Source organism: Rhyacophila brunnea, unplaced genomic scaffold (assembly GCF_057557595.1).
Source record: "Rhyacophila brunnea isolate RB1 unplaced genomic scaffold, BYU_Rbru_1.0 scaffold_14, whole genome shotgun sequence".
NCBI classification, from domain to species: domain Eukaryota; kingdom Metazoa; phylum Arthropoda; class Insecta; order Trichoptera; family Rhyacophilidae; genus Rhyacophila; species Rhyacophila brunnea.
Window position 1 is genome coordinate 1003616 of NW_028232796.1, and position 576716 is coordinate 1580331.

The 576716-nt window shown below is 32.5% G+C and overlaps 1 pseudogene across 1 annotated transcript; it reads right to left on the reverse strand.

Moving 5' to 3' along the window:
* Positions 1-293172: 293172 nt before the first annotated feature.
* On the reverse strand, positions 293173-299748 carry LOC147075536 (toll-like receptor Tollo pseudogene; annotated as a pseudogene). Its single transcript, XR_015069933.1, has one exon. The product of XR_015069933.1 is annotated as a toll-like receptor Tollo pseudogene (transcript).
* Positions 299749-576716: the final 276968 nt, after the last annotated feature.

The window sequence follows — 576716 nt, forward strand, 5'->3', positions numbered from 1 at the left end:
AGAGGCGACGTTGGACCTGGCTCGGCCACGTGCTGTGGATGCCAGAAGAGAACTTCAACCTGGCTTGCCTGTTTTTCAAGCCAACCGGATTCCGGCGTCCTGAAAGGCCGCTAAATACAATCTACAGAGTGTATACGGCTGAGTTACGGGATGCTGGTTTGACCTGGAACGAAGCAAGAAGACTGGCGAGCGACAGGGATTCTTGGAGGCGCCGCGTGGTGTCCATATGCTCCAGTTAAGGGGCGGATATGGCAAAAGAAGAAATAAGTTGTAGATGTACCTTTAGTTGAAGTTCTCCTCACTATTGTGTATGATTTCTTTTAGTAGCATTTATTTCCACCGAACTAATATATTTGTTAATCCAGCGACTTACATCGGTTAATGAGACTCTGTAACTGTTGGATAACTGAATTTGTCCATCAATAATTATCCACTTCCACATTGATATTATGTCCAGTACATTAAAATTTCAGCAGTTGGGCGAAATGATTCAGTTACTTAACAATCATTTTTGAATCTTGGTCGCTTTATGTGGGAGGCATCCATTGAATACAAAACTGATGTCATAACATAGTTTTTTTTATTGAGATAATATTAAAAAGTCAATCGCGCAGCCTACTTTCATGCTGTGGATTCAAATCTAGAGTGATTTCTTGCCCCACGGACAGGGGCGGATCAAGTCAAGTGGAGTCCCTGAGCGGTAAAATTTCGGGGCCCCCAAATTCAAGTTAGAAAAAAAAAGTTTTATACATAGAAACTCTCATTAATTTATTAACATGAAATATAACAAAGGTAATAGAAATAAAATAAAAAAACATATTTTTTAAATAAATTTTCGCCTTGCTTTATTTCTTGCAAATTCATCAATTATATTGGCAGTGTCAATTCGGTTTAAAATTTCTTGCTCTATATATACAAAATGGCCATACTATTTAATCTTTCTTATTTTCCCATAGTACTTCTCAAATATTTTTTACACGCTTTTAAACAGAAAACGATCTTTCATCTGATGCATTAGATAAGGGGATTGTTAAAAAAAAATCAATAATATTTCTTGGGAATGTGCAAGACATTTCTTTGGCGGCTCGATAGATGTGTGGTGTGGTTTTAATAGTGTCCTTGTTTTCTTTAAGAAATATTAAAAAATGGTCAAATTCTTCTTCAAAAGTACAAACATTAATGTCCTCTTTAATCGACAAGTCAAGTCAATCAAGTCTCCATCAACTTTTTTATCGCGTTCTTTTTTTCTTCCATTAATAGATTCCAATCAAAAAATATTCTAAAAGGCTCGATAACTATTTCATATTATGTTTGTGTTATTTGCGATAGTTCTGCCTCGCAGTCTTATCACATGTGACATAAAATGAATTTACTTTGTTTTTCTACTTTCTTTGTACTTCTTTGTTTTCATCAAAAACTATTTTTCTTTTTTGTTGTCGGCTAGTTTGTCCATATTCATCATTAAATGATAATCCTAGTAAATCAGTTGCCTCTTTTTCAACTTTTTCATATTAAATTCGATTAAATTCGGTGCATTTTTTATTGTTCGGAAACTAAGACTTAAGTAGCGAGACCATAGTAAAGTAAACGATGAACTGCACCCAATCACAGAAATTATCAAAAAAATATCAGAAATTTTCAAAATCCGTCTGTAAGACAATTCTTTAAAGACATTGCCGCTTAGTCCGCTTACCGCTAGACCCGCCCCTGCCCACGGATAAACATTAAATTAATGGTCTTCGTGGCCCAGTGCGTAATTTCACCTGGAGCTCCGGGTTCGACCCTGTATATTTATATAGTTTTATGATCGTTTTATTTGTACTATTACACAACTGTCATTGGGCCTCATCACCTGTTGTAGTGTTAAAAATAATATGTATATATATATTATAATTTTTTTTTTCAAATTATAACCATTTATTTTAAAGATAAATTAACAGACTTCGAGATTACTAAGCCAAAATACTATTTATAACAATTGCAAAATATACCTACTGGAGAGTAATTTAAAAAAAAAAAATTGTTTCGTCATACCTACTTATGTAAATTTTTCACTATATACCCAATAATAAAAAATTGGAACTTTGGCACTGAATAACTGCTGACGTACTTTTGGATAATTAATAATGATCTTTTTAACTTCATTAATATACTATTTTTGGCAAATTTCTTGGCTTACGCTATATAATATGGGTACATAATATTATTATCATTTAAAAACTGTACTTAATATTATAAACACAGTTTTAAAAAAAAAATAAGTAAATTATTTTTAAAATTAAATGTCTCAATGCAATATTTATAATATTAAAGGATTTATTTAAGCATGATCGTCTTTGATTTCAATCCTGAACTGATCAATCTAACTACTCCAGGTCCGACGGTATTTTGCTGAAGTACCGATCCCGGACTCCTATACTCCACCATTCCGCCTCTCGAGTCTCGACATAGTTAGTTTGTCAAAGCCTCGGATATTCAACTATTCCTCGCCCTTGGGAATTCAATCATAGTACATAATATGGACGGTATTCATATATACTCGTATTTTGATAGTTTTGGTACAACGTATAAATATTAAATGTATTCTTATTGCATAAACAACAAACTAGCCTAGAATTTGAATAATATTCAAATTCAGTATGCAAGAAAAAATATTGCAGACGCACTTTTTTACAATAAGCTCGGGTTAAATTTTCCCTAGAGAAGTTTTTCTTTGAAGGGAATTTTTTCTCAGAATAAATTATGTTTCTAGAAAATGCAAAAATTCCAAGCGAGTTGACCGGCCGATGCTAAGCAATGTTAGCATCCCTCGAAAAAAAGCTCGACGTTTAGTATTTTGGCCATACGAAACTGCCTTGATGTACGATTATCACTAGAATTTACTGGGCGTGTATTTCATATATTTTATGATAATATTTTTTGCGAAACTCAGTGGTAGGTTGGTAGGAGTGGTAGGTATATAAGTATGTATGATTTCTCAGTAAAATTTACTTATTTATTGAGCCCTTATCATTTTATTCTTAGAAATTAAATTATATTTTCGTTAAGCATTTTTGTGATTCTGGTATAAATGATTATATTGATCAAATGCATTGACCTTCTAGTTTTATTTGTGTACAAACTGCTAATTCGTCGCTGAAACTATAAAATTGTGTAACTCCAAAAACACTACTTTTCAGGAGAGACAAAAACATTATCGTTTCGTTTATTAATTATTAAGTCTATTGCTACGGAGTTAAATAATACATGATTTAACAATGTTACATTTTTTTTGAATTACACCATTTGCACGATGGGTAGATAAACATCGGCCACAAGATAGCATTCAAAGTAAATTTTAGATTAAAACGGAGTTACATATTTATCTAGTTTTAAACAACGATATGCACTTCACCTGATACCTTAGCTTTAATTTAATTTTAATACTCGTATTTATAAAAGAATTTGAAGAATAGCACCTATGTACCAACCTTCTCAGAATGTGTGGAATTGAAATAGTGGTCTACGCAATGCAGCATTATTTTGGAAAGTAGCACAGGGCGTTCTATTAGCCTTTAGTTAAGATTATCAAACATGTTGACACCTCGTGCTTGCCCAAAATTGATGTAAATAGGTACCTAAATTAAATAGATTTTCTACACACGTAAAAGACTTTGCTTTAATAATCATTACTTAAGAAATAATAGATACACATTACAGAAATCTAGTGACGGAATTATAAGACTTGAATGAAAATATAATGTAATATATTATATTATATTATATTATATTATATTATATTATATTATATTATATTATATTATATTATATTATATTATATTATATTATATTATATTATATTATATTATATTATATTATATTATATTATATTATATTATATTATATTATATTATATTATATTATATTATATTATATTATATTATATTATATTATATTATATTATATTATATTATATTATATTATATTATATTATATTATATTATATTATATTATATTATATTATATTATATTATATTATATTATATTATATTATATTATATTATATTATATTATATTATATTATATTATATTATATTATATTATATTATATTATATTATATTATATTATATTATATTATATTATATTATATTATATTATATTATATTATATTATATTATATTATATTATATTATATTATATTATATTATATTATATTATATTATATTATATTATATTATATTATATTATATTATATTATATTATATTATATTATATTATATTATATTATATTATATTATATTATATTATATTATATTATGTTATGTTATGTTATGTTATGTTATGTTATGTTATGTTATGTTATGTTATGTTATGTTATGTTATGTTATGTTATGTTATGTTATATTATGTTATATTATATTATATTATATTATATTATATTATATTATATTATATTATATTATATTATATTATATTATATTATATTATATTATATTATATTATATTATATTATATTATATTATATTATATTATATTATATTATATTATATTATATTATATTATATTATATTATATTATATTATATTATATTATATTATATTATATTATATTATATTATATTATATTATATTATATTATATTATATTATATTATATTATATTATATTATATTATATTATATTATATTATATTATATTATATTATATTATATTATATTATATTATATTATATTATATTATATTATATTATATTATATTATATTATATTATATTATATTATATTATATTATATTATATTATATTATATTATATTATATTATATTATATTATATTATATTATATTATATTATATTATATTATATTATATTATATTATATTATATTATATTATATTATATTATATTATATTATATTATATTATATTATATTATATTATATTATATTATATTATATTATATTATATTATATTATATTATATTATATTATATTATATTATATTATATTATATTATATTATATTATATTATATTATATTATATTATATTATATTATATTATATTATATTATATTATATTATATTATATTATATTATATTATATTATATTATATTATATTATATTATATTATATTATATTATATTATATTATATTATATTATATTATATTATATTATATTATATTATATTATATTATATTATATTATATTATATTATATTATATTATGTTATATTATGTTATATTATATTATATTATATTATATTATATTATATTATATTATATTATATTATATTATATTATATTATATTATAAGTATACCTTTCAGAAAATAAAGATTGAATGCTAGTTTATACAGTCAAGGCATAGTAATCCAATTACTGAAGTGGTGTTATTAATTAGTATGTCTTTATATTATCAAAGTGGATATACCTACTTATAACTTAGAAACTCTATTAAGGTTGTTTGTAATTCTATCCGAAAAAAATACAACATTTCGCCGTCGACATAATAAAGCAACTTTCTTAGATATAAATATAAACTATTTTGAATTAAAATAATCTATTTCCTAGAAAAAACAAAATACACTAATAATAATATACTTAAGAGCATACATCAGTGAAACGGCACATAATTTTCAACAATAGGTGGGGCGAAATTTCGCACTCGTTACCAATCGGAAAGAGGTAGCGAGATGTGAGCACGTCAATTTGTTTTGTGATGGCGTCGGAGGAATATATTCTTAAATCGAGTAAAGATGACTAAAAAACGAAAAAGAAAACATGTCAATGAATATATTATTACCAATATAACAATAAACATAACATTAAATGGACGCATGTTGAATTTTTATGACAAATTACCTATGTTTTGTTCCGCACGCGTCGTTTGCACAATCTGCGCGTCGCTTAGTCACGATCTTTTTAGACTATCCCAGTTGAAGTATTAATTAATTAAGTATTAAGCCTTAATTAAATATTTAAAAATGGTGAAATAAACTACATTTCGACATCTAGAAATTAGTTATACGAGGGTGGGTCAATAATTCCTTAGAAAAAAGCATTAAAACAGGTTTTATTTTTGTATTTTTTTTTATTTCTCAACATAATTTCCTTGGAGCTCAATACACTTGGTTAGACGTTTCTCAATTTTTTTTAAACCGTCAGAAAAATAAGTTTTCAGAAGGTCCTCAAAATAAGCATTTGTCCGATCGATGACTTCTTCATTTGAAAAAAAAACGTTGTCCACTTAGCCATTTTTTTAAGTTTGGGAAAAGGAAAAAGTCACTGGGGGGGCTAAATCTGGCGAATACGGTGGGTGGTCGACCAATTCGAACTTCAATTCTTCAATTTTAGCCATTGATCGTAAACATGTGTGAACACGGGCATTGTCCTGATGAAAGAGGATTTTTTTCCTGTTTAAATGAGGCCGTTTTTCTTCAATTTTGTTTTTTAGCTAATCCAATAAAGATGCATAATAATCCCCTGTTATTGTTTTTCCTTTTTCCAAATAGTCAACGAAAATAATTTCACGTGCATCCCAAAATACAGTAGCCATAACCTTACCAGCTGATTTTACGGTTTTCGCCTTCTTTGGACATGGTTTGCCTTCGCAATCCACTGCTTTGACTGTTCTTTCGTCTCGGGAGTATAGTGGTGTATCCATGTTTCATCTACAGTCACAAAGCGACGAAAAAATTCATCCGGATTGCGTTGCATGAGCGACAACAGGGCTTTAGAGGCCACCACCCTACTGCGTTTATTGTCGACTGTGAGCAAACGCGGCACCCATCTTGCAGAAATATTTTTCATGCCCAATTTGTCATGTAAAATAGAAATGACGCTACCTTTTGAGATCCCTGTAACCTCAATTATCTCACTCAACTTTAATCTTCGGTCACTTAACACCATATCGTGGATTTTATTGATCATTTCTGGTGTAGTCACCTCTACAGGACGTCCTGAGCGTGGTTCATTCTTTGTTGATGTACGACCACGTTTAAATTCATTTAACCAGTTATAAATAGTTGCAAGTGAAGGAGCAGATATGCCGTGAACTAAATCCAACTCATTTTTTATTTCCTTTGCTGTTAACCCTTTTATATTAAAATGTTTAATAACAACTCTAAACTCAATTTTCTCCATTTTTCCATTTTCCACAAGCAAATTTTTTTTTTAAATGTACGAGAAACACACAACAACCCGACCAATCTGATTGAAACTTCGCAGCATACTGAATCGGTAGTGCCGCTGCATGAAAACAAACCGCTTGCAGTACTAGTCGCGCCACCTGTCGGCTTTTCTAAGGACTTATTGACCCACCCTCGTACCTACAACTTAAATAATAACAACTAAAGGGTGTTTCAACAAACGCTCAATTCAATGTTTTTAGTTAATAAACATATTTTTTGTACTTATACTTTATCGTTGAATAATTATTAACACACTTCCAATATATATATTTTTGGTAAATTGTATTTAATTACATGTATCGTATATCTTTCAATATATTTATTAATTTATACATATTTTACTTCCCCTTAATCCCTTTCCACTACTGTAAAGAAATCGTCTTTCAAAAGACGTAGCAATATTCAAAATATTTATAAACTACGAGTATTCTCAGTACTTAAGTATTAAGCAAATATAATAATAATTTAAAAATCATGATTGCAATCTCGATGCTTTAAATGTCTCGCATAGTATGGCACGACTCCGTGGGATGGATTTGCTATCTTTCTACCACCGTACACTCGTCGTCAAGTGAAATGAGCGAATTATTCCTTTGAATATTTATTTTTATTCCAATAATAATTGATTCACAAACAATAAAAACTAATGTTTTACGTTATACCTACCAACACCTCAAAATCGAATTAGCGAGAAAATGAAAGTTTTCCAGCAATATGAAAATGAATTAATTGACTGACGATCGAATGATAAAAAAATGATTTATGAATGTCGTTTGCTAATATTTATATGTATCAGCAAACAATGATAAATTTAATTTTGAATTTTAAATTTCAATTAAATGCTGTATTGATTATTTACGCGTACATATTTATCAAAATCATAAAGAAAAAGGCTAATTCATTTAAATTTAAAATAAAAAACTTGACCCAGCGTCAAAATTATAACCTGTTCTAGCCTCCGATCAATGACCGATATTGTTTCCATTTAATATGACGTGTATCTACTAGATAAAAAATGGTTGACAAGTAATTTTCGAAAAAAATACGTTGCTAGACCCGTGGGGATTCATACAATATTTTAGTTTCATTTGACAATTTAAATTCAGTTATTACCTACCTACTTCCTGTTGCATCCGTCTGATCTGCACAGTTACCTGTCACCATAAGGAAGAGAGCAACAATTATTGGCGGTTTCAAGTAGAAGTTGAATTCGTTCAATTACAGCAAAAATGTTGACGTGGTCAGGTGACCTGACAAAATATTAATTATTTGTACATTCATTTTACTAGTAAAAACTCAAAATACAATTTTACACAGCAGTTAATACATTTTATTTTAAGTGGATTCGACAACATATTAAATTAAACGATAAGTTATTTTTTAGCGTCACATAGCCGTATAAAATGTGTCTACCTAGTACCTATAGGTACAATATAGATATAACCGTATAGCTTACTGTCAGATAATTTTATAATATTCAATCGATTTTAACAATACCTATACATTTTTTTTTAAATTTATCACGAAGAGTAAAATACAAGTTCATAGATGTTTTAAAAAAGTAGAATTACGTCACATCTCTAAAACAAAGAATAACCGCATTTTCTAAATCACGATGTTACAGACTATAGGTACCATTTCGATACATTGTTTTATATAAAGGAGCAATAAAGCGATGGTACGCCACTGTCCTTCAGCGAGAGGTTATTAATTGCGTCACGAGCAACTCTGATGAAGCGAAGAAATTAAATCTTAGTAGGTACCTACGAACTTATATATTGTAGTATTTTTTATTTATTTGTTTCAATGATCTCTGTACAGTACGGATAATGTCGATAGCTTCTAAAACAAAAGACTTCGCAAAGTCTTATAATTACAAATTGATAATGTTCGTGATGATCTGAATGGTTGGTTCTTTGTAGCCATATCCTATACCTACTATTATATACCTTATAGGTATTGTATTTTGTGAGACTCAATTATTACTGTATGGATGAAAAGCATTTTGACTAGTAGGTACACACTTCAATTTATAAGCGCTCACTGAATCATATTATGTATTAGTGTTTTGTAAATGTATAAAATACATATTATTAAAGTACCTACCTAATATTTGATTTATTTAAACAGAACCTCATGGCGAACTACAGTGCCACTGTAGATTTACGGGAAGTACATATTTTGCGATAGAAAACAAAAAATGTTATGAAATAAATTTAGCTAAAGAATTACATTTTTAACCGTTTTAAATAATCGATAGGAATCTACATATTATTGTTTCTTATCCAAAACATCAAAAATAAAAATAAAACTTGAAAATATAAATGTGATGGGAGTTTGTTGAATATTCACATTGTTGTTTTTATTTAATAAAACGCAAATTTTTTTATAGTACTTATTCCACTTTAATTAATATATTAGGACCGGTTTCGTCCTAATATATTAATTAAAGTGGAATAAGTACTATAAACAAATTGCGTTTTATTAAATAAAAATAACAATACAATGCAGTTCCACCGTGAATTGACAGATAACAAAATAAAAGAATATTCACATCTTATTAATATTACATACTTAATTATTTTTTATCATTCCTATGTCAATAAGTTGTCTCGGATATGTCAGTAAGATTTTATAATAATAAGTGCATTATGGTATATTTTTTATTTTAAAAACATAAATTGATATAAATAATAATGTGTGCAATTTGAAATTCTTTTATATTTCAAGCGTTGGTAGGATCACAATACCGAAGCTGGGTTCAATAAAAATAAAAATTAAAGTACATAAAGCTACATAAAGAGATGTGACGGTTATTCTTATTCTCCACCGTATTTATTCAAACAATTATTACATAAAATGGTATACTACTTACGAGTCTTATGCCGGGTCCACACCGAAAACAAGTCGCGCGACAACTCGTTAAATTTTACGATAAGCATGATAATTATCGTAAAATTTCTTAAGCAATTATGATAATTATCGTAAAATTTAACGAGTTGTCGCGCGACTTGTTGCCGGTGTGGCCGCACTTTTACGACTGAAGCATATTATGGTCTGTAAGAAAAATACAGTGCTGCCTAATCTAGTAAGACTGTGACAGGTATTATGTCGACCGTATAAATGATAACGAACCACCAAAGAAACTAACGTCGAGCAATCTAGTTGAATGCAGAAGAGGCAGACCAAAAATGTCTATAGGTAGATGGAGCTACCAATGACTGCCGTATACTCACGGTACCTACCTCCAATACATGAAGAGAGTTATTGAAGGAAGGTAGGACCCATATCGTGTTGTCGCGCATCTGATAATAATGTGATATTGTGTAAATAAGTATGCCAAATCGTAAGTGGATAAAACCACATAGATGCAAGATTATATTATATTTCACTCACGAATTAAATATTCATTCACAAGTTTAGTTGAATCATTCATGCAGACATATTTGCTGCTACGACTCAGCCGATATATCGATGATTCATAAAACATTTTCAGAATCATATGAGGATAATACTATTTAACCTTTTATACCTTTCGGCGTCTCTTTGTTTTAAAGTCAACATGTTCTCTTATTTGTGATAGGTACACGAAGATGACGAGAACGATAATGATGAATTTTACTTTGTGAAGAATTTTTGCTGTGTCAACACTAAGGTTACCTACATATTATTAGGTATTATGAAAGGATGTTCCCACAAGTATTTTGATTCACTAAGCAAACGTAGAGTCATCCTTTTTCGTCATGTCATTTCAGAACATAAATTTTCCCGGTTTATTCAATTTTCGCACTTTGAGGATTTTTTTTGAAAAAAATATTTTATTATTACAAAAAACATAATCTCTTCGTGTACATTAAAAATTCTTTACGACAAGTCTTTCGCTAATATTGTGAGTTTTATCAAGTATGTTTTAGTTTATGTACCTAATTATATAATGTTATAATAATTATGGGCGATTATGTATGGTGGGCGTAAAGAGCTACCTATTTAATGTGAGCAAAAGATAGTTGTTAAACATCACACTTACAAGAAAAATGATTTTTTGAATGGGAAAATCATGAGTAGTGGGGATATTATTTATTTATTTAGGTCAACCAATAGGATTAATCAAAGAAGAATACAATATAAGATTAACAATAAAAGAATAAGTGATGGTCCCAATATAGGATAACAGGCGAATACAAAAAGCATTAAATAAAATAAAATTAGACAATTTTAGATGAAACAATTAAAGATAGATTTCGACTTTGATTTTTAATGATTTTTTTATATGAAAACTGAGAAAGGCCATGTATAATTTTTGCATAGGGGCCCAATACGTATAGCCACGCCAATGGAATGCATAGTGGTCGTTTATGCGGAGTCAACCCGCTCAAACTATGTAGTCAAAATATTGAGCAGGCAGATTATGTTGAGAGTCAAATGAAGATAACCCCCGGGATAAAATAATATAAGACTAACTAAGCATGAGAGGGTACCAGCCAGACATCATATCACATTAAATATGCCTACAATGTTGTAGTGGATAAACATTTTATATATCTTGGATCCAGTATCACCAAAAACAATGATGCTTCTACCGTCAGTAAGTCAGAAAGTACATCGCCCCAGGAAATAGCAAATACTACTCCCTTATTATCGTAAGGTCCAGGAATGTATACATAAAAACACAGTAACTAAGTAAACTTATAACAAAATAAATATTATATACAATAATAATATAAACCAATAACGGAAGAAACTACTATACTTAGGTACTTCAACGCAATGTCAGTGGCGAAGACTCCATACTAGGCGATTACTTAAAGCCTACCTTCGTAAGAAAAATATTTTTTAATTGCATATGAACATTTATGTATATACCTACTTAAATATTCTATAAAATTAATTTAATTTGCAAAATACAGATTTCACATATTATGTAGGAATGTATTATACAGATTACAAAAGAATCTGCAAAGATTTAAAAAAATATATATATACCACAGCGCGCCATATGTCTTGACGTAAATAAAGGTCGGATGATGTGTGAAGGAATTGTGATTTTTTTTCGTATGGACTTTACGTCACGTAACCTCAGCCAGTCTATCGAATTGTATAAAATATGGTAGACTCCTATCGCAGAGCCTAAAACCTTCGCGCAGAATATTGTTGTCATGGCTGCACTTTGTCAAAAATAATTAATAATTAGATAATTTAAAAAATATATTTATATGGAGTAGTTTTTTAAAAATAAAAAATAATTTTATCTAATAATTTTTGATGTGTAGGTATAAATGTTTTGAAAAATACGTAGGTACCTAAGTAATTTAAACTCTTCGGCCAATTTTATGTCGTTAGTGAGTTTTTGAAGTTTCATTGAATTAAATGATGGTAATATCGTAGTATATTATATTTCTCGTAAGTATACCTGTCAAGTGTGCTCTTTTTCTTAGATCTCCACAGCCTGACTCTTTCCAAAAGTCAGCCTTCGCCACTGCCATATAGTAAGTATCGTATAGAGGTAAATCCTAGACCATATTGATGGCAAATATATTATGGTCCTGTAAATGGTGGAGTGGTGTGAAAAATTCAGCACAATAACGAAACGTAACATTTAGGTACATATTCGAGGAGCCGCGACTCTCCATAGATACATTTTAAAATCATATAACTTAAATGTGTTGCAATGAATTAGCGACGTATGCCGAAAAAAACTCGATGGATTCCTAGTGCAGGAAAGAAAAGCTCGAGACTTCACTGGAGAGACAATTTTAGAGAAGGACGTCTGAAAGAGAGCAGGGAGAACCGAATGACGTGGAGGAAGAGTGGTGAGTCCCGATTTAGACTATAGTGCTATAAAATAAGAAGTAAATACAGTTTCATAAATAAAACCAATTCTAATTTTATATTTGTATATCATTGAACTATTCAACAAGTCGATATAGTAAAAATTGCTGTTGGAACCTTTCCCGGTTGAGAGTATTTACTACCGCGCAGGCCTTTTCTTTAACTATCCACTATAAAAACGCATCTAATGGCCTTCTAGAGATGCCGTAATAATTCTAAAAAGAAACGCATCGATATTCTTTAATCTTGTTGAAGAAATGGGGAGGAAAACGAGCCCAGAATCGGAATGTCCGATGCCTGATCGCATTTTTGTATGGGGCGCTTTGGAAAAACATAGAGCTTTGCACGCGCTGGGAATATCTGATCGCTCTTTCGGGGTTTTCTTGCAAATCGTATTAGTTTTTGAACTACATTTGCAATTGCTTGGCAGTGTTCAAAATCTTTTACAAAAACATATTGTTAAAATACGTACAGACGTAAATATGCATGTATATATTGATTATCTGTGATATACTTTATCATAAAGCTTCTTAGTAATTTTGCAACGAGACTCACTTCTAAACTATTTGGCCAATGCACGTGAGTCCATCTTATTAATAATTAATAAAATGTATACCACATGCAGCTATTTTCGAATACCAAGTCATATATTAATTCTAAGCAACCGGCAAATGATGCCCATTGTATAAACTTATTTGAATGCCTTATAGTAATAATGGCGAACGATGAAATACTTACCTTACTTAGCTGACGCTACAGACTATTCAGTTATAATATGGCCGGCTGCACAACCATCGAACATATATCTATATTCTAAGCATTCTCTCTGTAGTCGGTCACACTCAGCCTCTTTTTACCCCTTATAATGCTTTTCACCCCTCTCCGGGTTCCGGCAACGGCCCAAGGAGTCACTGTCAGACGACTATATTGGACTATCAAGATTATTTTCCGATGTTTTAGAACTTGTGTGAAATATTTTCAGGGAGTCTTGAAACCTTGCTGTATAAAATGGTCGTAATAAGCCGACACCATTATATGGGCCTCCACAGATTCTAATGTTTAACCAATAACAATGTACGAGTGTAATAATGATATATATTATGACATACACGACAATTGTGTTTTAAAATTATATTAAGTATTAAAAACAAAAATATTAGAAGGAAAAGCTCTAAACTGCCATAAGATAGTGAGCAGTTTGTTATGGCGATTTAAATTCAGAAATAAAGTAAACGCTTTAATAAAACAACACTTCCACTGGTATTGCCTTTTTATGGTGGTATATAACACTCATAATACAACTAACTTAGCAGTATTACTATAAATAATAAAGCTACTCGTAACACTTGAGGGTGGTTATAATGCTATATGCTGTCAAGTTAAGTTACATTGAAGACTAGGGTTAAATAATCATTTAGGGATAAGAAGATTTCCAAAATACTAAATAATATTATATACCTACGTAAAGTCTAAAAAAGGAGAAGACTGAAATAATAACGACTGTTATAAGTCACATGATACGCATTAGTATGTAGCATTATCTATTAAACCATTTTATTTGTTACCCCTAATCATAAAAGCCCTAAGTAGAAACAGTTCCTCTTCTAATGATAGCCACTATTTATAGGGAACGGGATTTTTATATACCTACTTACGTGGGAGCTCAGTAAAATGTAAAATGTAATTGTTACAATATGTGTTAATAATTCGATACTTTACTACCCTATTTAGCTGCCGTAGCGGACCGAAAGCAGCCTTGTGTATAGAATAGACCCGCTGGAGGGCTATTCTACTACTATCACTTAACTCCAAAATCAATAAAAAAAAGTGATAAATATTCTGTATCGTATTCAGACAGTTAATAATTATCCCGGGATGTGAACATTCGGGCGTGATGTTTTTTAACACGGCCGCTCATGAGGTGTTAACTGCTTTAAAGCAAGATAGAATGCGACAACACTAACAAAGACGCCTCCAAACAAACCGCCCTGCACCACACTAGAGTATATCACGAGGCCCTACGTTTGGCTGTGAAACATCAGCAGTTTTTAACACCTGGTAATTTTTCAGTTGAAAATACACAACTTAAAATACATGCTCTCAAGTGAGATTTGACTGAGTTGATTTTATTTAATAAAAAGTGCCATGGTAGAGAAAAGCATGGAGAACTAACATAAAAATAAATAAATTTAATGATATCTATATAATATAATACAAAAATAAAGCTAAAACAATACTGACATACAAACGTATGTGAAGAGATCTACAAGTCCGCAATAAGACACCACACAACAAATTTCTTAAAAGCATTATAATTAGCCTTTGTGGCAATCATGTTGGACGGACAATGGAGCCAACAGGTGGTTGGACAGATTTGAGCATCTATTCCCAATCGGAGCAGATTCTCGGCCATTTTCATAGGATGTGGCTTGCATCCTATATACTTATAGTTCTCTGAAAGTTGACGCGTTGGTCGGATGACATGTCCAAGCTCGAAGATTTTGGTAGCGAATCCACCGTGGCCAGTCAAAAACTGGCTTGTGTGGTAGTCAGGAGTTAATACGACAATTAAATATTGGGAATTGAGATGCAGCGATCTTGATAATGAATAGGTACAAATATAAGACACCAGCTCCGCTTCAACTTATAGTCACCGCGAGATGTCGTTGAGTAGTACCACAACACATTTTTTAAACACGTCATATTTGATTCCAAATGCATCATATTAGATTTTTTTAAATCAATTGGAAATTCTAATCGGATGCCTTTGGAATCAAGTAATGCCGGTCCGTGTCTTAGCCCGCTTATCACTCACTGTGTTAGCAATTCGTGGGTCGGGATGTGAAGTCAGATAAGTCACAAATTGTCATTTTGAGATATAGCAAAAACAAAGTTCAAAAAATTCCCCACATTCCCCTAATTATAGTTATGTTTTTTTATGGATAACAAATCAAAGTACATGTAATTGGCTTTCAATTATATGTCCTAGAAGTACTCTAACTATTTTGTTTCATTAAAACTTAATTGGTTTTAAAAAAAGGGAATTGACTTAACTGGATTTGCACAAAAAATGATTGACTTACCTTACTACGCACAAAGTAATATTGTTATGTTTTCATGTTAATCCGACTAATATTAGCAATAAAACACACATTTTATACATTATTATTATTGATTTATTTAACAAAATATTATATAAATTTAAAAGTAGCATTTTTATAACTTTTTTTTACTTTAATGTCATTTAAGTAGTGAAAAGGCACACAAACCTGAATATTATAAAGGTTCATCGTTATCATTAAACTTCAGTATGGATTTCTTCAATGGTATCAGGTTAAATATCACTGACTATCTCAGATGTCTCAAGTGACTCATAAAATTCTCTATAATACGGTGAAATGTATGGAAGTAAGTCTATCAAATCTTTCGTCTTGTCTCGTCTTATATATGAAATTTGTTAAAATGCAGTCGTCTCGTCGAGAGTTCTTTTAAATTTCACTATTCCCGGTTCGTTTTTGTTGAATTGAAGCCACTTAACATCTCTCCAAACAAACTTATTCCCATCTGTGTCTATTTTTCTGAGTGGCAATGGTCCTTTTAATCGATCCGAGTAGTTAAAAAATCTGCACGAGTCATTTCAGTGACTTTAAAAGGATTTTTCTTTGCAGCCTCACACATTGATTTGGCCCAATCATGAGGATGTTCGATCGTTCCACCAAATGTCTTTTTTTTCTTCTCAATTATGCGATGATCACTATCGCACTCCATATGTGTGTGGCCAGGGACTAAAAAGTGTGATCAATTTTGTTTAAAGTCTCAGAATGTTTTACTGCTATCATGCACATTACAGCTACGTGGCTATTTTTGTTTTGACCCGCACATCTATCAGAATACATGATCACATGCTTAATATTATCATGTATCCCCTTGGTTAAGTATTTTAACAGACATGAAGCGATATCGTTAGCTTCTCTATTAGCAAGAGTCTCATGGCATACATAGCAATATCCCTAGTTATTATCACAATCATGCACTGTCAAATGTCGTTTGTAAAAGGCATGGGAACTTTGCTGCATGTCAAATGTTACAATTTGGCAAGAGGAATCTTGCAAGTACTCTTTATCACAACTTTTAGCTGAACATGCAAAGTCAGCTTCGTCATGATGCTCTTTCAAATCCTCACGATTTTTATTTATTTCTTCATCGTTGGTGGAATTCTTAATTAAGTTAAGTTTATCGTATTTTTGGCAAGTATCCTTATTTGGCCGTTTGAATGTTAAGTTCATGCCATGGAATATTTCTGCGTATAAACGAATATTGATGGGATTAGAGCTAATAACTCTTCAAATATTGAGAATACATCACAATTATTGTCAAATGTGGCGGTAAGTATTTTCTGACAGTCCTTTCTCGAGCTATGAATCTTATACTGATGGAGTTGAGAGTATATGTGTCTTTGCTATTTGCATATCTTCTTCGCTATCTTTGTTTTTAGAGATATTTTTCCTCTTGCATCTTCTTGAATAAGTACCTATACCGGAAGTAGTCGCACTTTTTTTTCAAAACATATTAAAAAAAATGTGACTTTCACTTAATGTTTTTAGTGTACAACCTTTACAAATTGGTTTCCGTAACAGTTCAACAGTCAAGTAACATTGAACTGTTACTTGGCGAAAATGTTGTTTTCCTGGTTCGCTTTGTCAGATACGACTTTTTTCATAACTCTTCATTTTAAAATTCATAACTTCCATTATAGGTAGTTGTTGTGTAACTTTAGCCAGTTTCGTGCAACTTTTTTATCATTTCTGAAGGCTTTGTATCGTCCCTTAAGTTACATTTTTGGTGATTTTTACTTCTCAATCGAGAACGAGGGTAACAGGTTAAAACATCGTTGTGATGTGTAATCGTGGAAGCACTATTTGAGCATGAAGGGCGTGGTTCTTCAATGTTGGTAAATTAGACTATTAATTCTTGAATATTAAAATCAGGATCTTTTATGCTATCAATGAATCGCGAACATACAAGTTATTGGAGTATGTGGTTGAACCTAGAAGCAAGATTATTTGTTTGGATATTGTGTACGTGTTTTTAGATTTAAATAAATCAAATTCGATAAATTTGGTATATTTTTATTATTTACAAATAATACACATACCTACTTATTTATATAAGTCATAATTTATTATAATATGATTCAAAATTTCTCAAAATATCTTAAAAAATACATTAGATTCACAAAAATCAACACTGATAAAAAATATGTTTTGACTGAAACTGCATCTCGCCAATGGTGAGACGTACGGCTTACCTGACTACACACAATGAAAGATAATTTTTTTTTTAGTATAGTGGCATTCATATCTCATTTTTGCTATTTTGTGACTTACCTGACTACACATCCCGACCCACGAATTATTGTAGATAACCGCCTTGTCCGTTTTGGATCAAGTAAAATAACTCGAAACGTGTTGTCATGTTACCTAGTTAGAATAACACTGCTGACGTTGTTACGCTATAAGATATTCCATAAATCAGTGGTTTCCAAACTTTTTGTTACTAGCCCCCCCTTTAAAAAAATCTAATCTTGGCGCCTCCCCCCCTCCCTTAATTTCATAAAATAATACAGAAAAATGGGAAACAAACGTAATTTACAGAAAATAAAAAGGGTTTACTGTGTATTATATAATATGTTGATTTTTAAATTAATTTATTTTTAATGCGATGGTTGTGCTTTATTCATTATTTGTTATTGAGGAGAGTGCTACCTTCGACATGTCCGATACTAATAAGATCATATGGGCCTCCACAGACTGGAGATTTGTATTAACAGATTTTTTTGTTTTTTACGAGAAATGGATGTTAACCACTTGGTTAACTCAACCTATTAGGTCCATTCTCTGATTTATACACAAATTGAAAAACTCGTAGCTCTTTTTTTACTACTAAACGGGCTCGATATTTGAATTTCATTGCCGCTAATGCAGAAAATCCCGTTTCTCATAAATATGATGTTACGAATAATAGTAACTTGACAAAGTATTATATTCCACACTTTGATTCAACCAAAATTTTACGTGAGTTTCAGTCTGAAATGTTTGTTTCAATGAAGTTTCACATGATAATTCTATCAATTTTTCCCTTTTAATAGTAATTAGTCAATCCAAATTCATCATTTTGTTCATCAACAAATCAATCAATTTTAATCAACAGTAGTATGGCGTTTTATGAACTTATGCACTTGCAAAACTGAAAACCATTTCTGTTCAACTTTTCACGCCTCCCTTTGCACTGGTCCGCGCCTCCCAGTTTGGAAATCGCTGCCATAAATAAAGGTTGTTGTCGGATGATGTTGGTATATCGACCAATGAAAAAACCTTTATCCAATAACATTAAGACTGGCTTGATAATGAACGATCCAAAATAATATATATATAAAGAAAATATGGGTCAATAGAATAATATTTTTTTTTCCGACCATGTCCGATCCTGATAGGATCATATGGACCTCCACAGAGTGGAGGTTTGTATTGACAGATTTTGTTTTTTACGAGAAATGGATGTCAGCCACTTGCTCAACCTATTAGGTCCTTACCCTGACACACACAAATTGAAAAACAATATGTGTACTTGCCAGACCCAGGATTCCAACCTGGGACCCACGGCTTTATAGTCCAACGCTTATGCCGCGCGGCCACCGTGGGCGTTAGAATAATATATAGTCATTTATATCTAAATTAAAAATTAGAGAAACCTATTTTTTTAAATAATCTTTCATGAAAGTGAACTTAGGTACATAGTCATTATAATTTTTCGATTCCGGAATTAATCCGCAGTGGCATTTATAGGGTTTCCGGTTAGAAATAAAATGAAGTCACCATTGATAATATATTTCCTAAAAATAATCCGCTGTCTAAATTCCAAAATGTACATTATTTCATATACATTATCTATTTCATGAATCTACGAACGACAAGTTGAAAAATGTAATAAAGATTAAAGCAAAAGAAAACATATATCCGATTTCAATGGAATATTTAGAATATACCTTTGCAAGTTTGGATCTTCGAAGAATTTGAAGAAATGAATATAATTTTTTCTTCATCAGCGTCATGACATGGCTGTATTATTAGCATCCTTAAAAGCATTATTGATTTGAAGTCATTTGCAAATCATTATTTGTGTAGAGTTAAGAATTTTTGCGGTTTCCGGCGGACAAAGATGTTGAATTATATCACATCAATCCGAGAAGACTCAAGGAAAAAACCAACTAAGATAGATACATTCATTAAACAATTTTTTTTTTAAGATATGAAGTAAGAATACCTATTTTGCTTATGAGCATAATATATTTTATTAGAAATATTTCTTCGCGTCAAGCTTAATTATGACTTTATGAGATAGGTACCAATTGCAAGCACTATTCGACTCACTTACCGCCCGAAGACATATACATATTCAGTGATGTGATGTGTTTATTATTTTTTAAATTTATTTTTGTTGCCTAAATGGATTTTTTCTAATATATTACCTGTATTTTATGCAGGTATGTAAAAAGAAATAATGTACGCTGTCTTGGCGTAATCTTTAATGACGTCACGTGTATATTTTTTCGTTTTTAAATTATGAAAATCGATAAATAAATATATTATAAACTAGTAATTAATAGTATAATTAACAGTCTAAGCCAAAGCCACATTGCTTTCTAAAGTACGAGTATCAAGAAAAATCTATCGAAGGTTGTTATTGTCGTAAATATCCTTATTTTGACCATCAATGCCTCGGATATTGAGTTACTTATGGAGGTTGTGTACCAAAAAATAATCTCATTATATCTGCGCCTCTGTTTCTTACCACCTTTCCCAGCATTATTATCTAGAATAGATTATACTGCGGGAAATATGCTCGAAGTAAAAGCATGCTATACACTATTCAGCCTTCTTGCGCGTTGTAGTAGCTATAAGATAATTTGCGTTATACATACATGTATTTAGATTCAAGAGCTGTGCTTCTTTTGTATTTGTGATAGTACGAGTATTTAATTATGTTTAAACAAAAAAACCGCTTACGACTTGATTTTTTAGATCACTACCAGGAGCTTGTCACATTTTAACACTTCTAAAAACTATTGGTGGCGCTTTTAGCAGTGTATAATTTTGAAGGTAATGGTGGATCTAGATAGGGGGGGGGGGTTATTTAACAGGATGCTAGACACTGACCTTTTATGATGTTGATGATGGCTTCGTGGTCTGGTTGCACTCGCGCGGTATTGTTTGTTTGGGTTACCCAGTGCGCGGCACTTGACGGTACACTGTTTATGGATAATATATTTATATGAGGTTGACGAATGATGAGAGCCGGTATCACGGCTTGTCAGGTGTTCAGAAGTATCGCTAGGATGACGATCACGATATATCAAGCTGGCTCGGCCGTGGCCCACGAACAACTTCTGAATCAGTCTGTATTATAATTGAATTAATCAATAAACTGTGGTTTAGCGGTAACCGGCTAACACGCACACCAGTTGTCTTGAGCTGACTCACGCACGACGGCTGTCTTGAAGTCGGTGGATGTCCTTCGGAATTACGGTCGATTCCTGACCCGTAACTGTCGGTCACTTGGTATTGTGACAATAATAAATAAGAGGATTTGAGTAGGTAGGGAATAAGGACGACAGCCCCACAATCGGCCCAACCAACTATCTAATATTATATACAAATTTATAAAGTTGTATATTTTAATACTTGGTTAATTTTTAGTACTATTGTTTTTACTTGCCTTTTCCATGTGTGTCTAATTTGATAAAAAGCTTTTAATCGGAGTACAATCTTAACAGCAAACATTTGTCATAGAACAAAATACAACCACGTCCCGCCCAAGTCGTTATAAATACATACATCATATCACTTTATTGTATGAAATTGATTCGTGGAATTGCTCTTTGATGGTCAAAAACCACTGCAGCTTTTCGGTAAGCTATTTTCTTGCTACTCACGATATAAAAAAATCTGCTTTGCTTGATATAGTTTTAGTCAAACAATTATGACAACAATTCGTAGAAGAATAATTAAAATAATGATTTTAACTTGGCCATTAAAAACAAAGATGAATAATATGACTAAACTGACCTTGTGAATAGTTTAATTACTATCAGAACATAATTTTCTACTTTAAAAGGTTTTGCATATTTTTTTTAATTCCATTTAAATCCATCATTGTCAGTCACGATATGTTATATCTCTATATATTATATTAAATTCAAACATTGTGTTTTAGGAATGAGTAGTTTCCGATATGTAGGTACTTACTAACAATCCGCCCTCTGGCTCTCCAGACGAATACGGGAGCTGGGAATCGCGGGAGAAAAGGGGTGGATTTTTTTTATAGAATGTCAGAATGAATACTAGTTTTCTAATTTTTTTTGTGACAGATAGTAGAATTTGCAAAGTTGACAGTTTTGCACATCACATGTGCGCGTAAAAGTATCGAGTAAGAGTAAACGAACGCGTCTTATTACTTTGACAGGAAAATCGAACTGGATCAAACTTTTTTTATTTGGAAGAAATGAACTACCTACACCAAGTTTTATAACCGACATCAGGGGACATTTTTCCAAATTCATCTGTGAAACTTCACAATTATTTAAGGGCCCACATGCGCAGCGTAGGTCAAAATGGAGCTTTGATGGTATTTTCAGAGCATAACCCTGGACATTCCTTAAACGTTGTAGATAATCTATTTATATAATTTTTATGTCTTATTATCCTTTATATTTAATTTAAACATTCGATGACTGCGTAAAGTATTTTTATTACATAAAATAGTATTTTTTTAAACCTCTCGCTCTAATGTTTTAGAATATCGTCATATTTCAGTACATCCATGTGCAGTGGTGTTAAGATTTTTTAGATGTATTAATTTTTACACGTATTTACAAAACCATTAGTAAAAATAACGTTAACATTATATAGTGACATATTTGCGATATAAAATTATATTTTATAATCTTTGTGAGCCCAAATTTGACAAGCATTGGGCATTTTATTATTCAAAAAATGGGCACGATTAACACATTTGAAGATAATTCTAAAGATACTGATTATAAGCTATGTCTCTGATCATTTAAATGTGATAAAAACCCTACGAATAATGATTGCTTTATAATAATTATTGACCTAAGAATAAGGTACTCGTAGTATTTTTTTGAAATACGCCGTTTCTATTGGCATTTCCCAGTGGTTAAGCTACAACATACGACCGTAGCCATACATTGACAAATGATATATATTATGAAGTAAGGAGTAAGATCATGTTAACGCGCGTGTTTGAACATGTACCGTTTTTAAAAAAATATTTTTTTTACGGTTAGGTTAGGCACTTCGCATTACAGAATCAAACATCTCACTAATATTAACACAATGCTTACGGGCCCTTTTAATTAATTTTGTAATTAACGTGTTAATTTTCATTTGAAAAGTAATTAGCAAAAACACAATTTTGTGCGGCCCGTAAGCTATGGGTTAAATGATATTTATTTTCCAGGTCTGCACTCTGATGAAAAAAAACTGCTTTTCATGACTGTTACGAGCGTAAAAGAAGTTCAAATATCTACTAATAAAAATATTATTAACATTTATATGAATAATCACAGAAAATCTAAATCAACTTATTACGTAATTGCACCGTATGTCATACATACAAAGTTAATGACATAAAGTAAACAATCATAACCGGGAGATATTAAAAAATGATTAACTAATTAAAATTATTAATTACTAGGTACATGTAGAAAAGGCCGCCATTTTTCAACCTGCCGACTGACAGAATCGCCTTTAAGTATTGTAATTCAAAAGTTCAATTGAATCCAAAACTCTGCCCTCTACCAAGTCCGAAAAGATACTATAAATGAAGCGATAAGAACTAATCTTCCTAATTCGTTAAAACTGTACCTACCTCTACATTTTGAGGTTAATTTAATTTAAAGAAAAATACTCTCCATCTACGAGAATATATTATTATATAACAATATATTGTAATAAACAGTTTTTTTAATAGCAACCGACTCCGGCTCTAGGATGAAAATGATTTAATATATTCTAAAAATATTTGTTTTACATAATTATCATCTATTTATTTATTTATTACTTACTACATAATATATTAATACAAGTGAATATAATTTGATCTAATTTTATGCGAGGTAATCAGGCAAAGAGGCGTTTCAGTATAGCAAAGAGTGCAAAAAACGTATACTCTAGTATGCGATGTAATAGACCTCAAATGCGAATAGACAGGGCATGTAGGTGAAAGGAAGGACAGTCGATAGACACATTTAGTCATACGATGGTAGGTACACAAGATTTCTTATAGGTACAACATATGGAAGTTAAAAGTGGAGACCAACGAAATAGTTCAGTTCCGTCCAATTGATTGATGCATGCTGATGATGATGATGATAATAATGATATTAGAAAATAAAAATAAATAAGTATATTCAATTTCAATAAATAAATATTTCGACGTCTGCTAGGCTATAGGCACTTTCACTTGGTACTGAAAGTCTCATGAAACAAATTCCAAAATGAAAATCGTTTAAAACGCTGTCAAGACAATTAGCAGTTGGGGAGTTTTGAGGCACACGTTATTGCGGCTCTCTCGCATTTGTCTTTGACTTGTGGTTTCCAAAACACGCAAATTAAATTGGGAAAGTGTCAAAGCGATCAGAGGTGCGGTCCATACGTTGACACCACCTACCTACCCACCATGGGCGCCCGTACTTTGAATCATAGACCAGTGATTACTAACTTAAAAAAATATATTATTATGCACACTGGGTACTTTTTTAAAAATAGGTAGTATTTTTGCATGAATGAATGCATTACTATAGTAACTAAACAAAGAATACACATAAATAACTTATGTTGATGAAAATATAACTGATATAATAACGTCACATTAAACGTCACTAACTACTTACTCACGAATGGTTACTTTAGGACGATTCAGTGGACACCTGGGCAACGGGCGTGGCGAATGAATAAATGTGCAAAGTAATACAGGTATATTATGATTTGAATCAGTGGTTAATTACACTATGTATCTACCTATAATAATCAAAGGCTAATGGTTGTTACGAAGACTAATGTTAATCAAATGTTTCCTTTCATCTTGTAATATAGAACTTGCTGTGACATTACGCAATAATCGTTAAAAATAAATTAATATTCCGCGAATTGTATAATTCAAATGTAAACAAGCTTTGATTGGTAATTATATTATAAAAATCTTAATATAGAGATCTATTGTGCAGTTTTGAAGATCACGCAACATTGCTAGTAAACATAATATATGTATTATTACTGTATTGATGACAGTATTATAAAAATGTACGCCATTAATGCAAACGGCTCACTGGATAACTAATATTTCTAGTTTTTATGACAAACCTACCCCAAGGCGGTAAAAATATACATAGTGATACCAAATAACGCAATAAATGCCTAAATCCCACATCAATAATTCTGTAATCAACAGAATTAGGAAAAAAAATATTATATCGAGTGTATGTGCCCGTGAAATATTGATAAAAATAATTACTTTAATCAATATCTATGTCTGGTACGAGTATATCGTGTGAAAAGCAAAAAATACATAATATTTTATTTAATTTCCCTGAATCCGCAGTTTTAATTAAAGTGAAACCAAACTCTCTGATATAAACCCTTCTATATCAATAGGTACCATATAAAACTACAAGTGACAAATGATATGTTAGAGTTAGGCTATGAATGTCTATGTCCTCTAGAGATATGGATACAGGTAAATAGATCATTTTCTGGAATACTGAATGGGTGTAAGCGACGCAAAACTGTGAGGACTAGAATATACAAAGGGAGGACCCTGTCCTTCAGTGGAAACTGAAGACAGATTTAATGAATACTACAGATAAACTACCTAAATATCTAATCATTTACATTGTTCAAAAAATTGCACAGGTTTTCTAATTTTTATTTAACAATATATTCTTTTACTGCTATTCATTTAATCTTGTCCCATTGGTTGAATCCTACCTACCAACTTCCCACGTGAATGCGGTTAAAAGTTCTATCGCAATAATAATTTTAAAATTAAGAGCCTGTGTCAAAAAGTCTGCCAATGCGGCATTTTTGTCGACTTTAATAAATTGAATGTTTAATTTTAACAGTGTCACCATTCGGATACCTACTTTACCTAATTGAAAAGATAATAAGCCCACGCATAACTATTTTTTTTTATCAGCATATGAGTTTTTAATTCACTACCTACTACAAAAAATAACATCTCATATAAATACCATTCGTACTATATTAGTTGTTGCTACTTCTATCACTGCTACTCTAGCACAATACATTATGATAATCTTATTTCTCACAATATTACAGAATCATATCTCATAAATAACATAAAAATTAATTTAATTGTCACACTTCATACTAGTCAGCTGTTCTAAAACATTAATTTATTTTTTGTTGCAAAAAATATTTTAGTATTATGACAGTTTTATGAATTTAAAAAAATAATGAGGCATCACAGGCAATTAATGATGCTAATATGCTACAAAGTATTTCTTAGTTTCGTGGAAATCTTTCATGTTATTGAAAAACAAATAAATCTTTTTCTATTATTTTTGCACTGATTTTATTCCTTTTAATATGATTTTTTCTTTCAATTTATTCCCTACCATTATATTGTATTTCAATTCTATTTTAATTATAATCAATTCTAACAGTATTATCTTTTAATATTAATAGATACCATCGACCGAAGGTACTTGATGGAATTTGAATTTAAATCCGTTGGAATTTATTATCTTTTAGTATAATTGGTAAATAATATATGTGTGGTAATAAAAATAGTATGTGATTTGGGTTTACTGATTTTTTTAAATAGCATATACACTTTTCTTAGATATATGTACCTACCTATATGTTGTATTTGACGCACAAGACACATACCTTGTTACATAGCACCTTGATGACAAATAATTGTCAATAATTAAAATAAATTTATCCTTATCTAAGTACGTAAATATTCCATTATTAACATTCAGGTTTCGTTTGGCTAAATAAATACCTAATTTAAAACGAAAAACTATAAAGTTGACATACTTCGGCCACTCTGTGTGGCATCCCAAAAGTTACGTAACAAATTCTGCGTGTTATCAGCAGGGGAAGATTTCCCGTAAGCAAGACCTATGTAGAAGAGGAATGTCCTGGTTCAAGAACTTTACAGACTGGTTTGAGCACCCATCCACCCGTGTAAAGATCAACAGAAACATAGACCCTCCAAACCAACCCTCCCCTTACTACACTCGATCTTAATCGAGCGTATCATGAGACCGTACCCTTGGATGTGAAGCATCCGTAGTTTTTTTACGCCTGGGATTCTCTCAGGAGCAGATACCCAAGACTGAGGTCACCACGCTCTTAAGAGTGGTCTGACCCACAACAGCTGCTGTAAAGAGCAGCAACAAACAAAGAAAATATGCTCAAAATTACCGCCGACGTCTGACAGCGCATATGGCAAAGAACGAAGATGAATATCTTTTTCGCGAAAAAGTAAAAAATATAAGATTATTTTACGCCTGGGAATGTCTCAGGAACGGATACTTAAGACTGAGGTCACCACGCAAACAAATGTGCTCTGACCCACAATAGCTGCTATAAAAGCAGCAAGAAAACCGTCGCCGACGTCTGATAGCGCATATGGCAAATATTTTCTTAGCGGAAAAGTAAAATGATTATAAGATATGCCTAGTTCAAAGTTTAAAATGTCTGCTTTTTAAGTATTGCAGTTAAATCAGTATGTGTAGAGGCCTTTACCAAGCAGTGGATTGCTTCAGACTGATTATGGTGATGATATAAAATATATATCATAATATGTAGGTGTGTATATTATGTCGGTATATTGAGTGCGTACTTGCCCACATTTTTGCGATTTCCTGTGGCAATTAATCTCCCAAAAATGTTGCCGCCACACATTCACACTCATTTGTTCGGCGACATCTCGTTTCTTGTCTGGCAAGCGCTGAATAATTAATGCCGTAAATCGTCCAAACAGACATGACATATTGGTTGCAGACGCCAATCTCTGGCTGAAAAAAAAGTAAAGTCGGTTCAACTTTTTAACGAAAGAAAACTTATTTCAGTAAAGTTTTTACTAACATGACTCGAGTGCTGTGATTAAATGAAACTTCTTTGGTCCCGTTTCCTTTAATCAATTACTTGTCAGACATTCTCCGAATTTCCTGAAACTTTTTCAATGGTGAGATTTTTCACTTTTTTGATTCTACGCGGAAAAAAAATGTTTGTAATTAGGTGCCTAAATTTAACAGCGATGGACGTCACATTTTTTTAACATTTAATATACTTATCATTTTATTCGAATACTTTTGTAAAATTAGGTCCAACTTCTTAGTTATGTTATAAGTATCTACGTAAGTGACTTCAATTTCTATTAACCGCAGGTGGCTGAAAGTGTCCGTTTAGTGAACATCGCTACCGCGATTAATGTAAGAATAATTAAGAAACGCATGTCGCGACTCGCGACTATCAAAATAATCGAGCAAATTTTACCAGAGCGTTGGAGCGGAGCTCGGAGCAGGAGCACGGAGTACTGCAGCAATCGGATTTTACCCTGAGCGGGAGCGGAACGGAGCACAGAAAATTTGTAGTGCTCCACAGCTCCGGATGTTTCTTTTTATTATTAAATTTTCGTCCTAAAATCCAATAAAAATTGTATATTTTGACAATTTGCAACACTGTAATTATTTGAAATATGGCAACACTGCCAAGTGTTAAACAATCTCACTTTTTTGACAGAAGACGCAAATAATGAGAGACGATTTGCTGTCGAAAATTTTATTTAATAGAATTAATAATGAAAATGACGATTATTTTAAAACTACTTATTTTTTTTAACATTTGTATACATATTAAAACTTTTTACCCGGAGCGGAGCAGACCCTGGAGCGGAGCCGGAGCAAGTATTAACTCCCGGAGCGGAGCTGGAGCGGAGCAACTCAAAAAAGGGTCCGCTCCAACGCTCTGCATTTTATATATAATTCAAGAAAATATAGTACCAATTTATTACGCATATATTTCAATCAAAATTTTATTCAGAATCATTGTAAGTCATAGTAAAAATACCTAATCACCAATATTGAGCGATGGTACCTATTTAGTTTTTGCTTTATCAACGTTGGTACTTTTATTATAGGTACTATTAGTGAAAACTGTATTTTAAGTATTTTAACCCATTGGAGATAATCAGCGCCAATTTGACGCCGCTGTTGACGAAGTAATTCTAGGCAATCGGCGTCAATTTAGAGCCATATTAGGTTTTTTTTTTTTGAGATAATTCTTAAATCGCTATAAAATTATCTACATAATATCTATTATAAAATTCAATTATGAATTAAATTATTTCAATAACTACACATATTTTTATAAATATTGAAATTTAACATAACAGGTAGGTATATGTACTAAGGAAGTTGTAGTAGCTATTATAGTAAACCCTTGTCAAATTGACGACAGAATTAAATCATGGTGTTTAATTCATCATTAGTAAAGACTATAGATATTCAACATTTTCCTGATACCTACTGGACACTTATTAATTCCACTTGTGAGAGTGCTTAAATTGACTCGTCTATAAATCAATCGACTAGCCTTAGTTTACGTATTACGAAGATGTAATAATAAGTATAGATATATTATATAAATATCCAATCATTTATTTACTTTTTTTAAATGTGTTATATTATTAATTTGTTATGCCATGTTTTAAATTCCTTATATTATAATGTTATGTTACTGTTACCTACTATTTTACGGTAAAATAAAATAAATACAATAATTAAAAAATAACATAAAATTGAAATCTAAATAAGTAAACGAATAACTGTTTATACATTCGTGTTTCATTATGAAATCAGAGGAATGAAAATGATTTCTTTTAAAGATTTTATGACAAAAAATTAGACTGTATTTAAAACAGAATTTAGAACTGTATGGATTCAGAGTTGGGCCATTGATAATAGATTAAATATATGTCCAGCAGTCCAGCGCATCCTCATCAACAAGCACTAAAGTAGCATCATCAAAGCTAGGCGAGAGAGGAATTCCGTGTTTTGTAGGAAAAACACATGAAAAATGAATAAAAAGAATCGTTAACATGAAAGAAATGTAAAAAGCGGTGTCAGCCTAGTTCGCGCAGCTTGTAGTTCGTATTTTATGAGCCATTCGTATTAATTATTTTATATTCGAGGCATATTTCAGTGGGCTGAGAAAACTAAAATTTCCCAACGTTTCAATGTGTTTAGTAATCGGAAACGTCGTTTGAACCTCCAGAAAAGTGCATCATCGTCGAAGTATTAGTAGCCAATCGTGATATTATTGGTATTTTATATTATGTATCATTATTCATTAAAATAAAATTAGTAGGTGTATATGATTTTCGTACACACAAACATAATAATATATAGTACAATAATACGTAGTGGACATAAGTCGAAAAAATACGTAGCTAAATAAAGATCTCATCTAAATTGCAGACTGCAGTATGTAAGTATACCTAAGAGAAAGTCAGTTGGATAAAGCCACGGATAGTATCCATACAACCACAAGTAAAGGAGTCTAAAGAATTTCTTCTGAACTCTCTCCACCATAAGGCCATACTTCAACTGATGCGGTGCCCAAACAATATACCCACTCTCAAGCCTGTTTCAAACTAAAGAATTAAACAAAAGTTTTAATACCGTAACATCCGAATAGACCCGGGAAGTAGGTACACATGACGAAGCCCATTGTTACAAATGGTAACTATATGGCTAGCAAATGTCAGTTTACTCTCAAACGTAATGCCAAGGTCCCTTGCAGATGATATTCGTGACAGAACTCTGCCATGCATCGAGTATTGAAAAAACAACACTTTTGAGGCCCTGGTAAACGACAAAAGATTGCATTTATCAATATTTAATTCTAGTTTGTTACGCCTGCCCCAATATAATATAACATTATCTATATCAAGTTGGAGCTGACGACAATCGTCCAAGGTTGTGACAACTCATTTCATCAACCGGAACTGTGGTGGGCTCTGGTCCATTTCGAGTCCATTTTTCCTCAGTCATGTAAAACCACCCCTGTGGGTCTATTCTATACACATCGTCGCTATAGGATTTGTTTCCCGAATATCCATTTTTGTCGAAATCGACATTTTAATGCAGTTCAATTTCTTTTATCGAACTCTACCGAAATCATTTATAAAAACAATATATTTTTATCTAGGAACAGAGATATTTTTTAAAAAAACCCGAATACGCCATGTTAAGTTACAATTACTCCGTAATTTTCTCCCGAATGTCCAACTATTCGTACCTGAATATCCAAGTTAATTTCGGTCGAAATATATCTCTGACTGAGTGTTTATTTCCCGAATATGACTTTATCCAATCAAACCGCGCTCACGCCGTGCATCTCGCTCCCACATTCACGCTGTCTAGCTCTAAAACAATCACGCCCACTTTCATATTTTTCCGCCGTCTGGAGACTTCTTTCAAATTTCGTCTTATTGATATTGTTTTTAACATTACTATTGTTTTAATAGTGAATTCATCAAATTTGAAGAGATTATTCATAGCTGATACACCACCAGTTCGCCCTGAACTTACAATAGAGTTGTGGAAGTGAGTATTTCAACCTAAATAACTGCATTTTGTTTTGATAAATGACACAAAATCCCAACGGTTATATGAATTCTACAGTATGACCCGGCAACTACTACGACGTAAAAAATAATTATTATTTCAAATTATTATTAATCAAACATTGTTTGTCTTTATTTTACTTTTAATCTAGGTATTTCCATGAAAATAAAGGCGATGCTATTATTTATTTTTGAATGCGCTGATAATTAATATTTTAATTTAATATGTATGTTAGTAACTATTTATTTGGTGGATATTATATACTTAGGATATTGGTACTTACCTAATATTAGCAGCCAATGGTAATTAATTTATACATGCTATTATTTTGTGTTGTTGTTCCTTACAATAGTAAATATATAATATTTATTTGGTGGTTTGTAATAAGTTTAATTGTCAATTATAGAAATATATATATATAATAATATACAGATATATATAAATAGATTTTTTTTTTTTTGGAAAAAGTATTAATATAAAATTGTTAGCAAGTACGAGTAAGTACCATCATAAAATATTGGAGAAATGACCGTGACGTCGGATAGTAATTGAAGTAGTAGATACCTTATAATATATTTTCTCAGAAGTGATTTAAAAAAATATGTTAGTATGTTCAATTATTAGAATGGTACATTCTTAAATCTTGTGAAATATTCGTTCAATAAAAAAATAGTTAATTACTTAAAAACTATTTTATTACTTAATCCAAAAAAAAAAACCGAAAAAAGCGATTGCCGCGTGTTATTATTACATACGAACTTGGATAATTACGATCATTAAGTATTTAAATAGTAGAGGTAATTATTAACAATTATCGTGTAAATAAATATAACATTTGAGGCGCGTACTTTTTGACCACTCAGTAATCTGTGGGCCGTGCAGCAATACGCTACGGTCTTAAATCCCGAACGTCCATGTTTTGTCCCGAATATCCATTATTCTAAGAGAGCGCTAAAAAATTCCCGAATATCCACAGTGAGTACTTGTAAATAAAACGCATTTTCTGTGCATTTAATGATTTATACCAGTATATTATTCTTGGAATCTATTCTTAGATAATGTTGCAATCATACAGTATAGAAAGAATGATTGTTACATCTACTGATATTAAAATATACGACAGTGAAATTTGTTTTTCGTCTCCTGTAAAATTGACATTTGGTCTATTCGGGAAACAAATCCTATAGCGACGACATGGTGGCTATCGATGGCTAAAGTGATAAATATTATCATATTAATTATGTATTGAGGTACTATAATTGTTACAATAAGTTAGCTGTCAAAACTGCCTAGTTCGCTTTAAAATTTGAGATATCAAAGATACGAGTACAAATTTACACAGGGCGCGCATTTTTTGTTTTGTTTGCTGTTCGTAGCTATATACCCCTACTTAATTAAAATATTTTTACTTCTAATGAGGAGGTATTAGAATCCCTACTTTTATCGAGGGATGTTGTTATGCTTTGGGCAATACCTATTTTCTACTCAGACTGTGAGAAATGTGAATATTTTTTTTCAAATTGCAATATACATAATTTAATAACTGAGTGGCAGGTTTTAACTCTTCGGAGGCACCCTTTTAATTTTTCTCACGAATCGGCTGCATCATGTTACGTTTGGGAAAAGCGCCTCTGGGTATATGTATAAAATATCTGCCATGTATGCCTAGCCAATTAACAGTATTGAAATAAACTCAATTCAATCCTCAGATATCAATTTAATTTCAAGAATACAAAAAGCTCTAGTTAAAACTTTCAGCAATATACCTACTTATATAATATATTATGTCTTTAAGTGGTATTTTGTTTGATATTTATATAGCTAGGTACCATTAACATCGCAGAATTATTTTTATCGTAGAAAACAAGAAAAATCATTCCCCAGTGCTAACCCGACCATTTCCTGGAAGGAATTCGGCATCACGTCTATTTCGTGTGTGTTTAGACAACTGGTGTTACATTTAACTTGGCATTTTAAATTAATTGCCTCAAGACCACAAAACAAATATCAATTTGTATAAAGTTATGGTTGACTGCACACTTCTCGGTATAATATTTCATTCAGCACAATTTATTAAATTAATTTGAGCTCGGATTATTTATTGGACGGAATAAAATAAGTTTAATATCAAGTAAACACATTATTTTGCAATGGAGTGGCTAAACATTGCTTGAATCTTCTTCTTGACGTGCCATCGCCTAACGGAAGTCGGGAAATCGGGTCACAATAAGGGTAATCTTTGCTTTATCATCTGATACCCGGAACAGTTTGGTGGAGCTGCATTCGTACTAATCACGGAGATTCTTAGGCCTTGTCCAGATGGCACGTGTCTCACAGCGCTTTACGCTCGAGTACCAAATGTGTGCTGCGTCCATATATCGCGTTTCATTTGGCAGTGTGTGACGTAATACATTTTTAATGGGCTTAAAAAACAATCACAACTCAGTTGTGACACATGGCTCCTGAGATTTGATATGTGACGAAATACTAGCAAGATATGTTCTTGGCATCGTCCAACCTAGCAGACGTAATTTATTTTGAAATGGCAAAAAAACTGTCATTTCGAGCTCGAAGCGCCCGTAGTTCATTTTGGAATGGCTACAAAAATGTCGCGTTGTCGAGAGTTTGGCGAATGCTTGCGCTTGTCGCGCGTTAACTGTCACGTTGCGAGTGCACAGCTCAATGAGGTCACATGTACCTGGAATGCGCGCGAGTTTTTACGCGCGAGTCAAATCTCGCCATCTTAAGCCACGGGCCTTAAGCCACGAAATGCGGCGTGGTCCTCTGATACGCTTACCGTTGATCTTTCCTTGGATGACAAGTTGGGGAATGCTGTACTTTTGTCCTCTCATAATGTGGCTAAGGTAATGTCATAGATGTATTAAAAGTAGAGATAGGCAACGATTTGGCTTCCTCATAGAACCGAATGAAGCATGCCGACAACAGCCGATAACTCACGAGAAATGGCGATGCGATAAAAAAAAATGCAGGGCATCACGGAGGATTTACTTTGGTTATTATAACGTACCCATATAAAATAATGTTAACGTGGAGATTTTGCCACAAATTGATTACCAACTTGTTTCACCATACTTTTTCGCCATACTTGCCGGCTTCACCATACTTTCATATTCCATGCCGCCCCTAGGATACTGTGGTTTTCTGGTTTTGATACTACGCAGAACATTTTTTTCTCCATCCTTTCTGATTCGAATGAAGATGTCATAACTTGTCACTCGGTCGGTCATCTCGAAAGCCTCAATTCTCCGTGACATCTTCCGGTTTAGCGTCCATACCTACATAATATAGAAAATCAATGAGAGAACATAACAACTCAGACCCAGGTTAATGTATCGATAGAGGCATCTCATTTTGAGAAAAGCACTCCTTGCAATCTCAATTTAAGTTCTAATTTCTTGAGACTGGTCCCATTTCTCATTGTCCCATGTAAATATTTATAGTGGGTTACACTTTCAATCATGTCGCTGTTAATAACAAAACTGGTGTTGGTGTTTAGTGCCCCTATTTTTGATACCGTTAATAATTTTGTTTTTTTTTAGTTACATTTTTGAACCATTAGCGATGGTGCCCACAGAACGCGTCGAGCGGGCGAAGTCGGCGTATTCATAACCATAATCACACGTCTCTCGCCGCGCATTACCCTTCACCTATGTAATAAGCGGCCCAAGCAGCACAAAACAATTATTTTTACAGCGTCTCTCATAACAAAGCAATAAAAATATTATATTATTTCGGGGCTTGTAATAAATATTTACGACGACATTATTCAACCAGCGAAATATAATGACACGGAATAAAATAAAACAATGGGTTCTCTGTTATTAAATAATTGCTTTTGGCCCGTCGATCGACGACGCCTCAAGCAGCGTAATTTTGGTAGCCGTGTTCAATGAATGGACTTCTTTGTATTTTCATTAAATCGTATCGCCGAGAAGCGAAAAACGGTGACCCATGCGGCAGGTGGCGCGCAAGGCATCGTTAAGTCCAGTGGGCGCTGGCGTATTTGATTACGTTGTATTTTTGATGATTTACGCACCACTTGTACAAATTTTGCGCGAGCGCCGCACTCGCTGCGTCAATGGGCTTTATGCCTAAGGATTGCTGACCTCTACGATTTGATATAAATCTTTCAACCTATCAGCAATCAATAGTGTTTCATCGGCTTACCATACATTGTGAATAGGTTTCCCATTAACAACAATATCTGCCAAATCACTTTGTTAGGCTTCTTTGATAATTACTTGAGGCGAATACTCTGCCTACCATAGGCATCTAGCGGGAAAATACGAAGCTTGCAATTTGAGATTTTTTTTTGATAATTTACAATTTAAAGTGTATTAATAATAAATAACTAACTAATAACATTAATAAAAATGTATTTAATTACAATTAACAAAATATATACCTACCGACAAAGTGAATTCGTTAAAGCATCCCACAGTTACGCAATGCGTTTGACTGAATTTTTGATTGGGATAATATACCTTTTAGTTACGCAAACCTTCAATACTTTTTTTTTGATCATTCCGATCCTAATAGGATCATATTATGTTTGTATTAACGGCCCACATGCTCAGCGTACGTCAAAATGGAGTTTTTATGCAATTTTCAAAGCATGATCCTGGGACATTCCTTAAACGTTGTAGATAATCTGGTTACATAATTTTGAAGCCTTATTTTCCTTTATATTTATTTTAAACATTTGATGACTGCATAAGTATTTTTATTACATTAAATAGTATTCTTTTAGACCTCTCGCTCTAATGTTTTAGAATATAGTCATATTTCAGTACGTCCATGTGAAGCGGTGTTAAGATTTTTTATATCTATTAATTTTTAAAAGCATTTATAAAACCATGAGTAAAATGTATGTCGACATTATTATAGTGAAATATTTACAATAAAAATTATATTGATAATCTCTGTGATTCCAAATTTGACAAGAATTAGGCATTTTATTATTCAAAAAATGGGCAAGATTTACACATTAAAAGATGACTGCATAAGTATTTTTATTACATAAAATAGTATTCTTTTAGACCTCTCGCTCTAATGTTTTAGAATATAATCATATTTTAGTACGTCCATGTGAAGTGGTGTTAAGATTTTTTATATCTATTAATTTTTAAAAGCATTTGTAAAACTATTAGTAAAATTTATGTCGACATTATTATAGTTAAATATTTACAATAAAAAATTATATTGATAATCTCTGTGATCCCAAATTTGACAAGAATTAGGCGTTTTATTATTCAAAAAATGGGCAAGATTTACACATTTAAAGATAATCATGTTAACATGTGTTATGAAAAACAATAATATGTGTACTTGCCAGACCCAGGATTCGAACCTGGGAGCCTCGATACTATAGACCGGCGCTCAAGTCACGCGGCCATCGTGGGTGTATGTTCTTACGTACGTTCTTATAAATTTTCCACAATATTACACAATCACAAAATAGTGAAATTCCTATTAATTATTGCACAATATGATTTGACTATACCTACAGGCAGTGGTGTGTCATAAAAATATTATTAAAATCGCATAATATTTAGGGAGTCACTTGTATTTCATCATGAGGTGGAAAATTCATAACATAACAGTCGTTAATTTAACTGAAGTTCAAATTATTCTGATTACTTAGTTGATTTTTTTGTGTATCGGGCCACATTAGCTGACAGATTCTGAATGTTTAGATAATGAATATATTCGCATCTATGTTTGATTTCGGCTTATTTATTGCCGTGACAAACCTATATCGAAGACCGTTTAGTTGGAAGCGATCGGAATTTTAATTGCATAAAAAGAAAACGAATTATGTTGAGCAATTTAGTTCGTCTCGCAGCAATCAAATTAGCGCTCCGTAAATATTTGAATCGGTGCCCGCACCAAAATAAACCATCATCGTATTGAATTTGGTTGCTATAAATAAACTTAAATGTCTAATGTCCAGTTAATATTGAAAAGTTAACACGTTTATAAACTGTTCCAGTTACTTGATCCAGTCAATTCGATGATGATTGTTTCAAATAAGTTTTTCTCACCTCAATACGTGTATGTATTCTATCATACTTATACAAATAACATTTAAATTACAATATAATAATAATATTATGTCATACTTTTTCAAATAAATGTGAAAATAATAATATATTGAATAAATAATGATATTGACAACATAACAAGTAGGTATTGTTGGTAAATTAAGGGAATTAGGATTATACCTATATCTAAGTCGGAGTATATGGGCCTTCATAGAGTGGCGATTGTAAAAACATTTTTTTTTCTAATAACCTTGAACTGAATCAAATACACATTGAGATAGTGGCTAACATCCATTCTCATTCTCAAAAATCTGTTAATACAGCCTCCACTCTGATGCCCATATGATCTTCTTTGGATCTAACATATTATTATAATAATCGATAGGCACAATACATGAATCCGAACCAATTCGATAAAAGAATAAAAGTAAGTATAGGGTTGTTTTTACCAAAAATAAGGAGAAGATGAATGCATCTTTCTTATGATAGAAATATTATGAAAATTTGCACTTATTCCTATTTCAAATCTTATGTTTTTAACTATTTAATTATACATAATAGTATAATAATTTCTATATTCCCTAACAAAAAAATAAATTAAAGATTAAAGTGTGTTTTGCTTTTTTTGTAGCTAATAATAATATCTGGGACCTATTACCATTATTTTGTTACCTATCCTTTTTGAAGTCATTGTCCAATCGATGTTATTACTTGTTTTATGATATTATAATTAAAAAGTTACAAATTTAATAACAATAATAGTTTATTTACACATTTATTGACATGTTGAGACACCTGATTAAAATAGGTACATATTATATAATAATTATTACAGACATTAACACTTCGAATTACATTGATGTAGTGTGAGGTTACTGGGAATCGAATCCCAATTGAGAAGCTGTGCCTCATTGTATTGAAATACGAGGGCACGTCATGACGTAAGCTCTTTAACTTGTGGTCAGTAACATTCCCAGTGTAGATGCGTTAAAATCGTAGACATTAATCTTCCCAAAACCGTTTGGTGGAGTATCAGACAGGTGACGACTATTCGTTTCTTCCTTACAACAAAACATTTCTTCTTCAAACAAAGTGGTCACGTTTCGCCATTACGTGGGCAAAATTAAACTCGCCATGTAAAAAACACAGCCAGAGAATTAATAATAGTACTTAGTGTCTTATGGCCCGGCTGAGCAATCTAACGGAGATAGCCGAATTCGGAAAACATAACTAAGAGTTTTTAATTTTTATTAAATGCTTGATTTGATAATCTTTTTGGTCGGTTGAATAAAATATATTGTTTTTTTTTAGGTTTTGACTGTTTTATTTCATAGAAACGTGCTTGGATTAAAATGGTCACAATATAAAATCCAACAAAAAACATTTTAACTGTGATAATAGTAAGTAATTACGGTACTTTAATTTCTTTTTCCTTAAATTAAGTAAAAATAAATATAGCGTTATCAAGGGAAAATACTAAAAGTAGACAACATTGACTACCTTCGTAAATTGAATTTAACTACTTCATTGAATTAAAATCACATTTTCTTAGAACAATTTCATTTTACAACTATGCTATAGTACAGCTCACATAAACGGAAATAAATCAAAATCTATATAATATACAATCGTGATATTTCATGAGGATATAGAATTATTATTATTGTGGGACCTATGTCGTCTGGTAAATAATTTATTTAATGAATCATTGGTGTTCTCGTTATTGAAATCCAGTCATCAACTCATTATCAAGCCAATTACTGTCAAAGTATTATTATCATGCACCTTTAATTTCTTATTTTTGTATGCTAAGCCTACTCTCTTCAAAAAGTATATTTATTCAAAAAATTAACTCCTATGTACTATTTCCGTCACCTTTTTGAAAATCGTTCAACTGGACGTAAATTTTCTGATATGACTACCATCGCAAATGTTGAACAGACTGGAAGTTATAACATTTGACCGATATGGTACATGGCGTGGGGGATGGAGAGTCTTGGCCGCACAAAATATGACTGCGTTTTAGAGTGATCATGATATTCAGACATCCGGGAATGATCGAGAATAGAGTTATGATACTAATGAAATCTAGAGACAAAATTTAAAAAACGTGTGATTAAATACAATTCATACGAATATAAAGCAGATTTCATTGATAAATAATTTTATATATTTAAAACAGTTAGATATTACAGTTATTGCCTAACGATAAAGATACAATTTATTAAGGACACAAATACCTAGCTTATGAATAAAATACACCTGCCTGCAAGATGAGTATGTGTACAATTATATTGTTCGTAAACTTCTGCCGCTTCAAATAAATGTGCACAAGCATTTTTGTTGATCTAGAAATTGATGCGCTTTAGTCAAAACAACATTACATGTGACTACGCGTCATTACATAAATATTAAACATAGCCACACTTACATATTATCTTATGGTTAGTCTTTCTGCCGCGGAATACCAATAAACATGAACAAATGTTTACAAACAGTTTTATATAGCTTTTATACAGTTTTCACAGCGTTTATTTGATTTTATACTTACGTAAAAATAATATTTAGTTGTTCAACGGATGCACAAGTTTCAAGATGCAAGTTTATCTTTGAATTTTAAAAATACATAGGTATTTTCCATCGTATTTAATGACTAAATGTCTCCAATAATTGCATAATTCGTCTTCACATTGTTTATACTGCCGGTATTTTTTTTTACCGCTGTACACTTTGAGAACATCTGTGTAGATACAATACTGAGGAAAATCAAACGCTCTGACCGCAAGTGAGTCTATATAATTATTACTATATTGTAACGACCACCCGCGAATATTAGACAATATTTTTCTAACTATTATTGACATAGCAATGATAATATTATATTCTATGTTTTAGGTTATTAGTTATTACTAATATATTGAAAAATTAATGTCTGTCAATGCCAGTGATTCTCGAGACGAGTTCCGCGGAACTATGGAATACAAAGAAAAGGAATTATGTATGTTGATGTAACTAAACATCGCCACATATTATGCAATTATTCTTTTGGTTATGTCAAAAAAATTGCATGCTTATAGTACAACAAAATATTGGTTTTTAGCTGTTTTATTATTTAATTTGAAAGTGTTTTACATTTTGTAGCCAACCCACTAATTTTTGACAATGTGTTTAAGTGTGGGAATATAATATTTAGATGCTTCATGTGACCGAATTTATATTATTATTCCAATATTTCTTCCCCAAGTATTCGCGAATTGTTATTTATTAAACCTACTGTCAGTAACGTCCCATAGACCTAGTAGTGCGTTCCTTGGAGATGGAAGTAGCATATTTTAAGGAGTAGAAAATTAAGATAGGCGAACGATACAACTATTCAGTGGATAATCGTCTTTGTGGGCGTGTCTCTGAATTTTAAATATTTCTTTACATAAATTCGTTTTTTAAGTGTCAATGAGGTTCATCGTTCATTATATTATTTCAACTAGAATAAAGTTCACCACTTGGGTTACATGGTATTCTTAATCTCATATAAATAAAAATATTAAAATCAAAGTCATTAATGTTTTAAAGAGATAATTATAAAATTGCAAGTTTTGTTAGTGATTCTGTCAATATGCAAATGGCATTAAGTCATTTTTATGAGTGAGTCAGTCATTTGTGTAGGCACTGAAGTGCCGGATATGGAAAACGGTCAGTTGACTGACGTCCGGTTGTTTCAAATGTCCGAGAATTGTTTGCACTAATGGAAGAGTTGAGTAATCTGAAATGTTACTTTGTGTTGTGTTACTCACTTTAACTTTGATATTAATTGTGTGGAAAAACACATAAGTACTAGAGTGCGTGATCGATTATTTTAGCCTGAGTAGGTCAGTAACATTCGATAAACGGGTGATAAGAACGCAATAAGTACCTATATATAGATCCACTAGTCTCAATTGTCGGCTGAGTGATGGCGCCACATGCTAACATTTGACATATCATTCAAGACTTTTTATTTTACAATTAGTATATCAATAAGTACATAAAATATTATTCTATCTTTATTTACCCCTGGGTTACCCCCAGATGGACGGATAACGCCAAGAGGTACGCAGAGAGGCTCAGTATGACTCATTCGGAGACCAGGGAGAGAGCTCGGGATAGAGAAATCTGAATTAAATTAAACCCCTAAAACTAGACCTATATTTGTAAGAGCAGGATACAGGTTATTCAATACTGTTGTTGTACCATTTTATTATTATAATAATGAGGTATTTATAGAGATCACTTACGTAGATCTTTTTCCGATGAATTACAGTTATTTGAGCGTAAAATCCTGCAAAAGATTTTTGGCTCCATCTGCATCTGCAACAATCATGAGCTGTATTTGTTGATCATCGTCAGATTTCACCCATAGCTTACGGGCCGCACAAAATTGCGTTTTTGCTAATTACTTTTCAAATGCAAATTAACACGTTAATTACAAAATTAATTAAAAGGGCCTTTAATTTAATTTAATAATTAAATTTTTAATTTAATAATTAAATTTAATAGGGGAGATTACACTTGTTGATCAAACACTAACACATCATCAGCTCATCTTTGGTGGACCAGAAACAAAGCGCGGAGAGACCAGAACTATGGTGGGTTGGTGACCCATATGAAGATTTGTAAGTACCGTAATTAACTGCATAATGAAAGCGGATGACCACTCATAATAGATGAATCTGTTTGAGGTGCCCAATGGCCACTCCGGGCTGCAGCGCCAGAAAATAAGAAGTATTTAGTTATTCCTCAGTGTCATAAAGAAAAATATGTTCTCTTAACCTAAAACAGATTGAAAATAATAATAATTATTAGATTATAACATAAACTCAAACGTCAAATTTGCTACTTTAGTAAGTATTCTTGACAAAGTTTACTATCCGAACAAAACACATGTCATATTAATAGTATTAGTAGTAGCTCTCGATGGCTGAGTGGGTTACTAGTCGGCTTATAATGTTGTGGGTCCCAGATTCGAATCCTGAGTCTGGCAAATATGCATATTGTTTTTTTAGTTTGAGCCAGAGTGTGGACCTTAAAGGTAGAGCAAGTGGCTAACACCCATTTCTCGTAAAAACAAAAATCTGTTGATAAAAACCTCCACTCCGTGGATGCCCGTAGGATCTAATAAGGCCTTATATATAATGATTCAATTATTATAGTTGTTATATGCGATGAACACCTTCTGATATGTAATAATTGTTATAGAATTCTGATAACACAATATTGTTATTACGTAATTATTATACTAACTAACAAGTTATATTTATTTGATAAAAGTCACAACTTAATAGCTTTCTTAGTTTCACAATACCAAAATAAACCAATAGATGCAATCAAAATAAAAGCGTCGATATAAATAAAATTCGTCATTAATTTCATTAAACGTTTACATTTTTTTGAATGAAACACCAAATATATAGTTACCTTCAAGCTAACGTAGTTGTAGGGCCAGGGTTTCGAACCAGAACTGAACCGAAAACCAGAAAAAACATTATTTTTGTCGGAACGAAAACCGGAACCGAACTGAAAAAACATACATGTTCAGTACATAACACGCGCCTTAACATGATCTTACTACCTCAGTTTTCGTTCAGTTATCGTGATGCATCTCGACATAATTACTACTTGATATATATTAAATAATTATGTATATGACCGTGCAGTGCAGCGTAACTATTGCTTTCGGAGCGTGGCGCCGGGCTATAACACAAGTACCTACCATAAAATGTTCTAAATTATGGTAGAAAATATTTTATTAATACATATAAAAATATTTAAAAATTAAACACTCGGAACTGAACCGAAAACCCGAAACAAATAACGGTTTTTCGGTATATATCGTCGGTGTTTTGTAAAAAGGGCTAATTAACCAAAATGCTACTTTACAGGAGGAGGATTTTTAACTTTTGATTTATTTGTTTTTTACCTGTAGATGATTATAAATATCTAACAAGCTTATAATAAAGCTTAGAAAGAATACTGTCATTCATTATAATAGTTATTAATATATAATATTTTGAAAGGCCTAATATGTCACATTTGCTTTTTATTTCGTAATTTTAATTAATTTAATTTTAGTCGATTATCGTTTTAAGTACTTTCCTGTGGAGATAAAAAATCGCCGTTTTTACACAACAAAGCTAGTGGGGTACATATTGTATTTTCATTAAAATCTCGATTTCGCCAAAATGGTTGATTCGCCCTTTTTACAAAACACCGACGATATATACCTACTTAAACCGGAATGGAAACCGAAACGGAAAAAAAACGGTTCGACGTCCTGGTTGTAGCTGAGAAGTCTATATATGAAATACATACACACATAGAACATAAAATAAGCACAGGTAATATCAACTGAAATAATTTGAATTTATTAGTGCCTGACCAAACAATGTTTAACAAGATTCTTATCAAAAATATAATTGCTCGGTTCTTAGATATAATAATAATTTTTGTTTATTGATTTCTTCTCGATGTCCTTCAGTAGTGAATGGCTAAATGTATTTAAACATATAAAAAACATCTTTACAACAATCTTTGTTATTTCGATAGTACCTAAGTATATGTTTCTGAGAAATGAGGCGACAGACTTTTGAATTGAATTTTGATTGTTCATGATACGATGTAATTTTGCAATATCATTTTTCGGGAAAATCTGTCAATATTTTCCATTTATATTAAATTTACTTCAAACTATCTTGAGAACATTATTAATGAGACTTAGAATATAAGGAACAAATAAATGACTTCGTGCATTAATTATAGGTACATCAGTCACTTTAACTCTATTTTTTCAATTTATTGGTGACAAGATTTTATATTAATTAATATAAATAAACATCATCATAAAATAGTATATTATCCATATTATATTTAAATCAACAGACCAGTTTGATCCACTCAAATGAAAAATTTATATTCATAATATTGTTATGGTATTTAAATTAAAGTTCTCTCAAAGTAGCATGAATCAATATTGTATGATTCATTTTATACTTTTTATTGATTTAATTATCAAAGATATGGGTACCCACTTTAAATTTTATGTCGCTTAATTTGGTAATACAAAACGCAGTCAGACTAATTAGTAAATACTAATCACTTCTTTAATACGTATCTCTTAATAATATTTTTATACTTTCAAGCAGATATTAATCTATGGAATTTATCTGACTTATTAAATTTTGTCACACAACATAATAATCATAAACCAACTTATATATCAAGTCTTAACGTCACAGCGCTGCTTGCTCTGACACTGTTACGTGACGTGTTTTTGCGCGCTGATACAATTACGCCACGTGCTCTTTGGTGTTGACTTGTCATATCAGATATCTCTGGCACTATTGAGAGGAATTAAAAGCTTCCTTTTCTGTTTCTTTTCCTCACAATATTTCTACATTCGAAATAATGCTCCTCGTTTGCTACCGCTAAGGTTTTGGTAGGTATTTGTTAATAACACTCTACGCGAAATCGAGCACACACTGATTTATGGGTATGTACTGGGAATGTATGTAGTAGCGGGGAAAGTAAATGTGTTGGGGTTAGTTCCAGAAACGACCGCGGTGACGCAAAAGAGTTGATATAGTAGTCGCACTGTACAGGAAGGTCGTTTAAACATCACATGATAAAAAGTGATGCTTTCCCATGGAAATAATTACGATTATGTATCTACTACCATTGCTTAGATCAGGGTTTCCCAAACTTTTTCTGCAATGGAGCACTTCGCAAACCCGAAAATTTTAACGGAACATTGATTTCTGCTAGTTAAAATTTAAAAAAATATATTATTAAAACACATTATTTATTTAGTAATTACATATTTTTAAAATATACAACTATAATATAATATAAACATAAAAATATGAATAAATAAAGCACTTAGGTAATGACTTTGATAATTTTGAGTCCTTTAATTGCATATTTTCTTGATATCAGGCACAATATTGGTAAGTTGCATTCCAATATCTGGCGTCGAGCCTATTCCTGCACGTTGACTTCGTTGCAGCATACATAGAAAATCCTGCTTCGGATAAATAGGTAGTAGAAAATGGAATTAAAATAATCATGGGCCCCACATCCTGAAGCGGGACCTCAGGCTAGGATCTTTGGCGGGCCCCCTACCTATCTCTAATGTTAAAGGCAGTGTGACACATCACATTAACATTTTTCAAATTTGGTACAGCTCAAATTAAGGGCCCTTATTCAGTGTATTATTAACTTTCTATTTTTAATACACCTACTTTCATCATGGAGTTGTCGAGTATCAATACGCAATAATCAAAAATTACATCGTTGAATTATATAATTTATAAATAGCGCCTTTTTTAACTATTAAAGCAAATTTGTGATGTGTGTTTATCTTACTTATCTGATCAACCCGCCTCGCCGGGCCCACCCAGAGCCCGTGGCCCCAGGCTAAATCCCTGTCAACCCCCTCTTGTAGGGGCCATGAAAACAGTAATAGCTTGTTTTGAAAAAGTGGGGTACTCTTCTGACAAACTCGCCCAGAAATCATTTAAAGCTGATCTTCAAATCAGAATCACTAATTAAATCAATAAGAATTTCATAGTCGCTTGCGCTTAAGCCTACTGGTTTAGCTGTCACGAAAAATGGATTCCGAACCCAGGAATCGTCCTTACTAGTTTTCAGAAAATATTGCAAAAGTGTATAAAACCTTTCCAAATTGTCGCAGAACACCTATTCAGGTTCGGCGGAACATAGTTTGGGAAACCCTGGCTTAGATTATACTATTTCCCGATGAACGCCCGTCGAAGCTTACCATGTTCCCTACTATTGCAATTACAATACCAGCTGTAAATTCTTATCTAACTACTGTATAATGATATTGTATTAGGAATTTAAATCTTTAAATGTATTACTTATAGGTATTCTTGTGTTTTAATATGTATCTACCTATTTAATAATGAGAGTTATTTCCAATTCTACCAGTTGTGAATGTCTTATAGTTATTATTTGTATTATAATATTATACTAATATAAATAATTTATTTTTGATAACGAAAATGAGATTATTAACCCATTATATAAAATATATATATATAAAATAAAATTACGCCTATAAAAATATATTGAGATAGCATAGCATCGAAATGGACAGCACGCGCTGCAACTGCTGGTACTGAAAATAACCTCTTCTGTCATAAATACTAACAGGTATAATTAAAATTAACAGAGCATTAAAAAAACTTGAAAATCTCTAAATCCACTTTGCATATTCACTATAAGCTGACATCACACTTTAATACGCAGGCACTATTCATAGCCGATTCAAGTATGACACAACGACATCCTTTGTACGCTTTTTGTATTATTTTATGCAGTGGAGTGTTTATTTTTAATCGTAAAGAGGGGAAATCAACATTCATATTTTAAATAGAAATATGATTGTCAATATTTTCATGTTGGGATATTATTTTGATAAAAATGCAGCCAAATTTAGTTGTCTCTCAAATTTTTTTACCGTATCGGATACTAAGAAGATCATAATATGGGGCTTCATAGAGTAGATATTGTATTAAAAGATTTTTGTTTAAGAAATCACATATCCATTAGATATTAATTAATATTAAAAAAAAACAATTAAGCTAAGTAATATGTACTTATCACAGGACATCTTTCAAATTTAATGAGCAATTGAATTATAATACTTACTTAATTATTATATTTTGAATGATTTATGAATTTTTGAATTAATGAATTATGTAGATATTTTTGCGATTCCACGTTATAATATTTTAAAGAGTATCCCACTAGTCGAATGACGCAAAATATTTCACTCCCTAAGTACTCTTGTCTTCTTTTTCCTGTATGGAGTGGTTTTTGTGGTCCATTTGCGCTATGCCCAATGCGCACCTTTCCATGCCATATTGTGCTTTTTTTGATACTATTTTATCTCATTTACATTGAGGGTTCGTTGATCTTAGAATATCTAGAATAAAATACTTATTATATTGAATAAATTGGTCAATAAATTGATAAGGCTGATTTTTTGAAAAAACATAATATTATAGAGACATAGAATTACAAATTAAATACCTATTTTCCGTAATGTCAAATTATAGCAAACTCGGTAAGGAGCTGACCGCAATAATAAATTCCGCATATCCGTTTTTCACTTAGTCAGTCATCCATTGACGCAAACGCCTTTATTATTTTATTTCAATACAAAGATTATTATTTTGATTGTATAAATATCGAATAATAATTCATCGGAAATGTTACTCGAATATACGTTTCCGGTCTGTTACTATCTCAAGTCCGTATCGTCCCGCACAACATCTCATTGTACCGAGATGCGGACCTCGGATCCGTATCATAAGTTTAGTATTGTAACATAACTACCGTAACATACTATTGTACCGACCGTTATGCCTCAAATAAAACTCGCTCCTGCATCCATCGACTTTTTCATCATCATCCTCAACACCATGACCTACGACACATCGACGATTCCCACAGTGGTAACTCACATCGCACCCCACAAACATATTTCTCAGAACGCCATTGTGTGACCGGGAGAAAATATTGAGGCAGCTATCACAAAAAAAGCCAATCGGTTGTGGTGAGGAGTGGATACCGCAGAGCGTCCGCCCTGGAGCACGCACCTTAACCACCAGCCCGGCAATGCGCCCAATCAGTCTCATTTCAATGTTAAAGACACCGGTTTTCCGTGGCGCATAAAACCATAAAATTACCATAAAACCGATGCGATATTGCCGAGTGGTGTTGGTATAAGTCGTCTTAACGATTGCCGGATAGATAAAAAATACAATGCGCATTGGAATCTTTGTAATAAATAATGATACAGAGTGGTCGAAAATGACAATGGCAAAAAGGCAATTTTCTGATCTCGGAATCGCATCATTGGCGAGCTCATTATTTTAAATATATAAAAACTGGTACCTACCTATCTGCAAAGTTTTAAAGTAAGTACTTACTACAAAATAATATAAGTCACATAATATTATGTAGGAAATACCAGTGGCGAAGGGTGGAGGTAGGCTTTTAAGATCCGACATAAATAGTGCATACTAAACTTTGTCAGTTAGACGTATTTGTTTTCATTGAACTAATGCTAAAATCTACAGATGGTGATGGTTAGTTTTTAAAATACAATTAAACTCTGCGAAAACCAAGCCATAATAGCTAATAATCGTCTACCTATAAAATATATAAATTTATGCCAATAAATCATAAATCATACATAATTTCGAATGTTTTATAGATTGAATATGTAATATTTTTTATCTATTATGATTTGGTTAAGCAGGGCTTTATGAATTTAAAAAACTAACTAACAACTTGTATATTCAGTATTCTTAATTCAACGAAAACAAATAAGTATGAATGAAAAAGCGTCCACAATTTTGTCGGATCGCCCAAAACATACCAAGACTATTGTGGTTTGGTATAAGTAGGGTTTAATTGATTTTTTTTAAATTCCATCTATAAATAATTGTAGTCTTATTTCAATAAAATCAAATACGTATGACTGACAATGTTTAATGTCCACTATTTATGTCGGATCTTAACAGCCTACCTTCACCCTTCGTCACTGGGAGATACCAGATAATATCATGAAATATAATATTTACTTTAATCTATTATCCAGACGGAGTATATGGACACCGTTTAATTTAATCTTTAACTAAATTTTAGATTTATTTAAATTCATGGGTGAGTCGAATTATGTATGTTCGATAGTGAATATTTAGTTGGGTAAAAATGGTAAATTAAAAAATTAATAAGCTGCATTTGACACACATTTTTTAAATATGTGCCAATAACTAACAATTTGGCTATTTTCTGAATGTAAGTGTAATTTTAATTTCGTAAATTGTGTCATAAAATGTTTGTGCTAATTTCATCAAAAGCTAATTAATTTAGATTACAAATTTAAATGTGTATATTCGTCCGATATTATTAACCAATCTCAATATATTATTAATTAAGCTTACTCATAAATATTGTAGAGTTTCTTTGTTGTGACAGTTATAGTCGAATAAAATTTACTTAGTTAATTAAAGTCAATGTCGGTCGTTCAAAAATCGCCTTAAAATGATAACATAATCAGCTTATGACTTTTTGGAATACAGATTTTCTATTTAAATTTTAATCTGGAGTTAGAATCTTGTTTTATTTATCATTTCAATGTACGATTTATTATATTACTTAGTTACAAAATACTTCCATTATTTTAAATTAATACATACCTAATGAGAAATGAATACCGAAACGTCTTCACTACAAAAATACACAAAATATAAATACTTAATAGTATAATATAAATAAATACTTAATAGTAGTAAATACTGCGAGTATCGCTACTTATTTTTTTATATTAAATTATAATTTCTTTTATTTTGTTAACTGTCAATTCATGGTGGAACTGCATTGTATTGTTGTTTTTATTTAATAAAACGCAATTTTTTTTTGTAGTACTTTTTCCACTTTTAATCAATACATTAGGACCGGTTTCGTCCGCCTCAGTGGGACATTTTCAACTGAATACATTTTTTTAAAACAATATTTATCAAACAAAATCCAAAGCGAAAGAAATAATATAATAGGTACATAAATAATTATCCGTCCAATAATAGCTTCCCAATAACAGATTAATTAAAAACTAATGAGGTTGGACATTAATATTTCATACTACGTCAGGGGCATTAAACAAATTATTTTAAATATTAACAAACCACAAAATATGAAACAATCTACACTAACAATAACATTAATATCAACAAATAATTATGATTAGTCAAAATTTACAATAAAAATAAAAAAATGTATTCAGTTGAAAATGTCCCACTGAGGCGGACGAAACCGGTCCTAATCTATTGATTAAAAGTGGAATAAGTACTACAAAAAAATTGCGTTTTATTAAATAAAACCAACAATTAAATTATAAATTTTTATATTAATAAAATATATGATATTTATTTTCTCTTCTCCTGGTTACTCACATTTGATCGGGAGTTGATCCTCGGCTCCCCAATTAATTTATCTGTGTTGATGCAGCTATTCAATATGTACAATTACAATAGGTACCATTATGATGAAGTTCAGAAGTAGGTAAATACCATATTGTTCTCCCAAACTTAATAGTCTAGTGAGAGGAAATAATGTACCTATGCAATAAAGCCAAAAAAAATGATTTAACAAAACTCTGAACTATGTATTTAATGAAATTAAACAGTAGGTAATTAAAATGAATATTAAATTGGAATTATTTATGGAGCTCTGAGGCTGCATAAACAAATCACATTTATCAGTACCTACTGTGAATTAAACTTAAAACATAGAAGGAGAGATAATTTGACGAATAATTAATAAGTGTATGTACATAGACAAGAAGAAGAGAGCGTGTAAAAGGCATATGAAATAGTTCTGCGGAAGTACGTGGCAAGTGCTAACATGTAAAATGTACGTAAAACATTTCACCGTGGCACAGTTCGTCGTGAGCTTTCTATCGGAAAGAGATGACCGTATAATATACGGTCTCCAATTGTATTAGATTCAATATGAACATTAATTTTATTGGCAGATATTGGCAAAATTCATGAATTTAAGAATGAAAACCTAACCTAACCTAACAAATAATCCAGTAAATCGGCTATTTTCAAAAATTGTTTGCTGCTGGCTTCCTGTAAACTAACAAGAACCGTGTTTTATTTAGACGTGAATTTTATGTCAGTCTTACGACCCAAAGAGGTTGGACGGTCTTTAATATACGGCCATATATTTCCGATACAATGTTTCACGGTGATGTGCGATACGGCGAACTGCATACGTAATACTTTCAAGTTTTCAACTTTCGTGGCAAGTTGGCAACGTAACGCACCGGACCAACAATCAAATTGCATAGGCCTTCCTTCATCTAACAGTGAATAGAATAGGATAGGATAAGATACCAGAAAACCTGGACTGGAATGAGACTATAAAGAAAATGTGCCAAAGTATGTGGATAGATTTTCACCACAGGGCATCATTAGAAAAGGGGAAATGGAGTAAGTCTATTCTACCATCACCACGAGAGGTGCCCTGGTTTGTAGAGTCTCCTTTGACGAGGAATGAGCTTAAGTTAATACTGAGGCTAAGAACAGGGCACACAATGGGCAAAAGATTTGATGTCCTCATGGGAAGAAGCGAATCGCAACTCTGCGATGAATGTCATGTTTTAGAGTACATTGTACATATAGCACTACAATGCCCTAAATATGAACTTCACAGAGTACAGCTGCGAATTGCGGATATCTATGAGAATGTCGACGAATTGAAGGGTGTCCTGGCAGTGGTAAGACGGAAGAGCTAGTCAAAATTGTAAAGTTATTTAACAGAATAGGAGTGAGGACCTGATCGACGGGTCCCCTTCTAGAAGAGATGAGGCGATATGACAGCGAGTCGCAGCCAAAACCTCGGTAAAATCACAAAAAAAAAAAAAAAATAGGATGCCAATGAAAGTTATGAATTAAAAATACTTATATACTTAAATATTTATGTATAGGTACTATTGCGTGTGTTATTAGTATGTTATGTAGCATTATTTTCGCTCGACATCTCCTCTCACCAATCACAATTCACAATGATAGAGAAGTTGAAACAGGTTTTCTATAGTAAATTGCGAGTGTCTTCATATTGTAGTTGTAGATACCTACTTGCGTTACTTCTTACCGGTGGATCGGTCATTTGGATGTTTCCAGATCACTTGCGCTGTTATTACGCTTTCTTCATTATAAACGTACAATGGCTCGTTCACAATAATATAATTTTGATTGTGCTATGTGGAGTCGCACAAACTTTAACAAACGAACGAATAGCCACAGCATTCATCTAAGATCTAAGATAATTGCCATTTGACACTTTCACGGTTGTTTGTTATCGTAATAAAATTTCAGGTTGTCACCCCGTATTTTCCTCATTCATACCTCGATGTTAACTGACGTTATCTGACTTTGAAACTATGATATTGGGCCGGAAAATGGATATTTTTTGCCCTTAGTAAAGTATGCTATCAAAATTCACTATATCCTTGAAAATATTAATAGAGACAATGGACTACGTTTAAAATGTCATAGCTTCCAGTGCTCTCGACAGAATCCAATATCCAATCAATAATATCTGGTCCTTTTTACTCTGAGCAACGTTTCTTCTCAACTAAACAGATTTCGATACAAAGCGGCGTTCGCATTTATACACCAGGTAAAAGTTCAATTAAATATTTAATTTCTCTTAAGAATGGTCTCCGAAACGCTCCCAAAAATTTCAAAGAAGGTAGAGAACGAGATGACAACCCAATAATTTACCCAACCGAATTATTAGGTACAATATGAAGATATGTCATCATTATAATTATTATTAATTAAGGCAGAACATGATTTGAATTAAAACACACGTGTTAAAAATAAATAACAGTCTTCGTTTAGTATACCTACGTAATGTAATATGGACAGCATTAATTTGCATTAGCTGCTACATTCGTTCAGTAACGAGTCGACGTCGATGGTATTAATTAAGAAAATAAGTAGATACGTATCAAGAAATCACATTAGTGAGTTCTTAAAATAAAACAACGAAATATTAAGCATACAAAAATAAAGATACATACCCATTAACAGGTAGATATCTAGACTGAGAGAAATTATGCCAATTATGTACAAATTCAAGAAAAAACATAGCGATAATTATATTACTTTCTCAATCGTTTCACCTATAAATAAATACAAAACAGTTAGATATTCAAAATATTCGCTGTTATATTATTGTTACTTCTTTCTGTGCTATGAATGTTCCTAGATAGCTTATTTTTATTGTATCACCGTATGTTAGGTAAAATATTACTATGTTTACCTCGGTTTAACGCCACGCCTCTAATCATTCATAATATTTCAATGCTACTGCTTGATGCAAGTTTGACAATGGCACGGTATTCCATCACGCTTAATTGGCATCTAGTCCCAGCCACGTGAAGCACCTTTTCGCGATCACATTCGTCTCTGAGGAAATATGTGTATTTGCGTAGCATTCGTACCAGTATACCACCAAGTTTCAGAGAAGACATCGATTCTCTAAACTTACTGAAAACATAGACGCCTGAGCCGTGGTCTCACAGTCATACAGGTATCACGAACTTGTTGATCAACATATTTTACCAAATAGTTAACAGTTAATCATCGGAGAGACCTAAAGTAGATCTGGTAATTATTAATGTGAATATGTAAATAAATCTGTATTATATATCGGATTGGACGGACCTTTATTTAACAGTCGCATGGCGGCCACGTTTTCCATTACCGCAACAGAATGTGATCAAATGCATCTTGATGCGCGCGCACGCATCTCGTTCCCCATCACACCACCATCGTCATTGTTCCATGTTAGCGCTCGTCTCCAGCCAGCTGCGACGATCTCCGCGACCGCACGTAATTTGACCAGTAACCGATGTCGAAGCGCCCACCGAAAAGTGAAAACTTCACGCAAGAAACTGCAATCGTATGTATGCGCGGACACGGAAATATTCTGGCTTATTCAATATTTTTATCCTATCGTTATTTCCTGTAAAATGTACTTATTTTGATTTACATTTTATTCAGACAAAGGATTTATATACCTACCTGTTATATTTGGTTTCAATACATTTCCTTAAAACAGAGCATAATATCATATTATAATATAGACTCAGAGCTTTGATTCTTGCCAAAATATGTTGTTACAAAGTAATAAAAGAATTATGTCAAGTAATATTACATAATATAATTATTTATTGCTACCGTAATCATCTTTTTTTTAATAGTACCTGGCCACAAAATTGATCGTAGTAATAATTTAATAATAAATTGTTTCTATTTATTCTGAGCAGCCAATTGAAAAAAATACGTTAGAAACAGTTTGGTCAGATTTTCTAGCATAACCAAAAATCGATTTTAATCGCGTATCTTGACTTCGATGTCTTAAAATTTGAATTTTTGATATTGCGAAGTAACATTAGGTACCTTTATTGGAATGATTGTAACCCATTTTTCCAACGAATCGGGTTTTTGTTGTAAGTACATGAAACATGCATTGGAAAACGTGTAAATTTTACCACACCAGAAATTCGAAGTCACCAAAAACAGGACTAACTAAGAATTTTATTCTATTACCTATTCAAAATAGGGTTAGAAATATCTGTTTTCGTAGCAATAAAATTACTTGTCGTTGTAAAGATTTTTCAAAATTTGGGTTTCAATTTCCTTGATGTTTGGACATAGGTACCAATAAAGTACAAATGGGAAACAAATGGCTTCTCAAATATTGAACGACAACAAGTTACGGACTAGTCGTGAGATATGACTCGATGATGCTTCGTCACAGTGCTTCTCAAATACTTAAAACAGAAGATGTTTGAAATCTCGGTGATGGTATCAGTGAGTGGTGTCAAACGTATTGTGTTATGGAATTATCACAAATCGATAATTTTGTGTTCTTCTTAACGTAATCTGTAAGTTCTGTTGTTAATATTGAGGTAATAAAATTTCAAGATTTAATCCAGATATAATAATTATATAGGTACTATCTAATGTTTATAAGTATATCTTTATATTAATTACATTAGGTATATTTATAAAAAATAATGTCTATATGTAGGGCTGAGTAGAATTGCCGGCAGTTATGATTTTTACAGATATGTCAATGTTATAGCAATGCCAACGAACCAAAATACACTCGTGATGACTGATGGCGACTCAAAAAACTCACTTTTCTATCAAGAGAAGTTAAAAAAAGGTTGAAGAATTTATAGTAATTATTTCATTATTTTTGATTCAATACTAAATAAATCAGGGCTTTGACCATGAACTGAACCGAAAGCCGGAAAAACCGTTATTTATGTCGGAAAAAAATATCGGTTTTTTTGGTTCGGTATGCCTACTTATATTCAAACACGCACGTTAATATGACCTTACTCCCTACTTCAGGTGTCGTAGGCGCATTGCGTCTTCCTTACCAGCCTATCATACAAGTACCATACATATTCTAAATTATGGTAGTAAATATTTTTTTAATACAAATAAAAACATTTAAAAATAATCACTACCAGCTAAACCAAAAACCAACAATCGGAAACCGGAAAAACCGTTATTTTTTCGGAACAAAAACCGGAACCGAACCGATATGTTTTTACTTACAAAATTTACAGTACCTTACAGTACTTTTTACCTCGAACGTTATGGAATTTGGAAAACGCTATTTGTATAGAGAGCCTCACATTGCTTTTAATTTTAGCTATAGGTAGGGGGCCTGCTAAAGATCCTGGCCTAGGGACACGTTACAATATGTGGGGGCCATGATGTAATCTGTCGCTGTTTGGTTTTATCTGGAGTTCCGTCAAGGCGGAAGCCTATTGTAGTCAGCTGTCTACGTCTACAAAATGGTGAATTGGGAAAGAAATGTATGATTTATGGTGCTAATGCGGTGGATGCATTCGTGGCGTCTCACCTGGATAAATCAGTTGAATCGTCAGATACCTATAGCAGCTTTTTAGCTGAGTTTAACAAAACCAAAAAATACGACATTCTGTCACCAAATTAAATCGGTTGTCCCTTGGATTTTGAGATTTTGAGATTTTTGGACCCTGGATTTTGCAGGCGTTGGATGAGATCGGTTGTCGCTTGACTGATAAAACAGGTGAATGCCGTTCAACTGAGTACCTGAGATAGCTAATACCTTAGCATATTATATATATCCAAAAATATAAAGCAGTCGCTCTTTTGGGTACTCTGGAGGTGTCTAGTGGACTAAAGGAGATATCTTATATACTAGCTAGGAGAAACCTAGGATATTGAAAGTACCTATGTACTAATATAATTTTATTTATACCTTTACTCGCTATTTTTTTTTATTCACTCTCGTTATTGATAGTATTATATTGTGTAGGTATATATACTATACGTAGGTACTATGAAGTTATGATAACGATAACTTAATAAATGTCGTTTCAGTTGAATAGAGATAGCTACAACACTGGTATTGCTTTAAAGACTGTTTAAAAAGTAGGTGGGTACGAAAAATTATGTTATGTTTTGTGATGACCTTCTCACGGACGAATAAAAAAATTAAAATATATATTCTGAGTATATATAATGAGTACGATATATATTTTAACAATTTCTCTTGTTTAAATTAGTACCTACACTAATTTTAAATAACCTTCTGTATAATATAAAATTTATGTGTAGGCACTATCACAATATTAATTTAAGAGAATTTTTAAATTATATACTTACTTCCAATTTGTACAAACGCTTTATTTATTTTCAACTGCGAGGAAAATAATAAATTTAATCAAAGTTTTTTAACAATATGAAAAAGTCGCGTCCTCACCTCTTATGTTCGATATCCCTTTTCAACAGTTTTTTTTATATCCACTGTTTCTCAAGTATATTGGTGCCTCTTGTATTAAAATCAATTTATTTTAATATTTTAAATCTTAAAATGTAACTAACTCTCTAATCTGAATAAAGGATGTTTTATTTGTTTTAAATCTGGTTGCAAATTGACCATAAATAAGTTTCTATATAATATATGAATCCTTATCTGTCATTAATTAATTAGTGTTACGCATAATACGATAATTTACAAGACTGAACACTGAACGAAACCGTATTTTTTGTGAAAATGAGATGCCAGTATTAAAATATACAGATTCTATGAAGTAAATATATATTTAACAAAAGCTGAAAACAATCTTTTTTTTACTATAAAATCAACAGTAAAAAATAAAACAATTTATAATCATAGAAGAATACAAAAGAATTTTCCGATAAAGCACATAACACGCCGATACACTAGTAAAAGGTAATGAATAGTGTTAACTTTTGAGTTTCGTTGAATCAATTAAGGCGAATTCAACCGTACAACGATCGAGCGAGTATCGCGAAAGTATACGCGTGAATGCACCTCGTAGGAATAAAAAAAAATTAAAGAATTGAACGACTATAATATTACAAATTAAAAAATAAAATATTTCACTTCAGTTGCATGTGTTCGCCGCACATACACTCATTGTTTACGTTAATTACAAATTCAAATTTTAATGTAAAGTATATCGTAATATAATTATTGAGTAGGTAGTAAAAGTATAGAAATGTATTGGTATGGTTTGCTGGTAAATGAGAGGATTTAAAGATTAAAATAATGTTTATATTTTCTAGCACCACCTTTTCTTCTAACTTTAAGTTTCTAATAATGATTTGAGAAGCATAGACGTATAGCAACGTAACCATTTCGATCTGATGGTTATCTGCTCCGAGGTGTGCCTGTACTTTTGGAATCATTGACATGTCCTCATTTTTCATTGGCTTTTTTTCTGTTATTCCGCTGCTTTAATTGACAGTGAGAAATACCGAAAGACCAAATAAAGGCTTTTCAAACAAATTATTTACAAGTGATTACTGCAGCGGTCAGTGGAGGCTTTTTTTACTTCTGATTAACGAGTTAGTTTCGTTGTAAACTTTGTGGAGGGAAGAGTGGTCTATACAAAAACTTTCCTAGTTATTTTCAATAGGTAGTGGGTACATAATATTATTATACGCTGTGAAGCTAATCCAATAATTTCTTGAAGCATTTTTGACCTACCTGTTTCATAAACAATTATTAATTATATTTGTTTTAGAATACCTACTAATATTTAGTTGTTTCTTACATTTATTTTTATTTATAATTTTTTCATATTAGTAGCAAACTATTTTATAAAATGTCTTCTATCTTTTTGTAATTACATTGTGCCTAATTGCTAAAGCTTGTGAATAATTTTATTTGTGTAATATTAATAATAATTAATTCAATTATTTGATTTGATCTGATCTGATTATAAATCAAATGTACCTAATATTAAATTTTTCATCATACCTAATAAATATATCTGTTGGCTTATTAGGTACCCACTTCGCTGATCCAATGTCTCAAAAAAATTGTTTACATTAGGAAATTCAGATTTTAGTTAACTGGATATTCTTTCATTTTTATTTTATTACAATAATATTATTTTTTTTATTAAAATGACGAATAAAAATGTCATTCAGTTCCATAATAAATAATAATATATACCCAATGTCTCTCATTGGATAATCGTTATTATCACGCTGGATATTTTCCAATTTTGAAATACGTTATTTCTAATTACTAGTCGATTATAGATATTCAAAACAAATGAATGTAGCATTCGGTTCACATTCGTATTACGTACCTACTGTGTGGAGTGGAAGATCTAAATTATTGTCATCGTATTTACATTGTAGATAATAAACATAATAATATAAACTTTCATTTAATGTAACCAATAAAAGGGACTTAAAAATCTTCACGAGAGAATATTTTTTGGCACACCCATCAACTTCTGGCAGCACAATAGTGTGTCATACGTGGCACAGCGGCTGTAGTATAAATATTGTGTCTGGTTATCCGTACCTGGATAATTAAAAGGGAGTACATATTCACAATCTTATCTATAGGACTATTACCTACTCACTTTTATAATTAAAAAAAAATTACCGTGACAGAACAAGACAATAATAATAATTGTGTATTCCGTATTGACAACTTTGTTTAACCAAAAATATGGTTAATACAATACGGATTGGAGTATTTCCTATATTTTTTGGAATAGCTAATTAAGTTACTTCGCTGAATTTTCATTTTTATCCATTCCTAAAATTTAGTGAAGCCTTCGTCATGTAAACTTTTATGTAATATTTTTATCTGATTTTCAATTCGGTGTTCCAATATACAAAATAGATTACTTCCATATCTGCATTTTTTACAATGAGATATTCAGTGTTTCAACCAAAACTCACAGTACCTACATATTTGTTTTAATGTCAAGATCAGGTTATGACCTTTCTGGCCCACATGCAACTGAATGTATTTACCTAGTTATATCCCGCCTACATTTTGTATACAATGAAGTAGTCTTAATTTATGAACTTCATGTAAGAACTTATTTTTTTTTAAATGTATTTGTTATGTTACTCGTACATCATATCGACTGTTACGAGTTCATATACGAGTATATAGGATATAGAAATATACTATGTAGTAGCTAGGAAAAAACATTATAATCCTTTACAGTTCCTCCTGATACCATCAACGAATCTTATAAATAAAATTGAATTACCTATATTAATATCTAATGGTACCCACATTGCCTAGAAACGTATCTACGATCGATTGTTAATACATATTCTGTAGCTTATATTAGATTAGTGTTAAATCACTATTTCCACTCCAAGACAGAGTATAATAATATTGTTGACATTATTATGACTGTACCGTACATTGGTCAGATATTAATTAAAAAATATATATTATTTAAAATATTCGTAATATCTCATTATTTTACTGATGTGCAGAAGATGCCAGCGATAATAGTCTTTCAACTAAAATTGGGATTCGCATGCTGTAGTCTGCGTTTAGATAACTCAAAGTCATATATAGGTCTGAGACGTGATATCTTACCAGACCAAAAGATCTTTGAGCTTTTGAGCTTTGTAAAGCTATGACCACGCTTATTCTCAGGTGTACACTGGTCCGACCACGTTACAGATTAGTTCGTGAAGTAATTTTATGCCGCTTCAGAATGGCCGATCATCCATTACCATACTGCACCTTTGTTTATTAATATGTTGTATGTGCTGCATGTTTCACAAGATAGGAAGTATGAGACGTGGCGGTAGACCAAGGGAAGTGGAGTGACCTTTTGATTGCCCTATGATTTGATGCTGGACCGCTACAGTTTTTATGTAGGTGTAGTTACAAATATAGGTATGAAAACTCGTGTCCGGAAACTTGTACGTATGCAGTTCGCCGTATAACACTTCACCGTGAAATGTAGTATCGGAAATATATGGCCGTACATTAAAGACCGTCCAACCTCTTTGGGTCGTATAGTACCGACATAAAATTCATGTTTAAATAAAACACGGTTCTTGTCGGTTTACAGGAAGTCAGTAGCAAATTTTGAAAACAGCCGATATACTGGATTATTTGTAAGGTTAGGTTATGTAAGGTTTTCATTCTTGAATTCATGAATTTGCCAAAATCAGATATCAATATTGAATTAATGTTCATATTGAATCTAATAAAATGAAGGCCGTATAGTATACGGTCATCTCTTTCCGATAAGAAAGCTCACGGCAAACTGTGCCACGGTGAAATGTTTTACGTACAATTTACATATTATGACCATGAAAACTATCATTATTCGAAACATTTTATGTGCTATACTACTTGTATTAGCTACTATTGCAAGGTTCATTTTAGCAAATAATAAAATTAACTATCGGCATCTATATCATATGATAGAATCCTAATAAGATCATAATATGGGCTCCACAGAGTGGAGGTTTGTATTAACAGATTTTGTTTTTACGAAAAATTGATGTCAGCCACTTGCTCAACCTATTAGGTCCATACTCTGACTCATACACAAATTGAAAAACAATATATTATGTACTTGCCATACCCAAGATTCGAACTTGGGACCCACGACACTATAGCCCGATGCTTAAGCCGCGCAGCCATCGTGGGTGTAGATGCACACATAAAGAACAAAATACCTAAATATTCATTTCATTATACATTATAATTATTAACACCATGGCAGCGCTCACCTCTCTTATAATTTGTCATAAAAGATCTGTGAAATGAATCCAGCTGTCAGTGCACGTCAATCACATTCGCCTATCTTGCGGGGAAAATGCCGTCAGTCCGGTCGAGAAATTTCGAAAAAGTATTTCATACAAAGTAATATGACTGGTAACGGCGAAACTTTGATGACAGACCAACACGTCATCAATTTGTAACGCCTCTATTCCCCCAAAACCAACTGGTTTGACGTATCTTCTAATGCCAAGTCAGAAGTATGAGCGGGGTGCAAAGCAGGGGAGGTAAAATAAAAGTTAGGCAGTTACATTAACCTTGACGAATTTAATTAGGTAGGTAATTAAAATTCATTCACACTTTAAAAAAATACACGCATACCTCGACCATTTTATCACATAAGTCACCAAATCCGATATTATTGTCAATTTTTTTAGTAACCTCTTCTATACGAATTAGAGTTTTTTGATAAATAACCAAAACACGGCGTAAGCGACAGGCAGCTATTTTCTATCAGTAGGTAGTATTGCTCTCTCTATCATTAGGTATATAATTATCCAAAGTAGCCTCTTCTTATAATACATACACAAAGAAGGCAATATTCATTCGATTAAACATAATTAGTCAATTATTTAGAACTCAAACAAATGAAACGTAATTAAAAGCATTAAAGATACATAACTTGAAAACACCTCAGATAATATAATAAACCCACTAGAAAAAAAAATATAAATTTGATAAGTATTTCATGTATGACCTACTAGTTTAAATTGCCGTCATTAGATAGGAGACTCGTAGCATAATTGGTAAATGCACAAAATGTGCGCGACACCAATGGTTATACGGGTTATACGGGTTAATCAAATCATTAAATTTAAAAATTAGACAGAATTTACACCCGAACCAAATCTTAAATCGTTCAGAGAACTACAAATAAATAAAAGATAAAACTTGAAAAAGATAGGAAATATACTTGAAAAAAGATAGAAAAAGATAGGTAGATATACTTGAAGATTAATCATTATTTACTCACGGGGCGGCCTCCACTATACACTGAGAGAAGCAAAGGACCGATAGGGGTGGAGAGTCATGGTAGCTCAGAAGATTCTGGGTGGTCACAGTGTACTCAGCCATGAGGGAACGGCCAAGATGAAGATTTGTGTACAACAGTGACGTCCCTAGATAGAATGCCGCCCCTAGGCAGTGCCAAAATGCCACTCCATTTTATATACAATATTTTTTATTATCCTTTAACGACTCCATTATATAAGAAATGTGTTGTATGGATACACTATTAACAAAATATATACCACTAAACATACCAAATTAAATTTATAAATAATTTAAATCAATAAGTTAATAAGTCCGATTTTAATTATTCACAAAACTGCACATGTCGTTTATTGTCACCAAGGACGTCAAAGGGTAACGGAAGTAAACTAGACATCGCGAACACGACAAAAAATTACAGTCCTGTTAAACCTGTTATGTTTTTTTTTTTTTTTTTTGTGATTTTACCGAGGCTTTGACTGCGACTCGCTGTCATATCGCCTCTTCTCTTCTAGAAGGGGATCCTTCGATCAGGTCCTCACTCCTATTCTGTTAAATGGCTTTATAATTATTTTGTCTAGCTCTTCCGTCTTTCTTTCTTTCTTCTTTAGACGCCAGTGTTTTATGCACCAGAATTGCTCTTCTCCGTATCCATCCCTTCTGTATTTTCGATACATCGTGTAATCATTGAATTTCAGATAGTCTAATTCAGACCTCAGCCAAGTCTCTGAGATTAATGCTATTGAAATTTTTTGTCTTATTAAGTAGAGTTCTATATCATCCTTTTTTGCTTCATACTTCTGGCATTCCATTGTAAAATCCTAATTTGTTTTTTATTATCCATTTTGCTCCAGAACCTCCCCTAGAATTTCCTTTAAGTGTCCTTCTTTGAATTGTTTGCATACCCAGTCCACTGCTTTAATTATTAGTTGTTTAATGATCTGCTGCCAGTCTCCCCCTTTCAGCAAGACTTTCATAATTTCTCCCATCGCGTTAACCTCTGTCTTCCCCTTTGAATTTTTCTTATTTTTTGTAGGCTTTACGCTACTACCTGTAGATATTATTGTTGAGCCTGAAGCTTCTACCACCGCTTCTTCTTTCTTTTTGTTTTCCTTAGTTTTTTGAATTGTTTCGCTTTCATCTCTTCCTACGATTTTTTTTTGTTTTAATATGTCAGCATAGCTATTATTTAACATATTTTTTTTTGCTTCCTTGAAAGGTATGTTCATTTTTTTCATTGCTTCTTTGCAATTCTTTTCCTCTTGCCACTTTGGGCATTTTTGGCTGTTTGCCGCGTGGTTACCTTTGCAATTGATGCACGTAATTTCCTCATTTTTTTCGCAGGTTTTGTGGTTTTCACCACACTTAGGGCACGTTTCTACTGTACGTCCGCAATTGTTCGCGATATGCCCATATCGCCAGCATTTGTAGCATTGCATAACCCTGAATACATACGGTTCTACAGCAAAAGAGACTCCATATATGTAAATTGTTCTCGGCAATATTTTCTCCCCAAATTTAATACTGACTGACGAGGTCTTTGTCAGCTCTCCTGTATCACCTTTTCTTGTCAACCTCTTAAGGTTGATTACTTTTGCATCACTTTTGATTTCCATTTGCAGTTCTTGGAGGTCCATATCAATATCGACTTTTCTTATTACTCCATAAGAGCAGGAGTCATTCTCTTTGGTCACAAAACCGAGATCTTTGAGTTCTCCAGCTTGTTTCACTTTATCTGCTTCTTTTTCGTCTTCTACTTGGATGTACGTCTTTAAATTTTTATTGTAAATTTTCTGTACTTTTACTCCTGCCTTATGCAGCATCTGCGCTATTTTCAATTTTAATGGAATTTTACTTCCCGTCGCTATCATGACGATGTTTTGGTTTCCCTTTGGAGTGACCCCAGAGTCTCTTCTGGGTTTTTTTCCAGAGGTCACCGTCTGCCATTCTTCTTCTTTTTCTCCAACCACTTCCTCTTCATCATCGTTTCTTTTCTTCTTCGTTTTTTTGGTTTCATTCACTTCCATCGTGGTGTTTTCCATTTTATTGCTTTTGCCGTTCACGCGGTCTTGGAATTCGCGCAACAGTGTGAACAAAAAACAGTGTGGACAACCCCTCGCTTCACAGCGTTTGACGCACTCCCCGCACAAAGTGCACTATCCGTGCAACAATAAATATTTTTCACTTTTTCTCAAGCACTGGCACTGATTGTCAAAATCACATGGGACCACACATGTTGAGTTTATTGTCAAATTCATTTACAAACAATATTATTTTTGTTGTATCCCGTATTTATAACCGTTCGCGAGTTACCAGGCGAATAGCGTCCCGAATACGCAAGCGAAGTTGTACAACCTCACTCCACCGCTGTTGGCTTCCGACTGAAACCTGTTATGTTAATTAATACATTTTGTTTCCAACCAGTGAGCTGTTTTTTTAATGGAAGGATATTTTCGTTATTATTAAATTTAGTTACCTAGCTATTTCTAAATATACTAAATGATTCTCCTCTATTTGCCGCCCTTCGAGTAACTGCCGCCCCCAAGCTACACTCAATCTGCCTACCCCTACGGGACGTCACTGGTGTACGATACGATAATAATGATACGAAGATATCTTCTTGTAATAAAATAATACTCTTTCACTCTAATATTTAATATTCTAACAGATTGTACTTAAGCCATTTACTATCAATAATGCGTGGGCTAATTTTCCACGTTGTTTTTTTTCTTTTTAATTTATTTGATATCTTTATAATCATGAGAAAATGGTTAAAAAGAAAAGAACAACCTAAATTCTACTATATCTGCCATATTGTAAAGGCATATACCTATAAGTACACCGTTTTTCCGTTTCACTTTTACCCTAATATTTTACATAATTATATTTTTTACAGGGTCGCCCTAAAAGCCGCTGGATTGACGAACTGGTAAAGTTCGGCGGAAATACGTGGCAGCGAATGACATAGGACCGAGAGAGTTGGAAGAAGCTTGGGGAGGCCTTCATCCAGCAGTGGATTGACCCCGGCTGATGATGATATTTTATAAACAAATTTACGACAGGAACTTAGACAAGTGGCGGTAAAATGAATACGGGGTGCTTTGATACCCCTGAATTCATGAATATGACCGGTACCCGTCCAGCCGTTTCATGCGTAACAGTGCGCATTACGCTAGACTTGTGACCAATGACAGCATGTGACGGGCTGACGATCCAACGTCGTGATGCCGTCGAAGAGAACGGAAGGGTTTATAGTTTATGTTTCGTGTCAGGGTACTCCCGATCCTACTAAACTTAGTCTTAATATTTTACACCAGCGTTTCCCAAAATAAACATGCCCACGGCCCAGTAACTTTCAGTTATATTTTGGCAGACCGGTATTCAGTGACGTCCTTATTCAAAGTGCTACCATTCAGCATGAAAAACCGACCCTTTCATGACGTGTTGCCCAAAATATATATACTTATACTTAATACAATGCCTAAGTACTATTTCCTATAATTTCGTCTCGGCTATCTATATCTCGGCTATATATAACACCTACAGATTGGCGAAATAAAATCTTTTTTCTACAAAACTGACTCTTAAAGGTAGTATTAATTAGCCTCTGCATTTTTGTTATTGGTCACCCCTAAACAGTGCACAACTCACCTACCACCACAGGACACCGCCGCCGATATGTAGGTATTAAAAAAATATTTGTACAGGTGCCTACACAAATTTATTAATCTGTCTTTACACATAATATAATATTATATTATATAAATAAATTGAGTAGATCAAAAAAGCAAACAGGCTTCTCATCAACACACAATGAGATATGCGCATAAAAATAATGACACAGTTTTGAGAAGTTTTTAAGTGCAATACATAGAGGGGTTGAGGGAATTTCAGCTACATTATATTATAATAGTACAGTGCACCGAGTTACTTTGACCATTTTTTAAATTTTAATTTATGTAAATAGTTATTTGGTCTTATTTGACCATTTTAAATAGTATTGTAAAATTCAAAAAAGAAGAGAAACACTTTTATTTCTTACCTACTCAATTCAGAGTTTACTAGGGAAGATAAAAAATATAGTAACATCAATCGACAAGAAAATAAAACCAACTGTCAAGGTCATTAGTGAAGTCACTCATCATCGAACATTTGATATTAACTGACTTGTCCATCCGAAAGTGATGTAAAACTAAGTAACTTTAAAGCGATTTAATTTCTACCATATTTCAAACATTGTTTTTTCAACCTTGTCCTGAAATTTTAATCGTGGTAAGTAACTCATTTTATTATCAAAGAAGTGTTTAAAGTAAATATAGAAATAAACAGAAAAAAATACCGTCTCCCTAAAGTTAATTCCATTCCTCTCGGTTTTATTTATACATTGCGTTGCCATGCTTTACTACAGGATTTTCGTTTATTCAGCTGTGTGTAATTTTATTCGATCTATGCGTAGTGCCCATTTCCTCGAAGGGTTATGATACTTATGATATTAGTAATACAAGTATCTCCAATAAACATTAACGATTTATTGATAACATAAAGTAACTATTACTATAATAGTTTTTTTATTCAATCTTGGGGAGGAACCATGTGTAAATTTATTGAAAAGGACCTTGAGGCACTTGGCATGGTGAGTTCAGATAATAAAATAATCGGATAAGACAGGGCGTGCGATGTAGGGAAAACGGAATTCCGAGAATGCGTGGAGAATGTGATCCAATTGAAATTATTCTATCGTGTTTTTGTTGGAATTGCGTCAAAATCACTGAAAGTATCGCGACGCACGTGATGCCTCTTATTTCCCATACGAACACACTGTGTTACAAGTACATATGCGATAGGAAAACTATCACAGAATTCTCAGGATAATTTAGGCACACTTTAAAATTTAATCTAATTCTTTAAAAAATATATTGAAAACTTGTGATGATCTTTTAGTAGATTTCTTTATCCATGCGTATCTATCACTAGACAATATCAAAAGAGGCTTTATAAAATTTAGAAATTTTTGGATTGTTTAAAGATTTATTTATAAATGTTTCATAGTATGTTATAGGTATTACGTTAGTAATGTTTATACCTATTATTCTCCTCCATTGATGCATTTGATTTTGGTGATTATTTTTGTTGTCCAAGTGTTTCCTCAAAATGAATTTGGGTAGAATGCAAAATTTCATCATTAGGAAAATATTGTATTTATTTGTCTGTCTACACTCTATAAGATATTGTAGTGATGTTGAAATGACTAATAAACAAACTTATATGTCCTCTAAACTGACAGAATTTACTTGTCACAAACCGTCGTATTACTGCCATCTTCGATAATACCTATTTATTTTTAATTACAAAATGTGATTCTAGGAAAGAGATACAATGATATTTTACTGGATGCGATGGAATTTGAATTTATCGTAATTTATTTTTTCATCGTGGGGGAGGGTCAAAATCAGTCAGTTCCTCAGGTACCTATCCACGTCCTCAAACTCGCCTGTAACAATACACTTTAATATTATGTAACCTATTACTATATTGTAGAAACGCCGTCTGAGAAGAGTGAGAGAGAGCGCCAAGGAAGAAAATAGTTTTGAATTAATTTTAGCTTTGTTGTGAACTTGTTTGATAATACTTGAACGCAATTTATATTTCATCATTCACTTGTTTACAGCCATCAAAAGATATACTTACGTTATTCGTTGCGAGAAACTTGATTAATACTAAGTCATTTTGGACCACAAATAATACAATAGTCAGATTACGCTGGAACAGTTTAGTGAACCGTTAGAGTGCCTACATTTCTTGTAAGCATTTTATTATTATTTATGTCGCACAATAGAGTCGCGCTTCTATGGACGGATATTATTCAAAAAACTAATCTAACATTTTTGTACAAGGCCTATTTTTACTAATTTTAATTCTGACTGTAATAACTGTAAATCCAACCTCGTAACTGGTTGTATTATAAGCACATTGTTTGCAAGTAGGTACATAAAGTTTGTTAAAAAATAATTTTTATTTCATTCTAATCTTCCTTAACTTGAGATGTCATATTATATTTTCCTGATATTTGTTGACGTTAGCGATATTTTGTTCTACCAAATATCGTTTTTATATTATTTTTGGTCTAGTTACCATAATTATGACTATGAAATGTTTACATTTATTATGAGTCTAACCGCATGGTGCTTGATAGCTTATATAGTTCAATTTTGAATTTATTACTCCTTAGGTACAAATTATAAATTCAAGATTTTTTTTGACACTTTTTTTTCACACCGATGCAGACCGTTTTCATCTCAATGGTCAATAAAACTCGAGCCCAACAGTGTGATGTTTCAAATGACTTTAATCATTAAACTTATTAACCTTTATTTTAGAACACTTCATAATATTATTTAGGCTTCGTTTACATAAAAGAAGGATTGATTTGCGACTCACATCTTAATTAGTGAAATAATGATGTCGAAAAGTTACAATATTAATGTTACAATGGGACTTTTTTTAAAGTTATTTGTACACAATTATTATTAGCATAATTGTATATAATTATAATATAATATATACCTACATATATTATATATGATTGGTCTTTCTAAAACAACTAATTTGAATATACCTTGATGGTACACTACATAGCTACTTGAGGTGATACTATTTAATCCGTTTAAATCACAATAATTATAGTGTCAAGTGCTATTTTCACAATAATGTTAATTTTCTTGATTGTAAAAGTCTTAAATAATATTATAGGAATATCAAAATACCTAAGTAGGTACTTACTAATAAATACCAAAAAAGGTAGATTTGTAAAACAAACAGTATGTTTCAAAAAACCAGTAGCGTAACATGAGAACATCAGATGCAAGAATGCTTTTGTGTCAAGCTGTCAAGCATTTTTAAGAGTTCGTAAAAAAATCATCAAAATCAAGTGGCTCGCATTGATCGCGTGTGCCTTACCAATCCGCAGGGTGCATTGTAAGTTTTACAATATTCAGTTTTTTTTTAATTACATCAAACATGTTTTCAGCAATATGAAAAATCTTCAAACTGATCTCGACGATGCTGTGTCTTTCTACAATATCCAACCAGGGCAAGGGCTATCGCACACTGGCGGGCGAACCAGAGAGCCGACAAAGGCTCAATAATTTTGGGTAAGTAAGTTCTTATCTACAAATGTATAAGCTCAACAAAAGCATAGTATGATTTGATTGATAGGCCATCGGCCTCAGCTCAACTATAAGAGCCGACACCCGGATGGAAAAAAGTTATGAGGGTCGAGTCGGCCTTCTAGCATGGATACATGCTTTTGTCTTGACCTCCTGGGCGGATTCGTTACGAAAAATCGTACAAGCGTAACGAAAAATAAAGTCACAAAAGTAGCGCGGCCACGAGAGACTCCATTCGGCCGCGAACGGCGCTTCGGGAATGACGTGTAAACCCGGAATTTAAATATTTTATTTCGAATTTGGACAACCAGCATTCAGAAAATCAGTAGGTAAACCATGTTCCATGTTTAATAATTTTAGCCGCCAGTGTTTAATTTTCATATATGTATATATTGTTAATTTACTTTTTTGCTAGTACTTATGCGTGTTTTCCACAGAACAGAATTATTTCAGAGTTCCCTACTGTTTTATAAGGTCTTTCAAAAATTATGTACCTATCTTAAATAAAAATAATCTTACATTCTTAAATCGTATAAGCATAATAATATTAATAATAAATAAAAATAATTCTTCTACTAAATTGGCAAATCTGTAGCCATTGATAGTGAGTGTTAAGAAATATCAAGTACAAATTACTTTTGTAAGAGAATTTATTTTCATGTAATTAAGTTAGGTAGGTACCTACGTTTCAGGAGTTGAACTGCACCCATGGCATTGCCAGTGCAACCCTTAGCGGGGGCATTATGCTAGACGGAGGGTCTCGGCGGGGCGCGGTTTTGGATTACACATTACGACATGACGACACCCCATGCGGGGAATAACCCCTTAAGACAAAGGGTGCAGTCCAACGGCGTCAAATTATTACGCCTTTCAGTAGCATGCGCAGAAAAAAATCAAACGCAATCTATTACAGAGAATGCCATTGTCATACCATCGCCCTTTGATAAAACGTAGTTATGATATTGGAAGTGTGGGGATGAGATTTCTGTTTTAATAATGTATTCGAGGCTATGAAATAAATACATCTAGGTACCTATTATGTATTTAACAGTGGCGAAGGCTCCATACTAAGCGATTATTTAAAGCTTACCTTCTATTTTCAAGTATTTAATTTATATAAATAAATATCTATATTGTAGGACATTGTAGGTTATAATAAAAATATTGATTGCCATCTATCGTCGTTATTTATAAGTAGAGCTTTTAATTTAGTCATGTTTCGAATCAAAAATAAATGACGGAACGTCCAACGTGAGTGCTATTTTTAGAATTATTTCAACGATAATCCAAGCCGAATTTTCTACCGAAACTCAGTTGCTAACTTCATGCATGTCTGGGTTTTTGTTCGAGACTCAGAAGCGTTAACAGACAAGCTTATTCGAAATGTTGAATTGTTTATTGTCTTTGCTTATCTTTAAAAGCAAATAATAAATAATAAGGATGATTAAAAAAAATAATAACTATTGTGTTCGATCACATATAATTTATAAATTGTTATTAAAAATAAATATTGTATTAATTCGCGATTATTATTTAGGTTACTTCAGTCATAGACAAACATAACATGCTATTCACAGTTTATGTCATTTTGACATGTCAAAGCGGTGGTAAAGGTTTATTTTATAATACAAAATTCATTGTGTTACTGTGAATGTGGATAAATTATCTCATATTGTACCGAAATCATTCGCCAGTGCTTTAAATATATAAGTATTTATTAAATTGTGTAGTGTCCCGGTAGAAAATGTGCGAACGATTGCATTTAAAAATTATCAAAGCTTGACCTTCCAAGGGTTCATTTAGATTTGAATACAGCAAAAAAACTTATATTAGACATTTTCACAACAATTTATAAATGATAAATATTTGTTTTTAACTGGCAGTTATACATTAAACAAACTTTTTTGTTGGCGATGCGTATTGTTTGGTAAAGAAAGTATGCGTGGAATTCTACTGCCATAAGTGATTTAAATAATTTGACAAATTCAGCGGTGGAACCTATGACCAGTGTGTCGTTGTCATTAGTGTGCACCTATTCATCAGTAGTAATATCGTAAGTATTATCTTCTTATTTTCCGTAATTTACCTGACAAGTGTGCTCTTTTTCTCTGATCTCCACAGCTTACCTCTTTCCAAAAGTCACCCTTCGCCACTGGTATTTAATAACTAACTATGATAAGAACAAATGTACCTACATAATATTAAAAACACTCATGAGAAAATATAGCCAATAGAAGAAATCTTTTTTGAAAAAAGTAAGACACTCGGCAGGATCGAATCTGCGTCTCTTGGGTATCGCGCCCTCTGCATTGTTTGCATTGTTGCTGTGTTTTCAGAATTATGTATGTTCAATAATTAGAACGATACATTCTTAAAATCTCGTGAATTATTCGTTGAATAAAAGAAATAGTTAATTAAAAACTATAAGGACAAAAAAACAACGGCACCTCCATTATTGGTAAACGGTCTAAGTAGGGTAGGTAGGGTCGTCAAATCGAAAGAAAAAGTATCGATGCTTCAAAGTATCGCTACTTTTTTGATGAACATAAACCTACACTATAGGTTACTTACCAGGGGAATAACGCGAAGAACAAAAAATCTAACAATTCGGTAAGGAAAAAATAAGGGAATGTGTTAGATACATAACTCAAAAATTGAATAATCGCTCGACATATAATAAATATGATTATATTATAATGATCCACACCCATGATGTAAAAACTGTTTGAAAGCTAAGCTTGCAGGTCACTGGATCAATGAGATGTTTAAGCCCTGCAAAATCACTTTGCTATGCCCTGTTTGCTACTACACAATACCTACGAGATAGTACACAGTCCTACACGATGAATATGAGACCTCCATAAAGGTGTGAACTCAGAATGATCAATAAAATAATTGTGTCAATAATATTATCATAGTAATAATTTAATAACTAAATCTATATATATCTATATAATCTATATCTATATGGGTCAACAAGACGTGTCTATAGATGGATGTATATTTGATGAAATTGTTCGCAGAGTAAAGCTAGGCTGGAGTGCTTTTGGCCGCCTGAATAATGTCTTCAAAAGTGACCTCCCACTGTGCCTAAAGCGCAAAGTGTTCAACCAGTGTGTGCTTCCCGTAATCACAAATGCGTGTGAAACATGAACCATAGGTAAAAGATAGATCTAGAAACTTGAGTAGCACAATGCGGTATCGAGAGGTGCATGCAAAGAGAAATGGGTGGATAAGGGAACAGACAAGGGTTTGCGATGTAGTAGAGTTTGCTCAAAACCTCAAATGGAAATGAGCTGGACACATAGCTCGAAGAAAGGACAATCGTTGGACAAAATGTAGTCATATAGTGGTATCGAAGAGGTACAAAAAGTCCGCAAGGTAGACCTAGAGGCCGCTGAATCGATGAAATGATAAAGTTATGCGGAAGTAGGTACGAGGCAACGCAACGCACATGACCGAGAGAAGTGGAATCAGTTTGGAGAGGCCTTCATCCAACAGTGGATAGGTTCAGGCTGATAATGATGATGATGAATAATTTTAAGTTAAGTACCTATATCAAGATTTTTCGGAAATATGTAGCTACCCGGAGTTATCTTTTATAAATTAGATAAATTCTTATTTTGGTAAAAACTTTCATATTCATAGTAAAAAGGTATTCACATACTTACACACATTTAATATGGCACAACTACCTATAAATATGTATGCATTTTATGTGCATTATGTCGATACCCTCCGGCGTGAAGTAACTACGTCATATGGGCTCCTGGAATTCACACCTGATGTCTTTGTGATTCACTTCGACCTTATTGTTTGATGTTTCATATTTCAAGGAAATGGCGTACACACAATGCATGCTTTCTCGCATATCAATGATATTGTGTGCGCAATTTATATTAGGTACCTACATACCCATAAGTTTTGTCATTCAATTGAATTTCACCCAAAAGTATAGTGTTAACGATAATTATCGCCTTTCATTTAAATTTATATGCACAATAATATTTCATAGTTTAATGGGAAAATGTATGTTATTATCATCATAATCAACACCCGAGAGTGATCCCTGCCTCCTCAAGTCGTTTTCCCCAGTCCTGTCGGTTCTCCGAAATCAAAGGATTTTAAATTACATTACAACAATTTTCTCATTTTAAATAATATTATTTTAGGATATTGTAGTAATGAGAGTATAGAAGAAACCCTATGAATTTTGTTTAAGGAAAATTCATATGTACGTTTTTACAAATATGGAAGAAATTTATTAGCACAGGACATGCTTCTGACATCAAAGTTTACGATGTAGGTACTTACACTCCTACTATGTAGGGCAATTATCTACAAATAGGCTTCAGTAGAAAAAAATACACAAATTATTTTTATAACGTATAGTAGAATATTATCACTTAAAGTAGGTACCAGTTCGATTCATAAACTTTGGTCATTCAAGACATGAAAGAAAATGAACATAAAATTGTTATTTTTACATTGTAGATATTGTGGACATTGTTTTAATAATAGCTCAGATCAGATGCGTGACAAAATTGTATAATTTCATTAGCATATATAATAGAATTCGTTTTAACAATACCTAGTATAGGTATTTACTTAAATTAAAAGCCACCTAGAAGGTAGGGGTTTGGGGAGGGGGTATAACATAGTTTCTGTTCTAACTGAGATATAATATTTATACTCCATTTAAAACGCAGAAGAGAAAATTTGAATTGCATTGCCATTGCATAAATCACGTGAAATTGTAACTATAAAAATTCTTCAAATAACCATAAATAGTATGAATGAGTATTGAAATCATCGATACATCCTACGTCAGTAATGTTAAACCATATATAGGATACACCATAACTATGCCAAGCCTTTACATACTAGGCTCTTTATTAGGCCATGTTCGCTCCTTAGTTAGGGCATATTATTATCGTCATCACTATTAATAATTTATGTCACTCACCATCGCCAGTATTCTTGCATCTTCTCAGATCATGTCAGCATCTCGTAACTCTTGGGGAATCTGTAGCTAGGTCCAACGTCGCTTGTTCATAATATTGCGACAAGAGGTTGTATGTAACCTACGGTCTCTTCAATAGTATTAAAGTTAAATTCGTACCTACTACCATCCTTACACTTGGCATCATATATCTACAATATCAAAATACGATTTCTCTGAGCCTTCAAAAGTGCCATAACACGATACTGTAAAACAGCACCGTCAGAATGCAAGTATTATAGAGGCATTGTTACTTACCAATATTAAAAAAACCTTGATTATAAACTTGAAATATATACTTAATATATTTTTATATTAAATTTATGTCTGTATGTTGGCCTATGTACATTTAATTCCTTAATATGGTTTTTTTAATTCAAATACCCATCACTGTTATATTAGTAATGAATACATAATTCCGCTATAAAAGATGAAAGCGTGAGATTGATTGAACGATAATATGATTTCGCTTTTTTCCAAAAGAAAAAAGTTATTTGACAAACGTCATCTTAATTCTCGGGACTATACATATTCTTGTGGAATACTGGGAGCCCGTGGGCTACTGTTTGGATATCACTGTCCGACCTAATGGTAAATTTACATGTTGCCTCAAATAACTTACTCGAATCCAATATTCAAATTATGTATAGCGTGCATGCAGATCATTCAAGGTTCTTATAAAACAGTGTTCTATGAAATATAAATCTGTCGTTTATTGAACTACCGATACATAATTATAGTTGTGACAGCAAAAAGAGAGGGAGAACTTATTTTAAAAATAATAGTATCGTACATAAAATCGGTTTTGTGGATAACAAAGCAAAATATATTCGACGCCTTTCTATTATGTAGAATTAGAATTAGAGGCGTATGGTGAGTATCCTCTGGATAAACAAGCCTAGGTGGCAGCAGATCCATCAAGAGCTGAGGATAAAAGATAGACTGTCAACCTCGGTCTGACACGAACTCACCAATTATTTCGCTATGTGAGTTAAAGGGAGTTGATAACTTGGAGAAACTGGCCATGATCAACAACAAAAGGTTATTAAGAATTCCCAGACGCTAAGCCAATTAACTGTAAATTCGGTAGGATAATTTTATGGTATCTAGTGTTACGTCTGAGGGGTGGTGAATACAATAATCAAGAAGAAGGTATTTATGTTAACAAAATTAACAATAATCTAATTATGCATGCCCGAGATCCCGAGTAGGTACTGTGACACCCCCGTATGGTCCCCATTTGGGGATGTCTTTGTGTATCTGGAGACGCCCGAATCGGTATCAAAGCCAACAAATAATAAAGCGCTGATTACGAAAATTAAATAATAATAACAGAGCCGAGCCGGCAATGCCTTAGAGTAGATTATAATATGTTGAATGGCAACAATGCCATAATATAACCGTTGACGATTTGCAACGTCGCCTTCTTTCGCCAACGGCTTTCGTTAAAAAAAATCACAAGATGGCGCGCAGATCGCGACAAGCAGCAAAACCGCGAGCACGCCGATTTCGTACAGATAAAATAAAATATTCAAAATGTAACCATATAGTATAATATTAACGTAAATAAACTCGTCGTCTTCCATCATAATTCCGGTGTGTCAATTATCCACCTTCATCCCGAACCCAGACGATAAAAAAGAAAACAAAACACAAAGTGACAGTTGAGAAATTTCTCTTACCAAAATGGAGGGAAGTGATAAGTGGCCCCAATCAACGTGGGACTACGCTTCTTGATTTTGATCGTCTGGAATCAAGAAGCAGGTGAAATTTCTTTCACCCGGACACACACCCTGAGATCCAAACACCGGAATAGGAAACGGCGAGGAAGAAACATCCAGAGGCTTGCCTCTGGTGGCGCTCAACAAACTATAATAAAAAAGCAGTAGAAAGAGGATGCTGCCAAAGCCAAGCCAGTGAAGAAAAGAGCAGAAACACCCGGATTGCGAAGTCATGGCTCCCGATGTACTCCCGACCAACTGCATCCGCCAGCGAACTTGGCCCACGGACGAGTGTATCGGGCAAGACCCTGGCTCCAACGAGGGAAAACGGCGTCAAATGCCCTGCATCATCAGCCGCTTGAGCCCTCTTCGTCAACAGCAGCGTGTCTGTGAGCCTTGCAAGCAGCCCTGGCCCAGATGCACCATGATGAAAAGAGCTACAAAGCGGCCTTCTTCAGCTGAGCAAAGCAGCCTCCATCAGCGGATAGCAGCCAAGCAGCATCCTCAGCCATTAGCATCATAGATTAGTTAGTTTTAAGTGTTTTGTGTTTGGAAGCGATGTATAATAAGTTATTTCAGTGCTCGAAGTGAAAAATTTTACAACCCGGAGCGGTTGTATGAGGCAGAATGGCGTTCCGGTCCATTTCGGGCCCTGATATATTTTTAAAATTATTTTTATAAACTTTAAAGCCATTTAAGTATTAAATTAAGTTTTCTGCATATTATATTAGTATAATATCAGTGTAGTGCGTGTAATTCGATAGCCGCGGCAGGGCAAGCGAGCAAAAAAGGGGGTCGAGTAATGCGCCGGTATGCATTTTCGTGAGGGATCGACTGATTTTCGGACGGTCGCTGTTGGGAAGGCTGGGTGCGACGTCCTCTCTCAGCATCCGCCCGTACGGTAGACATGGGGAGCCGCGAACCACTACGCCCACAAAGCGGCGTAGTGCTGCATCCGAAACTCTCCGGTTGCCGACGGTCCGAGGGTGTTGAGAGGGCTGGGCGCGACGCCCTCCTCTCTCAGCAGCTTTACGGTAGGCCCGGGAACCGCGAACCACTATGCTACAGTGCTGCATCCGAGTCTCTCCGGCCGCCGACGTACCGGGAGGGCTTCGATCCTTCAACGTCTAGAGACGCAACCACCCCTTACCAAGCCGCCGCACTGTCCAGTTACACGCGCTATCGTAATCAGCCTTTAGTTGGCCTGGCCCCCATTCGGGCCTTTCCGGAGAGGTGCGCTTGTGACACCCCCGTATGGTCCCCATTTGGGGATGTCTTTGTGTATCTGGAGACGCCCGAATCGGTATCAAAGCCAACAAATAATAAAGCGCTGATTACGAAAATTAAATAATAATAACAGAGCCGAGCTGGCAATGCCTTAGAGTAGATTATAATATGTTGAATGGCAACAATGCCATAATATAACCGTTGACGATTTGCAACGTCGCCTTCTTTCACCAACGGCTTTCGTTAAAAAAAATCACAAGATGGCGCGCAGATCGCGACAAGCAGCAAAACCGCGAGCACGCCGATTTCGTACAGATAAAATAAAATATTCAAAATGTAACCATATAGTATAATATTAACGTAAATAAACTCGTCGTCTTCCATCATAATTCCGGTGTGTCAATTATCCACCTTCATCCCGAACCCAGACGATAAAAAAGAAAACAAAACACAAAGTGACAGTTGAGAAATTTCTCTTACCAAAATGGAGGGAAGTGATAGTACCTTCCTTACCTGCGTTCTCAGGTGTGCAGTAAATGACGACAATGGAATCATCACCTCCTCTCGTCATGTTTTACATTAAAATATCACATCACTAAGTTATCAAGTTGTCGTGTGCCATTCTTAGAATACTGGGTACGCTAACATTCGATTGAGTAGGCATTTAATTATAATTTACGATTATTAAAGCTAATCTAATATGGACAGAAACATAAAATACCTACTTACAACTAAATCTTCCTTATCAAATGTAAGTTCCCAGTTATAACATCACTCGAAGTCGGTTTCGACCCAGTTTCCGGAACGAAATCAGTATAGTGGATGTTACCCAATGACATTAATATGGACGAATCATCTGGAAAAGAAAATGACACTCACTTTATTGTCGGGTCTGCCGAATGGCATAATCTATTCTAATGCCATTACAATAAAGGTGATATTGCTATAAATTCCTGATGCTTTTTGTTGGGTCTGCCGAACGGTTCGGTTCGAACGGGTTCGCTCAAATGAATATTGACATTAGAAACACTGGTCTAACGCCATTACAATAAAGGTCATATTGCTATAAATTCCCGATGCGTGATATCGCATAATGGAAATTGCGTGACGTCTACCTATACATGCGAATTTACTTGCTAGCTACTGTATTGAGTGCGTCGTCCATTAATAATGTCATTAATGTTACCAGATATATTATTGGAGGATTATCTTGTGTAGAATTTGAAATTCTTATGAAAACTACATTCCTCACCAGTATAATAATAACATAATAATTTAGTTGTGTTGGGTACAGATCAATGACTGTAACTATACCTACCTAAATACACGTTTAAATTATCGCTCATGTTTATTAAATAGAAGAAGAATGCCTACCTAATCGGAGGCATAAAAAGGTAAAATGAGCCATGTCACGGAATAAATCGATGGAGCAACTAACTTGAACTATTATTACTCGCTCTTATCACGTTAACTAATAAAACCCTTTTCTGTTTATTAAAACAGAAGTCTTATGATAAATTGAACACAAATATGGTTAGCACGATTCCTCAGGTTAGAAGTCAAACCAATCATGATTTCTAATTCAAAAGTTACAGCTCTTCTGGCGCATATTATGAATGATGCTTTCGATTGATCGAAACGTGTTTGATTTGAATATTGTTTGATGAAGATCTTATATTTTGTTATAAAATATGTTTTAAATTATTTTAATCAATTAGTTTCCCACAATCTTTCTAAGTAGGTTCTAAAACAACTATATTGGTCTCATATATTATAACAGTAGCGAAGGGTGGGGGTAGGCTGTTAAGATCCTCCATAAATAGTGCACATTAAACTTTGTTAGTCATACGTATTTGTTTTTATTGAACTAAGACTACAATTTACATGTTGGTTAGTTTTTAAAAATCAATGAAACCCTGCCTAAGCCAAATCATAACAGTTTTGGTATAATATTGGACGATCCGACAAAATTGTTCACACTTTTTGATTGTTAATTATTTGTTTTCATTGGATTAAGAATACATATTACACAATATACTGTTGGTTCTTTTTTTAAATTCATTAAACCCTGCTTAAATCAAACTATAATAGATAAAGAATATTATATTATTAGTATTTTTAGATAGACAAGTATTTTTTGACTATTATCCATTATGGCTTGGTTTCGCAGGTTCAAATGAATTTTAAAAACTAATCAACACCATCTGTAAACTGTAGTCGTATTTCAATGAACATAAATACGTATGGCTGACAAAGTTTGATGTGCATTATAAATGGTGGATCTTAACAGCCTACCTCCACCATTCGCCACTGTATTATAAGTATAGTATAATATTGGTAGAGTATAATAAATTATTAAAATATAATTGAATGAAATTCCACCGAGTAAGAAACTTTTTTCTTAATATCATAAGGTAAGTAAAATAGAAAAACATAAAATTCGTGTAATTTAAAATTATCTATGAATGGTAAGATGGGGTAAAATGTTAGCCTATGGTAAAAATATCAATATATTATAATATATTGTAGGTGTATCTACTGCTTGATGAAGGCTTCCACTAGTTTTTATATTAGTTTTTCATTTTGTATCCCTCCCAGTCTAATGTTTAGCTGTTTCGTATTTTTCGTGAACATAATCAGTTTTATAATCCACTCGGTTTTAGTGGGAAATATGTAAAGATTGCAAAAGAAACCAACAACAAGAAAGATTTCGCGATAATAAATGTCGTCAAAACAAGTTTTATCAGACAAGATTTATGGAAGACACAGACCTAAATTTATTTTTCTTTAAGAAATATGGTGGTAGGTGGTAGGTACTGAATTACCGTATTTTTCAGCCTACAAGATTGACCCAATTAAAGGTGGTTAACTATCGACACACAATAGTTATCAGGGATAAATAAATCAACACTAGCAATGACAGATCACTCACATATACCACTTATAAGTCGGAATACAAATATTTATAGATAATGTAAATGGTAAAAATATACATATTGACCCTTAGATTAAAGAATAATAATTTTGACATAATCTCTAAAAAAATTACGGTCATAATGTGGCATGCAAATTAAAACTGTAAATAACTAACTTCATGTCCTGCGCATCTATTTTACACGCAAGACTGCTATCGGCAGTTATCGAGGGTAGTTTTTCATATATTTGTATCGTAGTATATAACTGTCTATCTCTGTCTAAAATTTAGCACACCCAAGAGGGGTGCTGTTAAAACATAGTACTTATTGTAACAATGACAACTAATTTATTGTAATTGTTACAATAAGTGCTAATACTTTGATACAAAACTACCATCGATAGCTGCCAATTGCGGCCGATAGTAGTCTTGTGTATATAATAGATGCGCAGAAATACCAGATCATTTAAATAGACTTATCTACATACATAACACTTATATGTGTGTGGGTATATAATAAATATAGGTAGGTTTGTTATCAATTTATTAAACGTAGATACATGATTGGTGCATGCTGACAAAATCAATGTCACCCAATCTATTTTTATTGCCATTAACAATGTTACACTATATAGAATTTATATATATAGAGTGATGATGTGGTAGGCACAGTTTTTATCGGGAGCTTCTGTAATAGCGCACTCCCAATGGAATCTAATTACTTTCCTATTGAATTCTGTACCGACAATTGAACATAAACTAACTTCCGATAGGTTTTAGTGCTCCCCGTCATACAGAAAGCTTTGGCAGTAGAGTCTCTGTTTTTGAGAAGTCCATGATTATAACAGAAATAGATCACTTTACCCGATACCCTTAATAATTTTATATTCCTACAATATATTTGTCAATATTGAATTGGAGACTTTTTGTTTATTACATATAAACCTGTTTCAAGCAAGACTTTTTTAGATATCACTGTTTAATTCGAAAGCTAAATAAGCTAAATGCTGATGCTAAGAGTAAAATTAAAAACATATACTTATATGCGTATGAATGCGTGCGTACTGCGTATTATCTATGCTCCAGTAGGTATGGATGTGAGCAGTGGTATCTTATTAAGAAAGTAAATCTTAAAGATATACTGGTACGACCGCGTTACAAACGCCCAAGTTTATGAACTGACACATTGATTAATATAAACGTATTCGGATATATTGTCCGATCTGCGCCATTTAGGAGTCCCATCCGCATGGCCGACCCTCCTTTACCTTAAATATACAAATATCTCAAATTACAAAATTATGAATGCTTACAAAATATAGTACCTACCTAAAACCTACTTTCTTGAAAATGTCCTTCTGATTCGGACGAAACCGGTCCAGATATTAATTAATAAAAGTGGAACAAGTATGATGAAAATTTGCAATCTATAAAATTAAATTAATAATACTTAATTATCCACGACTTATTGGTAGATTAACTTTTAAATTTAAATATTCTACTACATACTGCCTAGTACCTAAGCAGTAAGTAGAGTCAGTATTCTTTATGCTGGCGTTCACGTCACATCGCTCGCAGACGGAAAGCATTGTGTCATTGAGTTCGACTGTTGCAAGTTTTCAATGGGAGAGAATGCTGTGTTAAGATTCTAAAGCGATGGGGAAACCGCACGACAGCATAAAGAATAAGTACCTAGGTACTCGTTAGTCGTTACAATAACTAATAACTCGTCATAGCAATTCTAACTTTCCATAAAGTGCAATTATTTCATTTTGAGTAAATATTCAAAATTATATCCATAATATGCTGTAATATACGGTAGATTAGAATCCCAAGTATCAAAGGCTCCAGTGGGTCAAAATATAGCAAAGAGAAGCCAAAACTACAGTCATGTTGTGATAACTGATGTAAAATTATTTTCTTACTGTTAGTCGTTTCGGATGATCAACTATGTATGCAGTGAAGAGAAAGAGGGGATAGTCCTCTATTACGATAAAATCTTCATTTTACAGTAGATTAACACTGGTCAGTGGTTTATGTAGTGTGTGTTTCTAGTTTAGAATCCGTATAATGCTGTTATAGTTTATATAGGTAGAATGATTGCCAATTTTTGTGGCACAAAAGAAAATTATACAATTAGGATTTATATTTTTAATCAATTAATATTTTTTATAAAAAAGTCGATCGAGGTTACCTATGCATAATACATAATACCTATGCTCCATTTGATTAGATATATATATATATATATATATATGGATGGAAAATACAACACACTTCCTAAAGGAGCTCAATACGCCGGAGTTAAAGAGTGGGTGAGCGAATCCGTTTTTCGTTGCCAGCACGTCCGTGTTAACCTTATTACGACTCTCAAATTTGAGCAAATGCATTTATTCACTGCATTCTGTTTCTTCTCCAGAATTTTTACTGTGCCAGTATAATTTCTTATTATTGAGCGGTTTAAATAAAAACAGGAGACATCAAATAAATCAATGGATTAAAGACAGTGTCGTGTCATGTCACTACATTGAAGTGAATGGCCTCACTAAACCACACCTCCCCGCACCATACCCGGTCTTAATCGGGCTATCACGGGACCCTGCGTTGGATGTGAAGCATCAATTTTATATGACTGGGAATGTCTCAAGAGCAGTTAACCAAGTCACGCTCTCAAGTGAGCTTTGAGTGAATTTGGTGATTTTACTCTAATGCAAAGTGCAAAGAGAGAAAAAGCACAGCGAATTAACAAAAAGAAATTGAATTTAAAATATAACAAAAAAACAAAGCTAACAATCCTCTAATGTTAAAGCAGGAGTATTCTACTAACAAGATTACAATAAGTGGAACATAGATCGATTGAAAACGAGGTAACTTTTAGCAATTTCATCATCTGGCAGATACGCTCATGGTGTATTATGACGTGTTCAGTATGAGGTACGATACTCGGAATTGGATTCAATTTTATGGCAAACTATTTCGTATCATTTTTGCATAGAAACGTTACATCTATTTATTTAATTTAATCTGAGTTTAATATCTATCTAAAACAGTTCTCACGGATGGATATTATTTATAGATACTAGCCCAATAATTATTGAATTATTTAAGTTAAAAGAATTTTGGTATGCTTGTAGATTAGCTCGTTAATGTTATTGTAATATTTAGTCATCATCATGAAATTTAATATGAATTCAAAACATTATTTATCGAGCTATAAAAATGTATGTTAGGTATATAGGTAGGTCTTACGGAAAACTGAATATTATTCTAATCTACCCGCATTCTTAATCATTTTGATCTGAAACAATCAATGGTATATTTTTATATAATATGATCAATGCAGGTGTTATTCTATTTATATTCTAATATGCAAAATAAAATAAATCAGTTTTATAAGTAGGTACCATAATAGAAAATTATGTTATTGTCATTTGTGACCCTTATTTAAAATACATAAATCATCACTTTTATGCGAGATCGTTAGAGTGGAAACTGCATCAATGACTATTAGCTGCATATAAATCAATTTATTTGCAGTCATGTATCAATGCTGACCCATGTTAAATAGAACTAAACGAAAACAACATTGTTATTAATACCACCTACTTAGGTATAATGCTTATGAAAATTTCATATTGTTACGCTATGTACACGTGTGTGCAAAATATAACATGTTGGTTTCGTACATAAATCGAATACAATCAACAATACTAAATCCTCCACAATCAGCAATAAAATATATTTACAAAAATATTAAATTACACCACATAATGTGTTAGTTGAGTAATTATAATTAATAATTAATTACCACATACGCAATACACCCGATCCTCTTTTTGCACGGGGGATACGTTCCAAAGACTACCGTGTAAAACGAAACAGTGTAAAAAAAGATAAGTTGGCCATACAAAAATGGTAGATAGGTTCCATTACTTAAAATAAACTCAAAATACGAAATTCTTGAACTAAAAAATAAATCGAATTTATTTATTATTTATAGATAAAAATATTTATACATAAAAATACATATTTTTCGATTTAAATGAAATTTAGCATACGCTGACGCCGAAGCACGCGCCGCGTCTCTCGTATTGAACCCGAAGTGACTGACTAGTGGCGCCATGTATGTACGTATGTATATCTGAGCGGCATCCGGTGACAACATATGTATGCACCAGTGGCGTGCGGTCCATTGCAACACAATTTTTGATAAATATGTACATACATACGTATTTTTATTCTTTTTAGTTTTTTAAACCGTGTTAAAGCAAAAAAATCAGTGTAAATAAAAAATAATCGCTAATTTTTTGAAATCGTGTTATTTCGAAACCGTGCAAAAAAAAACCGTGCAAAAAGAGGATCGGGTGTACCTACATAAAACTCGCAAGTTGATGTTAAGATAAGAAGATGAGGTTTTAGAACAATTTGACATCATTTTTTGTTCAATTTAATGTAATTTATATGCAATCGAATAATGCTTATTTATAAAATGTCCCTCCTGCTAAGTAGGTATCTAGATTCTATATATTTTCGGTTTACGTAATTATTTTTACTTAATTAATTAATATTTAATAAACTATTTTTTTATTCAACGAATAATTCACAAGATTTAAGAATGTAACATTCTTTTATTGAACATACATAATTTGAAAACACATCAGAGAAATTATGTAACCACTTGTGGTTGTAGGTGTTTTCAATTTATGGATTGGATTGGATTGGACGGGATACAGTTTAATATGTATGTATTTTTTGCAAAAGTACTAATATAAAGCTGCTTAAGAACCTCCGTTATTAGTAGCAGTGCAGGTCCACCGAAGTGTTCTGAGTTACAGACTATAAAGAAACGATCGCTCTTATGCTGGCGAACCTTCAATAGGCAATGACAGTGTGGAATTCTTTGTTAGTATAAAATATCATTTAATGAATATATACCAAAGAATATCGTCTTATAATATTTCCTTGTAGGTATAATGCGTTAAGACCGTTAACATGGATTCCCGAATTTTACCCGTATTGCCCTGGCTGTAAAACTAAATTTGCGTTCTTGGAATAGTGAACCTAAGGGTGCTGCAACGCAAAACAGACAGAGCAAGTCGTCATGCGCTGACTATTAGTTAGAGTAAGATGCAAGCTAGACCGGGCTTACTCAGTAAGTTTTAACAAAGGCCGACTCACTGAAAATCGGGCGTCATTTTAAGAAGCATATGATTCATCCAGTAGTATATCAATGGTTGCCATACATTTAATTTCAACCACTACAACCAGTATTTTTTCAATTTCTGCAGCATCAGATACCTACATGTTAAGGACTGAATCGGATGTAATTGAAAAAAAATATATCATTGTGGCATAAAAGAGATAAAAATTAAAATAAATGTATGTTGGTTTTTAACAATTTCGTTTAGAATCATTGGTTCAATAATTGTGTCTGAATCGATTGAAAATTAGCTTGAATTAAACTTTCCCTCACAACATTTATAATAATAATATAAATCTTTTATACAGTGAATGAACATTGAATAGTCGTTTAGTTCGCATTGCTCCGTGATTTGTTACGCCCTCTGTGACCAATGCTTACGCCCCCCTGGTACATTATCAGGGGGGTTAACTTTTGTCAAAATGCATGGGGTCACCCCCTCATCTTTTGAAAAATAAATTCGTTTTTATTATTGCACTTTTATCAGATAACTTGTCCACTACAGATTTCTGATTGAACAATGTTATTCAGAGCTTTCGCTTTCCAAAAGCTAGGACGTAGCGTTTGCCGAATATAAATAGTAAGCACATACCTAGAGGATTCGATTTTTTTCCTCAAGATTAATATATTTAAGTTATATACTAAAATATAATATAATATTCTACTGTTATATTATTATTATGTGAATACAATAGTAAAGTTATAGAAACAGTTGCATTTGTTTACTTACAAGTACCAATATGAAAATGAACCTCTTTTCAAATGAAAGTAAATGTCAAAGAAGTTTTATGTTACAATAATTAATAGGTACTTTTTGATTTTTTTGAATTATCACCATCATAGTTAATTTGGTATCTCTTATCAGCCATCTTTGGTGTGACCTTTGCTTTATCATCTGCTACCCGAAACAGTTGGGTGGAGCTTTACTCGTACCAACCACGGAAGGTCTTAAGCCACGAAATACGTCGTAGGTTGCTGCTTTATTTGTATGCTGTATTTTTGTCCTCCCATAATGTGGCTGAAGTACTGTAGTTTTCTGGTTTTGATATATGCAGAACTTCTCAGTCCTTTCCCTATTTGTTTAAGGATGTCAACATTTATACCACATGTGTATCTGCGTAATTAACGCATTATATTCACAACTGATAAATATTTTAGGAAACGTTAATTTTCGGTGATGAGAAACATTTTTTCAATTCTTCAGCATGACATGATCAAGGTACACCAGCTGTAAAACGAGATAGATAATAACCAGAAAAAGAACATTGCTATTTATTTTTATATTGATATTAAATATATTTTTCTGATCTAACGAGTATGACACTTTTTATAGAATTAAGGATTATGGTCAGAAACGCACCAAGGGTAGCTGCCGTCCGGGTGTCAGCCCAAAATTGTCGAAAATCCAAATAATTTATATTATCTATATATATATAAATAATTATATTTATAACTGCAAATAAGACAGAAGTCAAAGAAAAGTTGAACAATTTTATTATTATATTATCATACCTATAACAAAAATTATGACATATTTTACATAATATAACATTCTGTATTAGAATAATTTAAAGCGTCTTAAATCGATAAATATGTAGATGCACACTCGGCAGGAATCGAGCCTAAGTCTCTTGGGTTTCGCGCCCTGTTCATTAGATACGTAACGATGGACTACGGAAGCTCAATTTATAAAAGAATATTTTATGATGTGGTAGAAAACTGTGCCGCAGGCGAATTTTTTCATCATAAAGTTAATTTTATGTAAGGAATTGAATAAGATAATATATTTTTTAATAATATCATTAAAGTGTTTTTTCCGACTTTTGCCACCACCTGAACGCCCTTGATTATGGTAACTGTTACAAGGTATACTCTCATCAAAAAAAAAATATTCTGTTTTTCTGCAATAGACCTACTTGATCTTTGTACCTACGTAATGTTCTTATGGTGGATTAATAGAACAAAACAATCAGCTGATAATAATCAATATGCCATATTATATAAACTGAAGAATCAAAGTATTAGTATTATATCTGTAAATATTAGTTAAACCAATACTGTGTTTACATTCTCTTCAGCAATGATACCAAAGTTATAGTATGTTGATCTTCTTCTTCTTATTGTGCCATCCCCTAGCGGAGGTCGGCCACCATCAAGGCGATCTTCTCTTTGTCGTCTGCTACCCGGAACAGTTCAATAGGAGCTGCACTCGTAGCAATCACTGAGGTTCTTAAGCCACGAAATGCGGCGCCGTCCTCTGCTACCCTTGATCTTTCCTTGAATGACAAGTTGGGGAATGGTGTATTTTTGTCCTCTCATAATGTGGCCGAGGTACTGCAGTTTCCTGGTTTTGATACTACGTAGAACTTCTCGGTCCTTCCCCATTCGATTGAGAACTTCAACATTTTGTCACCCAGTCAGTCCAAGGAATTTTGAGGATGCGTCTATACACCCACATCTCGAAAGCTTCAAGTCTCCGTGACATCTCTTGGTTTAGCGTCCATACTTCCATACCATAGAAATGAATTGAGAGCACATAACAACGTACCATACGCAGTCTCAGACCTAGGTTAAGATCTCGATTGCTAAGGAGGCGTCTCATTTTGAAAAAGGCGCTCCTTGCGATCTCAATTCTAGTTTTTATCTCCCGAGACTGGTCCCATTTCTCATTGACCTATGTACAGGGACTCAGAAATAATGGGAACTGAAATTCATAACGGGTAAGGCGATAACAGGTAACCGACTCGAGTAAGGAAGAATCCGGGTTAAACTTACACACGCGTCAAGAATACGTTTTGCGTCGAATACTGAAAACTGCTCTCGGTTTATGCATTTACGCTCATTTAATGTTGGTATATTACACACACCATTGTACGTGCATAATGCGCGCTTCATTTTCGTAGGATACTCACACATTCAAAAGCCTGCTTCACCATGCGGCGTATTGAATATAGCCTATCGGTATTCTATTTATTATCTGTTCTGTGCCTATGTACCTAAATATTTATATTGGGTATATAAGAAAGTATGTTGATAAAATGTATAATAATATTGGCTGCTGAGATTATATTAGTAGATATTTTTTACTGTTGTGATACTTTGGGGTATCCGTTAGGGATAGGTATGTATACTACCAGTGGCGCACCCAGGTTTTAATATTGGGGGGGGCCAAGGAGGAGAATGTAAATTAGTCCCATAGGCTCTTTTTCTTCTTCACATCCTTATTTCTCGTTTATCGGTCTTTTGTCTATTGCACTCGGTGTACCTACACCATGGTCCCCAAATCCTGAAACGGGCCCTCAGGCTAGGATATTTGACGGGCCCCCTACCTACCGCTAAGATTAAAGGCAGTGTGAAGCACCAAATTAACGCTTTCCAAATTGTGTTTTGGTTCAAATTAAGGGTACTTATACAGTGAATTATTGGCGATTTTTAATACATCTACTTTAATAATGGAGCTGTCGAGTATCGACATATAATAATCAAAAAATATATTGCAGAATTATATAAGTATTTGAAAATGTTCATGACCATGAAGTGTAATAGCGCCGCAGGCGACTTTTTTTACTATTAAAGCTAATTTATGATGTGTGTTTATCTCACTTATCTGGTCAACCCGATACGCCGGGCCCCCCACAACCCGGCCCCCTAGGCTAGAGCCCTGTCAGCCCTCCCAAGCTATGACCTACACCACTCCGGAATTCGGGTGGACACGGAGGATTTTTTGACAGTTCCATTAGGGATTGGGTTTCTAAAAAAACCGATTTTTTTGCAATTTTTGTGTTAGAAATTAAAATCTAAGAAATTTTTCTAAAAACGGTGCTGGAGAATAATTGCAAATAATTTTTTTGCCGTGTTTTTATTTGTCTAAGCCCAAATGTATAGTTTATTGGCTTTCAATTATTTGAATGTTTAAAATCATTCTGATAATTTTCATGTTTGGGGGGGTGCCAGGGCCCCTTGCCCCCCCCTGGGTACGCCACTGACTGTTGGTCACTAAGACTAAAAATTTTGGGGAGGTGAGCCTTGAATTTTTATTTTCTGATGTCGGGGGCCCGTGGTATGAAAAAGTTTGAGAAGCACTGGTCTAGACTCACGAGCTACAATATTTATGCCAAATTCCACCGAAAAAAATGTTTTTTTGATTTACACCACCACCGACTGTGGTGGTTGTAGTCGTTCTTTTCGCCGAATTTTTATTGTCGATTTTTTAATATTGAGGTTCCAAAATATTAAGTGACAATGGACAAAAAAAAGTATTATTGCATTTTAACTTATACACAAACCTCTTCAACACAACACAGCCTAATTTCTCATTGATCGATCTTTTGTCTATTGCACTCCGGAATTCGAGTGGACACCGAGAATTTTTTGACAGTTCCATTAGGGATTGGGTTTCTAAAAAAACCCGACATTTTAGAAATTTTTGTGTTAGAAATTAAAATCTAAGAAATTTTTGTATAAAGGTGCTGGTGAATTACATTCTGATAATTTTTATTTTGGGGGGTGCCAGGGCCCCCTGCCCCCCCCCCTGGGTGCGCCACTGTATACTACACTATAATACACATTGTGCAAGTAACTATTTATATAATATACTATACGGAAATCGTCAACCGGTTTCCTCTTGAAAATAATAATATGGTACAACGTTCGATATAAAGGCATGTCTCCCCGGCCGAGAGATTTTATCGGAATTCTATTACCGGAAGGGGAGATTTAAATTAAATATTTTTGCCATGTTGCTCGATTCGCCGATAAAATTGTTATTTTCGGGAGGCATGTGGAGACGATGCATGACTGCGATCCAATTTTACGCTCAACAGTTCATTATTTTTCAAAAAAATATATTCTGACAATCTGTACAAAAGTATTATCGAATTGAGTATTTTCATTGACAATATTATTTTAGGGTGAAGGATTTTCCCGTTACTTAACTCTTTTCATGTATTGATGAGTTACTTATACTTATATAACATTTATAATTCATTAATTCAAAGTATGCAGATATTTAAGTGGGTAGATTTATTGAGCCCAACTGTCAGTCGAAGTACGGCCTAGTGATGGAGATATTCAGAAACGTTTTTTAAATATCTTTACTTAACACTGTATTTATACTAGCTGTGGATTTTCTTAACTACACTTCTCTTGAACATGCTTATGTTCTGGGGTGAATAGGGACAGGTTTCAATGTATACAGTACTATAAATTGACACATTTCAGAAAAATTAATAACCTACTAATGTTTTTTTTAGTCTATATATTCACATAAATTTTGATTTGATCACGTACCACTCAGAAAATTCAATAAAAGAGCTTTGTCCCTATTTAGCTTACTATGGGGTGATTAGGTTAGGACAACTTAATTTAATAACACTACTCAGTTTCATAGCCAAATAGGAAATATCAATATTAGAATTCTTATCTAAATTATAAGCCACACATATATTATTATGTAGATACTTTATTAAAATAATCTTAAGGTGTGTATTCAACACAATGTACAAAACATTTTTCATATTAAAATAATCCAGCTTATTAAAAAGACAACAATAACATTTATGAAATCAATAAATAATATTATTAAAGTATACTTCTGACACGTGAGCAGGACTACAAAATCATAAATGTCAAAACATTTCTAAGAGAATTAATAACATTCAAGCTCATCTTATCCTATTTTGCTTGGATATGGTGTCAGGCCTCTTAAACTCTTATAGCAAACTTACCTCAATCAAATTTCTCGTTTTAAAATAATCATTTCAACGCTGCATGCGCTTTATACAAAACTTGAGTAGTATCTAGGAATGTACATATTATTATTATATATTATGTTATGCCGAATGTGCGAAATTGACTATTACATGAAATGGGCCAATTCATGTAATAGTCAAGTTTGTTGCCTTATTCATGAATTAGGTAAATTATCTACCGAGTGCATGTATTCGTCAGGGTATGGAATTCTTAAACTGTCAACATGACAGTAGAAAAAGTAAATTTAATACGGATGGTTTTATTAGTTATAATTGGACATAATTGAATTATAACATAATATATAATATATATATTATTATTATTAAAAATAATAATAATAATAATATAATATAATTGTTAATTGGACATGTAACAGTTTTAGTAAATTTTCTGCATGTGGTGACATTTAAGTAAATATGCACTAATTGTGATATACATTTTGAGGTTAGAATAGGTTAGGTTAGGTAAGGTTTTGTAATTCTGAATTCAACTGAATGTCCATTTTGAGGTTAACTAACAACTGTCAATAACCTATCAAATCATACTATCACAAACAAACAATTGACCATTGCCTGATACCCAAGCATGAATCAAATCGCGAAAATACCATTTAACATAATTCTTCCGTAATCATTATTATAGTTCTAGATTTTTTTTGGGCATAGTAAATGGTAATGAACGTCATTGTAGTTATTGATTTGTATATTTTTGTATAATCAATGACATTTGACACATTTGGTTAGTTTAATTAGTTGCAAAAAACACCACCGGAGCCGCCACTATCTATTTTGGCCAATGCATGAGCATTTGACACATTTGGTTTAGTTGCAAAAAACACCACCGGAACGCTACTATCTAATTTGCCTAATTCATGAATAAGGCAACGGGCTTGCATTTTTCATGATTTAGGCAAAATTTTGCCCATTTCATGTAATAGCCAATTTCTCACATTCGGCGTAACATATACACCACTAGTACCCAACCTTATCGGAGCGCGATCCCATTTTAAAATAAATAGCCAAGTACCTAACCTGCGATACGCTGTCACACATGCATAAAAAGAGTGAAGAAGATACAAAACAGACAATCATAAATTCTAATGGATTTAATTTTTGTACTATTCCATTTGAGTCGTTTTTGCGACCCGGGTTTGTCGGAAAAAATTACTCAAATAGAATAGTACAAGATTAAAATAAGTAAATTATAATTCAAATTCCATCAAGTACCTTCGGTCGATAGTATTGATATTAAGATACTTAATCATAAATTAAAACTGATTACTAATCATTACATTTTCCTTCATTCTGTCTAGTTTTCACGTGTCATTGTCATAATAATATGAATTATATGATGTTTCATTTTGCATCACAGTAAAATAGTAAATATTTCGTAAATGGCAGCCCCATAAAAAAACATTAAATTTTGGGAACCAATATTCATACTTCAATTCAATTATGTATTATGTAGCAATAGTAAGACAAACAATTTTATTGGGTAAAAAATAAAACGAAAAATTGATCACAATAATTATTAAAATAATGAATAGAAACAAACAATTACTTAATGTGAACTCAATTTGATTGCGATAGTTCTGGTCTAATGTTTTAACGGCACTATTCGAAAATTATTTATTATTCAACCCAATATTTAGACTAGCGTAACTATATTTCATGGCATTATAAATTATTTAATTATACCGCCATGAATTTCGTTCGATATTGCGTCCGGTGACTTTTCCCGGTATAATCGTGACCCCGACCCCGAGAATGGTAATCAATTTGAAGAGCCCTGACATTGTCGCATTCTTGTATCGACGTTAATAATCCAGTCGTGGCAACGGGTCGGTCACAGCGCCGAGGATGGCCTTTGTGACAGGGTTCATTGTATGACTTTAAAAAATTGAAATTTCGACATTTAATAGTGTCATTTACAAAAATATGTGCATTGTACCGGAGATCTCACGACGCGCGGGCTTTTATCTGGTGATTTATAGACCCTCGCCTGTTCTTATGCAACCCATTGTGTTATATTTGCGTCTGAGACACTCTGTGGTACAGTGATTGGAAACATGAAGATTACTGTCATTTACACGCATGGTAACAATGATTCTTGTATAGGTATTGTTTAAGTTTAAGACTTTCACGGTTGTTATAGGTTAGGGTTCAGGGCATGGCCCCCACATCCTGAAGCGGCCCCCCAGGTTAGGATCTTTGGCGGGGCCCCCTACCTATCGCTAAGGATAAAGGCAGTGTAACGCTCCACAGTAGCGTTTTCCGAATAGTGTACGCGGTAGAATTAATGTGTATATTTTTAGTGTTTTTTTTTTTAATATTTTAATACATCCATTTGAATTATGGAGTTGTCGAGTATCGATACACAAATAAAAATTGTATCGTACAAATACGTAATTTTAAATAATACCTAAAAAGTGAAGGAAAGTAGCGCCGCAGGTGACTTTTTATACTATTAGAGAGAATTTGTGATGTGTATTTATATCACTTATCTGGTCGACTTGCCACACCAGGCCTTTCCTGAGCCCGGGCCCCCAGGCTAGAGCCCTGTCAGCCCCCCCTTTGTGGGGACCATGGTTCAGAGTGCTCTAATAAAAATGGAAGAATACTCGATAATAATCCAAACACATAATACGATAAGTCTTGTTACCATTATATTGTGTGGAAAGTATTAAACTGAATTATATGCGAGTATTTTTGTTATTTTGATTGAATTTCAGTTGCACTTTATCACTAAACTATGGCTAGTAGCGTAGACAGTGTTCCTAGATTAATCTCGCAGCTATGTCAAATTCTAATGCATTTTTCAATCAATACGCATATTTGGAATATGCAAATTTGTAAGAACTTTCCTGTTAAATAGTATGATATTATATTCACTCAACAGCTGTTCAAATCTTCCGTCTTGAAGTAAATATTGTAATTTACTTCCTAATTATTTAAAACTGTTTGTCACTGTTCTCTTTCATCTGTATTTAATGGTATCTAATATAAAATATTTCTCTGGAATATGACGTAACCAAATTGTGGGTATGCAACTAACTGTCCTAAGTATTTTGGTTAAAAAGAAAAACGCGATTTCACGCTACACAATACAGTCCAGTTTATAATAATGTTAGGAAGACAGTATAGTTGTAATTATGATAACCATAATATGATGTGTCCACATTAGTATATCGGTGCGATAAAGATTTTCGTGCCTTCAACTAAAATAGTATTTCCCACAAACCCGAGAATTTGAACACGGCAGGATAATAAAATTGAAAACGAATTCAATTCAAATAAGGAATATTATTGGAACCCATTTTCTCTTTGTGTAATTTTATGTAGACTTAAAATAATTTTATAATGTACCTAGGTACTGTAATATTTTATATTATTATAATTATAGTATAATGAACACAATTGTGAATTTACTCTGATTTTATAATTTCTATTATTAATTATACTAACTGTTGCTGACCATATTACAACGTTTTTCTTAAGTCGTATTCTTATTTGTCTGGTGGTTGTTTGTCCGGTACAAATCTTGCAATCGATTTTTAACTAACTTCCCGACTAGCTACACATTTGAAACTTATATATCAGGACACGATGCCAATGCATTTTTTAAATACTTTTAGCCATCTTTAAGTAGAATTGAATTCATTTTTAGTTCTCAATTCTCATTTTCAATTCTGTTTTGTATGAAAAGTTATTTCGATAGATACCATTATTAGTTGCTAGGGGGTCCTAGCAACTAAATTATCAAATAATAATATATACTTGCGTTACTATGGAAATCAATATAAAATGACATTTCATTATACAGTATTTCTATCAAGTACAATTTTTTTGATCGTTTAAGCTAGTCAAGTCAAGTTTATATGATTCAACATAAAATTTAAAAACGTTGTAAGTATATAAAAAGTTCTTTTTATCTTGTAATTATTTTAATAAAAGGTTGATATAAACTGAATCAGATCATAGTTAAGCTTGACAATGCGGCTTGTTTTGGCCCTGGGCAGATTCCGGCCGTGACCGATGGATGTTGAGTTTTATAATTCTATATTATAAAGAAATCAATAAAAGTTTAGCAAATACAAGTAGGTACCGACGATACCACTAAAATAACAAAGAATATCATAATACGTATAGTAAGACCCTTTAAAATGTATATTATTAATAGATTCTCTCCGATTTCAAACTTTTTATATTTATCCACATTTTTTATTGTTCCGTATTTTCCCGCTAGGTGACTCTCGTAAACGGAGCAGTCATGTAGAATCGTGCTGTAGGATTGGTTAGTCGAATAGAGCAAAATGTCAAATGTTCAGGAGACAAAAACAAATTTCATTATCCTATATTTAAATACATGAAGGTATTTAAATTGTTGTTTTTACAGCATATTATGAATGCTGTATTCATTACAATGTAATTTAAAGAAAAGGATGGTTTTGGTCCATTTAGATACAAAAAATCATTCTGCATTAAAAGGTCGATTTCGACAAAAACAGATATTCGACAAACCAATCCTATAGCGACGGAATAGTATCGAAGTATTAGGTTATAACAGGGGCGGCAAACTGCGGCCCGCCGGGTATTTTTTTACGGCCCGCCATCATTAATAATTGTACTTCTGATTACGAATAACTTTTTTATATTTTTTTAAAAAATATTGACGATAGATTAAAATTTGAAGAATTTGTTGTTTCGTAAATGTATTTTCTCAGTACGTCTTCCTTGCGTCTCGTCTCACACTACGTAACCACTATTTTCTACGTTGAACATCGATTTCAATAGATATTGATAGTGTGCCGACAGAGCTACAACTTGAGATCATTGATCTGCAGTGCGACACTGATTTAAGAGAATTGCATCGTCGTGAAGAAATCTTCAAATTTTACAATGCTCTTAATTCAGAAAAATTCGACCAACTTAAAGATTATGCAAGAAAAATGTTCTTTATTTTTGGATCAACCTATATATGTGAACAAACATTTTCGATCATGAACCTCAATAAAAATTCTTTACGATCAAATATCTCCAATGCCCATTTACAAGCAGTTTTGAGAATATCAACTACAAAATTAACACCTGAATTTAAAAAAATGTTCAAAAATGTTTCATTCTTCTCATTATTTTTTTTGTAATGTTTATTTTTCGTGATAATAAATAGTGTATATCTAAAAATTGTATTTTACTTGCGGCCCGCCGCTCATTTTGAATTCTTGAATTTGGCCCCCCATCCAAAAAGTTTGCCGCCCCCCCCCCTGGGTTATAATTTATAATGCTTTCTAAATGACTCAAATTCATAAAATTATAAGTATGTGTCATTAATTGTGGTACTTACTTACATTAGATACATACTCCCTAATGAAGTATCAACAAATACGAATAATGCCGTTACACGAGTTTAAATCTTAAAAGTTTGTTTCTGTATTCCATCATAAAGATATTTTAATTAAATAATAACCAACCCACGATTCTGACGTTAACTCTCAAATGGATTATTTTAATGTTCATACAAGTTTACAATCGCATAATTAAAGATTAATAACTTAATGTTCGAAATGGCCACAGCGCCATTAATGCAGTATTATTTAAACTTTTAAATTTGATTGTTAAATTCCTGTTATTTTTTTACGATGAAAATTGACTCAAATAATACAATTTTACAGCTCCGTTTAATATTTTTTATCACTAAACAGTTTTAGCATCAATAAAACTGCTTTTAGCGCGAGTAAATTTATGAAAAAATATTAATTATTTTATACTAGACTTATTTGAATTTACATATCGATTTATGACTCTTGAAAATCAGAGGTCAAGCATACAACACTTAAATCACTCATAAAAAACCTATAGTTTATCGACCTATTTTATACTCCCTAATGTTTCTGCTGTGCCATAAATAAATGATTTAAGATTTGAAGTTTGTTTTCATCGGTTTGCCATTTTAACAGAAAAGTCGAAAGTTTACTACCTATTAGCAATGTCATTGCCTATTAGTGAGATATCATTATATTTTATCACATAATATTGTTCTACCGAGATGCTACAGATCGGAATTATTATACTGCGAAAACGATGAAAGTTGTTATTGTGTACATTACTATATTATTATATATGTATATTATACTTATAATATTATTATAAGTATAATATACACCACACACCAAAAAATCAATTCATATTTCTATAAAAATATAATTCAGATTTCTTTGCATAATTCTAAAATGAATTCTATTGTAGGTACTTAAAAGTAATCATATTTTTCTACATATTACATACCTGGTTAAATTTAACATGTACCTACCTTATTCCTTCCACTCACTTGCTCAGGGGCGCACACAAGGGGAGGGGGGGGGTTCAGGTCTCGATTTAGAGGTCATCCATATATAATTTATCTAAAATAAGTAGGTACAAACGTAATATATATCCATTTGATCAATGTGTGAATATAATTATCTTGGAATATTTTCTCTTTAAATTAACTTCACATACAATCTATGCCCATTATTCAACGTGCATTTTAATGAAACAAGGCACATTGAGTTTTTGCAATGTGTGAATAAAACCTCCACATGTGAGTAACGAGGTACACCTATTTCTTTTCCGTTAAACTAATGTGTTTCATAATTGAAACATGTTTGTGTTGGCTGATAAGGTCTCTCGATCGGAACTGCTGGGAACTTAATCTAAATTCACACCGACGTATAAATCAACACGTTTTTATTAATCGATAACAGTGCTATTCCACCATTGGCCAGCGATACAGCGATCTAGTTTTTAATAATGTTTAATAACATAACATAACATAACATACTTTTACGTTCATGACTGATAATCGTAGCCTTCTGACGGCATTGTCCACTTCTATTGGTATTCATCAGCGCGCAGTGTTTGCTTCAATGAGATATCCGTGGCATCCTTGGGATCGTCTGTCCACCTAGAGGGAGCAATCTTTCATTCTCTCTGACCTTCCATCTGTTCAGATGCCACGAGTTATAAGGGCGGACGTGCTCAGCGTAGGTCAAAATAGATCTTTTATTGCATTTTCAAACCATTATCCTGGACATTCCTTAATGTTCAAACACGCGCGTTAACATAATCTTACTCCCTACTTTAATTTTAGTTTGTCAATTTATGGATACGGCCGTATGTTGTAGCTTAACCACTGGCGAATAACAAAAGAAATGGCGTATTTCAAAAAAACACTACCTTATTCTTAGGTCAATAATTATTATAAAGCAATCATTATTCGTAGAATCTTTATTACACTTGTATGGTCAAAAACATAGCTTATAATTAGTATCTTTAGAATTATCTTCAAATGTGTTAATCTTGCCCATTTTTTGAATAATAAAATTCGTAATTCTTGTCAAATTTGGGATCACAGAGATTATCAATATAATTTTTTATTGTAAATATTTTTCAAAAATAATCTCGTCATAAATTATACTAATGGTTTTATAAATGCGTTTAAAAATTAATAAATGTAAAAAATTTTAACACCGCTGCACATTCATGTACTGAAATATGACTATATTCTAAAACATTAGAGCGAGAGGTTTAAAAGAACACTATTTTATGTAATAAAAATACTTTTTGCAGTCATCAAATGTTTAAAATAAATATAAAGGATAACAAGGCTTCAAAATTATATAAATAGATTATCTACAACTTTTAAGGAATGTCCAGGATCATGGTTTGAAAATGCAATAAAAGTTCCATTTTGACCTACGCTGAGCATGTCCCCCCTTAATGTTCTAATTAAACATGAATTATGTAAATATATTATATTACATATTACTTTTTTCAAAGATTGTTGAGCCTATCCAACACCTGTGATGGACCGGCTTCGTGATAAGTGGGGTTGAACCAGAACCGATAAAGCACGTCTATTTAGTGAACAAGAAGAGAGAGGAAGTTAGAAAAGGCCACGATTTCGGTGACTTGATGGTCTACAGATAAACTTTCGAGCGATATCAATGATCGACTGGATAACCAGGCAAATTGACAGAGTTTTCTTGGGGCGGTCTTCACGGTCTACTCTGGGAACGCTATAGTATAGAATAGAAGAAGAATAAAAACGAAATGGGTACATATATTATATTATAACTTAATTAATCCGGGCCTGTGATACGTGAGTCGTCTTAGTATTCGATTCTACGTGATCTTTTACAATAGGATGTATTTAGTTTAGATCCTATTATCATATCGTATATCTAACGGGTTGAGTAATTTGCTTACATCGATTTCTTGTAAAAAAAAAAACCTGTTAAGAATCCTCTTCGTGACACGGCCTAGTTAGACAGACATTATCAACTGTTATTAATTTATGTTTACAGCTACCTATTTATTTATAATCTTATATTAATATTTTAATAATAAAAATTTATCTCCCACGAGAATAAAATAAATTATTAATTAATTATATTTATTCTAAGAAACTATTGAAACCGATTACTCTTTACAAACATTTAAAAATGCAGTACAAAATCGTTTTGTACAATTTAATATCTCACCTGCTGCGGATTCAAAACTCCCACGTGCTTTTTTGCAGGTAAGTTAATATATGTACGAATTACCGTAGTGCTTCTTTATCTCACGATCGGCAATAATGACTGAATTCAGAACATAATTTATGTTTGGCCATCCATTATCGAAATGAGTAATCGCTGGCCATGAAAAACCGACTAAAGGGCGAGATATCCTCAATCGAGGAAGTACCTAGTTATAATACAGTGTATTCCGAACATATTCTTTCTTATTTGCTTAATTAATTATTTTACTTTTGTTATAAAGAAATGAGTAAGTTATGGATTTATGCGTATTTTATTAAAACATAGTTTAAAAAGTTCATTCAAATGTACTATCTTGTCAATAATTCGATGTTTTAATAATATAGTTTGTATACCTATATAATATATTATATACTGTACAGGCTAAATGGCGTAACCCTCAAATATCAAATTGTTCAGGAAGTGAAAAAAACTGTGGGCATTGGATTTACTTATTATTTAATATAAGTAATATTTACTTATTATTATATAATATATAAGTAAGTATTATTTTATTACAAATTGAGAATTTTCTTTTATTGACACATAGCGTTTAGAGGGTTACAGCATTTGACGGGAATATTTTTTATAAAGTTACAAATGGCTTAAAAATAGTTTTGAATTATTTTGATATGAAATATTTTTTTGGGATTTATGATACTTGGCCAGTTCATGTAAGAGTAATTACTATGCAATAAGTCCATTGTCATCAAAATGTCACTTTGGTGAAAAGTGATGGTAACGCCAATTGGTCTGTACGGTGACGATAAATATACGTATATAATGAAAAAAGTTGAATCTACCATAAAAATGTTAGTAGGTAACTTCGAAATCCTCTGTTTATATCGAATCTTTTTATTCTTCCATAATAGTACCACAGTGAGAGTAAAAGCGCAGATATAATGTATTATCCTTTTACAAGAAGTGGAGATGGGTAATTCATACATTGTCCATGGTTGCTAGGTTACATGAAATTTGTACGTATGCAGTTCTTCGTGGAACACTTATTCGTGTGCCGCAGTACGTGAAACATGAGTTCGTGCAACATTTAATCAAATGACGAGTTCTTCGTTGAACATTTCACCGTGGAATACATTTCACCGTGGAATACGTATTCTACAACATGTGGCGCTAGTTTGCTCTTCCAATTAGATTCAATACGAATTTTATGAGATGTCTTTATTGGTTTTAAATAATTTAATGTTGAAACTACATAAATAATATACCTATACGATGTGATTGTATTTATAATCTACTTACCTACCTATTTTCTAATGTGTGTTTCTTGTATTACGATGGTTTTATTACGTATTTTTAAGTGTTTTATTTAGACATTAATATTGCAACTTACAGAAATAGCAATATTTTGTTGTTTTGGTGTGGACAATGGACTAGTTGATTTGAAACCTTTTGTAAGTATGCATTATTGAAAATAAAAAGATGGCAATACCTACCTTTTTTAATTTAAAAAATAAATGTATATAGGTACATAGGTATATGTAAATGCTGTTGTTTAATTCATTTAGGATATTATTGATTTTTATAGATAAGTACGTAGTACCTACTTTACTTTTAAATAGATGTGCCCGAGTTGGGGGAGCGGTCGTTTATGAAGAGTGGGTTAGTTCTTCCCGCGGATATACAAAAATACACGTTGTTTTTTAAATGTGTCTATTGTGGCTTATTGCGTTTTATTTTAATTAACTACCAAATATGTTGAAAATTTATTATAGTATTATAGAAAATGTGTGTTCTTATTATTATTTAAAATAATATTATGGACAATGTTGATTTGAAACTTTTTGTAAATGGATATTATTGAAAATACGAACGTGTTAATAGCTGCATACTTTAATTTAAAAATAAATATACCTACTTATATAGATGACTGCATTTATTGAATTCATTTTGGATATGATTGATCTTTGCAACTTTAAACATAGGTACTACTACGTAGGTACTTTAACTTTTGCATATCCTGATAATACAGCCATGGTATCCGACTTGGCAGAGCGGTTCCATATAGAAAGTGGGTTCAATCCTGTGACTTAATAAAAAATACATGTTGTTTTTTAAATGTGTGTTAATCCAACGAGAGACCAAAATTGGCTAACAAGTAACAACCGTTATTCGTAAAAAGTCTGTTAATATAATCTCCATTCTATGGAGCCAATTTATGTTCCGGATTGCAGAAAAAATATTAATTACCTATTCTACACTCGTATAATACACTCCGTTTCATTATAGGTTATTTTTGTTATAGTAAGGTAGGTACGTAATAATGTTGACTTTTTATTAATACTTATTAATTTTTAGATTTGATCAGAACTCCGGATATTAAGTATGTTACAGTGGCCAAATGTTTTTTGTGCACTAGAAGCACGTGAAAGTTAAAGGACCTACCTACACAATAAACTGCAAAATACAACGGATTTGTAATTGATTTATTTCAAGATTTTTTAATTATATTTAGGATATGTTGATAGGTACGCGTACTTTATACATATATGTATAAATATAAAAACCTTTTTATTTCTTACAAACAAAAAAAGTAAATGACAGTGAATTGACTATATCTAATGTATAACCTATGATTATATCTATGATTGTATTATCTACTTATTATCTAGTTTATATAATATTAATTAAGTGTTATTATTTTAATATTTTTTGTATAATACATATATATATTAAAATACTTAAGTACTTACTTTATATATTATAAAGATCAATAATATCCTAAATGAATTAAATATATATACCTAGGTAAAAACATTTATTTTTTAAATAAATTAGGTATTGCCATCTTTGTATTTTCAATAATACCTACTTACAATAAGTTTTAATTCAATTAGTCCACTCAGATTATAATAATCTAATTAAAACATTTGAAACCATTGTGTGTTAATACAGCGTAAAGACCCAATGGGTTTGGCGAATGGCTAACAAGTGACAACATTCTTCGTAAAAAGTTTATTTGGTACTGTTCGGTTATACGGAATACAGCGGAAAACGCATTTTGAAAATAGGCGATAAACTGGATTATTTGTTAGTTTGGGTTAGTTTAGGTTAGGTTTGGTTAGGTTAACCTAACAAATAATCCAGTTTATCGGCTATTTTCAAAATGCGTTTTCCGCTGTATTCCGTATAACCGAACAGTGCCGTTTATTTATTAATATAATTTCTATTCAATGCAGCTCAATGTATTGCGCTTTGGAGCAAAAATGTTAATTATTTAGCCAGGTACATACTGTATTATGTTTACTAAGTATTCACACATACATGATTTATAAATAATATGTAATGTTTAATACGCTTACGTTATAGGTTACTTTTGTTACAGTTGCATAATAGTGCATTTTAAATATCTATAGGTCATACCACAGAACTGATTATTAAGATAGAAATGCTAAAGCCAGTCACCATCGACCCAGAATTTGAAGCCAGCAACGCAAGAAATACTAAGCCCGTTTAGTGTCTTCGAATATTGCCAATATTGAATGCGCGTTTCATTTATGTTAGAAACTTTAATGCATATTATGATATTGTTGTTTTAATTTAATAAAACGCATTTTTTGTAGTAGTTATTCCACTTTTAATTAGGACCTTTTTCGTCCGCCTCAGAGGGACATTTTCAACTGAGTACATTTTTTTAAAACAATATTTATCAAACAAATTCCAAAGCGACAGAAATAATATAACAAAAATGCAGTTCCACCATGAATTGACAGTTAACAAATTAAAACATATTATGATACTTACGTAATGTAAATAACATATTCTTTATCACGTGGTAAATAGCTATAAGAACATTGTAGTCAATTTCAAGAATGTATGTTTTGAAACACACGTTGGTTCCGTAGCCATGACAATCTTTATCTATCTACACTTCTGATGCCTTCTTAATTTCCTGCATTATGATGGAGTACACAAGTTAAGTTATTATAAAAATAATATAAAATGTACGTTCATAGATAAAACGGAAATAGATTTAAATTAGCATTAGGTATATTTGTAATTTCAGTTAACTTATCTGTACATATATATTTATATACCTGTCTAAATTGCGAAATAAACATTAGGTACTTACCTAAATAGTATTGTTGTGTTATAGGTATTCAAATTAATGATATTCTTAATATTTTCTCATCAATACTAAACTTGATAGTTAATACCATTAATGTGCATTACGTAGGTATTACCATAGACAAATATACTATGTATATGGTTATTACTTATAAATAGCTCCCATTATCAATACATAATACCAATAAACATAGTAACATAATATAATATTATTTATTTACAATATATAATGAAATTTTAAATATTCATGTAAAAATATAATACTTACTTAAAAGTACGTAATAAAACCATTATAATACAAGGGACACAGCAGAAAATAGGTAGATAAGTATATTATAATTACAACCATATCGTACGTAATAATGTTTTTTTTTTAATAATATTAATTTCTAAAACGGTCTTTTTTGTGCACACAATAATGAACAAGGGAACTCTCGAGAAAGGGCCAACCCAATAAATTGACCATAATACAAAAAAAATCTACCATCTGGACACATTTGTCTTGAATGAATGTATTGTTTAGTTTAAACTTTAGTCAGTGTCACTTACTAGATTCCACCAAAATAAAACGGATTTGTAATTAGGTAATGCATCATTTCAAAACACTTACTACATTTCGTTATTGGTTTTTTAATTATATTTAGGACATGTTTCCCACAGTAAACTGAATGTATTATTAAATAAATACATAGGTATTATAAAAATTATAATAAACCATTTTTTTTCAACCAATAAGACCCTAGATTTGAGAATGTAACATTCTATATATTGATTGACACACTAGAAATAATCACTTGACACGACACCAGTGGCACACCCAGGATTTAATATGGGGGGGGGGGGGGGCAAGGAGGAAAATGTAAATTAGTCCCATAGGATATATTTCTTCTTCACAGCCTAATTTCTCGTTTATCGGTCTTTTGTCTATTGCGCTCGGTGTGCCTACACCATGGTCCCCACATCCTGAAACGGGCCCTCAGGCTACGATATTAGATTAAAGGCAGTGTGAAACACTACATTAACGTTCTTCAAATTGTGTTTTAGTTCAAATTAAGGGTACTTATACAGTGAATTATTGGCGATTTTTAATACATCTACTTTAATAATGGAGCTGTCGAGTATCGACACATTATAATCAAACACTATATTGCACAATTATATACGTAATTGAAAATGTTCATGACCATGAAGTATACTTTTTTTACTATTAAAGCTAATTTATGATGTGTGTTTATCTCACTTATCTGGTCAACCCGACACGCCGGGCCCCCCACAGTCCGGGCCCCCAGGCTAGAGCTCTGTCAGCCCTCCCCAGCCATGACCGACACTACTCCGGAATTCGGGTGGACATCGAGAATTTTTGACATTTCCATTAGGGATTGTGTTTCTAAAAAAACCTGACATTAGTGTTTCGAAATTTTTGTGTTAAAAATTAAAATCTACGAAATTTTTCTAAAAAGGGTGCTGGAGAATTATTACAAATCATTTTTTGTGTCTTTATTTGTCTAAGCCCAAAGGTATAGTTTATTGGCTTTCAATTTAAATGTTTAAAATCATTCTGATAATTTTCATTTTTGGGGGGTGCCAGGGCCCCTTGCCCCCCCCCCCCCCCCCTGGTTGCGCCACTGCACGACACATTGGGTCTTTACGCTGGATTGATCGATCCCACTTCTTGATAGACGACCACTTTACCAACTCAGCCACCATGGGTGTATTATTAGTTTTACTTATTACTTATAAGTACAATATATAATAAACGGTACTGAAATGATACTAATATCTCAGGATTATAGGTTAACCTATAATATCCATGTGTGAATTGTGGAATAAACACTAACTACTTATTTTTGTGTTTTATTTTAATTAACTACCTAATAAAATGTTTTCCTAATTCCAACCAATAAATATCTGTTTTTATAGTTACCATTAAGTGCACTTCATAATATTAAGTACTTATAAAAATCTTACACGATAATATCTATAGATATTACACAAGGAATTATAAATCTGGATCTTGGTAAAATAAGTGCCAATATCAAAATTTGCCAATACTAAGTTAAGTGTTAAAAAGTTCCTAAAAATGTTCAAAAATTGCTTTATTTTTTGGTCTTTTCCAAATTATTTACTTGTATTAAAAACAACATAAAAATCTATCGTGCATATTATTATTTATATTATCAATTAATGACTTTGAAAGGCATTAAAGAATCGTTTGTACTGGAAAAAATGACATATCGACATAACCACTTCTTTTACGAAGGTAAAGAAATATAATATTATTTACTTACAATTTTGAAGAAAATAATGCTATTTTGGTAACGTATAATAATCATGTAAAATTATAACACTTAAACCATCGGAGTATATGGGAAAGACGGAAGAAAATAAGTAGGTAACTAAATTAGAAATAGTTTCATATTGTAATTATATGTATGTAGTTTCAACATTAAATTATTTAAAACCAATAAAGACATCTCATAAAATTCGTATTGAATCTAATTGGAACTGCAAACCAGCGCCACATGTTGTAGAATACGCATTCCACGGTGAAATGTATTCCACGGTGAAATGTTCAACGAAGAACTCGTCATTTGATTAAATGTTGCACGAACTCATGTTTCACGTACTGCTGCACACGAATAAGTGTTCTACGTTGAACTGTTTACGTACAAATTTCCGGATACGTGGTTGCTATCGACAAAAATAGTATCTACATCAGCTTGTCATACTCAGTCACTCTCACTCGTTCTTATAACCCGTCAGAACGATTGTACCTTATTTATAATGTGGTCAAGCGCGTACACACAAAATTTTCTTGGGGGGGCTTTAAAAAAATGTTCCGAATATTTTTTTAATGATTTTTAAGGGGCCGGGACAGGGCAGGATTACCAGTGCCACCGCCTTCCATATTTACCGCGGTCGCGGAATAGCGCACGGTTACAGGTACATTCCAGATACCCAGACCCTCCGCACTTCGGGTTTAGCTATAAATATCTGTCTTACAGAATATATAACTAAGGGTGTTCACCAAAAAGTTATTTCGAGCTGTCGCATCCACACGTGGTTATCGCGAAATTGTACATGACACAACAGCCATAATTATTAGGATTGTAAGTGAATGTTTACGTGCACTTGCAACGATTTCACTGCGACCACGTAAAGTATTCAATAAAATCTGTGGATTGGATAGTTGTGGTACGGGTCGGGAGTGCGTTCCTAGGTATAACCATTGTAGATCGCGCGAAATTATATCACGAGTAGGTTAAGTTGTCAGATAACCGCGCGGAGTGGTGAGGTCAGATGTAGGGATTGCAATACCGGTTTTAAAAATTTAAAAAAAAAACTGGAATTTTCCGGATTAACCGGAAAAAAAGTAATTAGCAAAAACACAATGTTGTGCGGCCCGTAAGCTATGGGTTATGAAAGCACACTCGTTTACGTTTTTGAAAATGAAATTATAAGTTATGTGCTGCTAAAACGCAAATATATTGAGTCAATCCAACAGATGTGAAAAAATAAGAAAACAAATTTCATAAATACATATATTTATAGATAGGTACAAGTACCTAATTGTCGCGATGAATTATCATAAAATTATTTAGAAATAGAAAATATCCGTGACAAAAATGTTCAATTATTCTATAAGCGTTGAATTTAAAAAGCTTTTCCTGCAGTCGGACTTATTTGCACTTGATGAACTTTTGAGGGCTTTAGTTAAAATTATTATTACATATATTCAAATTATTTGTAAAAAAGTTCTAGTTTAAGTAAGAACTAGTTCTACAATTATGATCAATGCATATTTTTTAACGTCAACATAATAAATGTAGGTATGTAGGTTTTTGCTATAAAATAATATTTTTAAATGATTTTAATATCTACATTTATTGATAAGCACCTACGTCTGTTTTTTTAATTGTATGTTTAAGAAATACCGGTATTCAATAAGAAATGCCGAAAAACTGGTATTAAAAATTTTCATCCGCTATTGCAATCCCTAGTCAGATGTGGATAGCAGGGCGCATGCCTAAAATAAATTCCTGTATACCTGATAGAATTTGAAATTATATCTATTTTTCATTGCGTATATCTGTCTACTTTTATTTCCGATTTTCACACGGAAGAAGTCGCGGGCGAACGCTTGTAATAAAAATGAATTAACTTATAAACTATGAATTTTTTTCATGATAGTTAACGGTCATCCTGTCGCGTAAATCCGAGACGCGTAGCTTAAAGTCAAAAGCACAGGAGGCATATAATATGTAAGTCTCGAGCTCGACAATGGTATAAGCCTCCGGCTCAACCAGGGTCGAACTCAGTCTGCGGCGATAAATAAAACCAAAGCGGACAACACCGGGAGCCTCATAATTGACTTAATACTTAGTACACTGTGAGGATTACTCCCGAGACGTGCGTAACTTATTGTCACCTCTTATGAGCGTAAATAACGTACGGGGACACTTGGGAAAGAATGCGGTGAACAGCATCCCATTTGTTTTTTTTTTCCATTTCAATTTTCATTTTACAGTTTCGAATAATTGAAAGGTTTTTGTTAATCTTTAAGTTGTAAATAACAACAGCCATTGAAATATTTATTGACACTGGACAAATGGTAACTTGTTCGAATTTCGAGTCTGGAAAACTTTCGTGTTGTTCTCCAATGTGTGTTTTGAGCCAGAGCATGAACCTAAGCTCGACGCAACGGTGAACATTACTGCATTCCCGTTGCGAAGGGTGGAGGTGGGCTGTTAAGATCAGCCATAAATAGTGCACACTAAATTTTGTCAGTGATACGTATTTATTTTCATTGAAATAATACTACAATTATTTACAAATGGCGTTAGTTAGTTTATAAAATTCAATTAAACCCTGCGAAACCAAGCCATAACTGATAATAGTCAAAAATACTCGCCTATCTAGAAAATATCTAAAATGATGCATTTAAAGCATACATAACTTTGGATATTTTATACATAGAATAATAATTTGTATCTATTATAGTTTGGTTTAGGCGGGGATTAACGAATGAACCAACAATATGTGTAATATGTATTCATAATCCAACGAAAACAAATGAGTATGAATGAAAAAGTATGCACAATTTTGTCATATCACCCAAAATATACCAAAATTATTATGGTTTTGTTTAGGAAGAATTTATTGAATTTATTAATTGATTTTTTTTTAATTAACCAACACCATCTGTAAATTGTAGTTTTAGTTTAATAAGAACAATTGCGTATGACTAACAAAGTTGAATGTGCAATATTTATGGCGGATCATAACAGTCTACCTCCACCCTTCGCTACTACCGCATGCAGTCCATGTAGATTGTGTACTGTTTGGGTATGAATAGAGATAAATCGGGGAGAATCAATAGTACCGCTGCCGAAGTAATACGGCGAAGTGAGGTTACGCATGTGGATACAAGGTGATCAGTGATGTGCGTTTAAAACGTCTGGTGGTTAGCCCACCGACCGACGGTTGTGTCGACTTGCATCGGCGGATGTAATACCTGATAGACGCAGGTTCGAAATATTAACCTTGAATATCGATCAACTTGTATTAGGAAATATTATAGATATATACTACCAACACGAACCTCGTAAGGTTCATACAATCTGATAGGCATTTATTATTTAAATTCGATCCGATACCCGTGGATTGTTTATTAATATGGATAAGTCATATCTAAAATAAACATACATAACCCCGAAAACCCAATAACCCAAATACAAATAGAAGGTATGATAAATACAATATTCGTGGTTCGGTATATTTAGAGATAATAAATTCCATACAAATTTAGATTCAATAAATCACAAATAGGGAAAATGCACCCTTCCCCATTTGGCGGACTGTTTCTTGGAATTTAACCCTCAGTATCCGCGTTTATATTAGAAACAAAAATCATTTAAAGTTTAAGATAAGTAGGTAGTAGGCACTATTATAGAGACTAAGTTAATAAAAATATAATCATTTTTATTAACTTGAATTAATAATGTCATCATCATAATTATTAGCGTAAGATAATATTTTTAGACAGTTGCCAAATAATATTGATAGTATTAAAAAATATTAGTTGTGAGAATATTAATTGGTCGTTTAAAAATATTGAGACGAGGAAACATGGACGTGATTACAAAAATAATGACTTATCTTATATAGTACGGAATGTATAGAAAATTCAGAAGAATCGTTGAAAAAATATTTTTATAATATACCTACTCAGTGCGTATACGAACGATACATAAATGTGATCTATACTAATATCAAAATTCAAGTGTCTATCTGCTGTTTCTAAATATTTACGTAAGATACTTAAACATAAAATAAGCCTTTTTACATACATTTTGTTAATCGACAACTCAAAACTTACTGGACTAATCAATATTGATGAAATAATTAACGTAATAAGATTTTTGGTACTAATTTAGTGTAGTTTCATCTTGGTATGATGTGATATGAGGTTCTGAAGTATGTAATAAGATAAAACTTCTCGTAAATAATGCACTTGCAATTACTATTCATCGCGAGTAGGGATTCCAATCCCAGGATCCCGAGCTATTTTCGATACCTATGAATAACGGGATTGATAAACATAATCCCGAAACTTTCGGGATTGATTTTTTTATCAATTTTTATGGAAAATAAAATAAAAACGAAAATATAACAGAAAAAATACTTATAATAACAAATAACTACATTAGAAATAAACTGAGTTTGAATGAAGTTTGATTTATACCCATGTGTATATTGCCGATGCATTTTATTTTTTCACATAAATTAATAAAAATTAGAAATATTGGAAAAAGCAATACTTCGCACTAAGCAAAGTAATTCCACCATGATCTCATACGTTTTACGGCAATTTCATATTTGGCTGACTAATTAGATTTATGAAGCAGAAAGGCCATAAGCACACCATGATTTGCTTTACTATTTTAAATCTTGCTAACCCATTCATTAAGTCTTTATTATCAGAAACAGCAATCTCATAATAAATTCACATTATTATTTATATTACAATATTATTTACTCCATTAAAACTTTTGTATTTCCAAGATTGAACGTAGGTATACAATATTAACAATAAATGTCTTAAATAGTATAAATTATACTAGATTTATTTTTGACCGATTTTATCAATGTTATTTGTAAATATAAATTTTTTATAATAACAATGGAAAAAAATGCCAATCCCGGGATTGTCAAATTGTAATCCTGAAATCCCGGGATCTGAATTTTGGCTCGGGTTGGATTCCCTACTACTCAGTGAGTATACGAACGATAAATAAATGTGATGTATACTAATATTAAAATTCAAGTGTCCATCTGCTGTTTCTAAATATTTACGCATGATACTTAAACACAAAATATGACTTTATGTACATACATTTTGTTATAATCGACAACTCAAAAATTACTGGACTAATCAATATTGATGAAATAACGTAATAAGATTTTTGGTACTAATTTAGTGTAGTTTCATCTTGGTATGATGTGATATGAGGTTCTGAAGTATGTAATAAGATAAAACTTCTCGTAAATAATGCACTTGCAATTACTATTCATGACGGGCAAGTAAAGAGGTTAAATAGCAAGAGTTGAGCTGAAGTGCAGATAGATCCAACCGCTGTTGATCGCGCGAGTTTACTTGAATGTGATTCTGATGTAGGTACATACGTATCTGCAATGGTTACAGTTTCGGCTCGCTAATGCGTACCCGGCTTAAAGACCCTGACTGATAGAATGTATCAATGGTTCAATCAATATTTACAAATGGTAAGGCCGGGTAGCAGTGCGCGTGCCTAAATTCAATCGTTGTCTATGTAATTTATTTGAAAAATAATAATAGGTCGATAAATAGCCACGGTAGTTGAGCGGTTACCGCGTCAGCTTATATGATGTCGAGGGTCACGGGTTCGAGTCCCGGGTCCGGAACAATCCACATATTGTTTTTCAATGTGTGTTTGGACCCATAGTAATAAGTTAAGCAAGTGGCTAATAGAGACATCATATTAGGTAGATACCTACCTAGATTATGTTAGGTTAGATGAGATTATGGAAAAAAAACCCTGCGGGTCTACTCTATACACAAGGCTACTTTCGGTCCGCTACAGCAGCTAAATAGGGTAGCAAAGTATCTAATTATTAACACTTATTGTAATAATTACAATAATTTAGTTATCATTGTTACAATAAGTACTATGTTTTAACAGCACCTCTCTTAGATGTGATAAATTTTAGAACGAGATATACCGTTTTGATAGTTCAGACTGCTAACTTATTGTAATTCTTACAATAATTGTTAATAATTCGATACTTTCCTACCCTATTTAGCTGCTGTAGCGGACCGAAAGCAGGCTTGTGTATAGAATAGACCCGCTGATTTGTAAAAAAAATATGTGGTCTATATTTTCATTTAATTCTTTTGTTTATTTTATTAAAATGCTCGTAGCGTAACCAACATAATACCTATATTATTTATATAAACAACATACCATAATAATATGACCACTAAAAGTAGGTATAATTTTATGAAAACGCATTATTTTTTGCTGTCTTCAAAAACTGTTAAGAAAAATATTCGAGATTAAAATAATTTAGTTTCTAACAGCTAACCAGATACATGTCAAAAGTTGTCTTATATTATTAGATATGTTTATGATGTAGGTATGTATAGACTATAAGTATACGCCAGAAAAAAGCTCCGGGTATACGAGACCTATAAAATAGAAAGCTACACATTTTTGTGATGGAAATTCAAAAAAGGACGGGGTGATGTCATATTGACATAAGCAATCCGTTAAAAAGCGTTACCATCTAATATTATGAATTCATTTCCTTTAACTCCGGCATATCAATATTTTCTTCTATAACATATTAATAAATAATAAAAGTGCTTATTCTGCGAACGAAAGGGTGAAAGGGAAGTACACTAAACGGTGATATATGTAAATGATGTTAATCTTGATTTAGCGATCTGGCTTGGTTTACGTTATTGGCTTTGGGAAGCAGCTAGCTAGCAGGTGTAATTGATAGTTGTTCAACACGAAAGGTTCGCTATGAATGAACTTCAGTCTCGGTTCTATATGGAAGAGAGCTTTTGGCAAATTACTTTCGCCGCAATGGGTTAAAAGCTTATTTATTTTAATTTAGGTACTATCGTCCTATCTTGATGAGTTTATTAACACCCTCGTGCGGATGAAAATGATCATTAGGATTATAATTTTGATAAAAATAACAGCATCACTGAGTAAATAATAATATTAATCATTAGCCTAGATTTATTCACTGCTGGATGAAAGCATCTCTAAGTTCATTCCATTCCTCTCGGTCCTGTGACTTATGTACCAGATACTTATGCAAAATTTTGTGATACTTATTATTATTCACACTACTGTTATTGGATATATTGAAATAAAACTAGACACCTGTATTGCAGCTATTTATTAATTGAAAAATGTTATAATAGTGATAAAACGAGGCTGCGTTCGCTTAAATGTTTTATATATTAATCTAATAGAGTTGTGATTAGGTTATGTTAGGGATGGTATTTATTCCACTATATTTGGCAACTTTTAAAAGAAATTTTAGAATTTTAATGTTGCTACCTTTTAATGAATTAGCAGAGGACGGCGCCGGATTTCGTGGCTTAATAACCTCCGTAATTGGTACGAGTGCAGCTCCACCGAACTGTTCCGGGTAGCAGACGACAAATATAAGATCGCCTTGATGGTGGCCGACCTCCACTAGGGGATGGCACAATAAGAAGAAGAATGAATGAGAAAATAATAATAATCATGGATTTACATTTACATATGCATTGCATAACATGACAAAAGACAAAATGTAGATTTAGAGCGGCATGCACAATCTAAGATTTCGATCCTAAGGATAAGTCGCCGAAAAGCATGACTTAACTATAGACAATCCTGAGTATAGAGTTAAGGAATCCTTAACCATAGACTACTTTTGTTATGAACACGCCCCCTTCTGTATTACCATTTACCACTGACAGCTGCTGTCAAAATGAATTCGCATGTCTATAAAACAATCCATACACTCAAATTCATTTAACAATGTATCTCAATATGGATATTGATAGTGTTAATTCGTTTGGCATGTACTTGCAGAATATTATTTTACTTTTATACTGAATGTTGAGTCTTCGGCGTGAACAGACGTGTTTTCAATAAATTTGTGTCGCCGTCTAATTACAAATAATTGCTTTGCTTAATTAGCTATTTCGCTCATAAACGATCATTATAAATCGTTAAATTAGTGTTAAGCTAGTAATTAAATTTGGTGTTTCATAAAAATTTGTTAACGTTGTACAAATTGTTTCGATTTAGTTCATCTTATATTTATAATAATTATTAATAATAACGATTTTGTAGTTAATAAATAAACGGGATAGTTTAATATTGTAATTTTGTAATTTCTTATTATTATTATGGATTAAGGCAACAATTTAATATCGTACTTTGTGTTTAGTTATAATGACCTACACTCCGGTAGAACTAAGTGATCTTGCAAAATCCTAAGGTAGCAACCGTTCAGACATTTAAATCATATTGGCAGCAAAGGCATAGTAATATGCCGCTCAAACGGACCCCTCCTCGTGGGGAATCGCTACCGGACATTCCAGGCCCTGCAAAAACTGCTTCAGGAATCGGAACACGCGTACGCGAGCGGTCAAAAAAGGAACGCTCGCCGAAGAGCCCCAAATCACAACAAGATAAGGCCTCTACTGCTGAAGATGGAGAAAGAGAGCCAAAGCAAAAGAAAACCAAACAAAGAAGCCACCAGCCTGCACCCCCGAGTACGTCGGATGTCGAAAGCGACTGCAACGTCGTTATAGATTCAGCAGTATCGGACACCACAACCGAGCCTGAAAATAATGTCATCTATGATGACATACAAACGTGCTTACATGAAGTGCACTCCTCCCTTAGAGCTGACTCTAAAGATAAGCTACATAATGCCCTACTAAGCCTTTCCGAGGCTGTTGGAAGGCAGAATTTGTGCATGGCCAAGCTGGAGATAAAAGTCGTAGCGCAGGAATGCGAGATTAAGGGCCTGCAGATTCAACTTCGTGATAGGCAATTAAGCATTGAAAATCAAAACCTGGCCATTGCTGATTTAAGAGAGCAGACGAAAACTCTCAAAACTGCCACATTACAAATCAACAAGGAGCCTACCATCACTGCCCCCCCTATTGATACCACCTGGGCTACTGCGTTAGGAAGGCGGCAGCGTCCGGCAGCGGCGCCATTCACGGCACCTGCTGTCACCGGGTCAGCATTTCCTTCGCTGTTGCCGCTAGCACCAAGGCCTGGAGTCCTCTTTTTCCCTACGGGAGAAGGAGAAAAACGATCGGAAACGACAAGAGAGCTCATCAAAAAGTCCCTTAACCCCAGGGATATTGGGGTACAAATAACGGAAATTAGAAACGTCAGAAACGGAGGTGTTATCGTACACCCCCGCTCTGAGGACGAGGCCAAGCGTCTCGTCAGCGCTCTGGAGACCTCAGAGACTGCTCTGAGTGTTAAACTTGCAGGAAAAAAGCAGCCTCGCATTATTATTTTTAATATGCCGGCTTCCACTACAGAACCCCAGCTTCGGGAGGCAATTTACAACTCTACAAGAGAGCAAACGGGTCTATCTGAGGAGGCCTACCAGGCCGTACGCCTCAGCCACAAGGCGGGTCCCAGGACTGGCAGATGCCATTATATCACGTATGTACCTGCCGCGGTGTGGTCTGCTCTCATTGCAGATGACAGACTGTACATGGGATGGGACTCTTTCCCACTCCAGAACTATCTAGGTGTAACCAAGTGCAATAAATGCCACTTATATGGGCACATGGCCAAATCATGCTCGGCAAAAGACGTCACCTGTTCTTACTGTGCCGAACCAGGCCACGACCGTGCAGACTGCCCCGTGAAGGAAGCTTCACCAAAATGCGTTGCCTGCCGCCGTCACAAGCGGCCATATGACCACCCGACCCATAGTGCAACATGTCCGGCTCGCCTGCATGCGGAGCAGAGGGAGCGATCAATGACAGACTACTCAATTGAATTCCCTCACCCATCCTCAGCATGACTCGCTTATAATAAGCATCATTCAACAACTTCCGCACCTCGGTCATGCGAGATTTATTATCAAAATGTAAGAGGCCTAAAAACTAAAGTAAATACATTTAAAGAGGGTATATTGTGTGCCCGACCATCGATAATTGCTCTAAGCGAAACATGGCTCGACGACACCATATCGGCCAATGAGCTGTTCGGAAGTGAATATTCTGTGCATAGAACAGACCGTCGAAATGGTAGACGAGGTGGGGGCGTTTTGCTGGCAATTAGAAATGGGGTAGCATTATCCACACAAACTTTATATCCAACCAGATCAAATTTAACTGAATATGATTTCGATTTTAATTTGTGTAAAGTTAATTTTAACTTTTGTTCACTGTACTTGGCCGCTGTATACTTCCCTCCCGGCAGCTCAGCGACTACATACAGTGACTTTTTTCACATAATAGAAAATTTGGTACTGCCCAACAAAAAACTAATTATTTTGGGAGATTTTAATTTGTATTCCGCTGGTATAATTGAATCTGATTATACCAGCTTTAATAATTTATTTAATTTAAAACAATTTTCTTCTGTGAAAAATAGTCTCGGTCGGACGCTTGATTTGGTGCTATCTAACGTTGGTTGCACGGTGGTCAGCGCGTGTGATGAGCCTCTCGTTCCTGAAGATGTCTATCATCCCTCTACTTGCACAATTTTATCTTTTAAGCATGTATCGCACAGAAATGATTCGTCGATTCCTCCACTGAATAGGCATAATCCGCAATGGAATTTTTCAAATGGAAATTTTTTAGCGCTGTATAATTCTTTGAGTACTACAGATTGGACCTCTTTATATGAACAAATTGATGTAAACACGGCATTAGCTATTTTTTATAATAAATTTTATAATAGTCTGGACTCTTGTTTCCCTCGCCGGCTCGTTCATCTGCCGAAGTACTCATATCCTAAGTGGTTTACGCCAGAAATTATTTATAATCTAAGGTCAAAGGCATATTATCATGCACTGTGGAAAAAACATAGACGGACTGCAGATTATAGTAAATTTTCCTGTCTTAGAAACTCATTGAAGTGTGACATCTCTTCGGCTCACAAATCATATCTAACGTCGATTGGTCGAAATATTGTCTCAGATCCTAATTGTTTTTGGAAATATATTCATTCGCTTAGTTCCAGTAGTACTACAAAAGACAATGCCATGATGACGTTGAATAATGATCCTATAGAGAACCATGTTATATCTGATGCATTTGCTAAGCATTTTGAATCACTTTATAGCTCAATAGAACCGCTACTTGACCCCGATTCTGCTGGTCCTTCGTCTGCAACGCAAGATATTCAAATCTCAGCTTTTGAAGAGAAAGATATGGAATATGGGTTTTCAAATTTGTCTCCCAAAAGTTCATTTGGTCCAGATGGCTTGCCACCTTATGTGGTTAAGGGCTGTTACGAACATATATCCTTTCCGCTTAAACATATATTTAATTTAATCATAGCATCCAGCACTTTTCCTGATGCATGGAAAATAACCCGCCTAAGGCCGCTTCATAAAAAGGGATCTAGATCAGAGATCTCTAACTATAGGCCAATAGCAGTTCTTTCGGCTCCATGTAAATTATTTGAATCGATATTACATATAAACATCAACCGTCAAATAGACTCTCGCCTCTCCGATTCGCAGCATGGTTTTCGACTTAGGCGGTCCACAGTAACAAATCTTATAGTGTATAATAATTTTATTTCAAATTCTATGGATAAGTCAATTCAAGTTGATTCTGTGTACACAGATATTTCCAAGGCATTTGATCGTGTTGATCACGATATTTTATTACAAAAGCTTTGTACATTTGGCGCGTCATATAGTATAATATGTTTTTTTGCTTCTTATTTGAAAAATCGCCGTCAATTTGTTGATTACCATGGGAATGAATCGCGGATTTTTAGAACAAACTCTGGTGTTCCTCTAGGTTCAAATCTTGGCCCAATTTTGTTTTTAATATTTTTTGATGATATTGTCAAAGTTATAACCAATTCTTCTTGTTTGCTATTCGCAGATGATCTTAAACTTTTTCGAACTATTGAAACCCCATTATGCTGTGCGATGTTGCAGTCTGACCTAGATGCTATCTCGCAATGGTCTATCTTAAATAAACTTGAATTCGCTACCTCCAAATGTAATATTATTTCATTCAATCGTTCAAGGCACACCTTATTGTTCCCATACACATTGTCTGGTATAATATTGAGTAGGGTAACGGAGATAAAAGATTTGGGAGTATTGTATGATACAAAGTTCACTTTCAATCAGCATATTCTTAACATCAGTACTAGATCTAGCAAAATGCTTGGTTTTGTTATGAGGGTTTCAAAATCATTCGAAAACGTCCGAGTGCTACGTACATTATACGTATCATTTGTGTTGAGTATTCTTGAATATGCCAGCATTATTTGGAGTCCTAATAGGTTCATGCACACAATTAAGCTGGATCGAGTCCACAATAGATTTCTTAGATTTCTCTACTTAAGAACATACGGGTTCTTTCCTTATGATAATGACAATAAAATGAATTTCCCGACTCTTTTTCTTCTGGGTATGCTATCAATGCAATCCCTGTCTACCCGAAGAGTGATTGTTCTTTTAAAGCATTTCTTTTTACTTCTTCGTGGGTTCATTTACAATCCGCATATACTGGCAAATATTAATTTTCATGTTCCCACCAATATCACTCGCAGCTCCACGGTCTTCAAGATACCTCGTCGCAGGACAGATGTTATGTTTCATGATGCTGTGTATCGTGCAATTAGCTTATTTGATGACACCATAAAAGTTGATTTGTTTTTTATTAATTATATAATGTTTGTAGACGTTTTAAATAGGATAAATTTATAATTGTATATATTATCATATTTCTTTAATATTTACACATGCTGTCTTTTCCACTTTCTTGTCATATTAGTTGTTATTTGTAATTAAGATATTTTTATATATTTGTATGTATTATGTATTATGGCGCATTGGCCAAAAGCTGTAATGCCGTAATACTCTTTTTTATAAATAAATAAATAAATAAATAAATAAATAAATACTCCAGCCCGCAGAAATACAAGATGCCAGATGATAGAATGACACTTGACGCTAGTGTTAGCATGTTAAAAAAATATCTTGCGGTGCCTGTGGAATCACGTATAATGACTTATAACGGAAACATAAGAGTATTATAATTAAATATTAATATGTATTTATAGTTATCGCATTTATAAAATGCAGTTGTCATATTTTTGTCATCGCTTAACAATTATAAAATAATTTACTTAAACTATAGGAAAGAGAATTTTTAAATATGGTATTATTTTCAATAGAAATGATCTCAACTAAGGATAATGTTTCTGCATAGTGTTTTCTGCTAAGGAAATTTTAGTTATGACAAATGTTTCTGCATTCCGCTCTTATAATCTAAATCAGTGCTCCGCAACCGGTGTGCCGCGGTGCAGTAGCCAAATTGCGTACATGGCTGGTAGTATATTTGAGCACCTGGATGAATTTAATAAAACAATGCAAGGTCAGAATGAAAATATATTGACGTGCTCTGATAAATTAGAAGGATTCAAAAATAAACTCGAACTTTGGCAGAAGTAGTTAAAACAAGGATCACTACAAATGTACCAAAGGACCTACCAGACCACCATTGTAAACAAGCAATTAATTTTGGATCCGTCTCAAAAACATTTAACTTTGCTGCAAAAGAAATGACATCATTACTTTCATACAATCAATGTGACTGGATACGAAACCATTTTGCAACCAATGCCGAAAATTCTATAAAAGCGCTTTTCCTATAAATTCGAAAGGAATTTATTGAATTGATAAACGACGGGACGCTAAAACTGAACTTCGCCGATGTTCAATTGCCTATTTTCTGGATTTCGGTTATTGAAAAATATCCTCGGATTTCCGGCAAGGTTATCGCAGTTCAGCTCCCATTTTTGAGTAAAAAATTCGCCTGCGGCGCTATTTTACTACGCTAGTATTAATATTTTTAAACGTGATTGTAGGATACAATATATTATTATTGTGTCAATACTCGACAAATGATTATTCCTAACCCGACAACTAACCCTAATTATATTAATATAATATAACCATACAAAAAATGGCTAAACATACAATCAATACCATTAATTTTACCTCGAACACTATTTGAAAGTCTTTAAGCTTAGTCCCTTCCTTCAGGATGTGGGGTCCATGTTTTGGTGTATAAATTGTTTTTCATGTGGTGTGCCGTGGAATTCTGGGAAGACCTTTGGTGTGCCGTGGGTGAGAAAAGGTTGCGGAGCACTGATCTAAATGATAGCTTATACGTTTATCTAAAATTTAGTATTAATTAAAATATAAGCTGTCATTTTTTTTTTAATTTGTTCAAAAACTTACCGTTAGTGTGTAAGTAGTATTATATATTTGCAAAGATTTTTTTTTTAAAGAAAAATTATTTTCATTATAAAATAGACGTACCTATATTTGATTAGTATGTAGGTATATATTATAAAATACTAATAATATTCATTTGCCTGTGGATAATTTAATGACGACGTATTAAGTAGGAAGTTTTCGTATCATCCAACTCAGACAAGGCCTAAATTATCGATATCTCGAAAATATTTACACAAAAAAATATCCCGAGCAATCAAATCATATTATTTTATTGGTTTCAGCAGTGAACAAATTTCTAGTGGCTCAGCAAAAAATCGAATGAAATAAAACCAAATGTATTAGAACGAATTCGATTCATTGGAATTTTATGTTCATAGAAGAACAAAGTTTAAGCACTAAACATGGAGCGAGTTTTAATTTCGTAGTCAACGAATATTAAAAACATCAGATAAAGATAGAAGAGAGAGAATAACGTCATTGCAAGTATTTTTTTTACAGAATGATACTAAAAAGTCAAAATAAATAACAAGGCAATTTACTTATTTACTGGAGAGAGTATGAAGGAAGAACAACAAACAATGACAATTTCGCAATTCATAAATGACATGAAAATCACTCTCGATCCACTAACTACTGTATAGATGGCATTTTGGGTGTACTTTTCTTTCGGGACCAGTTATGTAGGGCTTCCGTGAGATTTTATAAAATGTTTCAATGATTCCGCCATACAAAAAAGCTGGGCTTCGTATGTAGTGTAAAACGCATATAAATACTAAATTATTGAAAAAATTGAGTTCCTATTACAATGCCTAGAGAGACTAGTCTTGTATTGACCACTTGTTGTTTCAATCTATGACTTAATTATTTCGAGCATTACATTTTTTTTCATCTGTGCCAAAAAGACAATCGTCCAGTGGTGACTTCGCAGCCAAGCTGCATGGTTTTGGTTTGATAGGACATGTCCGGAATACACATGCGGCACGACCATGAAGACGCTGAACACGTTTTCTAGGACTGCGTGTTGATGGGATCCGACCGAGCGCAGCTTTTTGCTAGGGTCCGTCCACACACGGGCCCGATTGGCCACGCCGACTTGATATCAACCAAGGCCAACTTTGAGGCATTTGAAAAAATTGCTGCGTCATATGGAGGACGGAATAATTCCGATCCCTCCTTAGAATCATCACTTTCAAATCCTGACTCCTCTGTTTCGGCAGAGTTTCAGTACACGGGTACAGAGGACACTTCATGTTATTAAAGATAAATAATGACAGCAGATTCTTTTTATTTTCTAAAACTCTTTCTTTAATCATTAATGTACATTGTTTGCTATATGAGTCCCGTGCAGTATCACTTCGGGATAAGGAAGTGTGGCACTAAAATCTTTTCATTCTGACACGTTTATAGCGTCATGTAAGGCAGCTGTGCACAAACTGCGGCTGCATATACATACATGGCAGGTGGAGATGGGGCAACTCAAAGTATTGTCCTGACATCTACATGGTAGCGCCAAATTATCGCATTCCTAGTGTTGCTTGTATAATGACGGCTTTAGTTTCATTGTTGTAAAAAAAAGCAAATTGTTAAGATTAGCTGTCGCCCGAGTTTCGTGAATGTCAGTATTAAATATTTTTTTCACATTTGACCGTTTGCTGGGTCTTTATTTTTTATTAGCGGAGTCCTCTTCCGCCTAATTGCCAGTTGTCCGCCCTACCGCCGGCCAATGTCAATATCATTTTCTCGTTACAGACCCGCCCGTATTGCCTGCTGCCCGCCTTACGTTACGATACGGCCTTTGGGCGATTCTCAGAAAATTACGTAGGATAATCAAATTGGGCTCGCAGACCATTGGTCGTATACTTCTGGTTATCAACGTACACCATCATATTAATAAATAAATAATTAAAAAAATGATTTTAAAAAAATTAATCAATCAGAGACTCTGACTTAATAGAAATAATAGGTTTATAGAATCAACAGGTAAAGTATACGTTTTATAACTGTGTACTTTTTAATACACTGATATGCCTTTTTGCTTGATTACCTCGCACGAAGTCAGACCAAATTATATTAAATTGTATTAATATAACTCGTAATAAATAAATAAATAGATAATATAAGTATATAAAACAAATATTTTCAGAATATATTAGGTACATCATTTTCATCCTAGTGCAAATTTATGAAGCATAATACTGTAAATATACTATGACGATCTCAGAATAAGAGTTAAATTCAAACTAAACACTTAAAACATTATTTAACAAAAATAAATTCATCATAAGTGATCGATATAATATAGACGAGGACTTTTCTTTTTTTGTTGCATCAATGTTTGACTTAATAATAATATAATACAGAGTTGTGTCATATAATATACATAATATAACTCTATAACACGTTTTTATTAAAATTTCTATTACTCTCTACCTACATCGAGAACATTTCAGCTAATATATTTAAGTACCATTTTTACTAAAAATTACTATAATATTTTGATATTCTGACCAAATTAATTTTGCTTCACAATCACTGCTGACCTTTTAATTACCACATTTAAATAACTCGTTAATTATATCTAATGGCCAAGTACTCCAAACGCGCCAGTCGCGGTGTTAGCACTAAATGAGTTAATACAAACCATGTAAAATTAATATGAAATACGCACAGAATAGGTATAAGCCGGCTCTCACATCTAAACTCGCTCGTCTGCAACGTGTCGAATACGTCGATATGACGTCATTGCTATTCATAAAACACACGTTATCCTATGAACCTTCACACGCTGCTGGAATAGAACATTTTAGTTTGAAAAAAACATCTGGAAGCACATGTAACTATTTTCACCCGACATGCAGCGCATGTATAATCCCGAGATGTCGCACTTCGTCATTCATTTTGGCTTGCCGAGTGACGTCACTGTCCTCGTACGCTATATTATGCACATAAGAAAGTTGCATGTTGCGCTCAGTTTTGATTTATGACTATTATCCCTGTCGAGACGATTTTCAATGTGCGACTGGGCTAATATATAAAATCGTCTTGTCTGCGACACAGCTATAAATCAAACCTCGTATGATTATCGGATACATGTTTTATCTCTCGCCCTTGCACATAGTCGTCAATAAAAATTAAACTTCATTGCACAAAAATACCGTCAGAGGCCAATACAGCTACTATTGTGTAGGTATTAATTAGAACCACAGAAATCTAAGAAGATGGCGAAAATATTGGGCTCATACGTTAACTAGGCACATATCGATGCACAGTGCATCTATTGTCGAAATAAATATTGGTGGGCTCATCTGCAATGGCGACTGGTGAGTTTGAAGTTTGAAATAGAAATGGCCGACTCGCAGAACCTGCGTATGGGTAACTTCAACACCAAGGAGTGCGACATGTGGTCCGAGTGCAGTGCAATTTGTTGCAAGCAAGATCAACAATAAAATGTTGCATTCCAGCAGTGTGTGGAGGTCCATCAGGTTACGTGGGTTTTGAAAATATCAACAAAATCACATCGACATTATTCGACGCGCTGCATTCGGACGAGTTTAGATGTGTGAGCCAGCTTACTTTCATAAAAATAATATCAGAATAAATTTAATTTAAAAGATAACAATTTATCATCATCTAAAAGTAATAATTCATAATACGTAATAGCGCTAGTATTAAGACCAAATCAAATATTATCCAATGGTTCTTTTTATAGACATTTTTAAAATTGGAATAAATATAAATCAACTGTGGGAATAAATAAATAGCATTCAAGAATCGATAGCTAATTGCATGTTTTACAATGTATAAGAAGAAAAAAATAACTCTCGGGTCAACAGTTTGCGACCACTCGCGTAAGTTATAAGCCGTCGATATTTCGTATCGTGAACATACTAATTTAAACATCCACTGAATGACAAGCCAACAACAACTCCTATCAATTCAATAATAAAAATCTGTAAATCGTTTTATATAATAACCAGTATAACAATTTACAATAGCATTTAGGTATGACGTATTTATAAACACAAATAAAAATTGATTTCATAATCATCACCGCACTAAACTATAATTTTTTCACACATTGTTTAGCATTTTTTCTTACATAATGGGTGGGTTTTTTTCTATTCAACTCAAATTAAATATAAGGAAGACGGTGTGCAGGTTATAAACATTACTTCCAGGCTAGACTATCTCCTAGAATATAGAATGATTCAAGTGACACATATTTATTTATTTTACAATTACTAGGTATATTAATTACTTTGAAAATCAATTCAAATTCAAAGACGAAAGTCATGTTCAACTGCTTTGCGGGCCAAAAAGAGATCCTCATCAATGGCACTCAGCTCGAACAGGTGAAAACCTACATCTATCTGGGACAACAAGTGTCTATATATGGATGTATATGATATATATGAAATTTTTCGCAGAGTAAAGCTAGGCTGGAGTGCTTTTGGCCGCCTGAATAATGTCTTCAAAAGTGACCTTCCACTGTGCCTAAAGCTCAAAGTGTTCAACCAGTGTGTGCTTCCCGTAATCACATATGCGTGTGAAACATAGACCCTAAGTAAAAGAGAGATCCAGAAACTTAGAGTAGCACAACGTGGTATGGAGAGGTGCATGCTGGGCATAGCGTGAGAGGACAAAAAGAGGAATGAGTGGATAAGGAAGCAGACAAGGGTTTGCGATGTTATAGAGTTTATTAAAAGCCTTAAATGGAGATGGGCTGGAAACATAGCTCGAAGAAGAGACAATCGTTGGAAAAATCTAATCATCCAGTGGTATCCAAGAAGTACATAACGTCCGCAAGGTAGACTTAGTGGCCGCTGGATCGATGAAATGATAAATTTCTGCAGAAGTAGGTACGTGGCAACGCAATGCACATGACCGAGAGAAGTGGAAGCAGCTTGAAGAGGCCTTCATACAGCAGCGGATAGATTCAGCCTGAAAATGATATTTATTACATATTAATGTATTCCTATGTTCATATTGTCATTCAAAAAACATTTCCATATAACTAAATACGTATTATAATATTATTATAATATTGAAACTAATTACAGGAAATCTACGTGAAGTATCGAATAGTAGGGTAATTTTATTATCAGTAGGAAGTTAATGGTGATATGTACATAAGAATAATATTAGCATTGTGTTAATAATTGATTTCAATATTTATAAAATAAAAATGCCATCATGGTATATTACATTATATACCTTTATTTATATAATTTTGGAAAGGTATTTAGGTATGATGTTTACAGTGGCGAAGGGTGGAGGTAGGTTGGTAAGATCTAACATAAATAGTACATATTAAACTTTGTCAGAAAAATACATTTGTTTTCATTGAAGTAAGACTACAATATGTAGATACTGTTTGCTAGTTTTTAAAATTCAATTAAAGCCTGCCTTATCCAAGTCATAGTAGATAATGGTAAAAAAATATTCATTAATCTATAAAATATGTAAAATTATGCCATTAAACCATACATAATTTTAGATATTAAAATTGACCGAATGACTGAAAAAGTGTCCACCATTTTTGTCGGATATTATCTAAACTAATCATATTATGGTTTGGTTTAGTCAGAGTTTAATTGAATTTTAAAAACTAACCAGCACTATCTGCAAATTGTATTCTTAGGTCAATGGAAAAAAGGATGACTGACGAAGTTTAGTGTGCGCTACATATTTATGTCGGATTTTAGCAGCCTACCTCCTCCCGTTGCCACTGGTATATTAAAGAGACTCCCTGCCTGCATTAATACCTACCATATTATAATATTTATAGTGGATTTATGTTATAGGTAAAGATTTTTTATCGCAATTTTAAACAGCGGCGATTTTGTTTCTTGCCGATGACGCAATTGGTTCATCAGAATGTTTAAAATGGGTCCTTGAAACAGTTTAAACCTGTCACATAATTATTAAATCACAAATTGAGTATAAAATAATACTGAGAAATTAACAAAATTCTTGCAATAGATATCAAAAGGGTCTATAAATACCACAGCCACGCAAACAGTTTGTACATACTTTTACATAAAAAAATAAACCACCAATATTATGTATTATGTGTAATTGTTTATGGAATAGACACAGTATTATTTTTATTATGTACCTACGTTGGTAGTTGGTATTTATGTTTTTTTTATTTTTCGTATCGGTGGGGGGCCTCAAGATCAGTCAGTGCTACGGGCCTCGAAGTTTATATACACACTACTAATTTAAACAACTTTTTGTTAAAAACTAAAACGCAACACCCAATAGTGAAGCAGTCTGAAGAGGGTAATTAAATGGTTACCATAAAACTTTTGATTTCGGCAAAAGCTCCTCCATTGCCTGGTACAATATTAAACGAATTTTAATCACCATAAAACAAGGGACTTAATAACAGTCATAATGTTTTATCGTACAATTAAAAATGATTGAGTTTTAATGCGTATGTTGTGACCACAATTAGCCATATTCACTCGGGTTGCATTTAGGGGTGACAATAGTTTAGTTGCGTGTTTGGTTTAGTTTAGTGAAACCCCTCTATTATTTCGTGAAAACAAATGTATCTTCCAGTCACTTTACATTATCTACGGCGAACCCGTTGTTAACATAATGTACACGTTAGCGAACCTATTGTTAGTATCATAGAGTTTTCTAATGTGTTAGGTACTTACATATTTTTTAACATACATTTCAATTGAATTACGTTATCCAAAAGAAAGTGATACTACAGTCAACTTAAAAAAATATTACTAAAATAAATAAACAACTAGGCACGTTACAAAATATATCCACGGAATATGATCCACGGATGTCTGAAAGAAAGCACTACATATTGTATCAATAATAATTGCATTCATATTTCAGGAGGATTACAATAAATTGGAAGGTAATCTAGGGAAGGCATTATGGGAGCCTTTCAAGAGTTTCAAGTATAAGGACAGATCTACGAACAATAAAAAGACAAGATATTTAGTATTTTTTTTATAGAAATTCAAACTTTCAATACAACAACTATTACTGCATTTAAGTTCATGTATTTTTATTTTATATCGAAAATTCATTTTTCTATGAAATACAAACGTTGTTAACGTGAAATTATATTACTTTGCATCGAATCGTGACAACGTTTTTTTATTGTTTAATATATTGAGAAAGTTTTATAAACAATTCAACCGTCGAGATGCAATTATATAATTAGTAAACACGATGGGCGAGCGGCTAACTCTTCGGTTTATAATATCATGGGTCCCAAGCTCGAACCCTGGGTGTGGCAGTGATGGCCCATGATATTATGATCTTCTTAGGATCAGACATGGTCAAAAAAACGAACTCAATTATTCAATAATGGATCTCAATTTTATTATAGTGATTTCAATTTATTCTGATTGTCTCAAATCAGTAATTTTGACTCTGTGAACACTTAAATGAGTCGCCTTCACTACCACAATAATCTGACACCATTATACGTATATTTTATCGCGAATTTCATTCATCAGTACGGCGCCCTGCCAGTTTTTCCGCCGTCCAATTGTCACAGCATCTATTCGACAGCATGTTAGTTAGCGCCATCGTTAATTGAATTTAATTGTATGTTTCATAATTTCGCCACCTCATGACTAAAATTCTTTTTACACCCCACTTTAAAAAAAATCGATGTCGAAATACAACTTAGTTCTTACTTAGGTACAATACAAATTAACTACGAATTGGTTGTTAGAAAAATGAATTGAGAGCACCACTTGGTACAACTATCATACTGCTATTGAATTAAATTATGCTTTAACTCGTTTCGAATTTGGGGTAAAACATTATTTAAGGGGCATGGGAACAGGAGAATAATTTTGTTATCTGATTTTGTTTGAGAGTTATTGATCATACGGGTAGAATAAGTGACGTTTCGTGTAGATATTTATATATCCCCACTAGATGGAGCCATCAAGATATTTTCAATTTGACTTAATTGGACATGTGCCGCAATGTTATTTAATCAAAGTCGTTGATAAAGTATACTGACATGACAGCTGGAGGGCGTGCAGCCGAAATGCTAACAGTTTAAATTGTACTTTATGATCAAGTAATAATATTATTAACTTGATTACCAAAGTATTTTTGTAGATCTCTATAATATAATAGGACTATCAAAATGAACAATAAGATTTTTTATATTTCTCTTTTATAGAATTTCATAAAAAGTATTCTGTAACAATACACATAAACTGCAGTAATGCTAACTGTCATTCACAAAGTATGCTACATAGGGTACAAAAAACATGCTAGATTATCTCAAAATTCAATAACAGTTTGTCATAATTTTACAAGTAGGTACAATGATCAAAGAAGAATTACGTAATTTAGAACTAATAAAATAAGACAAGGGTAATATTAAAAACTAATATATATATATTATTTATAAGATATAGGGTACAAAAAAGAGCATTTTGTTTTTCAAATAAATCTGTTATAATATTCTAGCGGTATTATAGGCATGGCACCCACAAGGGAGGGCTGACAGGGCTCTAGCCTGTGGGCCAGGACTTAGGAGGGGCCCGGCGTGGAAGTTAAGTGAGATAAACACACACCAGAAATTTTGTCTAATAGTAAAAAAATCGCCTGCTGCCATATTGCACAAGTAAAATTTTATTTTAAAAAAATTGCCTATTTATCCAATATGACGAAGGGTCGCGATCAGTGCTTCATAATATGCTAGCAAGTGGCGACAATTCAAGTGGATTTATTTAAACATATCAAACATTTATACGGAATACACTTTACTTTTACACGTAACCCTGGAGTTCCGCGGAATACCTTTTGGGTAACACTATGTAACTGTAAATGACTGGAGATTGTAGAATATTATACTGCCATTCATCTTAACGTTATGTTGGGGGGCCCACCAAACATCGTGGCCTGGAGACCCGGTTCAGGATGCGGGAGCCATGATTATGGATATTCACGGTATCAAAAAATGCTAAATTTAACGCCATTCTATCTGCTAAGAAATAATTGGCAATGATGCTAATATTTAGGTAATCATCGCTATTGAAATAAAGATATTGTATTTTTGAATGATTAATTCAATAAAAATATGTAGTAAAAAAATAGATAGTACCTAATATTAAAAATAAAAATATAATTAGGTATATACACCCACCTGTTTCAATGAACTTGGTTAGTTTTTTTTTTTTAATATGTATAAATAAGATTCAATCAGATTTCCCTCTCTCTACTCACTCATATTAGGCCAAACATTTTTTTCTGGGAAAATGCTCAAATGATTATCTCGTGCCATATGTAGAAATTAATTATTGACTTTTTAGTTTAGACCTGATATTTTTTTGTTTACATTAACTTTAACTTTTTTCTTACAGATCTATAATCAATTAATTTTCTATGTGCAGTGAATGATTAGTGAAGACCATTCTTCTCCTAATATCCTTCATCCTACTCTACTTGACCAAATGTATATGAGTAATAGGTATATTATCAATAACAATATGTACTCATATTATTATAAACATATTGCTATTATGTATCAAAAGATCAAAAAGTTAAGTGTATAGAATGATTTCCCCAAATACCTTACGCCAATGTTTATAAAAATTATAAAGGTACCATCATAGTATATTATCATTCGGCTGTAGTAGGGTTTTGTCTTATGTATTTTTACTGGTCGAGATCATTTCAAAGACACTTCCGGCTAATAGGTATGTACGAGACTCAGTTTTATCGTAAAAACGTTAGTTAGTTAAAATTAGACAAATATTAATATGTGCAGCAATGCAAAAATTCTATTAAGATATCCTACAGTGAAATAATGTCATCTGATACTAAATATGTATTATTGATAGATACTAACTTACGTGCACAATAATGTGTAGTTTCTTAATTTCCCAAGCTCCACGACATAAGATTTGTTTCTACTGTGTTATTTCCATTCATACAAATCGGTATTGTGGTATTATTAATCCTTTTGAACAATACAAAAACTCGTATCTGAAAAGAGAGAAATACCTACATTACCAATCTGCAATAAGCAAAGTCGATACCTCAGATGGCCCACTTCTGATAGTGCAAACGCAGTGCTAGAAATGCTGTTAAAACTTCGTAAAAGCTCATATTATTTAATGAAAATTGGTTGTAATTAGGTAAATATGAAGCGGAAAGTTTTTTGAGGCAGACCATGCAGAAATTTAAAAGGGGGCCAGAAAAAAGTACTTACCATCGTTTTTAAAATCGTATTTCTCACAAATTGAGAAGGTATAAAATATTACCCAAAGCATAACAAAATCCCTGCAACTCATCTGCAATAAGAATTGGGTTGGGAAGAGATAGGTATATTGCTAATTTTACTACGTTAGTAATTGGAATATAATATATTATGGTATTGATATTAATATGTAATGTATGTCTTAATATGAAATTCCGCAACTGTGCACCCGGAATCTCTATCCCGATATGCCGAGGTCTCTCTCTCTCTCACTTTCATTAGCCGGTCGGTCTCTCTACGTCAGAAGACGTGCGTCACGGGTTTGATTCTGAAAATGGTAAAAATAAATTTTAAAATTATTTATTGAGTGTGTGCTATTGCATAAAACGTAATGATTAACAACCATCAATCGTAGAAAAGATCTGTTAATATAACTTCTACTCTATGGTGGCTCACATGATTTAGTTAGGTACGAAACTGTGTAAATTACTTCACTTCATTGTGATGGGTACTTCTTTTACATACCATGAGTGAGTCTTGAATTCGTAATTTTTCATATTCACTCATGTAAATTTTAATTGAGCTTCATGTTTAAATAATAATATATTTTCAAATCAACTTGTGAAATAAAGGACCACTATATTCATGGCGTGACACGAAACTTCGACTGTAGTGCTAGTTATTGCTCATACTTTGGATGCAATATCGTAAACAGTATGTATAAAATTATAGTCATTACTGCATATTGAAATAAATGTAACGAAATATGCAATCCAAAATCTCCATGTATTGTCAACAGATTACCGCATTGCATTTGAAGATAATCAATAACCAGCACCATGGTCCCCACAAGGGGGGGCTTACAGTTGTCTAGCCTGTGAATCACAAAATTGCACTCATATAAAAAAAATGTCGCCTGCGACGTTATTTCACTTCAAGCATACTAACATTTCAAAATATGTACTTGTGCGATTATTGTTTGTCGATATTCGACAACTCCACAATTCAAGTGAGTGTATTGAAAATACAAAATATCGCTATAAAATACACTAAATTTTACCTTGAACACTATTTATTTGTATTACACAACTGTAGATCTTCACACTGAATTTAACCTAAGCGATAGGTAGGGGGGGGGGCGCTTCAAGATGTGGGGGCCATGACCAGCACTACCCTCGTAATTCGTAATTAATTGACACGGCCTAAATATAGTTGGCTTTGGGTGGATTACAAGATGTATTACATAAAAATAATCACGAAATAAAAAACATAATATAATTGTTTGTTATTCAAGAAGGATCGTTGAAAAAGGTCGAATTTCGTGAAACATTATTGACATTACACAATCGCAATATTATATTATTATTATATAACGAAAATAACGTCTTCACTCTCAGATAAAGCAATCTTCATTTCCTTCCCTGCGTGCGACCGACTCACAATCGGCATCTGCGGATGAAATTCGATACAGAGAGATGGGAGGGTGGAGGGAGGTCGGCTATTCTCTCTTCCTTTGCCGGCCGTAGTCGACAATAGCCATTTGACAAAACAATTCCTGTATCACTGTGAACGTATTATTTTGTTTCAATATCACCCCGGAATACCTCTGTTTCTGAAACGCCCTCAGTAAGGATACAAGACGCTCGATTGCTTTGTGCGAGTTTCTGCGCTGTCAAAAAAACATAGGTATCTTTCCATCGACTTGAGTGTCTTTTGTTCTCGTTACCTGTTTGATTTTTTTGCTTGCATTTTGTCAAGAGCATCCACAAATGTCTATAAATTCAACCTTTGAACCTAGTAAAACATTGTCATTGTTCACAATAAAAAAAACAATACTGAAAACAGTCTTGGTGAAAAACAATTTCACGAATTATTATTTCTATGGGGTTTCGTTGTGGTTAATAAGGTTACATGAAATTTGTACGTATGCAGTTCTTCGTGGAACACTTATTCGTGTGCCGCAGTACGTGAAACATGAGTTCGTGCAACATTTAATCAAATGACGAGTTCTTCGTTGAACATTTCACCGTGGAATACATTTCACCGTGGAATACGTATTCTACAACATGTGGCGCTAGTTTGCTCTTCCAATTAGATTCAATACGAATTTTATGAGATGTCTTTATTGGTTTTAAATAATTTAATGTTGAAACTACATAAATAATATACCTATACGATGTGATTGTATTTATAATCTACTTACCTACCTATTTTCTAATGTGTGTTTCTTGTATTACGATGGTTTTATTACGTATTTTTAAGTGTTTTATTTAGACATTAATATTGCAACTTACAGAAATAGCAATATTTTGTTGTTTTGGTGTGGACAATGGACTAGTTGATTTGAAACCTTTTGTAAGTATGCATTATTGAAAATAAAAAGATGGCAATACCTACCTTTTTTAATTTAAAAAATAAATGTATATAGGTACATAGGTATATGTAAATGCTGTTGTTTAATTCATTTAGGGTATTATTGATTTTTATAGATAAGTACGTAGTACCTACTTTACTTTTAAATAGATGTGCCCGAGTTGGGGGAGCGGTCGTTTATGAAGAGTGGGTTAGTTCTTCCCGCGGATATACAAAAATACACGTTGTTTTTTAAATGTGTCTATTGTGGCTTATTGCGTTTTATTTTAATTAACTACCAAATATGTTGGAAATTTTATATAGTATTATAGAAAATGTGTGTTCTTATTCTTATTTAAAATAATATTATGGACAATGTTGATTTGAAACTTTTTGTAAATGGATATTATTGAAAATACGAACGTGTTAATAGCTGCATACTTTAATTTAAAAATAAATATACCTACTTATATAGATGACTGCATTTATTGAATTCATTTTGGATATGATTGATCTTTGCAACTTTAAACATAGGTACTACTACGTAGGTACTTTAACTTTTGCATATCCTGATAATACAGCCATGGTATCCGACTTGGCAGAGCGGTTCCATATAGAAAGTGGGTTCAATCCTGTGACTTAATAAAAAATACATGTTGTTTTTTAAATGTGTGTTAATCCAACGAGAGACCAAGATTGGCTAACAAGTAACAACCGTTATTCGTAAAAAGTCTGTTAATATAATCTCCATTCTATGGAGCCAATTTATGTTCCTGATTGCAGAAAAAATATTAATTACCTATTCTACACTCGTATAATACACTCCGTTTCATTATAGGTTATTTTTGTTATAGTAAGGTAGGTACGTAATAATGTTGACTTTTTATTAATACTTATTAATTTTTAGATTTGATCAGAACTCCGGATATTAGGTATGTTACAGTGGCCAAATGTTTTTTGTGCACTAGAAGCACGTGAAAGTTAAAGGACCTACCTACACAATAAACTGCAAAATACAACGGATTTGTAATTGATTTATTTCAAGATTTTTTAATTATATTTAGGATATGTTGATAGGTACGCGTACTTTATACATATATGTATAAATATAAAAACCTTTTTATTTCTTACAAACAAAAAAAGTAAATGACAGTGAATTGACTATATCTAATGTATAACCTATGATTATATCTATGATTGTATTATCTACTTATTATCTAGTTTATATAATATTAATTAAGTATTATTATTTTTATATTTTTTGTATAATACATATTATATATATTAAGATACTTAAGTACTTACTTTATATATTATAAAGATCAATAATATCCTAAATGAATTAAATATATATACCTAGGTAAAAACATTTATTTTTTAAATAAATTAGGTATTGCCATCTTTGTATTTTCAATAATACCTCCTTACAATAAGTTTTAATTCAATTAGTCCACTCAGATTATAATAATCTAATTAAAACATTTGAAACCATTGTGTGTTAATACAGCGTAAAGACCCAATGGGTTTGGCGAATGGCTAACAAGTGACAACATTCTTCGTAAAAAGTTTATTTGGTACTGTTCGGTTATACGGAATACAGCGGAAAACGCATTTTGAAAATAGGCGATAAACTGGATTATTTGTTAGTTTGGGTTAGCTTAGGTTAGGTTTGGTTAGGTTAACCTAACAAATAATCCAGTTTATCGGCTATTTTCAAAATGCGTTTTCCGCTGTATTCCGTATAACCGAACAGTGCCGTTTATTTATTAATATAATTTCTATTCAATGCAGCTCAATGTATTGCGCTTTGGAGCAAAAATGTTAATTATTTAGCCAGGTACATACTGTATTCTGTTTACTAAGTATTCACACATACATGATTTATAAATAATATGTAATGTTTAATACGCTTACGTTATAGGTTACTTTTGTTACAGTTGCATAATAGTGCATTTTAAATATCTATAGGTCATACCACAGAACTGATTACTAAGATAGAAATGCTAAAGCCAGTCACCATCGACCCAGAATTTGAAGCCAGCAACGCAAGAAATACTAAGCCCGTTTACTGTCTTCGAATATTGCCAATATTGAATGCGCGTTTCATTTATGTTAGAAACTTTAATGCATATTATGATATTGTTGTTTTAATTTAATAAAACGCATTTTTTGTAGTAGTTATTCCACTTTTAATTAGGACCTGTTTCGTCCGCCTCAGAGGGACATTTTCAACTGAGTACATTTTTTTAAAACAATATTTATCAAACAAATTCCAAAGCGACAGAAATAATATAACAAAAATGCAGTTCCACCATGAATTGACAGTTAACAAATTAAAACATATTATGATACTTACGTAATGTAAATAACATATTCTTTATCACGTGGTAAATAGCTATAAGAACATTGTAGTCAATTTCAAGAATGTATGTTTTGAAACACACGTTGGTTCCGTAGCCATGACAATCTTTATCTATTTACACTTCTGATGCCTTCTTAATTTCCTGCATTATGATGGAGTACACAAGTTAAGTTATTATAAAAATAATATAAAATGTACATTCATAGATAAAACGGAAATAGATTTAAATTAGCATTAGGTATATTTGTAATTTCAGTTAACTTATCTGTACATATATATTTATATACCTGTCTAAATTGCGAAATAAACATTAGGTACTTACCTAAATAGTATTGTTGTGTTATAGGTATTTAAATTAATGATATACTTAATATTTTCTCATCAATACTAAACTTGATAGTTAATACCATTAATGTGCATTACGTAGGTATTACCATAGACAAATATACTATGTATATGGTTATTACTTATAAATAGCTCCCATTATCAATACTTAATACCAATAAACATAGTAACATAATATAATATTATTTATTTACAATATATAATGAAATTTTATATATTCATGTAACAATATAATACTTACTTAAAAGTACGTAATAAAACCATTATAATACAAGGGACACAGCAGAAAATAGGTAGATAAGTATATTATAATTACAACCATATCGTACGTAATAATGTTTTTTTTTTAATAATATTAATTTCTAAAACGGTCTTTTTTGTGCACACAATAATGAACAAGGGAACTCTCGAGAAAGGGCCACCCAATAAATTGACCATAATACAAAAAAAATCTACCATCTGGACTCTGTATCTATTGTCTAAGATCTGGACACATTTGTCTTGAATGAATGTATTGTTTAGTTTAGACTTTAGTCAGTGTCACTTACTAGATTCCACCAAAATAAAACGGATTTGTAATTAGGTAATGCATCATTTCAAAACACTTACTACATTTCGTTATTGGTTTTTTAATTATATTTAGGACATGCTTCCCACAGTAAACTGAATGTGTTATTAAATAAATACATAGGTATTATAAAAATTATAATAAACCATTTTTTTTCAACCAATAAGACCCTAGATTTGAGAATGTAACATTCTATATATTGATTGACACACTAGAAATAATCACTTGACACGACACCAGTGGCGCACCCAGGATTTAATATTGGGGGGGGGCAAGGAGGAAAATGTAAATTAGTCCCATAGGATCTATTTCTTCTTCACAGCCTAATTTCTCGTTTATCGGTCTTTTGTCTATTGCGCTCGGTGTACCTACACCATGGTCCCCACATCCTGAAACGGGCCCTCAGGCTACGATATTAGATTAAAGGCAGTGTGAAACACTACATTAACGTTCTTCAAATTGTGTTTTAGTTCAAATTAAGGGTACTTATACAGTGAATTATTGGCGATTTTTAATACATCTACTTTAATAATGGAGCTGTCGAGTATCGACACATTATAATCAAAAACTATATTGCACAATTATATAAGTAATTGAAAATGTTCATGACCATGAAGTATACTTTTTTTACTATTAAAACTAATTTATGATGTGTGTTTATCTCACTTATCTGGTCAACCCGACACGCCGGGCCCCCCACAGCCCGGGCCCCCAGGCTAGAGCTCTGTCAGCCCTCCCCAGCCATGACCGACACTACTCCGGAATTCGGGTGGACATCGAGAATTTTTGACATTTCCATTAGGGATTGTGTTTCTAAAAAAACCTGACATTAGTGTTTCGAAATTTTTGTGTTAAAAATTAAAATCTACGAAATTTTTCTAAAAAGGGTGCTGGAGAATTATTACAAATCATTTTTTGTGTCTTTATTTGTCTAAGCCCAAAGGTATAGTTTATTGGCTTTCAATTTAAATGTTTAAAATCATTCTGATAATTTTCATTTTTGGGGGGTGCCAGGGCCCCTTGCCCCCCCCCCTGGTTGCGCCACTGCACGACACATTGGGTCTTTACGCTGGATTGATCGATCCCACTTCTTGATAGACGACCACTTTACCAACTCAGCCACCATGGGTGTATTATTAGTTTTACTTATCACTTATAAGTACAATATATAATAAACGGTACTGAAATTATACTAATATCTCAGGATTATAGGTTAACCTATAATATCCATGTGTGAATTGTGGAATAAACACTAACTACTTATTTTTGTGTTTTATTTTAATTAACTACCTAATAAAATGTTTTCCTAATTCCAACCAATAAATATCTGTTTTTATAGTTACCATTAAGTGCACTTCATAATATTAAGTACTTATAAAAGTCTTACACGATAATATCTATAGATATTACACAAGGAATTATAAATCTGGATCTTGGTAAAATAAGTGCCAATATCAAAATTTGCCAATACTAAGTTAAGTGTTGAAAAGTTCCTAAAAATGTTCAAAAATTGCTTTATTTTTTGGTCTTTTCCAAATTATTTACTTGTATTAAAAACAACATAAAAATCTATCGTGCATATTATTATTTATATTATCAATTAATGACTTTGAAAGGCATTAAAGAATCGTTTGTACTGGAAAAAATGACATATCGACATAACCACTTCTTTTACGAAGGTAAAGAAATATAATATTATTTACTTACAATTTTGAAGAAAATAATGCTATTTTGGTAACGTATAATAATCATGTAAAATTATAACACTTAAACCATCGGAGTATATGGGAAAGACGGAAGAAAATAAGTAGGTAACTAAATTAGAAATAGTTTCATATTGTAATTATATGTATGTAGTTTCAACATTAAATTATTTAAAACCAATAAAGACATCTCATAAAATTCGTATTGAATCTAATTGGAACTGCAAACCAGCGCCACATGTTGTAGAATACGCATTCCACGGTGAAATGTATTCCACGGTGAAATGTTCAACGAAGAACTCGTCATTTGATTAAATGTTGCACGAACTCATGTTTCACGTACTGCGGCACACGAATAAGTGTTCTACGTTGAACTGTTTACGTACAAATTTCCGGATACGGGTTAATAATGGGTATAATTTTTGTAGCTTTTACTTTACTTTTCATACTGTTTTTGTTATACTGCATATATTTATTTCTTCTTTACACTGTTTCTTTGTTTTTAAATATCACGTTGTGAACGTCTTAAATTTATAAGTTGTAATGTTTACGGTAAGTATCTAAAAAAAAATTCAATTTGAATTTGAGTTAATTAATCGTTCTGGGATAATTAGTATTATACATACATGGATTATTTTTTTATTATTATTTTATTATTATTATATTAGTATCATTAGTTCCTATTATGAACCCCCGAAAAGATGTTATATAGAAATTAATATGTAAACCGATAATTCACAATATCGGGTCTAGGACGATTTGAGGCCGGGACAACTGGATGCCACACAATTTGAAAATAAATAGAGGTTTGGTACTTATTTAAAACAATATTTAATATTATTATTTATTTTTAAATTGTTATATTATGATTTAATAGTTGGTGAGAATTTAAATATGCACACGTAAATGATGATTAAATCGTGCATATGTTTAAGTTAAAACGAAAATTTATTTTTATATAAAGCCTTAGGAATGGTTATTCTTAATCCTCAACAAAAAAACATTATGTTAAGAGTAAAACGAATTAAAACTACTAAGTAGTAGATAGAAACTGATTAAAATTCCTATTCTACGTTCTGTTTTCTACTCATCTTCTACGACTGTGCAGCGTCCAATTGTCCTGGCGTCCAGTTGTCCCATTTCCACAATATCTACTATTATAATTACTCAGCGACTTCAATATTTTTATTTTTATAAAATAAGAATTAGTTCGCCTTTTCTTTTACTTATTAGAATTAGAACCATTGCATACATTAAATACCTCTCATAAAAACACAAGACAATAATTTATGCTCATTATAATATTATGACCATGTCGTAGGGAGAGTGCAATGCAACAATATAATATAAAATATGCAATAATCAATATTAATAAGATTATTTTTTTCTTCTTCTTCTTCGATGGCGCTACAGCTCAAGTCAAGTCCTGGCCTCCTCCACCGCCGTCCTCCAGCCGGAACGGTCCTCCGCACGTCTATTCCAGTTCATGATTTTTAGCAGCTGGTTGGCATCTTTTGTAATGTTGTCACCCCATCGTGTACGTGGCTTTCCCACTGATCCTTTACCCCCTGGGTTTCCTTCGAGGATCTTCTATAAGATTAGAGAAATAAGATTATTTTAATAATATGAAATTGTTCGAAATACACTTTAAAATGTAAATTATCAGTAAATTTATTAATTTGCAGTGTCACTAAAATTCGTCGTAAGTCTGAGCAGGACCTAGTAACAACGTAGAATTACCGCAAATGGAACAAACTCTTTAATATAAACTACTTATGCCTATGTTGTGACTTTTTATGAATTCTAAGCATTCGTTTTCAACAGCGATTTCCTTTATCGCAGATGACTTAATCGATTCGTCAGAACATTTAAAAGGGGCATCAAAACAGTTCAAAACAATCATGCAATTATTAAATTGGGCCTCTACGTTAATAACCGTGCCACTATTCATTTCATCAGCAACGAAGTTAGGTACGTTACCAGACTTCGAGTCTAATCGAATCGGGTATAGTTTCAGGAGCCAACAGGACACAAAATATATGATTATATTGTTATAATTGCATGCTGTTGTATTTTCGATTCCGAAACCCTTTGGTAATCGGTAGTGAATGCTCGTTGCATTGGATTCCACATGAAGAATGGTATAAACTGGGTGGTCATCTGTTAGAAATTAGATCCTACGAATTAGTTCATCCTCTGCGCACCAATTACGCTGTCACGAATGCGGGCCATAATAAAATCATTATGGACTATCTATTGTGAGTGAGGTCTTTCCTGGACCACACGTGCACCTAGTTACGTCTTACATGCACCAGTGTAGCACTGGGGAGGGTTGCAAACCCTTAAAATCCTACAATTATCATGCAAATACCATTTCCAGACTTACTGCACTGAACACAATATATTCAAAAATATCAAACAATGAATGAAAGTTTAATTAGATAAATCCCTTTCTTTTTCTTTTCATTTCCGGCGAAAAGTCGGACTACTAAGTTATCTTATATACTTTTTCTTCTCATATGTTATTATTCTAAGTATAGTGAATATTTCTTTAGAATTCGACATATTATAACTATCTACTTATCTATTTATTTTAATAAAAGTAATAATCGTTAAGTTGTACCTAATAAATTCGAAACATACAGGACGACTTTTTCAAATCAAATAAATATAATTTGCATCGATATTGAAGACTTCAGACTACAGAATAAATTTGAAGACTAAATATAATACAAAGGTAGGTATATTTAAAATTGTTTAATTTAAAAACACAACCTAATTATTTTAACTATTTTAACCACAGAACAGATAATTAATAAATACCGATAGGCTATAGTCAATACGCCGCATCTTGATGCAGGGTTTTGAATGTGTGAGTGTCCTATGAAAATTAAGCACGCATTATGTACGTGCAATAGTGTGTGTAATGTGTAATACACCAACATTAAATTAGCGTAAATGCATAAACCGAGAGCAGTTTTTAGTATTCGACGTAAAACGTATTCTTTACACGTGAGTAAGTTTAACCCGGATTCTTCCTTACTCGAGTCGGTTACCTGCTATCGCCTTACCCGTTATGGATTTCAGTTCCCATTATTTCTGAGTTCCCTGATTTTAACTATTTTAACTATTAAAATAAGCTTGTTTTCACCTTTTCAAACAGCAAAATTTAATAAAAATGACTAATAATAATATGCTTCGAAGTCAAAACCGGTTCTTTTTATTATTAAAAATGGTGTGTGGAAAAGTATTATAATATACTGCAGTGTATTTCAATTACTGCATAAGTTGAAGAGACCTTTAATTCCAAGAGGGTGAATCTACTAAATACGTTACAGTGCGGTTTTATATATTTCTAAGCCGGGTCACACATCTAAATTCATCCGACTGCTGCAGCACGTAGATTTGAAAGAAACAGCTGGTGTCACAAGCAACAAATTTCACTCGATATTAAATAATACCTACCAAATATTTCTTTTATTTTGTTAACTGTCAATTCATGGTGGAACTGCATTGTATTGTTGTTTTAATTTAATAAAACTCATTTTTTTGTAGTAATGATCCCACTCTTAATCAATAAATTAGGACCGGTTTCGTCCGCCGCAGAGGGACATTTTCAACTGAAAATCAGTTAAATTAAAACAACAATACCAAATATCACAAGGCACAAGTATTAATACCAAAATGTCACCAACAGCAGATGTGCAAAAGCTGCTGTATCATTCGTTTCGGCTAGTCGCGTGCCGTCACAATCGCGGTTTGTCCTGGTTTGTGCGCACGGAAGACAGTTGCAACAATACGCCTTATTTTTATTTATTACCATATCCCAGTCGAGACGATTTCCAATGTACGACAATACTGACAGAACGAATCCCGCAGCATAATGTTTTAATCGTTTTCAGTTAGTTGCATGCATTATTTCCAACACCCCCCCCCCCCACATCTTCACATCCTTTCTGGTATTATTTCCCGTTATTATCCGTTTCCCTCAAGCCACCATCAAGACCCTAGTTTTGAATGGCGTATGCGTAGTGTCCACAATATGATATCGCCAAATAAAATGATAAGTATCTTGTTTCAAATTGATATATTAGTTTTCCGACCACTATCTTAAAATGATATATCAAATACCTACATCACCCAATTCTATATGGAATCGGTTTGGAATATTTGAAAATATTTTCTCTCAGTCGAGATAATAAATAATTTGAACGTCACTGATATCATTTATTATTATTGAAGGGATGGGTTTCTTCATACTTGATTAACAACCCGACAAGACGTAATAATTTCTGATAAGCTTCACCAAACTATTGAAGGGCGAGGTGTTTTATTTTTGACAATAGAATATGCTCAGTAGTTTACATTGCTACTTAAGATATAAGTAGGTATATAATAAATATATTATAGATATATACCATTACATAGTTTCTTACGTATTTATGTAATAGTAAAATGATAGGTACATAATAATATCATATTTTTAAACTTCATAATAATTAACAGAATTATTAACTGTCAATTCTTGGTATAAATAAACTATTAGTTAGAATAAAATATCTATCCCTACCTATTGAGATGGAAGAAACCGGTAATTCTACTTATGAAACTTTGTAGAATAAGTACTAGGTATCGTACATATTATGATTTATTTTAATTAATTATTGGAATCGGAAACGAAACCGAAACGGTCATCAAAGAGGGAATATACTTTGAGGGATTCAGATACGAATTTTGTATTATTACTTGATGATTTTTAATGTAGTCATATATAAAAATAAACAGTATAATAATGCCTTGGAGGCATTTAAACGGGGAGGTTTAAATAAGATATTGGCCTGTTATGCCGTTTATTCTAAATAATGATGATTTATTACTTAAAACACTTTTTTACGCTTGATTCCTTAATTCAAGGCATTTTAGTGAAAATTCTGGAAAATAAATCTCAGAGCACACTAGTTGCTACAATTCAATCTGTGTTGCAATTGCAACATGGTCTAGGTTTAAGTAATTCAACAATAAAATTACCTATATAAAGCATTTTTTTTCAATTTTATTTAGACTCCATCTCTATACAAGGATATATTTCTCCATAGTCTTCACAGTAATATTATAACAGTAAACATTTCACTATTTTGTATTGAAATATATTAGTGAATTGTATAACAAGCAGTATTTTTTAACTGTTTTTTTCTGTAAGAAAAATACACGATACATCATGACAATATAAATTCAACCATACATTGCATCGCTGTGTATATAAAGTATAATATGTATTATTACCTATTGACATTATTTAGCTACTGTTCAATTGCAAGTTGAAGACATGGGTATTATATTTGTATCTTTCAATAGGCAATGTTTCCACGTAACTACTCAATACTTACAACAGTTGGCCATTATTGTCGAGTCTTTCTTGGGTCTCAGATAAGAATCAATGATAATAATATGTTTTATTGATGTGTATCATTTCTGGATCTCTTTGTGAAAACGACAAAAATACCATTCAATTGCTTTTAAATAATACGCAAGCTCCGCTGGGTTTTATTTGAGATCGAAGGCTGGGAGGATAAGACTTATCCAGGGTGGAAGCAACCTAAGTTAGTGATTCACGAACGATTTTTATTCTGATAACATTTTACAAAATAGTAAAATATTATCAATATTTTTTTAACATAAAACTTTTCTTAATGTATAGACATAGACCCATAGATACGTCGTATATATCCAATGAATGGTATTTAGAGGCTTTCCATGACGCCGGAAATGGTTCATGAAATAGTTCATAACACACAAAAAATACAATAATTAATAGAATAAGTAGGTATTTAAAAAATAGTATATATAATTCTCATAACTTAATTGGTTCATATTGGAAATTAAATTTAGAGTTATGACATGACTATACGAGTAGTTAAAGCTACCGCTTGTATTAAATAATTTAAAAAAAAATAGGATGTTAACAACATCCGATATCAGTTGCATATTACAATTAAATGTATAAAATATGTACTTACTAATTTAAAAAACAGTTATTTTAACGATATGTACATACTCAATTACGTAATGTTTTTCGTTGTGTAAACTGCCCTAATTATCTTATAATCTGCACTGTTTTACCTTCATAACGTCAATGAGCTGTTAAAACCTCCGATTTGATCAAAATGAAATTTTACAGTAAATAAAAAAATGCTCCATACTAGGCATAGATAATATAACGGTGGATTTTTATCAAGAGAATAACTTGATTTATCTAAATTCTAAACAATATAGCAATTTTTTGATATCTCTGATTTATTTAGCCCTATTACCTAATTGGGGGATTCCATGATTAATAATATTTTAATTTTGGTGGTACTATGTGATATGCTAATAATAAACAAACAGAGAATATTGAAAAATAATTTTAGAAAATTATCCAGATAATAATATTATCATGTACCTACATTGTGTATTATGTAGTAACATTATAATAATATATAATTTGAGAATAATACAGTTCATAATTAATAATTAACAATGTTTTACTTAAATTCACTTTTGATTTCAAAAACGTATTTATTTTAAATTTTAAATACATAACAAATTTAACTGCTTCAAAGCTTTGTATCATGGTCGTATCCTTATTTTAAATTGTTGAGTTTTATTCCATTTAAACGTCGGCAGGACAAAAGAAGGACGGGAAAATAGCATCGAAGACACTCGATACTTGCTAATAATCCTCGGGGAGCATTTCGCTTTTTGCCTGACCTTTTCTGCACGATTGCGTATGCACTCGTCCATTATTTTCGAATGTTTGCATATTGTATTTTAAACACTGTGCTTATTTCTTATCACAGTATCTATCAACCGAGTTTTTTCAATTTGTAAAAAGGAAACAAACTATTATACACATTTACCTTTGTCATGATTTTTTTGGTGCCGTATTCGCAGTGACATTGGACGGAAAAAATGATGCAACCAATGCCTATTGAATAGATTGCATATTCTATGTACCTACATATTATGTGAATATTTAAAAATAATACTTATTTAAATATATTATAATGTACATCACAATATAATTACATTAACTCAATGTATTCGAGATTTTGTGCTGAGGGTCTCCTGGACAGAACGTCTGTCTCGATACTGATGAGCCGAGCATCACCGAGAGACTGTCCACTGTGTATCTGGATAGTTTTATATAATATATGACTCTTTGGAGACACTTTTTGCCACAGCCCAGAAAACCTTGAGATATTACATTTTTTGGGCGTTGTGCCTGGAAAAGGAACGGAGAACAATCACCAATAAGGTGAAGTGACCTTATGAAGAAATTCATTGATAAATAGATAGCAATGACGATCATTAGTCATGTCCCACGTGGATGCCGTAGAGCAATGATACTCAACCTTTTTTTTTCTTCGGGCCAAATACATATGTACCGTAAAACCCCCTAACTTCGCCCGGTTTTTTAACAGAAAGTCGTTTTGCCACCAAAATATCCACCAATATGAAGTCTTGTAGATCTTATGTAATGCACAATGATAGTGTTTAATTTTATTTATATTGAAGTAATACCCTTTTCATACTAAATAATACAATAAATCACTATTTTTTATATAGACGAAGTTACGGCACGATTCCCTAACTTCGCCTAATGTGTTTTAGTAGGTACAATAAAAAATATTGTCTATGGATACTCACGAAATCTATTAAAAAATAGCCTTAAGCAAATTCAGGTCTTATGCTAGAGACAATTTGACATATTTTAAAGAAATATCTACGTTGGCGAAGATAGGAATCACTTCAATGACTGTTTCATACAACCTACCAATTTACGCCAGGGCTGCCAAAACCCAAAGCATTATAGTATGATTTTTATGTGTTGATTTACATAGTAAATTTTTAATAAAGGAAATATGAGAAAAATTGTTAACTGGTGATTCAAAGTGATGAATAGTTTTTAGTCTAAAAACAATAAAAATAAAAAAAACACATTTATTTCAAGAAAATCGTTTTTTTGTGACAACCCTAAACCCAGGGGAAGTGTAGGAACAAGTAGTTCAAAAAACATAGCCTGACATTGCATACTCAAATAATTGATGTTTTATTATAAATATCGGAAATCGCACGTTACATTTGGCAAGCAGACTATATCACTATATTATATTAAAAATATGAAGAACCTACCTCTACAAGATTCGTAGAAATCAGCAAAAGTTCAGAGGTATTCCGAAAAAATCTCTTCAAACCGGACTCGAAAAAACGGTACTAACACAAACACGGCGAAAATAATGGCGGTTTGAAAATTGTGTGGTGACAGGACGAATATTATCTTTAAAATCGCCTCAGTGACTTAAAGTGGTGCAATAGTAAAAACATGAGTTTTTAGTGTTTAATTGATTTAGGTGAAGTTAGGGACACTTGGCGAAGTTAGGGGGTTTTACGGTATGTAAAGTAACGCGGGCCGCATCACTACTGGTGTGACGAAAAAAATCATGAAATCCCCCCTTTTTTACAAAACATTTTTGAGATTTAAAAAATTATGCGTGTTTTTTAAATTAATCGTGTGCAATAATAGCAACACTCTTATACCAGATCTGATGTGGATCATAATGACAATCCTCTTCGGGTGTCACTATCTGTGCGTCAAAGTCGAAACGAATCTCAAGATATACGAAATTCCTGATAATAAATGTGTTTCGGGCCGCACATAAAAGCTTAAAGGGCCGCATGTGGCCCGCGGGCTGCAGGTTGAGTGTCGCTGCCGTAGAGTAACAGATATTATGGTGGGTGAATATAAGTATGTCTCTACAGCAGAAGTTGTAACTAAACATACAAGTAACTTTATAATAAATAAACCTAATATTATCAGGACTAGAAGATTAGACAATGAAACGTTTCTAAGATTTTAGACATCATCACTGTCTTATTAAAAATAATAGGTAGGTACCGTACTAAAACTCTAATATAAGAACAAATTCGCTCGTTTTAAATGTAGAAATCTACCATAGTTACGTCGTCATCATATATGAGGGTTGTATCATTGTGTATTCCATAAGTGTTGCGTTGTCTAATAATCTATAACTCTACAATCAAATGAAATATGAATAACGTTGTTTATAATTTTACACTTTAATATCGTTACTTTTGATTTTATGATAATTACTGGTTATAATTACATGCTACTAATTATATTGTATTCTGTTGATTCGTTACAAGCATTAGGCTAACGTTATCTATAAATCAGATTAGTGTTAGCATAAGGTACCTCAATTTAAATATCACAGATGATAGCCATTCCTAGATGAAAATTATAACACTTAGGTACCGTAATTATTAGAAATCCGTCGCAAGAAAGTTCATCAAACCAACAATATTAGTGATGTCATATTATAAGATTACACAATAAAATGATCGGTTTTACTATTGTGATGGGTTTTGTTTTTTTTTGTTGGAAATGTGTATTTTCGAATTGCATTTTTTTAGATATTTTTCTAGGACTTTTCTATTACAGTGACTGGTACGTAACTATGTCTCGGAGGATTTTCAAATCATGATTTTTTAATAAAAAGCGAAAAGCAAAAATTATCCCAGTCTCACCTAATGTCACTTGTTAAAGGCGTACTTAATTATTTATACATCATATTATTTGCAATGAGTGCCTTCCGCGAAATGAGATTCATCCTTAGCAATCAAAAGCTTAACCTAAATCTGAGTCTGCGTATGGTACGCTGTTATGTTCTCTCAATCATTTTCTATTGTATGGACGTATGGATGACTACACCAGAAGATAAATAACGTAGAGTTGTGGCTGTATAGACGCATCCTCAAAATTTGGACTAACCAGGTGACAGAATAGATGTTGAAGATCTCAATCGAATGAGAAAGGACCTAAAAGTACTGCGTAGTATCAAAACAAGACAGTTACAGTACCTCAGCCACATTATGAGAAGACGAGGATAACAATACAGAATTCCCCAACTTAGGAACAAACCAACAAGGAAAGATCAATGTTAAACTTAGCAGAGGATGACTCCACATTTCGTGGCTTAAGAAACTCCATTATTGGTACGAGTGCAGCTCCCCTAAACTATTTCGGGTAGCATATGATACAGCAAACATCACCATCACCCCACCCCGATGGTGGCTGAATTCCGATAGGGGATGGTACGATAAGAAGAAGATTATTCATAATATAGAGGTACTGCCAACTCAATACCTAGCTAATGAGCAGGTAGTTATATTATTATAAGAGTGTATTCGATGATTGGATGGAAGATAATAATTATGTGTATTCAAATTTAATTAAATACAGACTAGCATAGTATTCTATCATGCATGGAATAGTACACTATCTAATATATTCAGAACACCGTCTACTTAAAAGTTAAATGGAAATCTGTAACCAACCGCAAATTACCAAAATAATGTGTAAAAATAAACTCCATAATGTATTAATCTATTCAAACGTTTCGATAGGGGAGTTAATAAAACTAATTTATTCCCAAATAAATTCACCGGACCCTGTCCCCTATACAGCGGCTATTTATTATTATTTACCTATTTTTTTAGACAATGTCCGCTTTGTTTAATATGAAACCAATAAAAATGTATAAAATGCACAATAGAGTATATAATTTACATACAATAAAACTCAATTAGATTTCACGGCCATTAATTTTGTAATGTTGCCAGGTAGCTGTAGAAATTGAGTCATATATAAACAAAACCACCAAGCGGTTACTATAATTCTATTTTACAATCTGTGGAACGCAGGGTATTCCTAAAGTAATATATATACTTTGGTCTTACTGTAAACTAGTCACATATTAGAGTAGTAAACATGATATGAAATATATAAATAGAGCTATGTAACACAATGAGATTATACCTATAGGTATATAAACATAAGATAGTGATCTTTGGTTGCGTCGAAATGAGGTAGTTGCGAATTGCGATACCATCAAAAGGCGTCTTAAATTAACAACTGAAGCAATAAGATTAGCACAGGATCGCTCTAGACTCTAGAGTCTAGAGTCTAGTCGGAACGATGTTGTTGGAAACGCTTCTAATTTCAGTGATCACCATCCTCAGTAATAAAGCTAAGGATAAGTATGCAGACAGATATAGAGATATTAAAAAAGCGTTGGTTAAAAAAATTCAAGAAAACAAAATTGTAACAAGAAAAATAAATCACAGAACAGTCATACATCCACATACATCCAACAAAACGTTGTTGTGGCACCTGCAAGGCATACCTATCAATACATGCAATAGCCTCCGTCTTGGCCTGGTGTATGGCTTGTTAGATTCAGCTAGAAGAGCTGCTGACCTGACGATTCAATTGATTTATTCGGATGAGATGCCGCGAGTGAATCTACCACAGTGGTATTCCAAACCATACAAGTCCCTTCCTTTAATAAAATCATCGTAACATCATCAGGCCGCTTGCCATCTTGTTGGTAGAAATCGAGAGGATCCTGCCGAAGATCGACTGATCATACCACTGATAGACTTTCATTTTAATGAAAATTTAAGAAATAATTCAACGAAATCGTAACTAGATTTAGATCACTACAATGTGTGATCATAATATTTATTTTTTACACGCCTATTTATATTATTTTTGTTCTAATTATCAGAAACGTGATTAGAGGTGAATTAATTTTCAAACGCACTGTAGTTTGTGAGTAATTTGAATAAACTAGAAAAAAGGCATGTTATAAAACTGTTCGTATCAAAACTAAGACTGAAGAAGCATTATTTAACGTATCTTGAACCCATTTTGATTGGCTAATTTTTTCAAGTTAAAATTATAAAAATTTTCTCAGCTCGTTATTATGGAGTTATAAAAGATTTACAGTAGGTAGGTACACAACCAAAATACAGATGCGATCAACATTTTTTATTCATAATATAATCAAATATTCAGGTATTCAGAAGACATACCATTACCTCTTCCTTCCCGGTTACCATTTCTAGGCAGAGAGTCACCAAGCATGATTTTAATTAGAGCTTAGGTGTATAATAATATATAAGTTGATGCATCTAAGTTAAGTTATCATCTTTTATAATTAGAGTTTAAAAAAATCGTCATCATCGGCCAGACACGAATATTTAGTCATCTAACAACTTGACATCAGCATCACTTCTACAGGGTTATTCTAAATAGTTAACACCGTGACCTTAATATCCCGGAATAGTCTCGCCTATGCCCGCGGAAAAGTGTTATATGTGCGGACCTGCCTTAGACTTCACCAAAATGAATAATAGTATGACGATAAGCAGAGTTCTAACCCAATGCAACTCATCACCGTGACTGAAACTTCTTAATCTTGCTACAAGACCAATCTACGCTCCACAAATTTACGACAAAAAGACGCAGAATGTTAATCCGAACTACTACGTAAAACGATGTAATCTTGTGTTTGAGATAATATGCTCAGTAGTTTGAACCTTATAATAAATATAAATAAGTAGGTAATTAATAAATTAAGCCAGTTACGTTACAAAGCTGAACGAATGAAGAGGATTTTTAAGGCCTATATACATACAATAGGTTGTAATCAATACTATTAAGTACACACCTATATAATTTTGAACAGTCTCTACCGATTAGTAAAAGCTTTTAAAAAAAAATTAACCGAATGGACTGCCCTTACAACAATCTGGGCGAGCAGCTTTACCAATTAAGCTACCAGCTTAGCAGTGAGCCTACACTGGAACAGAATACATTATTTATATAAAAAAAATGGTTGATGCTCTTTCTTTTGTTATTTACATAATATATTGTTATTTACAATTTTACGCGATTCTCCTCTAAAAATACAGTTTATTTATAATAAAACTTGTAACACCAATCCAAGGCGTTATAGTTTTAGTGCGATAATTGAAACTAAAAATTTTGGTATATAAAGATTAATCTGTTTAGAAATCACCCATAAAAGCTATAGTATACAAATAATATACTAAATCAGAATTTTGTTTTTTGATAAGTTTTGGCTTGCCTACATAAAAAAAATCATAATCATTTCGTATGTAAATCAAGTTTATAGTGGAAGCAAAAAAGCCTTGAGATATATTGAAAATTTCCACATAAGCCATTCTGAGACGGTTACCTTGAAATCTTTAATAAATGCCGGACCAGAGATGGACGTGCTCTACAAATTGGTTCATTATATAAAATACTAGAACAGCGTAAGTACTAGTTATCTTCAGATGCTACTACGTGCGGTCGGCCAAGAATTAACTCTCGTAAGATGCACTGAGTAGCATACGCATGTCGAAGTAGAGCCCTGATTGGCGGTGTCTTGATGGAAAATTAATAATTATTTTTTGGTAAACATATATGAAAATATACACAGTAATATGTAAGAATATGATTTTTTTTTAAATTTTGAGACTGCATGTAACTTTCAGTTATCACAATGACTGAGTGGCTCACGCGTCTGCTTATAATGTCGTGAGTCACAAGTTTGAATCCGGGGTCTGGAAAATACACATATTGTTTTCCAATGTATGTTTGGAGTCAGAGTATGAACCTAAGAGCAAGTGGATAACATCCATTTTTCGTAAAAAATCTGTTAATACAAACCTCTTTAACGGCCCGTATTATGATCTGCATGCGATCGGAAAAGGTCAAAAAACAATAATTGATTATCTCACATAAGTCATAAGTATGTATAACCGATTATTCTTTCATATATGTACGAATTATAGTTCTTTTACGTGGCCACTAGCATGCGCGTTGAAAATAAATGTACTAATACTAATAATATACCTAATGCGTACTGACCCCATGAGCTTAACTTTACATAAGAAATAATATTTTCAGTAACAAAGTAATAAGCCTAATACCCAACGGAAACGTAATAGGTACTCTAAAATGATAATACATAATACATACCAATACATGGCATTATCAAAAAAGGTAATAATTAATTTACTATTTGTTTAAGGGCGGACGTGCTTGGCGTCGGTCAAAATGGAGCTTTTTTCTATTTTCAAAGCTTGATCCTGGACATACCTTAAGCGTTGTAGATAATCTATTTATATAATTTTGAAGCCTTATTATCATTAAATTAAAAATACAATATATTTATATAATATAATACAAAATTGTGACATTAACATTAATGTATTCATTTATAAAAGATGGTATTCACTATCTACCTTTTATTCTATAAAATCGACATTGATTAAATGAGTAAAAAACACACGAGGTATCTATCATAAGACATTTATTTTGATTAATGTTTTCAAGAAAAACGGTGATTGGGCACTTGGTTGTAATTGGTGATAATGTATAAAATTGGTTGTCACTTGGTATTCACCACATATAGATATTATTTAAACAACTCGTGTTTCGTTTAACTTTTCAACCGACAATTACATTCGAGTTTGTGTAAATTATAATTATCGTGGTAGGTGATAGAAAGAGAGGTAATGTGTTGTAGAAAAGGATTAGTTAGAAGCTGTAATTCCTGTTTTTTGAATTCAAGAAAGAATTCAACATAATCTTGGATAATAATACATTATTAAATTCTGAATATTGCCATATTGGTTGCAGTTTACGTTAATTTTCCAGCAGGCTTATTTTAGTATAAAAAATATTCACTCTTGTTCTAATACTATGAAAGTACGAACGCTTAACGGTTTATGAATTTCTTGTAATCCAATACTTTTGTGGACCTTTACCCGCCGATAAAGAAATTGTTTTGGCCCTTGCCCAAAAAAGTATTATCTTTCCAACAAATTGGAAAAAAAACTATCGAATGGCATGGCTACTTGTTTCCATTATTAAATTTATCGAATTTCTCCTTGTGGGGAGAATGCTTTTATCGGATTGTTTTAAAAAACGTCTAGTCAGTATTCGTGCCAATTTTTTGATCAGTTTTATCAGTTTGTTGATACAATAAACATAGTCATCGATAGGATACATATTATTGTTATATTACCTATCCTCTTAAACTACATACTAGTAAATAACCTATTCTTCATATTGGACTTAAATGATTCTAAAATTTCATAAGTAGGTATATCTCCAAATTCATTCCTGGAGAGGATTTCTTGCCCATATAATTCACGTAGTATTCCAGTGAATAAAGCACAGGCTTTTCATCCATGGGCTCCGGGTTGGATTCCCTATGAGGTCACAATTTATTTATATAATAATATGGGATCTCCTCAAAGCCTGGATGTTTCATTGTGTCATTTCTATTGCTTACATAACTGTTTCTTCATTGGGCCCCATAGCCTAATGTACAATATATGTACTTATCTATATTTTTAATTTGTTTGTTTATTATGCATACATTAATCTTATTGAGCATGCATTTTGTTTATTGAAAAAAAAATACCTACATCAAATTTTAATGATATTTTACCGAATCTCGGCTTTCGAGATTTTGGTCATTCGAGATCTCAGCGTTCGTAATTTCGACCCCTTCGTGAAAAAGACACTGCAACATGCCTGCTGCCATGCTGGTAGACATTATCGTAAAAATAAGACTATAAAAAAAATTGCGTTTTATTAAATAAAAACAACAATACAATGCAGTTCCACCATGAATTGACAGTTAACAAAATAAAGGAAAGTAAAAATAGAAAACAAAGATTATCCCATCTGAGTGACGTTGTGCCTTACCCTAGGCCGGTTCGCACATTACAACTTGCCTCGTGTGGCTGACCGCCATAAATCAAAACTTCCGTGACCGGCTGGCCAGTGTTGCATGACACAACCTCGCACATATATCTAGCGACAGTCGCTCGTAGCCTTCAAAACGTATTGATATTTCAATGCGGTGATCGGCGAGCCGGTATAGGAAGGACCAATTCGTAGGTGTTTCTTTGTGACTTCGACCCTCCAACTCGGAGCCCGAGAAGGGTGCAACAGTCAGATGTTTTTTTCATACGAAACAGAGTTATATTCGATCAATCTGCGAAGCTCCATTTGGCAACGCGTGTTATGTTGTTTCGTTAAATAATGATGACGTATTCGACACTTTTTTAGGCAAGACGAGTTCCGATGTGCGAGCCGACTAAGCCGGCTCGCACATCACAACTCGCCTTGTGTGCCTGACGGCCATAAATCAAAATTTCTGAGAATGCCGGCGAATGTTGCATGCTACAACCTCGGACATCTGCCTAGCGGCAAACGTCAAACGCGAAAAAGGAGAAGTCTCTCGTCTGTCATTTTTATTGTGTTGATTGTATGAACAAACGTCAAACGCGGTGACCAGCGATGAGCGAGTAATGACAGTGTAGACAGAGACAGAGACAGAAATGGCCGATGGCCGCAGGCTGTGCGCTTGCGCGGAGTCGACATTTTTCGAGATCGACATGCAGGCTTTGGCCAATGCAACTAGACGAATGTCGCAGGGTCGCAGAGTTGCAGTTGCATCGGCCAATCTGCGAAGCTCCATTTGATAACGTTTGTTTCTTGGTTTACGATGACGTCACATCGACGAATTTGTCGTAAGACGCATGCGGCGAGTTCTGATGTGCGAGCCCTCTAAGGCTGCAGACACACGGCACTTCAGTAGACGTGCGTTGACCCAGGTCTTATTTGATTCCAATTACATCAGATTAGAATCACCAATTAGATAAAACAAATTTAACTGGTACTTCTAATAAGATGCATTTGGAATCAAATAACACCTGCGTCGACGCACGTCTACTGCAATACCGTGTGTCTGCAGCCTAACACTGGTTGAAAGTCTTACCATTTCACAGAGCTAAAGGTACGCGGTATAGCTTGAACTAAAATCCAACCAGGTACCCTATTTTACTTCGCTGACTGAATGGGATCCGCTTTAGTCAATTAGCTAGGAAACAATCGCACTAATATAATACTGCCCCCATAAGCAAAAACACAGCTAATGGGAAAAAGTCAGTTTTGAGAAAAGAGACGTTATCATGTTTTTCATTGCTGCTTCATTAAAAGTTAATCAATTTTAATAAATGTTTCGATTTATAATATATTGTTTAAAAAGTGATATTTTAATTACATAAAAACGGCAAAATTACAAAAATATTAATTATGAAACTTCACTATTGTCTTTTTATTTATGATTTTGAATGGAATAGTGTCAGTTTCATAAGGTAAAAGACAGTAAATATGTGTTTTTGCTTATAATTTAAATTGTAATGGATATTTTTAAAAAATAAATACTTATTTTTTAATGTAATGGTATTTTATTTATTAAATAATATTGGAATGACAATATATATTTTTAAATATACAAAAATTCGTCAGTTGGGAAGACTCCCACAACGTCATCCTATTTGTAGGCATTACTTTCCCTTATTTTTGAATTATGCATGTGTTTTTCTGATGAGATCATATGTGAAATAGTCCGTTTCTAAGAATAAAGTCAATTCAAAGAGTTAGCAACAATTCCTTTATTAACACAATCACTGCTGACCTGTTAATTAATATTTAATTACCACATTTAAATATCATGTTAATTATATCTAATGGCCAGTCGCGCCAATGCGCCAGTTGCATTATCAGCACTAAATGAGTTAACTCATATTAACAATTTTTTATACTACTGTATACTGTGAAAGATTATTCAGTGTAATGCACTTCATAAAAAACAAATATCAAAGCCAGAATTTTATAAGACCAGATAGTTAGAAATGTATTTTATGATGGATTAAGATTAAAATTAACTCATTTAGTGCTAACAACGGGACTGGCGCGTTTTCAGTAGTTGGCCTTTTGATATAATTAACATGATATTTAAATGTAGTAATTAAAAAGTAATTGACTGTATATAGTGAATGATTAATTTGAGGTAATCTCACTATTACCAGTTACATGCGGTGTTATATTTGTCTAAAAATTCTTGAATCATAAACAAAAAAACAGTAAGCGAGCGTTTTTAAGCAAAAAAAGCAGCAAATCGATAGATGTGCTGTGTTTTTGCTTATGAATCATTATTTACTGTTTTGTTGCTTCGAAAAGCCTAACATTTTTGCAAAAATAATGAACACATTATGATGATTTGTATATTAAAATAAATGATTTTCTGTTTATTTTTTATGTAATTATGTTCAGAATTTTATCTAGGATGTCACCTCATAGGTAGGTACTTACTTTAATTTTTCATTTTTTCCCATTAGCTGTGTTTTTGCTTATGGGGGCATAATAATATCCTGTTAATAATAACAATAGAGATTACTATCATAGTAAGGTAAGTATTACATGAATCGAAAGTGATATTTTTATGTAGAATTCTTTCATGTAGAATTATTGTAGAATTATGTAGATTCATACATAGTCCACTTTGTTACCAAACTATTTAACCCACTTTAAAAACATCGTTCATTTTGTAAATAAATTGTGTTACATTTATACTGATGAAATATGAGTAGATTATTATTATACATCATGTAAATTTCTATGCCAATTTATTTTATAACAAAAATGAAACGATATTACGCTAGATATATTTTTAAATGCGTTTGACACACATGCGGTTGCACTATTGAGATAATTTGTAGGTGATAAAAATGAATGAATGGAAGGTACTATAAAATTATATGTTTTTGTGGGCGTTTTATCTAACGAGGTTGAAAAAACGTCAATTGACCGGAAACATTTTTTTAAACTTCACTGATAAAATATATTATGATGCAGTGACTGCAATATGTATTATTCACGTTCATTATCAGTGTGAATAATGCTTGAATCTGCATTTTGTGATTTTGGTTCAATTAATGGTTAATTATTCTTTTGCTGTCTAGCGAGTGGCAAAATATATCGGTATCTACCTACTTTTAAATATAAAAAAAAACTATTTTCACCAGGTTTTGATTTAAGATATATTTAAGATTACACTGAATTTCAGCGCTCGAAATGGAAAAGTTTACGAACCGGAGCGCTCTATAATTTTATGAAGATATTTACATAGTTATCAAATTTTATAAAAATAAATGTGTTAGAATTTTTGTTATACGGCCTAACCAGCTCAGATGGGAAAATTATTTTTTCCACGAGACGGGGCGATAATATTACCGATTCCACGAACCGGAACGGCGCTCCGGTCCATTTCGAGCACTGATTATTATAATATATCAAAAAAATCTCCGTACGTTTTCTATCCACTCGAAGTGCGAGTTTTCTTTTTACTTCTTAGGTATGGCCATGTGCGTGCTATGTGTTTGGCAACGGAAATCCTTCCCAACGGGCCCTGATCCATTACTTGGTCCAGTGGAAGGTGTATATCAGTAATAAGGCTCGATGGATGGTAATATTTAGTATCTAATATTTATTCGTCAATTAATCTCAGAGTACAATTACGTAGTAAGGGGAAAGAATCCAAGACATTTCGCTCCGCTGTGAAACAAGAGTAGAGATGAGTTGAGTTAGAACTACATAGTTGAATGCAGTGACGTTCCTAGACAAAATGCCGCCCCTAGGCAGTGCCAAAATGCTGCCACATTTTTTTTATAGAGTATTTTTTATATCCTTTCATGCAATGACATTATTAATGGACGACGCACTCAGTACAGTAGCTAGCAAGTAAATTCAAACGTAACGTTCGCACGTGCATAGGTAGACGTCACGCAATATCCATTATGCAAAATCACGCATCGGGAATTTATAGCAATATCACCTTTATTGTAATGGCGTTAGAACAGTGTTTCTAGTATCAATGTTCGTTTAAGCGAATCCGTTCGAACCGAACCATTCGGCAGACCGACAAGAAGCATCGAGAATTTATAGCAATATCACCTTTATTGTAATGGCGTTAGAACAGATTATGCCATTCGGCAGACCCGACAAAAAAGTGAGTGTCATTTTTTTTCCAGATGCTTCGTCCATATTAATGTCATTGCTTTCATGACTCGAATATCTAATAAGTGTGTAGAATGGATACATTGCTAACAAGATATAGGTATACTACTAAATCGAATATAAATGCCATCTCTGCTTCAATAGACAATATTGCGAGTCTACGGTTTCAGATAGGTACATTTAAAAATACACCTGACAACTTCCATAACTCGCGGGTGACTGTGAAAAACGTGACGTCCAAGGACAACGGAAGTAAACTAGACATCGCGAACCCGAAAAAAAAATAAAGTTCTGTTGAAGATTTTATAGTACTTACCAAATTGATATAATTTTGTTTCCAATTAGTGAGCTGATTTTTTTAATGGAAATATATTTCCGTTATTAGCAAGTTTAGGTAGATTTCTATATATACCTAATGATTCTCCTCCATTTGCCGCCCTTTGAGTAACTGCCACCCCTAAGTGACGCTCAATCTGCCTACCCCCACGGGACGTCACTGGTGGAATGATCCGAGTTGACTGGTATAGAATCATTTACATTTTACACTTTACATTTACAGTGTAATATACGAGCTTGAAATAATAAGTAAGTACTGTTCTTCTTCTTGTCTTCTTCTACCCTGTCATGGCCCAGCATTGGAGCATAGGGCAAGCACAAGTTCGCGCCACTTCCATCGGTCCATCTCCAACTCGGGCGCCTCCTGCTATATCAGACCAGCAGCACGTAGGTCGCTTTTGTAGCACCGCTGCAGGACGAGGGAGGGCCGGCCACGGCGACGGAACCCTTGAGGCTGTGCCACAAGGGTACGAAGTGTTGCACTATTTGGCGGCATCTGGAACACGTGTCTCAGCGACGTAAAGCATCTCTTCGTGATGACCTCAATCACTGAAGGCTGCTGTATCTGCTCACGAACTCGGGTGTTTGTAACGCGGTCGTACCAATGTACCCTTAAGGTTGCCGAAGATGGTGGTTTTTCTAGTGAGCTTGGAATCCGCATGGGTATGTGGCGGGGTCTGCATTCAACCAACTTGGAGTCTTAGTAATGTTAGTGATGCTTATTTCATGTACAAGGGTTTATATGTATGTAGTAGTATCGCTAGATAGGGTGGATAAATTGGGGTTGATCAATAATATTAAATTGAGTAGGAACATTGCAATAGTCGATGTTACTTAGGGTGTCGATGAATTAAACAAAATACCTACAATTTATTATCATAGAGAAGGGAGGTATGGATACGTCATAACAGGTACATTCACAATTATTGTTTTAGCTATCTAGAATCAAGGTTCATTGAGATAATATCATTGAGATTGATGTATTTTTGTGAATTATTTATATTGAGGTAATAGGTTAGGTAATTTCGTTATTATAATTGGTTATTAATTTAATTTGTCACAGTTCCAAAATGCGTATGATCTTCAAGAGTGACCTTCCATTCTCCCTAATGCATAAAGTGCTCATCTAATAATATTATGCTACCAACGCTAAAAAAATTAAGTTAAACATAGATTAAATATTAATTACTACCATTTATTTTCAAGACGTTAACGTTTACTTCTTGGTAACTAGTTCATGATTATTTTTAAGCAATGTCTTTTAACCACTAAGTAATCATCACAGATAAAATTGTTGCTCAAATGGTGAGCTTTATGACGTTTGACTATTCAATTATAAATTATAATTTTATATCTGTCTATACTCTATACTAGGGAATCCAATCCCGAGCCAAAATTCTGATCCCGGGATTTCGGGATTACAATTTAACAATCCCGGGATTGGCATTTTTTCCATAGTTAATATATTTTTTTTTATATTTACAAATAACATTGATAAAATCGGTCAAAAATAAATCTAGTATAATTTATACTATTTAAGACATTTTTATTTTTAATATTGTGTATGTTCAATCTTGAAAAGAGATAAGTTTAATGGAGTAAATAATATTGTAATATAAATAATAATGTGAATTTAATATGAGATTACTGTTTCTGATAGTAAAGACTTAATGAATGGGTTAGCGAGATTTAAAATAGTAAAGCAAATCGTGGTGTATGGCCTTTCTGCTTCATAAATCAAATTAGTCAGCCAAATATGAAACTGCCGTACAATGTATGAGATCATGGTGGAATTACTTTGTTAAAAGTGCGAAGCATTGTTTTTTCCAAACTTCCTCATTTTTATTAATTTATGTGAAAAAAAAATGAATCGGCAACTTACATATGGGTATAAATCAAATTTCATTCAAACTCAGTTTATTTCTAATTTAGTTATTTGTTATTAAAAGTTATTTTTTCGTTTTTATTTTATTTTCCATAAAAATTGATAAAAAAATCAATCCCGAAATCTTCGGGATTATGTTTACCAATCCCGGGATTCATAGGTATCGAAAATAGCTCGGGATCCCGGGATTGGAATCCCTACTCTATACATACAGTATATCTTTACCATCTATAAATTAAATATCTCTTTCTCACATTACATACTTCCCGTTTACCTCCACCACACAGTATGACTATTTTATTTATTTATTAGAAAAGAATATTATGGTATTACAGTTTTTTGACAATTCGACATAATTTATAATCAAAAACAATACAAAATCATAAATATAGTCGTGAAATGAATAAAAAGATTTACTAATACCAACCAATATAAAAATATAAGAAGAGAAAATAAGTTGTTATGTAAATATTAAAATAAAACAATAAAAACAAATTATAAAGTTAACCTATTTAAAACATTGTTACATTACATAAATTTCTATTAAAATTTCACTTTTTTAAAACAAAAACTCGATAAATTTCGGTATCCATACTTGATATCCTACCATGTGAAAGAGACACGTGTCACAAAATAATACAATTAAGTTCAACGCTGCTTATTTTATAAAATATATATTATGTTGTCTAAAAAGAAGAAGAATTCTCTTCATAATCTTTTGTAGATATGTACAAAAGTAAAATGTTACACTAATGTAGACTAGGCATATGAAAGTAATCATACCATAGTCATGAGTCATGAGTCATGACCACTGTCCTATTAAGAAATTTTAACATCCGTAACCGTTGTTGAACCAAAGTCATCTTGCTACGTAAGTACAGACTGTAACCACAAATTCACCTCAAGACCGCTCACTGCCCGTTGTCATTAACTAACGGGCCTTATTATAAAACGTTATCTAAGCAAATTTTCCGTCGACGCAATTTGAAGTTGTTTACCTACACATTACTGCACTGTTATTGAAAATAAATCTTCCTCATCGTCATACAACAAAGTTCCAGGATCTTTGTGGATATTGAATGATAATACATAATATATGCAATTCATCACCATCATCATATCATTTTCTCGGCTTATGTACAATATTATGTTAAACGCTATAGATATATATGAAAACTCTGCTATTCTTTGTAGTGTATTGATTTGCTAGTATGTTTACGCTCAATATTGTGACCATTTCGAAATACAATTCGATATATAAATAAAAAGAATTTTATAAATCGATGCTTTTTAAAATGAATATACATTTCTTAATAATCAAAATTTTAAAGATACGCAAAATAATAAATTAATATGTAAGTAGGTAATAGGTGGGATGGTCAGTTTACAGTATTCATATTTTATACTTAATGTTTTTGGAATTGCGTATCTTTAACTTTTATTGACACATTGTAAAATGTATATTATCAATATACGTGCCATTGATAAGCGCATTATTCACCTAAAGGTATATAAATATTTGCACATTTTAAAAAAACGCCCTATAGGTATTTAAAATGTTTATGTGTCAATATTTTGAATATTCAAATTATGAACCAATAACTTTGACATTGACAACGATTATTCGAATACTTAGCTAGACACAGCATTGGTATGTTCCATTAGAAATAATTGATTCATTAATCCCTGTAACTAAAAAAAAAACTGTGGAAGTAAATATTTTCAAAAATAACCAAAAAATATTATTATGATTCAATAGCTTGGATTAATCAGAATAAAAAATTCACAAATCTTGTAAAAAATATAATAAATACTAACATTGTTTAGTTTTTTAACCTTGTCCGATCTAAAATGGGCCTCCATGGTGTGTAGTTTGTATAAGCAGATTTTTGATTTTAAGAGAAATACATGTTAGCCACTTGCTCAACCTATTAGGCCCATACTCTGGGCCCAAACACACATTGGAAAACAACATGTGAATATTTTCGAAAAAACCGGGATTCGAACCCGAGCCCACGATGGCCAAACACTGTTTAGTTTAATAACCTAATAATAAAAAATAATAAAATCATTGATAATAATTATAGATTAGGTGGTTCAACACAAAATATTTTTTTCTGTGATTTATCATTTTATCAAAATTTTCATTGTGACATAGCGTTGTGTTTGGACCTGAGACTGGCAGTGCCTATTCGATACAATTTGATTCGAATACAAACAGAACAGCTGTCAATGTAGCCATAAATAACAACGTAATGTTTTTAACATTGACCTTGTGAAAATCTCCTACAATCAGACGTGTCCAATTACCGAGACAACAGTACATTAGATTGATGTTGTTCCAGCTCGGTTATCTAGGTTAGGTCAGGTCTACGCTGTTATTCGGACGTGCAAATTCTAAACGCACCATTAAAAAAAATGAAAATCACCATTCGCGAGTCAGTGTTTAGTACTTTGCTATGATTACTAAATGAAAGTATTTTAATCGTTTACATGTACTTTTTAATGTAGGTAATAAGATTATTTTCGTAGCGCTGGTTTCGGTTTTGACGACCCGGATGCAGTTACCGCTTCCGCGTAAGTCGGAGTCGTGCAAGGGATCGATACGTGCTGTTTTCAATATACTATATGTTGGTCACATTTCTTCTTCGTCCTACCGCGTCTTCAGTGGAACTGGTTGAAATTGCATTTTAGTAAGCGTAATAGAACCATTGCAGCGTCTACTCCTGACAACATTGTGAAATGAAGAATCTCTTATGAAATCAGCAAGTAGGGTTAAAAACGTGAAACATCTTTTTGCTTTTCGGCAAATTACCACGAAACAGTCTGATCCTTCTACAATCTATTGTATTTTATTCCATTGGCGAAAATATTTACTAAGCGAAACTATACTCTGCTGTATACCTACCTATCAATATCTCATAAGTATGGGTAGGTATTCGGATTCATAATTAAATCGAACTTTAAGATTAAATGATAATATGTAGCGTAGGGCCGCATCTTGTCAAACCCTACTACGCGGACAGAATTTGGTTACGTTCTATATGAGTGGTATCAACACGTGGCAACAAGCAGAGAGTATTAATAATTGTAAGAGCCATTAGTTAACATTTGTTGCAATTAGATAAGATACCTAGGTACAGCATTGTACTCAATGTGCGTGGGCGCGAATTCCATGAGACGCAGCTTCGATTCCTGCTGGGTGTCGTATTTTTTTCAAAAAATATATTTTTATTGGTTATTTATTTTCTCACAAGTGTTTTCAAAATTATGTTTGTTCAATAAAAATAATGTTACATTCTTAAATCTTGTGAATTATTCGTTAAAAAATAGTTAATTACTAATAATCCTTGAATCTCTCTTTCAAAGAAAGTCCGTGTTTCGAATGCATTTTTGACAAGCATGCATACATTGTTTGAAAATTTTAGGTACTACGTGTATTCAATTTGAATAAATCTGAATGTACTCAAAATAATATAAATTAAATAGAAATTTCTCAACTAGATACCGCGCAGATTCTGCGCCGTACTGATGTAGTGGCTTAAGAATGATAAGCGATAGAATCGTGACTAGAAATAAGACAAGAAGAGACGGAAAAAATAAAATCATAGAGGAACAAAGAGGATTTACGAAATCTGCTATGACGGAATGATGTGAATTATTCCCGATGAAAAACGATGAAAAAGAATGACGTATATGAGCGTAGTGGGAAGCAGATTAAATTTAATTCCTTGGTTGTTCAATTATTCCTATTCAAATCTCATATATGTATTTAAAGAAAATGGATATAACATCTATATAATTGATTAAATAATTGAGTCATAAAGCTTAAACTATACTAAAGGGAGTAAGTATTATGAAAGTTTAGTATAATTGCACTAATGGCTAGATAGTGTTTCGGTAGGTTACATGTAAATTGTATGTAAAACATTTAACCGTGGCACAGTTCGCCGTGAGCTTTCTTTTTGGAAAAGAATGATCGTATACTATATTATGGTCTCCAATGTTATTAGGTTCAATATTAACATTAATTCAATTATTTTCATAGCTGATTTAGAGGCAAAGTGAATTCAAGAACGATAACATAACTTAACCTAACATATAATCCAGTATATCGGCTATTTTCAAAATTTGTTTGCTGCTGGCTTCCTTTAGAGTGTAAAACGACAAGAACCGTGTTTTATTTAGTCATGATTTTTATGTCAGTACTATACGACCCAATATGTTGGGCGGTCTTTAATATACAGCCATATACCTATTTCCGACACAATATTTCACGGTGAAGTGTGATACGGCGAACTGCATAACAACTGATAACTACAGCATCTACAGCTAACTTTACTATAAGTCTGGAAATACGCGATATTGTAAGTAGCAGAAATATAATTGTTTTAGAAGGAGCTTTTCTTCAATTCACATCATCATAATTACTATAGTGAGAAAAAATCTTTCTTGTCATCTAGGCTCAACGGCGGTAGTCACATATGAAGAACCTAATTGATAAAATAATTATATCCCTTTGCAACAAATGCATGTTTCAGAATTTATTTTTAGTTTAATAATAAATTGGTGGAATTAACTATTTTAGTGAATTTCAGCCTGTGTTTAACTTTCAATGATTATTCTATCTACAAGATATTCTTAAAAATAATTTAGTTTGAATTCAATACCGTACGTAATATTAAATTTAGGTAGCACATGCTAATCAGCTTTTAATTATGGGAATAAATTTCAAAATTATTGGAAAATTATTATTCATTTAATTTTATAAATATTACAATAATCTCGTGGCATTAATATAATGGTACCTACTTATAATTGGAAAATTAAAGCAATGCCTCTGTTATTATACTCGTAATATAAATGAACGGCGAGTTAATTTCAATTGATTGAAGATTCTTTCGTAGAAATAAATTCTGAAGTATCTCTGTATTTCTTAGAATATTTACAGATGTGCTATAATAAAAGAAGGTTTATAATGAAAAGTAAAGAATCATCAATTTAATAATATATTAATAGTACCTACATAACTGTAGAAAAGGGGTTCACAAACTGTTTCATTAAAGCGCCAATTTTGAAATCGAAAATATTTAGCGGGCATCACCTCCAGAATTCCATTTTAGGTAATGGGTATTTAAAAAATAACGGTAATCTCAAAACAACGATAATTTAAGAAAGCCATATTTTAGGTGTAGGTAACTATGGCAACTAGCAACACGATGCTACCAGCTGTTACGTACCTACTCGTAACTGCGACCGTTAAGTGCGACTGTGGTGAAGAATTTGTTTAAATTAAATAAATAATATATAAATGAATAATATAAAGAATGTGCTTTCATCATATAATAATTATTATACCTAATATTATACTTAAATTATATTTATTATTCAAATTCAGTTTAATAAATTTAGTGAAACATCTAGGTACAAGGGTTTTGGATATTTCAAGTGTTTTTTTATTTAAAATATGCAATAAGTATGTTTAATTTTATTTGACATCCTTTATTTATGTATATCGAATAGGGCTTCTAAACTCGACATGAAGCACATTATTTATTAATTATTAGAACTATTACAGAGAATATAAATAACTAAAATATTTCTTACATTATTAGTAAGCATTTAACTCTATTCTAACTAATAATTATTGAATAAAACCGTACAATCCTATTATATTTACAGCTACAATAGATATTTTTAGTAGATACATTTTGCAATAGTATTTAGGTTACCTACATTGTTTGTTATTCGACATTTTTCGTTTTCTCTCGTTTTAATCTAAATAAAATAATAATTATTTTAAACGAGCACAAGAAAGAGATTATATCCGTCAGATATTTTATATGTTGACCTATTGTGTTGACAAAAATCTGGTAAGGTTTTTCTCACGTGAATTTTAATAAAGCAATAAAAAATATTACTCAGATAGGTATCTGCAAAGATAATCAGTATAGATATTTTACTTCTTATTTGTCGTGTAACAAGACTTCAATGAGTATATTCGTTCAAAAAGTTAGCAAATCCAATAACATTTTTCTCAGCTTGTATGATCACGATGACAATCCATTGGGAATGGGACGATTTGGCACCGCGAACTGGCCTCCGCCGATTGGCCTCCAGTAATTGGCCGCCGGTACAATCGGACGCCGGCCCAATTGGACACCGACCCAATTCGACGCCGACCCAATTGGCCTCCGGGAGGATTGGACGCCGCACAGTTGAATTAAATGCGCAAAGGAATAGACGTACGTTACGATTTGTTGGAGTAAATAAGCAAGTCAGTTTAATATGCTTCTATCTTCTCAGTAGTTGTACCTTATACATTTCGCGCTTGACACATTTTTAATATAGATTGAGAATAATTATTATGCCTTGTGATGTTTATTAAAAGAAAATAATTCTTCACTCGCTAAAACTTAAAGATGTGCATAATCAATTAATTTATAGTCTTTACATGGGTAGTTATTTATATTTACAACAAATATTTAAAATTATGTTAGATGTTAGAATGAAAATAACATTATATTTCAGCGTTTTATCGACTTAATATTATAATAAAGCTTAAACATGTATATTATTATGCATAAATGCGTATTTTAAGATAGTATGATTGATAAACTACTTAGGTAATGGGTGCCGGACGAAATCCTGAAGACCGAAATCCCGAATGCTGAAATCCCGAATGGCCGAAATCCCAAAAAATAAAAAAATACAAACATAAATAATTGCGCAATTTTTGCAAGAGACACAAAAACCCATTTTTTGTGGAAATATAAAAAAATGTAAAATACAAACATCAATAATTGCGCAATCGTGAGCGCAATTTTTGTAAGAGGCAAATCCCATTTTTGCGGAAAATGGGTTTTTTCCGATTGCGCAATTTTTTTTTCAGGAGAGACCATTTTGTAGAACGAATGGATTTTGTGTCTCTTGCAAAAATTGCGCAATTCACGATTGCGCAATTATGGATGTTTGTATTTTACATTTTTTTATATTTCCACAAAAAATGGGTTTTTGTGTCTCTTGCAAAAATTGCGCAATTATTGATGTTTGTATTTTTTTTATTTTTTGGGACTTCGTCCGGCACCCATTACCTAAGTAGTTTATCAATCAAACTACTGAAACATTTATACTTAGCAGATAACTTACTTCATATTTTGTTTGTAATTTCATACTATCTTAAAATACGCATTTATGTTCAATAATATACATGTTTAAGCTTTATTATAATATTAAGTCGATAAAACGCTGAAATATAATGTAATTTTCATTCTAACATCTAACATTATTTTTAATATTTGTTGTAAATATAAATAAGTACCCATGTATAGACAATAAATTAATTGATTATGCACATCTTTAAGTTTTATCGAGGGAAGAATTATTTTCTTTTAATAAACATCATAAGGCATAATAATAAAATTATTCTCAATCTATATTAAAAATGTGTCAAGCGCGAAATGTATAAGGTACAACTACTGAGAAGATAGAAGCATATTGAACTGACTTGCTTATTTACTCCAACAAATCGTAACGTACGTCTATTCCTTTGCGCATTTAATTCAACTGTGCGGCGTCCAATCCTCCCGGAGGCCAATTGGGTCGGCGTCGAATTGGGTCGGCGTCCAATTGGGCCGGCGTCCGATTGTACCGGCGGCCAATTACCGGAGGCCAATCGGCGGAGGCCAGTTCGCGGTGCCAAATCGTCCTACACCCCAATCCATTGTAGTGGGTAGGTTGCATGAAAATATTGGCTTGATTCTTTCAACATTAGTTGCTAAATATTTATATTAATTAGTTAGGAACAACTTATTTTATTGTATGAAGGTATATGACATTATGGTTATCGGGGCAATTATTCTTCCCAAACATCTGTGGAAAAACTCAGTGCGTCACTACATATTATTTCCAGTGACGTTAGTGCGAGTTATATATTTGAATTTAATTAATCATATATAAATTATATTGTTATTATTTCACTTGATACCTAATGGTTTTGCAGGTTTTGCAGTGAATCTATTCTATTCTATCTCTATCTCTATCTTCTATCTATTCTATATATTATAGAACCACATGTTTTTCGCAATCTATACAGAAATATATATAGTTTATTTTGTATAAAAAATACCCAACCATACACTCCAAAATGTCTCCTCCTCTAGAATGTCGCATTATATAGTTTAATTTACAGGTTCTGTTGTCCAAATTATATAATATTATCATAGTTTAAAAAAAACAGCGTCTGAGTTTTAATGAGTTATTGAGTTAAAAATATTTTTTTCATTCACTTAGCTATTTTTATATAATTCTTCTCTCAAGTTGTTACTCTCATGACTGAGGATCGTGATCAATTCAGAATAGGTATTGCGGAATTTTGGAATTCGGAATCAGCCTTCTTCAACTTTCCATATCTTTTACAAGCTTTGTGGTGAATGCTAATAATGAATTGCTTTACTTATTCACTCCACCTTATCGACCCTCGTTCGTCCTCTATATATGTTATTTAAAAATCAACCACAATACATGAGAATTATTAATGATTAAAAAAAATATACCTACATTTAACCAAACGCATCATTCTTTCGACAGCAAACAGACACGCTTTCAAAGATTCCGATAATAGATAACAGTTATCTGGGGAGCAGAAATCTAAGGAGGTATTTGTTCAGTTTTATTGGACGCAGGCACCGATAAAAGTTTTGTTTGCGTAAGGCTCGAACCGTGAACGATTCCACTAGCCTGCTAATTATTACTTTGGGGGTTGCTTCCACCTGTTGTCCTGTTAGCCTGATACACCTGCCACGATTCTGACTTGAACGCTGACGTTTTATGAACCCCAAAGTGGTTTTTTGTTTCTTTTACAAGTCTTTGGTTGTGTCGACAAAGGCGCCGATAAGTATTTATGAAATTATAAAAATCAACACAGATCGGAGGCGTTGTGAGCTCTCGGTAGGTAGTAGGTATGGGCACCTATTTGTTTGTTTTTTAGATGTTATTAAAAGCTTGCCGTAGGCTTATGTTTGTTTTTAATAAGGTAAAAGGCTTGTTTTATGGAAAGTGCACCATTATGGATTGGGTGTATAATTAAGAAAAGAAAATATCTCTCTATGGCTTGAAGCTGTATAAAAAAAATAATAAATAACTTAACATCACATTATAATATAATATATAAAATATACATTTTTAGGTATGAATAAAATGCGATATAGGGACATGAAGATACGTAGGCATATCCTACTCACAGGACAAGAGTTCCCTGATCTTACTACTAAACGCATGTAATATAATAATTATTTTTACGAATACGAATAATGATTTATAGAAATTAAGGCGTTTTGTATATTCATCCCCATTACACTGTATACATACACAAGTATATATAATATAATGTATATGTAATGTATCAATATATATAATGTTATAATATCAGGGAACTCAGAAATAATGGGAACTGAAATACCTAACGGGTAAGGTAGAAGACAACCGATCTCGAGTAAGGAAGAATCCGGGATAAACTTAAACACCTGTCAAGAATACGCCATAAGTCGAATAGTGACAACTGCTCTCGGTTTATGCATTGACGCTCATTTAATATTGTATTACACACACTATTGCACGTGCATAATGCGTGTTTCATTTTCGTAGGACACTAACACATTCAAAACCATGCATCAAAATATAGTGTATTGAATATAGCCTATCGGAATTCTATTAAAATGTATTAATCTGTTCTGTAGTACTCGGATAAACTAAAGAAATGTATGGGGCATGGTGCCACTATTCACATATTTTGCATACTTTAATATGTGGATTGGTGCATGGATTTATTGTGGTGACGAACCTTTTGGGGGATCCAGTATTCAGCATCACTTTTAATCAGCATTTTATTAAAATTTATTTTTAATCACATTGAAATGAATTTTAGTGAGTTGGCTTCTAATAAAATAATTGGTTATTGTAAGTCTGGTTGCCTCTTTATTATTAAATACATGTCTTCCATTGTACTTATTATTTCTTTAGAAGTTAAATCCTTTCACTACCTAACCATTATTATTTCTTGCTACAAGGCATGCTCTTATAAAGCGTATTGTTTGAAGAAAGCATCCTTGTATTTTCAGTTCATTCTTGTTTTTGTTGTACTACTTAATGTTAAGTACTTACTTGGGAAAAAAACAAAAATTAAACAGTGAGGTACAAAAAGACAGTTTTCGTCTTAAAATGTTTTGTTGTGATGCTTATCATAATAAAACATAAAAGCAGTATTTTTTAAAGAAATATATACGTACCGTAAGATTTGTATAAATTTACTACAAAAAAAATACTCACCACTCGACAATATTTTTCCTTGACACAGATACCTACAATATAAACTTTATTATGTACATATTATTATATATTAAAATTTTTTTACTAAGAAATTAAATACAGAGTATTGTAGGAAGTACTTATATGGTCCTAAGTATTCGATATATCAAAGAACAAATTGAGTAGGTAGATATTAGGTAAAACCTACGTAACCCTACAAGATAGGTTCATAATAGAATATTGAATATTTACTAAGTAATATGTACTAAGAAGGAAAACAATCACATTACAAAGCATTAAGTACATATTAAAATAGATCAAAAAAATCATCTCATTAATTAATTTATAATTTTATAGATAATAATTCTATTGAGGATCTGGTTTAAAGAAACGATGAGGGTTTATGTATCTTGATTACCTATTAATTGAGTCAGTATTAATTTGGTAGGATTCCATTTTTTAATGATTATTTATTATAGGTATTAAATTCTACATAATTTTTTTAAATTGACAGCTATTAAACGACCGTATAAAACTCATGTAATGAACCGGGATGATCTCCCTCCCTCACTCTTGGACTATTCAAGAATATTACCTACATAAGTACTTGGAAACCATATTCATTTACTAAACTAAACTTATGTTACTAAAGCTTATTACTATAATAGTTTTTTTATAAAATTACTAAAATTGGTTTATAACTATAATTTCCTCATAACTATTAAAGGTTTTTTGCAAACGCCTACCTATCTATTACCTACCTATCCAATTATATAGTTTTTGTCCTTACACCTTACACGATATGGTCAGCATGAACCTTTCCATACCGCACTGTGCTAATCCGCAAGATTCTTCACCTCTTTTTTATTAGCGGTCCGTGTATAATTATATTATATATTATAACAACGAAAAGTACACACTACTTGAACATGTTTTGATAATAATAGCAGATAGCTTTTCAGAAAATATTAGTCAGGCGTGAGGCGGCCAAACACACTCCAGCCCAGCTTTCCCCATTGAACTATTTCCCCAAGCATACCTACATTCATTTATTGACACTAACTTGTTCAAATAGATGTATTTGATCCACCTATCCGAGCTGAGTACGGTTAATAAGTATCCGTCGTCCAATGCACAAGGCACTGGCTTCTAATACTGTGGGTTTCTGGTTTGATTTCCATAAGGTGACAATACATCTTTGCGATTTCTGCAAAACTTAGTATTTCTGTGATAGTTCCACTGCTACGACTACAATACTTTTTCACTACTACACCATTGCAAATAAGTCTCGATCTATAAAAATAATAATTACTCACTTAATATTAATCGGGTGTATCACGGGATCCCACGTTTGAAGCATCAGCATTTTTTTTTATAAGTGGAAATATCTTAGGAATCTCAGGATAAGTTACCCAAGACTTTAATCACCACGCACTCAAATTTAAAAATACTTTAAACTACGTTTGTCAATGGAAGAGAGAAGCAAAAAACGTCTTCACAATCGCAGTATGACGCCGCAAACCGTGGATGGACAAGAAATTCATTTTCCTTGATCGCGCAACACTACGCTGGAGTCCTGAACTCCTTAATAATCAGCTGCTCTCGTGTAGTTGTCCGAACTAATACATGAATATATGTTATAATATACAGTAACAAGGATAAGCAATTAATATTATATTTTTAAGAATTTAAATACATAGGCTGTAGGTACCTAAATGCAGATAGATATTGCACATTTTCTAAAATAATAATGACGTATTTCAAATGAGGTACATAAAACTAAATAAATCAAATTTAATTACGTATGTACAAATTTAACGTATTTTATCTGAACCTAGTTTAAATTCTAAATCCCCAGTGTAAATTCCGAGAATAATAAACTACCTATCCGGCTATTAAAACGTTGAATAACTGCATCACAACATGCGTATTGTCATTATTTTATGATTAAAGTTATTTAAATAGTTTTATAAAAAAATATATTTCACAAGTTGAACTACCCAACTCGAATAAAAATGTTTCATAATTATTATTCATCGAATATACCTATGATAGTTAAACACACAACACATTAAAACCACCACAATAAAAAAAAAAATATTTCATTTCACCTATTATTTGACTGACTTTAGGATCACCTCGCATAAATGAGTTTTTTGAGTTGGGTCGATTTTATTTATGTGTTATTTAATAAGGCATATTTACATTTCAAAAAGCATATCATTTATCAAGAACGAATGTCTAAAGGCTATTTCTGCAGTCGGTCGCCGGCAGTGTTAAAAAACTAACAAGGGTTGATTTTATTACCCGATCAATTATCTCAAGGTGAACATCGGAAATATGCCCAAAAGCTGAAATCAACGCGCTTTACCGAAAAACACATTTTGTACCAGCAGGGCTGACTCTAGACATGAGTAAAACAACAGTATTAATTCTAACTATTATAACATTCGTTTTTAGTACCTATTATGGATGATTCATTATTATATTGCATTAATTATTAATTATTAAGAAAAATGTGTGGCACTGTTTATGAAGATGGTACCTATTTGGAGGGTGAGGTAAACTGAGAATATTAACACCGGGGAACTCATGGGAACTGAAATACCTATCGGGTAAGGAGAAGCTGGCAACCGATCTCGAGTAAGGAAGAATACGGGATAAATTTAAACACTTGTCAAGAATACGTCATACGTCGAATAACTGCTCTCGGTTTATGTATTGACGCTCTTTTAATATTGGTGTATTACATACACTATTGCATGTCTATAATGCCTGATTAATTTTCGTAGGACACTCACACATTCAAAACCCTGCGTCTGTTACTGTATTGGTATATATGTTTATAGCCTATCGTAATTATATTTATTATCTGTTCTGTTCTACACTCTTTATGGGGGTGAAAAAATCACGTGGCTTATAAAAATACAGATACTGCTTTGGATCAGTTACTTTCACCAGAGGAGTTACTAACAAGGTGGACTATTATCGCATTCCCTGAGTGCAAGATTTGACATGGATGACCAAAACTGCGATGGCTGAAACTAAGTGCGTCGCGGAAGGTTTAAGAATGCTCGTCCTAAGCAACTAGAAAGCATCGACGTTGGATCGTAGAGAATAGAAAAAAGGTTTTTGGAGGATGCCAAGACCTGGTAAAGATTATACCTACGTAAATGGTTATAAATAGGTACATTAAATTATTAGTCATAAACTAAAGACAAACATTGTATAAGCTCACTAACCTTCACTAGCCATTAGGGTTAGACAGCGGTAAATGATAAGTAGCTAATTAATTGGTTAAGAGTAGATACTCGTCCAGAAAGTGAACGAGGTGTGTTCGAATACTAGATACTGTATTCGAGATTTCTTTCTAATATTAAAATTAGGATATCTGTGTCGTCTGCTCAATGTATCCAAAAAACTTTTCGAAAATAACACATTAGTAACAAAATTAAGGAAAGTATGAACGTGGAGTTTGAAAATGCGCGTCTAGATATCAAACAATTAATAATACGAACAAAATAATATAAGTCTACTTCTTCATTGTGTATCTGTCTATTGTTTTCTCTATTTGACGGGGCTGATGTTGAGAGCTATTTATTATTAGTGAATAATAAAAATAATAGGTTGGTAAATATTATACTTCATATACTTAGTTTAATTTTTTTTAAATATTTATTTTCCTAATTACAAATTACGTAGGAATGCTTATATAAGGGTTTATTTGTAAATTTGTATAGTATAAGACTTTTAAAACATACACACCGTTTTTGTTGATAATCGTAGCTCTAGTCAGTGATTCTCAGCCGGCGTTCCGCAAGGCGTATTCTGGTAAAAATATTTTCGTGTTCTATTTTTAAATTCAAAGTAAAAATTGAGGATTCTAGTTGTCAGTAATGAAGGTCGCCGACTTCTAACCACTGTTCATTTTATTTCTTTGAAAACATTTAAAATTTTTACGATAACGTAATAGCGATAGAATGGGACAGAAATGATTTATTACTCTAAATGTTTGTTGGCTTAGATTTGGACAAAAACTATGATAAAATAATTAGGTATGTCATCAAAATTTTCGCATGTGGCGCTAAAACGCTCTTTTTTTTGCTTTAAGGAAAAATTGTAGGGGAAGACATTTTTGTTTACTTATGGGGCTGTTAAGTGGGAATTTTTCTTGGTATATCACACCCCACTGCTTTACAAGTTTATATTTTTTTCTTTAATAATTGACCTTGTTGAAGAGGTGTCTCGAGTTTCTAGAAAATAAAAAGGTTGGAAATCACTGCTACATACCGAACTATGGATAGTTTCACTTTTGATTCTGTACAATTCGTATTAACAATAAAGAGAAATAAATCTTATTCAAATATACATTGAAATCTCCAACAGCGGTCCTGTTAAGTATCTCTTGGCTATTTGTCTTGGGAGTAGTCGAAAGCATTTTTTGTAAGACATGCTTGTTAAAAAACACATTTGTTATAGGGACGCAATTAAGATTTGGGCTCGAATTGTTTTTTTTTATCTCGCTTGTTGATTTTGTATCACACATATATACCGATAATGTTGCCAACAAAAAATATTATATCTCTACGAAAAAATCAAGAATTGGTTTCTAAGATTACTAAGAACAAAGGTATAAATCTAGAAAAACGAAGAAGCAGATAACTCCATTATTATTTTTAGGCTAAGTATGATTTTAATTTCGACTGCAGCCGAGCAATTTATTGTTTGGCAAGCTTATTCACAAATTAGTACCCACCGAGATATAGAATACCTATTAATAATCTGACAGTGGCGGCCGGTGATTTTTAATATTGGGATTTAGGGTTCAATGCAAAAACCTATAATACAATGTAATAATAATATATTGTGTATCAGTGTATCAACGACTTTCTTTCACGACATATAACGTTTCATTAGCAAAGGGTATATCCGTTATAATTTTGAATACATCCAAAGAAATGACAAATGTTCATTATGCAATGGATTTTTTCTTATTACATTACATACATGCCTGAATAACGCAGCAAATAAAAAGCTAGAAAATTGGAATTAAAATATTAATTAACCCTAGTATACGCATAATTTTAGTGGAAATCAATTTTCTTTGAACCCTTAAAATTGATATTTTAAATTAAATAACTTTGCAATATTACAGTGGCATATATTGTCGTGGGCCCATGGTTTAAATCCCGGCTTGAAAAAAATCACTCGTTGTTTTTCAATATGTATTCGAACCCTGAGTATGGACCTAATAGGTTTAGTGACTAACATCGATTTCTCATATAACAAAAATATGTTAAGAAACCTCTTCATGAGACGGGCCAGATCCACATAGGATTGTAGAGGCACTTCAAAAAAATAGATTAGCTAAAAGGTAAAAATGGTCATTATGTAACTACATTAATATATTCATGGTGTTTAATGTATATATATCTTATATTCCTAAATTGAAAATATAATAGTCAAGCCACAACCCTAGATTACATTATTATTTTGTCACCACTGATGCAATGACCAAAGAAACAAATCTCATGTATGACGATGGCGTATTTACGAAAGTGTAATTTTATTTTCCTTAATAACGGATGTTTCATCCAAAATTGATTAAAAATCTAATATTGTGGAAATAAATATCATTGATATTATACTCTTTTGGCCTACCTACTGCATAGAGGTTCAGTCTCAGTATAAATATAAATCCATGTTTAATCTAGTGCAAGACCCAATTAATCAGACGGATGGCTATCAATAATTATATTATTACTTCTCTTTGTGGATACATATATTATGTTCCACTTAGGATCTAATGTGATAATTAATATTAAACTTTTTATTTTAAAATGGAATTCAATCACGTAAATGCATGTTTTTCTTCTTCTTTGGTATTACAGTCCGAGGTTTAACTTGGCCACATCAAGCAGCCTCCTCCACTATGACCGGTACTGCGCTTTGTTTCTCAATTCTTTAACACCCTCTCTTGTCGTTCATGTCTCGGTGTAGATCATCAATCCACTGAATTCACTGTATTATTATTGCACATGGTTTCTCTTCAGGACCATTACTTAGTTGGGTTTTGATAAATCCGACGACATCAAGCTTATCAAAGAGATTATAAAACTCATATTTATTGCATTTAATTAAATGCCTCTCTATATTATAAGGTAATTAATATGTTTCATTCCAAACTTGTTAGATATATATTTTATTTTATTACGTTTTCCTTAGCTCGTATTCTTATTTGTCCGGTACAAATCTTGCAATTGATTGTTAACTAACTTCCCGACTAGCTAGACATTTGAAACTTTTAGAATATATCAGAACACGATGCCAATGCATTTTTAAATCCGTTTAGCCATCTTTAAGTAGAATTGAATTCATTTTCAGTTAATTCTGTTTTGTATGAAAAGTTATTTCGACACCATTATTGGTTGCTAGGGGTCTGGGGTCCTAGCAACTAAATTATTAATATATACGTGCGTTACTATGGAAATCAATATGACATGTCAAAATGACATTTCAGAATTTTTTCTATCAAGTACAAATTTTTTTGATCGTTTAAGCTAGTCAAGTCAAGTTTATATGATTCAACAGAAAATTTAAAAACGTTGTGGATAAAAAGTTCTTTTTATCTTGTAATTATTTATTTTAAACTTAAAAAAAACATTTTCAGATATTGTTACCCAAATAAATATAATAACGTTAATGTTCAAAGAGCGGAACTATTTCTTTTACGCTTTTATTAGTATTACGGCGTTAGTTTTCATCGAATTAGAGAGAACGCGAGACAATAATTCGTTATTATTATCTACTTAGTTTTATAAGCCATTATAAAATAAAATATAATTTATACCACTCGTTGAAAACACTATGCAAATAGTGGTCTTTCGACACGCAAGGCTTTGGACAGTAAAATATTAACAATGCTTAAAATGTATCAAAGTGCTTTCACAAAGTTAACTTTACGATCAAATTAGTTTCATAAAATTACTTTTATGGAGGATTAATTATTTTCATTATTTTTATAACTTTTTTTTGTCATATCACTCGTATCCGCTCTATACATTGATGGTGCTAAACTAAAATCACGGTAGGGACATTTGATTGGATTTTTGGCAGAAAAATTCGTAAAAAATACATGAGTAAAATTTTATACTGCACCAAAGCCTATGACTCAATTTCGTATCTATCAAAAGGCACATAAGTAAAAAAAAATCAAAAAAATTCTATATGAAAAACTATTTTAAGGGCCCAAATGCCCAACGTACTGTTACGTCCCCAAAAAGCGGAGTAGTTTAAGTAATATGGTTTATCACTTTCACTTGTTCTTTTAGGTTTCGTAATTACGAATTTAAATAGTCTTTATACTTGTAAAGGTATTATTTGCTATTTTATTATTATACAGAGGACTATGAAAATAGGACTCTGTTAAAGTCTCTTTTGTTTAGTCAAGAATAGCGAAAAGAGAGCGGAAATGTTCACAGGAGATATCAAATTAAAAGAGAAGAACTTTTGACAGATGTTTAATTTATTAAACGGATAAGAATTACAGTAATACAAATATTACAATTGACAGAAAGCCAACTTACCATACGAGAGGTACAATGGTTGACGGAGAACTAAAAATTTCATTACGTGCACAATGGTAGATATATGGAAAGAAATAATGTTCTAGAAACTTCTAATTATGAACACAAATAACATAATATTATTGTTTTGTGGTTTTCTGGAATTAATTAGAATAATTGAATCAATATTTAAATTAACAATATTATTGATATCAGAGAGTATGCTGTTGTTATCAGAGGTAGTTGCGGTTTCTCTAATTAGAATCTGTTATCTACTTATTGATTTTATGCATAACAGTACGTCGAAATGAAGATTTTTTGGTATTTTCAGAGCATAAGCCTGGACATTCCTTAAACATTGTAGATAATCTATTTATATAATTTTGAAGCCTTATTACCCTTTATATTTATTTTAAACATTGTTTGATGACTGCATAAATATTTTTATTACATAAAAAAGTATTCTTTTAAACCTCTTGATCAAATGTTTTAGAATATAGTCATATTTCAGTACATCCATGTGCAGTGGTGTTAAGATTTTTTAGATTTATTAATTTTTAAACGCATTTATAAAACCAGTGGTAAAATTTCTCTAAAAATCTCACCACGTGTCTTTGTCAAAGGACAGGAATATTTCTACATGTCATATTTATACCATCTTCAAACTCTACACCTTAATTACGGTAGGTATATAGAAATTGAGCTTTCTTTTTAGATAGATGTCATCGTAATTTAATGTTTTTAACTTGTCTCCTCTTTCCTCGAGAGCACATAATTATTTTTATCCATGTCAATCCATTATATTATTCTTATATTATGTATTATTCATACACATTATTTATTTAGAAAAAGAGAATTACGGCATTACAGCGATTGGCCAATGCGCCATAATACATAATAAATACAAAATTATAAAAATATCTTTATTACAAATAACAACTAATATAACAAGAAAGTAGAAAAGACAGCATGTGTATATGTAAATATTAAAGAAACATGTTAATATAATAATTATAAATTTAACCTATTTAACACGTCCACAAACATTATATAGTTATTAAAAAATAAATCAACCTTTATGGTGCCATCAAATAAATTAATTGGACGATACACAGCATCATGAAATATAACTTCTGTCCTGCGACGAGGTATCTTGAAGACCGTAGAACTACGAGTGATATCCCTGGGTGGGAACATGAAAATTAATATTTGCCAGTATATACGAATTGTAAATGAACTCACAAAGAAGTAAAAAGAAATAATGCTTTAAAAGAACAATCACTCTTCGGGTAGACAGGGATTGCATTGATAGCACACCCAGAAGAAAACGAGTTGGGAAATTCATTTTATTATCATTATCATAATCATTATCATATACCCACAAAAATAATAATCTGGAAAATATTTGGATTCAGTAGCAATAATATTTACATTTTAGATATTTTTTTGTGTACTTTTAATAAAACAATATTTACCTTCATTAGTTAAAAGCTCAAAACACATTATTATGAAATAAAGTAAGTCATATTTATTTTAAAAAGTGGTTCAATACGAAAGTTTTTATATCGTTTTCATTCATCCAGCTTTATAGCACATACTAAGCATCAATAAAATTCAGATTAAAAATGTTTTGTGGTTTGAGAGTTAATGCATTATAACCATTACGTAGATAATAATACGAGTACTATAACAATGTAGATAGGTAGGTACTACAAAGGTATATTCTTATTACATAATATTATAAAGAAGTAGCTACACCAGATTGTTAGCATAGGTACTCCTACGAGTACCTACCTACTTACTTATAAATTAGAAAACTGATGGATAAATATTTGTACCTAATAAAGATGAACAGATAAGACCCGATCCTTTATTTTTATGATGCCTAGTTATTAAAGGTAATTTGATCGGTTTTAATTTAAAACTCAACTGCCTAGTAGCTCTGGTAAATATAAATTAGTCTTGAAAAAATATTACATAGTTAAGTACTACGTAGACGAAGTCAAATTTTTAATTAATAATAATTTGTAATCACCGTATTTTGTTTTTATAAGAACGTAAGTAATCTACGTTACTAAAAAATAATTAACCTAAACATTTTAGAAATATATTATAAAGCGGCAGGTATACCTATAAATATTTTAATGGAAAGAAAAACTTATTATTAAGGAAAGTAAGAGTGAAAATTTCTAATTATTAAGGATTTGTCAATAGCATTTATCATCATAAGAAATTGCACACCACATACAATAATTTATAAAATAATGGTCTTCTTTTGTTGCACAAATATATTGTAGGTACAAGAGATGAAGGGTGGAGGTAGGCTGTTAAGATCTGGCATAAATGGTACATAATAAACTTTGTTAGTCATACGTATTTGTTTTCATTAAACTAAGTCTACAATTTACAGATGGCGTTGGTTAGTTTTTTTTTAAATTTAATTGAACACTGCGTAAACCAAGCCATAATAGATAATAGTAAAAAAAAATGTAAAATTGTGTAACATGTATTCTTATTCAACGAAAACAAATAGGTGTGAATGAAAAAGTGTGTACTATTTTTGAATCCCCCATATCATACTAAAACTATTATCTTTGGTATTGGTAAAGTTCAATTGATTTTTAAAAACTAACCAAACCATGTGTAAATAATTATTGTAGTATTAGTTCAATAAAAACAAATACGAATGACAGATTAAGTTTAATGTGCACTATTTATGTTGGATGTTAACAGCCTACCTCCACCCTTCGCCACCGGTAAGTACATACAAACTATATAAATATATATTTTTCTGTTTTTGTACGATATCCGTTGGCGATGATTTCCGCTATATTTTCTTTGAAAATGTACAATTTTGAAAATATTAAAATAAGATTCTAATGCATATCTTCAGGGGCGCGCCAAGTGGGAATCTTCGGGATGCGAAGCACCCATGCGGCGAAAGTCCAAAAAACATATCTAATCATATTATTTAAAATAATGTTATTCAATTACATAAAATGAATTTTATGGTGAACAAAGCGGGGCAATTTTGTGCTGGTACCCGGGCGAATGCCACGCTTGGCGCATCCCTGCATAGCTTTCACTTTCTGATAAGTGCTCTTATTTATAAGTAACCTATTAATTTTTAATTTTTGGGAATAAATGTTAATGACTACACTATCTAAGGCACAGGTTCCCAAGCTTTTTCGGGTGGCGACCCCTTTTTATAAAAACCATGTTACCCGCAACCCCGATGCAATTGAAAAGGGCATTTTTAATTTTTAAACGAAAATAGTTTTTTTAGTATAATTTTATTTTAAATTATGTTTAATAAATATTTTAATGCGATGGTTGAAATTGCATGTTATTAAACAGCCTCAAAATTCGCGGGTGAGTTTTTGTTAATGCCAACCTCATGTCATTCTCAACATTTAATTTATTTCACCATTGCACCCAAACTCTCAACACATGTTTCAACCAACTGTGACAGAATAGCGTACCTAGATTACTGTATATAAAATGTATATAAAATTATTCAAACTTCAAGACACCATTAAAAATAAAAATTGCATTATAGTGAATATTTTTTTTAGATGACTGTATAAGTTGGCGACCTCACAGAAACCCGGACGCGACCCATAGGTTGGGAACCCGTGATCTAAGGTGTTCCAAAATCCGACATTAAATGGATACCAAATTTCTAATTTATTTCAGGGTAATGGCATTATTAACACTGACGTTCATTTTAAAAATAACTATTTTGTTTTATACTTTTAGAATCGGTAGGTATGCATGTGTGCTTTTATTTATTAATAACTTATGAATAAAATGTTAACTGCGAAAGTAGTTCAAGTCCCCTCAAAGGTAAAATTGCAATACCTATAATATGGTAATATAACAGAATTATTTAAAAAAATATTCTTAAAATTATTGGGCTAAAGATTATTTTCTTATCCTCTTTGTCTTATTGTGAAAATGCAGGTGTCTCAATATTATTTTTTTTTCAAGGAATGGTTGTCAGTTTTATCATCAAATCAGCTTATCGAAGGATTGATAAAAGAGCTACAAATATTATTATTTCCAGTGCTGTTCACAAACAGGTGAGCCAAAATATACCTATACTTCGTATTTTATATTTAAAAAAAAATCGTTACTGCACCAAGCTAGAACAGAATAGAAGGAGTGATGTTTAGTCAATAGCTCAGCCCATTGGGTCTGTGCCTCGAATTTGGACTAATATTATATCGATTGAAATAACAACATTTGAATTTGATGCAGCAGCAGGACTTGAACATATGGCACACCGATCATGAACTTTACTGAGCTTTACATGATTATAGTCAAAGTTAAGATGTAGGGAAAATATTTGTGGAATGTAAAAACTTTTTTCGAGTAATTGAATTGACATTAAATTTTAAATTAGCAATGTTAATGTATTTTATATTATCAAAGCATTGTTATTTTTTGTTTTATTTGTTTGGATGAATCTTGACCACTTACACGTTCCAGTGGCACTCGGTCTGAATGCTGGCCACGCTGGTACGTGACCAATTTATGTGTAAGTGCTAACGATTGAACAAATATTCACTACCTACATAATTTGACGGCCAATCACGTTACATCTTTTGTTTCTTTTATATTTAAAACTAGTTGTTTTAAGGCAGTGTGTTTTGAAAATCGATGTATTTGAAATTCGAATAGCTACCTACTCACAAACTAACTTCTACCTACTAACTTACGTAAAATAATAATAGTATTGATAATGTGGTATGTACATGAGATTATTTCCCTGTTTTTGGTCTATACCTCCATAGCATATAAGAGAATATTAGGAGTGAACTATACGTCGCCTCTATTGCTAATGTGGCATTACATTGAGAGGAATGCACTCACTGCTATCTCATTTTTTCTTTAACTATTTTCAATAGCCTGGCAAATCATCATCATCAGCCTGGATCAATTCACTTCTAGATAAAAGCCTTGCCAATCTGATGTCATTTCCCTCTGTCGTGTTTGTTCAGCGGCATCTAGGCCAATATTTCGGATGGTTTCTACTTGTTGGGTGGTACCTCTGGATAACTAGATTTGTGCAGTGATTATCTGTTCTTTGAGCTATCTGTACTTCTATATATGAGATTAACTACTGATATATCGAACAGTATAATTTGGTTTACATTACCCAATTACTCCGGTTTTGTCCTTGCCCAACATGCACCTCTTCATACCACTATGTATGTACATATCTGGATCTCTTTTTTAGTAAGGGTCTGTTTTGCACGTATATGAAATTACGGGATGTTGATACAATATGAGATGATTTATATAGATATTATTCAGGCGGCCACGACTACGCCAACCCAGTTTTATTCTGTGAACATTTTCATCATATATGTATAGGGCTTGCAATACCGGTATTTCGAAACCGGTATTCCATTATTTATCAATACCGAAATACCGGTTTTGAAAATCCAAAATACCGAAATTTTCGGTATTAAGAAAGCACACTCGTTTTCATTGTTGAAAAATGAATTATAAGTTATGTGCTGCTAAAATGCAAAAATATATTGAGTGAATCCAACAGAGGTGAAAAAATAATCAAACAAATTTTATCAAATATATTTATATAAGTAATTGTCGCAATGAATTATCATAATATTGATGATGACTGTGCAAGCGTTGAATTAAAGAAGCTTTTCCTGCAGCTGGACTTATTTGCACTTGATAGACTTTTGAGGGCTATAGTTAAATTTATCAATATATGCAAATTATTTGTAAAAACTCACTAGTTCTACAATTATGATGAATAGGTATATATTTTTAACTTTCAAACATAATAAAGTAAGTATGTAGGTTGTTTAAGAAATACCGGTATTCAATAGAAATACCGAAAAACCGGTATTGACATTTTCATTCGGTATTGCAATCCCTATATATATATACATAATAATATTATGTTGTTCTAACAATCTTATAGTTAATTTTAAAGCATTTATAAGAAATGAAGTCGCGGATTTTGCACACGGTGTCTTTATAAGATCCACGTTAAATTTAATATCAGAGAAATGCAAATCAAATGAAGTTCTTAACTTAAAAACACTCAACTTTATTTGAGATGGTTAAATTGTATTCTTTATTAAGTCGTGCCTAATTGATTATTAACGTTGTGAAATTGCGGAAATCACTTAACGTAAAACGGATCAGTTGAGGCACTTATCAATTTTAACGCTAATTACAACTCTAAGCGTTCGTTGGCTGAATAATATAATATTAAAGATACAGCGCCTTTCACTTTGATTCGAACATAACGGGTGCCAATCACCAAAGCCGCGTATTTTTGCTCAATTTTTTTGTTTCAAAAATTACGAATTCGGGTGACAAACAAAAAGCAGTAAATAAATGGATTAAAATTTACAGCAATTTACTTTGGTTAATTATATAAGCATCATGGTTTAGTTACAGTGTTACTGCAATACATGAAACATGATTACTAAAATAGACATAAATACGTTTGTGTAAGTCGTAGTTTATGTATACACAATAATTTTATTGATAGTGTATTTTTTTTTTTTGAAAAATGAATAAATCTTCTTTTAGAATTTTTATCTCATCCAACAATAGTTTTTTTGTGAAACCAAAAGAAGTGTTTTCCAAACTGTGGTACGATGGCAGGTACGCGAGAAAATTGAAAATATACGAGGTTGAACCATGTTTTCTTAAAATTATTTGATTTATCAGTCAATTCACGCATATATTTGAACTATAATTGACTATGTACGATAATAAGCCAAAAATATTAGGTATTATTTTATTATAATTACTTAAGTAAATATTACCTATTATTTCTAAAATATATATCTATATTCTATATATCTATATCTTATATTATATATCTATATCTTATATTCTAAAAAGAAAATATTTCAAACATTGCAAACAACACAAGAAAAAATTTCTCGCATTTGAATTTTTTCAAATGGCAGGTCAGAAGACCTAAAAAAAGTCTCATATTAGGCACAGAAGGGAAATTTTTCAATTTTCTACTCAAAATATAAAAAAAGACATATACAAATACATCCTCATCAAACAATTTCCTTGCTGCTAACATCTTTTTTTGTTTTTTCCCTTGAAAAAAATATTGAATTATTTTTCTAAATAGACACTATCAAATAAGTTTCTTTAAATAAAAATATATGTCGATAGTTAAAAGAATACCAATAAAGCTCTCGCTATTGACTTGTTAGTTAAATATTTTTACTTATATTAAGTAATATTGTTTAGTCACCAATCAATAACATCTACTTACCGTAAGGCAGTGTTGATAGCTTATAAATCCGGAAAAGATACAATATATGAAATACGTACAAATAAACATAATAATTATGTTATGTCTTTTACTTATCACGCGTCTCCAACATGAAATAACAGCGAGGACAAATACGATATCAATATTCGCGATTTTTTCATTCGGAAAAAAACTATCGTGGACGAAAATCATTATTTTTTTTTCGATACTTGCAACTTGCGTCTTACAATAATTAGAGACACTCACTGATATTTATGTGTGAATTACTTTTCTTTCAATACCGATACCAGTAAGATACAGTAAGAGACATTCCTAGTCCCTACTTATAGATAATAATTTATATTATATTTATAATATTATCCTTACAAAACACTGGTTGTTAGGTATATTAAAATCGTTAGTAAATGTGTTGGTAAAATCTTTAGATATATCAGTTTGTAAATTGTCGTAGTATCCATTAAAAAATGAATATATTATTATTATTATTATACTACTTACCTGTAAATAATTTTAATCCGTGTAAAAAAATCATTTTGGGACGCGACCTACCAATCAAGATTTTGTATAATATAATATACTTTGATCCATAAAAACGATGATCTTGCGCGGAATGAAACTTTTTACAGAAGGTATACTAGAACCCTCATCTACATACATATCTGGGCTGATCTACCCGGCTAAGTGCTCCTCAGTTTAGAACAGCCCGCTAGTTGCTACTTCTTGATAAAGTTATAAACAAACTTCCTTATTTACGAAGCCACCTTCATATCTTTGTTTTAATATTTAAAAGGTTGGCGCCTTTTACAACGAAACGTAAAGGCGGCGAGAGAAAAAAGTTAAATAAAACTCATCTAAAAGTAAAACGTCCCTTAATATGATAGTGCTAGGGAATGGGTAGGTACTGTGTGTAAGTATGTATAGGAAAATTGGTTGATAGAATTATTTTTGTATCTAACATTAACTTTACTATAGAATACAAAAATAGTTTGTATTAATAAATTATTATATGGGATCGACTGCTACTTGATAAACTTTCTGTTTTAGAATTATTTTACGAATCCTATAGATAGAATATAATCAAATCTTTTAGTAAATCCAAGCAATTTAGAGTTGAAACTTTATAACTTTGCACTCCGGTACTATGATGAAACTGATGTAATTATAATATTCTAACATTTTTTTTTTACATATTATACTACACATACATTATTAATGAATATCATTTGATCTATTTGTATGCAAGGTAATCGGGAAATGAGGCGTATCAGTGTAGTAAAAAGTGCAAAGTTATAACGCGGAGACTCTAGCAGCCATTATTGGCCAATGGCCAATAAAAATGATTTCAAGTTATTCACATTTATATTTTTATAAAAATGGATGCTTATTAAAAAAATATTTATTAAAACTATAAATTAGTCAAAAATATCTTAGGCGAAGCTTAGAAAACTTAATAAACTAAATTTTAATAATAAATATGACCATTAAATATATTATGTAATATTAAGATGGGGGGTCCTGCAACAAATTCACATTGTATAACATTTTTTACAGTTGTAAGTTTATCTTTGACAATGAAAAATATTTTTTCAATGTTTTCAGTTACATATTTATTAATTAACATAGTTGAAATTGTAATTGTAATCAAAAAAATGTCTCAAATTGCAAGCTTCGTATTTTTCCGCTAGGTGCCTCTGATAGGTAAAGACATCGCCTTAAGTGTAGTAGAGGAAAGGTATAATTATGTCAGTTAAATAAATATTCTTAATTCTTACCAATTGTAAACAGCGACACAAATTACATACAACAAAACTTTATAAAATGTTATAATTTATCAGTATAATATAGGTATGTAAATAAATGGATATTTAAAAAAAAATCTGCACGCATTTGATAAATACGTAAAAATGAATTGAAGATATCAATACTTTAATTATTATTAAAGTCCTTTTTACTTTTGTTATCTTTCTTTTAGCTTCAAAGCTTAAAGCTTTCGATAGCCGCAAGAAACATGACCTAATCAAAAGTTCTAAGTAAATAAAGCTGTAAAATGTAAAATCGCTAATGGCCTTAAGCCGAGTATTAGATTTCAATATCCTCATTGAGGATTAAGGACGGCTGTTTTCTTTTAATCTTTTAAATATTTAAGAATTAAATAATGGCCCATACTTCGTTAGCTTTATACAGTAGGTAGGAAGGTATAACCTTCATTTCGATTTTTTATCATTTAAAGCTTCATAGTATTTGTAAAGATTGTGATGCAAATTAATTTATTATTAATAAAATAGTAAAATTGTGGGCTGATGTAATGGCGTTAGTAAAGTGAAAAAGTGTAAGAGGCTTTCATCCGTCGGCAGTAGATTAGTAAATATAATTAAATAGATAACTTTCTATAACAACACAATAAATATAATAAACACTACATAATAAATAGAAAACAAAATAAAATAAAGGTACCTACTCGTGAGTAGTGAGTCGTGATTGATTACGGTATGAATGATCGAGATACATTAATTCATATTTTGTTCACTAAAATATTCATTGATGACTGATGCTTTTCTACCAATTGATCATGTCAATAAAGATATTCCAAAAGATCTTTTACACGGGAACCAAACTAACATTCACTAGCCAGCTGGGGGCGAATGAAAACGAATGATGTGATGTATGATACACAATGTACAGATCTATAAGATGCACTTTTAATGTGCTTTGAGTTCATATCATACAAAAATGTACGAAGAACTACAACTGTGATAAACATAATATTATTAATATACTCGTACTATGCTAATGCAAAAAGCGAACTTCCATGCATTGTGTACTTACATAATTAGGTGTGGCAAGGACTTAAAAATTACTTGTAAAACTTTGGAATTAATTAGGTAGTTTAAACTTGTGTATTAGTGAAGAGTAGTTTTATTCGTATCAGGCATGACTTCCATTCGGAATTAAATAAATTCACATACAGTGCAAACCTTTTTTATGCACTTAATACCAATCTATCAATATCTTTCAAAAACATCCTTATTATGCCTGATTAGCTTCATGCTTTTTAGATTTACCAAGCTATACCTACCTCACTTTAAAAAATATGTATTCTTGTTGGTAGGTTCAAATTAACTTGCCAAAGTTTATTATTATTTTGTTAACATAATTTTAATTTGGTACTCGAAACATTACTATGATTTATTTATGTACCTACGTCGCAATTCCTTTATGGGTACCCTCCGTCCATCAATGTAAAGAAACCCACAAACCTTTCTAACTAAAAGTTATCGCCATTATAATATATAGCTAGTAAATATATTATAGTTCACAGAAGACTGACCGCAGTCAAAAAACCAAACTTATATTTTGATTCTTGGCTTGTTTTTGTTTTGTATGGTTTTACTTAACATTAAAACCACAGAAAAAATTAATAAACAGATAGGCTATACCCCAATACACTACGTTTTGAAGCAGGGTTTTGAATGTGTGAGTGTCTTACGAAAATGAAACACACATTATAGCCGTGCAATAGTATGTGTTGCGACCTTCATAAGTAATAATAAATAACCCAAAATACAGTAATACCTACACCAATATTGAAAGAGCGTCAGTGCATAAGCCGAGAGCAGTTGTAAGAACGAACGGTCTAACAACCTTAGAATGACGTATTCTTGACACGTGTTTAAGTTTATCCCATATTCTTCCACACTCGAGATCGGTTGTCTGTTACTCCATACCCGTTAGTTATTCTAGTTCCCATTGATTCTGTGTTCTCTGATTAAAACAATAAATATAACGTAACCTTACTATTAAGACCTCATGAGTCCGATATTATGGAAAAATTAAGTTTTGAAAACCTTGGTTCTCTAGACTAGTTGGAATGCTGTCCACCTATCGACAAATTTTTAAAACTAGTAAGTTTCGTGGTTTCAAACATCGAATTTAAACCTCGTATTTTACAACCAGTGTTAGCAGATTCATCGATTAGAGAGGTGTTTAAAATATTTTTTTTCTTACGTTTTTTTCTTCTCCTCAACATTCTTCTCAAACAGACTTACGAGGTTTTAAAAGTAGGTTGACGATAAGTAGTGTTGGGTATTTCCCTAGAAAATTTCAATCTCGAGATTCGGGATTTCTAGAAAAGATTTCTTGAGATATCGGGAATTAAAAAAAAAACATGTAAAAATCCTAAAATCAGTGTAAAAACAGACAAATCCCATTTTTTTTTTTAATTTATGTAAGAAGACAAACAAAATAGAAGTAGAAAAACAAAAATAATTCAAAACATTTTATTAAAATGGGATTTCAAAAAACTGCGTCTGACAATCGCGTACCTACCCTTTGAGTCGTCGTTTTGAGCGCTCATTTTGAGTCGTCGTTGGCTTAATTATTGCGTTAAATGCCCCGATCAGTCTTTGAACGATTTGTGTTTCCTGTCCATTTTTTTCATATAGAAAATCGTTTTTCAATTAATATTTGATAATAAAGAAATCCCGAATCCCGAGAAAAGATTCTCGAGATCCGGTATTTCCCGAAATGTTAAAAATTACAATTCTCGAGATTCGGGATGGGAAATCTCGAAAAATTTCTCGAGAATTCCCGACGGGAAATTCCCGAGACCCAACTCTAACGATAAGTATAATACCAACTTAGTCAACATAATTTAATAATGATCATGTCTAGGCATTCATTGTAATAGGACATTATCAACTCGTATTGAAGATAACAGCATCATAGACCTATTCATAAAATTAACAGAGCCTTGTTTAGATAAATTTATATCTGAATCATCACAATGTATCGGCTTATAAGCTCTGCCGATGCATTATTATGATGGTGACAATACTTACTGAGGTTTACGTGTTTAGTAGTGTGGCATGTAGATTGTGGTCAAAGTATTTTGTGATGTAATTCAATACTTGCGCCTAATTGAGGTAGACATCACATCACGAGAAACTGGTCGAGTGTCCACTATCTCGCAGTCTGCCGTCGTATACGATGTAAACACTTTCTGTACTTATCAAATTGGTAGTGCAGTCGTACAATGTATGTGACTATTTGATTTTATTCAATCTCTTGGATCGACTAACTCAAAACTAATAAACGCACCGACAATGACTTAAACTGGAGTGATAATTTATTTAAAATTAAATTTTAGATCTGACAATGCAATCAAAATTGTTAAGTAAATCAAAACGTAATATACCTATTTAGTGCATTAAAATGGTATGAATGAAATTTAGTTTTGTAACCTCAGTTGAGAAAGATATCCACAATATTATGATGTAGGTATTTATTTTCAATCATGTATTTTTTATAGATTTTTTTACTTTTGTCCGATACTAAATAGGTACGATCATATTGGCATTGGCCTCCATAGAGTGGAGGTTTATATTAACATATTTTTGTTTTTACGAGACATGGATGTTAGCCACTTACTCAACCTATTAGGTCTGATTCGAGTTGCCCCATCTCCACCCGCTATGTGTATGCAGTCGCGGTTTGTGCACGGCCGCCTTCAATGATGCTGTAAACGTGTCAGAATAAAAAGATTTTAGTTCCACACTTCCTTGTCCCGAAGCGATGCTGCACGGGACTGATGTACCAACCATGTACCTTAGTGCTTGAGAAAGAGTTTTAGAAAATAAAAAGAATCTTGACTTGCTCTAAACTCTGACACCAAACACAAATTGAAAATAAAACGTGTATTTGCAACACCAAGGATACGAACCCGGGACCAATGACATTATACGCCGACACATAAGCCGCTCGCTATAGATTAATAACCTATTATTCATTATCTTCTTAGACTGCATTAATAGTTTTTTGAATTACGCTGTTCTATAAGTATACATATAACAAAAAATGTTATATGTATAATTACATACACTGATTAAGAATTGATTTGAAATTGAAATGCCTACATACTAACTACGAAAAATTTCAACTACCGAAAAGACGCGCCAAACGCTATTATTCATAATCCTAATACGTGTTTGCCGGATTCGAATTCTACTAAGAATCGAATTCACTTGAGGTTTTTTTCTCAAATATTAATAATATGACGTTGTCCATTTAGGATGAATAATTAAGTGAATGGATTACAACAAATATGTATACGTTAAACATTGTTGACACTGTGACATTAAAAGGACACTAAGTGTAATAAATAATGATAAGTCTTATCATCATTTACTAAATTTGTATATTATAATCACTTTAAATTTAATAATATATTTAACTAGGACAGAAAGGGTTAATTTGATCTGCATGTAAGTACCGATGTAAATCGTATCAAGTTGCACATTGACACGTCGTCTGATGAAGAGTGTATGGTACGGTCCGGTAAGCCACAAGACCTACTTGTTAGCCAATTCCCAAGCTGTTTTATAGGGCAGAGAGGCTCTTGACATGTGTTCGTTTTTGCGTGAAAGCGTTCATATGCCTGAAATTTAAGAGCAAACGCGACAAAGTAAACCAAGTTTATATTCTTTGAATCACGACATGACGTATTATATTACGAATTTTATAGGCGTATAATTTAGTAAAATATTTGGTGCATTAAATTCAGTACTTTCAATTTACAGATTTTTATAATATTCAGCAGTTGGTACTTATTTCAGATGATAATGATTCTCAGTCATGTAGATTGGTGTTGTGACAGTTGAAAAAATCTGATAAAGTTTTATTGTACCTAACTATTTCATTATACCAATTCATTAATTCTACACAAAATAAACCAATGGATAAGAAAGCAAACAAGAGTGCGCGATGCGATAGAGGTACGAGTACCTTAGGTATTGAGGGCATCCGTTGTTTGTTCTCCCCAACCTGCCATTAGTAATGCCAATTGGGAGAGCAATAACAATGTTTAATGAAATCGCTTTGAATATTGATATATTCCACTTACGTTAGATGAATTTGGGTGGACGTTGTTTTATAAGTTTTTAAGATAGGGTCTATCAATAGTTCACTCTGTGTGCTTCCATCTACTTTCACTTTTAATTTTGCTATTTTATTTTATTTCTTATTTTATTACTCATTGTATTATTAACTCATATTTCTCTGTATTTGTATTTAAAAAATTGTTTGCACTTGTTTTATGTCATGTTGTGAACGCTTTGAATTTATAATTTGTTATGTTCATTATATGTAAAATAAATCAAATTGAGTTGAATTGATTAAATGGCAAAGGGCTAGACATATCGCTCGGCGAATGGACAACCGCTAGTGTCCGGAAACTTGTACGTATGCAGTTTGCCGTATCGCACTTCACCGTAAAATGTTGTATCGGAAATATATGGCCGTATATTAAAGACCGTCCAACCTCTTTGGGTCGTATAGTGCTAAAATAAAATTCATGACTAAATAAAACACAGTTCTTGTCGGTTTACACTTAACGGAAGCCAGCAGCAAACAAATTTTGAAAATTGCCGATATACTGGATTATTTGTTAGGTTTGGTTAGGTTTTCATTCTTGAATCCATGAATTTTGCCAAAATCAGATATAAAAATTGAATTAATGTTCATATTGAATCTAATAAAATTGGAGATCGTATAGTAGGTACTTATACGGTCATCTCTTTCCTATAAGAAAGCACACGGCGAACTGTGACACAGTGAAAGGTTTTACTTACAATTTACACGTAACCATTCACTTATAAATTTTGGTGGATGTACATAGCAGTGAAGAAGTAGAGACCGAGAATAGTGGATTGAACTAGGGAAGGCCTACATCGAGCAGTGGACTGACCCAGGCTGATGATGATATGTACGTATTCGTTCAATTGTCATTAGCCAGTTCGACTTTATCAAACGTTGCAAGTTTCTACTTGAATTTAACAATTTCACTGATATTTGTTGGTTATGTAAATTACCAGCATAAAATTACATAGCATTACGCTGATAATGTAACTACATGTCTGCATAATAATAACACGAAATCAGCTATTCTATGCACGGCTTAAAACATCTTGTGAAATTTAAATACATACATGATGAGATGGCATGGTACAATAAGATTACAATCATCTCTTAAGAATGTACTTGTTAGTTAACAAAATGAAGCAATTTACCTTTATTAGTTTTTCGTGAACGTAGGACGCAGGTAAGGTATGTAATCTGTACGTGACCTCAGGTCGGGAGCTCTAATACGCCAAAGACACGATGCGTAATTTAATAAATAAACAAATTTAACGTAAATAATAAAAGATTTCTTTCTTTTTTTATAATATATTTTGATGTTATGGAACTCAATCATACTAAAATCACATTCAGGACTGTAAGTAATAAAACGAAACGTCTGTGTGTGTGTAGTGTGTGGTCACTGGTGAGTAGGCACAGTTAGAGTTGAGTATTTCCCGAGAAAATCTCAATCTCGAGATTCGGGATTTCCCGAAATGATGAAATTTTGAATCGACGTTGGCTTAATTGCGTTAAATGCCCCGATCAGTCTTTGAACGATTTGTGTTTCCTGTCCATTTTTTTCATATAGAAAATCGTTTTTTCAATTAATATTTGATAATAAAGAAATCCCGAATCCCGAGAAAAGATTCTCGAGATCCGGGATTTCCCGAAATGTTAAAAATTTCAATTCTCGAGATTCGGGATGGAAGATCTCAAAAATTTCTCGAGAATTCCAGTCGGGAAATTCCCGAAACCCAACTCTAGGTACAGTGAAATTTTTGTTTTGAATGAAAATTTTGTACAGTTTTCATTTGTTAACATTCTTAAATCGCTACTAACAAACAGTTGGATCTACGGGCATTGTACACGCCAGTGGCGAAGGAAGTGTTGGCCAGTGTTTAGATTCGCCATAAATGGTACACTGGTACACACTAAACTTTGTAAGTGATATGTATTTGTTTTTAATGAAATAAGACTACAATTCTTTACAGATGGTGTTGGTTGGTTGAAAAAATCAATTAAACTCTACGAAAGTCAAGCCATAATATATATTATAATAATCAAAAACTACTCGTCTATCTATAAAATATCTAAAATTATGCGATTAAATCATACATAACTTTGATATTTTATAAATAGAATAATATTTTGTATCTATTATAGTTTGGTATAGGCAGGGCTTAATGAATTTAAAAAAATGAATTAACACTATGTGAAATATTATTCTTAATCCAACGAAAACAAATAAGTAAGAATGAAAAAGTATGCACAATTTTGTCGTATTGCCCAAAATATACCAAAACTATTAAGTTTGCTTTAGGCAGGGTTTAATTGATTCTTAAAAACTAACCAATACCATCTGTAAATTGTAGTCTTAGTTCAATAAAAACAAATACCTACGTATGACTAACAAAGTTCAATGTGTACTTTTATGGCGGATCGTCACAACCTACCTCCAGCCTTCGCTACTGGTGCTCGCAAGCCCCTCTATCCGCATCTCATTTCATCACTCCACCACTGCTATCTTGCCACATTGTCCTAGCGTGTTATTTTCAATAATTTTTATCTTTTTATGTGATGAATTTTATTCTATTATTTGGAAGACGAATTATGTAGTCTTTGTAGTGGGTAATTTTCATAATATATTGGTCTAGTTGTCTAGTACCTAGCGTCTGAGTGATAACATAACAAATGGAAACAAATAGGCAGATAGACAGCTCAATCGTATTAAGTAGTATAAGCAGTTGAAAATGTCCCTCTGAGGCGGATGAAACCGGTCCTAATCTATTGTATAAAAGTGGAATAAGTACTACAAAAAAAAAATGCTTTTTATTAAATAAAAACAACAATAGTATTAGCACCTTCACATATAATATATAGGCTAAGAAATATAATTGTAGATTATAAATTAATCATGCAGGTAGGTACATATCAACAGAATGATATATGACATAAACTTGTCACAATTATGTATATTCAATTTGAAATATATTGAATGTTGAAGTTAATGACCCCACCAAATCCGGTATTAATCGAGTGTATCACGGTGTGATGTGAAGCATATTTTTTTTAATGACTGGGAATGTCTCAGGAGCAGTTACCCAAGACTGTGGTCGAGTTGCACTGAATGTGCTTTAAGAGCGTACATAAGTGAAACGGCAAATAATTTTCTACTGTATGTGGAACGGAATTTCAGCCGCGTTGCCATTCGGAGAGCGATAGTCGACCTGTTTGCACGTCAATTTGTTTTGAGATAGCGTCGGAGGAATATATTCTTAAATCGTGTAAAGATGACAAAAAAACGTTCCGCATGTACTTAAAAAAGAAAACATGTCAATGAATATACTATTATTATTACGAATATAATAATAAACATAACATAAAAAGCATGTTGAATTTTTATGACAAATTATATTTCGTTCGGCTCGCGTCATTTTCACAATCCGCGCATCGCCTAGTCACGATCTTTTTAGACCATGCCTCAGCTGAGGTATAGCCTTAAATGAATTTAAATGACTTAAACTTAAGAGTACCAACCCATGGAAGAGAGGCAAAATAATGTTATCAACAATATACCACAACGGTAAACTTCATTAAATCGTATTTAGAATAGTAGACAATGAGCGAAGAAAACTCACTCATCTATGACGATGGCGTGTGAGCGATAGGTTTATCATTGTATTATGCACATCTACACTGTATTTTACAATTGAGTTAGTGTAATATTTTGACATTGTGATATTGCCTATCAATAATGTTAATTTTTAAACTAGCAAATAATACGTATAGCTATTACATTAAATGTAAATAAATTTTATTAATTTAGTTATATTCAATAAAATAATAAACAAATTAATTAATTACTTACTTATTTATTTGTCCAACCTTCATCTTATATCTTGATTCTACAAAATATCACTTGATTCTGGAATCAAGATCACTCTCCTGCTGGATGAAAGCCTCCTATTAGCTTCTTCGCCTCTTCTCGATATTTCATTCTTCAATACCTCTTGCATAACACATCGTAATAACGATTGCGGAAACCATTTGCCGGGCGAGGTGTGAGAAATGAGTTGACGACATTTGTCAATTTATTTAATATTTAATTTACTTTTTATTATTTATTAAAGCTTTAGTCAAATCCCAACATATTTTGGCGTAATGGCGAAAATATTGTGTAATAAAATAAAAATGATTAATTACTATCTTAATTGAATGATAATATTTTGTAATCGTTAGATGTGTAATTATTGTGAGAAATAAATAACCGATAAATTAATTTTATTGGCAACTTTTTCTTGTGTTTAAATGTATTACATTTTATTCGTTTCATAATAATTATAATGTGTTAACGTTGAATTGACAAACGGTTAGACATAAAAAATAGTTTGTTGGAAAAGTCAATGAATGGAAAATGTTTCATCATTTTTTTTATTGGCCGACCTGTTATATCTGCTAGGATTTCAATCCTGTTAGTCCACTCAATTTCTCGATCCTAAAATACCGGGATTGAATTGAAATCGGGAATCGGAAAAATGTGCACTAAATTTAATCATCAATGCAAAAAAAGTGCAAAAAAATATTAAATTTTGTACTAACATGTTTTTCATTGTCATTCAAACTACGTTGGTAATAGTTATATACTTATACTGAAAGGTTTTTGTCTAATTCCGTTATTGAAAAAAAAATACTAATCCCTGGATTGAAAATTCTGTGTTGGATTACAATCAGTGTACATACAGCCTCACAGGTATGTACATTGCGGAATGGCGAAAGGTTACTTATGGAAAGAGGTAGGCTGTGGAGATCTGAGAAAAATAGCAAGTATACTTACGAGAAATAAGAAGATAATACGATATTACTACTTATGAATAGGTACACAGTACACACTAATGACAACGACACACTACTTCAATGAAACTTTAAAAGCTTACTGACGACATAAAGTGAGCGATGAGTTTAAATTACGTATTTTTCAAAACATTTATACACGTCTTCGCCACTGACATTGCGTTGAAGTACCTAAGTATAGTAGTTTCTTCCGTTATTGCTTTATAACATTATTGTACATCATATTTATTTTGTTATATACTTAGTTATCTACATACCTATTCCATAATTATTTATTCTTCAATTTGAATTTCAAGCCACGATTTATGTACATAATAATTGAACAGGCTGCACCTGCCACGTTATCACGAAACTTATCAGTCCACTGTTCCCGTGATATTTCAATAGAGTTATTTTAGTGTAAATGTTAGTCTTCACCTGGTGATGTTTATGTTTACATAGTGTTGTTATGCTTAATGTATTCATAAGAAACGAGCAACCAGTCTGCTGGAATAAAATTAGCATTGCAAGTGCTATTGTGTTTTGATAGAATTAACTTTGCCATCTTCGCATGGGCTGCCTCTATTGTTATAGCAGAGAAGGAAATTAACGCTAAGTATTGTACAATTATCACATCGTTTCTTTGTAGCATTTAACTTGGGTAATTAATTGGTTGCTTACCACTTGATATCATTATTGCCTCTCTGATCAATTAACAAAGTTAATTTAACATTATCATAAATCTTCATCATTGTTCCTATCAAAATTACAATATCGGTCTGCTAAGCCCTACTCATTTCTTAGAAAATATATTATTAACTGTGTTATCTACTTAATATTGAATTTAAGTAATGATGTATCAGTTAGTCCAACACAATTATTTTTTTATTTCTTTCTGTCTTTTCCACTACTTAAAACCACACTTTTCCTCATTAAAATGTAGTTTACTACAGTTAAGTTATATTTCTAATAAATCATACATTTATTGTAAGTATTAAATTCTTTCTACATATTTTCATAAAATACCTTTCTTTATAATATCAAATCGTGGTTTGGTATTACGAGTATTACGACCATTATACTGTTGAATTCAAAACAATATATTTTTTATCGTTTTAGAAAATTCTTCTTCTTCTTCGTCGAGACCTCGTGAATGGGCATCGTGACCCAGATGATTTGTCTGTCCGACAGCTTTTCTTAACGGCTTTGCTCGATTCCTATCAGCATTCAGTGGCACGCAGATACTTATTGATTATTTAAAACACTTTATTAGTAAAAATTTATTAAATTGAATCTATCCTATAATCGACATTAATCAATATCGTGTTGACTTGTCAATCGTGTTGACTTGTCATAGCAAATAATCTGGGACTATTGAGAGGAATTAAAATCTTTCTTTCTTTTTTCATCCTCACAAAATATTAACATTCGAAATAATGCTCTTTTAAGCAAAGGTTTACGCATTTTAATGTTAATAAATCGCCAAGCAAAATCGAATACTACTACACACTAAATTATGAAATTATGAATGTAGTAGCCGGAAAAGTAAATGCGGAAATAGGAATTAATAAAGAATTCGCACTGTAGGTAGACCTGCATTATTATTCAGTACCTACCTAACATCAAAATTATATTATTATGTAAGTCGAGGATACTTTTAGTAGATAATCACTTTTAATCACCCGTTAATGAAATAAAATCACAATTTTCGAAAATTCAGTTCCATGGGTGTGTTTTTAACGTATCACAGATGTTTAATTTTTTAAATTTCAATATTAAATCTCTCATAAAAAACCATCATATTATTATCATCATTATTAAATTTGTGAGTCAAAATATTTAAAATAAATTCGCCTTGCAAACACAATGTATAATTTTTGATTTGCTACGGTTGACTAGCAGTTGACGAAGGTATAATAAAAGTTTGCAAGTCTGAACGTAACTCAAAATACCATTTAAAGTTTCAATACCAACATTATTAATATGATTATATTGTTAAGAGCATATTACTTCAGTGAAACGGCAAATAATTTTCAACTATAGGTGCGACGAAATTTTGGACTCGCTGGCATTTACTTGAAAAAGAAAACATGTCAATGAATATATTATTATTGTTACTAATAGAACAATAAAGAGAACATTAAATAGACGCATGTTGAATTTTTTTGGCAAATTATGTTTTGTTCTGCACGCGTCGTTTGCACAATCTTCTCGTCGCGTATTCACGATAGTTTTAGATTTAGACCGTGCCCCAGCTGAAGTGTAGCCTTAACGTTCTGTAAACTTTTTATATTATCCTTTAGGCGAGTCAAACATCAAATTAATAAACTATGATCTACTGCCCAGTACTAAAACTTGCAGTGATCTACCACTCCCACCCCCCTTTTAAACTTAAATAAACATACTTATTATATTTGGCGGATATACTGAAGCATTACAAATTGAATAGCAACACTTTTCTTTCACCATCACAAATAAATATTTAATTTCCAAGGAGAGTTTTTACTGCACTCATCGTCAATTGTAAAACTATTATTATACTGTGAAAACTACAAATAACCTACTGCGCGACGGTAAGGGGAAATGATACCTCAGTGAAAGCTCGGGAATTCACATCATTTCTTTGTCTCACTCCTGCGGCGGGCCGTAAGTGATAAAATACGAATCAAGTGATACAAGAAGGTCTCGCGGTTAAATTGAACTAGTACTTCAATAAGCTAGTTTAAAAAAAACAAAGTAATGGTTAATGCTTCTCCTTCATAACCTAAATGACATCATATTATATTACCACTGAGAACTGAGGCTTTTTAAATTTTACGAGTCAATTCCTAATGTCTATGGTGCAATTGACCAAAATCCATCCCGTAATCGACGCCTGGTGGACGGCAGAAGAAACGTTAATTATGAATTATTAAGGCTATACCTCAGCTGAGGCATGGTCCAAAAAGATCGTGATTAAGCGATGCGCGGATTGTGCAAATGACGCGAGCCGAACGAAATATAATTTGTCATAAAAATTCAACATGCGTCCTTTTAATGTTATGTTTATTATTATATTCATAATAATAATAGTATATTCATTGACATGTTTTCTCTTTGAAGTACATGCGGAACGTTTTTGAGTCATCTTTACACGATTTGAGAATATATTCCTCCGAAGCCATCACAAAACAAATTGACGTGCTCACAGGTCGACTATCGCTCTCCGACTGGCAAAGCGGCCGAAATTACGTCCCACATACTGTTGAAAATTATTTGCCGTTTCACTTATGTACGCTCTTAATTAATTAACGTTTCTGCTGCCCTCTAACTTACTTTCCATCATGACTTGAATTAAGTCAAATGTCTCATTGCGGAATATATTATCCCATCAAGGCATAAAATAAATACTTAGGATTTCTCTTGAGGAAGTCAGATTTCGCCGTATGTTGTAAATCTGCAATTATAACGTCAATTACGTACATATTTAATTTAACACACGTTGTATTATTTCCCCATAATCGCATAATGTGCAACTTACTACTGGGTCCACACTCCACAGCAAAGAGTTTAGTATAGTATCTCAACATGGTAAAACATTGTAGATACCTACATTCAATATGATTCGTTATGCGTGGATAGTGCAGTTATAAGTGACATTAACGCGTCTCGAAAGTGCATTGTTCTTTTAATGCGGCGACCTAGCCTGTGAATAACATGCATTAAGTATCTTATCACAATGATAAACCAAAACCTTTTATCTACATAGCAAAATGGTTATGAAGTTTATAGAATTTGTATAATATTATGGAAAGAGACGTGTAATAGGTAGTTAAATTATTTGCGTTGAAAATATTTTAATTACTATTTCGGTTTTAATACCATTATCAAGTTTAATATTATGATTAAAAATTAATAAATGCAGCAGTGACTATGAAATATCTAAATGTATAATATAACGGACAACTTGCGACGCGTGCGTGAAAAAACATTAATATAATTAGTATTAATTAAATTTAAAAACATATGTTACACTTTATGCACACATTTAAATAAAGATTAGTATCGGTTTCGTCCACTAAAATGAATCAGTTGGCAATGTCAATTTGGGTGGACGAGTTGTCCTGACTCCTGACCTTTATTAAAAATGTAGATAAAGTAGATACAATATTATGTTGTATTTTATTTTAATTAATACACGTCTACGACCCAACTCAGATCAATGAAGTGTAGTATGGCTATGATAAAATACGTCATTGCATACATACATTCTATAAACAATATCACACAAGTAGAACCGTCAAACTTCTAGTAGAGTTAGCTACTTAAAGAGGAAAAGACCCGTCCTGGGCTGTGGAGCGATTTAAAAAAAAATGATATGAATATTTGAATATTAATTATAGTAGTAGGAATGTAGGTACTGTCAACGTTTTCGATCGACGTAATTTTTTTGGCCTCTTTACGATTCATTGCTTTATTCATGCAATTACTATTTCATTCACACTTGAACAGAATGTCGTAGATAAATCGTTAAGGGGGGACATGCTCGTCGAAGGTCAAAATTGAGTTTTTATTGTATTTTCAAACCATGATCCTGGACACTCCTTAAACGTTGTAGATAATCTATTTATATAATTTTGAAGCCTTATTATCCTTTATTGTTATTTTAAACATTTGATGACTGCATGAAGTATTTTTGTTACATAAAATAGTATTCTTTTAAACCTCTCGCTCTAATGTTTTAGAATATAGTCATATTTCGGTACAAAACTGTGCAGTGGTGTTAAGATTTTTTACATTTATTAATTTTTAAACGCATTTATAAAACCATTAGTATAATTTAATACGAGATAATTTTTGTAAAATATTCACGATAAAAAATTATTTTGATAATCTCTGTGATCCCAAATTTGACAAGAATTAGGCATTTTATTATTCAAAAAATCGGCAAGATTAACACATTTGAAGATGATTCTAAAGATATTTATTATAAGCTATGTCTTTGACCATTCAAGTGTGATAAAAATCTTATGAATAATGATTGCTTTATAAGAATTATTGACCTAAGAATAAGGTAGTGTTTTTTTGAAATACGCCATTTCTTTTGTCATTCCCTAGTAGTTAAGCTACAACATACGGCCGTAGCCATAAAACGACAAACTATAATTAAAGTAAGGAGTAAAATTATGTTAACGCGCGTTTAACCGAATTTTTTTTTATTTTTTTTTAAACGGTACATGTTCAAACACGCGCGTCAATATCATTTTACTCCCTACTTCAATTATAGTTTGTCAATTTATGGCTACGGCCGTATGTTGTAGCTTAACCACTAGGGAATGACAAAAGAAATGGCGTATTTCAAAAAAACACTACCTTATTCTTAGGTCAATAATTATTATAAAGCAATCATTATTCATAAGATGTTTATCACACTTGAATGGTCAAAGACATAGCTTATAATAAATATCTTTAGAATCATCTTGAAATGTGTTAATCTTGCCGATTTTTTGAATAATAAAATGCCTAATTCTTGTCAAATTTGGGATCACAGAGATTATCAATATAATTTTTTATCGTGAATATTTTACAAAAATTATCTCGTAATAAATTATGCTAATGGTTTTATAAATGCGTTTAAAAATTAATAAATGTAAAAAATCTTAACACCACTGCACAGTTATGTACCGAAATATGACTATATTCTAAAACATTAGAGCGAGAGGTTTAAAAGAATACTATTTTATGTAACAAAAATACTTCATGCAGTCATCAAATGTTTAAAATAACTATAAAGGATAATAAGGCTTCAAAATTATATAAATAGATCATCTACAACGTTTAAAGAGTGTCCAGGATCATGGTTTGAATATACAATAAAAACTCAATTTTGACCTTCGACGAGCATGTCCCCCCTTAAAATTTTCAATACTGTCTATACTTTTTGAAGGTTGCCAAAAAAATTAATTAAAAAAGGCCATAATTTATTGAATAACATTATTTAACAAATTTAGTATTAAGTTCATAGATATTTCGAAGGCTGCTTATTGTATGCAGGAGGTATGAATATCGAAAAATCAGGATATTTCCTATCTTACTCCTTTCAGATTTGCTCCAGTATTTTTATAGTACTATTATTTTAAAAGAAATAGGTACCGAGTAGAATAAAAAAGAATAACATATTATGTCATCAAATAAATATGAACATAACCATATAGGTGCCTATTATGACAAACACTTTAATACCTACTCAATCGGATGAATACTAGACTTTTAAATTGTTAGTAAATTAATTAATTAAGCATATAGGTACCATTAAATATTAATATGGTAAGTAGGTACTTGATTCGTTGTTAATTTTAATACATAATAAAATTAATTTAATAAAAAAATAAATCTAAATTACCTAAGCGAAATTTATAAGTCTCCTTCGTATAGTGGAGGTCATAATAAAAGATTTTTTTACGGAGAATAAATATAAGCCGATCACCCAACCTATTGGGTACTTGCTCAGGATCAAACAAACATTTTTTTAAATCGCTACAGAGACCGCTACCCTACTAACAGGGCCACCGTGGCATATATTGTAAAAGTCAAAGAAATTGTGAAGTTTTGATAAAATTTAACTCATCGTAGCAAATCACTAACCTATTATCCATATTTTTCATATAATTGTTGGAAGGGTAGATTAAAAATATTTATTAATTAATATGCCATGTAAACATTTCTTTATGAGTATACGATGGTATTGTTAAATTTATGATGTTTGAAATATTTTTTAATGCGTGTTGCGTCCACACGTGCATTTTGATCACACGGATCTGTAGACGTGACGATATTATTATGTTTCTGAATACGTGTGCACACATCTTAATAGTCATGCTGCATTTAATGGCTCGTTTTCATTGCATACAACACAATTTTATCACTAAAATATTACAAACTTTACTATAAATACGAGGGTGGGTCAATAATTCCGTAGAAAAAAGCATTAAAACAGTTTTTATTTTTGTATTTTTTTTTTATTTCTCAACATAATCTCCTTGGAGCTCAATACACTTGGTTAGACGTTTCTCAATTTTTTTTAAACCGTCAGAAAAATAAGTTTTCGGAAGGTCCTCAAAATAAGCATTTGTCCGATCGATGACTTCTTCATTTGAAAAAAAACGTTGTCCACTTAGCCATTTTTTTAAGTTTGGGGAAAGGAAAAAGTCACTGGGGGCTAAATCTGGCGAATACGGTGGGTGGTCGACCAATTCGAACTTCAATTCTTAAATTTTAGCCATTGATCGTAAACATGTGTGAACACGGGCATTGTCCTGATGAAAGAGGATTTTTTCCTGTTTAAATGAGGCCGTTTTTCTCCAATTTCGTTTTTTAGCTGGTCCAATAAAGATGCATAATAATCCCCTGTTATTGTTTTTCCTTTTTCCAAATAGTCAACGAAAATAATTTCACGTGCATCCCAAAATACAGTAGCCATAACCTTACCAGCTGATTTTACGGTTTTCGCCTTCTTTGGACATAGTTTGTCTTCGCAATCCACTGCTTTGACTGTTCTTTCGTCTCGGAAGTATAGTGGTGTATCCATGTTTCATCTACAGTCACAAAGCGACGAAAAAATTCATCCGGATTGCGTTGCATGAGCGACAACAGGGCTTTAGACGCCACCACCCTATTGCGTTTATTGTCGACTGTGAGCAAACGCGGCACCCATCTTGCAGAAATATTTTTCATGCCCAATTTGTCATGTTAAATAGAAATGACGCTACCTTTTGAGATCCCTGTAACCTCAATTACCTCACTCAACTTTAATCTTCGGTCACTTAATACCATATCGTGGATTTTATTGATCATTTCTGGTGTAGTCACCTCTACAGGACGTCCTGAGCGTGGTTCATCCTTTGTTGATGTACGACCACGTTTAAATTCATTTAACCAGTTATAAATAGTTGCAAGTGAAGGAGCAGATATGCCGTGAACTAAATCCAACTCATTTTTTATTTCCTTTGCTGTTAACCCTTTTATATTAAAATGTTTAATAACAGCTCTAAACTCAATTTTCTCCATTTTCCATTTTTCCATTTTCCACAAGCAATTTTTTTTTTAAATGTACGAGAAACACACAACAACCCGACCAATCTGATTGAAACTTCGCAGCATACTGAATCGGTAGTGCCGCTGCATGAAAACAAACCGCTTACAGTACTAGTCGCGCCACTTGTCGGCTTTTCTAAGGACTTATTGACCCACTCTCGTATTACACTAACTGAATCATGAGTATGAGTAACCACAAAGTTATAAATATACTTAGGTATATTCTTATGGAGACAGTAAAAAATAGTGTTCAAATTTGATTCAATGAGCAACTTTCTGAGTTGTGGTTGGTTTTTGAGAAATTACCTTATTTTTTTAGGTACCTACCTATTTCTGGTCCCTACAAGGGAAGGGGACTGATGCCTGAGGACTTGGGCTTAGGCGGCGGGTCAACCAATTAAATTAGATAAACATGCACAACAAATTTGCTTTATTAGTAAAAAATAAATAGTATTATTTTCCTTAAAGATTATTAACATTTTAAAATATATGGCTGCGCAATCTTATTTGATTTGATGTGATGAGTGATATAATTAAATAATAATTGGCCTTTAGAAATTTATATAATAATTATTTTAAACTAATAAAATGGTTATTTATTCAATATAACGAAGGGTCGTATGTTATTTGGATACCACAAAAGGAGATGGCGATCAGTGCTTCATAATAATGATACCGAGTGCCGACAATTCAATTGGATTTATTTAAATATACAAAAAAATGCTTAAAATATACGGAATACATTTCATTTTACCTTGTGGAATGCTGGTGTTCCGCGGAATACCATTTGGGGAACACTACCGTTGACCATCACACTACCCTTCCTTAGCGATATGTAGAAGTGCCCGCCAAACATCCTGGCCTGGCGGCCCTGTTCAAGATGCGTGAGCCGTGACTAGAGTTGGGTATTTCCCGAGAAAATCTCAATTTCGAGATTCGGGATTTCCCGAAATGATGAATTCTCGAGATATTGGGAAATTTGAAAAAAACCTGTAAAAATCCGTAAAAGTGTCAAATCAAAACAGTCAAATTCCAAAAAAAAATGTTTTTTTTAAACTATGTAAGAAGACAAATAATAGGAAAACAAAAATAATTCAAAACATTACTTGTTAAGCTAGAATTTCAAAAAATATAGACTGTCAATCGCTGTGTCTGATAATCGCGTACACTTTTGAGACCCAAAATTCCCTGATGTTGCAAAAATTTCGCTCTTTTTGAGTCAACGTTGGCTTAATTGTGTTAAATGCCCCGATCAGTCTTTGAACGTTTTGTGTTTCTGTCCACTTTTTTCATATAGAAAATCGTTTTTTCAATTAATATTTGATAATAAAGAAATCCCGAATCCCGAGAAAAGATTCTCGATATTCGGGATGGGAAATCTCGAAAAATTCTCGAGAATTCCAGTCGGAAATTTCCCTAAACCCAACTCTAGCCGTGACCTGCTTAGATATTAAATTTAGTTGAAGGAGTTGAAGGTTTTGCTAGCTTAATGTAAAGGTATGTAGGTACATATTTTTCACGTTTCAACAGAACGCGTATCATTGATAAATTGGTCAATCGGTAAATTATAATTAAGAGAATTATTTAGATTCAGATAGTGCATAAGCATAACCGTGAATACAGTGCGCAATCCACGTGTGCAATGCGCAGTGTATGTACAATATTGTGCACGTATGTGAACGTCACGACAGAATACGAAATTATCCTTTATTTTATTGCGGACATGCGCGCTGTATTTTATCTCAACGAATGTTCCTAGGTAATTATTATTACTACATGCATTTAATCTCGCTTCGTTGGATGCCGTTGGTGCCTTTCCCAAGGGATTATATTGTAATGTATGCCATGAGAAAAGCAAACGAGACTAGTAAATATGAAATATTAATATCATTGTGAAGTCCTTTCGTGAACAGGAAGCTCAGAACTGTAGTATCAATAAATAGATTCTTACATATTTTCTATAAATACATAAAATTATTAATTCTGCAACAGGGATATCCATTTGTGAGTTATAAAATACTACAGAGTGTCATTATAGGCAAACACTGACTACAAACTATAACAGAACTAATCAATTACATGATAGTAAACAATAAGCATAGGTGTATAGATTAGAATGATTAGATAATAAAGCAAATTATGAGTGCATGTAGTGAAAGAAAAACTAATTAAATTATCTCTTATTATTATGATACTCCGCACACTAGTGGCACAGCCTCAACAGCTCCGTCGCACTGGCCATCGTCGACTCTACCAAACAATGCTACAAAAACAGTCTACGCGTTGCGGGTCTCACATAACTTTACTGAGGAAAGTGGCTCGAGTTCCGACTAGAGTTGGGTTTCGGGAATTTCCCGACGGGAATTCTCGAGAAATTTTCGAGATTTTCCATCCCGCATCTCAAGAATTGAAAATTTTAACATTTCGGGGAATCCTGAATCTCAAGAATCTTTTCTCGAGATTTCTTTATTATCAAATATTAATTGAAAAAACGATTTTTCGATATAAAAGAAGTGGACAGAAAACACAAAACGTTCAAAGACTGATCGGGGAATTTAACACAATAATTAAGCCAACGTCGACTCAAATGAGCGCAATTTTTCAACATCTGTGAATTTTGTATCTCAAAAGCGTACGCGATTGTCAGACGCGGCGATTAACAGTCTGTGTTTTTTTAAATTCTATTTTAATAAGTAATGTTTTAAATTATTTTTGTTTTCCTACTTATGTTTGTTTGTCTTCTTACATAAATAAAAAAAACATATTTTTTTGAAATTTGTCTGTTTTTACACTGATTTTAGAATTTTTTACTAGTTTTTTTAAAATTTCCCGATATCTCGAGAATTTTCAAGAATTAATTTCTGGATTAACTCTATTTTCGACCATGTGCTTACCGTATGCTCCGGTACTTTTTATTATAAAATTATGTAAGTAGGTACTTAATTTAAAAATAAGCTTAGAATTAATTGTACTACGTACCTACTAAGTTTTTAAGAAATATTTTTTTAACTACGTATACTACCTTTCACAATGTATGGAAAATACACATTTTTGAAGAGGGAGTAAAATATGAACCCAATCACATTAATACTTGAACAAATATTTCAACAAAATTACTTATTGCGTTATTAGTTTGTTGTTGACGGTGTATTTAATTGAGAAAATTAGTTTTATTTTATATGCCCGGTGCAGAGACTTGGTTGGTTGACCTTAGTTTTGTTTTAATTATCAATGCATATAATATTATTGTAATCTAGTGTGTGGCAACAGATTTTTTATAATATAGTATTATAAAATTATATTTTGTTACTAATTGAAAAACCTGTGTTTATTTTTTAGTCAACCGAAGTATCGAAAAGGGTTGTGAGTATATTATAAATTACGTCGGTAGTTTTGGGCCTGGGTTGAGGTATCGATTACATTAAACTACATATTAATAATAAAAATAACATAATAATAAAATAATAAATTGAAAGCCTTCAATGAATGGATTTTTTAAAAATTAAAATTAATTATTTTTGAATATTATTAGTTGAAACGTATTTATTAAAAAAACACAATTTTAATAGAATTAAATTGCTCTTTTCTGTCTATCGCTAGATGTCGCCAAAAAGCAGTATATTCACTCTTAACCTGCTCTCGGGTTACCTTAATGTTGTATTTAATATGTTATTTTAGAATGGGGTTTTATGATGTACCTACACTTATATATTGTAAGTAGGTGTATTATATTCATTCAATCAAATGCCATTTTGTTTTATTTTAAGACTCGTACATAGTTACTTACTTCAGTATAATGAAAATCATTTCCTTGCTTGCTTAAACAATATAATTGGAGAGTTATTTTAAGAAATTAATTTAACCTTTATTTGTTGAAATTTTCAATTCAAATGAAAACAATCTAATCTTGTTTCTACTCGCTCCGTGAAAATGCTTTCGTGAAATCGGATAGAGCAAAATGAACCGCCTTAAATATATTATGCGAAAGTTAAATCACGAAACTAATCTGCTATGGCAGCGCCATCTTTAGATTAATAAAGCCTGAGCATATCTTTTTGCACAAGCAACGAGTGGTCCACTGTTCAATTGTAAAAAACAGATCCCCGATTGTTTGACATATTGTTTAGCCTTTTCTCGTTTCAAATTGAATTATAAAAAAATCTCAAATCAAATATATTAACTATCAGTATTATTTTTTTATAAATACTATACATTCCTGTTATTCATCAGTTGTCAAAGTCAGACTAGCCCTTCACACAGAAACCGGTGGTAATATCGATTTCTAAAAAATATGTAGCATTGATCTAAGTATGCATTACATAATTGTAGAAGGTGTGTCAATGCTAGTGTATTATTTATAATGTAACTCATCTATCCAAATCAAACCATTCCCTGTGTAAACACGACAGACGCGTCAGTATGAGCACTCTATAGAACAATGACAGGTCATTCGTAGACAACAACGGGGGGGGGGGGTTGGAAAAGGTAGGACCACTCGCTGTGAATGTATTAGCTTTCTACTTGAGTAGGCAATGGCTATGGAGATTAATTTATTTCCTCGTTCATAGTAAATTCACGAAAAAATACAAGAAAACACGACAACATGCATTATTATCATTCTCATGCGGTTATGCGGTCATGTGGTTAACACCTCGGTCAGTCCTTAATAGAAACCATCGAATTCTTTTTAAAATATAATATTATAATTAATTAAAAATTCCGTCCGTTTAGTTGGGCATTGTTAACTTATGTATCACAATAGTTTTTTGGAGATCATGTGACAATATAGGTACCTAAATCCTATAACTCACACAGATATCGCATAAATTATTTTGATAATATATATTTCATTCAAGTTGGATTGGTGTCTACAAGATGCCTACCTATTAATTCATCTTAGTACATATTATATATTTAACAATGGAAATAATAATAATGTAGGTACCTATCTAGTGTGTTAAATCCATTAATCTTATTCAAGTGCTGACCAACCATATAATAATATAATATGATGTAATTCTTTACTAGTCCTATAAAATGTTGTACATATTATTATGTAAGTATGTACGGTATAGAGATAGACATTCTATTATGTTATATAAATTCATCAATTTGCCTAGGTTAATAGTGCTAGTTATACAATATTACAATAATTAATAGTTAAAGACGAAAGTCAACACCACTTTGAATAACATTTAATAATTTGTCAATTCTTGTTTGCGATTGTGGAGGCGTGGTTCAATATTACCAATATTATATTTAAAGTTTTCTCTTATTATATTTTTGTATCACCTTTGATTTTGTTTATTATCGTTTTATATATTTCTCCGTGCTCCTCTCTCACATGGGCAAACTTAGAATAAAGTCAAAGAAAACTATGTTAAAGCACAGTTGAGTTTTTTCCTAACTCCGTTTTGGATGACTGCTCCCGAGATATTCTCTGGCCACCTTATGTCACCTATTTGCGCCTTATGCCCGATTAATAAGGGGTGGACTGGATGCTCAGTTTATTACATTATTTCGAACTGGAGATAATATTATTTAGTCGTGCCAATGAGTCTCACAAATTACTTTAATTATCCATAATATTATACTTACTTACACTATATATATACGCAATTTGCATAAGATCTTGTAAGAGCATGATCGCGAATTGATCATCGTGGATTGTACAAAAAAAAGAAAACATAAGGGCTTTTACATAAATATTATAATCCTGCCTATGAGTACGTAGGGCTGTAGGCGCTTACAAGCAGAGCTGTAAATAATGAAAAGTTGAGCGCAATATTTCATTCTTCGCATTCGGTTTAGCCGAATTGTATCAGATTATATACGGCCTTTCACTCGTCCCATAATTTCAATGCTCTAGCTAGGTGAAACGCACATTGAAAAAAATATGACTTTGAGCCAGTTTCGGGATTCAAACTCTCAAGCCATGTGTGCTAATCTACCAGTGGCGAAGGGTGACTTTTGGAAAGAGGTAGGTTGTGGAGATCTGATAAAAAGAACAGTCAGGTATACATACTTACGATAAATAAGAAGATAATACGATGTTTCTACTAATGAATAGGTACACACCAATGACAACGACACACTAATTTAATGAAACTTCAAAAACTCACTGACGACATAAAATTAAGCGATCAGTTTAAATTACGTATTTTTTCAAAACATTTATAAACATCAAAAATCATAAGATAAAAGTTCTTTTAACTTTAAAAAACAGTCTATATGTATTAATATTCGATTTAACACCATAGAAATTATTTTTTAAATTATCTAATTATTAATTATTTACTTTTTGGCTCTGCGATCGGAGCTTACCTTAATTCATACAATTCGATAGACTGTGCGGAGCTACGTGACGTAAAGTCTACATGAAAAAAAATGAGAAATATTTGAAACATAATCCGACCTTCATTTACGTCAAGACAGATGGCGCGGTGTGGTATATTTTTTAAAACCTTTGCAGATTGTTTTTTTATTATCTGTGTAATACATTACTACACTTAAGGCATCTCTCGTTAGCAAAATAAATTATTTTATAGAAAATATAATCAAGTGATTATATAAATAAGTCAATATGCAATTAAAAAATATTTTTCTTAAGGTAGGCTTCAAATATTTGCCTAGTATGTAGTCTTCGCTACTGTAATCTACTGCGGGTACTATATGTAAATATATATTAAATATACTTAATTTATTATGTTCAATTGTTATTATTTCATTTATTATAATTGTTTAAACGTCATCATCCAAGTAGTACTTAATAGCCACTTATTTACGTTATCTATGGAAAATTGACCGCCGTAGACAATTAACAATTGAAATAATATTTTAATTTTAATATTTTTGACATTTCTTTATTTATATTTCTGCCACTGCATTATACAGGAATATATAAACAAAGGTATTATTTATAATTATTGGCTGTAAACTCGAATTCAATGCAGTTTACTAAACGTTAACATTAATTTGTGCTAATACTCGTACAAATGCTTCACAAAATAACGGAAATTGTGTACGCACCAAATCTATCCTAATTTAGCTATAAACCAATCCAAATAGTCAATACGCATAGATATTTCAATATTTTGAAATACTGTGATACCATGTGTCGTCCTTAATTATTAATTATCGCAATAAGTGCGCAGTACATATTATATTTTTTAGCTTGCCTAAGATTCTGAGCGTGGTGGTCAATTGTACAGCTTAACGGCCCACATGCTCAGCGTAGGTCAAAATGGAGTTTTTATGGTATTTTCAGAGCATAACCCTGGACATTCGTTGAACCTTGTAGATAACCTATTTATATAATTTTGAAGCCTTATTATCCTTAATATTTATTTTAAACATTGATGACTGCATAAAGTATTTTTATTACATAACAAGTATTTTTTAAACCTCTCGCTCTAATGTTTTAGAATATAGCCATATTTCAGTACGTCCATGTGAAGTGATGTTAAGATTTTTTAGATTTATTATTTTTTAAACGAATTTACAAAACCATTAGTAAAATTAATGTTAACATTATATAGTGACATATTTACGGTAAAAAAATATATTTGATAATCTTTTTCATCCCAAATTTGACAAGAATTAGGCATTTTATTATTCAAAAATGGGCACGATTAACACATTTGAAGATAATTCTAAAGATACTGATTATAAGCTATGTCTATGACCAATGATAGAGTATCTACAACTTTTAAGGAATGTCCAGGGTTATGCTCTGAAAATACCATAAAAGCTCAATTTTGACCTACGCTGAGCATGTGGGCCCTTAAGTAGAAAAAACTAGATTTTTTTCGTTTCTCTAATATAAAAACAAATAAATAATTATCTAGTCATTTTTTGATCAATTTTGAACCACCCCAGCTTGTTAAGTTTTGATATATTTTAGTGGCGGCGTCACTTTGAACATAAATTGTCAAATCAATGATGATTAATTATGTTTTCCAGTAAGTAAATTAACATAAATCACGTTGTCAATACTATCACACAAAGTTTACCGACTCCAGTTGTTTCCCAACTAAACATTAATAATTGCAAAATAATGGTTAACATTAATCAGGTAGTTTGAGGTGAATTAGATCTCGATTCATGGAGCGTGAATGATGAAAATCACCGATTTCATAATAAATACAGAATCAATAATCAAATAACTGATTGTTCTTCATTGGTTAATAATTTTGTATATGTATTATTTTTAATTTCCATTATGAAGTTGACACTAGATATAGGTAGGTATGTACAAGTTGGGTGGATTTAGATATTTAGGTATATTTCAAGCTTAGACTATAGATACATCTAGACGCCGCCCGTTGCATTGCTAAATGAAGCTGCGTTCCGTGCGTTTGGTTTGTGGGCGAGCGAACGCATTCGTACACAAATGTTTGAGGCCATAGACCATTTCGCTAGTGCTCGCACTAGACGCTCAGAATTAAAATATAATTTTCTATTTTTTTACGTTATAAAGTATTTTTAAGCGGTCAAAATGCAACCATTAGGTAAAGATATCCACAATTTAAGTTATTTTAAAGAAACACTAGGTCACTGATAATAAAATATATAATAATATACAAATAAATTATCATGAACATGTATCAACTACCTATGAAACGTAATACCATCTTCTTGCTTATCAGTACGGCTACCATATTTTAATACAACACACAGAACCATCTTTTCTACTTAATTAACTAAAAATATTTACCACTGACTTTATGTTTAACATAAAAATATCAATTTTAGCAACACGCGCTCGCAGGTTATCGACGCTTAGTTAAGCAACAAACTAAGATTTGGCGGCGACACCATAGCAAATCATCTCACATATCTGTAAGCGTTTTATCTTACTCTAGCGCGTGTCGCAGAGATTATAAGGGTGCCGAATACTTTCTCACTCGCACTTATGCATCGTTTTTGTTCAGGCCTTGATTTCAACATATTTGTTGGGGCGTGTCGCTGGTCGCTGTCGTCAAACATTGACACATTTATGTACTGAAACATGACAATATTCTAAAACATTAGAACGAGAGGTTTCAAAGAATACTATTTTATGTATTAAAAATACTTTATGCAGTCATCAAATGTTAAAAATAAATATAAAGGATAATAAGGCTTCAAAATTATATAAATAGATTATCTACAACGTTTAAGGAATCTCCAGGATCATGCTTTGAAAATAGAATAAAAGCTCCATTTTGACCCACGCTGAGCACGTCCGCCCTTAAATCAAGTACAATAAAAAGTTTTTATTAATACATAGAATTGTCAAGTTTATATGGTTCAACAGAAAATTTAAAAACGTGGTGTATAAAAAGTTCTTTTTATCTTGTAATTATTTATTTACTATGGCGCTCAACTTTAGTGCATTTATCTATTTAATGTTAATATGGTTTCAGATAATTAGCCAGTTTATTATCAGTATATCATAATATCACAATATTATGGATAAATGAGGGAGATACCTAGGTACTCGGTAGATACTATTATAAGCGAATACCTATAATAATAAATTACATAATAATTGTATATTGATGATCTAGTTACTATTAATAAACTTACCCACCCACAAAACCTATACCTATTTTTACAACGTTTTTATTAGCTCGTATTCTTGTTTGTCCGGTGGTTGTTTGGCCAGTACAAATCTTGCAATCGATTTTTAACTAAGTTCCCGACAAGCTAGACATTTGAAACTTTTAGAATATATCTGAACACGATGCCAATGCATTCTTTTAATACTTTTAGCCATCTTTAAGCAGAATTGAATTCATTTTCAGTTAATTCTGTTTTGTATGGAAAGTTATTTCAGAAAAATCCGCAAAAAGTAAAAGACTATTATTGGTTGCTAAAGGGGTGGTCCAAGCAACAAAATTATTAATATATACGTGCGTTACTATGGAAATCAAAATGAAATGTCAAAATGACATTTCAGTATTCTATATTTGTTTGTTTGTTTGTTTTTTATTTGCTTCATATCAAGTACAAGTTTGAGCAGAAAATTTAAAAACGTTGTATATAAAAAGTTCTTTTTATCTTGTAATTATTATGTTTTAGAAAATCAGCAGGCATTTTATTATGACGTCTCATAAGAACCTACTGTTTTTGGCGGGTAATAATAAATTATTTTTCATCCTAACTACCAACTGAATCAATTTGAATTTAGATTAGAAAATTAAATTTATAATTTTCCTTATCGTTGGTTTTTGTTTTATCGTCATTATATAATAATTAATTATACGGTTAATTATTAGTCGTTCTAATCCGTGGCCAATTACATATTAGGTATACATACTTATTTATACCTTATAACGTATGCAACTCTATGGAGGTTTACACATTTTTAATATTTTTAAACAAGTTATTATACATTGGTAAGAACAAAAAAATGCAACGTTGGGTGGAGAGTTTCGATACCACGCGGCACCTCCAAGAATCCCTTTCGCTCGCCAGTCTTCATGTGTCTTCCCAGGATATCGCATCTCCATAGTATACCGTAAATAGTATATAGCGGCCTTCCAGGATATCGAATTCCAGATAGCTTGAAGTTTACTGTCTAGACTTGAATAGGTGGTCGAGCCAGGTCCAACATCGCATTTTCACCTTGGATTTGTTTCGCATGGCCTGCTCTTTAATCTGATCGTTACTTAACTACATTTGGTAGACTCTAGTAGACTAGTAACAGTGGATAGTACTCGACCGCTGACTCCTGGATACCAGACCAGGCCGGTCGGTGGTCGATTAACAGGCCCAGCCTTCGTTGGTTGGATGGTGTCAACGAAGATACTAGAGCGGCCGGCGCCACGTGGAGGATACTCATCCAGGATAGAGGTGGATGAAGGAAGTTCTTGGAGGAGGTTAGGACCGTTGGGTCACTTATGATGATGATGATGAGGTGAAACTGTGAGTCCCTGAAATTCTGCATTTAGTTAAATGTTACTCCAGCCATTCTCATGAATTATATTTGCAAAGTGTCACGTGCCGTGTATTCATAGGTACCTAATTTAAGTCTCTCAAGAATTTTAGCTTTTTAATGTAAACGCGGCAGTTTGCAGCTCCGCGTGTCTTAGCCCGTAGTGGAAAATCATTATCAGCACAGGTTCCAGTGGCGAAGGGTGACTTTTGGAAAGAGGTAAGCTGTGGAGATCAGAGAAAAAGAGCACACTTGTCAGGTAACTTACGAGAAATAAGAAGATATTACTTAAATTACTTGATATTGACAACGACACACTGGTCATAGGTTTCACCACTGAATTTGTCAAATTATTTAAATCACTTATGGCAGTAGAATTCCACTTTTATTTAGCAAACAATACGCATGGCCAACAAAAAAGTTTGTTTACTGTATAACTGCCAGTTAAAAACGAATATTTATTATATAAATTGTTGTGAAAATGTCTAATATAAGTTTTTTTGCTGTATTCAAATCTAAATGAAACCCTTGGAAGGTCAAGCTTTGATAATTTTTAATTTTTGAAGAAACTTCAAACTCGGGAATGTTTTTTTTATGCAATCTACGAAAACACTAGACAATTTAATAAATACTTATATATTCAAAGCACTGACGAATGATTTCGGTACAATATGAGATAATTTATCCACATTCAAAACACAGTAATACACTGAATTTTATATTATAAAATAAATCTTGATCACCGTCTTTGAAATGTCAATATGACATGAACTGTCAATAGCATGTTATGTTTGTCTATGACTAAAGTAACCTAAATAATAATCACGAAATACAATATTTATTTTTAATAACAATTTATAAATTATATGTGATCGAACACAATAGTTTTTTTTAATCATCCTTATTATTTATTATTTGCTTAAAAAGATAGTCATCGACAATAAACAAATCAACATAGAATGTAAGCTTGTCCTGTAGCGCTTACTAGTCTGGAACAAATGTGCAGACATGTATGAAGTTGGCAACGGAATCGCGGTAGAGAATTCAGCAAGGATTACGTTCGACATAATCCTAAAATTAGCACTGACGTCTGTGACCTTTCATCATTTATTTTTGATTCGAAACTTGACTAAATTAAATGCTCTACTACTTCTAAATGCCGACGATAGATGACAATCAATATTTTTATTTTATTACCTAGTCCTAGACAATATAGATATTTATTTATTTAAATTAAATACTTGAAAATAGAAGGTTAGCTTTAAATAATCGCTTAGTATGGAGCCTTCGCCACTGACAGGTACTGTGGCATATAAACTTGCTTTTCTTTGTTGGTTATCTTGGTTGCGTTGGCCTACTAATCAACGCTAGAAGAATACTTGCTATGCAGTGATGTTAGCATAGATTTAATAAAAATAAATTGTGTTTTATTTATTGTTCCAAATTCAAAATAGTATCGAGTAACTATTTGTCTTCCATTTTCAAAATAATAGAGCACCAAACGCACTCGTTATATTTCAAAATATAACTGTTACATTATTTTGTCTATTGTGAATTTGAATAGAATCGTGATACATAGTAAATGCCTCTCTTTGTTCAGATATCGCCTTATTAATAAGACAGTATTAGCGATATGAGAAAGCAATTTCTCCTTTTGACTCTCAATCTTTGTGTTACCGAAATATAAATCGGATTAAGCCAAACGTAAAAAAGAATCGAGATAAAGCGGCCACACAGATTTTCAGTGCTTGTCAAACAGTTTTACAAAAAAAATATTAAAATGTTTCCTTCCAGCAAAAAATTACTTTTTTAATATGACTTTGATGTAAAATAAATTCTTGCCAATCAATATATTTTTTAGTATATAAAGAATTTTTTAATAATTGAATGATTACAATAACAAATAATAAGGTGTGCTTGGTGTGCGATGACTTTGCTTGGAAAAAAACACATGTATGTGTGCAACACAAGTATGCATGCCTACTATTTGCTATAAGGTTATGTAACTATCTTGGCGAGCTATAGATGAAAGCAAGTGGTAGCTCTGTAATATTTACATAATACTATGTACTCGTACATTATATATAATTATAGTCGTGTTATTACATAGTAATTTATCGAATATGAATGGAGATGCACTTACTCTACCTACACTACAGCATCTGTGGACCACACTTCAATAATTAGATAACCACATATTGAAAATCATGAGTAAATATTTTGTTCAAACCCATTCAACATACAATGACGAATATTAAGATACCTATAACTGAATGGAATAAACACTCTAATTCTAATTGAACTGTAAAACTCATATTTCATGATCTGAAGTATATAATATCCTTATTTAAGTCTACTGTAGAAATGTCTACAGATATTTTTTTGTAAATAATAAAATTACTGTTGGACGGTCGACCAACAAATTAGTTCATGTCATTGGATTAAATTATTGAAACATTGTACATACATAAAAATCAATATACATATTTATCAGCAGCTGAATCCAACACATGCCTTCAGAGAAGACCAATATACCAATAAAACTACCACGGGCATAAATAAATGATAAATAAGATTTCCTAAATACGTCACATGAAATAATACTTATAGTACAATTAAATATTTGTGTTATTTCCTCAGAATGGTCTCTACAACGAGTCCGAAAAGTGGAGTAAAGAAGAAGAAAAACATATTATTATGACAGTTAAAAACCATGTAACCAATCGCTACAGTCTTATATTAATATAAAAAAACTATGCAATTTATTATTGCTCATTATACCTAACCATTGATTTGTTAATAGAATAATTGGACACACCATTTCAGACAAAATCTTAATATTGATCACGTTGAGAGAACATCTCAAAAACATGAATGTAAATGTTCAATATGTACCCTCATTTCAATATACCTACACACAGTTCTTACACTGTGTTATGAAAAAAAGACATTTGTATAAACATGTTTGTGGGTGCTGTTATTCGCTGGATGATAAAAAGTCAACGAATATAACAATATAACATTATAAGATACAATAAGCCTATAACGCAATGCTTACGGGCCCTTTTAGTTAATTTTTTAATTATCGTGTTAATTTGCAATTGAAAAGTAATTAGCAAAAACACAATTTTGTGCGGCCCGTAAGCTATATTTTTTCGCATGAATATTTAATTAGTACATAATATACTTTGACAAAATGTTTTATTTCTTTGTAATCACTTAAGGGGGGACATGCTCGTCGAAGGTCAAAATTGAGTTTTTATTGTATTTTCAAACCATGATCCTGGACACTCCTTAAACGTTGTAGATAATCTATTTATATAATTTTGAAGCCTTATTATCCTTTATAGTTATTTTAAACATTTTATGACTGCATAAAGTATTTTTGTTACATAAAATAGTATTCTTTTAAACCTCTCGCTCTGATGTTTGAGAATATAGTCATATTTCGGTACATAACTGTGCAGTGGTGTTAAGACTTTTTACATTTATTAATTTTTAAACGCATTTATAAAACCATTAGCATAATTTATTACGAGATAATTTTTGTAAAATATTCACGATAAAAAATTATATTGATAATCTCTGTGATCCCAAATTTGACTGATTTGATTTTTTTTTTAAACGGTACATGTTCAAACACGCGCGTCAATATAATTTTACTCCCTACTTCAATTATAGTTTGTCGATTTATGGCTATGGCCGTATGTTGTAGCTTAACCACTGGGGAATGACAAAAGAAATGACGTATTTAAAAAAAACACTACCTTATTCTTAGGTCAATAATTATTATAAAGCAATCATTATTGATAAGATGTTTATCACACTTGAATGGTCAAAAACATAGCTTATAATAAATATCTTTAGAATCATCCTAAAATGTGTTAATCTTGCCGATTTTTTGAATAATAAAATGCCTAATTCTTGTCAAATTTGGGATCACAGAGATTATCAATATAATTTTTTATCGTGAATATTTTACAAAAATTATCTCGTAATAAATTATGCTAATGGTTTTATAAATGCGTTTAAAAATTAATAAATGTAAAAAATCTTAACACCACTGCACAGTTATGTACCGAAATATGACTATATTCTAAAACATTAGAGCGAGAGGTATAAAAGAATACTATTTTATGTAACAAAAATACTTTATGCAGTCATCAAATGTTTAAAATAAATATAAAGGATAATAAGGCTTCAAAATTATATAAATAGATTATCTACAACGTTTAAGGAGTGTCCAGGATCATGGTTTGAAAATACAATAAAAACTCAATTTTGACCTTTGACGAGCATGTCCCCCCTTAACCATTATCAATTATTCTACAAGCATTAACAAATGTAATAGTATTATTTTATTTCTTTGTTAATACCTACTTTGATAGAAAGATATTATGGAAGTAATAATGACAAACAATATTAATTATATAAGTTATAATTTTATTCCAAATGAAAATGTTCATTAGGGTAAAAACGGTCTGTGTTAAAATAAATTTTAATTATGGAAAAAGTACGATAAATAAAATAACATCTTACGTCATATTGAATAGTTTGCTATTTCTTTTAATTATTTAATGTTATTATTTTTAAGAAAATCATACATAATTAATTAGTGTTTATGTACGGACTGTTAACACAGTTCATGGACCACTGTGATAGCGAACTTCCCGAATACATAACGGAATATTTTCATCGAGTATTTAATCTAGATATAAATACTCAAGAATCGTCTTCGGGGTTTATTGTATTCCAGAACGAACGAAATAATATTTAAATAAATCTGTTCCTGAAAAAGTATGTAGATAGGACGTAGGTACGAATCTTCTACATATTATTCCGTTTCATTGGCATTTCGAATATCAATTTTATACTTATTAATGCCACTGAATGATGTATTCATTGATAGGCTTTTCCAAATTTGACTAAGGCCACATAAAATATTTTATAAATTTTATACAGTTAATCCCTCTGTCATCTCACTCATGGGTTCTCACTCTGTTGGGTAGGCCATGTCGCAATGATAAAAGGCAAGCAACAACGCAACAGGCTATTCTTCAATATACTGTAAACTGTAAAACAAATGTGGTTGGACTGTGGAGAAAGAGACACAGCATCTCTTAGGTAACGTCAGGGAGCTTATGATAAACAATATGGCGTGGAAGCGTTTAGCATGTAGTACTGATTCTGATGATGTTGCCATGTGTCTTACCGACACACTGGGTAAGCCAGTTCCTGACCAGCAATGGTGACTTCGCAGTCAAGCAACACGGTTTTCGTTTGACATAACAAGACCCCGAATGCACATTTTCTCCACTGTTTCGGCAGAGTGTCAGTGTACCGGTGTCCGGTACAGAGAGCACATCATGTCACTAAAGACAATATGTCGGTAGAGCAAGTCAAGATTGTTTTTGTATTTAATAAACTCTTTCTTTGAGCACCACCAGCATGGATGAAGATAGTAAGTGCCTCGTATTGTTCTTTACCTGGTCGAATTATAGGATAAGGAGCCTTCCTCTTTCGCGTTGTCCCTCGTTGTTTTCGATGAGTCGATAGTTGAACTTTCGTCATCTAGTAATACTAACGATAATCTAAACTAAATGATCCAAACTCTTACCTAATAAAACTACAAAGACTAATAAAAGCCTATCAACATTTTTAAAAAGCGATGGCAAGTTTGTCACTTTGGTGAAATGAATAAAATATCTATTAATTTTCTTTTTATCTGTGGCATTATATATTATTTCAAGGCCTTTGCCAAAATGGAAAAAACTCCATTGTTAAAAATTTGTACGACCATATTGAATGCACTTGTCGCGTTTGGCGAGCGACATTTGAATAAAACAAATTCCGCTTCCAGATTGTTCCGTACAAAACACGACAGTAGAATAAAATGTAGTACTTGCTTGTACCCGTTGGCATTTTATTCTATTCTGTTACTCCGGCTATAATAGAAATACGTATAATAGTATTTACCTGTCGGATTTTACATTGTCAATTCAAACTGAACTGCCAGAGATAAATAAAACGCTTAATAACTGTCGGTTTATTTTTAAATAATTCATGATATGCCCAGGTAAGTAGGCAATTTTTATTTCGATCATTCTATATTAATACGTTATTTGCTTCGCACTTTGACGATATGGCCTCGGAATATACAATGAATACAAGGTCGTTTTTCTTAGTACAGTGTTACGTGCCACCAGGGAACGCATAATCTGTTTTATGCGTGCCACGCATTTTTTTTCTGTAATAATCTATCAGCGCGTAGATCACTCTAGTAACAACGTTAAAAGCTGAAGAAGAGTCAATCAGAATGACGTCGATTATATACGTCACAGCTATTAAATGCATAAAGACAGTTAAATGCACATGCATGTCCTCTGTTAAACGGTTTAACGTTACCATAGAAAAGGTTATTCGTGACGTAATGCATAATATTCCATAAGTAAATTCAGTATTATAATTGGTATATTCCAATGACATTAATAGCCCTGTTTCCAGAATCCCTCAAAGAGGCATTTATGTAAAGTCAGCTGCCGCAAACATGGGACTCTGAATAAATGAAAGTAAAACAAAATACATGCAAGTTCGTCACAGTTCATCAGCAAATAATAATAACAGTCTTATCGTTGACGGCGATGCTGTGGAGTAATTTGTTTTTATCCGTTGTCTTATCACAAACAAAAGACGTAATATCAGTGACGGAATAACTCGCCGCATCAACCTCGGTGTAATTGAGGTATCCAATGGCTTCTGAAAAACGTGACACTCTCAAGGAAAACCAAAACAACGCTATATAATACTTTCCCGCGCCCTGTATTAACATTTACAGTTATCAGAATTCTGGACTATCTTTGAGATAATGGTGATTGGAGGTCGATGTATGTATATAGACTAAAATATAACGAGGCATATGAAAATGCAGAAACTGCACTGGTTTGGACACTTGCCGGATAGAGTTATCATCAGCAAGGCGGGCTATTTAGGAGTTTATGAGGACAACCTAGACAACCGAAACTGAGTTGGTTGGACTGCACCACAGGAGATTTAAGAATGCTCAGCATCAGCTCAAGTAACTGGAAAGAGTCGGCGCTGGATTGTCTAGGATAAAGAAAGTTTTTAAAGTCGGCCAAGATCCGCAAAAGGCTGTAGATTGTAGTGCATAATGATGATGATAATGAAATGCATAAAGAAATGTGTTATAAAAATGATTTATTTTCTTGATTGATGAGATTAAACAGGGATGGCGAACATATGGCATGCGTGCCACTAATGGCACGCGAATGTTTTGTGTTGAAGAGGGAAAAATATGATATATAATTTAAAATATATTTTTTTACAAAAATTTTTACAAATGCTTAAATATACGCTATATAATATTAAAAATGCGTATTTTCTTCGGCTTTTAATAATATTTTTACCAATAATATTTATCAATCGATGCGCAAACGGAAACGACGAAATTCGTGCATAAATGACAGATCGCATTGTATAAGCTGATACTATTGAAGAATAAGCATTATAATTAATTTAAATTCCATATATGGGTTCTTATATTTTATGCGTCATACATAATAATATTATACCACTGACCTCATCAGGCGGCGAAATAAGCCGTGTCGTGAACCTCTGATTTTAATCGATTTACAATCATTTTATAATGCTTGAGAGTTGAGACCACTGTTGTAGCGAGAGGATACCTGATATGATTCGAGAAATTTTGGCGTCGATTTGTGCGTAAATAACCAAACTAAGCAGGTATTATAGTAATAATACTCAAGAACTTCTCTTATCTATTTTATACACGTACCTACATAACAATATACCTATAGGAACAGGGTACAAGCCATCTCATGAAATGTCAATATTATGAAAACATCTACGATTTTTTTTAAAAATCAACACATAATTTTATTTAGTACCTAACTAGGTACACATCGCGACTGTCACTTTTCAATACCTACTAGGTATCAATAGTCAATAGTGTTCAAATTACCCACCCTGCTTTGACAACAATGGAGAAAGAATGTTGTTATCATATCTGTGTTTATTTTTAAATAGAAAAAGGCGATAATATTTTGATAAATAATTTATATGCAGCTTGAAGTTTATGTACCTATATATGTCATTATATACAAATAGACATTTTACTAAAGAAAAAAATATGAACATATCCTATATCATAATATTATGGGAGTTATGAATAGGTTCGCAGATGAAATAACTTAAGAAAATATCGTACTTATACCTACCTACATATTATATTAATTGTAATTCCATCGTCTAATACTCTCTAGTAATTTATTGAAGCGTCACTAGATAATATAGGTATAAGGGTTCTAGGAAGTAGATTATTACTGACCAAAAATAAACGATTAATGTAAATAGGGATAGGAGTAATGTATTCAGATACTGAAGTAATAATATAATAATAATAGATAATGTTATCTTTTTTTTATATTCAAACTTTCGCCTAATTGTCAGTCCTTACGTAATGTCATTTCGCGTCTCATCTAGATTCGATCATAGATTTAATAAGAATTTAAATCACTCACACTCTGGTGGCACACCAGCCAAGATATTGAGAGGTTGCTTCTGGGTTATTTTCATCATAACTTTCAAGACCAACGGTTGTTTCTTCATGATATGCGTGTTGGGTGTTGGTGTGAAGATGTGGCGGGTGATTGAATGGAAAGGTCAGTCGTGAATATTTTTCAGCCAGGATGTTCGTCCGTCTATGTAAATGTAGGGATTTAGTTATCAACATACGAGGAATATAACGATATAAGTCAGAACAATACAGTGTGGATGTTGGTTTTATAACAGTTTTTAATTTCTTTTATGGTGTTAACTGGCATTGTATCTGTAAATGGTATTGTAATGTAAATGGTTTTTAACTGATTATATTAGAACCATGCCTTCGATTCAACGACATATAAGTAGATGTAGTGTTATTATATCACCCGTGTGGAAGTACGTACTTATTGATGTATGCTATTTTGGCATAAGTATTTTTTACACCCAATTTAGCCATTTTGGAGGAATATTTAAACACCTGAGAATATTTTAATAAGAGTTCGTATATTCCTTTTGCCTCCGTGAACCGTACAAATACAATGAAAAGATTCATGAATACCAGTTTCATATCAGTTATAGTTAATATTTATTTTATTTTAAAGTCTATACTTTTAAATTCAACACGCTGTTATTTATTTTAGATTTTACCGACTTATTTTACAGTTCGCCTAAGGAGAAGTGAGTGATGTAAGTACGTAGAGGTAATGGTAATACACATAAATTCAAAATTACTATAACTATCGCGTGTTATTGGATTTAAAGCTTTCAGTTTATAATAACTATGACAATAATTAATATATATATTTCTTTTGCGGCATCGGTGGGAAATACGAACTCCAAAGAATGAAGTTGGAAATGAGAATTGAGGTTAAAAACTCGAGCTACCGTAGCTCCATGATATGTTTCGACTTTAAGGCCATTTTTTTATTTTTGCCCAGTATCACTCAACAAATTTCTTAGTCCATGGGCTCCAGGAGGGTCGCGAGGTGATTTTGATGGGATCGCCAGCTACTCTTAAAATATAATGAAAGCGAACATTGTCATGCGCTTTTATTGCAAATTTGTTCTATGAATGTAAAAAAAGATTAGTGCATAGGTATGTATTTTTAAAAATATTTATGTGTCTATAATTAAACATTTTGAATCTGGTGAAAAAAACACAGTTGTTAATTGTAAACTATCATAGTGTGTGGCCAAAACGGAATGAAATAATGAATGAATAAATGAAAATACTTACACATGTAAAGTTTTATTTTGTGATTATTTTTAATGTGTTGTATCCAATGACGTATCACTATATTTAAAAAAATTTGGCTAATGTAGGCCGGGGGGGTCACAAATTACTTGGCTACTACAAAGGCTTGGAACCAATGTCTTAATTAATATGTCGATATTATTTAATAAACGTCTAGTATCCTAATTGTTGCATATTGAAACATGTGGCATTTCCATTCTGAGAACAGGTTTTGTTTTATACTTTATCACTATATCATAATATAATATTATGTACCTACTGTGTTATTATATGTTTTCAAATTATTTTTTACCTACTTAACATCTTATTTTTTGTAATAATTCCATATTATATAAACATATGAATAATTTCTAATATAATAATAATATGAAATAATAAATATCTTTGTTTTTGAATGTCTCTAATGATTCAATATTGAGAAAATGGCTAGCAATCGCTTCGTTTAAAAAATATATTACATTGATCACTTCGTGAAGTTTACTATGATTAGTTGGGTTTGAAACAAATGGTAATTTAGCACCTTATTTAGAAAATTTACAACGGTTATCGTTCAACTCTCATAATGAATCTATGAATTGAACTAAAGATTATATGATTTATTTCTTACAACCGCAGAGGAAGTGGGAAGGGCGAAAGTGAACAAATCTTCGATTTCTTTGTCATTTTGAATAGGCATTTCATTTGCTAGGTATCTAGCTATCTACTGCGTATATATTGCATTATCGCGGACACCTGGCAGACATGGACGTCCGGTATCGGCCAAGGACTCCATTATTATATTCCACATATTATTATTATTGCTTCGATACAATATTAAATAAAATTGGCCATTTTATTGTCATATTATTTATTGCGAGATGCCGCGATTAATTTCCAAGATATTCATTCAAGATTACGCAATCATTATATTGCAATATGCCGATATTCGGTCAAAGGATTTGTATGCTTTAATTGCGGTTTTATTTTTCATGCGACAACAACACTTCAACCTTCATCCCTTATCGCAGAATAGATCGGATATAATTTCACTACTATGAACTCTCCAATTTCGTTAAACCTTTTTGTCTCTCCATTTGACTGACAAACGAACTTCCAAGAACAGATACTTTTCACCTCGGCAGATTTTGAAAAATATCATAGCAGCCAAAAGTTTAAAACACCCCCATCATTCAAAATGCATTTTATCAAAACTATTTGGTGAAAAATAGGCGCATCCCACTCGAGGGTGTGCGTTGTGAAACAAAAAAAAACCGCTGGATTTTCCATACAAATATAATATCATGATTATCCCTTATAATGTAAGTATCAACGATATGGTTATCGCTGGTTCTACTCGTAAATCTTGTATCTTATTCGGTTGTATGAAAAAAGTCTATGTAAACCTCGAAATAATGCAATATTTGTAAAAATAAAAAATACGATAAATTATTGATGAAAGTGGGTATCAACTAAAATATTACATGTGCACCATAAAAATACTTTGATAAATAAAATTGTATTTATTTACGAGTGTTGTATGAATAAAATATGAAACCGTGTGACCCGAAAAGAAAGTACCTACCGGAAAAACAATAGGAAATTCTGACCTCTGGAATAATAAAGTGTTATATCAATCTGTTGCCATGGTACCTACAACCTATATACTACATACCTATATAAATGTTTTCACATGCGTGACCGATTGATACCATATTAAGGGGTATGGTGTGATTAATTGATTTAGTATTGATACAATTACCAGTTACCAATGGCTTACTAGCAGATCATTTGGCAAAAGGTATTTTACCATCTTACAGCTAAATAAATGTGTACATATAGGTACATAAAATACAAGTAAATCCTTAATAAAAATAAAATGTAAGCTACTCCTAGTTGTAAGACCACCAGAAGTCGGTTCCAGTCTAATCCCAGAAGAGGTCAGTTTAGTTAACGTTACCGAATATGAAAAAAATATACTTAGGTAATAATATTCGACATTGTAATAAATGAGATAGTAAAATTAAAAATTTTAACATCCATTAATAGTACCTACCTACCCAATACGTACGAATATATATGGAATCGGTAGAAGATTGCATTCGTGAAAATCCCAAATCGTTTTGGGATTATATTAAATCATTAAGGCCATGCATTAGTTGAGGCACGGTCTAAAAAGATCGTTGCTAGGCGATGCGCGGACTGCGGGTCGCGGGTGCAAATGACACCTGTCAAACGAAATATTATTTTTCATATAAATCCAACATACGTACATTTTATGTTCTGTTTATTGTTCTATTAGTAACAATAATAATATATTCATTGACATGTTTTCTTTTTAAAGTAAATGGGTAACGTTTTTAGTCATCTTTACACGATTTTAGAATAAATTGACCCGTCGCCATCACGCAGCAAAGTGACGTGCTTCTGACTCGAGATTCTCTCAGTGAATGGCAGCGAGTCCAAAATTTCGTCGCGCCTACAGTTGGAAATTATTTGGCGTTTCACTGATGCGTCACCTTAAGAAGGGATGGCGGGTATGCCGATTCGATGAGTTGGAAAGGCGAAGAGGTGACCGGACATGGAGTGGCAGAAGCATTTGCTGGTCACTTCAGGTCTGTCTACGCAAGTAGTATTCCTTATTTGGATGTTGCCTCTGCGTCGATACAGCCATCATGCGGTGCCAAGTCCATTGATATTTTTCCAGTTGATGAGAATGATGTGTTAAATTTATTAAAAAACTAAAAAATACTCACTCTTTGGGACCTGATAACGTCCCTACATTTTTTTTAAAGGGGTGTGTTGATTTTGTCAAAGGCCCACTTGCATATATATATAATCTTACAATGGAGACAGGTATCTTTCCGGAAACGTGGAGGATTTCGAAGGTTACTCCAATCCATAAGAGTGGTACAGAGTCATCAGTGGAAAATTACAGGCCGGTAGCTGTTCTCTCTGCACCAGCAAAAGTTCTTGAGATGATCATGCACAACATGATTTCTCCAAAAATTGAGTGATTTATAATAAATGAACAGCATGGATTTAGAGCAGGCCGATCAACGGAAACTAACCTGATGGTATTTACCAAATATGTGTCATCGGCACTGGATAGAGGCCACCAGGTTGACTGTTCTTACAATGACTTTTCGAAAGCATTTGACAAAGTCGATCATGATGTCCTGATGGAAAAACTCCAACTTATTGGATTGTCTGATCGATTTTTGAAGCTATTCGGGAGTTACTTTAGGAACCGTCAACAATACGTATCGTACGGCCTTTATCAGTCACAGAACTTTTACACATTTTCTGGTGTCCCTCAGGGCTCAAGCTTAGGGCCGTTGCTGTTCACGATTTTTATAAATAACATAGCATTGGTAATAAAAAATGCTATGTTTTTGTTGTTCGCTGATCACTTGAAACTCTTTTTGGAAGTTGTCACCGTGGACGATTGTCGTCAGCTCCAACTTGATATAGATAATATATTAGATTGGGGCAGGCGTAACAAACTAGAATTCAATATTGATAAATGCAATCTTTTGTCGTTTACCATAGCCTCAAAAGCGTTGTTTTTCCAATACTCGATGCATGGCAGAGTTCTGTCACGAATATCATCTGTAAGGGATCTTGGCATTACGTTTGAGAATAAACTGACATTTATTAGCCATATAGTTACCATTTGTAACAAGGCGCTTAAAATGTTGGGCTTCGTCATGCGTACTTCCCGGGTCTTTTCGGATGTTACGGTATTAAAACTTTTATTTAATTCTTTAGTTCGAAGCAGACTTGAGAGTGGGTCTATTGTTTGGGCACCGCATCAGTTGAAGTATGGTCTTATGGTGGAGAGGGTTCAGAAGAAATTCTTGAGACTCCTTTATTTGAGGTTGTACGGATACTATCCGTGGCTTTATCCAACTGACTTTCTCTTAGGCATGCTTACATACTGCAGTTTGCAATTTAGAAGAAATCTTTATTTAGCTACGTATTTTTTTCGACTTATACGAGGTATAAATGAGAACTCTGCCATTCTGGCCAGTGTTGACCTGTGTGTCCCTGATAACTATCTTAGAAATAGAGAACATCAGTTGTTTATGCTCCCAAGGTGCAGAACCAACCTGCCAGTGGTAAAGCCAATTGGGAGGGCGATAACTATGTTCAACGAAATTGCTTCGGGTGTTGATATATTCCACCTACGTGAGGATGAGTGTAGGTGGACGTTATTTTATAAATTTTTAAAATAGGGTCTGCTTAACTCATCCGGTGTATTTCCATGTACCTACCTGTATAATTAATATTTTTGTATGTACATATTTCTACTGTTTAATAACATACTATCTATCTCTTTTTTATGTCATGTTGTGAACGTCTTAAACTTATAATTTGTAATGTCCACAATATGTAAAATAAATAAATTGAATTGAATTGAAAATTGAATAAAAAAATATATTAAACTCTATAAATATTCAACACAATAATCTTTTCTATTCATGAACCATTTATTTGAGAATGTTGCATTCTTTATTATTGACGATATATTTTATAAAGCCGTAGAAACATATTCTGTGATATCTACCTATTAGAAAAAAAGTTGTATATTTAATTTAGTAAAGGTAAATAGTGATTTCAACATACCTTTCAGATAGTTACCTGTCATAAATATGATAAAAAATTACATAAATCATAAACATAAACTAACCGATAGCTCAATGGTTGAAAGCTCTCATCCTGGTAGTGAAAGAAATGAGTTCAAATCCCACTACGTCCAAATTTTTCTCCAGGATTCGTTTCTAATAGGGAAGTATGTTTTATTTATATTAAAAATGCAATTTTAATAAACTAATAAATGATATTGAAATTCAGAGTAGCCTATTTAATTAATATTCAATAGACATCTTTAATATCCTGCTAATTTAGCTTCTGTATATACTAGAACTAGGTAGTCATTAATTTTGTAGATTCGAAACTGGTGGGTTTCAATAGCTGGACCATGGACACACTGAAGATATCGGATATTATGAAAACCTTTCGTTATAAACACAATAAATTGACTAAATGGTTTCATAAGTTATGCTGTTCGCTTAAGATTGATATTATATTATACTGATGGCAAGATTGTAAGTTATCGGTTGAACACACTCCTACATATTATCGAAAAGCTCCCAATAGTCTAGAAATAACAATCAATTAAGCTTGCGTAAAATAATATTGTCATTCGGCCCATAAACAAACGGTTGGATCGGTTTAATGCAATGTCAACACGTGTAAGCCGATCGGGCGTGAGTTTATCCCCAGTCCGGCCGCCTTATCTCAAACTACCCAGGGCCGGCTGGATAATAAAATCGCCGCCTCAAATGAGATTGAAAAGCGACTGAAATTGTTAAAAGCTTCGCAAAAACGACGTGCCTGAAAAAATCCTGAAATTGAGTTTCATAGACAGGGTGTTTTTTTCTATTTACATTATTATTGAAAACACATTTTTATGTGTTTTTAGACATTGTATTTATATAGATGCCGACCTATAAAATATTTCCGTCAAATTCTAAATTAGATACTATTTTCATTAGGCAACAGCTCTAGACCTCTACGTGAAAAATATGTCTGTAATACATTCAACTGATATTTTATCTGCTGTATTATTTTCAATGTCTTCATATTTAAAACAAATAATATATTAAAACGTTTTTTTAGCTCGTATTCTTGTTTGTCCGGTGGTTGTTTGTCCAGTACAAATCTTGCAATTGATTTTTAACTAACTTCCCGACTAGCTAGACATTTTAAACTTTTAGAATATATCAGAAAACGATGCCAATGCATTCTTTTAATACTTTTAGCCATCTTTGAGCAGAATTGAATTCATTTTCAGTTAAGTCTGTTTTGTATGGAAAGTTATTTCAGAAAAATCCGTAAAAAGTAAAAGACTATTATTGATTGCTAAGGGGATGGTCCTAGCAACTAAATTATTAATATATACGTGCGTTACTATGGAAATAAAAATGAAATGTCAAAATGACATTTCAGTATTCTATATTATTTGTTTGTTTGTTTTTTTATTTAGTTCATATCAAGTACAAGTGTGAGCATATTGAGCATATTAATTCAACAGAAAATTTAAAAACGTTGTAGGTATATAAAAAGTTCTTTTTATCTTGTAATTATTTTTATTTTCCTCTTGAGCAGACTTTTAGTCTCATAATAAATACCTGTAAGCATTGTTCCTATCACGATGTTCGAATATTTTTATCAATGTTATATTTTATCGGATACAAAATAGTGTTAGGAAATCTAATACATAGTTAATTACATAAATATAATCATTTTGTATTTATCAACTTTTGTCAATCCTGAAATCCATCAATGATAGGGCAGGCGTTAAATTAATTGACATTAACTTGAAAATAAGAAAATTGACATAAAAAGATTCTTATTGGGATACCTACCTCTTAAATTCGAAAATAAAGATACATAATATTGTAAGTAACATTTTTATCAATTTACTGTTCTTTATCCTTTGGAATAGAATATTATTCATAACAACATTCGAAAAATTGTAAGTATTAACCTATAAGCAGCAATACCTATACTTACATATTACTTACTTAACTTACGTTCACCCAAACTCTGTTTACGTCATAATATAAATGTAGTTTTAAATTTATTAGGTATATTATCTGTATCTCAGATTTAGTGTGTCATTAGTACGATTTACAGAAAGTGAGTTAATGAATAAAGATTTTGTGCCTAACTAAGGTACCTACCATATCTTTTACAGCCAATTCATTGTTTGTTGTTGTACTTGTTCACGAGGAATGGTTGTTCACTATTTATTTGGTTAACTCATTGAGTTCAACTAAGATGCAGGATTCGTATCCATAACCCACGACTTCGGTGGGTTCTAACTAATTCTGCCACTAACACCTCGATTGTTAATTTTAATAATATACTAGAAAGTAAAAAAGTGAATTACCATGTTCGATCCACAACGTAAAGGGTATATTAGACTTTTTACAACGAATATTAATTATTAGCAACACACCTAGAGTTGGGTTTCGAGATTTTCCATCCCGAATTGAAATTTTTAACATTTCGGGAAATCCCCGATCACGAGAATCTTTTCTCGGGATTCGGGATTTCTTTATTATCAAATATTGATTGAAAAAACGATTTTCTATAAGAAATAAGTGGACAGAAAACACAAAATGTTCAAAGACTGATGGGGCATTTAACACAATTAAGACAACGTCGACTCAAAATGAGCGCAATTTTTGCAACATCAGGGAATTTCTTGTCTCAAAAGCGTACGCGATTGTCAGACGCAGCGGTTGACAGTCTGTGTTTTTTGAAATTCTATTTTAATAAGTAATGTTTTGAATTATTTTTGTTTTCCTACTTCTATTTTGTTTGTCTTCTTACATAAATATAAAAAAAATTTGGAATTTATGTTTTTACACTAATTTTAGGATTTTTACAGGTTTATTTTAAATTTCCCGATATCTTGAGATTTCTCGAGAATTCTTTTCTGGAAATCCCGAATCTCAAGAATTGAAAATTTCACCATTTCGGGAAATCCCGAGTCTCGAAATTGAGTTTTTCTCGGGAAATACCCAACTCTAAACACACCCACCCCATTGGGTCTTTGTACCTACTTGATAAAAATATACAAATTGTAAAATAATAATATATAGGTAAATTATCATGCAGTTAAGTTCGTGATGTTAGATTAAAGGTATCGTTGGCCTAGTTTTCTTGTCGGACTGTCGGAATATGGATTGAGCAAATAGTAAAATTAACTACTACACCTTACTTATAATTAAAACATCAAAATAGTATCTGCATAATGCAATTGTTATATAAGTACCTACTTATTCTGAACTGTAGAATAAAGCAGATAAAATGCAAAACATGTCATTTTTGGACGCGATTAAAAAAATATTTTCTTGATTATTGATTCCAGTCAGGAGAAATCATTTCATCCATAAATTCACAATTCTGTCGTCAACCTATGGCTAATAATTTTGTGCAATCTAGATAGTTATGTGATGACCAGAGACCAAGTTTAGTATTGTAAGTAAATATCGGGTATCTTTGGACCTCGGGCCACGCTATGATTCGCCCCGTTAGTTGGTCCACGTGCGGAATAGGTCCCGGGACGCTAGTTGCGGACCTTTTTGCGATGTCATCATGAATATTGGTCGAATCAAACAAAGATTTGGCGGTGTGAGGAAATAGAAACTTTCTCGAGTATTCACCAATCGTGGTTTGAGCCTGTTTGAGGTGGATTTTCAGAGGATTTTTGTCGGATTAGTAAATAATATACTGAGGCGTTTTCGAATTATACAAGAATATGATTTTTATAAATTGAATTATAAATAATTTCTCTATTGATCCGATTTTTACACATACAAAGGTACATGAAATCCAATTACTCATCTTGGTTCAACCTACTTTCAATATAATCTAAGAATTATTGACTTTATGTAGGTACCTATGTATTTTAGTGTATGTACTTATTTTAAAAAAGATGCATAGGTACCTAAATAGATTTTTAAAAACCTCTCTACATACATAGTCCACATGTTGCTAGGCGAGTAGACAACCGTTGGAAAAATACCGTCATACAGTGGTACCCAAGGGGCACAAACCGCCCAAAAGGACACCCTAAAACCCGCTGGACAGACGCACTCATAAAGTTCGGTGGATGTAGATTTGTGGGTGGAAAGAACTAGGGGAGGCCTTCACACAGCAGCGGATGGACCCCGGCTGATGATAATGCTGATATATAGTTACAGGTACATCATTGACTTAAACTAGTAGGTATATTTTATTAGGTACCTACATACAATCTCAATATTAAAATGGGCACGTTATCACAATAGATTGGTAAAAGACTGTTCTATGTAACTAACTATATCTCTCGCTATACTTATGGTGTATTTTTCGCTTAATGTTTAATTAGCCTATTATTTTTATCTTTTTGTCTGAAAAATATCTAAATCTAATATTGTGACCGTAAATTTTCAATAGTCACCATTATCGCAATGTAGATAGAGCTAAATTTTCAACCACATTCATCAGTTCACGAAAATCGAATGTGTGATGGTGATTACTGATTAGGTATATAACAATCCCCCCCTTCAGAAGGAGTGTAATTACCCCTGATTTAAATTAGCTCAGTCGGATGGGGCGGGTTATTAAAATAAAGAAAATAATTATTATTTGTAGTTTTTTTGCAAATGCTGTTTCGCATTTAATTTTATTTAAATTTCCCCTTCTCATAGAATTACATGAGTAGTTATTTTAAATTTATTTTTATCAATTTTTTTTTAACCAAAACACGAAAATCAAATGTGTGATTGTGATTAGGTATACCCAGATGTCAATGTGCAAGGGCATTTACGAGGAACATTTTTTATATTTCATTTAATTCATTCATTCATCCATTAATATGACATTGCCATTCACTAAATTCAAACTTTGGGGTGTACTAGATTAGATTTATGATGGAGTGATTACTTTACCGCGCCGCTTATTTCTCCACATTGATTCCTCATCTCCAGACACTCCGTGTAATGAACACCTATCGTTCCTACAAGTGCGTGTCGTGTGTGCGCGGCCTAAATTAATCAATTATATATAAACAAGAATTACTCAAAATTCCAAAATAAACACTCAAATCCGTATTGTCAAACATTATTTATGATGATACAAAATGGTGAATTGATACAGAATTATTAATTGTTGTGTGATGTCGTAGCATCAGGTAAGCAAATAAAAGCTTGTAAATCTGTACCCATATCAATTATTGTACCTACTGGTATGATCGGGTCGTGGATTTACCAATACCCTGAATGCGCGCAGGAAAAATATCAACAAATAATATTTCTCTTCATACTTATACATATTATGTTATTTCCCTATTTTTTTTAATTCTCCAAAAAGCTTGGATAATTAGATGTTGCAATGATAGCAGATTTATTTTCCCCAGACATTCCCAGATGCATATATTTTTGCAATATATAGAAAGGTGTCAAGTTACAAAAGTAGGTCATACCAATGTCTTATATTATGTTGGTACTTTACACAGAACATAATATAATAAATCGAATTCCGATAGGCTATAAATACCAATAAAGTAAATTTTGATGCAGGGTTTTGAATATGTGATTTTCGTACGAAAATGAGCCACGCATTATAGACGTACATTAGTATGTGTAGTACACTAATATTAAATGAGCGTCAATGCATAAACCGAGAGCAGTTTTCAGTATTCGACGTATGACGTATTATTTATCCCGGATTCTTCCTTACTCGAGATCGGTTGCCTGCTTCTTCTTACCCGTTAGGTATTTCTGTTCCCATCATTTCTGAGTTCACTGGTACTGTATTATAAAAAAAATATTAGTTACCTAGTGCAACCCACAATGGCCGCGCGGCTTAAGCTTCGGCCTAACTAAAGCATCGTGAGCTCCCAGGTTGAAATCCTGGTTCTGACAAATACACATATTGTTTTCCAATTTATGTTTGAGTCAGGGTATGAACCTAATAGGTTGAGCAAGTGGCTGACATCCATTTCTCGTAAAAACATAATCTGTTAATACAAACCTCTGCTCTGTGGAGGACCATATTAATTCGTCACTGTTCTGGCAGAAAACACTAATTCGAAAAAATGACATATTGAGTTAGTACTAAAATGTTCCTTATTTCAAACTTTACCGTCTGGAAACCTTCTTAATAAATAAACAGTCTTTATTTTAAAGTCACCCTTTTTACGATTACTTAATAAACTCACATGATAGACCATTATTTCAAATATTTTAACAACTTCAAAGTCAAACTACTCAAAACTAGTATTCTCCAGTTAGTGTGTTCTGCCAGAACAGAGACGTTATGATCTTTATTAGAATCAGACATAGTCGGATAGTGCAAGTATTATATCAATTAGTTAGTGTGTCAGTAGGTACATTTTAATAAATTAATAAAATATTTAAAATGCGATTTCTCGTGTCGTCTGCCATTTTAGGGTAGGTACTTGACCATTCAGTTATATTTTATTTTAAATGCCTTTTTTCAATGGGGGCCATTGTTTAGTGCTGCGAGTAAGATCGCTGGATACTATGTTTACAGTATAGTATGTTTCCATAATTTTTGAAAACAATTCTGAGAAAATATATTAAAACCAATAGAAAAAATCTTTTTGAAAATAGTACAACACTCTGCAGGAATCGAACCTGCATCTCTCATGTTTCGCGCCCACGCACATAGACCACTATGCTAAAGGATTTAATTATGAAAAAATTTAACGGTACTGTTCGGTTATCAGGAATACAGCGGAAAACACATTTTGAAAATAGGCGATAAACTGGATTATTTGTTAAGTTAATCTTACCAAACCTAACCTAACCTAACCTAACATAAACTAACCCAAACTAACAAATAATCCAGTATATCGGGTATTTTCAAAGTGTGTTTTCCGCTGTATTCCTGATAACCGAACAGTACCAATTTAACTAATGACTCTTATAATACTCTCTGAAGCTTACACAATAGATACAGACTCTGAAGCCTTTTCTAAATTGAGCTACTATTGATTATCGGCTTTTGTATTTTAAATCAAAGTGTTTTCAAAAATTAGTTCAATAATTAGCATGTTACATTCTTAAATCTTCTGAATTATTCGTTGAATAAAAAATATACCTAGTTAATTAAAAATTGTATGTTTCCATTACATATGCTCAGAAATTTTTAATTACATAAATCAAATTGGATAAGTATTACGAAAATAATGATGATATTCATTCAATATTTACGTGCGAGTATATTATTATTATATCTACAATTCCACCTTTATTGGGCTGAAAGGTTAGATTTACCAATTCTCAGAACTCCGAGCGGCACATACCTAGTACTATTGACAAAGTTTTTTTTGTGGATACAGGAAAGCAAACATTGTGATGTTATCAGTAGTAATATCGTCTGGATATGATATGATATTCCAGCTGGCCGGGTTCGATTTTCGTTGCTATAGATTTAGTTAGTGTAGCCCACCTTGATTCGGCTAACAGGATTCTGTTCGAATACATATTTTATGAGTGATAAAATATTCGGGTAATGTAGTGGAACAAAGAAAAACAAAATGAAAATTGCTTGTTTATGTTCTTTGCTATAGCGAATTTATAGCACTAACATCATCTGTATTAGTTTCACTTACTATATTATAATATTATGTTTATGCATTTATAGATATATTTTAAACTAACCACTTTATTAACATAAAACACTCAAAACTAATTAAAATCCCAGATTCCAAAATTTTCAATCTTGTGATTTGGGTATGAAGCAATTGAGTGAAATCCCGGGATTGCAAATTCTAACACTTAGTAATTATATACTTACTAAACAAATGCTACTATCAGAAAAAAATAGTATTGTTCATATTTATTTTAAAACTGATAAAATGACGTTTAAGTGATACCTAGACGCAATAGTTTTACAACATATTTTTTACCACGTTAGCTCGTATTCTTGTTTGTCCAGTACACATTTTTTCTTGTGTGTCAAGTCCTAGCAACTAAATTATTAATATAAATACTATGGAAATCAATATGAAATATCCAAATGACATTTCAGTACCTATTCTATATTTATGCAGTATTTCTATCAAGTACAAAAAAAGTATTTATTAATACATAGAATTGTCAAGTTGATATGATTCAGCAGAAAATTTAAAAACGTGGTAAGTATATAAAAAGTTCTTTTTATCTTGTAATTATTGTTAATTCTACCATATATTATGATTTATTTTTGTTAACATATGTTTCGAGCTGCATATAATATAAATACATCCTTAGAATCATAGTCGATCATGGTGGCTTTTAGGGATATTCCGATATAATTAACTGATATAACAATATCAATAACTCTAATATCGAAGAATTAAGATAAAACATTGTTTTAAATCATTATGGCTGGTATACCTTCTCTTTTAACATGAACATCATGCTTCATGTATTCAATTTTTGTTTAATGGTACACCAACCTCTTACGACAGAAAACAGATGACTTGCTAGTGGAATCGATTCCTTGCATTCGATAGAAACTCGATTCGCATTACATTTCACACATTTTTCGGTACCATAATCGGTTTATTAGTATGTAGGTAGGTAGGTACGACTAAATTTTGGCTCAGTGAGCAAAATGTGTCTTCGAAAGTCCTCAATTTTACTGGACGCATCTTTAAAGATATTCACCGTGTATTTGGTGGTAGGTTCACAACAATAGTCATGTTATTTTTAATAATATTATGACTACTAATAATTCTAACATATTGTCACACCGTTTCAAAAGTTTAACATGACCATTTTTGATATCCTTTCATTTATCACAAAATTATATAGTTTTGGTCTGTAAGGTATTCATATTATTATCTCATTTGTTCGGCTTAAGACATATTTTAGCCGGAATTCTACTCTACGGCATTACCTATATCCTATTTATCATATTATATACCTACAGCTGGAATCAAATTTAAAACTCGTTTACCTAAAAACTAATAAGTATATTATATGTTTTTTTTTTTAATTATATACTTTGCTATTTATAATTTTTACGTTTTCTCATCTTTTCGGTAGTAAACAGTGATGTACGAACGAGATACACCGTTGAAATGTGAATCAGAAGCGTCGTCGAAGTACTTTCTAAAAAATTTACTGTGCAATGTGCATTACTATGGTTAGTATATTCCATGTTTATCGTTTATATCTCTATTTCTCTATGTTTAGCACAGCAGAGCATTGATTAATTCAAATCGATTAAAGTCGTAATCCAAGCAATTTGCGGATATCACTGAATGTAGAAATTCCACCAGAGTTAATCGGCGAACATGTGTGTTAAATGATGTATGGCTAATTACCGACGAATTAAGATACACCACTGCGCTAAGACAGTACGTGAGCATGAGCGTATATAAGTAGCTAAGTATTATAATGCGATTCACAAGAGATAATGTACCTATTACTAGTAGTTTTGATTTTGTAAATATTTATATGTTTCCCACACCCAGCCGCCATACGAGTGTATAAAAGATTTTACTAAGGACCCTTAGCATAATCATATTTCTGTAAATAAGTAGGCTTATACGTTATGCATTACCCACTCGGAATATCTGAGTAAAAGTATGGATATGGAAAGATTTCAAACCATTATTATGATAATTACCCCAAACTCAGTTGCACGTTTTAGTATAATGCGGCTGAGATATTGAAAGACAGATAGGTACCTAAGTACATCTCACCGAAATCCATCTCGTCCGGATATAGTCTATAAATAATATTTGAGTCCAAAGTCCAATTTCACTCCTTAGTTGAAGCTTACGACATGAATAAGCACCCCCACAAATCTGTGCCATTCGCCAGTCTTTTTGTCTTCTCAGGTGATGCTAGCATCCCGTATATATCTTCGCAAATTTGCCGTATCCATAATAATATATATGGATGGTATTTAGCAGCTTTCCAGGATTCCAGAGACCGGTGACCTTGAAGAACAGGCATGTTAGGTAGAAACTCTCTTGATGCAGCCATAGCATATGACCTAGTCAGGTCCAACGTTGCCTCTTCACTTTCAAAGAGATGCTGCATGATCCACCTTCTTAATTATTTCCTCGTTACTCTTTAAATCATACTATTGCACAATTTAATATACGGTTGCTCTGAGCCTTCGGAAGGTGCCATGACTAGCTGAATGACACCATCAAAATGTAAGCATCGAATAGGCGCACCCGGAATACATTTTTATGCTATCGAAATGTGGGCAAATAGGTAGGTATACCTAACAGATAGAAAAAGGGTCAATTGTTTGAGATATATGTGATATTGGATGTGCATGGTCAGAGTTGCCTGTGATGTCTGAAAGAGTGAAAGTCATATCATCAAACCCATCCTTGATGAGTTAAGGATAAAAAATTACTTATCAGCCATCTCTCTAAAACAAAGCAGTTATTAGGCCATATTGTGACTATTTAAAACTTGGAGAGACTGGTCATTATTGGCAGTATAACGATGAAAGAACACATGCGGCATGATCTTCATTGATGATGGTATTCGATTTACTTGCATCCAAGGTTAGCAGGATGAGAGTTGTTAGCAGAATAGAAACTACTCGAGAAGATCACAATACTCAGTAAAATGGCAACGATTGAGAAAAATAGTAGATATGACGTACATAGTTGGTAATGTCCACATGTGGGTATCTACCTACTAAGGTACATATTAATCCATTATCAGTTGAGTTAAGTTTGTAGGTATCCACGCTGTCGATAATTGGCGATAGCTTACCTACCAACACTTTAGTAGTTATACTAGATTTTTGGTAATATCTTTTGCTCACCATTTATGAGTTTCCCGGTTTCCATAAGGCACAGTCCACACGTCACGCTGTGTTAAGTAGGAGTCGAGCTACGTAAATCAAGTTCAAATTACTTCGCGCCCGGGGATGGTTTTAGATGCAAGTCTCAATGACATCTAGTAGGGTTAGTTTTGAACTGTGCAATAAGTATATCCAAGATTTTAAGTAGAAATAATATCTAGATCCATGCATTGTTGTTGTTTTATTTATATACTGCATGATTTAACTTAGTTAATAATAATAAACTTTGGTCTGGAATTTACAAAGAGACCATGTGGCAACCAGGACAATGTAATCAATTTGTAATTTAGCAATATAATATGTACAAATTATACCTGGGTCTATTAGTCGTTTATGTTAGGCGTAAAACCCACTTAACGCAGCAAGTGTGGCTCTCGCGCAAAATTTCACAAGTGGCGCGTAAATCAACGAAAATACAACGTAATCACGCACTCAATCGCCCACTGGATTTGACGACGCATTATACTCGCCCGCCGCATGAATCATCGTTTTTTCGCGAATCACCGCTTCTCGGCGATACGAATGAAAGAAAATACAATGGAGTCCATTCATTGAACACAGCGAGCAAAATCACGCTCTGGACGGCGTCGTCGATCGACAGGCGAGAAGTCATTATTTAATAACAGAGATCTCATTGTTTAATTTTATTGCATGTACTATATTTCGCTGGTTGAATAATGTCGTCGTAAATATTAATTACAAGCCCCGAAATAATATAATATTTTTATTGCTTTGTTATGAGAGACGCTGTAATAATAATTATTTTGTGCTGCTTGGGCCGCTTATTACATAGGTGAAGGGTAATGCGAGGCAAGAGACGTGTGATTATGGTTATGAATAAACGCTTCATTCGCCGACTTCGCCCGCTCGACGCGTTCTATGGGCACTATCGCTTATGAAGAATATTCCATACCTATTACTATTACATTAAAAAAGAACACAGTGAAAAATAGTGTGGCGGTGTATGCAGAAAAGTGGTATGGAGGGTCCATTTAGAAAATTTATGAATGATATTTTATTATTCGGATAGGGTCTGGGCCCCCCTTACCAGTTGTGTGGGCGCATTATCTAAGTAAATTCATTTATTTAAATTATTTTTCAACAGCACTCAATTTGCATCAAAATTATCCGTAATATTAGTCTAAGTCTAGATAAAAACATGTTTTTATTCTTTTGCCACTTTGTGAACTCCACTCATGGCCCTCAAAATATTATTGGACGTCATTTGCTAAACTGCATACCATTCTTCTTCTTCTTCGATGGCGCTACAGCTCAAGTCGAGCCCTGGCCTCCTCCACCGCTGTCCTCCAGCCGGAACGGTCCTCCGCACGTCCTTTCCAGTTCCCGACCTTTAGCAGCTGGTTGGCATCCTTTGCAACACTATCACCCCATCCTGTGCGTGGCTTTCTCACTGGCCTTTCCCCCCCTGGGTTTCTTTCGAGGATCTTCTTCGGTATCCGTGACTCAGGCATGCGCTGGACATGGCCTGCCCAGTTTAGCCTCTGGAGTTTTATGAAGTTGGAGAGTTTTGTATCTTGGTATAAGCGGTATAGTTCCGTGTTGTACCTAATTCTCCACTCCCCACCATCATTCATGGGTCCGTATATCCGCCTAAGGATCTTTCTCTCAAAGCAATCCACCATTTCAGCTGCTTTCACATTTAGCGTCCATGACTCGCACTTGTATGCAACGACTGTGCGTATGACGGTTTTATAGAGCCGCGTCTTAGTTTTTCTGTGGACATTTCTGGATTTGAATATGGGCAGCAATGAGAAGTACGATTTATTTGCAGCGGTTATTCGGGCTTTTATTTCTTCCAGTTCCTCGTTCTCTTTTGTAATATTGGAACCCAGGTATGTGAACCGGTTGACAACCTCAAATTGATGGTTTCCAAAACTGGAAATTTGGCCTAGCCTACTCTGATTTTGTCGGCTTTGTACCATGACTTTGGTTTGGTTTTCATTTACTCTTAAGCCAATCTCTAGTGCGGCCCTTTGGAGGTGGTCAAATTCTTTCTTTACAATCTGTATGGATCTACCCATCATGTTGATGTCGTCTGCGTAGCCAACCAATTGGCTCGGTCTGCTTAATATAGTGTCGCTCCTGTTCACTTGAGACTTTCTGATAGCGGATTCGAGGGCTAAGTTGAACAGCATGGGGGCCAATCCGTCTCCTTGCTTAAGACCCCGAGATACTTCAAAGCCCTCCGTCAGTTGGCCATTCACCTTCACCTGGGAGAGTGTATTCAGCAGTGTGATTCTAACAAGCCTGACTAGTTTTGGTGGGATTTCAAAGTCCAGAACGACAGTGAATAGTTTTTCCCTGTCGATGCTGTCATATGCCTGCTTAAAATCAATAAAGAGCTGATAAATGTCCACATCGAATTCCCAGCATATTTCCAGTATTTGGCGAACTGTGAAGAGCTGATCCGTTGTAGACCTTCCTGCCCTGAAGCCAGCTTGGTATTCACTTACTATGTTTTCCGCGTAACCTTCCAGTTTTGTCTTCAGGATCATTGTGAATACCTTATAACTTGTGCTTAGGAGTGATATCCCTCTGAAATTTTCACATCGCAGTCTGTCTGCTTTTTTATATATTGGACAGATAACGCTGATCTGCCAATCCGCTGGAATGCTTTCGGACTCCCAGATTTTAAGCATTAACTCATGCACTGCTGCTATTAATCGGTGTCCACCATACTTTAGAAGTTCTGCAGGGATGTTATCGGCTCCTGGTGCTTTATGATTCTTTAGTGTCATAATAGCTCTTTCGGTTTCACTAAGCGTATGTGGAGAGATACATGGTTCGTTGCACTGGTGCTGTAGTCGCGGATCCGGTGGAGTATTTTCATCCTGTAAGTTAGGGTTCAGGAGTTCCTTGAAGAATTCCATCCATCTTCGTTTAATTCCTTCTTCATCACCTATAATCTCTCCCGTTTTCATCCGGCATAGGCTGGTGGTGGGTATAAATCCTTTTTTGAAAAAGTTGACCCCTTTGTATGCGTCTCTCGATCTGTTATTCCTAAAGTCGTTTTCCATTTTAAGCACTGTTGCGTTTAGGTATGCTCGCTTCTTTGTTGCTATAGTCTTGTTGGCCTCTCTTCGCGACTGCTCGTACTTAGCTCTTTTCTCTCTCGTTGGTCTCTCTAAATATATTCGTCTATCTTCATTTCTTTTCTGTATGGCTGTTGAGCAGTCTTCATCAAACCAGTTACTTCTAGTTCTTCTAGGGCTCTTGCCTATACTCTTTTCAGCTGAGAGTGCGATAGCATTTTTGATGTTGTTCCAGGCATCTTCAGTGGAGATTGCTGCATCAGATTCAGGGAGATTGTCGGTTAGAGAGTCCTGATATTGGCATATAACTTCTGGGTCTTCAAGGCTGTCGATATTTATTTGTGGCGCTCGTTGGTGCGTGTCTGTTTTTCTACAAGTTATACGGCATCTATAAGACATGCACAGTAGATAATGGTCAGACTCGCAATTGGCGACTCTATAGCTTCGGACCTTTGTTACACTAGAGGCACTCCTTTTGTCAATCAGTACATGATCGATTTGATTATGGTGTTTGCCATCAGGAGAGGTCCATGTCCACTTGTGTATGTTTTTTCTAGGGAACTGGGTCGAGCTTATAACCATGTTTTTGGATATAGCAAAGTCTATGATCCGAATTCCGTTATTATTGCTCTCATTATGTAGACCGTTTTTGCCTAATGTTCCCTGATATATTTGTTCTTTGCCGATTTTTGCATTTAGGTCCCCGATTATAATTTTTATATCATTTGAGGGGGCTTTATCATAGATATCTTCTAATTTATTGTAGAACGTATCTTTTATTAGGTCATCTTTATCTTCTGTTTCTGCGTGTACATTGATGATCGATAGGTTGAAAAATTTAGTTTTTAGTCTGAGTACACATATTCTTTCATTAATTGGGGTAAAATCTAGAATATTGCCTTTTATCTTTTTGTCAACAATAAAGGCAACTCCAAATTCATGGTGACCCTTCTCCTTACTACTATGTAATACCGTGTGAGATTTTAGGTCGAACGTCCCGCTGCCCATTCATCTAGTTTCTTGGACTGCCAGAACATTAATTTTATATTTGTCTATTTCGGAGACTAGTTCCTTGAGGGCTCCCCTTCTATACAGTGTTCGTGTGGTCCATTTACCAAAAATCAAGTCCATGTTTCGTTTGCGAGGTCGTCGTGGAGATGTTGCCGGTTTCCGAGGCTTTGGTTGAGGATTCGTAACAGTTGGGTTTTTACAAGGTGGGGTTGTTAACCCCACGCTCAACCCCCTTTTCGGAGGGCCATTTCTTTCTTCTCCGTTAGTCCTGACCACACCTTCCACCAGGGTTGACTACCTGATCTTAGGTGTAGTTGCTCAGGCTTCCAGGATTCACCACGTGGAGGTGGAGATAGGAATTGGGTAGGAGAGACTATGCGACACTATCAGGATACAGTGTCGTGCGGTACGCATGCACTACCCCATTAGATACCCCTGTACTGCATACCATTATTGGTTGTAAACCATTTGCTGAAACACGCATTTATAGAATGGAAGTCAAAGGAAGCAAATTGCAATTGCAATTGATTTCCGACTCCCATCTTCATTTAAAGATGAAAAAAAATGTTACTTTTTTACCAAAACGATAGGAGTCAAATCCGGACTCTTTGTACGTATAAAACACTACCGCATTCTATACCATTCATTGCCCATAATAATAGCTAATGTTTAAAACATATTTGAATATTTATAATAGGTAATAAAATACATTATAAATTTTGCGAGCCTTTAAAGCTCTCATTCAATTATGCAAGAACTAAAAATTCTGTATAAAAGAAAAGGATCTGACAGAGGGGTTATTCTTTTATTAATACATTTTAACATAGCTGATATTATGTAACAGGCTAAATTATTTAAAATGCTACCTCAAAATGTTAGACTTACGTAATATTTAAATACGGCACACAAGCCTTTGAGGTCTTTGTCAATGTTTAAATGAATGAATAATTTATTTGGTCCGTACTAAATTTGAACATCGTTTCAATTTCAAATATCTAGGAATTGAAACCTTTTACGAAGATAACGATTCCGTTGTATATTTTTGTACTTATGAACAAATTTAGTTTGTATGTATAGAAGTTTTAATATTTTTGGCACTAAATTAAGGTAAGTACACAACACTGTTAATAGTTTATTTAAAGATAATATGATCAAAGGTATTTCCGCGGTAACCATTAGCAGGTAAAACAAAATATTTACGACAAAATGAAACTATAAGAAATAATTACAAGATAAAAAGAACTTTTTATATACCTACAACGTTTTTAAATTTCCTGTTGAATTATTATGCTAAATATGCTCAAACTTGTACTTGATAATTTGAAGTAAATAAAAAACAAACAAACAAATATAGAATACTGAAATGTCATTTTGACATTTCATTTTGATTTCCATAGTAACGCATGTATATATTAATAATTTAGTTGCAAGGACCACCCCCTTAGCAACCAATAATAGTCTTTTACTTTTTACGGATTTTCCTGAAATAACTTTCCATACAAAACAGAATTAACTGAAAATGAATTTAATTTTGCTTAAAGATAGCTAAAAGTATTAAAAGAATGCATTGGCATCGTGTTCTGATACATTCTAAAAGTTTCAAATGTCTAGCTAGTCGGGCTAATACAAACGTTGTAAAATAGGAATAATAGGATAGAGTCAGAGGTGTTAAAGAAAGCCTTTTTCTATAAAGATTAAGCATAAATACTTGAAAGTGAAGCTAACGGGGTTTACTATGACAGTTGTAACAGGTTGACACGTATGACCTGAGATTCAGTTGCCAGGGCTGCACTAAGATAAAGCCACCTTCCATTAGTGTTTCAAGGCTAAAAATTAACCAATCCATTACCTACATCGTAAAATAACAGTAGGTACTAACAAACCAGCGTTTGGCTCCTGGTGAATACGGGAAGGAATCGCAAGAAAAGGGGGTGGAATGTTTTTGGCGGGGGAATTGCTTCAGGATGAACAGTGATTACGCAAATAGATTTATTGAGGAATTCACAAGATACGTATAATATTATGTTTGATTATACAGCGCGCGTGCAGGGAGAAGTATTTAGTTAAGAAGGCGTCTTCTTGGCTTGACAGTGAGATCTGAACTGAAATCGAAATCATAAACACTATTCAAAGTTCAAATGATGGTAAGTGAACTGTATGAATCTGGGGTAATGTCAACCAAATGGGTAGCGAATTGGTTTTGGCCACGCGCAGGCGGGGAGCGTCCGGAGTACGGACTCCAGATGGGTGCCGTCTTAAAAAGGGGTGTTAGTACTCAGTAACCAAAGGAAAACGTGAAACGAATATACTGCCAATGCAGTGAATATTAATGTATCTATAATTACCATTTAGATGTGCTAAATTTGTGAACCGTGAATTTGTTTTGTAATACAAAAGTTTAATTCTGATGGCTTCCATTCAAAATCTTTAAATTGATTTGAATGTCTGATTTTTATTTTTTTGTGTTCAAGAAATGTGTACTTATATTACCTACTTTCATATGTGGCATAGACTTCAAAAGAAAAGATATTAAAAAACTTACGAGAATCTCACTGTGGCAGGTGAATGTCGGACATAATGCATAAACGTAGAAAAGTTAACTGATTGGAGTGCGAGAACAAGAACATGCGACGTGATGTGATAAAGTCAGTGAGATAATTGAAATATTAATTTATTTTCCTAACATATCGCTAGAAATCAAGATGATTACTGGACAAATTGATTCAACCAGTGGTACAAAAGAGGTAACAAAAGGTCGTAGAAGATTCTCTTGAACGTCTGTGTTGGAGGCCTATATTCTGTGTTTATGAACGAAAATCGTAATATGATTTTGTTCTAGCCACGTACCTTAAAAATAACTTTTGAAAGGAAACTTGACATGTGCATGCCATATCAACAAATCTTATCATTCAGTGGTAGGTACCTAAGTGACCCAGTACACTGTAAGAAGCCGTGCAATGGGTGTGCGGTGCGCGAGGCGTAAAAAACACTTGCTTTGCGCACGAGAGGTATATAAAAAAATCTAAGATGTCAGAAAGAGCCCATTCGATTGATGAGGTCAAATTTAGCGGAAGTAGAAACATAATATTATGAGACAAAAATGTAAAAACTGACAAGACTGAAGACAGCATTCATATTCATCAGTGTGTCAAGAGTGTCCGAAATGAGATTGAATTCAGTATTATTTCGAAATAAAATTATTCTGACTTCTGATTTCTGACATATTCTACATATATTAATATTAATTACTACATTTTTTTTAAATAAAGATACACCATATTTAACTAAATGGCATGTGTTTAATATTTAATATAGATTGTTATTATTATTTAAATCTCAAAACTATATCTACGCCTCTGCAATCTCAAACAATACGTCAGTAAATTTTAGTATGTTTTTGGTGATAAGTCAATTATTACATTGAATTATCGCAAGGAGTAACAATTAATATTCACTTCCTGAATTCAAATGTATGCAAAGCGCCACTAAAAACCATACTAAGGTGCAAGATTCTTCGCAGATCTTTAGTGTCACGCTCGAGTCGTCTTTCATATTATGTGCTACGTGTAATACTAGGCTGTTGTAGTCCCTTGAGAATACAGTGGTGTTTCCTTATGCTTATATAATAACTAAACTAATAAAATAATAATTACAAGATAAAAAGAGCTTTTACTTATACAACGTTTTAAAATTTTCTGTTGAATCATATAAACTTGACTTGACTAGCTTAAACGATCAAAAAAATTTGTACTTGATAGAAATAATACTGAAATGTCATTTTGACATGTCATATTGATTTCCATAGTAACGTACGTATATATTAATAATTTAGTTGCTAGGACCCCAGACCCCCTAGCAACCAATAATGGTGTCAAAACCCAAAACAGAATTAACTGAAAATGAATTCAATTCTACTTAAAGATGGCGAAAGGTATTAAAAAAATGCATTGGCACCGTGTTCTGATATATTCTAAAAGTTTCAAATGTCTAGCTAGTCGGGAAGTTAGTTAAAAATCGATTGCAAGATTTGTACCGGACAAAAAACCAACGAACAAAACGTTGTAAAAATGGTATTTCACCACTATAACATATTATTTAGTTATTATTAAGTATCCGAGTTCAATCGATATAAAATAATTGTAACATAAAATTCTACAATAGCAATTTTACTAATAGAGCAAATTTTTAGTGTCTGTTTATCTCACTTAACGCTTTCGCTGCTGAATAGATAATGAGATTTTAATTGCCCCCTTTAAAATGCATGTTAATTACATCGATCGGCCGCCTGGTCATTACGCACCGTGTGCGTCTTCCGCGTCCAAAGTATTAACTGGTCGACCCGCCACGATGGACCAACCCTACGATTGGGCCCCCAGGCTAGATCCCTGCCAGCAATTGTGGGTTACTCTCATAGTAATGATATGAGAGCGCCTATTTTTCGGCAAAATGAAGCCGTGTTTCTTGCGTTATAACGCACAGTAGAACCTCAATAATATTATTATTATTAACTTAACTATGAAACGTTATACCAATATGTTCTACTAAAATAACTAAAACCAATCACCACTAACTTTATATTTAATACAAAAACAATAATTTTCAGCAACACCTGCTCTAAGTTTTTAAATGAATGTAATCAGTCTAATCCATTTTTACCGGCGACATTTTGAAAAAATATTTAATTCAGCCGTAGTAATTCTATCTTACTCTAACGCTAACGCATATTGCGGGGATATACGTGTGCCGAATGCTCACTCACTCGCACTTGAGTCGCATTTATGGTTCGTTTTTGTTCAGGCCTTGGGGTTACTTTATAGTTTATATATTATAAGATATAGGTAATATAATATGTAATGCTAACTCAGTGTTTTGAACCGGGTGCTGCCAACTCTAGTAGACAAAAAAAAATACCAGATGACATAGTAAAAAAGAGCTGTTCGGTAAGAAAAATGCTAGAAATCTAGACGAATTCCAGTGTATTTATTTGGTGCTTCGAGTGATTACGGCTGAATTATAACTGAACTATTAGCGAACTATAACAATACCATAATCAAGGTATAGCCTAACAATAGCCGTAACCAAAATATAACTGAACTATAACGGAACTACAGATAAACTCTGCTAAACTATAACTAAACTACGAGGAGTAGGGAACTCATAATAAGAAAATACCTACCGGGTGTGGAGTAAGGTTACACGTAAATTGTACGAAAAACATGTCACCTTAGCACAGTTCGCCGTGAGCTTTATATCGGAAAGAGATGACCGTATACTATTCGGTCTCCCAATTTTATTAGATTTAATATGAACATTATCGTCATAGCTGATTTTGGCAAACTTCATGAATGAAAACCTAACCTAATCCAATCTAAAAAATAATCCAGTATATCGGATATTTTCAAAATTTGTTTACTGCTTTCTTCTTGTAAACCGACAAGAACCGTGTTTTATTTAGACATGAATTTTACGTCAGTACTTTACCACCCAAAGAGGTTGACGTTCTTTAATATACTTACGGCCATATATTTCCGATACAACAAGTCACGGTGAAGTGTGATACGGCGAACTGCATACGTACAACTTTCCAGACACGTTGGAGTAATACGCAACCGATCTCGAGTGTGGAAGAATATATGATAAACTTATACCCGCGTCGAGAATACGCTTGCCCTTCGTGCTGACAACTGCTCTCGGTTTATTCACTGACGCTCATTCAATATTGGTGTATTTGAAGGTTGCAATACACGCTACTGCACGTCTATGATGTGTGGTTCATTTTCGTTGGACACTCACACATTCAAAACCCTGCGTCAAAATATAGTGTGTTGGGGTATAGCCTTTCGGAATTATATTTATTAGTCTGTTCTGTGACGAGAAGAGTGATATAAATATACGGACAATCTAATTGTATAATCCGGGAACATTGTTATTATAGTAGGTATTTATTTAAAAATCGGGCCGGGTTTCAATAGATTAACCCATTCAGAGGACACGTAAATACCTACATAAGTCATTGCGTTAGGAAGTATATAACGCAAACCATCTTAAAACAATATATAATAGTTCCGAGTTACCTAAAACCTACGTATTACCTACCTACATAATATACAAGACACGTGGTGACCTTGAATAAAAGTGATAGGGCAAGTAAAACAATGCCCAATTATCTAACAGGTAGGTAGTTCATAATGAAAATTCTGAATCACGTTATCATTGAGCATGCACGAAGGTGAAAATATCGCAATTCCTTATATTAATTTATTATACCTAAGTGACTACACGTGTTAAAGGTGTATTTCACCTTCCATTGTTAAAATATTTAATTATAAATATTTAATTTCTATTGTATACATACTTACCAGTATTTATGAAATAAATCGAATAACTTCGATTGGTATGTAGGTACCTACTTATGAGTTATTATGGAAATACTAAACGTTATTCAATATTTCCTTCAAAAAATGTGTCAGTGGTTACCACAGAACAGACAATAAATAGAATACAAATAGGCTATAATTTAATACGCCGCATCTTGATGCAGGGTTTTGAATGTGTGAGTGTCCTACGAAAATGAAGCACGCATTATGCACGTGCAATAGTGTGTGTAATACACTAACATTAAATGAGCGTACATCCATAAACCAAGAGCAGTTTTCAGTATTCGACGTAAAACGTATTCTTGACACGTGTGTAAGTTTAATACGGATTCTTCCTTACTCGAGTCGGTTACCTGCTATTGCCTTACCCGTTATGTATTTCAGTTCCCATTATTTCTGAGTTCCCTAGTGGTTACGTAAAAGACAACGTGTTGTCGAGACGGGCCCCAAATAATATATTATGAAAGTGAAACTAAAAAAAGATCACTAGTTACTAATACTAATGGTTAAATAAATCGAAAGTCATATCATACCGACTTTGTAAAGGAAAAAGGGCGTAATCCATAATAATGAAATTTGACAGGAGGCGCAAAAACGTCATTGTTCGGTCAAAGTTAAAATACAAAATAAACATAACCTTGAAGTACCTACATGATAATTATTAATAATTTCGGTTTTTATATTACTAATCTGATATTAATTAATTATTGAGTTAATTAAAAATAAAGACAACAAAAATGATGGTCATGTCTTTTTCCACGTCACTTCCTTCTTTCTTTTTTTTAATTGTTAGCTAAATTTAGATAATAAATCGCCATTAGCAGCCTTACATTTTTTGGAAACAACGTGTGTTTAGTCGTGTACATCATTATTATGCAATAAAACATATTTTGAAAAAAATGAGGGTTACCCATAGAGGTATTAAGGTTACGCCCTTTTTCCTTTCTAAAGTCGATATTCTATTGCATGATTCATGTGTATGGTTATCGTGCGATGCTTTCAAAACCCACCAGCGTTTTAGAATTACTCTAACTTCCAATTCCATATATAATCAAATGTAGGTATCTATATATAATTATGAATATTGTCAACACAAGAAGTGAAATTACAATTTATTATGAATTGATAATATTGCTTTATTATATACTTAATTTACTACATAGGCACAAACACCATATTATATATATATATATATATTATAGATAAGTATGTAGGTATATAGTTTTTCAAATAAAATTCGATGACGTGTATCCAGTTTTCTAAATAAAATATAATGATGTGTATTTAGGATTACTTCAATAAAATTTAGTGATTTTTCAAACTGTCATGTTAGCCGATATAAATAAAATTTAATGAAAATGACTTGGCAAAATTCACCTGCGGGTGTCAAAAGATCAACCGACGATGCGTACCTCCTAAGTTTGAAAAAAATCTAGAATGTATAAATACAATAGATATGTAAACCAATAGTCAATGTGATGCCAAAAACCTTCTCTAATAATGCTAACTGCGTTTTGCTTTAGAAATAAATCGTTTATAATAATTATGATGTCACTACGGGTTTTTTTTTCCAAATTCAAATTCAAATATTTATTTATTTTACATACCGTGAACATTACAAATTACAAATTTAAGACGTTCACAACATGACATTTAAAAACAAAGAAACAATGTAAAGAAGAAATAAATATACTTGTGCAGTAAAGTAAAAGGTACAAAACTATAAAAAAAATATATTTTATATTAATTATAAAGCATGGAAGCACACCGAATGAGCTAAGTGGACCCTATTTTAAGTATTCATAAAACAACGTCCACCTATAATATTCATCCTCACGTAGATGGAATATATCAACATCCGAAGCGATTTGATTGAACAGAGTTATTGCCCTCCCAATTGGCATCACCAATGGCAGGTTAGTTCTGCTCCTGTTAAGGAATGACCTCTACTATATATTATATTATATACATATTTATATAAAATGGTATTCACCCCTTTTAAAACTATTAAGTATGTATGTTTATTTTTTTATAATTAATTAGACAATAGTTATTATATTATAAAAAAAACAATAAAATTCTTCCTCTTTAGAAATTTCACTTCGACAATAATTCTTATAAGAAATTAAATGATTAAAAGATGCGTCTCTATGTTTTAATACTTTTAATACACTTCCCTTGGTGAAAATGACCAATGACGAAACCAAAACACAGACACACTCAGAAGATTCTAATCTAAATTGGCGTGTTAGTGTGCCCACTGTGAGATTGAAACAGGTAGAGTGAAAAAAGAACAGGAATTGACATGCCAATAATTGATTCAGTACAATAGGCAAAAAGACCGATCTCTCGGTAGGGGCATTTCGGACAAGCGGGACTCACTCCTGGTTGGGGTGACCATTATTGGCACTTGATAAAAATATAATTTGAAACTTGTATATTTATTATTAAAATCCGATCAATATAATAAAAATAACTAAGTAGGTAACTAAGAGGTGTACTTTTTATACAAATACTTCTGTAATGATTACTTTATTTTGAAGGATTCTTATTAAATCACTATATTTATAATATTGATGCACTTAGGTATCTAAATATATTATAATATACCTTCGTATTTTTATTGTTGTTTGTAATGGATTTCTCTGATGATAAGTGTGTAGCTCGAAATCACTGTTATTATTATCACTAATTAATAAAAAAAATCTTCTTTTCTTTCTTCTTTCGACCATGTCCGATCCTAATAGCATCATATGGGCCTCCACAGAGTAGAGGTTTGTATTAACAGATTTTGTTTTATACGAGAAATGGATGTCAGCCACTTGCTCAACCTATTAGGTCCATACCCTGACAGACACAAATCGAAAAACAATATGTGTACTTGCCAGACCCAGGATTCGGACCTGAGACCCACGGCGCGATAGTCCAACGTTTAAGCCGCTTGGCCACCGCGGATCAAAAAATTAATGAACATAAATTATAAAGCTCAGGTGATTTTCTCTCTTCTCTAATAAGAGTATTATGAATTTTAGCTGTTTTAGGTATAAAGACTTGCAAATCATGTAAATTATTTGTGATGTTTATAATATTATAAACAGGTGCCTACCTATGCTTGATATCGATAATACTATTTCAAAATAATAATTTTCCTTATATATTCCAGCATTATAATTTACTACTCCTATACTTATTATAAAATCTTAACGTTAAGTTTTATTGTTTTTTTTAAATTGTTTCCTTCGTTTTCATTATGGTCACCCCATTTTGATCCTTTCAGAGGTGAATAAAATTATGACAGGAATCGTTTCGTTCAAAAGATGCATGACGTGCCAAAAGTGAGTCGAGTCGGACAGGCAGTGGATTTTACACAATTCCCATGTCATGTAACAATCATGTAAGCGAGTGTTTTCGGCCACCTTTCACGGTCTCATCGGCTTACTGTCTTATGGACATTCCTATCTGCCTTTTGTTTAAAATTCAGATCTTTTCCTAGACATTGTTATTTCGTGTCAATAAAAGCTCGTGTTTATTTAAAAAGCTTCTTCGATCAAGTGCTTTACCTCCGTTTGCATAAGTAGTACATATCTGTGTCGGTTTTTAATATTTTAGCTGACTCATTAATACTCATTATGAACAATCAAATTCAAGGGCCTAAATATTTCATTATCTAAAAAATATGAAGTAGGTAATAATTATTATTTTCACAAGAAATTTTACCTAATTTAAACATATAAGTATCTACTTATTTAAATTCTAATGGATTTAAGTTTTGTACTATACCATTTGACTCAAATGTAATTTTTGACTGAAATGGAATAGTACACAACATACATCCATTAGAATTTAAATTCAAATTCCATCAAATACCTTCGGTTGATAATATTAATACGTATTATAAAAGTATTTCTTATTACAAAATGTAATGTTAATACATTTGGGCTCTACATCCCTTGGCGTATTTTGGCCTCCTCCAGAATAATCTAAAAGATAATTTTCTCCATCCTGGATGACCGCACAAACGTTTTCCATTTCTGTATTCGTTATAGAGGAATGGTGACAGAGTGGCTGCTTCTAAACCCGTTGGTGCTGGTTCAGATCATGCATCTATTCGTTTCACAGCAAGAGGCTAATGACCATTGTTCATAATAAAAGCACATAATATTTTGATATAGGACTGTGGTGGCGAACCTATGGCACGCAAGATGATATTATCATTGATATTTATAAAAATAGCAGGTAGATACACTTCACGAATAAGCATTAAGTTTAATGTAAATATATAATTGAAAAATTTGGTCCTTAGACTTTATGCGTCACATATAATATTATCGCACTAACCTCATCAGGCGGCGGGAGAAGCCACGACACGAACCTCTGATTTTGTTCGATTTACAATGCTTGAGACCACTGTAGCGAGATAATGCCTCTTACCGTCAATTTGCTCGTAAAGAAATAAACTAAGTAATGCAGTACCTTATTACCAGTAAATTCATTTCTATCCACAAAAATGGCTGTACCGAATAAGAAACAAAAATTTGGTGGAGCTTGTAGTAGTAATTCTGGCAGACAGTTTCAAAATTGGTGGACCGAAATGTATGGTGTAATTGAAGAAGTGCTAAAGCCATATTATGTGTACTATGTTCTGTGAGTGATATCTAAAATATCATCATTTTTTAATAAAATTATTAAAAAATATTTTAACTCCCTGAACAACTGTTCCCTGAAAAAAACGTCAGACAGTCGAAAAATAATATTTGGGAAATTTTGTCACGCGTACCTACCTAAAAAGGTTAGCCAGCCCTGATATAGGACATAGGTAACCTTCACTCCATGGAAATCTTTTTTCTATGCACATTTCTAATCAGTTATTTGCTCTCATACGTGACACACCATAACATTATTTTATTAGTACCTAGATATCTCAATCGATTTTACAAGAATTAGGCCCGTTTCAGATGGGACACCGGTGTCACTCTCGATATTATATAGGAGGCCTTTGTATTCGAATAAAGGGTCCTTTGTACTATGTTTATGAACGCCCCAGAGCTAATGAGTCAACGCATAATTTCGCGTTATAAATTAGAACATAAAACCGACTGCGGTAATAAAAACAAGTGTATCGGCGGTTTGAGAATGTAGCGGCCGACGGAAAAGTGTAACGGACACGCGTTGACTCATTAGCTCTGGGGCGTTCATAAACATAATACAAAGGCCTATTTATTCGAATACAAACGCCTCCAATATTATATCGAGCGCGACACCGGTGTCCCGTCTGAAACGGGTCTTATGTAGTTGTTATCTGTATGTCAAACACCTTGTGTCTTTACATTGACATTATACCTTACAAAATTAGCGCATATTTTTCTAACCTATCGGGCAGCAGTGGCGCACCCAGGGGGGGGGGAAGGGGCCCTGGCACCCCCCAAAATAAAAATTATCATAATGTAATTCACCAGCACATTTATAGAAAAATTTCTTAGATTTTAATTTCTAACACAAAAATTTCGAAATACTAATGTCGGATTTTTTTAGAAACCCAATCCCTAATGGAACTGTCAAAAAATTCTCCGTGTCCACCCGAATTCCGGAGTGGTGTAGGTCATAGCTTGGGAGGGCTGACATGGCTCTAGCCTGGGGGCCTGGGTTATGGGGGGCGTGTCGGGTTGACCAGATAAGTGAGATAAACACACATCGTAAATTAACTTTAATAGTAAAAAAGGTCGCCTGTGGCGCTATTATACTTCATGGCCATGAACATTTTCAATTACTTATATAATTGTGCAATATATTTTTTGATTATTATGTGTCGATACTCGACAGCTCCATTATTAAAGTAGATGTATAAAAAATCGCCAATAATTCACTGTATAAGTACCCTTAATTTGAACTAAAACACAATTTGGAAAAAGTTAATTTAGTGTATCACACTGCCTTTAATCTTAGCGGTAGGTAGGGGGGCTGCCAAATATCCTAGCCTGAGGGCCCGTTTCAGGATGTGGGGACTATGGTGTAGGTACACCGAGTGCAATAGACAAAAGACCGATAAACGAGAAATTAGACTGTGAAGAAGAAAAGAGCCTATGGGACTAATTTACATTCTCCTCCTTGGGCCCCCCCCAATATTAAATCCTGGGTGCGCCATTGTCGGGCAGTATTATCTGTGTCCCACTGATAGTAAGTAAAACATGATAATCTTCACGTGAACCTTAATAAGGGAAAGAAACCTTGTGATTTTATTAGGTACCTATCATATTACATAGCAAAGATAAGTATAAGCGAATTGCAATACAATGAAGATGAGTGCCTATTTTTTAATTTCACGATACTGCAGCTCCTAGTTTAAACCAAACACTTCGTAAATCATTGACAGTACCTACCTAAATGTTTTTAATAGTAGACATTGTTGATACATTTACAAGTAATAAGAAAAACGTTTTTATGAACTCTTATTACTAGAGGTCTCTCATTTATTTCTTACTTATCGAGTTTTAACGACTTGCTGACGGTTCGCTGTAATAACTTTGTAACAAAGACCTAATTGTCGAATCGAGAGCGATGTTGGTGGTTACTCTAAAACTCTAAACACTCTTAACAATTTTAATACAATTATATAAAAAAAATGCCACCTATGTAACAAAATTTCACTGGTTTGTAGGAGAATATTGTTATAAACCCATACCATACGATGATAACCAGAATGATTAAAAACTGATAATGCAGTGTATTTTTGAGTTTATTTATTTGAGTTTGTAGGTTGGTTAGTAATTGAGGGGTTTATAAATCTATATTAGTAAAATATAATATATTTCCAAAAAAAATGTTCTGTATTTAACAGAAAAAGTTTTTCTTCAATCTGGAAAAAAATATAAATACTCCCAAAATTATTTTAATTTACAAATTTAATATACGTTGACTATTTATAGCACAGGTTCTCAAACTTATTTCGACTACCGCCCACTTTGAGATTTTAATAAATCTAGTGCCCCCCATATTTTTTTACATTACCATCTGTTGCGTATCTTACAGTTATTGCAAATATAATTTTTAAACATGCATTATTATACGGATAGGATGGATAAGGTTTGACCCATATCTTATTTCTGAAATCAAATAATGTTTCAATGAGAGGAAATAAAACTCATACTTAATCATATTTAGAAGTTTTTGAATTTAAAACTTATCTAATGTGAAGGATGAATCTGATGCATTTCGACGAGTTTGTTAATAGCAGGCTCGAATTCATTTAAAAACAGCCGTAAGTCGCCGCGCCGCGTTTAGTAACTTGCAGCCGATTTCTCTTGTTAGTTAGCTACGTTGCTACAGAACTAAAACCACGTTCACACAAAGACGACGATTGGAATCAGAAATCGTTGAACAATGACCATAATGCCGTCGCCCCTCTAGATTTCCTTAACGCCCCCTAATTTTCTATAAGCCTTCTACGGCCTGAAAGCCTCCAGCGCCCACAAGGGGGCGTTATCGCGCACTTTGATAATGACTGATTTATAGGCTAAATTTGCATACCTAATGAAAAATATATTATGACAGAATAAAATGTGTTATATTCATTTTTTGGAGCTTCAAAATATATAAAAACTAAAATTCTAGTTCGTGCAGCTCCTCACCCGATGAGTATTATTGTACCAAATTTAATATAATGGTGATTTTTGGTTATATTTTTATATCGAAATAAATGATATCAATTTCATACACAAAAACACCTCAATATAAGTATTTATTATAACATTTATAACAAGTATGAACTTACCTACTTATAGTCTGAGACTAATGGGTGAAATAAAAAGTTCCACTTCTGTTGTATGTGTTCGTCACAAGAACCTACACTCATTTTTTAAATATAGTAGTTTTTGAGTGCATATTTTGGATCCCATTGAAAGGGGTAGCACAATCATCCAATTGTCGTGAAAAATGTGTTAAGGTACCAAACTAAATATTTCCATATGTTTTAGGAATAAAAACGTTTATTTACCGTTTCTGACAGATATATCTACACCTGAGGTGTAAGAAGTTACTGAATAGTGAACAGGTAGCGCATCTTTGGCTGAAAAATACTCAGGGGAAATTCACCAATAAGCTACAGAAATAGACGAAAGAATCATGCACTGCAAGAGTTATGCCTTTCTAGGGTGCCCAAAAACATGAGATCGACCAAATCGTGGTTCCGCCTTTTTTGGAAACCATGACTCGACACAACGCTGAAAGCTTTTCAATTTCTACGAATCAAAATAAATTGATTTGGTGAAGAGAGCGCTAATGGCGGATTTAATTTGTCATTCATAAAAACTTCAACCCTTCCGGTGACATTGGATAATATTAAAATTTTTGAGAAACGATTCATCATCTTTCACCTGCTAACAAGGGTATTAATAAAATAGATATGATTACGATTTTTACATGAAAATATTCAAACTTTAGCTTTAGGTTCAAAGATTAGCTACATAGTTTTTATAATAATAATATTTATAGTGGTGGTTTAAGATACCTACGTGGATTATTACTGAATTCGGGGCCCGTTGCGATAGAAAATAAAACCAATTATTTTTTCGTAATAAATGTAGGTTGTTAACTAAGTATATAAATTCAAATTGTTTTTTTTTTTTAATTTATTGTAGATAAATTACAAAATTAGTTTTATTGCATTTAATACAATTACGTAAACAAATAATTGGCGCACGTACATAACGCTACGTGCATTATTTGTCCATAGGTATTGTATGGTGGACTTGGCGGTCACCTTGCGAAATTTACTCTACTTATCGAGTGTTAAAATACACTAAGAGAGTTGTATTGTACCTAAATATTTTACACCTAATAAATAGTTATCAAGACATCAAGATATTCTAAGATCATGAAAAAATACCTAACAAAACGAGAGCTTCACGCCCTTTAAGAAAAACGCCACTGAATATTTGAATTGCAGTGTATTTAATCAGTATGTACCAGTAGCGAAGGGTGGAGATAGGCTGTTCAGATCCGCCATAAATTAATAGTGCACATTACACTTTGTTAGTCAAACGTAGTTGTGTTTATTGAACTAATACTACAATTATTAATTACAATTAATAAAATAACAATTACAAAAATTATCCTAATAGTTTTGGTATATTTTGGGTGATACGACAAAATTGTGCACACTTTTTCATTCATACTTATTTGTTTTCGTTGGATTAACAATAGGTACATATTTCACATATTGTTGGTTCATTTTTTTTAATCCATGAAGCCCTGCCTAACCAAACTATAATGGTTAAAAATATTTTTCTATCTATAAAATATTTAAAGTTATGCATGATTGAATTGCATAATTTTAGATATTTTATAGATATACGAGTAATTTTTGACTATTAGGTATTATGGCTTGGTTTCCGAAAAGTTTAATAGAATATTAAAAACTGACCAACACCATCTGTAAATTGTAGTCTTATTTCAATGAAGACAAATACGTATGTCTGACAAAGTTTAGTATGCACCTTAGACTATAGATACTCGTACATCTAGACGCCACCCGTTGCATTGCTAAATGAAGCCGCGTGCCTTGAAATGAGCGAACGCATTCGTCTACAAATGTTCGAGACCATAGACCATTTCGCTAGTGCTCGCCTAAAGTGCTCGCACTAGACGCTCAGAATTAAAATATAATTTTCTATTTTTTTACGTTATATAGTATTTTTAAGCGGTCAAAATGCAACCATTAGGTAAAGATATCCATAATTTAAGTTATTTTAAAGAAACACTAGGTCACTGATATTAAAATATATAATAAAATACAAACAAATTATCACGAACATGTATCAACTTACCTATGAAACGTAATACCATCTTCTGGCTTATCAGTACGGCTACCACATTTTAAGACAACACACAGAACCATCTTTTCTACTTAATTAACTAAAAATATTTACCATTGACTTTATGTTTAACACAAAAAATATCAATTTTAGCAACTCGAGCTCTCAAGTTATCGACGCTATGTGAAGCGTTTCGCCCCGATTTGATGGCGATACTTTTGGAAACTAGCTACTAGATATGTAGACCTTTTATCTTACTCTAGCGCGTGTCGCAGAGATTGTAAGGGTGCCGAATACTTTCTCACTCGCACTCATGCATCGTTTTTGTTCAGGCCTTGGTATGCACTATTTTTGCCGGATCTTAAACAGTCTACCTCCACCCTTCGCCACTGGTATGTACCTACTTCTTGACGCCCACGGTGGCCGCGCGGCATAAGCGTTGGACTACAAAGCCGTGGGTCCCAGGTTCGAATCCTGGATCTGGCAAGTACAAAAATTGTTTTTCAATTTGTGTGTGTCAGGGTATGGACCTAATAGGTTGAGCAAGTGGCTGACATCCATTTCTCGTAAAAAAACAAAATCTGTCAATACAAACCTCCACTCTGTGGAGGCCCATATGATCCTATCAGGATCGGACATGGTCGAAAAAAAAAAAAAAAAAAATGTACCTACTTAACTCTGTCAAAAAAGAATTAATAGGTATTCAAAGTTATATATTTTTCAATGTTTCGTACTGTCGATTGACTACAATGGGGAACATAAAAATAATAATATTTTTTATTTGGTAGTCATGCACATTAAAATATATCTCTTTTTTATCGTATCGTAGGAATTTTGCTTACTTAGCTAGTAATATAAAAAAGTTAATTGCCAGAAACAAAAAAAAAGTATTTCTGATTGTTGCGTTCAATAGGCGTGTAATAATGGTTAAGTCTTTGAAGACCGAATGACCTATTGCCTCGATTATACCGCGACACACATTGTGTTAAGAACTTGGTGCAGATATTTTCAACTTCTGTTATGTATCTAAACTTTTTGTTGCAACATTCAACTTATTTATTCTAATAATAAATTAGCTATTATCAGTGAAATACCTTAGGGGGTAAGCAGGTCATGCATTGCCTAGGGGATTTTAGTAGATTGGATTAAATTTGGGAACAAATTCTATTACTAATTTTGAAAGCAGGGGCGGTTTCCATCTACCTAGCGGACATTAGAAAGTACCGACATCTTAATTTAAAGGAATCAAAAGGGGGCTCTAAACTTGTCAGTATCTCAGACCTCCATGTAGATAAAACCACCGCTATTTGAGTGGAGGTTTCGTAGAAACGTTCTAATCTTCGGTAAGTATATGATAATGTACGTAATTTTTAATAGATTTTTGTTGCATTTGTCACTTTAAGGTAGTATAATAGGTCGGTATTAGCAATAATTAGCACTTCGATCAAAATTAACGGTTTCGTACCGCGGAATGAATATAGTGAGCATTAGGGGATGAGGGTTCGCCGCGGAAACTGAATCACAATGGTATGGAGGTGGTAAAATATTTTCCAAATCTAGCAGGTCTCATACAGCCGACAAAATCGGTAGGTTAGGTAATAAGTAAATTTAAAAAAAAAATCATTTACTATTTTCATTTTATCTTCAGTTGGTATGTTTAATATTATGATTTAATGGCGTCATTAATTTCGGGGACTTTCAAGATTTAATATCACTGGCTAATTGACACTCATATAGAGGTCGGTTAGTGGACCATGTTCACGTAACGTTTTGTTGGCTTGCGAGCCAAATTAGCTACAGATAATGCGAGTAAAAGTCTTCTAACATGATTAAAATTAAAACGATAGACTTATTTGCAGTCTCATATAATAAGTATTGTAAAATTATATATATACATACATATCGGGTTCTGGCAACCTATCTGTTGGAAGAAAGGGGTGGAGCCAAGACCGAAGAAGACTGTTAGATGGCCAAATCATCTCGGTCACGGTCCTCATGATGCCCCAACAAAAAAGAACATTATAAAACAATAAAACCAAATTAAATGACATTTTTTTTAAATATAAATAATAAAGGTTTGTGTTTATTTTTTTTTCTTTCTCTTTCTTCCCTTTGAAAATACTTTGGGTTATCTGACAGTATATGACGTATCCCGTAAAAATTATGTAATTTTTAGTAGGGATGTCATTTGATTTGTCAAGTCGTATGACGAAGTGTATAGAAGCACTCCATCTGTTTATTTAACATTGTCTGAGCCGTGAATACAGTCCGGAATAATAATTATTGATCTATGTATATTATATATCATTGCCCGGCTACCTATGCCACGCGTGGCACTAGGTCAGCGATACTCAACCTGCGGCCCTTTAAGCTTTTATGTGCGGCCCGAAACACATTCATTATCAGAAATTTCGTATATCTTGAGATTCGTTTCGACTTTGACGCACAGATAGTGATACCCGAAGAGGATTGTCATTGTGGTCCACATCAGATCTGGTATAAGAGTGTTTCTATTGCACACAATTAATTTAAAAAAACACGCATAATTTTTAAAATCTCAAAAATGTTTTGTAAAGAAGGGGGGGGTTAATGATTTTTTTCGTCACACCAGTAGTGATGCGGCCCGCGTTATTTTACAAATATATGTATTTGGCCCGAAGAAAAAAAAGGTTGAGTATCACTAGGTGAGCACTAGGTGGCACGCGAAAGGATTTTTGGTGACATGCCTCGAAAATGACGGTTTATTAAAATTATTGTCTTACAATAGATTTACAGTGGCACACTAAGTGTCCAGTATTTTGAATTACGAATTACCTGTTTTGTGTGCACGCCAATGCATTTGGGTTGCCGACCGCTGTTCTATATCATCAATAAATCGAGCATGCGTGCACTACAAGTTGGTGCAGAATGCCGAAAGCTGTCACGTTTTTGCGGTGACCTGTGATGCGTCTGTGGGTCTACTATTAGATAAAACCAATTCCAATTATTGGTGATTCTAATCGGATGCAGTTTGATTGAAATAAGACTCTGCGTCGACGCACATCTACGCACGTCCACTGCAATGCCGTGTGTCTGCAGCCTAAGGGCTAAGTCACACGATGCAGCAAATTGACGCAAACTGGAATGTGTCTTGCTTGATTCCAATTAGATCAATTTGGAATCAAACAAGACCTACGTTGATTTGCATCGAGACATTAACTTAAAACCTAATAAACCGGATAAAGAAAACTGTATAGACACTGTAAAATAAACCACCGACTATAAACTAATCAGTATAAAAACTATTGTTTGTAAAAAAAAAGCAATGTTCACCAAGAGTTTCTCTTACATAATTTGATAGGTTTCCTCTTCCGGCACGTCACTTGATGTTTATACAATAGTAAATAAATAATATTTAAAACTGTAAAATTTCTTTTCACAAGCAAAACATCGTTTAAAATACTTTAATTTGACCATTATCTGCTGTCTCATTATGTACAGTGACTCCAATCATTGTGTTTTTAAGAACAGCCAATCAGATAAGAAAAAAGCACTTACAAACTGAGAAAAGTTGCTCCACTTTTTTCTTAATTTGAACTAAATCTAAAATGCAAAATAGAATAGGCCAAATAAAGTTTTTCGACATACATAGTTTGGTATCAGGAAACAAAACATATTTAAAATACACGACTTAACTGTAATGGGAAAAGTCATAAAGTGATGCTGATGAGTAATTAAAAAGAGAAAACAATATGACATTATTCATAATGTCGGTTTTGGTCTATTCATCAAATAATATCTACGAAATATTTTGCTTGTTTGGCTATGCTATAAGATACCTACCAGAGGAAGGTTTATTATTTATAACTCTGCGCGACTTTAGTCCGCGCGGAATACGGAAATAAAAAATAGACGGCTATTTAATGAGGAAATAGACTGGTTCTTTTTTTCAAATCTATGAGATAGTCAACGGTTGGAAGTAGGCGCGTGCTCTCCTTTTCCCACACTCGTCACACCACTCTGACCAATTTTATTTCTAGCGCAGACTGATCCAGCGCGATCGACAATGGTTAGATGCAGGCGCGCCGCCCTGCCTAAAAGTAACCTCACCGTTCCGCCGCTACTATCTGACTACTTTAATTACCTACTCGCAATGAATTATTGCAAGCGCGTTATTTTCGAGAAGTTTTATATCGTCGCCCCAAAAGCAAAAACGCACATGTGCAATTTTGACGGTTTTGATTTATGAATGCAGTTTTCTTCGTAATTTTTTTTTCTACATTATGGGCAAAACGGCATTTGTGAAGCAAAACCCATGAATTCACAATTGAGCAAAAGAAAATAAAGGTTACTTGTGTATTTGTAAACTGATCTTCATTTAATGTATAGGAAAAGGGTAACATGTGCACGATTTTAGGAACTATGTGCAATGTTTACAAAAATAATACAGGAAAAAGGTAACAAGTGTAATTATTTAAAAGTGACTAAAAGGCCTTTGCACAAAAAAAATAATTTTGTTGCAGAAAAAGGGCACTTGTGAAATTTGTGAAAAATTTAATAACATGTTGGCAGCGGACGAAGAGAACCAAATAAATATTTTGGAAGGTCACAATAAACGTAAAGTGGATGCTCGCAAATCAAAAGATGAAGATAAAGCTATTCATAAATGCATATAGGAAAAAGGTAACATGTGACTTAAAACCTCTTAAAAATCAAAAATTGATAAATTATAAAAAAAATAAAAATTGCATTTCAATCTTGAGTAATTAGGTCATATGTGTTTCAAATTTCATTTATAAATATTTAGTAATAACCTCTCCACAATTCTTTTTCACTCCAAAAACACTTAAAATGCGTTTTTCTCAAAACTCAATTTATGCACAAGTGCCCTTTTGCTTTTGGGGCGACGATATTATGAGTGGACTTTACTAAATTGCTACCAGCAATGTAGTCTACTAGTCTATAAACTGTGTAAGTTTAATAAATATTAGCCTAGTACTTTTTGAGTTAAGGCGGAATTAACGTTTGCATGGACTATAGACACTTCTAGTTGACAGACAAATGTATGTTGGAGCCACGAGAGCAATTTGTTAGTGGATCGCGTGATTTCAAAAGAATTGATATTTCGATAGGTATCACGAATGAACACTTATTAATTATACACCTAAATACCTAATAGATTGATTGCGATCATTGAAATCTCCAGTAGTACCTACCCATTTAGGTATTATTTGATTGTTTCGATTGTGCTTTGTGATAATATGTTAAATGCAATAAAATTTGTGTGTTGTCTTTTGTTATGATTGACAATTTGGTAGGCAATTGATATTACATACCTACATAATACTACGACATCAAAAGGTAGCTTATTGAACCAATTTGTAAATCTCTGTCTATCTTAATATGCTTGTCAAACTATCCGAAAACAATTTGGCTAATTCGATCTCTGATACTTCAAGAATTAAACGACTCCGAGGATCCATACGGGAGCGCATGTATTTCCCATCTTCATAAGATTTTATACTTTCACACAAAATACACAGTGGAATGGACCAGAAAATCGTTTCCCAAAGCTTTCCGTACACGTTCGGCTTAGCCCCGTACTCTGATCGTAAGTGGGAAACGTAAAGGAAAATATCAAATATCTTTATGAGAATCCGTCGAGTTAAAATTTTATTTTGATGGTATTTTATAAGATGAGGTACATAGTAAAGGCACTTACATATTGACGTTGGTTTACAAAAAAATATTGATATTTCTCGGTAATAATAGGTACTTATTAAAAATAAGGCAATTTTTAAAACATTAGCAAGCTAAACATCATCTGAGCTACCTACTTACGCTGTAAATACGTAGTTGATATTATATATCATCGCTCAACAAACTTAGGTACATCTAAAAATTACATACTTACCTATTTAGAAGATGTACCTAAGAGGACATAATACGAAAAAACAATATACCTAGGTACAAATGATTTATTTTTTAAATGCAGTTTAAAGTATTTTTAATAAGTAATAATACGTAGCTATCTAAAAACATTAGGAATCTCTAAGTCAAAGATATAGATTTATGTATCTATTTATAATATTAAAAACATTATCAAATGTAGGTAAGTACCTACGTTTGCTGTGCAGATTGAAAAATCTATAATGTGAATTGGTCAGATCCAGGATTCGAACCCGAAGTCTTGATTGAGGGCGAAAATGGCACACAGCGCTGCAAATCTACGCAGCTTGCAATGCATCAACACAGGTCGTATTTGATTTCAAATGTATCCAAATAGAATTAAGCAAGAACTACCACAGTTTTGCTCAGTGTGTCTTAGCCCAAACCGACACATTCTCAGACCAAAGGACAATAATTTTGATAAGTATAATTTTTTCTATCGGTTTATCGTACCTACATTATATTAAGTATATTCTTACGAATAAATTTCTTATGGAGCCAACTTATGTAGACAAAAGTATATTTTTAATAATATTTCTTCCATGGGTGTATCTTTTAATTATTATGCAATTTATTAATGAGCTAATTTTGCAAACGAAACTATAAGAAAAAATATCTCATTCTTAAAATAGAACGTCAACGTCAGTAATAGGATAAGTGTGTAAACCTGTAAATTATTATAAAATATTTTATTATGTTTCTAAGAAATTAGCTGTAAGTAGAGTTGCCGTCAATTTCACATAAGTACGGAATAATATTACCTATGACGTGAATTATTACTAATAAGCATTTCTTCACGTACCTAGGTAGGTATACGTCATAATAATTCTGTTCGTTGATATTTTCTTGGCACCTGTAATTAAAATTTGAACCATCAGCAGACCAAAAGTAATCGTCATTTTTAAAGTCGACTCATTCATCAATTACATAATATTGTCGAAAATATTTTTTGAATAACATTCATCATCATCAGCCTGAATCTATCCACTGCTGGATGAAGGCCTCTTCAAGCTGCTTCTACTTCTCTCGGTCCTGTGCATTGCGTTGCCACGTACTTCCGCAGAACTTTATCATTTCATCGATCCAGCGGCCTCTAGGTCTACCTGGCGAACGTTTTGTACTTCTTGGATACCACTGGATGACTAGATTTGTCCAACGATTGTCTCTTCTTCGAGCTATGTGTTCTGCCCATCTCCATTTAAGGCTTTTAATAAACTCTATTACATCGCAAACCCTTGTCTGCTTCCTTATCCACTCATTTCTATTTTTGTCCTTTCGCGTTATGCCCAGCATGCACCTCTCCATACCACGTTGTGCTACTCTAAGTTTCTGGATCTCTCTTTTACTTAGGGTCCATGTTTCACACGCATATGTGATCACGGGAAGCACACACTGGTTGAACACTTTGCACTTTAGGCACAGTGGAAGGTCACTTTTGAAGATATTATTCAAGCGGCCAAAAGCACTCCAGCCTAGCTTTACTCTGTGAACAATTTCATCAAATATGCATCCATCTATAGAATGAATAACATTATTAACCATTATTAACTAAATTCAAACTCATCTGAAAACGTACAACAAAAGAAATCAAGAAATTATCAATTTAAAAGGTTAATTCTATCTAAAAGAATGAATACAAGAAGTGTATACGTGTGTATATGTATCAGAGGTGGGTTGGAAATACTGTCACCAGTTTGTGTACTCAAGTCTCGGCATGAAACTATCCATACTCATTACGTGTGGCCCAACAAACTTGTTCAAAGAAACTTGTTCGAACGCGTACGATGAGATCATCACGACTCGCTAGTTTGTGTTGGTAGACTTTCAATACTATTGACATTAAATGCGCGCCGTGATACACTCAACTGTCATTGCTCTCTCTTTCTCCCCAATCGTAAAGTTGGTATAGTGAAGGACAAAAATGGTGACAAGTTCGCGTGACACCAAATGCTCTATATAATATTCCAAATACTAGTAGTATTTTGGAACAAGTTTCGATACTAAGTATTTTTTTATACTTATAGTAAGTATACTTAGTCTTTAAAATCAACCAGTTTTCCCACCTCTAATCCGTATGCGATTACTTTGGTATTGACAAACTTAAGTATTGATTAAAAACGTGTCTTTATCCCGCGGCTGTAAGGCAGATACTGCATCTATAAAACACTGTTGGGGTAGTGAACTCTGTACATCCGTGGTGTATCTTAAGCCCATAATGTGTGGCGAATCGGTTTTACAACCGCGAGTGGGCTGAATGGTTGCTGTCATAAAATGGGTGTCAGTACCTACCTACTATGAGTAATCACATGAAGTTGATGATAATAACAATGGGCATCAAATGATGAAGAAACTGGGTTGCTGCAACTTATAACTTGTAACTTGTGGTTAGATGTGCACTAATCTGCGCTTAGCCTTATGCGGTTTTATAATATCAAAAATAACAATCTCTTTATAAATGCTTTAAGACGAAATCAGTTTTTGATATTATTAATACTCTTCATAATACCCGTATTCGAGTATCAGAATGATGTTTTGTTCCAGTTATAATGGCCTAATGACACGGTGAAGACGTGCTCGATCGACACGGAGGTAACATCGCGGGAGCGGAGTCAAAAGACCAAGAGAAATAAGCGCAGTGGTGTTACTATAATATTCCCACAATCTCATCGCAGCTTGATCTAAGCCAGGTAGTCAGCACTCGCTATACTGTCCAGTCTAGACTCCAGACATAATTTTGTATTCCCTGAGACTGTCAGATCTCTATGCATCAAATCTAAGATCTCAGTAACTCAAACTTATATATACTTATTAATAATTAGGCTACTGGTAACTTTGTAGGTACACGCCTAAGGTTATTAAATTAAGTAAGTATAATAGGATAGTAAATTTTATTATTTTTACTATCTTTATATTAACTTAACGTGAGGTCAATAGGGACACATTAGATAACACACGTGTGTTAAAATAATTGGTTACAGCTTTTCATATAAGTATTTATATAGTAGGTACTCGTATATTGTGTACCCAGATTCGGTAGATATACTTAAAAATTCTGAAACGGAAACCATATTCAATTTAAATTTGGGGGCGGTCCGTTACATCTCTAAAATGTGATAATTCTATCCATACATAGCTATAAAACAGAGTGATTTCGCGTTGTTGTTAAATTCAGGATTAAAATTATTAATATAAATACCACAATTTTATATCATATTATTTAGTCGACACTGATGCACAAAGAAAAGATTTTTTTTATTATATTATATACATATAACGATGACGAAGGTATTTACTATTTATTCATCTCAATCTGACTTAACTTAGGTAGGTACTCTAGTAATATAATAATCGCAGGTACCTACCTATAAAGATAGTTTTTTTGATAACTTACCTAGGCACTTTTATTTTTGTCTTCTACATTATTTTGTCATCGATATCGACAACTGGTTCATCGTCTGATATATTACTTTAACTACCGGTTCGGATGAACTTTAAAGACCTGATCGAAGACACTGGCCTGTAGGTACTGATTACACTCAATAATATAATATATTATATGTAAGTACTTTTAATGAGTAATACGTAGGTATCTCTAATTTTACCGTATTATTATAAACATTGATTCAGATAGTGTTATATTGTCGATATGGTGGCAGGTAGATGTTATAACGTACATATCAGTAGGTATGTCTCATTATCAACCGATTTTACGAGTTTACTCAATCGTTGTAAATCACCTTATAAATTCACCTGCTAAATTAGAGGAACAAAAATAACGTTCCCACCTGTTTCCGAAATTCATTAAATCATTACCCACGTACCACGTTACACGTTCCACAAAAAGTTTATTTCCAACCCCTTTATTACCAAAAAAAAAATCCATAACTACTCTACATTAGATTTCACTCTTTAAAATGACATCGCTATCTTGTCATATTGTAACACTGCCTGCGGCACATACAGTTTAGGTCTTAGGACTTTAGGTAAATGAACTGAACATAACCTAATATTGCAGAAAAGCCGCAAATATTATTATAGTAAAAAAATCCTTAAGGCTATAGCTGAGGCATGGTCTAAAAAGACGCACAGATTGTGCAAACGACGCGTGACGAACAAAACATAATCTGTCATAAAAATTCAACATGCGTCCATTTAATGTTATGTTTATTGTTATATTAGTAATAATTATAATATATCTATTCATTGATATATTTTCTTTTTCGAGTTTTTTTTTCGTTTCTTAGTCATATTTACACGATTTAAGAATATATTTATCCGACGCCATCACAGAACAAATTGACGTGCTCACAGCTCGACTATCGCTCTCCAATTGGCAATGAGTGCGATATTACGTCCTACCTATTGATGAAAATTATTTGCCGTTTCACTGATGCTCTTAATATAATGCTACAAATAAAAATAATAATTCAAGACATTCAAACATTTCTTTTATTTTCCATTTGGCTGTGTGTAAAATATGCGGATATGCAATAAGACAACAATGATGTAGGTAATGATAATGAATGGTTACTGAATCTAAGCAGAAAACATTCAATTGACTTTGAGGAAAAAGAAACAATGATAGAAAAGTCGATCGAGACTTTCTTTTAATTTCTGTGGTTTCGAGACTATAAAAGTGTCTCAGATTGCAGTGGTAGATTATATCATTTAATTTCATTAGATTTTTTGTCGATAAAAAAGCAGTGGCGTTCCGAATAACTCCAGATTAAAATATCCACGGAAAAGCTAATCATTCCAACAGATCATGGCGTGGAACATTTCTGGCGGGCGAATGACGCGATGGAATGTTGATCCCACACAATGGCCGCCGCGGGCCGTGGCCAATCTATGCCCCGCGGCGTGAAATGTTAAATAAAAGCGACGTTCCCTTCTGATTTTCCGCCGCCGCTGTGTGACTGGTAACTAACTGAAGAGTGACATTCCAAACCGGCCTTAGTCCAAAATTACAAATTTTCATGTTTTGATGGAATCCGATAGAGTGTGTTGAGATCTATATTCTCACTAAAACTTATATTTTACAAAAAATCCTAAGTCTCTTAAATTTGATGTCGAAATGTGCCTTTTTTCTCAAAACAGCACTAAGGTAACGGTTGATTCTTTCCAAACTGGCCTAAGGATATATGCGCATGCGCAGTTGAACTCTTTTTGCTACATTTACGCTTCAAGCGGCCATAATATAATATTGTAACACGTCAGATTAGAAATGTCAGACGAAATATTAGAGAATTTGTGTTTTATAAGTTCATGTGCACATTTTTATTGAAAATGATCCTACATTGTAGTATTATTTGCCTTTTTTTTTCTCAAAACAGCACTAAGGTAACGGTTGATTCTTTCCAAACTGGCCTAAGGATATATGCGCATGCGCAGTTGAACTCTTTTTGCTACATTTACGCTTCAAGCGGCCATAATATAATATTGTAACACGTCAGATTAGAAATGTCAGACGAAATATTAGAGAATTTGTGTTTTATAAGTTCATGTGCACATCAGTAAACTATTTTTTTATTGAAAATGATCCTACATTGTAGTATTATTATATAATATATTATTATGCTGTAAAAGTTACAATGTTTACCTTTTTATCAAAAAATGCATCAAAGTGAAAGAAATTTTATATAATTTTTATTCATTAATCATCCCAACAGAACTGTCCATGACCACATTCTATTACACAATCATAATTGTATACACAAAAGACACTAAACTTTATTTTATTGTGTCCCAAACTGTACTTAGTACAGACTTAGGGCCATTTTGAAAAAAAAGTCAGTTTTTGAATGAATTTTTTTGGAGTTTTACTATACTTTTTAAAGTTATTTATATACTATGTTTTCGAGTCTTTGAATTTTCTATAAAATTGCCAAACATTATAGTACCGAAAAGTTAAGAGGTAAATTGCAAATCACAAAAATATGATTATCTCAAAATCAGATTTTTAGACTTAGGCCGGTTTGGAATGTCACTCTTCAACTGGTAATGCACTGATTTGACTACCGTCAGAATATGGCAGCTTCATTGTTCCTGACGATACCGAATTCTAACTTGGTGTTATATTTTGAACGAACTTCTTTCTCCTATGAGTAGGTAGATATTAAAATTAACTTAGCTGTACCGATGTCATTGAGCTGTACTCAAAGAAATCAGTGGATGTTTAAGTACGTATACGACCTAGACTATTACATGTGTGGATGCCCCCTTTGTGGTGTTGATAGGTTTGAAAGCCTCCTTGCAAAAAATGGCTATGCAATAAACCGTGAGTCTTAGCAATGTTTTGCAAGATTTTTTTATGGTTTGTTGATTTTTAACACACCGATTGTGAACATACGCTTTTTCTTACGGTTTCTATGTATGGTAAATCGCCACTGAATGCAACTTAAATATATTAATAATTCTTATTCAAGCGACATATGAGTAGAGTTGGGTTTCGGGAATTTCCCGACGGGAATTCTCGAGAAATTTTCGAGATTTTCAATCCCGAATCTCGAGAATTGAAATTTTTCACATTTCGGGAAATCCCGGATCTCGAGAACCTTTTCTCGGGATTCGGGATTTCTTTATCAAATATTAATTGAAAAAACGATTTTCTGTATGAAAAAAAGTGGACAGAAAACACAAAACGTTCAAAGAGTGATCGAGGCATTTAACACAATTAAGCCAACGTCGACTCAAAATGAGCGCAATTTTTGCAACATCAGGGAATTTTGTGTATCAAAAGCGTACGCGATTGTCAGACGCAGCGATAGACTTCTACTTCTATTTTGTTTGTCTTCTTACATAAATAAAAAAAAACATATTGTTTTAGAATTTGTCTGTTTTTACACTTAACCTATATCTCGAGAATTCTTTTCTGGAAATTCCGAATCTCGAGATTGAGATTTTCTCGAGAAATACTCAACTCTACGAATGAGTCGAAAATTGTGATCCGTACAACATACCTACCTTAGACCCAAATCACACGGCGATGAAAATTAAGAGTAAATGCGAATTTTAAATGCTGTGTGACTTGGCCCTTAGATATCTGCTGACTATCGCGGTATGACAGTGGTTTTCCAGAAAGAAATCTTGCACCTTCCCCTTTTCATAGCAAGTTAAAATTCACCATGCAATTAAATTTGTTATCGTAGGCTTAGGCACATTATAAATCGGAAAACAATCTTGTTTTCTTATTGGAAACAAGATATAATTTGAGTGCAATTATAAACACCCGCCTGTATTATGATTATTTCATAAAAATGTTATCACCAGTAGCTCCAAGCATCGACTATGTATTAGTAACTAATTATAGTTATTGTACCTAAGTAACACAGAAAAAAATGTAAAACAATATTCAGCAGAGGATTAGCAATTATCAATAAGGTCTTGTTGGTTACTTGCAGATTTTTTGTTGAAGTTGCAATTACTACCCAGAACCTACAAAGTACAAAATTAATATATTAAGGAATAATACTAACAGCACCAATACCTACCATAAATACTGGCCATACTAAGCGACTATTTAAATCCTACCTTCTTAAGAAAAATATTTTAATTTGCATATTGACATATTTATATACCTACTTACCTACTTAATCACTTGAATATTTTATAAATAAAATATTTAATTTGCCAATGACAGATGTCGTATTTGTAGGAATGTATTACACAGTTTACAAAACAATCTGCAAAGGTTAATAAATATACCACAGCGCACCATCTGTCTTGATGTTAATAAATGTTGATTATTTGTTAATAGTCCAGTCAATCTGTACTTTATGGTTGCAAAAGGTGGGGTAGAAGATTTTTTTTTCTATTTGTATATATGGTAATGAGTGACAAGAAAACGAATTTTGCCAATTCGGATGACTTCGGCACAACTTTTGGCGGGCAAAAAACCGCAAAATTTTGGGTGTTTTATTGGTTTTTCGCTTATATCTCAAAAACGGTTGGTCGTAGAAAAATATTGTTTTACACAGAATTAAAGCTTATTAAATTTCCTAAAAATATTTATATAACACGTTTTTTTGGAATTGTGATAGTTATTCGTATGGACTTTATGTCACGTAACCTTAGTCAGTCTATCGAATTATATGAAAATATAAATGGTAGGTTCCTATCGCAGAGCCAAAAACCTTCGCCCATAATATTGTTGTCATGACTGCACTAGTCCAAAATAATTAATAGATTATTAGATAATTCAAAAAAATATTTCTATGGCGTTTAATCCCATATTAATAAATATATTTTTAAAAATAAAAATAAATTTTATCTTATGATTTTTGATGTGTATGCATGTTTAGAAAAATACGCAATTTAAAATCATCGCTCAATTTTATGTCGTCAGTGGGTTTTTAAAGTTTCATTGATTTAGTGTGTCGTTGTCATTCGTGTGTACCTATTAATTAGTAGTAATATCGTATTATCGTCTTATTTCTCGTAAATATACCTAAAAGATGCTCTTTTTGTCAGATCTCCATAGCCTACCTCCATCTCTCGCCACTATCACCAATACCATACTGACGCAAAATAAGCTAAATGTAGGTACCGAAATTTATTCTTGAAGGCATCGGTAGTAGAAGGTGAGTCAAGAAGATGAAGAGGATTTATTAGAATGATAATATTATCTCTATCTTATAAGCCCATTATATTTGCAACCCTTTATAGGTCATGTTCACAATATTGTGTTAGTTAAGTACCTATACTTTTAAAGTACGAAGCGTTCTTTGAAAACTATTTTTTTTAAACATTATTTCGTGGCGGTATTCACTTCAATGTCTTTCTACTCTTACCAGTCATTGTGTTGCATGGGTAAAACAACTTTTTATCTTTATATTGTTTTATCTTCAGAAAGATTTTAAATGTTTTATGACTGTATTATTGAATATAATAATGTCTACATTGTTTTTTGAAAACACTACAACACACCGTGGACCGAGTAGGACTTTCCGGGTAAGTGTTCTTAACCAAATGCATTATCAACCTCAGTGTTCTTCTTACGAATTGTTCCACAATACGCCATCCGAAATGTTCGAATTTTTCCGAAAAATCATGTACCATCTTTGTAATTTAAAAGAGCAATATATGACATTACTATACAATATGTTTTAAATTTAAATGTTCCGTCAGGACTCAGGAGTTATCAAAGTTTTATTTGGAACCATTTGTATAATAATATGGAAATATTACTTGCAGATACAACATACAACAAACTTATAAATACCATTTTAATGTAATACATACTTCTAAACATAATATATGTACCTAGGTATTTACATTTTTTTTTATCATAGTTTTATTTATGATTTGCATGTTATATTTCTTTCCATTTCTTTATAGTAGGATTTTAATCCTACATGTTATTCGCTACGGTAAATAATAATCTATATTAAATTTATCATTTTTACGCAATAGTGCTTATTATAGTATCTAATGTTACATTTCCTCTGATGGAGCTAATATATAAGTACCTGTCTATTGTACATAATGAATATAGTGTAAAATGAATATAATTAATGAATAGTACCTATGCGTGGCGTGTTTAGGGAAGCCCGAGATAGTGACTGAAGTCTGGGATTTTTTTTACCATGTCCGATCCAAAGAAGATCATTTGGACCTCCACAGAGTGGAAGTTGTATTAACATTTTTTTTACAACAATAATAGATGCTAGTCACTTGCTCAGCCTATTAGGTTTATATTTTAGGTCCGGACACACATTAAAAAACAACATGTGAATTTTTGTGGCTAAGATATTGTAGTATTAATAATTTATCTTACATAATTGTTTATAATTATTATAATAATAATAACACTGAAAGTAAATTTTATTATAGATAGTATACCTACCCACAACATTGCTACCAATAGTAGTTGTTGTATGAAATTGCTGTGAGAAGACATTTTAAGTGGAACCGCCATGAACACTGTTTACGACCCCTTTTGTATGACGTGGCATTTTCAAAATTTACAATCTCTCAGCGTGTTGCCAGAAAACTAATAGTCCGTACAAAATCGAGCTCAAGCTTCCAGATTTGTATCGATTCAAAATTCGATTTTCAACAGTGGTAGGTTCCTGCTTAGGTATAACTTAAATGTTTATTCAGTTGCAATTTTATTGTTCAAAAATCAGAACCCTATTTCAATTTCCAAGATGAGGAAACAATAGAAAGAAAAGGAGTCAGAATTTTAAGAACAGTAAAAAATAGAAGAAACAGGTAGACAAGTAGGTACCTACCTACCTAGATAAAGAGCACATAATTACATAATATACTTATAAACACTGCGATTTGAGTGTACTTTGAGTACTATTAAATTTATAAACCAGGTGCCACACCAGATTATTTTGATACCAAACCATTGATTTGTACTGAAGCAATACGGTTACTATGATAATAAAAACTAAACCCTTTGCCAGCCTTTACCTTATTCAGCGGTTTATTAACTTTATAATAACATCACGAGGGCTCACTTTATATACTAGAATTTATATTTATATAAGTACAAATACTATACCTATCATTATTTATCTGTATTCAGACTGTCAATGGCTTTTTCGCTTTATCTCCAGTGTACCCAGAGACTTTTAAAATTCAGAATGGAATATAAAAAAAAGTCATAACTATTATCAACAATGTTGGCGATGAGGTTGACAATGGCGCAATATGTACTTAAATAATAGTCCTCATCTACAAAGATGGTGTGTTTAGGTATCATTGTTTTCCAATAAAACGTAATTTTTTTATGTATCTGCAATTAACTTATTATTGTAAGTGATTGCTTATCTCATTGTTAAGTAATTTCTTAATCTACAATTAACATATTATGAGAATATAATCGTACCTACCGATTTAATGAGCAGGAAAATTTCTTAGCTTGGGAACATTATTATTTAAGATATTCTTGGAGATCGAAGAGAGGGAGAGAATTGAGCAGACAAATGCTAGATTTAGGTGTAACGTCATTGGGAGGAGAAAAATATTGGTAGTACTTATTAAGAACACCTATATTTTATTTGAGATGAGTCGTCTACATGGGCACTTCCTATTCTGTCCTCTATTGTCACCCAGTTGCTCCACAATGTATCTAAGCGCATTCTACTGAAGAAATATGCGTTGCGTTAAAACCACAGAACAGATAATAAATAGAATACCGATAGGCTATATCCAATACGCCGCATGTTGATGCAGACTTTTGAATGTATGAGTGTCCTACGAAAATGAAGCACGCATTATGCACGTGTGTGTAATACACCAAGATGAAATTAGCGTAAATGCATAAACCGAGAGCAGTTTTCAGTATTCGACATAAAACGTATTCTTGACACGTGTGTACGTTTAACACGTATTCTTCCTTACTCGAGTCCGTTACCTGCTATCGCCTTACCCGTTATGTATTTCAGTTCCCATTATTTCTGAGTTTCCTGGTTAAAACTATGAAGCAAGTACATACGTCGTGCTAGTCACTACCCTGAAGATCTATAATTATGTAGGTACCTAATCGTAAATATGAAAAAATAAAATAGCTCACCTGCGGTGCAATTTTCTTTGATGTTAATGAACATTTTTTTAAATAATAATTGTAGGTAGGTACATGCGCATGTATTTTGTAAGTATGTTTGTTTGTATTATTTAAAAAAAAAAAAAAAAAGTAAGTAGGTACTAGTGATTTTTAAATGAAAATGTATCTGTGTTGGAAATTCTATAATATAAATATTTTGAAAAAAACTCTCAATTTTTATTTATTTCTTTAATATGTTTTTTTCATAATTATATTGCCGACACCCAGGCAGCAACCATCCTTGGCGCGGCCCTAAAGAACTCCATCGAGTACATAGAGAACTATGCATAAGGTCTTGTTATTCAAGTGACTGATATATAATTTTTCTCCACGTGTAATTTACGAAAGTTAACTAGCTCTGCCAACATGTTAGCAATGTTACTAAAACTTTCTTGACCGTGCAATAAAAACCCGTTTTTTTATACTTGTGAGTAGCCTGTGCTCATGAATGAATGTGTACACGTCATGTGGACTCAGTGTCGTTAATTGAAATCAAACAAACACGTTACCTACTCTTCTTCGTGAGAAAATGTTTTACTCTGGATTTCTAAAATTAAAAAAAAACGCAAACTTTACATAGACCGTGTTTATGTATGAGACATCACACGCTAAAGAAATAATGCTATAAAATAAATTTTATTATGCGGTTATAATATATATAGGTATATAGTAGTTCGAGTCATTTTTATCAGGAAAACTATAAATGTTTAATTATTATGGTTTTATTATCAGAAGTATTTATTAGTATTAAGTAGTAGTTTTTATGTACAATCATTAGGTACATAATCTACAGTAGGAAGTGGTCTTCAGTATGGCCAAGGCAATTTTAATTATAATACATAATAATAAATAGGTACATATATTATTATATAGTACGTTGAATATAGATATCAAAAGGAGAACGTCATGTCCAATTTTAATATAATATCATACGTTCTCCTACAATTCAAATTTATTTATTTGACATAATTTATAATGATGACATAAAAAAGAGAATTATTAGTATTATAAGTATATAAAAGTGTTGACAATATATAAATAAAAGACAAGGTATAATATGAGTAAAAAATACATGAAATAACACCGAGTGAACTAAGTAGACCCTATTTAAAACATATAAAACAACGACCCCTAAACCTAAACTAACACTCACGTGAATGGAATAATATGCAGAAAAATTATCTACAGTCCGTTGTTAATAAATATTGTTCGGTTTATTCACACAAAATTTTCATTTAAATACAAACTGTTCGTATTTGTATTACAAAGTTGTGATATTAATTGCGTGGTAACAGAGTATGTAGACCTACCTTCTAACACACCACAAACAAATTAATATAAAATATTGGTAAGTACATAGTTACGACTTTCACCTTAGCCAAGTAGATTATAACAAACAATTAATTTATATTTTATACGTCAAAACACAGAGTGATAAATAATTAATACTCCTTTGATACATAATGTTTCTAGGTAGGTAATTGCAATATTTGCAATATATTCCAGATTTTGTATGCGTTGGTATTAATTTAGCAAATAAACTTTTGTTTTCAACTGCGTTGAAAACTTATATGGAGTATGTAGCTAATGTGAGAGTGGCGTAAAAGCAATATACCTTATATACCTATATATTATGACTACTATAATATTATGTGACCTGCAATGGAACATAATAATAATAATTTCATAATGAAAAGTTTTTCTGGTAACTCAATATGAAAGGCTGTAATTGTAATTGCATTGTACCTAATTTGAAAGTTGTTAATTATGCTTAGGTTTGGTATAGAGGTACATATAATCACCTGCTAATGTATTTGGTTATATATGCAGCTATATATTATACATATATATAATATTTATGTGTTTTAAAATAAAATATGATTGCAATTTTAATTGATAAGTAGTAACGTGACTTTTTTCAATCATTCCAATGGTTTCAGCGAGCGACTAAAATAATACAAGTAGGTAAGATGAATGACTTTGTGTTTCAGGTTTCATTTTTTCTATTCTATAAAGATAAAGAGTATAAAGGATAAATTATTATTTAGTTTGTCCCAGCTTGGAAAAAAATATTGATAAGTAATATTTACCTTTCTTATGGCTTAGATGCATAGAGTGTCTATTTTGTTATTTAATTATATTACCTATATTATTAATTATAGTGAGTGCACACTGCGCAAGTTAAGTAGGTACCTATACATACACTATACAGCGGTATGCGCGCGCGACGTTTTTGAGATTCTCGCATCTGTCGTTATATTTTTTTGTAGACATGTTTTTTAGATTTATCGCAACGTAGACATTCTACGCTTGTAGGCATACGATAAGAACGTAGGTATCCACCGTAACCCACATATTTAAATAAATCGTGGAAGCTGCTTACCTTGGTATTTCACTTTGTAGATATACCTACCTACTTAGTGTGTTACGGTTTGTTTTATTTAATTCGATTGATGATCGAATACATGTTTCTTTTTTATTGTGCTCTAGCTTTACCGTTGTCCGAATATCATCTCACCGTCATCTACATCTACCTAGTTAATGTTGAACTTTGGTTTGTATAATATGACTATAATAACATAGTTTGTATTGACTTAAAGAATCTATCTCAGTGTTTATGAAGCTCTATTCAAGAAATGTGAAGAAGTCTTACGTTGTAGGTATTTCAAATAAGAACATTTGAGTATACTTATTGAGTGATGCAATGAGTGAGCCAATAATCTAGTGATTTCCAACATTATTATTTATTGGGCTCAACCCTTGAAGCATTTTGTAACATCCGAGATAACCCCTATCTGCCTGACACGTAGTACTTACCTAAGTTAAGTTCCAAAAGAGTAAATTAGAAAATATATGAATAACAACAGACACGTATTGCCACCCATAAGCATACTCAGAATTCCACCACATAGGTATTAATATTTTACTCTCACTTTGTATGTTAATTTATTAACTACATATGTACATAGGTACATGCTTGTTGGATTTTAATTTAATATTTCTGATTGGCTAGCTTAATTGGATGGATACAAAGAAAATCTTTAAAATCCTGATATAAGGAGGTATTTATACCTACATCCACAAATCACAATCATTGAAATACGTTTGATCACAAAATCTTCTTCCACTCTGTCACGTCCCAACATTACAAAATTGTATGATTGTATTTATTATTTAATTTACCTCCTTCTTCTGCTCTTAAGCATTGCATGATCTGCCTACACCCGCTTAGGATGCAGTGGCATAGTTAGGAATATTGCCCCCCTAAGCAAATAACCTTGGAAGCGCTCGCTCAGTGTTTCTAAAAAAAATCCGCCCAAAATCAAAATCGATGGTTTTATATAGTTCATCTTTTCAGCAGAAATAGCCTTAATATTTTAGGGATGCTCCGCATCCTTAGCATCTATGAATAGCACGTCACTGATAACTAAAATATTTTCGTTGCATACGAGGAAAGTCTTTGTTAATTAATTAAAACAATTTAAAATATAATATTTATCTATCAATACATTCTCTTAAATTGCAAGATTCGTACTTTTTGACTAGAATCATCCGGTGGGCGAGCATTGATTGACTTTAAGTTGTAAAGTCTTAAGTGAAATAAAATACATCATCATCAGCCGGGGTCAATCCACCCTCCTCCGCCTCCCCAAGCTTCTTCCAACTCTCTCGGTCCTGTGTCATTCACTGCCACGTATTTCCGCCGAAATTTACTAGTAAAGTTCGTCAATCCAGCGACTTTTAGGGTGACCTTGTGGCCGTTTCGTGCCCCTTGGGTACCACTGGATGACAGCATTTGTCCAACGGCCGTCCTTTCGGCGAGCAATGTTCCCCGCCCATCTCCATATCAGCTGTTTGGCAACGTCTATTACATCGCGTACTCCTGTCTGCTTCCTAACCCATTCGATTCTCTTACGGTCCTTTCACGTGTTGCCCAACATACACCTCTCCATGCCTCGCTGTGCGACTCTTAGCCTTTGGACATCTCTGGGCATATATTGAAGGTCCACGTCTTGGAGCCATAAGTGAGCATGGGTAGCACACATTGGTTGAACACCCTACGCTTAAGACATAATGGTAGGTCACTCTTGAAGATATCCAGAAGAAGATTCCATTCAGACGTCCGAAAGCACTCCATAAAATACATAGCGATGATAATATTACATCGTATAATGTAATATATTATACATAACTGCATAGGTATCTGCTATAAAAATAAAATATTTATATAAAATACCCGGGTCACTTTCGATGTGGTCTTTTTATAAATTTATCTATGTACATCGCTAATCGCGTGTGCAATCATTCAACATTGGTAAACTGCACCTAATCAGCTGTAAAACAAAACATACCAGTCGTTTACAGCGGCCTATGCAGAGCCCATAAAATATGGCGTGTTTTTTTTTTGCTGCAACTGACGATACATTCTTTTTTGTCGTTTCAAAAGCAATCTGTTTTGGGTAGATTTTTTTTACACAAGCCAAAGTACCGCGGTGAAAATAATTTATGGACTTGCTACCTGCTCGGGAATAGAACCCGAGAATACTGCAAGGCCAGGATCGTTTACCGATGTCATTTCTTAGCGAAAACCTCAATTGTTTGACTAAAGATGGTACACAATAATGATGTGCATTGACTGGGTATGATTTATTGCGCTTTAAACGTCATATAAATTCGCGTTGCATTCTTCTGGTTTCACTAAACTGGCTGCTTTATTTACTGGACATTTTGTTTATGACATGAAAGAGATACGGTGGCATTGAAAAATACTGAATATCTAGAGCCGATCAGCTGTATCGTCGCTATAGGATTTGTTTCCCGAATATCCATTTTTGTCGAAATCGACATTTTAATGCAGTTCAATTTCTTTTATCGAACTCTACCGAAATCATTTATAAAACAAATATATTTTTATCTAGGAACAGAGATATTTTTTTAAAAAACCCGAATACGCCATGTTAAGTTACAATTACTCCGTGGTGTTCTCCCGAATGTCCAACTATTCGTACCTGAATATCCAAGTTAATTTCGGTCGAAATATATCTCTGGCTGAGTGTTTATTTCCCGAATATGACTTTAGCCAATCAAACCGCGCTCACGCCGTGCATCTCGCTTCCACATTCACGCTGTCTAGCTCTAAAACAATCACGCCCACTTTCATATTTTTTGGCCGTCCGGAGACTTCTTTCAAATTTCGTCTTATTGATATTATTTTTAACGTTACTATTGTTTTAATAGTGAATTCATCAAATTTGAAGAGATCATTCATAGCTGATACATCTCTAGTTCGCCCTGAACTTACAGTAGAGTTGTGGAAGTGAGTATTTTAACCTAAATAACTGCATTTTGTTTTGATAAATGACACAAAATCCCAACGGTTATATGAATTCTACAGTATGACCCGGCAACTACTATGACGTAAAAAATAATTATTATTTCAAATTATTTTTAATCAAACATTGTTTGTCTTTATTTTACTTTTAATCTAGGTATTTCTATGAAAATAAAGGCGATGCTATTATTTATATTTGAATGCACTGATAGTTAATTTAATTTAATATGTATGTTAGTAACTATTTATTTGGTGGATATTGGTACCTACCTAATATTAGCAGCCAATGGTAATTAATTTATACATGCTATTATTTTGTGTTGTTATTCCTTACAATAGTAAATATATAATATTTATTTGGTGGTTTGTAATAAGTTTAATTGTCAATTATAGAAATATATAGATATAATAATATACAGATATATATATAAATAGATTTTTTTTGTTAGCAAGTACAAGTAAGTACCATCATAAAATATTGGAGAAATGACCGTGACGTCGGTTAGTAATTGAAGTAGTAGATACCTTATAATATATTTTCTCAGAAGTGATTTAAAAAAATTATGTGAGTATATTCAATTATTAAAATGGTACATTCTTAAATCTTGTGAATTATTCGTTCAATAAAAAAATAGTTAATTACTTAAAAACTATTTAATTACTTAATCCGAAAAAAAATCGAAAAAGCGATTGCCGCATGTTATTATTACATACGAACTTGGGTAATTACGATCAATAAGTATTTAAATAGTAGAGGTAATTATTAACAATTATCGTGTAAATAAATATAACATTTGAGGCGCGTACTTTTTGACCACTCAGTAATCTGTGGGCCGTGCAGCAATACGCTACGGTCTTAAATCCCGAACGTCCATGTTTTGTCCTGAATATCCATTATTCTGAGAGAGCGCAAAAAATTTCCCGAATATCCACAGTGAGAACTTGTAAATAAAACGCATTTTCTGTGCATTTAATGATTTATACCAGTATATTATTCTTGGAATCTATTCTTAGATAATGTTGCAATCATACAGTGTAGAAAGAATGATTGATACATCTACTGATATTAAAATATACGACAATGAAATTTGTTTTTCGTCTCCTGTAAAATTGACATTTGGTCTATTCGGGAAACAAATCCTATAGCGACGGTATGTAACTGGCCTTTGATTGAAAGCGCTGATGATTTTGCTCAGAATTGCTCATGTCAGATGCAAAGAAACTTTGACTATAATTTCGCAGCAGTTAGATTTAGATCGGCACTGTTTACGATAAAGAGGGGAATTGGTAACACTTTTAATTGTACCTTTGTTATGAACTTTCCACAATTTTAGAGTGAACTCAATAAATTGATAGGTAGGTACTTATCTCTAGGGCTAGGATAAGTAGACAGATACTATATAAAATTGTCCGAAAAATGGTATCCTACCTACTTAGGTACCTAACGTTTTTATCATGATGGTAGAGTTTTTGTCGTAGGTATCTAATACACAGCAATCAGACAGTTACTTTTTATTATAAGTAGGTAGGCTAGGTAAGTATACGGAAACGGACACGCGTCAGAAAATATTATGATTTTTTATCAAAATTTAAGTAAGTACCTACTTACAAAATAAACGGAAAAAAGGGAAACAATTTTCAAAAAAAATAGTTGGCCATAATTTCCCTACTGTGGAGATTCTTTTTACTACCTTACAACCTTCTTCTAGTTGGAATATTCTGTGATGTTTCTCTATAAAAATCGCTGAAGCAAGTTCCAGTTTGACGGAAATGCCATTTTTTAAGTATGAAAAGGGGTAAGAAAGTAAATTTTCTTATCAGGATTTGTATGAAAATTTATGCTTCCAGTCATTCTTTTTCATCAATTTCATAAATCGAAGACAAGTTTGAGTCTAGTATGATTAAATTATAGTATTCTGGTTGATTGATTATTTTTAGTATTTAGGTAGGTACTTATCTACTATTATTGCTCGATAATTATTATAATATGTATCTATTACTTACCTAAATACCAATTTTCTACAGACTATACATTTACGCATATAGGGTAAGTAGGTATAAAGTACCTACCTAACCTGTAGTCTAAGTACCTACCTAACATAATTTTTGAAAGAATATTATTTACCTGATTATATTGGAGTGTGAATCGAATTGAAGTGTTTCGAATTTACTTTGTATTGTTTTCAAAGAGACAAGCGAAATAGGCATGGCATTGAGCCACACACTGTGAAAGTTTTCTATACAAAAATTGAGACAAAAATGTACCCAAATATAACACAATCGACTAAAATAATGGTCAACCAGAGATAATTATATTGGTACCTACTACTGTCTACTTACTACTGTCTTGTAAATTTTATTTACGACAGTCCAATTCATAATAACATAATGCAATAAGTAAAGTATACTATCACAGTGGCTCTCAATCATTAATTATTGTGAATTTATTGTAAGGCAATTTTAATACGTAGGTACCAATTTATTTATATTCTGAAGTTATCAAATAAATTAATAATAAAAATTACTGTAATCAAATCATTTCTCTCCAAAACAATACTTCATGTCAGTCGCAAATAAATAAATGAGAATTTTTCATCCAGTTAAGTAAAGTACTTTTTTTTATGATTTTTTTAAATAGTGAACAAACTTAAGTAGATACTTACATATAAATGACATATCGAGTTAAATACAGTAAAAGAAACAGAAATTAAATTAGTCTGAAAAGGGGTGTCTGCTGGTTTTTACTAAAAAATAATTACAAGATAAAAATAACTTTTTATAGCTTACAACGTTTATAAATTTTCTGTTGAATCATATAAACTTGACTTGACTAGCTTAAACGATCAAAAAAAATGTACTTGATAGAAATAATACTGAAATGTCATATTGATTTCCATAGTAACGCACGTATATATTAATAATTTAGTTGCTATTACCCCAGACCCCTAGCAACCAATAATGGGGTCGAAATAACTTTTCATACAAAACAGAATTAACTAAAAATGAATTCAATTCTACTTAGAGATGGCTAAAAGTATTAAAAAAATGCATTGGCATCGTGTTATGATGTATTCTAAAAGTTTCAAATATCTAGCTAGTCGGGAAGTTAGTGAAAAATCGATTGCAAGATTTGTACCGGACGAAGAACCACCGGACAAATAAGAATACGAGCTAAGAAAAACGTTGTAATAATAAGTCATAACTACACTAACTACAGTAATGGGTATCAAATGCCAATGTAAAATGCCATAATAAAAATAAATTGACTGCAAGTTGCACAATAAGTATTTTAATAATTATGTACTTAATAAATTACTTACCAACTAACTACTCTTGCCACTCTTCTGATGAAATATTATTTTAGATTTAATATCTAGGTATACCTATCTACCTGATGGTAGGTATTATTTTTTTCTATTTCGAGTATAAAATTATTCCACCACAGTTTGAGTATCTACCTTAAAAATACTTTGGACAATCAATTGCTCTAGTGTAGTTACTATTGCTTAGCAACTGAGTTGACCCGTTGCAGTATTTTTTTGTACATATTTCTAAGAAAGTTTGGTATTTTGTTGCATGCCAAAAGAATAATGTTATGTTCGAAATAGTAATTGTCCAGTTTTATGGCGGGAAACTCTGGAAAGATAAGCTTACTTAGGTAAACCACCGCTCCACTTTTGTTACCTTGTCAACAATGCACCGTCTTATTTATGAGCCCCATCTGACTTGTGGAACTTTTTGAAAGAATCGCTGCCAGTTTGAATTTTTAGAAAGTTTAATCGACGAGAAGTAATTGATGACACACACAATACGAAAGCTCGCCACGAGCTATTATTATATTACGCACGTTAGTAGAAGAATTGACACTGAGGATGTTAGATTCATAAATGCTTACATCATACTGAATGACAAAATAACGTGATAATTTCAAAATTTCATTTTTAAATTGGTAGGTACACAAAATCGGTGTGCGTAGTATGTGGTTTGAGGTTTCGATGCAAGATTGTTACTATTTGACAATTTACCAATAATTTCCACATTGAAATAAAATGAATAATAAACGAATGATACTTTATCACCTATGAGTAATATTATTCATTTGTTTTACTGATATTTTCTGTGTGGAAAGATATGCAAGGTATGAAAATAACAAATAATACCTAGTTCTGGGTGGTAGTTATTTTTCGTACTAAGACAAATCCGGTTATGGTGTGATTATATTATAAATTTTAGAAATAGTAGGTACTTATTTAAAATAAGAAATTAAAAACATACCTACTTTACTAAAAATATCAGTGTTTATTATTTCTTTCGATACTACGATAGGTACTAATGGAGTTTTACCACGTAGACTCAAGCTCAATTAATAGTTATACCTACTATGATACTATTTATCCAACTTAATATAATTCATTGTTATACAAAATAAAAAAAATTAAGTCGGTACCTAGTTCCTACATGTTTAATCATTATTTGAACAAATGGGTCAGAATAAATAGAAGTTATAGAAGAAATAAATAGAATGCACACTACATATATGTAGCAGTGTAGCCAAAACTTAAATTTACATTGAATATTCACAGAGGATGAAAAAGTCCAGGAAACAATACAGGGAGTAACAAATTAAGTTAATTAAAGCCCGGGAATGGCTAAACGCAAAAACATCCTAACGCACGGCCAACGTTATTTTATTTGTAGGTATATCAGTTTTCTCACACATCTTCAGGTAGAAAAGAATTAGCGATTCAGCAGGATAATTTTCTGGTATACCTACTTAATAGTGCTTTAATTGGGAAATTCGTAAAAAGAGTTTACAGAAGAATTTAAGCCAAATGACCATTTTGGTGCGTCGGAAGTTTGCTGATTGTGCTTTAATCTAAGTTTGAAGCAGACGGTTGGAGCAGACTCTTTTTTTAGTTGCTTATCTCCGAGACCTACTTGCTCCAGCTCCGCTCCAGGATCTGCTTCGCTCCGGGTAAAAAGTTTTAATATGTATACAAATGTAAAAAAATCTAAGTAATTTTGAAATAGGTAAGGTTTAGTATTCGTCATTTTCATTATAAATTCTATTAAACAAAATACGACAGCAAATCGTCTTTCATTGTCTGCCTCTTCTGTCAAAAGAGTGAGGTTATTTATCACTCGGCAATGTTGCCGTATTTCAAATAATTCCAGTGTCGCAGTGTCAAATTTAATATTTTCATTGGATTTTAGGACGAAAATTTAATAATAAAAAATAGCCGGTGAAGTGGAGCACTAAAAATTTTCGGTGCTCCGGGTAAATCCCAATTATTCCACTGCTCCGTGCTCCTGCTCCGACCTCCGCTTCAACTTCAAGCAATTTGAAACAGACCCACTATTTCATAAATCATCTGCATCGATGACGCTCATTTTTGTTTATTTGGCTTCATAGAATAAACACTAATTATCGCATTTGGAGTAATGAAAACCCACATGAAATCTTAAAACACTTTTACATCCACGGTTTTTTATGGTATCAAGGTGTAATTGGACCATATTTTTTTGATGAAAATGGCAATGCAGTTACTGTCAATGGAGAACGCTAGAGATACATTATTACTTTTTTTTTCAGGCATAAATTAGATAATTTTGATCTGGACGATATGTGGTTCCAACATCGAACAAGATTGTGCAACATGCCATACAGCTCGTGACACAATCAACTCATTGAGAGTTGAATTAAAAATATGTCTCTCATATATTATTACAATCTCTTTTTCTACTTTACTAGGGGATGATCAGTACATATTCTCGAAAAATAAAGTGTTGCACGTGTTCTCTATTAACCCCTCCCTGAACTAATAAAAAAGAGCAATTGCTATTATAGACACTGAGAAAAATCAACTGATTTTTAGCACTGTCTATAAATAATTTTAAACAGAATAATACCTATATTATTAGGTTTTCATCATACATCACAGCTCTAGCTTATTGGATAGCTCCATAGCTTGGTAATATGCAGTAAACTATTATAAAAGTCGTTTAAAAGTCACGCAACCTTATTTTATGCGGTATTCCGGATAAACGCCATACCTATCGTTTATCGAAAACCAATTATTTATTTTATGATTTTTCTCGATTTCACAACTTTCGGCACATACATTATTTAATACATTTCGGGATCTAACTATAAATTATGCTACTTATCATTGAATAAGAATAAACGTTACTTATGTGGGTATTCACCTACAATCTACCTACCTACATATTATTTGGTACTTACCCATTGAGAAAATCAAAGTGTTTGTTTTCTTTTTAATTTAGCACGATTTTTTATTTATTAACAACGAAATGATTAATCATTATTTGCTACCGATAATATAGTACGATTCATAATAAAACTAGGTATGAAATTATATATCTAATATATTTTTATTTACCACTGACCTAATAATGTGACTTACAATTTTATATGAAAGGTAACTATTTATAAAATAATGTATCTCCTTCTATTCGTACCTGCATCTGTGTTGTGAATACCAGTTCACCTTGTGAAACTAAATAATGAATTTGATATCATCTAAATTTCCCTATCAGAAAAAAATACCCGAAAAACAGTTTAGAAAAACATACCTATTCCATACCAATTTTTGCACATGTGACCATCCAGTAGCACGGTATCCAAGATTTTATATTGAAATACCTAAATGCAAAGAATACCCCGATCTCGATGATGATGATATTATCAAGTCTAGCGTAAGTAGATAACAACGATAGACATGTTATTATTATAGCCAAGAAGATTATTTATATATCATGAGGAGGCTTTCATCCAACAATGGATAACTGAGAAATTGTAGATTTAGATTTTGTATTATAGTTATGTATATTTAGAGTATAAACTAATATAGGTACCTACTAATATAAGTAATAAGGTTTTTTTCATACTATCGCATAATACTACTCATGAATAGATTCATTAAAACATAAATAAATATAAGTAATGTTATTATAAAAGAGGTGCGTTTATTTACTTAGTGGTAATTCATAATAATTTATAAAATGAGTTTATCACTATACTTACTATAATATTGCTATTCATCACATCCATATAGTTACTTTGCAAGTTACATAGCTCCTTAATCCCCCACCACACCCACCGTATTGAAAATAATTTACTATACTTAAGACTGACTCTACATACATAAACATACATAAAATCAATCGTAAATTTCTGTACCTACTCGTACTTTATAAAGATTACCATGTGATCGATATACGTGACGCAAAATATTATTTATATATTATGATAAATGCCAAATGATAAACTCATTTTACAAAATAAATACAGTAGTAGTTGTAATAATATAAAAATCATACATATTTAACTTATAAAACTTACTATACATCTGTAGATCGAATAGTGTCAATGCCTTCGCTTACCTACCAGTGGAATATTATTACATGGTATCTATTTGAACGCTTCGCATTCTAAAATTTGGAAAGTTTAACTCGGGGCTATTTGATTTGAATATATTGGTCATGTTCTAAATAAGTATTTACTTAATCTGTGTTGAGGTGCACGTTTTTGATAATACACGGCCTTGATTTTGGCTTTCGGATTGCTTTTGAAAAGTGGTCACTTTTGACAGAAACAATGCAAATGCTTTTGACAGATCCAACTTAAGTGACATTTGTATTAGATAAAAAACAATGTTGCGTGGTGATGCTAAAGGTGAATTGATGTTTACGATGGTTGTTTGCATGTCCTTACCGAATAATGGTTATTTATTTATCTTTGTGTTATTGACTGCGGTTAAATATTGACTAGTTTTACTTAAAATTATCGTGTGTAGGTACAACTTTATGTATTACCTATCAACTTACCTTTACATTAAAAAACTGAGAATCCTAATAACATTGTCTAGAATCTAGATTTATAATACCTACGTATAATTAATTAATTGTAAGAATGCTGTATTTTTATTATTGAAAATATATAATTTTGAAAAAAAGAAACACTTAGGTAGGTACATATCAGAAAAAATATTTAAAAATGATATTTTAAAATCTTAAATAAAACATTTTTTAAATCATATTTATTCTGTTTTGTTAAACAATGTTTGTTTAATTTATTGTAAAATAATGTTGCAATTACTAATTGTATAGAATGTAGATAACTATCAAATTATCTAAGTATGTAGGTATACATTATTAATAAATAAATACTTTTTATTACCTGCATGATTTAAGAATTTTGTTATTGAGAATAGGTAGGTACAAAATTTTAAAACATCCTAGAAAAAAAAGATTTCTTAATTAAATGTATTTTGAATATAGAAATAAGTGCCTATTTACCTAATTTTGCTTCTGTTGATATTATCTACATTCACTATTTAGGTAAATTTTATTATTGAAATTAATGTTTATTTTGTATTTGTGTATTTGAGTTCTGAAAATTTTTGTATATTTTTATATTAAATACTTATTCCATAGTCAACAGTGTGTAGCAAGTAGCAACTAGATGCATCCAATCCAATCTATCGAGATTTTGTGATTCAACAATTTCATAGAGGAACAGTTATCTGTTATAAGTTTAGTAGGTATGTAGGTATATTATATTCCTGAAAATAGAACTATCGGTAAGATTGGATACATGAAAATATTATATAGATGATAATCTGTAGTTTAGGTATAAGTTAAATAGGTAGGTAGTAAATAAAAAGAAATATTTAATTTCATAATTATTTTTCATTTTAATAATAACATTTTAAGACAGTATAGATACATTATAATTAGTTTTACGTATAGTAAACATACATTGGCATACAAAAGAAAATTTGACTAGTCCCACCGTATTATCTACACATTCTTTTTGGTAACAATATACGAATTCTTTGACTCTTACAAGATAAATAATATATTTATGATATTTTTGTAATATTCAGCTATTTACAATAAAATTAATGTAAGTAAGTACCTACAGGATAAAATATAGCATGACAGTAAGTTGTAAAGTATTTTATAATAATATTGATGCAGTGGAGCGGTTATTAGATATTCCAGTCCATTTATTATTGCGTACGTACCAAAGATGTCGATGTTCTTGATAAAAAAAATTGTATGAAAATTAGAGATTCTTTCCTAGAGATATTTAAAGTAAATACGATAAGGTGTTATCGAGGCAAGAATATGATATATTAGTGAATATTTAATGTCTTTTAAGTAAATACATAATATTATCAAATAATAATCCGTAAAAACGAAAAACGACAGCTCATATTGTGACAATGAATTACAAGAAGTATGTTTATAGTAAGTATATTTATTTGATTTAAAATGTACTTTTTGAGTAAGCATTACAGAGAGATAGATGCTTATAAAATAAAGAATTAAACCCTTTCCACGCGGGTTAATATATTTTTTTTCTATTTATTAATTAGGAAGGTAATTTAGCATGCTAAATACGCATCGCAATATGGACTCGATTCGTTGGGCAAAGTCAATAATATAGGACTGGATAATATTCATTTACGATTATTTTACAGTATGTAAGAAAAATTATGCACAAATGTTATTATTTAATAGTATTCCGATTAAAGTTTTGGAATAATTTTAGCTTACAGTGTTTAAAAAGATCTATGAATGATCTAGATCGGTAGTGGTAAATTTTAACAAAAATCCAACAATGTATCTACCTACTTACAAATTACTTTGTCAATAAATATGTACAATACATAATATTATTTACAAATACAAAAAAGATTATTAAGTAAATCATGGCTGATAAATTTTATCATGCAAGACATTTTTTTATCAATTTTTACAATATAATAAGTCTTTGTTTTACAGTCTCAATAAAATTGTTACATTTTTTCTACAAAACAATTTTAATCAGAAATGGTAACGAAATGAAAAAATAAATAACCTAAAACGCTCTCGCGGAATGTTAAAAATAACATTTTAAAAATAGACAAAGCAGATAAAAATTCTGAAAATTCTTCCAGCAGTGAAAACAAATTTTATTAATTAAGTAAACAATATAATAATTTTCTCTGATTAAAAGGAACCCAGTGTGAATTATTGTAAGTAAGATTCGTATTTCCGGGATAAAATCTACTGTAGTTTTATGAAATTGGCAAGAATTTATATTTTCGTAATAACTGAAAATATTTTAAAGTAATACTCCCTTTTCATAAATGGTAAATTAATTGGTTACAAGTTTTTTGCTAAATTATTTTGATACCTAGTTAGTTAGGTACTAAAATAATTATAGGTGGTAAGTTTAGTTACGGCATACAACATGCACATACTTAGTTGACAAACTAACCATTTGCATTATATTTTGTACGTGATAAAATTTGCATTCAGTTAGTTTAACAATCTCATTTTAATGCTCTCTGCTCAAAATTAACGATCATATTTTTATCAACCGCAAAGTATAAGCCACAAGTTCTAGAAAAAAATGACAGAAATTATAAAACATGCAATATTTAGCAGGAAAAGTTTATCACATTAAAATAAAGGTATTGATATTATTGTACCTTCCTAAAATATTTTAAGCAGCTCATACCTATAATATTATCTATATTATGTACAATATTATGATACAATATAAAACATCATTTTGAATGCAGTATTCCTTTGATTTGTTTATTTAGGTAGGTACTGTTTTATTTCATCACTTCACTTCACTGATTCAATTTTTTTTCACTACGTAGGTACTTACTAGTTTTCATCGTAAGTATGGATTTCATTTTGTTATTGGCTAAAGTTTTACACTATTATCGTTCATTATAGTCGATTGTTAGAATTTTGCACATTCTAAGCGGCGTGAGTGTGGATTACCAAACACGATGAGTCTAGTCAAGCAGGATGCGGTGCTGGTGCAGGTCTAGGCCTTAAATAACCTTGCTCGTCTAAGGGTTGTTTTCCATCCCTCCTAGCTCCTTCATAACAATGAGTGTCGATTGATACATAACTGTGATTCAACGCATCTACGTCATACTGCTGACTCGCAAGAGTCGTGTTTGTCAGCAACGAAGAGTCATCTCCAGCGATAGGACCCGCAGCCGGTAATGGCTGCGGAGGCAATGCTGCATATTTGTACCACTGATCTAAGGATGTCGGAGACGCTGTGTATCTTGATACGCTTCGTCTTCCATTGGGTAGTATCTGATTGGAAGACTTCGATGGACTTTTGTTCCACTGTAGGTTCGCTATGTCCGGCATAGCGAAGCGAATCTTCTCCCAGAATCGCTTCTCCCCCCAAAAAATGACAGTGCATATTTTGAAAAATGACTGCAGATCGCTGTCTAAATTCAAAGCGCTGACATCTGTCGTCAGGATGAAAACAACTTTGTTTCGCCGCAGCGAGGAGCTGATCGATTCGATTGTGGTCTTCATCGCTCGTTTGAAGTTCGGCTTTGACCACTCGTTTTGCAAAAAATTAAACGACACGACCAAAATCAATCGCTTGGAAGCTTCCGTAGCATTTATAAGAGTCTCTGCCAAATAGTTGTCTGATGTTATTTGCAAATCTCTATAATGTAAGCACATTGAATAACCTGATTGTTCTAGTTCCGGTGAAATCACTCTTGACACGAAGTCATCATCGAGAATACTATAAACCATGTATCCATCATACATCCTGTCTTTATCCAATTCGCAATCGTTAACTGAGCTATTTTTGAATATCCTTACACCGTACTTTGAATGTGCCCACAGACGAACGTCTTGACGGAAAGAAAACATCAATGCGCCCATCAAACAGATCAGTATGACAGCTATTAGAATGATCGACAGCAGAGGGACGAAATTGATAGCGACATCGGCTTCCTGATATGCAAACGGCTGTTTCTCTGAGGGAACAACGTTTGCTTGCATCTGTTCGCGACATTTTGCAGCCGACTCTGATATCGTCAGATTGTTTACGTCTTCAGCGTCACTACGACATAACATATTGTCTGAGTCGCCGGGATTAGTCTTGAACCACTTCTCCAGTTCGAAAACATTGTCGCAATCGCACGACCACGCGTTGCCTTCGAGAAAGACGTGACTGAGGCTCGATAACGCCGACGTAAAATATCTCGGATCGAAATCCCTCATTTTGTTATATTCCAAATGCAATATCTTCAGAGACGTCATAGGCATAAAAGTATTGTTGTCGACATAAGTTATCGCATTGTGGTCCAAATACAATTCCTTCAGATGCTTTGTCTGATTGAAATCGTGTCCCTTTAGCTCTGATAAATGGTTGTTCCCCAAATGTAACGTTTTCAGCGAATAAAGACCGTTGAATGTGCCGTTTTCTATTGATAGTATATTACTATTGTTCAAATACAGAATGCTCAGTTTCTTTTTCCCTATAAAAATATGATTTCCTAAAGCGCCAAAGTTGTTCCCGTCGAGGTAGATTTCAGTGGCGTCCATCGGGATTTTTTCGGGTACCTCCGTATAGCCGGCGCCGGAACAATCGATGACGTTGGAACTCCAGTTGCTGTCGTGATAACACGAGCACCGTTCAGGGCAAGTCATCTTGCAGTCGCACGCTTCGAATTCGCAACATGAACAATGAGCGGAGCAATGACTCTCGTACGGGCAGAGAAACTGTGAAGACGGCAGATCTGACAGTCTGCTCGTCTGCGATCCGTGGGCCAATTGACACATCACGTCTTCTAAATCCATAAACAATGGATTCTGGCGGAGCGGATTCCACTGATTTATCTTTTGTAGCCAGCTCATAGTGCAATCACAATAAAACGGATTTTCGCTTATATAAAATTGCGGCACGTCTCTGTTTCTAGGTATATTCGGCAGATTGAAAGCACTCAATTCTATTGTCTTTAGTAGATTTCCGTTCAAGACAACTTTTTTTAGATTATTCTTTTGCGAGAACGTTCCCGGTTTTACGGTAGAAATTTTATTGTTATTTAAGAATACAGTTTCCACGTTGTTTGGCACGGAGCGATCGTCAACTTCTGCGATCGAATTGTAACTGACGTCTAGCATCTGAATGTTCGCAGAGTGAACATTGAAATAGTTTTCCAGTTTGGTGATATTGTTTTCGTGCATGTCTAGCCACTCCAAGCTATCGGGCAAATGACTGTAATCAAACCAAGCGAGTCTGTTGTCAGATATATTGAGCCAGCCGAGCGTATTCAAATTGTTGAAAACGCCCCTAATATCGCTTAGCTTATTTCCGTCGAGCCTTATAGCCTTGAGTGTCGGATTTCCGTCGAACGCTCCTTTGTCTATGTTTTGAATTTTATTCGATGCCAAATTCAATACCTGGAGCGAAGGGAGGGTAATAAAGGCATCTTTTGATATGTTTACTATATTATTATCCACCAAACGAAGGCCGTAGAGCTCTTCTAAACCCTCGAAAGAAGCGTTATCCACTCTACTGATATTATTCTTTCCAATATCTAGCGACTTCAAAAATCGCAATTTTCTTATTGAGTCCGGTATCCCTTCCAGGTAGTTGCCGCTCAATGCCAAGTCCTGTAAGTATGTGATATTCTCAAAAGATCGGGGATGAATGGAAGCGATGCGGTTATTGTCCAAATATAATTGACTGAGGACGTATAAGCTTGAGAAATGATACTCGGCGATGTTCTTTAGTTTATTTTGCGATAAAGATAACACGTGAAGATTTTTAAGCTCGACAAAAGCTCCCGTCGTTATAGTTTCGATAGCGTTATTGTCCAAATTGATTTGCTGAAGGCTGCCCAGGTCTTGAAATATTTTCGGATCCAATCGAGTCAGCTTATTGAAAGATAGGTTCAACACAACTAAACGAATCAGCCCTGCGAACGTGTCCCTGTTTACCCAATCGTTGGATAGTTTATTTAAAGATAAGTCCAACACCTGTAACTGATCGAGTCCTTCCAAAAGTCCGGGAGCCAGTACACTCAGTGAATTGTTCGATAACAAAATTTCTTTTAAGTCTCTCGAAGATTGGAAAAGTTCGGGGGGTAAAGCGACTAGCCTGTTGCTCGACATGTTGAGAACAGTCAATGCAGTTAACCCCACGAATGCGCGGTCCCCTATTTCGACGACTGCATTGTTTTGCAAATCGAGAACTTCCAAAGTTCTCAAACTTGACAGTCCATTATCGGGTAGCGAAGCAATGTTATTGTACGACACATCCAAAACTTTTAAACCTGTATTGCAAGATTTACCGGGGGCAGTAGGCCCCTTTCCCCAGTCGGAGAAACCGATTTCAGATATATCCTGAAGCCGGTTGTTAGTCAAGTTTAGAGTCTTCAAACTGAACAAAGGACAAAACACTTCCGATGGAAAAGTCCAGATGTTATTATCGCCCAAGTCCAAATGGCGCAACTCCATCAGACCTCTGAAGCTTTCTGCGTGGAACTCCATGGTCATTGCGGACATCTCACTGTTGTAAGACCTGAGAGTAAGGCTAGTCAGGTCTCTGAGAGGAGATAGAACGGTAGCCGGCACGTACCGGATTTTGCAGTGCTCAATGCGCAGGTCCTTTAACCGGCGCAGCTGAGCGAGAGAGCTCCCGGTGTTGACGTGAAGCGAGCTCTCGAAAAAATGCACATCTGAGCACGTCAGTTTAATTCTGTCGATCTTGTGAATTTGACTGTTGGTAAGGTTACCTAGTAGGCTGTCGACTGCCGCCGCGGTTCGTATGGAGCAGGTCAGCTGCACCGTGATCTCGGGGGCGGCGGTGGCTGCAGGCTGGAGATCGAGGGCACGTTGCCAGCGGCAGCCGGGGGGTGCTGGCCCCAGACCACCCGGCCCGCCCGCCGGTGACATGCCGCCCACCGAAGCGATGACCAAACACATCGCGAAACAAACCCGGGACATTGCCCCCGATTCGGCGACGCTTTTTCCAGCCATATTTCGTTTAACGACTCTCATAAAAACGAGCACATCCTCATCGCTTGGCAGACGCAACAATGCAAGCTTAGCACCAAACTATCTTTAGGATAACACAGTGCACTGTTATTTTTAAAATATCCAATGTTTTATTAAAACACACTTTCAAACATACTTTTATAGTTCACTGTTTAATACTTTAATTAGAGTATCCGGTAGTAGTTAAATATCACTACGATAAAGTTTGATAACCACTTTAATTCGAACAATTATTTAAAAAATAGAACACAGTTCGAAACGTAAACAAACGACTTGTTTTATTTTATTTATACACACATTAAGTTTGTCATCTGTAAAACGTTCACTTTTTCTTCTTGATTGAACAATCGTTCCAGTCGGTTTTGTCGATGGCTAGAAAAAGTTTATAGAATAACGCTGCGGCGTACTCAAATGCATGCCATGACAGAGGCAGTTAAAATGTTTAGTTCTCGTAAGTCTTGTCGGCACTCGGGAGTAATAAAACAACAAGCGAAGCGTCCACCCCCCAAAGCAACACAGCGATAACTGACCTGGCGTAAGGCTGAATGAAGCGCGGTGTAGAGCGGGGACCTATCTCCCCCCACTCTACGCAACTTTGCCTCCCTAGCCCCACTTCCCCACATGACAGGCGTTATTTTTATCATTTTAAAATAAACTATTATTATTGGGTAATTTAACCTAGGTATGCTAATCAATAATCATACAATTTTCACATGACAGTCCATAAAAACGAAAATTTTTGAATGTATGAAAAATCGTAAAATAAAAAAACAGTAAAGTAAATAATGATATCTACTTAATCTTTTTATTAAGTATACTATATTCTTTTGTAATATGGAATCAGTATTTTTTCGTATGCGGTCATCATCAACAATCAACATCATCATCATCAGTATGGATCTATCCATTGTCTATTTTTGTCTGATCTCCAAAGCCTACCTCCACTGTGATGGGTTGGTTTGGGTAGTGTTTGAATTGAATTTTAAAAACTAACTGGCACCATCTGCAAGCTGTACCTATTCTTAGTTAAATGATAACAAATACGCATGGCTGATAAAGTGTAGTGTGCACTATTTATGTCAAATCTAACAGCCTGCCTCCACCTATCGCCATATCAGAGAAAATTTGTGATCTATGTGTGTGTGTGTTAATCTCACTTAGCTCGTCGACCCGCCACGCCGGACCCCTCTCTAAATCCGGGCCCCATGGTAGAGTTCTGTCAACCACCCCTTATAAGGGGCATTTCAATAGTAGTAATAGTAAATGACACTATTAACCATAGAATTAGACGGTATTAAGTACCAACCCATCTATATTATATTAGGTAATTATTTGAATGAAGTAGATTATTTTGATTCATTGTTTAATCTTTTAATCTATTTACTCTAAAATTTAATATAAAACAAACTAGTACATATTCGTAATTATTATGCAACGGTTGTGAATATTGATACCGTCATTAGCGGCTTAGAAAATAATACCTGAAGTTATTCTTAAAATTACGAGACCTAATCCTTTATTTACTGCAATACAATTACAACTAACTACCTAATTTAAAAAGCACTTATCTATTTTAAAAGGTGTAAGTACGTATTTTGAAAACAAGTGACCAAAATCATTTAGATTATGTGCATAGTAATTAAGGAAATGCACGAAAACGGATTCAGCCCGAGAGCACTACATGTTTGCGATAACAGCTTATTAATGTGATAATAACGGTTTCTGGAATACCACAGCAATAACTCACTCTCTTATGACGACACACGTAAAGTATAGTTTTAAATTTCAACTTTCTACTTAACTCCACTCCCTTGCAAGTAGGTGTAGGTATAGGTACTGTTTATTTGTGCTTATACTTACCGGTAGGACACAAATCAAATTTTGTAAAAATTATACCTGGATTTGTGAAAGTTGTCAAAATATCAATATTTTGCTAGCACAAATTTGAAATGTTTATATTTATTTATGTAACTTTCAAACTTATTTACGTACCTACTTACTTATTATATTAAATGGTATAATTATCTAGGTAAACACGTCGTTTCACCTGCATTGAACCCATGTCGCGTATTAAATCTACTTTTAAGTATATTCGAACAAATATTGTTTTTAACACCTAAATAATATAAAAGTGAAATCTTAGTTACAACACGATACTATAATGCGATTGGCACGGTTTTATTAATAGTACATAATTTATCAATACTGTTCAATACAAAATATTGATAAATTTATTTTGACAGTATGTAAGTATTATCGAATTGCATAACTTATCTCCCACAAAATAATTACCTTCATAGGTAAGTATATTTATAACTAATTAAAACTGATTAATAAATTATTATACTTACCTACCTATATGAAATTTAAATTTATTTGCCTTTAGTGTGCAGTTTAAATTTTACAACGTTTTTATTAGCTCGTATTATTATTTTTCCGGTGGTTTTTTATCCAGTACAAATCTTGCAATCGATTTTTAACTAACTTCCCGACTAGCTAGACATTTGAAACTTTTAGAACATCCTATCAGAACACGATGCCAATGCATTCTTTTAATACTTTTAGCCATCTTTAAGTAGAATTGAATTCATTTTCAGTTAATTCTGTTTTGTATGAAAAGTTATTTCGGAAGAAATCCGTAATCCAATCCACTATTATTGGTTGCTAAGTGGGTGGTCCTAGCAACTAAATTATTAATATATACGTGCGTTACTATGGAAATCACAATGACATTTCAGTACTTATTCTATATTTGTTTTTTATTTACTTCATATTATCAAGTACAAGTTTGAGCATATTGAGCATAATAATTCAACAGAAAATTCAAACACGTTGTATATAAAAAGTTCTTTTTATCTTGTAATTATTTCATATATATTGTTACTTGTAGGTATATTTACATGCATTTTACAAAAAGTTTATTATATAAAAAATAGTTTTATAAGTAGGTATTTACTGCAGTTTTTATTATCGTCATTCGGGCTTTAGTTCTGGAAATACGTAGGTATGTAATTTTGGTTCATAGTTATACCAAAGTGGACCGAAGAATATTTTTTGTTTAGGAGAGAAAACAAATAAAATAATTGACGTGCCGAGTATTATACCAGTATAAGTATCTTTGACCAAGTTGAGTAAAAAGTCCTCAAAAAAAAAAATATGCGATTGTAATTTTATTATTTCTACATACCTACTTTATTGCTTTTAAAAATTATCTGTTAGTCTCTAAGGATCCGTTATTAGTAATACCAATACATGCAAGTCATGTCAACACATTCAAAATCCGTACAATGCTATAAAACTAATATCAACTATAAATAAAAACACACAAGAGTCCGGCAATCCAGTAGGTATATTTTTTCATACTCATATTGAATATGTGGTGGTGGTGAGCAGAAAACTCATTTTTTTTAACTGTATGTAACTAAGTTTTCGTTCAGAACGAAGTACAAGCGTATTCTTGACACGTGTTTAAGTTTATCCCATATTCTTCCACACTCGAGATCAGTTGCCTGTAACTTCACACCCGCTAGATATTATTATATTAATTCTGTGGATGGTAGGGTCTTTGCAATTTCTCTTGTAACTACATAATGAGTACGTATATACTTAATACTTATATTTTTTGTGTTAGAACTGTCAGATTATGCATGCAGTCTAGCATTTTAGATATTGTAGGTAACTAAATCTATTTTAGGTACCTACAGAAATAATTTTACAGTGGGTACGTCGCATACATACATTCAAGTAGGTACCTTTTATATTGTCACAGCGTTAAAATTCGTCTTGCCCACTAAAATGATTCGTTACTGTGCTCTTATAATAGAGGTCAATGACTATGGTCAAGACTTCAGAGCCAAGATCTAGGAAAAAGTGTAAGTAAATTTAATCTGTATTCCGCCATTTATATAAGTACTTACTGTACATAGGTACCTATTGAAAAAATATGTAGGTACAACTTGTCTCCTTTGGTGGTCCGCGGACTGATATTGGGATACGTACATTATACTAATATTTTAAAATATACTTAAGTAGGTACCTATTTCAATGACTTCTTAATATTTATATATATAACACACGCTCCCACCAGTGTTGCCATCTCTTCAAAGTGGAATTATAGTACAGAGCCTCCAAAATTATAGTATTTGGGGAAAAAATATAGTACGCGTTGTGATGTGTTGAAAATGTATAGATTTGTTGTTTTTTAGAGAAAAATAACGGTGAATTTGAGAAATTTTGAGACCCCCTTTTATTTAGGTATCTACCTTTTTCCGACCAAAAATGCTTACCCAAAAATTCAAGAAATTTCATTGTAAACCAAAGTCAAGGGATTTTTTTTACGTTTTTCGAGCAATTTTTTCCCCATGTTCTCCAAATCTTCTAATATTGCGAAATTATAGTGCTTTGCACCAATCTATCGAACGGAAATATCGACATTTTAGTACTTTTTACATTTTTTCTTCGATATTCAAAATTATAGTATTTTGAGCGTACCTATCATAGATACCTGTTTTATATCGTACATAGTACGCGGACCAAAATTATAGTACAAATACTATAATTATAGTACGTTTGGGAACACTGACTCCCATACAAAATCTCAATATTAAAGTGAACACGTCAGCAGAATAGGTCAAACACTGAAGAAATGAATGGGATTTTTCAGTATGCACTTTTATTCTAGTGTAGGTAGTTACTAACACCGACGACTCTTGTCCCCGCTTTCGGTCATAAAACTCGACGTAACTCATTCTTCCCAGATGAAGAAAGAATTTGAGATCCAGTACCGACTTCTCCACTACCTGTTGAAGGAGTAAGACGCTTTCTATAACGTGATATGTATCTACTTCTCCCCAATCTCCGCGCACACTAGTTGTGTAAAATATTATTATTCTTTACGTCTTTGTAATTTCGGTACTGTTCGGTTTTACGGAATACAAAGAATATAAAATAATTGTAGATAAATAATTCTATTTCTGTCACAATAAATCACTTTTCTTAAATCAGTGTGCATCCTGCCACAATCCCCATTCCACACAAAAAACATTTCACCTCCCACTGTCCTGCCTTCACCGCTGCATTTGGCCAGAGTCAGAGAGCGGTTTGTTAGTAGGTACTTATATATTCTATTATACTTATGTCGCAATATTAAAAAATATGTGAGGACATGTTAGCAGAATAAGCTAACTATGCTCTAAATAATTGAACGTAAATTTCTCCATCCTTCCTTATAATGGCGCTACAGCCCAAGTCGAGATTTAGTTTTCCCGAATCTCCCTTTAATACGTCTCCTTCATTCCCGACCCCTCCACTGCGGAAGTATCCAACAGCAGCCTTTACTCTAGGGACTCTAGGGTGTTTGGTGTCGACTATTTTTTGAAGCCGTTTGTTTTCCCACAGTAGACAAATCATGTTCACCTTACCCAGAACATCAAAATAATAATATGTATTTGGTTGTTCGAAATCTCTTATAGCCCGCAATAAGACCTGGCCACCTCTAGTTGTAGTCTTCGTCATCAGCTATCTTCATTTAATCCTCGGTTACGCCATCTAACCACCGCATTTTGGACCTTTTAACACACCCCTTTGCAGGCGGTTTCGTAGATTTTGAATTGTTTCGTAACTCTTATTAGGTAGGTATATTGATTTCAAATAATGTCAATAAAATTTACCAAAAAGTTGAATTAAGAATGGTGTTGGTCAGTTTTTTTTTAAATTTCATTGAGGATCAACTTAATACCAAACTATAATCGATAAAAAAATATCTTAAATTATTAACGGTTTAATGGCACAATTTTAAATATTCTTATAGATAAACGAATATTTTTTGTCTATTATCCACTATGGGTTTCATTCATTGAATTTTAAAAACTAACGAACACTATCGACACATTATAGCCTTGTTCAATGAAAACAAAATACATTTGACTGACAAAGTTTAATGTGCACTATTCATGCCGGATCTTACATCTCCACCCTTCGCCACTGGTACGTTTTATTAGTACCTATCAATTGTTAATAACTTGAAAAATAAATAAATTCTTGGATACCATTGGCAACATTATCTGTGAATTAAATTTTGTGAGGTAAATAAAACAATGTCATTAATTTTCAACGTCATTATTAGAAACTGTTTACTCGGGATTCTTCACAAATTAATCATCGAAACATTAATGACTCTCAATTTAAATATTCTCAATATACTATTGACACTATTCAAAGCCCACCCAAAATATAAATAAATGTGTCAAATTTGGTAATTTCATAAACATAAGTTGAAAACTTTACTGTTGTTTGCGTCAATGTTGAATGATTATCCTAATATCATAAATGGGTATGCCTGAGAATAATAATTTAATAAACGGGGACACGTGATTCTAAATTAATCGTTATTACGATAGGTATACGATTATACGAAATTAAAAGAAAATATTATTATTGATAATGGGTATATAAATTTTAACAGTGCAGGTAGGCTATTGTAATGTTATTTCTGAAGTAAAAAAAAATGAAACATCTGAGGAATCTGATGGATTTTTCAAAACAGCTTTAATATTCTGCAGCGTTTGAAGTCCAATATTTTCATTTAAAACACTATTTAATTGGTCCAGGAACATTGAAATTTTGTGTTTATGTGAAAATATGTAATTATCCAAAAAGGGCTTAAATGTTTCAAAATTGTCTGAAACAGATATTTTTGATATTTGGTTGTGGGACCGCTCAAAAAAAATATTTAAATACCTAAGAGTCCTAAGCCTAGTTATGAGTATGAAGTAGCATCTACTAAATTTAACTTCGGGGATTACACCACAACTAGCTTCTGACGGCCTTCTAACCAGGAATTGGCTTTAATTTAGCTAAAATTAATATTATTTTATGTTTCTTTTTTGATTACGTCAAGTATTATGATAGTAAACCATTCTCCATCTAAATTCTTGTTTATTATCAGACTCGTCCACTTTACAGTAGGTATGTAAATAATATGTAAATATTGGACAAAATTAACAGAATACGTAGATACCTAACTTTTGCATGAATATTAATATTTTATTATGACTTTTAATCGAATACTACCCAAAAGCTGGGATGTATGTAAGAAAACTTACACGTATATCCAGCTAGTGGACCTATCTAGTATGCTTATTATTTATAACAAGCACCATATAATATGTTTTAAATAAAGGCCCCTATTTATACTTGGGGGGAAAAACGTGAAATCAAAATTATATTTTTATTATGTATCTACCTAACTAGCTACCAGTGGCGAAGGGTGGAGGTAGGCTGTTAAGATCTGCGATAAATAATGCACACTAAACTTTGTCAGTCATACGTATTTCTTATCATTGAAATAAGGCTACATGTTAGTTAGTTTTTAAAATTCAATTAAACCCTGAGAAGACCAAGTCATAATAGATAATAGTCAAAAAATACTCGTCTCTCTGTATAATATCTAAAATATGCCATTAAATCATACATAACTTTCGATATTTTATAGATAGAAAAATAGTTTTAATCTATTATAGTTTGGTTAGGCAGGGCTTAATGAATTTAAAAAATTAACCAACAATATGTGTAATAAATAATAGTGTATTCTTAATCCAACTAAAACAAATACCTAAGTATGAATGAAAAATTGTGCACAATTTTGTCGTACCTATCGCCCAAAATACACCAAAACTATTATGGTTTGATTTAGTCAGGGTTTAATTGATTTTTAAGAACTAACCAACACCATTTGTAAATTGTAGTCTTAGTTCAGCAAAAACAAAATTTACGCATGACTAACAAAATTTAATGTGCACTATTTATGGCGGAGCCTACCTCCACCCTTCGCCACTGCTAGCTACAGAATAATAATATTATATTATATTATCCTAAATTACTTTAATATGTAGGTAAGTATAATTATTATGTTTTTTTTAATATTTTTAATATTTGAGATAATTTGTTCACTTCTTATCACTGTTTCCCATTTATTTTTAGCCCTTAATTTATTATTACTTACTGAGTTTCGATTACATAAATGTGTAGGTATAAATATTTTTCTTAATTTAATTTTATTACTATAATAAGCTGTAAAAGTTCAATCGAAAATCAAGCTTTGCTTTATTAAAAATAAAGCTTTATAAGTGCATGGGAGGTCTCAAATCGAAGCAAGCATCGATGCACATTATTCGCAGATGTAAGATGCAAGCAGCTTCTGTGCGGCTTGGTACGCTGCATGCATAGTGCATGGTGCATGAGCGACCTTATGGTCTCCTAGTCGAGGAACAGCTGACACTGTCGACGCCAACCACATCGCCTTGTAGCTGGATAATAATATTAGTTAGGCATGACATCACTTCATAACTCACTAGCACGTTGTTTTCTGCAATATGGAGCAGGTATGGACCATTATGTCATTAAAAGCTGTTTAACGCAGACTGTGAACCAATTTCTTGATTTCAAACATAGATTAATTTCTTTTATTGTGTTAATTGCCAATTCATGGTGGAAATGCATTGTTGGAGCAATTAAAATAAAACACAATTATGTAATACCAATGCAGTAACTAATTATTTCATATGAACAGGTCTAGTTTCGTACGTTTTAATAAGACGTTTTCAAACAAACTGTCCTATATATAAGCGAATGAAATCGGTTCTGAACATTATTAAATTATGTGTGATAAGTACATAGAAAACACGTAGGTACTACGTACCTATTGGGTTTTGTTTAAATCATTAGGTAATTCAATGCATTTCCAATAATGTAAATACATTTCTTCTTTCTTTCGACCATGTCCGATCCTAATGGGATCATATGGGCAACGACCCATACCCTGACAGACCCAAATTGAAAAACAATATGTGTACTTGCCAGACCCAGGATTCGAACCTGGGACCCACGGCGTGATAGTCCAACGCTTAAGTCGCGCGGCCACCGTGGGTGTAAATACATTTACCACCATTAAAATTAGGTTATCATGGATATTTCATCTAAGGAAGAAAAGGGGGCTAAATAAACAAACTAGATTATAGACATCTGAGTCTGCTCATACTAATTTCATTCTTTCGAACGGATGAATTTTAATATGGTTAAATGAACTCTATTGCTATCACCTCTTATATTAAAAGTAAAGCCCAATGATATTAGAATGTTTTTTAATATACATTATAATGTAATTTGCTATCTTAAGTCGTGGCAATTTCAAAGCCCATTTAAACCTAAAACTTATCATTGATATTATTATGCATTTCTATTTCTATTGAAATCTAAGTATTGTAAAAATAAAATAGTCGAAAGTAATCACCGTGTTATCTTCGTACTTTAATTGTTTCAAATGTACGACTTTTTGTATTTTACCTACGCTCACCCACATAATTTGGTTGTTTGTATTCTAGTCAAAAACTAAAGAATGCTTGTTGTACCAATCTCGTTGACCATTCCCTGAGTTGTTTAATGTAATATTTATATAGTGTACACAATGTTAGGTAACATGTAATACGTATGTATTATCACTTAATATTTCGGTTGATTCCTAGTGGGCACCCACTTAATGTGAAAATAAATACACTCTAACAACTAAAGAAAGTAAAATGAGAAACGTGAAATGATGGACCAGAAAAATGATTGTCATACTTATGACAGTTTTCAACATTGAAATAAGTGAAATAGTACGTAGTTATGTAATGTAACACGATCTTAATCAGACGTTACACATTGGAATGTTGCGAGTCAGTCATGACAGTGTTTAATGATACAAAAATTTACAGCATGTAGGTATTTCAGAGGAATGGTGGAATCTTTTAAGTAAAGAAACCAACAAAGTGCGATTATTTTGGAATCTGAGACCAATGTAAGATGATCTGAAACAGCAGGTCAGTCTAAGAACAGACGGTGGTCCAAACACTTTCAACCTACCTACCTACTGTACATTTTATAAGAATAAGTCACACACGTGAATCTGGATAGCATAAGCTAAAAAATAATTATAACACCTACAACTGATTAAGTAGGTATTTAAAGATTTTCCTTTTGTATTTATTTATAAAATAAATGGAAACATAGTAGGTACCTCTGGGAGTATCCCCATAATAATATGTCGGTTGAAAGGGAAAAGCTTCTAAAGATCGGCCATTGCGACTTGGTATCTAGGAGGCTTTTAAAAAGTTTGCGGTATTTTACGGCGAGCGAGAAGGTCTTTTCTCATCGAGAATTGACCGTAATACATTACATCGAAGTAGGAATCACGCACACTCTAGTGCACGCCAACCAAGCTCTTGTGAAGTTGCTCCTGGGACACTTTCGGCACAAATTTGAAGAGCGTCTAACGTTCGTTGCGCCACGCTATACGCCTGCATAACGGGTGTGTAGACGTGGCGGGTGGTGAAGGGAAAAGCAAGTAGGTACCGGTCAAATGGGACTACATTAAAATCGAGGGTCTACTTTGATAGTTGGAACATTTTTTTTAAATTGCCAACACAGTACCTACCCATAAAAGAGTAGTATAGCATTATAAGGCGTTACCAATCTATTTTATATATGGTATATATATCTGTCTGATTACAAATACGGTGATTGAATGTCAGATTTGTTGTATATTGGAATCCTTAAACACCAATTTGTAGTGTTATTTAAGGAGCTATAAAATGGGAGTAGGCACCCCTTTATTATTTTCGTTTTAATCCAATGATTATTTAATAAATTTAAATTTAATTACGATAGTGCTATCACTACTTTTTTTCGTGTTTTAAAATAAGGCGTCATTGATACCTACAGAGTATCAAAGTCACCCCACACTTATCGCCTATACCTATTGAAGATAGTTTAAAATTAGATTGACTATAAATAATTGTCAATCCTGATAAGACCAACAACACCGCATCCACCACCATGTCCTCAGCCAAATACATCACAACGATCTCCACTGAAAATTGAAGAAGTGACAAATTGTATCGAAATGTATGCGTCGTTAAAGATATTGTTAAATAGGATCGACCAGCGCCATCTTTAAATTAATAAAGCCTGAGCATAGTATATTTTTGCACAAGCAACGAGTGATCCACTGGTCAGCTGTCAAAACCAGATTGCTTGAAATATCGATTCGCCCTTTCTCGTTTCAAATTGAATTATAAAAAATTCTCAATAAATTATATATAATATACATTCCTGTTTTTCATCAGCTATCAAAGTGAGACTAGTCCTTCGCACAAAAACCGGTGGTAATATTGTTTTCCAAAAAATATGTAGCATTGATCTATGCATTACATTTTTGTAGAACGTGTGTTAATCCTAGTGTATTATTTATCATGCAACTTATTTATTCAAATCAAACCATTCCCTGTATGAACACAACAGACGCATCAGTATGAGCTCTCTATAGATAGAACAATGACAGGTTGTCCATAGACAACAACGGGAGGGGCGGAAAAAGTAGGACCAGTCGTTGTGAATGTATCGGCTTTCTACTTGAGTCGGCAATGGATCGACTGAATCAAAGTTATTGGATATAAAAGTAAAAGTGGAAGACTCGTCTTTATTGATGTAGGAAAAGATTAGTACAGACGATATTATTAAAATTTTACCTGATCCCGTATTAATTAACCTTGATACATAGAATAAATTGATATAAATATTATTGTGTGTCGATTTGATCAGCACGTTGATATAAATGAAATTTAAATATTTCAATTTAATATGAACCTTCTTTATTTTATTATTTAAATTTTACTTGTAGGTGTTCTTTAGTTATTTTTGTATTGTAATTTTGGTCTCATATAAAAATGTCCCTAGTTTTGTATTATTTATACTCAATGTGATTTTGATGAATAAATGCTTAAATGCAAATCTAGACATTTTTTGTTTATTTTCTTGATTTAGAATACGTTTTCATATTTTAATTTTATTAAATAACTCGCGGGGTGACATTGATACCCGATCAAAGTCACTCCACAGTAATGAAGTACTTGTAACTCCTGATTCTTTTTTAAAATAATGAAATAGGTAGGTATAAGAATGAGTTTAAAATCCCACATAGAATCAAAAGATAGCAGAAAAAGTACTTTTATTTTATCTATATCTATCTATCTATACTTATCTACTTTTTCGTTAAATGTCAATATATATAATGTTATTATTCGGTGTGCAATAATTATGCAATATTTACGTTTTTTACGTTTACGAAAACGGGTAATAAATTTTAAAAATTTTAATACCAACTAATTTTATTCTTCGGCCATGTTTGTGGTGGACCCGATGGACACCACGCGAATCAGTCTACTTTGCGATTATCTCGTAGGTCAGCCTTATATAAATCATGTGATCACATCGACGATTTGTTTTGACGCAGTCGACGTAATTGATTCGTCAAAAAATTTCGCCAAGAAGGGCCTCGAAATAGTTCATATCATGCTTTATTAAATTATACAAAAATCTTCAAAGCATGCGTATTTCTCACAAATTCAGTAAGTATAAATATTACTCAAAACATAACAAAATCCCTGCAACAAAGATGAAAGGGGCCTATAACATAACATATTATAATACCTATGTACGTGTGCACAAAAAATAAGCTATTATTAATATTATACTTTGTCATCACTGCCATCTTCAATAATAATTATTTTTAGGTGCAGGATGTGATTTCAGAAAAGACATACGATTCATATTTTTACTAGGTAGGTACACAGGTACCTATGTAAGTGGGAATTTATGGTTTCCACTTTATTTTTTCTTCCCTATCCTTTCCCTATCTTGAGGGGCCTTAAAATCAGTCAGCGCCTCGGGCCTCTCCCTGACACTGCATGTGGATGGTATTTATCAAATATTCAGTATACCATAATCTGGTGTAGAGACGGTAAGTTCAGACGCTTTTGAAATATCTATAACACGTGACCAGGTCCCACGCCTCATCTTCACTTTAGATGTGAAGGTCGGCTGCATCACCTGCTCTCTTATCTCCTAATTATTTTAGACTGTTATACTATTTCAGTACTGTACAATATGGGTTAATCCAGTATCGTTCACACAAATTTGTTTTCAAAGTCATCAGAACTATAAATTATTATTACACTCGTTGACTTGAATGGTGTTGCCGGTGTCGAACATTCTTTGCAAAGTGCCATCTCCATACGTGCATATTGCATTATACTTATATTTCACTATGCCAACATAAATTCAAAAATTCCAGGTGCATTGAGCTTCTCAAAACGCCTATAGCAAGGATTAAAATGAATGAATAGGGACTTTATATAGAAAAAATACCTACTTAGCAGTGAAAGAGAGGAAACAAAAATAACAATTATTGAATAGGAAGTCAAAGACAAGAATAAAAAGAGCTAAATGCATCTCACAAAATCAGAGAGATCAAAACGGATACAATGTGTTTACTTCACTAAGCCTAGATGAATCGTAAAAGGATGCGACAGATATCTTGTAATACAATAAAAGGAGCTTTTTATACTCTTTTAGTTACTAAGCTGTGGTTAAAAAAGGCGTACAATATCATTTTGAATCTAGGCATACAGAAAATTAATACTATTTCCTAAATTTTCTAACTGAGATAGACTTATTAATTTTGCTAAAATTCTATTTTACAACAGACTGATAAAAATAACACTTAGTTTAGTTATTGCCGTAAATGAAGCATACGGGCCTCCGAATAGTGGAAGTTATATTAGCAGATTTTTTTTACGAGGATTTTCTGGTCCCGACACTCCAGAAACGGAAAAAAATACAAATTGTTTCGTCAGTACCGCAAGACTGAGGATCGTGACCCGGATGACTTGCTATCGAACATTTATTTTTCAATGGATTGGGGTTTACATCAAGTAAGTAATCAAGAGAATTTCGCTCTCTTGGTCTAAATGCAGCTATAGATAGCAAGGACTATAGAAATGGACATCAACAATCCTAATAATTATGACCATAAGCCACGAGTATTTTATTATGTAAATTTCAATTTATTTATTTTTAACATATTGTGGACATTACAAATTATAAGTTTAAGACGTTCACAACATGACATTTATAAACAAAGAAATAAAAACAGTATTACATAAAAAAGAGATAGATCAGAATAGACATATTATATAGTAAGTTATTAAAAAGTAGAAATGTGTACATACATAAAAAATAAATTAGATAGGTACAAGGAAGTACACCGGATGAGTTAAGCAGACCCTATTTTAAGATTTTATAAAACAACGTCCACCTATACTCATCCTCACGTAGGTGGAATATATCAACACCCGAAGCAATTTCGTTGAACATAGTTATCGCCCTCCCAATTGGCATTACCAGTGGCAGGTTGGTTCTATTCCTTGGGAGAATAAACAACTGATGCTCTCTATTTCTAAGATAGTTATCAGGGACACACAGGTCAACACTGCCCAGAATGGCAGAGTTCTCATTTATACCTCGTATAAGTCGAACAAATAAGTAGCTAAATAAAGATTTCTTCTAAATTGCAGACAACAGTATGTAAGCATGGCCTAAGAGAAATTCAGTTGGATAAAGCCACGGATAGTATCTATACAACCTCAAGTAAAGAAGTCTCAAGAATTTCTTCTGACCCCTCTCCACCATAAGGCCATACTTGATGCGGTGCCCAAATAATAGACCCACTCTCAAGCCTGCTTCGAACTAAAGAATTAAATAAAAGTTTGAACACCCTTAGTTATATACTTGTAGACTGGATGAATATAGTTAGACTCAAAGTGCGGAGTACTATTATATACCTACACAGGTATAATATTATATAAGTTAAGTAGGTCTTGTTAGAATTTAACAAATTTAATCAACCTTATATATGTATATGTAAATACCTGCTAATAAAACTGGTAATTTCTGTGGAGGTAATTGTAATGGTCATTTTATCATTCTTTATTGGAATGATTAATAACTTTCTTCTTTGCTCACTTTGCCACTGGAATCTTGGCAATTGGTAGAATAAGCTCGGATATCCCCCCACATAATGCACGCTAATATAATGTCATGTTTGGCTTAGCTCTGTTACCCAAATCCCAACAATGGTCACTTCTTAGTGGTTTTTTACTTGACCCACATCGCATCGCTTTAGGCGGCTTAAGGGGTGCCCGTTCATTACGCTTTGTTGATGCAAAACGACTTCATTATTAAATTCTTTTATTTAACTCTACTACCCCGCTGAAATATTTTTTACAGAATATGCAATGCAAATCAAATAGAAACATACCTACTTACTGTAGTTTAAGATTTTATTTAAATTCTTATTATTAATAAATAAATGACACACTGAAAAAAAATCAAATCTTCGCTTGGTGTTTTTCTGCTGAAAATTGAACATACATATTTCTTATCTACATTCTCTCATTATTTTAATATCTACATTCTACATCTACATCATATTTTACGTTTCTAGAAATAGTATAATCGACGATGCCATCTGAAAATAGAAAAGTTAAAGAAAAAAAAATGTGTTTGCTTCACGTCCGTTTGCACTGGAGATTTGTCCATCTCTCCTGCCAGCCTTGCGGCCTATCAGATCCATTTATCAGCATTCGTTGGGGATTTACTGACGGCCGGCCACGTCAATATAGGCTTTGTTTCGATGCCCTTATATGAGAGAAGTAAACCTTTTGGTTTACTTACAATAGCCTAAATAAATCGGCGATATTAAAAAAGTTTGTTGTTTTGAATCTGAATAATTTTTAACCCTGCGATGATCATGGTATCCATAAACAGTCTCATCCGTCCATTGGCTGAAGTTGATATGGTGGAACATTCGCGAAACTAAAGAAACATATGAATTCACCATAATGTAAGATTGTTTATGTTGTTATCCTGCTTCATTATCTATATCCATATTGTATTGAGTTCAGCCAGCCTATTACAAACATCAGGTTTAAGTAATGCGTGACTCTTTCACCCTATCAACTTCATACTGCTCGTCTCTTCAGCTTCGTCTTTACCGCGATTGTGCGTCATTGATGGATATGAAGACACCACGCAGCATGCTAAATACAAAATTTTTCATTTGTTTCGTTATACACCAGGCTTCCGAGCCATACGTTACAACTGATATTATCAGTGTTATCTACAGGACGCATTTCAAGTGTTGGTATCCTGGTTTATTTATTTATGGTAGGAAGATACCGAAATAAGTAAAGTATAATAAGATCGACATAGTTCGGAAATAAAATTAAAAAAAAACTTTCAAAAACTGTCAAACTTATTTATGTTTAGGTATACTTACAAGATTTTTCCCAAAACAATTAATATTTTAATTAAAATTAAAATATGCGCAATCAAGTATTTCTCGATGACATACATTGCCGTCTCTTGACGGCACGTTATATATAAATATTGCAGTGCTAAACTGAAAAGTTTGTACTTTTTAAGTACCTACCTACCTACATACAATATAATAATATTTTTTTCCCGACCATGTCCGATCCTAATAGGATCATATGGGCATCCACAGATAAGAGGTTTGTATTAACAGATTTTGTTTTTTACGAGAAATGGATGTTAGCCACTTGCTCAACCTATTAGGTCCTTAACCTGACTCACACACAAATTGAAAAACAATATGTGTACTTGCCAGACCCAGGATTCGAACCTGGGACCCACGGCGTGATAGTCCAACGCTTAAGCCAAACCCAGTCAATAGTTATCTACATTGAATTATATCAGGATTTGTCGATAGCTTTTAAACCTTTTATTATTTTATCATTATCATCATCATTGCATCACATGCCTTGGTAAGTCAGTGAAGGTCCCGGTCTCTTCCATTTATCCATATTATGCGTGTGTTTCCTCCAGGTGTATGCGTCAAACATCCTAATTGACACCGTCCAGCGACTAAAGTTCGGAGTTCGACTGACGCCAGTTTGGCAATCAGCAAGTAACTATTAAAACTTTAAATATTTTTATAATAAAATTTACTCGATTCTAATACTTAATATATAATCGTTATACATATCATTAATTTACTAAATTACTATTTTAAAAGTAAATTGTATTTTGATATAGATGTAGGTACTTTAATATTTTGACTCAACAGTCAGAACCAATGATTTAACATCACTGCCCGACCTACCTATCTACTTACCAGTTACCACTATTTGTACGTTTTCTAGCATCTAACATCAGGGATCAGGAATATCTAAAAAATCCTCTCTATGGATGTGGGTCATCAGTTTTCAAAACTTATCATAATATAAAATAAATCACAGAAAAAACAATCAAAACCTCTACTTAGACTTTGTTGAGAGATTATATTTTTACTACTGATTATTAAAATCTTTTTAATTAGAATTAAACCAACACCGGTTCCGTCAAACTGTAAGGTTTTACGACCCCGTATCCAGAGGACTATTAGCAAAAATTTGCTTTGTGTCAATCAAAGAATTTAAAAAAATTGTAGGTTACATGCTATTTTCATTCATGACAAATGATATATTAATTAAGTATCAATATATTTTTATATAAATAAGAAATTATTATGAAATATAAGCAAAATGTTCGCATATATCTGCTAACTGCAGATTAGTGATTCTCACTATTCACTTCACTATTCTCTGGTTTTCTTCGTTGGGCGAGGAAGGGGAAAAGCTCTCTCCAGATGGATATACCAAATTAAGAATCCCACTGATTTCCTACTTCCTAATACATCCTCTACGTGCCACTGAATACGACAATGTTGGAGGCAAACTGTGAAGAAAGCTGTCAGATTGTCGTAGGCTGAAAGTATATAAATTACTATTTACGCTTTACGGATGTGAAGGTTATTTTAGCAAATTTTATAAGGAATGATTGTCAACAATAACATAGTTTTCCTGATCAGTTTACGTATTTCTGTTGGTATCCCATGGCGGATAAAGCCGGTTCAATTATTTAATAAAAAATGGTACATATAAAATACAATAAAATTTGCGTTTTTATTAAAGTTAGTAAATTTTCGTAGGTGTAAATTATATAAAGTTAATAATGCATGTAAGTTAAAGAGAAACATATTGTTTAAGAAAAGTGAATTTTTGATTGGCAATCTGGAAACGTAAAACAAAAAACTCACAATAATTATTTACCGTGAAAAGTGGGGTACAAGTTGAGGAAAAACTGCTGTAAAGTGTTGTTGGTTATCTTTTACAGTAGGTACTAAATTGTAATCACGTACTACATTGTAGTAACCGGCAAGATATCTGTTTAGAACGAAGAGTAATGTTATTATAAATTTTAACTATTTGTGGACTTAATTCCATGGATCGCGGACTCCCTCAACAACCTAATCAAACAATACAACCCCCCACAGTCCCAACCCACTTCAACGACGATAAGAGATATTTTAGTTTCATTATTTCGATAAGTACATCGACGATGCCTATGTTTTTATATAATATCTATCTGGAAACCGTATATCATAAATCTATTAGTGAGTGTTTCAGATCAATCAGATCGATAGTTAACAAAATAGTTATTTTTTTTTAAAGAACTTGTGTGAAGACTTCATGCTTGGATCAAAATGTGTACTGATTTTCAAACATCTGCCGTATCCATCCAAGAGATGCGCCTCGACTCTTCCAAACACTGCCTTAGTATGATGGCCGGGTCATTGGCTTCAAATATATCATCGATGGTGGAGCTGGTTGGAACGAACGGACAAACCATTACATGCTCCGCAGTTTCCTCGGCGCCACATAAGGATCATCGGAGTATACCCACTTAGTATCTATATATAATAAAAACGTTGCAGATGTTAGCTTATCTTTTTATATAAAAGAGAAGTTAATTAAATTGTACGAACTAGTTAAATCACGAATATATTTAATGTAGTCCACTGTTATATATTATGTTAAGAAAAATTAAGAATTATATAGTAGGCAGTGGCACTGAGTATATTTTACGTACGCATAGTATATATATACATACGCTACTTCTAAGAATAACAATTTATTTAAATTTGCACGAAGTAATAAAACGTAAGTTATCCTTCCCAATTCCCATCAGGCTGCGAAACATGTCAACTGCTAAGATATTAAATATAATCTTGAGAAACTACGTCTAACTTAATTAAAAATAATTGTTTCCCTTTAAGGCTTAAATTCCCTGGCTACTAACTAAGTAACAAGCTTTTAATACGAAATCTTTCAGAAGTAGGAACATTTGTAAAGTATAACAGAAGTTATATTATAATACGTACTTACATTTTTCTTATAGCATTAGCTGGTACCATAAGATTTAGAGTAAAATTCTGGTAAGAAATAAATTTGCACATTATGTCCCATGAAATTCTAATACTGACATATTTAGTTACTTTAATCTTAATCTATGAATCTAAAAGCATTTTATTAAAAAAAACGCAGGAAATCAATGATATTATTAGGTACAATTAATAATGTCACATTATACATGCCCACGGTGGTCGCGCGGCTTAAGCGTTGGAATATAACGCCGTGGGTCCCAGATTCGAATCCTGGGTCTGGTAAGTACACATATTGTTTTTCAATTTGTGTGTACGTCAGGGTATGGACCTAATAGGTTGAGCAAGTGGGTGGCATCCATTTCTCGTAAAAAGAACAAAATCTGTTAATACAAACCTCTACTCTGTGGAGGCCCACACGATCCTATTAGGATCGGACATGGTCGGAATGGAATGTTTTATACATAATCTATAATATTTTTTTATAATTTATAAAAAAAAAGTAGGTACCTACCTATTGACATGGAAATAATTGCTGTATTCTATGAATGAGTCGAGTCGTTCGGTTTGTCAAACAAACAGTATCTACTTATAGGAATAAATATAAAAATATGCATATTTTTCATAATCTGTGAAGGTTACGAAAAATAGAAAAATAGTAAAATGTACTATTATTTAAAGATAACTTATCACTGAAGCAAAAAACAACACAAGGGGGCCTCAAAACCTGGCCTTCACGTAATTACAACCACTGCATGGATATATGATTACTCTAAAAAGTCTAATTATGGAACGTATAAACTATAGTCATAACGGTCAATTATTACAGCATCATTAGTGTAACCACACGTACATCGACAATTTGGGGTACCGATCCTTTTTGGAAAATTAATATCATTCATTGAAATGTAGTGAACCGTGGCTTTTGTAACCATTACCAACCCCCAGTGACGATATGAATCGAACAACTATCACGAATGACAGACATACACTTACCAATTTAAAATTTCTACATCATAAAAATTTCCTATTAATAATTGTTACATTTTTTATTTTAAAAAAAGATAAATATGTTTTATATTTCATAATATCCACATCTTCTCCGAATATATTTTGCTTCATTAAGGCTTAATTACACCAACATACGCGCAGATCTGACCAGATCCAACGATCCACGCCAACAGTCACGAGCAATCGTCATTACTCATACTATAAGCAATTATACGCAACGATTAGATCGTGTTGACCTATGATTTTTTTTTTTTTTTTAGAATTATTAATAACCATGTCCTTGCTTTTTCGTACAAGGTGGTTTGTTAGTAATTTTGAACAATCACAAACACCCAGGCTTTGAGAAAAACACATAAATGTTTTTGTCATGACCGGGAATCGAACCCAGGAACTCTCGGGTGGAAGGCGAGCGCCTTACCAACTGCACCACGAGAGCCGCCTTGACCTATGATTTACAATAAACTAAGTATCCAATATACGTTTATCAAAACCTATTTCTTCGTTGGATTCCCTCGCATTTTTACGTCAAAACTCAGCTGCCTTTTTTATACATCTGCAATTTCTTCAATGATCCTATATTTTAAATGGTTTTTAAAATATGGCGGATTTTCAATATTTCACATTGTGTCTCTAGTATGGATCAATTCAATGAGGAGTGTTTCTTCAGCGCTAGTCCACTCGGTTTTTTGATTTCTTACCATCTTAGGATAGTTATGATGGTGCTGAGCAGAGAGATATTGATGGTTGCATTGATTAATACTGAATAACATGACTAATAAAGCGGGCGGTAACTTCGGATATTTTCTTACGTTCTCGGCAATATTCGATAGGATAGTAAGTGAATCGTGTGCAAAAAATAGGAATTATTCCAATTCCCGCACTATTGCTCACGACTCCAAGGAACGACTAAAAAGTGACTTTTCACGATCGAGGTGATCAGACGGATCGGGCCAGACGGTTGTCCTGAAAATCTGCCAATGTAATTTGAGCTTCATGTTTTTTTTCGACACTGCACTAGAAATCCATCTGAAGGAGTGAGCTATTTTTCTCTTAAGTCATATTATCTTTCTTCTTCTTCATGGGCTATATTTACAATCCCCCTATTTAAACAAAGTATTAATTTATATTTATGTTCTCTATGCCATCATATCGCAGAGCATTTATGATATTTCATAATAATGTATGAATCTAAATCGTGATTTATGAGATTAACCTATTCAATAAGACCATTTCCTTAAATATTTGTTTTTTGTAGATGTGTTAAATAGGTAAGTATCGATGAATCTTTCTCTATTACAGCGTTTCCCAATTGAATTTAATTACAAAACCCTTTATTATTTTAAACAAATCATTTAGTACAATAGTTCTTCCTAACAATCTAACTCATCCACGTGAAAATATATTACTTATATATTTTATGGTCATTCGTTATCATCTTGTCTATTCTATGTTCTCTTCTTTACTTTTATAGGTAATCATTATTAAATTTTTATTTTTACTGTGACGTATTGCGGCACACTGGCCAATTAGGTAGTATGAAGTGAAACTTTTTACGTGCGATAGAGTGAATCCCGCTGAAGTGTAAATACGAAATAATGCTTTTTGCGACTATTGACTTTTTCCTATTCAATTATGTCAAAATCAGCCACATAACGATCGAACAAGAATTGTAGGAAAAAGTACGAATGCATCTCCTAAGAATATGAAATAATATAGAAGTGGACGACGGCGTATCCGAAAATGGTGAGCAAAACAATTAACATAACAATTGGATCCCAAATGAAGTTAATAACTTATTATTAAATTTAATTATTAAGTATTATTAAGAACATTTTTCATAATAATTATATAATAAGTGCCTACAGAGTTGTAGATGTCAAAACTTCTCATTGTGTGTGGCCTGCGATTGCAGGATGTGCGACTTCCGTCAAAGTGTCCCGGGAAACGGAAATGGCAGTCCGTGAATGGCGGACGCGGGCCGAAAAATTGCAGTGCCGTCAAAACGTGACCGATATTATGGTAGACCTTTTCCTATTGCGGGGAAAGCCTGACATTTTGTTTACATAGACCGTGAATAGATGAATAATACTATGTCTCCAAAGTACACAATACACATACTTACAATATTTCCTACATAATATTAATTTACTTTTCTAACCGAAGTAATAAGTGACCGAATAAAAATATTACTAATAATTATAACTATACATACCTACATAGGTAGGTACATGTTGCATTCAAATACATGATGCACCATGTTTTTCTTAGAAATTAAATATATTATCTACTTACTAATATATACATGTACTTAAACAAATTTGATAGTATTCAGATAGGTACGAGTACTTCATTTCACATTTGATTCGCATATCTAATATAAATAACTCTCAGCCGGTTTCATTTGCTACGACAGTCATTTTCAACATGTCAACATACAATTACATAGATTAGTAGTGTATGCCGTGTAGTCAATGCAATCATAATACGCTAATAATATAGCTTTGTTTTTTTTTTCTTTTTGACTATGTACGGTCCTAACAAGATCATATGGGCCTCCATAGAGTGGTGGTTGGTATTAGATTTTTGTTTTTATGAGAAATTGATGTTAGCCACTTGTTCACCTATTAGATCTTATACCTACATTGATTTAAAAAAAACCTGTCTACTACTAGAAATATATTATTATAAATATATACAAAACCATATTCTGTCAAAGGTTTAAAAAATCCAACATCGCCATCTCTATTCAACTATTGTATGTAGGTATCGGATTATTGTGCGATGAATGTCAGATTTTTTTGTATGGACTTTACCTCAAGGACCTCTGCGCCGTCTACCGTAATGTATGCGCCACGGTAGGCTCGAAAGGCAAAGCCGAAGGCCCGTTTCAGACGGGACACCGGTGTCGCGCTCGATATAATATAGAACGCCTTTGTATGCGAATAAACGGGCCTTTGTATTATGTTTATGAACGCCCTAGAGCTAATGAGTCAACGCATAATTTTGCATTATAAATTAGAACATAAAACTGGCTGCGGTAATAAAAACAAGTGTATCGGCGGCTTGAGAAGGTAGCGGCCGACGGAAAAGTGCACCGGACACGCGTTGACTTATTAGCTCTGGGGCGTTCATAAACATAATACAAAAGCCCCTTTATTCGAATACAAAGGCCTCCTTATTATATACGAGCGCGACACCGGTGTCCCGTCTGAAACGCGCCTAAAACCTTTGCGCTTAATAGTATTGTTTTCTCCACAGCCTACATCTTTCCAAAAGTCACCCTTCGCTACTGCTATGTACCAACATAAGTTGATGTTTTACGGTACATGCAATATATTATAATATAACTACATAAATGTAAGTATATTTTCTATGTAAGTACCTATATTATTATTATTATAAAATTCACCTATAAAGATTATTGAGGTCTAAAATACGCTATTCATCGAAATATAAGAAACGCCTAAGAACGAGTATTTACCAATCACAAATAGACAATAATAATGAGTATCGACTTATATTTGAATAAGCATTTCCGATAATGGAATCGCTAAATAAATACAAAACACTCACTGGTCAGACACATCACAGATCACACAAGGCAATAACCTATATAATATAATATATTTATAGTGTTGTCACGCAATTCTTTTATATTATGCAATATTATTTTACTGCTATATAGCGGTCAGTGACGTCCCGTGGGGGTAGGCAGATTGAGCGTCGCTTGGGGGCGGCAAATCGAGGAGAATCATTTGGAATATATCGTCTCTGTTCTGGCAGAACACACTAACTGGAGAATACTAGTTTTGAGTAATTTGACTTTGAAGTTGTTAAAATGATTAAATAATGGTCTATCATGTGAGTTTATTAAGTAATCGTAAAAAGGGTGACTTTAAAATAAAGACTGTTTATTTATTAAGAAGGTTTCCAGACGGTAAAGTTTGAAATAAGGAACATTTTGGTACTAACTCAATATGTCATTTTTTCGAATTAGTGTTTTCTGCCAGAACAGTGACGATATTATATAAATAGCTATAATTATTATTTAAAAAAGCCAGCTCCCTGGTTTTGTCGTGTTAGCAATGTCTAGTTTACTTCCGTTGCCCTTCAACGTCCTTGGTGACCAGAAACGACACGTGCAAATTTGCGCATAATTACAGTCTGAGTTCCAGTATGCACGGAAGTTGCATTGGTCGTCGATATTAAAGATGCGCCCTCCTCTTACAGAGCGTCCCACCTACCACTCCGGGTCCACGATTTTAGTCTGTATCGAAGCGTCACGCCGTCATCGATTATCGATTTAATAATGCCTAAACCTTTGCGATCTCAAACTAAACATATCATTACAGAATATATTAGAACATATTTCTTAGATATTGGAGTCATGAAAGGATGATAAAAAATACTGTTTGAAAAATGGCGCGGCATTTTGGCGCTGCCTAGGGGCGGGACTTTGTGTAAGGACTTCACTGATAGCGGTTTAGGAGTCAGCCTATAATGTCATGGATCCCGGGATCGAATTCTAGCTCTGGCAAATACGTACATTGTTTTTCAATTTGTGTTTGAGTGAGAATATGGACCTAATAGATTGAGCAAGTGGCTAACATCCATTTTTCGTAAAAACAAAAATCTGTTAATACAAACCTCCACTCAGTGGAAGCCCATATGATCCTATTAGGATCAGACCTGGCCGAAAAAAAAATCTCAGCTCTACTTACATCAACACTAGTACAACCATTACAACGCTTTCTCTCGCTCGGCACCCGACTTTTCTAGCAAAACTATCGAACCTCTCTTCTATCAACCAATCTTCCTTTCGTGTACTTTGGCACGCGATAGAACGGGACGGCTATAATAGTGATCGCGCTCGACGTAAAATTTCACTTGCGTGCTCGCGTTAGTCGTACTTGACCTTCGCCTTCCGAGAAATGAGTCGAAGAATTGTGCATGTGATGGTTTCGTGCATTCGAGCAAAACTAAAATCATGCAAAAGAAACTTTCATTTACATTATTTTTGTGTGAGGACTGTGCGGGGGATGAAAACATGTGTGCGGACGCGCGCACACCTTACAGGGAACATTGGTGGTAAGGCGGAAGGGGTATTTTGCCAACCTTTTTTGGAATGAAAAATAATAATCGTCGTTCACACCTAGTGGCCACGCGTACCTACGTGCTCCAATCGATCCTCGCACTTGCTGGGACCGGTCCTGTCCAATAGACTTAGAACCAAAATACATAATACATAAAAAATAAAATACAGCCCAATGCCCATATACTAAATCGTTAGTATTTTCTTATTTTGCCGATAACGTCGTCAAAATTGCTCAATAATTATCATAAAAATGCAGCATAGTATACCTACTCAATATTACCTATAGCATAGCACTTTATAAGTAAGTAAATAGTAGACACATAATTATTAGTTATCCCTGAAGTAAACATACCTTTTTATTATTTACTATGTAGGTAGGTACTCAGAGTTAGCTGTGTCATTGTCTTGTCTTTTTATTGGCGCCACTAAATTGAAGGAGCGAGCAGTCTGGCCAAACACAATCGTCATAATTTATAATACAAAATGATCAATTGGACCTTTCAGATATTACGATAAAAGGATCTAAGTATCTATAAGGCGACTATTTATGTTGTGCCTAACAACTCTTTAACTGCTCAGTAGTCCAATTATTGCATTAATCAATCGATAATATCTGGTAGTTATAATGATAATACAATAATAAGTAGGTACATACAGTAAAAATCTACTCCGGCTACCGACTTTTTAAAACGAAATATAAAAAAAAAACTATACTCACAGGTAACGTATTGATTATCCATAGTAACAATATCGTGTTCATTTGTTTTATTATATTATTATTTTACTAGGTATGTAGTACCTACGTCATCTAACTAGTCACTGCATTAACTAAGACAATAGGGAGGTAAATAACGAAAATTTATATCACATATTCGAAGACAAAAAATAAATAAACACTTCATTATTAAAATGCATAGGTGCTTATAGAGTTTATAAATTAAGCTCACTTTGTGGACATGTATGTATGTCAATCACGGCCCCACATCCTGAAGCAGGTCTCCAGACCAGGATCTTTGGCAGGCCCCCCTACCTATCGTTACGGATAAAGGCAGTGTGATGCTATACAGAGTCTACAGTACCGTTTCCCAAATTAATGATGTTCAAGGTAAAATTAAGGGTGTGATTTTTAGCGGTTTTTTGTATTTTATTTTATGTATTATCCACAATATATAGTTGTCGAGTAAATATTGATATTACATAATAATTAAAAATTGCATCGCACAACAAAATATTTTAAATGATTATACACTTGAAGGAAAATATATTTTTTTTATCTATTGGAGCAAATTAATTGTGATATATGTTTATCTCACTTATTTAGTCGAAACCTGTCACCCCCACCCTTGTGGGGACCATGGTGTAAATATACAGACAAGTTGAGAAACATAACGAATAGAATAATAGTAATTGATACTCGTATTAAAAAAAGTTCAAATTTAATACAAATGGACACTCGTACTGAAACACAAAAATCTTTATATTTCATGAGTATTTTAAATAAAAAATGAATATGTAGGTATAGTATTACCAAAGAATCATTAACAATAATTATTTCTCCGAATTTTCGTTTGGTTATCAATGTTAATTTATACCTAGTTGCTTTTAAATATTATTTCAAATGTAAAATTTATATATTTATCGAAGAAAATGAAAATATGTTTTTTAATACCTACTAGCAGTGACGTCCCGTGGGGGTAGACAGATTCAGCGTCGCTTGGGGGCGGCAGTTACTCGAATGGCGGCAAATCGAGGAGAACCATTTGGTATGTACCTAATATAGAAATAGCTACATAAACTTAGTAATAACGGAAAAATCTTTCCATTAAAAAATCAGCTTACTGGTAATATAGTGTATTGAAGCAGAGATGCATTTATATTAGATTTGGATGACATAATTACTGACTTTGCAAAAAAAGGCGAGGAAACTTTTTTTATTTTAATCTTGAGTGTTAAGACTATTAATAAAATAGTGAATTTATGATTAAAAGTAGGTTTATATTAAATAAATACCAAGAAAAAATATATTGTTTACATGTTGTACAATAATAGATAGCATGGTGAAAATGGTCTGAAAATAATAAATCGTGTATTGCTAAATGGTACAAAACAAATGTGTCAGAAATATCAACCAAATAGGACCTCAGACTGTTGATTTGGGTAAATGTATATCTTGATTATATTATATTTATTCCCCTTTTATATGTAAATTTAATTTTGTATGTTTTAGTGGTATATAATTTGATAGTAATGTACATAATATTATACAACACATTTCTTAGATAGTATAGTAATGAAAGGATGATAAAAAATATACTAGTATAAAAAATGGGGCGGCGTTTTATCTAGGGACGTCACTGCCTACTAGCTAGGTACATAATATTATAATTATATCGTTGTGATATTGAAATAGGTGTACAATCTATAGTCTAAGAGTATTATTATCTACATACATGTATTTAAAAAATAAAATTAAAAAATATATAATATCACTGACATTTTTAATGCAATCAGGACTATTTTCCATTCCGTTGGATTAATTCCTTACTCTGAAAATATGTGTCGTTAGACGATAAGTTAACATTGCCTTAAGGGGGGACATGCTCGTCGAAGGTCAAAATTGAGTTTTTATTGTATTTTCAAACCATGATCCTGGACACTCCTTAAATGTTGTAGATAATCTATTTATATAATTGTGAAGCCTTATTATCCTTTATAGTTATTTTAAACATTTGATGACTGCATAAAGTATTTTTGTTACATAAAATAGTATTCTTTTAAACCTCTCGCTCTAATGTTTTAGAATATAGTCATATTTCGGTACATAACTGTGTAGTGGTGTTAAGATATCTTACGTTTATTAATTTTTAAACGCATTTATGAAACCATTAGTATAATTTATTACGAGATAATTTTTGTAAAATATTCACGATAAAAAATTATATTGATAATCTCTGTGATCCCAAATTTGACAAGAATTAGGCATTTTATTATTCGAAAAATCGGCAAGATTAACACATTTGAAGATGATTCTAAAGATACTTATTATAAGCTATGTCTTTGACCATTCAAGTGTGATAAACATCTTATGAATAATGGTTGCTTTATAATAATTATTGACCTAAGAATAAGGTAGTGTTTTTTTGAAATACGCCATTTCTTTTGTCATTCCCTAGTGGTTAAGCTACAACATACGGCCGAAGCCATAAATTGACAAACTATAATTAAAGTAGGAAGTAAAATTATGTTAACGCACGTTTTTGAACATGTACCTAACCGATTTTTTTTTAAACGGTAGGGTAAGGTTGCTATGATTGGACCACTTAACTTTGTGATGGTGTAACTCATCAAATATTATTGATAAAATAAAATAAATTGTTGATTTCAATGTATTATTTACTTTATTATGTATACACTTAGCATCAGTTCAATAAAATTAACCATTTTCGAGATTTAACAGGAAAACCAAATTTTTGTTTGTTGCCGTCTTTGGACCTCATGCTCCTTGATTGGACCACTAGGTTTCCATCATTGGACTTTGAAAAAATAATAATAATTTACATACGTGGTCCAATCAAGGTGCTTTATAATAATATTTTATAAAAATGAAACAAAAGAACATTTTAATAATAGTAGGTATCGTCTATTATAATACATGTAGATAATTATTATTTATGTTTTGCATAAAGGACAAATATATTTTTTTACACCTTTACTAACGCAAGCGCAGACTTTGTGGATCCATGCTTGACACATTAGGCATTGTATCATATCTTCTACGGAACACTGGAAACAGATTTTGCAAAACCATTTCTCAATATCTTTATTGCATTTTTGATTTGAAGTCTTTTTTGACTTTCGCCTTTTGTTTCGGCGTCTTGACACTTGCTTGCTCCAAAGTCCTTTTATGCGGTGACGATGTCAATTCTGTTGTGCGTTGTGTTTTATGACTTCTTTCTCGTAATTTTTGTGCAATCTTTTTAGCGCCTGGAGATATATCACCTATATGAAACTCAACATTGGTGCCTGGAGTTGGTTCTGGTGAACATATATTAGTTGGATCTTTACTAGACACCACAACTGGGTCCAACATAGCAACTATTTCTGTTGAATTAATATTATTGTGTACTGCAGAATATGTGCCGTTTCAAGTGGCTGTAGTTTGTGGGATCTATGTGCAATATTGAACCAGGTGGTGCTCCATCTTTCAATTCATATTTTGCTCTCTTCCGTTTAAATATGATAAGCGGGGGAACGAATAGGCCAGCAGCATTGGCACAACATACAGCTGTGGTCGTTGTGCCACGTTCTCCACTAGTAATTGTTCCAACTTGGTGCTTACCCTTCAATGCCAAAAATTTTCTAAGTTTTCTCTGCACGTTGGAGAGACCTTTTTCTTCTTTGGCTTTTTGATTGCTTCCATCTAGTCTTCGTTTCAGTGTTGCTTTAGGAACTCCAAACATTCGACTTGCCTCGTTCAAACCTACTTCTTTTTTCCTTAATGCCTGTAATGCCAATGACATTCTGGAATGCAAAAAGAATATAATGTGAAAAATGTTATAAAATCGTTCCCATGATTGAACTGGTCCAATGGTAGAGGTTACCCATGGTCCAATGATAGCAACTACGGGTGCTGTCACAAAAACAAGTTTCACAAAAAAACCAAAGTATTAGCGTAACAACCATTATCATATTTGCAAATAGTAATAAATTACCTAATATAATTGATGTAAGTACAACCAAATATAGTTAATGGAATCATATTTACATTCGTTTTAGTTTGACTTGATTGCTATATTTTAAGCACGATGAACACACCAAGGAACGTAACTCATTTACTATGTCTAAGACGAGACTGAAACAAGAGAGGCGCGGAAGAGGCATGGAAAGCTTGCTTTGTGAGGTCACTGATGGTTTCTAATGTCTTTTATTTCTGATATACGTACGTGGTCCAATGAAAGCACTGGTTCAATGATCGCAACCTTCCCCTAAATGTAGAATTATCTTCAAATGTGTTAATCTTGCCGATTTTTTGAATAATAAAATGCCTAATTCTTGTCAAATTTGGGATCACAGAGATTATCAATATAATTTTTTAACGTGAATATTTTACAAAAATTATCTCGTAATAAATTTTACTAATGGTTTCATAAATGCGTTTAAAAATTAATAAACGTAAGATATCTTAACACCACTACACAGTTATGTACCGAAATATGACTATATTCTAAAACATTAGAGCGAGAGGTTTAAAAGAATACTATTTTATGTAACAAAAATACTTTATGCAGTCATCAAATGATTAAAATAACTATAAAGGATAATAAGGCTTCAAAATTATATAAATAGATTATCTACAACGTTTAAGGAGTGTCCAGGATCATGGTTTGAAAATACAATAAAAACTCAATTTTGACCTACGACGAGCACGTGGGCCGGAATATATTTAAATTTGTTCATCGGATATCACTATTTGGTACGCTGGATTATGAGACACATTATGCAGCCTCTCGTCACATCGAATGCATAAAAATATATCTCGATCTGGCTTACATTTTTTGAGCTAATCTGATTCCGAAGTCCCGCGTCCCGTTTGGCCAACTGCAGGGTGAATATGGTAGAGCTTCGGGATGCTGGCATGGCCTGGGAATATGCAAGAACACTGGTAAGTGACTTTGAGGCATCGCGAAATAATGGACTATGAAAGTAAGAGCCGAGCCACACCGGGCGACTCTGGTCTCGAGACCAGTCGCGCGACTGGTCTTCCTGGGCGATTTACTCGGGCGACTTGCAGGCGACCAGAGAGAGCAGCCAATAAATAATAATAATAATAATGAATGTACGTACCTACGCAAGTATGCAAAAAATACGTTCTATCCGCGCGTGGCAACCGGTAGGCAGTCAATAATCCGCTCGGCGCTCACTTTTAAGATGGACGTCGAAGACGTTGCACTCGTGCTGTATTTGCGGCATAAAAGATTCTTGGAAAAGTAGAAGAAAAAAAGGATCTGGACTCATCCTTTCGTCGCAGCTCGCTTTCTGTCTGGAGTGTTTATCACGTTGTATGATGATTTAAGAAAATACCCTGGCAAATTCTTCAACTACGTTAGAATGTCAATATCATCATTTGATTAATTATTGACTCTGTACAAGAATGACCTAACCAAACAAGATACTTTATCCTACGGAAGTCTATACGTCCCGTTTGTATCTCTATAATGAACATATCCCGAAGGCCATGGCTGATAATGAATGTACACGCAAGTTATGCAAAAAATACGCCCAGTGTGGCAGCACTCAATACATAACTATAATGTTTTCATACATCGCTACCGGTCGCCCGACCAGAGAGACTGCGAGACCAGACCGAGCGCAAGAACGTGATTTTACTGATCGCCCGACTTTATTACTCGCGCGACTACTGGGCGACCAGGTGTGGCATGCTCCATATAACTGCATGCATCAGTCTGGTCTCGGCGACTGGTCTGGCGACCAGAGTCGCCCGGTGTGGCTCGGCACTAAGAATAATTCCGTTGATTCATTCATTTGCATTGACGAGTATCACGGATGCTTTCATTGCATTCATGATCACAGTTATTATAATCGTTAAGTAGTGTACCCACTTATTTTAAAGTTTTTCCACTAATCTAATATTCACATGATAATATAATGTAGGTATAACTTCGTTCTCCATTTATTCAATGACGGGTTTAGGTACACGGAAGCTCGATGCACTGAATATTTCTGAAGTCTCCACGATAACAAAATAAAATAAAAACCATAAAAAACCTATTACAAATATCAAAATATTATCTCTTTCCTAATTAGAAAAATAATTATTATTGAAGATGACAATGATTACACATAGATACTTAATATTAATGGTTATTTTTTGTGTAGAAGTGCGTACCTATTTTTGTTTCAGTGATTTTGTTATATGTACTTACTACTGTCGGTAGGTGTCTAATTTTTTATACCTATTGAGAAGCAAGAATCTTTATAAGATTGTAGTAAAATTTCATAATAATTGTATGACTGGTTTGAATTGTTTCGAACCCCACTTTTAAATTTTCCGACGAATCGATTGCGTCATCCGCGCCTGTTTATATTGTCTGTCCGCATGTATTCAGCTGCCGTTTCAATGCGAATAATATAAATGTATTTATTTATGTCAACAAAATAAATATTTATTTTAGAAATGTGCACTCGCACTATTTCCAATATGTCACAATACTATTCTATCAACCGCACATGCTATAATACTCATATAATTTTATTGTATTGTATTGTATTAGGTAGGTACCCACAAAGAATATCTTACGATACCTACTGGCTGGTAAAGTGCATCAACAACTTGGTTTTGATTGTATTCAGAGACAGAAAGAGTCAACATTCAATATTCTCTTTCAGTATAGAGACAAGTTTATTCAGAAATGTTTTTTTTTCAAAAATTGAATGACAAATAAGAGAGCACTTGTAATTTGCAATACATACCAGCGTATTTTTATTATATCTACTACATTAAATCTCTAAGTAATAAATTTTAAATTATAATTGGTTGATTAGAATTATAAATTATAATATACAATAGGTATTTATGTGTGTTGCTAAGACCGGACAAATAGAATTATAATACACAACCATTATTGGACACATATTGACATATGGGTCAGAACCAGAAGACTGGAGCTTATTAAAAAAAGATGAGACAAAACTGGTCATATTTGAGAAGAAGTTAATGAAAAGGGTCTTTGGAGCCGTATACGAGAAAGATGGCACGTGACGAGAAATGTGGCGGCGATTTTCTTTGTCACGAATAACGCAACTGATTTGTCAGAATATTTAAATGGGGTTCTCGATACTAAACACATGCATATTTCTCACAAATAGAATATAAAACATTACAAAAAGCATAACAAAATCCCTGTAAGCAACACCAAATAGTCCTTTATTATAACCACTCAAACAGACACGTATTTGTACATATAAAAATAATCACTAGTATTACCTATACATATTCATGTAATATACATACATTTTCACTAAAAATCAGTACCAAAACGCGCCACTGCGCCAACGTCTCACACGTTTCAAGAATGGAGGACACCAGTCACCAAAGAGGCTCCAAGAGAAAACGACGGTCGGGAGATTTAGACTACGGTGATTGGACTGTGTAGAAAGAGACACAGCATCCCTTATGCTACGGCGGTGAAGCGATCTAGCGGTAAACATAAGGGAGTGGAGACATTTCCTGGAGATGGCCAAGACCCACATTGACTTGAAGTGCCATCGATGATGATGGATGAATGTGGTTGTTAGTAATGTTAAATTATTATTATACCGTATGTATGCGGTAGTTTTAACAGAAGACAAAAATACGTTGCAAAAATATAACACATTCGTTGGGTGTATGTGGCCCGCGGGCCGCAGTTTATACACCTGGCGTAGGGATGCATATTTAAACAAACAAACATCTGTCCGAGCCTCCACTCTAGTAAAAATAATGCTCTGAAGGTCCACTCTACATATTCATAAGGCCGACTATAAAACAAATAGAGACGATTGTCTGACCAAGATAAGTGAGGCCATTGTCTTGGTGAAATAATAGAAGCCTCCGTGTTGTTTTTTCAAATAACAGACATCTGAGTGAGTGTATTACTTTAACACCTTCGTATCCATATTATACTTTGATGTTCTTCATCTGTCATCTCTTTCCTTGCTGTTTTATTTTTATTAAACTAAAACTGAACCAATCTTCTATATCTAGCAAAGTTTTGTAATCTACATTATTATTCAATACCACTGATAAAGACGTATCTATTCTAGCAGTTCCGTTTAACGCGAAAGTAGAATTTTCCACCTGCGTACGTACCACGTTACCATAATAATAAGGACAAATTAAAACATACGAATTTATATAATTATTATTTAGGTATGTTAGTACATACACAGCCTACGCTCAACTACTGATGGTGTAAAAATTAGTTTCAGCAGTATTCAGCTCAACTACTAGAATATTTATTATACACACAGCAAAGTAAAGTTATTCATAATATAAATAATTATCACGCCTTAAAAACATGTAATAGGTACGAATGTGAGTTGGTTCACATGATATCGTTTCAAATTATTTTGGTCCTTTTTTACAATATCGGCAGATATGACATCGTCTTCTTTCTGGTAAGTACCTGTACTATTATTTTCATTTATTTTACTCATTAATTATTACCATCACATAAAGTACTTAAGGCTATACTTCAGCTGGGGCACGGTCTAAAACGATCGTGACTACGCGACGCGAAGATTGTGCAAATGACGCGTGCAGAACAAAACATAATTTGTCATAAAAAGTCAACATGCGTCCATTTAATGTTATGTTTATTGTTCTATTACTAATAATTATAACATATTCATTGACATGTTTTCTTTTTCAAGTAAATGGGTAACGTTTTTTAGTCATCTTTACACGATTTAATAATTAATTCCCCCGTCGCCATCACAAAACAAATTGACTTGTTCACAGGTCGACTTTCGCTCTCCGATTGCCAGCGAGTCCAAAATTTCGTCGCACCTATAGTTGACAATTATTTGCCGTTTCACTGAAGTACCATCTTAACCGAAAATCTACCAACCTGTCATGAACTCACGTCGGCATTGTTGTTAATGACACCAAAGTTAACACTTAGTTGAAAAATGGTACCTACGATTGATATCCAGAAGGAAAATAGAAATATCTATTTATTAAAAATCGAAACATATTGTATCAAAAAGTTAAATTGTGCAAAATTAATAATATAAATTTGCGTAGTAAAATGGCGAGTCAAATCATCTAATCTCACCAAATAAATGGTATAAATCGCTATATAATGTTCTCTTGCAAAATAGTGATTATTGTATAGACTATCTCTTTTCATTTCGCTTAAGAGCATATACAAGTGAAACGGCAAATAATTGTCAACAGTAGGTAGAACAAAATTTCGCAGTCGTCGCCAATCGGAGACTGACAGTCGAGGTGTGGGCAGGTCAATTTGTTTTGTCATGGTGTCGGATAAAAATATTCTTAAATCGTGTAAAGATGACTAAAAAACTTTACGTATGTACTTAAAAATGAAAACATGTCAATGAATATACTATTATTATTACGAATATAATAATAAACATGACATCAAAAAGACGCATGTTGAAATTTTATGAGAAATTATTTATTTCGTTCGGCTCGCGTCATTTGCACAATCTGCACATCGCCTAGTCACGATCTTTTTAGACCATGCCTCAGCTGAAGTATAGCCTTAAGTACCTACATCATTGCCAGTGACGTCCCTAGATAAAATGCCGCCCCTAGGCAGCGCCAAAATGCCGCCCCATTTTTTATACATTATTTTTATCATCCTTTCATTAGTCCAATATCTAAGAAATGTGTTGTATAGATACATTACTAACAAAGTATCAGACTGTAATTATTTGCAAATTCGCACGTGTCGTTTCTGGTCATCAATGACGTCGAAGGGCAACGGAAGTAAACTAGACATCGCAAACCTGACAAAACCAGTGAGCTAATTTTTTTAATGGAAAGATAATTTCGTTATTATTAAGTTTATGTAGTTATTTTTATATATTCCAAACGATTCTTCTCGATTTGCTGCCCTTCGAGTAACTGCCGCCCCCAAGCGACGCTCAATCTACCTACCCCCACGGGACGTCACTGATCATTGCTTATTTGAAAGGGAAAGAAATATTTTCTATTGCTACTTTTGATACCTACGTCTTTATAGGCAATATGTTGTTTTGTAATTGACATGAATTTCAATGATTATTATTAAATAAAATGTAGGAATTTCATAATAAATACATTTAATTTTATTCAGTATTTAAAATATAATAAATAATAATATACCGGTCAGTTTTTATGGGTCATCGCTACTGACGAAGTTTAACATTACATTATACTTACTTATTTCCACATTATTATTTATACGGTCGTCCATTATTCGAGTGTTTAATCCTTTCACATATCTCTTGTAATCCTTTTACACTTCTCCTGTCATTTTCACTGTTTTTATTTACCTAGGTCAGAACAAACACTGCAGGATGCAGTCGATGGACACTATTATAGAGTTAAGTCTAATGAAATTGAGTGCATTTCATAAAGTGTATCAAATAATTAAAGGTTTATGCTCGAGTATATTTTACTACCTACTTGTCGGTAACTTTTCGAGTTATAGGTATTGTCATGGCCCCCACAAGGGGGGGCTGACGGGTTGACAAAATACGATCAGAAATTTGCCGTAACGGAAAAAGGCGCCTGCGGCGCTATTTTATTTGTGGAGTCTTAACATTTTAAAGTTTATAATTGTGTGATGCAATTTTTGATTACCGTGTGTCGACATTCGACAACTCCATAATTCAAGTGGGCTTATTCAACAATACAAAAAATTGCTAAAAATACACCTAATACCATTAGTTACCTGAAACAATATTCTTTATATTATAACGGTTCTGTAAAGCGTCCCACTGCCTTTGACCCTAGCGATGGGTAGGGGGGCCGGCCAAAGATTCTGGCCTTGGGGCCCGCTTCATGATGTGGGGGCCATGGGTATTGTTTATATTCCCTATCCTTCATAATCATAATTTGTAATAATTATGGCAGTTTGTTATTCGTCTAATGTAGGATAGAGTAGGTACCTTCTTCCAGATTTCTCTAGGGACCTACTCCTTAGGATCCTGCACAGCTACCTATCATTTATGTTGCAGTAGATTCAGAACGTAACTAATATATCGCTGGTTGTTGATATCAACAGCCTTTAATATCTTTCTATTAATAAAATTGCTTTTACATTATTCAACGTTCATTTAACATCTTTTATTTAGAATTTAAATAAATGTACTTAAACAAAAAAATGTACCTGTATATAAAAAAATAGAGAAATATAAAATAATTCAGTGAAAGAAAGAACGAATGAAGCGAAGCCAAGTATGCAAAACTGTTTCCCATCATTTTGAACATAATACTCGTATCTATCATTGGAACATTTTTTCATCGCACATTTGAAACATAATTTGTTACTTAGTTTATTTTAGATTTATATCAAAACGTATAGTATACAACCACATAACAGATTAATAAAATATAATCCCGATAGGCTATAGGTACCCAATACACTACATTTTGACGCAGGGTTTTAAATGTGTGAGTTTCCTACAAAAATGAACTACACATTGTATATATAGTGTAATAGTATTTGTTGCAACCTTCAAATACAACTATATTGAATGAGCGTTAGTGCATAAACCGAGAGCAGTTGTCAGAAAGAAGGACAACCGTATTCTTGACACGTCTTTAATTTTATCCCATATTCTTCCACACTCGAGATCCGTTGCCTGTCACTCCACACCCGTTAGGTATATCATTTCCCATATTTCTGAGTACCTGTATACAACGTATTATATGGAGCCTGGAGGACGTACAAATACCTACCTTCAATGCTTTAACTTCAGTTATAATTATTATTCCGAATGCTAAGTAGCCCCCCATACGTATCTATGTATGGACATAATATAATATTGACAGTATAGCCGTCATCTTACGTGCAAAGTATCACAATACAAATTATAGGCAGATATTTCATATTATTTATTTATATAAGAAGCGATCACTCCATTATGTTCAAGCACTTACTTTATAAAGTGTATTTAGGTACTCTGCGCCCAGATATGAATTAAGTAGAAGAACAGATCACTAAATGATAGCACTTAATTTTTATCTAATTTTGTAAACATTACTCTCAAACTAACTGTGAAAATTATTAATGTGCCGTAAAAACTCTTCAGTTACGGGGTTGTTAGTTGACCCTTTAAAATGCGTTGTCTCAGAGGTCAGCTTAAGTATGACGTGTATATACCTACTTACCTAATTATGCTCAATTCAAACGCAATCTAACAACTTAAATTAACTTTTATTTTTTTTATGAACTGTACCTAATAGTAGTATCGTTATCATCATTAGTCGTTTCAATCTACTACTGGATGAAGGCTTCCTCAGGCTCTCTCTAATCTTCTCGATTCTTTGTTCTTTACTGCCGTGTCATTCTGCGAATCTTTTTGGGTCCGGGACAACTGGCCGCCACGCAATCGAATGAATTCGAAAATAAATAGACGTTCGTGAAGTATCGGTAGGTACTTTTAAAATAAATATATTTAATATTTGTATTTACACTTAAATTATTATTTAATACTCGGTGAGAATTTAAATATGCACACGTTAATAATGATTTATTTGTGCATATTATGTTTAAGTTCCAACGTGAAGAGAGTTCTTTTATTTTTATATAAAGCGTCAGGCATGATAATTCTCAATCCGTAATAAAAAAACATTAGGTATGGTAAGAGCAAAATTAATGAAAACTACTAAGTAGTAAATAGAAACTATTTTCGTCTACTTTCTAAGTATATACAATCGTAACGAACGATTACTTATTTCGTTCGACAGTGCTGCGCCCAATTGCCCTGGCATCCAGTTGTTTCATTCTCCGTTGTATCATTAATGGTCTACGACTCTACGGTAAATTTTTCACTATCATTCAAGGACAGAATATGTCCAGTTAAGCGGCTTAAAAGATGAAGGTTACTCACTCAGCAAGACACACTTTAAAACTATTAAGAATATTACATTACACCAAAATGTTTAAATTAAACAAAAATGCTTGTAATAATGATACAACTATTGAACTTGTATCTAATAGTTGTAGAATTATCTTCGCAACACACTGGTCTATGGAGTAAAAATCTGAATGCCCAACATACCATCAGACGGTTGGACGCTTTCGAAGCGTGGCTGTATCAGCATATGATGAGAATTTTCTGGGCTGATCACATCACTAATGAAGAGGTTTTAATAATAGTCAATTAATATGTCCAGAAATCTTATAGTTACTAATAAATGCAGAACGGGTGTATACCGGGTCTAGGACGATTTGGCACCGGACAACTGGACGCCAGGGAATTCGAAAATAAATAGACGTTAGGTACTTATAGGTACTTTAAAAAAAATATGCAATATTATTATTTATATTTCAATGATTATATTACGATTTATAGTTGGTAAGAATGTAAATATGCAAACGTAAACAATGATTGAATCGTACATATGTTTAAGTTCCATCGAAAAAAGACTTTTTTTTTTTATATAAAGCCTTAGGCAGTGTAATTCTCAATCCGCGATAAAGAATACACTATGTTCAGAGTAAAATGAATTCAAACTACTAAGTAGTAGATAGAAACTGATTAAAATACCTCGTCTACACGTGTCTACAACAGTGCGGCGTCCAATTGTCCGGAGGCCAGTCGTCCCATTCCCTGTATACCAGATTACCCACTATGGTTAACAAATGTACCTAATTCATGTTGCAAAAAAATCTCTGTCAACTCAAGTAGCTCAAAGTCCAAAAAGTTATATAGAAGAAGAGATGATTTTTTGTGAATATATTGTTGAGCCATAGGTTATCAAAACATAATACCTATGCACCAGTGGCGAAGGCTCCATAGTAGGCGATTATTTAAAGCCTACCTACTAAGAAAAATAGATCTTCAAGTAAATAATTTAAATTAAAAAAAATAAATAACCTGAAAAATCCAAGATAATGTAGTCATATATCGTCAGAATTCAGATGTACATAGTTTTATTTTATAATTTAGTAAGGTTTATAACCATAACTAGCGCCGCCTGGATTCAACTATATTATGAAATATTCGATGGGAATTTAGGATGTGGTTTGTATGCGTTTTTAGTCACGTGACGCCACTGACGCCAGTCACTGTCTGACTTTTTATTCCGAATTCATAGGTTGTTTAGTTAGCGCTTACATCCGCACATTTATTCAAAACAATTACCTATTAATAAGAAGATAATTTAAGATATGGGATTCAATCACATATAAATATTGATTGTTGTTAAAAATATAAAATAATTTATCTCGCGATTTTTATTTATCAGTTATTTATACCCAAGTCTGTATTTCAAATATAGAAGTATTTTAAAATGTCTAGTTTTACGGGTTAAATTATAAATTGTTATGGAACATATTATACACAACAACGGATATTTTCAAATATGATAGATAATATATTTTGAGCGATGTTACGTTTATAAATGTTTATGAAAATACATAATTCAATCTAATTGCTTATTTATAAACTAAAAATATCAAACTAATTGAGCTTTTGAAATTTCATCGATTTAGTGTACCTATTCATCAGTAGTAATATAGGGTTATTTTCTTTTTTCCTTAAATATATCTGACAAGCTTGGTTACTCCACAGCCTTCCTCTTTCCAAAAGTCACCCTTCGCCACTGCTAGGCACTGATAAACATATGAATAATTGCAAGACGTGTATTTCACACTAGTAAGTCCTTACACCTAAGTAAGTCCTCATATCCATTCCATTTTTGGGGGCTGTAGGTATGGGATACCCCCCTATTCCATTTCGGGCTCGCATCTGTGATATAATAATACAGTGTATGAAGAAGCTGGACGGTGTTGATCGTGCGCCGTATCGTGACCTGTCGATCGATCAAAATGAATGAGCGTTTAAAATTTCAACTTTGTTTTTCCTCAGCTCTGTAATGCCACTCATTATATAAAACGATGGCTGCATAATATTATTAATTCAGTTCTAATAAACAATTTAGAATTTCATTTTATTTTATTTTTAAATAGGTAGGTACCTACCAACGTTTCCTCTAATTTCCCGTCACCCGGTGCGGTAAATTTACACCCCCCCCCCACAAACACACACATACAATTTTTCATTACAACTTATATTTTTAAGATAGGTACATGTGTTATGTGGTACAGGTGTGTGCATGTGATGGTTTCGTGCATTCGAACATAACTAAAATCTGGCAAAGAAAACTTTATTTTACAATATTTTTGTATGAGGATTGTGCGGGGTATGAAAACATGTGTGCGGACACATTTTGGTAGGTGTGCGCTCGCCACCTTAAAGGGAACATTGGTAGGTACCTAATATAGTACCTACCTATTTACAATAAAATATTTAAAAAATATATAAAAAATACCATTATTATTGTAGAAACTCATCTCGACTGCAGGGCGTCGAATTTATCGAAGTGATTTTGTTGTCATTCGCAAAACACATTTATTTAACTTAATGTACTGTCACACATTGATAGAAAAAATATCTGCTTATCGCATGTAGCAAACTTTACTCGATATGGATAATAAAATAGAAAAATGTTGCATAGACACATGTAGGTAGGTACATACGCTGTTTTTAAGTTTTGACTAGCCGTGTGACCCCACTGTCTCGGCATGGTCAAGTCTGTGGGTGCAGGAGAGAGTTGCAACATTGCGGAGATTACAGCCACGAAATATTTGCGCTTTACACATGAAAATAGAACGGCTCTGTTGGGTAGACCATGTTTGAATGATGTACATTGTACACCCAACCACACAAGAGACTTCTCTTAAAATATACTGGAAGAAAGAGAAGAGTCGAAAGACCTAAACTGAGTTAGTTGGATATTTTATAAGCGTGTTTTATACCTACTGAACTGTGGTTTTTTATTATTATTTTGACCTATCATTGTAATTACCAATACACTTTTCAAATATTTTCGTAATTAATTTTGTGTAAAGATTGTATTTTCACGTAAAAATAATTTATGTAACAGTTGGTAATATTTATCTCTTAAGTAGATACTCTTATCAATAAAATTATCCTGCATTATTAAATTTCAAGTGTAGACTACTAACATTGACAAAAAAAGTGTCGCGTGGCTTATAGCTGATGTTTACTATCACTGGCCCCACTCATTTTGTCAAATTAAAAACATGAAGAGTGATGTTATCTCGAATTATTGATCAACACACGACACATGAGAATTTCTACTGTTCTCCGATGCACGCCTTATCAATTGACAGAATTTCTTTACAATTAAGCGACAGTCGATATATAGGGGGACCACGTCATCATCACTAAAACCGATATTTACCTAAGTAAAGTCAATATAATACGCATTTCATACATTTTTTATACAAATTGCTTTTGCTTTTGATACAAATGTGCATCGGTGCACAGCACTTTTATAAATTATAGAAATATCCATTTGACTGGTAAAGTAGGTACACAGAAGAAAAAGTACACGCTTTATAACTTTGTGATTTTTTGCACTTTCCACTACGCTGATACGCCTCTTTGTCTGATTACCTCGCATACAATTAGATCAATTAATGATATTCACTTGTATTAATATTTTGTAGTACTTAATAAGTAAACGTACGTATAGAATATAAATAATATACTTATGTAAAAAAAGATATTTAGATTATACATATCATTGTCTTCTGCAAAGTTATGAAGTGGTAACTCTACCTACTAACATAATAATTATTATTATATGTACATTTTCATTACTTTCATTTCTTTCTATCTATGTTATCGCTGTTCTTTATTTACCTACGTTTAAGTTTACTATATTGCTAGGATTTATTATAACATATTTTATTCACAGTAACTTCCCTAGTTGCAACTATTTTGCTGTTATATTATTTTATATTACCTATGCATTTAACTGTTTATTTTTCAGATACAAAAAAATAAATAAAGAAATGAGATAACAATATAATTCACCGCGCCTCTGTTTGGAACCCATTCAATTCTATCCTGCAATTTATCTTGCTTAGATAGCCAAAACCGGACAATTTCTTCGAGTATGGTGTTAACTGCTTAGTTGAATTAGTAACCTAACTTGATAACATATTTTCATGATCACTTATTCGCAAATTGAACTGACTTTTATTGCATACCTACCTATATATGCATATTATACACAAAGTTATTATCTTGTAAAAACCTGAAAGCAAATTTATCATGATTTACGGCATAAAATAAAGTTTTTACCTTCACATGAACTATGTAATACATAATATGAATATACTCATGTGTGAATTGTGCATAGTCCTGAATTTCAATGCAACCGGTTAAATCGTGTACAAACCACGGGCAAGGTTTAGAATGGAAATTTTCCAGCTGTCGATTTTTGATATCTATTTTCTTTACCCCTTCCATTCTCATGGAATTGATAATAATAATGTAACAAAATAAGCGTAAATAATGTAAATGTATAGTTGTAAATGTTTAATATACTTAACCGAACGGAGTATGTTTCCTTCGTAACTAAAATCGTCAAACATGCAATGGGCGCAACAGCGCATTTTCAGTGTGCGCACTTTAAGGTAAGAGGTGTCGAATTCGATCCCGCACGCTGCCCTGATTTTCTTGTTGTCAAGTAATTATTTATCATGATGATTTTTCTTTAGGATGTATTCCCTCTACCGGGGATTCCCATGTAGATACCATGCGTAAAAAATCACCGAAAAAATATTTGCAGATTTTATTACAAAATCAATTTACACAATAGTTTATTCATTGTTTGAACTTGTTCCCGTGGTTCTCTCATCATGGAATAAAAATTATTTATGAGTAATTAAACAAAAGTAGATGTTAAAAATGTGTTGAATTTAAAAAAATGTAGTCACCCTACAAATTAATAGTATGACAACCGGTCCTTAATATTTGCTCTAGATATTCAAAATATATTGTGTGGGTTCACCGCCGTCAATTTGGAGTCAATTAGAAGTTATTGGTTTTTTATTTGTGTGAGCAAACATCACTAAGAAAATATTATTCAACATGTTCATGCATCTGCGATGAATCTTTGAAAAAATCTGACTACCGTAATGCCAGTACACATCGTGAATATAAATAAATATATTTTGCCTCGTGATACGAGTAGAACGTTTCATCTTTTAAAAAAATTGGATGCATTAAAAATATGTTTTTTTGATATGAGGAGGAAAAAAACGTATTTTTATTAGATTTGGCGATATGAAGGAGTGTTCAATATTTCCATTACTGAGAATAAACATATCTAATAATTAAAAAATCAGAAGAAGATGATGTTCTTATAAAACAGTCAAAGACAGTGTTTTTTTATTATTATTTTAAATTAATTAATCATCATAATCATAAACATCATTTCTTACATCAGCTAAGATCGATCCACTGCTGAGTGAAGGTTTCCCCTATCTCCCTCCATTCTTATCGGTCCCTAGTTCTTCACTGCCCCTACATTCATCGAACTTCATGACATGGTCTATCAAGCCGGTTTTAGGGTGTTATAAATTAATGTGAGTACATAATGTGTTTCCACCAAGAATTAACAGTTATTGAACACACATAATTTGAAAACATCTCATGCATATCTATATCCACTAGAACCCATTTCATTATAGGGTAAGTTTATTGATTATAATGCCATCTTTGGGTCTCAAAAGTTATTCCGTGACAAAATTATGACTATTTTTTTAGCGAGGCAGTCTGCGAAAAAATATATCATAACTAGGGCCCGGATTTATATGCTAGTGCATGTTTTGTTACCGTGTATGTACACAGCTATGGGAGTTGCACAGAAATCCGTTTCGAAAGACGCAGAATCCAAAAATGAAATTTTATTGTGCATATAAATCCATATTTGAGACGTTAGAGCATATTTGAGACATTAGTGCATATTTCATTAATAAATGCATATTTTAGGGCTTTTGCATTTATAATTTTATCGAAACATAACTAAATCAGGTAGATTCACTTGCATTTTTAATGGCATCCCCGAACATTTCATTAATTTATCAGAAAAAGTGAGGTCAACCCGGGCACCTTTATTTAAATTTTGCGCTATCACCTCTGTGGACGTTGAGAGATCATTTTCCGTATGTATAAACAAAATACTGACAGATATGCGGAAAATTGTATGCCAGAGAATATTGAAAAAAATATTGTAACTTATTTTCTCGGACAAAAAACAGCAAATAGTATTTAGGAATAGTTTCGTTTTCGTTTTTTTAAGTTGTGTGTAGTTTTCATAGTTTACATTTACATTTTGCATTTCTTGTTCAATTATTTGTACCTACCTGTAAACAAACTATTTTGAAAATTGTAATTGATTAACTTTATATTGATTATTTGTGTTTTTTGTTATTGTATTATATTGCTTAAGATTATTAATTTGTTATTCGATTTTTATCGGTATTATTGTGTGAAGTGGGTATTTAACAATATTTTTCCATAAAAATGACAATTTTTAACTAAATATTTATTTGGTTTTAGTGCATATTTCAATGATTTTAAGTGCATATGTCCATGCATATAATCATGTTTTTTGTTGCATATAAATCCGCTCCCTAATCATAACATAACTAATGACGTTCATATTTCAAATTGATTTTTTTAAATGTTGAAAATTACAACTTAATATTATGCCCTTTTGAACATACCTACATAATTTACACAGCAGAAAAAATCTTTTTTAGAAAAAAATACGACACTCGAGGGGATTTGAACCTGTAACCGCTGAATTAACGCCAGTATGCTTTTTTTAATTACGTTACGGGCATACTACATAATTACGACAATTTTAACTAGTAGTTATTACATAAAATACTTATCAAATTGCGTTACAGTGTTGGCAATCGGGTTTTGTTTATTATATTAAGGTCGGTATCAATTACCTTAATTTAATATATAATTAACAGTTAATACTAAATGACCGCATCTTTGTCGTACAACACAGTGGGGTGTCGAATTGATAACTACTGAGGTAATAATGGACAGTTAAATATTTCAGTGGTCGTCATATGACAGTGTATTCCTAACTAATGATAATGTACTACATGTCATAATCTTGCATATTTTAATACCATCTAAAATAGCGTTGCCAATCACGAATTTCGTAATTGACAATAATTGTACGTGTAACGTGACCCAGTATAAAGATTTTGGGACAAGACTGAAAGTGAAATCGGAACAGTTTTAAGAAATTAAAACGATAATTGAGATAGCGAGGAGAGTATTTCTCAAATTGAGATGTCTCCTTAACAATAGAGATAACTGTTATATTAGTATGTTCTATAATCTATATTAATATATTACGAAGACTTGCTGCCTTCGATATTTGTGTGGTTGTATATGCGTACGCTCTAACTAAAGTCTGTCGAAAGATAAACTGTCATGGTGACTAATAAATGTTAACGTCTCCAAACGAATTACTGAGGAACTGCCATAGTATACGATTTAAGATTAATGGTATACGTATCTATGGAATATGGCGTGTCGCCGGCGTAACTTAAAAACATCTGATTGAGATGAGTGCAGTTCCATCGAACTGTTCCTGACAGCAGATGCAAAACTGAATTTTTCCCTGGTAGTGACCGACCTTTGATATAGGATAACACACGAAGCACTTTTTCGGTTAAAAAGAATAAATATACATAAATTATATTATAGTGCATGGCCCTAGCCTGAGGGCCCGGGCTCAGCAAGGGCCCGGAGAGGCGAGTCGACCAGATAAGTGAGATAAACACACATCACAAATTTGCTTCACTAGTAAAAAAAAAAGGCGCTTGCGGCGCTATATTCCTGCAATAATATTATTATTTAAAATTATGTGAGTCGACGATACAATTTTCTATTTTCCATTACTCCATAATTCAAATGGATGTATTTTTTTAGTTGTTGCTTTGTTAAATACCACAACAGGCGATGAAGCCCAATTACAGTGGCAAAACTCCCAGGCTTGAGGAATTTACATATAAAATTATGTAAATATTCTTTGACCCCACTGGGAATCGAACCCAGAGCTCCCGGATGAAAGGCCAGAAGGTCTTACGCACTGCACCACGAGAGCCGCCCGAGATGTACCTATTAATCTATACAAAAAAACACTAAATATACACATGAATTTTATCACGTACCTACACCATTTGGAAAACGCTAGAGCGTCACACTGCCTTTATCCTTAGCGATAGGTAGGGGGGCCGCCAAAGATCCTACCCAGGGGGGCCGCTTCAGGATGTGGGGGCCATGTTATAGTGATACCAACTACTTGTGAAAGTTCGCAGATGACATAAGCTTGAAAAAATGTCCTCCGCTATCGGTTATAAAACTCGATGTAGTTCATCCCTCCCAAATGGACAAAGAATCTGAGATCCATACCGACCATCATGTCGAAGAAATAAGACGCGTTGTTTTACTTAATACTCTTCCGTACATACATGTGCAAATGCATGCTTTGAATTTTCTACTGTCTCAATTCCACCCCTTCTCTTCTGCGTTTACTCCACCCCCTCTGTATTCGTCCGAAGTCAGAGGCTGTTCGTTAGTAAGTAAGAAGTACGAAAATAAAAATGATCCAAAACTTTTGCAAAAATTGCAATAAACTGTATAATTAATCGCCCAAGTTGCGATACAAGGCGAAATTTTTCATCCTTCGCACTTCGTGACCAATTTAGAAACTTTACAAAATGTCAGCAGACCGTTGTTAATATTAATTTCGTCTAAGCGAACAATAAAGGCCAATTAAAAAGCACATTCCTATCTATATTTAGGTATGCAACTGACTGACACAAATGATTCTCACATATGGGCGACGAATCTCTCTTCTTTGCAAAGTGATCTTATTTCAGTGTTTCTTGAATTTCCTTCAACTTATCTCGATAGCATGACACAATATGTAGGTAATAATATAAAAAATATAATATGATTAAACAGAGAATTTGATACTGGGTGACCAAGAACATACCTCTACAATTGGTGTACAAGATATCAACCCTATAAATTATATAAATTTTGATTAAAAGTAATATTTCCATATAGTTTTCTCATAAAACTTGTAGATATAGTAAAGAAATCACCTGCGGCCCAATTTTCTTTCAATATTTAACAAAATATACTTGCGTGACTCAGAGCACTTTTGGCATAATGATAGGTACCTTTTATATCAAAAATTCTCAGTTTTTATGAATAATTTTTAAGGGATGCTGTATACTTCTATAATATAGTCGAAATATCTCAGTTTAGGTTCTCTGACTTATCTTAAGGGCGGACGTGCTCAGCGTGGGTAAAAATGGAGATTTTTTTCTATTTTCAAAGCATACCTTAAACGTTGTAGATAATCTATTTATATAATTTTGAAGCCTTATTATCCTTTATATTTATTTTAAACATTTGATGACTGCATAAAGTACTTTTATTACATAAATTAGTATTCTTTTAAACCTCTCGCTCTAATGTTTTAGAATATAGTCATATTTCAGTACATAAATGTGCAGTGGTGTTAAGATTTTTTACATTTATAAAACCATCAGTATAATTTATATCGACATTATTATAGTGAAATATTTACGATAAAAATTCATATTGATAATCTCTGTGATCCCAAATTTGACAAGAATTAGACATTTTCCCCTTACAAGTTTGAAACAGGGTGGTCATAGTGATATTGTGGCGAATTGGGAATTTAATTTAAAAACGTTCACTTATTACAAACAATAACTAACGGACTTACATTATCTTTAACTGAAGCCAATGCATTTCGAGAAGGCACGATGCATTATTGCCGCATTCGCGATATTGATTTAAATTAGTTAACCTTCGTTTAGACCCATTACTTTTGATTAAAGGCCTCGTAATGCACATGCACATGCTTGCTGCACTTTGCCTGCATACTTCAGCCCCATTCTCAGTGATTGGTGATAATGCTAATAAACTCTTCTGCTCTTCTGCTATAAAAAATACATAATCTGTATTCATCGCTACTCATATCAAATTGTGTCCAAGCTTATAATTAAGTATATTGTTCATGCACTACTAACTATACTCATAAGGTCATAAGCATAACCCCCGTTTCAGACGGGACACCGGTGTCGCACTCGTATATAGTAAGGAGGCCTTTGTATTCGAAGAAGGGGGCCTTTGTATTATGTTTATGAACGCCCCAGAGCTAATGAGTCAACGCGTGTCCGGTACACTTTTCCGTCGGCCGCTACATTCTCAAGTCGCCGATACACTTGTTTTTATTACCGCAGCCAGTTTTATGTTCTAATTTATAACGCGAAATTATGCGTTGACTCATTAGCTCTGGGGCGTTCATAAACATAATACAAGGGCCTGCTATATTACATACGAGCGCGATACCGGTGTCCCGTCTGAAACGGGCCTAAGAGTCAAGGCATAAGTCATAATGCTTACGGCGAAGTGTTGTGCCACTGTAGATTTATTGGAGACATCTAGGGACAGAATACGGAAGATAAAATTTAAAAAAATGCATTAATTATTTACATATTAAATGTTTTAAATACACATTGTGTATGTAAAAAGAGTGATAAGTTTTTAACTTCGAGAAAATAGATTTAATATTTACAATCTGTCTACCGACTACAATATGTTGAAATGGTCCAGCGGTAGTGTGTCAGGGTATTAAGGCTATACCTCAGCTGAGGCATGGTCTAAAAAAAATCGTGATTAGGCGATGCGCGGAATGCGGGTCGCGGGTGCAGATGACGAAAGCCGAACGAAATATAATTTGTCATAAAAGTTCAACATGCGTCCTTTTTATGTTATGTTTATTACTATATTCGTAATAATAATAGCATATTCATTGACATGTTTTCTTTTTTAAGTACATACGTAAAGTTTTTCAGTCATCTTTATACGATTTAAGAATATTTTCATACGACGCCATGACAAAACGAATCGACGTGCAGACGCCGCGACAATCGCTCTCCGAATGGCAACGCGGCCGTAATTTCGTTATACATATAGTTGAAAATTATTTGCTGTTTCACTTATGTACCCTCTTAACATCGTGGGCTTCGGGTTTGAAACCAGGTGTGAATAATTCACATGTTATTTATTTAATCGTGCTTAGAGCCAGATCGTGGACTTAATTCTAATAGGTTGAGCAGTTCCTGTCTAACATCCAATTCTCGCAAAAACAAAAGGTCCACACAGTACTTAATGTAGATCCAATTACAAAATAAATGTCGCTAGATAATGTTGTACCAAGGTAATACCAAAATCACACGAACAGACTCGCCGATACAACTAACTCCACTTACTGATTAATTTGAGAATAATGTTACTTTGAAATTAATAGAAATAGGCATTTCTTCAAGCCCGATCCACCTCGAAAATTTAGATTTACATACGGCCGCGTGGAACATGTCCTGGTAATGTCAGTTGACTTTAAATTTGCTTTTTGAAATATCGTCGAAGAAGAGTCGTTTAATTTTATATTTTACTGACAGACAACAATAATATAATGCTATTATGTAGGTACATACTTCATGGAGTTAAGTACTTGTTACTTGTCCAAATAGTACCTACCAACAATTATTTGGTGTAATATTTAAATATTGTTTAGTATAGAATGAGGAGATAAGAGAACGCATCAAGCAGCCTCTCATCACGCTGAGAGTGAAGAGGCGATGTTGAATCTGGCTCGGCCACGTGCTGCGGATGCCAGGAGAAAATTTTAACCTGGCTTGCCAGTTAAGCCAACCGGATTTCGGCGTCTTGGAAGACCGCTAAATACGATATATATATATAGTGTATACGGCGTAGCTACGGGATGCTGGTATCACCTGGCGAGCGACAGCGATTCTTGGAGGCGCCTCGTGGTATCCATATGCTCCAACTAAGGGGCGGATATGACAGAAGAAGAAAAATGGTCACCAAATTGAACAATGGATATTTTTTGATTTACTTCTTATGATTTTTAATACTAGGAACACAACGTATGTTATGAATTGAACTAATCAAAACAATTAATGTAGAAACTATCGAATTGGTATTTAAATCGTTAGGTATGTGTATTTGCGATTGCTCACGAGTCACGACGATCGGTGTGGGTAGTCGATTCAAGAAATATGCTTGTGTAATTTGAGCATTACTTAAAATAATGTCTGCCCATGACGTGGTCTGTATCAAATGTGTATAATAGTTTAAGGAAACTTGTACAAAGACCACCCCTCCCTTCTTTGTTGCTGCAACCCCTAAATATACAATCACTTCAGAAATTGGACGGGTCTTACAAGATTTCAATAGAATGCATTAATTATTATTATTGTTCTAACAAAAGAGTAGCAAATCTTGAGCGAAGTTATTATAGTTTTGGCTATGCACGAACAATTTCAAATGCGTAATTATTTAGTATAGCTACCCTATGAACTTGTTCAAAGTTTGAGCTAAATAATTGCACGGATTTGATTACAAAATTCCGTTAATATTCTTTTAGTAGGTACTTGTCCATTCAATTTTCATCAACGTTTTTCATAGCATACCTTATTCCTCTTCTCCTTTTCTGTATTATACTTAGTGTCAATGTAATATCAATTCGTATTAATTCACTATTGAATAGTGAATTGCATAAGCATACGAAGCACAATATGTAATGACTGCCATAAATGGTGCATTTTGATTTTTTAAAATAATTTAAATACACTTTTAAATAGACAAACAGTGAGCAATAGCAGCTCGTAATGTCAATAATATGATTTCAATAATGACAATTTCTTATTGTGAGATTATTCGACTCGCATTTGACATAAATAAAAAATGCCAGCGTTATTATATGTGGAATGCAATAAATATATATATATACATATATTATACACAATATATTCCTCAGCTATGTATTGCAAACAAGGCACATCGCTCGTTTACAATGCGATAAGAGATTCCACACGTTAAGAGAACGATATTGCAATAGGACATGCAATGGAAAGAAGTAAACACAATGTCATACCTACAGATTATATATATTAGAATGCCCAGGCTTTGAGAAAAAACACATAAATATCGTGTCCTCGCCGGGAATCGAACCCAGAACTCTCGGGTGGAAGGCCAGCGCCTTACGCACTGAACCACGACGAGCCGCATACAGATTATTAAAACCATGAAGATGCATTGACTGCGGGAAAAAGGTACATGTCTTGGCTGAGGAAACTGAATATAGTGTTTCGGATCAACTACGAAAAATCTTTTCAAATTCAAAGCCATTAATTTTTATGAACCGAACATTAGAAATTATTAATTCAAAACGCTCTCAACATGACATGAAAAAAGCTAAGAAATGGATAATATTGTTAAAAAAATAATATAGGAATGTATCAAAATCATTAAAAAGTACAAAGAAATAGGTACTTATACCGAGTCAGATATGTAGACCCTATCTTAAGAACTTATAAAACAACGTCCACCTGACAACTCCAACTCTTTTCACGCAAGTGGAATATGACAATATCCGAAGTGACTCAATTATCGCTCTCCTAATAATTAATCGATATTATCAATGGCAGATTGGTTCTGCTCTATGGGATAACAAACAACTGATACCTATACAGAATATATTCTTAAGATCCAAGACTTAGAATACTTATTAACGGCATAGTGCATACTATAGGTAAATGTTAAACGTATTAGTTAGAACTACTGCCTAAAATAATAAAATCAAATCTCTGAAGAGGAGATAAATAATGGATAAGGATAGATACTCGTACATTAGTTCTATGTTATATTATGCACATTGTACGTAACCATGTTTTAATTGTATCACTTCACACAATAACTAATTTTGCTGCAACTGGGCTTAATTCAAGTTGATTACGTTTTAGTTGTACCTATTGGCATTTTCAGTTGTAGATGTATTTGTATAGCAACAAAAGCACCCTATGTGCAACTCAAAAGCGCGGAACACAGATTGGCAAACATTCGAATGAATTGGATGAACTCCAGTGGAATGGGCTAACCTCTGAATACACGCGCACTATCCAAGGAATATAAACATAGGTACATGTAAATGTTGACTTTAAATTTTATTGTAATATTATGTCCTTGGGTGGTACAAGTATAAACAATTTAGTAATTTTGTTATATAATTTTGAAAACACTTCTGAGAAAATTTATAACCAATAGAAAAAATCTTGTTTGAAAAAATAGGATACCCAGCAGGAATCGAACCTGTGTCTCTCGGATTTCGCGCCCACGCCAAATTGGTTATATATTTTCTCAGAAATGTTTTCAAAGTTATGTATGTTCAATTAAAAGAATGTGACATTCTTAAATCTTGTGAATTATTTGTTGAATAAAAAAATAGTTAAATAATTGTTATATGTTTCTAGTAAACTATTTTAATAAATGTATTTTTTTAAATTATTTAAAAAAAAACACTAACTGCACTACTATACTGAAAATATAAATATTTACATTGTGTGGTGATATGAAAATTTATATAACTATGAAAAACCCCTATCAAAGAGTAAAATACAATATTTGATATTAAAATGATCACATGTATTTTTAATAATAATATTATTAATAACGTTGCTTTTTTGATGTATCGTTGTTGTTAAGCTAAAAGGGTATAATGAGCCCTTGGTGAAAATTATTTTATTATGGAAGTATTTTTTTAGAATGTTATCTTCAGTGTCCCAAAAGGGTAGTTAGTGAAAAATATATTTACTTATTGCTATTTTTCATGGTTGGCTGTTATTGTATTTTTTTAATATTTGGGTTGTTAGCGTGTGTTCTTCTTAATTCTTTCCCTGAAATTTTGGGTTCCAGAGATATTTTTAAAATTGCCTCTAGCACGAATCTGAAACGTCGTACAAAGAATGAGGAAAAACACATGAGGATAATCAAAAATAAATGGAAAACATACAATATAATGAATCAAAAAAATTCTCATTTTAAATATTTTTCCCTTCAATATGTTATTTATAATCACTATAGGTACTATGTACTTATTCATTATTATAGATAAGTAGGTACTAATATTATTTCAATTTCAATTTATTTATTTTACATATTGTGGACATTACAAATTATAAGTTTAACACGTTCACAGCATGAAATTTAGAAACAAAGAAATATTATTAAAACAGTTTTATGTACATAACACAAGAGATAGATCAGTATTAAGTTATTCTACAGTATAAATGTGTAAATACAAAAAATATTAAGTATATAGGTACAAGGAAGTATACCGGATGAGTTAAGCAGACCCTATTTTAAGAATTTAAAAAACAACGTCCACCTAAATTCACCTCACGTAAGTGGAATATATCAATATCCGAAGCGATTTCATTAAACATGGTTATTGCCCTCCCAATTGGCATTAATAATGGCAGGTTAGTTCTGCACCGTGGGAGAACAAACAACGGATGCCCTCAATTCCTAAGGTAATTATCAGAGACACACAAGCCAACACCACCAAGAATGGCAGAGTTCACATTTACGCCGCGTATAAGTCTGAAAAAATATGTAGCTAAATAAAGATCCCTTCTCAATTTTAAGCTACAGTATGTAAGCATCCCTAAGAGAAAATCAGTCGGATAGAGCCACAGATAATATCCATACAGCCGAAAGTAAAGGAGTCTTAAAAATTTCTTTTGGACTCTCTCCACCATAAGGCCGTACTTCAACTGATGCGGGGCCCAAACGACAGACCCACTCTCAAGTCTGCTTCTAACTAAGGAGTTATAGAGAATTTTTAGTACCGTAACATCCGAAAAGACCCGGGAAGTACGCAAGACAAAGCCCAACATCTTTAGCGCCTTTTTACAAATGGTATCTATATGACCACTAAACGTCAGTTTACCGTCAAACGTAATTCCAAGATCTCTTACAGATAATATTCGCGAGAGAACTCTGCCATGCATCGAGTACTGGAAAAACAATACTCGTGAGGCTTTAGTAAACGATAAAACATTGCATTTATCAATATTGAAGTCCAGTTTGTTACGCCTGCCCCAATCTAATATATTATCTATATCAAGTTGGAGTTGACGACAATCGTCCAAGGTGACAACTTCCATGAAGAGTTTCAAGTCGTCAGCAAACAACAAAAACATAGCATTTTTAATTACCAATGCTATGTCATTTATGAAAATCGTGAACAGCAATGGCCCTAAGTTTGAGCCCTGGGGGACACCAGAAAATGTGTAAAAGGTCTGTGACTGATAAAGGCCGTACGAAACGTATTGTTGACGGTTCCTAAAATAATTCCCGAATAGCTTCAAAAATCGATCCGACAATCCAATAAGTTGGAGTTTTTCCATTAGAATATCGTTATCAACTCTGTCAAATGCCTTCGAGAAATCATTGTAAGAACAGTCAACCTGGCTGCCTCTATCTAGTACTGACGACACATAATCAGTGAATACCATCAGGTTGGTTTCCGTTGATCGGCCTGCTCTACATCCATGCTGTTAATTCATTATAAATGACTCAATTTTTCGAGAAATCATGCTGTGCATGATCATCTCCAGAACTTTTGCTGGTGCAGAGAGAACAGCTACCGGCCTGTAGTTTTCTACTGACGACTCTGTACCACTCTTATAAATTGGAGTCACCTTCGACATCTTCCATATTTCCGGAAAGATACCTGTCTCCATTGTAAGATTATATATATATATGCAAGTGGGCCTTTGACAAAATCAACACACCCCTTTAAAAAAAATGTAGGGACGTTATCCGGTCGTGACGTGTTGAGCTTAATAATTTGTAATTTTCAGTGTTGTAAATAAATACTTTACATTATTTATATTATGAGCTAGCATACATTCATTCAAACAGAAATATTGTTACATTTTGTTCATTTCCGTTACCTACACTAAAAATCTCGATAAATTTGAATTTTGTTCCCAGATGTGACGTCATGTCAATTCGAATTTTGAAAAACGCATTCACATAACGCATCCATGCTCTGGTAACACCAATCGAATTTTGTATATTTTCCATACACGTGCTCATTTCAATTCAGATCAAATCATAGCATATCCAACGAGTGGTCTGAACACGTAGCTCTCTTCGCAAGAAATGAGTGATAAACACAAATAGTGTTCTTATAAAAATAGCCCGAGTAATAAATACGTAGGTTCTTAATTAGACTTACGAATATATCGCTTTCGCATTGAAATTGAGTGAGGAATGAGTGAACATTTTATAATGCGATTGGTTGCCAAAAGCCAAAAGATTGTTAGCCGTTTCTCATATCCAAACTCGTCTCGCCTGCAACGTGTCGAATACGTCAATGTCACGTCATTGTTATTCACAAAACATACGTTGCTGGAGCTCCGCAGAATTGTCGAATGCGACTTTTTAGTTTGAAAAAAAAACATCTACTGTCGCAATCGACAAGTTGCATGCTTCTCAGGTTGCGTGTCGAAGACGCCAGGACACATACGAATACTTAAGAATTGATCATTCCTATACCCGCTCGCCGATCGCCGCATCCAAATATCTATACGCTTCGAAGGTTACGTGCGAATGTCTTCATATGCAACACCGGATCGACGTTATTGGAAGGTTTGATTTATGGCTGTGCGGCAGACGAGGCGATGTTATGTCGAAATTCATTTCATTAGGTAGGTATAAGATAAGTTTGTTAGTTATAATGTTATCTTCGGGTCTCAAAAGTTAATCTGTGACAAAGTTCGACAATTTTTTAGATGGGCAGTCTATGAAAAAATATTTACATAACCAATGACAAAGCTAATGTATATTACCACTTTTGTTACTGAGCATAGCATATACAGTTAAACGGGGTGTAGGTTGTATTAATATACTTTTTAAGAATGATGATTGTCAGCCTTGATTTATCACTTGCTCTAGATCAAATACAATTAAATAAAATCTCGTAACATCGATCCCATGAACCATTTGTAAGAGAAAACTCACTTTACTGCTACAACTTTGTTAGTATTAGAATCCTGAAATACCTAGAGGTATATTAAGAAATATGTACTTCACGGCTATGCCTGAAATTAAGATTAGATGAAATCCAGTCATTATCAGGCTATTGGACAAAAAATGCCCATATGCATTTTTTCAAAGTTATAATCTTTGTGAGGAGTAGAAAAAAGAAACAAATTTTCACTAGTAGGTACGTATTTTCATAGAAAAGAAAATAAAAGTTAAATGGCCATAATGAATCTTTCTTTAGTCTATTGAGTTTTTGGCAACTTCACGTCATATTGATTTAATGTAGTTCAAAATATAATAATATGGTTGAAAACTTATGGAAGATATACCTACCTACTTCGATGCCACAATTGGTTAGTAATGTACTTAGTCCTGCCGAAGTACGGACCGGGAAGAATGGAATCTGCTTGGAGGGGGCTTAATCCAATAATGGATCGATCCAGGCTGAAAATATAATAATTGAATTCATATTTTAGGGAAAATAATATAAAGTAGTATAAGACAGCGGTCAACTCTCCTGCGCTGACGTAGGAATACCAATTTATATGATAACGTTGATCAAACATTAAACAAATTGCAGTAGCTGATTTCAGTGCGTTGATCGAAATAGAAGTACATGGATTTAGAATTTGGTAGGGAACATTTCTATTTTACCGTAGAATACGGTATTTGGCAAGACCTACAACGAAAAACCATACCACAGTGGTGTCACGTTTATGACATCTAGTATACACAGCAGCGGAAAGGCTGATTGGATGGTTTTGTCCTACTCCATCTATCTTCGCCTGGGACCTGGGTGGAGGGGATCCGCGGTTCCTGATTAGTCGCAGATCCGTCAGTCGCTCTTATGACATTTTCAAGGTGGCACTTTCATTCAGATAGTTTTTCGAGTTATTCCAAAAACGACCAATAGTATTTATGTCACTTTGTTGTGTTTTTACCTCGTTTAACGGATTGTAAATAACTAGGCAATCAAAAGAATAATTATAAATTTCGTCATTCACGAGGTGAAGTCAATATGGATTAAGAAACGAGTTTAGCCGACTAGAAAACCAACATCTTTCCAGCACCAGTGACGAGTGCCACCACTTCTATTTGTTCACTCTCAACACGCGAGCTTTGAAAGCGCACCGAGAAGGTTATTTAATCACCAATTTTGTACTAGATGAAATTAGAATTATAACATTAATGGAGACGTGGCTTAATTATGACGAACGCGTAGATTCAAACCATTGCAGATACGTGACTCAATTCAAATCTAAAATAGTCAAGCAAGTGGGTTGCTAAATACAAGAAAGAAGAATCGATTCATATTATTGTGAAAAATAAAGATTTCATTTGCAAGTGGTCCCGTTTTATTATTTTATATTACATATTATTAATCTATGCATGATGTTGTATATTTTTTAGGAATCTCGTATTATTCTTTACATGACGTTTTTTTGTGAATCCATGGTGCATACTATCAATTCCGCAATAATTATTATTAATTAGTCCGTCGACCATTAAAATAGCTATTTTTTTTTACATTGTGTTTCAAGCCAAACGTATTCCGACGTATAATGCCGGGCATGGCCCCCACAAAGGAGGGGGTGCTTACAGGGCTCTAGCCTAGGGGTCTGGGCATAGGAAGGACTTTGCGTGTCAGGTCGACCAGCTAAGTGAGATTAAAATCGCATGCGGCGCTACTTTACTTCAGGGCCATTAAATAATTTAAATATAATATGGTAGTGCATTGCAATTTGGTAAACCTTTGACTTGATAGGTAGGTAATGGAGTTTTTACCTACTTTATTGTATTGATTTATTATATAAGCTAGAGTAAAGATAGTTCGCTGTCAGTGTGTGTTTACCTTTGGTGAGTGTACACGACGCCTGAAGATGCCGAAAGGCGAAACCCGGGTCGCAAAAAACGACTTAAATGGAATAGTAGAGAGCTTGAATCCATTAGAATTTAAATTCAAATTATATCAAGTACCTTCAGTCGATAATATTAATATTAATATTGGTATGATATGATGATTGATATGCTTAAATGATAATTCCCGTGTAGAATTTGTGAAACACTACTGTAGAACATCACACTACCCTTAACCTTAGTGGTAGTTAGGTGTGCCCGCCAAAGATCCTGGCCTGGGGGCCCGTTTCAGGATGTGGAGCCATGGTGCCAGGTACCTACTCATTGGCGAGTGTGACCGTTGCAGATACAGTAACCAGTATGGACACCAAATAATTAGTTAACGAGCCTAATAAATAATTATTTCGCATCTAGAGTTGGTTACAGTATTTGGAACGGTTACAGTTACGACTCGCTAATGAATACCCGGCTTTAGAAAGCCGTTTAATACTATCCACATAGTGTATACGACGGAGCTGCGGGATGCTGTTATTACCTGGAATATCACAAGAACACTAGCAAGCGATAGGGGTTCTTGGATGCGCCATGAGGTCTACATATGCTCCAGCTTAGGGGCAGACATAGATAGAAGTATGAAATTACTCACATTTATATGACTATTTTCATGTAGGTAGTGGATTATTCTTCTTTTTCACAAGTTTGTTGAAGTCATGACTGTTTTTAAATGTCCTTGTCATGTCTCTGCAGTGATCACTGTATTCTGTCATCCACGTAGGAATATATTGGTATTCATTGCTGTCCGTTGAACTTGAATCATTCACTTCCAACACCTCATCTCAAATGCATCAATCGCACGTCTTATTTCTAGTAAAATTTCTCGTTAATTTGCAAACTGAATTATTTTAATGAACAGGGTGAAGTGCAGTGCTACTGTAGTTCCACGATGGACGCGTAGTGACAGAATACGACGTATATATGCAATTTTATACAATTGACTAATAACTTTGCATTCAAAATTTATTTTAAATATTAATCATTGTGTTAATTGAAGACGTTCATCGTATTATAAGATATGGATATTTTTATCAATAAATAAATTTGTAGAGAATTAAAAAATATTGCAATCACCAAATCTCTGTGAGATTCAAAGCGAAAGCCCTTTGAGAACCACATTTATTAAAAATATTCTTTCCAGCAGAATATTACTTTTGAAAATATGCATCAGTAGTCAGCACCGAAATGTGAGCCCGTGCATGGAAATTAAAAATTCAATAGTGCATGTAAGCATCGCTAGGCTTTGATCAATATATGACCTGGTTACATTTTCACTTTAATTTATATAGCGTAGAGTGTAGACTGTAGAGAGAGTTTATTGAAATTTTCTATTTTGTTAGCGCAGTGATTATTGAGGCAGTAAGAAAATACTATTATTTAAATTTTCACCAATCAAGTTTATGAGAAGTTTTCAATTATGAAATAATTCGAATTAATTAATTGGCTACGGAAGAATTTTCATGATAAACCTATATTATTGAACATTGGTACATAACTTTTGAAAACACTTCTGAGGAAATATAGGTATTATAACCAATAGAAAAAATCTTTTTGAAGAAAGTAAGCCACCCGGCTGGAATCGAACCAGCATCTCTAGGGCTTACGCCCCGTCCTTATCCTCTATGCTACGAGGCGACATACTAATTGCGACAAATTTTAACTATTGGCCATTTAATACCTGCTCATCAGTAAACCCAAGAGATGCTGGTTCGATTCCAACCGGGTGACTCACTTTTTTCAAAAAGATTTTTTCTATTGGTTATAATATATTTTCTCAGAGTGTTTTTCAAAATTATGTCGTGGGTATTCTGCGAAAAAGCACTAAGTCAAAGTTTTGCTGTTTTGACTTAATGATGAGGTAATCTTATTAAGAGCACGCTCTATAGTCTACAAAAACACACACAGTCATATCTATAAAACTGACGAAGATAATTTATGTTATAATTCAAAAAGACATACATCAATTCAGAGAAAAGGCACTAAAGGGACTTAGTGCATTTGTTTCTCTCATTCTCAGGCTATATTCACAAAATTCTGCGTGCGAAACTGCACTAAGTCATTCTCAAAGCAATATCGCAGAAAGGAATTTGCCTTTTATATATATTATAAAACAAGTTAAGACCGTCCAAACTTTCAAACTCGATTATCTCAAAACTAGTATTTTTGACTTAATGCTTATTCGCAGAATACCCACGGTATGTTCAATAATTCGAATGGTACATTCTTAAATTCCAACCCCTTGAGAAGGCTGTTCGACAATAATCCGGGTCACAAACCTAAGGCATGACGACCTGAAAAAGAATAAGTAATGTTCCGTATTCCTAAATAATTTGTCCTTTGTTCATTCCTAGGCTCCCTACCAGTGGCAGGTTGATTCTGCACCTTGGGAGAATAAACAACTGATCCTCCCTATTTCTAAGATAAATCAGGGACACACAGGTTAACACTGCCCGGAATGGCATAGTTCTCGTTTATACCTCGTAGGTATAAGTCGAAAAAAAAAAAGTAGCTAAATAAAAATCGCTTCTTAATTCCAGACTGCAGTATGTAAGCATACCTAAGAGAAAGTCAGTTGAATTAAGCCACGGATACTATCCATACAACCTCAAGTAAAGGAGTGTGCTTTACATAATTTGTGTTCAAAAGTGGTGATGGATTTTCGGTTTTTTACCGATTCAACTATGTTTCATTTATTTTGTTGACCAGATTTTGCCAGCCCTCAAATTATTCCTTTTTTAGAAAATATTTTGTGTCCTAATCACCTACACACAATAATCTGAAAGATAAACGTATCCAAAAAGTGTCTGATCTTTAATAATATTAGACAGGTATTTTATTTATTCTCTTCCGGAAAATAAGAAATCCGTTGAAGATTCTAATATACTAATATAATATCTTATTTCATAGCCTTGCAGTTAAAAGTGATATAAAAATGAAATTTTGTTTCAGAGGTGATATTAAAATGCCTAGACTGCTATTTGTATAAAAGTTTTTTATACTGCGACAGTTATGTATGTTCCCGTGGGCGCCATTAAAATGCGTTCATTCGCATTGCTTTATGAGCTGCGTGCAGTATTTATTTTTAATCTAATAAAATCTTGACTTCAAAGTTGGTTTTAAATGTTCATTAAACAATTACACTAAAGTTTCATTAAGCCCAAGTTTATTTCACTTACCTACACTTAACAGTCTACCTACACTGTATCCAACAGGAGAAATCTGAAATGTGAAAACAATTTTTGCATTAACAGCTACAGTATCTATTTATATTATCATAATCTACTGTGAAATAACTAGGTACATAACGCGTAGAATAGAAATAGAACGTACCATTTAGACTTAATAATAATATCATTATTTTCAGCTGTTTGGGCAGTATTGCAAATTGCAAAAATATGCCATATTGGGTAAGAAAATAATAATATGGCAAAAAAATTCAATTATTTTAAAAATTGAAAGTGTCTAGAATTTCAAAAAAATATACTTACCGTAATTTTAAAAATTATTTTTACAACAAAAAAGATCGAAAAAGAATAAAGTATTTTACAACTTTACAAATTTAGTCATAATTATTTTGTATATAGGTAGCATTTAGTTTATTTATTATGTACCTATATGATACAAAATACTAGCATGTTGATTTTCATCTAGTAGAATATTTTAGTTTAAAACGGCTGTGGTGTCTAAACACGTTAGATTTAACGCCATACGCCAGATGCGATTTTTGCAAGCTACTCAAAGTTCTGGCAACAAAAAGTCTTGCTGGGAACGCTGTACTTGGGTGCCTAATGATAACCTCGATACATTTAGGTATTTGACAGGTAGGTAATAAGTACAAAAATAGCAAAATTTTATTAAACTAATTATTATACTAACTAAATGTGTACCTGCTGCCTACATAACAAGTTATAAAACAAAACAGTTGGATAAGGAAATAAACAAGGGTTTGCAGTTTAAGAAAAATTGCTAAAAGCCCTTGATTTAAATGGCTAGGATAGGAATGGCTAAACATAGTTAGAACAGAAGACAATCGCTGGATAAATCTCATCATCTGGTGTAAACGAGGTCTAAAACGTTTAAAATGTAGACAGAAAACGCTAGATCGACGAAGTATGTAGTGCAAAGGCCATCCATAAACTGAAACCGTATACGGTTTAGAACCGTGTGCCATACTAAACTTATGATTTCATGACATGGAAATATATTTACACCAAGTTTTGTAAGTGTGAGTGTATGGTATAAACGGATACGATCAGATGCTTATAATATTATACTTTGTGAAAATATATTTCCATGAACAGAATTAATCATAAGTTTAGTATGGTACACGGTTCTAAACCGCATACGGTTTCAGTCTATGGATGGTCTCTTAGTTCAGTAAAATTACGTTCAGCAATGGATTGATTTAATTTAATTAATAATGGAAACTTGATGAAAAGTATTTGCGTACCTAACTACTTGTTATGTAATAACGAAATAATCAGACACTTAAAAATACCTAATGACATTTGAATAAATTGACGTATTCCCTGAATATTAATATTGTTCAAAGCCATGAACACACGTTCATAATATGTGTTTAGTAAGCAGTAAGACAAGCTAATAAATTATCTCTACATTCATATTTCTCAGCCAGATTCCGGCTCGTTATTCATCTGAAAAATCATCAGATACAGCGTGGAGCAGCTTCTTGAAACATGAATATTTTACTAATAAATTACAATGTTATGTTACTTTTGGGCCGCCTACCACCCGCGCGTCCATCACTATTCGTTTGACTATACTCGTATATTCTGGTCGGGGAAATTAGAAACTAACTAGGTATATAAAAAAATATAATAATACATACCTAATATACCTACTTATAGGTATATCGATCATACGAAAAATGGCATTTAAAATCAAATTAATGCAATTATTGGCACTGATTTTGTGAAACCAAATTTGTTATCTCAGCGTTTCCTGTCTGAATATTAGGAACAAAGTTCTAGATATTTTATGCGTGATGACTGTGATGAACGTTTTTATTAGCTCGTATTCTTGTTTGTCCGATGGTAGTTTGTCCAGTACAAATCTTGCAATCGATTTTCAACTAACTTCCCGACTAGCTAGATATTTGAAACTTTTAGAATATATCAGAACACGATGCCAATGCATTCTTTTAATACTTTTAGCTACCTTTATGCAGAATTGAATTCATTTTCAGTTAATTCTGTTTTGTATGGATAGTTATTTCAGAAAAATCCGTAAAAAGTAAAAAAATATTATTGGTTGCTAAGCGGGTGGTCCTAGCAACTAAATTATTAACATACATGTGCGTTACTATGGAAATCAAAATGAAATGTCAAAATGACATTTCGGTATTCTATATTTGTTGGTATGTTTGTTTTTTATTTACTTCATATCAAGTACAAGTTTGAGCATAATAATTCAACAGAAAATTTAAAAACGTTGTATATAAAAAGTTGTTTTTATTTTGTTATTATATATAACATGTTTTGACGAATACCGGTATTAATACCGGTACCTAATCGATAAGAAACACCTACCGAAATACTTACCGAAATACCGGTATTAATATATTCATTCGGTATTGTAATTTGCAATCCCTAATTATTGTAGTATTCTGTTACAAAAGCTAGTGAATGTGGCCGATGCACAAAATGTCACGTAATAAAGCTTAATAAAAATAACATTAATAATCATTCATTACGTTGAGCGTTTTCGAAAATGAATGCCCTAGTAGTTTCTCGCTAGATTAATTTTAACTTCACTCATGTACCAACTATGCCTATTTCCTACCAGATAACGGCTTTATTAGTTCGAGGAAAAATATTTATTTATTTATTATCGTTTTAAATCACTATTATTTTGTACTGTTAAAGGTGTTACATATCAATAAAATTAAAGTTACAGTAAGCGGACTATGATTTGTATGGGTTAGTAAATGTTTCGTTCTCTGGTGTGAAAAGCAATAATTATGATAATTGGATAGTTGTCCATCCATTTATTTTTTTCTTTAATTTTGAAGGTCTTTCCATTTATTATTAAATGGAGTGTAGTGCTATCAGGGACTTCTAGCAACATAATAAAGATGCATTTTTTACCACTTGCATTTCTTAAACATTCAAAATATAATAGGTACATATTTATAAAATGTCATGAAATGTGGGTTCGTCAAACACTTTTATCATTTATTTCTTAATATTACGTCGTATTATAGAGTTCAATTTATCATTAAAATTTTCTAGAATGTATCAGAGATTTTTTAATAATAATACACAATTTTAATGTATTTTTGTGTAAGTAATAAAAACACCCATTATTTTTCTAGAAACCAAAAATATGATTAACCCGTGTGTGCTACCTATGATTTTATGTAGATTTTTCACGAATTTTGAACTTTGAAAGTCAATGTCTCTGCCGATTATAAGGGTAGGCTGGTACGACCACGTTTTTTTTTTTTTTTTTTAGAGTTATTAATAACCATGTCCTTGCTTTTTCGTACAAGGTGGTTGTTAGTAATTTTGAACAATCACAAACACCCAGGCTTTGAGAAAAACACATAAAATGTTTTTTGTCATGACCGGGAATCGAACCCAGAACTCTCGGGTGGAAGGCCAGCGCCTTACCCACTGCACCACGAGGGTACGACCACGTTACAAACACTCGGAATCGATAGGTAACACGACAGTCCTTTGTGGTGCTTTACGTGGTCTCTATGACGTGTTACCTACGATGGCCGAATGGCTAACGCGTCTGGTAAATACACAATATATGTTAGAGTATGGACTTAGTAGGTTGAGCAAGTGGCTAACATCCATTTCTCGCAAATAAATTGTTAATACACAAACCTCCACTATTTGAAGGGCCATATGATCAAAAGACGTGTTACATATGCTGCCCTAGACACTGCATCATTTTGGTACAACAGCACGAATTCTGTTACCGTGACTGACTTCCCTAAAATTTTAGCAGTTATTTTATTATTTTCTATAAAAGTTTCAATACGCATTAATGTAATAATAGCTGTGTAAATTTAATTAAACAAAAATACATCTTCTTACATTAAATTTACTTTAATATTTTTCCTACAAACTTTTACTGAAAGTAAATTTGTCATGAATTAAGAAAGTAATAATGAAGAATCTTACTTTTATATAAGTAGGTTGAATAAAATTATCCGAGAAAACTTGTATTTTAGTTAGCCATTTGAAGTTTCCATTGTAACGGTATTAATGATTTCTCAGATTTTAACTGACGAGCTTTGTTGATAGGAGCAAAGGCCTTTCCAACAATCGAACCCTTTCAATATAATAATTTTATAGTCTCCTAAATCCATTGTGAATTGAAACCAAGTTCGTTCATAATGTTTCAATTTGAGTAGCTTTAGTGTATTTAATGCTAGTGCGTTCGTATTGTATCGTCTACATCAGTGGTTCCCAAAGTTGACTGGGCCCCGACCCATCTAACAAAAATTTCCAATCTTGGGACCCACCTCTTAGCTGTCTTAGAGAAAAGAGGGTATACATATTGGTAATGCTCAGATTCCCTAGTGGCGAGTCGTGGAACTACTTAATGCTGTCTTATTTGTTCTAATTGAAATAAAAAAAATATTTTTATAAGTGTTACCAATATGAATGAAAGACTATTGAAATAAGAAACACAACTTAAATAAAAAAATAAATATTACTTAAATACCTACACCTGCAAGGTTTTTTTACAAAGTTATTTCAATGGGAAGGATGTATTTGTTTCTTATTTTTCTTCATTACAGTTTTAGCATCAACTTCAACTTTAGTTGCTTTTAATCGCAGTGAGTTTGATATATCCAATTTATTTCGGTATTTAGTTTTAATGTTAACCATAGCCGAAAATCCGACCTCACATAGATATGAGGTAGTAAAGAGGAGGAAGATTTTCATAGCTTCATCGAGCAGGCAAGGATAATTATCAGCAACTGAGAGCCAGAATTTCGTTAACTGTTTACGATTGAAACTATTTTTCAGTGACGTATCTTCTGATAAATCAATGAGTTCTTCACTTGCTTTTGTTGACATACTAGTTGGTAAGTTATCTTGAAATGGGTTACAAATCCAACGCAACGAATCAAGCCATCTGTAGTGCATTGGCAATTCAAATTACTATTATTTTATCACAATATTTTATTTCAATTTTTAAGAATTATAAATAGCTGAATGAAATATCAAATTTATCACTTTCTATTTTTTTAAATTAATGTATACAGTGGCGAGGGCCCACTCAATTTTCGCTCACGACCCACTGGTGGGTCGGAACCCATAGTTTGGGAAACCATGGTCTACATAATATAATATCTCCACTATTAGATTATTATTGTTATTACCTAAGTATGTTCACACAATGTTTATCAACCCTAATAAAACTGGTCACAAGTTGCAAAATTATTCATAATACGCCGCCGATGCAAATACACAAACGTAATAATTTATGCAATATTTTTATGATGATTTAATATAATATATTATTATTCATGTACTAAATCTACATTGAGCTTTTTTTATTGTCATTTTCTTTATAAAACTACGCTTGGTTATGTGCAAACATAGTGCCTTTTAGTAATGTTTTTGAAATTTTACTGTAAACCCTCGAAGCAAAGAACGATAAAAATGGCACAGAAATACATCGGATGTCCTTAGACTGTTATGTCATGCCGATGTTAAAAAATTAATAATATCACATCAATTTAATTTGAAAATAAATAAACAATAAGACAGCTAAATAAAAAGTACATAATATCATCACTGTAAACTGAATATAAAAAAATGGATTATGTATCGCTTTTATTTCTTCAATATTTCGATGGAAACTTTTAATAAGTATTTCATTTGACGTGTTTTTTAAAATAACCTTTTCGTGTAACTAACTAAACTAAATGTTACATTTATCTGAAAAAAAAAACCCTTTTATAAGAATATGCTCTAGAAGAGTATGCCTTATCTTAAAATATACCACACGTCATTGATACTTTTCTATGTTTCAAAAGATTTACATTGAATTATATCCATTAGACGTGTGCAATGCAAAAAAAATGCATCTCAAAAACCATGCGATTTTTTGTCTGTCACCGAATTTCCATGTAAAGTAATCGATCTATATTCTATAATATAATGTGTAATATTCTGATGTTCGTGTATTCAATAGGTAACTGGAAAAATTATTCACTGGTGACATTTTTGTTGGTTACCTGGGAACCAAGTTGCATACAACTACTGACACACCCGAAAAGGTAGCAGTGCTGTTGATTTGGAGATCTGGGTGTTTTTTTAGTTTATTTAAACGGACATGTGTATTAATACGTCTCACTAATTTTCAGGACAATATTTTCCAACCTCATTAATAATGAAAATTTCCCAAATTATGACTTCCGAGAAGACGTCGTGTTACTGACGGCACTGTGGTTGAAGTAAAAAAAAAAATATTCAAAAAGCGGTACAAAGAAAAAAAACTGTTCCTTAGTAAATAGAATTTGCTTTCGATCCAACGGTTTACAGACTCTCAAACATGAACGAATGTTGCCCAAGGCTAGATGTGTTATTATGAAATGACCCGAAAAATAAACAGAGAGAAAAGTTTTGACTCGTAAAGCAGTTTAGTTACTCTGTAATAGTCAAGTTAACTACCAAACGGTAAAGTTTTCGATGCTGCGATATTCACTAATTCACATAAAGGACAAATAACTTCGGTACAGCTTTGTGATTACTTTTCTCTATTATTTGCCATTTCACCTCATCAAAACCCCAATCAAATATACAATAAACTAAATATTGATCGGAAAAAATACTTCATGTCAGTTGACATGGACTTCGGAGTTATAGTCTATGGATGGCAGAAAGTACAGGGTTTGATGTATTTAAAAATGTAAAAAGTGGTTACAATATTTTTATTTCTGAAAAGAATTTAATATGTTGGACGGAAACATTCAAATACAATATTACACAATGAGTCGATATATAACTCTCGTCATCGACAATGGTTTGGTTACATTTTCAAAGTAACCTCAAATCTAGTTTAGTACCGGGCAGCTACTATTACAGATGCAGTGTCCGCCTTTGACACTCGATTGCAGAAAAAAAGATTCCTCGGAAACCACCACCCGGCGGGCGGGGAGGCGTCTGTCGGTTGATTTTAAACCTTGCTTATCTAAAAACCACTCTAAATTATAAAAAAAATGAACAGGGCATGTTTAGATCAAATCATCGCAATGGTAGTAGTGCACCGGTTTACTACCCTTACTCGTTCATTACAATGATTGAGACAGTAAATGTTTATGATTATTTTCAAAATAAGTACCATAATACTATTGTAAAAAAAATGGTTAGGAGATAGAGCCCTTATAGGTACACTATAAAAGTGTAGATAGCGGATAATAACAATCTTATTGAGGATTATGATTAAATTTAGAGGCATCCATGTGTAAAGTTTTGCATAGAAGCAGACTTATGACGTGTAGTGTATAGAATACGAAATAATAATAATGCAATTTACAGACAATTTATCTACATTTTAAAGTATTTTATAAATCAATTAAAAATGTGTTTTTAAATAGTTGAAAGCTTGACTTATCATTATCGCAAAGATGGTAGAGAGATTTTTTAAATTTTCATAATTTTAACGTATTTTTAATTAATCTAAAAAACATCGTTTTTACCTATAAATCAACTTGAAATCATTTTTATTTATATCGAATCAAACTTTGGTATGTAGATAGTATACTCAACTTGACCTTATTTGTTTAGACTTTAGAGCGTATATAGATAGGTATATTTACGGCTAAATCTAAGATTAATGTTTTGTTATGTTATATTTAAGGTTTATTTTGAGTTTCTCTATTTGAAAGATGGAAAATAACTCCCTAGGTCTAGACTTTCAAGTATACTCTCGCGAATATTACCATTGTAAAGCATACCTATGTATATTATTATGTACATTCGTATCAAGAGGCGCTGAGAGAGATAGTTATTATTATAATATAGTATTGTGTGCTTACTCCAGATCAAAATACATTTTTTTGTAAAACAAACTGAGTACCTTGGTATCAAAGTGGGACAAACGCCACCTCCCACTAAATTCATGTTTTCATTGATTATGGTAGTGCAAGTGATGCTCTTTTCAAAAAATCCACTAAAAGTATCAAAAACGGTACTTTTCACAGAGATTTTTGGGTTTAAAGTTGGTATGTTATATGAAAAACATACACTTTTCGCACATGTTTGTGAGTCTCCTGTAAAATTTTGTAAATGGCTTATGTCCCACTTTGATACCAAGGTACTCAACTGTATTTTGCATTTTCAATAACAATACTTGTAAAAGGTAATATATTATATAAATTGCACGAATGTCTATTATCAAGTTCCTCAGTGCGACATTATCAACCGTATCGATGTCCAGTATGTTTAATGTACTCCGGTCTGGAACGCCTCACTAACTGCATATCGCGAACATTCCCTGACAAAAAATGCAATCAACCGTCAATGCAAAGATGCATTGCCTCGTAGCCGGACACAATCGTGCTGGGGTGAGACCCGAGACATTTTATTTGATTTTATTGGCCGTATCGCAGGATTACCACCGACACCTTTTGAGCGATAGTCACCCGTTTTATTACTTACTGCAGCCTCAGCCTAGTTTACAGACCGTTCTCGTGGACATTGAATAATTTATCGCTAGATTGAGAGGGACACTTAAATTAATATTGGTAGACGAAATAAAAAATAATAATATATATTTTATATAATTTTAAAATACTTCGAATCTGCACCCCTCAAGATCCTGCTAGGTGTCTTATACTTCTTTGGCGTAACAAAACAAAAACAAAACTTGTGATAACCTAGATTCTTCGACTAGCTCTTAATTATCTTGTTAAATTACACACTCAAGCTTTTTCTTGAGTAATTGGAGCGCCGTTGGTTTATTTCTTTACACTTTAACTAATATTACTAAATTATATAATTATTTCTCGTTGTTTTTATGTTTAAAGTAATAACTGTCACTCTGACGTTTAATTGTTTGTTTACGTAAAGAATTGCAAATGGCCGACAATAATATATTCGTTGCCTAGGCAACGGAACAATTCTACTATCACACTTGCGTTTGTATACAGCATGACTGATTTGCAGCTAACTTCGTACTGTCGTGACTTGTCGTGTCGTGACTTTCTTAACTCTCAATTATTTCACTCTACTAAACCCCCCAAAAGAAGTATAACTTTAAAAAATTCTATTAGTAAGTATATATTTCTCATAACGGATTTCAAATTATCTACCTACTTATGTTCAATATATAAATGTTGCATTCTTAAATCTTGTGAATTATTTGTTGAATTAAAAAAATAGTCCGGTGAGGTGACAAATGTTTTTTTATAAAAAAAGATTTCTAGTGATTATGCATGAGTTGTTTTCAAATTATGTATGTTTCATTTTCTACATTATGACTGACACCAGATGACTAGATTTGTTCAACGTTTATCCAGTTGGACACATAGGTCTAATACGGGACAATGGCTGGACAATAAACGATATAATAGTCAATTATCAAGGATTATCAAAGCTATTGTTTTATATACGAGTATCATAATATTTTGTGAGTAACAATTATTTTATGTACACAAGAGAAATTGGAGGTGCTCTGAAACTGACTGAATCAGTGTTGCCAACTGTCATTCACAAAAATATGTCAGATAGGATAAGAAAATAAGCTAGATGGCAAAAAAATATAGATTCTCTCAAAATACAAAAAGTGTCTAGAAATTAACATTCAAGAACATTTTTATAACAAAAACATTTCGTAAAAGTATTTCGAAATTTCAAACTGATAAAATATGTAAATCATAAATTAAAAAAAAATGCAGGTAAGAAATTAAGCCATAATTTTGAATACAAAATTTATTTAATAAGATATGAGGTACAAAGACCTGCATGTTGATTTTCAAGCAAATCTGGCACCTATAATAATATACTCCAGCTTTATATTGATACGTTTTTAACTGTTTTTGGTGTCAAATAACTCGAGATTTAACGTCATATGCCAGATTACAGTTGTCAACACTGAGCCGAATTGAGAAATACTATTTTAGGTATAAATACGTAACAGCTAAAATCAAATAACTTAAATTATCATGGGAGGGCTTCATTCAGTAGTAGATATGCAATAGTTGATAATGATTATAATGAAGTATTTAATTCTATATATTATTAATCTTAGATTATAGAAAAATAATCTTAATAATTATTTGGGTCATTATACTTTCCGACTCTCGAAATATCGTGTTCTCCTCCTTTGATTATATTCAAACGACAATAATTTGTTTCTAGTTTACTTTTTACGACCAAGAATGTTCAAGATAGTATTGACATTAACTAGTAGGTAACTTGTACTTGTATCAACTATCGGTCCGTTCATATAATGTGAGTATTATCGTCGACCTATAAAAAAAGCTTAACATATTTTCCGACGTTGAAACGCGTAGGTGGAGAAACTTTGAAAGCTCTTCTATGCAAATATTTATTTGATATAAAAAGGTGTGTGTGTGTTTGATTTGAATGTTGGTTTGGGTTGTGAATGATTGAGTATTTATGTAAATTTTAATATTATTTGTTTGTCGGCTTATTACAATCAAGGTTTGTTTCTTTTCAAGCCGTTTATACCGTGGTATTGGTTTTGTATGCAAATAGAAACTCATTTTTAAAATAAAAGAATTTTAAATGAACTTTAATTTTATTTCCAGATTTACTAAAAATAATTACCAATTGAAAAAGAATATGACGTGCGCTAATTCATTTTTGATAAAGAAACATAAATCGAACGTAAATTCCTACATTCATAAAGAAAATTTTACATATTTTTCTCTGAAATTCTACCACTATTTTATAAGGTCTTTTAATACTATTATTGATTAATTTAATAAAACACATTTTTTTTGTACTTATTCAACTTTTTTATTTGATAAATTTGGACCAGTTTCGTCAAAGGGAAAAGTCAAATAAAAAAGTGGAATATGTACAAAAAAAATCGTTTTATTACATTAATCAATAATACAATGCAGTTCCACTATGTATTGACAGTTAACACAATACAAGTCTAATACATTATATGTATATTTCAGTAGGACCTATCAAAAAGTATTAAAAACACTGTTAAGTTAAATGCGAGTTAGTAATTATGTGTTATTAATTCGATGTACGAGTATGATGTACCTATATGAAAACGTCACAGTGTGGGAAATGACTGAATTATTACGTCGATTGTTTCAGTCAAAGCACATTTGAGTGCATGGCGACCTTAGTCTTGGACATCTGCTCCTGAAACATTTCCAGTCATTAAAAAAAATGATGCTTCACATTCAAACGTAGGGTCCTGTGAGACGCCCGATTAAGACCGGGTGTGGTGCGGGGCGTGTGCGGTTTGGTGGGGCTATTGACTTCAATATCCGATTAGTATAGATGGTAATGAATAGACAGAAGAAACGAAATAATAGATGTATTCTGCAGGCACCAAACTAGAAGACTCCAACCTTCGCACTGGATTAGCCAGTTCCTCACCGGCCATGGCAACTTCGCCGCCAGACTCCACGAGTTTGGCTTGATAGTAGATGGGCCGGGTTGTACCTGTGGGCATGACCACCAAGATGTTGAACACATCCTCTGGGATTGCCCGCTTGTGGAACTCAAACGAGCGGAGCTGTTTGGCAGGGTCCGTCCTCACACGAGTCCAATTGGTCATGGAGATCTGATAGCAACCGAGGCCAACTTTGCGGCATTCGAGAAATTTGCAGCGTCGTATGGGGAGCGGGATAGTCCCGACTCTTCTGTAGACTCATCTATTTCAATTCGTGACACTCAGTATGCGGGTACACTAAGCGCTTAACGTCAGCGGACAGCAGAGCCAGTCCAAAAAACAAAAATTTTCTTTCTTAACTTTCTTCTTTAAGCACTACGGTGCATGGTTGCAGCATCAGTCCAGTGCGGCTCCGTCTCGGGACGGAATGAGCACTTAAAATCACTTCTTTCAGACACGTTTAAAGCGTCATAGAAAGCGGCCGTGCATATCCACGGCTGTGCATATATGACGGGTGGTGGTGGGCACTTTAACGTAGTCCAAATATCAATGAGCTGGCGTTAGGTAAACCATATTATGATATTACTTGTAGTTAAGTAGAACACATCGATCGACATCTGTATGTTTTATGCATAATGGGAGATTATCCATAATAATATTATCTCTTGAGAATGGCCACAGAAATTAGTCCGAAATGTCAATTGTTAAAGAATTAGAAGAAAAAATAGGTAACTGAATTCAGAAAAAAATATGGCTATTATTAGTTTGAATATTTCTTTGCATTTATCTTGAATATATCAATGTCAGTGTCCAAAATTGATTTATTTTATGCACAAAAGTTATTGGGTAGGTAACTGTCAGATCACACTAGTCTCAGATGTATTTTTTGTTATGAAATGTGTTATCCGATGTACGATTGTTAACACACAACGATTCGCACACTGACAGATACAAGATCAATGTTATGGACATGTTTTCAAAATGACAGTTGCCAATCCAAATGACTTTGAAATTCTTGGTAACTATTTCACATTCTATACTATTTGTAAGTACCTACTCGCTCCGGGCGTGATCAGCATGTTTATGATTCAATATTATTTGTAGAAAAACAGATCTATCAAAAGGTGGTTTGTTTGCCGTGAGGTTTGGCCACGTCACAAGTCCACCTCTGAACTCTTGGCAACGCCTCACGAATACGTAATGACGTTATGTCAGTTGCATCTTAAACTTGACTGACTGCTTATCGGAATATCACAATCTGGGAACTGATAGAATGTTTTATTCAAACGAGCCCCAAAAACAGCGATGGTCAACGAAACGTCTTTGTATTTCACCATGACTATTACCATTTTACAACGTTTTTATTAGCTCGTATTCTTATTAGTCCGGTGGTTGTTTATCCAGTACAAATCTTGCAATCGATTTTTAACTAACTTCCCGACTAGCTAGACATTTGAAACTTTTAGAATATATCAGAACACGATGCCAATGCATTTTTTTAATACTTTTAGCCATCTTTAAGTATAATTGTCATTTTTAGTTAATTCTGTTTTGTATGAAAAGTTATTTCGGAAGAAATCCTTAATCCAATCCACTATTATTGGTTGCTAAGTGGGTGGTTCTAGCAACTAAATTATTAATATATACGTGCGTTACTATGGAAATCAAAATGACTTTTCAGTATTCTATGTTTGTTTGTTTTTTATTTACTTCATATCAAATATAAGTTTGAGCATATTGAGCATAATAATTCAACAGAAAATTTTGACAGTGTATATAAAAAGTTCTTTTTATCTTGTAATAATTATTTAAGGGGGGACATGCTCGTCGAAGGTCAAAATTGAGTTTTTATTGTATTTTCAAACCATTATCCCGGACACTCCTTAAACGTTGTAGATAATCTATTTATATAATTTTGAAGCCTTATTATCCTTTATAGTTATTTTAAACATTTGATGACTGCATAAAGTATTTTTGTTACATAAAATAGTATTCTTTTAAACCTCTCGCTCTAATGTTTTAGAATATAGTCATATTTCGGTACATATCTGTGCAGTGGTGTTAAGATTTTTTACATTTATTAATTTTTAAACGCATTTATAAAACCATTAGTATAATTTATTACGAGATAATTTTTGTAAAATATTCACGATAAAAAATTATATTCATAATCTCTGTGATCCCAAATTTGACAAGAATTAGGCATTTTATTATTCAAAAAATCGGCAAGATTAAAACATTTGAAGATGATTCTAAAGATATTTATTATAAGCTATGTCCGTGACCATTCAAGTGTGATAAACATCTTATGAATAATGATTGCTTTATAATAATTATTGACCTAAGAATAAGGTAGTGTTTTTTTTAAATACGCCATTTTTTTGGCATTCCCCAGTGGTTAAGCTACAACATACGGCCGTAGCCATAAATTGACAAACTATAATTGAAGTAGGGAGTAAAATGATATTGACGCGCGTGTTTGAACATGTACCGTTTAAAAAAAAATAAAAAAAAATTCGGTTATGTACATGTTCAAAAACGCGCGTTATAATAATTTTACTCCCTACTTTAATTATAGTTTGTCAATTTATGGTTACGGCCGTATGTTGTAGCTTAACCACTGGGGAATGCCAAAAGAAATGGCGTATTTCAAAAAAACACTACCTTATTCTTAGGTCAATAATTATTATAAAGCAATCATTATTCATAAGATGTTTATCACACTTGAATGGTCAAAGACATAGCTTATAATAAATATCTTTAGAATCATCTTCAAATGTGTTAATCTTGCCGATTTTTTGAATAATAAAATGCCTAATTCTTGTCAAATTTGGGATCACAGAGATTATCAATATAATTTTTTATCGTGAATATTTTACAGAAATTATCTCGTAATAAATTATACTAATGGTTTTATAAATGCGTTTAAAAATTAATAAATGTAAAAAATCTTAACACCACTGCACAGTTATGTACCGAAATATGACTATATTCTAAAACATTAGAGCGAGAGGTTTCAAAGAATACTATTTTATGTAACAAAAATACTTTATGCAGTCATCAAATGTTTAAAATAACTATAAAGGATAATATGGCTTCAAAATTATATAAATGGATTATCTACAACGTTTAAGGAGTGTCCAGGATAATGGTTTGAAAATACAATAAAAACTCAATTTTGACCTTCGACGAGCATGTCCCCCCTTAAGTTAAATTCGAAATACACCAACGGCAAAACGCATTAGATGTCAACTACATAAACACACTGATATCATCCTGCAGCTAGTGTGTCATACAGTATATTTACAAATACAGTACAAATAGTTGTGGAATGCACATCACGATAGAAAAATTAAGAAAGATTACTATCTAACTAAAGGAAATAACAGAAGAAGCGTTCGGATTAAGGGCTAATGTAGGGGACTTACCTACATCTGTAAAATTTGTGGAATGTATGAATGGGTCCAATGTGTTATAAATATATTATATATATATTTTTTAATTAGTGTTGTTTCTACAAATGTTTCAAATTACACATAAGCTGATTTCAGCGGAGCTGAGATAGGTTAGCATTGACATACGGATAAAAACTCATGGCGGCCCGATATGATATCAATATGCTCCACTATCACATTGAAATGAAAGTAGACTGGTTGACGGGTGACTAAGGACGTTTGTGGATTCTGGATCTATGGGGGGGAGGTTAACAGGATGCCAGAAATTGACCTTTTATGATGTTGATGATGGCTCCGTGGTCTGCTTGCACTATCACTCGCGCGGTATTCTTTGTTGGGTTACCCGGAGCGGCACTTGACGGTGCACTGTTGATGAATGATGATGATGATGAATGAGGTTGTATGAATGATGAGAGCCGGTAGCACGGCTTGCCATGTATTCAGAAGTATCGCTTGGACGACGGTCACACTATATCAAGCTGACCCGGCCGTGGCCCACGTACAACTTCTGAATCAGTCTGTATACATTGAATTAATCAATAAATTGTGGTTTAGCGTTAACAGGCCAACTCGCATACGTTGTTTTGAGATAACTCAGTGTTATTTGCAATCACGGTCGATTCATGATCCGTAACTGCCGGTTACTTGGTCTTGTGATAATAATAAATAAGGATGTGAGGTAGGTGGAGAAACAAGGAATGACAGCAACCATATTTCGCCAAACCAACTATCTACCTATACATTTATACCAGAGGATAAACTATTTTTATAAATTACAATGAATTACCATCAGGTATTTAAGTCTTCTGAAAAGATATTGATCTATATTAAACGTATCCTGATACCATAATTCAATGAGCAAAAATTTCACTTTCATTCGAAATTTGCATTTTATGCTGTTTTTTACTTAATATTCTTTCTATTTTTCAATAAACAACTGTTTGCTATCACTAATTCTTGAATAAAGTTAAAGAGCTTTAGGTTCAGGTACACGAAATCAAAATATGCATAACGATTTACTTTAAAGTCGTAAGGTCTTCAGTCAAATTATTGACATTTGACTTATGATAAAAAAAACCTGAAATAAAGATTACCTACTAGCTATCTTGCATATTTATCAATTTAATGTTAATTTTTAAAATAATTTTACTGATGCTTAAAAAAACTATTTACAATAACTGTCGTTTAAGTAAATAAATGATAATTTATTAAGTAGGATTTTTCATTCCTATGTCTAGATACGCACTCATGAATTTCTAAATATTTTTTGGCTTACCTTTCTCTATAGGTACAATTTCTATTATAATTTCTATATTTCAATATTTCAAAGTAGTATTTAACAGAGAGCTATGCGAGTTCCCGTGATTTTCAAGACAATAAAAATAAACGCTAATGAATTTAAGTTTGGCACTATTCTATTTGAGTCGTTTTTTGCGACTCGGGTTTCGTCTTTCAGCATCTTCGGGCACTGTGCGCGCTTACCAATGGTAAATACATACTGACAATGAATACCTACAGTTAATCCTAACCTATGTAATACGTATTATATACGTTACCCATTGCCATTGGTTGGCCAGTATTGTTGAGTTATACAACTATTGAATATATTATTAGTGATTAGGTATCTAAATATCTATTAGGTGAGGTTTATTACAAACACTGCACTATTCATATATTTTTATTTTTATACTTGATCCTTAAGTTAATAGGTAGGTAATAAAGTTTTTACCTACATTAATGTGGATATTAATTTATTAGGTATTTAAATTAGAATTAACTTTATTCGTTGTCAGTGTGTATTTACTGGTGAGTAAGCATAGTGTATGAAGATGCCGAGAGGCGAAACCCGGGTCGCAAAAAACTACTCAAATCGAATAGTACAAAACATAAATCCATTAGAATTTAAATTCAAATTGGAACAGGCACCCTCGGTCGATAGTATTAATATTAAGCACGCGTTGTCCTTATTATTAATTATTTATCTTCAAACATGGGACGAGGATTTCTTGCTTATTCACTCTATGGACCTACCTAATTATTACAAAACCAATGCATGACACACTAGTCAGCCTTGAACCAATGCCAATGTTTTGTCTACATATTATAATATATATATATTAAATAAACTTATATATAAGTACCTACGACAATTCTTCAAAACGATTTATTATTTATATATGCACAACTCGTGGTTCTTTCACACAGTAAACTTTATTAAGTACTTACATTAAAAAATATAGGTGGCTTTAATATTATTATAATTACGATAGAGACAGGAAGCTACAAAATGACATTGGTAAATTTAAAAACGACAATTATTATTAAATAGAAGGGATAGTAATTTTTACTAGGGAGTGAGAAAAACCTCAGTTCAAAAATAAATAATTTAAAAAATTACTTTTTGAACCCTGTTGGGCTCCAGCATCGGAGCATAAGAGCTCTCACAGACGGGATTCCGGTGTCGAGCCACCGAAGAATCCAGCCACTCTACACTGCAGTGGCTATAGCAGCCACTGAATTCATATCGCACCATCACAACTAAACTGCCACAAGTGCAAAATTATATGATTTGAGTTAATTATTACGTTTAATCGCTTCACCACGGAACTTTTAATTACTATTTAAATACCACGTTTAAATAACATGCTGATTATATATATAATGGCCACCAAATGAGGATACAACAGCTGTGCTGTCAGCGCTGTAAGGATTAATAGTCTATCATTCATAGTTGGGGAAATGTGTTCAAAATGGCACAGTGGGGAAAAATAAACTTTTGCTCTACTGGCGAAATGGTGCAGTCTAACATGATGCAACTAGCTCAGGAACAATGCATGACCCTTCTTTTAAATATTCAGCCATATTGAGTTTACTCAAAACAGCCGTACAAGAAGATACAGTGGAAAGATTTGTGAACCAAACGAATATTTTTGCAGCTTGTCGACAAGAGGTAATATTACATGTATTTTATATTATTAAATCTATATATATATATATATATAAACCAGCTTAAGTAGCCGTTATTAGTGTTCATGTACGATGTAAATTTATCATAATTACTGAAGTGTAAACTGCATTTTTTTAACGAATTTGCCAAATTCATTTGATTGGGATAAAATGGCATACATTATGGTAGGCTAAAACGGCATATTATGTGATTTATGATTTTATTGTTTCTGAAAGATTATGTTCCGAAATTACCTACGTAAAACTCTGTAAGAGACATGGGATACAATGAAAATAAATCAGGCAGTTTTAGCTGTGAAAATGAATGGAAGAACTTAAAGAAGGCATTTTTTAATTAGAAATAAAACAATAAAAACGGAGATAAACATCTTGGAAGATTTATGACTACTTTCCCAGTGGAAATTGAATGTCAAAATATGAAATTTTTATTTGATAATATATTTTTGTTTCTATTTTTGACAAATATTTATGTCGTTTGCCATTTTGTACAACCGGAGGGGTGAAATTATTTTTAACTACACGTTTTTACTTCTTATTTTTAAAGTAGTTTTACTTTATTCGTGCTCCGTTTTTATAATAAATTATACGTTTTGATATTCTTTTTTTCATTAAACTAAACACTATGCCATTTTGTACACCCTTCTCCTACATGTACCGAAAATTTCATATCTATAAGTCAAAAGATCGTTCAATTTCTAAATATATTTCGAAAACACAGTACAAAAATGTGAAAGGTAAAACCAATTTTGCGTTAGGCGGTTTAATTTAAATGGTGCGGTTTCATTACGAGTCTAAGTAATAATAATATAATAATAATAATATAATAATAATAATATAATAATAATCACATGTTGGTCGACGAATACAATACTATTATTATTATTACGTATTATTATTACGACGTTGAATCATAAAGAAATTACTTGCCGCAATAAAAATGTTCTTTAGTCGATGCAGCAATAACAAACCATTTATTTTATACAATGCGTGTAGAATACGTTGTTTAATAATTATATTATATATAATAGCTTTTTCGCAGGTACCTATAACTAATATAGATACATACAAATACCAACTAATATTTACCTAAAGTAATACTATAACTAACTAAAATATACTAAACGTTAATTTATTTAGATTTAGAATATTTTATATCTACTAATCCGAAATGTCACACTATACCACTTACCGTGATTAAATTAGTTATAAGACCTTAAGTAGATAAAATGCAGGCTAACGTTCATTTCTAAAAGAACACACGCCCGTTCTATTCAATCATGTATTTAGGTATTACAGGAGCGAAGGGTGAAGGTAGGCTGTTAAGATCCGCCATAATTAGTGCACATTAAACTTTTTTAGTCATACGTATTTGTTTTTATTGAACAATTTACAGATATTATTGGTTAGATTTTTAAAATCAATTAAACCCTGCCTAAACCAAACCATACTAATTTTGGTATATTTTGGGCGTTACGACAAAATTGTGCATACCTTTTCATTCATACTTATTTGTTTTCGTTGGATTAAGAATAAATATCATTAGGTACACATTTTGTTGGTTGTTTTTTTTAATTCATTAAGCCTTGTCTAAACCAAACTATAAAAGATTAAAAAAAAATTATTCTATCTTTAAAATATTCAAAGTTATGTATGGTTTAATTGCATAATTTTTGATATTTTATAGATAGGTATTTTTTTTACTATTATTTATTATGGCTTGGTTTCGCAGGGTTTAATTGAATTAAAAAAACGAAACAACAGCTTCTGTAAATTGTGGTGTTATTTCAATGAAAAAAATACTAATACCTGATAAAGTTTAGTGTGCACTATAAATAGTGGATCTTAACAGCCTACCTCCACCCTTCGCTACTGAGGTATTATTATTTGATTTAAATATATATAACGTGGAAAGACACATGATTCATGACATGCAACGGCAGGTACCTTCCTACATATTTCATTCAAAAAACACTTTTAGAAAATAAAAGGTTTTTATTTTTTTTTACTTTTTCCACATTTTATTTCATAATTTTGATATACAAGCGCTTTTATCCTAGCGTAAATTTTCAATTGAATGACAGTAAAAAATATAGGTACATATTATTGAATAAAAAAAAATTATAGAGAACGTCGGTTTCGATTGTTTACTTAAATTAATATTAACTTGTTGGTGATATTTGTACTTATTTATATACATTATGAGATTGCCTAATTTTATCATAGAAAAATTTGCTGTGTTTAAAATTCACCTACCGTATGTTAAAAAAAAGGTTCCCTATCAATGACAAATTTTGTATTGTACATTGTAGTGATGAACGCTCGATAAATACAAACTTCATTATTCCCATCCTAACCAAATAATATTAATTATGCGTCAATGATAAATTAAAATTTACAAAATAAATAGCGCCGAGGAGTTCAATGAAAAGACAATAGGTAATTAGACCTGGCTTCAGCAATAAAAATAATTACACGACAAAGTATGGTAAATACATTGAGAGAAAAACTTGTTAGTATTTATTTCTTTACATACCTACTTAAGTAGGTATTTTGAAGATGCTCGACCAAACTGATCTATTTGATTATAAACTATTGTCAATAATGAATTTCATCAAATAGATCGTAAGAAATTTTCTCACCAACACCACCATCTGTAAATTGTCTTTTTTATTGAAAACAGAATAATATTAATTTTTTTTTCAGAATCTGGATCAGTATGAAACACTGTTTTCATTTATGCATTTTATTTTGAAGAAATTTCTATTTAGCTAAAAAACATGCCTATTAATATTAATTATGTTTCAATGATAAATTCAATTTCAATAATAATAATAGCACACGTGTCGCCGCATCAAAGCGGTCTTTGTATAAATCGACCGAGGCAATGAATAAAAAAAGGTAATAAAAACCGCGTTTGCAAATAATAATGAGTTCGAGCGGCTTGACATTGTGGCGGGCAAAGGAAAAGGTTGCGATTCTAGTAAACACGAGTATCTTCCGTCTGAACGCTCCCATTTAGTTATGTGTAAATGCGGAATCGAGCCACGCCGGTGGCTCGACACCGGAATCCCGTCTGAAAGAGGGCTAAGGTTGCGCCATTACCTACAGCACGTATATCGTTTTTGTAGTACCGCTAAAGGGTAACGATCGGCTATTGTGACAGAATCATTCAGGCTGCGATACAGAGAATCAGATTTTTGTGACTTCTAGCACACATGTCCAAGCCACGTGGTGCACCTCTTCGTAATTACGTCAATTACGATCGACTTGTCAGCTCAGAGGATTGAGTGTTTGTCAATGAATTACTACCACGTCATGGTTTGCTAATATTAATATTTGATTCAAAGCAATTATTCTGTCTAATAACAGTACTTAATAACACTTAGTTTACATTTCGAAAACCCACTACAATAGTCTTGTGCTGAGTCAACGATTTCATTTGCGTGGTAAATAATAGTAAATGAACTATTGTGTTACGGATAAACAAAAACACAGTTTTTTAAACACGATATTCAGCAAACATACATTTAGCAATGGTAATGGAAGGATTTTTTTTAATTTATTAAATTTAATACAATAAAGCATTTTACATAGCGATTAATTTTATTTTTGCAGAATAAAAATATATAGGTAGTGTTTAGAAACGGAAAATGGGGTGCGACTGCTAAAAAAATAATGTAGGGATTTATTGGCTGAAAAATCAGTGGTCCAGTGAGCGTAGCAGTTACTTTTGGTGTAGCAGTAACTAGAATCGAATTAGACAGCGTGATCGTGAACATTCAATAAACGAACAGCATACCATAACTAGAAGACGAATGTTTTATAACATGATATAAAATAATCATAAGTGATCACATAATAGTTACTCCTTACTTGTACATATAACTTTGTTGGTCCAACATGGCCTGTTCTCAAATTCGATTGATTTTCGTATTGATGGTTGGACAGCTCTCAAATGTCGTGACATCTCGAACCGCTGAAATGAGCGGTACCCATCAGTGGCGCAGGGAAATATTTTCCGATATTTAGAAGTAGTTTTTGAAAGAAAAAACAATTGAATGATTATTTAAGAATATATAAACAAAATTATGGTACCTACTACTTAAAAAATAAAACGTACCTTCATAACAAGATATCTTTATTTTGAGAAAAAAAATTACATTAAAGAGTCAACGTTTATTTTTTAATACTTTCTTTGTTACAAACCAAACTGTTAATTTTTGTGGATGTAAAGGTGTTTCAAGTTGTTGAGAACGACGTGTTATTGATTGTTCTGGATTTTGATCCACACTTTGATTTGAACATCGATATTTTCAGCAGTACGTTTACGGTTTTGACGGGTTGAATTCCTAACATCACAAAAATTACCATTTAACTCGACTTTTCTAATTAAATTACGAATAGTAAGCCCTGTAGGTCGATTATTTTGGCCATACAATTCACGTAATGCCCGAAACGTAGCTCGAATAGTTTCATTATTGTTGTGACAATTTGTGTATGCTTTACAACTGTGTATTTTTTTCCAAGATGATTTGCCAATTAATAATACAAAACAAAAAATGTCAATTTTGGTGGGAATCAGAAAAAAATGGCTGTTGTGACGTTTTAAAAATCCATAGTACAAATTTCATAGCCCTTTATTTATATTAAAACGTAGTATTAGACAAATAATGTCCTTTGTTATTATACCATTCTTTTGGCGAAGTTTTCCATAAGAATAAAGAATAATAATTTAGGCTCTATTTTGAAAACACTTAACAAACATGTTGTCCTTCAGCTCCTATAATTAAGCATTTTGCTTCACCAATTGCAACCTCTGATTCACCAATAGGTATAAACTTACTTACTTGAACATACGTATGGTGATTAATTAACACCTTTTATCTATCTACTTTCTATTTGACGAATAATAGTACATTTATGTTAGGTAATTAAACAGAATTATTTATCTGTATTTGTACTGCCGTAATTAAAATTATAATATGTTTCTATAAAGTGCTTGTTTAGCTTGGCACGCCACTTGCACTAAAATGTAAAAGAGTTATTATTTCGTAGACTTTTGGGTTCCGAACTAATCTCCCACGAGTGCAAGCAGATAAAATGGTTACCTACCTGACCAGCGACTGATTGACTGACATCACATTAGACCCGCCGTTAACATATTTGGTGCCCAGCACAGGTGGACGGCAATTAAAACTCGAGGCCCGTGGCCAATCCAAAGGTTAACATTAAGTTTTAAAAAGTTATGTTCAATGATAAAATATTGTATAACATAAACAAACTGGTTGAATACCTATTCACATATTCTGGTCCATATTTTTATAAACATAACATCATAATAAATAGTGTGGTGTGTGTTAAGTGAGTATTAAGGGGGTACATGCTCGTTGAAGGTCAAAATTGAGTTTTTATTGTATTTTCAAACCATGATCCTGGACACTTCTTAAACGTTGTAGATGATCTATTTATATAATTTTGAAGCCTTATTATCCTTTATAGTTATTTTAAACATTTGATGACTGCATGAAGTATTTTTGTTACATAAAATAGTATTCTTTTAAACCTCTCGCTCTAATGTTTTAGAATATAGTCATATTTCGGTACATAACTGTGCAGTGGTGTTAAGATTTTTTACATTTATTATATTTTAAATGCATTTATAAAACCATTAGCATAATTTATTACGAGATAATTTTTGTAAAATATTCACGATAAAAAATTATATTGATAATCTCTGTGATCCCAAATTTGACAAGAATTAGGCATTTTATTATTTAAAAAATCGGCAGAATTAACACATTTGAAGATGATTCTAAAGATATTTATTATAAACTATGTCTTTGACCATTCAAGTGTGATAAACATCTTATGAATAATGATTGCTTTATAATAATTATTGACCTAAGAATAAGGTAGTGTTTTTTTGAAATACGCCATTTCTTTTGTCATTTCCCAGTGGTTAAGCTACAACATACGGCCGTAGCCATAAATTGACAAACTATAATTGAAATAGGGAGTAAAATGATATTGACGCGCGTGTTTGAACATGTACCGTTTAAAAAAAAATAAAAAAAAAATCGGTTAGGTACATGTTCAAACACGCGCGTTAACATAATTTTACTCCCTACTTTAATTATAGTTTGTCATTTTATGGCTACGGCCGTATGTTGTAGCTTAACTACTAAAGAATGACAAAAGAAATGGCGTATTTCAAAAAAACACTACCTTATTCTTAGGTCAATAACTATTATAAAGCAATCATTATTCATAAGATTTTTATCACACTTGAATGGTCAAAGACATAGCTTATAATAAATATATTTAAAATCATCTTCAAATGTGTTAATCTTGCCGATTTTTTGACTAATAAAATGCCTAATTCTTGTCAAATTTGGGATCACAGAGATTATCAAAATAATTTTTTATCGTGAATGTTTTACAAAAATTATCTAGTAATAAATTATACTAATGGTTTTATAAATGCGTTTAAAAATTAATAAATGTAAAAAATCTTAACACCACTGCACAGTTATGTACCGAAATATGACTATATTCTAAAACATTAGAGCGAGAGGTTTAAGAGAATACTATTTTATGTAACAAAAATACTTCATGCAGTCATCAAATGTTTAAAATAACTATAAAGGATAACAAGGCTTCAAAATTATATAAATAAATCATCTACAACGTTTAAGGAGTGTCCAGGATCATGGTTTGAAAATATAATAAAAACTCAATTTTGACCTTCGACGAGCATGTCCCCCCTTAAGTAAAACATTAATGGTTAACCTGTGGACCTTTCTACACTCAACTCTTAAATTATATTATCGTAATGAACAAAGATTTTTTTCTCTGACCACAGCAAAATATTGAACAGGTGACAAAAATAAAAGTGTACGATAGTAAAAAAGTCTTACAGCCAGTCAGCTTGAGCTTTGACCCTTTTGATCATACATGTACTCTATTTTGTAAATAAACAACTTACTGTATCGAGATTAGTTTCCAGTGATAAGTATGGTTTCTAGTTATCAAATGTGATACCTACCAGAACCGAACTAATCCTTTGGCAAGTTCATCTGGTTATTTGGTCGAGCGAATCATCTTATCTTGTTAATCTGTTCTCGTGCACCATTTGAAGTATTCTTTGTTATTATTGATTAATCTCTGTGATCTTTGAATAAATACTAAACCCGGAAGTGTTTATATGTTATAAATAAAAAAAAATATACTATAATATCTCTATGTTAAGCGCATATAAGATGAACTTACTACAAGCACGTACATCTCTTTCTAGCTACACGCTTCTCTTATCGTATATCCTCGTATACCGTTTATTTGGAGTTGGTCATAATTCTCATTGTGGAAAATATGCAGATTCTCTTCACTTCGCTATAAGCCATATGGTATATTATTGTCCTATTGGCTCATCTTAAAACCTCCTCATTGTAATCTTATCAGTTCAGGATATCTTTATGGTGCATCTCGGAAGCCTCCAGTATACTTAGGCCCGTTTCAGACGGGACACCGGTGTCGCGCTCGAATATAATAAGGAGGGCTTTGTATTCAAATAAAAGGGCCTTTATATTATGTTTATGAACGCTCCGAACTAATGAGTCAAAGCGTGTCCGGTACACTTTTCTGTCGGCCGCAACATTCTCAAGCCGCCGATACACTTTTTTTATGACCGCAGCCAGTTTTATATTCTAATTTATATCGCGAAATTATGCGTTGACTCATTAGCTCTGGGCGTTTATAAACATGATACAAATGCCCCTTTATTCGAATACAAAGGGCTCATTATTATATAGGAGCGCGACACCGGTGTCCCGTCTGAAACGGAATTTGAAATACCACTTCAATAATTGAATATTATTACAAATTTTGGTGTGATTAGTGAGGAATCAACGGTATAATTAGTATAAGCGGTAAAGCAGTATTTAGAATTAGACGGTAGAGGCTTATAATCCTATTCGGTGCAAACATTTTTCATTTGTTTAGGAACTTAAATAATATGTTAATGATACGTAACTAAAAATTAGACTAGACTGCAGTGACTTGCCTGCGCGGTATAAAAAAACAGAACTCTTTTACAGCGCTCTTCGGTTTTCGCGTAGGTACAGTTTTCCCGCCCATACACACGGGCTTCCCGATACAAACCGGTCTGCGCAGGTAAGCTTGTCGTAAAGGATGAGCGTCTTGCCGACGCTTTAGATAGTAATTATTAACTATTTTTTTTGTTTTATTATTTTGGTTATTTCAGTCACATACCAAGTGATTGCCACAATTAATATATTCTGATAAAAACAACAAAATATATGTACTCGGATTGCCGGCTTACTGAACACTTTACATTATTAATAATTATAAGTAATACGATATTTAAAAAAAATGTTTATAACTTATATGACCGTATTTTTTGACAATCTAACGATTTGCCGTAAATAATTATTATAAACATCACTATTGAAACGATATTTTACACTTATGATTTTTATTTTGATAACATCTGACAGAAATCTTTGTCAGGATCCGACATCAGGTGAAAAGGCATCGGTGATTGGCGGTCAGGTGTCGCTTGTTGGAGGGGGACGAGGTACTGAAGTGAGGAGCAGGAAAGGGAAGAGGGGCAAGCATTCCTTGCCAGTCATAAGTCTGTCAAAACAGCACATTAACACTGATACAATCACACCTCATTTACATTTAAAATGAATACATAGTTTTGTCTGTAGGCACATAGTATATTCTATCATCTGAGTTGTCGTTTAAAATGGTGTATTAACATTTGCAACTAAGTATCTTCAATATTATAATTGTTTGCTTTTGTAACAACAAAGTTTCCCAGATAAAGGAAGATACCTGTAGGAAGAACGAGACTTCGCTTGAGATACAATATAACGGTGTGGGGACACCAGGGAGTAGTTGCTGAAGAACAAATTATGAGAAAGCAGCGAATGACCGAATATGGTGGAGGCCAGGGCTCAATTTAGGCAGTAGCTTGTTATAATAGCTGGACAGAATTATAGGCAAATTACATTTTTTTAGTAACCGTTACATATTTCTTAAAACGACTGTGATTCTAATCTTTCATACTTATTTTCATGCACCATTTATAAATGAATACATAATAAAACTAAACTAAAGAATAACTTTGTATATACATGTTTAAAATTATTTTAAAACTAATTAGAAATACATAGGATAGCTATTTAGTCGGAGAGTATTTATTGTCATTTCATGAGAGAAGTTGATTTCTTGATCTGGTCTCAGAACCGGCCACAATCTCCACCTTTATGGATTCTGTACGATCATCCCTTTCTATTACTTTTTTGAGATATTTTCAATCATCTTATACGGATACGGTGTAGAAATTTGGACTCCTAGAGAATTTAGTAGAAAGAGAATCAACACGCCCAAGATGTGATGCTGGCAAAGCATACTCCGTATTCCATGGACGGCTAAGTGTACAAATAATGTCTTTATAGGTACAGGAAGAGCTTCGGGAGGAAGAGCCACCTGCAAGAGATGCGTTCTCCAATTCTTCGGTCACATTGTAAGAAACGATCCATACATCCTGCAAAGGAGAGTGATAATCGCGTCGAAGAGAGAAGGTCGCGACGGCGTGCGTCTTCCAGGGGGAACGATATCTAAAAGATAATATCTATATTATAATACTGTAGACTGTAGAGTCGCCAAAGGTTTTGAAATATCTAAGATGGCCCTCTGCTAGAGCATCACTGTAATAGACGGACTTAATCACCGATACCTTACCTCACTAAACTTCCGAAGCGGTACGCCTCCCCCCACAACTTTACATCATCTTACCTAGACAGTATACACTTATATTCACCCACCAGCCGTTGCGGCATGTTGCAGCGACTGGCGGCCTAGATTCGTATTAGCCGAGGGCCACTTCAAGTGTAAATCGGGCACTGCCTATGACTTTAGTATCTAGATTAGCGTAGGATCACTTCAGCTTGAAGAATATTGTTAGCAACGCTTTTAGTTTTAGAGTTTACCATCTTCAATAATAAGACAAAGGATATGAAGATTTTTTTAATGATGGATTTTTTCACTTTTAGCATCATTAATAAAACGAAATAATTTTAAAATCTTCGCAGTTCACTTTGAATATTTAAGTTTCACTATGCTGAAACTAATTATTGACAGCATCCCTAATGGTATTTTCACATTTGTTTTTGATAGGATATATTGTATTACATTTTAAAGTTAAAACAGATGATCGTTTCACACAGCTTGCACAATAATATACCTACATTCATTATTGGCCCCAATTTCTCTCCGGGGAATATACTGAGTGTCTTATTCCGGGAGCAAATAATATTCTCTCCCCTTCAAAATGCAGTAATGACTTGCAACTTGCAAGATAAAGTTGAAAGTCCCATAGATACTTTGAAACGAAAAGCAATATCTTTTTTTTGTGCATTTATTTTAAACTAAAACAAAGACTCATTTAAATAGGTGCACCTACCTATTTTTGCAATATATTGTTACGTATATGACTGACTAGGCAGATACTTTACGTTTAGAAATTTTACGTTTAGCACGATCACTATATCCGCCCCGTTCTATCGCATGCAAAAGTATACGGAAAGAAGATACGTATTTTAGTGTTTATCAATGACCACCTATGTGTTGGTGATATATTTGTTTATCCGCAGCAAATATGCAAGGAGAATTCACGTCTGGAAAGAAGTGGATTGAATGAAAAATTGCATGTGTGTGTTGGGGGGGGTTGGGGGGGGGGGGGTGTAAGTTTACCGCACCGGGTGACGGCGATCCGCACACACAATAGAAAAATTAGAGGGAACGTTGGTACCGACTGTTGTTAATTTAGTTAGATCAAGCACATGGTCATTGGAATGTTTTGGAAACTTTGATTTTGGCATTAAAAATTTAAAATAAACTTTATCAGGTTAATAGAGTAACCGAGTAATAAATCTGGAAATACTCGATTATCCGGTTATGAAAATAGTCTCGTAACTAACCATAATATGTAGGGACCTAGTAGCTAGTTTGAAACATCAAACGAAAAGATAACGAAGATGACATTTTTATAATGACACATTATCCCTACAGCGACAGTTTCGGAGAAAAAATATTTATGTGTAATTTGTCGTTTAAACATCCTAATTAAAATTAATATTCGAGATAAGCGCGGCGTTAGGCCCGGAGCTGCGGGGCAAATCGACTGGAAGCAATATTGGAATCGGAAATGGCGTGTCCCCCCGAAAAGGAAATATTAGTCCTTATTTGTCAAACGCCGCGTTTTACTAATTTGTTTCACGTTATTCCTTTCTGAACCAATTCTTACTCGCTTTCATGCTTCTTACATACATAGACGTTCATATAGGATTACATTATTAATTATTGTAGGTACTTAGGTGTTAAATATTAAACGTTAAAAATGTCGGAAATCAGGTCGATTTACAAAAGTAATTCGGCCATTCTATATGTTTTTTAAATATATATAATAATTAATATTTATAATTAACACCCACGGTGGCCGCGCGGCTTAAGCGTTGGACTATAACGCCGTGGGTCCCAGGTTAGAATCCTGGGTCTGGCAAGTACACATATTGTTTTTCAATTTGTGTGTGAGTCAGGGTATGGACCTAATAGGTTGAGCAAGTGGCTAACATCCATTTCTCGTAAAAACGAAAAATCTGTTTATACGAATCTCTACCCTGTGGAGGCTCATATGATCCTATTAGGATCGGACATGATCGGAAAAAAAATAATATTTATTTAAAAAAGAAAATAACTGAAGTATAATATAATATGTTATCACTGGTATTCACCATAATATACCTAGGTAGGTACTGATATTATTTCTACAATACGTTCATACTTGAAAAAGGTTACCAAGTGAGCGCAACGCGTAGGTATTGTAGAAACGATATAATATATGCGTGTGTGGTGAATACCTACTGAGTGTTACCCATTTTATAGGTTATCGTGAATTACCACCTTTTGAAAAATATCCATGATATTTTTTTTTGATTTTTATGGCGGCAGGCAATGACATTAAATGTCATTGGCGGCAGGACAGTGTTAAATTTAGCAGATGCCACTGACTGTGCCTCCTACTACTCATAGCTTCTTTTCGCTTCAACCAAGGAATACAGTAATTTGGTAGGTACATACTCCGAAATCAGACACTCCGCACTTTGGGTCTAGCGATAAATATAATGCCTGCAGATAGGTATAGCAAAGGGTATTCACCTACGAGTCATTGCGAGCTGTCGCATCCACAGATGGTTATTGAATTCACTTGGATTGACGGTCATAATAATTATTGGGATCATGTCCGTTTCTGTCGTCCGTGCGGTCATGTCTTTTAGACATGCCGCATCGGGATATTAAAGCAAACATAGGATGACACATATATAGTTGTACCAATTTATTCTTGCCACGGGTCTTCAAGTGACCACAGGCGGGATCAACCCGTTCAGATAGTAGTTGTTCAACGGCCAGATCTTTTATGTTTCTGAGGGGGGGAGGGTTCGGTTGCGAAAACGCTCTCTTGTGTACGTGCTTATCACCAAGCAATTCCATGATTAAAAACGAATTATAATGTAAGTACTACAAATATACAAAATGACTAAAATGTAAGTAAGTTTGTATCCACCTTAATTGCAATCAAATTATCGGTCTGGAATCGTATAATCTTTCAAACACTTCCTCTTAATTGAATCTAATTAATATAGTATTTTGATTTGTTCTGTTAGATGTAATAAGTATTTATTTATTTTTATATAAGATGTTTTTTTGGTTTGTATTTTTAATTATTTAATTTCGCTGTTCTTTTCATTCTAAATGCCATGTTGTGAACGTCTTGAATTCATATTTTTTTATGTACCAATTCAATAATATTTTTTTTAAATAAATAAAAATAATCTTACTGAGCGCACTTCCTTACCAAAATCTCTGATGATAAATTAATCGCTATGTCAGTTCAAATTTCAAAACACTTCCCCTATCTTCGGGTGGACATTTATTTTATTCCAACGGTTTTATTTAAAAAATCGAACAAATAATAAAATATGCCCTTTGAGTGACATCAAAGAGTAGCGAGTGTCTTCCATTGGATGATCCGATGTGTCCCAAATCCAAACAAGAAAAAGCGTCGCATCTGTTTAGTATAAAATAACAAAAAAAAAAACAGTCCCGTTCTTAGGTCCCGTTGATCCAAGATTAGGATATCCATATAGATGTTTAATAAAATGAAAATAAAATAATTACAAGATAAAAATAACTTTTTATATACAACGTTGTTAAATTCTGTTGAACCATATAGACTTGACTAGCTTAAGCGATCAAAAAAATTTGTACTTGACATGTCATATTGATTTCCATGGTAACGCACGTATATATTAATAATTTAGTTGCTAGGACCCCAGACCCCTAGCAACCAATAATGGTGTCGAAATAACTTTTCATACAAAACAGAATTAACTGAAAATGAATTCAATTCTACTTAAAGATGGCTAAAAGTATTAAAAAATGCATTGGCATCGTGTTTTGATGTATTCTAAAAGTTTCAAATGTCTAGCTAGTCGGGAAGTTAGGTAAAAATCGATTGCAAGATTTGTACCGGACAAAGAACCACCGGAAAAATAAGAATACGAGCTAAGAAAATCGTTGTAATAATAAATAATACATTTTTTACCGATCAATTTTTAAAATTACGTTTTCATTCACTCGCATGGTGGCAGAATGTCGACAACAGAATCGAGATAAACATTATCAATAGCATACTCAGAGTAACACAAAATCATATTGTCAGCTCTGCAAAGTCACCGGTAAAGCCTCAGTCCAGCAGGTAAGTACATACTATATAAGTCTGCTTCTTGGTCGTACACTCATGGCTGAGGATCATGACCACTTTTTAATTTTGCCATCCTTTGAGCGACCAAAACTTTCCATCATTCTCGATCTTCCGCTTCTCAGAGCAGAATGAATGGTTCCCCCAGTCTTTCACTTAGTCGCTCCAGCACGCAGGCGCTCTTCCTCTGCTTCGCCATCCCTGCAGGCCACCCAAAACCACCAGTCTCTCCAGGTTGTCTGGTCTGCGCCGGAAAATATGTCCAAAAAACTGCAGAATGAGTCTTAGACATACTGTCGAGAGCCGTTCATTTATATGCAGTCTCTGAATGATTTACTGGTTCGTCATGTGTTCCGTCCAAGAAATACGAAGCATTCGGCGCCAACACCACATCTCAAAGGCATCGATTGCCTTCCGCTCCTTTGTCTTCAGGGTCCATGACCCGACTCCGTATAAAAATATAGAGACCACTAATGTTTGCACAAGCGTATTTTTTTCTTTCTTCTAATATATAGTTTGCGTGCCAAAGTCCTTAAAGAAACCTCGATAGTAAATGCGAGGTATCCATAAAGGCATCTAAAAAAAATATGTCTAATAGGTACATAGATACCTATTGTTCGATTAGATTATCTGGTACATAATATATTATTCTATATTATAGACGAATAGCAACCATAGATGAAGTATATATATAAATAATGTTTTTAAGAGTCTATGTTTTAACCAAAACGGTATTTATTGTATTATAATACTTTAATTTTAATAGATAATTAAGAAAATTATTTATATTAAGTTATATTAAATAATTACAAAATAAAAATAACTTTTTATATTCAACGTTTTTAAATTTTCTGTTCAATTATTATGCTCAATATGCTCAAACTTGTACTTAATATGAACTAAATAAAAAACAAACAAACAAACAAATATAGAATACTGAAATGTCATTTTGATTTCCATAGTAACGCACGTATATATTAATAATTTAGTTGGTAGGACCACCCACTTAGCAACCAATAATAGTGGATTGGATTACGGATTTCTTCCGGAATAACTTTAAATACAAAAAAGAATTAACTGAAAATGAATTCAATTCTACTTAAAGATGGCTAAAAGTATTAAAAGAATGCATTGGCATCGTGTTCTGATATACCTACTCTAAAATTTTCAGATGTCTAGTCGGGAAGTTAGTTAAAAATCGATTGCAAGAATTGTACTGGATAAACAACCACCAGACAAATAAGAATACGAGCTAATAAAAACGTTTTCGCAGTCAAAGCCTCGGTAAAATCACAAAAAAAAAAAAAAACGTTTTAATAAAATACATACTGCTTACATATTAATTCAATTCACATCATAAAGAGGCACGATTGCATGAATATACTATTAATTAGAAATATTTATGTAGGTAATAATAATATTATGGTGAATTTTAGAGGAAAAGTAAGATAATTTTTAAAGAGGAATGTCTGATACGTGGATACCCTACTCTAAGTTTCCATGGTGTTAGGCAAAGCATGTGATGCTATCAGCATTCCTCACCTCACATCATTACGAGTCACCGCGGCATCTTCTGTAGTCGGTGCCCGACTGACAACAAAATGTTGCTTGCCAATACAAGACGTCTATTTTTAACGAGTGTGCCTTGTATCTCCATGCATCTCCCCTTTTTAAGATCAATATGTAAATTTGGGGGTTATTTTATAGGAAACTCACGACTATGATAATGTTTTGAAAAGTTTTTAAATAATACTAAGAAAATCATTTCCTAGTATCGTACAATCCTTAATTTGTATACCTATTAGCAATTAGCATTTTATCCTATTTCAAACTCTGCATAGACCATGGACCAAAGTGGATAGTAAGTTGTTGAATGGGTTATTATCAATCCCTCTGTAAAAGCCTTACAACACATTCATATTGTGAAGGTCCGTAAATGTGTTGCATGTGTACGAGTCTCTGTTATGGTGCAGAGAAGGTGCGTCATTAAGTTTACAAGTTGGCACCACTGACAGAAACTGTACTTATTTCTTAAATTGAATTAAAATACCTGCTAAACTTATGTTTTCTCATGTTGATCTATTATGTATTCTTATTATATTTTTATTACATTTTCTTCGAATATCATTCTACTTGCATAAATAAATTTATTCTATTTGAAAGCCATTGCGTAGATTATGTTTTGAATAAAATTAATTCTTTTCAGTCACATAACAAATTCGTCAGTCAAATGACAGTCGTCATCGACCAAGATTTTTACGGCAGTTTCGGTTTAAGGTCAAGCCATTGAACACAAGAAATACAGATCCCCCTGGATGTCATCAAATATTAGCAATATTGAATGCTCGATGCGACAAACTATAATTTATATTATGACACCTACAACATAATAATATGTCAATATTTAAATAAAATATTCGTACATCCTCGAGAATCGTACAGTATTACTACCACGCCCAGAAGGTAACGTACTTCTCAGTTGTTGTTTCTTAATGAGGATCATCATCATCATGAAAAGTTCTTATTATGCACACAATTATTCTTCTCCGTTTATCTTTGACGATATCAACGAATATTATGTTAAGTCCAGTATGCAGAGTGTTCCTCTGTTACCTTTTAAGCTATCAAGTCACTGAGTCGCTCTCTCTTCTGAAGCCCGCAGTCTTAGATCTTAAGAGTTCGTCTAAGCGCAAAAGCACCACATATATGGATTTATTGTTCATATGGCAGTTCAGTAGATCGGAGATATTATACGCACGAGTTCAACACCACATCTCAAAACCATCGATCCTTCTTCAATGTTCAATGTAGATTATAGACATTCTGATATACGAAAAAAGAGGAAGCTTTGGAAAAAATGGATGTAAAATTTTAAATGCCTGTGTTTTTTCCGTAGTATGTATATTATTTTGTTTAATTAAGATAGGATTGAATTTCATCAAGTCTACCAAAATAATATTTTTCCTGGAATTTTATTAATCATTCTTACGAATAGAAGCGTCAGTACGTAACGTACCTAATTGCCAAAATTATGCCAACAAAATTATACAACCCTTTTAATTCGTAATGATTGTTTATTTTTTCAATACCATATTAACAATTTAGATTATGATTCGTATAATAATTTATATAAGTAGATATTATTACACCCATTGTCAGTCATTTTTCATATCGACAGTTGATTAATACCGCCTTATCATTAATTAAATCACAGCATCGTAAGTGTAATGTGTAATGGACGCTAACAGCTTGTATACAAACTAAACACCACCTACTGTTGCCGTATTAAAGACCCAAGAAACTATCATCCTGAGAAATATGATTTAAATGTGCCTTAGTGAGATAGCAATATTAAAACAAACGGTAAATCTATAATACATCACCTACTGCTAAGCCTTAACATATTGGACTACTTACTGTAAAGTGTAAATGTATAAGTAATAATACAAGCTTGTTGTAAGTATTTATTACATTACACTATCTAAGCATGCACTCAGGAAAATGTTATGCCTTCATGTTATACTTTCCGGGTGCATTCCCCATACCTAACCAGACACTCCGCACTTTGAGTATAGTGAGGGAAAACTGGCCTGCATATAGGTATATCTACTGGTGCTCACCTTCGAATCATTGAGTCCTGTTGCAACCACACGTGGTTAACGAATACACGTGATAATTATTTGGATCATTATTGTCCGTTTGTGTTGTCCGCGCAATCGACATGGCGCGTCGGAATATTAAAGTAAGCAAACATTGGATAGCCCAGATAGTTGGACAAATTTGTAAGTGTCACGGATCTTCCAGTGGTCACAGGCCTTCCGTATCGCATAATGCCGAGAGGAGTCGGGTCAACCCATTCAGAAGACTGTTTGACAGCCAAATCATCAGGGTCACAATCCTCAGTAATGAGGTACTGACGAAGATATCATATTCCATTTATCGATACAATTTTTCCGTTTCGTAGCTGTTTATAAATTGTTTGCTTATAAATAAAGTGGCAGCCTGTTCCTGTTCACAGCATGTTTTATTGACATATTTATCATCCTTCTAAACCCTGGCGCTACAACCTTAATTGGTTATGTTCTCTTCTAGCATATGTCACCATCCAGGTCTGTCTGAAACCGGTACTCAGTACTCCAGTTTGGACCCCCAACTGTATTAATTTGCTATTGTACTTGTTTGTCATAAAACAAATGAGACCGTAATGCTATATACCTGTATGTAAACCGTTCTGTCGACAAAAATGAATCAATTGCAATAAAACAAATTTTGAAAATTATTAAAAGTAGATTGACTCGAAGTGGGACGAGAGGTTCCAGATAACCTTGGCTGGGATATTAAGTAGCCTATCAGAAAGGCTGTTGGACTGAGTTGAATGCGGAAGGTACAGTTCTGGAGACAATAAGACATAGGTACATAAGTGTGCAGACTGAAAAAGAATAAAATTTACTTTATTTCTATCGTAGACAAACCATAGTACAAGTGCATGAGGCTTCCACGTAATTTAAACCGTCATTGGCACTATGCCTTGATTTCATATAACTGTTGGGTAAAAAGGAGATATCCGATGAAGTTTTAAAAAAATATTTGATATAGGTACCTAGGTACCTAAACGGAATGAAAAGAATGAATACCTAAATGCTTTTTTAATATAATGAGACAATTCGAAATTATTTGATGTAGTATTTTTAATCTTAAGTAACATAATGTTTATTGTTTAATTACAATACTTAGGTAGGTCCCTACCTTAATATTAAATTTAATACTACGTGTGGCGAGATTGTAATAATCATCTGTAACCATAGCGTGGCGTCGGAGCTGGATATTTTAATTAATTTTTAGATTCGAATAGTTGTCGATGAAGGATTAATAGTGAAAGTTATAGATCAGTAATACCTAGGTACCTAGAAAGCTCCATCAAGAAGAGTAAATAATTAAATCCAGACTTCACAATAAGAAGAGAAACTTTTATGCTTTCCCTTGTAGATTCCAATGTGGGAGTATTGGATACTTTAACATTCCCGAAAGGCAGCCATGGAGCTCTTTCACGGTAAATTTATCTCAATCACTCGAGTTGGTTATACACCGTAATCAATTACCGTTTCACTGCCAAGTACAAATCGATTCCGAGAGTAAATATCGTTTGTTATCAATAAAAGATAATTTGTTGACATACCATTTGCTTCGAAGGAACGCTGTGGATTGAATTACATTATATATTTATATGCCGAGATTTCTTTCGTCTTCGATTTTTCTTTGTAAATAAACCGGAGATATATAAGTACCTAAAGCATTTTGTTTTTTTTAACGTAGGTAGTAATATAATATTTTTTCATAATCTCCTAAATAATAAATACTGTTTTTAAATAACTAATTAATTATTTACTTACATTATTTGAACTGGAGTTTACAAAGTAGAATACCATTATAAAAATTTTCAGGATGCCTACGTTTGACTCCCAAGAAAAAAGTACCCACACATTGCCATTACTTTCCTGGTGTACCTACCTACCTAAAAATAAAATATAAGTAGCAGCTTGAATTGATAGGAAGAATCCATTACCTCAGGCATCTATTCCGTCGACATAAAGCAGCAACCTCTAGCCCACGAAGACTTTCCGAAGGCGACAGAAGAGAGTCGCATCCAAAGGTGGAAAGAAAGTCTTACCAATACCTGGATGAAGCCAATAGAGGAACTCTTACCGGGACACGAACTACCTTTCGATATCTGACATGCATGATAAATTTAATCTGAAGAGGTCGGCCACCTGAAATGGCGAAGACATCTAATGTGAGGCGCAAGAAATTAGTCATAATAAGGTCGTTTTCTTCCTACCGGGGTCATAATATGCAATAAAGAGTAGGTACCTGCTAATGGCGAATGACAAGGCGATCGTAGCTGCAGTGTTTTAGAGAGAAATTACATGATTCTAGACACGTCAGTTGGCAGTATCTTATAATAATTTTAAAATGAAGAACTAATTGATTTTTACATTGTTTGAGCAAAAAATGGTAGCTATTCGGGATGAAACGGGACTTAAAACCTCGCTTCAGGATGAAATAAATATTTTAAAGAACACCCCCATTCGCTCTAGCACGATTATTAATTTTAAACGGAGAGTTAATGTTTAATGCCAGATAGGTATTTATCTTTGATAATCATCACATCATTCTGAGGATGGGTGTGTGGCCTGAAATAGTTGATATAAAATTAAAATGGTAGAATTAACAAGAAAATTGTTTTCATATTATTAAATGCTAGCCTGTTTTTTCGACATAAATATTTCCAATTAAAAAGAAAAATAAACATGATTCATATACCTACTAGCAGTCTATCTGTTTTATGTGAGCATAGTAATGTGTTGGGTGAATGGTTACCAACAATTCATTGTAAAAAAAAAACACTGTTCCACCACCCTATGTAGGCGCAGGTTAATACCAAAGGCGAAGAAAATGGGTAACTTTTTTACTGGCGTACATGTTGGGCGAATGACATAATATCAGTAGGTACCTTTCTGAAGACGTAAAACGTCTGTAGGATTGGTTTGTCGAATAGACCAACTGTCAAATGTTCACGAGACGAAAAACAAATTTGATTATCGTCTATTTAAATACATGGAGGTATTTAAATTGTTGTTTTTACAGCATATGTATACTTTGTATACTGTATTCATTACAAATCAATTTAAAGAAAAATATGGTTCTGGTCCATTTAGCTACAAAAAATCATTCTGCATTAAAGGTCGACTTCGAAAAAAACGGATATTCAATAAACCAATCCTTTAGCGACGGATGCCATGGATTTGACCATCTAGTCAAGCAAATTTATTATATTGTTATTGTAAAATTCATTTTATTGCATATCATGGATCTAATAATGTTAAAACAATGATCATATATACGTAAGTTACAATAACTGTTTTCTACGATAATTTAGTTGTTATCTGTTATCTAACTTGGGTAGATACTTCCATATATGTGATATTATATCATAATACCTAAGTACTCGTATATACATAAGATTTTATAAACTTTTTTTTCATTATCAGATTTATACAACATAATATGAATAAAACAGAGTGATTTAAAAAAATAGATACTTAATAATAGAATATGGATTCACCCTTACAGGTGAATGTCTCTTTTTTTAAAGTTCTTACCTTAGCGGACTAACTGAATAAATTATCGGAGATGGGCTATTGTGAAGCGATTCCCAAATAAGATTTAATCAAATGAATAATGGCGAGCCACACCTTGTGTGAGAGTATAGTTGAGAAATATTTTAACACTTTCAGAATGACTCTGTTACAGGAATAGAATTGAATTATTGAATATAATAATATTTTAAATCAATGATTTTATTACCTGCTATTAAGGTAGCAGTGCCAAAGGTAGGCTATGGTAGAAAATAGTCCATCTTTAATTTGATTTTTTTTCCATAGTATTTTACTGAAAAAAATGTTATATTTTATCTTTATATTGTATATTACATGAAAAAAAATAACAGGCACTAAAATACATATTCATGTAAATTAATAACCAACCATGGTTCGAACTTGGGTTCGAAAATTAAGGTGTTTCGGTATCGAGCCGGCGCGCTGAAATGAATGTATATTTTTACAAAATTCCATCGATGTACGGACCGGAGTGGCCGTTAGGCTTAAATAACCACAGCCTCAGGTCACACGATAGTATGACGATGGTTTGTGTGTGTGTGTGTTTTTTTTACAGTACGTGTGTATTTTTGATTTTAATTATTCGAAAAAAATCAGAATTCTTGAAGTTTTGTTTAGTTTTACAGGGCCGTACATTTTTTAAGCACTCATATTATTAGTTATTTAATCCGCATCGTTTTTTTTCGTTTTTGATAGAACAAAAGTGCTTAAAATACTTAATTATAATATGTAATAATATATACTTGTGTGCCTAGGTGCAAGTTTTGTATTACGCAAGGGGCGCATTTTTTGTTACTGCCACGAGCGCTACAACAACTTGCTACGCCCCTGATGAGGAATTATGGTAAAATATGTAATGCAGATTCATTTGTAGCAAAATTCACACTACGAAGTATCGTTTGCATCTTTCAAAAACTGTAATTATTTCAACACAATGTCACATTCCATCAAGCAGTCGAATAAGTAAATTATTGATTTTACAGATACTTATTTACTAAAAAAACTCTGAAATATAAAAATATTATAAAAATGATATGGTTGTATTACTGCATGTCGTAAACATGTTATCCTCGTTATAATTATTAGAGTCAAAGAAACGTATTTCATTTCTCTCTACTTTAGAGGAGACCCCAAACACAAGTAAATTTACATTCCACAGATATGTATTGACTTATTTGTTATCCATTGAATTTTTTGATAATTTTCTTTGTCACTTAACATAACATGTCATTTAATGTCCAGTACCATACGTAACTCAAAACTGTTAAAAATTAAGATAGGTTTCTGTGACTCTAATAATGTAATTATACTCCCGTGAAAGGACAAACCGTATCAATTATTGGTCGAAAATAGCCAAATACACCACTTTGTCGATATACTAGTATAATTTATTGCAAGTACCTAAGTATATAATATATATTGTGGAAGTGATTGCTTGGAATGGTGTAATTATTATATACTTTAAAAAATACAATTTCTACTTTAGTATAGTGAAGTATTTTAAAGTGTTATTAGGTACCTACCTATTTATTGTGAAGAAAAAGTTTTGTATTTGTTTTCTAATAAGCCAGGCCATATAGCTGACCTTCCATTTTGAATGATTTAATTTATTAGTATAATAATTCACAATTTGTCTTTCATGATCACATTGATCACTATCCAAATAGGATATATTTCATGATTATGGTTGACCGTATTCATATTATAATAATATTATTTTGACATTGCTATGGCAAAAAAAAATGAAGCACCGGTAGGTACCTAATCTTCTTTCGTTCACCCTGTGACGCCCTAGCATTGGAGCATAGGGCAAGCACAAGTTCATGCCACTTTCCTCGGTCCATCCCCAACTCTTGCGCCTCCCACCAGACCTGACGGGGTTGGTAAATGAGAATTATTCGTGCATATGTGTTAAATAATTAGCGTATTATTTCACTATAAATAATTCTATAAAAGTGGCGGTATTTAATTCTTTTATCACATTATTAATAGTATTGAGACTAAAAATATATTATTATAATATATTCCCTATAATAATTATCGACTATAATTTGACGCCCACGGTGGCCGCGCGGCTTGAGCGTTGGACTATAACGCCGTGGGTCCCAGGTTAGAATCCTGGGTCCGGCAAGTACACATATTGTTTATCAATTTGTGTATGATACAGGGTATGGACCTAATAGGTTGAGCAAGTGGCTTACATCCATTTCTCGTAAAAAACAAAATCTGTTAATACAAACCTCTACTCTGTGGAGACCCATAATGATCCTATTAGGATCGGACATGGTCGGAAAAAAAATAATCCCTAAGTAATATTATAACCTAAGTTATCAGTAATATTAGGTATATCTTCTACCAAATGATATGTCAATTACTGAGAGGTGCAAAAACTACTGAACATTTATAAATATAATAATTGGATGCACGCATTTTAATATTGACATTATGCCATACTCATTAATAAAATAGAGAATAATAAATAAATTATGTTTTAAAAAAACGTATTGAATTTCCATGTCAATTAAAAGTTGTTTGGACGGCCTCTGGTGCAAATGCACGTCCCATGAGATTTATAATATTTTTTTATTCGCAAAACCTGTCAATTAGTTTATTTATAATTTATTATGTTGTAATTCATCTTGAGTCTCTATCCTATTACAATATTTTAATCGTATTTAAATTGTGTTTATTTTTATAACCACGAAAATATTAATTTGCATATAAAGTCGTCGTTTTTTTGAATGATTGCTTTTGACTGGTCATGTTCAATAATCTTATCTGTTCCGTTACTTTATAATTGTATTTGTAATAAATCAATTAGTGCTAGTTTTTATAATAAACTATTACAATTATATTTAAGTACATTTAAAAAAAAACTTTGATCAACACTGTGAATATGATATTTAAATAGGAATATTTCATAATTACCCCAAATAAATTGGTAGGTAGTTACCTAATCAATCACGGTTCTATTTTTAATCAATATGCAGTACCTAATTTTGGTTTTAAAATACCTATTATCTTATCAAGGATATCAACACTACTTGTATAATCAGCTCTGCTATATCACTGTATAAGATTTTTTCTTTACTTGTCGGAATATAGTCTAGTAATTAGATACTTATTTATATTATTTTATTGAAAATAATGACACCAAAATCCTTAAAATATTTTTAAGTACCTACATATTTATAAAGCAAATAATAAACAAGAATTCGTTACATACCTTTTCTTTGCGTCGTTTAGTTTCATAGTCTAGATTTTAGATAATGGTGTGAAAACTAAATTTGATATCAACCAAATTACAATAATATCAAATAATTTTTTTTTCGACCATGTTCGATCCTAATAGGATCATATGGACCTCCACAGAGTAGAGGTTTGTATTAACAGATTTTGTTTTTACGAGAAATGGATGTCAGCCACTTGCTCAACCTATTAGGTCCATACTCTGACTCACACACAAATTGAAAAACAATATGTGTACTTGCCAGACCCAGGATTCGATCCTGAGACCCACGGCGTGATAGTCCAACTCTTAAGCCGCGCGGCCACCGTTGGTGTTAATAAATATTAAACCTAATTAATAATTGCAATCTCGGACAAAATCTTCAATATTAGGATTGTACTTACTTTATATTAGTATTTTTTTCAGTGTTAAATAGACAAAAACTACAAAAAATGTCAATATTTTTTTAATGATTTCTATTGACATAACATGAATACTAACAAAAAATATAGTTACAAAAAAATCACATCAAACTTAGTAATTAATTAGTAGTTCCTTGATTGATAATTTAGAAACTTAGTAGGTATGTAAGTATGATAATTTTTTCCGATTCCACAAGTTTATGAAAGCTAGGAGGTTATTTGGCTACGCATTTCGCCAAGATATTTTATGTAAAAACTAAGAACTTGTTTTCTAAATAAGTACCTACCCATTTACTCTATGATAATGGATAAAATGTATTTTTCTCAAAAAACATATAAAAATGAATGCCTAAATCGAACGAGGTTGATTGCATACGTAGTTGATGAACCAATGATTAATAATGAGAAATTGGAGAATAATATTTGTTCACATTTTATTGAATTGGGAGATACCAGGTTTGTAATAATGTGATGTATTTTTGATGCTAACAAATCGACTGTAAATAATACGGAGCAGTCGTCGTCACTCGATATGTTGTTATTATGTACCTTAGTAAATATTCAGGACGGCACATTGCCAATTTTGCCAAATAACATGTCGGCTGCTACTTTTGCTACTTGCTACTTTGAGGAGTCAACATTAGAGCCGTGGAAAATATCGAGTGTCAGTTAATGCATGCAAACAAAGATCACAGATGTATAAAGTGGCATACACCTGAATTTACCTGCTGGAAGGTTGTTTAATCTATTTTTAAAGGCGTGGTTACACTGTGTGTAAATACTTACAAACAATTTATTTTCTTGGATTAATTAATTTTCATAATATTATATAATGTGCTTTTTAAATCGATAATATAAATACGAGTATAAAATAGATTAAAACATATAAAATATTATGTATATAATATAAAGATTACAAAAAATATTAACTGAACATAAACTTAGGCCCGTTTTAGACGGGTCACCGGTGTCGCGTTCGTATTAATATAGGAGGCCTTTGTATTCGAATAAATGGGCCTTTGTATTATGTTTATGAACGCCCCAGAGCTAATGACTTAACGCGTGTCCGGTACACTTTTCCGTCGGCCGCTAAATTCTAAAGCCGCCGATAAACTTGTTTTTATTACCGCAGCCAGTTTTATGTTCTAATTTATAACGCGAAATTATGCGTTGACTCATTAGCTCCGGAGCGTTCATAAACATAATACAAAGGCCTCTTATATTATATACGAGCGTGACACCGGTGTCCCGTCTGAAACGGGCCTTACTGTCATTTGAGTGAAATTTAACAACAACTTTCGTTGCACTGCGTTTTCATCTAATAAATATAGATACACTATACCTACATCATTATCTCATCCACTCTCCATATACTGTGGAAAGATGCCCTCTTATTGTCAAATTCACTCTTCTAAGTCCTTAATCTTTCGTTTCTATATACCTCAATTATAGTTGAATATCTCACCGATCCGATAATAATATAATTATCTATATAAGTAGATACCTAAATGACTATAAAATAAAATATGTGTATAGTTCTTTACAAGTAATTACATGTAAGTATATAATACATAAGTAGTACCTATTATAAATAAGTACAATAAGTATAAATACTTGAAAGCAAAAAACAGCCATCACCATTATATAGGTAGCTAAGAATATTTTGCGACTAGGTAGGTATATACCTACCCAATTAATTTAGTTGGATATGATATATTCTACTACTTGTTAGACTGTCAAAATTTACCCTAAAATTAATCATAATTAGTATACCTACCTATGTAATCTTCAATTCAATCAAAATTCAAAATTATTTATATAATTTAACAGTTTTCTTTACAACTATCATGGAATCAATAATTGAGTGTGAGAAATTAAAATTGCGTATATCTAATAAAATGAAATTTTTTTACCATGTTCTACAGAGTGTAGGTTATAAGAGATTTTGTGTTTTTTACGAGAAATTTAAGTTAGCTACGTGTCCATCCTTAAGACCAGGGAACTCAGAAATAATGGGAACTGAAATACACAACGGGTAAGGCGATAGCAGGTAACCGACTCGAGTAAGGAAGAATCCGGGTTAAACTTACACAGGGTCTAGAATACGTTTTAAGTCGAATACTGAAAACTGCTCTCGGTTTATGCATTTATAGTGCGTGGTTCATTTTCGTAGGACACATTCAAAAGCCAGCTTCACCATGCGGCGTATTGAATATAGCCTATCGGTATTCTATTTATTATCTGTTCTGTGTATAAGACCCATGCTTTAGGTCCAAACACACACATTTAAAAACTACATAAATGATTTTTGCAAGACCTGGGATTTGAACCCGAAACACTCGACACTATTAGCCGGCGTGATAACCGCTAGGGAAGGCGTTTTTTGTTAGCTGCGTCATAATATGGAACATTTTCATTTGAAGCTAAGGAGGTATGTACGATATTGTTTAACGCAATTTTTTTAAATTTCACCAGTTACATTATAATGTATTTGAGTTAGTGAATAGTAATTAATTATTGGAGATTCGGCTTTACATATTAAGGCGTCGAGATGCGTTCCAGCCCTAAAGTGGGTGACATCAGCTGACGTATCTCGCCTACTGGCGCCAGTTCCAGGAAACAAAACACTCTAAAGAGCACTTACGCTGTTTATCAAATATTTGGGGAACAGTCGAGCCTACGAAACAAATTTCTGTGTTGAATCGGAAGTTAATGGATGTTTGCCGACACGGCCCTTTGTCAAAATTCAACTCCCAAATGTACGCCGAAGACGCTAAAAGCGCTTCGCGTTTATTTTTATTAGCGGGAGAACAAATAACAAGCATGCGGGGTTCACTTAAAAAATCAAAGCCCTTATTTTTTGCTCGTGTTTTGTCATCGGAAACAATATTGTGGTTACTAAAGTAAAGTGTCCCAATGTACCTCATACCTCCCGCCTCAAATATAATTTATTAAAGTTTTATTTATATCATCAAGAAACAGGATAAAGTAATTAAAAAAAATATATTCTTATTAGTAACGCCACCAGAGAGTCATTAGACTCATTAGTTAATTCAGCCGTAACGCAAATAATAATACGTTTTTCCTAGACCACCATCGTAGAATATTAGGTAGATGCCGTGGCGGTTTTAGGGCGCGGAGAACCGATGCACTAACTGATTTGGAGACCCCCACGATAACAAAATATGATAAATGTCACGAATCGCATCCTTTAACTCCAACTTTAATTATTATTGTATATTATAAGAATGATGAGTGATGAGACACAATAATATTAGAGGTTTAATTTTTTGTGTAAAAATATGTAGATACGTATCTGTTTTAGTGGTTATATTATGGGCATGACCCCCACAAGGGGGGGGGGGCTGACAGGGCTCTAGCCTGGGGGCCCGGCGTGGCGGATCGAACAGATAAGAACAGATAAGTGAGATAGACACACTTCACAAATTTGCTCGAACAGTAAAAAAGGCGCTATTTCACTTGAGGGGTTTAAACACGTTAAAACAATATGTGGTTGTGCAATGTAATTTTTTATTATTGTGTGTATCGATAACTTCAAATGGATTTATTAAAAAATACAAAAAATCGTTAAAAGTACACTGAAAAACCCTTAATTTTACCTGAAACACCATTTGGAAAACGATACTGTAAACCATCACACTACCCATATTTAATCCTAGCAATAGGTAGGGGGGCGCCAAAGATCCTGGCACGGGTGGCCTGCTTCAGGATGTGGGGCCATGGTTATGGGTAGGTATTTAGTAATTATATGTCTGGTCTGAACTGTTTCGAGGCACATTTTAAAATTGTCTGATGAATCGATTGCATTATCTGCGTCAAAAACAGTCGCCGCTGGGCAGGTGCACTATATAGCTATACATACTCGTACATACAACTGAAAAGTGAGACTTTACAAACCTACATTACCTGCATCTACAGAATATGTAATATTTTACATATGTAATGCTTCTTATCACACTCTAGCCTCGGAGCATATGACAATCACTAGGCCATGTCATTTACCTCAGTCTAGCGCCATGTTCCTTACCGGTTGCCATCATATACCGTTGAACCATTACTTCCGGGTGAATATGGGTTGTCTACGAAAAGGCTGCACCACAGTAGTGCGGAGTTTTGGAGTGATTAATTTTTAATATTATAATTTGAATACCCAATCAATAGTATCAAATTGGAAATTGTACAATTAAGAGGGATATACCTATAAGTGAATTTGAAAGCTTTCTTCATAATTATCTGTGACTAGATGAAACTCGGAAGTATCTTATGTACGAAACGTAGAGCGTGCACATGTATTTTGTAAATAATGACAAACCTAGTATTTATTGTGTAAATGTGAATAAATTCGATTTTCCATGATATATAAACCATCGTTAGATACAGTAGTAGGTACTGGGAATGATTTCCTGAGTTTGAATTATTATGAAAACTGGGATATATTTTATTTTGTAAACAAATCTTATGGGACACTAAAATTAAATTACAAATGTACTCTAGTAGGTAACTATATATGTAGTTCATTATACAGAAATCTTGTAACTTTGTCCTTGCAGAAGTAATTCTGATAAATTATAATAATTATACAATATTAGTAGGTAGGTAGGTACCTAGGTACATCACAGACACTGTGGTTACCTTTGTCTCGGTGAAATAAAAATATATCGGTTTTAAGAGTTTATAATTAATTTTATAAACCGATTGAGAAATACCGATGGGGCTCGATTTGTCGAAAATGAAAATTCCACGATGACGCGGTAGCTTTGTAGCTAATTTAATGAAGTTTTTCTCTGTTTATTATTCTCGGTTATTCTTTATTTTACAGCCAACATAGACTGTTATTAAAAGATATAAGTACTTACTTCATCGTATTTTCATGAAGTAAAGTTCCAATTCGGTTTTACAGGATTCTGAAAATCGAATTATTGAAATTTAAAAAAAAATGTAGATGTTTAACCTATTTATTTTTACCCGAGAAGTATCTCGTTATAAAAGTGAAAATGTGTGGAGAAAATCATACACTAAAATGTCAACGAATGTTTCCTCGTTACATCCGAGATCTCGCTATTTCCGTGATCGTAATAACCGAGTTTGACTGTATTTTAAAACCAATAATAAACTTAGCATAAACGTGCCTACTTATATTACTCTTTGTCAATACAAAATGAAATCGACTTATTCACGACAGATCCAGACGAAGTTTGCATTTTTTGGATTCGATGTTAATTTGATGTTTATTACTTATATATAGTTTATTACTTATAGATCAATGAAGTGACCTCGTCTGAAACCGGGCACTTTAGCTAGAACAGGGTTGGCGAACCTTTTTGCATAAGCGTGCCAAAATTTGCCAAAAAATATTTTTCGACTGTCTGACGTGCCAAAGAGTCAGCTCGTTTTTTAGGGACATATTTTCGCCGCGGGCCGCTCATCACAATTTTCTCAAATGTCGCCTTTTATATATTAAGTATAATATTAATTTGTAAACCTTTTTTGATTTTTTTATTGGTTTTCGTTCGCGTGCCGTAGGTTCGCCACCTCTGAGCTAGTAGGTACTTAATATACTTAATATCTATTGAAAGCATATTTAATTCTTTGATAAGCTTATGTAATTTTGCGTGTTCATTAAGGTATTGTAATCAACGTCCACGACTGTTGAAAATACTAGATCGGTAAAGAAAAACTCGTATTTTATCGTAAAAAGTTGATTACGTTACCTAAAGATTTTTGTAGTGTTTACAATTGTTGTGTTTAATAGTTAGAGTGGTTGACATTTTAATTAATAAAAACAATACATAGGTACCTACTTACAAATTCCGTCGTAGGATATCTTTGTGTATAAGGAAATAATTAATGATCCGATTTGTACAAACCAAATAGATACGTTATTTTTTTCTTAGGGACATGATTATTTTGACTTGCACTAATTGAAATATTTAAGAGCAGCAGCCGGTCGCATCCGTCGCTTGAAAATTTCATAATGCGTTGTTCGCATCTTCAATCATTCTCGCCCCGTTAAAAGTGACAACGTCGTCAGCCACCGAAATTCTTGCTTTTTTTAATACGCAACAAAGTGGAAACATATTTTATGTCACCTCAAAGACATGTGCTCTTAATCAGACGCAACATTTCTATTAGTTTTGTTTCATTTGAATATGAAATCACTTTGTCTCGGAAGACATTGGACTCATAACATTTATAGCGTTGTTAGCCAACTAGATATTTGGTCGATCCATGTAGGTATCTAACTATTACTACAGTTAATATTTTGTAACTGTGTTATTTTTTATCACCAATCATTTTATTTCTTTGCCATACGTAATTTGAAATAACAAAAAAAACATAAGTACAAACTTTCATAGCCGATTTTGGCTAAAATCATGAATTCAATAATGAACACCTAAACTAACCTAACAAGTAATCCAGCATATTAACTATTTTCAAAATTTATTTACCGCTAGCTTCCCTTAAACCGACAGGAACCTACAAAAGCCCCTAAGTATATAAAAGTCAAAAGTTATAAAAACAAATGGACCGAAGGGGACTTAAATACGTTGCGGAAATCTCCTGACAACAATTAATATCGACAAAGTATTATTTCAAATTTCATTGATATTAGCTATCTATATTTTTAGATATAAAATCAAGGTATTAAAAATACCTCTTAACTAACTTTGATTTTTAGATGGCGTCAGGATCAATAAAATTATAAAGTCATTTTTTATCAACCTACCTACGTAATACTTACCTATTTTAAAAAAAAATATTCAAGACTGAATATTATACAAGATTTAAGAATGTAGGAAACATTCTTCATTTTATATACGAGTACATTGACCTATCGCTTAGTACGATTAATATGATGTACCTACATTGTACAGTATCATAATACCATGTGCACAAAAAATAAACTTAATAATATAAGAAAGGTCTACACACAAATTGAAATCCAGCATGATTTTCGTCGTATTTTTCCAAAAAGATTTTTTAAATTATGTAATTTGATTAAAAATAATGTTACATTTTTAAATCTTGTGAATTATTCTTTTGAATAAAAAAATAGAGTTCAATATTACAACCCTGTATGAGTCTACGCCACCTCCAAGAAGCGTATCGGCTTCCCCTGCCAGCTGCTATTTCTACATAGTCAAATGAAGCCCTCCTTTTCCTTTCTAGTCTACTAAAAGGGAAAGGAGGGTTTCATTGGACTTTTTGGTGGTTGTTTCGTCTACCATCCTTGAGACGTCGCATGCCTAAAGGAGTTGCCCCAATTTCACGAATGTGACGCCTTGGGAATCATTTTACAACACCGAAGCACGTATAGTTTGTGGAAGTAACTTCTTCGCCACTTAGACGGCAACTTAGAAATGAGGCGATGATAATTATTATGAAGTTTCAAGATCTCATATAGCCCATGTGGAAGTAACACGAATAATAATTTAAATTTAATATAATATTATATAATACTAATTAGTAATTATCATAGGTACATGTCATGGTTGATCGTGTTAAACATGTGGTCGCTTCGTATTAACCAAATAAATTAAATTTGTACAATGAAAATTTAACATTTTCATTTTTTTCGAGACGACACTGCACCAAAATGCAATGTGCGTCATAAATGTACACATGTATGATAATTGTATATTAATTTTAGTTTTTATAAATGTATGCGTGCTTATATTATAGTTATTCTCATTTAAAACACATGTTATGAATTATAAACTCGTTAAAATAGATAATGAAAAAGGCTACGCAATAAATATTTTGAATGACTCAATTTTGATATTTTTGAACTAGTAGGTAAGAATCATGGCAGTTAGAGTTTTTTTTGTTTAGTAAATACCGGCCGCTAAAACCGTGTACACACATATTTATTGTATTCATTATTACGTGTACACAAACATTCATTATTACGAAAGAGCTCACAAAACTTTCTAAAACTGTATAGGACCTATATTATTTAAATTAGGTACTAATTTTTCACTTTAATACCTAAGATTATTGAAGTACGCAATTTAATACCTACTTTTTAGTGATGTTTTACATTTTTTTGTTGTTTAAATTTAGTGGGTATATAATATCTAAAAATACTACTAAGTTTTATTTTTTAAAAAAGACACCAAACCAATAAAATTGTGATTTTGCTGAAGTTATTATCGCAAGATGTCCATAGTAACACATTATATATGTGCCTATCAATATCAATATAATCTATTATAAGTATGAAGTATATAATAAACTAGTTACATCAGTTAACTTTTTCAAAAATTTCGGTTTTAAAATTCGTAGCAATCAATATGTACTTTGTTTTAAAAATAATACTTTCTGACATTTACTTTTCGTTTGATTTTAACGTCTGACATAGAGAATTTTCATATAAACGAAGATTGTATGCAAATGACATTAGATGCGACATTCTTTTGTATTTTTAATTTTTATACAAACATTATCACATATATTATCAGAATTATTATACATACATTTTGAATTTGAAGTAGTTTCATAAAAGCATTTATATTATCTGATAATACCCTTTATAATTTAAATATAAAATATATTATAATGAATGATTTTTGGAAGACGTATATTTTTTTTCATGTGAGCCCGTGTTGATTTTTGATTACCTATTTTAATTATTTACGAACTACTGGTGTTGATCAAAGAAAAAAAAACATCACCTTTCCCCACACCACATCTCTGCAATGCTTGTTCACAATTTTGTATGTGTTTAGTATCGTCTTTCGTTGAACATTTGTCATTTTTTCCCTTCGTTTGCCGCCATACTATTTTTAAAGCGGTTCAGAAACAAATGCTCGGTCGCTTCATATTTTCAGCTACTTCTTGCTACCAGAGACATGTTTTTTTTGTTATGTTTTCGTTCTGTGCATATTTGCAAGTCTTGCCCTTGTGTGATTTGTAATCTAATCTTTTTTTAGAAAACTTTGTTTTCTACCATAAACGCGATAAATACACGAAAACATACAATCTGTAAATATTGATATCTATTTCCCTTTCACCTTTAACTTTTACTGACTGCATATTTAAAAAAAATCACAACTTCCTTGTCATTTTTGGTTATGCAATGCGACTTTATATCTTTATATAAGTATGTATCTATGTCCTATATTATATTAATTATATATAGTCCTATATTATATTGATAGCTATAGCTAATCATTATCTTCTCTTTAAATCCACAGGAAATATCAATTGAAAATTTGGTAACATTTAGTATGCTATTGGCACAGTTGTAATAATTAATTATCAGCTTAAATTCTCTGGCAAGCTATTTCATAGTATTTCTGTATAGAAACAATTCATCGGTTTTACTGCTATGTATATATATGCATTTTTCGTATAATAAAAGTGTTAAAAACCTTCTCAGGAGACGGTAAGATCCACGATGGATTGTAAGCTCAGAGATAATGATGATTAAGTAATTACACAGAAGGAGCATATAGATGTTCGAAGACTAGAAGAATCTTAAAAATTTAGGAGTATCCAAATCGCTTGGATAAAATAGTCATCTACAATTTATGCTAACCTCATCTTCATGGTTATTCCAACTGTTCGAGTAAATTCAATTTTAGACCTTTATTACATATATGCAAACATTCCGGCGCCATATTATTACTGATGCTATGCGAATTTGATATCAAATGTTTAGCAAACTGAGAATCTGTTTTACCGTCCCTGAAAGACCGGAGGTGTTCTTATGAAGTGTATTATGTATAGCAGTGGCGCACCCAGGGGGGGGGGGGGCAAGGGGCCCTGGCACCCCCCAAAAATGAAAATAATCAGAATGATTTTAAACATTGAAATTGAAAGCCAATAAACTATACCTTTGGGCTTAGGCAAATAAAGACACGGCAAAAAAATGATTTGTAATAATTCTCCAGCACCCTTCTTAGAAAAATTTCTAAGATTTTAATTTCTAACACAAAAATTTCGAAACACTAATGTCAGGTTTTTTTAGAAACACAATCCCTAATGGAACTGTCTGAAAATGAAAAAATTCTCGGTGTCCACCCGAATTCCGGAGTGGTGTAGGTCATGGCTGGGGAGGGCTGACAGAACTCTAGCCTGGGGGCCCGGGCTGTGGGGGGCCCGGCATGACGGGTTGACCAGATAAGTGAGATAAACACACATCATAAATTAGCTTTAATAGTAAAAAAAGGCCATGAACATTTTCAATTATTTACATAATTGTGCAATATATTTTTTGATTATTATGTGTCGATACTCGACAGCTCCATTATTAAAGTAGATGTATTAAAAATCGCCAATAATTCACTGTATAAGTACCCTTAATTTGAACTGAAACACAATTTGAAGAACGTTAATGTAGTGTTTCACACTGCCTTTAATCTTAGCGGTAGGTAGGGGGCCCGCCAAATATCTTAGCCTGAGGGCCCGTTTCAGGATGTGGGGACCATGGTATAGGTATACCGAGTGCCATAGACAAAAGACCGATAAACGAGAAATTAGGCTGTGAAGAAGAAAAAGATCATATGGGACTAATTTACATTCTCCTCCTTGGCCCCCCCCCAATATTAAATCCTGGGTGCGCCACTGATGTATAGGTATACATAATGAAGGAAATATATAGTAGGTATGTAGGTACAGTTGGAAATTAATCGCGAACTCTCCAAAAGTAATCACATAATTAATGAAAATTTGGTAATGCATTCGTCGCCACTATTAAATATAATTTAAACACACGATTAATACAATTATACTAATAATATTTTAATTGATTAATATTGTCAATAAAAAACCAAAGTACTCGAACACTGTAATTTTGATAAATTTTGATATCCATTAAAAAACCCACTTAGGGTTTTCAAAGTATTATTAATATTACAATTAATAATAAGTGTACAAATTCATAATATTGCTGGAACGAGTAAGAGAATGTATTCTGTCTCTATCTATACACGTGTAGTATTTAAGCAAGGGCAAGCGGCCTATCTGAATAGTCTTGATAATGGTGTTACAACCGAAATAGCTATCGACAAACCTTTTTAAAAACCTGTAGAATTTAATATTAATTATATTTTCATTTCTTGTAAAATGGAATTCTACCAAGTAAATGCTAACTCAATTAATAAAATATATTTGTTGGTTTACTTATAAGTATTAATAATACTTGTAACACAGCATAAACGAACGTTGAGACAATCGAAATGGTACCTGGATCAATAAATGTAATTGCTGTTTAAGATTGCTCCGATTATAAAAGTATTATATTGAAAATATGTCAATTATATCTAATAAAGTATGTCATACTCGTTACGATTAATTGTAATAATAAGTTAATACTTTTACCTAGTAAACGCAAGTAATTGTGGATAAAACATATAAGTTTTGTAAAAGCACATACTTTAAATCAAACAATCCCCAATAAAAATTAAACAATGGTGAAAAAAAGCCTCTTGACTATAAATAAAATATAAATTATATTAAAATGCTTCGGTCGCCTGAATAAAAGATTCAAAAGGTCTTCTATGTAATTGTCAGTCTTTGAAAGAATTATTGTCACGTCTCCTCAGACCTAAGCTAGAAAGATCTGTACTTAAAGTTAGATCAACATGATGAGAGTGATAAATAAATTCATTAATATTAAATTTGTTATTATTCAAAATTCGATTTTTATTTCCCCAAAAAAATGCATATAATGTAGGTAAAAAGACTGTCATATATAAAAAGAAATAATGATACATTTATATACGTATATTATAGAGTGTAATAGTAAACAAGGTAGGTACCTACTTATGTAGCAAGATACATAGTTATTAATTTATGTTAAAAATCTTTTACACAGCATTTTATGAAACATATTATATTTTTATATTTTAAAACTATATTTACATAACTTTCTTTTTCAGCGACGAATACGGTGGTGAAAATTGAATGAGTAAAAGTATCTATCATATTATTATTATGTGAAAAATGAGTTAGGACCAATTTTTATATGACTATATAGAAATATATATAATATAGAATTTACAATGGCATATTAATATTAATGTTTGAAGTCGATTTCCTCAATTTGGTTACCTGTGTACTTGTATCATTCAATTCCTCAGCTTTTCAAAAAATGAAATATTATATTGCGTAAGTACCTAATTAAATTAATTTAAAATTATTCTTAATAAACATGAAAATTATTAATAATAATAAAAGAATAGTCATTTCGAAGTAGGGCCATGACATTTGGAAGGAATTTAGTGCATTATCTCCTTACTGCCAAAAAAAAATTTTCATGAACCTTGGTAGCGCGGGGTGTTTTATGGGGCGGTCCAGGACCGTTTCTCGGTGCTTACAACTTTACCCTGACTTCATTATTTATAATGATAATAGAGTGTAGACTATTTTTGACGTCACATTAAGGATTAAAGCGATAGAATTAATAATTATTAATAGTACCTAGTTAATTAAAAAAAGTGCGTATAGCCGTAGAGGTGCCCACCTATTATGTAAGTATCTTGCATTATTTATTTTATGTGTTAGCATTGGCTTGGTAGAATTCCATTAAATAGTAATAAAATGTAAGTACGTATGTAAGTACACTAGAATTACACTACTAATTAGTTTATTAATAATTGATAGTTATTTCAGCTATCATATCATATTATTTATTAGTCATGCTAATACTGTGATCGCCGACACTCCTCTGCGGGTTTCTGGTCTGCCCGTCGAGCTGGTGTCCAGATTCAAGTACTTGGGTGCCACGGTTGCCGATGATGGTGGTATTTCTAGTGAGCTTGGAATCCGCATGGGTGTGGCGGGCTCTGCGTTCAACCAACTTGGAGTCGCATGGAGGTCAAGGCTGTATTCTGTGAGGACCAAATGTCGTTTGTTTAACGCGTGCGTGCTACCTGTGCTCCTGTATGGCTGTGAGACATGGCATCTTACTAAGCTTCAAGAGTCTCGGCTTTTGAGCTTTGAGAATCGATGTCTCCGCAGAATCTTAGGGGTACATTGGTACGACCGCGTTACAAATATCCGAGTTCGTGAGCAGACACAACAGCCTTCGGTGATTGAAGTTATCACGAAGAGACGATTCACGTGGCTGGGACATGTATTCCGGATGCCGCCAAAAAGTGCAGCACTTCGTACCCTTGTGGCACAGCCTCAAGGGTTCCGTCGCCGTGGCCGGCCCTCCCTCACCCTGCAGCGATGCTACAAAAGCGACCTACGTGCTGCAGGTCTGACATGGCGGGAGGCACAGGAGTTAGCGATGGACCGAGGGAAGTGGCGCCAACTTGTGCTTGCCCTATGCCCCAATGTTGGGACGTGACAGGGTGAAAGAAAGAAAAGAAGAAGAAATACTGTGATAGCTGAAACCATGGACCCCACATCCCGAAGCGGGCCCCCAGGCTAGGATCTTTGGCGCCCCCCCCCTACCTATCGCTAAGGATAAAGGCAGTGTGATGCTCTTCACTAGCATTTTCCAAATGATGTACGCGGTAAAATTAAAGTGTATATTTTTTATTGAATAATTGAAATGTATATTTGAATTATGATGTTGTCGAGTATTAATACACAATTAAATTTTTATCACACAACCACATAATTTTAAATTAAAATATTATTCATGGGAAATAGCGCCGCAGGCGACTTTTTTTACTATTAAAGCAAATTTGTGATGTGTGTTTATCTTACTTATCTGGTTAACTCGCCCAGGCTAGAGTCCTGGCAGCCCCCCCTTGTGGGGGCCATGGGTGAAACAGTAGAATTAAATATAATTTATATTGTCATTTTTCAGTATTCATATTGAAAGTAAATGAGAAACTGGGAATATTTGTGTATAGTTGATAAAAAATAGTGTGAAAATTATCAAGAGGATTGTGTCATATTTATTATGTTCTACTGGAATATTTTTAGAGTTTTGTGATTTGTCTAGTTTGCGTTGCTCAGTTTTCGCGAGTTCTAATAAAAAAAGATCTCGTCTATCCGTCCTCCAGCAAAAATACGCATCGTAAATAAATTTGATTAGTTTTACCCTTTGTCAAAACAGTCTGCTCTACGAAAGGTTTTTGTTTTGTGAGAGTTGCAGAACGAGGCAGTAGGCACAAGGAGATTTAGTAACCGAAATCCTTTTCTACGCTTTTGTTGGTGAAAGCAGAAAAATAACAATGCTAATCAGAAAGGGTACGCTGAAATGGTCAGAGAAATATTTTTAGGAACGCGTTTATCGTTTTCATTTTGTTATGCAAAATAATATAATATTGAATTCTTCTTGTTATGTTATCATTGTTGATTTTTTGCCATTATTAAAAAGAACAAATTGGTAACAATATTGTTGTAAAATATCTTTTCCGAAATAATTAATACCTACACCAAATTTATCTAACCTATTATTTTAAAACAGCGTGCTTCAAACTTTATACTGATATCTCTAAACATTCTAACCCAGGGTTGGGGAATCCTTTTACGTAGGTACGCGTGCCAAAATTTCCCAATTATTATTCTTTGACTGTCTGGCGTGCCGAGCAGTGTTTCATGGAAAAAAATAGTTTTTTAAGAGTTCTATTAAAAAGTTTAAAATTTACAATTGACACCGTGTTTCTAGCCGAAGGTATATCTTTTATTCTATGAATAATTTTTACCTTGTTTTCAAATTTTTTAAAGAGATCGTAGGAGCATTTAAACCACGCTTCCTTCACATATCACTGAACATTTTCAGCTATTATGTTTGAGGCAAAATATCAAGCAGCTATAATATTTGAATCACTGCCGATAAATTCAGTGACGTCCCGTGGGGGTAGGCAAATTGAGCGTCGTTTGGGGGTTGCAGTTACTCGAAGGGCGGCAAATTGAGAAAAATCATTTGGAATATATAGATATAAGCTACCTAAACTTAGTATGTAATAACGAAAATATCTTTACATTAAAAATTGAGCTCACTGGTTTTGTCGGGTTCGCGATATCTAGTTTAATTTCGTTGCCCTTCGACGTCCTTGGTGACCAGAAACGACACGTGCAGATTTGCGAATAATTAGTTTGATATTTTGTTAGTAATGTAACCATACAACACATTCCTTAGATATTGGAATCATGAAAGGATGATAAAAATAATGTATAAAAAAATGAGGCGGCATTTTGGCTCTGCCTAGGGGCGGCATTTTATGCAGGGACGTCACTGGATAAATTTCATTAGGTGTGTTGATTGAATATTTGTATTTTTATTTGCCCGATCAATACATTCTTAAAGAATAAGGACCGACCTATGCAATTATATATTTACTTTAAACGTAATGCTTATTCTTGAAGAGTATGTGATCTGTCATTTATTCATGAATTTCGTCGTTTCCGTTTGCGCATCGATTGGTAAATGTTATTGATAAAAAAATTAAACACCGAAGAAAATACGCATGGCTACGTTGTCATTATTTTTTGATATTATATGTAGGTATAAGTATAAGTATATTTATTTATAAAACTTTTTTGTAAAAAAGTAATTTTGTCTCTTCAAAATAAAGCATTGGCGTGCCATGCAAAATCATCTCGCGTGTAATAGGTTCGCCATCACTGGTATAACCAATATCCTATCACAATCCAGTAGGTAGGTAACTCATTATTAGAATTTCTCAACCGCTCATTTTGTTAGTCTTACAATCCCCAGATTACTTTATATTAATTAAAAGTACATATTTAAACAGGTAGTATGAATAAATACTTATATGTTGAAATCTTAGGCAAATATAATTAATTAGTTTAATATTTTTTAATTTATATTTATTATGTGAAATGAAACTGTGATAGAATTGGCTTTTTAATGATATAAATAGTTAAAAGTTCGTTATTTATTATTATGGATGTTATGACTATTATTTTTAATACATTCTTATCACGTCCCTAGTTATTATAGGCATGCCTTATTGCTGAATATGTATACAGTTTCCAATATTTTTCCTTGTTCTATTGCTTATGGCATTTAATCTACAATATTTACATACAGTTAAAAATTTCAATACAGATTTTCTATTTAGGTTTTAATAGGAATTTATATTAATATGCAATACCTATAAACGATAATTAACTCTATTCCTTGTCAATTGTGCATTTACCATCGGTCATTTGCATAGTGCCTGAAGATATCAAAACGTAAAAACCGGGTCACAAAAAAAACTTATGTAAATGAAAAAGTAGAATTAAAATTTGAATAGCATTTTTTTAAAATAATTGTACCAAACTCGAATTTTAATGTAAATAATTGTCTAATTGTTTCCAATGTTACCATCTAATGTTGAAAAAATACTAATTTCGTAATCCCGGGATTGAAAGTTATGTCCGGGATTACACTCCCTACTGATTATAGTTTCACCCGAATAACCATTATCAAAAGACTACAAAAGAAGCTGCCGGACGTATGCCTGTTAAGTACCTACTAAATTCTTATTAAGAATAACATTCATCTTGGTTTCCCCAAAATGCGGAGTAGGTACCTATTGTAATTACAGTTCATGAAAATATCAGCTAAGCAATATGTCTTCATGATACTCAGCGCTCTGGCTTGATGGCATCTTGAATTATCTCACATTTTTGACAAAATTGAGTATCTAGGTAAAAGTTGGGAATCTGTTTATGATAAATACTGTTTAGAGCCAAAGATCAAAAAAAAAATACCATTTTCCCAGACTTTTTAAAAACCTATTGGTTTACGTATATCTTTTGGCAATATCCTCTAAAGTCTAAATGGACGAAACTGGTCCTAATAAATATTAATTTAGTACTATTTATATACGAATATGATATACTTATATAAAACAAACACCTCAATTATATATGTAATTAATTTTTAATTTAATAAATAAGTTAATTATTATTATTTTTTGGACTTTTTACACAGTTAATTTATATTTTTTTAATATATTTCCGGTTTTATTAAACTATTTCAATTACTGTGAAATTGGCCTCAAATATTTTTTAATACATCCGCCATATTGCTCATATTTTCACACTTTCAGTTTTAAAACAATTACACATAAACATTTACGTATGATCATGTATCATTTTCATATTCTACATGGCCGTTTTATTTATCTCTTCTTCATATTCCATTTGTCAATACTAAGGACTAACGTGATATTTTGAGTGCTATTTTTTTGAATTCGGGATGTAATATAGGTATCCATAAATTAAATTTAAATTTGCTAATTGAGGATTCTTCAACTTTCGCAGTACATATCTACATAAATACAATAAAATAATTATTAATTTTATTACGTATATATATTTCCAGCAGGTATTTTGATGATAAAGATAAATAATTAGGTCAGTTAAACATTAACATTTAAAAGATACTGCAATAGGGGCGAACACATTTAATGAATTACAATTCAAGCACAAGATTACTCATGTATAAGAAATTAATTAAATCCTATATAATATAACAAACCTTGCAGATGATGGTTTTTATGCTGGAAAAAGGATTTTTTCTTGTATATTTATATACCATGAAGTATTTATCTATGTTGAAATAAAAAAGATCGCATAAAACGGGATGTTCAAAGCAGTCCATACAGTGAATCACTTATTTTGCTTCTTATCGACAACGAAATCTTCTTCATATAATATATTTTGACGCCTCACACATATATACGTACATATATGAGTGACTATTTAATTTAAATTCATATTATCGGTTCATCAACATGGTCAATCCATCAAGCTAAAACAAGAGTCGTTAAAATTGATTAGGTATTCGAACACAGAATAATTTTAAAAGGCTATGTGCTCTATTGGTTACAATGATAAATTATCTGTTAAAACAATTCCCTTTGGGAGAGGTGTTCCGTTTTATTTTATTTGTTTCATTTTTGTAAGTGGAAAAGAGTTAAACAGTAACACATCAGAGATAATAAATTTGGAGCTGCGTACACTGAACAGTCAGTCAGTGCTGTGTGTCCCAGGAGCGCAGGGGTAATCAATTATGTCCGGTAGATTTTTCACCTTCCAAATCAGATAAATCTGACCTGAAGTATGGTGCCAGGTATGCTCAACATTTGCGCATACAATACGATGTAATAAATTATTATTTAATTTTAAATTTTATGGTTATCCTCACGAAATATTCATCCATATATTTTGATCCTAATAGGTAAAAACACATGGGTTCCGAAAATGAGTTCTACATTCTTTCAAGAACTCTCTTCCGTCAGAGTAGCTCCCTTTATTTCGATTAGCGATAACTTAAAATAATGCAAACTTAAAAGGGAGCCTCAACATAATTTAAAACAGACATAAAATTAATAAATTATACCAGAATCTTAAAACTATGAGTATTTCTCACAAGTACGTATGAAAATATTTAAACTATAACAAAATATCTACAATTCAAAGGGCATATTATTAGATAACCAACCAAACAGTCAACCATCGATAAATTAGTTTAATATAAAAATAATTACTCTATTGTTGATATTCAACTGCCAATTGCTCCCAATCTCGATTTGTTGAATTGAATACATCATCACAATAGTACATAGATCGATGTCGTATATTTTATTTCAATATTAACTATCTTTGCCTCAGATGACTGAAATATTAAAAAAAAACTTTGTGTTAGTGGAATTGATTATAAATACATAGTATAATAGTTCGTATCCGGATATTTGTACGTAAATAGTTCACCGTAGGATACTTATTCGTGCGCCGCAGTACGTGAAACATGAGTTCGTGTAACATTTTTAATCAAATGACGAGTTCTTCGTTAAACATTTCACCGTGGAGTATATTTGTACGTATGCTACAACATGTGGAGATGTCTTTCTAGGTTAGGTTATGTTAGGTTAGGGTTAATCTAATTGGAACAGTACTATTTGCAAACTATCGCTGTATTTTGTAAGATACGTACAAATGTATTCCACGGTGAAATTTTCAATGAAGAACTCGTCATTAATAAAATGTTATACAAACTCATGTTTCACGTACTGCGGCGCACGAATACGTGTCCCACGATGAACTGCATACGTACAACTTACATGTAACCATAATAGTTACAGTCAAGCAATGTTGATTAACGAACTTAATTGAATGTCTGCACAATAAAATTGTCCTCTAAACGACTCGATAATAATTACTTAATTAAAGTAAATTTATAGAGTTGATTAATTATATTTCAATGTTGAAATTATATGACTAACCATGTTTAATCACAATTCAGAATCATTGCAATAAAGACCGGTTGACCATTACTGGAGAATTGAAGCCAAAGTATCGCCTTAATGTAAATCTCCCGCTAACAATGATAAATTCCATCTGTGAAGGGACATACGAAGGATGACCGAAGGGATGCCGGATCAACCCTCAGATTAGAAGGCCATATGTGGGAGGATCTTTATTGAGACCAAAGGGTGGTGTGGTATAGTACCAATTCTTTGATTTTTACTAAAGCTTATATCAACCCAGCCTCAATAGCACCTACAATATATTTAGCTAGTAGACCAATTTTGAATTCAACATTAAATAATTACAAGCTAAAAGAACTTTTTTACTACAACGTTTTTAAATTTTCTGTTGAATTATTATGCTCAATATGCTCAAACTTGTACTTGATATGAAGTAAATAAAAAAAAAACAAACAAATATAGAATACTGAAATGTCATTTTGACATTTCATTTTGATGTCCATAGTAACGCACGTATATATTAATAATTTAGTTGCTAGGACCACCGCCTTGCCTTAGCAACCAATAATAGTCTTTTACTTTTTACGGATTTTACTGAAATAACTTTCCATACAAAACAGAATTAACTGAAAATAAATTCAATTCTGCGTGAAGATGGCTAAAAGTATTAAAATAATGCATTGGCATCGTGTTCTGATATATTCTAAAAGTTTCAAGCCAGTCGGGAAGTTAGTTAAAAATCGATTGCAAGATTTGTACTGGACAAACAACCACCGGACAAACAAGAATACGAACTAATAAAAACGTTGTAGTAATGACATATTTTGTACTTTGTATGTATATTTGTAGATATTCATAGTTTAGTCATACATGAGGATTGTTTATTTTTACAATACAATAAAAAAACTCCCCATTCATAATTTTATGCTAAAACAGCATATATTATTTACGATGGACTTATCGTTGGATCACATTTAAAATGAAGAGCAATTAATATTCTTCCCTGAATGTTTCCCTGATGGCTTGATTTTTCAATATGAACCAATTATAATAATCTATATCATATTGGCAAAGACGATAAATACGACTATTTGATATTTTACATTGTTAATGCTAAAGTTAGCGCAAACTGAATATTTTTTTCATATTTATTAAATGCTATTAAAACCCAATGTTTACGGGCCGCACAAAATTGTGTTTTTGCTAATTACTTTTCAAATGCAAATCAACACGTTAATTACAAAATTAATTAAAAGGGCCCGTAAGCATTGGGTTAAACAGCGACATATTATAAATAATATAATTTAAAATAAAATATATTTTTTCAATGACTCCTAGCGTACCTAATAAACGTATACCTAAAGCTATCTAGTAGTTAAGTATAAAAAAACTGATAGAGAGACTTTTGTTCAAAGATACCGACGACTTTATTTCGGGTTTATGTCACTTTTATTTATAACACTTTTATTTAAAACATAAAAAAATGTATCGTTTGACAGTTTTACAAAAATATAGCTTTCCTATATCCGTATTGTGTGGCGTTTATTAAATCGTCAATAGCAATATCAAAATAATATTATATTTACGAGTTTCTGGGAAATAACTTTATTCTTTAAGTGTATACCTACTGTTTTTTTAATGAGAAACCGTGTGCTCACATCATCCAATAACAGTTTTCCACTTTTATCTCATCAAATGAACGTACTCATATAAATAATATATTAATTTTGCTATGACTTAGTAAAATTATATCTAAAGTACTATGTAGTGAACAAAGAATAAATCAATGATTCAAAATGAAATTCTCAAATGTATACACAAGCGGATGTTCACACCCCTCGGTCAAAGGCAATCGGAATAATGAGATCTCATGGACGATGCTTAATTGAATTTTTAGTCTGGACGCTGGCCTGGGTATGGGACGTTATCTGATTATTTTGTTGTACCTACCGAAATATCTTAACACTTACCGGATCAAAATCTCGCATTGTTGTTTCTAAATGTTGCCAGCACACTATCAAAAATATAAACCTATTATTATTTATAATATTTTATTTTATTATAATACTTTTTGTATATTGGCAAGTGTGTTGAGTGATCTATAATCTAGATGAATAATTATGTTAAGTTTCCTTATTTGAATTTAAGGTTTTTTGTTGTATCCCCTTTTAGAAATCTACAACCATCAGGGTTTTATTTATTTTATTAACTGTATGTAACCCACCAATTAGGTTGAGCTATACTCGTACTGATCAAGAAGATTCTGAAGCCATACAGTGGCGTGATCCTTTGCTATGTATGCTGTATAGTGTTGTAGATCTTTCCATGGATAATGCCTTGGTGAATGCTATAACGTCGTCCTCTCATAATGAAATCGGGGCATTGGAATAAATCGTTAGTAAATATCGTCTTCCTCTGCGATAATCTTATTAAAACATAATCACTCTTCTTGATTTGTTGTATGTCCAGTCTATTTTGTCAATGGTGATTCACAAATATTTTTCAATTCAGAACAATGAAAACAATAATCATCCATCTTGGTAATTAGATAAGTTGTTGATGTAAAAAAAATCTTAAAGGGATTTGAATATATTCTTAAGACTGGGCTTCGTTCTTCTTGGGTTTTGAAATTCCACTGACAAAAGGTTTATTTATGGATTTTTTTAAATATCTACTAATCTTACATGGCAATTCTGTCCCTAACCCAAGGTCCTGTTTTATTAAAAACATATTATATAAAACAATATAACCTCAAAGAATACAAAAGTCTAAAAATAATATTGTAATTTGTTAGCCAAAAGGTTTTTCACCTTGCCTCAATTTTGGTTCAACATTTCCCAGTGAGTTAAATTTAATATTTATTATTACTTTCTTTTCCTTCTTCGGATAGTTTGGATAGGATCTCAACTCCAACCTTTACTACTTTCTTTCAACCGGCCATGTCTTCAGCTTTTCACACCCCCTCCTATCTTATAGAAGAGCCTCCTGACCCGACAGGCCTGCTTCTTCCTAATTTTTATCATCGAGTATTTTTTTGGAACCATGCCATATACAAATTAAATTGTAAATAAGAGAGGGAATGGGACAACTGGACGCCAGAACAATTGGACGCCGCACAGTCATAGACACGACGTATACAGAACGTAGACGAGGAATTTTAATCAGTTTATATCAACTACTTAGTAGTTTTAATTCATTTTACGCTTAAGGCCATGCATTAGTTGAGGCACGCTCTAAAAAGATCGTTGCTAGGCGATGTGCGGATTGCGGGTCGCGGGTGCAAAATACGCCTGTCAAACGAAATATTATTTCTTATATAAATCCAACATACGTCCATTTTATGTTCTGTTTATTATTCTATTAGTAACAATAATAATATATTCATTGACATGTTTTCTTTTTAAAGTAAATGGGTAACGTTTTTAGTCATCTTTACACGATTTTAGAATTAATTGGCCCGTCGCTATCACGCAGCAAAGTGACGTATGTCTGACTCGACGTTCCCTCAATGAATGCGAAGCGAGTACAAAATTTCGTCGCGCGTACAGTTGAAAATTATTTGGCGTTTCACTGATGCGTCACCTTAACATATTGTTTTTTCTATTGCGGATTGAGAATTACCATGCCTAAGGCTTTAAATAAAAATAAAGAACTCTTTTTTCATTGGAACTTAAGCATTTACACGATTAAATCATTATTGACGTGTGCAAATTTAAATTCTCACCAATTATTAAATCATAATATAATAATTTAAATATAAATAATAATATTAAATATATTTTTTTAAAGTATCTATAAGTACCTAACGTCTATTTATTTTTGAATTGTGTGGCGTCCAGTTGTCCCGGTGCCAAATCGTCCTAGACCCGTTAGAGAATATCAGTGATTTATCTAATAGACATAAAATAACGAGGACGTCATAGGTCGTCGATAACAATTTTAATCATTCTTCAGTATCATTTTTAGTATTTTTTTATATATTTTATTTTCGGCTCTTTTAATTCCAAATTCATCTGGTGGATTATCTTACTTTTATTTATGTGTATTTCGGAGGGAGAGGTAAATTTCAAGCAAAATTTCAAATCGAAATTCACAATTTCAAAGTAAATTTTGACTAGACTTCTCAACACAATGTATTATTCGCAAAACAAAAATATTAGAGAAAGGATTTGATGGCACCATAAAGGTTGATTTATTTTTTATTAACTATATCATGTTTGTGGACGTATTAAATATGTTAAATTTATAATTCTATTTATCATTTTACTTTAATATCTACATAAGCACATACTTTCTTGTTATATTGGTTGTTATTTGTATTTGTCATTTTTGTAATTTGTATTTATTATGTATTATGGCGCATTGGCCAATCGCTGTAATGCCATAATACTCTTTTCTAAATAAATAAGAGAAATGTTTATTAATAATTTTGCTCCATAGTCACGAGAAATGTTTGTTAGCCATTTGTCCAACCCATGATTATTGTCCTAAGTATACGCATTGAAATAATAACAATTTATATTTGCCAGATGCAAGAATCGAACCCGTGATCCTTAGTTTTGAGAAGCAGAAATTATGTCACTATATAATCGCAGGTAGGTACAAAGTGTCTAAAAATTAATTCATTTCATCTTCAAATCATCAATTTCTGCATACACCATTGCGCTAAATAGTTATGAGATTCTATTTTTTATTATTCAAATTGCTTATTTTATTCAATTTCAATTTAATTTATTTTTAAACATATTATGGACATTACAAAATTATAAGTTTAAGACGTCCACAACATGACAGAAAAACTTATTATAAGGAAGGAAAAAAAGTGATAAAAGCGAAAATATAAAAATAGAACATAATAACATACAAAATCAGTGGAAATACAATTTTACATACATATATAGAAGTTCAAAGAAGTACACCGAGTTTGCTTAGGAGACCATATTTTAAGAATTTGTAAAATAGCGTCCACCTAAACTCAATCTCACGCAAGTCGAATATATCAACCCCCGAAGCAGTTTGGTTGAACATAATTATCACCCTCTCAATTGACATTACCAGTGGCATGTTGGTTCTGCACCTATTAGCTTTTCATCGATTTAATTGCCATAAAAATAAATTTCATGATGGGAAAATTAATGGAAAAAAATAAATATTGATACGGGCAACACTGGCGATTCGTACCGAGAATCGATTGTGACATGGGCCGTCGAACAACGGTATTGATGACCGACTGATAGGAGAGGCTTTGATACGTTATTATTTGAAACGATGTTGTGATCGACAAACGCCCGCTCGCGTTTTGTTCGCCACGGGATGATTTAATTCCGTTAATGTATTTCGGTCGGTCACCGATTCAAAGCAAAAATTGCTGAGTTCGCATCCAAAATATACGTAGGCATCACATAAATAAAAATGTGTGCAAATTTACAGGAACATTCTAAAGTTTATATGCGTATTTATAACATGTTGGTAGGTACTTAATTATTTTATATATTGTTATAATATGACAGTGGCGAAAGGTGGAGGTAAGCTGTGCGTACACTGTCATTCTGTTTAAACCAAGCGATTTACTGTCGTATGCATGAGATTCCCAAAAACCTTATAGGCTATATACTGCACGTTTGTATGCATGAGTACAAACGTAATTAGCTGTTAAGTGACGTCACGAATGTGAGATCTCATTTGTCCTGGTGTTCGTATTATAAAATTTCATTCCCCGATAAATAATTCAAAATTTTGAAACTGTAAATGTGTCTGAAAGTGTGCGAACGGTACCATATAAATTTAATAATTATACATGAATAATTATTATGAACTTTAAATAATTTATCAGCTATTTTATCACATGTATTTTAAAATTATTCTACTGTACGAAAGGTTGTATTGCCAGTAAACTTTTCCATTTGGTGGCAACACTGAATACATTTGGTGGCAATACTGAATATTATTATGACTAACTTCACTTCAATGGGACTTCAATTATTATGAGAAATGTCAAAACAGAATAAGAATAAATGACAGAAAATGCAAATGACTTAGATCTCTGTATAATATTATCATTTATACCAATCACCATATGACACTATTGATGTTTCCAGTGTATTTTAGAGTTGTGCCTTGTTTATTACAGTTATCTTACAATAATTAACTAGGTAGGTAGGTACCTATTTTGAAGAACGCAGAATGCTTCCACTTGTATATTTTAATGCCAGATACAGCAGTAGGTACATATTTTTGCGGTGGTTTAGCGGAGATATTTTATCGTAATCTTACGTAAGTCCATCTTATGTCTCCATGAGAAATATTGCAAGCGAAATAGGAACGAGGCATTTTATCAGTTACCTACTATCTAGATTATAGACTATGGATCAAAATTATACGTTTTTTGTAAACAGCACGACTAGGAACTGTTTTTAGAGTTCGAAAATGTTTTACAGAATCTACAAAACGAACAAGGGCCTCAACCAAACGTTTGTTGCAATGATTGCAAAATTAAAATGACATTTGAAAGTGACAGCTGAGGTAGCCATTTTGAATGGCGCGTGACGTCAGATCGCTTACGTCACCAACAGTCTTATAAGCTATTCGATGGAAAATCGGTTAAATAGCTTATAAAGAATTTGGGAATCTCATACATACGGCCAATAGATAACAGTCAAAAATATCAAAAATTATGTGATTACGACATAAATGTACGTTCGTAAGAAACTAAGAAATCGTTATAATGTCTCAAATTCAATATAGTGTACTAAATCTAAACTTCTACTGTTACATCTGTTGATTATGACTAATTCATTTTTGTGCAAGCATGGAATTTTTTTTAAATGAAAATGTAAAAATTTGACTATTATAATATACAGTTTTTGCTCAAATGATTTAAAAATGGCAGAAATACAGCTGTTGCTTCTTTAGTGAGCTTAATATAACTTTATTATTACGCTATTATTCTGCGGAAGTATAAATTATGCCAGATTATAATATAATATTAATAATGTTATAATGTCAAATCGATTTAATTTCTAAGATAGTTCAAAAACCAAAATTGTAAGATTATAACTAATAAGTAGATAACGCCCTTTAAAATCTTTAATATTTCAACTTTTTATATTTACTTTTTTGCGTTTTATCGAATTTTCCTCTTATCATTAAATTTGAATTAAAAGATTTATCACAATCACTGCTGACCTTTTAATTACCACATTTAAATAACATTATAATTACCTATATCTAATGTCCAACTACTCCAAACGCGCCAGTCGCGGTGTTAGCACTAAATAAGTTTTAATAACTATTGTCGTAATAAAAAATTACCTACCTAGCATAAATTCCACTTCCATGAAACCAAGTATATAAAAAAATCTTTTTAAAAATTCCCATACATATTGATAGAATTTTATTAGTGTGAACTCTGTGCGTTTATCTTAATCGTAGATCTTAACCCTTTGTCGATCAATTTATTTACAGTGACGGTGTTCACCTGTCTTATGTCACATTATTGGAACGATTTGAAAATAAATGTAGGACTTTTTTTCACTGTGCCCACGCTTTTGGGAACATTTATTTATATTAATCGAGTGTCAATTATTGTTTTGTTTATGGAGGGTTAATTTGGATTACATTGAATGATCGGATTATACTGTCAACCAATTTATCATGATTTAGTAGGAAGAATTATTTCAATAAAACATAAAGGATGATTTTGTTTAATACATACTATCATTTTTTGAAAAATCAAGCATAGAATTTAATATTTTACTTTTAAGTCGTCTTGTACAAATCGAAACAGACACTGGATTTAAAAAAAAATAGTTCTGACTTCAAATCGGTATGACTCAATTAACTTCAATAGATTTTTCGAGTAGGTACCTACTGATATGCAGACATATACCTTTTATGATTTACATTTTATACGTAGGTAGATATGTCATGCAACACTGTATTAACAACATTAAGACAGCAAAATATCACGAAACAAACGAATCGTTATTCAAATTCTAATTTGTTATTCTTCTTCTTATTGTGCCATCCCCTAGCGGAGATCGGCCACCATCAAGGCGATCTTATCTTTGTCGTCTGCTACCCGGAACAGTTCGGTGGAGCTGCACTCGTACCAATCACGGAGGTTCTTAAGCCACAAAATGCGGCGCCGTCATCTGCTACGCTTCCCATTGATCTTTCCTTGATTGACAAGTTGGGAAATGCTGTATTTTTGTCCTCTCATAATGTGGCCGAGGTATTGTAGTTTCCTGGTTTTGATACAACGTAGAACTTCTCGGTCCTTCCCCATTCAATAGAGAACTTCAACATTTGTCACCCGGTCAGTCTAAGGAATTTTGAGGATGCGTCTATACAGCCACATCTCGAAAGCTTCAAGTCTCCGTGACATCTCTTTGTTTAGCGTCCATACTTCCATACCATAGAAAAGAATTGAGAGCACATAACAACGTACCATACGCAGTCTCAGACCTAGGTTAAGATCTCGATTGCTAAGGAGGCGTCTCATTTCGAGAAAGGCGCTCCTTGCGATCTCAATTCTAGTTTTTATTTCCTGAGACTGGTCCCATTTCTCATTGACCCATGTACCTAAATATTTATAATGGGTCACACGTTCGATTGGTTCGCTGTTAATGAATTTGTTATTAGTGAATTTTATTAGTTTTGAGTTAATCATGTTTAAAGATTGGATCAAAATATTATATACAGTACACTCTCAGTAATCTGCCGCTCGATTATCCGACAACTACTATAATCAGCCGTTATTTTTACTAGTTGAAAGCACAAAATCAAGCTCTATAATTCGCCGGTATTCGATTGTCAAATTCAGTAGTCCGCCGCGTACAAGTATACAACGCAGATGAGACGGGCTTATTTTGGAAACTTCTCCTTCGTAAAACGTACGTTCATCGTGAAGAAAGTAACGTACCAGGGAGGAAGTGCCCAAGGACCGTATCACAATAATTGTGCTCCAATGCAACCAAGATACACAAACTGAAGCTTTTGGTCATAGGGAAATCCAGGAATTCTAAGCGATTCAGGAACATCTGCTTCACTGAACAACCGGCTGTGTAAAGTAAATTACTGTTTAATATTTAGTTAATAAACTTAGTTTATAAATATGTATAATTTAGTAAATACTTGATTTTAATTATAAATAAAATTGGAATTTGCTAGTAAAATTTCTCAAAAAAATATTTTTACGAAATACCTTTTTAATTTTTACCATATTTTGTATGTAACTATAATCCGTATTGTATGTTTTATAATCCGTTTTGTATGCACTATAATCCGCCGCTTTCACTAATTGGGCACTTGTGTGGTTTTTGGGGTGGCGGATTACTGAGAGAGTACTTTACTCACATATTGGTATATTATAGGGTATGGCCTAGTAAAATTCAGGATAGTAATTGATGATAAATGACCATTCTTTCTGATGTTATACCAAAACTACACTCATGTGATAGCCAGTGGCAATATCACTCTTTCCGTGTTTTTGGTCTTGCACCAGGTTTCCAAGTCATACCATACCATATTATTATAATAACCGCCGCTGGCCATTGATTGCATTGGTGGGACAAAAGTCGTACCCTAACGGTGTCAATAGAGATGGGATTGACAAAAATAATGGGGATAGGCGATCCAAATACCAAAAAAATATTATCACATAAATTCATTTTACTATTTTATTCATCGACAAAATATTAAATGAATTTAGGAAGATACATACATATTTAATTCATTTATAGTTTATGCGGTATATTGGTTTATTTGTAACTAATACAATAAATATGTCGTATACCTAGTTAGAAGAAACCGCTGATTGTTAATTTCATGTAATAATCGTTACCAGGTACCAGTAGCAAAGGGTGGAGGTAGGCTGTTAAGATCCGCCATAAATAGTGCACATTAAACTTTGTTAGTCACACGTATTTGTTTTTTTTCTACTAAGACTACAATTTACATATTATCGTTTCGGTTAGTTTAAAAAAAATCAATACTACTGTGCCTAAATCAAATCATAATAGTTTTGGTATATTTTGGGCGATACAACAAAGTTAAGCACACTTTTTCATTCATACTTATTTATTTTCGCTGGATTAAGAATACATATTATCACACATGCTCTTGGTTAGTTTTTTTAAATTCATTAAGCCCTGCCCTAACCAAACTATAACGGATAAAAATATTATCCTATCTTTAAAATATGCAAAGTTATAAATGATTTAATTGCATAATTTTAGATATTTTATAGTTAGATGAGTATTTTTTGACTAATATCTATTACGGCTTGGTTTTCGCAAAGTTTAATTAAATTTAAAAAAATTACCAATACTATCTGTCGATTGTATTCTTATTTAAATGATAACAAATACGTATGACTGACAAAGTTTAATGTGCATTATTTAGGGCGAATCTTAACAGCCTACCTTCACCCTTCGCCACTGCCAGGTACCATCCCCTTAAACCCCAAAAGTAGAGCTGCCGCAGATACCATTGGTTTTATCACTTATTTGCACAAGATGTATTTCAAGTGACGATTAATTGTTTACTATCGATTGGTAATCATTTTTGAACGTGTACCTATCATCCTATCATCAATATTATGTACCTGATTAATGTATTATGTGTCAATCAGCAGTAAGGGGCATATGTATAGGTACCAGTCGCGAAGGGTGGAGGTAGGCTGTTAAGATCCGCCATAAATGGTTCACGCTAAACTTTGTCAGTTATACGTATTTGTTTTCATTGAACTAAGACTACAATTTACAGATGGTGTTGGTTAGTTTTTAAAATTCAATTAAACCCTGCCCAAACCAAGCCACAGTAGTTTTGATATAGTTTGGGATATACGAAAAAACTGTGCACACTTTTTCATTAGATTAATAATACATATTACACATATTGTTGATAATATTTTTTAAATTCATTAAGCCATGACTAAACCAAACTAAAACAGATAAAAATATTATTCTATCTATAAAATATCCAAGGTTATGAATGATTTAGTCGCACAATTTTAGATATTTTATAGATGGAGTATTTTTGACTATTATCTATTATGGCTTGGTTTTCACAGGGTTTCCTTGAATTAAAAAAACTAACCAACATCATTTGTAGATTGTGGTCTTATTTCAATGAAAACAAATACGTATGACTTACAAAGTTTAATGTGCACTATTTATGTCGGATCTTAACAGCCTACCTCCACCCTTCGCCACTGATAGGTACGTATATGTATTTTCTTCAAATTTTACTAAAAACTGTATAGCAAATTGCATTATTTGTGAATGCAGCAAGGTAATAAATAATTTAATGACAAAGCATATAATACAATCACGCTTTATGTTGTGATTATGTCATACGCAGATGTATTTTTAAATAATTTTTGTATCACTTATGATACGATCAAAAACGTACAAAAAAATTGAATTTGAATAATTTGTTCGTTGATCAAATGTGATTTTATGGTGTTATCCATCAAAAGACGATTTAAGATTATCATACATAATATTTCAAATAGCACTGTAAAGCTTTTGGATTTGTTAGGTTTTTTTTAAATCCAGAAGTAATATTATATCGATAGACAAGTGACATTGAATTTGTCAGTTTGATAAATTTAATAAAGATATCTAGCTGATTATATCATTATTAACGTGGGATAATTGATATTTCAGACTATCATTTTTCATTACGATGTGCAGAAAGCAGATTTTAATATTTAAAAAACAATTAATCAAAATGTCATTATCTAACAAAGAATCGAACCAATTTGCTGTCTACCCACGCTAATTGCTTATTTTACTCTATTCCATGTTCAATTTTGCATACAGTAATTAAGATTAATCGGCAATACTGCAGTGTTCTGCAAAATAAGAGTATTTCTTAAAGTATTTAATTAGTTTTTTTTTATGGGAGTATAGATTTCAAAATGATATTTCTAACAGTCGCATGTAATAACGAATTATATCTATATCCATACCATGACTTAATTCAGTTAATGTGACATTCTCTCCTTTTGACTCTTTAAAGCTATACTTCAGTTGAGGCATGGTCTAAAAAGATCGTGGCTAGGCGATGCACGGATTGTGCAAATGACGCGTACCTATGTTAATAGTCATGAAAAATATTATATGGGTATGTAGATATCTTGAAGGATACGTACCTACCGACAAATATGTAAATTGATATACCTACCTACAGTATAATGAAATATGGAGTATCTGAGTATGAGGTATGTACCCGGAAAAGTGCTAGGGGGGTCCACTGTTGAAGCTAGTAGATGGGGTAAATTCATGAGTGGCACCTCATTTCTGAATTTTGTTAACCCCGCCTCCTCCTACCGCATTAAAAATTTAAATATAAATTATTATAGATATTTTGTCGAAATGGACCCCCCAAACTATTTTCAGCTTGAATGTGACCTAAGAATGCGGCTCGTGCGCGAAAATGTAAAAAATACTTTTACAATCAATACTAATGATAACAGTTATTTCTTTAAATTTAAATTCTGTCGATTACAGATGTGGTCGCAGCCATGATTCATTCAGGATCGGAACAGTTTCCTCGTGTCAAGCCTATCAGGCACCATTAGCGAGTGGTGCAAGACTGGTCAATGCGCTCCCCAAGACATTGACGGTGACGTGCTATGTATTTTGTGTTCGAAATTTTATTTTTCTGTATAAAATTGTACTTAAGTAAGTATTTATTTTTATTTTATTTTTTATTATTATTATTTTATATATTCTCTTCTTCTCTCTTGTGAGGGCAATATTTGTTGTAATGTAAATTTCATGTTGTGCACGTCTTGAATTTAGAATTGTTATGTCCACAATGTTATGTTTTCGTATAAATAAATAAAAGGGAAATGAGTTCATATTCGAATTAATATATTTTGGTTTTTATTTTGGTAGTTTTTTTTTAGTATTTCATTCATAAATTATTATCTATATTGAAAACGAAGAGACTTAAACGGCTAGGGAAAGATGATTGATGGCATCTTCATAGTCTCAAAGAGTGTTTTAATTTCACGCTTATTTATATATGTAAAATAATTTACTTTTCGCCTTTCCCCTCGTTCGTGAAACGGAGACATCTGTTATTCTGTGTAATAACCTAATTTTAATTAATTCTAATGAAAAGAGGTAACTTATCCGTAGTGAAGAGTTATCTCTGAAAATTGAGACGTCTCTGCAGCAACTGGGGATGTTTCCTGAAATTAATGAAGTTAATATTTTATGAAGCGGAGAAAATATTGATAAAAATAAACACAACAAAGAGAAGAAACTCTAACCGCTGAAAAAAATGCAGCATTTATTTACATTAAATTAATTATAATATTTGATGACAATAAACAATCACAGTACTTACAATTTTGTATATTCCCATAAATATAATAACACGATTTAAAGATATTTTTGATATTAAATTATTGTTTATAAACTATTTTGTTATTCAACGAATGGAATGGAACATTCTTTATTGAACAAACAATATAGAGTGAAACTCCTATCGACCGTTCTCGCATATTGTTTTCCCGCACGGATCGTTCATTTCCCGCCAAACACCCATAAGATCAATGTTAAATAATCCCACATTAACCGTCCCCCGATTTATCGTTTTCCTCGATCTATCGTCTAAATCTAAATATTCCCGTCACAAATTGACCGTTTTTGTTGAATATTGTTCATTTCGCTTTCGTAGAATTGTTTATGATACATACCCCTTTCAGTTGCGTCGCTTTGTTTGCACAGGTCGGTCGGCGCTCAGGCTTACCTCGCATCTCATATCACGAATTTTTATAAGTCGCAAACAAAATGCTCCCCCATGAAAAATCTAGAATCCAGGAGAAAACGTGTTTTTTTAATTTTGTTTATATATCCCGCATTTATCGTTTTTTATGGTCCTTTGAAAAACGTAGAGTCAGGGTTTCACTGTAAGTAAGTAATTGATTCGACTCCCACTGGGTGACTTTTCTAGTGGTTATATATTTCTCACATGTATTTTCAAATTATGTATCTTGAATTGTTACATTCTTAAAATCTTCATTCATCATTCATCATCATTAAATTATGTAATTCAAAGGTGACCTTACAATACAGGTAAAATGTTGTTAGTGAAATGTTCATTGAAATTGTGTTCGAGATTTGGTATTTTGAATACAATAAAGCTCGATTCAATATAAATTCTTCCATTAGGCACTCTCCAATAGGTAGGTACTGTGTTATTACAGATTATAGATATTTGGCCAATGTAGATCCGTCGCTCGCTGAATATACGTGTTCAATAAAGTACTTACCTGTTTGTTCAGTAATAATAGTATTTGGAGAATTGGGTATATTATGATATTTGCACAGACAACCCAATCCTATTTGAGCAGAGATATTTGAAATCAGTTTGACCCATTTACCACCACTGCACTTTCCAAAACTGTATTTCGTTGAATCGATATACCTAACTCAGGTATTGTTAATTAAAATATTAGTTCGATTTGGTACGAATGAATTGTAGAGCTCTACATAAAAAATCTAATACATTATTGCAATCGAAGCTAAATATTATGTTTTAATTTAATCTTCCCTTCCCACCGTAGATACAAAAACAAAACGTCGCGCTAGTAAGCGGTGGGCCAATACATACATTTATTGATACGATTGCGATGCTACTAATGTAAGTAACATTAACAAAACAAAATATCAAATTACATAATTTCCATTACTTATCTTGTTATTCAGAATTGGTTCTAATTAATAAATAATTGGTATTTTTAATTAAAATTATCATATTAATACTATTGATCGAAGATACTCAATTGAATTAGTAGCATGTAAGAATATTTGTTTAACTAATATGTATAACTTTTTAAAAACTGATAGGTATTATTGATATATCTCATTAGTTAACTCCATTACATTACTAGTAGATATTGACGATTTTACACCTCTTAAATAATGTAGTATTTATTGATTATTTTAGACACCGGACATCTGGAGTCCTTTTTTTTTGGGACGTACTCGAATATTACAACATTTTTTAATTAAAAAATGCGTTAATAATTTATGGAACCTATGTTTTTCATAAAAATAAGTTGTACGATGTAGTAGGTACAATGAAATATGAAATAAATGATATTGATAATATGTGCAAGAGACTTTATCGATACTTAATTATATAGAAACGCTGCTATTAGTAGATATACTATACTATTTGGAGAAATTAATGAAGCGCTTACGTATAGAGTGGAAGAATTAGTTGTTAAAAGTAATATCTATAATATTTAATAATATTCCACTTTTTATATACCTATTATTGAAATCAAAGTTTAAAATTTCTACTAAACTACTTTTATTTTCACTATCAAATAACAATTCACACTTGCTCCCATAATGAGAAGGACCTGACAGCTAGTGTATTATTAAAATCGTACCAAATCTGAATGATTTCGTATATTATGTTGATACTACGAAAATATATAATATGAAAACATATTATTATATTATATGGATTTATGGATAGGTAAAATGGGGAATATCGGACATACGTGGTTAATGAAACCCTTTAGAAAAAGTTTCGTACGAAAGATACTTCAAATCGTACTTTTGTGTTTCAAGCAAGTGGTTGGACATATTGAGATATTCAATTTTAATATATAGGTACTGATGTTGTAATGTTTTTTTTGACATTTTTATAGGCCATTTTCAAACACTTTATATTCATCATGCAAAATATGTAAGTACATGCGTTTTCTGTTAATTGCTACTCCCTACTACTATAAATTATATATCATAGTATTATTTCAATGAAATATATAAACCCGATATAATTATTTATTTCGGAAGTTATCAAAATGATACAATCATAATTAGTCGACATTGATACATTGTGTATATATATTACCTAATACCATTGATAATAAATTATTTTATTAAGAAAATATTAGATATAAATAGGTATAACACAGTAAAGTTGCAGTGCCTACCATTTGCCTTAACAAGTTGACCTTGGTTCTAATAGTTTATTGCTTTATCCAATCTGGGAGTTCACACATGAAACTATAATTTGATGTTATAGTAATATGGTAGAAAAAACAAAAAAAACTTAACCTGCGCGTTTGTTAACTGATCTACGTATTTTCTTAAAATCCGAGATCACTTCAGTTTTGACGATTATGGATTATAGCTTAAAATTGTTTATTTGTTTTTATTTAATGAGTAGGTATATTTCGTGATATTTCACATTAGCTGGTTCCATTGTTTACGGGAAATGACGTTTTAACGGGCTTACCTATTGAATGTATTAATAGTATGTAATATATTCATTACGGGTTTTCACAAACACTTCAGATAATCAAAATTTGTTTTTTACTTGATCCTTTACTAATAGGTGAGAAGGTTTTAACAATCTTTTATTATGTCAATGTGCATTTACGATCGGTGAGTGCGCATAGTGCACGAAGAAGCCAGAAGGCATAACCCGGTCGTAAATAATGACTAATAGAATACCTAGTACAAAACATAAATCAATTAGAATTTATTGATTAATATTTTTGCCACTCGTACCCGTTAGATATAGGGACCATTATACCACTTTCCTCTAGAAGGTATATAAGGTACTTTTAAACACTTTGTACATTTTGCATTTTTGTTTATTGTTATTAAATCTTAGTTGATATTATTCTTTTGACTTATTAACTTAAAAATAACAACAATGGATGAAATATAATATTCCTAAATATTATAATATGTCACATATATAATATTGTGTAAGTATATAATATATAATTATCAAGCCTCGATAGCGAAGGCTGCGTGACTAGCAAACGCACTTACGACCTATGTAAACCTGCCGTTCATATTGTTTTAAAAGCACTATAGATGGTTGCACTATTATATCTAAAATGTAAACATAAATTTATATACAATATTGGTATATACTACAGTTGATGATGATACATACTATCGTATGGAAAATAATTCATTTTAAAGTTGTGGACTTCTTGTACGTATCATGCGACAAAAGCAATAAAATCGTCTTCAAGTTTTTGTCATTGGTCGGGAACCTTTTTTGATACATACACCTACGGCAGGTGAATTTTAAACACTGCAAATTTTTCACAGTTTTGAAGTTACGCTATTTCTTAATGTATATAAATCAGTCATTTAATAAATAAGGACAAATATCACCAACAAGTTAGTTCAAGTAAACAATCGTCCTCTATACTTAATTGACTTTTTATGCAATAATATATGTACCTACCTATATTTTGTACTGTTATTCAATTGAAAATGTCCATTAAGATAAAATCGGTTGAATATCAACATTATGGAATAAATGTGGAAAAAGTACGAAAGTACATATTATAAAGTGTTTTAATGACATATGTATCTAGGTAACAGTCGTTTTATGTGATGAATAGTTCTTTACACTTTATAATATGTAAGTATTTAAATCATATATCAGATAATTACTTTTTAATAACAACATTTAAATATAATGCTAATTATGTCGAATGGCCACCTAATCGGCGCGCCTTTAGCGTACAATGTATTAAATGGGACGGCGGGACTTTTTTTTAACGTTACACACCTACAAACTTACCTGTAGAATGGCCAAAAATGGAACTACGAACTACCATAGGACGCCATTTTGAAAATTTCATTCGAATGTCAGATTTTGTCCAGTTACGAGTCTTGATTGGGTAGTTTTCGACAATGGCTCCATTTTTTTGTAGTACTTATTCCACTTTTAATCAATAAATTAGGACCGGTTTCATCCGCCTCAGAGGGACATTTTCAACTGAATCTTCCCTTGTTCAGTTGAAAATGTCCCTCTGATGCGAACGAAACCGGTCCTAATTTATTGATTAAAAGTGGAATAAGTACTACAAAAAAATGCGTTTTATTAAATTAAACAACAATAAATATTAACGTAATACAATGACTAAGTGAAAATCTGAAGCAATATTATATTGCAAAACCTTTGGAAGAATGCAATTACGGCTTACGCAATACATAATATTATAATAGTAGGTTCAAACGAATATTTTCAGGGATGTCTCGCATCTACAGATGTACGCCACTGGTATTTTGAAGATGAAATTTCTTACGATCGATTTGATGAAATTCTTCAATGTCAATAGTTTATAATCAAATAGACCAGTTTGGGCAGAGCATCCTCAAAATACTTAAATATCTAAAGAAATAAACAAGTAGGTATGTGACTTTTTTATCGATATGTAGGTACGGTATTGTTGCTTGATAATACTAATAGGTATCAATATGATACATTTAGAAGATAAAACGGGTCAGCGGACAAAGTCTTCCAATATTTGTATTTATATTAGTGGTAGGTACGCAAAAGCTATTCGATATTTAATTATGAAAAAACATATTCTACACGCATTTTATAAAAATGGTTTACCATTACTTACCTGCAATAAAACAAACCATCAATTTTGTAATGCGACCTTTTTAATTGCATTTTGCGAATTTGAATTCGTTTGTGGTGGCCGCAAGTCGCGTTATAATATTGGCAAGACGATTATCTTAATTACAATAATTACCATCGCACCTGAGCTGCCAGAAAAAACAACTGACTAATTGTAGAAATCCATACTAAGAATCATTTGGGCAAAAGTCTCCTTAGGATATTGGATTCGTCCACCATTTTAATGTGTTTTTTTATGGGTTGACGGTTAAAAACTTGAAAGATCCGGCCTTTAATTATTATATACTATAATTAAGGTTTGACGATATATACGCATAATGATTGTATTATTAGTGATAGGGGTATTTTTACAACCATTCAACTATTGATAATTTGATGTTTATATTTTTATTGTGATCCTTGACGTAATAGGTGGATGATAAAGTTTTTAACTACTTTATTGTATTAATTTATTATATAAGTTAGAATTAATTGAACTGAATTCGTTGTCAGTGTGTATTTACATTTTGTGAGTGCACACAATGCCTGAAGATGTCGAAAGGCGAAACCCATGCCGAAAAAACGACTCAAATGGAATAGTACAAAACTTAAATCCATTAGAATTTAAAAGATTATCTTTGAAAACTGTCGTCATTTAAAGGGGGTTTAATTAAACCTGTAAGTTATTAATGACAATATCTTTAAAATTAACGTAATTTTATTTATTATATAATATATTTTTATGCCATTTTTTCTAAGGTTGATCACCATTAAGACGATCTTTATTTAATTATCTGTTAACTGGAATAGTTCGATGTATCTGCAACTGCAATTGTACCAATCACGGAGTTTATTAAATTATGAAAGTCGGCGTCTTCTTTAGCCTTCAATGCCGTTAATCTTTCATTTCATTTGGTAATATGGGAAAAGCTGTACTTTTGTTCTTTCAGAATGTAACCCAAGAAACTGTAGTTTTTTAGTTATGTTATGATGCTACGCAAAACTTTTGTGGCCTCTTGTATTACCTATTTATTGTAATATAAGAATTTAAATACTCTTTTAGTAAAGCAAAAACAAACATAATATTATATTATATAGTTCTAATGATAATATCTTGTCTTATAATCATGTAAATATATGTATATATTATTCGAAGTAAAGCTCTTCCTAATTATAACGACAAACATCATAATATTATTATATTATTATGAAGAGTTGCAGCTCACTTCTTGGAAATTATCTTAAAAACAAACTTCCCATCGGCAAACTTGATGGAGAACTAATGAGTCCCCATACAAAAATTGTCCTCGTACGAGTATCTGATTATTGGCCTTTGGGGGTGTCTTAACCCATTTGTGTCTTGAGAAAATTAATGATTTTTTGTATTTATGTCATGAATTCATTTTGTTATCCCCGCTGGCGAATTGAAGAGGTAATCATTTGGGAACGAAAGAAACATTGATTAGTATAAGCTGGATGGTGTTACAAAAAAATCATCTAACCACCACATTAGTTGCAATCTTATATCCCATATTCGATATTAATATCTCAATAAGAGTGTATGATAAGTATTTACAATGGGTGATTAGATACTTTTAATATAAAAATATAGTATCTACATTAATACATAAACCAAGTGCTATTAGCTTTTTGATTAAATTATAACTTCCTTAAATTCGAATAAAATCAAACGAAATCATGTCGCGTTTTCTGCCATTCATCGTAGTCTAACCAGTGTCTATTTATTCTAGAGTGACCGTGTTCTTAAACCGGCTCTCACATCTAAACTCGCCTCGTCTGCCACACAGCCATAAATCAAACCTTCCAATAACGTCGATCCGGTGTTGCATATGAAGACCGCGCATATCCACCTAGCAACAGTCGCACGTAGAGTATTTATATTTTATAACGTTGCTTTTATGCACTCTACTATACAGATACACCTCTTTGCCTGATTATCTCGCATAAAATTAGATAAAATGATATGTAGGTATCTACTTGTATTAATTATACGTAGTAACAAATAAATAGACAGAAAAAATAATATGTGAAAAAATATTTTTAGAATATACCTATTACTTACACCATTTTCATCCTAGAGCCGGAGTGCCAAGTTATGAATGATATACTCTCACCTTTGAAACGTATAGATATTTGGATGCGGCGATCGGCGATCGGCGGGCCGGTATAGGAATGACCAATTCGTTGGTGTTTGTATGAGTTCTGGCGTCTTTGACTTTGAGAAGCATGCAACTTGTCGTCGATTGCAACAGTACCTACTTACCTAGATGTTTTTTTTTTCAAACTGAAAAGTCGCATTCGACTAATCTGCGGAGCTCCATTTGGCGCCGTGTGTTTTGTGAATAACGGTGAAGTCACATCGATATACGCGTTGCAGGCGAGACGAGTTTTGATGTGAGAGCCGGGTTAGTTATGAGGGTGACATCGAGAGAGAAATGTAGAGGTTTTATATATAAACCTACAAACTGTCATGTTGTTGTCTATGGTCATTAATAAACCATAAACAACTACGCAAAAACGAAAAAGGAAGCGGTTGCCTCTCGACCGTCCTATAACAGTTGCATTTTGTCCTTTCAACAACGTAGTCGACAACGCGTCCTTGTTCCGCGTCTCACTTAATCTAAATTCCTAATTATAATGTAAATATTCCAACTCAACCGATATAAATGTGACAGTCGTTTACTTTGTACCTTGTTTATACTAAATGTATTACCACAAAATAAAACCATGAAAATACCATCTCTGTGTATTATTCATCACGTCCCGAAACACTCCATGTCACCCACACATCTGCAACCTGCAGAACAGATATTTGTAACATCGGGGACTACATAGCAACTTCCTATTACTCCCCCCCGATGATGATCTCACACAACTGACCTGTTTAAAAGTGGTTATACCTATCGTCTGTTAAATGACAAAAAATATACAGTACCTAAATACTAAAAAGTGTGGTGACTTTAGAGCTCTCGCTCTTCGTGTAATCTTTTTATAACTGGGACCGAGCCATTAGTTTCAAAGAAAGCCTTCAGATTCTGGTCGTTTTTCATCTTGTATGTGGGTCATATTAATAAGAAGAAGTTAAATGAAATTATTTACAGGATGTGTGTATATGTGGCGCCATTACCAGGCACGTGAAGACGTAATAAAATGGCCGTATCTCTCCATTACTGAACGAGCCCAGTAATACACAAGTTAAGGCGGTAACCTCTATTAAATAGATTACCAATACAGGAACAGCGGTCCAAATATGGTTCATTTGTGTAAAAAAATATTTTTCATTTATCATTATCATTAGTCAGGGTCAGGCGCGCACTAAGATAAATGATTTGGGGTAGCCGATTTGAAAAAAAAACCCTGCAGATTTTTTTATCGACTTTTAAGGTTGAGGGAAGAGGGCGTGGTTTTTACCTCGCCTACTACTTATAGCTTCTCATCGCTTCAACCACTTTTCCAGGCACGTCCTCAGTACCCAGACACTTCACACGTTGAGTCTAGCAATAAATATCTGTATAACTATGCATAACTACAGGTACAATTATAGATGTTCATCTACGAGCTATTGCGAGCTGTCGTATTTTTTCAAAAAGTTTTTTTTCTAGTGGTTATAAACTTATCTGACGTGTTCAATAAAGAATGTTACATTCTTAAATGTTGTTAATTATTCATTTAATAAAAGAAATAATTTAAGAAAACAATTCGTAAATCAAAATCTAAAACATTCTTATAATAAATTGTTTATTAATTAAGTTCGATGGCCGCGCGGCTTAAGCGTTGGCCTATTGCGTCGTGGGTCTCGGGTACGAATCCTGGGAATGACAAGTTGTTTTTCAATTTGTGTATGAGTCAGAGTATGGACCTAATAGGTTGAGCAAGTGGCTGACATCTATATCTCTTAAAAATAAAATCTGTCAATACAAACCTCCACTCTGTGGAGGCCCATATGATTCTATTAGGATCGGACATGGTCGAAAGACAAAAAGAAGAATTAAGTGAATGACATAATCATTTGGTCTATAAATGGTTGTTAAAAAACCTATTCATGAAGTAGACAAAAATCTACAATTCTACTAACGAAAATAAAAATATATTATACAATTATCTAATTCATTTTAGTTTACATTTCAAGTCAGGTTTGCGAATGTAACAATTATTCTTATATTTTCTTATTTGACAGCGTATTTTTAAGTTTTTATTACGGCTACCAAAACAATACTCTAAATAAGTCAACACACATGACACTAAATAAATAAACCGAAGATTATGAAATCTTCTTGTTGCGTTTAAAAATAGATATAGATAGGTACATGGAGTGATACTAAAATAAATGACAGCAATTACGATAAAAAGACAGTATTGCTTGTTTCTTGATTTTTCTATAATCTAAGCTTGTAATATTATAAAGTTGTGTAGGTACTTAGTTACGTCTTATTACATTTTGTTATCAAACAAACGCTGTCATTTGAATGAATAGTTACGTATATAATGATATACATTTTTAAATACTATGAAAAATATGGTTATCATGGCCTTATAAACAAGAAATAAATTAGTATATTTGCACATGAAATTGAAACTAAATAAATAAGATTTACAGCTTTCATATAGGTACCTAATATTTTATATAATAAGGATTACATTAAAATTTCTTACTTACATGTTAATAAAAAATAAGTCCAACATGATTCATTTTGTGTTAAAAAATATATTTGTGAGTAAAACAATGAGAGCATCTGACCTATTATAATGTACTACGTGAATATGCTATTAACAGGGTAATAGGAAAATACAGCTGACAAGGCTGCCGGATGAACGAACTTAACGGTTCTGCAGCAAAGCGAATGAAAGATCATGCGAAAAAGCGAAGAGTGACGTAAATGATGTGATGATAGCCCACTGAGAAGAGAATATAATGATTTATTGGGGTCTAAGGGCCTAATATGATATCAATATTACTAAACCTCTTTATTCATCACATAATATTGACGTTTTAACCTTTACGGTATACTGTACTAACATAATATATTAAATAGTCGTATCTCGTATTGTATGCTACGAGTACCTTATCATTAGTTAATATTATAGAATTTTATTCTATTCAAAAACTACAGTTATCAGCTGGATTACGAATTTATGGAATTTTCATTATTGTTAAATGAAATTCTTACAGTTATATTAAATAATCTATGCAATTATTAACTCTATAAGCCGATGTATTATACTTTGGATGTTTATCAGAGTTTGGTAAAAAAAAAATGCTAGCCACTAGTTTTGTCCAATATATATTATAATAAATTTACTACTGTATCGCAAGTGTTCTAAATAATTTATTTATTATTTAAATTATTGATAATATGAATATGTACTTATAGAGAGTAGATAATATAATAGGTACCTACGCAGGTAATCAATCGATTGCTTCAGTAAAGAATAGGACGGATACAATAATTGATTTTTGAGCTCCAACTGAGACTAAATTTATGTATTGTCACTTGTAAGCCACTTTATATATTTTCATTACAGTTCTAACTGATGTACGTGCAATTTTTTAGCTTTTAGTTATAAATAAGTAAATCGATTCACAGTTGTGTTATATGAATGGTAAAATAGACTTGCAGGTGTAGTGGTATAGTTCGCTAGTATTGAAACAGGCATTATAGCATACAATTCGAATACACCCCAAATCACCCATGGTGCCACTGTCGAATAATTTAACAATATTCGAGTTTTAAGTGTACATAATTACTGATGTCAGTATATAGCTACGGCTCAATTGAATTCCAGATAAGTAGCAAAGATTTATAGCGATTGATAACATTCGGCAATGCCTACTAAATGGAAACAAATTTAGAAAAACGTATTTTATACAATGAGTTTATAATCAGGTGAATATACGTATAGAAAATATCACTCATGCAAGTATCATAATCTTCCCAAGGTGGTAAATAAAATATATAATACGTATCTTATCATGCATTATAGATTGACTTAATAATTTATCATTAATGTATCTTTCTACTTAAAGCAAACCAAAGTAAGTATTGCGTTTTGATTTTTCCGAGTACCTACTCAAAAATCTTTCTAAAATTCGACCTTTCAGAGAGTTTTTAGTTCCAAAAAGAAATAGCCTTACAAAGATTTTTTATCGATAAAGAAGTATTTTTCCTTCCCAAAAATATAAGATTTTCTCGAGAAGACCGCGATGTGAAGAAAGTATCTAAGCCTTTTTCGTAATGGAATGAGCCCAAAAAAATTCTTCCTTAGTAAAAATATATTTTTTAAATATTTCACATATCAAAGGCCACGACAAAAAAGCACTAACTAGATTATTTACGTAGTAAAAAGTCAAAGCATAATAATTTATTGACAAACCTTCATTTTTAAGTACATGTAGGTAATCAGCTTATTATGAATTATAAAGTAATTCGGAGAATTTATTGGATACCTACATAATTTTCAAAGTGCTTTTTGTAGACATTGATATTTAAATCGTAAAAAATATAAATAATTTTTCATCAATAGAGAATCCTGGTGTGCTGTTTTGTGTTTTATTTTAATTGACGCAGTGATTTTTTCCACCAACAGATTTTAACGCCATTAAATTTATATCTTCATTTGTCATAATCAGGCTTAGGATTTTTAGGTCATAAAAATGAATAATAGGTACCTAAAATATGTAGATATAATTGGAAAATATGTTATTAACATTTCATAAATATGTGCTAAAAAACAAAAATAGGTGCTAAAAATTTAAATAAGTAACCTATTACAATTAATAAATCATATATATTTCAACAGTTTAATTTATTATTTATTCACAAACAGAAAACGCTTTATTCAATAAATAATAAAATAATGCTTTAAATTTTCGAAAGTGAATCTTTGACGATTTGATCTTAGCAAATTTTTATACACGGAAAAACTTCTTTCTGCTTCTACAGATGTTATTATTGCGTATGTAAATGAAACTATTGCTGAAGTAGAAAAAATTGAAACATCTGAAGAGCTTTAATATTCTGCAACGTTTGAAGACCAGTATTTTTATTTAAAACACTGTTTAATTGGTCCAGGAACATTGAAATTTTGTGTTTATGTGAAAATATGTGCTTAAACCTAGAATATGTAAAAATGTGTAATTATTCAAAAATATTTAAAAATAGGTGCTTACAAATAGGGTTTAAATGTTTCAAGATAGATATTTTTGATATTTGGTTGTGGGGCCGCTCAAAAAAAATATTTAAATATCTAAGAATCCTAAGCCTAGTCATAACCATAGTTATATGACATCGGTAATGGTTTTGTTAATCATTCCCCTACCACTTCTCTAAACATGGATGTAGTGCTGAGTCCAAACCAGCCCGATTCAGTCTAATTCCTAAACCAATGCGTTTTTTTTCTGCCAGAGTCTTGCTCCGTAACTTACCTGATATCCTTTTTTGCATCATACGAATATCTACCACCTCTTTATATCTCTCTGGGTACCGCATGACCCCGTAAATTGACTAAGTGTGTTAATTTTCTCGTTTTTCTTTCATTGGTCTATTTCATCATTGACGTCACCTCCAGATTCGCAACTTTATTATAGATACAGATGATAACTGAGCCCGTGTCTAAGGGTTGCTTCCATGAGTGTCTACGCATTCACTCCATATATCATTCGGACCGATGACAAATTGATCAAAAAATAATATTTATTATAACAATTAAGTACCAATTAATCATCTATTTTATTATGTAATATTATTTTTATATACAATGACTTCATATGTATGATAAATCCTCCTACCTGGATGTAGTATTGGGAGTGGGATGCTCATGAGTCTTTCATTTATTTAGAATTTCAATGAAGGGACTTGGATCATAATTATTTCTCGGTAAAACTGAAGAAATACGGGGTATAACATTTGAGACCACTGTGCAGAGTTAGATTTATAATAATTAACACAATAACTTTATGGATATATTTATAAAGATCTGAAAATTAATTACTTACACACGGGTTACATATACGGTCGTAGGAGCTTGTTACAGGGCAACGCGAAATATTGATATGTTTACATTTTGATTATTTATCACTCGTTGTAATGATTATTAGTAGTTCGTAACTTTGTATTTATTATAACGCGATGGTTAGGTAGTGTTATTATTATCTTATCACGTTATAACAAACTGTTATTTTGACGGGATAACCGCGATCGCGTCGCCCCTGGCCACCCTCTCGATTCGCGGTGCGTGTAAAACCAACCACATTAAAAATCAAATAAAACTGTATTGCATTGGTACTTGGGCCAAGATTTCTAGAATCGTCACCGACTGCTTCGGCAGACATTTGCGTTAGGATTTTTTGTAACTTTCCCGGGCCATTCCAAGTCCAAGGCCAAGGATGCAAGAAAGTGAAGCTTAGTTCCTTAGTAGCGATCGTGTACCTACTTATTCTAATTTGTATTATAATTGTTTTTATTTGGGTTCTAATTAAATATTTTTGATAAGAAATATCGGCATTAACTATAGGGTATTTTATAGGGTGGAGTAGATTTGGTATTAACACGTAGAGTTTCTATGATATTTACCTATTATCTAACAAATTAACTTGATATGAACGTGTAAAAAACATCATTGTGGACCTGTTGGTTTTTTCAAATTGGAATCTGTTCATATGTTATGTTGACAAACGCATGGCAGTTTAAAAAAAAACATCTAGCCAAATCGAAGAAGTTATCATGCATGTTGTAATACTTGTGTTTACATGCATGTAGTCATTTTAATTATATGTTGAATTCACTATGTATTTAAGCTTTTTGGTAGATATGGCATAAACCAACAAACTATGTGTCTATTCACAAAACGACTAATAAATATCAAACGTCTGTTGATTAAGTACGTTAAAAGGTTTATCTTGAAATGAAAAAAAAACATTTACTTATTAAGTTTTTACTAATGTCCATTACATATATTATATATCGCAAAAAAACAACATCTCAGCAATTCTAAGTAATTATCCCATGAAAAATACGCGCGAGAAAATATGGGTTCGCTGAAGCTAGAGAGAGGGGGTTGTAATTTTCTCACAATCGTGTATAGAAGCTGCATATTTGAATCCTAGTAAATCCTTAAGGATTTCAAAAAAAATGTTAACACATCCGTGGGATGTGCTATTTTCTTACATGCCCCACTAAACCTTTCAGAAGGCATTCCCGACTGAAAGATAAAAGCTTTTCTGGATTTGCTTGATGTTGTATTAAGGGCTTGGCTTGATATCTCAATATACATCTCTATGTTCGTCTCTTATTTGTTCGTCAGTAACGGTAACAACACCATTTTGACATTATTTGCAACAGTGAAGTAGGGAAATATTATTTTTATATTAAATAAGAGAGCAAACACTAACTTCTAAATTTTGACTAAAAACATGTGAACGGGTCAGAATATTAATGCATCAAATACATCAATATAGATTCAATATAGACTCATGATGTGTCTATAAATTGATTTAAACTTAGTGGCTATAATTTTAATTGGTTTAATCAGTGGCGGTTTTAGGCATGTAAAGACTCGTGGCACTGATAGGTTTGAATGCCCCCTTGTTAAGACTTTGCCTATGCGACGAACCGCTATTAAGTGGGATAGCAACAGATAATAATATGTTACTATGATATTTACACGGGATTGATTGCTCACACATTTAATAATTATATTTTACACTCAGATTGTAAAAAACATGATTTTTTATGACTTTTCTACTTTTTAACGAAACGATTTTCGCATTTGCTTGAAAATCATTACTGTCTTTAACTTATTGTGTTAACTGTGTATTCTCGATAGAACGACATTTTGTAAATTACAATACATACAATACCTCAGACATATTTAACATCATTTGAAACTGTTAATTGAGTCAGAATTAAATAAATTATATTAGATGCTACATGATATTTTTTAATCGATAGCTATTTTATTAGTCATGTTTATATTTTTAATCATGGTAAAAGTTTTACAACCGAAATAACTATTAAGAATATCATGTAGAATTAAATGTAATTAATATTATAATTTTGCATAATTTAAAATATTCTTAACTAATAGAAAATATATAATCTTTGTTATTTATACTTTTTTGGTGCAAGAGAATGTATAATTTCGAACCCCTTTTAGTAAGTAAAAAAAAAATCCATAACCACGTATAGGTATTTTAAAATTATCATATATATAATCGATTCTATACGTTTATCATGGATACATGGCAAATACATTTTGAAAATAACAGATATACTGGATTATTTGTTAGTTTGGGTTAGTTTAGGTTAGGTTAGGTTAGGTGAGGTTAGGTTAGGTTAGGCTAAGTTGGGTTAGTTTAGGTTATCCTAATAAATATTCCAGTATATCGGCTATTTTTAAAATGTGTTTGCCGCTGTATCCAGGATAACCGACTACTACCAAATAATGTGTTTTGCCAAATGTATATTTAATTACTACCGAAATAATTATGTTTGTTTAAAAATAAGGTGCCGGATGTCAATTACCTAGTCGTAGATTCGAGACTTGTCTGATTACTGCTATTATATAAAATATGTATCATGAGCTTTAGTATCACTGTAATGTAGTTATAGACTTTCGGCACAAATAGAGAAATAAATAATCATTATGGTGAGTACTTCATCGATAGTTACGTACTGTAATAATACCCTTATAGCAAGCATACATCTCATAATATAATATTGTACGGATCATCATGTTGCATAACGGTTTCTCGTATAAAGTGGATTCTTTGAAATTTGTCTTTTCTCCGTACGCCACTCTCCTGAGAGTCTACGCATATTCCTTTTGGCTTATTACTAACATCTCTTACGTAACAATGCCATTTTGGAGACAATCTAACTTTACGATAAAGACGTCATTGTATTTACAACATGCTCTCTTCTTATTCGTTAAATTAGAATAAATATAAGCAACGGATTCGGTTGTAGCTATGTTTAAAGTCTTTGTAAAAATTCAGAACACGATATTGTGTAAGAATACAAATATCACTGCTTAGGTTTTTATTAGGAAATAATTGAATGAACAGACATTTTCATGTAATTAAACGTTTATTTGTTGGTAATTATTAATTATTTATATAAATACATTTTGTCTTTCTCACTTAATAATTAACTAAGGCTAATTTTTACAAGGTCAGAAACCGGGGACTTTTTCAAACTTTTTAAAAATCATAAACATTTAACACACTTTTCAATCTCGATTATATAAAAAAATTAAGTCGTAGCCAGTCTAATTCTGAAGAAGATACAGAGAATAAAAAAACTGCATTTTTTAAACTTCGAGCGGTGAAATTCAAAGTTTTCGGTAGGTACTTACATACATAACCATCAAAGAATTAATAAAAGGTGCTTTTGTGATAAGGTGGTGGAGGAGGGATGATTATGCTTTAAAAAAAAAACAAAAACGCAGTACTATTTTAATTAGCACATACTATCTATTTGTTTTACGGCACGTATTTCATTCATATGATGACTTTTATCAAGTATGACTACATAAGTAAATATTTGAGTTTATGTTATATTATAATTATTAAAAACTATCTGTTGATCGTAGAAAAGAAGCTTTTCATGAGGCGAATACCAAACACTGAATGGTCACGACTCACGGTGTATTGGATAAATATTTATTTTAATGTCGTTTCTATATAAAAATTACATAGCAAAACTATATTTATCCCAATTCTGTACTTGTAAAGATAGTTTTCTGTGTTATATTATATTATTATGTATGATTTACTATTCACCCTCCCCATTGGTTTCACGCACTGAATCAAGCACAATATGAAGGAACAAAGTGCATTTTATTTAATTACATATAGCTTCATTTTATTCTATTTACAAGAGAATTAATGGGCGAGTCATTTATAAAAAGTTTTTAAATAGTATGTATGAACATAGTATAAATTGACATGAATTCAGATTCACTTAAAAGTAATAAAACATAATGTAATGATGAACAGGTATAAATCAAAAATATTTATATCTAATCAAAAATATTTTTTTTATAAACAAAAATGCAATATTTATAGACAAAGGTTTTATTGCATAATGGCCTAGTAAATTGTACCCCCACTATCGTAATATTATGCCTACTTTCCATATAGGCTTATCATAACAAATGCTCCTTGCACTAGGCTTGGATACGTTGCGGTAATATCCGCGAGCTTTCGTGGAGCTTCGTGATTGGAATTTATTGAGGGCTAAACTTTAAACGTAAAGTTCGCCACAAATGATAGGCGGGAATATCTTCTATTGATCGAAATAATAATGAATTATACGCAGGAAAAAAGGCCGAAAACATCAGACCGAATCACAAATGGCAGAAAATCATTCAAGCCGAATATAGCTTTCATTGGTTAGCTCTTCCTTTATGCAGTAATTATTTAATAAATTAAACTAGTTAACTATTTATTATATCTTCAAATAAATAGGTTATTAAATTTTATAATATCTAATTGTAGCTATTTGTGTACCTACCAAATTCTTTTATGAGGAATATATTTAAATTAAAAAAACAACATAATAAATTTTAATAATGTCAGTTAAATATTTTTTATGTTAGTAATGTTTCCCATTTTCTATTGGACTAAAATATTATACGGACGAAGCGGACTGTCCACGTAAAGGACTGACTTCATTGGAAAACTGATGACATCCACCACATGGCTTATAGGTAAATGATATGGAAAGTGGGGGTCAGAATTCTTCAGTCTCCTATTCAGTGACGTCCCGTGGGGGTAGACAGATTGAGCGTTGCTTGGGGGCGGCAGTTACTCTAAGGGCGGCAGAATCATTAAATATATATAGAAATAGGTACCTAAACTTAGTAATAACGGAAATATCTTTCTATTAAAAAATTCAGCTCACTGGTTGGAAACAAAATGTATTAATTAGCATAAAAGGTTTAACAAGGCAGAATTTTTTCACCGGGTTCGCGATGTCTGGTTTACTTCCGTTGTCTTTGGACATCACTCCTTGATGGCCAGCAATGACACGTGTAGATTTGAGAATTATATTTGAATTATAGGTAGGTACATATTTAGGTAGGTACCTAATCAATTTATCTAAATATTTTTGCCAGTCATTTACAAGTTTTGAAAGTTGTCAGGTGTATTTTTAAATATATCTGAAACCGTGGACTCGCAATATTGTCTATTGAAGTAAAGATGACATTTAAATTAAGTTTTGTAGTATATATTTTGTTAATAATGTATTTCTTAGATTGAGTCATGAAAGGATAATAAAAAATACTGTATAATGGGGTGGCGTTTTGACGCTGCCTAGGGGCGGCATTTTGTCTAGGAACGTCACTGCACCTATTTCACAATATTCACGGTCCTTATTAAGGTGATGGCGAGGTCACAGTATTCCACAAAGATATAATAGAAAAGTTATAATATCCTAATAAATCATGTTTTTTTTAACCTGATAGATCTTTAAATTGTAAAAAAAACACAAGAAAATACGTTTAATCCTTTCGGGTGTTATTGACGAAGCACAATCTGGACGTCCAGTTTTGGGCCACTTTTTCGAGCACGGCTGGCCGACGAATCACGAGTAACACGATCAATGTTGGTTAACAAGACGTCAACTGTTGCTAGACTTTACATACAGGAAATAATCCAGGGGTGTCAAATCGAACGACCTTGAAGGCCAATGATTTGAGTTTCCCCATCTCTACCCGCCATGTATGCGCATGCATGCAGTCGCGGTTTGTGCACGGCCGCCTTCCATGATACTATAAACTAGTCAAAATGAAAAGATTTTAGTGCTACACTTCCATGTCCCGAAGCAATACTGCACGGGACTGATGTAGAAACTGCATTTTAATGGTTAAAGAAAGAGTTTTAGAAAATAAAAAGAATCTTGACTTGCTCTGCCGTTATTTATCTTTAATGACATGAAGACCCGTGTAAAATAATGAATCTAAGGAGGGATCGGAATTTTCCGTCCTCCATATGACGCAGCAAATTTTTCGAATGCCTCAAAGTTGGCCTTGGTTGATATCAAGTCGGCGTGGCCAATCGGGCCCGTGTTAGGACGGACCCTGGCAAACAGCTCCGCTCGGTCGGATCCCATAAACGGGCAGTCCCAGAGAACGTGTTCAGCGTCTTGATGGTCGTGCCCGCGTGTGCATTCCGGCCTATGTGCTATCAAGCGAAAACCATGCAGCTTATTTAACAGGTCCGTTTCTCGAAATCAACTTATTGTAAAATTTTAATGTCAACAATTCGATGGTAGCCGCTGTATGGCATGTACCGCCATCGTGTTGAAACCACATCTCGCACAGATCAAAGTCATCCATACATTAAAAAAACATTATTACGGTGTGGTAACGATCTCTATAGACAGAATTTGGGGTCGTGCTTGGCTTTCTCCAACAATCTTTTTCCAACTGATCATATCCATAGTTATCATTTTCAAGTACTTACGGTACCCCAAGTACTTATACAGCAGTAATCAGTATTTCCATCTATCCAAAACATCTTTGGCCTGTTTGTACATATGTATTCTATTGGTTTGTTAAACATTACCTATTCATTTTCAAGATTACTGGGTAGGTACATGACCTAACCAGCACGGTATCAACATTATAATTGATTGAACTGCACTGCAATGTTTGTATATACAACCATATGCCTACCTCAACTTGTATATTATACTACAATTCCTGATTGAACAGCAATGTATCTTAAAATATATTAAGATAAACAACGTAATGCTTTTCTTGAGTTTTTCTATCCCAATATTGATAGTTTAGAGATAAATTGTGTAAAAGAAAATGATTTCACGCATAAGGCTTTACTCAACTGTTAATTCAGCGATTATCCACTTTAAGCGACCCATAAGCTTGAAAAAGTATTCGTACTTATCGGGAAAAAATACTTTTTATATGCAAATCGTGCGAACTTTTCTTATACGATAACATCTTAGGTCACCTATGTATAAACTAAAGCCGCCCTCTTAGTGACACTTTTTGTATTATATAAAAACATTTTTCAAAAATTCTTGATAGAAGATTGAGTCTTCCAAAGAAAGGGTTTCGATAAAATTATCTTAAGAAGTGAATTTATTCAAAACCAATTTCATTGAAGGTGATTTTATTTTATATTGGAAAAGCTTTTCTTTTAGCACTTTATAAAAAAATATCAATTGAAAAAACCCTCTTAGGCACTTGACTTTTACCTTTCTGTTATATTTATATTTGGTACTCGTACGTGATAGTATGAACTTATGAAGCCAATACTTTTCAAGGTTTTCATTTTTGTTTACATCACACTTAACTGTATCACACTAGGCAATATAATATTCATCATCATCCTGGATAAATTAACTGATGGATGAAGGCTTGTGAAAGTTAACTCCTTTCCTCTCGGCATATGTACTGGGATCAAAATGTGAAATATTATGACCCGAGCCGGACTTAACAATTATGTATGGGTCAGGATAGGGCCTGACTGACTCCTGGAAACAAACAACGCAAGTGCAAACACTATAAATTGCAAATACGATAGACCCTAGGTATTCGGAGAGGCGAGGATGGATTGTTATGGCAAAAAGTGAATGCATAACGAGGTCTATGGTACCTAATTGCATACACTAAAACATCTGTTTTTAGTGAACTGTTGTTTCTAATTTATTATATTTATAATGTCTTATAAAATATATATAAACAGTCGTTATGATTCATCAAAGAATTTGGCATCTAATAATAATAAACATTCTTTGAAAATACGTACCTCTCATACACACATCTTTTCGAGATAATTTTCTAAACATTTACTTATATTTACTTCACCGTGTCGCACGATTTGATAATCAAAAGCACACTATCGCATTATTTCTGTTGATATTCTCCACATCATTTGCTTCTTCACATGACAACGTGTCTTCATATAGATCACTCTTGTAGCATCGTTATACATTTGGGAAGGACATGAGGTAAATTTCATGGAATTAAGAGAGAAAGTTTTTATTTTAGAACTTTTAAAAATATTGTTTGCAAGTAACAGTGTATACCTATTTAACATACTTACATACTTTTGAAAAACACTTTCTGAGAAAATATATTATAACCAATAGAAAAAATCTTTTTGAAAAAAGTAAGCCACCCCGGCAGGGAATCGAACCCTGCTTCTCCTGGGTTTACGCCCCGTCCGTCGCATTTAACTATTGGCCTTTTTAATACCTACTCATCAGCGTTCTTCTAAATCAAGCTACTTTAGCAATCGGTTTTTGGTTTATTAAATCAAAGTAGATACCAATTACTTCAATTACTAACCGACGTCGTGGATTTCTCCAATATTTTTTATGATGTAACTTACTTGAACTTGCTAATAATTTATAATTAATTATTTAAACGAATAATTCACAAGATTTAAGAATGTACCATTCTGTACAAAATTATGTATGTTGAATAATCAGAATGGTACATTCTTAAATCTTGTGAATTATTCGTTGAATAAAAGAAATAGTTAAGTATACCTATTTGTTTTCTGGATTAAAACGACATAATACATATTAGGTTATTTATGTCTTGATTTTTGGTATAGGCATTGTTTAAACCAAATAAGAGATATTTTTATTTAAATTTGGTCTAGACTAGACTTTGAGAGCCTAATAAATATAATTAATATGCACTGAGCAATACGCACACAACCTTCAGTTTGGTATAATGCTAGCCTTTCCACAGAATAACCGAGAATTTTTTTCAACGATCCATGTTAAGTAACTTTGCCTGCAGCATACTAATGCGGCTATGCCTCTACACCACGAAATACAATGAAAAGGGTTATCTTATATTATCATTTGCGATAAATTTTCTTTTAAAAATAATGGAGATTGAGAGCTTTTAAAATGGGCCTTACCACCTCATAATACGAGTATTATCATTATAAGAAAAGTGTTTCTTTGGTGCGCTAGTATCATAAATTAATAAATTAAGTTGCGAATCCAGCTTTTGTGAATAAATTAGAAAACAAAATATAGGTACCCACCATTACGATTTAAAATTAATTATTAAGATTTAGGCGATATCAACATTATATGTACTACGATCTCCATTCTCGATATCATGACACTTAGACCACATAATTGAATATTGAGACTTTTCCGACTCTTATATAAGAAGTGGTTAAGGAAACAGATAAGGGTTAACGATGAAATGTGATTTAATTCTGCGAAATTACGCGGCACCGCAAGTCGCAGGGCGAAAAAAGTGAATTCAGCTTGGAGAGGCCTTCATCCAGCAGTGGATAGATTCAGGCTGATGATAATGATGATGATAAAAACTATTAGGTATTATTAAATTCAGGATAATATAATAACATCTATTGTTTTTTTTAAAGGTACAGTAGGCACATCATACATACACAATTCGATGGCTTTGTGTACAAATCCCATTCGTTGTATTTTTTTCTGTAATAAGTATATTATTTTCGGTGTTATAAAATATACATGATTCGAAAAAAAATCTTTGTTTATAAATCGTATAATTAAATAAGGAAGCCATTACAAAGAATACAATAATCTGCTTATATACTCTTTAGTAGGTATTTTATATAATATGGAGTGAGTATCTGTAATTACATCTAAATTAAAATGTTGGAGAATTTAATTATATTAGACCATATTTCAGTTGTTTTTGTCTAATCCCTTAATCGAGGGATTTTAAATTCTTATCAAGGTTAAGTACATTCTATCTATAATCTATAGTATATAGACGTTTGTCAAAAGCTTACTATAACAATCGCTAAAATTCTTAAATTTATTATTCTTATAAAGCATCGTATGTTTTTATTTCACTTTCGTTGTAGATATTATTATGTAATTACCAAAATTACGTTTTATTGTAAGTACTTATATAACAATTTAAGACAAGTATAAATAAATCTAAAAAATATAGGTACAGTCGAATATGGTTATTACGAGGAAGATGGGACCGACTGAATTTGCTCGTTATAAGCATTATTCGTTATATCGAGCATAGGTAATGAGCGGTCACATAACACAAAAAGTCGCGATTCAAACAAAAATACACAATTAGAATTTCGTTTAATTTCTTTTATTTTGTCTGCCAATTCATGGTGGAACTGCATTGTATTGTTATCTTAATTTAATAATTTGTGTAGTACTTATTCCACTTTTAATCAATAGATTAGGACCGGTTTCGTCGTTGAAAATGTCCCTCTGAAGCGGACGAAACCGGTCCTAATCTATTGATTAAAAGTGGAATAAGTACCTACTACACAAAAAAATTGCGTTTTATTAAATTAAAACAACAATAGAATTTTGTTTATTGTAATGTTCGCTGGTAGGTACCTACCTACCTACTGACTTCAGCTTGGATTTTTTACATTGCATTTACATTTTTACATTTTGGACATTGCAGGTGCGTTTGATAGTGCGTCCTGGCCTCTTATACTTCGAAAGCTCCAGCTGAAGAGACTACCAGGAAATTTGTTCGCGTCAATTCAAAGTTATTTCACGAATAGATCGATCGAGTTTCGTGTTGGATCAACAACAATAGAGAGGAAAACCAGCATGGGATGTCCCCAGGGCTCAGTCCTCGGGCCCCTTCTCTGGAACGTACTCTTCGACGATCTCCTTAGAATTCCGCTTCCAACCGACTGTACTGTCATTGCCTACGCAGACGATGCGCTGCTGCTGGTCGAGGCCGACAGCAGGGCGAAGATTGAGAGCACCGTTGGCGAAGCTTTAGCATCAATTAAGGCTTGGGGTAGATTAACTAGACTATCATTCGCACCTTCCAAGACAGAAGCCATTGTCCTTAAAGGACCGAGACGACTTAGCTGTTCGAGACTACCCACAGTCCGATTCGGTGACACGAGAGTGAAAGTGTCGAAGATCGTCACCTATCTAGGCGTCAAAATGGACACAATGTTAAATTTCCTACACCATGCCGAAACCCAAGTCCACAAGGCTGGGGTGGCCTTCCAGAGGATCGGCCGCATGGCTGGTGAAGGATGGGGCTTAAAAGTAAGGGCGCTCAAGATCGCCTACGGCGCCATTTTTATGGGAATAGCGGCTTATGGCGCCAGTGCCTGGTGCCCGCGCATTCCCAAGAGTGTCAAACTTAGAATCTCTCTTTTAAGAGGACAGCGCAGCGCGCTCCTGTCCATTACCAAGGCCTACCGTACGACATCAACCGACGCGCTCCCGGTCCTGGCCGGTATTCTCCCACTTGACCTGCACATTCAGGTCAGCGGCGCTTCAGTGTTGCTCCTCAAAGGTGAGGAGGCCGACGTTGGTGATTTTCATCTCGCCCCCCCCCCTCGACGAGCCGGCGAGGGATTAGCACTACTGAAGCGCAAAATTAGACTCATGTCGCTAGATGCGGCCATTAAGACCTGGCAGCGAAAGTGGGACGAATCCACCAAGGGCCGGCACACATACAGCTTTTTTCCAGACATTTAGTGGCGAATGGAGATAACCAAGTATTTGATTCCAGACCATTACACCAGTCAATTTGTGACTGGTCATGGTGGTTTCGCTGGCAGGCTCTTTGAGCTTGGACTTGTAAGCCATCCGACATGTCCATGCGGATGGGAGGTACAGGATGCCAATCACATCCTATGGGAGTGTCTGAGTATGTGCTCCGAACGGGAGGAAATGCTCAGGTCGGTCCAACCAGCTGTTGGACCCATCGGCCCGTCCGACCTGGTTGCTACTAAGGCCAACTATCTTGCATTCAAAAAATTTGCGGCGTCTTACTACGGGCGTGAAGATCTCTTCACATAAATTTTGCTGCCTGTATGATTAGCTTCGTTCTTTGTTATATTAAAATAGTAGCTTCTTTTTCTTTAAAGTAAATTCCATGTGCTTTTTCTCTCCCTGGCACTTTGCATTAGAGTAAACTCAGTAAACTCAGTCAGAGCTCACTTTGAGCGTAGCAACCTAAGTCTTGGGCATCTTCTCCCAGGACACTCCCAGGCCAATTTTTAGATGCTTCACATCACCAATTGATGGGTCCCGTGATACTCTCGATTAAGACCGAGGGTGGTACGGGGCGGGTTTTGGTGGAGGGAATTTAACTTCAATGATGATATTTTAATCGGTATATCCGATAAGTAGCTCGTTATAAAAGTGAATAAATGTATGGAGAAAATCATAAACTAAAATGTCAACGAATGTTTCCTCATAACATCCGAGACTTCGATATATCTGTGATTGTAATAACAATAACACTAATAACCGAGCTCGACTGTATATTTTATAACACAGTACCTAAGTACATATTATTATTTGAGTATGATAATATGAAATCTCTATATATATAAAAATCTCGTGTCACGATGTTTGTGGTCGAACTCCTCCGAAATGGCTCGACTGAATTTTATGATTTTTTTTATGTATATTTGTTAGATATGAGAATAGGTCAACAAGTATATTTCATACCGCTAGCTGATTAGGGTATCTCTATCTAGAAAAATTTTCTTTTATTTTTTTGACAATTTTTTTTTGTATTTTTTTTATTATTTGGCATAAAAAATACCTATAACCCCAAATTTTCACTTTCCTATCCGCACCCTCCCATTTTTGAATCGCGATTTTATTATTTTTGTATGAACAAATTTAACCGTCGTTCGTATTTCAAACAGAACGAAATTATTTATGTTGTTGAATGACAGATGGCGCTACATCCGAGAAGAATTCAAGGAAAGCGTCGCGTTATTTTGACATTTAATTCGGCATATCACAACGCAGTGCGTGCAAAATTTTGTACGATTTATTTAAATTTATCTATTTTTATGTGCGTGGATTATAGTGCACAATGCCAGCAAGACGCAAGGGGGGCCATTTGGGCCATCGAACGAATAAAGCAACAAACATGAGAAATAGTAGAGCAGAAAGAACAGACAAACAAATCCAACAAGATAACGAAAACGTGCGTGTAAGCATGTCGCAATTGCGTGCATCTCAATCACAAGAGGCACGAGCTGAACGAAATCAACAACGACAATTGGAACGGAGCCAAGCGCGCCGGTTCGTAGTTAACACACGCAGAGCAAATGACCGACAACGCCAACAAGTACATCGAGCATTTACATCCGCTTCGTTCCTTCGTCTCGCATTCGAGTACGAGCCAGATATTGAATATTCCGCTCATCCGAAGGTGCTGATTGGGTGCTATGGACAAAGAATGTCCCCATTGTCATGCGCTCAAATTCAAACATGAGTCAGCCGGGATGTGTTGCGCATCAGGAAAAGTGCAACGACCAGAAATTGAGATACCACCAGAACCATTGAACGGCTTGCTCATCGGCACGGTTCCAGATTCAAACCTGTTCCTGAAGTCCATTCGCACATTCAATTCATGCTTCCAAATGACTTCGTCCGGAGCAACAGAAATAGTTCACAATACTGCGGCAAATGGTCAACAATTCCATTCTACGTTCAAAATCAAAGGCCAAGTATACCACAAAGTAGGCTCATTGCTGCCAATGCCAAACGAACCACATACATTTTTACAAATCTACTTCATGGGCGCGGCGGTGAGGACATCAATCATGTGGATGCACGTTGCGGCTACAATAGCTTCAATTCGCCTAATGCCAGGCGCATCGTCGGCGAACTGGACGCCCTGTTGAATGAGCACAATGAATTATTGAAATTCTTCAAAGCACACATGCACGAATTGCAAAGTGACAATCACGCTATTTTCATCAATCCTGATAAAACACCAGCTGGAGAGCACCTACGTCGATTCAATGAGACTGTTGTTGACGACATTGCTGGAATCATGGTTGGCGACCGCACATCGACGCGAGAAATCATGATTCGAAGAAGAAACAATAATTTGGAGTTCATCGCTGACACACACCGTTCATAGGACGCTCTCCAATATCCGCTAATTTTCTGGAAGGGACAAGACGGATATTGCATAAACATTAAACAACGAGATCCTGTCACAGGTAATTCATTCATTATGAACATCATTACTCATTTTGAATTGAGAAAATGAATGGTTGATGTTTTTTTTGTTTTTATCGGCGGTCATCGTCTACAGCGCTCTATTCCTCTTTCTGTCATAGATCCCATCCCCACACACTTACGATACATTCGTTATTTTTTATTTAACAACCAAAATATTCACTAGAAATAATTTATATGGCAGAACAACGTTTGCCGGGTCAGCTAGTAATAATATAAAAATATGAAAGAAAAAAATCTTCGGTACGTTATGATCTAATTAAAATCATCACCTTACTTACAACTTACTTGTGTTAATTTTTTAAATTGTAAAATGTACTTTTAAAAGAATGCATTTTTAAATAGTAGGTATGTCCTACGTATTTTTATAGGATCGAGCAATTGTTTCATTCTCACCCAGAAGAATGATATACATAGTGTAGGAATTTGTGTTGTAATTAATTCATTGATCTGCCATTCACTTACTTGGAATGTCCTGTTATTATATTACAAGATTTGTCTGCATTTTTAAGGGCTGTTTACTTCCGGATCGAACGTAATTTCGCACATCATGCTGCCAAGTTATTGATTTCTTGACGAATTTTGGTTTCATATTCATTACCTTCTAGCAAAATAACGGCTGAAATAGTGTTACATAAAAAAATACGTAAAGTGTGCTTATATTTTTTAGTCGGATTTTTGATAGAAATAAATAATAATATCTTCTACATATTTCTAATGTATTTGGATATGTCAGAATATAAAACTGGCACTGAGAAAAATACTATTTTTATATTGTGTTTATTTTTTTTTGTCTAAATCATGTAGCCTGTTTTCACTAAGAATTATTCAGCATTTTTCATCAATATTCAAAACATAAACCGAAGCAGATTCGCCCAAGATTGAGTTACTCCATGCCCCGAGGGAAATAATACGAATTATTATGGCACGCTAATAAATTCATTATGATTGTGCATTCCATATAGTGCTTTGCAAGAGATGAGAGATGGCTACTTTACTGATATTAGGGTATTTTGTCATATAAATGCCTGAAACTAGTGACCTAAAGATAGTTAAATTGACATTCATTTTTTTTTGTACTAAGGAGACCCTATTTTACGAATTTACAAAATAACGTCCACCTAAACTCACCCTCACGCAAGCTGAATATATCAACAGCCGAAGTAATTTGGTTGAACAAAGTTATCGCCCTCCTAATCGTGCATTACCAGTGGCAGGTTGGTTCTGCACCTTGGGAGAATAAACAACCGATGCTCTCTATTTCTAAGATAGTTATCAGGGACACACAGCAGAGTTCTCATTTATACCTCGTATACGTCGCAAAAATACGTAACTAAATAAAAATCTCTTCTAAATTGCCGACTGTAGTATGTAAGCATACCTAAGAGAAAGTCAGTTTGATGAAGCCACGGATAGTATCCCGATAGACATCACGGCTAATGGTTAACAGTTAGATTCACACCTCTCTACCATAACATACTGAACATTGTAGAAGATAATATGTATGGGGTCATTTATAAGAACTGATACGATTTACTTTGACACCGGTTATCGTTTCTATTCTCTTACGTCATTTAGTATTTAAGCTTGAAGTTAAATAAACAAAGTAAATACTCGTGAAATAAATGGTTAAAGGTGGCGAGTTCAGGAATATGTGACCGCAAGCTTTAAGAACAACGGAGAGAGTATTTACAAAATCCGTCACGTCGAATGGCACGTTCATCGTATCGCGTGTGTGCGAAAGCGTCACTTGGTGTTACAATATTGTTGTCTTGTTGACATTGAAATAACATTACACCTTTCTGACTTTCCACAGAACTATGCGGAATGCATGTCATGTCTTTGTGTATTAAGCGAGAGTTTTTCTACCATCTCTCCGACCTTCACCCTTATAAGACATCAATATTTTCTCTAAGCTACCATTATCTTTGTGGGATATATAACTCCGACTTTTGCGTGAGGTCAACGAAAACTCTATCAATCTTGTTAGTGTTAGTGTATTCTTGATTACTGGATATCTAATTAATCGGGAGTTTCAGTTGTTTATTCTCAAAAAATATAATACTTCCCTGCCCTTGCTGATGTCAATCCTACCCTCGTAAAATAAAAACAAATACTACTCCATTTTACGTGATTACGATCAATCATTAAGAGAATACAGTTGTTCATATTTAATTGATGACAAATGCTCTTATTTCTGCAAAAATATACTAATAAAGTGATGAAGTAAAATTTAAATAAACTCTCCATAAATATAAATAGAACACAATATAATATATATTAACTAGCTGACCCGGCAAACGTTGTTCTGCCATATAAATTATTTCTAGTGAATATTTTGGTTGTTAAATAAAAAATAACGAATGTATCGTAAGTGTGTGGGGATGGGATCTATGACAGAAAGGGGAATGGAGCGCTGTAGACGATGACCGCCGATAAAAACAATAAAACACCCACCATTCATTTTCTCAATTCAAAATGAGTAATGATGTTCATAATGTATGAATTACCTGTGACAGGATCTCGTTGTTTAATGTTTATGCAATATCCGTCTTGTCCCCTCCAGAAAATTAGCGGATATTGGAGAGCGTTGTATGAACGGTGTGTGTCAGCGATGAACTTCAGATTATTGTTTCTTCTTCGAATCACGATTTCTCGCATCGATGTGCGGTCGCCAACCACGATTCCAGCAATGTCAACAACAGGCGCATTGAATCGACGCACGTGCTCTCCAGCTGGTGTTTTATCAGGATTGATGACAATAGCGTGATTATCACTGCAATTCGTGCATGTGTGCTTTGAAGAATTTCAATAATTCATTGTGCTCATTCAATAGGGCGTCTAGTTCACCGACGATGCGCCTGGCATTAGGCGAATTGAGGTTATTGTAGCCGCAACGTGCATCCACACGATTTATGTCCTCACCGCTCATGAAGTAGATTTGTAAAAATTTGTGTGGTTCGTTTGGCATTGGCAGCAATGGGCCTACTTTGTGGTGTACTTGGCCTTTGATTTTGAACGTAGAATGGAATTGTTGACCATTTGCCGCAGTATTGTGAACTATTTCTGTTGCACCGAACGAAGTCATTTGGAAGCATGAATTGAATGTGCGAATAGACTTCAGGAACAGGTTTGAATCTGGAATCGTGCCGATGAGCAAGCCGTTCAATGGTTCTGGTGATATCTCAATGTGTGGTAGTTGCACTTTTCCTGATGCGCACATATCCCGGCTGACTCATGTTTGAATTTGAGCGCATGACAATGGGGACATTTTTTGTCCATAGCACCCAATCAGTACTTTCGGATGAGCGGAATATTCAATATCTGGCTCGTACTCGAATGCGAGGCGAAGGAACGAAGCGGATGTAAATGTTCGATGTACTTGTTGGCGTTGTCGGTCATTTGCTTTGCGTGTGTTAACTACGAACCGGCGCGCTTGGCTTCGTTTCAATTGTCGTTGTTGATTTCGTTCAGCTCGTGCCTCTTGTGATTGAGATGCACGCAATTCCGACATGCTCACACGCACGTTTGATTTAGTTATCTTGTTAGATTTGTTCGTCTGTTCTTTCTGCTCTACTATTTAGCATGTTTGTTGCTTTATTCGTTCGACGGCCCAAATGGCCCCCCTTGCGTCTTGCTGGCATTGTGCGCTGTAATACACGCACACAAAAATAGATAAATTAAAACAAATCGTACAAAATTTTGCACGCACTGCGTTGTGATATGCCGAATGAATTGTCAAAATGTGAAAATGAGCGACGCTTCTCTTGAATTCTTTTCGGACGTAGCGCCATCTGTCATTCAACAACATAAATAATTTCGTTCTGTTTGAAATACGAACGACGGTTAAATTTGTTCATACAAAAATAATAAAATCGCGATTAAAAAATGAGAGGATAGGGGTAGGAGGGTGAAAATTTGGGGTTATAGGTATTTTTTGATCCCAAATAATAAAAAAAATACAAAAAAAATTGTCAAAAAAATAAAAGAAAAAAATTTTCTGGATAGAGATACCCTAATCACCTAGCGGTATGAAATATACTTGTTGACTTATTCTCATACCTAACAAATATAAATAAAAAAATTGATAAAAATCGGTCGAACCATTTCGGAGGAGTGTGACCACAAACATCGTGACACGAGATTTTTATATATATAGAGATATAAATATAATAAGTATATTTCTATATGATTTGAGTTCTTTGAAAAGGGTAGATTTTCGAAAAGCAGGAAAATGTGTTTAATATTAATATTTAGATACCAAAATTAACTATTAATTAATTAATATTTAATTAACTAGCAATTTCCTTTGTTTTTTTAGGAATGTGAGATTCGTCGACCATGTCCGATTCTAACAAGATCATTTGTGCCTCCACAGAGTGAAGGTATGTATTAACAGATTTTTGTTTTTACGAGAAATGGATGTCAGCCACTTGCTCAACCTATTAGGTTCATGCTCTGACTCATACACAAAATGAAAAACAATATGTGTACTTGCCAGATGCAGGATTCGAACCTGGGAGTCACGACGTTGTAGACCGACGCTTAAGGCGCGCGGCCATCGTACACCAATGTAAGATTACTCTATTTGTGTTTTGATGATTTTGATTTTGAAATCTAGCGACACATTTATTTAATGATAATTGAGTTGGGAGGATGGAAACAGCTGTTTTAGAATAAATTTATTCGGATAGGTACCGATATCATAATATGATTATATTACAAGTTAAGAAGTGGGCGATAGCTTATTTAGATATTATTGTGTTATAAATACTGTTATATATTCGTTATAAGACGAATATAGGTACTTATTTATTTATTCAACTTGAATAGTTATTCGTAAGTATAGATAGCTACATACATAACAATATTATATGCATAACAATAGTGTAAACTGAGTTTTTTTTAAGTGATGCGCAAAAACAATCTAAAATAAAGCAAAGTTATATGAAATTTTACTGATTAGATGGAATCACTTAAATTATAAATTAATTTCATGATAACTCAGTCTCTTTCGATTGTCCTATACTTTTAAATTTGTCGAGCAACTTTCCGATACGGAAATATTTCAATCGAACGGCATTCCTCGAGCGGCTAATATAATTATTTGAGATTCTTGAAAAACTTCTGTTTTCCTCGCAAACTCCTTGCAAATAAAAAAAATATTTAATGAAATTACTTCAATGTCTTGTTTTTGAAAAGACTCTTTGCACGTTATCCCATTTTTGTTTCGGAATTCTTCACCAAGATATCTCAAATGAAATAGTTCGAAAATTTATAATTCATTTTTCAAAGGATGTTTTTAAAAACAAATATTTTAATAATAAAATATTTTCTTTTTGTGTAAAAAAGTTCTTTTTTTTGAGAATTTATTGTTGGTTGGATAAAATTTTCCAATCAAAACTTTTTGCCAGAATATTATTATGAATCTTATAAACAACCGCTGCTAATGAAATAACACGATTTTAATTTTGAAAGCGCCTAATAAAAATAATATTGTTTGTTTATTATATTTTTCGAAGTACAGAAAATAGAATTTTGTTTGTTTTTATATTTCACAGTTGGGTACGGTATGATAATATTATATTATTATCATGAACATTAAATTTTATTTATCTCATCACTCATTTTGGTCAGTTGTGGCTAGAATTGAGTATTTCCCGAGAAAATCTCAATCTCAAGATTCGGGATTTCCTGAAATGATGAAATTTAAAATTCTCGAGATTCGGGATTTCCAGAATAGAATTCTCGAGATATCGAGAAATTAAAAAAAAACCTGTAAAAATCCCAAAATCAGTCTAAAAACAGACAAATTCCAAAAAAATATGTATGTAAAAACATTTATTTATGTAAGAAGACAAATAGAAGTAGGAAAACAAAAATTATTCAAAACATAACTTATTAAAATGGAATTAAAAAAAACACATACTGCCAATCACTGCGAATGACAATCGCATACGCTTTTGTGACACAAAATTCCCCGATGTTGCAAAAATTGTGCTCATTTTGAGTCGACGTTGGCTTAATTGTGCCCCGATCAGTCTTTGAACGTTTTGTGTTTTCTGTTCACTTTTTTCATATAGAAAATCGTTTTTTTAATTAATATTTGATAATAAAGAAATCCCGAATCCCGAGAAAAGATTCTCGAGATCCGGGATTAACCGAAATGTTAAAAATGTCAATTCTCAAGATTCGGGATGGAAAATCTCGAAAATTTCTCGAGAATTCCCGAAACCCAACTCTAGTTGTGGCATCATGAATATGTGACCATAATTCAGATCATATATTATTTTAAAATCAATATAATAAATTAATTACTTCGTTATTACCACGTCTACCAATCCACAAAATTCAATAATTAAAAATTCATTAATATCTGCGGATATTCCACGTGTGGGCACCCCTTACGATTAAGGATTAACATGAGATATAAAAAATGCATTTTTTAAATAATCTGCCTCATTGACAATAAAGTTCTTAACCTACACCTGAAATTGCGTATAGTTTGCTGTTATATTTTCATAATTATTTTATATGATAAATCAAGAAATATCATAGACACTTGAGGCTTTCAGAGAGTAGCTATGCAGATGAGCACACAAAGAAATTGTATGGGGGGGGTTTAATTTGAAAAAAATAGCTATATTATATACTTATCTTTTGGATTTTTTAAGATAGCGGGGCGGGGATGGGCAGGGTTATCAAATTTTGCATATGTTACTGACTTCCGTGAGTTAGTTATGACTAAATAACTGAGTTAGTTATAACTAAGGGTAATCTTTAGTGTCCAATTGTGTCGTTAACGTTGTTTTGTCTTTTAGACATGCCACATCAGAATATTAAAGCAAACATTGGATGTCTCAAATGGTTGCACCATGAGTGTTATGGGTCATCTACTGACACAGGCCTTACGTGTTATAGAATGCCGAGAGGAGAGCGGTCAGTCCCTTGAGAAGGTTGTTTAACAGCCAAATCATCCGGGCCATGATCCTGAAGAATAAGAAGAAGTAATCATATCAATCAAGAAGTAATAAGTAAGTAAGAAGAAGTAATAAATAAACAGGAGAAGTAAGAATAAGAAGTAAGTAATAGTAAAGTTAAGTAAGTAAGGAAGAAGAGTCAGGCTCACCAGGCACCAATAGTGAGGACTGTGCGACTGATCAATGCCTAATTAATTAAATGATAATAATTAATCAATGCCTGCAATTAATTAAATAGGTACATGAAATAAATATTGACTGATATTTTTTTATATAAATATGTCAATAGTCATCATCATTATTCTATAATTATTAATGTTAATACAATATTAAATGGAATAACATTTTTTACTTAAATTATTCCTACACAAAGTTTGGCATTTCGCAAATATTAATGCACTACATCCCTCTTTTAGATATTCGATTTCACTTCCAGAATTTATGGCCTATAAAACCACTAGATCTCTTGTTATTCATGTTTTTATTCGGAATTTATTGGCAAAAATATTTATAACGTAACAAATTTAGCATAAGTATCAAGTGTGTTGTAAAACATATTGCTAATATAGTTAACTACAATATTTTTTTCCAGATTTTATTGTTGAATAGCTTACATTATTATTACTAGTAAAGGTAATAGTTTTTTCTTTATATCAACAATAATATTCTTATAAATCTATAGGTTTTCTGGATGTCTGTCTGTCTAATGTCTCAATTTAAATATTAATTTTCAAAATCGCTGCATCTCAATTCCCATGTACCTAATTGTTGTAGGTACTCTATTTAGCTCTGAAATATTTAACACGGTTATGAGCATAGAAGTATTAAATAAAAAGAGGGGCAAGGAATCGGCTTTCTCATACAACTGTATGAAGCAGGCCAATAATAGCCGAAAACTTACAAGAAATAGCGACGCGATAAAAAAAATCAGAGCACCACGGAGGATGTACTTTGGTCATTATAACGTACCCATAAAATATAATGTTAACGTGGAAATTTTTCCGCAACTTGATTACCAGCCCGTCTCACCATACTTTTTCACCATACTAGCCTGCTTCACCATTTACTTTCATATAACCTGCCGCCCCTAGGTTATGAGCGACCGTATTAAACAGACATCATGCAAGAGTTGGTTCACATCCCGGGATAACTGTTTGAATTCGATACAGCATATTTATCACTTTTTTAATGATTTTGATATGTTAGAATAACCCTGAGGGGTTATTTTAATTTATGTCGGTATATTAATTATCCTTTACCTATCTCATATTATTTGTAATAATTCATTAATAAATATCGTGATTCATAATTAGATTAATTTTCTTATTAAGTTCATTCACTACACTAAACATTAAAATCATAATAATCTAGAAACGTCAGTTATAGCCTACGTTAATAACCTATGCAACCAATTTACATGTTGAGTGTTATTTATAATCTACCATACTGGAAAAGACCTATTTCGTAATAATACGATAATATACGTGGTTAATATTCCTGAAAATGCCTTTAACCTTTCAGCACGTATATAATGCCCGGCCGTGTTGCTAACGTGAAGCCTCTCGTACCCGAGAAGCCTCGATTTTAATTGCCTGCTCTCTCGTTTGGGACTTGGCAGTCTTCCTACGATTGCCTAACTGAGCTTTCATGCAAATAGTATCCGTAGAGCTTTAAGCTTTGGTAGCCGTGTGAATTTTGCTCAGATTGTATATCAAAGTACCTACGTACCTACATGCATGTTTAACTATAAAACAAAGCTTTTTGCATTACATACTAGAATAGGTATCAGTATAATATCTTAATCGGATTTTACATGCTTAACTACATATTATGTAGGTAGAGTTGGGTTTCGGGAATTTCCCGACGGGAATTCTTGAGAAATTTTAGAGATTTTCAATCCCGAATCTCGAGAATTGAAATTTTTAACATTTCGGGAAATCCCGAGGCATTTAATACAAATAAGCCAACGTCGACTCAAAATATTTTGTTTATACGAGGTCATTGATTAATATTGACTGATATATTGCTCGAGACATCTATCGTAAATACTTTGGTTTTTAGGCTTTCTTCTTTCTTTGTCAACATTTCTGAATCATTACAGACACAATTATTTAGAGATTATGTTCAGATATCCTTGACTGTAGTAGTTTTTTACTGTGGTTAATTTAAAAACTAGTATTTGAATAAATACGTATCACAAATTTACTCCAATAGTAAATAATTACAAGATAAAAAGAACTTTTTATTTACAACGTTTTTAAATGTTCTGTTAAATCATATAAACTTGACTTGACTAGCTTAAACGATCAAAAAAAATTGTACTTTATAGAAATAATACTGAAATGTCATTTTGACATTCATATTGATTTCCCCAGTAACCAAAGAGATTTAATCTCTTTGATAGTAACGCACTTATATATTTAAAATTTAGTTGTTAGGACCCCAGACCCCAAGCAACCAATAATAGTGGATTGGATTAAGGATTTCTTCCAAAATAACTTTTCATACAAAACAGAATTAACTGAAAATGAATTCAATTCTACTTAAAGATGAACTAACATGCTCCTCCCATTTTTACCCGCACTTCCATTATAAACTAACAAGCTCCTCCCAATTAGTCGACAGTCGACTTCTTCACGTAGTCAAGAAGATGTTGTCGTACAATAGTTGTAGGTTCAGCATACGGGGAATTAATATGTGCAGGTGCTTGTGCTGTGGAAGCAATGAGACGCAGTAAGACGATCTTTTCTTAAAAAAAAACATTGTAACATAAACTTTACTATTGTGTCTAGTAACATCTCATGCTTTTCTTATTATTTATATACATATTTGTATCTGAAAAGTAAGATAAAAGCAGAAGTTAAAGCCGATTTAAATGTCGTACTGAATGTATAATGTGCATCTAAAAGTGGGGCCACACCGGCAACAAGTCGCGTGACAACTCGTTAAATTTTAGGATAATTATCATAATTGCTTAAGAAATTTTACGATAATTATCATGCTTATCGTAAAATTTAACGAGTTGTCGCGCGACTTGTTTTCGGTGTGGCCGCACTTTAAGGAACGCCCAAACGGACGAACAAGTCCATCATCAGTGAACTCCACATTCCAGACAGACTCTAGTGAGTTTGCTTTTAACGAAATTTTAAACTTCTTGGTCATATAAACCGTAATTATCTTGAACCTGGAGAAATTTGTGATCAGGTTCCAAATCCGAGAGAAATAAGAAAAGCTTTTATTATAATATAAGTACCTACGGACCGACACACAATCTGTGCATGGCGCTGAATTCTGAAAATGGTGGAGCCAATCTGCGAGGAGAGCTATTAGACGGCCGAACCATCAGAATCATGATCGTCATGGGGTCCTGACGAAGAAAAAATATACTTAAATTTACTAGTCATAAACTTTATAAAATGGTCGTGGATGCCACCAAATTAATGTTGAATTGGGAATCACTTGAAAATATACAATATCATGATCGGGCATCACTGGACGATGCATATGGATATATCATATATATATCCATATTTAAGTAAGTACCTATAATACATAGAGAATATTACAAATAGCATTAATACATACGTCGGCTTATTGGCGCAAATGAATAATGGGAACTGACAGCCGCTAACGAAGAAACACAAAAGTCATTAATTTATCTTGGGCAATTATAAAATCAGAAATTGTTCACGATACCTCTAAATGTGGTTATGTCTTATCTTATGTCCATGCGTGTGATTCAGGCAACTGTTGTGTGTACCTAATGTATGTAATTGTAATAAGTATGTAATGTAACTCAATCAGAAAATGTGTAATTTCAATCAGATTTATTTTATTCATTTTGTATTAAAAACATATATTTTAAAGTGTGCACATTTATTATTTATCCACATTACAGTTGACAAGATTACAAAATATTTGTAGCATTTGGTCAATTAAAGATATTAAGTATGTAAAAAAGGTTATTTTGAGATAGGAATAAGTTTTATTTTAAAAATTTTGTAGGTTATTTCATTTTGTCAATCTAAAGTACATATTAAAATAATTATACTTGCGATTAAAATTTACAAGGAAAAATTGAAGGTATATTTTTTGATAATAAGTGAACAAAATCCTCAAGTGATATTGCTACAAAGCTAGTTGATAGAATTCATTTACACTTTAAATTCATTTAAGTATATTTTTAAAACATTGTGTACTATTATTAGTGGTATACTATTACAATACTTATTACTCTTCGGTTTCGTCGGTGAAGACATTTTCAAACGACAAAACCGGTATCGATTTTTGTAGCTAATATTAAAATCTGCAAATAACATCATTCATGTTATTACTTTTCATTCGACATCTATGAAAATGATGATTTACTTACACCAAGGATTAAAAGCAACACATTAAAATTTGTTTCTTTATGTTCAATTTAAATTTATTTATTTACATGTTGTGAACTTTACAAATTACAAATTAAATACCTTCACAACATGACATGGAAAAAAATGAAATAATATTCAAACAATATTAAAAATAGAAGTAGTATTAGAAAACAGTTTAAATATTTTTGGTTACAGAGTATGATTCTAGAAAAGAGATGCGTTGATATTTTTACTAGGTAGGTACCTACCTACATTAGTAGTTGGGATTTGTACATACTTTCGGCATTCAATAATTATTTCGCTTTGAAATCGTGAAAAGTTTATGTTAATTAATTCTTCCTATATAAGCAAATAATATTTAATATATTGAACGCAACTAGCTTCCATATAGTTTTTAAATTTCTCAAAAATATCTACCGGTTACTCCGGGCCTCGTGTTTTCTCTGAAAATACTTGCATAAAGGCAGGTAGGTATATATTATATATCAATATCGCTCATATCTGGATTTGATCTGCAAAGTCGATCAAATCATTACTAATAAATCACACTTACAACACGTCAGAACTATCTTGATAACTTCTATAGGTATATCATGCATAGTTTTTTTCAAAGTAAAAAGTTGACTGTTGTAGATATGCATACGTTGCATTCAAATTCAAGTGAATGCTCGCATGTTAGAAGGTAGTGTCGTTTGTTTGCGATTTATTACATTTTTATTTCGAACAGTTTACATTTCACTGCTTATCTTTACTGAGAAACCATTGGTCATCAACACATAAAATTACATACATTATATCGTTTACTTAAAAAAAAATATATGTATACCTAAGTATATTATTATAAGATACATTGGAATAATTACTCACATAAATTATGCCACCTGTAGAAATGTATATTATGCATAATTTTGTAAGCAGAAGCCACCGTACAAAAAATAATTAATTTTACATCCATCAGTTAAAACATTGTGGTTGACAGACGTGCAATATTATCAAACATAAAAGTAAGAAGAGATGACTATAAAAAACCTAAATAATGTATTTATTTGCCTAGCCTAGGTCCCTTTAAGAGTAAATTCAGCTCTGAACGTTTAAAATGTAGAAAAATACAACCGTACATTATAAAATTTATTTAATATTTTCATATGCATCAAGTTAATTAGCTTATTTAAAATAATATCATGCATTATTAAGTAAGTACCTAAGCGTTGAATCTTTATAGATAATCTACTAATACCTACATAATTATTTCGAAATATGTTATATTGTTACATAAGTATCTTCTTGCTCCACCCTGTCACGACCCAGCATTGGGGCATATAGCAAGTAGAAGTTCGCGCCACTTCCCTCGGTCCATCGCCAACTCTTGCGCATCCCGCCATGTCAGACCTGCAGCACGTAGGTCGCTTTTGTAGCACCGCTGCAGGGTGAGGGAGGGCCGCCCACGGCATCCGGAACACGTGTCCCAGCCACGTAAAGCGTCTCTTCGTGATAAACTCAATCACCGAAGGCTGCTGTGTCTGCTCACGAACTCAGATGTTTGTAACGCGGTAGTACCAATGTACCCCTAAGATTCGGCGGAGACATCGATTCTCAAAGCTCAAAAGCCGAGACTCTTGAAGTTTAGTAAGATGCCATGTCTCACAGCCATACAGGAGCACAGGTAGCACGCACGCGTTAAAAAAACGACATTTGGTCCTCACAGAATACAGCCTTGACCTCCATGCGACTCCAAGTTGGTTGAATGCAGACCCCGCCATACCCTAAGTATACCTACATCATAAGATTTGATAAAAAACTGTAAAAATGGTTGTTTCCCGTAATCAATAAATACGTTTATTGAAGTTATTCATTATATTAATAATTATAATTATAACTTTCAATAGAATACTAAGCTTACATTGTTCACAATATCATTAACTCAAATGACATTAATCCAATTAAATAACTCGCCGAATTCTAAAAAGTTTACTTAACGAGCTGAAAACACATAAACTCTCGCGGCGGTTAGTAACAAAGGCTCCGATTATAGTTTTCGTATTGAAAAATGAAATATTTTGTATTTTCAAAGCAGTCGGTTAATTATTACTTCATTGAATAAAAAGTATGATTATAATTATAATTTATAATAATATAATATAATCACAAAAGCTTCAATATTGTCTTGTGATCATACCAAAATTAGTTTCGATGTAAATAGAAGGGATTTTAAGCTGTAGGTAAGAACATTATTTATCTTTTTCAAAAAAAAATATGTTTTGTAAAATAAATATAAAAGAGTAAAAAAGTATAGGTATTCTATTGATCTTTTATATCGAGTTATTTCCATATAGTAGGTGCCATAGTGGTAGGTAGAGTTGGGTTTCGGGAATTTCCCGACGGGCATTCTCAAGGAATTTTCGAGATTTTCATTCCCGAATCTCGAGAATTGAAATTTTTAACATTTCGGGAAATTCCGGATCTCGAGAATCTTTCCTCGGGACTTCTTTATTATCAAATATTAATTGAAAAAACGATTTTCTATATTATGAAAAAAGTGGACAGAAAACACAAAACGTTCATAGACTGATCGGGGCATTTAACACAATTAAGCCAACGTCGACTCAAAATGAGCGCAATTTTTGCAATACCAGGAAATTTTGTGTCTCAAAAACGTACGCGATTGTCAGACGCAGCGATTGAAAGTCTGTGTTTTTTGAAATTTTATTTTAATAAGGTAATGTTTTGAATTATTTCTATTTTGTTTGTTTTCTTACATAAATAAAAAAAAATCATATTTTTTTTTGAATTTGTCTGTTTTTACACTGATTTTAGGATTTTTACAGGTTTTTTTTAAATCTCCCGATATCTCGAGAATTCTCGGGAATTCTGGAAATCCCGAATCTCAAGAATTCAAAATTTCATTTCGGGAAATCCCGAATCTCGGTATTGAGTTTTTCTCGGGAAATACCCAACTCTAGCGGTAGGTACTTTTCAATGAATATGTTCGAAAAATATTAAATTCATTTTTCCAAACTAATTATTGTGAACTGCCACCATTACCATCATGAGCACAGTCCGAAGTGGCTTCGGGCTTCTTCTAATAATTACTCTCTCCACCTGCCCGTATCTATGGATAGGGGTTGATTCTAGTTTGATGTTCTAAGTATAGGGTTATCGAATTAGTGCTTTAAGACAACATAGGACACATTTTTTTTATAATTGCCGCCAAAATTGACACTTGTATTCATTATTGTTTGGCAAATTATCATATAAATAAAGAAACCTACACAGTTGTACCGCATACACAAATTGTTAAAATTTATTACAATAATAATGAATCTATTCGAGCTACATTTTCTGCAATACGTGAAATTTATGCTGAAAATAATCGACCTACGGATCTTACTATTCGTAATTATATTGAATAGTTATATTTGTGATGCTAAGAATTAAACCCGACAAAAACGTAAACGTACTGCTGAAGATATCGATGTTGTGAATCAAAGTGTGGATGAAAATCCAGAACAATCAATTAATTAATCGTCGTTTTCGTGAACTTGGAATTTCTTATGGCACTACATGGAATATTCTTCATACAGATTTACACTTGAAGAAAAGTTTAAACTGAATGACCATTTGGTGTATCGAAAGCATCGAAATTTTGTTGTTTGGGATTTATTAAATAAACTTGAAACAGACATTTCACAGCTCATTTTTGTTTAAATGGCTTAGTAAATATACACAATTGTCGCATTTGGAGTAATGAAAACTTACATGCTATTTTTGGAACACCTTTACATCCACAGAGATTAACTGTTTGGTATGGTTTATGCGTTTATGGTCTGGAGGTGTGATTAGTCCTATTTTTTTGAAAACTAAAATGGCAATGCAGTTACTGTCAATGGAGAAGGCTATGCAGGGGTAGTCAACCTGGTCCCTACCGCCCACTAGTGGGCGTTCTAGGTTCCATGGTGGGCGGTAGGGGTTTGAAAACCTAAGGCAAAAAAAATGCCTATCTTATATCCACATATTTAGTAATTAAATGTAATTTCATCAAATTATAGATTTAACTACAGTAAGTTGTTTCAAAAAGATTTTTATCTACCAAACTTAGCTAAAGTCTGATATAAAGTATTTGGTAAGTAATTATTATTATAATATGCTTTAACTTGCTGTAACTCTGCTTTATAAATTTTATAAAGTAAAGTTACTTCCCTACTTTATAAATCACCATTACTGTGGAACCGGTGGGCGGTTAGAAAATTTTACTACTTACAGAGATACAAAAGTGGGCGTTAGATATGAAAAAGTTGACTACCCCTGCTATAGAAACATGATTACTTTTTTTCTGGCATGAATTAGATGATTTTGATCTGGACGATATGTGGTTCCAACAAGATGGTGCAACATGCCATACAGATCGTGACACAATTAACTTATTGAGAGTTAAATTAAAAATATATATCTCTTATTTGATTGATCCCTTTATACGCTAATTATTAGACAGTTCCTTCTAGCTAGATTTTTTTACCCTGTCTTTTAGTCTGAGTCTTAATAAATTGTTCAACATACTTTCTTTATCGTTCATACAGTGGAATAGTAAAAGTACACGCCACGATCATGCCAGCCGCCAGCACAGTCTCCCAATTTTAATTATTGTCTGCACTGTGTTGCAATCTTCGTACAAATCGTAGAGCTCATCGCAAAGCATTACATCTCCTCCTCCAAATATTGGCATCTCATTTTGGCGTATACTATAACATTTTTTATTAGTTTATCAAGTAGGTTTCTTGGTATATACTTACATTTCGTTGACTCGCCAAGTTACCTAGAGACAAAGTCAAAAATTTAGTTTCAATTAGGTAAAACACAAATAGCTCAAACTCAAGCTAAGGCCTTGCGAAATGTCAATACCTATAATATATGCACAAAGTAGGCATTCGTGTGCGTATTTCTTGAAAGCGAGAACAAACAGACAAAAGTTTATGTCGCTGTGAGCTGGAACTAAAACGTGGACCGGGTAATTGGCGGTGAGCTTTCTTATTAAGTGAGCGAGTTGAGAACTTTTCCCGCATCTCTTTAAAGGATAATGAACGCATCTTGTTTGCATAGGCATTGTTCCCGCAGAGGGGGTTCACATAATACTACCACTCACGTTTTCCGCTTTGTCGGACTCAAAGGGTCAGACAACAAGTAGTATGACCACGTGGTCGAAGGGTTAACGTGCCGACTGATGATTTATTAAAATTTTAAAAATTGTTTTTCTTTCATTTTACGAAATTTCAATAATTTTGTATTTTATTTCCTATATTTTCGTATAGTTATTACCGGCCATAACCCTACCGTCAGAACGCCTCAATAAAAGTAAAATCAAACATTTAAATAGGTAGCAATTTTTTTTAACACTACAACCTGCCTGATGCCTTCTATCATTATTGTAGTGAAACAGTAGTGTATTTAGTAATAGAAGAGAAACAATCACAAACACGCAGGCTTTGAGAAAATCACATAGGTACATACAATGTAACCGAAGGGCCAGCGAAGGGTGGAGGAAGGCTGTTAAGATCCGACATAAATAATGCACTAACTAAACTTTATCAGTCAGACGTATTTGTTTTCATTGAACTAAGACTACGATGTGTAGGTTTTTAAATTTAAATTATTAAGCCCTGCCTTATCCAAACCACAGTAGATAATAGTAAACAAATATTCGTTTAAGTATCCATAAAATATTTTTGTCGATTATGGTTTGGTTCAGGCAGGGCTTAATGAATTTTCAAAACAAACCAACACTATTCGTAATAAATGTATTCTTAATTCAACGAAAACAAACAAGTATGACTGAAAAAGTATGCACCATTTTTATCGAATCGTCGATAGCATAGGTACCTAAACCATTCTGGTTTGGTTTAGACATGGTCTAATTGAATTTTAAAAACTAACAAACACTATCCACATGTTGTATCTCACCGACATCGGATTCGGGGGCCTCTGATGAAAGGTCAGCGCCTCACGCACTGGACTACGAGGGCTGTCACACTCTGTTCACTATCTGTGTAAAATAATATTCCGAAATGAGAGGGTGTACTGTTTAAAACCCATCTACCAATGTTCTTAAACGTGGCAGAGGCATAGCAACGCTTTTTTTAATTAAAATTATATTTGTTTATTTATTTAAATTTATTATTATTAGATGGTGTCTAGATATAAAAGTGGTTTTGAAGGAATGGGATAATGGTAAGTTGATATACTATAAAGAGTAGGTTAAAAATATAAAGCGAACTTTAGGAATCGCATCGTAAAATGGTACGCCTTGGGTGCCTGCGAGAATAGCGTCGCTGACGTCTAATCTATACCTATAAATATTATGCCTAATACTATACAATATGACATATGTGTCGCACCCCCAGACCTACACTGACATAAGTCAAAATCAGCCATTTTCCAGGAGAGCCGAAACAAAGTTTTTGAACCATGTTTATTGCACTTGATTTAAGTCTAATGGTTTTACAATGTCCATTTTTTTGTAGAATTGGAAAAAAATATATCTTCCTGGTGGCATCATTTAAGAGTATCAGAGTTACTTGAGTGTTTTTCTCGATATTTGACTCAATTTATTTAAAATAACACTGGAGTTTAGGGTATATCTCGTTAAATATTTTTTTAGAGATACGCCAGTGTTCTCCTGAGATAGAAAAAAATAAATGTAATTGAACTGCATTCATAACTCAAAACAGCAAAATTCAGACTTGCGTCAGTGTAGATCTGGGGGTGCGATGTGGACACCTACAATAAACGTAAAGAAATTAACGCAGATACAATATGAATTATGAACTATTCCCAGACCCAGATGTCTATTAGCAGGGTTGTTTTTGATGGGATCGATTATTAGGTCAATTGTCATGTTTTTCACACTCGCAAGGATATTCATTCAAGCCTCTTTACGTGCAAAATATATTAATATTTTTTTTATAAATTAATGATATGTCTGAATCAACGTGACTAATTAGTTTATTAATAAAATATAAATAATGCAACAACAATGGTAAAATTGCGTCAACATCATAACTATTATATTATATCTGAGCTCGCAAGTATAAAAGAAAGGGACTTGCAGTAAATTCATTTGGCAGAATCGACATGAGAACGAGGTAGCAGACAAATAATTAACGACTATCCATGCCTACTAACTCAGATCCGTACATGGCAGACCATTAGATGCTCGATTTTTCAAACAATGAATTACAAATTTTGTGTACCTACCTATTAATAATAAAATACACACATGTACCTACTTTTAGTCTAATCATTCCATGCTCAGGTAGGTACCTACTTAAATAATCACACAGTGCTTAGATATTTAGTTACATACCATAGTTGATTTTGCCTAGATAGTTAAAACTGGATTCTTACAAGTAATGTAGGTATAGTTTGTATTGCTGGACTCTCAAGTATTTTGATCCCATACTCTGTAGGGAGTATAACAACCTGAAATAACCTGTGATATTTGAATAGGACTAAGAAGAGTAAGATGGGCGGATCAAATCAAGATTGTCATTATTTTCAATTAAAATATAGGTATAATAATATGAGGTACCAAGGCCAAATGGCCTTTTATCCTCGTCATCTGTAATACTCGCGTTTGTATACATATTAACGAAGAACGCATGGCTCTTCGTCGTGGGTCTGAAGGAACAAAATGAAAAATAATAAGATCTGGGAAAAATAGGGGTTATACATATAGGTATGTGGGGAACCAAATGGCTTATATTTTGTCTCCTACTGTAGGGAAAAAACATAGACTAACAAGACTTTAAGTCCACCAAAAAAGCGCTCGGTGCGCTCACTACTGAGTAGGCCCCCTCCCACCCGCGCATTACCCTTCACCTATGTAACAAGGGGCCCAAGAAGCACAAAATAATTATTATTATCAGCGTCTCTCATAACAAAGCAATAAAAATATTATTAAATTTCTCGGGGCTTGTAATTAATATTCACGATGACATCATTATACCAGCGAAATATCGGACACGCAAGAACTAAACAAAGATTTCACTGTTATTAAATAATGGCTTCTCGCCCGTCTATCGACGACGCTTCCAGGAGCGTGATTTTGCTCGCCGAGTTCAATGAATGGACTACGTTATATTTTCGTTAATTCGTATCGCTGAGAAGCCAAAAAACGATGACTCATGGGGCAGGCGGGCACAATGCGTCGTCAAATTCAGTGTGCGCTGGCGTGTTTGATTACGTTGTATTTTCGATGATTTACGCGCCACTTGTGAAATTTTGCGCGAGAGCCCCACTTGCTGCGTTAAGTGGGTTTTACGCCTTAGGCATAAAGCTCATTGACGCAGCGAGTGCGGCGCTCGCGCAAAATTTCTACAAGTGGCGCGTAAATCAACGAAAATACAACGTAATCAAATACGCCAGCGCCCACTGGATTTCACGACGCATTATACGCGCCCGCCGCATGAATCATCGTTTTTCCGCGAATCACCGCTTCTCGGCGATACGAATGAAAGAAAATACAATGGAGTCCATTCATTGAACACGGCTACCAAAATTACGCTGCTCGAGGCGTCGTCGATCGACGGGCGAAAAGCAATTATTTAATAACAGAGAATCATTGTTTAATTTTATTGCGTGTCAAGTTTATCGCTGGTTGAATAATGTCGTCGTAAATATTAATTACAAGCCCCGAAATAATATAATATTTTTATTGCTTTGTTATGAGAGGCGCTGTATTAATAATTATTTTGTGCTGCTTGGGCCGCTTATTACATGGGTGAAGGGTAATGCGCGGCACGAGACGTGTGATTATGGTTATGAATAAACGCTGCATACGCGGACTTCGCCCGCTCGACGCGTTCTATGGGCACCATCGCTTAGATTAACAATTGAACACCTGTTTTCTATCTTGTTATAAGATATAAACATTCCATGGAAAATCAATCATTGTATAGAAATTGTGACTATCTTCATTGGCAATAATTTACGATCCTCTCTTCTTTTCTGAAAATACTTAGGAATTCGAAGGTTAAAAATGTAATTCTATTTATAATAATAACAAAATAACACTTGACGATAATGGTTACGATAACGATACAATAAAAGTATCACTGATTGCAGTTGGCAGCATTATGGTTGTTTTAATACGCCATAAGGATCGCATGACATAACCTTTCAAGGGAATTATTTATTGACATGTTTAAAGAACAATGGATTAGCACATGCGCTATCAATGAAACCGAATAACCGGCTGCAATATGATGCATTTATAACCCATGTACACATTCCCGTTCTGTAGGTAGATATATGAAAATAACATTCCTTCTACAGTAGTTCTGCGCTAACTTATTTCTGAGAAGCATTCCAATTTATTACGAAGTATTGTTTAAAATTGTTTTGACATGGCACGCAAACTTAACTAATGATTAATGGCAATTCTAAAGCAACACTCAAAGACAATGTGGCTGAATATAAATTAATAAACAGCAAACGTCATAATAATAGATTATAACTACCTCAGTGTAGAAATGAAAGTACATAGTTGCATAGTAAAAATAGTTTAACTTCCTTCATCTTCTTCGTAGTCCATGGCCCTATATTCTAGCTCTCCAGTCTTCTTACGTCTCTCCTAATCATGTTGGTATCTTGTACCACCACTATCATATATATGGATAGTGTTAGCGACTTTCCATAATATGCTGGAATCAAGTTTGCTTGAAGAAAATATAGCCAATAGGTAACGCTTTCACAGGATGTAACCAACACAAACTCTACGTCACATCATTCTTCTTCTTTGACCATGTCCGATCTAATAAGATCATATGGGCCTCCACAGAGTTGAGGTTTGTATTAACAGATTTAGTTTTTACTAGAAATGGATGTCAGTTACTTGCTCAACCTATTAGGTCTATACTCTAATTCATACACAAATTGAAAAACAATATGTGAACTTGTCAGACCCAGAATTCGAACCTAGGACCCACGACGCTATAGGGCATAGGCCGACGATTAACCTATGCGACCATCGTCATAACGTTACATTAGATATTATAATGATGATAGTTCAGTGTCCATCGAAGGTATATGTTTTAGAAGCTTGGAATACGATTCATTTGAGCTTTCCTAGGAAGGATATACCTACATAATATGACTTCCTAGTGTCAAATAATATCAGCACACAATCGTTAAATGGGCAACATTTTTGGTTTTGTTGGTATAACAGAGATCACGCTTCAGGTTGAATATTATTCAGCGAGCTTTACTCGAAAAGCGTTATATTATCAGTCCCATGATGTTCAGCTCCATGTATCTAAATCTTTCGGGGTACTGAGATCAAATTCAGTATATTTGTGTAGTTGTATGACGATAAACGCAATTGGTAGGCGATGTTATTATTTAAATTATCTGCGTTTTGTATCACATTTAAAAATATCCAGATCATCTCCAGATATTCCATACTCCATACCATGGCCCCCACATCCTGAAACTGGCGCCCAGGCCACGATCTTTGGCCTTCTTTTTGACAGGCAACTAGGACGCTCTCTAGCTGGCTCATAAAATTGATTCGCGACTCACCTGGTTTATGATGAATCCAAAATGCACCAGATGCACAAAGTTCACTGCATCCAACGAACAAAATGTTTTAGTATCTGCCTTCCGGCCGCAAGATCAATGAGCATTTTTGGTCATTACTCCTCTCCTGTGCACACATTGTACAAGGAGTAAAATACATACCGTCACTGTTCTGGCAGAAAACACTAATTCGAAAAAATTACATATTGAGTTAGTACCAAAATATTCCTTATTTCAAACTTTACCGTCTGGAAACCTTCTTTATAAGTAAGCAGTCTTCATTTTAAAGTCATCCTTTTTACGTTTACTTAATAAACTCACATGATAGACCATTATCAAAGACATTTTAACAACTTCAAAGTCAAATTACTCAAAACTAGTATTTTCCAGTTAGTGTGTTCTGCCAGAACAGAGACGATACCATGTCCAGCGATTAGGTACATGTTCAAACACTTGCGTCAATATCATTTTACTCCCTATTTTAATTATAGTTTGTCAATTTATGGCTACGGCCGTATGTTGTAGCTTAACCACTAGGGAATGACAAAAGAAATGGCGTATTTCAAAAAAACACTACCTTATTCTAAGGTCAATAATTATTATAAAGCAATCATTATTCATAAGATGTTTATCACACTTGAATGATCAAAGACATAGCTTATAATAAGTATCTTTAGAATCATCTTCAAATGTGTTAATCTTGCCGATTTTTTGAATAATAAAATGCCTAATTCTTGTCAAATTTGGGATCACAGAGATTATCAATATAATTTTTTATCGTGAATATTTTACAAAAATTATCTCGTAATAAATTATACTCATGGTTTTATAAATGCGTTTAAAAATTAATAAATGTAAAAAATCGTAACACCACTGCACAGTTATGTACCGAAATATGACTTTATTCTAAAACATTAGAGCGAGAGGTTTAAAAGAATACTATTTTATGTAACAAAAATACTTTATGCAGTCATCAAATGTTTAAAATAACTATAAAGGATAATAAGGCTTCAAAATTATATAAATAGATTATCTACAACGTTTAAGGAGTGTCCAGGATCATGGTTTGAAAATACGATAAAAACTCAATTTTGACCTACGACGAGCACGTGGGCCGTTAATAATAATGTAATCATAAATAGTTTGTTCTTATCGATATTCATGAATGCATAGACTAATATAATTTATATACGATAATGGTAACCCTAAAATGCCGTGCGCCACATTGAATGTTTTTTTACTTTTCATACTATCAAAATAATAATGGATATTGGTTTTATCTATTGGCCCATGTCATTTCAATAATGTATATTTATTTTTACTACTGATTTTTGAATATTATTTCTTGCTGTACCAATATTTTACATTCAACATTAAAACTGGCGGGCTTATACCGATACTTTGAAATAAATACTTACCATTCATTTAAAATTCTGACAGTTGTTATTTAAAAACTTTTCAAAATTGTCTATTAATACTTGCTTCAAAAATGCACGCCTTATAAGATGTTCATGATGAAGAAGAATATAAAAAACATTAATGCAGTTCAATATCAAAAAAAAAATATATAGGTATTAATATTTAAAAAAAAAAACACAGTTTACAGTGGAATTGAATTTCATCTCACATTTTTCCATAACTTGTATAATTTGTATTACCTACATTTAATTAATTTGCGACAGACATGAGTTGTCACCTACGTATCTGTTTTGTTTCAAATTCAAATTTATTTTGCATATAGTTAACATTGAAGGGTTCTCAAAATACATATCATAACAAAGGCAATAAACATGTTGTACCTACACTATTTAAATAAAATCCGTGTAATAATATGGGACAGTGTTATAGTAACTTATTTAGGTACTTACTTGTAATTTTTGAAAGGTTTGGAGGCACCTTTACACTTATTTTGTTAACTGTCAAATCATGGTGGAACTGCATTGCATTGTTGTTTAATTAAAAAAAACACATTTTTTTTATAGTAGGTACTTATTCCACTTTTAATCAATAAATTACGACCGGTTTCGTCCGCTCAGAGGGACATTTTCAACTGAATACATTTTTTTTTAAACAATATTTATCAAACAAAATCCAAAGCGACAGAAATAATATAACAATTGGTACATAAATTATCCGTCCAATAATACCTTCCCAATAACAAATTATTTTAAAAATAATGAACTTGGACATTAATATTTCACACTACATCAGGGGCACTTAACAAATTATTTTAAAATATTAACAAAACACAGAATATGAAACAATTTGGATTTAATAAGTTTCACTTTGCACTTTTTTTGCATTCTTTACTATACTGATACGCCTCTTTGCCTGATTACCACGCATAAAATTAGATCAAATGATATTTACTTGTATTAATATAAATGTACTTAGTATAAATAAATTGACAGATAATATACCTATGTAAAAATAATATTTTTGTTAAGTATATAAGTATTAAATACTTACATCATTTTCATCATAGAGCCTGAGTGCAAAGTTATCAAGCATTTATTCAACCATCACCGAAGAAGTAGTAGTAGATATTCGCCAGTTCTGTTATATACCATCACCGCATATATTTGGACTCAATCTTGAATCTCGACTAACTCGAAACTAATAAATTACCTCTTACGATGGGGTGACGATTTGTTTATTTATCCCGTTCATATTTTGTCAGTTAACTATGATAAAATTCGGGATTATTGTAAGCGGATGAAGTTCGCATTACACGATCGAATCTCCAATCAGTCGCAGCACGTGCGCGACATGTGCGGAAGATTATGCGTCCGTAACAATGAACGTGCGATGCAACGAAAAATGCGCCTTGTTTATATGCAGCGATGTTATTGGGGGCAATTAAAACTTTTACTCGCGTCATATGGGACGTAAATATTTGTACATCGCATTCATTGTCATTAATTATTATGATACTACAAACAATAAAGTATATAACTACCTACTAATAGTGACCTGGTTATGCAATATAACCGATATCATTGGCTGTTAAACCTCCGATGTTTTTTGATATTTTTTTTACATGGAACACAATATATTACAATAATTATTATTGATTTATTAGCATAAAAATGAAGGTAAACTTACAATTTCTATGTAAGTTTTAAACCAGCGCATTTATTCTATACCTACACAAGACTGCTTTCGGTCTTTACGGCAGCTACATAGGGTAGGAAAGTATCGAAATATTAACACTTATTGTTACAATTACAATAAATTAGCCGTCTGAACTGTCAAAACTGTATATCTCACTATAAAATTTATCACAGCCAAGAGAGGTGCTGAACATTTTTTTAAAATTTACTTTCGATTAAAAAACTATTTAAGTACCTACCTACAAAAATGTGTGTTTTTTTTAAAACCGATTTTTTAGTACCTACCTACCTAAAACGTATTTTATGAGTATTTTTTAAACTAACCTATTAATATATTTTACTAGATGAAATACGTGTCTAATAATGGAGTGAAATTAATTGCGATTTAGGTATATCATAATAGCACTATGTAAGGTATATTATGTAAAATAAAGTAAATTATTAAATGGAAAATTTAGTATATAGCTAAGAACATACTATATAAGAATAGTTCTTGGGTGGTAATAAATAAACCTATATTTAATAAAAAAAATACTATTCGCAAATACATACTCTGTCCATAAAAGTGTAATAGCTCAGAAAAAGCCATTAAAGATATGTTATTACTTATTATAGCGTTCTTACCAAAGCAAAAACAGTTAGTATTGATTTTAATCAAATCACGTGAAAATGGCACGTGTAGAGACTGAAATTTTGCCATGTTATTGCTGCATGTGTTATGATTTTCACATATTCTTTTGAAAACAAAACCTCTAAGTGGAAAATGATGAATAATTTTTTGAACTTTTCTGGAAGTTTTTAAATGTAGAATGGTAGGTCTTGGCTTAAAAGATTTTGTTAAAAAAATAATCCAACAATTTGAATTTTGTGACTTAAGCTCTTTTAATATTATCAGTGATTCAGGTATAGGCCCATAAAAAACACATTGCCTGTAGGTATCAGTGTTATCATATTATTTCTTTGCTGATTATAATACAAAGGCGTAAAAATTACATTATATTATCTGAAAAATGTATCAAAAAATGCACAGGAACATTTTACGTCTTGAATCCTTTAAAATTATTTGGCATATTTGGCGTAAAATTATAGTTGGTAACACTGGTAAGTACCCACTAACAACAACGCGGATGCGACAGAATGATATTAAGGCATAATCAGTTATAAGCTTAACATAGTAAAAATAAAATTAATATTATGAAAGACTATGCGTTTATTTACATTATGTAGGAACCCACTTATCTATGGAATTATGACGATTGCAAAACTTTGAATAAAATTGTCTTGGAGGAGTAATACTTATATTTCAGATGTTGATAGTATCAAAATATGGAAACTGCATAAAAAAATATGGTCTGTGGTAAAAATATATTTCTTAATTAACTGTTTATGATGTCCCCCCGTAATAATAAAGTTTTTATTTTTCAGTGACGTGCAACGTTTCTTAGCGGAACTCGACGACAAGTGAAAGAATGATTGGTGAGTTAGCTAATGTAATATACTTTTATTTTTACGTTGATATCAAATCGTTTTATCAACACACGACCCTTCGAGACTTAAACATTCCTGATAGCTTGTAATGATCTCCCAAACGTTTTTTTTATTGAATATTAACATTTATTATTAAGTAAGTAGTTCTCTTAATTATTTTATTATATTCGTTTTCTTATAAAATCAGAAAAGTGCTACTGATTAAAACAATATTCATTTTAAAAAGACATATTTTCAAACACAATTATATTTGAACGTCAATAACTTCTGTTAACGCAATTTCATATTATATAACATATTATTATCGTTGGGGATGCCTAATACCCTAGTTAACCGACGAAAGTATCCACTGATATCTATATTGGCATAACTAGATGAAATAAATTTTGGACACATTTCGAAAACAAGCCAGTGGCCAAATAAACAGAGTTACCTGCAACATCTCTAATACCTACTAAAATTAACTTTTGTATTTAAAAATCAATTCTACCAACTGAGTGTTGCAGGCCGTACTTGGCATCCTTGGCCGCCATCAGATACGACGTTCCAAGAACACATCGTCACTTGAACTCCACCAGTTACCTGTGCTAGATCACTCAATTTTGGAATTTATCACCTCTCGACCTGTCGAAATTTATTTGAGTTTCATTTCAACTGTAAACCGTATCATTACTCCGTAATCAAATAAATACCGTTCTCCGCTACAACTCTTCGTTATTAGCCTCGCCCTAAATCACATCCTGATGAGAAACAGATGCTGGCTCAGGATAATATAAATATTTGTATGGCCATGTTTTAATATAACTAGATTCCTACAATATCCATTCGAATGAGATTTATTAATACCTACCTATAAACTAATTTTAAAATAATTACAAGATAAAAAGAACTTTTTATATACTTACAACGTTTTTAAATTTTCTGTTGAATTATTATGCTCAATATGCTCAAACTTGTACTTGATATGAAGTAAATAAAAAACAAACAAACAAACAAATATAGAATACTGAAATGTCATTTTGATTTCCATAATAACGTACGTATATATTAATAATTTAGTTGCTAGGACCACACACTTAGCAACCAATAATAGTGGATTGGATTACGGATTTCTTCCGAAATAACTTTTCATGCAAAACAGAATTAACTGAAAATGAATTCAATTCTACTTAAAGATGGCTAAAAGTATTAAAAAAATGCATTGGCATCGTGTTCTGATATATTCTAAAAGTTTCAAATGTCTAGCTAGTCGGGAAGTTAGTTAAAAATCGATTGCAAGATTTGTACTGGATACCGTACAAATAAGAATACGAGCTAATAAAAACGTTGTAAAATAGTATGCACATAACTAGTTACTTACATTATATTTATTTTTTAAGTTCACAGTTTATTGGGCTGACTGATTGCATAAAAACGGGTATTATTTTATAAATTTTTTACTTTATTCTAATACAGAATCGTTGCCAAACATATTTAGCACAATCTAAAAAAACTACTAAGTCGGTACCTAGCTATAATTATTAGTAATACGTCTGTGAATGTTTACTACTATTAAAATGCAGTAAATCTATTTGCCAACATGCGAATAACACTGCATATCTGCATAGTGTTATGCACATTATCAAATGGCTTGAGTAAAATTTATGTTCTGTTATGTTCTCCATATTATGCGATAACAAGGTAAATTAAAATTAATGCTCGTGAATAACAATTACCAGATCGATGATATCTTCTCGTAAGTCAAATCATGCTTTGATACAAATTTACCTAGTAGGTATAGGATATCTAGATTCCATGGGGAAGTCCGGGCAACGCGGATACGGTAGAAAAAGATAAGAAAAACGGATAAAAAAAAATTACCGGCTTATTATAAAAACCTGACCTCCACGAGTAAAATTTCTGTGAAATAACAGAAAATCATAATGTTATTATGGATTTAGGTTATTTTGACTTTTTACTTCAAAAATTGACGTTTCCTTCTAAGGCGGTAATTGGACGAAAAAATAATTGGAACATTTTTGTTTTTTGGTATTATTGGTTGATTGAGCCTATTTTTGATTTGCGCAGGTTTTTAAACTAAATACGATGTTTAATATGCGTTATAAGTGTGTATGTTTAGAGCAATTACTGGAGTGAATAAATATTTGTTGTGTAGATATCTACACATTGAAATTGAGAACAGTTTGGTAAGAAGTTATATAAATTTGAAAGAAAATCAAAAAGCACATTAGCTCAAAAACCTGCCTAACGACCATTTTTCACTTACACATTAATTCGATTTGCATTACATATGAGCATAGTTCATATAAACAAAAAAATAAAAGAATAACTATTAACCGTTTAGTCCAAATAATATTTAAAATTAGAACTTTTGTCGCCACATTCATTACCTACTCAAATAGTTTTCAAAATTATTAAAATCATATTATGGAAGACTTTAACATTTATTATTTGTATAAAATCTGCAAGTCGTATCATATCGGACGTGCTTGTCTACATGCTTGTTGTATTCTATAGGGTTGTATCCTCCATTTGGCGTAGTTCAATTGGTGGCGTCCAGTCGGTGGTTTCAAGTCGATGATTCTAGGCCCGAAATATATAGGTAAAATATTATCGATAATATATCATTCGCTTTACCCACAAAGTCCATTTTCATTAATTTCCCCCACACACGACAATAAATTATTTATATCACAAATCGTATACAAGGTATCATATTTTACTCGAAATTGCTTGTTGAAAACGTTGATCTTGATCACCCCAAAGAGATTTAATAATCGACCAACCCATTATCTTAGCATACTTTTACGAGAAATAATTATTATCGGTGTGTATTGTAATACGTTATAAATAAATCGGTGCTATATTTGCTGCATGCTGTCAAAAGATTTCAGTAGATAACTTATTTGAACCTGCCATTCAAGTATTTTACAACGTTTTTATTAGCTCGTATTCTTGTTTGTCCAGTACACATCTTGCAATCGATTTTTAACTAACTTCCCGACTAGCTAGACATTTGAAACTTTTAGAATATATCAGAACACAATGCCAATGCATTCTTTTAATACTTTTAGCCATCTTTAAGTAGAATTGAATTCATTTTCAGTTAATTCTGTTTTGTATGAAAAGTTATTTCGGAAGAAATCCGTAATCCAATCCACTATTATTGGTTGCTAAGTGTGTGGTCCTAGCAACTAAATTATTAATATATACGTGCGTTACTATGGAAATCAAAATGACATTTCAGTATTCTATATTTGTTTGTTTGTTTGTTTATCATTTACTTCATATCAAGTACAAGTTTGATCATATTGATCATAATAATTTAACATAAATTTTAAAAAAGTTGTACTTGTATATAAAAAGTTCTTTTTATGTTGTAATTTTTTTTTAAATATACATTTAATATAAGGCTTTTAAATGAGAACATAATTATTATTAATCTATTAGTTAAGTCTTGTATTCATTTATTTTTTTAAAAATTTGTATATTTTTTTTAAATTTTTATAAATGTTGAGAAGGTTTTATTTTGAGAGGGTGTTGGCGCATTGCGTTTCTTTGCCTAATTCAATAAAAATAAGTGTTGTTTATTTTTGTCATTTCAATTTCAGAGCTCATTGTCGGCTAAGTCAGTGAAATAATAAGCGTTGTTCATTACTTTAGATAAAACTTTTACGCTCTTATCATAGTAAGAAAGATATTCTGAAGGATTTGAGGTGTATACTCCCAACCACCAGAGGCACATAGCGAAAAAGTATGATGCTTGTAATTTAAGATTTTTCTTGATCATTCTCATTTTAAAGTTAGTAGTTTCATTAATATCTACTAATCTAAAAATACGTATCTAAATCTATATACGTATCTAAAAATATTAAAAAGAAAAATATTTTATATTTAAAGTCAAAGATAAGCTTACAATAATTAAAAAAAAGCGTTATAAAATGTGAATTCGTTAAAGGACCCCATAAGGGGGGACATGCTCAGCGTAGGTCAAAATAGAGCTTTTATTCTATTTTCAAAGCATGATTCTGGACATTCCTTAAACGTTGTAGATAATCTATTTATATAATTTTGAAGCCTTATTATCCTTTATATTTATTTTAAACATTTGATGACTGTATAAAGTATTTTTATTACATAAAATAGTATTCTTTTAAACCTCTCACTCTAATGTTTTAGAATATAGTCATATTTCAGTACATAAATGTGCAGTGGTGTTAAGATTTTTTACATTTATTAATTTTTAAACGCATTTATAAAACCTCAGTATAATTTATGTTGACATTATTATAGTGAAATATTTACGATAAAAAATTATATTGATAATCTCTGTGATCCCAAATTTGACAAGAATTAGGCATTTTATTATTCAAAAAATGGGCAAGATTAACACATTTGAAGATAATTCTAAAGATACTAATTATTATAAGCTATGTTTTTTACCATTCAAATGTAAATAATAATTATTGACCTAGAAATAAGGTAGTTTTTTTTTAAATACGCCATTTCTTTTGGAATTCCCCATGGTTAAGCTACCACATACTGCCGTAGCCATAAATTGACAAACTATAATTGAAGTAGGGAGTGAAATGTTGTTAACGCGCGTCATAATTAAATACTATGTAATAAGAAGGTAGCGTATACGGCTATATCTTTCGGTACGACAGCTCACGGTGAACGGTTGCCGTGTTGCCTATATCACTGTGTAAGTATCAAGTGATTCTTACAGGGGTTCTAAGGGAAGACAGAATAATATTATTTCAGAATGCCTTATAGAATGATAATATATTGAATTTGCGGGGTGCAACTAAACTTTAGTTTAATTTAGATGGTGGTGCTATAATGGTGTAATAAATCATGGTCGAATTCCTTCAGCGTATGACTGGTTATTTATTGGGCAACTCGGCAAAGTAAAATAAAATTATAAGCGTGGTTCATTACTTAAGATAACATAAATAAGGGTAAGTTCAAATAATCGCCGCCGATAGCAATCGGAGCTTTGTGTGAAGTAAATTTATGGCAGGTAGGGGAGGTTTTTTGTAAAAAAAAAAGTAAAATGTTTCAATGACGTCAATTAAAACTATTTTCCTTTTGTAGAATAAATAATAATAACCTTAATAAATGCCACTAATATTTTGCGGTAGGTAATTTGATTCGCTATTTTAATATTTGTAAAAAAATAAACAGTTTTTATTAAGAAATAATTGTATTTTTTTACAGTTACCTCAAACTTTTATCTTTCAAATACAGTGCATTTAAAGTACCGTGTTTTCATTTCCCTCATTTATTTTATATCTAGAATCATCTTTTAGGATACATATGCCATATATTATTAAGTGTGAACTCGGATCTCCAACCAAAGCATATTACAAAAAATACTCCCTGTACAGAACTGATAATCCAATAAACTAAATTTAGTAGTCAAGAGTACAGACTATCTATGACAAAAAGAATTTTTAATTTATCTTTTTTCGTTTTTGTGTAATTTAATGTCAAAATCAATTCATCGGAAACGCGTTCACACTTGCCCCAGTGTACCTGTATGTGCCTAAATGTCATAATACCTACCTGCATTATTAATAGTAGATACTTACTTATTATATTAAAATTGAACATTACAATTCATTTATTCACATACGGATTTATAAATTTACAAATTACATATTCAGGACGATCACAATATGTCACGAAAAAAAATAGGAACATTATGCATAAAAAGATCATACAGAATAAATACAAAAAATATATAAAATAAATGGTTGTGGAAGTACACCGAATGAGTTAATCTGCTAAGTACCTAAACCCTATTTTTAGAATTTATAAATCAATCTCTACCAAAACTCATCCTCTCGAAGGTGAAATATACCAATATTCGGAGCGATAGTTAGGCAGCTTGGGAAAACAGACAACTTTACTGATGTTCTCGATTTCTACTATCAGATCGGTTATCAGGGGGATATCTTTGGCACTGCGAAGAATAGCGTTACACCGCGTAGAAGTCGGAAAAAATTACGTAGCCAATTTTAATATATATCTCTTATAACAGTATGTAAACATATATTTTTCTATTTTTATCCAACCTCAAACATCCACTGCCGGACATGATAGACCTCGCTCTCCTCTAGGCCTCGTGCTTCTTTTATCCAAAACAGTCCGGTAGCTCTATGGAGTTCTGTATAAGTTCTTATACTTATTTTAAAAATTTCAATATTTTGTAATCACGTTAAAGGGTAATATAATGATATAGACATGCTAGAAGTAGAATACTGCGGCCACGGTGGTATATGGTTACATGTAAATTGTACGTACAACATTTCACCGTAGCACAGTTCGCCGTGAGTTTTCTATCGAAAAGAGATGCCCGTATACTATACGGTGTCCAATTTTATTAGATTCAATACGAACATTAATTCAATTTTTATAGCCGATTTTGGCAAAATTCATGAATTCAATAATGAAAACCAAACCTAACCTAACATTAATCCAGTAAATTGACTATTTTCAAAAATTGTTAGCTTGCCGCTTGCTTCCGACAAGAACCGTGTTCATTACATATTGAACATTTTGAAAAACACTTTCTGAGAAAATATATTATAACCAATAGAATTTTTTTTTTTTGAAAAAAGTAAGCCACCACGGCAGGAAATCGAACCCTGCATCTATCTCCCGGGTTTACGCCCCATCCGCGCATTACCTCTATGCTACGCGGTGACATACTAGGTAATTGCGGCAAATTTTAACTATTGGCCATTTTTAATATCCATTCATCAGCGCTCTTCCAAATCAAGCAACTTTGGCAATCGATTTTTGTTTCTTAAATCAAAGTAGATACCTATTACTTCAATTACTAACCGACGTCGTGGATTTCTCCAATATTTTTTATGATGTAACTTACTTGAACTTGATAATAATTTATAATTAACTATTTCTTTTATTCAACGAATAATTCACAAGATTTAAGAATGTACCATTCTAATTATTGAACATACATAATTTTGAAAAACACTTTCTGAGAAAATATATTATAACTAGGGAATCCAATCCCGAGCCAAAATTCTGATCCCGGGATTTCGGGATTACAATTTGACAATCCCGGGATTGGGATTTTTTTCCATTGTTAATATAAAATTTTTATCTTTACAAATAACATTGATAAAATCGGTCAAACATAAATCTAGTATAATTTATACTATTTAAGACATTTATTGTTAATATTGTATACGTTAAATCTTGGAAATACACAAGTTTAATGGAGTAAATAATATTGTAATATAAATAATAATGTGAATTTAATATGAGATTGCTATTTCTGATAGTAAAGACATAATGAATAGATCAGCGAAATTTAAAATAGTAAAGCAAATAATCATGGCGTACTTTTATGGCCTTTCCGCTTCATAAATCTAATTAGTCAGCCAAATATGAAACTGCCGTAAAACGTATGATATCATGTTGGAATTACTTCGTTAAAAGTGCGAAGCATTGTTTTTTTACCAATCTTTCTCATTTTTAATAATCTATGTGAAAAAATAAAATGAATCGGCAACCTACACATCAAACTTCATTCAAACTCAGTTTATTTCTAATGTAGTTATTTTGTATTAAAAGTATTTTTTCTGTTATATTTTCCATAAAAATTGATAAAAAAATCAATCCCGAAATCCCGGGATTATGTTTATCAATCCCGGGATTCATAGGTATCGAAAATAGCTCGGGATCCCGGGATTGGATTCCCTAATTATAACCAATAGAAAAAATCTTTTTCAAAAAAGATTTTTTGAATTTTTTTTTGTAAAAATGTTGAAATTATTGAAAAATTTTCAAAAAATGTTCAATAATTAGAATGGTACATTCTTAAATCTTGTGAATTATTTGTTGAATAAAAGAAATAGTTATATAATATGATTTGTCGTAGTTTTAATGATTTATGTAGGATTTCGAAATATATCGTATTACTGATAGGTTTTATGTGAAAGGTTATAGATAACGCCCCGTCTTGAATTAATGTACTCTAAAATTGTTAAATAATCAGCGATATCCAGATGGCGGCGGCAAATCATTCTGGATCCCTCATTTCTATATAGTTTACAATTCAATACTGTACTCACTTAAGACATCAGTATCGTCTGAAAGTATACGTATATTTTTCAATCAAACAAATTGGATGGCTGTTGAGGCAATCATTTTACAAAGTAATCCCCACGGTCCATTCAATGGGTACATACATCGTATAATGTGTATTCAACAACGTACGAATATTATACTGAAGTGGGCGGAACTTTAAAAGGAAGTATACTCTTTTATAGCTCGCATTGAATGAATGCAGTGAGTCTATGGATGATTTTTTTATATGTTTACTCACTAGCATCAAAAGCGAACATAAAACGTTGTGAATACAACTTTGTACGTCAAATGATATGCAAAAAATTATGCGTTATGCATACATATTTTAACAAAAAAGAATCAACGATAAATATTGAGGATTTTTAGTTTCGCCCACTGTGGAAGTTGTTATACCTACTCACTTCCTGGTCGGTAATTCGGGGATTCAAATCACGCGATATATAGGCATATGTATCATAAAAGATGATTGTAGATAAAAATCTGTTAAAATACCTCATTTAGAGGGTGTTCAAACATAGGCACCTTGGTATTAGAAATTTAAAAAAAGAATTTTTGATTAAATGATATTCAAACGCACGTATTTCGAGTGCCGTATGAAGTCTTTTACTACTAAGTTACCGAACAAAGTACTAACTTAAAAACAAAGTATTAATAATCTACAAACTCTGTTATAGGTATGAGGTGTTTTCAAAATCCACCAACAATCACTACGTACCTACTATATTTGACTAAGGTAGTAATCATTATGTACTTACTAATTTCATTCTAGGATAACGTCAGCACATGACGTTTAGTTTTGTTGTAATTGTACCTACTTACTATTATTTTTAAATTATTTATTTTATTCAACGAATAATTCAGCAGCTTTGAGAATGTAATACTTTATGTATTGAATACATACACATACATAATTTGAAAACACCTCAAATATTTACTTTATTAGGTACTAGAAAATATCTTATTTGAAAAAAATACAACGCCCAACGGAACTTGAACCTGTAACCACCGGATTCGCGCAAATGTACTTTATCAATTAAGTTACGGGCATCCTACTCAATTACGACGAAATTATTTAGTAGTTGTAGCATGAAATGCTTATCAAATTGCGTTAATGTTGGAAATCGGGTTTTGTGTCTTTGTCGTCAGTTTCGTCTTTTTCGAAGTTTTTTTCCGAATTCAATCTCATTCAATAAATACTTAAGTAATATTATTTATTGAGCTGGTATACAAATGAAAACTGCGATTCCACCTTTAAAACGATGATATTAAGTATATTAAATCACAAATTGATTATAAATAATTTATTCAACTATGTTAACTGCAATAATTTTAATTAACAATTTATTGGTAAGTAATATGTAAATAATTACATTAAATTTCAAACATCTACTAAGGTTTTCTCTTGAATACGAAATTTAGCATAGCATGATCAGCAAATAAAATAATAATTGAAACAAAAACAATGAAAAAAATATTGCTCGATAAGAGCAATACATTTAACATTCCATTTCCCGCGACAAAAACACTCCAATGGGTAAATGAAGTAACGTGAAACATTTTCTCAAGAAGAGTAGATATAATTCTGTTACAAAATCTATTCGCAACGGGACATTAAATGCCTTCAGTAATTCGGACGGTGGAATGTATCGATCATTGAAGAGATATTACTATAATATTAAATAAGTCACAATACTCAACACAGGCACGTCAAGTTTTTCGTCTATCACTTGTCATGTACTTATCCATAATGTTTCGGGCGTATATTGTGGCATATCTAACGAGAAGTATCCTTCATTGTGTTAGTGTGTTTTAGCAAGAAGTTTATGTAATGACCTGTATAGGTAAATCATTCTACAGTGGCACCATAGGCGATTCGCGCGTGTATTGAATTACTTGCGACAATGCCTGTTTCAATGCTAGCAAACAGTACCAATACAACTGCAAGCAGCATTTGCCGTACCCATGGTGCCACTGTAAAACGATTTACATATACTGGAATACACGTCATAATTTAATGAACAATCAGAAAAAAAGTTGTGTATGATTGTAGAAAACGCATGGTGGTAGAGAAACTTACAAATTCGGTTACGCCATTTTTTATTTCGTTTTGCAGGTATGTACTTGCTTGATTTTGGAATTGTTCATTGACTTGTTGCAATGTCGTGTCAAGTTTATAGTACATGATAACCACCTGTTAAACCGTCCATGACTTGTCGATGGTAAAATAAAAAAATATTATACATATAGGAGAGTGTAAAAATTATATAGATAATGATAAATGCACTAATATGTCATTTCATATGATATAATAACTTGAATTAAAACAATTTTTACAACTATTCATTTGTGAAGAATTTAAACTAAAATTTAATACATAAGTCATCGATTTTAATTATTATTAGAAATATCTAACAAGTAATGCGTTAATCATAGTCCACCTCATTCAACCCGTATCAAACAACTAGTAGGTAGGTAGGCGACTGGTTCGCAATGCGCAATGCAGATTTAAGCCAGTCCCTCGACTGACTGATACTGCAAGTGTGACAGAAAGAGCGCAACGCGTTGTTCTCACCACAGCAAGCCCCTCAGTTTTCATTTTCGTTACATTTCGATTTCCATGTAATGTAGTTAAAGTAGTTGCACTATAAAAAGTCACCAAAGTAATAAGTTAACATGATAAATAAACAAACGCCAGGAGGCCACCAAAGAGTACGTTAATTATATACCTACATGACATATATTATACTTGGTGAGGAATATTAATCTTGTTAAGGCTATACCTCAGCTGGGGCACGGTCTAAAAAGATTATGACCAGGCGATGTGCGGATTGTGTAAATGACGCGTGCCGAACGAAATATAATTTGTCATAAAAATCCAACATGCGTCCATTTATTGTTCTATTAGTAACAATAATAATATACTCATTGACATGTTTTCTTTTTCAAGTAAATGGATAACGTTTTTTAGTAATCTTTACACGATTTAAGAATTAATACCCCCGTCGCCATCACGAAACAAATTGACGTGTTCACAGCTCGACTTTCGCTCTCCGATTGCCAGCGAGTCCAAAATTTCGTCGCACCCATAGTTGAAAATTATTTGCCGTTTCACTGAAGTATGCTCATAAGAATAATTCAACCCATTAAAAATGTCGAGGAAACGTATTTGAATAGTATTAATTGAATCAAAATAAATTTATCATTAGAAAAACCATATACTTAAACATCTTCTTTGGTGCAAATTCTTCTTACCATCCTTATTCAAAAGCGGACTGTAAAAGGGAAGTTCCATATCATCTTAACAGACTTTTACAAGCAGGAGCGGATTTAACTTATAACTTACGCCCTTTTGACTTATCAATCTAGATATGGCATCCTTCGCCGGTCAAAGGTTGAGTGTCAGTGTTTCGAGGCACAAAGCACACGACCCCACCCTTATCGTCCCCTCAATGGGCCGTGAAATACGGTCGCCCGCTCCTGGCAAGACGCTCGCGTGTCCGAGCAGATATGAGCGGGTCACGCGGCCGTCGCCATGTTGTTAAGTGACGTCACATCCTCCCACCCGTTTATAATATTTCCGGTCCGGGTTTTGCCCGGCGGGAAAAACAATCGGTCGCTTTCCGTTGATTATTACTGCTGTGGCAATAACTGCGTGAAAGCCATCTTGAGCTACATGTATAAAAGATGGACGTAAACCTAGCGGCAAAAGGTGAAACTATTTATATATATTTTTTTACAATTTAATAATAATAAGAAAAAAACAAACAGAAGCATATGGTGAAAGCCAACTACCCAGCTAGGTTTCGCAGTCAGATTAGAGTTCTAACCACATAGTAGCGAAATTTACTGGGTGGTTGTTTACTTTCTAATATAGGTATTAAAGATGGTTATATGATTTTTCATTTAAGGCAGACTTTTGTCATAATGTCAGTTTGTCATGATTTTTTCGCATTTCTTTTCATGATTTTTTCAATGTGTATTTGACTTAGAGAAAAAACGTAATAAATTGTACGAATATGAATAGATAACTGCCCAATTATCAAGGTACATACCGAATAAATCATATCATTTAGCTAACACTTAAACATTTAACTAAGAATTCATGCCATGTAGATATTGGGAAAACAGACTTTTATTAGATACTTTTTTTGTAAATACTTTGTTTTAATGGAGTGAAAGTAAATATGTGAGGAAGAACCAAAAACCATGTAGTACATAAAATCAACCTCTTCTTTAATCAATTTAGTCATGCTTGAATTTGGTAATGCGATTGACTGATAAGTACCTAACTTCGCCTAGAATAGTTTTTTTAGCTGGTTTATTTTCTAACCAAATCCTTTCTTCTAAATGGTATGTGTAGCTATATAGCATCAAAATATCTTTTTGAAAGAATCATTGTGTATTTATTAGTGCTGTACATACAACCTTAACCTTTTCGCCAGGTTGGAGATATTGGGAATGGGACACTTGGGCACCGCACTGTCGAATGAAATAAATAGACGTTTATACAGTAAGTAGGCGAGGAATTGTATAAAGTTTCTATCTACTACTTGGTAGTTTTAATATTTTTGTTCTTAACATAATGCTTTTTATTGTTATTATCACGCCTGCGATTTTATATTCGAATAAAAGAATTCTCTTCTCATTGGAACTTAAGCATAATATGTACAATTAAATAATTATTTACGTGTAGATATTTAAATAATTATATAATTTGAATATAAACAATATAATTAAATATATATTTTTAAAGTAGGTACCTATAATTCACGAACGCCTATTTATTTTCGAATATCATCTGATTGCCCAGTTGTCCCGGCGCCGAATCCTACTAGACCCGTGATATTATATTAGGTAGATATTGAATTACTGTTTCAAACAATAGTTTGCTTTTGCGAACATTCGTTTTGATATAATTTCCTACAATCAATTGATTATTAGGTATAGTTTCACACCCAACCGTCGAACGCTTTGTACTATTTTCTTGTAAAATATATCAATTTTATTGTAACGTTGGGAAATTATTCGGTTTCCACCGACGATTGTTCGCTTCGGGCAAGTGAGCAGTGGGCGTGAATAAATTAAAATTACCCAAGCATTTTATTTCAGTTTACGTGCTGTTTGTTTTTCTTGGCGGCCGGTGCGGAATGTTGACGGCCCGGCGGCATTAATTATCGATAATGCGGAGAATTAATATGGCGTACTTAAATGCCCACTTTTTACAGGTACACAAAAATCTATAAAATGTTGGGGTTGGTATTTACGGCTCGAAATAGCTCGACGTGAAAGACTGAAAATATTCTACCTAAAAAAACAGCCGCTATTTAGGTATACTGTGTATAAATAAAAACTTAGTTTGAAATATTTTCTTTTTATTTATTTGATCGCTTTTGCTGGGGTATTTTAAGTATTTAAAGAAAGAAAATCAAAATATACCTACGCTGTTTTGCATATTACGGTCTATCAAAATAAAATGAAAAAATCTTACAATATAAATCAATCAATGAACACGTCTATATTTATATGAAATGGTTACAAAAATATACTTTGTAAAAATATTATGTAAAAATAGTATTCTAATATATTATTTATGTTTCTGAAACTGAATTATTTTGTGTTGAATAAAAATTAATTTGATCAATGAAGAGTAGTAATTAGTATTAGCTCGGCTTACAATAATTTACCTCTTCAGCAGATAAGTTTCTCAAATGTCTTTTCAATTTAAAAATGCATTTTTTCAATAATAAATAAAATCTAAAATTATTTTCGATTTTTAATAATCATCATACATGGTATGACAGCCTGGAGTGGGTACCTATTAATTGGCCTCTTCTCGTTTATGAACGAACATAACAATTTATAACTTTCATAACTTTAATTTACAATGTTCACAACATGGCAAAAAGGTAGTGATTAGTGAGTAAGTAAGTAACATGTCATGAAAAATTAAAGAATAAAGTGATAGGTATCATAGAGGTACGGATAAAAAACTTTCCGGCTGGTCTATTGAAGTCCATTCATAACGATATAAATTATTAATGGGTATTAATCAGCATGGACGCAAACCAAAGATTTTTTATACCCTTTAGGAATAAAATAATAAAAATATTTACACAACACTGAAATTCACAACCATTGCATTCCTGGCGATGTGCTTTATTTTACATTTAAAGTTACTTCTAAATTTAATTGATTCTGATATTTTTCAAAGTACATATTGTCGTCACCTTACTATTAAGAGCTCGTAAGTCCGATATTATGGAAAAATGAAGTTTTTTTTTGACAAAATTGAAATCAAAAAACATTTTAAATCATATATTAAAACCTCAGTTCTCTAGACTAATAGGTATGCTGTCCATCAATCGACAAAATTTAAAAACTCGTAAGTCTCATGGTTTCAAACATGGAATTAAAACCACGTATTTCACAACTAGTGTTTGCAGATTCATCGATTAGAGAGATGTTTAAAATATTTTTTTATTACGGTTTTTCCTTCCCCTCAATATTCTTCTCGAACAGACGTAGTAAGGTGACGATGTATTTTTTAACAGTTTGTAAGAGTAATGTAAATATCTATGAGTTTTTTTTAACATTAATAAAAGAATTTATTGACCATGTCCGATCCTAAGAAGATCATATGAGGCAGGAGGCTGTTTACGAGAAATTGACGTTAGCCACTTGCTCAACCTATTATTTGATTCCAAAACACACTGAAAAAATACGTGCATTTGCCAGACCCACAATTCGAACCTGGGACCCACGAATTTAAAAACCGTTGCGTTAGCCGAAACAAGCAAAAAATAAGAAACCTACAACAAATCTGCTTGTTGTAGGTCAGAAAAAAACGTATTGTTTTGGTGAAATAAGGGAGTTTATAATTCGAGCCCAGTTGCACATAAAATAGAATGTTAGTTTTGTTCTCAGTGTCCTCTGTATTTCCATCACTTAAATAAGACAAAATTTCTTAAAACGAATAATCGCCAAAACCATTTTTATTAAATTCTCACACCATGGGGGTCTATAACGGAAATGTTGTAAGTTCATTGAAATCTGTAATGCAAAGGAATTTATATTTTTACCATTATTTACACTTAGAAAATATATGAAAATATCTTTATTAGATCAAAAAAATATAATATAATATCTGTATGTATCACAGATCTATGTAAATATTTTCTACATAAAGTGTCATATGTCAGAGTTTATCCATAACAGCTACTGGACATTCTTGAAACCAAAACGGCGAAAGTCCACAAACATCAACCGGATTTTTTTTTAAATTGCGTTTTCCTTCAGTTTAGGGTGGGCCCTGGTTTCCTCAATTGTCTCTCCGAGTCTGGTATATCCTAAAAATAAATAAAACATTATAGGGTACGAAGTAAAAATAAAACAATTTATAATAAACCTAATCAAGTCAATTGGAGCGTACGAAACCGGTTCTGAATTTAATTCAATTTTGTGGATCAAGTTTTGTGAATCGTTTTAATTTTATTTTCTGTATTTGCAAGAAAAAGTTATCAGCCATTAAAGTTTTTTTTAGAAATGGTTTATTGAATATTATTTAATAAAATTCTCATTACAGTGTAATAAAAACGTTCAAATTTTCTAACAGTTGCCAAGGTTACTCCACATAATCCTGTTAACTAACCCCTTTTATTGTGTATAAAATAATGTGACATGCGGACCTCTCATAATAAAACCGGTTTAATCAAACACCCTTCAAAAATATTCACCGCGATTTGCATACAAAGAAGCTTTTGTGACACAAGCCAAAAAAATGGGGCAAGTACCAAATCATCAATACACTCTAGCCAGACCTATTATGTTTAGTATGTACGATACCATCATTACAAATTAAGCTCAAAGCAAAAGCTCAGAATCCTTCACACTGCAAAAACTATCCATAGCGTGAGCCAAGGATGTCTCGCGGAACAAAAAAGGCTTATCTGGGAGACACCCTTAATGTCCCGGTACAGTGGCGCATATTTTGAGAGATCTCAATATATAAAAATATCATGATTAAGTACATACCAACATACACCTTTTGTGAACATATTAGGAACATAATATTTGAAATAGTAACAAAATGTTTCATAGTTTCTCAAATAATACTTGCTATATGTTATTAAACTACACTTCTAATAAATGCAACATACCTACTCCATTGAGTCATCTTAGGAACTCAGGTTCCAGCTACAATAATCATTAAAGTTTACGCAATGTTTAATTCACTATTTTTGGCGGTTAAAGTTTTTTTAAATGTTATAATAATTAATGCACCCATGACTGAAGAGTGACTGAATATTCACTTCTGAATTCAGGGGTCACAGATTTGAATCCCCGTGTCTGGTAAATTTACATATTGCTTCTTTTCATTTTGTGTTTGTATTTAAAGCATAGCCTCAATAGGTTAAAGGAACGGTTAACGACCGTTTCTGAAAAAAAACTATTCCTTGTGTGGCGGATAAGATCATGAGTGGATTGTAGAGCAAATAAAATATTGTTTTACATAAATTTAAAGAATTACTAGGTTTGGAAATTAATAATGATTTTTTAAAGCACGCTTTCTTAAATTGCTTTTTATTAAAACTTTTTAAATACCTTTAAAATTAGATTAGTAAAAAAATATCATTAATTCGTCATATTATGCATGTAAGCACTGTATGTAGGACAATTAGTCGAAACCATCAGACCGATTCACGAACTGCAGAAACATTATTTTAAACGAAATTGAATAAAATGGTCATTGATTGGGTCTAGGTCTACGCGATAATTCGTACAATTTTTAAATGAGATAATTAAATTATTAAAAGGAAAGTGAGTAGGTATTCGTAAACATTTCCAAATCAATCCTGAAATATATAATTTTATCTAAATAGTAGATCGTATTCTTCTGATAAAAGTCGTGTCTTAAATAATTCTCAAGTAGGTATAATCTAAATTCGTAGGCAGCTCTCGTGTACTCCAGTGCGTAAGGTGCTGGCCTTCTCCCGAGAGTTCCGGATTCGATTCCCAGTGAGGACACAATATTTACATATTTTTCTCAAAGCCTGGGTGTTTGTGATTGTTCAAAATTACTAACAACCACCTTGTACGAAAAAGCAAGGACATGGTTATTAATAATTAAAAAAAAAAATAGCTGCAGAAAATTTTCCTTCATGCAATTATTTTTATAAACAATACCGACGACGAGCCTTCATCTTTAAATGATGTGTCTCTATATATTTTCTCTCTCTATGAATCAAAAATATGTAACTACGTTTTACATCAGCGATAATAATTATTTATTATTTAAGGGGGGACATGCTCGTCGAAGGTCAAAATTGAGTTTTTATTGTATTTTCAAACCATGATCCTGGACACTCCTTAAACGTTGTAGATAATCTATTTATATAATTTTAAAGCCTTATTATCCTTTATAGTTATTTTAAACATTTGATGACTGCATGAAGTATTTTTGTTACATAAAATAGTATTCTTTTAAACCTCTCGCTCTAATGTTTTAGAATATAGTCATATTTCGGTACATAACTGTGCAGTGGTGTTAAGATTTTTTACATTTATTAATATTTAAACGCATTTATAAAACCATTAGCATAATTTATTACGAGATAATTTTTGTAAAATATTCACGATAAAAAATTATATTGATAATCTCTGTGATCCCAAATTTGACAAGAATTAGACATTTTATTATTCAAAAAATCGGCAATATTAACACATTTGAAGATGATTCTAAAGATACTTATTATAAGCTATGTTTTTGACCATTCAAGTGTGATAAACATCTTATGAATAATGATTGCTTTATAATAATTATTGACCTAAGAATAAGGTAGTGTTTTTTTGAAATACGCCATTTCTTTTGTCATTCCCTAGTAGTTAAGCTACAACATACGGCCGTAGCCATAAATTGACAAACTCTTATTAAAGTAGGGAGTAAAATTATGTTAACGCGCGTATTTGAACATGTACCTAACTGAATTTTTTTAAATTTTTTTTTAAACGGTACATGTTCAAACACGCGCGTTAATATCATTTTACTCCCTACTTCAATTATAGTTTGTCAATTTATGGCTACGGCCGTATGTTGTAGCTTAACCACTGGGGAATGACAAAAGAAATGGCGTATTTCAAAAAAACACTACCTTATTCTAAGGTCAATAATTATTATAAAGCAATCATTATTCATAAGATGTTTATCACACTTGAATGGTCAAAGACATAGCTTATAATAAATATCTTTAGAATCATCTTCAAATGTGTTAATCTTGCCGATTTTTTGAATAATAAAATGCCTAATTCTTGTCAAATTTGGGATCACAGAGATTATCAATATAATTTTTTATCGTGAATATTTTACAAAAATTATCTCGTAATAAATTATGCTAATGGTTTTATAAATGCGTTTAAAAATTAATAAATGTAAAAAATCTTAACACCACTGCACAGTTATGTACCGAAATATGACCATATTCTAAAACATTAGAGCGAGAGGTTTAAAAGAATACTATTTTATGTAACAAAAATACTTCATGCAGTCATCAAATGTTTAAAATAACTATAAAGGATAATAAGGCTTCAAAATTATATAAATAGATTATCTACAACGTTTAACGAGTGTCCAGGATCATGGTTTGAAAATACAATAAAAACTCAATTTTGACCTTCGACGAGCATGTCCCCCCTTAAGGTAGGTAATATACCCAATTTGCATTAATAACACCTATAATGAAGGTTTTAGATTTAATTCTTGAATTAATGTCGTAATAAAAAAATGTAATACACATGACAAAATATCCAAACATCTGCCAGTTATAATAGCCGTGACTAAAAATTGTGGCTTATTATTATTATAAAATATTGTACCCAGTGCTTTGCGTGATAAAGAACGTTTATACAAAATTGCAGTTTCTTCGAACATATATCGGTAATCTTTACCTAATCATTCTAACATGGATAGCACGCCAGTGTCTGGACAGACGGTTTTACTCCCTATCATGCAGACACCCCCGGGGGATTAGGCCTAGAATTTAAATTTAAATAGCCCCTTCCCTGTTGGGGTCGCGAATTTATCTCTTCCGATGGTCCTAGTGTCAAAAAGGTTGTGTGCTATACGCTTCATGGTTTAATTGAGCAATATATAGATATATGTACATATATGCATACGTATATTATATGACCCAATCTAATTATGTTAAAATGGCACTTTGTATCCGAAATATCAACAGTTTTTAACAGGATTTAAGTTTTGTGTTTATTCCGTTTCAATCGTTTTTTGCAACCCGGGTTTCGCCTTCCGGCATCTTTAGGCACTGTGCACACTCAATGGTAAATGTACACTGGCAACGAATACAGTTAATTCTCGCTTATGTAATAAATGAATACAATTTACCAAATCATGTTAAAACCTTATTACCTACCTAGTATCAAGTATTAAAAAAACTAAAATGATGAATAGAACACCTGAAGTGTTATATAATTAGATACATTATCACTAAAAATACATTCAATAAGTGTATAAATAACTAGTCATTAATATGTACCTAATATTTTATTTTTATCACATGAAAAGTGATAAGACATCGTATAGTAGATACTAATAAATACTTATGTAATTAAAATGTATATTTTTTAACTCATTGTCACTAAAACCCCAGACAAACATACAACATGTTAAATGGAAACCTGTCACGCTGTCTTATCCAGAAACATTCGATCAAGTATCGCCCTTTCAGATCTCATTACTATTTCATACAATATTAAAAGATCTAACTTACTAAGGGACGTAAAAAAACATTCTGTTTTATTACACATTGACGCAACTACCATGTGTTAACAACAAATCGAGACGTAGATTATATCATTTTGATTCGAATTCACATCATTATCTATATAGTAATAAGTACTATGTAGTCTTGGGTCAGTGCACATTTATATGTATGTTAAATTCAGGGTATATACAGAGTTTTATTATGTTTTCTGAACGCTTCTACTTTGAAAGCCAAATTATCAAAAATGATTGAATTTTTGAGTTAATTCTGAATAATTTACAATTGCAATATATTTACTTAGTTTATAGGGAGACAATTCAGTTTAAAATACTTCTAAAACAAAATATCACTTCTACACATATAACAGTTTACTTTGGTTCCCAATTTCTACACATAAACCGCCACCATTAATACCAGAAATATAATATAAATAATAAACTATTCTGTCAATTAATAAACGAATTGATGATAATATGTAGGCACCTCTATATGTTATAATACCTAGATCTTACCACCAATAATTGAAAAAAAAACAACTTATGAATTTTGCCAGATACGGAATTCGATCAGTGTTGCCAACTGTCATTTTTAAGAAAAACTATTCTAAGTAGGGTAAGAAAATATGCTAGTTAGCATAAAAATGCAAAATTTTGAAATTAAAAAAAATTGAAATTTCCATTGCAAAATTAAATTTAAATTACTAAATATTATTAAAAACAATATTTTCATTAGACCAAAAACATTAAATTGAAGAAGAACGCGGGTACGAAATTTTGACAGCACTAGGTATATTTATTATATACATACATTAGTTTTTGGTAAGTTAATCCAGCATAATATTGATTTTCGAGTTAATTTGGAGTAATATTCTAGTTTTTTTGGTAAGAATTCTATCGTGGTTTCCGATGAAAAAAATGATGCGTATTTTGCAAGCAAAATGCTAGATTTAGCAACAAAAATGTTAAGTTGACATCGCTGCTTTAGAAGCAGAACTGTTATTATACCACGCGCCTATCGCGAGTGCCTTTCAATTATTCTAGTGACAGACTCAGTGGCGAAAGGAGGAGGTAGGCATAAACATCAGTAGTCGATGGTTAATTTCTTCCTCAACCCCCATAATCAAGTCATGTATCTAAATAAATATTATTATATATAAATACAAACATAATATTATATAATATAATATTATGTCAGTAGCGAAGGGTGGAGGTAGGCTGTTAAGATCCGACATAAATAGTGCACATTAAACTTAGTCAGTCATACGTATTTGTTTTTATTTAACTTAGACAACAATTAATTTACAAATCGAGTTGGTTAATTAGAAAAAAAAAATTAAACTCTGCCTAACCAAACCATAATAGTTTTGATATACTTTGGGCGATCCGACAAAATTGTGTACACTTTTTAATTGATACTTATTTGTTTTCGTTGAATTAAGAATACATATTACACTCCATGTTGTTGGTCAGTTTTTTTTAAATTCATTACGCACTGCCTAACCATGCCATACTATATACAAATATTATTCTATCTATAAAATATCCAAAATTATGTATATCTTAATGGCATAATTATAAATATTTTATACATACTTATACGAGTATTTTTTGACTATTATCTATTATGGCTTGGTTTCGCTGGGTTTTTTATTGAATTCTAAAACTAACCAACAACAGCTGTAAATTGTAGTATTAGTTCAATGAAAACAAATACGTATAACTGACACAGTTTAGTATGCACTATTCATATCGGATCTTAACAGCCTACCTCTACCCTTTGCCACTGTGTGAGACTATATTGAACGATATAAACAATAATTATGTATGTAAGTATCTTCTTAATAAATTGTATGTGAGAAAAAAGGTTTACTATTTAGATATAGGTTAAACAGAAACAAAAAAATGTTAATTATAGTGTGTGAATTGTGCTTATTTCTTGGTTACAGTAGGTTGTTCTACGTTTTGGTTATTTTTTATCCCATGTCAAATTAAACCAGGCACGAAAACTGCACGTCATCACAAAAATGGCGTAGAAGAAAAATCGGTGGCATCGCTATTTTGTAGAAATTAAAAAAAAACACTGTAAGTCTGCTTATTGCTTATTGATTTCTGCAAAGATTTCTTGTTAGCCATTTGCTCAATCGGTTTCAAGGGGTTAATGCCTATAATAAATCAAATAGCAGCATAGTTTGAAAATGAAATGAAGCCATCTTTCTTGTAAAAAGTCTTATGTAATAATATTACATTCGTGTGAAGATATTTTGTCCAACCACGTAGGTACCTACCCAATACGTAAACTTGTAATCACGTTATGATTGATTTTTCAGTTTTTTTCTTGCTCCGTGTCCGTGGCCAAACCACTTAACAAAATTATTAAGTGGATTCAATTTGTTTGATTAATTTCATGACTAAAATATTCAAATAAGTTTGTTGCCAGATCCAAAATTAGATCGTCAGCTTTGCTGGACTATTGACTTCACATTTACAAATACCATTTATCATCAGCTGTCAACATGGACATTGCACAAAACGTTTTTCTTTACTATATTATAAATAAAGGAGTTACCAAAGGGGAGTTCGCGTACTAAATCAATCGTGAAAGTTATATTATTTATCTGTTAAATATGCACTTTTTTTTGTTTTTCCTATTCTTAATTTTCCTGACGTAACATACAGCTCTATGTAGATATAGGCCTCCTCCAATATCTTCCTCCATTCAAATCTTTCCAAAGCCACTTCCTTCTAATTTTGGATGCCCAAATCCAACTCGACAACATCCCTCCATCCTGTACGAGATCTACCAAGCCTTCGTTTACTTTGAAGCTTTCCGAATGTAAATTATTTTGTAGTACCTACATTAAGAAGTACTTCTCTACACAATCGACAGGGCCATATTTTTAGTCATTCTCCAGATTTCCGAGTCATAAACGACAACTGATCTTATTAATGATAGCTATGTGTATTATACAAGATTAATTTTTATTGTCAGCGTTTTTCATGCCATTACCACATCATACATTTTATATTATCTCGGTTGCATAGTCAGTTACCTACATCAATTATTGTGGCCCCAATACTTACTTGTTTAGGCATATGATTTTACTTATGCAAAATCATGCAATTTTAATTCATTCAAGATTTCTAAAGCATAAATTAATAAATTAGTTCTTATTCACTGTTATTATTGTGATACCTACCATCATCATTGTCTCAGTTACTCTCGAACCACAGCTGATGAACTCTTCTTCTAGCTATTTCTACTTTTTTCAGTCATTTTGTTTTTTGCCCATACGTCGGAACTTTTAATATCACTATAGGTAGTACTTACCACTGGATGATGACATTTTCCAGCGAAGATCTGTATTTAGAGAGATTTCGCCCGACAGTTTCCACTTCAAAGTCTTTGTGTTTATAATTAGGTAGGTACATATTATATCATACACCTAATGGTACCGTACTATAACTATATTATAATACTATAATTGTGGATTCTCGAAAAATGTAAAACACTATAATTTGACGCTAAATATGCGAAAAATACTATATTTTTATGAACCCAAGACGAAAAATATTTCTTTGTAGATCTTTGGTAAGATTTTTTTAGAAATATTATAATTCTTATACCTTTGTGCTATAATCTGCGTAGAAATGATGGTTAAACTGGATCTATCCAACACTATTGTTTTCTCATTTATTTATGTATTAACTTTTTAATCCATGCACGGTGTACCTACTTATCTACTTAATATACTTTTCTCCGCGCTGCGTCATGTGGCACTTTATTTATAAATATTAATATTATTTTTAATTAACGTTAAATTTTTTACATTTATTATATAAGTGAAAACCCAACGCCTTTCTTCTACATATTTGCGAATTGATATTATGTGGTTTCGACAAACAGCTGTTTTCCGTAAAAATTAGGTACACATAATCAAAAGCAGGTAAATACTCTCATTAAAATAAAATCTCTTTGAAAGTCCCTGGTGTATAACATCAATCATTTTCTTGTGAGTGATCTCTACCTCTACCCGAAGAATGCTGAATAATAATGTATTTTTCCACTAGACCAATAATTGATCGCTCATTTTTAATTGTTAAAATATGTTTTTTTATTGGCTCGTGTATACATAGGTAGACAATATAGGCATACTTCTTAATATAATATGTTTGTAAATATAATTAAACTTGAAATAAAACTGAGAAGAGATTTTTTATACATAATGGATTATCAAATAATATTTCAGTACAAACAGTCATAAGCCTATTTAATTATGTCTTACCAAAATATAGTCATAAAAAGGTTTCAGAAATTTAAATTTAAATTATTATTATAGGTAAGTACCTACTATTGATAATCTAATTATTGTTCGCTACCTAATAATATGGAATTGTTATTAATAGTTATGAATTTAGTTTGACGCATAAAAATGGAAGTAATTATAGCAATTAATTACGTTAACTACATTTACTAGTTACGTTATTAAATGAACTTTATTAATGTTAATTGTTAATCAATTTTGGAATCGCTATATGTATTTGTTCATAGATCCAGAATAGGGCACGGACATAATAGGCTACAGACCAGAGACATCTGTCAGTTTAGTTAGAGCTTCCATCATATTATTTTCATATTACCTTGTAGTAAAAAATCTCCGATGTTTGATAACATAAAATAATATCATATCCTAATACGCAAACAATGAATAGAGCTAGAAGAATTTTGTCATATTGGAGCCAAAAACAAAACACCTTTATCGATAAGACCCTTTTCCACCTATATTTTGTGCCAAAGTATCAAAAATCCAAAACACGTGTCGAGAATTTGAGCATATGTACCTACGTATCTATTCGTAATTTGTTTGTACTTTACATCAACATATTTTATTATAAGACGTTGAAAAGGTAGAGTCAGATCTATGAGCGATATTGCCATTAAAAGTATTAATATTTTCATTTAGAAAATATCACTGGGGAGGCTAATATTTAATCCGGTCATACATCAGATTTATATAAATATCGTTAATTTACAATAATGTATACAGGCGCGCAAACAAGGGGGGGGGTCGGTTTCTGACCCACCTAGAAATAGGAAAAATACAAGTCATTTAGATAAATCCACGCATTACCTGTGGCCACTGGCCATAGAAAGTTGCATAAATTTATGCAACTATCTGCGGTAACCGATGTTTGCTTTAATATTCCAATTCAGTTTGTTTAAAAAACAAGACAGCTCGGACGATACAAATGGACACTAACGTACCTAATAATTATGACCGTTAAGCCACGCGCACTCGATAATCACTTGTGGATGCGACAGCTTACAATAAATCGTTATAGGTGTATATTAATAATATTATAGGTGCAGGCTAGGTATTCATTGCCAAATTCAAAAAATGTTTGGGTATGGTGAATATACCTGGAAAGTGTGAGTGTCGATGATTGAAACGGCGAGAAGCTATGAGTAGTAGAACATAGTAAATGTAGAAGTCACCTGGCATCTGCCACATTTTATTGACTCCCCTGATGCTCCCCAAACCATTTTTCTGTGTGCGCGCCTGAATATATTTATATATAATATAATTTCTTTTATTGTGTTAGCTATCAATTCATGGTGGAACTGGATTGTATTATTGATTAATTTTATAGAGATACCAAGATATTTTGCGTTTTATCAAATTAATCAATAATATAATATAGCATAGTCACCTAAATAAATTGGGTATTTACCTACTCTCTTAAATCCTTAATTAGGTAGATACCTAATTTCAATCATTCTTCTTAACTTAACTGCACAGGATGTATTTAGGTTCACGAAACAAAGAAAATAAAAATTGGTATTTTTCTGAATTTGGTGACAACGTCTACCTAAAATACTTTGAATATTTCCATCCTATTTTCACCTGAACAGGTTAATAGTGGGTGAGCAAAAAAGGCTCTTTAAAAAGTGAATTAAAATTCCATGGAATCTGTTGCGGTGGGTGTCCACAGTCGACACCATGACAAATGCTACCTCCCTTGAAGCTTTTTTATGTTAAACCGTTGGACACAGCTACCGAATCGCAATCCTTTCTTTTAGGGGACATTTTATAAGTGTCAATAAAAACGTTTTTATGTTTTCTTTGTTTAATTCAATCTCGTAAATCTTCAAACTATAATGAAACTAGGCGTTTTTATGCTGATTCAGGCTTTAAAGATTTTTTTTTATAGGTCTATTTTTGGTGATTGTATTTTGTACAAATTATAATTTATAATGAGGGGGAATAAAAATCATAGTTAATAAAGATCACAAAAGACCCTATATGTGTTATATTTACAATAATATTATCTCATATTTACCAAAAATTAAGATATTTTAGTTGGTTGATTTATATTATAAACTCATCATAATTATTACTTAATGTGGAAGTAGGAGTTGGAATACAGCTATCCCAGTATTTTTCGATACCTACCGCAATACCGGTTTTAAAAATCAGAAAATACATAAATATTCAGTATTAAGAAATAGGAAACAAAATGTATTAATTAACATAAAAAAGTATTAGTAAACAAAGAACTTTTTTTTTGTCGGATTATCTTACCTTTAGCTATTCTTAAATGTTTACATATTATTCATTATACACCTATTTAGATATTTTTGATAAAAAATATTAAGATTTTTATCATCATCATTATCAGCCTGAATCTATCCACTGCTGGATGAAGGCCTCTCCAAGCTCATTCCACTTCCCTCGGTCCAATGCGTTGAGTTGACACGTACTTCCACAGAACTTTATGATTTCATCGATCCAGCGGCCTCTAGGTCTACCTTGCGGACGTTTTATACCTATTAGATACAACTGGTTAACTAAATATATCCAACGATTGTCCTTTCTTCGAGCTATGTTTCCAGCCCATTTTCATATGAGGTTTTTAGAAAACTCTATTACATCGCAAACCCTTGTCTGTTCTCTTATCCTCTTATTCCTCTTTTTGTCCTTTCGCGTTATGCCCAGCATGCACCTCTCCATACCACGTTGTGTTGAATGGATGTATATTTGATAAAATTGTTCGCAGAGTAAAGCTAGGCTGTAGTGCTTTTGGCCGCCTTAATAATGTCTTTAATAGTGACCTCCTACTGTAGCGCAAAGTGTTCAATCAGTGTGTGCTTCCAGTAATCACATATGCGTGTGAGATATGGACCCTAAGTAAAAGGTTTTATATCTATGTATATTTTTATTGTTAGATACTTCCGTTTGTTCCATATATTTTACGAATAGGTACCAGTATTAAATAAGAAATAGGTAATAGGTACCGGTATTGATATTTTTATTCGGTTTTGCTACCATTGTGTATAAATAATTGAATCTTTTTTTTTTAATAAGTAGTACAAGTAGTAATAATCAACATTAACTAATTCATGTTGGTATGTTTTTATACGCTCACCGTTGAGGATTGAGGATTGTGACTTCTTTTAAAAATACTACTAATGAATGTGACCACCCCCTTCCGATACCACAACACAAATGAATCGATATTGTGTCTTTATTTTTTGATACAAGTATTAAAACCATAAAGACACCAGCCTAAGACAGCTTGGAAATATTACCATTTTTATAAATGCATATTAATCCCATTTAGATAATAATATTAAGATTGATCCTGATTTCATTCGTTTAGACTTTAGATAACGTATAAAACTGAAATGTATATTTTACAACGGGCGAGATATTAATATGATATCTTACGTACAGGGTGTCTAAAAAGCGTCTCGGCGGTGCGTGAGTGAATTCCCCGAGAGCGCAGGCGCGTCCGACACAAACGGTCGTAATTTATCGCCTGCGCCATCTCGCGGGAAGAGTTTTTGTCGCGCGTTATTCCTGCGGCCCTTATTTTTATTATTGTCTCCTAAAACCCTTTCGTTCCCAAAGGCGCTTATAATAAATACATACAAATTAAATTCTAGATTATAATATTATTAAGAGTACCTACATTACATATCAGAACGTGTCGGCCTGTAATGTCGTGGGTCCTGGTTTCAAATCCCGGGTCTGGCGCAAAAATTCACAGATTGCTTTTCAATTTGTGATTGGAGTATGGACCTAATAGGTTGAGAAAATGACTAACACCAATTTCTCGTTAAAAAAATCCGTTAATAAAACCTCCACTCTATAGAGGCCCAAATATGATCTTCTTAGGATCGGACATCTTTAATAAAAATACTAGGGATATCTGAAAAATATCACTGCCAGCCAATTTTTACTAGGTGGACTCTTGTAGGTCAGCTATTTTTGGTATAAAATAAATCCTTTAAAAAATATGAAATCGGAACAGAATGATAAAAATTTGTGACAACTCACCAAATCAACATGTTTCTCGAGTTTATCGTGAATATTTTCACACTGAAATTATATAGATATATTGTTTAGAAAATATACTAAAAAATCAGAAATTATGACGTTTACTAGAACCGCGAGTTAATTCGTCCGTGGCACTGGCGATTAATTTGGCACAATTTGGAGATTAATGTCAAACAGTTATTTTTTAATTTATTAAATAGACAAACGTATTAAATAGGCGAGGTTACGATACAGTTTATAAAAGTTATACGATGCTTATGGTCGGAAAGTAAATACTCAATTATAATAAAATTATGAATATGTACTGAAGTTTGAACTAATACAGTATACCAGTGACTATGTAGAGTAAATGTATTTCAAAGTTAAATACTATGCAATTGTAAATACTGCATTTTCAACAGTTTTCAAATGAAAAAATATTGAAAATTCTCTATGGTTATAAATATATATTTTAAAAGGTGTTTTAAGAAGGGAAAACTAGTATAACATGTTAATTAAAATTACATACTTGCATATGTTTCGTATATTATGAAGATATATTTTTATACAAATACACAAGAGTCAATAGAATGTAATTCATATACGAATAAAAAATGCTTTTTTTTTAAAATTAGATACAATGTTTGAATTTAATTTCACACATATCTACTTACAGGGATATGAAAACTGCTCCAACTCATTTTAAAACAATTTATCCCTTATACTTGGGTACTCGTTTAAACCACAGTATTTACATAAATGCTTCTATAAATTGGATTTGATTATACTATGCGCTTCATGATGATCGTCAGTACAACCCAAATACGAGTATTGTCCGTCTCCAGAAAAAAAATTCCATATGTTTAGCGGTTAGTCCCAGACGTGTGTTTTTCTACACTGTTCAACCAACGCAGTATTTACCTCCTGATCTTACTTGTCCCATCCGGTATACTGAAGAAAGGAACATGTAGTTGGGTGTTTTCTTCCAAACGAACTCGCCCCACTGCAAAAGTGGGGCGACTTCGACAATAATTATTAATACTAAACTTTCTATCTTTATAAATGCACGTTATGAATAAGGTAAAAGTGGTAGAAAGAGTTAACTGCCCACCGTTTGCATAGCGCGCGGGGCCGTTATGTTTCGGCAGCAGACTCTCGAGACATTCCGTCTCGGTGGGCCAAAGATTCTCACATTTCTCTAAAACAAACAATATCAAAGATTTTATCAATACAATAGTATTGGTCAGTATTTCTAAGTTAGTATTTCCTTTGAGCCGCGCGGCCGCACTGGTCATGAAATACTGGTGCGCACTACACATAATTCTTCGCGCATCATTGTAGTAAAATAAATATTTGTCGAAGTTTACAATTATTAAAAAAAATGTGAATTGTTAAAAAGAATTAGTTTTACTTAGTGCCTACTTACACCTCACCATTACGATCAGTGGTAGTCTTAGACTATAGGTGGCAGTAGTTTGAATGCCCGTGCTAGCGCCGGTGTCAGCTATATGTTTCGCAATTTGTATAATGAACATTTGGTACTAATATTAAATGTAGTATGTGGTACCTTTTTGGTAATTAGTTCAAAAAATATGTCACTGTTTTTAAAACAATACTCACACAAAGTGAACAACCAAATAGTAGATATACCGTAATATATGTCCATATCAGATAAAGGCATAATACATAATATTATTCAATATAGGGATTGCAATACCGGTATTTCAAAACCAGTATTCGAGTATTTATCAATACCAAAATACCGGTATTAAAAATCTAAAAAACCGGAATTTACGGTATTAAGAAAGCACACTCGTTTACGTTTATGAAAATGAAATTATAAGTTATGACGTGCTGCTAACTAAAATGCAAATAAATTGAGTCAATCTAACAGACGTGAAAAAATAATAAAACAAAATTCATAAATAGGTACTTATATTTATACAAGTAATTGTCGCGATGAATTATCATAATATAATTTCGAAATAGAAAACATCCGTGCCAAAAATGTTTAATTATTCTATAAGCGTTGAATTTAAAAAGCTTTTCCTGCAGTCGGACTTATTTGCACTTGATAAACCTTTGATAGCTTTAGTTAAAATTATCGATACATATTATATTCAAATTATTTGTAAAAAATCACTAGTTCTACAATTATGATCAATACATATTTTAAACGTCAACATAATAAATGTAGGTATATAGGTTATTACTATAAAATAATATTTAAAAAATATATCTAAGTATATTTATTGATAAGCTCTTTAAGAAATACCGGTATTCAATAATAAATACCGAAAAACCGGTATTCATATTTTTATTCGGTATTGCAATCCCTAATCCAATAGTACAGTGGTTGGATACCGGCAGCCCGGTTAAAGGTTGATCTAAATTCTAAGTGGATTATGATCATTATACTACTAGAATTTATAATATGGCATGTGGCCTGTATGTCGAATTATTTCAGAAAAAAAATAGATATGACTTGACTTACTCGATTGAAGAAACATTATTTAGTTATGTATCTGCAGTTAATTGAATATTTAGAAACTGATTTTTAACAAGATTTATTAAATTTCATAAAAAGCAACAAGGTACGAATATTCATCAATGCCGTAGGTAATAAAAACGATTCTGAGAAATTTCGAAATTAACACACACATACCAACCTAATACATTTGCGAACGAGCACATTTTAAATATGAATAGTAATATTTTTTTTTTCTCAACTAACTGATGAGTAGGTAGGTACCTATAATCTAAATGAATCGATTCTAATTTACATATCATGTTTAAAAGTCGATACTTAATATATCTACTAATATAGATAATTTGCCATGGGCAAATAGTCACAAAAGTCACATTTAGCAGAGAGACAGACATTGTATTGTAGAGAATCAAAATCAACAAAAATCATGCTTGTTTCATACCATCTAATTGAAATATTTATGATTTTTTAATGATTGAAATAATACCTACACTCAAGCACATTATTAAAACTAAAAGTTGAATATGGCTCATGAGTCTAAAACGTTTGTTTTTCCCTGAAATAGTAGATCAGCGTATGAAATGAATACAATTGGTACACAATAACGATAATAGAAGCACAATATTATCATTTATATTGTTCCAGACTCACATTATTAATATCAACGACTCAATAGTAGCAATGCTCAATATTATTAATATCTACAAAATACTTAATATTACAAAAGTTTTTATATTCCAACTCTTCTCTCCCAGACTTGCTAAGTCTTCTTTTATTTATTCTCTTTAGCAAATGTTCGATTTTACGCTTCATTTGTTTTTATTATACGAAAGGCAGGGTAATTGATTGTTTTCATGGAAAATTAAATTACTCATAAGAGGAAGTATTTTCTCCCTCTGACTATTGACTGCGTACCTACTTCGTTTTTGGCAATGAAATAAAAATATCTTGACAATGAAAAAGTTTTTTCATAAAGAATTTTTACTGCTGAACAGTTATTTATTATGATACAACAAATAATGTCATAATATTATAAGTATCTACCTACGCACCACAATAAAGTTTTTCTCTTGTTTGAACATTTTATTGATAATTTTAGTAGCTACGTCCTACATTAATTAAGTTACAATACTAATATTGTTAATTATAATATTATAAAGACCCACATAAATAAGAATACAATTAAATTATAATGTAGGTAGGTAATTTGTATTACGCTATAAAGTATTATATATTTACATAATAATATTTAATTAACTATTTCTTTTATTCAATGAATAATTCACAAGATTTAAGAATGTACCATTTTAATTATTGAACATACTTACATAATTTAAAAAAACACTTCTGAGTAAATATATTATAACCAATAGAAAAAATCTTTTTGAAAAAAGTAAGACACCCGGCAGGATCGAACCTGCATCTCTTGGATTTACGCCCCATCCGTGTATTGTCCACTATGACGACGTCACGGATCTCTCCAATATTTTATGATCTAACTTACTCGAACTTGTTAATAATTTTTAATTAACTATTTCTTTTATTCAACGAATAATTCACAAGATGTAAGAATGTACCATTCTAATTATTGATCATACATACTTTTGAAAAACACTTCTGAGAAAATATATTAATTATACCTAACCAATAGAAAAAATCTTTTTGAAAAAAAGTTAGATTAGTAGGTAATTGAAGTAGTAGGTACCTACTATGATTTAATAAACAAAAACCGATTGCCAATGGTAGCTTGATTTGGAAGATCGCTGATGAGCAGGTATTAAAAGGCCAATAGTTTAAATTTGTCGTATTTAGGATGTCACCTAGTAGCATAGTGGACAATGCGCGGACGGAGCGTAAACCCAAGATATACATGTATGATTCCTGCCGGGTGTGTTACTTTTTTCAAAAAGATTTTTTCTATTTGTTATAATATAATATTTTCTCAGAAGTGTCTTTCAAAATTATGTATGTTGAATGATAATGATAAATGCTGTAATAAAAAAAATTAAAACATGAAAGACAACGTTCATCTAAACAACTAGCGTTACAAAACAAAACATTAGTGGTGATTACAATTTAAAAATTAGTATAAATACTTCAACCATTTTTCATATTATTATTACCTAGTATGTACCTAGTTTAAAAGTCATCACATTTGTATCTTATTCTAAGATTACAATCTATCGATTTAACTAAGTGGCAAAGTTTTATATTTGCTTGGAAATATCTATGTTTTGAATTTCTCAGCCATGGTTAGTTTTTTGAATACTTGATTTTATGTTTTTATTCAAAATATATTTGAATTATTTTGGGGGTGAATAAAAAATATGACTTTAATATTGTTTTATTACACTATATTGTATATCGGTTAATATCTGATGGTTTAAGTTTACTGCTATGTCTCAAGTTGAAGATACACATATTATTATATATTGTGTCTTCTTTAAAAACACGAAAACAAAAAATATATAGCCATTGATACGATAATCGAATGGCAGTAGTTTACTTAATTGGTTGCTTCTAAATTATTTCATTAACTCAGCAATAACAATCCTTTTAATGCGTGAAGATTCAATAAAGATAAAATTAATTTGCGCAATGCGAAGTAAATAATTTAAACACGGTGGTAAGGCTTTGAGTAACTTGGCTGGTACCTACCTGCAGAGAGAGCAGTTGTTCAAATATTGTACTTAGTACCTATTATCAATGAGGGAAATAAAACGACTTAAGCATAAACAAAATGTATTTTTTGCGTAGTTCCCGGTATACAAAATTAGATTTTACCAAGTAAACTGTGATATTATTTTGATTTTGATCCTTTAAATTTAATATAAGTAGGTAGTAAATTTATTCTTACAACGTTAAGGCGAATCCTCTACCTACCGGAGGAACCTAGCGGAAAAATACGAAGCTTGCAATTTGAGACATTTTTTTGATAATTTACAATAATTTAAACTATGTTAATTAATAAATATGTATCTGAAAACAATAAAAGAAAAATATTTTTTATTTTAAGTCGAAGATAAACTTACAATTTATTAAAAAAATGTTTTAAAATGTGAATTTGTTAAAGGATTCCATCTTATTATTAGATACATATTATTTTATGGTCATATCTATTAATAAAATTCAGTTTATTAGGTTTTCTATAATCTCATGAAGAGACTTTTGAATAATTCATAGTTTCGATATTTTTTATATTTATTTTAAAAAACATCAATTTTTATAAAAATACTAGGTAAAGTGTATAAACTTGAAAACTTTTTTATTTAAAACAGTTACTTAATTTGTCCGTCTGAGTTTGGCAGGTAGATTTTTATATAATACATACAATTATTACATAAATATGTTAATATTTTCGGAAAATTATCGAGCGCTCCGGTTCGTAAAATTTTCCATTTTGAATGCTTAGATTTTGATCAAAGGTACCTAAACTTTTCTCTACTTTATGTAAAATTACTTAATAATTAATTATACGTAATCCTTAGGACCCTATTATAATAAAAATAGTAAATAATTTAAAATATTTATTACATTTTGAAATATAGGTACATACGCCAATGTTTTAACAGTATGCGAAACAAAGGTAGCATACTCTCATAATATACTGATTCATCATGGTAATGGATTGTGTAAAAAATAATGGTTTCCAGAATGTCTTCTTTGTAAATATATTAGGAATATTGCTTCTAAAGCAGTGGCAGTTTTCACTGAATCAGGTATGAAAGTCTTTTAAAGTAATTTACATAATCCGAGTGTTAAAAACTAAATTTTTGAAAATTTTTTGAAAACATTGATATATTAAAACACTCATCGGCGGTTTCTCTATTGCATTTTTTTTCGCATGGGGACATCTATCAGCGCTTCCGGCCTCCACGTAACTATAAACACTTTTTCCTTCTTCTCTGTATACCTTCCTGCATTGGTGTGAATTAATACTGCAACTGAAAGATGTGTTTGTATGTGTAAATATAAAAATCGTGTAACTGACAAAATCGCTAAGAAAAAATAAACACGTAAAACACAATTAAGTTTTCAGGCATCGAAATACTTATAAACTACATTATCCTGATTTACTTTTTAATAATTGGTATTGTTTCTTTTTATTTATTTATCAAGTAGGTGTATCATAATTATTAATATAACAGCATTAATATAATAAAATAAATAGTTATGTTGGCACCTAGTTACTACTATGTTATCTTTTTAACACAATTATCATGGTAGTAAGTATAATAATATTTTTTTCAATATTAAAAATAAAGCTTTTCTCCACTGACTGATACAGTAATCCTACGCAGTAATAAAAGATGAAACAATAAAAACCAAATGAAATTAGTTTAAGGCATCGTGAGATTCTGTTTTGCGATTGCAGACTCCTTAGTGATGTGCGAATAACTGTCACCTTCTGTTTGAATCGAACGCCTTTTTGGCTTATTATGGGCAGAGCAAAAAGTTATCAATATATAATTTAAAGATTACGGTATGGATAGTATTATAATTTGAAAGACTTAATTTATTCAAGTATATAATAATTCTCGTAATGTTAAAATACATATGCCATAAAATGTTTCAAATAGCGGTAGTTTGTTCAATATAATAAGCAAACTGACTGTTTTGGGTGACGTCATGAGTACAATGATTTTTTTATACCCGTCATTCAAGCTTACTGTATTTGCTAAATTACACGAGCAGACTCGCTGACTTAAAGATTTCCACCAACCGTCTAGCCCGATTCAAAGGTATCATTTTGATTATTTTCATATATAAAAAAACTATTATAACCCGATTAAAGCTCCATAAGAGGGACTAATAATTGCTTCAAAAAATACCGAGAACAGGCGAAAAATTTCTAAGAAGGCTTAGGTTTCACCTCGCACAGCGTGTTACACGCTATCCTCTCGTATTAACGTTTGATTTAAAAAAAATCATTATCTAACTAAACTGATCAATGACGTTAATACTTTGGACGCTGAAGACGCACATGCGCGTAATGACCAGGCGGCCGATCGATGTAATTAACGTGCATTTTAAAGGTGCTAATTAAAAAATCATTATATAGTCAGCAGCGAATGTGTTAATATGACAAAATAAAAAAAAAATATGGATAGTAAATACAATCAGGATTCAGCAACATTTGACTCGTTCAAATAAATTAACCAATAGTTTGCAATGACATAGTAAACATATTATGTGGGAAGATTTTTAGCTACTAAGTTGTCTGTAATTATTAATCATTTACAAAAAGCATCGAGATGATCCAATTGGTACATGAATCTTTGCGTGTAATTGCTATTTGAGATGGATGATTGTTATGTAATGTAATTCGACTTTAGAATATTTCAGAGCATTAGATATTTTTTTTGCAGAAATAAAGTAAAGTATGTTATGATTTTAATTTAAAAAAAAGTTTAATAGATCAATAGTTATAATTCCAATATTAATGACACGGTGGTAGAATTACATAAAAAAATATAAGTAGGTAGGTAAATTATTTTACGCTTATATTTTGCCACTATATCTATATATCATTGTAGCTTAACGTTTAATCCCATGCATTGACATCCAAAACAAAATGAAATTTATGATGGTTTTTATAGATCCTCGCTTGAGAAGAAAAAAAGTCGCTACAAGCCATGACATCCGATATCCAAAGACCCCATCCGCGGAACGGAAATGTCAATTTGTCTTTTCTTAATTTAAAGGGATGCTGTAGGTTGCGGCCATAATCTGTTGCAGATACGATACACCCTAAGGCGAAGACCGACAAATTCGGGACATTCCCTTTCTTACGGCGGTCATGATGCAACTGTACAATATTGCCTTTTACTTAATGTTAAAAAATAAAACTTAAAATGGCTTTATAATTCATTTTGTACAATAGTTTTGCTGTAAATATTATAATTGAAACGAGTTTAGAAACTAAGTTAGACACTGCGGTATGGAGAAATCAATAGGAACATAAAACATAAAAAGTATTGGATTGGTATATCGCGTAATGACCTCCAAGTTGAGATTGGTATTAATTGCTCAAAGAAGACAAATCCATTTTAATCGGTTATGATAATAAAGCTTAGTAGAAGTACATGGCTGGCAAGCACTGGGTGATGTTTACTTGTATAAACATAATATAAATAAATAAATAACATAGGTACATAATAGTATATTATGATAATAATATAACATCTATAATTCTACAGTTCTTGCAGAATTATATTTTATAATATATGATTTTTTTTTATAAATTAATATCATATTCCATTAACATAATTCTTGATAATTGCTACATTAACACTTTTAAAAAGAATTATTATTTGTTAGCCAACAAAGAGAATCAAACCAGCAAACAGAACAGCACACGATATAGCGGAATAAGAGGTAAATGCCATAGCTTATCATCTACAGTAGATATTTTACACAAAAAATACAAACAAAATATAAGTATAACTATTTCTTTTGAGAATCCATATATAAATAATATATATAATATAAACAATAACATAAATAATTTCTCATGAGATTGTAATAATTATATATAATAAATAAAATTCTAAGTATATTTTTACAGTAAAAAATAATAGCATTGAAAGAAGCTTAAATTTAATATATTATGTAAATGTAAATGATATAATATGCCACGCGAGCTCGAATGATCTATGAGTAACAATCGAAAGCACATCTTTTGATGGGGGATGAAATATACACCGGACTACCGTGAAATTAAATCAGTCGGAAAAATGTCATAAGATGAAATATTTGTGTATTAAGATTTTAATCTCGTAAGATAACTGCGTATTAAAATATTTTTCGTGACAAACTTTGACCCTAAACAAAATTATGATTTCAAATGTATAAATGCAAAAATATATGTTTGAACATAATTTTTAACATAAATTGGATTAGATTATACATATACCTACCTACTCATAATCTAAGGCATTGGTTTTTCACCAGGGTGGCTCCGGATTCGATTCTCGGTGAGGTCACAATAATTATAATTAGGTAATTTTCTCAAAACCTGGATACCTTCTACTACTACACTACAATTTCTCTACATTACTGTCACTGTTAAAAATTATGTGTTTTGAATAAAAAGTAGTAGTCGTCTAGTATTTTATACTAATATGACGGTGTATATCTGTAATATTATTTATTATAAATAATGAGAGATAAATTATTAATAAATATATTCATATATTTCGATCGTTCTATAGATGAGTCTGTAGCCAAAACATTTGTCAGTCAATAACATTATCTCAAAATTTTCAGAATTAATAATTGTTGATTTTAAAATCGTTATAATAGTTATCCACAAAGTAAACGCCAATTCAATCATTAATAATGACATTATTTATGGAAATAAATTAGATTATATTCATGAATTTTGTGTATGGTATACTATTTTATTTTTACATTCCCACATGTATTTATTAGCACTCTTCTGAACTATTTGGTGACGGCACCAATATGTTCGTTAGTTTACTTTAAACGGTGTATTTACATTTTGATGCGTCTGGTATATTAAATACGTGGTGATCTATTACTATTCTTCCACATTTTTAGTTGTTAGATGATTAGTTAACATTTTTATTAGGTCGTATTCTTGTTTGTCCGGTACAGATTTTTTCTTGTGCAGTACAATTTTTTTAATTAACTTTCCGACTAGCTAGACATTTGAAACTTTTAGAATATATCAGAACACGATGCCAATACATTCTTTTAATACTTTTAGCCATTGAAGAGCAGAATTGAATTCATTTTCAGTTAATTCTGTTTTGTATGAAAAGTTATTTCAGAAAAATCCGTAAAAAGTAAAAGACGATTATTGGTTGCTAAGGGGGTGGTATTAGCAACTAAATTTTTAATATATACGTGCGTTAGTATGGAAATCAATATGAAATGTCAAAATGACATTTCAGTATTCTATATTTGTTTGTTTGTTTTTTATTTAAGTAAGTTGTAAGATTGAGCATATTGAGCATAATAATTCAACAGAAAATTTAAAAACGTTGTATATAAAAGGTTCTTTTTATCTTGTGATTATTTAAATATTTAAATATTAAAATAATATAATTTTATGGTTTATACCACAGCTTTATTTTTATATCTATTTTGGTTTACATTGACTTCTCGAAACTCGTTGCAAAGCTTTTATACTTATCGCTATGATTGCTTTTAAATAACGAGTCGAAATTGTTTCAATTTACTTTAACGAGATCAAAAACAGATTTTATTTGTGGATAAATATTTATTTAGTTTGAAGTTTTGTTTATTCAGTAAAGCTAAAATATAATTTGTGAAGCTTTATTTTCGACGTTGCACCCTTGCCAGCATTTGCGAACTCTCTAGGGTGCATTATAAATTCCAAAGCAAATCCGTTTTGATGAAACAGCTTGCATACCTCCAAGAAATCTTTGAAATATTTACGATTGTGAATACTTATCGAAATACTACAGTGTCTTGGATAAATCAGAACATTAACGAGTCGTATAATAATATTAAGTACCTACCAACATAACATAAGCTATTGGTAATCTTGATATAGAATGAATCTAAAAGAGAATGACAAACAGATCAAATTTAGTAGGGGTATTATTAGCAGTTACCACCAACAAAACAATGTAAATACTTTATACTTGCAATAAACAAAATACGTAATATTTTTTCTTTGTTTCTTTTAATCCGCAATTCAACAGCTTGATATTTACTTCCATGCATTACAATTTTGAGTAGTTTAGTGCATCATTTATTCATCTCGAGCATGCGAGTACAAAATGTAGGTCCTAAATTATCTATTCCAGAAGTTTAAACTCAATATTATAATCAATATCTTAAGAGCATACATAAGTGAAACAGCAAATAATTTTCAACAGTAGGTGGAACGAAATTTCGCAGTCGTCGCCAATCGGAGACTGACAGTAGAGGTGTGAGCACGTCAATTTATTTTGTGATGGCGTCGGAGGAATATATTCTTAAATCGTGTAAAGATGACTAAAAAACGTTCCGCATGTAGGTACTTGAAAAAGAAAACATGTCAATAATATAACACGAATATAACAATAAATATAACATTAAAAGGACGCATGTTGAATTTTTATGACAAATTATATTTCGTTCAGCTCGCGTCATTTGCACGATCTTTTAGACCATGCCTCAGCTGAAGTACAGCCTTAAGGCCGCGACGATTCAAATAGGCTGGTCATTATTGTTAGATGCAATAGACCTAGAACCATGGTCCCCACAAGGGAGGGGGCTGACAAGGCTCTAGCCTAGGGGCCCGGGCTCAGAGGACCTCGGTACGATGGGTCGACCAGTTACGTGAGTAAAAAAAAAAAGTATATTTTCTTTATGAATATGTACATTTCAAAATATGTGACTGTACGATGCAATTTGATGTGGCATGATATTACGATGATTGATGTAATTAAATGATAATTCACGTGCAGAGATTTATTTTAATTATTTGTGTTTACTGACTAATAAAATGGCTATTTTATACAACATGGCAAAGAGTCGCATGTTACTTGGCTACCACAAAAGGGGATCGCTATCAGTAGGTACTATAATATTATAATACTATGATGCTGAGTGCCTACAAATCAATAATTCAAGTGGATTTATTTAAAAATACAAAAAAAAAATCGTTAAAAATACACGGAATACCGTTCATTTTCCCTCGCGGAATCCTGGGATTCCTTGCTATACCATTTGGTTAACACTACTGTAGTAGGTAGAGTACAGGGAACTCAGAAATAATGTGAATTGAAATACCTAACGGGTAAGGAGAAGCAGGTAACCGATCTGGAGTAAGGAAGAATACGGGATAAATTTAAACACGTGTCAAGAATACGTCATACCTACGTCGAATACTGAGAACTACTCTCGGTTTATGCATTGACGCTCATGTTTGTGGTTGAGTGTTGTGCTGTGCCGTACGATTTAAAACCGTCTAACGTGAAAGCGTGCATTAGGTCACGTACACCACTGAGTCATCAGTGGCCGCTCTGGATGGTCGGTGGGTGCTTTTCTTCTCGCCACTAAAAGAATGTCGCCGTTCGATTTTTTGACCGTACAACGATATTCTTTTAGTGGTGTGAAGAAGAGCATTGCCCTTTTCACGTTACACGGGGACCGTTAAAAATCAAAACGGTATCGTATAGCAGCCGTCCATTTTCACTGTATTTACGGCGCCCGGACGGCCACCGATGACTCAGTGGTATACGTGACCTAATGCACGCTTTTATATTAGACGGTTTTAAATCGTACAGTCAGTCGGGTCAGTACAATTCATAATAACCATAAAACCATAAACCACCAAATAGCAGAACACTCAACCACAAACTGAGATTGTGATGGAAAAACAACCGTGCATAAACCGTATAAATAGTGTGAAAAGAGCGTGAACTTGTTGCTGATTCAGTTTTTTACCATTCGATTTTTTTCCGTACGGTTAAAACCGTACATTGCGAAATAAGGCTTAATGTTTATTTATTAACTATTTACGTAAAATCGCGTCATGATTAAAATGCGATTTTTATTTATTCGTTTTTCTCCGAATATTCGAATCGGAAACGTTATACACAAATGATACATTAAATATTTAAGGCACACGTCACCGCATATCGTACAAATAGAGGGAATAGTTGATTTATTCATGGGCTTCGACTGAAATGATATTTTATTAAAACTTCTATCAAGGTATTCCCCGAGGAGCGAACACTTGCTACGATGAAGATTGGCTACGAAGGACCATAATATGATATTATATTATCATGGTGCTAATAATTCATCGCCTTTATGAGGCAATATAATTCATGATATTTCATAGATTATTGATTCTTGAATATCATGTATAGGTATTAGTGGCGAAGGGTGACTTTTGGGAAGAGGTAAGCTGTAGAGATCAGAGAAAAATAACACACTTGTAAGGTATACTTACAGGAAATAAGAAGATAATACTTACGATATTAGTACTGATGAATAATAATATGTGCACACTAATGACAACGCCACACTGAATCGTTGAAATTTCAATAGCTCACCGACGGTATAAAATTGAGCGATGAGTTTAAATTATGTATTTTCATAAACATTCATACACGTAACATACGCCCAAAAATATATCATTGGTGGCTTTGAAAAAAGCCGTTGTTGTCATTTTGCCATTCAAAACACTTCAAGATATTTCAGTAGGTAATTAATATAAAGGCTTACTATATGATCATTTGTACTCTAAGTCAATTCGTCTGTTTTTCTGCAGAAATTTTTTTAAAACATCATCATAAAATGTTTGCCCACGTTTTAATTTAATTAATAATTCTTTTTCAATAGCTATAATTGAAAGATTCGATAATCTAGTTTGATTTTGAGTATTTCGACAATATGTGTGGACACGTTTTAGAGTAGAAAAACTCCTTTCTGCCGTCGCTGTCGTGGTCGGTAGCGTTAAAAATAATTTGACTAGTTTATAAGTCTGTGAGAAAGCTTCCACTAGACATTTTTTGTTTTTAAAATATTCGAACAACTCTCTTAAATTTGAATCTTGAAATTCTGGTAAAGAATAAATGACTTTAAGTTCGTTTTTCAATTGACTTGAATCAAAAATACCAGAATAACTGTTTTTCAGGGATTCAAATAGTTTATCTGGAAATTTTCGTTTAAACGATTTAAATAGCGTCGGTTCAAGTAATTCTAAAAAATTTAATTTTTCAAATGAAACAAATCTATCGTTCATTTGCATTAAAATGTTATCGCAAACCTCCTTAAAAATGATTTTAAAATATTGCTCATCATTTAATTCATTTCTGCGACGTTTTTTTGGTGGTTCACAGAGGTTTTTATATTTATTATATAAATTACTAAAACTATTTTGGAAGTCGGTCTCTAACCATTTTTTAAATTCGTTAATTTTTTTAATGGAATAAGAAATGTTTACAGTTCTACTTTGAATAATTTTAAATAAAATATCCGTTCGGGCATAGATTTCGGAGAATATTCCTAAGTAAAAGTTAAATTCAAATTCTTTAAATTTACTATCATAAGCATCTGCAAAGGTTAAAGAATCTTCATCCCATTTAGAAGAATTATTCTGTATTGTCTCGAATGTCGTTATGAAATCAGATCTATTGTCATGTATTACATTAAGTATACGAGAGTGGTAGTGCCACCTGGTCGATGCAACACTTGGAAGACGGCGATCCATTATTTCATTGAGCAATGCACTTCTCTTTGTAGATGTATTAAAAAAACTCACTAATTTATTAATGTGTCCAAAAAATTTTTTACATTCCGCAACATTTTCAACGGATCTAGATAAAACTAAATTTAAAATATGAGCATGGCACGGTACAAATATGGCCATAGAACATTTTTCTCGAACTTTTGATTGAACTCCGTTTAATTCTGAAGACATTACTGCAGCCCCATCATAACTTTGCGCTACCAATTTTTCACTACAATTAAACTTTTCTAATATGGAGAATACATGTGAACTCAAAACAATGGCAGTTCTCTCTGAACTTACGTCTACATAACCTAAAAATCGTTCTTCTACAGAATTATTTGAAACGTATCGCAAAATGGTTGTTAACTGTTCACGGCGACTAATATCTGGTGTTTCATCTATCATTATAGAAACAAAACTAGCTTCTGCAATTTCAGCCTTAATTTCTGAAATAATTACGGATGATATTGACGAAATTAAATCATTCTGAATCTCACCTGATAATCCAGAAAAGGCGCACGAAGATTTTAATGAATTAAAATGTCCTTCAATTACAGAATCGTAAGATGATAAAAATTGAAGAGATTCTATGAAATTTCCACGATTATTTGATGATTCACTTTCATCGTGTGCTCAAAAAGATAATTCTTGTTTACCCAAAAAAATTGTTGTATCTATCAATCTACGCATTATATTAAGATTTCTGTCGACTTTCTCATTGTGTACTCTAGCAATTGCCTTTTGTTGTTTATCAACGGCAAATTCGATTCTAGTTTTACCAAAAGATTCCAGATTTACGATTGAATGTAAATGTTTTTCTGTAATCACATGTTTTACCACTGAATTTGTCAAATTATTTAAATCACTTATACCAGAATAATTCCACGCAGACTTATCTGTGGCAAATAGCATACATGGCCAACAATATAGTTTATTTAATTGACAACTGCCAGTCAAAAACGAATATTTGTCATATAAATTGTTGTGGAAATGTCTAACATAAGTTTTTTTTGCTGTATGCAAATTTAAATGAACGGTTGATCTTCCAGCTTTGATAATTTCTGATTTTTGGTTAAACGTCAAACTTGAAAATGATATTTTTAAAATTTGATCTGTACTACAGCAATGACCAATTTCAGTTGGAAAACTAGACATTTTTACAAATAATTTGTATTTGAAGCACTGACGAATGACTTAGGGTACAAAAAAAGATAATCTATCCACATTCAGAATACAATAAATCACAGAATTGTCTCACAAAATAAAACTATACCTACCACCATGTTTTGAACAACAATCTGACTGAATTAAAACGATATAAATTATGTTTGTCTATGACTGAACTAATCTAAATAATTATCACGAGATACAATTATTTGTTATTTTTAAAATCAATTAATAATTATATCTGATTGAACCCAATAGACAATATTTTTTTAAATCATCTTATTTATTTATTATTATTTAAAGCGGCAGGCATAGACAATAAACTTTGCAAAAAGAGTTGGAAGGCGGTCACTCGAACGCTTCCAAGACGTGATAAAATTTGTAGACTTGCTCGAAGACATGAGTCATATAAGGTATAGAAAACCATTTTCGATTATGAAGTCAATAATCGACAATCGTCATTCAAAGAAAAACAACAGATGTCGTCACTCGCTTGTAAATTTTTGTTTGATTCTAAACTCGGCTAATTTACATAGTCTACATTCAAATTCACACAATAGATGACTCTTAATATTTTAAAATTTTCTATATATTTTTTTATTGCAATTTGAAATAAATACTTGAAGATATAGTTTTCTTAGAAGGTAGGCTTTAAATAATCGCTTAGTATGGAGCCTTCGCCACTGATAGGTATTACATAACATTATGGACCATACTCTAAACCAGAGTGGCAAAACTCGTGGTTAACCAATTATTTAACGTCTTGATTATATTGAAATACATTTATTGTAAATTTCGAGCAATTCAAATGATAGAGTAGGTACCTACCATATATGGTGTAGACGGCCCACATGCTCAGCGTACGTCAAAATAGAGCATTTATGCTATTTTCAAAGCATGATCCTGGACATTCTTTAAACGTTGTAGATAATCTATTTACATAATTTTGAAGCCTTATTATCCTTTATATTTATTTTAAACATTTAATGATTTCATAACATATTTTTATTACATAAAATAGTATTCTTTTAAACCTCTCGCTCTAATGTTTTAGAATATAGTCATATTTCAGTACGTCCATGTGAAGTGGTATTAAGGTTTTTTATATTTATTAATTTTTAAAAGCATTTATAAAACCATTAGTAAAATTTATGTTGACATTATTATAGTGAAATATTTACAATAAAAAATTATATTGATAATCTCTGTGATCCCAAATTTGACAAGAATTAGGCATTTTATTATTCAAAAAATGGGCAAGATTTACACATTTAAAGATAATTTTAAAGATACTGATTATAATCTATGTCTTTGACCATTTAAATGTGATAAACATCCTACGAATAATGTTTGGTTTATAATAATTATTGACCTAAGAATAAGGTAGTATTTTTTTGAAATACGCCATTTCTTTTGTCATTTCCCAGTGGCTAAGCTACAACATACGACCGTAGCCATAAATTGACAGACGATACATGTAGTAGGGAGTAAGATCATGTTAACGCGCGTGTTTGAACATGTACCTACCGATTTATTTGTTTAAACGGTACACGATACATTCAATGTAAGAACGTTGCTATCATTGAGACTTATGGAGTACCTTTTATTTGGGGAATCTGAATAATCGAAAGTATTAGTTGCAAATTAACCAATGACACATTGTTTTCTTTTCCTAATGATTTAGCCTTTTACGGGCAATACCTTTACGAATAATCACCAGTAGAGAAAATCGGGCTGATACTTATGTAACTAAAAAGAGTTTACGACAATCTTTACTCCAAAATTTTCTTAAATAGTTTTTTTACCGTGACAACCCTACATGTACTGGAATCTAGGCATTTATTTATTAACGATCAAATTATTTTTTTGCTATTAAATCCGCGTTAAAATCAAGTAAATTGCAATGTCAGTAACATCTTTTGGCCAAAATTGACAAGTATAATTAGGTATTATTTATTGGTTTTGATTTTTTTTTAATTCTACTTTAATTGAGTAATTCAAATATACAGCTGTGTTGGGTTGTAAACCAATCTTCTGAACGGTCGATTATAAAATTTTTTTCAAGATTATTATAATTGAACTCTACCACGTAAACGCCAGTTTAGTTAATAATATTTTATTTAAACTTTAAACAATATGAATGTGATTTTCTAATAATGATTTAAATTTAATGCGTGTTTTGACTATTTTGCCATTCGTAAAAATTATTATTTAATTATAAGCAAATATTGTTTTTGCAGTCCATAATATGACTGGCAGTTTTTTTGTGATTATCTTGGAATACAAATATATGGAGATAACTGACATTGCATTTAGTACCCTCAAATGCGAATTAATAAAAATAGGATATTTATAGATTATTTTAGCATTTAGCACCATCTAGTACTCATTAAAGTAGTTATAGATAAGAATGGAACCATATCAGAGTTGTCAAATATCGCGGACAACGAACACTGTGTATATTAAATTTGCAACATAAATTCACGCAATATTGTGTAAGTTGCACAAAGTATAAACAAAAAGTAACTCTGAAAACTCGGACCTGTGCAGGAACATGAGCTTTTGATTACAAAGTAAACATAGCCGAGAGCACGCACCGAATGCCGCCAATTACCGTCAAAAATTAAACCTAATTAGTTTTATTGCATATTGTTTGCGCACCCCTTTATATAGGCGCTCGTTAAAATTATTCACCCTTCTTGTATCTCTTTGTGGATGCACGTCAGAGGGCGGCACTTACTATCAAAACTGCATGATAAATATTTAAATTACCATCGGCGAGCTTTGAGCGCGAGCTTTTTTATACTGGTCCCGTTCTATGTGCGTAGTGCCAAAATTTACACTAGACAGTGACGCAGCTGTTTGAACATGCTGTATCAGATTCATATTTATGTCAAATTAAGCTTTCTTAATATTGTTTTCAGTTTTATTAGAAGATTATAAGGTTAAACTGAATTCGAAATTTGCTTAAACTATAAAAAAAATACTTTCGTAAATTAGCGAATATGTACAATATACCTGTAATAAGTAGACTTTATTTAGATTGAAAAAAAGAGAGGGAAGGGTGAAATGGAAATCACTGATCTTAGTTTAGTCGACTAGACTAGTGGTTCCCAAACGTTTTTTCATACCACGTTCCCCAATATCTGAGAAAAAACAATCCCTACCCCCCTCCGATGAAAAATTTATTATTTTAATTATCGAAAGCTTATAGGTGATGTGTTATTATCTGATAATTTAAATGTATAGATATATAATTATAAGTATAATTGTAAAAAATATCCATAAATAAATATTTGTAGTTCTACTGAAACATTTTGCGGTGCCCCGCAGAAATTCTACCCCCCCCCCCTGGAGGCCGAAACCCATGAGTTTTGGAAGCACTGGACTAGACCACCATTAAGATTTAGAATTCTTAACTTTTATATGTTCAAACACAGTTTTTGTCATATTCTGTGAGCATCATTTTTTCACCAAATATTAGTTTCAACAATAATTATTAAAAAGAAAACTCCTTTCAAGCAATATATATTACTAAATGACAATAACATTATATTATAAACGATTAGATAGAGCAATATTATTATTTACACCTAGTGTGTTATTAATATTATCAGTTGCAGATAACCTTAAAAAAATAGTTGAGTTTTAGTATAATATACCTATGTATAAGTACATATTCGTACACTAAGGTATGATGTTAACCAATCACTGGTTGTTTTTTTATTTTCACATATTATAATCATTTATGTAATACTATCATCATTTTTAATTCCGCCAAGTTACTGTTCTGTGTAAATTTCATCTTGCGTTCATTGCATTGCGTTTGTATGCAAGCTATTGATTAGCTTTTAAAATAAGCACCTCCTTTAAAATGTTGGTTTGTCCCTTGCAGGGGGATGTTATTGGCTTTAAGCTCGCTTTCAGGCTACGAGTGGATAGAGATTATTTACTCGCATGTGTAGATTTGTCATTTTCATCATAAAATTATGGTTTCAACAATATGTTCATATATATGGGATTTTTAATTAACTATTTCTTTTATTCAAACGAATAATTCACAAGATTTAAGAATATATCATTCTGATTATTGAACATTATATTATTTAGAAAAACACTAACTGAGAGTCAATTAAAAAATTATTAGCAAGTACAAGAAGTTGCTTAAAAAAATATTGGAGAAATTCCTAGACGTCGGTTAGTAATCGTTGTAATAGTAAAATAACTACCTACTTTGATTTAATAAACAAAAATCGATTGCCGAAGTAACATGATTTCGAAGAGCGCTGAGTGGTAGGTATTTAATAGCCAATAGCTTAAATATTTGTCGTCATTAGTATGTCTTCCGTAGCATAATGGCTGAATGCGACTAGTTTGGGGCGTTTACCCGTTGGAGATGCCGGGTTCGATTCCCGACCGGTTGGCTTACTTTTTTCAAAAAAGTTTTTTCTATTGGTTGTGGTATACTCTCTCAGTTAGTGTTTTTCTAAATAATATAATGTTCAATAATCAGAATGATATATTCTTAAATCTTGTGAATTATTCGTTTGAATAAAAGAAATAGTTAATTAAAAATTATTAGCAAGTACAAGAAGTTGCTTAAAAAAATATTGGAGAAATTCCTAGACGTCGGTTAGTAATCGTTGTAATAGTAAAATAACTACCTACTTTGATTTAATAAACAAAAATCGATTGCCGAAGTAACATGATTTCGAAGAGCGCTGAGTGGTAGGTATTTAATAGCCAATAGCTTAAATATTTGTCGTCATTAGTATGTCTTCCGTAGCATAATGGCTGAATGCGACTAGTTTGGGGCGTTTACCCGTTGGAGATGCCGGGTTCGATTCCCGACCGGTTGGCTTACTTTTTTCAAAAAAGTTTTTTCTATTGGTTGTGGTATACTCTCTCAGTTAGTGTTTTTCTAAATAATATATGGGATTTTGTTTATACAAAAATAAAAATAAATATCTTAGTATATATGAATTCATGGTACTGTTCGGTTATACCGGAGGCAGCGGAAAACGCATTTTGAAAATAGCCGATAAACTGGATTATTTGTTAGGTTAACCTAACCAAACCTAACCTAACCTAACCTAACCTAACCTAACCTAACCTAACCGAACCTAAACTAACCCAAACTAACAAATAATCCAGTTTATCGGCTATTTTCAAAATGCGTTTTCCGCTGCCTCCGGTATAACCGAACAGTACCGAATTCATTATTAAATATGCTATATAGTAGAGAAATAGGCAGTGCTTTGGAATTTGTTAAGATAACTAACATACTTTACTTCTACTTGGTACTTCTTTTCATTCAAATATAACAGATCATTTAATTCTTCCAAATGCTTTATTGTTAGTATATCATTTTTAGACATGGCTCATTTAATTCATTTTATAAATTTGATTTGAATTATATTTAACACACATATATATATATATAGTATCTATATCAGGTATATAGATTAAACAATTTGAAACAAAATAAATTTGTACGTGGATACAAAAATATATATTGTTTTATTAAATCTTGTGTATTATTTACTGCGATTTTTTCCTAACCCTTGAAAAATGGCTAAAACTAATCAATCACCGCTTTATATTGTACAATTATATAGATTATAATTCACAAATCGATTCTATGTTAAAAAAATTAAAATTAAAAAATTAAAAAACGAATATATATAATATATATATATCTACAGCCTAATGCTAGAAGTGCATAATGTCAAATATATCAACAATTGTTCAGTAGGTACAGTAAAAACGAAACAATGATGCGGTTTGTCGATTGTATATGTACGCATACGTACGAATACGCGGTCATCGGCTGCCAGGCATTTATTACGGCTCCCCATACGCACGCACACTATCGACCAATCGCATTATTGTTTCGTTTTTACTGTACCTACTTACAGGCGATTGTTTATTTCTGATCAATAATTAATAGATATTAATAACTTTTACAATACACAAAATGAAAACCTGGTTATAAAAAGGATAATCAGACATTTTTTTTAAATACTGAAAAGTGTGGAAATCTCAAAATTTTAATCATTGCCATCATAGGCACATTATATCTGTATACATTTTAAATGTGCTCTTATTTCATTTATTTTACATTGGCTGATGCAGGCATTTATAGCATTGAAAGAAGGAACATTTTTAACTACTTTCCCATACTCAAAATGGCCTAAATCTGACATATGTACTTCTAGTACCAGGCCCCAGATATGTATATATATATAAATATATTATGCAGATCTCAGTAGCGAAGGGTGGATGTAGTTTGTTAAGATCCGCCATAAAAAGTGCACATTAAACAGCTTTGTTAGTCATAAGTATTTGTTTTTGTAGAACCAAGACTACAATAATTTACAGATGATATTAGTTAGTTTTTAAAAATAAATGAAACCTGCCTAAGCCGAATTATAATAGGCGATACGACAAAATTGTGCACACTTTTTCATTCATACTTATTTGTTTTCATTGGATTAAGAATAGGTACATACTACACATATTGTTGGTTATTTTTTTTAATTCATGAAGCCCTGCCTAACCAAACTATAATAGATAAAAATATTATTCTATCTATAAAATATTCAATGTTATGTATGATTTATTTGCATAATGTTAGAGTATTTTTTACTATTATCTATTATGGCTTGGTTTTCGCAGGGCTTAGTTAAATTTTAAATACTAACCAACAAAATCTGTAAACTGTAGTCTTATTTCTATGAAAACAAATACGTATGACTGACAAAGTTTAATGTGCATTATTTATGGCGGATCTTAACAGCCTACCTCCACGATCTACATATCGATTTTTTTTTGTATACGTAATATTTTACTTACACCACTCGCATGTTTTTAATAAACTATTTATTTTATTTGTTTTTGACCAAATAGAAATATAATTAAGCGGTAAGTATGAATAATGAAATTATCATAAACCGCCAAGGACCAAATAAATGTTAAATCCTTCGAAAAGAGGAAACAATATTGTTTACATGCAAAGTATCTCTTTCAACTTCCGCAAACATACCAAGAAAAATGATACTTTATTCCAAGCCATATGGCCATTTCATCATATTTTTTTAATAAGCTAAAGTAAATTTTACACAGCCGGTAATATCTAACATATTTCCTACTTGATTGTATCATCCAATTGCTTCTTCAAACCAGCTACACCACTTGACTATTAATAATAAAAATATGTTAAAATAATATATTTCTTCGAATACGTTTCGCAAATTTGTTTCAATAAAAATTCTGAAGTGGAAATAGGTTGACAACATGTAAAATTAAATGTGTGAAATAGACACTTACGTTGAGCATAATGTTTTGTTTTTGGATTAATGGAATAACACATGCCTGTTTTTAGAGTGGTGTTACATTTTTTGTGATACGTTACACATGGATGATATAGATTTACATAGGTTTGTGGTTAAACGGAAGTAGGCGCTAATGAAAAATAGTTGTCGTACTAATGACATCAGACAGCTTTGGGATAAAAACATTTAAATAGTTATACAGTGTTAAGATTATTGTGGGAATAACTTAATACGAAACCTAACCTCGAAAATGATTGTTGGAATTCAACATATAAATAAAATACACGGTATTCTGTTCTATCATCGTAATATTCATAATAACGAACCCATAAAGCTTATAAATCGATGTTTTGGGATAATTTGATCATAAACGCATCCCATTGATTTTTCGATTTAATATATTTTTGTTCGAGATACTGTTGAGAACTATTTTTCTTCTATAATAGGCAATATTATGAGGAATATTTTCGCATAGTAATTATTATTATAATCATAGAACATTTAACTATACCTACGCGTAAGCCTGTTTTATGTATATCTCACCCCGCTAAACCCATCGCAGGCAGACCGCGCTGACTGTCTCCTACATTTAGTATAATAGGGTCAAGTTGTGACGGCCATACGTTGTAGATAGAGTATCTATACGTTTTATAACTTTGCACTTTTTTTACACTTTTTACTACACTGACACGCCTCTTTGCCTGATTGCCTCACATAAAATTGGATCAAAGTATTAATATAATATGTAGTAATAAGAAAATATGTTGTATATATATCCCCCTGTAGTCTCACAAGTGAAAGTGGGGCGACTTTTTGGGCAGGCCATGTCTCAAGGATGGAAGACACCCAACCACCAAAGAGCCTTCTCTTTAACTGACCAGAAGGGAAAAGGAGGGTCGGGAGACCTAGACTGTGGTGGCTGGACTGTATAGAAAGAGACACAGCATCCCTGAGAGTAAGGCGGTGGAGGAAGCTTGCGGCAGACGGGGGGGAGTAGAGACGTTTCCTGGAGGCGGCCAAGACCCACATTGGGCTGTTGTGCCGATGATGATCAGTAATAAGAAAATAAAGCGATAATATATGTAAAAAATATATTTTGAGAATATATTTTATCATTTTCATCGTAGAGCCGGAGTGCAATGTTATGAAGCAGCAACTTTAGTAGGCGAGCGCTTTAAATGAGTTTGGTTAAACACTATCATTCAACTGACAATTTATAATGTAGGTATTATTAAAAAAAAGATTAATAATAATTACTATGTAATTTTTGTTGAAACCTCTTTTAACGAAATAATATTATACATAGGTAAAAGATTTTTTTTTAAATCCATAACCATCGTAATCCGGTCGGTATGCTTTACCAACCATGCTATCATTGATTACGCTAAAATTCCTAATATTATTCTACAGAGGTCTTATTTCATATTCCGTTAATATTGGTGAACATCTTTTGTAATAAAGCTAAAATTTTAAAGTTCACCATCCGAATTATGATGACTGTGGATTCAAGTCATATTATACAATTATTAATATTATGGTAGGTATCTAAGATTTTCTAAATTGTGTATGTTTTATGCATTCATAAAAAAGTAAATTAACAATAAAAATGTGGCTGTAGTTGACGTGAGTATATTAAGAAATCAAGCAGATAAGGTTATAGTATAATCATGACCTCCACATCCTGAAGCGGGCCCCAGTATCGCTATCGCTACTGTTAATGAAAGTGTGATTTTCTACAGTAGTGTTCCCCAAGTGATCTCCACGGAACCTCAGGGTTAAAGGTATTCCGTGGGTTTTTAGCGATTTTTAAACAAACCCAGTTGATTTATTGAGTTGTCTGCACTTAGCATAATAATATTATGAAGCACTGATCGCGACTTCCTGTTCTGGTAGCCAAATGCAACCCTTCGCCATATTGGATAAAAAGCCATTTTGTGAGTTAGGAAACACAGTTAAAATATTTCTAAAATAAAATTCTACGTTTGAATTATCATTTAATTATGCCAATCATCATATCACATTAAATTACATCGGACAGCCACATATTTTTAACGCTAATAATCATTAAGGATTTTTTTACTTTAAGAGAAAATTTGTGGCTTTTCTCACATAACTGGTTGGCCCGCCACGCCGGGCCCCCGGGCTAGAGCCCTGTCAGCCCCCACCTTGTGGGGGCCATAAGTATAATAGTTATGTAAACTGGAGAGCCTTTGATTAGATAATGGATTCCAGTGGCGCACCCAGGGGGGGGGGGGCAGGGGGCCTTGGCCCTCCCCAAAATATGAAAATCATCAGAATGATTTTACACATTGAAATCGAAAGCCAATAAACTATACCTTGGGCTTAGACAAACAACACGGCAAAAAATGATTTGTAATTCTCCAGCACCCTTTTTAGTAAAATTTCTTAGATTTTAATTTCTAACACAAAAATTTCGAAACACTGATGTCAGGTTTTTTTAGAAACCCGTTCCCTAATGAAATTCTCGGTGTCCACCCGAATTCTGGAGTGGTATAGGTGATGGCTGGGGAGGGTTGACAGGGCTCTAGCCTGGGGGCCCGGGCTGTGGGGGGCCGGCGTGTCGGGTTGACCAGATAAGTGAGATAAACACAAATCATAATTTATCTTTAGTAGTAAAAAAAGTCGCCTGCGGGGCTATTACACTTCATGACTATGAACATTTTAAATTATATAATTGTCCAATATATTTTTAGATTATTATGTGTCAATACTCGACAGCTCCATTATTAAAGTAGATGTATTGAAAATCGCCAATAATTCACTGTATAAGTACCCTCAATTTGAACTAAAACACAATTTGAAAAACGTTAATGTAGTGTTTCACACTGTCTTTAATCTAAGCGGTGGATAGGCGGCCCGTCAAATACCCTAGCCCAGTGGTCAACAAACTCATTAGTCAATAGAGCCAAATATCAACAGTACAACGATTGAGATTTCTTTTGAGAGCCAAATTTCTTAAACTGAAATTATATGCGTAGGTAGTAAGTAGGTACACTGCTTATTTACTTAATAAACTTTAGTTAAAGTTTTAAGTCCTAATTAAATTATAGGTAGGTACACTGAATATCATACGTAATAATGATCTTATTTATTAATAAAAATTAAACTGTAAGTCAGGTATCCATAAAATTGAATCATGACAATTACTGACAAACTCAATGTGAATAATGGCCTTGCATCTCCTTGTAAAGTTTGGGTAAGTCAGGTTCGTATGTTGTTTATTTAATTTTAAGCACGATTCCAGGTTCTCATCAATAAATCGATTTCTCAATTTACTCTTGATTTCCTCTCTTGGAAATCTTTTTACTAACCACAAAACTTGCAATATTAACATTGCTGAAAGATTTTATTCAGTACCTAATTAAATACAGAACTTTATTTTTCTTGACTCCTTAGCTGCTTTCTTCATTGCATCATCGACAGAATATTTAGCGCAAAATTACGAGTTTTAAGTTGTAGTATTTCTCTAAATTTGAATGCGCTAATTTTTCCCGACACATAAATAAAGGTCAGTAAGCCATTTAAGTTTTGAATAAACGCGAAGTCTCGGTCTATTCAACATTACATTTACGGTTATCCTCTTCCATTTTCTTTGCTTCTTCTTTGTAGCCATGTCAAATATGGCAGAGAGCATCTGTGGCAGAGCCGCACTCAAGGGTCCAAAGAGCCGCAGTTTGCCGACCACTGCCCTAGCCTCAGGGCCCGTTTCAGGATATGGGGGCCATGGTGTAGGTACACCAAGTGCAATAGACAAAAGACCGATAAACGAGATATTAGGATGTGTTGTATTGAGTAGGTTGTGTATAATTTAAAAGCAATAATACCTTTTTTGTCCATTTTCAATTAATATGTTGAAACCTCAATATCAAAAAACTAAAAATCTGCGATAAACATTCGGCGAAAAGAACGACTTCACCCACTACGGTGGTGGTGTAAATCAAAAGAACATTTTTTCGGTGGAATTCGGCATAAATATTGTAACTCTCTAGACCAGTGTCCCCCAAACTTTCGACATCTGTGTACCCCTTCTATAATTTTCGTAACATTGAGTACTCCTCGTCAAAGAAAAATGCATATAAGTACTTTAATAACAATCAAAATATATTCCTTTTGTAGAACAAAATAATAATAAACGAAAAATAAAATTCATTCATAATAAAATATAAATAAAAGTTATATTATAAAAAATAACATTCATTATAAACCATGAGAAGGATGAAATTATTTATGTTGAAACGACAGATCATCATAATTTGGTTCCCTGGTTATTAATTTTAATCTGAGATGCGGTTCCACACCCAAAGGCTGTTCCTTTTTTTGACTTAATGTCTACAAATGCTGAAAAAGCAACTTCAGATAGATATGAAGTTGAAAAAGGCAATGTATTTCAGGAATTTCTCTGTTAAAACTGGATACACATGTTGCATTTGCAACCTAAATGATGTTTAAGTACACTCCTTATATTTATTTTGCAAGAATCCGTCTGAAGCTAATAATTTCAACAATTACTCTTCTTCCGCATGCGATAAACCTTCTAGCATGGATGTTGTATTAATGCTTGTTGCACCAGGATTAGCCATAACCCGGTGCAGCGCGTACCCCCACCAAACTCTTCCCGTACCCCAGGGGGTATGCGTGCCACACTTTGGGAAACACTGCTCTAGACCAAGCGGGTAGCACAGACGATATTATTTAAGTAATGTTTAAGCATACTAGGTACACATGTCCAGCATGGTCGCTGTTCACTTCCAATCCGCCAGTCGTTGATGACACGCTCAACGGTTACCGCCACTATGCCTCCAATTTAATAAAAACTAGGAGAAACTGTACAAATATATCGCCGTGTATTGTGAAATTATGTAAAAATATTTATATGAAGAAGAAAAAGAGCCTCTGGGACTAATTTCCATTCTCCTCCTTCGGCCCCCCCCCCAATAATAAATCCTGGGTGCGCCAGTGATGGATTCAGTGGAATGGCTCCAGCCGATTGATACTGTCGTATGTATTTTTTAAATCACTAAAAGCCAGGCTTAGTTAAAATATTTTTCTGGTTTATTGCAAATTTCCATTTATATATCAATTTTATGTATTGAGAAGACCTGTTGGGAGTAACACATGGTGATTATTGCTTGGTCGCTTACTTTATTGCACACAAATATTCAAAACTAAATCATTGGGCGGTTATTCATTAGTGGGAAACGATCGGAGGCGGCAAAGTTTAATAGGTATCGAGTACCTAACATACGTTATTAGTTATTACCATACTGTATGCACATTTAGTTTCAGTACCTACACTCCACACTTACATTATTAATATGTTGCATATCGACTCTCTAATTAATATTATCTAGGCACATATATATTCTAGACCAGTGATTCAGAACCCTTTTTGTTATGGGTTTCTGATTGATATGTAGGCACTTATTAGGTTCCATAGTACTGCAAAAAAGCTACAGTTACGTCTATAAACAAACTTTTTGTAAAAATACATAGTGACATTGTATGTTAATTAATACGAGTGATTTTTTTAATATAAATTCTTTCAATAATAACCATCACGTGAATACTAACTAATCAAAAATTAATCACATAAAATCAACTAAAAAAAGCTTTTTCGAAAGCTTTTAGAATACCTACATAATATGGAATCGGGAAATAACAGATTCTCGCCAAACAATTATTGGATAGTGGTGCATTCGAATTCACACTTTCCGGATGAGAGTTATCCATTTTCTACTGATCCACCTGTCATCATTACGAATAATATTGCTATATCGCTCATAATATTTACATATTCCATATAATCCAATCTTATAGTATCCCAGTTTGTGAAATAAATCAGAAAATAATTCTATGAAGACGAATAGGTATAGTTTACTGTAACTGACAATTAATATTAGTTCGAATTCTGATCAAATTAGATCCTTTATTTAATACAACAGACAGAATAAGTTAAAGTTGAGTAGAAAATACAATATATATATATATGAGTATTTTTATATTTACATAAGAAAATTATAACAGTGTTACAAAATAAAATATGTACTTATTTCAAAATATCTGACCACTGAATTTTCACATAAAATTTTCATGTTAGTCCAGTATGAACCTATGTAAATTTTGGCCTATGGGTATATTATATTCATGATATATTGTGTCGAAACAATTAAAACGTCGGAATAGATTACTTGCGTATGCAATTTGCATACACCCTCGATTGTATTCGAACACTTGCCCTTTGACTAAAGGGTAACAGGGTCGGGGGTGGGGCATATTCGCAGATCTCCCATAAAGCACGAACAGCTGTTGTCCCGCACTGCCTAAAACAACAATGTAGCCTTATTCAAAAGTTTAATTAAACATTGAACAGAAATAAGTTTAGGCCTCTGCCCCCAAGCCGATGAAGTGAAATATTTCCTTTGCAAATACACGACGCCACAAAAATATATAATTTTCAAATTCATAATTATTTTTCAAAAAATAATTACTACACTTTTACGTCACGTCGCTAGGGAAATAGAACCACGAACTATTCGTGCTGTCTCTCTTCTTGGTCGTGCACTCATGGCTGAGGATCGTGACCACATTTAAATTTCGTTGTCCTTTGAGCGACCAAGACTTTCCATCTTTCTCGATCTTCCGCTTCTCTCAGGGCAGAATGGATGGTGCCTTTCTAGTTGCCTATATTGTTTATTTATGGCAAGGTAGCAGAAACAAAAAATCCATTATTATGCATGAAAAAGTCACCCCACCCCGGTGGCTACTTTATGTACCAAATAATTATGTTCTGGGGAAATATACAGTAACATTGAGCAAAATACCAAAATAATGCATGTAGGTACCACCTACTCATGATTCGTAATAATTAATATAACAATAATATTTTATAGAAAGCTTGAGCTTTCCCATAGTCTAAAGAAACTGTTTTTTATATAAATTATGCGGATTACCACATATTTTTTTAATTTTCTTATATAGTATACAGCAGTGATTCCCAACATTTTTAATTGGAGGAACCCATGAAATTATTTTGATTCCCCGTCTAGCTGACACACTGATTACATTAAAACATTTGGTAACTAGATATTTTGTATTAATTGAGGTAATCACTAAGAGACGCTTCATGCGGCTGGAACATGTGTTCCGGATGTTGCCAGAAAGTAAGTAACCTTGTGGCACATCCTCAGGGCTTCCATTGCCGTGGCTGGCTCTCTCTCACCCTACAGCAATGCTACAAAAGCGATCTACGCCCGGCATGGTCTGACACTGTTGGAGGCGCTATCGTGTGGTTGTTTTATGCCCCAATGCTGAGGCGTGATAAGGTGAAAGAAGAATAATACAATAATATAATATAGTTACATATTTTATATTGCATTATTCAATAATTTACTTGAATAGCAGAAAGAAATGCTGTATTTATTTATTAATAGGTACATCATGAAACTCTTGATTTCTATTAATTACAAACAATTCATTCTACTAATGATCGAATAATTTGTAAAACTATAATATAGTATAGTTTTACAAATTATTACGGTTGAGAATCACCGATATAGGGTATAAAAGATATCACTGTGTGTATCAATATCAATTATTCGTACTTAATACTATAATTATTAAGTACACATTATATAATAGATAGGTACAATAACGTTAAGACAAATGAAATGACAAATGAAATGACAAATGAAAAATTCATAACTGTAAAATAAACATTTAATAATTAATTGACATCGGTCGTGAATTAAAAGAGTTGGTACAATAATGTCATATTAGGCGGCTATCGTGGTGCAGTGCGTAAGGCGCTGGCTTTCCATCCGAGAGCTCCAGGTTCGACCCGGTGAGGTCACAATATATTTATGTGATTTTTTCAAAGCCTGGGTATTTGTGATTGTTCAAAATTACTAAGCCAACGACATAGTTAATAATAATTTAAAAAAAATAGTGACATATTAGTGGAAAATGAGTTGGGAGCTGTTTTGTTCACATATTATAAAGTGCAGGAACAAATTATTTAACTACTTTATTTGAAAAGAATTTTATCCAGAAACTTGGATCACACTTCATTGTTCCCTTTATAACAAATGTTATTATTTTCATATCAATATTTCTAAGTTGACTAATATAGTTGAAAATAAATGTTATTAATATTTTTATTGGTTTAGTTAGTAAAAATAATGATTTGAAAATAAAACTTCATTGACAGTTTGTAAAAATATGTTTGATATTGATATATATGTCGATATAGGTAACTAACTTGGTCACTTTATGAGTATCAAAAATATAAGAATATTTTTATTGCCAAGATTTAAAAAAATATTCTTTAATTGATTTTTTCATCTAAAACACGTGAAATTTCTGTATTTTAATTTTTTTTATATCTTTTGACGAAAGGACCATCGAGTAGTGGACTCATGAAAAAACGTCACTGCCTTTTATCCTCATTACCTCAATTAATTTAATATTGTTTATTGTCAATTTATTCTGAAGCTTCCCGTACAAAGTTATGATATTTTCATCCAAAGTTTTGTCGTAAATACGAGTTTACGTATTTTAAACACTGGAAATCGTTAAGTCAACGAATGTTCGATATCACGGCTATTTCATACAAGTCGCTTATTCTCAGTCCATTTTATGCTGGTATAATAATTCGAGCAAATAGAATTTTATTACACGAGCCAAGCATTGGTTACAAAATTGATTAAAAATGCCATGAAATTATTGATTTGCCACTTTACTATTATTAAACCTATAAAATCAACTATGTTTCATCATTCAGTAGGATATATAGTTTATTAATAAATGTTTTAATAATTTTAAGTATTCTGCCAAAGTGAAATAGTGAATATATTTAGATTTATTTTATACGCCTTAATTTATTATTATTATTACAACGATGATTTTGCTATTCTACTGAAATGTAAATGGGAAGGATACATCATTCATCCAGTTAATTATAAAAATATGCACCCATGGTGGTTGAGTTGGTAGAGCAGCCGTCTATGTAGCTGTGGATCATTTTTCCATTTTGTAGTGGTTGTAAACGTGTAAAGAGATAAAATTGGTCTGTGCCAAAACTTTGAATTAGGTTTACATTTCTCATAGGTAATATATGTAGGCAGATTATATACATCATTTGAAAATACCTATAAACCGAGTAGGTACCAGAATAAATGCACCCGAGCACCCAAAGTTAATTTTATTGAGTCGCGTACATTGGTTAAACCTTGCATTTAAAGTGTTTGGTACCTAATTATTTAATTCAAGTGTTGATTATATACTTACTACTTATATAATAAAAAAAAATCAAACAAAACTATAGGAATTTATTAAATTAGATATAATTATGTAAATTATCTAGGTTTAATTACTACAATACGATATTATGCCTAAACACGGGTCTAAATCCTTTGTTTTCGATGAGACGACGTCTCGACTAAATGAGTCGAGTGCTTATTATTTAAAGGGACCCCCTTACGGTTTGCACCCCCTGCGATCTGCTGGAGCGTAGGTAATCCCGGCCTTAGAAACCTACTTCTCTTCAAATCCAATGGTGCACATTATAAGGAAGATAATTTGTTATCAACTGAGACTTGGATTAAGAATTTCTGTATAATAAGAATATAATCATTAAGATAGTATTTAAATTATAAATACATGCTTTGATAAGATGTATAGGTGAGTGAGACATACGAAAAAATACTTAATTGGTTTATTTTAGCAAATAATATTATGTATAAACTAAAGATATGTAAGTATACTTTACAATTTACATATATTTAGTTTCAAATAAAATAGAATAGAGTAGGTATCTTTAATAAGTGTGCCTTGTAGACGATATTGTAGTCCCTACAAAAGACTCAACATGTTTTCAAGATAGGATGCTTGTAAATGACAGTCAAATAGTAGATTCAAGATAAATATCTCGAAGTAAAAAGTATCGATAAACAGCTAGGCAAACAACTACGTCAATAGACAGGTGTATGTTTAATTGTTTTCCATGAAGTACGTGAGGCGGACACTTTGTAGAAAGTACCAAAATCAAAAGGTACTTGATTTTCACAATTTTAGGTTTCTTGAAATTCGATTGTCATAACTATTGGTATACTTTTAATATTCAATGTCAGTTTATTGAACTGGTAAAATATTCGCAGTATGGACTCTAAACTTGTCAGCGTCCCTGGCCTCCACGTGTATAAAACCGTGTGGAGGTCATGGTGTGATGAGAGACCGAGATTTTGGTGGTTGCTCCGATGGATGGAGGAGCAAGTTTTATTTTATCGTAAACAGTCGGTACAAGAGTATGTTACAGTAGTTATGTTACAATACTAATGATACTGTTACGAGGTCTGAATTTCGGTAGAATTAGATGTGCGGAGCGATACAGAGACTGAGATACTAACGAATCATGATCCGCTATTTATTGACGTACTCATAATCGAAATAAAGTCTTGAAAAGAATATTAGGAAATAATTATTATAATTGAATCAGCTACTATATGGAGTTTGCGTTATCGGATATAGCTAACTATGTGAAAAAATGGATATCGCGGAAATTAGCGTTGCAGTCAGCTATTTACTGAGTTTGCCATAATTGGACACTGCGGGAAATAGATATTTAATATTGCTTATCGATATGTTGACACGGATTGAGTTGTTTATCCCCATAACCGTACGTATTACGAAATTATTTTGATTAAATGTTTGCCTTATTTGTAGTATTTTAAAAAATGGCTTACTATTGTGCTTAATAATGCGTGAAGGGCTCAACCACAATGTGTTCTCAATGCTAATGTATGTATGTGACACATTGACCTTTTTTATATAAGATAAAGTAGAGATAGTAGTGCAATATAGCATGGAAATGTGCATGTTGTGTATAAAGAGGGAGGCAGAAAGACCGCAAGAAAGGCAATCGATAAGAAGGTAGAAAAGAACAGTTACTCAAAGTGATAAAGGTCGACAAAAAGATAAAAATACAATATGCCTAACATGTCGCTCGGCGAGAGAATACCTGCTCACCTAAAAGGCATTTATTTATACCTAAATTGATATGACAGCATTTTTTCAATTTCGCCATATTGTTTGTTACTCTGATATCGAACACACAGATTAATCTTCGTGTTTCGTTTGAGAAAATATATACTGCAGTATACAATTTAGAAGTGATATGTATTTACCTACGTATTTTTTTCGACTTATACGAGGTATGACGTTGACTTGTCTATCTAACTATCTTAAAAATAGAACACCAGTTGTTTATTCTCCCAAAGTGCAGAACTAACCTGCCACTGGTAATGCAAATTGGGAAGACAATAACTATGTTCAACGAAATTGCTTCGGGTTTTGATATATTCCACTTGCGTGAGGGTGAGTTTAGGTGGACGCTATTTTATAAATTCTTAAAAGTCTGCTTAGCAAACTCAGCGTACTTCTTTGAACTTATATAGATGTATAATTGTATTTTCATTGCTTTTGTATGTTTATATTAGGTTCGCTTTTTATATTTTAATTTATATTTATGATACTTAATGTTTTATGTCATGTTGTGAACGTAAAAATTAAACTTATAATTTGTATTGTCCACAATATGTTAATAAAAAAAATGAAATTGACATAAAATTGAAATTAATTAATTAAATAATTAGTATATAAGTAATTAATTAGTTAATTAATAAAGTAAGTAATTAATTGGATAATTAATTTTATTTAAAAAATCACAATAAAGGAACTCTGACCCTTCCTGAAGGCGCTACTGCTGCAATCCACAGAGACTAGCGATTGTCTTTACAAGACATGTCTTTTTCGCATGACAAGTTTCATCTAATATTCGATTAATCATTTTCAAACAATAAACCTGCTTAAAGCTCGCGGATCGACGGTATGTTGTTTACAAGGAAATTTATTACCCAATCGAGTTTCCCATTGTTAAAACTCTTGTTTTGTGTGTCACGTGGTTTCGGGAAAAATGTATTCTGCGTATAGCAACTTTCGTTCATGATTGATGGGTGTATTATTTCAAAATACAATCTCTTGTAATTAATTACTAATTGTTGCCGACGACGTAATGCTATATGTATTTTACTGGATGACTTAGAATGTCTTAGATGATCCATGAAAATTGTAAAAGCCAATATAATAATATTAACGTAAATATTGTACATTATTATTATTTTTATAAAGAGAAAAAAGTTTGGTAATAAAAAAAGTAAATCTGGAACTCATAAATAGTAAATAATTGGCCGAGATTCATCATTATATCAAATTATCATCATTATTTTACACTACTTGTACCTTATTCTTCTTCTTCTTTCACCCTGTCATGATCCAGCATTGGAGCATAGGGCATATTGGAGCATAATTTTTGATCCATGCAAACATACATTTAAACATAATATGTAAATTTTCTAGACCTGGGATTCGAATCCAAGACCCATGAATTTATAAGCGAACACTTCGCCACTCATCCATTACAGGAGCACGTCATTATACATCCTTCACTCTGTCCAGACCCATCGTTGGGGCATCGTTGTAAGCACAAGTTTGCGCCATTTCCTTCGGTCCATTGCCAACTCTTGCGCATCCCGCCATTTCAGACCTGCAGCACGTAGGTCGCTTTTGTAGCACCGCAAGGAGGCTTCTCTGTGCTTGAGTTAATGTGTTGTTTTAGGGTATGTATGTGATCATCCCACAGCACCCGAGTTTACTGGTGGGGCTGCCACCTTAGGGTTTTCCTTCTCTTAGCCCGAATGTACCAGTTTTTAGGCGCCGGTGATTCGCCTTGGAAAACCTACTTGAAAAGTCAAATCTAATTTTCGGAACCCATATTCGAAAACGAACGAAATACCTGTCGTAGAAACAATATATTTTTAAAATCCATATATAGGCAACGATATAATTATGTTTCTATTCCACATATTCGGTGTTGTATATAGTGAGAGGTTTTGGGACGTGGAGGACTAAGATACCGACTGACTGAACTCCACGATAAAAAAATAAAATAAAGCCATAATTTCCAACTTCCCATGTATTTAGTAAAAATGTAAATGATTCCTAGAAACACATCATGAAACTAAACATGATGGCGATCTTGTCTTCTTACGGGTGGCACTTTGACTAGGGACGTCACTGTGCTTACATAAGTGTATACCGATTGCCGAAGTGCTGCGAATGAATAGGTACCTACCTACTTAAGTTAAAAATCAATATTTTACTTTATATAACAGCAAATAACTTAACCATTATACAAGAATATTACATTTTTGAACTAATTTAGCCAAATGGTGTATGTATGAAGATTGTTTTACCTATGTAAATAATCATTAGTTATTAAAATAGAACACTAATTGAAAGAACTTATATAATATATATCAATAAGTAGGTACATTTATATGGTTATTATAATATGGAGTTAAATTCAAAATGGCAGTTTCAATTTCCACGTCTAGTCGAAAACAGTATTTCTTTCATTCCTATACATATATTTATTCGGCATTGCAATATGTTTTACGAAGAGAATCGAAAACCGATAGTATTATTTTCGATCTTACGCTTGAAAATAGTTTTTCCATGTATCTATAGTCTAAGGTTTTTCCTTCTTTATTTCATCGTCTCTTTATGTTTTCTCCTGTACATAGTGTGTGACGGAAGTTTTGTTACCTTTAATATAAAAACTGTAACTGTTAACATTATCGCAAAAACAAGAAAATTCTATTTTTTAATGTTGTAATATAAATGATACAAAATCTTTATATAATAATTCACACACACTGCGTGCAAATCAAATTAGTATTTGGTTTATTTCCAGTGCGCATAGGTTATTTATATACTAAGATCATGGCGACCACATCCTAAAGCGGGCCCCCAGGCTAGGATCTTTGGCGAGCCCCCCTGCTTATCACTATTATAAAGGCAGTGTGACGCTCTACATTAGCGTTTTCCACATGGTGTACACAGTAAAATTAATGTGTAGGTATATTTTTTTAGTGTTTTGTAGTATATTTTAATACATCCATTTGAATTATGGAGATGTCGAGTATCGATACACAATTGAAAATTGTGTCATTTAACCGCATAATTTGAAATAATGTTACTGAAGGAAAATAGCGCCACAGGCAATTTTTTTTTACTATTAGAGCATTGTGATGTGTGTCGGTCGGGTGGTCGAGCCTCGCCACGCCGAGCCCCCAGGCTAGAGCCCTGTCAGCCCCCCCCTTGTGGGGGCCATGACTAAGATACAATGTTCTTTTTAATTTTATATCGCATGTTTTTATGCGATTATAATAACGTACGACCTACGCGCTGCAGATATGGCATGGCGGGGGGCGCAAGAGTTTGCGATGGACCGAGGGAAGTGGCGCGAACTTGTGCTTACACTATGCCCCAACGATGGGTCGTTACAGAGTGAAGGATGTATAATAACGTGCTCCTGCGATGAATGAGTGGTAAAGTATTCGCTTATAAATTCGTGGGTCTTGGATTCGAATCTAGCAAATTTACATATTATATTATTTAAATGTTAAAAGTTTGCATGAACAATGCATTAGTAAATATCACGATCTAAATATTCGGTAAATTCTAGTCAGGTTATATTTTTAGATATTTACATAGACAACGCACGGCGCCTCCAAGATTCACTCACCAGTTTTCTTGTATCTTACCAGGTCATTCATGCCAGGACGCCGAAATCCGATTGATATGAAGAACATTCTGCACATTCTTTTGACACAATTGCGTCAACATTGAATAAAATACAAGCTACTCAGATTAAATTTACATGCATGTATCGTTTAAACTGTTTAAAGTATAACTGTGTTAGTGATGCAACGGTACTAAAGAGCATCAAAATATTCGCCATACGATATGGGTACATTTGGGATTTGGACAATAATGGTTGGCAGAAGGACTCTAGGCAGCATCGTTGCTTAGAAGGTCAAAAGGAAACATACCAAGTTCAGTTTTATGCTCGCATAAAAAATCTTGTATGTGTTTACATAAAGTCCCATAGTTTATGGAGCCTTTTGGATGTAGGTACAATGTCAATTATCACATTTATTTAATTTTCCTCCAAAGAGTATCTATAATTAATTTATGTGTTATAAAGTGGTTCTGCTCGTATATCACTTTTCACCAGTATGTGTCGTTTTATGTGATATAAATGGAAATAAAGCTAAGTTGATAATAGCTGTTTGTATTTGTTAATTCATCGGGGGTTGTCGTAAAAACTAACACGCCAGTATTAGAGTATTGGGCAAGTACGCTAGTATACCATTTATCTCGGTCCAGTGCCATGTTTCGCTCCCCTTATCATGTTAGACTTAAAGCGTATCTCAGTCTAATAATTAGATAAATTTAATCGCATTCCTGCCACCACCATGATGCATAAAAGTCACATATTTATTTTCAGAATTACCAAGAATATTGTGTAATATATTAAATTGTGACATCGATCTGAAAAAAATACGATATTACAGGAAAATAATGAATTGGCAAAAAATATACAAAATAGTAATGTGAATTCCGTAGGCGCTACTTTTGACAGGCCATTTATGTGCGTGTGTACCACTGCTCTTTGTTCGGCGCGTACCTTTTCCGCCTTGATGGGTTAGAAACATCGGTACCAATAACAGAAACAAAACGTGAAGGAAAATCCATCAGTGAGCCCGCTTATTGCCTTTTCTGGTATCATACAGAGCATCCCAATAGAGATATTGAACATTGTATTAAAAATATTAACTGAATATTTGTGTTTGGTAAATACACAATACAAGGCATTATTAGTTATCGCTAAAATAACTGCCAGGTTATAAGATTTATGTAAGCTTATGACAGTGACGTCCCGTGGGGGTAAGCAGGTCATGAGTTGCGTAGGAGCGATACAATATAAAGCGCGACGAATACAAATATTACAGTTTTTGAGAGTTGTTGCGATTTATCATAAAACAGACATGACTACTTCATTAGAAAGTATCGACATATTGGTTTAAAAAAAATGATCGAATCATTAAAGATACTAACTATACAACTATTGTAGTATTGTAATGGCAGTTTAACGCACAGAGAACCATTTCACAAGGGTACCTCCAAACCTGTCAGCGCCACAGACCTTCACTTACTTAAAACCATCACTGTATGAGAGTAGGCTTCATGGAAATGCTCTAATTCTCAATAAATGGTGTGTATGACAATTTAAAGATTTTATGTTTGTTGATTTTTTTCAATTAAATTCAATTTATTTTTTAACATATTGTGGACATTGCAAATCATAAGTTTAAAACGTTCACAACATGACATGAAACTTATTATAATGAAGAAAAAAAGTAAGAAAAGAGATAAAAATGAAAATATAAAAAGAGAACATAATATAAACATAAAAAAGCAGTGAAAATACAATTGTAAACCCATAGGAGTTCAAAGAAGTATACCAAGATTGTTCTATGGAGACCCTATTTTAATAAATTATAAAATTGTGTCTACCTAAACTCACACTCACGCAAGTGGAATATATCAACGACCGAAGCAATTTGGTTGAACAACGTTATCGCCCTCCCAATTGGCATTACCAGTGGCAGGTTAGTTCTGTCCCTTGGGAGAATAAACAACTGATGTTCTCTATTTCTAAGATAGTTATCAGGGACACACATTTCAACACTGCCCAGAATGGCAGAGTTCTCATTTATACCTCGTATAAGTCGAAAAAAATACGTAGTTAAATAAAAGTCTCTTCTAAATTGCAGACTGCAGTATGTAAATATACATAAGAGATAGTCAGTTGGATAAAGCCACGGATAGTATCCATACAAGCCAATATGTCATTGATACAACTTCATATAAAGGAGTCTCAAGAATTTCTTCTGAACCATCTCAACCATAAGGCCGTACTTCAACTGATGTGCTGCCTCGAACTAAAGAATTAAACAAAAGTTTTAATGCCGTAACATAACATAACAAAACCGGGAAGTACCTACTAAGTTTAATCAAGTACGAGTGTCAGTATACACATTTGAGTTTATGTTAAGTATGGTGGAAAGGGAGCTATGTGAGTAGGTAGGAAATATAAGAAAGGGACAATAATTCATAAAATTCCAAGTTACAATTGAGTGGAGGGGGTGAGAATTTTTAATGAAAAATTCGAGAGGAAGAATGATCAATTTGGTTTTATTTATTATTTATTCCCGCAAATATTTAAACTTATGTCTTGGAATTCAAAACTATTTATTTTGTCTATAGTGTCGAGGGTCCCATGTTCGAATCCTGGGTCTGGCAAGTTCACATATTGTTTTTCAATTTTTGCATGAGTCAGAGTCATGTCCTAATAGGTTGAGCAAGTGGCTGACATCCATTTCTCGTAAAAATAAAATCTGTTAATACAAATCTCCACTCTGTGGAGGACCATATGATCATATTAGGATCGGACATGGTCAAAAGAAAAAAGAAAGAAAGCAATGAATAATTTTTAAATTACTATTTTTGATAATTTTTCATTAGGTGGTTTGAAAATTAAGCAAAAATAATTTTCAGCATCTAATACGTTAATAAAATCTAATATAGATGACGTCATTGGATGCTAATTCTTAACTGCGACTGTTATTTTTATTTAGGGATTTTTCGCATTAGTAGGTTTTAATATACGCTTACTTATTTTATCGACTTACCGTGTTTAGTGTTATTTGAACAGTGTCGATTTTAATGGTTGCCAATCGCTCCAGTATAACATAATGTAAGAGTCATAAGACAAAGTCAAAAAGCACACGTGAGGCGTGTACGGGAAAATCTTGATCCTTCTTTGCTCCCACAAAATGTATTTTCTGAAAATTGGATCTTGTCTCTTCATAGACCAAAGTGAAGTCGGAGAAGGATTTGTGGTCGGCGCTGCTGAAAATATACCTACGGGCATATTGCGTGTTTTGTTTGAATATGCTTGTAGGTAATATGTTTCCTCATATACAGCCTGGGGAGGGCTTATCAACCCAGGCGTACGCACCAGTTAGTATGAGAATACACTACTCACCCTAGCTAACTTGCTGCAAGTGCATAAATGAATTAATGTTGCGCTAAAATTCAAATTTAATTTACATATCGATGGTTTAGTACACGGGTGTTATATACTTAGCATCCACGATGGCCGCGCGGCTTAAACGTCGGCCTATAGTGCTGTGGGTCCCAGGTTCAAATCCTAGGTCTAGCAAGTACACATATTATTTTTCAATTTGTGTGGACCTAATATATATATACCTATAATGTGGGTTGAGCAAGCGGCTGACATCAATTTCACGTAAAAACAAAATCTGTTAAAAAAAAAAAAACTCCACTCTGTGGAGGCCCATAATATGATCTTATTAGGATCGGATATAGTCAAATATAATATCTACTTATCCAGTTTTGTATATTTTGAAAAATACTCAAATTGAGCGGCAATTTTCTTTGACACATATGATGCAATCGATTCGTTATAACATTTAAAAGGGGACCTCGAATAAGTTCCAACTCGTCATACAATAACAAAATTATACATTTAAAAAATGGATGCGCATTGCTCACAAACGAAGTTTAAATATTACTCAAAGCTTAACAAAATCCTTGCAACTAACATCAAAGGGGCCAATAACATTACTATTAAAATGATAGTAGGTACTTGTACAAAATTTAGTTAGTTTATTACTTTATTTTTATTAGTTTATATTTACATTAGTTTTACTTAAAGGATGTGATTAATGGTTTTTATTTTATGGTGGGTCTCAAAATCAGTAAGTTCATCGGGCCTCCACGTAATAACTCAATTTCAGTAAAAAAATATCCCATCAATATTATAAATATCACATTATTATTTTGTTATGGTGGTTTCAAATAGGTAATAACTTTATATGGGGGGCTAAACATCAAAACAGGTTGTAGAAAATTCAACATCATACCCACGACATACTGGGTTTTCAAAACTGAAAAACTATTGCTCAAAATATGTAGGCGCGGAGAGATATTCTAGATACGGCTAAGATCCACAGCTGTAGAAACAAAGAAGAACATGATTGTATATTTATATAAAATTGTTATTATATTCTGCTAACGCGAAAATATTGCAACATACAATAATTATTGTATATAAAATTTGAGAATGCGACATTATTTAAGTAAGTTAAAGAAAATTGAAACTTCTTGTACCTATTATCTAAAACGGTTTTTATAAAAACCACAACCCTCGCATTAATTCTGAAATATACCAGTATTTCTAATGTATTTCAATATTTTTATTCAGTGGAAAAACCATTAGTATTTATAATATTGACGTCAACGGTTGCACTAACGTGATGAAAAAAGACAAGATATTTTATTATAGAATATTTAAATGTATGCGTATTAACAAACCCAATATGCACTTACACAATCCATCAAAAAGCTCCACACTTTTCTTATGCATAGCGTTAGGTTCGACGCCTTTGAGCTGCGAACACATCATTGGAAGACGCCTTGGGAAAGGTGCTCCTCCGAAACCTGCCCGCGTTGTTGAGCTTTCATTCGTCTCATTCGGATCCTTTGATGTTATTTTTTGTTCGTTTTATGCTTGACGGCACATTTTATGCTGTAAAATGATATATTATAATCCGCACTGAGAGAAAAATACTTATAATGAAGTATGTATAAGGTTTATTTCTTTACACCAAATCATGTCAGTACGTCAGTAAGACACATTTGTGTTTGTTTTACAATATCAAGTAATAAACTAAGATTGACTAAGTGGCTGATATTAATTTCTCGTAAATAGAAAAATTCCGTTAATACAATCTCCACATTGTGGACGCCTATATTATGATCTTCTTAGGATCATTGAAGTTAAAGTCCCTCCACCAAACCCGCCCCGTACCACCCTCGGTCTTAATCGAGAGTATCACGGGACCCGTCAATTGGTGATGTGAAGCATCTAAGAATTGGCCTGGGAGTGTCCTGGGAGAAGATGCCCAAGACTTAGATTGCTACGCTCAAAATGAGCTCTGACTGAGTTTACTCTAATGCAAAGTGCCAGGGAGAGAAAAGGCACATGGAAATTACTAAAAAGAAAATAAACCTACTTGTTTATTAAATTAAAGAACGAAGCTAATCATACAGGCAGCAAAATTTATGTGAAGAGATCTTCACGCCCGTAATAAGACGCCGCAAATTTTTTGAAAGCAAGATAATTGGCCTTAGTAGCAACCAGGTCGGACGGGCCGATGGCTCCAACAGCTGGTTGGACCGACCTGAGCATTTCCTCCCGTTCGGAGCACTTCTTAGGATCGTACATCATCATCAGCCGGGGTCAATCCACTACTGGATGAAGGCCTCCCCAAGCTTTTTCCAACTCTCTCGGTCCTGTGTCATTCACTGCCACGTATTTCCGCCGAACTTTACCAGTTCGTTAATCCAGCGGCTTTTAGGGCAACCCTGTGGCCGTTTCGTGCCCCTTGGGTACAACTGGATGACAGCATTTGTCCAGCGGCTGTCCTTTCGGCGAGAAATATGCCCCGCCCATCTCCATTTCAGCTGTTTGGCAACGTCTATTACATCGCGTACTCCTGTTGCTTCCTAACACATTCGTTTCTCTTACGGTCCTTTCGCGTGATGCCCAACATACACCTCTCCATGCCTCGCTGTGCGACTCTTAGCCTTTGGACATCTCTCGTGTTGAGGGACCACGTCTGGCAGCCATACGTGAGCACGGGTAGCACACATTGGTTGAACACCCTACGTTTAAGACATAATGGTAGGTCACTCTTGAAGATACCATTCAGACGTCCAAAAGCACTCCATCCCAACTTTGTTCTTCGAGCAATTTCATCGTGCATGCTTCCGTCTATGGGACGTAGGATCGTACATGGTGATATAATATCATGTGATTTGGTCAGTTTTTAAACTATTAGTTTTAGTATGTTTTGAATTAGAATTCTTGAACAAATATTCAATTAGGCAGTCAATAATTATTATGACGATACTGAAAAAGTAAGGCAATTATTTTAATCAATTAGTGTAGTGGCAGGTTACAAACACAAAAATGTACAACAACTTCTACATTATTTTCATTCTCTTATTATCGCGAGCCATCGTAAAGCAGTTATGCTTATTATAAACATTCTAAATTCCATTTTATAATCTTAGAACAGTGCAGAATCTTTTGTACTGGGTTTCTCTAAACTAAACAAATAAACTCTCTTATCAAATAATGTAAAATCCTGAGGGCAACTAAAATACCAGATAAAGTTATTTAACAAAATCTAAGCTGACATGGCAAATTTCTAGAAGCAAATAAATATGGAAGGTGAAGCCGTCATCATACAAACATGATTTATAATAACCTCATCTCTCTATAAAGTTGGGATTTATTGAATGAGAATTCGCTGCCTGATTTTCAGGTTGTTCTATTTCACATTTTTAAGAAAAATGACTTTTAATGCCATTTTGTTCTATTTCTAAATTCTAAATTATGAACGCATTTGTCGATAATCTCGAAAATAAGTTATTCTTTTATATGCAGAATACAGTTTTTAATATATATATTGGTTGTGCAATTATTTCAATGTGAACTATCAAATTGCTCTCCTGAAAATTTTACAGAAAATTACATAGAACAACCTGAGAATCAGAAAGCGATATATATATATTGGTGGTACAATTTATTATTTCAATGTGAACTTTCAAATTGCTCTCGTGAACATTTTACTGAAAGTGACATAGAACAACCTGGAAATCAGGCAGCGAATTATAAATATTAGAAGTAAGTAGAAAATATGAGATGCATCCGTCAATTACTTATATATAGAGTCACAGTTTATATATTATTTCAATCGTCATTGTCAACTTCTTGATGAAAATTAAATTGTTACCTACACTCATCAATCGTTAGCAATTGTGTCGCGAGTTGACGTCATATTATAATATAATAATAGACGGATGGGATTGGAGATACTTTCAGCTGAAAGAGACAAACCTGCTGACGCAAAGCATTGTATTAAAATTATTAATGTTTACTCATCTCGATGAGTCGGTGCACATAACGCACATTTTGTAAATTTTACTGAATTACAAACCTTTCAAATAATAAACTAAGTAGGTAATATATTTTAACAATATTTGTTGGATTCTACTTCGAATATTTTTAGGAAAAATACTTCAATTATTTTAGCCAAAACAAGATCTTTAGGTATTCAAGATTCTAAGCAGGTGATTAATTATTCAGAGCTTAACGCTAATAAGAACGTCCCATCTAATTATGTGCTAACACAATGCCGTTCTAGAACGGTACTCGCATAAAATTGGGAGTACGTTTTTGGCTAGAGAACTTTTTACCTTTCCTCACTTAGTTGAAGAGAATTAATTCATTCGTTGAATTAAATTAAGACTACTTTTTGTATTATAAAATCAACAAATTCAAGAACTTTGTAATCAACATTTTATCTGTTTTGCTTTATAAAGTATAAATATAAATAAACCAAAAATAAAACATAAGTGATCATCAATCGAATGCAAGATAGATTAAAATAACAAAATAATACAATCTAATATTGCCATAAGTTCCAGTTAATTGGGATTTATCAAACCTAGATTGAAGTAAGTGCTGGAAGATCTATAGATCCACATATAGTTATAGCACTAAGAGAAGAAGAAAAATAACACTGTATCAAATAAAACTTTTGAAAACTAGGTATTCAAGTTACAAAACATGTAGGTCATATTATTATGTACTCTATCAGTACCACATATTTTTGATTACATTATCATATAAACTCAGGATTTAAGTGAAGAGAACTAAAATTTTACATTTTATTAGTATTTGTAATATAATTAATCATTTTAAAAGTTACTGTAAAGATGTTAAATGTTATGTCGATAAATAAATGGTTCAAATTTTGATAATTTACTATTAAAATAGAGTAAGTACGTTTCAAATGGATAGCGGCGATTCGGGGAACTAAACTGTTAGAAATACTCACCCGATGATATGAGAGCCATTGTCATGGGAAGACATTAGAAAAACATGATAATAAGTTCATTGTCAAATAACAGAAGGTGAGTAATAATTTTAAAGCGAAGAAAATATAAATACTGTGGTTTAACCAAAATATGACGAGCAATTTTAGATTGTTGAACCGCTGTTCCAATCAAGTGATGCTAAGTAAACGCGACGTAGAGGGTGAGTTTCAGAGCCCCTTGTTATTATACAAGAGACAATTTTCAGAGGGTTCACTTAATATTTCCCCCACAATTAAAACAGTAAGATGCCAAAGTGCATTGGATGATGGCATTTGTGGTCGTGTTTGGCATATAGATACTATGACTTGTTATAGATTATTAATATTATTTCAGTGTTAGTTAACATCACAAGTGTAAGTTCTGTATATTATATTTTGAAATACCAAGAATTGTATTAAATTTAATAATTCATATTTTGATATTATTATACGTATCCGTCACACCCACTGTTAATATTATAATAGTATCAAATACGAATTAATCTATTATTCGTGTGTCAATGTTTTGTCGATTTTGAAAATAAATAACAAAATTTTATACCGATACAAAAGGGAAGTTGGGCTTCTCATTGAAATGATATATAATGGTTAATAAAATAATTATAGTGAATACTAACACTAATAAAGACTAAAAGGATGTAATTATTAAATACCAATTTTTATTAAAATTGAGTAGAAACTGCTGTAAATAGATGGGTACATTCTTTTCAAAGGGTATTTAATTGACTATAAAAGAGATTGAACTATGTACTATCTCCGACCATGTCCGATCTAATAAGATATGGGCCTCCAAAGAGTGGAGGTTTGTATTAACAGATTTTTTTGTTTTTACGAGAAATGGATGTTAGCCACTTGCTCAACCTATTAGGTCCATACTCTGACTCATACACAATTTGAAAAAACGATATTGTACTTGTCAGGCCCAGAATTCAAACCTGGGACACGCGACGCTATAGTCCGACGCTTAAGCCGCGCGGCCATCGTGGGCCATGTACTATATAGTAGAGGGAAATAAAATACTTGAATGCCATTCTAGAAAGTTTTTAGAATATATATGTACCTACATATAAAATAAATTGCTGATATAAAAGAATGTGTGTTTTGGAGCATTGAATGCATTGTTAAATAAATGTCGGACTGCTACTGACATTTTGTATTCGTTTGGTACATACTTCGTACTATTTATTTTATTACCTTATTTATATTATAAAATAAGGCTTTTATTCAAATTTGTTTGCAATATATATTTTTGTTGTTGTTTTCCTACCAAAAATTAATTTACGTGAATTTATCGTGAATTCAAAGTGAAAATAGATGGCATCACAAAAATACACGAGAATATGTTCACAACAATATTATGTGAATATCATCTTACGCGTTATCTAATATGTTATTCATCAAAGATTAAGCTTTTTGATGCTTTATCACGCGATTTTAATATAAGTCGTTTTCGACTTCCTGATATAATATAAGTAAGTAGATAAATATGAATATAATATTATAATAATATATTAAGCTACACTTTAGATAAGTTATCTTCCCGTTAGTACTTTAAGAAATTTGTGTGGCTGTCATCGGATTCCCAGATCTCAATAATTATAATATTATTTATTTATAATATTATTGATTAGAATCGATTGGACATCTCACTCAATTGCAAGTTTCCGTCAACGCCACCACATCGAACTACCTTTATATTTATTTTACTGCATCGATTATACCATTGTAGTTATTTGAAAAAGTAAATAAATTATTCTCGCATCCTCTATCATCACGAATATGTACTGCCGTCTTTCATCTGCAATACCTATCCCTTATCTATCGAACCAAAGAATACAACATATAATGTATTATTGTAATATGTGACTTCATGAAAATACTTTTACTAATAATTTATAATACTTATCTATTTGAATGTAAAAAAATAGTTTTTTATAGTCCAATATCAAATACTCATGACAACGGCTAAATTTATTTTATAATCAAAATGATAGTCGTAATGTCTGTTATTTTCATAGTGTATAATATATTCGTAGTATTAATTATAATAAAACACAATATAGGTATACCCATGGCCCCCACAAGTGGGGGGGCTGACAGGGCTCTAGCCTGGGGGCCCGGGATCAAGAGGGGCCCGGCGTGGCGGGTAGTCCAGATAACTGAGATAAACATACATCACAAATTTGTTCTAATAGTAAAAAATGTCGCCTGCGGCGCTACTTTCCTTCTTAACCGTTAAGTTTTTATAATATTACGTGACAATGCGATATAATCTTTGATTCTTGTGTGTCGATACTCATCAACACAATTAAAGATAATGCATTAAAAATACAAAAATCGCTAATAATAAACTGATTACCCTTAATTTTAATTTATGCACCATTTAGAAAACATCACTGTAGAGCGTCACACTGCCTTTAACCATATAGGGGGGGGGGGGCGCTAAAGAACCTAGCCTGAGGGCCCGCTTCAAGATGTGGGGGCCAGGGTATACGTATAAATTTTTAACACCTTGTAAACGACTCAATGCAGTGTATGGACTTAAATGGCTGATAAATATTTCTCATAAAAATCTATTAACATACCCTCTAATCTGTGGATGTTCATAATATTATGCTCTAATTTGGAATGAAGATGGTAATTTATATCTAATTGTACAAAACGAGTCCTTAAATTCTATGGATTAACGTTTTGTCCACCTAGAATAATCTGTTAACACCATCAAAGTAATTTGAAATAGTTATTACTGTAAATTGCAGATATATAAAATATTTAGGATATATACCATGATCATAACTTCAAAAATCTAGATATATTATATTATGAAGATATTATAATTCCTTGGTTTCGTACAAAATTGTAGGTGTAATTTCAACTATCACTAATTAGACAATGTCTATGACAAAAACTATTATGATAATTGAATTATTTTTAATTATCCTATATTATTTACAATTGTAAGCTAATTATTTGCCGGTTAATATAACTATCGTGCTACAAGTGCTTTAGTCGGATAACATTAGAATAATTACAATTCACCGCGCATAGCTCCGCCACTCAATAAAGCCTTTGCCGGCGACAAAACAACTTTCGTCGCAGATCTCCGCAGCCTTATAATGTAACGAAGAAAGGATACGTTTAGAGAGGCTAAAAAGTTTTTGACAAATAAATTTAGTTTATTTGGTGGATATTCAAGATTATGTTAGACTCGAAAATATTTAATATTAAGTATATGTTTTTGTCGAGATGATATATCTCGGGAAGGTCTGAGATCAATGATGTATGTAATATGTCGCAGAAAATTGTGGAATATTTGACTCACATTAATATAGACGACGAATATTTAAATAAGATTTATTGTAAGTTTTCAAGATTCCAGATAGATTTTGTATATATATTATTATTATATTAGATATAGGTACTAAAAATATACCTTTATAGAAACGATGTGAGAATATTTCGTTTACTGGCTATACAAATAACAAATACAGAGCAAATTTTTTTTCTATTATTTTGTGGTAATGGTTATGGGTATGTGTTATAGTTATATAATATTAGGTTTTCTATTTATAATAATACATTTTAATTCACATATTACATTCAATTTTATATAGTGATAATTTTTAGTGAAGGCAATCCTAACTTTTTTGGTTTATGCAATAACTCAGTCATCAATATCAGAATTTTCTTTTCCATAGTTTGGCATATCCAGGATTAAATGTTTTTCAGGAAAAAGAATAACGCCAGGGATTGCAGCCGTAGTCGTATTGTATTCATTGAGGTAATATGTCGTCTTTGTATTATAGATTGATGTCTCTACGATGGCTCTAGGTTTTATTTTTTATTCGCATGCTCCTGAGTCATCTAGAAATAAACACAGTCACACTATCTCATACGTGTTAATGAAATGAATGCTAAGAAATGAAAAATAAAATATATATAAATTAATTTATTGTCGGTCTACGCCACCGTAGCACCGGATCCTGTCGTGTTCGTAGACCGCGTCGTAGCCGCTACGACGTCTGTATTCATGTGGCGAAGACGCTTCGCACAGTTTCATTAATACGTACTTTGTAATAATGATTTGAGCCAAGCTAGACGTGCAATGATTGCCACGGGAGCTTTCGGAGGCTCGTAAAAGTTCGCGACAAAGTGGCTGCCTGTTAATAGAGACGCGTTCTTATAGTGTCGAGTCCACAATGTGACCATACCTCCATGAAACGTATAAACAATTTTACATCCATTTTCTATTATCCAAAACTTATTGCTCACATAATATAATATCATCATTATCACTCGGGATAGATCAAATACTGGATTAAGGATACTTCTAGAATCTTATACACTCTTCAGTCCTTGCTTCTTCTATAATACGTACATTCGATGAACTTTGGGGCGTTTAGTGCATCTCTGGTATAATGAAAATTTGTACACAGTATATGGGGGCAAAAAGATCGGGTGGGATATGAAAATGCAAAAATTACCCTATATCGGCGAGGCGGACTATGTACATAACTTCTGATGGTAAGAGAAGACCTGGACGGCCGAAATTGAGATGGCTGGACTGCGTCACAGGCGATTTATAAATGCTCGGCCAAAGCAACTGTAAACTATCGGCGCTGGATCGCACAGGATGGAGGAAGTTTTCGAAGGAGGCCAAGATCCGCCAAGGGTTTTAGTGTCATAAATGATGATAAGTGCCACTTTAATACTAATTTATGACTACATTATTGTTCAGTGGATATTCACTCACCGCCACGAAATAAGCTAAATGCAGAACGATTCTAACTCTCATTTGAAATATTTTACTAAAGTGTTTTTGGAAACCGCGTAATAAGTTATTTATTACCGATATTTATAAATTATACCACATTTGTTTCATCAACAGTTCTACTAAATTGGCTTATTGGCGTATATGTCTCATCATTCATAAAACGTCACATACTATATTTACGGTCTTAGGGATACCTATTTTTTAATCATAAGTAACAGCATGACTATCGGGGTGTAGTCCTGGCTTTCTTCATCAATTGTGTTTATCTTTCTAACATAGGTACTGAAAACCTATGGCCAACATCTTATCTCAGTTATTTAATAGTTATGTGTTAATGATTGATTCAAAATAAAATCATATATCAGAGTTTGGACTACGGGTGTTTATTACATAAGCTGACATAACTCACCAGAATTTATGACTCCTATTGTATAATTCATATTAATATGTTATATCAATTATATATTATATTGTAACTTAGTTATATTTTTTCTCAAAGAATTACCTTTAAATCATGTGACAGTCTGGATAAGGCATTATGTCTACGATGAGGCTTTCGCGCTAACTTCCGTCGGACCGCGAGGCGCAAAGTGCCGAATGCAAATTGGTGCGAATTAGACTGTGATCAATTTATTTTCCTCGTCTCTGTTTCTCGTCGATATAAAAAGGCACTTTGCCAGTTGAAAACACAAAGACGTTAAGTTAAGTAGAAAACCATATCAATAAAAAAATCCGTTGATTGAAATTTTCGGTAATACCTACACGTAATAAGACTATAATATGACGACAATAATACATTGATGAATTAGAGAAAGTAGATGTTTTATATTTATAACAGTTAAATTAATACATACTTTTACGTAATTTGTTAAATGATCAATTATATTTTGTGTCTTCTCCATTATTATACCCTATTTAATATTTGGGATTGTCATAACATAACTTTATATATTGTACATTATTTATTATTTTAATTTTTATTTAATTTTGACTCATATTTTGGCTGTATTTGTTTTTTATCCGATCTCACTTCAATTGATAATAATGTTTTATTTTATTTTTTATAAAAAAATTTATTGTAAATTTTGACTAATCATAATTATTTGTTGGTATTAATGTTATTGTAAGTGTAGATTGTTTCATTTTTTGTGGTTTGTTAATATTTTAAATAATTTGTTTAATGCCCCTGACGTAGTATGAAATATTAATGTCCAACCTCATTAGTTTTAAATTAGTCTGTTATTGGGTAGGTATTATTGGACGGATAATTATTATGTACCTATTGTTATATTATTTCTATCGCTTTGAATTTTGTTTGATAAATATTGTTTTAAAAAAATGTATTCAGTTGAAAATGTCCCACTGAGGCGGACGAAACCGGTCCTAATATATTAATTAAAGTGGAATAAGTACTATAAAAAAATTGCGTTTTATTAAATAAAAACAACAATACAATGCAGTTCCACCATGAATTGACAGTTAAAAAAAAAAAGATATTAATAACCAGTTTTGTAATACAGAAAATAAAGCTATAAGAAGAGATAAATAGAAGAAATAAAGCTATAAGCAGAATATAAGCATATCATCATACACAATCACTGCTGACCTTTTAATTACCATATTTAACAAGATATCATACCAGTGTTGCCATCTTTTCAAAGTGGAATTATAGTACAGAGCCTCCAAAGTTATAGTATTTGGGGAAAAAATATAGTATGCATTGTCATCTGTTGAAAATGTATAGGTTTTTTGTTTCCCATGAAAAAATAACGGAGAATTTGAGGAACTCCGAGACCCCTTTTTATTTAGGTAACTCAAAACCGACCAAAAATGCTTAACGAAGAATTCAACAAATTTCATTTTAAACCAAAGTCAAGGGATTTTTTTACGTTTTTCGAGCAATTTTTTTTCAAGTTCTTCAAATCTTCTTATATTGTGAAATTATAGTACCTACTTTTCACCAATTTATCAAACGGAAATATCGAAATTTTAGTACTTTTTACACATTTTTTTTAGATATTCAAAATTATATTAAGTATTTTGGGCGTACTATACCTGTTTTATGTCGTACATAGTACGCGGACCAAGATTATAGTACAAATACTATAATTATAGTACGGTTGGCAACACTGTATCATACAAGAATCTTTTAATACAAACATCCATTATATGGAAGCCTCTTCTTGAGACCAAATATGGTAAAAATGTGGTTTCATAGATGTTTTTTAATAATTCTTTGGAATGATAAGGAAACTAGTTAAATGTTCACTACATATTTAACCACATACGAAAATTGTGTAAAGACCAATTTTATTTGTTTTGCATAGAATCAAAATTATAAATTATTAATAAAAGTAGCAAATGAAGACACCACATTTTTTTGCTCAACAACCTACAAAATTGGTTGGAGAATAGTTTTACTAAATTTTTAGAGATAGTAAAAGATAGTTCTGATGATATCCAATCAGAAAAAGAAGATAACATACACAGTTACCAATTTAATATTATATTAGTGGGCAATGTAGAAATATTAAAAACAATCCAATCGTAATATTGGCTAATAATTGTAAAATTAATACTAAATTTAACTTATAACTTATAACTTATAACTACATATTTATTTACCATATTAATTCATAATAAATTTACCATTATTTTTAAAACCATTATGAAAACTTCTGTGGATTATTAAATTTATTAGTCGTACAAAAATATATCTACGCGTATATTAATTTAAAAATATACCCTTCGGGGAACATTAACCATAAATTTACGGTAGATTGGTTGGAAACTAAATTTAGTTTAAAAAAATAAAAGGGTTAGAGCCTTAATTAAATGTATGTGAAAACTCACAACTGTTTCATTTGATCAGTGATAGGTATACATAAATAAAACAGTATAATAAAAATTCACCTCAATTCAATTTAATTGTTTTATCTTCTTAGTAAATATCGCAGTAATTAAAAATATTTCATAGAATATTAAAAAATAGTATCTCAAAATCAACTAAAACTCTATATAGCCGATATAATATATTATAAAAAAATAATTAAATAAAGTCTGTATGTACCCATCAATTAAAGTAGTTACCCCGAACTGGACATAGATGACTCAAAAAAAGATTACCGGGGTCGATTTATTTACTATTTTATTAATATTTTACACACATCTTTCAATATTTTATAGTTATATCCAGTATATCCTGTATCCACTGGTGAAAATTCTTTAATTGTCTGTAAATTTGAATTCTTCACAATAATTTACAAGGGAGATCTAACTTTCTAGTATCTATTAAACATTATTTTAGTTAAAATAATTTGGCCAATGCACAACACATATTATATTGATTGAGTGATCTTATGGATACTATTAATTAACTATTATTTATATGCACATTTATCAAATATATTTAATTATTTACTTTTTTCTTAAAAATAAGAAGCATAATAAATGAAATTATAAAAATTAAATTGGCAAAAGCAACACCCTGGCCAGGAGATTAATGATCTTAATTATATAATTTTTGTGGAAGTGAATTTTGAATTTCCTGTGTGACTTTATTACTCTAGTGGTCACGTGGTATCAAATAAAATGACTCCCTTTAAAAAAAATATTTAGTGATAAACAAATAAATATAAAGAATAATTACAAGATAAAAAGAACTTTTTATATACAACGTTTTTAAATTTTCTGTTGAATTATTATGCTCAATATAATATACAAAACTTGTACTTGATATGAAGTAAATAAATAACAAACAAACAAACAAATATAGCATACTGAAATGTCATTTTAATTTCCATAGGAACGCACGGATATATTAATAATTTAGTTACTAGGACCACCCTCTTAGCAACCAATAATAGTCTTTTACTTTTTACGGATTTTTCTGAAATAACTTTCCATACAAAACAGAATTAACTGAAAATGAATTCAATTCTGCTTAAAGATGGCTAAAATGATTAAAAGAATGCATTGGCATCGTGTTCAGATATATTCTAAAAGTTTCAAATGTCTAGCTAGTCGTGAAGTTAGTTAAAAATCGATTGTAAGATTTGTACTGGACAAACAAGAATAAGAGCTAATGAATACGTTGTAAAAATAATTAACTCTACCTCAATTGTAATAGGGGTCAATTTCCAAACTGCGTTAAATTGTATTTCAATTTTATTGTTACTTTAATTTTACATAAAAGAAAATGATTAAATTTTATTGGATATTTTTAAAAAATAGGTATTATTAAACTGTAATACATATTATGTGTATTTAAAACTGAACGGTTCCTATATTCAAATAAATGTGATTGTTATAGATTTTTGTTAGAGATGTTTATAATATTTTCTGTAAAAAGTAATTATTTTCTATTGGATATTGTATAGAATGGTGTAGGTTCCCTGTATATGTATCAATAAATGCAAGTTATCTTCTTTACTTTTAATGGAATATACACAATTGTCATCACACCACATAATATATAATTAATAAAAAAATAGTTGCACTGAACTCACAACAAATGCATTCTGGATGCTGTGTTTTATCGATTAAACTATCGATGCATTCACTAATAACGCCACAATTTCAGAAATATTATGCAACTGAGGTAATATTTCAAATTCCGATTACTTGTTATTATTTTTGCATTTTTGTACTTTTACTGTGTATTATGGCGAATATCGCAATCATAGATTAAATATATAACTATCGCAATACTGTTTTCTGTATAAATAAATAAAAATATACAGTTACAAAATATTATTATAATATTTTACTAAAGTCGGTGTTATTTTTTATTATATATATGTAGGTATCCAGTATGCAAAACAGATGTTTGTATATTACTAGTTTTAATATCCATAATGATGCTATTATTAAATTAGAAAGCCCGCTATATAATTCAGACTATAATATAATTATCATGGTTATCGCCCAAAGTTATTACTATAGACATATTATATCCAGCAACAATATTTTTCAGACATTTAAAATGTTACCAATTTAAAAGCAGCTGTGGCTGAAGTGATAGTAAAGACACCTCCCTTTTGCAAATGCAGTTAGGCGCCCTCGTTTTACAAAGGCCATGTGGTTTTTTCACCCCCCGTGCAAACAGAAGGGTTAAAATTAAATTCCGCCAAAGGGTGGTCCGTGTGGAATTCTGAAATCCACCCCTGAAACAAAATGTACTTATTTGCTTATAAACATGTTCCGTTTTATTAAACAATGAGCAATTTTCGGAAGATAAATATTGCTTTCCGTAAAATGTTTTCGGTTGGTAAATAGGTATCTAAAATCGGGTATTATAATATAGGCTGCCTTAGGTAAGTAATTTTATATTTCAGGTCATGCCATAAGTGATACGGTATTTTCGATAGGTACTGCGTAATATAGATAGGTGATATATAGATACTTTCTATCATCCATAATATCTCCTCGTTGGTTTTTATTACATATTTTTATTTCGAAAATTTGATCTCAATGCTATACAATGAACGGTTTTGGATTCTAAATCGGACGATGAACTGTGATACGCCCAACAGAATATGTGCAATTTGAAAATCCGGACATGGGATCCATTGTTTTGGGTGTGAAAACTGTAGACTGGAAGATGAAGCAAGCCAGACACATCCTCGGGAGCTTGATATGTTACAAATGATAGTAGAGAACACTCACAGTGGAATAATTAGCTAAGCTTTTCCATTCAACTCATTTAACGATTCATATTCATCTGCAAAAAATATAAATGTGACTAAGCCGGGTAAATGAGTTATCAAAGCTATGAATTATCAAAAAAATAACATCTACAATTCTCACCACTGTAGATTGAAAAACAACCCGTTTTTTAAATCGAATTAATACCAAACTAAACCAAACTTAATGTCAAACATTAGAATGTCTAAATCAATCGATAACGGGTGCCGGACGAAATCCCGAATGCTGAAATCCCGAATGGCCGGAAATAAAAAAATACATTAATAATCAATAATTGCGCAATCTGGAATTGTGCAATTTGTGCAAGAGAGACAAAAAAACATTTTTTGTGGAACAAGCGGGTTTTTGTGTCTCCTGTAAAAAAATGCGCAATCTTGACACTTGTCTTGAATTGCGCAAATTTTACAAGAGACAAAAACCCATTTTCCACAAAAAAAATATCAATACAAATATCAATAATTGCGCAATTCAAGATAGCGCAATTATTGATATTTGTATTTTTTTTATTTTTCGGGATTTCAGCGTCGGGATTTCGGTATTCGGGATTTCGGCTTTCGGGATTTCGGCCATTCGGGATTTCGGCCCAAACCCATCGATAACACCAGACCTCATACGGTACAAATGACTCTCCAAAAACTGATACAGTTTAAATGGGAAGTCATGACAAATTCACCAAATTCTCCTGACCTGGCACCAGAGATCATATTATTATCATATTTTCTCTAGTCAAAAAATCATGTTGTTGGGAAACGGTTTAGTACATAAGATGATGTCCGATGAAACATGATTAATCTTAAATAAAAATGGAAACTAAATTTTCGGTTTATAAAAAAATATATTATAAACATTCTTAACATACAGCAGTATTTATTGGATGCTCCAATATTATACTATAATATTAACAAACTAATAATATCAGTTTTCAATATTAAATAATTATTGTCAGACGTCAGTATGTAATTAATTAGTTTAATCGACGTTGGTCTAAACAAGGGATGCACCTCACCGGTTATGATACTTCGTACTTTGCAAGTGATAATGTTTGAAGTTGGAATAGCATTTACTCAAAATGGAATACCTATCAGAGACTCCGAGTTGTTATTAGTTACTTATTACATATTCAATGCTTGCATTCCGATTGTACTGTTAAATTTTACTGTACTGTGAGCGCTGAGCTTGAAAACAGATGCTTACAGCGCATACCTACTAGGTAGTATGAAACTATCAGTAACATTCAGATAAGAAAGCAGACCATACAGAATTTTATCACAATATCTGTTGTGAAGATAATATAACGTTGGTCTTAGTGAGACGCGTGCTATGGATAACTCAAGGAAGTCTTAATCTACTTTATCTTTTTTTTCAAGTCAACTTTATTCCGCTGTCTTGAAAGATCACCAAGTTTAATTTACATGGCGTGAAATACGGCAAAAAATTAACGAACGCCAGGGATTTTTGAAAGCGATACTTGTTCATACAATATGCTATACAATATTATACAATAATATAATGAATTAACATGAAATAGAAAACAAGGCTAAATTTCGAATTTCAGATTTAAAGTGATTCAAATGAGAACTCTGCCATTCTTGGTAGTATTGACATGTGTGTCCCTGATAACTATCTTAGAAATCGGGAGCATCAGATGTTTGTTCTCCCAAGGTGCAGAACTATCATGCCGTTGGTAATGCCAATTGGGAGGCCAATAAATCTGATCAACCAAATCACTTCGGATATTGACATATTCCACCTGCGGGAGGATGAGTATAGGTGGGAATTGTTTTATATATTCTTAAAATAGGCTTAGCTTAGCTCATTCGGTGTACTTCCTTGTATCTAATTTATATACATTTTTTTTTTGTATTTACACTTTTCTACTGTGTAGAAACTTTTATATACTTAATGCTGTTTAAATAATAATTTACTGTTTCTAATGTCATGTTGTGAACGACTT